The sequence below is a fragment of the Centruroides vittatus genome, unplaced genomic scaffold, assembly GCF_030686945.1.
Source record: "Centruroides vittatus isolate TY-2023 unplaced genomic scaffold, ASM3068694v2 contig_717, whole genome shotgun sequence".
NCBI classification, from domain to species: Eukaryota; Metazoa; Arthropoda; class Arachnida; order Scorpiones; family Buthidae; genus Centruroides; species Centruroides vittatus.
Window position 1 is genome coordinate 3,630,693 of NW_027122456.1, and position 553,185 is coordinate 4,183,877.

Genomic DNA, 553,185 nt, shown 5'->3' on the forward strand with positions numbered 1-553,185 from the left:
TCTTTCTCCTGAATATGATAGGTAAGAGCTATTTCGCATATATCTGGCATTCGTATTAAATTTGACGGCTGGATAATCGAGCGGTTAAGGGGTAGAGTACCCCTCTTTCGGTCTAGAAATTGTATTTGGAGGGGTGGAAATCTCTTAACACTTTTCGTGGGTGGCCCGTTTTTCGTCGAGCCCGTGAACCCCGTGGTTAGCCTGACCAAACCATTATTTCTGTCTAAAAAAGACTATTCTGTGTTCCCAGGAAGAACGAGTTTGAAACAATTCAATATTTACTAATTTATTTTTATTACAGTTATAGCAAAAAAGGCAGACGAGAAGGGACGTCAAAATTCTACACGAAACTTGAATTTTAAGCGAGAAAGATTACTAAAGCATAAATCAGGGAAAATGATTGCAGAATTAGAAGAAGAAAACAAAATTTATGCATTTGTAATTCAGCGATGGCATTTGCGATCTGTGTATAGAAAGCGAATAATGGAACGTGTTTGTACTGTTTTAATTCAGAAATGGTTCAGAGAAATCGTAAATTTTAATATCTTATACAATTACTGCATAATAAAAAAAAGAAATAGAATGTGTTTTATAGGGAATATCCGTTGCACAACTTCGACTTCATGTATTGAAAGCATTGGTGATAGAAGCACGCACGTGAGAAGGAAGAATAAAATGTATGATGTTAATAATATAAATCAAAAAATTTATTTCAAAATAGAAACATGAAATCTAATAAAGATTCAAAATTTATGCCTATTATCTCTAGCAAACATGAATTGAAAGACTATCCTGTTAACTCTACAATTTCTTTTGAAATACTAAAGAAGAAATATTTAGTAGAAATTACTGATATACAATTCTGGTATCGCAAATTTACAACAGCTGAAAGATATGAAGGTCCATCTGTTTAAGTCCGACATGACCCTATTTAAAACAATTTATCGTAGCATCAATTATCTAATTGAATTAAAGAAGAGAAAATCTAAATTTCAGACAGTCGAAGGAATAAATATTTTATATTGTTACTTAGTAGAAAAACACATTATCATGGGCATTTGTATAGTAAAAAGATGGTACTTATCATTTATTTGAAAAGTCAATTTCCTCATTTACGAAGCTTCAGAATAATCTGACGATAGAAAAATGGTACGGCAGCAGTCAAGTTTTTGTTCATTTAATAGCTAAGATAAAAGCATCACGGCAAATAGAAACGTGGTATAAATTCAAATTTTCGAAGCATCTGTCTTATTCATTTTTACGTATGCCTAACCAAACCTCTATTAAAATATATGCTAATCGTTCTGATAAACTGCATACGATATTCGTCCACTGTTTAAGAATTTCAATAATAACAATTTCATGGAAACAGTTTCCAATTGTAGAAGAAAGAGACGATAAAATAGATATTTTTTGTCCATTTAAAATCTTTTTTAAATGGACAAAAAATGAAGATTTCTCACAATTTCAATGCAGTTTGATACAGATGGAAAAATACTTATCATTATGTAAAAGTTGTGAAAACAACAAAAATTCTTGCCGAATATTGAACCATTCTGTGAAGAATATCAAGACCAAGGAAGCTAAATAATGTAAAATCCATATAAAAGCTTATTTTCGCTTAATTTCTGAAAATTTTTCAAAATTCTTTTAGACTTGTAATACAGTTATAACCAATAAACAAAATTTTCAATTTATTCTATAGAGTTTGTTTAATTTCTGGTTTTAAATTATAAATTGATTATGGATTAGCTGAATTTCATTCTTTCTGGCTGACGGAATGCTGAAAATCTGTTTGATTTAGCGCCGATCTATGGTGAGCTTGCAACCGTTGCTGTGCTACAGTCAGGATCAAAGTACTCCTTGTACAATTGTAACAATTGTATTTAACGAACAAAATCCAGTTTCGGATTTTAACGATTTCCAGTCTTTGCCAACAGAACCCTCTGCCTCAATAAAATAATTTTACATTAATTACAATAAGAAAACGCTGGAATCTCTCTTAATTTATACACCACCCACAGTGTGACGTTGTTTATTAACACGATACAGCAAAACAGAAATTAGAGAATGTGTATGTGCCGTCTTCGGAGTGAAGATTAACTAATATTAGCTTGTGTCTATTTTTACCTATATAAAGTGATAAGAGTCAACACATTTAATGCTGTGTCTTTCTGTGTGATTTTTAAGAAATTGACAAAACACCGCTTCACAAAACCTACATGAAAATACTTGTGAAATTTCTGTCGGGTGTACTTAGTCCGTGGAAAACATTATATTGAGCACTTCGATAACATTTTCACGCGTTAAGCCACAAAGCCACGTCAAGGCGACACCCATTTTGTGGTAGTTTTTTTGTTTTCCAGAAACTGACCCCGATTGCTCGACAGAGTAACAATCGGGGAATAAAACTGGACATTCGTTGCTATTCGATTAATTCGATAACAAAACAACCAATTTTTAAATCAAATATTTCTATTAAGTAAAAGGTATTTTCAACCCAGATTTGTCGACGGCCGGATGGCCGAGCGGCAAAGGTGGCAACCTACCGCTCTGGGGGACCCGGGAACGAATCCGAACGGGTCGATTAATCCCCAGGAATTTTTCGGGGGGTGGTCCGTTCGGATATGTCGGGCCCCGTCCCTCACCACCCGGTCGCCCCATTGTGGGCCTGGCCGAACCCATAATGGGCCTACTAAAAGAGGCCCTCTTAGTGCCCACAGGGCGGAAAGAGTTAAAAAAAAAAAAAAAAAACCCAGATTTGTCAATTCAAAATAAAAATAGCAACGAATAAAATAATTAAAAATATATATTAGAAAATTATCATTATTTTAAATAACTAAATATTAATAAATAGAATATGTATGTTATATTAATTAAATGTGAAATAATTTAATTGTATAGGCTATATGAGGGTCATTCAAATGAAACCCGACCAATGAGTTTATTCAGTAAGTAGAGTATAGTACATTAAAAGTAATCCCTCTGATGAGTAAGGCACTAGTCGCACTGTGACTCCAGTCGTTGGATTCCTTGCTGACAGAACTCAGTGGGTTGATGTCTGCACCATTCCCAAACTGTGTCTTCCATCTCAGCGTCCGATTGAAACTTATGTGTCCTTTCAGGTGCTTCTTATGCTCCTCAAAAACATGGAAATCACAGAGACAAGTATGCAGGATACTGGCGTGTTTCCTACTTGAATTTCACAAAGGATTCCTGCACGATGCGCGCGGTGTGAGAACGGACGTTGTGATGAAGGACGACGTCCCTTGCGAAAGCAGACCAGGCGGCTTGGACTTGATGAAAGTTCGCAGAGAATTTAAAGTTCCACGTACCGAGCAGCATTTATGGCGGTTCCACAGGCGGTAAACTCCATCGGCTCAATTGTTGACGCATCCATGCTTGAAAGTTGGGCGGAGCATCTGTCTGAGCTGCTAAACGAATGCAGCTTGTTTGTAGGTTTACGTCACATGACACTGCAGCGTGAGCCTACAGTGTTTCCACCTACATTTCAAATAAACACATTCCGCGCTTTGATATATCCATTGGTCGGGTTTCATTTGAATGACATTCATATAATATAATATATAATTATATATGTAAAATATTGGTATTTAATTCTAATTAATTCCAATTTTTATTTCTAATTCTAATTTAATTAGCAATTATATTTATATTTGATAGTAATACTTTATATTTAAATATTTACATTTACTTAACATTATATATTCCTATATACATAGCACATACTTACGAATAAACTATTAAAAGTCCATTGTTCTTTGTTTGAATGTTCTGTTTCTTATACTAAAACACCGTTTCCCCCATTGTTCTGCAATTTCGCGGCTCTTTCTTAGGTTATTTCTTCGAAAATTGCAAAGAATGCGAAAATGGCGTCTTCATTCAAACAAAGAACAATGGAATTTGAATTGTTGATTCGTTAACAATTTCCGAAAAACTCGATATTGCATAATTGTTGTCGTGAGTGACGTTCGGTCAATGACGTCACGTTACTTAGAAAATTTCATATAGTTTTCTGTTTATAAAATTTAGTTCAATATCAAAGAATTCTTAAGATTCGCTTTCATAATGTTTTATTAATCTAAAAAAAAACTAGCAGATGAGCCCGACGTTGCTCAGGCAAAAAAATAACATCATCAAGATTATTAGATTCTTTCGTACTTCTAACTCTTCTATTCTATTATATTATAGTATTTGATTTATATAACTACGAATGTTACCTCTAAGAAACTGTTTCATTCACAGCCGAATATCAAAGTTTGTATTCGTCTGACAATGAATTAAATTTCGCAAAAACGGATCAAATATTTAAAGTCGGCACCCTCGAAAACCACTCAAATCATGTTTTGTGCAGACTGGTAACCTCGTATTAATGCAATTTTCCAATTCCAAAGCTACCATACTGCTGGCTCGCTAGAAAAAAGGGGCTGTTGCGGCTGTAAAAGTGTGAGAGTAATTGCTTTATGTTATATCTACGCAAAAGCACCTTATCTCACCGAGAATTATTTATTAACCGTAACGAACGTTTTCAGGCCATCTTCAGGTTTTTAAAAATCATGGAATATTGATTGAGAACACATTTTAAATACAAAATTATTTGAATCCAAAGAATAAATTACAGTAATATATATATATGTATATAATTTAAAAAAAAAGAATGTGTGCATATACAAGCTGAGTCAAAAATCCCTTGTACCTTTTTCATTCCAAAAGTACTGAAGATATGTAACTACATTAACAAAATGCATATAAGAAGTCGTGCATAGAGAATCGGATGAAACTTTTTAACGAACAGAGGTAACGTGAAAGTTCCAATAACAAAGTCAAAGACCGTTTAATTGGTCTAAAACCATATTCTGGATTTTTAATCAGCATTGGGTAAATATGTTCAAGGTATTAATCCTTTGAAAAAATAAAGTTTATCTAGTCATAGTCTCTTTAATCCGAAAAATATTGACGGTAGACTGTCTCACAGCTTAACAGGTTCAAACTCCTTTATTGCTTTTTACAAATGCAAAAAATTGTACCGAGGGGAATGTTTCAAGTGTGTTTAACATATGTTGTGGTTTTTTAAAAAATGTGTAAAGTTTTAAAATACTTTTAAAGAAGGCCTCATTGCTGTAGTGCACTGTTGCAATAGGAGAAAACTGTATTTTAGAAAGCAATGTAAACAAAACCCGGAAGTACTGTATAGGTGTATGAAGAACTTAAGCACTGAAGAGAAGTCAGAAAAAATAATACTGATCCGAAATGCATTTGTAAAAAGGCAATAAAGGAGTTTGAACCTGTTAAGCTGTGAGACAGTCTACCGTCAATATTTTTTGGATTAAAGAGACTATTACTAGATCAACATATAATACAGCTACCATAGGAAATTTAATAACAATAAATTATTAACAAAGTTCCAAGGATTAATTTTGTTGATTAAATCAATATTAAGAAGCTGTTCCAGAGTTCCACCAGAGGTCAGCAGATGGATATAAATACAACTGTTTTTACCTAAGTGATATTGTGAAGAATTGTGACTGCAAACAATTATTCAGGATGCTCGCCGCTGCAGGAAGAACTGCCATATTGCTTGGCTGGACTTTGCAAATGCCTTCGGGTCCATTCCCCACGCTACCATCTGGAAAAGTCTCAGATGGCTGGGGCTACACCCTAACTCAATCATCACCATACAGGACCTGTACGATGATTACACAACTCGGGTTCGTACTTGCACGGGCTACCTTCACCCGATTCCTGTGAAGTCTGGTGTTCGCCAGGGCTGTAGTATTAGATCAATTCTATTCAATATTACTCTGGAGGTGGGTATTAAGATCATTGAATCTCTCGACAAGGGCTACAACCTACACAACAACAAGATTGACATACAAAGCATTGCAAGCTATGCCGATGATGTGGTCTTGATCAGCGACTCGCATCAGGGTCTCAACTCGCAACTAACCAGCCTCCTTGACTGGGCCGATTGGGCGGGCATTGCCCTTAATGCTATAAATGTGCTTACCTGTCTGTTTTAGGGAAATCGCACACCACTGGCTCCGAGGGACTAAACATCAAGGGTACCCCAATTCCCGTCCTGGGACCGGAAGACTTTTACCAACACTTGGGGATCCCCACGGGCTTCTCCACCGGGTGGACTTCACCAACTGTCACCAATAGGGTCCTGGATGAACTAGAGAAACTTTACCACTCCAAGTTGGCCCCATGGCAAAAGCTTGATGCGGTCAACACATTCATCCTCCCGAAACTGACGTTCCATCTTACCCTGGACACTACGGCAAAGAAAAAAATGGATGACAGATAAAACGCTCAAGAGATACGCTAAAAGATAGCTTAACTTGCCACAACGGGCCAGTGCTGAGATTTTATATCTCACTTACAACCAGGGAGGCTCAAACTTTCTTCCTCTCAACACAGCGGCCGATCTTGCCCAAGTCAACCATGCCCTACATCTGTTCCAGTCCCGTGACCCCAAGATCACCAGCATTGCTATAAATGCCCTAAAATCCGTAGTTAGAAAACGAATAAGAAGAGACCCTTCAGAAGAGAACATATGTAAGTACTTAAATGGTTCTTTGCAGGATGAATTTTGCCTGGCGTCAAAAGACATTAGATCAACGTGGACCCGCCTTCGCTAAGCAACAAGGCGTCTCCGTAAGCTGTTCCCACTGGAGTGGATTCCTGGCGAGGACTCCCCCGTCCTGACTGTCAATGGAAACATTGTTCAGAAGAAAGCATGCTCTAACATTCTAAATGGCCTTGTGCGGCTCAGGCACTTAAAATCCCTTCATGGTAAGCCTGATCAAGGTAAAGCCTACCGCATTACCAACGCATGCAAGGAAAGCAACCACTTCATGCGGGACGGGAAGTACACTCAATTTGTGGATTGGCGATTCATCCACTGTGCCCGCATGAGTGTGGTTCCGCTCCATGGCCACAGGAGATACGGTAACCTATCCAAAAAGTGCAGACGCTGCACCCACCGAAACGAGACATTGGCCCACGTCCTCTGCCACTGCCTCCCAAGCATGGTAAGTATCACTAAAAGCAGTGGTGATATTCGAAATATTTAACAAGGGGTTCGCTAGCAGAAAATTTTTCCCTGGCAATCACCGACAAACGAAATGGAAGTTTTGGCTAGAAATAAATACAATACATTTTCTTGCAACTATATATCTAACAATCAGTGGCGTATTTAGAACGTAACGAGTCATGGGAGAAGGCCAGGTAACAATAGTATTTTAGAGCTGTCGACCTTTTCTTTTTTTTTCAAGGCAGAGAAATTCTTTACCGCAATATGGCGCTTCTAGAAATAGGCACATGTATGTCATCATCTCTCGAGATACATTATACTTTTTCTTTCGCTGTCCATAGCCCGACACGTGTTCCACAGCCATCTTGTATTGTCTCGCGCGCGTGGCATTCCGGGATCTCTCTTATGACTGGATCTACTTTCAAGAACACTCTTGAATCGATCGCGATTAAACCTCGATTGAAACGGTCGAGAGAGATCGCACCAAGACATACTCCCTGACCTTGCTCACAATCTAGATTGAAATGCTCGGTGCAAACGGGGTATAAGGCCCTAGTTTAGTAGTATTACAGAGTATAATACGCATATTTTAATATATTTAAAAAAAAAAAACAAACCCACTGAGAAATGTTCCGTGTGTTTAACAAGGTTTGGGAAACTGAAAATTTTAACAACGGGTTCGGCCGAACCTGTGCGAACCCGCCGAATATCACCACTGACTAAAAGGCATAACAACGTTCTGGATCGCCTGGCCAACGCCTTCGACAAAACGGGTGGAAGACTCTTCATCAATCAAAGAATACCCGACTTCCCCGAGAATTGTCACCCGGACCCGGTTTTCCTCAACGACGCAATGAATGAGGCTACTGTAATTGACCTAACTATCCCTTTTGAGAATGGGTCGGACGCCTTCCAAACTGCAAGGGAAGCAAAAATACAGAAGTACAAATCTCTGGCAGACTTCTTGAGAGGTAAGGGATATAACACCTTTGTAGATGCTTTCATCGTAGGTGCCCTTGGTGGCTGGGATCCAGCCAACGAATCCATCCTGAGACGTCTAGCCATCTCAAGACGATACGCTGCCACAATGAAAAAATTAATGGTGAGCGATACCATCAGAGCGAACCGCGAGATTTATATACGTCACCTAAACGGCAACCAAGACAACAGCAGCTGGCAACACAACCGCCAAACAACTACACACCTGGACATCACCGACAGGTAAACCCAAATCCAGCTAGACGAAACCAGTCCTCCCAGCAGTGTTCATCTCATGTATCTTGGCTGGCTTGTGCCCATGGACGCGACTCTCACTTTGTACATAGTGTACGCGGTTTCTGGCAGGCTCTGAGCCCCTGTAAAATCGCGTTTTTCCTCTTCCACTGTAAATACTTTAGCAGGCTTTGTGCCCATGGACACGCGTTTATTCAGCACCTTCGCTGAATTTACCTCTAATTTTTGTTTTATATAACCATTTTACCTTAATGATAGTATTTTAATTTTAATAAAAGGCTTTTAAATCTGTGTTCTTGGCGTCGGATCCTCAAAGAAAAGGTCTGCGTCAATTGTATTGTATGTATTTTTTAATGTCATTTGTCGGTTTTAAGTTGTTACCATCTGTCTCTGATTGGACAATTAAAAAGGATAATTCTGCAAAGACCCAAAATTATTTTTATGGTCATAATAGTGATTTAATTAATAACAATAAAGTTTAAATTTGTGAAGAGTAAAAAGTGTTTAAGTGAACTCGAAAAGGTGGGAGGAAAAGTAGTTGTTTGGATATCCTGGACATCCTTGGATCCCATCTTTGGATATCCTCTTAACAAAGGATAATTTTTTGGCCTGATATTGCTTACTATGCACATTGGATTTAAGCGAAGCTGATCGAGTTGAGCACAAATTTTCTGTCCAAAGAAAACAATCCTCCAAATGTACTCCAGTTTCAACCATTCAATTACTAGTTTTTTTTCCCCCAAGTTCCGATGGCCCATAAAACAAAAACAAGTGTAAATAACGAGATGAATTTATTACCAAATGTTAGGTAGGTACAAACATGGTTACTTTTCAACATAATCACAGTAAAGATTGAGGAATTTGTCATATATCTGTGGACGAGCTTTTTCATCCCCTTGTCATAAAATGTTGCCGCCAGTGAATTGAGATGGCCTTAACAACGTTGTTTTGAAGATCGTCATTAGTCTCAAACCTTTGCCCTGCTAGTCACGTTTTCAGTTCAAGAAAGAGGTGGAAGTCATCACACGTTAAAAAGTTTTAAGCTGGGTAGAAGTCTTTACCACGTTTTAAACACCCAGCGTATAGCCCCGATTTAGAGCCGAGCGACTTCCACCTTTTTTCTGAACAGAAAAAGTGGCTAGGAGGGCAGAGGTTCGAGACGAATAACAATCTTGAAAACAACGTTAGGGCCCATCTCAAGTCATTGGCGGCAACATTCTATGACAAGGAGATGGAAAAGCTTCGTCCACAGATATGACAAATGCCTTAATCTTGACAGCGATTCATTGTTATTTTACTCGTCCTTTTTTATGGACCATCGGAACTCGAAAAAAACAGCTTACGTACAATGTTTTTAGAATTACACTGGTGTATATATACATAGCACGATTGGATTTCATGACGTTTATTAGTTGCATTCTCACGTTTTGGAGATATCGGATAAATAATCGGATAAATTGTAGTTTTTCTTGCATTATTTTTTTAAAAATCTTAACACATTTTTTGTTTGTAAATCTGATGAGGGCGTTTAACTGAAACATCTTACTTGCTAAAGTTGCAAGAATATGTGCGCTAGCAGTTTATAAATGACTTTATCGTCACTTGTAATAATTTCTTGACGTTTTCTGAAAGTAATATCAATTGAACAATTTTGGGTTTTCAGAGAGGACTGACTGGCTTACGCTAATAAATGACTTACAAAATCAAGTCAGAGATTGACTAGTTGGTACTTCAGCCAACTTTTTATTGATCGAACCTCACTTTGGGAGTTCATTTTAGGGTTTACCATGCTGCTAAACAGTACCGTCCTAAATAGTAGTGATTAGCAAATTGCTACCAACATATGTCATTCACACGAGTACTATCGGTTTGCATTATTTTGAATAATTATACTTCATAACAAATGTACGACTTTTTCCAAATATCTTAATTTAACCTGAGTTTTCAAATTATGAAATATGAATACTTACTCTGTTGTTAGGAATAAATTGACGAGCTTGATGGAAAAGCAGCATATCCTGTAAACTATAAGAAACTTAACAAATATGGACTTGTGCATAATCATCCATCTAAAGCACTTTTCTGGCTGTTTACATGTCTTGTGGGTTGTACACCCACCATCAGTTGCGTTAAAGTTTTGGTGAATGAAAATAAAATCATTTTTCTCGGAAACTTCCCAAAGTGGGATATGCCGTATTTCCACCAAGTCCCTCAATTACTTCTATTTAGAATAATACATTTTAATCAATCCAGTGTAATAACTCGAAAAATACGCATCCTAAAAAAACCATCAAATCAAAAATGATATACTTCAAGGAGGCCACAAGACAGGATGGTTCCATCACAGATGGCACTAACAATCGGTAAACACGGGATCAACTTCATTTTCTTAAATGGGAACCCCTTTTTATTGAGCATTCTGAATCTTTCGAAAAAATCTTTTAGATAAAAGTTATTTTTGAAGATTCGGAATATGCAATAAAAACTGGGGGTTCCCATCTAAGAAAATTAAGTCGATCCCGTTTCTACCACAATCTATGACAAAACTGACTTCAAGGGAGCTACCAGGATAGGGCTAACATTTTTGGTTCATGATTTTTTTAGTAGGATGTGTATTTTTTGAGTTATTCCATTGGATTGATTAAAATGCTCAACCTTGTATACAGTGCTTAGATGCATTATATGTATGACAACTACTTTGCAACTAGTACTGTATACATAATCTCACTCAAATGTGCAATATTAAATCAAAAAAAAATTAAAATTATTATATCATCACTTTTAATTGAAGAAAAATTTGTGAACACAACATAATACTCACAAAATTGATGGGTTAACTTAATCTTATTTAATAACCCAGGCATATTTAATATATAACTAAAATCAAGCATTTGTATTTTGTTCCCAAATTTATTTGGGAAATATGGGAGACAAAATTAACAATTAAATCTGTATTATTACTTTTTTCATTTTGTTTTTTTTATTCTGTAATATTCATAATAGCTACTAATCTGACAGTAAGTAATTAGAATTGAATGCAAAATACAATTTTAAAAGTACACTAATGAAAGGTGTTGATGAACATGAAATGTTCTGTACTGTACATATTAGTTTAATTTGAAAGTTGACCAAGAGATTTCTTTATTAAATAATTGTGGTTTGATAAATCCTTTGAAATAATAGCAAATTAGTAGATATTAAGAATATTACATGATTAAATCTGTATTTTTAATTGTCGTTTATTTTTTCTACAGTAATCGTATTCTTTTATCAAAGTTATAATAATTTCAAAATCACATAGTGACACACACTTCAAGATCAATGAATAAGTTATTTTTTATGTTAAGAGTGAAATAAAGTTGTATTTTTATAAATGTTACAATTAATTATTATTTGATACTGTACTCATCTTTAGACACTTTATTAACAATCAGATTAGATATCTATGTTTGTTATATATATATATATAATGTGTTTATATATATATATTTATATATATATGCACTTTCTACATTTTAAAAAATAACTGGTCCATCAACAACACAATGACAGTTACCAAGAAGTTTTTATCTGTACAACCGATAATAAGTACAAAGATTTTTGTACTCTTTTTATATTATACAGCTACTGCTCAAGCAATACCGAACGCACACGATACAATATGTTTTATAGGATGAAACTATCTATGTTGATCAATGGGCAGTAACTATACATTCTTTGTGTCACAGAGACTGAGTAAAATTGAGATGGGTGATTTTAGAGTTCTATGAGAAAAATCAATTATTCCTTGAACTCATATTTCTTTGATTCAAACAGGCACATTGCTGCTTATGTAACAGTCAGCATTAGAGCATGAACTGCATTTGCTGCATATTTGCTGGCAGTGACATGATCTGTAAATGAGATAACAATTCTTTATGCCAATTCATTTCTGGTACCTTTTCAATGATCTTTCCATATTCAAGCGATGCCCGACTTGTTTCACCCCCAATCCCATTAGATCGTTATTGTCCATATTAGCCAATTTTGCACCCGTAATTCCAGCTTCACTGAATTTAATTTTATATTCTGGTAAAAAGAGACTATCTAGCCAATCTGATACATCGACACTATTCCATTCTCGAAGAGGTTTATGACGAAACTCTCTTTTTACAGATTTTAAACGAGTAACTTCGTATTCTTTCTGATTCCTATGAATGGTATGATGGCTGCTGATAACATTAGTTGTCCCGTTGGCTACGTGTCGTGGTGAACCAATTATTCTTGATGTCGTAGATGTTGGATAGGTATAGTCTACATAAGTGTAATTGATTGGAATATTTTCTGGAGAACTTGATCTTCCTGAAGAATCACTTGCAGAAGAAGAAAGTCTAGTTAAATTTGCACTTGAAATTCTGTTAGATGACGACTCATCACAGAATTCCGGTGGTGGTGCGATTGTCTCCAAAACGATATCCGAGACTTGATTTTCATTTGCTGGGACAGCAAACTCGGGAGGAGGAGGAACAAGCTCAGTGAAAACATCCACTTCATTTACAGCTGCTAGAGCAAGGGAATCTACTTGTACTCGAATTAACTGAAGACTTTCTTCAATACTTTCACTCAATTTGGCACATTCTTCATTTTTAGTTGCAACTTTATCATGAGATTCTGTTGATAAACATTCCAGAAGATTTGAATGTAAAAACTGATTATTGTACATTACATTTTTACTGTTCCAATGATGCATTTCAGATTCTATATGGTCCTTATTAAGTGATAGTTTTCTTTGTTCTGTAATTTTCATTGAAGGCAATTCTTGTTTGAGTTCTTTTCCCACAACTTGATTGGGATCACATTGAGATTCTATATCTGAAGATACACCACTAGAACTATTATCTGCTTTTTCAGCATCGTCATGGAAAAGATCATGTGGACAGGATAATGAAGTTTTTAAACAGCGAGTTTCGTGATTTTCTACAGAAGAAATTTTGTTCATCTGTGATCCAGTGACTGCCATGCGTAATCCTTCTCCTTTTTTAAGATTTGGAGAATTAGATGCCATTTCACTTTTCTTTTCAAAAACATGAATATTTTCTCGTACAGTTCCCGATACTATTTCTATATCTTGAGATTTAGTCTCTTCAACTGATTCCATATTTCTGTTTAACTCTTTTAACTTTTCTGAAACTGGATGCCTGTATTGAACTTTTGGTGAATTTCTTTCAGAATTAATATTACATTCATCTTGTATTGATTGATATATACTTTGAGATTCTTTAACATTATGATCTGCATCTGTATTAATTTTATCACATGACTTCTGACTGGATTTTAAAATTTCTCTGGCTTCTTGAATAGCTCTTTTGGCTTCTGTATGAGGGCTAATTGGTTTTTGTTCTTCTTCAGTTCGTTCTTGTGTAGTTGCTGTGATTTGCAGTGTGTCACCTTTACCAAAAGTTGATAGATTGCAACCTTTATCTACAGAAGTTGGAATATCATCATCACTACTTTCATAATCTGGTTCTGGAATAAATGGTTCATGAGGCTTTGACCTTAGTGGTGCATAATGTTGAGGACTGTTGACTTCTGATTCTTCCACTTCAAACTTTGACATATAGGAATTATTCATAGTAGATTTTCCTTTGAGAGACTTTAATGTTCCTTTATCAGAAACACTTCCACTATCTGATGATACTGAATCTCTTTGCCTGCTAGATATTCGAAAAGCTGAACAGGGAATGTTGGAATCGCCACTTGTTTCTGTTTCTGAAGGAGTGTTTTGAGACGGATTTTTATTTGTTGGTATTTTTGGCGGAAGAGAATGAGACCTGAGACTTGAGCCACCTCCAATTCTTCTATGATGTAAAAGTTCACTTCGTAAACCCATTGATTTCTTTTTATAACCAACACTCATTACAACTTCAGGCGAGGCATAGAGTTTGGCACTGTCACCTGGCCGGAAACTAGACATTACTGTTGATTTGTGCTCACGAATTACGTGCACATTTGCATATTCACCTAAAGCACGTGATACATCTACTTTGATCACTTGTCCAATAGGAGGAGGTGGAGGGGGATGAGATGGAGGAGGACAACTACTCCTTGCTGGTTGACTAGCTTTTTCTCTTTTAGTAAGAGGAAGAGTTTGTGCATAAATCTGTGAACTGTCTTCTTTGAATACAGATGTTCCACTTTTTAGTTTATCATAAACTTCTTCTATAGATTTCCAAGAATCTGTATAACAAGACTGATCATAATCGACACGATCATTTGTTGGTTGATCTGACAATGAAGAATGAAGTGGATATGCCCATGAATGCCTACTATTTTTCATACAGAGGAACTGTATATCGTCTTGACTTTGACTGGTCTTTTTAGATTTATCAGTATTGATTTCTGTTTCATAAACATCAGTATTTAAATCTGGAGTACTATGATATTCTTTATGAAGCTTTCCAAAGGCATCAATTAATTTATTTCGAGATGCACGAGACCGTTTCATAGCTGCAACACTACCGTACACTCTGGGAGTTCTACAGGACATATGTGACATAGTTGCATATTTCTGATGTTCACCAGTCTGACGAGAAAAAAAATCTTCCAATTCAGCAGCTGTGATACGGCGAGAACTCGGTCGAGAACGGATGGATGCAATTTTTGGAGTTACACTCTCTGTTACTTTGCTTTGCTTATTTGGAATACTTTCAATTGAACTGCTTTTTGTTGATCTGCCTTCAGAATCATATTCGTTTAAAGTTCGATCTAAAGCTTCTGAAAATAAAACAAATGTTTATATATACTGTGTATAAACAATAATTTGAAAAATTGAAATATTTAAAATTAATAATAATTGCTGTAACTAAATTAAAGAATTAAATTAAAAACAAAGTTCTAGAATACATCATTCCATCAACAATGAAATTTGAATAAAATTTGAACACTGATAATTATCAAATAATTACTATTAAAATTTCTCCAAGTCAAATTCTAAACATGTAGACATTTTTGTCAGAAAATATATTACCTGTAAAAATATTTATGAATTTTCAATTTTAAAAATCTGACAATAAAAGTGAAGAAATGCTATAATATAATAATTATAATGCAAAAATTATCTTAATAACAAAAATCTAAGATGAGCAGATAGTTGTCTGATACAAACACAAAACTCTAAAATGTGAAAGTAACAGCCATAAAGTCAATCCTGTTATTTAAGTTGGATTTTTTTTAATGTAAATCTCATTTATATGATATGTAAATACTGTCTTACTCTAGTTTAAATTCTGTGAAAAGTTATACAAAATTACTATTATAATTTAGTAGTACTAAAAATACTTTAATGAAAGCATATTATACTAAATTATAAAAAGGAATACATAAATTGGCATACATAAGACTAAAGCAAGAAAAATCATAAAATTCACGACAGCAAAATAAATTAAAAAACATCCAATCTGAGTATATTCTCTTTTACAATAAAAAAATCTTTGTCCTTATAAAGACATCTGAGTACAATTTATAGATACTGTTGCCTAAACATATGCAAAGTTAAGAAAAGTGCAATACATCATGCAGCCTTGGGAGTTTTTTCTTCTAAAATAAGATGTGACCTTCTGATTAAAAAAGATTTCCACTTTTATTCTAAAGCTCTTTCATTAGGTTTCTGTGTATGTTTTATCAATTATTGTACTCTTTCATTTTATCAATTTACAAACTTCCTTCATGTAAACTAGGAGATTGAGGAGAGACAAGGGATTTGGTATATACATCTATGCATTAACTGCCTTCATTCATTTGAATGAAGGCAGTTAATTGATTTAAATTTGATTTAAACTTACTTTGATTTAAACTTACAATTACTTATTAACACATCAGATATCTATTCACTTATTTATTGATCTTTAAAAAAGACTTACCAATTTCTGCAAGTCCTGCAACCATTGATCTAGCACGTACTCTTCCTACAGATAAGGTTGTTCTTGGATCACGTTTAGGTGGAACAGGAGCTAAAGGAGAAAATGCTGTTACTTCAAATTTTTTCATGGTGAATTTATTAGAGTAAAAACTAATTAGAAATAAAAATAAATATAAATTATTTCTTTCAATTGTAAAGGCTGTACTTATCTCTAATTGTACATTATATGATTATAAATATAAACTTCACTATAGTGTCACCCATGTAAAACACCAATGAATACTTATGAACAGATCATTCCTACAAACTCTTCAGAGTTTTTAAATTACTAAATGTGTGATTTTTTTCACTGCAAATAATATCTGTGGCTAAATGCCATTTGTATAATATATAGTTATATTTTATTTTAACTTAGAATATATTTTTCCTTCTCTTTCCTATTCATATTATCTTTACTTCCTGGAACCCTTCCCTGACCGGTGCTTAACGGCTTAACAATAATTGACCCCATTATGGACAATAGGACTGTACGCAGCCCTGAGGGGTAGAACCAAGACAAAGAGTCACTTTTGAGTCAGAGCTGAAGGAGGAAAGACGAGAACGAGAAAGCTCCCGAATACGTCTTCGAGACCACGTGGGTGAAGACAAAGAGAACTTTATGTGTAGTGAAAGTGTTGACTGTTTTTTTTTCTCGTGATTAAGAAGAGATTCGTCATCTACACCGTTATATGTACCGTTATGTGCACCTCATTGCATTAGCACCAAAATAGTTGGGTACCCATTCTTTTTTTTTTCTTCTCCTATCAGTTATTTTATTGTCATAAATTCTTCTATCATTCTTCATTAGTTGTAATTAATTATAAGTTTAGAATTAAGGTCTATATACGTTTGTAATCGCCCTTTGTAAAATAATTATCTATGTATCGGAATAGTCGTCACGAGACCTGAGGCTTATATCATTATATTTTTGTCGGGTTCCGTACTAATACTACCTGTGTTAGAGATAGAGATATTATAGCTGGCATCCCACAACCCTTCCTGTATCTATATACGCGAATAAAAGATCCTGTTGTAAATATTTATACCAGTTTCTTTGTATACCACATTCGCGATCCTCACAATGGCGTCCGCGACAGGATGCCAGTATTAATGGTCCAATTCGACTGTGAACTTATCTCTATCCTGACGGTGATTTATTCGGTCAGTAGCCCGATCTGTGACTTTGTATTATTTTTTGCTATTGTAAAAAGGTCTGTGGTATTATGGCGACCAACTGTCCTGTCGAGACAACTACATCAAACAATATGACCACATCCAATCCTCCTCTTGTGGTTACTGGGTTTCTGGGGATGATCCCCACGTTCTCGAACTCCCAGAATGACTCCGTTAACATCCAACAATTCTTTCAGACAGTGGAAAACATATCACGTCTGGCCGAGTGGAACGACGACGTTAAGATAGCTGTCCTCCAGGCAAAACTGAAAGGGGAACCCCTAAATACATTTTTTTGCCTCCTCGAACAATACCCAGGTTCATTTAACGATATTAAACGCGATCTTGTAAAATGTTTCGAAAGGAAGGCCCCTAAAGAAAGGAATGTAATCGATCAAATTATGAGCATTAGACAAGGTGTTAACGAGTCAGTTACGGACTATGTAATTCGCGTTAAAACGTTGTTCTCCAGGACAATTAAAGTAAATAACAATATGGCAACTTTGAGGGACAATGTTATCTTGGAAAGATTCGTGAAAGGACTGAGTAATCGAATCAAACCCAATGTTTTGAGGCGCAATCCTAAAACATTAGAGGAAGCGTTTGACTTCGCAGAAAACGAGGAGCAGATCGAGGCTGAGTGTAGTAATTCAGCTGACAAGAGGAACATCAACATCGCTTCCCAACATCCTCCTAACAATCAAGGTAGTGAAGAAGATATACCGGGAGAGGAAAAAGGGCACGAAATAGATCGTATAAGGAACCTGGAAGAGGAAGTTAAGTTGTTAGCTGATTCTGTAAACCGATTAATTCAAACGCAAAAAGGAAATACTAATCGTAGCGAGCGCCGTGCTTGCTTCATATGTGGTGAACATGACCATATCGCCCGGAATTGTCCTACCCGAAATAAGCGTAATTTTAAACTGAACAAGGAGTATGGTGAAGGTCAGGACCATACTCTCTATTCCGAAATTAATCTGACCCCTGATGTCATAATTTCCAAAAAGGGTTTACCCATAATTGAGGGCTCCAGTCTCGGAAGGAAGGTAAGGTTCTTAGTCGATACTGGTGCCGAAAATTCTTTATGTGATCTGACTATAGTTGAGGCCATTCCTAGAAGAATATTAGAGGGCCTGAGCATTGAGAGCGCTAATTTCGGGGTTAGGGGTATTAGCGGTGCGGTGAATAGTTGCGAATACCTCCTTCATACTAAAATAAAATTCTTGTGTATTACTTGCCCTATAGATATCGCTTATATAAGGTTTCCTGAGAACTTGGAGTATGAAGGCATATTGGGGGTTGACATTATATCTAAACTCCCTGAACTACTGGAAAGGGTTAACGATGCTTTTAGGAAGGAGTCCTCCCAACGATTAAACACCTCTAGTAACTCACTGAACTGTTCCAACTCTGTATCTGTTAAATTACCAAATTTAGAAGGGCTTACCGAAGATGTTAGAACCAAAATTATTGACATATTTAAGAAACATCCCCACTGCTTCGCTTCCGATATATCTGAGTTAAAAGGCACGAAAGATTTTGAACATCTACCCATTATCGAGACCCCAGTCCCCATAAACGTCCGTCAATATAGGATCCCAGAATGCTATTTAAAGGAGCTCAAAAGGTTAATATCCTCTTATGTCGAAGCAGGGATCATTGAGGAAAGCACTTCAGAATGGAACTCCCCAATCCATGTCGTGGAGAAAGATAACGGGGAATTGCGTATGACTCTAGATTTGAGACGTATCAATGAAGTAACTCGCCCCCAGGAATTTCCCCTGTCCAGAGTGGATGAAATTCTTAGCAAGCTTCATGGCAACCAATACTTCTCTGTCCTCGACCTAAAATCTGGTTACTTTCAGATCCCCCTTCACCCCTCTGCGAGGCCTATATTTGCTTTTTCCACTCCCTGGGGAAAGTATCAAATGTGCCGTTTACCCCAGGGAGCAAAAAACAGCGGCCGGTATTTTCAGTATGTTATGACTAAGCTCCTCGGCCAATTTATTGGAATAAATTGCTTCGTCTTTCAAGATGACGTCGTCCTTTTTTCAAAAACTATTGAAGAACACCTTACCCTTATTGATAAGATATTAAGCATCTTGGACTGCGCTAATTTGAAATTACACCCCAGTAAAAGCAAATTCATATTAGAAGAGGTCTCGTACTTAGGTCACATAATTAGACGTGACGGCATCCTCCCTGACAAAAAAAATGTAAGTGCCATTCTTAATGTCAACCCACCTGTAAATGTAAAGGGAGTTAGGAGTTTCCTGGGGATGGTTGGGTTTTTCCGCGCCTTCATTCCAAATTTCGCAGAGATCGCAACACCCCTTACCAATTTAACTAAGAAGGGTATAAAGTTCAAATGGGATGATCATTGTGACAATAGCTTTCAAAAATTCAAACTTTTATTAACTCAACCCCCTGTTCTTGTTCACCCTGATTTCTCTGAACCCTTCCATATATATACCGACGCCTCGGAGCTATGTGCTGGCGCTGTTCTGGGACAGATGAGAATAAAAAAATTTGCCCCGATCGGTTACTTCGGCAAAAAGTTTCATGGGGCAGAGCTCAGATATTCGACAATTGAAAAGGAGTGTCTGTCCATTATACTAGCCCTACGACATTTTAAACCAATCATCCTAGGCCATGAAGTAAATATTTATTCCGACCACAAGCCGTTAACTTATATCAAAACAATGCAAAATCACAACAAGAGATTGATGCGTTGGTCAATCGAATTATCTGATTATAGTTATAATATATGTCATATCAAGGGAAATTTAAACCCGGTTGCTGACTGGCTTTCGCGCCCTGAGATTCCCATTGGAGAGTTTGGATATACACAAGATTGTAATGTGAGCGCTAAGGATCGTAGTTTCTGGGAGAGGGTCGTCGAGTCTCAGGATCAGGATAAGTTTTTCTCTAAAATGAAGGAGAATCTAAAAAAAATTTGTACACTCGAACCCGTGGATTCTTTCGATGGCATCCAACCTGAATTTCAGTTAGAAGGCAACGTATTGGTTCACGTTAAGCCTGATCAATACAGGTTACGTCATTGGAGGCGACCTTGTGTCGGCCCTAATATGGTTAGCGAAGTTATTAAGGCCTTTCATAACTCGGATGTCGCAGGTCATTTTGGTGTAGAGCGAACTGCCAACCTAATTGATCGCCATTATTATATCCGTAATGTTCGCACTTTAGTCCGCCATTTTATTCAAGAGTGTATAACCTGTCAAAAATTTAATTTGCATCGGCATCGTGCCCCTTTTCAACAGACTGAAACGGCAGAGTTTCCCTTCCAAAAAGTAGCCATTGATATCGTTGGCCCCCTTCGTGTGACTCCACAGGGGAATAGGTACCTCTTCACTATCATCGACATATTTACTAGGTACGCAGAGGTGGTCCCTATAAAGGATCAATCAGCCCAATCTATTAGTGACGCTATATTCAATCACATTGTGTGCCGTTACGGTTGCCCAGAGGTCATCATATCCGATAGGGGCAGTAATTTCACTTCTAGGATTTTCCGTGAGACTTGTGAGCTTTTGCACACCAAGCATAACATGACGACTGCTTATCGTCCATGCTCAAATTCGGTGTGTGAGAGGTTCAACAAGTCCATTTGTAGCGTCATCTCCCGCATATCGGGCGGCAACAATAAGGATTGGGACTTATTCGTTAACCCTGCGACCTTTGCCTATAATAATACAACTCACGCTTCCACTAGAGAGGCTCCGTCCTTCCTCTTATATGGCTACGACCCCCGGTTACCTTGGACCTTCCCTAGTAATGATACTATGATCAATGGGGATGAAAACCAGAAAAACAAATGGATTGACCGTTTGAATATTATACGTGACAACGCTTTCGCGTATGGCAAGCAAAAGAATTCCCTTAATAGAGAACGCATAAATTATGGCCGTAGTTATAGCACCTGGGCAGCAGGACAGAGGGTATGGTTGTTGAGAAAAAGCACTACAAAGAAACATGGAAAGTTCTCTCCCAAATACTTGGGACCTTTTAGAATTTCTCGTATCTTAGGACCCGTCACAGTTGAACTAGAGGGTAACGCGCGCCGTGAAAAGTTTGCTGTCCATTCGGACAGGTTGAAACCATGTTTTTTTCCTGTAAAGTCACATAATTTGAAAAGAAATGACAAGACAACCCCTCTTGTTAGTGACGTAGAGGATAGTGAGACAGAGGACTACGATGTTCCTTTGGCCTACCTCCGGTATACTCCAACCGCTCCAGTTCAAGATCACCAGCAAAAAGAACAATCTGAAGATACAACTTTGGACGATTATCAACACCTTTGTAAGGGAGGTAGTGACAAGCCTGGCCCCACCCACAGTTACCATCTTCGTAACAAAAAAGTCGATTACCGGAGGTTACACTACGGTAACTGACTGTTTCGTGGGGGGCATATGTGGCTAAATGCCATTTGTATAATATATAGTTATATTTTATTTTAACTTAGAATATATTTTTCCTTCTCTTTCCTATTCATATTATCTTTACTTCCTGGAACCCTTCCCTGACCGGTGCTTAACGGCTTAACAATAATTGACCCCATTATGGACAATAGGACTGTACGCAGCCCTGAGGGGTAGAACCAAGACAAAGAGTCACTTTTGAGTCAGAGCTGAAGGAGGAAAGACGAGAACGAGAAAGCTCCCGAATACGTCTTCGAGACCACGTGGGTGAAGACAAAGAGAACTTTATGTGTAGTGAAAGTGTTGACTGTTTTTTTTTCTCGTGATTAAGAAGAGATTCGTCATCTACACCGTTATATGTACCGTTATGTGCACCTCATTGCATTAGCACCAAAATAGTTGGGTACCCATTCTTTTTTTTTTCTTCTCCTATCAGTTATTTTATTGTCATAAATTCTTCTATCATTCTTCATTAGTTGTAATTAATTATAAGTTTAGAATTAAGGTCTATATACGTTTGTAATCGCCCTTTGTAAAATAATTATCTATGTATCGGAATAGTCGTCACGAGACCTGAGGCTTATATCATTATATTTTTGTCGGGTTCCGTACTAATACTACCTGTGTTAGAGATAGAGATATTATAGCTGGCATCCCACAACCCTTCCTGTATCTATATACGCGAATAAAAGATCCTGTTGTAAATATTTATACCAGTTTCTTTGTATACCACATTCGCGATCCTCACATATCATTATTACAGATCATACAACTTTCAAACTCCAAAATCAAACTTTGAATGTAAACTTTGTTACTTTAATTCTTACATATAATTCTTATTTATTTGAGATCTTCAGTTTAGCACACATACAATTTACTGCCAATTTCAGGAGAGATCAAATAATGGTTCTAAATTAAGGTTTGATTGTAATTTAATTAAATCAGAGTTTATTTAATTCATTTATTTTCTACAGCTTAAGTTTAGATAAAAAGAATGCAGCAAATAAATAAATGTGAGAACCCAGACTTGACAGTAAAAAATTTTATTCAAAAAATTTTTTTGAAAGAAGAAAAACATAGAGGATATGATTATAACTTTTCTCATGGACCTGCTTCCTTGTTTAAGGTGACACATCAAATGTGTAACCAGAAACTTAACAACCAAATCGATATTGGATATGGAGATTTACTTTACCAAAAAAGGGCAATGAAAGAAAGGGTGACCCCAAATAAAAGGCAATGTCTGATGACGACATGGCAAGTTCATCTGACAGAAGAGTCCGTTGTCACTGAAAGTTCACCCCCACCGAAAAGTTGTACTAGTGCTCAGATAATACTTTACTGACACTGAAGATTCCTATCTAAGTGACATTTCTCCCTCCAATGACCCTCCCATTGCCTGAATAGTCCAAATATCAAGAGATCCAGACCTTGCCAAATATACCAAGTCTTTCCAGAGCCATCTATCGAACTTCTGAATCATTAATTCATTTTGTCGTGAACTCCAGTCTTTGACCCAATCAGCAACGCAGTGCATCCTCAGATCCTTTACAAGGTATCTATGTAAAAACTCTCTCTCAAGACTAGAACTTGCGAGAATAGTTAATATTGTGTACGAAGCCTTTAATACAAAATATTAACCTTATAAAATATATAAACAGATAACCATAATGTTCAACCTTTCAACTGTATACAGCCTATGTTTAGCCTAATTGCAAATAGCTATATAGTTAATAAATGAATATTTGTTATTGTTAAAATTGTGTTTGGTACACTTCCTTAAAACGTGCCGTCTCTCATGTTGCCTCCATCCTGGATCCAACTGCCTAGATATGTGACTGCTCAAGTAAAAACGTTTCTGTGTCTGTTCTTAAAACAAAGTGGTGCCAGTCCTGACAAACTAGTCATCACAAATGCTGTGTTGACCCTTCAGTCCCATGGTGCCGAAGCATAGGGGGCTCTTCGGCATAGTCACAAAAGCTTTTTCATTTAAATCAATGACAGTAAATTTAACATCTTATTATAGCCTTTGTTCAAGACTTTTAGTTAAAAGATTCACATGTATAATTAATTCTTCTAATGTATAATTAATTAATTCTTAATTAATATAATTCTTGTAAAATAATTACAAGAAAATAAAATACAAAGTGATTAAAAGTCTCTAAACATAGATAAAAGGTTCACTCTATTATGCAGTCATTTATAACTTACAGAATATAATATGCTTGAATTTTTTATTTGAATACATGTGAATGCTTTCCTTGTACTCATGACAAATGTGTTTATGAGGAACAATGTCAAAATTTGATAGTTCAAGTTTATAACAATAATATGAATGCTCCAGTAAACCAGATTTCCAGTTTATGAAACAATTCAAAATTGGTTGTGAAACTTTTTATGATGTAGTGATATAATTGAACAGTGGCCAAACAACAAGTAGAACTTCAGACACTGTAAAATCATCAAAAAGATGCCTGTAGAAGAGTATCAAGTTTGAAAACAGCTGATGCATAAATGAAATTGAGCATAAAACTTGCTCAAAGTATGAAATTTCTCTTTATGCAAAAAAATTATGAAATCAACCAAAGTATTATTGTCAAGTTGAAATGAAACAGCAGTAGCAAGAACGATTGAATTTTCTGGCAGTTTGTGGCCATGATGTTTCTGTTTTTCATATTATTTATGATGATGAATCTTATTTTCTGATTGAAAGTTCCATCAAAGCTGGATTGTGCACATGAAATAAAAAAATCTCTCTCCTGAAATAAAATATAAGTGCTGAAAAATTTTCAAAAACTAATGTGTCTTTGGATTGTGCATCAGCAAAAAGTTATTCAGAACTTTATTTCGTGCCTGAAAATTTTATTCTGGTTGCTAAATTCAACTGAATGTATTCTAGATTGAAGCCATTTATTATTAAAAAAGCTATTAAAATAATTGTTATATCTTCAAGCCGATAAAAGAAAATCTTGGGTAACTTTTCTATTGCTAGAAGAAAGAGAATCCATCTAAAGTGACCCAGTTAGTCTTAAAGATTTTGGACTCATTCCTACTTTATTGTGTATAAAATGACACACATGCTCTTAAACAAGAGCAAATGCTTGCTATTGTGAAAGTAGGAGAGGTTTGAGTTATACCAAGCCTCTCCTACTTTCACAATAGTGTTTAAAATACTGCATCACCTTCATTTGTATTGTTGTAAATTTTTAATTTGATGTATCTGAAGAAAAATAATTTACAAGTCTACCAAATACAGAAATAGTTTTCTCAACATATGTAATGTTTGTCCTATATTCATTTTTACCTTTTTTTGTTGATAATTTTCTTGGCAATGTTGCACATTGCCTTTGGTTGAATGCAGGTTTATCTATGTTACCTGCAGGTGGATTAACTGTTACAACTGTCATTGCAACTAAATCTCCTGAGTGTCTAATTATGGCTACAACATGTTCATGGGATGCTTGGCAAACATCTTGACCATTTATCTGTAAAAATAAAAATATCTAATTAATAAACATTTTTCAAAACACAGTTAACTTTAAATAAAGAAATACTGTCAATAACATTAATTAAAACTCACATTCACAATAATTTTAAAAAGGTCACATTTACTTCATCAGTTAGTTAATTTTAATGTAGTGTATTGAGAATATTTAAATAATCAAAAATGATTTAACTTGATTCAAATCAGATTAATGATAATTATTGAATTTAATGAAACATCAATAACTTTAAACAATCCTACAGAAAAAAAATTTTTTGTTATATTTAATGATAAAAATAAAATTGATAAATTATAAGTATTAATAGATTTTTATGGGTAAGTAACATTTCTGAAAAGAGTCATTTTGAATTTGACATATCTAAAAATATTAAATGAAATTTATAGGAATAAAGACAGTTAAAACAAGATATTCAGGTTATACAAATTTATGAAAACAATTAGATATTTAATTCATAAACCTAATTTAAAATTTCATAATTTCTATAGTATTCTTACTTTTTATGATGTTTTAAAAGTTACATGTACATGTACAAATAATACTTTGACTTATGTCAAATTTCACTTTACATTGATCAGCTAAAAATATATTAAAAACTTATAAATCGCAAGGAGTTTTCCACAGATGATACAGAAATCAAATTAACCTGTGTTAATTCTTAGCAGCCAATTAAGTCTTACACAGAATCAATTATTGATATAAATTTTCTCCTCTGAGATAGCATGTCTGACAGGTAACATCGAATCAACTATTTTAATTTACTCATCCATGTAACATCTGGCTTTTATATACTAGATATGCCAATTTCTAGAAAATTCTATTGTTCATAATAAGTGGTTTTGTTACTTGACTTGAATTTGTGTTTAATATTTGTCCCAATGGCTTTTAAGAAAGTTTCAAGTACTAGTGCTAGTCAAGAGGAAAATGTTCTATTATGTCATTGGAAGAAAAGGTGGTTATGATAAAACACCATAAAAACAGTGAAAAAATTTCTACCATAGCATATTCATTTGATCTGAGTCAGATAACAATATCAAAAATCATTCTTAGGAAGGCACAAATTTTATCCCATATCAAGAATGATGCTCCAGGGATGAAGAACATCATCATCAACAAGAAAAGAGGCAAGATCTATGAAGAGATAGAACAGCTTCTTTCTTTATGGATTAAATGTCAGACTTCCCCTAAGCCAAATGATATTTCAGGAGAATTATTTCTGATTGGAGATCTCAAGAAAAATTATCCAGATGAAGATGTAGATTTCAAGGTTAGTTCAGATTAGTTTATGAGATTTAAGCCATATCACAATCTCCCCAATGTCAGGATGAAAGATGAAAGTACATCTGCCAACAAATTGGCAGAGTCCAAATTTGCACCTACATTCACCAAGATAATTGAGAAGGATTTTATTCTTGAACAAATTTTCAATGTGCATGAAATTAGTCCTAATTGAAAAAGAATGCAAGACAGTTCTTTTATATACAAGGAGAAGATAGTTTTTCGAGGCTTCAGGGTCTCAAAAGACCATTTGTTTCTTGCGTTGGAAGGCAACTGAGAAGGCGACTTCAAGCTAAAGGATTTTAGGCTCATGTATCATGCCTAAAATCCTTTAGCATTGAAGAATACATTGAAAGCATATCTCCCAGTTATATGGATGGCAAATCAGAAGGCTTGGATGATGGTTATCATTTTTGAGGATTGGTTCTTCAACAATTTTATACCAACAGTGGAGAAATATTGTAAAAGGGCATCCCTTTTTAAGATACTTTTCATTTTAGACAATGCTCCTAGTCACCCTCAAAATGGTATCAACTTTCACCCGAATGTTACCATTGTCTATGCACTCCCAATACCACCTCTCTTCTGCAACCAATGGACCAGAGGATCATTGTCATCTACAAGAACTACTACATGAGGGGTATGCTATGGCAGGTTGTCGCTGAAATAAAAACTGGATGACATAACACTCCATGGCTTCTGGAAGTCATATGACATCCACAAGGCCATCATTAACAAAAGCACTGTTTGGGATGAAGTTATGAGCATCGGTATGAACAACATTTGGAAGAAGCTATGATCTCAATTTGTTCACAATTTCAAGGGCTTTGACAACATTGCTGTGAACAAACTCTTGATAACACTGAGCAATGAGCTATAAATGGAGTTGTAAGAGGAAGATTTCAATTCATTATTTGAGGGCGACAAGCACCTCTTGTTGAACAAAGAATTGATGAATTTTCATGAACAGCAGTGAAAAAGAGCAATAAGAGCCTGAACCATGTAGTTTCACAATCAACAAATCACAGCAGGCCTTTACACACATCAAAAAGGATGTCACTATGTTTTAGGAGCTTGCAAAGCATTGAGCATTGGTATCTAAGATTATGGTACACAAGATATAACTTGAAAAATACACATCCTACAAGAAAAATTATTGAACCAAAAATGTTACACTTTGCAGGGACCACAAGGTGGGGTTATTGGTTTCATCATAGATGGTGCTACAATTAGTGAAAATGAGGTCAACTTTATTTTCATAAACTGAAATGCTCATTTTTTTTTTTTAATTACATATTGTGATTCTACATCGAAAAACAAACTTTTTTCAAAAGATACACTTATCAGAAGTTATATGTATGAAGTGTTATGTGTTACAGTCAAACAGTGCATACATGAATCTGTGGCTATATGTAAAGATCATTAAAAAAGTGAAAAATGCTAAAAACTAACACTAAAACACTATTGTTATTTGGTGAAATCAAGATCGATGTCTTCTTTTTATCACAAACTTGATGCCTTTAACACATTATGGCACTAGTTTTTGCATCAGTCACTAATTAAAGAAAAATAATAATTCTACCAAATAGATCAAAGTTCAACCTCTTCAACAGATGGACTGTAATATAAATGATATTACACACAATAAAAATCCTTATCACAGTAAAGAAATTTAATATACTTAATTTTTGGACAAATGCTTTCAATCTTATACTAAGATCATCAGGTCTCTTCAACATTCCAAAATTGGAATGCAATAAACAATGATATATTACAAATAGGGAAAAAACATTCAAAACATAAATACATAAAAATATAAAAACTTAGCATGACACAACTACAGTTTAAAGATAATCATTTAAAGTACAAGAGAAATAGTTTACACTCAAATGACAACCAATAAATATCAAATAGGAGAAATCTATTATGTCTGTTCTGAATGTGAATTATCATAAAAAGATTGCCATGTGTACAAGATTTTCTTTTCATCTTTGAAATTAATACACCCTCCCTTTATTTCAGATTTGAAAATAACTTTCATAACATAATAGTATGCCATTAGCACACCAGTTGGGTACTATTGGATTAAAGATTTTTCTATAAATAATTTACAAAAATCCTAACAGATATGTATATGTATTAAGGCTTGGAAAGAATTTCTTTATTTTCTAATTTTGAGTTATGTTGTTATAAATTCCCTGATTAACAGAATAGCAAACAAGATAAATTTAATTTGTCATCACTTGTGTTATTAAATAAAGTTAATTACATTATTCATTACAATGACAGAATTAATTAACTGATAAATAACAGTTTCAGTTAACATATTAAAAAAAATACCTCTAACAAAAAATCTCCCTTTTTTAAACCAGCTAAATCAGCAATGCCACCTTTATCAACATCATCTAAATATTGGAGACTAGGCCAATATTCTGTTGGTTGTCTTTCCATTAATGGACTAGTAGCTGAAAAATAAAATATTTTTATTATACATATTTTTATAATTGACTTGTTTCTAAAATAATAATAGCTCCTTGATATTGCTATTAGTCATTTAAATACAGTCAAACCTTGGTTTACAAACTTAATTCATTTCTAAAAGTTGTTTGGAAACCGATCTGCTCTCACACCAAAACAAATTTTCTTATAAACAATGTAAAATAGATTAATCTGTTACAGACCTCCAAAACAAAGCCTTTTTTTTTTACCTTTTTAAAAGCATTTCATGCAAAAATATGCAATATAATATTATCTATATCCATGTTATGTATATATTAAAAGCAAAATGTTTTGTTACTGACAACCAAAACCAAAATAAACACTTTACAAAAAGTGATATAAATAGAGACTTAACTCTGCCTGGATGAAATATAACCAAATCAATAAAGACAGACAAGTATTTTATCCACACTTTCTGAAATATTACGTTTCAATTGCTTTGATTTAAACTTTAAATTAAATTAATTTATTTTAGTTTCAGTTTTGTGTAAAAACCAGTGTTTTAATTATTATTTTATTATTTTTTATTAAATAAATTTAATTAACTAGCTACCTATATTAATAAATATTATATTAAACATTAATAACAAAAATTTATTAATATATTATAATATTAAGTTTTTTATAAATGAGTTGTGACAAGTCCAAAAACCTGACCAGGAATGTCTGAACAAGACAAAGAATAATTTCTAGAACCATGTAGTAACTTCCTCTTTCCACAGAAGCAATCAGGCAAGTATGGTCACCAAATGTCCAGTTACAATTACCCAGATGTAACATATGTTCATCTTTTGTGAACGTATGTTACCCAGAAGTATGTTACCAAATATGTGACTATCAGAAGGTCCTAGTCAGGACCATCTGATAGCCACATTTTAAAAAATCTGAGTTAAGCATCTTTAAATATGAACTACTGAATGTCATTTATATTACAGTGCTGCTCGGTCACCATATTTATAATCTCGGTATCACTACTGAATCAGTAGCCCTGTCAGTGATTGGTTGGGCCATCAACTTTCTTTAACATAGGAAGTATAGGAAGTTGACCATTGGTGGTCGACACTGTTGAGTAGCTTGTTCAGAAACAGAGATATTGTATGGCAACCAGAACAAATTTGGCATTCAAAATTTTGTTCATAAACTGAATTGTTCGTAATCCGAGATTTGACTGTATTTAATAAACTTTCTGAAGAAAATTATTCAAAAATAACTTAGGGTGCATCAACACATTCAGCAAATTGTTAGAGAAACAATTTGCTGAATGCAAACATTTGACAAATATCAAGTAGTGTGGATGGTTTACTTGTGATGAATGTTTGATATTCAGCATTTTCCAATTCTCATCAGTAAACTGTGCTGAATCAACAGAGACAAATATTCACCTCCACACATTTGTGGTCACATTCAGGTATTTTCTTGTTTTGGTCATCAGTACTGTATTTCAGGCTTTTTTAAACTAGATCCAGTTGTGAGATCAGGAATTTTTATCAATTTTTCCCTTCCTATTGCCTAAAGAAATCAAAAAAAAAAAAAAGGAAAACAACACTGCTGGGAAATTTTATAACCCTCCTTTTTGAATGTACACATTCACCCATCCAGGCACTCATTCTCATATTGCAAGACTTAAAGTTTACAATTAACATCTGGTTTTGTCACTTTGTTTTGGTCCAGGGACACCTTTAACCTCTACACCTGCTCCAATAACCTTTACCTCCTACAACAATCCATCACATGACGTATTTTCCCACCACAAAGCTATAAAAGCTGCTTCTTCCCCCCTTGGGGGTCTCTCACGAAAGGCCAGTCCAACGACATCCAAGAACTTCCAGGAGAGTCTACAAAACGCCACATCTCCAAGCCTCATATTACTAACAGTGATCCGTGTCTCAGTCTTGATTTTTATACTTTTGTGCAAACCTTGGATACCTTTGTGCCATTAAACAGAGACGAATTCAAACCTCCATGGAATCTTCAAAGAGGTATGATAACCATTAATGTAAACTCTCTCTTGGCCCCTCTACGTGTATTAGAAAGTTAGAGAACCAAGATGAGAAATTCTCGATGTTAGAGTTTGTAAGTGTCAATTTTGTTATCCAATAAATCTTTGTTTCATTGTTAATGGTGTCATTTACTCATATATTGCCTACACCTTACTGAAGACCTCTCTCATCCTCCTCCACTTGACCTGACAAAAAGAATCCCAACTCCTTGGGATCATAAAACGTACACGAGCCATCCTTTGACAAGTGGGCAAGTTTCACCAACCTGTTGCCGACAGAAAGAGGTACAATCTTGTCCTACCTCCAGGCGGCTACCCACACAGTCTTTTATTTTTGAATTTAGTTTATTTTTTGAATATGTAAACTATAAACCAAATTTAGTTTATTTTTTTCTATTTAGTATTTCAGTCTTTTTTTGAAATATGATTTTATTGTGTGTTTTAAAAATTTCCTTTCTTTTTCACATTCACATTTTTTGCTTTGTGAAGTGATACTATCCATTATCTTCTTTTAGGCTTTTTTTTTTCATTAACAAACTATTCATAATTATAAGAGTAGTTGCAGAAATTATCATTTGAGAATTGTCCATTTTCTAGATCTTTGATGAACATTTCTTGTTTCCACAACAAACTGATGTTTGGCAAATAATCGAATGTTTACATGTCTGTGCCTGCCAGTGAAAAACAGTTTGGTAAATAGTTTGGCGAAAGACAAATATTAGGCATTTGTCAAATAGTGAACGTGTGGATGTGCACTTACAAAAATTCTACATGAAGTTTGATCATTATCTAAAATGTAATTTCCATCTCTGGACTGAAATTACATTTCAGATGATAAAATTATATTTATATACATAATTTTTCAATAGTCATGTATCACAAGCTATATTATATCAGGTCAGTCCATAAGTCCATGCACATTTTTATGACCTTGAGAAAAATCTTGTTTTGCTGTTAAAAATGTCAGTCTAATGTGATAATTTTTACACTGAAGTGTTAAATTAGATCTCATTCATATAATACTGTTCAGAATTGTGAACATTTCAGTTGTTTATTTTCGGGATGAATATAAAAGACATGTTTTATACTTTTTATTTTTAAGTGGTGAGAATGCTACAAATGCAGCCAAAAAAATAAATACTGTACATAATCAAATTGTAATTAGTGCAAGGACCGCACAGAAGTGGTTTGAAAGATTTAGAAACAATGATTTTAGTGTGGAGGATAAGGCTCGTACTGGAAGACCCGTTGACTTTGATAATGATGCTCTCTCTGCACTAGTTGAAGCAGAACCATCTTTAACAGTTGATGAAATTGTGGAATGTTTAAATTCATCCCATGGAACTGTTCATAGACACCTACAACAAATCGGAAAAGTTTCAAAGCTAGGAAAATGGATACCACATGAACTGTCAATAGCTAACAGACAACAACGTGTAAACATTTGCACATCTCTTTTATCCCGTATTGCTTTAGAACCTTTTCTTGGTAGGCTGGTTACTGGAGATGAAAAATGGATCCTCTATAATAATGTGACAAGAAAAAGACAATGGATGGATCACAACAAGCAGCCAAAACCGACTGCAAAAGATGGGTTGCATCCAAAAAAAATTCTTTTGTCTGTTTGGTAAGATATGTCAGAGGTAATTCACTTTGAGCTGTTAGAACCTAATCAAACAATTACAGCTCAAATGTATTGTGAGCAATTAGAGCGTTTAAATGAAAAATTGAAAAAAAATCGATCGTCGTTAGTGAACAGAAAGCAGGTTCTCTTGCAGTATAACAATGCCAGACCACACGCTGCAAAAATAACTGTACAGAAACTTGAAAGCTACAACTGGGAAATTTTACCTCATCCACCATATTCGCCAGATATTGCTCCCAGTGATTATCATCTTTTTCGCAGTTTGCAGAATTTTTTAAAAGGGAAAACTTTTGAGGATGAGAACAATGTAAAAAAGGCTATTTCTGAATATTTTGATTCAAAACCGAAATCATTTTACAAAGATGGGATTAAAAAGCTACCATCAAGATGGCAAGAAATTGTACAAAATAATGATGAATACATTATAGATTGAAATAAAATTTAATTAAAATTTTCTAGCTTTTTTTGTAGATAAAAATACACATGAACTTATGGACTGACCTGATAGCAGATATAACATCATAACAATTTTAATTCCTTGATTAAAGCTTTGACTCATAATTGTAATTTTGGTCACTATATTATATAAAGTCATTCTTTCTATAAATCATTTATAGAATAAATTTATGAATCTAATTGAAGTAAAGTAACACAAAAAATTGCAATTATGTATATTATTGACAAATAAAAAAACAATTTATTTCATTTTTAATTCTCATTCTGATTAACTATTTGTTATTAAAATTTTTCAGTTTTAATAAAAACAGATATTTAATCAGTTCTCAATTAGTGTATCAAATTATACTTGTGATGTTTCTTTTAAACATAGAATAATAATTCAATAAACAATAATCATACTTTTAAATCCTTACTTAGTACACTATATTTCTTTTCTTTATACAGATAAATAAATAACTTAACAATTTAAACTTCATTACCCTTTGCACCTCTCAAAACAAAGCCAAATCCTTTCTTTCCTTTATGAAGAATAACTGTCCTTGGCTCTCCATACCTAAGATTTTATTTTAAAACATAAAATTAATTATTTTAATTTTATATCCAAAGTACAAACAAAACAGCAATTATTGTACTATATGTAAAAACAATGTTTTTTTTTCTTTTACACAATTGTTTTGAACCATTCAGCAAAGTAATTTTTGCAATCTTGAATACAGTATATGTTAATTACAAAGTCATTATATATATTACTAATAGTAGAACATGGGTATTTATTCTGAAGTCAACAAATCAGAATGCTTAAAGAGAATGTGGACTAATAACCCATATTCAAACACACAAATTCTGAATATTTCATTATCAGTAAAGATATTAAAAATGAAATTTTCATGCAACATGTGGCAATAAACAGTTTCTCTGTAATGAAGACTATGGTTTTTTTTCTGTAAACAAATCATAATGCTACGTCTTACACTTAAAAAGGGTGTTAGAATTAAACTGACAGTTCTACTGAAGCAAATCAAATGAAATTCTGTACACATGCAATGTAGATCATGGAGATAGAAATTTAAGAGAAAAAAAATATAATTGAAGTTTTCACCACCAAAAAAAAATGTGTTGCTGAAAATATGACAATTATAAGACAAGTGGACAAAATTTTATTAAAAGAATAAAATTACATTTTACACCTTTTACTGTATATGCTCAATGCAGGCTCCTTCTCTGACCACACACTGCAATTGTAAAACTGTTATCAACTGCTGCATATAACATTTTAGGAGGAATTTGGGAGACATATCACACTATGCAGACTTTCACTCTGACATGGAGTACACATGCCTCTGATAAAAATGCTTTTTCAACCAACCTCACAGCCAGAAACATGTTTTTGACTGAACAGTGCCACATTTTCCCCTGGTGGTGAAAATTTCAAATAATTTTTTCCCATAAATCTCTTTCCCATGATCTGAATTGCATATATACCAAGTTTCACTCAATTTGGTTCAGTAGAACTGGCTTCACATGTGTCTGAGTATCATCAATTTAATTCTATCATCCTGCAGAAGCAAAATTAAGATTCAGAATTACAATTTGAATTGAATTTATTATTATTATTATTATTCCAAAGGTGTAGTGTGTCATACTTCATCAATACTAGTGCATAGTATTATGCCAGACCAATTTCAAGGCATAGCTACAGAAAAAGTTATTTTATTTATATAATGTATATGTTTATCTGTGTTTAGAATTTTCTGACTATGTGATACGTGAATAATATGTAGTGTGATGTATATGCTGTTGTGAAGTCCTAATGTTTCTAGACTTTCATGTAGTGTATGTGTCATGATATCTGTACAAAAAGTAAAAAGAGTATAGCACAAGAAGTACCTTATCCATTCTCCACAGATACTTTATTTTGTAGGAAAGTTCTGAGTATTTGCTAACTGTTTCAGTGTATGTATTTTCTATATTACAGCTGTGTGTTTGGTACAGCTATGATAATGATTGACAAACAAAACCACATAAAATGGAACCTAGATAATTCAAAATGCTCTGGGTCAAAAAATCATGTCTTTAAAGTGAAAGTTTTGAGTTACTCAGGTTGAAAATTAAAGCTCAGCAAAACATCTAAGTAAGCCACAACTTTCAAAAGTTTCCTTTAAGGATAGTGGAAGCAAATTTGACAATAATACTCAACATGTGAATAAAGTGCACATTATACAGAGTACAACTACAGGAAATTTGAATGAAGCAATGATAATAAATAGAAAAAATAAAAACATCAGCACATAAAAAGACTTTGAGCTCTACTTTGTGTTTTAAAATCATTGTACATACATTAATTTGGCTGAATGTTAGAACATCTTTAAGCAGTATCAGTGAAGGAAGTTTGGGGCAATAGGTTTATGAGTTAATAAGGGAAGATAAAATCGGGATGTTCAGGTTTCCTGGTAGTTAAGCATATCCTCGTGAAAATTGTGTTTATAGAAAAATTATTAGAATTGGTTTGGTTTATTTGGTTAAGCAATGTGACAAGTGAGCAATCTGCCAAGGAGAATGCATCCCAGGAAGACTTTTATGTAAGGCTGGCTCCTATTTAGGTGTTGCTAATGTGAAGAAAATCCAGAAAACTTCATGTGGTCAGTTTGTTGGCCATGCACAAACCCATAACTGACTACTGGTGTTTAGTGGTTTTATCCACTCAGTTACTAGAGGGTACTTACTGGGCTGCAATTTGAAAAACTTTTCACATCTGATCTTGACTTTCATCTATCTAACTCTGTTCTTGAGATTAAGGAAGGACAGACATACATACAACAGTGGAAATTTATAGGCCTAAATGTTTAAGAACAGGAAGCTCAGATTACCTATATGAACTTCCAGTTTGCATTGGAAGTCAAGTTATTTCAATTCAAAACTTTTCCCCTAAACAGAATTAGAACAAAATTGTGCTGATTATGTATCTAACAGGAAAAGTATAAAGCACAGGGGAGAAACACCATTCCATGCAGGAAAGTGCTATGGGCTACCTGTCACAGTAGTGACATAATGGTGAATCTATTTTGGGCTATATCATTGTTGCAGTAATTAAGTGAATACAATATATATCTAATTTATTATTTTCTTAAATTTTTTGCTAATAGTTGGCACTACATGTAAAGCCAATGAATCAAATGTAGACAGAAATTAATTGATATATATTGATAGAAATCGAATCAATAATTTGGTATGGGATGTATGACATTATCTAAGTTAGAAGCATGTGAAGATAACTTGTATAACTCCAAATTAATATATATATAAGTACTGAGACAACATAAGTGTTGATTACTTTAAATGCGTGTTTTGCATTCAGTCAGTGTTGTTATTATTGAGTTTAATCTGCCATTGTATTCTTTTGTTAGTTTCTGTTTGATTTGTGCATGTTCTGAGAATTCTTTGCACTTTGAAATGGAGATGTTGTTGAATCCATGAAGGCAAAGTCTTCCTTCTTCAGGACTTGTGTAAACCAGCAATTCTTAAACTGTGGTCCAAGGATCTCTGGGGGGGGTTTAAAGAATTAATAGTCAAGGGTAATTTTTCAAATTAAAATTTGTTTTGTTATTTAATTTCATTAAGAAAAATATAAAAATACCATGCAATACCAATTAATCTTTCATTACAGTCAACTGCTATTCATTAGCATTTTGCATTCACGTAAGTGCAATAAATTTAATCAAATTCCTGCGTATAAATATAAAATTAATAGTTAGGGGTTTAGCAAAATACACATCATATGAAAGAAATTTTTGAACTTAAAGTTTAAGAACTGCTGGTCTAGACCAAATGCCATCTGAACGTAAATAGAATAAATGTACGTAACTTCTAACAGTTGATTTAGCTGTACTTGTGTAGATGCATATAGTTTTATGTTGTTGATATACTTGAGATGAGATAATGCATATTGTGTTGTTTTGCTGAATTTGATGATATATCTGTATTTTGTGTTCAATTTATTGGACAGTAATTTATGGCTATATTGTACCAGAATGACCTTAGGGATTCTTGCTGAAAAATGCCTTGCCTTATGTGTACTGGATTTTATTTGTGTGTGTCATGAAGTCTGAGGTGTAGTGCTCTTATCCAGTATTGCATTATTTTTTCTAGAATGTAGTAAGTGTTGAATGTAATTTTTAAATACTTATTGCGTAAATATACAATTAAATTTTTTAATAGTATAATTGTCTGTATTATTTCATTGATTTATGAAAAATTCTAAATATCAATTTGTTTTTCAAATTTTGTTAAATTTATGAATTATCTAGTTGATGTACCCAGCAATGTTTGGATAAGAGTCTTGTATTAGGCAAAACTTGTTAAGTGTATACTGAGCGATAAAAACAGCTGCTCATCATTTAGATTATGTATTCTTAAATTTATACAAATTATTAATTAAGTTGTTTTAGTAATTTTGGAAATGCCAAAGTGGAAATAACCAAATGTGAAGTTAAATGTGTTGTGGTGATTTTGGCACAGATTTTAGGTAGGCAGAAACATCAATTTGTTTACTAAAATAAACTTTTATGAACATTGCAAAAGTATGCAAATTTTATTTAAAATTTTTCTATAAAAAATGATGGGAAAAGTTTATAGGAAAGTATATAAGTTTCCTGAAGAAAGATTGAAAGAAAAAAAACAAAATTCAATGGCACTACAAATCTAAACACAAATGCCTGACATAGATAAACTGGTATGATAGTACTACAAAATTTCCCTTTTATTTATAAGATTAACAGAATTTATAGTCTTTATGAATTACATAAAGCCATTTGATTTTTAAACTATATGAAAATTAGTTGCAAATAAATTTGCTTCTAAAGATAAGCGAAACTAATATATAACACACATTGTTTTGGATTAAATATATAATTAACAATTATATAAAACACACAAATTTGAAGTTTAAGCAACATATTTGTTCAAATTGTGGATCCAAACTCTGAGTACTTTCAATTATTAACTAATAATTAAATAGACTTAATTTAATTATAAATTAGCAACTTTGACTAATTCCATTATCAAATTTGTTTGTTAATTCATCTTCATATGTCTTAAAACAATCAAAAGAATCAAGCTATTTTCTAATCATTTAGCTTTAGTTCACTAAGTTTAGTTTTTTCTATAGTCAGTACACAATTTATGACTATCTGTACTTACAATGGCTGAAACTAATGTATTAAAATAATGATTTGCAATTCTAATTAATCAATGCACTAGCTAATGGCACAATAAAATATTGTAATTGTAATAAACAATACTCTAAAAGATAATGAACATATTCTACATAAACAAAAAAATTACTAGGTTTGTTATGTTCAACTATAACTTGAATTTACATCATTAGTACCCTAAAGCAAAAGCAAGCTAACTTTCTACAGAGCTGCTTGATCCCAATTATCATAAACCTTCTTGTAAAAAATTAAAATTAGAAAGAATTAATAGTAAATTAAATAAATATGAACAATAAAAATAAAATCACTTTCACATGAAGAATGAAATAATTCCTCAGTATGATTTTTGACTCCTTTGAATTTGGTTGATAGTAATATTTTCATGTCAATCTTTGTTAATAAAACACCATAATTAAATAATTTAAAACATTAAACAATATCGTTATATTGTATTACAGTAAATAAGCAAACAAATGATTATAATATACATTTATGTGTGATATATAAGTTTAGTCTTTTCCTTAAAAACTATACTTTATTTGGCTGCAATTTGATTATAAGTATTATTTTTTTACGTTTGACTTATAGTAGAGTTCCCTTCTGAGACTCCCATTATAAGTCAAAGGTTATCTTGTTTTCACAAAACATTTTCTATAAAGAACAAAAAATTCTATAACTTTATTTTCATTCTATTAAATTTTTTGCATAGTTAGATGAGAATTTGCTTTTTTCTTTCTCTTTCTTTCTTTTTAAATAACAAAATGAAAATGTCTAATATGTAAAATATGGACAACACAATAAATGTTTTTATATTTCTCATAAGAAAAGAATGCTTATTTATGAAAGCTATCTTATTTTTTTGATAAAGAAAAGTACTCTTATCTCTCATATTTTTTATTCATTTGAAAAAGATTTATTAATATGTATTAAATTAAATTAAATAAATTGAATTTATTGTTTACCATCATACAAAAATTGATATGTATTTTTATTTCTTTATCATATGAAGATATTTACAAAATATTTGTCTATCAAAAATATGATGAAAATTATAATACATCATAAGAATGTAATTTTTATATTCTATAACCTTGATTACAGGCTGCAGATTATACAAGGTTATACTTACAAAAGTCAAGAGAGAAAACTTAAATATCTTAATGAATCAACTACATGTGCAAAGGACAGAATTCCATATATTTTCAATCAGCAATTGCCAAATGTGTTTCAAAAGTAGCCAAAAATTGTCAAATGCTTGTTGAGAATGAAAATGTGGCAAGTTTTTTGGCTAAAGTAATATGAGATAAAATTAAGTATGCATATTTCAATCACATTTGTTTCTCTATGATATACTGAAAGTAATTTTAAAGTATTCATAAAAATTGCCAAAAATGGCCAACAAAATAGTGTACAATTAACTGTAGTATAGTGCACAATGAGATTTATATAAACAAAATTATTTCTGATGTGTTTGTTTTCTATTGATTTTTATTCTGGAATCACTCTAAAATCTTGGGTGTAAGCCACAGCCTATAATATATGAGTTACCTTATCCTTGGAAAAGTCAACATTCCTTTACAACTTTGGTTTTTGCAGCTTATACATGAGGGCAGCCTAATTAAAAGCACTTCTCACTCTATCCTATTTCTCCCACTCTTTAAAGTTTGAAAATTTATTAAAGTCAAGAGTAAAACTGTCTAATGAAATAAAATTAATGATTATTTCAATAAAGCAATTAATTTAAAATGTCATAAAACAAACAACAATAAATAAGATCCTGACAAAGTAAACTTATTAACCTAGTATTTTTCTCAAGCATTCTATATATGTCTTTTCATCAATGTGTACACTTGATTTTTGCAGCCATATAGTTATAATACATTACTGATTTTATGAAAAGCTATCACTTATCTGACTTTTTTTAAAACTAGCCATCTTCAGTACTCACATTTTCCATTTCCTTGGCATTGTGCTCATTTTTCTGGCATTTAATTCTCTTCTCCCTTCTACTCGTTTGCCACATGGTGGTATACTTGCATTTACAGTTTTAACTTCTTCAACAGATGTAGAAAATGATCCTTCTTCTCCCTCTTGCCTTTGTCCTTCTAAAAGACTATTCTCTCTTACATTCAAAACTATAAAACAGTTTTTAAAGTTGAACTGTATATGTTTACGATTTATCTAAACACAAATTACTATTACGTTCACAATAGTTGAAAAATAACTCACTTTCAACCATATCACCAGGAGAGAGATTTACATGGCCGGGTGTAATAGCATTGTGTTCTTTACCACACATAAAATTTGTATTCTCTTGATGTTCTGCATTAGATTCAAAACTTGCACCACTATTACTAGTACAGACACCTGATGAATCACTAGCAATACTCTTCCCTGAAAACAGAATTTATCATTATCAATAATTTTTTATATTTGATTAAAAATTATTTTCTGTAGTAACCATAGTAATGTCATAAAAAAAAACACATTATAAATGTACATGTGTGTTTGTTTGTGTTTTTACAAATATAATTATACTGTGTTTACTCAGTTATAATTATACTCTATAATCTCATTTGAATTTTTTTACTAAATATGTAAGAAACATTTCTGCAAACTATTTAGAAGAAAATTTACAAACAGAATTAATACCATATGATATGTGATATGTTTATTGTTACCATAATAAGCTGTATTTAAATAGTTTAGAAGTAAAAAAAAAATCTATTATTATTTGCAAAGGAAGTTAGAGTTATGGAAAATCTTTTATATTGTATTCTATGATATCAACTATACTGAAAACTGCTTTAAAAGCTAAAACTTTTTATTATAGTATTTGGAATAACATTTGATATGATTTTTACATAAAATTTTTCACAGGTTTTTTTTTTTTTTTAGCTAATTATCTAAGATATAGATCAAATTAATAATAATAAGAGTATTATTTATGGAAATGATGTTTTGCTTTTGAAAAAAATTAATTTATTAATAAATTCCATAGTAATTATGAAAAAACACTGTAGTTGGCATTATACCATCCTGATTGAAGAAAACAATGAAAAATTTTATTTAAAAAAATCAGTATAATCATTATTAGTGGACTTAATGGCATAATTTTATTTTTGGCAATTAAATTTGGTAAATGAAGAATTAGTGCAAAATGGTATGGTTTTATTTTTCTCAATAATGGTTTATTTTGTTCGATTAACTCTATTGAGAATCAAAATAAAAAGCAAAATGCTGAATCATTTAATAAAAAAAAAATTATCCAAACTCTTCATAATGATAATGACAGTGCAGTAAAATAAATAGAGCAGTATTGACAAAGAATAAAGAAGTTCAAATAATCATATTAATTTAATTATAATTAAATATTAAAAGAACTAAAAAATAATGTATATTCTTTAATACTTAATTTCTTCAATACAAATATTGCCCTCTTTTACACGTATTTGCAAATCACCAAAAAAAATCAAAATAAAGAAATTTGAGATGAAAATGTTTTATAACATTATAGTCTTACTTCTGAAAGCATCTGTGACAGCATTTTAAAAAGTCAAAAATTTCTTCATTTTTTTTTTGTTTTTTACATATGTAACTGTAATGTTATATTAAGAAGAAACAGATGCAAAATAAATGGCTTTGAAGTCAATAACAAAGCTGGTAAATATTAATGTACAACAAAAAATACTGAATGTGACACTTAGAGAAAATAAAGTGCTTCCAAAGATTTAGACATGATTTAAATATTTTAATTAAATATAGTCACAGAAAGAAAAGATTTTATAATGAAATTTATGAAAATGACAAATGATATTATTAGTGATTAAATTTTTTTTTAATTTGTCAACAGCTGAATTAACTAACAGAATTTAATACAGTTTTTTCACTAGAAGACTGTTTCAAATTTCAAACAGTCAATTTCAATATCCTATATTATATTTATTTTTAATATTTGAAAAAAAAATATATGTATATATATATATAACTAATGATTTACAGATACAGTAGTGAACCGAAAATCGGAATCAATTGGGGACTGAGGTTGTTCAGATTAGGGATTTGTTCCAATTACCGATTATGTACGAAAAAATATATTAACCTGTCCGATGTTCAAATTTTTCTCCGTTGCGTGTCGCTTTGTGTCGAATTTTCGTCGATTTTAAGCCTAACGAAAATTTTTATAATAATAATCGAGGCTATCGTATCGTTAAAAATTATTTCTGCATTTTGTACAAACAAAATAAATATATTGAAGAATATAAAAACATGAAAATTATACTTTAGAAGTAAATTTAGTATCAAAAACATTCGATTCAGCACGACACAGTCCGACTGAAAATCGTGCCGATTACCGGCGATTCCGATTACCGGAGTTCCGATTTACGAGTCTCTACTGTATAATCATTGCAATTTGCAAATAAACCAATGATGATGTTATGATGAGATATATAACAGTCATTATTTTTCTTGCAACATTATTAATTATTTTTTTCATTTTAGAAAATGAGAAAAATAATTAATAATGTTACAAGAAAAATAATTCAACACAAATACATTTTCACTATATATCAAAGGATACAACAAATAAATATTGTAGAAAATAATAAATCTTTTAATAAATATATTTTTAAAATATCAAAAAATATTTAACTTTTACTGATTTGAATCAATGGGAATTGAAATTAATAAGTTTATTTTAGAATAAATACAATGTATATACACTGGTGGAAAATAAAATCCCAACTCCAAGAAAGAGTTGTGCTAGATAAATGAAACTTGGTGGGTGCGTTTTCATATCTGAAAGATGATGTCTATTCAAATTTCACACTAGACGAAGAAGAGTGGCACGAGTAGCACCACTATGAACATGCAAATCACATTTGCTGTAAATATGTGATGTAAACTTGTTGAGCATTATTTATCATTTAGATTGAACATTGTGAGTTAAGGTTTGAAGGTTTGAGTCAAGAATGCCTTTAAGGAGACAAAGAAGGCAGTATCAACATCTTGCTGAGTTTGAATGAGGCCATGTGAAAGAGCTACGAGAAGGGGATTTTCTTCCTGTGCTACTGCAGAAAGACTTGGCAGGGATGTATCCACTGTGCATGATTGTTGGCAGCTGTGGTCACAGGAAGGTACTGTCTCAAGAAGACCTGGGTCCGGCTGCACATGGGCCACTACTGAGAGGGAAGACCACTGTATTTGCTGCATAGCTATGGTGCATCGTACTGCATCTGAAGCAGAAATTAGAGTTTCTGTTGGCACCAGGGTGACCCAGCAAACTGTAACAAATCAATTACTTGAGGGACAGCTCTGAGCCAGATGCTCTGTGGCATTCATTCCACTAACTCCAAATCACTGCCATCTGCAACTTCAGTGGTGTCGAGCAAGAGCTCATTGGAGGGCAGAGTAGAGAGCTGTTGTGTTCTCAGATGAGAGTCATTTCTATCTTGGTGCCAGTGATGGCCGAATGTTAGTTAGAAGGAGGTCAGGTGAGCATTTGGAACCAAGTTGTCTGTGGCATAGACACACTGGACCTACACCAGGAATTATAGTCTGGGAAGCGATTTCCTATGACAGCAGGAGCACGCTCGTCATTATTCCAAGCACCTTGACAGCAAATTTCTATGTCAGATTGGTGATTGAACTGGTTGTACTGCCATTCATGAGCAATATTCAAGGAGATGTTTTCCAACAGGATAATGCTCATCCTCATACCACTGCTGTCACCCAACATGCTCTACAGTATTGACATGTTGCCTTGGCCTGCGAGATCACCAGATCTTTCTCCCATCCAGCACATATGGGACATTACTGGATGACAAATTCAGCATTGCCCACAACCAGCATTAACTGTTGATGATTTGACTGACCAAGTGCAACAGGCATGGAACTCCATCCCACAAAATGACATGCAGCACTTGTACGACACAATGCATGCATGCTTGCATTCAAAATCGTAGCTACTACAGTGGTTATTAATGTACCATCATTTCACATTTGAAATGGATCTTCTCGCACATACTTTAGCCTGTGACCTTAAAAATTCAATCAAATAAATATGTTACCTAGACAAATGCTTTGCCTGAATTTCATTCTTCTAAACTAACTTTTTCTTGGTGTTGGGATTTTATTTTCCACCAGTGTATGAATATAAATTATTTGTACATATTTTTCAAGCGTAACAATAGTAGTTTTGAACCAAATATGTAAAATCATTACATTATTATTAACAACTAACGCATCAGAGATCCAAATTTTTATTGCTTTTACTCAAACTGCAGCAGGTGATCAGTCCTACAGTAAGTAAGAGAATAAGGCAAATTCTTTATTAAGCAACCATCTTACAGATTGAGTTGTATTTTTATTTTATTCCAATAAAAATAAAAAAAATAATAGTTAATGAATCTGAATTATTTTAAATAATTGATTCTATCAAATTCTCATTATTATTGAAAAGAATTTTTATAAGTTTTTCTTCATACTATAAAATAACTATTTATGAAATAAACAATTTTATCACTTTCCAAAACTAATAATTAAATTGAAGATTTTGAAGATGATATCACAAATATTTTAATAGAATTAGAAAATTGAATAAGAATTTATTTATCTTCTAGATTATTGTTGATTTCACATAAATAATGATGAAAAAAATTGTACAAAGGCAATAACAAAAGTCACCAAATTAGTTTTAAAAATCATGTAAAGAATTTGTTGAAAATACAAAATATACTCTCACAAGACAATATAAATATTTTATAACAGAATAAAATAAGTTATTTTAAACATATTTTAATAGTTTGAATCTGGCTTATACACAGGATTTTTAAAAGGGCAAGAGTTTAAAAAGAAAACTATTATTTTTTCATAATTTAATTTATTAATTTTTCAATTTAGGTATACAGAGTACACAATACAACAGACTAAGGAGAAATTGAACAGGTACAAAATATTATATACAATATACTGTATTATTAATATAGTAACATTTTTCTGTTTGAATTTCAAATGGGAGAGATTAAATCCCCAAACCCTCATGCTCAAATTGAATCATAATTTCAGTATGATTTTAAAAAGTAAACAAAATACAATTTTCATTTTTAAAAATTGAGAATATGTAAGTTGTTTGTAACATTCTTTTGTACTGAAATAATGAAACTTTCAAATTGTAATGAAATGCTTTAATTAACTCAAATGCTATGCATTCTTCAATATTTATACATATTCCATTACAGTGAGCCATGAAGATGAGAATACATTAATGGATCACTAATTCACTACCAACTGTCATAAATTTAAAATGCAGGGAAATTGTATAATGTTTCCAATATTCTTTTACAAACTAAAAATGTTTTCAAAAATTTATTATCTGCTCAATTAGTTGCAAATGAAAAATATAACCGAAACCTTTAAATAGTTAAAAAAAAAAAAAAAAAGTTAGAATGTTATAGAATTGAAAAGATATGGGTTCCAGAATTAGTGTTTAAATAAAATTGCAAAATAAAATTATTGAACTGAAATCATTTGTGTTTAAAGTATAGAAATAAAACCAACACCAATAATGTAGATATCTGCAACTTTTGATGATAAAAGTATAGATAACTACATCTATATATCTATAGTTGTATTTATTTGTTATTCATCCTGTTGTCATATATAATTATACTATTGTCAGATGATATAATTATGAAAAATACAACATAAGTTGAGCATAGAGGTATTTGTCATATATTATATCTAATAAAAATTCTATTAAATCTAAGGCAATCTCAGAAAAGGATGAGCTTGTCCCTCAAAACTAGAATGTATCTGAGAATAAATAAACCTGTTTTTATACGTTTCTTACATTGCTATTATTTTTAACTAGGTTTTTTGTTTTAGTTTTAATAAATAAAAAGCTACAAATTTTTATTTTTACTCTATTAAATTTTCATGACCATTTTCATAATATACTATGACAGAATATTATTAAAAGATAAAAAAAATTAATGTTTTTAGATCTATAATTCAGTCCATATTTATATGTATTGGCACTCTAAGTTCATATCAAATTTGACTTGAATTAACTAATAGAAATAAGCATTGCTAAACTAACTGAGACATTTACTTGCTACATTCCTTCACAATTCTTATAAGTACACAAATAATAAAGCTTCAATTTTATGGAATTATTTTCATAAAAAGCAAAAAAAAATTATCATGATGCTGAAAGATTAAATTCATTTTTACTTACAAGGAAAGGCTATACTCCATAGAATACAGATTTGGCTCATTTTTGCTATCAACTAATGCATGTCAATATGTGATTATATACATACCTTTACAGAGATGCCATTGGACACTTATCTACTCTCAAGGAAAAACAATTTAAATTTTAAAACATTCCTAATTAATTTTAAACATAAATTCATAAGAAGAATTATTAAAATTTCAATATTTATTAGATTTGGCTTTGGTCTACATCCCTGAAAACTTAAGATCAAGTTGTTTTAAAATTTATTTTATTTTCCTTTAATTAAAAAAAAAGACAATTCAAATTTTATTTTTTCAATCCAACTTTTATTATTTTTAGTTTTTTATTGTATTCTAATATGCCAATACTGTTATTAATTGTTTAGGCCTACAATATAATTTCAGTGAAAACAATATCAAATAATTATTCTATAAGCTTAAAAAAAGTTTGAGTTTAAGCTATTCCAACAACAGCAATGTCATAAGTTTAAAATGCTTTTTTATTAGTAAAATTTAAACTTTGTAATTGAATACAACTCTTGTTTTGAAATTATTAATATAAACTTATTAATCATACAGTGATATGAATAAATGCTTAGTATATTTAAGCATGCAAATGTTGATTATATATTTTTATAATTTATAAAAATAAAATAATTATCAATGAGTGAATTATTTTTTGTTCCATGATGTATGAAATCTATCATCAATCATCAATGTTATAATTCTGAAAAAATATTGAATGTCTTTCATTTTAGTTTTAATACTAATAACTGTAAATAGATTTATTTCTGTTTCTTTTATTGTATTGAAAATGAGCAAGTAATAAGTTATATTTGTTTTGCAGAAATTATTCTATAGGTCTAAGCAATTCATATTGGTATTAAGTATAGAATTAAAGTGCTATGAAATAGATAAAAATAAAAAATTTGGATTAAAAAAAATATTTTTAAAAGAGAGATAAATATAAACATGTATAAACATCGTTGTTACTCAGTTCATGACCTACAATACTTTAGATCAAATTTGTTAGATCAATGCTTAGAAATCCAAACTTGACTAGAAAGAAAATTTTAACAAAAGTGGAAAAGCACTTGCTGAAGCAGTATCTTCATTGTCTTCTCCACTTGGTTGTGTACAGGTGGAAGATGATCATTTTGAGACTATATTTGTGTGTACAATTATGATGCATTTTCTAGTATAGCAATAATATGTTTTATAATTCAGTAATTTGTATATAAAGAATAAATTAATTAATAAAATTACCTGTAACTACACTTGCTGAAGCAGTATCTTCACTGTCTTCTCCACTTGGTTGTGTACAGGTGGAAGATGATCCAGTAGAAGCCTCAGAGATAGTTGAAATGGAAGAGAAAGGTGGAAGAGAGCAATTGGAAGGACATGGAGAAGGTGGCTTTCCTCCTAAAGGTAATTCTAGTCTCGGATCACTGTGAGTTCGACTTAGTGGTGTAGCACTGGCCCGACGACGAGGGTTATACTGAGGAGCTTCCCGGTATGGCACTGCAACAGCAGAACCTGGCTGTAAGCAGCTCTGTCCTGGGTTTGCAACTGGGGCAAAGGTAAGTAATGACTAGGTTTTATGTTACTCTCCTGATTATTGATTTAACACTATTAGTAATAATTGCATGTGAATTATATCATAAGCAAGATACTATATCCAAATTACTGTGGTATTGTTTTTATTTTATAGAAGATAGATTATAAGCTTTGGAAAGAATGATTTTATAGATTTTGTATTATATTTTAGTTCTTGAATCTACTTTTAAAGAATGTTATTTCTATGTTGGAAATTTTATAAAAGTGTTAATTTTTAATTTATCATTAGCAAGGAATGTTTTTGCTATAAATGTGTGAGTATGTTTAATGGATTGGGCTTAAATAAATTTATTTTATATCAAATATAATTTTAATAATAGAAGAGTCCAAATTCTTACAAATCAATTTATACTTTAATTTAAAAATATACTATTTTATAAAAAAAAATACTTTTAACAATTTAGTTTAAATAATAAATTATAATTTATAAAAAAGTAATTTTTTAAAAATAAAAACTTTTAAAAATCATTTCACAGATGATCTATCAATTACATAATAAAAAGTACATTTAAGGTTAATATAAAATTTAAAAATAATATACATAAATCAAACATTTTTAAAAATGTATTTACTATAAATATCAAAGGACTACAATAACAGAATAGAATGATACATTCTTCAATAAACAATTTAAAATTTTTAACTTTATTTATTATTAAAAATGTTCAAAAAATAAAAATTTTATATCAAACTGTTTAATTAAATCAGGTATATTAATATATATGTTCTATTCATTCAATCAATTAAGAAATTTAAATATATAATCTTGTTATTTGGATAGTTGGATGGCCAAGATGGTAAAAATGTCTGGTTCAAAAAGGCAGGATGGATGGTGAGGAAATAGGGCTCTCACCATCCATCTGTCCCATTGTGGATCTTAAAAACACACAACAGCCATGAAAAAAGCCCTCAGTGTCTACAGGGCAAAATGAGAAGAAAAAATCTTATCATCATCGGATCAAGTAATATCCAAAAGAAATTAATAGTCAAAATAGCTGGTCAAATATTATCATAACACTTAAGATGCTATTGAAACAAATCTGTATTCACAGTTTAAAATGATGATTTGTAAATCTATCATCAATCATCATATAATTTTCATATAATTAAAGAAAATAGTGCAAAGTAGTAAATGTTTTAAGATCCTCTGTTAATTATCATTGTAAACTCGTATTATAAATTCAATCAAAAATATTCCTAATATTTTACATATAAGCTTTATGTTATTGTGATAACATACAAACTGATTTAATTGATATTCTTTACTACATATCCTGATCAAATTACTAGAGGAAAAATGTTTAATTAAGAAAAATTTAACTTTTGCATAACATTGCATTGTATTCAAAATCATCATCATCACTGTAAAAAATAATATAAAAACAGTTATATAGCATGTAATATTTTAAATTTATGATTTTGTTACTTATGAATTAATAACAAATTAATTTTAATGAAATGCTTTAAAAAAGTATTTTCAAGCTACCTAACATTTTAATTTCATTCAAAATAATATATTAAACTTAATTGTTAATAACTTCATGCACTGTTTGATTTATGTAATACTTTAAAAATAAATAAATAATTGAATAATATATATATTTTTCCACTCACTCTATATTTCATCTGGTTATATATACTTCATCTTATTGATAGCTTACCTATATCCTCAGGCCGGTGATTTTTTATGATTTCAGCAAGAGTAAGATTACCAGCAATCACAGCAACTTGATAAGGATTTTGGTTAGCATAATTAAGAGCATTTTTATCAGCACCACGAAAAAGTAAAACTCTTGCACTACTTTCTTGATCATTAACAGCACAAACATGGAGGGGAGTATTACCACTTGCATTTCGAGCATTCATATCAGCACCATAAAACAAAAGATGTTCTAGATGTTGAACTAAACCATGTTTACATGCCTAAATGGAACAAATTTATCTTTAATTAATAAAGCTGAAATAAATGCTAATTAATGTGAATTAATAAATATAAGAAATATGTAAAAACTTCATGAAATACATGCTTAATTGATCAATCTTATTGACTCAATTAATATAATAAAACAGCCATTACTTGATGAACTTCTTGCCATCCTTGTGGATCAGCAGAGCCAATTGATGCATGGTCATGTAACAACAATTCAGTTAACTGAGGATCACTACCATATAATACTGAATAATATAAAGCTGTCAATCCTCTAGCATCTTTGTAATTGGGAGATGCTCCTAAGTCAAGCAAAGTCTGTAATACATATTAAGAGTTATAATTTAGTCAATAAACTTTAAACACTTTCTATAACCATAATGACAATAATTCTTAATTTCCATATTCAATGAAATTAAAAAATATTAATTTTAAAATATTAAGATTCAAAATATAAAATACACTGTATAGAAAACACAGCTACCTAAAGAAAATCAAAACCTAGACATAAAACACATTTAATTCTTATTGTATCAAAGAACAAAGATTCAAAAATATGCTAAAATACTCTAAACATTAAGCTCCTAGAAGAGATTTATTCTGGATTTATTCTGTTTTTAAACAACTCTTTATCTTTGAAAACAGTGTTAACATCATGTATAAGTTGGCAATTAAATCTCAAGTTTCTAGGATTAGTCCATTACAAAAATATAAGCATTATAAATCATCAGGATATATTAAATACATCTTGGTTGATTATTGCTTCATCTAGTACCTCCTTTCTGTGAGCTTCTTCATATTTTGCTTGCAATTTATGTGCAAGTAAATGAGAGATTATGTATTGTATAAATTGCTATCACTATTTATATAATAATGGAGTAAAGAGCAAACATTAAATTTTGTTTCCATCTGAGTAAAAATGCTACCAAAATCTGATCCTGCTATAATAAGATATGTAATCTCATTCTACAGTGATCATTACAGAACTAAATTAGGCTCCCTATCACTTATATTTATTTCCTACAGCCTACCTATATTAGAAACCTATTAATCTGGAATTCCAGTTTATATGAATACAGATAAAACTACAATAATGTTAAATAAAATTTAATAAATGAATTAATGGTATGTTTATGCAAATATTTCATGGTTAAAGTTGTTGTACAACTTATTTTGTTATTTAAAAAATATTTAAAACCACTTTGAAGCTATTAAGATATTTGAGAAGTTGATGTACTTGTAGTGCAAGATAGCACAGTTAACTCCCAATTTAGTATGGTGATGGAAGGTACACAGACTGCAGTATTTTGAATTCCATAGTAAATGTGTAAATTTCTTGAAAATACAAGTAACTGTGTGATAATAGGCACTCTACTATGTTTTTAATATGTCATAAAAGAACTAAACAAAGTAAAATGCACAGTACAATATCGAAATTATATCTCATCACAAAGATTTTACTCATTTAAAAGTTTACAATAGAATCTTAAATCAAAAATTATGATTCTAGTAATTAATCATACATTAATTATGTTACATAACTATAAAAATTATAAAAAGTACCCTACATTAACCTAAAAAAACTCAACACCTTTTCAAAACTTAACAACTAGATACACAGAATCAAGAACAATATGACTCTTTTTCATGTATATTCCTACAGCTACTGACTATGGTAAATCCACAGTCTGATAAATTCATTCACCACTAAATAAGAAGTTGACTGTACTTCATTCAGTGAATTATTGATACTGAAATGACAGATTGTGTTGCTTTGAAGCATATGTTGATTCTTAAGGAAATTGAATATTTCTGACTTTTTTGTTGATTGAAGACATATGTCTGAAGATGTTATATTACAAAATCAAAGTTTTGAGTAAACTAATGTTCAAGCTTTAATTATGTAATTATTTCAGTTTAATTATATCCATGAAATAGTATGTTGCAGAGAGAGTTACTATGTCATTTAATTTTTGAGATCTTTGATGGTAATATATGAGAGATGGATACATTACACCAGTGTTTCCCAACATGGGGCCCGCGCTCCACAGAGGGGCAATTTGATTGTTAAGGGGGGCAATTCCAAAATGGACTCATCTAGAGTTTAAGTTAACTGTATAGCTGCCTGTATGTCATATTTATTGTAAATATTGATTTAACTTAGTTTTAATTTTATTTGTTCTTTGTTTCCCTTTCCTTCTAGAACTTCCCGATATAATCCTTTTCTCTTGGAGTGGGATTAACAATTCTGGGAACCACTGAGAACAAATAGATGAACAAAGCCCTGAGGTCAGTGAAAGAGGAGAAAGGACATTCTTTGCCCAGACCTCGAGGTGGGCAGATGTGAGTTGTGGTGTTCCAGGTCACATTTGGCGATGACTGGAAAGTGCAAAAGACTGATGAAAGGATTGGGTTTTATTGTGGTTACAATAAAACAGTGTGGCAATTAAGTGCAAGAAAAACTTCAACGAACATGACAACGAGAGACCTTCCAAAAGAGTTCAACATATATGTTGAGGGGCATAAGAACTTTAGAAAGGCTTAAGTGGGGCATAGCACAAAAAAGGTTGGGAAACACTGCATTACACTTTCATCCACACAAGACAACTTGTTTTTGAATGATTGTAACATAATACTTTCATCCATCCATGTCTTCAATTTAAATAATATCTTGATTAATTCAAAACCTGCATTATTGGAATATCAACACAAAAATAAACACAATCAAATCATAACAAATCCTGAGCATATCTTCTGGCTCATCATTAATGATGTCTACTTTATTTCCAATAATTCACTGTAAAGACAAGATATAATTATAAAATAAATGAAACAAAAACAAAATACTTGAAATGGAACTACCTAAACTGAATTAGGTATTAAAATTATTTTATGATTTCATTTTGTTTCTATTTTATTTATTAAATAATATTAATTAAATATATAATAATAATAATACTAATAAATGCTAATATAACTCTAAAAAAATTAAATACAACAAGATATTTAATGTTGATAAGATGTGTAGTATATTTTTTAAAGAAGCTCTTGGTAAATTTAGACAGAGGAAAAATTGTTGATTGAATTTATAATTGCAATTCAAAATTGGCTGATAACACACTGCTTCCAAACTGCCTTTTAAACACAAAATCTATTGATTATTTACAGAAAATTATGATATGCTAAGCAATCTTAAATGCTAATAATTTTTAAGAAGTCTTACCATTTTTTTTTTTTACAAAATAGTAAGACTCCTTAAAAATCAGTAATGTTTAAGATTATTTAATTATAAGATGGAGAGAGAAGATGAATCTAAAACTATGATATGCTTTCTTTAAGGAAACAAAAGTTAAATTATTTATTTTGTTAGAAAAAACTGTTTTTCTTTAGTTTTAAATTAAAAATATAATTTATTAAAAGATCTAGTATATTAGAAAATGCAAAATTTATCTATTCAAAAGCTATGAAAAATATTTATTATATTGCAATAGTAAAAGATTTATATACCTTCAAAGCCTCATAGTTGTTTCGTTCTACTGCTTTATGCAAGGATGTTTGTCCATCTTTAGTTCTAAAATCTAATAATGCTCCACCATTTACTAGAGCCATTATGACTTTGGCAGGAACCTTTAAAGTTGTAGCAACTGTAAGTGGTGTTTCTGTAAGATAAAATATTTGATCTAAATGTATTTGTTAAAAACAAGAAACATTTATATTAATTGTAGTAAAAAAGAAATTTGGAAAAATGTCATTATTTATAAAGGCCATTATACGAGTAACTTTCTGGAAATCTTTATTAGTTAAATACATGTATTATTTGTTCATAGTGAAAGTTCCAATTATAATTTTAAAAAATATCTTTTTAAGTCTAGAATTCTTAGTTTATTAGATATTTTTTAAGAGTATTTAATTTTCATCTTCTGAATTCTAAAATAGTTACTTTTTTTCTAAGTTAGCAAACTAAAGAAAGTTATTACATTTCATTTATTTTTATTAATTGTTTTTATTTTAATGTAGTCCGTTTTTATTGCTTTCCTTCAAAATTCTTTGAAACATTATTTGATTTTTATTCATTACTGTTGCAATTAATCTATGGATGTCTAAAATTGAGAATTCATATAAATCTTTCTAATTGTATTATAGATATGGCACTCAATAGTGTGATTTTTATTCCAATGGCTTCAAATTAAAAACATTTATTGCTTTAAACATTAAATTATAATACTTAACTTCCATTTTTTAAACTTTTTTCTATAGTTTGGTTTTTTTATAAAATAGTTTTTTAGTTCTAAAACAAAAATTCTAAATGGCAGAGACTTTATCCATTAACTAAAGATATAACAATAATTTCTTTTTACAAATACAGTTGTCCCTTGATAGTCCGACGTTTTGCAATCCAATGTGCTCAGTAGTCTGACGCACCTCCTGTCAAGATCACTGTAGTCCCCGTCACGTCTGCTTGCACAGAAGCATGCTACAACATGAATCTTCCCACCCAATTCTTACACGATGACACACATTTCTTGTGTTTTCCGTGAGCAGTTCTGTTCGAACAGTTGGAATAGGGTTTTTGTGTGTGTTTTGTGTGTAGGGTTTTAGTGCCAAACTTTTATTTAATTTGTTTAGAAAGTTCAGTTCAATGGCGAGCATAAGTTCAAAACGAAAGCATAAAACACTGACTCTAAAAAATAAATGGGACCTTATTAAGAGGTGCAAGTGTGGTGAAACTCTGACTGCGATAGCTAGATTCTATGATATTGGACGAGCTACAGTCTGTGACATTATGAAAAACAAAGACAAAATCGAAAAATTTATGAAATCTGTAGAGGATGATTCTAGGGACAGAAAAACCCTTAAAATGAGTGAATTCCCTGAAGTTGAAGAAGCTCTGCACATCTGGTTTAAGCAACAACAAAGAAGACATGCTCCTATTTCAAGTGACATTTTAAAAATTAAAGCTCAATTTTTTTTATCAGGAATTGACAAAGAAAACTGATTTTCGTGCTAGTCATGGCTGGTTCGAAAACTTCAAAAAACGGTACGAAATACGATTTTTGCAGATGAGTGGAGAGAAGTTGAGTGCAGATGAGTCTGAGGTATCTGAATTTATTCAGAATTTAAGCAAGAAGATCACTGAATTAGACCTAATTCCTGAACAACTTTATAACGCCGATGAAACTGGTCTAAACTGGTGGCAACTTCCAACAAAGACATTTGTCACTCCAGAAGAAAAAAAAGTTTCTGGTAGAAAACTTCAGAAAGAACGTATCATTCTCATGGTATGTGCGAATGCATCAGGAACCCACAAGTTAAAACTGCTAGTTGTGTGTATGTCCAAAAACCTCGTGCCCTCAAAAGTGTTAAAATATTGACGCTACCAGTTATGTACATGTGCCAAAGCTGTGCCTGGATAACAAAAGAAGTTTTTCTGGATTGGTACAAGAACAGCTTTGTCTCGCAAGTTAAAGATGAGCTAAGAAAAAAGAAACTGCCAGTGAAAGCCCTCCTCTTGTTAGACAATGCTCCAGGACATCCTAGTAAGGACGGATTAAAAATCAAAACTGCCAATGGATATATTGAGGCAATGTACAGTACTTACCGAAAAATACTATGGCATTGATTCAACACATGGATCAAAACGTTATCAAAACTCTCAAGGCACACTATAAGAAGCGACTCCTTATGGATATTGTCAGTCAACCTAATGCTGACATCACATCAATTTTGAAAAAGTTTAACATCAAAGATCCGATTATCACTGCTGCGTTTGCCTGGCAGCAAGTCAAACCTACTACATTGATTAAATCGTGGAAAAATATTTGGCCCAGTAACCCACTTCTTCCAATAGAAGTTGACAAAGAATCCAACAACCAATCTCTGCAAGTTGTACTAGATGCTGCCTTCAAATTTGCAACAAAGTGACTAATTCATCAGAATCAAGTGAAACTTTACGAAGGTGGATTTTAGATGACAATCTCAATGCTGACTTAACAGATGAAGAAATAATTAAAGAAATGACAGAATCTGATGAAGACATGACCCAGGAAGCACAGGAAGAAAAATCTTTCACCATCAAGAGTAATGATGCTGTGTTGGCTGCAAACACTTTGATGCATTGGTGCGAGGAGAGAGCATATGACTTTGAGAAAATTTTGATGTTAAAGCAGATACAAGAACAAGCAATGACAGACTGTCTAAACAAGAAAAAGCAAAAGACAATCAAAGATTTCGATTAAAGTTTACCTAGGGAACCCCAATGGCCATGCTTCCAGTAATCTCGACAGCATGTGATATTAGAAATTCATTGTAGGTGGCGCAATTTTCAAATTACACTATTGTATATAAATTTCTTTTTTTGCATGACAGTAAGACTCCTGTGTGTGTTATTCTGACTAGTTAAACATTTATGAAGAAAAAGTGTTACTTTCTGTTATTTTTAATAGTAAATAGGTAAGTTTCTATTCGTTCTAGTTCTAATGTTGAAATGTGAAGCAAATTTAATAATTTTCTCATAATAATATCTGTTCATAGAAGTATTTTTTTATGAGATAATGGCTACCGCTGACATTAATTTGGAAAAATTTTGGAATAATTATTTGTACCTCTGGACAATTCTCTCGATTAACGTACTCTGGATTCGATGATTTAGCGATAGATAAGAAAATACCGAGTGATGTGAAATTTGCAACATGTAGAAGAAGAATTGTCAGAATCCTATTTGTATTCTTTTATGTATAAAAAATATCACAAATGGCAATTGAAATCTGCAGGGAAACATTTTCAAATTTGGTTAATGTTACCTTAGGTGCCAAGATGGCGGTTCGTCTCTGATTCCAGCAAGGAAACAGTGGGATGCACATTCTAACCTAACCTAACATATTCTAATAATTTGGTTGCTAATAATTATGGTAATTTATTAGAATAGGTTAGGTTAGGTTAGAACGTGTGTCCCCACTGTTTCCTTGCTGGAATCAGAGACGATCTCTGATTCCACCTCACCTCTGATTCACCTTCTGATTCTTGGCACCTAAGGTAACATTAACCTCAAATTTTTATAAAACATTTGAGCTTTATTTATCTCGGGTCTGGAATTGAGCCAAAATGGAAAGAACGGAGTCTGTTCCAGCTGCTACACAAAGTGATGAGTGTAAGAAGGTAAAAAACAAAAGTAGATTCATGTGTTGAAATTAAAAAACGTGTAAAAATATCAAGTAAAAAGAGAAAAATTAGTGCTAAGGATCATAAATCCAATAAAAGTGAGAAAAAACGAAAAGGAAATGTAAAAAAGCATCAAACACGTGAGTAAAGATTTGTTTTATTTTATAGTTAGTGAAACTTGTAAAATAATCTTGAAACATTTATTATTTATTAATGTAATAATTATTTTTTCAATAAATTCTAAATACTAACTAATTTGCATAAGTTTTTGAACGTAGTACGCGTGCGTAGTACAGTAAACAAAATGGCGACCGGAAGTGCAGCCATTGGGGTTCCCTAGGTAAACTTTAACCAAGATTTCTTCAAAGTGTGAGCACAGTATGTACATATTTACATATGTACATAATTAATCTACCTACATTGTGGCATTTAGTTATAATGTTTATAAATTACTGTACGTACTGTATTATTTATGCCTATACATACTGTATATACATTTATTGGCTTCCGTATTTCTTTTAATAAACATGTTTAAGTTAACCAAAATGGGTGTTTCATTTCCATATTAACCTAGGCAGCATTTTACTCATAAAATGTAGGAATATTGTAGGCTACTGCTAACAAAACAATGTCAAATATGTAATCACTTTCGGTAATCCGACACCCCTTTGGTCCCATACCTGTCGGATTATCAAGGGACAACTGTATATCAAAATGCAGTAGAATCCTGATTATCTGAGATAATGTGTACTGATACTACTTCAGATAACTGAAAATTGGATTTAAAAAAACTGTCATGACCATTTCAAATTAAAATTATGAACGGGTGCCGTGTTGCTGGGTACCTGCAACACGGCATCTGCACTTCTTCACTCTCTACCGTCTCACTTCTACACTCTCTACTCTACTGTCTCTAGGCACATCGTGCTTGTCATCAGTTGCCAGTACATGCAGTTAATGTAGTCACATTGTCACGTGCAGTAGAAACTAGTTGAGACATGTTTGCATATGTTAAATAAGAATGTAAACAAGGTTTGTAACAATATTTATAGGTAACCCCCGTATAACACGGCCCTTCTATAGCACAGATTCACTCTGGCACGGTTCGAGAATTGGGAACATCCCTGTATAATACAGTGCTTTTATGGCACAGATTCACTCTAATATGGTTCGAGAATTGTGTAAAACCCTCGTGCAACAAATATATACACAATTTTAAGGGGTGCAAGAGCTTATTTTCAGATTCAAGGGGTGCTGACCACTAAAAAGGTTAAGAACCGCTATTCTAAAATAACATAAATGTAAAAGCATTCTAAAATTAACAGAATTTTAAATATTGTTCCAAATTGAATCTTGTTTCCAAAAAAACTTGATGAAGGGTTATTAATAAAGCCAAAAATCTTAGTTTGATTAAAGAGTAATTTGCTGAAAAGTACATAAGGTAATTTGTGTGTCTCTAGTTACTGTCTAGTTCCAACATATGCCAATATTGATTATTGTGAATCTTTCAATAAGCACTAACTATAACTCAACATTTTGTATGATTAAAAGTTCATATTTTGTTTAAAACAATCAAAAATTTGATAAAAATTTTATCTTCTAATAACTTTTTCCTTTGAGAAAATCAGTGTTTTTATTTTTGATTGATACTCATTAGCTTCTTGTGCTTTTGACTGATGTAAATTATGCCTTAATTATGCATTTGTTTCTCAGTTACTGGCTGTGTTAAACAGAAATAAATGCAGATTCATAATATGGATGTCTTTTGCAATTTTAATATTTTAATCAAATTTTACATATTAATTGATCAAAAATTAAAATGATCAGCTAACAGTATTAATTTCTGAAGAAAAAATTATTTTTGTGATTATTAAAAATAATTCTTATAAAAAAATACATTTCAAAGAAAAAAAACTGTAAAGTTTATATAACAAAACGGCTCATTTAACTTAAATTTAATAAATAAAAAATTTAAAATATCTATCATTTTGAATTTATTAATCCCATTTTCAAAAGATATAAAAACAAAAAATATTAGAACAACTACCAAAGAAATTCATAAGATATAAAAGAAATTATCTTTACAGTTATATGGAAATGTAAAATAAATAGTTTAAAATTACTAAAGTCATACACACAACAATTGTGTGTTATAATCAATGACAATGATATGTTATTAATTAAAAACAATTATGTATTACACACACAACAAATTATAAACTACATCTAAGTTATATGTAATACATATAATTTACATTTAATTCATACTTTCATTTAAGATGTACAGGTAATCAGCACTCACAAGAGTTAGGTTCCTTGGAAATCTTGCATATACTGAATAGGAAGGCCTATAGGAAAATTGAGTTAGGTTCCTGCAGTTTGAGCAAATTTGGCTGACCTAAAGCATGTTGCTATCTTGGAATATTTAAATTTTTACAGAAAAGCAACCCTATTTATATAATTATGACATACACTTTGTCACGTACAATTTGGCAGAAAGCATTGTTGCTGTAATGCTGTGACTTCAATCTGTTAGTACAGTAGTCATTGTTACTTTGCTTGAATAGGTCAGAAAATGTAAAAACTGGAGATCACAAGAAGTACATGTTTTACAAGTAATTCATAAATATGCAAATGTTTCACAAATAGCCATGGGATTGGTCATTTTTTTAATCATGAATAAGCTAAAGTATGAATACTGAGAGTTGCCTGTGTTACTTACATATATATGCTACTATTAATGTATATAAGAGGAAAATATATTTTTATATAAATATATTTTCCTCTTTAGCAGAGTTCATTGATGAAATTAATATTACATTTATAGTTTTATAAAAAATTTACAAAAATATTACCTCCAGTATCAGGGCAATGGAAATTAGGATCTAGTCCTCTGGCACACATTTTTGTTATTTTTTCTACATGTCCATTAGATATATATTCTAACATCCTACGTAGATTTGCCTGTTTAATAATAAATATATATCAGTATAATTAAATACATTATATAAATTTACATTAATAATATATTTAGATTCAATTCTTTTTGTAAAATCAATTAATTAATTTCTAAACAATATGATACTTTATGATAGCAATTTATAATTAATTTATTCATCTTTTATTTTGGATTTTGATTATACCAAAATGTCTTCCTGTGTTAAGAGATCCATACCAGTAGTGATAGGACTCACAAAAGGGGACTGAATTGTTGAAATAACATTTTAATTTGTGAAGTCTTTCAGGAAGAATTGTAAACCTTTGATTTCTCTCCTTAATAAGCAGGTTACAAAACTAGATACAATTCCGTCTCCATTTCCATTGCCAACCCACATACATGATTACCTATCCTTTCAGCAACCTATTGGTCTAAAGAAATAGAGACTGGTTACCTGGATACAAGGCTCAGCCATCAGTCAGTGAGTAAATCAATGTGCAACTCACATTTATAACTGAATAAATAACTTAAAAAATCAAATAAATGCATTTGTCATGATGCCTGAATAAAACTGTTACAAAATGAACAAAACTTTTATTTGAACAATTAGTATCATCAAAACTATTTATATTTTCATTGCACAGTTATATGTGACAACATAATATGTAAAAAGTCATGTCATTGCACACTATGCAGTGCTCCATTTAAAATGAATTGGAGCTGGTTTTTATTCAATTATTCAAACCATTAAATTCAAACTATAACAAAACTTGTTATATGTTTTAATGTTATAAAATTGTTGTGTGTGTTGTTTAATGGTTTATTTAATTAGTATTGTTTTATTTAATGTCGAATTTAATGACTTTGATGTTCTACCATGCATTAAAATGTAGTTAATAAAACAAAAAATCATTTGTTGTCTAACTGTTTGCTAGGTAACAACTTTTGCACAAAACACTTGCATGGAGGCATTACTTATTGAACAGCTTACAGCAATCAGTCATGTACCAATAATTAAATTTTTGAATATATTAAAAATATAGAAAATACAAAAATATATTATCTTGAATGTAAACAAAAAGTAATTTTCTACTGAAACTTGTCTGAAATGTAGATGATTGTTCATACTTAAGCTTAACTAAACAGACAAGATTATTTACAATAGCCTAGAGCAGGATAAACGAGAATATTTTGGGAGAATATTTCCAATTCAGATTTCCTTCTACAGAAAAAACCTGAATTAGTAGTAAAAATGCTTCTTTCAATGTTCTTTTAGTCACTAGAACAGGTAAATTTTCGTCATCAGACCTATCTCTTACAGATCTGGAGAAATAAATACTGTAGGTGACAACTGGGTGATTATTATTTATTTTAATTGTCAGTTGTCACCTACAATATATATTTCTCCAGATCTGTAAAAGGACTGATGAGAGGCAAATAAGTCTGAAATGCTTTTCTAATATTTTAGTAACTAAAGTCTGTACGATCATTCACCTAAGAGTTCCTGTGTGATAAGTTCTCCAAAGCAATTTTATGCTCCCTTTCAACAATCTTAAAGAGAATAAGAAGCAATCAAGTATCTAGAATTCATTATTATTTTAAATATAAATGCTTTTCATATTTTTGAGCTATCTTCTTCGAGATCATACTTATTTTTATTCAGACAGACTAATTTGTATAAAATAGTTGTTTTGATGATAAAATTGAAATATTCAAAAAATGTCTTAAAAAAACATTGAATTCTTAATTTTAAGATAGTTTATTAAATTTTATATCAAAATTGAGAAATCATATATATAGGGATTTAGCAGAAAAAAGTAAGATTTTATTTAAGGAAACTTACAATATGTAACAGAAGTGTTAAAGATACATTTTTTAAGCATAGTTTCCTTGAAGAATGAGGAACCATTTACAGTTTGTAATATGTTTGTCTTGGATGTGCAGAAAGAATACCCCTATTTTTCAGCTGCTGTAAGTCACTACATTTGACTTCACTATATGCTCCCTAATAGAAATATTGCAACAAGCAAGTTGTGTTTGCAGTGTCATGTTTGGTTGGGTACTGTTATGGAGGAGTATCATATTACATTATTTGGCAACTTGTTGCCTTAATATCACTTCATGTCATACACTTCAACAAGCTGCTAATAAATAATTGCTAATTTACACATTCAATAAAAAATGACATCATGATTAATAGTACTTGTTAACTTTTTCAGATTGAGTCTTGTATAATAAGAGTAATTTAAGCACACCTCAAATAGCATTTCAGAATGTTATGACATTCTGAAATGCTAATAATTACTAAATATAAGCTTAAATTATAAAATTTCTTCACTTACTCTTGTATGTAATTGTTTGATGTGTTTTTCATCCATATTTGTCATCTTGTAAATCCTCCTCTTGTATCTCAACTTGAAAAAACAATTATTGTTGTAAATATAGATATTTATTTATAATTACATATATAGGTATATGCATACAAACTACATACTTTAAAAATATAGTAGAATTTCAATAAATTAAAATATCAACTTTTGTCTTAATTGCTTTTATTTTTTTCAAACTTTATGTATTGTATCACTAACTATTTACAGATTGATTTTTCTTCATTTTTTGATGTTAGAAAATTAATAAAAATGTAATCTTAGAAACCTATGAAACACAATGTAATTCACTTTTAAATACTTGAAATAAAAGTTGTAAAACTTCAGAAATTTTTAATTTTCTGTATTTTTTTAAAGAGAAAAATACATAAAATAATTGTTATTTAATGCATAAATATTTATGAATTGGATTTTAAAATAATTATTAATAAATAAATTTTATTGCTTGCTATAGTTCAAAAAAATTCATATAATTGTGCATAACTATAATTTTGGTACTTAAAAATTTTAATAATTTGCATTTTTTTAAAAAAATAAAAATTATATTTTCAATAAACACACAAATGATTAATATGATATACTTATTTATAACTCTTAGCTTAAATCTATATACATTGAAATATCTTCATAACACATGCCTAGAGCAACAAAATTATCAGTACAGCAAATTTATTTTCAATTCCCGATCTCTTAACAACGCATCTTAATATAAAATGTTTCAGTTTAATGAATATCACTGTAACAAAAATTTCAGTTTAACAAAATAAAAGTTTAACCCTATACAGTAATAAACAACACCTTCCTTACTCCTTTATAGTATTTATTGCATCGACCTTTTACAAAAGAAAAGTATCATAATAATGAAATCTATGAATGTACAGTACAATTAGTTTTCTTTCATTTTCAATGGATAATGAAGATGGGCCAGTTAGTAAATATATTGGAATGATGTAACAGTTTTGGAATTTATGAGGAATATTCTAATTATACATGTATAATAAAAGAATAAGACATCTTTCAGCAATAAACAATGGCTATTCTGGAGAGAGACACGAGATTACTAGTATGCCATTACTTCAGATATCAATTGTTTGTTGAAGACTATGTTACAAACTTTTAGTTACATTGACAGCCAGATGATTGAGGTAATAAAGATATTAGCCTGTCATATTCTGAGGAACCTGTACTTGAATAGAATTTGAAATCTCAAGAATTTTTCATGGTCCCATCACCCACAATCTAATATGACCAAATTCACAACAGGCATGATTAAAAGGCTATCTTGGTGCACATAAGAAAGAGTGAAATAAAAAATGTCATAAACATAAATGTTTAATTGACTATTGATTTTTACACAATTTTAAAAGTTAAATTTGTTTTAACTAGCAATATTAAAAAACTGTGATTTTAAAAATTCCTTATTCATAAAAGTACAGTGGAACCTCATTTAACAAGTAATTCACATAACAAGCAAAACAAATTGTAAAAAAAAAAAAAATGACTCGCTTAACAAGCGATGTTTTGCATAATGAGTGACGAGAAGAGGGGAAGTCCCAGATTATGCGCATGCTACACCAGTCTGTGTTTACCACTCGTTCCACTAGCATATTGGTGTTGCTTGTGACCACACACTTTTCCAAACTTGTGTTCAGACATATTACATATAAATATCAATAACTATATCCCATTATATAATAATCTTGCAAAACGATATGCCAAATTCTTGGGTTATGTAAAGGCTATAAATATTAGAAATTAAATAATTTGACTAGAGGTAGGCAGTTATGCTGCCATCCTGTATTAAATTTCATGACCAATTCCAAATTAAGTTTCAATTCTTTTTTTGTTTTCTGCAAATTGAATTTGCATTCTAGGTTGGTTCATTCTGCACTAGAAGAAAAGATGATGATGATTCACGGTCCTTAACAATGTACATTGTATAATTTTTTTGAATAAATGTTATAGATAAAATATTTGAGTATTTTTTTTGGTGTGGAATGCATTATCATATTTTACATTAATTTACATGGGAAAAATTGCTTTGCTTAACAAGTGTTTTGCATTATGAGTAAGACTCTGGAACAAATTATGCACATTAAGCAAGGCTCCACTATATAAGTTTTTCATTGTTTAATAACTTTTCCAACATCCTGTTATTCTAACTATATATCAGTATAACAAAATTTCACTATAGAGAACTTGCATGAACGTAATCTCACGTTCATGCAAGACCAAATCATCACCACTCTGCCTCTTGCGCCATATTTGTGCTGTGCTGTTTGTGGAGGTGTATATAGTTTGGCTTGCATCTGAATGTTTATCACATGTAAAAGATGGCAAAAGATGCATTTTACTTTCCTGGCTCTGTTATATATATAACAGAGGAAAATTATGGGAGCATTTTTACATTTTTGGACTCAGAGGACCTTGAAATATCAAAAAATGAAAAAAGTTTTGAGATTTTTTTTCTGTAGGTATGGATGCGTGCATGTGTGCAGTGGGCACAATTTTGTTCCAATTTCAAGCTTAATAATTCCCATAACTTTCTTGAAAATTTCTGAAATTTTGCAGGGAGGTTTGTATATTAGAGGGATCAATGCTATTAAATTTTGGTAGTTAAAGGTCGAAACGATCATGATCATATTTCGAGTAGGATCAGATTATGAAGATTTTACTCATTATTAACATTTACAATTTTTTTATAAAATTAATCTCTACCCTCAAAATTAAGCCTTTTGTCATTTTGTAACTAAAGATATAAAAAGTTTTTTTATAACAAAATCTCATAAACAACAACTCCACACACACATTTATTTATGTTTAATAGTATAAAATTTATTTTTTAATTAAGATCTCATAACATCCGGGAGTCTTTGCTGGATTTTTTTACTTAGTTATTTAACAACTCTTACTAGACAAGATGACAACTGGTACAGAAGTAAAATTTTGATGTATAATGGAGTTGATCCATACAAAGATGATGAATTTGTTTAGACCAAAGATAGAATATGGTGACATCTTGTCATAACAACCCATTTTTTAACTCTTAATCACACAAAAGTATACAAATCACTTAAAGCTTAATTTTGTAGCAAGTGCCTGGATTGATCCAAAGATTTTGGCAGAGTTCTTCAGAACATAAATTTCTCTTGCTAGGAAAGGTAAGTACATTAAAACAAATTATAATACTTGGTCATTGTATTGTTGTACTGATTAAAAATGTAATTTTATGTTAGTTTCATTGACCATTGCATAGCAACACTTCTAAGTGCTGATTGGTAAATTTTTTTTTGTAATTGTCAAATTTGTTTTATTTTGTTTTAAAATTTACTCACACTGTATCTCTTCATTAGGTGAATCACTCAAAGTTTATGCTTTCCCCCATTTAAAGTTTGGTTACTTAGTCATTTATGAAATGAAGTTAAAATAGAGCAGAAATGTCACAAACCTGGTGCCAGGCAAAATGCACTTGCACAACAAATGTATAATGTCCCAGATATATTTGTTGTGCCAGATATATTTGTTCCAATATGTCACACGCAAGTTGTCTATAAATTTTGGTATTCCCATAATTTCTTCATATTGACATTTCACTATATAAAAATTGCCATATGTTATATTTTATGCACTAATACTTATTTATTTTTTAAAATTTTATTATACTTGAAACTAAAATGCTTACGAAAAAATTCAGTAAAAATTTCATAGTTTTAAATTCAACATTTTCATTAAAAAAAATCTATTATCTGGTATTGACTAAAAGACAAGCAAGCATTTGTTTTTATTTTAAAGAATATTCAAAACAACTTAGATTAGTTTAATTCTATTTTTTTATTTTTAGTTTAGTGTAAAAATAATAACTAAAATACATTTTTATTTAAATTTCACAACAGCTAGTCAATTTATGATTGATATTTTGAAAAAGATTAACTTACTACTAAAAATTTCAGAATGAATCAATATACACATAGAGACTAAACACTAATTAGATATAGAAATAAACTAAGCAGCTTTACAAAGCTACTTTTTATTCACAGAATATATAATTGCAAGTTTTTCAGTTGAGTATAACAAATTCAGTTTGTTATAGTAAATCTTATACAGTTTGTTAAAAAGTCAAATGTGAAATATCATTAAAACAAATTAAAACAGTGAGTAGAGTACAGACATATTCTTATTAAATGCATAATGTTTAAAGTTACAACACAAAAAAATTTTAAAAAGAAGTGACACTTTTTAATCTAACATTTTTGGTTGTTTTTATTGACATTTTTCAAGATATAAATAGTGATCAAATGACAGTTTCATTCGAAACAAATGGAACATATTTCTGACACATATTTAAATACTGTATTACTGTTCTAGAACAAAAATTCGAAACGAAAATGCTGAACTTTTAAATAATACATAATAATAAAATACAATATGGTACTTCCACAGCAAAATTTCTGGTTTCACTCTAACATGGTTTTGGAAATTCTCGTACAAAATTTCACAATTGTTAAGTGTAAACTTCATTATTATTATTATTTTTTTAAATTCAAGTAAGCATATATGTTGTCTCAAATTTGCCCATGAATTTTAGAATATTGAAATTTTCAAATTATTTTGTTTTTCATCAGGTTTACATTAATAAAAACTGATAGGACAAGGACGAAAAAATTGCACTAACTTTCGTATCAACCAGGCATTGTCGTCGTTGCTTTCAGACTTTAGCTATTAAGACTGTCACTGTGTTTTCTTTTTATAGATTAATCTTCGTAATTAGTAAAATTTATTTAAATATTTTTAGGTAAGTATTATTAAACTTTTTTAAACTGTAGATATTACTTTCCTACAAATGATTACTTAATTTGTAAAAATGACAAATGAAATCAATACCTTATCCTGAACCTGTACCGGTGTGTGTTCTGTGAATAATACAGTTTATCACTAATGTTTTCAAACTATTTAACAGTTCGGAAACGTTAGTGATAAACTGTATTATTCACAGAACACACACTGGTACAGGTTCTGGATAAGGTGTTGATTTCCATCCCTGGAATTGATGTGTTATTGATGTTGATGATGAACGAAATACAGTGGTATCTCAGTACTCAAAGAATTTGATATTCAGACACAAATTCTGGAAAAAAGTCAGTAAGTATACAACTGAACAAACATGACCTGCTAGAACAAATTTTTGATTAATAGCATATTTTTATTTTGTCATCCATAAAAAATTTTTATGATAGTTTATTAGATAATTTTTATGAAATTTTTTACCCAAGGATAAATGCAGCGAAGCCAGAAGACCGGTGATTTACTCAGTTCTGCTTGAGGACAATAGATTTAAACTGAACTAAAAATTAACATACATAGGCTCAACCAACAGATCATTTACAAAAAGGATAGCTGAGCATTAACACGACACATACAACAAAAAGTTTAACTCCACCCTAGCCCAGTTTGCAAGTGAATCGAATATAACAGCCAAATGGGAAGAGGCTAAGATTATTATACTGTGCTTGATTATAACAAGCTTAGAACAATTGAAACAATAGAAATCTTTATGAAATTCCTCAAAAAGAACTGTATTAACAGCAGAGATGCAGACTCGCTCTCCACCGATGGCAATCACTCCTCAATAACCCCTTAAATTAAAGAGGCCAATCCACTCTCATTGAGCCCGTTGCAATCTTTCGAGCATTTTCTAAATTTATCTTGTTTTTTATTTTCCACTTTTAACAATTATCTTATCATCAATAGTCATTTGCACATCTTGGTTAAACGCAAAAGATAATTAACAATGTTGATATCATTTAAACTTTCTTAGCAATAACATCTAGTAAGAAGAAACCTTTATAAACAGTGAGTGACATTATTTAAATATCTGCTAACCAATGTTCCACCCGACCTTACTGTACCTGAAGAAGGCCATTCAAAACGGCCAAAAACATTTGTACTTAGTGATTAAACTGCTAGAATCAAGTTTGTGAAAGGTTTTGTCTTACTTATTTTATTTTAAGTAGTTCTAGCTTTGAGTGTAGAGATTAGTGTTATAGTCTTTGTGATTAATGGATTATCCTATGGATATCTATTTATAAATGTGCAATACTTCTGTATATTTTGCTTTACATACTCTGCTCTTTTTGGATTATTCTGGCTTGGTTCAATTTGATTGTGATTGAATTAAAACCACAAATTACATATGTGATATGCTCAGATGGTGGCTGGGTCAGCCTTCTAGAAGGATGTCATCTTTGCACTCTCTTAACCTTGCTCTTAGTGACCACTTGGTGGCTCCAACATAACATATAACATGTTTAATTCTATTATCCTTAATTGGTATCCTATAAGTTCCTTGGACATGTAGCAGGTTGATGGGCTGCTTATTATTTCACAGTATTTTACAAGGTGAGATCAAAAAGTTCCAGGACCGGTCCAATAAAAAAACATCTGACATACATGTTAATTTATTGAGCATTGTCACCTGCAAAATAAGTTCCTTTGGCAGCTATACACAGATTACAGCACTTCTCTCGGTTGTCAAAACATTTCTGAACTCTTTTTGTGACATTGTTAAGCACTTGATGTGATTTCATTTGAATGTCATCAATGTTCTCAAATCACTGTCCTTTCACCCCCTTTTTTAGCTGTAGAAATATAAAAAAAGTCACATGATGCAAAGTCTGGTGAACAAGGAGGGTGGAAAATCACAGCCATTTTATTTTTGGTGAGAAACTGTTGAATAGCAATAGCTGTATGAGTAGGGGCATTGTCATGATGCAACAACCAGTTCTGAGCTTTCCAAAGATCTAGTCTTTTTCATCTGACATTTTCATGCAGGCATCTCAAATCATCCATATAAAAATTTTTATTCACACTTTGCCCTTATGAAACAAATTCTTAAAGAATAATTTCCTCCTTATTGAAGAAAACAATGAGCATACTCTTCAGAGTGCAGCTCATTTGATGTGCTTTCTTTGGTCTGGATGAACTTATTGCATTATCTCCAAAGGCCTCTTTAAGAATTTTATATGATTCTGTTACAGTCTTGTGAAGTTTGAAGCAAAATTTCACACATATACATTGTAACTTAAAAGAATTAATTTTACAAAGTAATTAAAATCACAAATCAACAAGAACATGAATCTAAATAGCAAGAAACAAAAACTATATACGGTAATGGCACAAAAGTTGGCAGGAAGCTAAACATCAATGTCTATTACACATCCTAGTTCAGGCAAGTTCAGCACATAGCCAATTGTAGCACCACATCACCAGTCTCAGAACTTTCTGACAACCTCATACAGATGGTAGCATTGTGTAAGATAATATTCAGAAAAAACTCTACCTTAGCTGCTTCTACTTCCTTGTATATATGCTGGAAGGTTAACATATATTCAACAATTGTATACCCAGCCTGTTCATCTTTTTACTGTATGTTCTCCATTTCTGGTTAGTATCTATTGACCATAGATGTTATAAAGCATGGTTTGAAACCAAATTGATAGCCAAGTGTTTGATGTACTCTAGCTCCTGCATTCTCTCTTGGATAGTTTGACAATGCATATGGGCTCATTTCATAAAAGCCCTGAAGGCAGCTAGCAGGTAGTTAATTGGATCATGGGAAACCCAAGGGATAAATAAACAGTGGGTTATAAGATGACTTCCTATAAATGTTGGTGGTGATGACTAAATGGCTTCTTTATAACCCACTGTTTATCTGTTTAATTTGTTTACTTCTACATTCATAAACTCAGATTGTATAAGTCTTTTTACAATAATAATTAAACAAAAATATTTCTAATTTTCTGAATGTATTTAGCCTGTTGACAATCTGGACTTATTAAAAAATATTAGCCATTTCTTTTTAAAGTTCATGGTAAATAATAGTAAAATTAATATATTTGATAAATTAACAAAATATATTGACAATTCTCTGCAGTGTATGATAGAAACAAAAATTAAGTTAAAACTCTTAACATAATATTGAAAAAAATTCATATAATTTGATTAAATTCATTAGCATATCAATTTTAAAATCAGAAATAGAAACCATTGATAAACATTCTATAATGAAATCAATAATGAAAATAGTAATATGAGTTTTCTTAAAATTTGGCGATTCTTCTACAAACTAACAGTATTAACTGTAATTGTACTTTTAAAATAGTAAAACCATAAAAATTATAATATTTTCTATAACAATAAATAATATTTTTGAAAAGATAAAAATTGAACCAATAATAAACTTATAAATATTTTAAATAATTAATTTTATTTTTAAAAATAAATAATATACAATAACTCACTTCTAAATAACCTTCAGATTCAGGGAATGGATAATCAGCTAAAGGACGCTCTTCATCAAGAAATTTTCCAGCTTTTCCATTAACCGGTGGACAAAATAAACCATAGTTGAAACTTTCTTTCAATTCCTTATAAAAAATATACATATATTAAATTATTATTTTTGTTTAATTTCTCTATATAAATAAATATTTCTAACGAAAACTGTAACATTTCAGATTGCACAATAAGGTTAGTTTTATTTCTTCAACATATTTAAAAAAATTTTCATTCCAATCTTTACAAAAATTTCAATAACTATTATAAAAATAATAATTTCTGATATAATAATAATAATAATAATAATAATAACTCTCCCGTGGTCACTACCTGGTCGTGGTGGGAGAGCCCAGTAATTTTACTGATCCATAGGGCAATGCAGGCTGGAGCACAAGCTCCTGGTAGGGACACCCATGCCAGTAAGGTCTATGGGGAGAAATGAAGCTAAGAGTGACCACACCCACATTCTGTGGTGATATTTATTATGGTAATAACTAGATCAAAGTGTGATACCAACTCGGATGTCGCCCGGGTTAACAAGGTCCACGTTCGTGGGTTAGGCAGAGGCTCACGTTCGAAAAATAGGCCACAGTCTCCCTTGGTTACCAGTGGCGAAAGCAGCACCGGCCCAAGCATGGCTACTGCAATGCCCTCAACAGATGTGAGGAACCAACCCAGCCTTGGTGTTTCTGTGGCAATGCATCCACAGACCACAAAGGCTGGAAAACCACGCCAACGGATGAAATGGACAGTAGAAATGAACGAGTTTATCATCCGTACTTACTACACAATCACAAAACTCGAAACAAACATGACAGCATACAGACAACAACTACACCATAGATTCACACAACAGTATCCTCACCTCACTGTCACCGAACAAAGGGTTGTTGATCAAAAAAGAACAATTATACACAACAACCTTATTCCACAAACAACACTTGAACTTATCAAACAACAGGTTGCTGATCAAATACATCAACAGACAGAAACATCTAACATTAATGAAGATCATGTAACCTGTCAGGATAATCCAGCAACAAGCATTGATAATAACACACATACAACAAGTACCACTAATGATACTACAGACACTTCCTCATCCATCACTGATAACATAGACATGGATTTAGTTAATACGCTCTCACTTATATTTCAGGAAACACTCACTAAATATACAGGCACAGATCCCACACAACGACCACGAATTCCAAAAATCAACACGTCAAAAGAAGTAGGAAAAACACTAAATTACGTAAACACTCACTTACTACCACACTACATTCATTCAATTTCTACACTCGCAGACATTCATACATTAGTTTACGCTGGGGCAGTCACAGTAGTGACACACCATGGACTGAAAGTACAATCACAGACAAACACACAGAAAACAAAATTCTATGACAAGCCTGCCTGGCAGAGAAGAATAGAAATACAAATAAATGACATTAGACAGCAATTAGGCAGGCTGACACAATACGCTAAAAGCAACACAACACCCAAATTAAGGAAACAGCTCAAAAACATTTTCACCACAACAGACCAGACATCACACTCATTGACAAACACAATAAAATCACATACATTATAGACATATCCATTCCAAACACTCACAATATACAAAACGCATGTGCTGAAAAAATTAGCAAGTACACAGAACTCGCCCAGGAAATAAGGCATCTGTGGAGGATGGATAGTGTGCTTATTGTACCTGTTGTTCTCTCCTCTACAGGTGTCATACCACACACACTACACAAAAGCCTGGGCACATTACAATTGAATAGAAACATATACATCACACTACAGAAGGCCACTATATTGAATACATGTCATATTGTGAGAAAATTCCTGAATACAGACACACACACTGATACACTTCTTTAATTTCTGTTTTGGTTACTATGCCTTGACTTTGGTCCGGCATAGTACACAGCCACTGGTGTTAACCGAGTATATCTCACTTAACCCAACATAATAATATTGGTAGATTAAATAATGCATAAAGCTTACTCTAACTTATTTTTATTAAATCTGAACAATAAAACACACTGATATTTATACTATAAAAAACACTAATCAACAAAATTTTATCATCTTGTTAGTGATATACTATATTCATGTACAGTGGATGATCGGTTAACGAACAAATCGGATAACGGACACTTTGGCGAAATATTTTTATGTTCGGATAACGAACACCTCACAGAATAAACACAAGAAGAAGCAACATAAAATAATGAATATTGATTGTTCTTCCCTTGTCTTCAGGCAACAATTTGAAACTTTTTGGAGCGTGGGAGATGTCGACATTGACTCTCAACCCAGTATATACTGATCAGATAGTATTCCTCCGAACTTTGAAACTCCCCCTTGTAATTCCAGTCTTTTATTTTTCTGACAGAAACAATTCTTTTATAGTATCTGCGAGACTGTCGGGCAGGCACTCGTTAAGTTTTGCATTGGTTTTTATTTTTGAAAGATGAGAATATAATAGCAAAGGTAGAGAGTGGGCAGATGTCTGATGTTGCTGGGAATTTTAGCTTGAACAGGTCTACAATAGGCCACAGTTCAATCTTATCTAAGAAAGATACTGTGTTATCAAGAAGACTCGAACAGTTTAAGGAGTAACAAAAATCACGTCTGGGAAATAAAAGAGCTCTTGATAACAAAAGAACATTGAAGAGCTCATAATGGAACCTGAAACTGATCTGACAACAGAAGAACATGAAGAACTCTTGAATAAAGAACACCAAAAAACTCAGCAAGATATGTTTTCTTCTGAAAAAAAGGATTAATGCCAACATCTGCTATTAAAGATCTTTTGAAGAAGTGGGAGGATGTCACAGAACAATGGTCTTAGAATGGCATCCAAACCAGGTTGAGGTTAATAGGCTTGGGGATCTCTACAATTACAATGCTATTAATTACTTCTAAAAAAATTCTGAAAAAGAGAGAAATGCAATCGACATTAGACAGATTCTTTAACCTCCACAAACAGAAAAAACATGACTAATAAAAATGCAAGACTGTGTATATATGTATTTTTATTATTACATATAAATAAACATAGTAAGAAAGTATATTTTTTATTTTTGGAGTCTCCAGAACAAATTAATCAAATTCTCATAAAAACCTATGGTAAATCGACAATCAGTTAACGAACAATTTGGATAGTGAACAAAGTCTTGAAATGGATTATGTTTGTTAATCGATCTGTAACCCACTGTATTTTCAATAATTTTTTTTAATAAATAATGCAATTATTTATAATCTTATATGCATTGATATCCAAAATTAAAGCAACAAAAACAAATCATAAGATACATCAGAAAATATTTGGTGAATAAGGAAAAAATTTTGTTCACAGATACTTCATGCCACAAGAAATCAATTAGTCATATAAAATGAAAACAAAAAATTAATTTTCAGAAATATGCACATTTTTTCCAAAATATATCCAAAATATGTGGAAGTAGATTCCCAGACAACAGGGAGTGTGATCATCTCTGATCGCTTGCTACATAGCACCTAGAATAAGAAGTCATCCTGTTGACAAGGTTCTGGAGAAGCCTTTGGGCAATAAATCCTACTCCTCCATAAGAGTAGATTTAACTTATGGTGCATCCTGGGAGTAGACTGATAAGGACATTTAGGACAATAGGACATTTATTATGCTAAATGTACAATGACCCTCCTCAGAGTATCCTAGACACAATGGATCAAGTTTTGATCCAGAGATCATTCCATCTGGTGAATATCCTCCTCTTCAAGGAAATCCATAACCAGTTGAACTATAAAGGGCTATATAAACTCATATTACTATATTGTCCATAAAAATAATCTGGGGCTGATGGCACCCTGAAAAAGTCTCACAGATCTCATCTCTACAGCACTGAGTGATCAAAGTTTCATCCTTAAAGGTATGCAGGGGCATGGAGCTATCAACAAGATGAATCTCCCCAAACTAGGATACCAGTCCACCATAGCTCTTGCTTTCTCTGATGTTTGAACATTGTTAATATATATCTTACACTCTTTCCAGATGTTAACATATCAAGAATCAGTTTGCAAAGTGTATCTTGACTCATCAGAGAACGTAACAAGGCTTACTGGTTCTGTGTCTAGAGATGATGCTCACAACACTAGATGGGATCTCCTATGGGAAGGGATGAGGGGAACACACTAGTCATCTAGCATAAAGCCCCTTCTCTGCTGGCCACCTATATACAGCTTGCTTTGATACTGATGTTCCAATAGCACAATAGCAGCAGCAAGCTCATGAGAGACCTGTCTAGTGAGGGTGGTTAAATCGACACTCTTCATAAAGGATTGCTGATCTTGGATAACTTTGTCCTGCTTTTCTGGTAATGATTTCTGTTCCTTGAAACTATATCCAAAACATGCACACCACTTTTTGTGACAGTAGTAGCCATCTGGTGACTTCCACTTGAGACTAGCCTCCTTGGTTCTACTGATTGTCTATCATCTCAATGCATGATGATGATGATAATGCAATATAATTTTATCAAAATTTGATTGACCTAACCATAATCACTAATCAAAAATAGTTATATCACAGGTTCATGGAACTTCCATTTTCCCTTCGCATTATAATTTGCATGTTTCCTATGTATTCACTTCCAATTGATATAATAATTCAGTTTGTCATGCAAAATTGTATACATGTTGTTATTTTCAAAACTTTTACTAGTAGCGGTTTCAATTTATTATGCTAAATGTATTTGTTACTTTAATTTTGGAAATCAGTATTAACTTGATAAGGTTTTATGTTTTCAGTAAAATTTCTGTAAATATCTACCTGCAACATTCACCTCAAATCTCTTGATTAATTAACATGTAAAAACTAAAAATAGCTTTATTGAAATTTACTATAATTGATTTTGAAATAACTTTCTCTCTTAACTCCAAGATGTAGTAATAGTAAAAAACCAACTGATCAATAGTAGTTCCATTTAAGATTTATTCTTATTGCAACTTTATTTAGTTCATTCTTTAACTTATATTTCTTATAGAATTCATTACTACATAATAATAATTCTTTCAATAGTCAATATCTTGTCAAGGTGAAAGAGCCCAATAGTTCCAATGAATCATAAAGCAATGCCAGTAGAAGCATAAGCTTCCAATAGGACCATTTATGCCAATAAGGTCTATGAAAAGAAATAAAGTAAAAAGTAATCCCAAGCATCATCTAACCCAGAGTGGTTAACAATGTCTGTTCTCCATGTTACAGATGGCTAATTTTAAACTGTTTTTCAATGGGTACCAACAATTTTTTCCTGAAATATCTCCTGAAGCATTCACTGAAAGTCTCAGGTTCTCATTGTGAGATGAAAGAAATACACGTAGAATTAGTTTAACTATTAACTTATTAGATTGAAAATGGAATGGTATTCCATTGCAGAAAGTGTGTTTCCCATAAAAAAAAGAACTAGTATTTGTTAAGGAAAAACCCTACAGAAGTGTTAAGAAAGAGTAGTAGTGCTTTCAAGACTTGTTATACACTGTCTCAGGCCACAAAATTCAAAAGAACTGGCAGTGTGATTTATGATATGGCAAGGATGGTTACAAAACAGAAAATGGAAAGATACCAGAAAACAGTGAAGCTGCCCATATTATCTATCCTACAGCAAAAACAAAAACCTCCATGGAACCTCCACAAAAAATTTTCTCAAGAACTGAGGTTAGTCCAGCTATGGAATTGCACACTTTGATATGTATTTTGGAGATATTTCCTTTCAAGAGTCTTTGAGCACAGTAGCCATGTTCCAGAATTATAATTTTGCCAATGAATTCTGTTCAATGATTGACAAAGAAAACTTTGATGTGAACACCATTGTCTTTAGCAATGAGCACATTTCTGGTTAGATGGGTACACAAACTATCACAATTATTGCATTTGGGAAAGTGAAAAGTCCAGCCAACTGTATTCACTGATCTGAAGGTATTTCATTTGAAGAAGTTAACTGTCTAGTGTTCCATGTGTGCTGATGACATTATTGGTCCATTTTTTTATTTATTCCTCTGTGACCGCTGCTGTCTATTGTGACCTTCTGCACAACTGGTTTTTCCCTGCTGTACACAAGAGAACTTGGATTCAGAACCACATTTTTCAACAGGATGGTGCACTGCCTCACACAACTGCTAACATCCTTAATTAAATTACTTCACTAGCACTATGGGACATGAAGTTCCCCAGTACTTTGCTTTTAGTCACCCTTGGCCTCCTTACAGTCCTGGTTTGTCACCTTTACACTTCTTTTTGTGGAGCTACCTCAAAGATAGTTTATTGGGAAATGTCACAAACATTTTCAGGTCTTAGACATGCCATCATATGGCCTGCATTTTGAGCATGTTATTCACTGATTTCCTTTTGCCCACTTCTAATGGTAATGTAATGCATTTGTATTTTGTATTAAATGTAATGTAATGTATTTTTTGAAAGTATAGAGTAGGTTGTGTGCAATATACATAAACTTTTGATGTAAAATGGGTAAAATGTGAAGTATTTTTCATTGTTTTTTTTTACATTTTTTCATACTTATATTGATTTTTCATATACACATTAGTATTTTTCATACTTTTTCAAACCCACCTTCAATTGCCATACATCACTGGGCTATAATTTGGTAATAATAATTAAAAATTACTAATGAATTTGACCCTAGAGGGAGGTGTTAACTTTTAATTATTATCATCCAATCATAGCATGATGATATTAGGCAATTGAAGGTGAGTTATTGCAATGGTGAATGTTATGGCAATTGAAGGTGAGTTATTGAATGGAGTTATTGCACTGGGTGTAGTTAAGATATTTATACTTTTTCAAAAATTTTACCAATAGTAAAATTCAAGGTCAGAGTCCCTGGAATTTGAATAATTTTACTGACTCCACCCTAAAACATCCAACTCTGGCTCCACAACACCAGGTGACTTTTCAAAATTTTAAAATCAGTTTATATATTTAGCATCTTTATGTTTTCTGTAATGTTTTTTAATATTATAGGAAACCAACCCAACTACTATCTTCTCTTGCTGGAGCTAGTGGAAAAATGATATCAGCTTCCATTGTGTGCAGAAGGCTTTACAAAGGAGGTATGCATGCTAGGCAACCAGAAATTTGTAGTGTACATCACTCACCTAATGCCACAGGAGGTAACATTTGAATTGGTACAGATGCATGTGAACTGGACTGAAAGCCAATTCGAGATGTTGTTTGATCTGAAGAGAACCAGCTATCCACTATCATTCCTGTAATATTTGTGAAAGGGACTGTTATGGTGTTGGTAATGTATGCATTTGGGGTAGCATCTCTTTAGATAGCCACACAGATCTCTGTGTGTGCCAAGTGGAAATCTCAATGCTTAAGAGTACAGAGATGATACTCTAGACCCCTACCTATTTCCTTATGCAACTTATGAGGTGCAAAAGAAGAAATACTTGGTCTACAGGACAATAATGCTTGTCCTCACAGAGCTGATGGTGAAACAATATCTTTGGAAGGAAATTATTATGTGCAGCATGGAGTGGCCATCTCGATCGCCTGACCTCAATCCCAATGAGTATGTGTGGGATGTTCTAGAGAGATGTGTTTCTCTCTAGCCTCTTCTACCCTCACCCACCTCCAGAAACTTGGAATAGCTTGTAACAGTTTTTAAGGAACAATGGCCATTACTATCTACTGATCTTACAAACAGCATCATCAACAGCATGGAAAATTGCTGTCAATCCTGCAGAGCTGTCAAGGTGACCAAACTCCATGTTGTACTTTCCCTATTTCAGTCAGATACCTTACTTTTTAGATATTCCTATATTTGCTAATTTTCTGATGGAAAACTTCTCTTGTAAATATTTTTATGCTAATCTATAAAACATCATGTAATTCATTTTGTCATTAAATTTTATAAAATTCCACTAATTACTTTTTATTTATTATAAATTTTCTATTTGCAATAAATAAGAAAGATACAGTGAATCCAGCAAGTGTTTAATACTTGCTGGATTCACAAGATGAAAGAGATTTTAGAAACTTACAAAGCCCACGGTAGATGACATTGAAACAATTACAGGGATGCTGACACTGTCACCTGCCTGATGGTCTATGCACGAAGTATAGATTACCTCACTGTCTTACATTAGCATGACCCAAAATATTAATTCTCATTTATATTTACTTTATTTATACACTCCTTTATTTATCATATTGTATTTTATTTTATTTTTTCACTCTTTTTGTTATTATTTATATTTTCTTTTTGGTTACTGTTTGTATTTAAATTTATGTATATTCTATTCATCTTTGAATGTTTGTACATTCAATTTTGTTAATTTTTTTGTTCTGAGGAAGATCCATTAATTCCGGTCAAAAACACTTTTTTAATTATTAAACACTTGCTGGGTATTCTTTTTTATTTATTACTTACAGCCTTATCCAGTATTTTTACAAGTTTATCACATCACTAATTTTCTGTTTGTTTCTTAATTTACAAAAACCAGTGTAGAACAACTCCTTAGAAAAGCTGACTCTTCCTCATAAAGAGGAAGATGATAAATACAAATATACATCATTGTCAGTCTTAAGAAACACTCAAACACAAAATATATTATGACTGTTATAATCACAGACAAAACAGTCCAGCCATCATATTCATTGACCAAAAAAAAACAAAACAAAAAAAATCACATACATCATGGACATAGCTGTTTCAAACACACACAACATACAAAATATAATATACTGAAAAAAATTAGGAAATACTCAGAATTTGTCTAAGAAATAAAGCACTTAGAGATGAACAGAGCCTGTAGTTCTATCTTGCACAGGCAAAATGTCACATTTGCTAGCAAAAGTTATATGAAGTGTTAAGGCCTAATATTTCTAAACTTTTCTAAACTGCTTTCTGTAATATGATCATATTACAGAAAGCAGTCACACTAAACATATCCAATTTTATGACTGGACATGTTTAATGTGGCTGTATAATATAGAAACTATAGAACAGATATGGCCAAACTTTTATCCCTTAGGGGCTACTTTTTCGGTAAAATATAGTCTGCGGGCAACTATGAATATGGGCAAACAATTTTAGGATTTTTCAAATTTTTCATAGATATTTTAATAAATAATTAACAAGAATTTCAACTAAAAAAATATTATGGCAAATAAAGAAAACAAATAATTATATATTTTTTTATTTTATGAAGCACAATAATACAGTATTTATTAAATTAAAAAAATTACAATGTAAAGAAATAAATACACAAAAAAAATTTAGCAAATAAAGAAAAAAATGTTAATTATAATTTTTTTATTTTTTGAGATGAAATACTTATTAACTTAAAAAATACACTGTGAATAAGCAAATGAATAAAAATGTTTAATTAGACGAAATCTGACATTGCATAGGTTCAGCAAGTTTTTCAAAATTTGGCGATTGCCATTTATATGTGCATACATTGCAACTACAAGTAATTTAAAAGTTAACATTCATTTGCATTGTTCATTGGGATAAATACAAACATTATGGGTACGTTGCACAGACAATTCGATAATTTATTCTTACAATAATAGACTAAGATTTTTAAACATTAATTTAAGTGAAAGCAAATTGTTCAACTTTAGCTTCGCGGGCTACTTTCAAAACCTTTGCTGTCGACCGGTCAACCACGGTCTGTGTGTTAGCCACCCCTGCTATAGAACATCAATAATGAAGAAATTTATTTGATTAGATTCCAACTTTCTTAATTTTTAAAAAGCATTTTCAGCACACATCTATTTCTGACAATGTTATGTCAACATACAATATATATCATTGAACAGTTTCAAAAGTCCTAATTGAGAACTAAGAAAGAAAAATTTCATATTTTAATGGTTAAACCATCCAACAAAATGCTGAAATTCCCTTTAGTTCATTAAACAATGTAATGTTTTCTTACTGTTAAGAAAACATTACATAAGGATTTCTTTTGCTATTGTCTTCTAATTCTGAAGTTATTTAATAATGTTTTAAATTTCATAGAAATAAATAAACCAAAATTGTAATGACATTATCTGATTTAATTAAAAATAGCAGAAAATAATGCTGTTGTACATAAACAAAATGAAACATTGCACGGTCAAGCTAGAGCTATCATTTTAATATAAAACTCAAATTCAAGTGTTCTTTTCTATATTACTTTCTTTGTCTTCCAGTGTGAAAGATCATCAACAGATTATTTTTTTCAATTAATACCAAATAATTGTGTAAACAAAATAGCACAAAAGTTTGTTTTATAACATCTATACATTTCTCAAAGCATACACAATACCATGCAACATAGATTTATATAGATTCTTGATCATAACTTTGTTTAAATTAGTAGAAATCCAAGAAATGGCATCAATGAGTTCTTCATAGTTATTGTATTGTTAATCTTGTATATCTGCATTTCTTGCAGGCCAGAACAGAACATTTACATTGTTGCCTAGAAGTACTGGATGAATCACCAGCTTTATGCATTGATACATTATCTTGCTGCCATAGCCATGTTTTTGCAGCAGAAGTGTAGCTTGATCTATGGGAAAGATATGGTGAAAGTCCTCTACATAAACACTGCTATTATACTTCTGATTGACAACCTTAACTTTGACGTTTCCCATTTGAAGTAACAGTCCTAAAATCATAACACCACCTCCATGCTGCAATGTTTCACATGTTGATGGTTGGGTTCAGTGCAAAAATCATCATCATCATTGGTTCTCTGCTTGATAAACAGCAGGTTCTTGAGCTACATCTGCTTCTGCCTCCATTTTTCTCTATTCCACACCATAGTTCTCATTCTCTTGTATCCAATACCATCTTTTAAGTTGTCCAGCATCTTTCTCCTTCTCTGTCCTTTTCTTCTTTCCCCTTCTACTGATCTAACTCTGTTCTTGAGATTAATAAAGGGACAGACAGGCAACAGTGGGAACGTATAGGTCTGCAATTTTAAAATGCAGTCCAATAATCTTCCACTTTCACCATTAATATTAAATGATTTTGATTTATAAAACAAACAATTTTAATTATGAGAAATGCAAAATATTATTATTAATTAATGATCATAAACTAACTTGCATAATTATAATAAATTGGATCAGTTTTTTTAAGGAAAACAAATCGTATAAACAACTTTTAGAAAATAATGAAATATGAATAAGATTACATATAAAATTACTAAAACAGGCTAAACAGAAAAAAATATCTTTTTCATATAGAAAGATATTTTGAATACTGATAAGTTTTAAATCTTCCACCAGCCATTGTTCCTTAAATTTCATTAAAATTTTCAACAAAAACACATTTAATCCTTCATAATTAATGCAGTTTTTTTTTTCATTTTTTTAAGAATTATATATATTCACATCAATATATATACACATATATAACCTCTAAAGCATACATAATCTCTAATAACTTTGTTTTACATGGTAAATGTAAAACAAAGTTATTAGAGAGAGAATTACATAATAATTTCTCTCTCTCTAGTTTTTTAAAGTTTCTAACTTCCTATTGCATTCTCATTTCATTCTTATTAAGACAGATAATAAATGCATACATAACTCAATATACAAATAAGATACTGTCAAGTTTAGGAAATCAAATTCTTCTTTCTTCAGTAATGATTTTTGGCCATTCTGTGGACATCTACAGCTTGCAATAAATATCCAACCAAAGATGTGAAACACAAAATTGATTTGTTTAATTTAGAACATAGTTATCATAAAACATAAAACAAAAATTAATCAATTTAATAATTTTTAAACTAAAAAAGAAAAAGTGATAATGTAAGGTTAAGACGAGCAATTATTTATTGTGACATCATCACAATGCTGGGCTGCAATTTTTAATCATATTTTTGGGGAGATTGTGCCTTACTTATATTTGTGAGACATTCACATCTTGATGAGCGAGCTTTTTTCCTTTGAAATCAATGTAATTTTTATATAAAATAGTTGTAAATTACATGGATGCATACAATAGCTATTTATTTACTTATTTATTAAAAATATGCTTTATTTTTTTTTGAAAATTTCTTTCTGTAATTGTTGATTGTTAAAAATAAATTTAAAGTTTAAATTTAAATTTAAAATTTAAATTTAAAGTTTGTTTTTAAAACTTGAATAATTAATTACTTTATAGTTTATGAGTTTATTAAACTTAAGTTAGAGCTTTAATTTACTTTTACTGTCTGCTTGTTTTATAAGCTATAAAAAGAGGAGAATATACTTATGACAAACAGTACGAAATGAGAGAGGTGACTTGAAGATAATTATTTACCATCAAAATATAGCAATTTAATGTGATATAGGAGTTAATAATAATTTTTTGAATTTATTTAATCGCTTAAAGTGTCAAAGTGTTCATGATATTCTTACATTATTAAATGAAAAATACTTTATTTTTAACAGAGCAATTCCAGAAACAAATTTTCAAAGAAAGAAAATACACATTTTTAATAAATAAATAAATAGCAATTGTATAATCCATGTAATATACAACTATTTATGTAAAAACTGCATTGATTTGGAAAAAAGCTCACAGATCAAGATGTTACCATGTGGTAGTCAATGATATGTTCTGCAAAACTTATAAGTTGTTAAGAATGTTTTAACTTCTATTTTCTTGAAAACATTTGGGAAGCACACTTTGTCCTTTTTCTCAATAAAGGTTCATACCAAGGCTTATCCACATAAACAATATTGTTGAAATCTGTAATGATCATTATAATCTCCCCTTGTAAGTGACAAATTAAAAACAGGAAGGTCAGTGTTTGCAACAGATCAGTCTCAATCCTGATACAGTGAGGTTAGAATGTTGCACCAAAATCCTGAAAAATCTCAAGAAAAGAATTAGTAGTATGAGGAGAAAAACTGCCATTATGTTTCAATGCCAGGCTTCTCACAAACACTACCAAAACTGACACAATTGCTTGCTTGGGACTTACAGTGTTACAACATCCAGCTTACTGCCCAGATCTTGCTTCAAGTGATTTCTATTTATATTCCAAATTAAAAGAAAACCTCTGAAACTAAAATTCTAAAATGAAGTCAAGACTGACATATGCCACTGGTTTTGTAAAGTAAAAGAAAAACTTTATTAAGGATTACATTCAGAAACTTGTTAAATGTTGACAAGTATAATGAAGATGGAGAAAATTGTGTGTAAAACTAATTATATTGGAAAAATGTAAATAAAAGTTTAAGGTAGATTTACATTTTCATTTCATTTAAATATCTCACTTCCTTCATTTTTTATTTAGATAGAAGCTGAAATTTTTCAGCTTGCCCTTGTACTATTTGATATTCATTAACACATACAATTTTATACTCTAAAAAACTATGCTTTATTGGAATGAACTTTTAAATACTTAAAACCCAAGAGCTTTTAAACCAAGTAATTTTCTTATACTCAAGTTTGAATTAGAGTTTTGGAAGTTTTAATGACATATATATTCTTAATACAGATGAGATACAAATTATACATACGATAAAATCATACTAGTCTATTGAACAGTATCTAACTCTACATACTTGCAAATTAAGGCAAGAATTTCAGGTTTGAATACTATTCCTTATGTTTTTCAGATATATCTGATTTATTTATTTAATTTGAAAACATTCAGAATTAATTTTATCAACAAATAAGAATAAATAAACATTATTTAATTAGCTTAATCTAGTGATTTTCAATATAATAATTTGATTTTGATGTAAACAGACATATATTTATATATCCATGGCAGACAGATAAATTGAGAAATGTGCAGTCCCAATATTAATAAGAAAGTGACATCTTTATCACTGGTATTGGGATTCTATCTCGGTATTACTGTTTTAGTTCTATATAACAATTTACATTCAATTATAAATTTAAACATACTTTAATCATTTACATAGTAAGAAATTCTAAATTCACCATTCATATAAACACTTTTTACTAATGAAATTTTTGATGAGACTATGTCTCGTCTCTAAAATTGCACTGCTGTCAATGGCTGCACACCTTAGAGGTATAAAGGAGTATATGTCAGGAGTTGCAATTTGATGCAGAGTATTTGGTGCCCAAATCATCACACATAAAATAAACCAGACTTGAAGGTAGTCAGGGAACTGAGAACTGGGTCAAAAAAAAATATGAAATGCTGAGACTGTTTCTACAAACAGACGAAAGTGCGAGATTTCCTCATGTGTTGCTCTTGCTCTCTGAGACATAGTCTCGTTCCAAAAATGGCTTTACCATTTTACTTGTTACATCTATCCATAAGTAAACTGATGCTAGAATTTGTCTCTGCATTTATTCATTCTTTACATTATATGAATCCATAACAATATTAAATAGAAAACATAAGATGCAAAACTGATATAATTTCTTTTCATTTTTACCAGGATTTTTATTTAAAATCGATATAAATATAATTTAATGAAGATAGAACATCTAGTCATTAAATATAAAGTAAAAATTTGAAGAGTGTATTTTCAATTCATCTGCTACTTACACTCTTTATTATATATTATATTCAGAAAAATTAATAATACATATTTAATAAAAACTTATCAAGTCTTGCATTCTTAAGCAATACAAACTAATACTAATACTAAAACTAATACTCTCAAACTTGTTTTTGAAACTCAACAATATTCATACTTCAAATATTTAAGCCAATCTACAAAAATTTGTCAAACTAAATTTTACACTTTTCTCTCTATCCTAATATTAATTAAATGTTATGAATACTAAATACTACTTGTATAAGTACTAAATATGCATGAATACTGAACACTACCTTGAATAAATACTAAATTTACTAAATTAAATTTATTATTATTCAGAAATTTTTTTAAAAATAAATACTTAAATTTTCATTTACTTAGACAAACTTTAAATATCTTTTTCCTTTTTAAAAAGGAAAAAATTTTTTTCCAGTCAAACAAGTACACTGAACATTTTTTTTTAATTGTTAAAATGTTGCAGTTTTTTAAATTTCACTGTTTAAAAATCTTTTTACAAATTGCTAAATTTATATTTTTTAAACATATATTTTCAAACTATTTAAGCAGTTTACATATAAATGCTTAATTCATATAAAAAATGAAATTTAATTAAGTAAGTTTCATTTAATTTATACAAAATCATTTACAACATACACAAAAATATATTAAGTTTACCTTTGGTAAAGAGGAAAGAACTTGCTCTTTAATGATCCAAATCAATTCTTCTTTTGAAAATTGTAAGCATTTCTGTAAAATAAAATTCCGTTCAATAATAATCAAGTATTTAGGATATTAAAAAAAATCATTTAACTCTAATCTAGTTCAGGATATCTTTGTTAGTTCAAAATTCAAGGGACAAAATAATCGCAACTTTGAATTATCCAAGATTTACATATATCTCTACACTATGCAAATGCCACGTAACTGATGTAATTAATTAAGCAAACAGAATACTGATACATAAAAAGAATGCTATTTTCATTAAGTAATATTAATAATATAAATGTGAAGGTAAACAGCGCATGTCCCAATGAGAATTTCACAGGTTGTCAGGTAGGTTTTATAAAAAGTAACACAGATTTCTTGAAATGTAGCTTAAAAGAACATCAGCTTTAAATGAACATCAGCTTAAAAGGTATGTGAGGGCCAACTCAACTGTAGCATGTTGGTTGGCCCTCACATACCTTTTAAGCTGATGTTCACATCTCATATCAATAGCACTTGATGCTCTGCAGTTTCCGTACTGTTTGTTCACAGTACACTTTAACCACAGTAGCATATGAACAGTTCACAAACTGTGCAGTTTCAGAAAAACTGCTACACTTGGCCTAAAAGCCAATGATCATTTCCTTTTGCAAATCTGATAAATAATGCATTCTACTCCTGGTAGCAATAATTGATATATATGCACATTGTCTACAAATCATCTTATTCACACACCAAGCCAGCTCATGATACATGCCTTATTTCATTGGCTATGCACTGCTTACATCAAAAGTAGGAAGTGGTCATATTAATATGAGTCAACCATGTATTTAATTCATTTAAAAATACTAAAAATATCAGTGAAACATTCCAATTTGGTTACTACATAAATATCATCTTTAAAAATGTTGAACAAGTGATATTGCTTTTAAACCAGAAAAATGTGAATCTCATTACATCCTCTTTAGTATTTTCCTTTATGATAACTAACAAACTTAGATATGATAAATATGTATGTTCCACTTTAATCACTGAAGAAAAAATTTTAAAAAGTCAGCTATTCAGTAGCTTCCTTTGATAAAATTAACAATTTTAACTATATTTTTAACACATTTTTGAGATTTGGTAAAATCTCTTCAGATGCCACTTCTCAATGTATAAAGCAATGATTCTAAAAAGCACTATTATTAATTTCTAAAAACTGTTAATAACTCCACTATATCTTCCAGTAATATATACTACATCACTTGTAATTCTTTTAGTTTTTTTAAGTCTACTTTATGTTGACTAATAATGCACTTTTCTAATTTGATAAATACAACAAATCTCATTGCATACAAAATTTAACATATATAACTCATACAGAAAGATTTCTGTTCTGTTTCTTTTGGTTGTCAAAACTACTATATTGATTTTCTGACTCATTGGTAGACCATAAAATTAGACTCGCAATTTGAAAAACATTTTATTTTAGTTGATCTCTGAAGTTTATATATCATCAAAACTGCTAAATTTTTTTAAACTTGAAAATTTTTACTCTGGAAAAACCAATTTGAGTCAAACTTTATGCTAAGAGATTTTTTCCTTAATATATATGAATCTTTTCTATTTATTGAATTTACAAAAACTATATAATTAATAATTTATCATTTCATCAAACAATGGCTATAACAATAACAAAAATAGAACAGAAAAATTGGATGTATGATTGAATTGAATTAAAAAAAAAAAAAAAACATATCGAAAGGATCCAGAAAGGAAAAATATTTAATCAATAAACTAACATTCTCAACCGTCATCTTCTGGTTAGATGTATTCTAAAATAAAACATGAAATAGAGTAAACAATTTAAAGTAGATGGAACAAACACATAATTAATTAATGTTGTGTGTATTTGTTCCATCTACTTTATGCAGCCAATTGCATAATGGAAAAATTAATGATCCTTAAACATATAAAGGAACATGAAAATATCATTAAAAAATAGGGGCTTACAGCTTTTGTTACTAACAATAAGTCTTCCTGTTCAAGTCTTCCTTGATGATGCTCAATTTCTACATCAAACCATTAAAAAGCCCACCTCAAGCATTTGGAAAAGCTAAATGTGTATATGGTTGCTAGAAAGGCCATCACCATCAACTATAAGGACATAAATCTCATAAGCATGAAAATCACTGTTTGAAGTTACCTAAAGAAATATATAGGGTTCAAAAATTTGATCTTCAACAAAACTGGACAATGATATAAAAATTAAAAACACTCTAGCCTTAAGAGTCTCCCACTAGTGAGATGAAAATCCAGAAAAAGAAACACTTTTGTTTTCTGGATACTGGAAGTGCTTGAAATTTTTAAAGTAGACATGCAAGGGTTGTATATCAACTTTCAAGAAAAACAGATTTCCCAAGCATGGCAAGCCCTATTTGATAATTCATTATAAAACCACACTACATTATCTATGTTTGGATGCATCCCATTAATCAATCTTTGGTTTTAAATTCAAATTTATCTAGAGTTCTGTAAATTCCATTTTCAAACATCAAAGTCTGTGGCATTCCATTTCTGAAAACTGTAACATGAAACATGTTATATTAATACAATCTCCATGAAATTACTGGTATAAAGCAATAAAATACGTGATAATGCTTTTATTGCTTTAACAATAACAAAGCAATAAAATAACAATGATAAGGCTTACGGCCTCTCTTTGTGAATAGAGCAACAAAACTACACCCAAGTACACTTTCTTGACATAGACATTATATTACAACATGGTCGGTTGAGAATAAAGATGTTCTGTAAAAAGTCATATACTCTGTTCTTCATCCATACAAAATCACAAAACCTTTCAATTATAAAATCTCTGCCTTTAAGGCCCTTGTAAGAAGGGTTTACACCCATTGCTTGATGGCAGAGGATAGGAAAATAGAGCTAGATTACATTTCAAGCATAGCCAGGTAATATGGATACCCTGCACACCTTATCAATGCTTTTATTGTATGCCAAGAACATCCAACAGAATCATTACAATCGGAAAATGGGTCATTTTTACTTGTTACTTATAACAAGGTCCTTGCCAGCATCTACAAGAAAATATCTTGCTTTATGAGTAACAGGATTGCTTACAGGTCATCCCCTACTGTTTTTTCTAGCATTAGAAATGATAAGGACCAATTGGAGAGAAATTGCAACCCGGGAGTCTATACTATCCCTGTACATGATCATAGGGTAAATCATCCATGTGAATATATTGGAGCTACTGCTCATGGTCTAAAAATAAGGATCAAGGAGCATAAATACACAATTCAGAAGGATCTTTCCACTACTGCATTATCTTCTTTTGCCATTGATAACAATGTGCAAGTTAAATTTGAAGATGCCTGGTTATTACAATGCAGTAATGGCCCAGCCAACCTGAAATATCTTGAGAGACTAGAAATATTCAAAGCATTTAAAAGAGAGACAGTGATTAATTTTAAGGAAATGTACTCAGTAGCAACTGCGTGGAGAGCATGCTTTGACTTACAATAGGTCTTGAATTAAGTTTGGATTTTATATTTTGTATAAACCAGGTATTTTTTAAAACTGTTATCCAGTTTGAAGAACCTTGTTACATGCATGCTCAATGTCATGTTTATTTTCGTAACGTTCAAAATTTTTAAATTTTTGTTCTTTTTAAAACATGCATTCTATTAGTTCTAAACCATTAAAAATGGAGGAAAACATTCATTTTTCATTTAATTAAATCTAATTCATGCTGGTTGTCTGTAATCACGTATTTTAATGAAGTAGATCTTAGAAGTAGACCAAAAGCATTTATTTTTCTGAATTTTGATCTGTCTACTGAAAGAATCTCAAGGTTAGAGAGTTTTTCATTTTTGATAGAGTATTTTGTAAGTCTGTACCCATAGGAGTTCCTCATTTTGTTGTTTCTTTCATTACAGGGAAACTATGTCATTGACTACAGATGAATAAATTCAAATAATTTTGATTCTGGGGAACCTACAGTCATCAAGAAGTGGCCAGAAAATTCAATAGGCTCTATCCAAATTCTGTACCTATTATGCACAGACAGTAAGCTCATTGCATGATTGGTCCACAGTCTGGATGGAGACTACTGAATTCTCTGTCCATTTCTCAGTGACGACTGATCCCCATCATCAAAATCACTTGAATTCATTCATTTGTAGTCATTGACATGGTTTCCCTATAAGGAAAGAAATGGTAATATGAGAAACTTCTATGGAACACTGTATATTTTTTATTCTTATTTTTTCCATTATGCAATCAGCTCCATTCATACACAAAGCTTTAACCAATTATGTCTTTTTCCATCTATTTTAAATTGTTCTCTCTATTTTATTTTCTTTTTAGAATACATTTAACCTGAAGATGACAGTTTAAAACATTAGTCTACTGATTAAATATTTTTCCTTGCTGGATTCTTAGTGATATTTTTCTTAATTTAAAACAATGGTTATTTTTCTTTCAAAATTGATTCTGTATCTGTAAAAATTTGTTATTAACATAATTCAAAAATAATAAATTTTTTAATTTAAATTGATCATTTGTTTTAGAAATATATAAAATAAAACCTGATTTAATAGCCATATCATAAACTGAAATTGCTAGACTATCTTCAGTCTGCATTTAAGTTAATTTTTAATTAATTAAATGATAAAATATGATCTGCAGACAGACAGTTATGCAACCATCTTGTGTGAAGATATACAATTAAAAATTAATTATAGTATTTAGAAAATTCTAAAAGAAAAGTTGATCCAGAGTGGGGATCTAACCTATAGCTTTTATTTACTGGGCAGATATGCTTCTAATTTTATTACTAAATCTCTGTCTGATCTTTTCTTCCAGGCCAGTATTAATTTTGAGTATATAATTAAATAAATATACAAAAAAATATTTTAAACTGATTATCTTACAGCAGACAGAAACAAAAAATATTTAAATACATTGAACTTAGGCTTTGCACAATAAATTTTGAACAAAAATTTATTGTGTAAAGCCTAAGAATGATCCTATAAGAATCAAAATTACTATAAATTTTTTTAAATATTTTAAATTTCCAGTACTTTCGTATTTAAAAGATCATTTGTTTTTGGTTTGATTTTTTTTTTATTTAAAAAGTGATCTGTCAACTATAATTAAATAGGTCAACATAGAGGGCCAAGGACATAAGATGTCCCAACTGGTGTGACTACTAACCAGAACACCATAGGAATAAATTAAATCCTGTTTAAAGATGAGAAAAGTGTAGAAAAAATATGTTGAATGATAACAAAAACGAAGTGTAAAAATGATAGTGAACTCATGCAATCAGCTAAGAAGGAAGCAGATAAAGTATGGGGAAAAACTGTTGGGATTAAATGAAAAGTCAAAAATCTCAAAAAGATTAGAAAGGTAAACTTGAATTCAAATTTAAAAAGTTTACATATTTGGCAATTCAAATTTGGAAAGAGAACAGAGAAGAGGAAGCTCTGAATGTAAGAGAGAAAAATCACACATCACTAGCATAAAAGTAATTGACTTTAAAAAGTGACAGAAGAAATTAAATAAATAAGAGAGAAAAGAACTAACAACCTGCATGGCAGTATGACATTCCTATGGTATTTTCACTTTGTCATTTTTTATTATCTGAAACATTGCATTATCCTTTACTTTGTTATTCTAATACCCAATGACCTTTCAAACTTCCTCTTATATATCTGTAGTGACTCTCATTGTCTATTCTTATCTATTTCTTTTTTTTCTTTCCAATCTTTTCTCTATTTTTCTTGAACAATCTCTGGAAGACAGCAGAGCAACGTGGTCCACTGAGCACATGCTTTCTTTGCTTGAATGTTTAGTTTTTCTGAATTAAATTCAAATTTTTACCTAACTTTTTCCAACCTGTTATTGCACTTTATATCTTTATATGCTTGAAATATCATCATTCTAGATTTTTATGTCTCAACAACTTTATATCTTCTGTAGCCACATTTCCATATTTATTAACTTCATTTTGAATCACAGTATCTATGTATCGTCTGTAGGTTTTATTAGTCTTATTTCAACCTTAAATGTAAACTGCATCTGAAAAATTAACTGAACTCCCTAGATTCTCTATCTTCATTCCAAATTACTCGTACATAATCCACATATCTTTGGTAGAACTTTTCACCTTTCACTTATATTAGTTTAGAACTTTTTTTTTTATAAATTCCACTACTGTTTTCAACTATCCAACCTATCAGATGCAAATATACAAAAGCATCTCTTCTCTATCTATATATATTCTTTAAAACATAAAACATAATTTATAAACCATCAAAGATGTTGAATTTGATATCTTATCTCATCACATACTAAATTCCTACTGCTTTTTCCAGAAAATGAAATGCCAACTCAATTTTCATCTTTACATAAAACTGTATTTTTAACACTTATTTTATTTTATTCATTTTTATCAGATTATTCTTTGATTAAATTAATAATTAGAATAAAAAAGAAAACATTTAGAATAAAAGAAAATAATGGGATTAGATTTATAAATTTGGTTAATAAAATAAAACAATATTTTAATAAAATTTATTTTCTTAGTTATATCAGTTAATCTTATGAGATGATATATATTACAAAATAATTTCAAAATGTTAAGCTATTTTCAAAATTTATTGTAAAACTGTGAAAACTATGAATTAAAATTTAAATTTTTAATTCATTTAAACTGCAATGAATTTTTCATTACAAATATTTTAAAATTGTTATTTGTGTTATGCATAGTATCCATCAGATTTTTAATATTTTTGGAGTTAAGAATGTGATTCTTGGAAGCACTCAAATAAACTAAAATGTTTAACTTCTAGAGTAAAGAATGTTTAGTTTTATGATAATTATAAAGAAACTTTATTAATAGTTATTATTATTAACAATTATTACACATTAGAAAAATATATATAATATGTGCCGGTACAGTGCACCTATAACTTTTATGTACTGTACAGTACATAATATAATAATTATACATTAATTAGTTCTGCGTTTTATTACAGAAAATTAATTAACATACAATTTCACTTACATAAAACAACAAAACAAAAAAACCTGCTTTAACAAAGAAAAAATAGTTCAAATACTTTTGAAAGTTCAAAAGCACTTAAATTTTATTTTTTCCCCCCATTAAAACAATTTTGTTTGTTACAGAACTAATTATCAATAATTGAGAAATATTATTAGATAGAACCTTTGAAATTATAATATCTATATGAAAATCCTCAACTTACAGAAGTGAAATAATTTATTATTTAATAACTTTGAAAGTAAATTCATTTCATCACTCATATATTTGCATCCAGAACCAAATTCATATGAATAAAAAAAAATTTAAATTATTTAAAAATTAAACTTTTCTACTTTAAGTTTTGAATTTTAAAATGTTAGTAATGTATTATTCACAAAACACTGTAATTCAGACAAATTTTAAATTGAGAGTAGAGAAAAGCAGCTACTATAAAAAGCAGAAATAATAATTTCATCTAAAATGTCTAAAATATTTAAATCTTTTTTGAATGAATATGATTTTATAGAGGAAAGAAAATGTATTGTTAAGATTTTTTTTTATGCTTTCAAAATATTTAAAATACTTCTTTATAAAAATATTTCTATGAAACTCTATTAAAACAGTTCAAAATATTTTATCATTTATATCTAATTATCAAACATTCAACTTTATAAATTTACATTTTATTAAAAAAATAACTTTTAATAATATATTATTTTGTTTATCATAGAAAATATTCTGCACTGCTTTTTTTTATTTTAATGTACTATACTCTTATTTTATTGAAACTTTTAAAACCTAATAATCCAAAAAAATTATAAAAATTGCACTGCTGCACTATATAAATTAAAAATTTTAATTATTTTTGAATAATTTTTTTAACACATACTTTGATTATTTTTATAAAATGCTGTATGATAAATGTTCATAAATTTTCAACATAAATTATTTTTATTAAAGAAAATAATTTAGCTTATTTACTACAAAAAAAATCTATAATCTTCAATATATATTTATCATTACAATACATAGCAAATTATTGACATATTAAATTATTATTATTATTCTGTAAATTATTTGTTTTTGATACTGTACAAAGAATTTAATTTTTATCACTGATTTCTTTATTCATTTTTTGTACTTTTTTGGTAGAGAACTGTATTTGCTTAAAAAAATTATAATTTTCCTTGTTTATTTATATGTTAATATTCAGTAAATTAAATTTAACATGATAATATATGTTTTTTAATTATTAAAATGTACTTTTATCATCATCATTGTTGTTATTACAAATAAAATACAGTAGACTCTCGTAAATTCAAACTCAGAGGAACGGCTTTAAACAATTCAACTTAAAAAGAGATATTTCTGAATGGGTTACAAAACAAGAAAAAAAATTATTTTAACACCATATTAATACTACATAGTAAGCAGAATAATGTTTAATTAATGAGAGATATGAAACAAAAGTACAGTAGTGCATTCAATGAAATAAAGAAAAGATCATTGCCATCAAGATCAAATCATTCAACTTCAAGTATGTCAACAGCATGGTTGGTTTAATCCCAGACTCATCAACAATCTTGGATGTTATTCCTCTAGATTCAACCTTCTTGATAATGCCACTTTGGTTTCGAAGTCTAAAGATGTATTGCACGTGAGAAGCCATGACAAGTGACACAGGGCAATCATAAACCATCCTAATCAACTGATTTGATATTTTTAAATTTTAATTTATTAATTTATTTTACATTTAATTTTTAAAATTAATTTATTAATTTAAACATTAATCTTTAAATTTCAAAAATGGGATGATACTAGCACATGCTCTTAATTTGAACAAATAGGATTAACAAGAGTCTACTGTATATCCATTATCAATATACAGGTATATAGTTATTTGTAATCAATATATTGCATTGTATATCTAATTCACCTTAATGGTATATCTTAATTTCATTCTTTTTCATATCATAAAAATTAATATAATTTTACCAAATGAAAATTATTACTATTTTTCAATTTATTATTCAAATTATTTTTCAAAAATTTCAATAAAAATTAATTTTATATTAAATGTTTTTGATATTTAAAAATTTTTGATGGAGTTAGTTAACACCATTCATATAATTTTTAAAGTTAACTAATGGTTAAATGGTTCTAATTTTGGTTATTGGTACATTCCTATTTATACTAATGTTACAGAAATACTTGTGAATAAAAATAATTTGGAATTTGTCAAACTATCAATGGTTTAAGCTTTTTGATCATTAAAGAAATTTTTGATTACAATAGAACATTAAGATTGAAATAAAATCAATAAAAAATAAATATTAAAATCCAGGAATTTAAAGAAAATATATTTTAATAGTTTGTGTAAGGGGCAGTCCATAAATTACGTAAGGGCGATTTTGGCCATTCTAGACTCCCACCCACCCCTGTGTAAGAAACCGGATTACAGGTATACCTCACCTTACGTCGGTAATTGGTTCCAGGAGAGGCGACGTAAGTCGAATTTACTTGTGTAGTTACAACATAAGACAAAACTGCGGTGGAAAACGCCAATAATGAGCACTTAAAGACCGCTAAATAAGATGACAACACAGAAACACAGATGTTTTCGTGTTTTCGTGTTTCGTTCTCTAGCATTTATGATGATTATATTAACATTTACTGTAAATGTACATATTTTAATATGATTTTATGTGCTTTTAATGCTTTTCTAGTGATATTACGATTTCAATATTTGTGGCAGATGGATGTAAAGTCAAATAAAATGACTTAAACTTGATTTTTATTTTTCCATATACTTTTTTGACAAACGACATATAATCGAGAACGACGTAACTTGAAACGACATAACTCCAGGAACACCTGTATTTTCTTTGATCTGATTTTATAAAAAGATTTTAACAAAAAAATTGTTTTATGAAACCCTAAAAACCTTACGTCCAAAATATATAATTATTAATTAGTTAATTAATATGTACTATTATTTATAAAAGACTATGTGAACAAATTTAAAAATATAAAAATTTAATGAATTGAATGAACAATTTATTTTAAGAACTTTATTTTTTAATTATTAACAATCTTTTTATTATCATCATCATTAATCAACGCCATAATATTCATTTTTATATTAATTTTAATTTTTACAATGGACGCAAAAAACTTTGACAGATCGACTAGCTAGTGCACATGTAAACAGAAACGTCACACAAAATAAAACAAGAGAGCATAGAGAGAAATCACATCCGTTATCATATTGATTACATCTGGCTAAGGTCAAGAAAATAAACTACATGCTGCTAAAATGTGCTAGGTGCACCTGGAGACTAAATCATAAAGCTTGTAAAACTCTATATAATGGGGCAATACAACCAATGCTACTTTACATGGCCTCTAGCTGGGATCATGTAACTACTAAAAATTCACTAGCAAGTAAATTACTCTCTTCAAAGACAGTTTGCCATCAGAATTTCAAAGTGCTGCGTAACTGTTTCTACTAATGCCTCTCTGATACTAGCAGAGCTCCTTCCTTTGCCATTATGTATTGTAGAAAAGTTCTAAACTACTACATCAGAACTACAAACATCAAGGCTCAACAACAGTCTCTACTCCTATCTACGGTTGTTCATATGCTACCACATTGCAATTACCTTACTATCTCTGATAATCACCCTGTAAACAAGGTTATCCCCAGAGTACATTTGGTGTCATCTGCTTCCTCCATGGATAACCATGCAGACATTACTATCTACATCTGTGTAGATATTAAGCCTCCTTCATGTCAGCTCAAGTATCTATCTTCCTCCAAACTGACATATTTTGCCCAAAGTATGTTAGAAGGTACAGATACCCCCCCCACATACCTCCATCTATCAAGCTGAAGATGCTGTCTACCAAGCTGTTCAGTGGGCCACTTCACTACCAAACAAAACTCTGTCTACAACATTTACAGCAATTCTCAGTCTGTCCTAAAAGCACTATTAAATCCCAATTGCAATAGCAATAAAATAACATATATCCAGTACCATATTAAAAATCTTGTAAATAAGATAACTTTTATATTTGTTCCTGGCCATACTGGCATACTAGGAAATGAAAAAGCCAATTTTGAGGCCAAGTCAGCTGAAAAGGACACTGACTTGGACTACACTCACATCTCTCTCTCTCTCACGTAGCATCCTTAAAAATTACATTCATGACAACATTATGCAAAAGTGGAATCAACAATGGTTGAGCAGTAAAACTGGTAGAACAAGACTTTATTTTCCTAGTGTTGAATGCAAGTTCTCATCACCGCTCAGAAAATTAACATTTGTTACTGAGCATGGTAATTTTAAAAGCTACCTGGTTATGTATAACCAGGCAGAAACTGTCTCTTGCTTTTGCTCTACAGAAAACCTAGACACCATCGACCATATGATCTATCATTGACCAATTTACAATCAACATAGACTTATTCTGAAATTAAAAATCTTTACTCTTGGTTTCAGGTGGCCATGTTCACTCGACATGCTTGTTCTGAAGCCACTATTTGATGCTTTTTACAATTATGTTCAAAATATACGGAAGAAACTATGATTTCTAATTTCTAGTTTTACATTTTAGTTTTCACTAAAAGCCAAATACTAATTTTATGTTTACTTTGTATCATGTATTTTGGTTTATGTATTCTTAGTGTTATACACCCATAAGAGTGGTTCACTTATTCTAATAAAAAAAAGAAAAAAGAGAAACCACCACACGGCCTTTCTCCCATGATAAAAAATGTGTAGAGTGTGAGTCTGCTTGCGTTATTATTCTATCATGTCACACAAGATGGCGTTAGTACAATGAGCATTCTTAATAGAAATTGCTAAATTAAAGCCAAATTCAAAATTCCACCACTCAACGAGATTGAAAATAAAAATAAGAATATTACGTAAGACGAGATTTATTACCCCCCTACCCGAGTAAGAAATCATAAGAAATCCTTGACCCCATCCACCCCAAAATACCTTATGTAATTTATGGACGGCCCCTAAGTAATAATTTATAAAAATGATTAACTGACCAATTTATATTACTGATTAAATTCAAATATAAATTGATCTGCATATTCCATGAGTAGTACTAAGTTAACAGCTAATTCTCATTATGCACCTTGACTTTGAAAAATAAATATCACAGGACTTTGGAGTTGTGTTTATTACTATTAATAGCAGTACTTTACATCTTTTTTTAAATAACCTTATTGAAAATTTAATTGTCTTTTTTGCTAAACAGAATTATATTAATTATTTAATTTATTTCCAATAAAATTTGAACATTTTTTACTTGGTTTTACCTAAAATAAAATGCATGCATACCTTCCATAGATCAAATTTCATGTTTTTTCTTTACATATAAAATCATCACAGTTTAAATTTAATTTTTTATTTTTAAATATAAACAAATCATCATCAGTGTCTTATTTTATTAAAATAGAGACTAAAAACATCCGATTATTATTATTATTATTATTATTATTGTTACTACTTATTCTAATAATAAATTTATTTTAAATCAATACCTGTAAAGTCAATTCTGGAACAAATATTCTGAGTGAAACTAGATTTTCATTGCATGTCTGATTGATGCTGTTATCCTCAGTTTCCATGGTAACTATCCTCATAACCAGCCTACTCCTACCTCTATTAAAAAAATTATTATACATTATAAAAAATATTTCATATTATATAATCAAGTATTCTACCAATATATTTATATAGCTTACAATTAAAAACAAATATCAATGTTATTTTTGATAAATAAATACAAATAGCATTCAGATACTGTAGTTAAAGCCATAGCCATATATTGGTACAAATTTATCTAAATGTTACATACTTTATGTATGGATATTAAATTATTGGTCATTAACAAGCATATTGATATTAAAATTATACAAATTAACAAGTTTATATATTTTATATTCAAAATAGTATATTCATTATTTTCAATTTCTTGTTCTTCACTTCAGTTGATGGAAAAGATAACTTATTGCTTTTATATCAATTTCTATATTCTAAGTTAATGGTGGCAGGATAAGTGAAGTTGTCAGTAAAACAATTCTAATATATAATCAGCAGCCAGTTGGCAATTTACACTAATTTTTTTTTCTTAGTATTATATGTTCATATATAATATTTCAAAAATTTTCAATGAACATAAAGTTATAAGAAAGCTTAAGAGCTGCATCATTTTTTATTCTGTCATCAAAAATATTTTGACAAAAGAATAAAAATTACATATATATTATCTTTAGCATTAATTCTAAGAAATTTTTTATAAAATCAAAAGCCTCTTTTAATCTTTATTAAATAATCTTTTATTCACTTTTTGGATATTTTTAAAAATTTGCAAAGAAGCTCTTGTAGTAGTTCATCTGATTTTGATTAAACTTAGTATGAGAATTTAAATTTAACTTATGTCTTGAAAAATTTAAGCCACCATCTAAACAGATTTTAACATATTTATTAGCCAAAAAAAGTTGAAAGTTGGGCAGATTAGCAATCATTAAAAAAAAATGAGAGGCTTTTATTTATCAAAATTTTTTTATACACTTCTGATTTTTTTAATAAATTTTAATTTTCTATTTAGATATTTTTTTAATTTTAATTCATTATCATATTTTACAACACAATTAAAATACTTATATCAGAAATGTTTAACGGAAGATGGCAAGTTCTCATAAAGTCTTAAATTATTTTTACAAATAAAAATTAATTAATTCTTAATATTTCTAAGTTTGATTACCAATTTAAGATTAGTTTCTTTTATAAAATATTAATCAAACATTAAATAAAATCAAAAAAAGAAAAACAAATAAGCATTAATAAAGTCATTACTTTCCAAACATTTATCATCACAGTCATCGTTAGTAGATGTTTTCTAAACTTTATTTTTTAGTAAACATTGTAAATATGACTTTCCATTGCAAAGATAAACAAACATTTCAATATTATTCATAAAAAGCCATATTTAAAAGCCTTATTTTTTTTGATAAAAATTTTTAAAAAATCAAGATCTTCCAAGGGTACTTTAGAAAATAAAATAACTTTTTCTTTCACATATCATTACATATGTGCATTTAAAGATAGATAATTTCAATTTCACATTTCCCAGTTGGCTCAAACAATACCATGTGGAGAGCAATATCACACATTCAATAGACTCGAGCTTCCAACAGACAAGTATCTAAATCTGCCATAAAAGGATGATGATGAAGATCTAATACTCTATTAAATCTATATGATCCTCTCAATTTTATTGCATTTCTCATTCCTGCACAAGTGGGTCTTGAGATTACACGCAGAGAAGAATACACGAACAAATATCCAAAATAATCCGGCAGCTTAATTTTAAACACAGTAAGGAAGGGAAAAAAAAGAACCGGGTAATTAAAAACTAAAATAGCTGTAGGCAAGTAATTAAATGTCAAAATATGAGATTAATAATCTGTGCAGATAAGGAATGTATGAACATAGCGATCGATATCATAATATTAACTCTCGTTCATTCACACCGAAAATTTGAAAAATATTCTAAACTCTATAAATGAAACCAAATATGTACACTAACAATTTAATTTTTTAAGCTTACAACGCATGTTAAGGTTTTTCCATGTCAATATTTCGGCAATGCCCGACAATTATGGTGTCGAGTTCGTTCGGCTGTCCTCGACGCCACAGTGCCAATAGACTCGGCCACGCAACCATATTAATCGCGGAGGCGAAACTTGGCAAATAACCTGTCCATTTTGTTCCGAAGAAGGATTTCGTGACGTACACCAGAGGTCGTTGTCGTCGGACTTCGATAAACTTCCGAGAAAATAGTAAAAATTATAAATGTCGTTTAGTCGTGTTTATTATACAATATTAATATGTCTATTCGATTTATAATTACTTTCATACTTGTTGAAATAAACAAAAATGTATTTACGAAAATTTTATGAATGCCGACACCGGTACATTTGTGAAATATGAAAGATTAGTTTTGCTATATTAAAACTTTTGCTTGATTATCTTCCGTATCTCTGCGATATAAATCGATTCAGATCATGAATACTGAACAAAATCGATTATTTAAATGAATCCAATTCGCCGCGATACGACAGATAACCGAAAGACATACTATAGGTCTACATACTACAGATTCACACTCGTATAAAGGATTTCTTATCTTCCAGTTTGAATTTAAAACTGAACACCTGTAGTAATGTAATCGTATTCTTTAAAAAGTATAACTAAATTTGACCTAAAAATTTTGATTGGTCTCGTGCTGTTTTATATATAATTAATATTTTTGTCACAATAGCCTATAAGATTGAATTGCACAAAGCATCGATAAAAAGATAAATAAATATGGAGATAAAATCTGAAAATAAAGCGAACGAGATACAAATATGCATGCGCTTTGCAAAATGTATGAAATCTGCACAATCGATCTATCGGAAAAAAAAAAAAAAAAAAAAAAAATTGATAGAGAAAGCCGATATGCTGATTATCAAAATTTTCACAGATGGAAACGTTCTTTAAAAGAACAAATAATTGTACCGTACATTCCCAAACATAAAGATTACTTCCTTTTTCCAATATCATTTTCATATCCTTGTGAAGATACTTTTAAGCCTAAATTTACTCTATTAAAAACACAATAGGAACAAATAAAATCAATGGTAAATTTTAATCGTTTTTATTGATTTCAATTATTAAACTGAAACAATACCTCCATTACTGTTTCAGAAGATATTTAAACCAATAATAATTCTACTGATAAACTGTTAGTATAAGCAATAAAAATTAAATATTTATTAGTTCATTGAAAAAATAAATTAAGTGTAATTTTTTTAATGCGGCATCTTGAATATGTCTTATGAATGGGAAAATTGAAGTAAGCTTCATTTACAGCTTCATCTTATTATGTATATAATAATTTATGTTTTCATAAATTTATAGATTTATTTATTATATAATCGTCTATAAACATTGATTAGTAAAAATATTTATTTCTATAAATTTTAACATTCTTTTGAAATGATCATTTTAAACTTTAATATAAATCTCCTGAATATGAAACGACTAAACAGTTTAGAGTTTGGACTGAAGATAATTTCAATGAGAACAATCTAAAGAGATTTTAAGGAATCCGAATATATTATGATTTTAAAATTGTACATGCTCTGAAATTATCAATATCAACCTTTATTAACATAAAAGGCTTTCGCCTGTTACAAGGGACGTGGTTTGGACCACATAGAATAAATTTAAATGCCACTATAACAACTTCCTATGTATAAGTGGTTTATGGAATTGAACAGTGATGCTCTGAAATTAGATATATAGCATAATCTATAATTCCATAGCAAATAAAGAAATATTAAATGCAATCTCATCATGGCAAACCATCACAGATCTTTTATAAGCGTTAGGTTTTGATCCATCATCGTAGATTGATGACTGATATGAGTTTGCGTTACGATAACTGAATATTTATTTATATTTGCGAATTATTCTGGTATACACGAGGAGTGTTACTTTCTGGATAACTTGTGATCATAAAATTGGAACTGTTCGTGGAAATGTCAATAAGGAAGTAGAATAAGCGTCAGACAGAAATATATCTGATATTTAAATCTATCATTTTTTACCAAAATTTATTTGTATTACAAAGTGAGAATAGAATAATGGAAAAGTAAATGAAAAATATTTTCTGAAAATTAAATTCTTCTTTATCTAATGTTTCTGTGAAAAATTCCAGATTCTGTATAAACTCTTTCTTCGGATGCACAGATTAAACATCTCTAAAAATTATATTTAAATCGAATAAAATGAAAGTAACGAACACTGAGCGCCGTACTATTAAGGTAGAGCATACTGTTACGAAGTTAAGTACTTGTTTTTCTATTTCTTCCGTTTTTCGCGTCCGGGAAGTCCACTCGTTATATTTCCTCAATTTTTAGCTTTTCCCATTATGAAATATTACAGTCGTTGTTGTTTGTTAATAATTTTCTTCCAATATTAATCTAACTTATAAGTTATTATACTCAATGTAAAGCTTTAAATTACAAACTAGTATTGCATATTTACGCAATAAATCTAATACATATATAATAAATTAACATAATTATTTAGAAATAATGATTAGATAATTTAACTATCTAGTAGACTATATTTATTGCTCAAAAGAATAAATGTAGGTCTAACAATTATATAAATATTTGAGATTAAAATGTTACGTCTTTATGTTATTAAATACGGTAAGAAAAAGGATGAAATATCTGTAATATATTTTAAGAGCAAATTTTTGTTTTGAAAATGTTCTTATTTTTATGTATAGCCTACATCAGATCTCTACCTAGCAAGCCAAAATCCAAAACATCTTAATTTTGTACAGAATACCTTATAAACTACAGCTCACGAATCATATACAATTGAACCTGTCTATCTCGAATCTCATGGAAACGAAAAAAAAAAAATCGAGATAGACAGGTTTCCAGATATACAGGTTCCTACACAGTAAACAATGGGTTTGATTCGAGGTACGGTATTGTTTTAATACAATAGCAAGTAAAAGTACATATCTGTATTGAATGTAAATAAAACATATTTGACATACCTTAAACAGAATTAGTTTGTCAATAGTTTTTGACGCCCAACTTTCTTCCACCATGACGCAAGCCAAACTTGTAGCCAATCAGAGAAAAACAGAGTTAATTGCAACTATGTACAATATTGCAAGGATGTTTCTCAACTACAATTTATACTACCGGTATGAAAATGTAGTCGCTGAGCTTTGAATTTGTAATTGACACTTCGGTCAATAATTTGAGATATAGAGGTTTTAGAAGAAAATTATTTGAGATAATGGAAAATATATTGAATTTAGGCTAAAAGGCAGAGGAAAAATAAATAAATTTCGAGATAAACGTGTTTCAGATAGACAGTTCAACTGTACTTCCATTTAAAGTATTTTAAATAAAATTATAAAGATTCTAAATTGTTCAAAAATACTAATATCCATTTTGTAATTTTGTAATGTAAGTACAGTTTTTAAAATGCTTAATTGAAATAAAATAATTATTTACATGTTTAAATACTTATTTTCATATGTTCACGTTCGCAATAGAATGGAACTGAATCTATTTAAGATACGATTTCATATGAAGAAATTTCTAATTTCCTGCTAATTTTGATGTTTACATTTCAGAAACACCTTTGCTTATTATTTACTCAATAAAAATTCAATTTTTTTATATTTATATTTATGCAATAATACGCCAAAACACGAAAAACACAATAAACTCAGTATTTGAACCTGAGGTAGTTAAGGTGTCAGCCTGCCGCTCTGCGGACCCGAATTGGGAAGCTCAATAATTTTTCATGGGCAGTCTGTCTCGGATATGTCAGGTATCGTTTCTCATCGCTTGGATGACCCATTGTGAACATGGCCGAATCCAGTATGGAATATGATTTAAAATGACTCTTTAGGGAAAGGACGGGAAGTGGCAAAGTAAAAAAAAATCTACAACATTCTAAATAATTATCATATTTATATATAATTACACACATCCATTTAGGCTAATGGCAAAAAAGTATTAAGTTATACAAATATTTAGCCTAATGTCGAAAATATGTTACTTACTAATTCAATTCCAATGGTCTGTAGATACCCTGATATATGCAGTAATAAGTTTAATTCTTTCTAAAAAATTTATACAACTGACTTAAATTTATAGTGGAATTTTCACAGCCAGATTATAAATTTAAAAGTGTAGATAAATAAACTGTAAATTTTAAAAGGAAAATAAAATTTAATTTAATAGATGAATCATTCGCGGAAATGTGAGCGAGTACAATCTGTTCGGTATATATAACCTTAGATTTCCTTCCGCATAAAATTATCCGTATTGGAAATGTGTAATGTAAATATAAACTGTTATCAAACTTAAATTTACGAAGCAATTTATTTAAAATATCTTAAATATAATTCTATTATTCTTAAATGAGTTATTAAGTGACTTCAAAAAATTTTGCAAGTCCGTTAATACTGATCAACTGTGTTGTTTTTTCTTACTTCCTTTTCTTTATTTTAATCAGATTTAAATTTCGCTTTTGAAAAAATTAAAGTAATTTAATTCACATTTTCTTATTTGACAATAGGCTAATAAATATCAAATATATCATGCAATTATTAAAAACAAAAAATTAATGGGCAACGGGCCCGCAAACTAAAAAAACGAAGGGCAGAAGCTATGAAAATGGGCATCGTACGTGCATTATATATATATATATATATACATACAGGTGTCCCTTGATTAACGCAGTTAATTAATCATTAATCCCTCGATGCTACTGCGTATATCAAAATCGCGTAAATTAGCCTAAATACAGTATTAATGGTACCTCAGTACTCGACCGAACAATCACGACCTGTTAGAACAAATTTTCGGTTAATAACATATCTTAATTTCGTCACCAGTAAAAAGTTTTCTGTGATAAAAATGAGTAACTAATTTTAAAATAAAATGAAACCTTAGAGCTCCCTTGAAGATTAAGAAAAGGGGCAACCCGATGACAAAAGAGGGTACGTGCTCCAATATACGGGTGCCCCTGATGGTGGGCGAAAAATTCCCTGGGCCCGGGATTCACAGGAGCCCGGACATCATTCCATAATTTTTTTACGCGCTAATTACTATTAAAGCACCATTGCAATATAAAATGATTAATAATAGCTATTTTTTTACTTTGTAAAGAAGTAATATATTCATAAAAAAAACTCAAAATAAATTTTCAAATAATTTATTTACTTGGGACCCATGTAAATTTTTCCCCTGGCCCAGCGACGTCTCTCGACACCCTTGCATAAATATTTGGATCGTATTACCTATCATCAACCTTCATTAACGATCCGTAACCGAAAAATGAAATGATTAAAACTAATATTTAAAAAATAATTTAAAATTCAAATAAATAGAAATAATTCCAGATTTTAATTTAGCAAACCATCAGACCTTTTTGTTTCTTTTGTAAAAAAAAATAAAAAAAATTCTGCTATTTAACAAAACCACTGAATATTTTTCTTTACATAGACAAGGATCGGTAATCTTTTATAGTTGCTAGGCCAAAATAAAACAATAGAATGATTCAGACTGCGTTTTATTTTGCGAAAAGACCCTTGCCTAATTTTCTAAACTTCAAGAAAAAGTATTACATTCGGATGTAGAATAGTGGTATCTAACCATTTTAAAACCACGGACATTAAAAAAAAATTAATTAAATGTATTGTATTATTATTAATGCAAAGTAACTTTTCCGTGGAAAAGTACTGTACTGTACATAATTTTTGAATAAGAAAATTGTATCGTATATTTTTATTGTTTAATCATAAGCAAACTTTCTGTTGATATCGTTTTATATTTATGGCGGGATGACCAAACTGTTAAGATGGTAACCTAATGCTCTGGTTGACCCAAGATCGAATCCGGACGAGTCGAAAATCCAGGAATTTTTCCTAGTGGTTTCGTCTGTATATTTCCTGCTCTGTCTCACCACTCAGCTACCCCATTGCTGGCCTGGACGGACCCGAATGGGTTCGCTAAAAAGAAAAAGATACCGTTCTACAGTCAATAATTGTTATGGGTAGTAAACAGAAATGATAGAGTAATGAATTCGTTTTAGATGGCACTCTTACAATTTTATTTATTTTTTTTTTTTCCTATAGTGTTCTACAATCCCATATTACCTGTCATAAATACATAAATTTTATAAATCTTGAGGCTTCGAGTAGTGAAATTTCTGGTGAGTCTAAAATTTAGATTTCACCATGGTATTTAGATTCTAAATACAATAAGTGGAATTTCAAGAGAGTCATGCAATAGGGAGAGATATATCAATACATTGAAAATAATAAGTATAAAAATAAACAGAACTTTTTTAAACTGTAAACGAATTATAAATGTAATATTAGTGTGTTATTTTTCATTACTTAATTTTTTTCTTTTTTGGTGTGTTCGGATCTCCTTTGTGCTATTAAAAATGTCGCCCCTTATGCATTGCGTTGCCGCCGGACATAAACTTTACTTGTAATATTTAAATTAAATTGTCTTCTTAAAACTTTTATTAATATTTTGTTACATTTGAAGATGAATGAGAAGTGAAAATGTCTGAGATAAGAATTCCAAACATTTCTCGCGATGATTTCAGGCTATTTTTCAAATATTCATTATTATTCGTTTGTAAAATTATATCAGCAATTTATTATTTACATTTTTAAAAGAATTTTTATACAAATATTGAAATTATAACTACACTGGCTCTACTGGCCCAGTGGCCGAGTGGATAAAACCACTAAACCACTAAATTCCCACTGTCGTCTGTCCGTCCGTCTTTTTTAAATCTCGAGAACGGAATTCGATAGATAAAAACCTTAAGAGTGGGACCCCCGATTGATTATATATCAACTTCCGATTTTCACCAGAAGTCACGTTATTTCAATTTTATGTTTTCCCCTGAAAACAGTTGATAGGTGATCGGTATGACTCTATTGTTAAAGGAAAAGTATCATGTACAGGAGCAAGATACTATTAATTTGAGGTGGAGAGCATATATTTTAAGCGAAATAAATTAAAAATATGATTAAAATTTGTGACGATCTCACAATGAATAATCGCTCATTCAAATGTATACTCCTTGTGATCAAAAAGTATAGAGAATGGTTCAATAAAACGCAATATTTAAATTTATTCATCAGAATTTATTTCGTCCCCTTCAACGTAATTCTCCTCTCACTGCAATGCACTTATATCAACGACTTTCGATCCTCAAAACATGGTTTAAAGTCGTTTTAGTGAAAGCCCTTCAGAACACACAGCGAATTTTGTTTTATGGTATCAAGCAACTCAAAAAAGGTCATCACGAAACGGGAATTTTAGTCGAGGAAACAGTAAAAAGTCACACGGTGCCATATCGGATGAATACGAAGCTTGCAGAATCGTATTTGTTGAATTTTTGGGCAAAAAATCACAAACAAGAGTATTGTGAGCAAGTGCATTATCGTGGTGCAAAATCCATGGGTTTTCTGGCCACAAATTAGGTAGTTTTCTACGAATTGCTTGACAAAAAAAGTGCAAAACGCTCAAATAATATTCTTTATTGAGAGTTTGGCCAGTTGGAAGGAATTCGTGGTGCAAAACACCACGGCAATCGTAGAAAACAGTCGACACGACCTTTGATTTTTGACCTGGTCTTCTCGATTTTACTTCGCCATTATCATGATTGCTGTTTCGGTGTGAAAAGAATGTATCCGTGTTTAATCGCCCATAATGATGCATTTTAAGAACGATTCGCCTTAAGAAAGCATTTCTTCGGCCACTCGAACACGTTGTTTTTGAAAAAAATTTAACATTTTCGGGACTACATGAGAAGTGTCGCTCCGCAAATCCAAACGATCTTTTAAAATTGTTTGACAAGATCCAAATAATACCGAAACATGTTTAATAATGTTCCTAATTGTAACGATGAACATTGAACACCAAACGTTTGACTTGAGCGACGTGTTATTCATCAGCTGAAATGGATACTGTGTCAGAGCATGGTTCATCTTCGACACGTTCTCTACCTTCCTCTAACATCTTGTACCACTTGAAAATTCTTGTTTTTGATAGATTATCTTCATCAAAGTTTTTTTTTGTAACATTTCCAAAGTTTTTGTAGCGGTAATTCCGTTGCCAAAACAGAATTTAATGCACCTTCTTTGCTCAATTACACTTGACATTTTGAAAAATCGCCGGCGTAAAAATTCATTACACACAAAACAAGCTTTTATTTGTAAACGAAACGAGCGATTATTTATTTTGAGATCGTCATAATGCCGGACTGCAATTTTTTATCATATTTTTAATTTATTTCATTTAAAATACATGGTCCTCGCCTCAAATTAGTATTATCTTGACCCTGTACATCAAACTTTTCCTTTAACAATAGAGTCGTCCCGATCATCTATTAACTGTTTTCAGGGGAAAACTTAAAATTGATATAACGTGACTTCCGGTGCAAACCGAAAGTCCTTATATATAGTCAATCGGGGCCTCCTGCCCCTATGATTTCCATACCTGGTCTCGAATTTTATCTATCTAATTCTGTTCTTGAGATTAAGGAAAGACTGACTGACGGACGAAGGTAGAAATTTATAAGTCTGTCATTTTTTTCCGATTCTTTCTATTTCTTTTATTTATTTACGACTTTCATCGACATCTAGTGATGTCGATAAAATGAACAATTCCCGATACCTTTTGACTACAGTAGTAAAATATTTACCTTAATTATCTTAATTGAAGTCAATAAAAACCCATAATTTCAATAATTGTTTATTAACTTATCCTTCGTACTAAACTAGCACTTGTCCACACACACAAAAAATCAGGTTTCATAAAATATCAATCAAATTATTAAATCTTACTCTGATTCTCCAAACTTTTCTGATCTAATAATCGGAAAATTAGGAAAAATCAGATTGCTATAAAGCACTTTTTAATGTAAAAAAGAAGTAAAAATAATATACCTGAAAACTATTTTACTTGTTATCATATAACAGCATCGTAAAAACCAACAGACAAGTAGCCTACAGTTACAATTTAGGAATCATTTATAAAGGGTGCCGTACTCTTATCTAACGTATTTCCAAGTGTACGTTGATTTGCACTTTGCAAGGGGTTTTCTTTTTATATTCCAGTCTTTTAAAGCATGGTAAAGTTAGAAAAACCGACTTTATCATACATTATTTCATCAACATTTCAAGTAGTCAATTAGTAGTACCAATTTCAAATTTATCCTCATAGAAGTTATTAATAAGGCAAAATCGTACATGTACTGTACTTTTATGTGCTCTTATACATAATGTGGACAAAAGTTTTGTATTTCATCTGCGTTATATCAGTTTTAGAATATGTCAATTAAGAAATTATGCAACTGAATTAATAATAATAATAATTGTAAATTTAATTGGGTTTCTGATCAAATAATTTTTTTCTTTCTATAATGCTTTTTATGTTTTATTTAACGATGAAACACTATATGACAATAAAATGTGTAAATAGTATAAAATTTATTTTAATGTTTTTCATTTTTCTGTTAGTTCTGAAACTAACTATAGACAACCAACGTTTTTATCATTTAAGAGAGTTTCTTTTGACTGAAGACAAAGAATTACACAAATCAAATAATTCTCTTATTTAATTTTTTTTTTTTTTTTACATTTTCGTGGTTTATTTACTTTTTAATTTTATTTACTTACAGATGTTTTTGTTTTGATGCTATAAATAGAAAGAATATTTTGCAACGAACTTTTGTTAACTGATTTAACAACAACAGAAATTAGAAAAATATCAACATTACATGCTCACTTATTCGTAAAGAATGATAATGATTAGATTTAACAAAACATTTAGTTATCATTTTTTATATTTCATTTGTTAAGAATCCATATTAAAGTTCAAAATTTCCATGAAACGATGAATAAAACTTACAAATATCTTGATCTTCAAAACAACATTAATCGGATAGCAAATTCATGTATTGATTAAAGATTATTTTCCTTTAAAAAAATTCAATGTCAGTTGTAAATAGGAAATGAAATAATAGGTCTAATTTAACTAAAACACTATATTGTCCCTCTTAGAAGCCCAATCCTGTATCTTTCTGTATTTCTTCGGTTGAAACTGAAATAAATGGATCTTTCTCTCGTTATAGTACGTTATTTTTGTTAATAGAAATAGGGAGTAAACAACGCATTATAAAGAAAATTTATAAATACCGGTAACTGGTTTTTTCCTAACCGCTTTTATAATTTATTGCACTAACTTAAAAGTATTGTAAAGTTATTACACAGAAACAGGGTGACCAAATTTGAGATAATTTTTCCATAAACAAGAAATGAAATTACGATCCAACGTTTTTATCGATTTAAATAATGACTTTAACTGTATTCTAAACAGAATTAAAAGTACTGGTACTGGTAATAGAAAGTATATTTTAAAACATTGTATTTCGTGTTACGTGTTCAGTTTTGTCATAGTGTAAGGTAAATAATGATTTTATTAGAAAACCCATTTTAGAATCTTTCAAATAAAATGAATATTTTTCCATGTTAATTCTAGTTCATATTTTATCGAGTAAATAATTTAAGATGTATTCTACAAGTATAGATATCACCGAAGAAAATAGTAAAGTGTTAATATATCTCAAAAACACATGAATTGTTATTGAATGTTAATAATTAATTTGACCATTTAATTAATTTCTTTAATTGATCATTGTTAAACTTTCCTCCATTTGTATTAGATAGTTTAAACTATTGACGAAATAAAAATGAAATTTTTTTTATTAGAATTTATTGCCTTTTCTTTATCTCGTATTATAATTTTTGAGTTTTTCACGATTTAGCACCAAGGTCGCAATTTAAAAAACGCTGCAGTAAACATTCTGATCAACTTTTCAGAAAAATTTTTCCTCCAGTAAATGGTTTTTTCGTATATAATCACGAACTATATATATATATATATATATATATATATATATATTAATTGAAAAGTAGTTAAATTTGATTAGACTACACTTTCATTATTCAATTTATTATTTTACTTTGTCAAAATTTTATTATTTACGTTGATTAATTTCTGGAGTCATAAATCTTTATTTTCTGTTACTAACTCCGTGCAACACGCTGATATCATATAATCATGTGATATCAGTAACAGAAACCAAAGGAGAATGACGTCAATAATGTAAAGTGAACTGATAAAATTTTAATTGTTTTAGATCAGGGATGGCGAATCTATGACACAAGTGCCAAAAAGTGTCATATCGAAATTGGCTAGTATGAAACATACGATTTCGTTTCTTTTTCTACTGAATAAAGTTAAAGTTATAACAATTTCTGTTTTTTTTTTTTTTTCTCGGTTCGGTTCAGTTCAATATACATCATTCCATTCTCAAACATCTTTTTAAAATTTATTCTAATTGAATATTTACTTCACTTATTTATAAATAACTGTTTAAAGTCTTAAACTTCGGCACGCATAAACTGTTTTAATGATAATTATGCTTATAACATGACTAAAGAAGACTCGCCATTCCAGATCATTTAACAAAGTGATTCAATTAATATAAGAGAGAATTCATATTAAACAAGAATATGATTCATATTTTTCAAAAAGAATAAGTTTATTATTTATATTAATATTCAATCTGGCTAAGTAGTTATAAATAAAAAGGAAATTTCAGAAACAAAAACATTCTTTTGTTAATCTTAAACCTATCACGTTAAATAAATAAAAATACTAAGAGAAACATCAAAAAATTTTTATAAACTATCAGACAACTGCATCTGTTTCGTGCATTTGACATAGTGTTAAGTTTACTTTTGTGTAAAAGTTACTTTTGTTAATATCAAAAAATTCGTAAGCCAAAAAAATATGAAAAAAATCAACTATATTTCTGTTTTTTAATAAGAAATTCTTGTTATAATACACATCTTCTATTATCTCTCAGACTATTTTTTTTAATACTGCAAACAATAAACTTTTAATATATAAAAAATATTTTCATATACAAATAAATAATATATCTTTTTTCTAATTTAACTAATTATATTTTTTTATGTAAGAGATGATTTACAACAACGTTTAAAATACTAAAATATTATAAATGTAGACTTATATCCATTTTTTGTTTATAATTATAAATAAAAAGGGGGCGTGTTCCAGACTGCAGGTGTGTTGGTGACTTTTTTTGCAGAGTGCCTGGTTTGACTTCGGAATGGATAGATTGAGTTATATTATAAAGTTTCAAGTTATGGCAAATTCTCAAGAAAATTTATTATCTGAGAAATTAATCAAGACATTACTATTAATCGCGGGAATCGAAACAAATCCCGGTCCTTTTCCTCGTTCCCCTCCCCAAACTAATCAAGCAATTATGCAAAAGAGGGGGCGAGGAAGACCTCGCAAGGAAAATACTAACGTTGTTGAGGAGGATAATCAACTGGTGGAATTATCGGGAGAGGAATATCTACTAGAGGAAGAGGAGAAAGGATCTTTTGGCACTGCAAGAAATTCAACTATTAAAGACTTTTTTGAACCGGCAACAAAATCTGACCTACAATGTGGCGATGAGTCTAGATATACATTAAAATCAATCTACGAATTGATTCAGGATAAGTTTTCTCTGTTAAACTTAGAAATCCAATCGATAAAATCTGAAATTAACAAGATGAAAGAAGACAACCTCAATGCTAAAGAAGAGATGAAGATAATTGGCCAAAAAATTCACGATCTGGAAGCAAGGTCAAACTCTACCAACAACTTAAAAGGTATAGTCGAATTTGAATTTGATAGATCATTAAACGAGACCACAAAAAATAACTTAATTATTTTTAATTACCCATTTCAATCTGTGGATGTACCGTACTTGATGAAGTTAAATCATTTATCAAAGAAGATCTAGGACTTAACAACGTAGAAATAGTAGGCTTAGAACATCTAAAAAATAATAAAAATAAGCAAATAATAAAAGTCATGATGGAAACAGTCAAAGCTAGAAATTTAGTACTTAAAAAATTTTGGTTACTAAGACCGAATATCGTGGATGAAACAAAGAAAAGAATAATAGTAACAGCAGACTTATGTCTAAGATCCAGAATCAGAAGAAAACAGATATTATCTAAGGTTAAGTTAGAAAAATTAGCCAACAACAAAATACTAGTTAGAGATGACTACTTTATTAAGGACGATATAATGTATACTTATGATATTAACTCTAAAGAAATAATACAACTAAACCATTTTTTAGAAATAGCCTCAAATTAATTTTAGAAATGATAGAAGATAAAAACAAAGTAAACCTGGTTTCATGTGAGTTTGAACAGGAAATAGATAACATTAAAATTTTGGAGTTGATTTGGTTGTGTCGGATAAATTAGAGAGAGAAATAGGTTTGAGAAAGTCAAACTGTGACACAAAAAATTTATTGATTAACTTCTGGAACATTCAAGATCTTGGGGATAGACTATATAATCCCGCTGTTAGAGAATTTATAAACTCGAATTCAATTATTGGAAGTACAGAAACATGGACGACACACTTGTCTGAAGCAGAAAGTAACTATTTAGAACACGAAAATAGAATAATCATAAGTATAGCCCAGCGGAAAGTAGGTTTGGTCGGTCTTCTCGTTGAATAAGTTTAAAATGGAATAAACTACTACCTAAATTCTACATTTTTGTGAGTGTTTCAAAGCAAAAGAAATTTCCCAAAATTTAGAAATAAGTATATTATCTAATTTTCCAATGAAAGTGAACTATATGAGATCTTCGATAGAGCGAATAAGAATATTATATTTAAGTTATATAATTACGTGAACCAAAATTCTAAAAGTTGGAACAATTTTAATGTTTAAGTCAATACGATATGTACTAAGTGTATGTACTAAGTGAATGTTCTAACAATCATTCCTAAAGAAAAAATATATAAACTACTAGGGATAGTAACCCAATAATATATATTAAAGGGTGAAATTATATTTGCTATACTGTACACTTTAATTAAGTTACTGTTTAATTTTATAAATCTCTGATACATAGGCAGCTGAAATAGTGCTATTTAAATTTACTCTTTGTTGGACTATTTTGTTAAGCTCCAAACCACGTCCCTTGTAACAGGCGAAAGCCTTCTACGTTAATAAAGGTTGATATGATATGATAAATAAAAAAAAATACATAAACATTTTCAAACTGAAATTATTATTATTATTATTATTATTATTATAAAATATAGGAAAAAATGTATTTTTATTCATATCATTCGTATAAAATTTTACTTTATTCTTTTAGTATACAGACCTACATTCGATATTTGCTAATAATTCTATGTATTAAACTAAATGCCATGAATTTCTTTTAACAAATCATACAAAAATTTTGTAACGAAATCATTACAATGAATTTGAAAACTGAAAATTATTTATCCGTAGCAAGTCAAACATGGAGAAAATATTTAAGTAGAGGCGAGTAAAACAACAATATCATTAGCAATATCCAATTACGCTTCAGTAAAGACGGAGTTATTAACTTCAATCAGAAAATTTGCCATCAATATGCTGGTACAGAGGCGGATTCAAATAGAAGATCACCCAAGAATTTGATTCAAACGAAGCATTTGTTTGAAATTATAAACGCTTTTCTAACGTTAAGTAAGAATAAGAAAAACAAAATCTGGAACTGCCTTTTTACGTTCAGGTTATTTTTAATATCAACATTTTATAAAATAAGTTATGAGTTTTTGTATCCTTAGAGCAAATACGATTCTCCTTAGGACATTCCATTAGGGCATAATGTCAATACATTCGGAAATACAATGTGTAAACGATCGTAGGGTCAATAATGTAAAATAATATTTCCAACATTTATTAGCTTATCATAGCCAACGTTGATTTAGACGTATAATGAATTAGACAGTGAATGATGAAAGGTTAATTAATTTTCACACCATGACGAATTCTTAGTATTTTATATAGTGTATAGTAATACTAATATATTTTATATATTAGTACAGTATTATATTTTTAACACGTTCATTTAAAAGATCAATTATGAATTAAAACAATATTCATTAATTGAAAATAGCTTCAATTGAAGGTATAAGTGGTCTAAATAGCTGCTTATAGCCTATAAAGCTGCTACTAAGTAGTCATAAATAGTTCTGTGAATTTACGATTATTTTTTTTATAAGAGTAAGGACATAGAGGTAAAAAGAATTGCTTTTTTCCTGTTCACCATAGATTAGTCCAGGTTCATATTGGGGTGAGCGAGTGACGAACGGAGCTAACGTATCCGAGTGAAACTACTCATGAAATTTTCTGAGATTGACCTATCTATTGACCTATCTGAGACAGCCATCTATTATTAAATTTATTACTGTTATTAAAATAAAGTTTATTTTCTGATAATAGTGTAAAAAAAATATTCTCTTAATTGTGAAAATTATCTCAAAATACACACCAACTGTTTCTAGATATTATTCCGCTTAGATTCTCTGAACCTCGCCGCTATAATTGTTAGAAATTGCTTGAAAATTTACTTTTTCTATTTATATTACTTATGAATTTTTCATATGGACTATATAAAAATAGGCGTGCCATTCATTTAATTGTTTACAAGATAAAAATTTTTAAAAAATTTAAATTCTGAGAACGGCTAAATGATTAATTAGACCCATATAATTATACGAACTGTTTAAAAATACAGTATTTACATTTTTTAAAAAATGTTCAATAATAATAAACGTGATTCGAATAGTTAATACAACATTAAACATTCAAGTTTTCATAAAATATATTATTTTAGTACAATTTTATGTTTATAATTTCAAAATCAAATATAATTCTTATAGAATGGATACATAAGTAAAGACTAAAAATACAGTGAAATACAGTCATTTATTTTAATTAATTAATTTATTACCTTTTGATATAGGCAATAAATAAATGACCGAATTAGACCAAGCAAAGCGAGAAAAATAATAAAGAAATAGGCCTATATCTAATTAACAAAAAAAATAATAATAATAATAAAAGTCAGCTGAACCGTTATCCAGAAATAACCCATAAAATCATTGAACGAATAGAAAACTGCACTTATAAAATTGACCAATCGAATTGAGTAAAAATGATCGCTTCGGATATTGTGATTCTTCCATCGTATTCAATGGTTGGATCTCTGCTACAGAAGATGGGTGGAGCCTATTTTCGCTGGCCAACAACTCGAGACGTCAGAAGGCGGAAACTATCCGATCGAAGAAAAATGGGACTCATGACTAACCGGAAACATTTTTTAATAATCCTATTCTGAATGATTGCGTTTGTTTAAGTCTCTTAATTAATATTAAAATATATAATAATCTAACAAAAAAGAGAGGCGGGAAATAAAAGTCGATCATCCGCATACATGCTTCTGTGGGTGGAGCTTCAGATAGAATAGGCTAAATGGTCGTTTCCGGTAATCAGATCCGGTCTTAGATTTGGATACGGGTTTTTGTCGGTCGAGATCGATGGAGCGCGATGTTATTTTATAATTTTGAAGCAAATATTTTTCTTAGGTTTATAAATTCTGGAAATATGGAAATGCACTCGTATTATTAGTAGTATTAAGCATATCAAAAGTTATAGTTTTAATAAATACAATAAATAAGCTAGTAATATGTTATAAAGAAAATTTGCAAATGTGAAAGTACTCATCTTTGAATAATTTATGAGCGAAAACTATTTTTATTTAAGATGCCATTATTATTATTATTAAAATTCATTAATATTTATTACCTGATATTTAATTTTTATAATGTGTTATTTATTTCAAAATGGAACTAAAATATACGAAAAAATTAGTCATCTACTACCTTCTCTAAGTAGTCTATGCGGTAGGTCTAAAATGCAGTATTTCCTCGATTCTAATACGCTTTTTATTTGTTTAAAACACAGATGTAATGTACCATAAGTAACAGATACTTACACAGATGTAAGTATTCGATTTGTATTGTCATTTGAAAGCATTTTTAGAAATACTTGAACAAAGATACGACAATAGAAACAAACTGACTCCATTTAACACAAACAAAAATTTTAACGGTGTTGTTTGCATTTCATACCAGTAAAAAAAAAAAAAAAAAAAAAAAAAAAAAAAAAAAAAAACAGTTATGTACTCCGAGACCGTGTCTTCCTTTTATTGCTTTTTTTCCTTCACTACTAGGTGCATTAATAGACACAAGGCATTTTTACTTTATCTGTATTCTAGATTCTCTATAGGCCGATACGCGTTTCGGGCTTCATGTTGTCATGATAAAACATTGTAATGCGAGAAATTTATAATGTGTCTTATTGTGCAGCCGACAGAAGAGGGGCCTTTGCCCGAAACGCGTATCGGCCTACAGAGGATCCAGAATAAAGATAAAGTAAAAATGCCTTGTGTCTATTAATGCACCTAGTAGTGAAAGAAAAAAAGCAAAAAAAAGTAACAATTTGAAAAGAATATATTTTTAAATGTTTTAAAGTTCAATTTACATAAGAATAAGAATAAATCGTGTAATCTGTTACAGTAAAATCTCGATGTAACGGACAAAATTTCCGGTCCATATATGAAAATTAACACTGTTAATTTTAAAATGCTTTTTATATGTAATTAAATTAACAGGTTATTATTATTAATATTTTTATTTATTTATTTATTTTTATATTTATTTTTTTGTTTTTAAGTCCAAGAGTCATCGCTCTTAACTTCATGCTACAACTGGAGTGTCTTGTTATATATCTATCATCGTCCGAGGGCAAATAAATAAGAATTTTTTTGTATGTTTTTGTCAGATTAATTGTATTTAACTAATCAAATAAATAATTTTCTTAAAAAAGCAAACTTTTAAAGTGTATTTTCCAAAAATTGTTGTGTATTTATTTTGATTTAGAACGTATAGTCTACTTGTTTATGACAGTCTCAGAACTACAGTGAGTATATAAGCAATAATACATATATAAAACGTTTTTGTGAAATCAAACTTCACATATATACTTAATTGTAATTACACAAACGTCTTTATGTAAGTAAAAACAGATAAACTAACTAAATTTGCCAATATTTAACACGCGCATTTGGAAAACCTACTTTATTATATAATGGACTTTCGGCTTTAACGGATACCTCGCTCGAATTAGTCCGTTAAATCGAGGTTAAGTCCGTTAAACTGTATCATAAAATTATACCAAATTCTGAACTTCACTCTCGACCTTTGCAATACTTTCAAGTAAAAATACTATATTTTCAATTTTAAAAAATACCATACAGTGAAAAGGAATGTTTTCTCGGTAGAAAGTTTATATAAAACAGAATATCAGAATAGATAATTAAGAAAAACATTTATAGCTATTTCTACTCTCAGTAAAAAAACAAGAGATTCAATTTAATGCCATTTCTGTTTTGTTTTTTCTTTATAAGCATTTTCTGTAGAGGCTACCAGCATTTCTAATATTGGGGTGTTGGGAATTTAAAGTTTGAGAATTATTAATTTACTTGTATGATTAATTTGTATTATATTTGATAAAACAGAATATTACATATTACTATAAAGTAGAGTTATTTATATCAATAGAATAATTTATAGCCGGCTGTTACAAATTATTCTACAAATAGAATAATTTGCAGTAATCGACTTTGATAAACGCCGAAATATCAAGACATTGATCATCTTTATCACAATTAGACTTGTAAAGTTTAGTTGATTTAATAATAGTTAATAATAGTTAATTCAAGAACTATTGTAAATAATTGGAAAACATTTCTTATTCCAAATTATTCTTGTTTAAAGCAAGCCATTTAATGCAAGTCTAAATAAAAGAGAAATTTTTTTCTCTCTCTCTAATGTTTTAGAGAATGATTAACAAACATACAATAGTTATGATAATGAACACAAAATATCTTTTTATTCTGATTTACGAGAAAACTTTTAGAGTTTAAAATGGGGGATGAATTGCATATGAAATTCTATAAGGAGAACTTCCAATGTAGCCTAATCTCTAAAAATTCCAACACACTATCTCCATTAGTTTCAATAAATCTTCAGGCTAACGAACATTTGGTTAAAGGGACACAAAATTTATTTATTTAAAAAAGTCATTAATGAAAATATAGAAGAAATTTTTTTTTAAATTTTAATTTAAAAATTTTCTGTCACTTTAGGAAAGTCATTTGTCTATGTAGGTTGACGTTCCTAACCACGTAAGTTAATATATATCAATAATTATTGTCGGTTTAATATATTTATGCTTTGAAATTATTCACTATTTTTAGCTATTGCTGGCTTATTTTTCACAACCATTTTCTATTGATCGTTTTAATAAAAATTTTGAATTACAAATTATAATCCGAGAACAATTAAAAACTGAAATATTATATACTGTTATAGTTGATATCTACGTGATATTTAATTTCATCCAAAATCATATCAATAGTCTACCAAGTTCTCGAGATACTTCAAAACATTTTTATGACCGAATTTTTCAGCCATTTTGTATCTATTTAACCTTAATTAAGTACAACGTAAAATCCAGTTGTCGTTAAGATATATATTTCAAACGTAAATTTGAATTATTGTTATAAAATCTAATTATGTATGATACGATTCATTATATTAATAGATACAGGCTGTATTTTTAAAATAAAATTATCAGTCAGACAGGCTATGCAAATTATACAACTAGATTAATGCAAATGTTTATTATACTTGCATTATTTCAGATTAATAAATCTAATCTACTTACAATATACTCGTATTAGCATTAATGTGATATGATAATGATATGATGATAATATATTAGCATTAATGAATCTAATCTGCTTACAATACAGTAAAAATAATGATGATTCGATGTTATGACTTCTTCGACGTGACATAATCTTATAATATTCGTGGAGATAATCTTGAATTAAACAGAAATCATTTTTATTTACTATTTTTTAATGGGATTTATTTTGATTGCGAATGAGAAGTGTTAAAATATCGAATTAAAAATTAATTTAAAATATTCCAATGGATTACAATTTTCGTACATTAAATTAAAATTGAAAAAACACGAAAGAAATCATTTCTTATTTTGTCCATTTCCATAAATGATCGGATAACTCATTTGAGATAATATTTAATTAAAATAGCCTAATGACTGCATCAATTAAATATCAATTTCGATTTTAGTGTTTTTTCAATACTGAGATGGGACATGATAAATGTTTTATTTTTTTTATAGTTTACATATTCGTTATGCGTAATTATAATTCTGCTTAATCTTTCCAGAAATATATAGGACTATATATTAATTAAAACAAAAATATATTTAATCGGCAAGTTTCTTTGTCATAAATAATTAAATAAAACTTTATAATTACTTTATTTAAGTCATTTATTTTAGATACTAAAAAATTTAATTTTTATTTAATTTTGTTATATACTATTTTAATTGGTCTACTTTTCAACCGTCAAATTTTGACTACTTCAGTCCGTATAATATTTCTAATGGTCTTATAAATTCTATCGATATGTTTAGGCTAGGAATGAATGGTATGCTATATAGGAGCCTACTTTCCCTGCATTTCCGTTTAGAACCTGTTTTCGTCATTTCATTGACGAATATTATACAGTATATTTCAGTCACGCTTACTTAAAAAGAAAAAAAAAATTGTAAAACTAACAGACCTATTATTGATTTATTTGATCGTGTTTAGCAATAACAAGAAAATATTTAAATAATTGCTCTTAAAATAGCAAGATAGATGCTTTATGGAAGACCCTTTTTATTCCATACTTCAATATAAGGTAAGCAGTAAAGTAATAGAAGAATTGATGTAGTAGGTCTTAAACTGGAATAATTAGCGAGTAAGGCCATTCGAGATCATAAAAAATATCCTCCAGCTTTAACCTAAAGCGTTAAAATTTATAGAGTAGTCATACACTGTGTGATAAATATAACTTAATTAACTACAAATAATATACGGTATAGAGTTATATAGACCTTAGTTTTAATTTAGACTAGAACTATTCGAAATAACAGACGTAAACATTAATAAAATATATTTATTAAATATTTCAAATTATTTTTTGATGTAAGAATTTCATCCAATTTTATTTTGGAATTTTCAAGTAAAAATTAAATTTAATAGAATGAAAAAATTCTTCGCCGGTAGCACATAAAAGGTTGATATTTTCAGCATGATCATGTTCGACGTGGTATGTATGCTTTAAGAATGATTCATATTTATGAAATATATTTTTTAAATGAGCAAAAAATAATCTAAAAAGTTACACTTTGCGATTACTTCATGCAGATGAAGCGTATAAATAACCTTATCTTCAATTGGAAGCAATTTGAGTTATCACTGACAATGACACCAGATGCGCATTCTTTACATTATTACATTTAAAAAAAAATTGTAAAATATAAATTACGTTTCATGGCCACTTCGTAGAAAAGAAAGCAAATACTTTTCCAATCCTTTGATGCAGATTACAGAAGAGTCGGAAGAATATTTGTGCTTTGTCTGTTTGAAGTGAAATGACGACGACTTATCTTTCTAAATACTGTATGTTAATTAAACTAAGAATCCACGTGAAATTTTCATCTGTAATTTTAACAAATTACGCTTAATCAAAACATTACAGAATCAATACTTAACGGAAAAATTCCATTAAATCTATCAAGAAATTAATTTAACAAATATCCAATACTCAATGGAAAATTAATTGCAGAATTCGATAACTGTAATTTATTTCATTAATCGTGAATTAGATAATTTTAACGTATTTAAATTTTTTTTAAACGCTTTTATTGGTCATGTTTTTCGAGATTGGGAGTGGGGATGTTGGGGTGTTCTTACCCCCACCACATACAATGCTACAGTGCATTTTTACACATACATCGTGATTAAATTCTACATTTTAATGTTAATTAGATTTTGAGATGGGAAGGACAGTGATATGAAGGTCCTAAAACATCATAAAAACGCATTTTCATCGAACTTAAAATGCTAAACTTTGAGGACATACCTATCTTAATTAGAACTGGATTAAATGCGATTGAAGATTCGAGAGTATAATACACAGGAAGGTAAATAAAAATGTTTAAAATAATAATAATAAAATATACTAAATGATTCTTTAATTTGTTTGGATAAGTATATTTTTTGATACCTCAGTGTATTCGTAACAATATAAAATGAAACGGATTATTTTCTGATATTTCGCTTCTTCCAAATATAACATCAGATATAACAAACACGGAGCAGAAAAAGATTGTTATTGTGTTAGTTATCTATTATTATTTAATCATTTTCTTTTCATGTTTTATTAATTTTTCCTTTTTAACTTGATTAAGTATTTAACTGTAGATAAACTGTCATTCAAAAATAATATTTTCCTCCATTTACAAAAAACATTTCGTTAATTTAATCAATTTCCTCTATATTAAAAGCAAAGTAACAGATCAATACATCATTGCATCCATGTCAGCGAACTTAATGTCATTATACACATAACTTATCATCTAGACATACTTATTGAACATCCTGTATGTTCTGTTTTCAGATATGTATCGGTATTTAACAAAGCTGATTCACATTGTTATTTTATTACGATATTAGGTCTAAATCTACCATACGTCCTTTATTTCACTGTTCTGTCCTCTAGGTTTTTTTTTTTTTTTCCTAAAATGGCTATTTTGTCCTTTATTGTGTAAATTGAAATTCTGTAGTAAATTGAATATCTGTGCCCTCAAACGACACCAACGTTCAATTTACCAAATTGATTTTACAATTTATAAATTTAATCAAACCAGCATTGATTATTTAAATAGCTGGGACAGCTTTTCCGTGAAAATGAAAGTATTTGAATGGGTCCTACTGCAAAAATCCTCTCTGTGGTCGGAAAAGATAGAGGGAAAACGTTTTGTTCATTTCCTTTTATTGGGAACTTAAATATAAATGACATTGTCATAATGCCAGACTGCAATTTTTAATCATATTTTTAATTAATTTATTTTAAAGTATGCTCCCCACCTCAAATTAGCAGTGACTTGTCCCTCTACATCATACTTTTCCTTTAACAATAGAGTCGTGCGGGTCTTATATCTAACACCTTTCAGGGAAAAATTTTTGAATTGAAGTAACGTGGCTTTCGGTTTGCATCAGACGTTCATATATAGTTAGTCAGGGCCTCCTGTCCCAAGGTTTCCATTTCTAGTCTTGTCCTTCATCTATCTAACTCTATTCTCCAGATTAAGAAAAGACAGACAGACAGCAGTAGGCTTTATAGATCAACAATTTTTTTTTAAATTGCAGTCCAATGACCGCGAACTATTTGACGAAGTTTCGTATATTAAAGTTTACGTCAGCAATGAAAAAATCTAAGAATGTCGACAAAATGGTAAGTCCTGCCAACGTACAGTTTATGGGTTGAAATTTTTAAATATTTCAGATAAACACGCATCTTTTGAAACCATGTTAAAAATCGTTGAATTTTGATTGTTCCTCTGGATCTAATGCTCCCACTGAACGAGTATTTTCATTGGTGAACAATATATGGAGCAGTGAAAACACCCAATTAAAATTCAAAACACTAGAAGCGAGAGTTTATACCAAAAACAACTTTGACATGAATTGCATACAGTTATATGAATTTTTAAAATATAAACGTGATTTATTTAAAAAATTCATTCTTACGTTCATGTTAATAGTAATTGATAGTGTTAGAATTCTTTGTTTCGCCCTACTATATTTTTTCGAAAATATTTGCGATATTTTGTTTAACGTTCAGTACAAATCATACTATTTATAGAGCAGGAAGTCTTTTAAGAGAGTAGACATATCCGGTTACGTAGACTTACTAATTAAAAGTCAAAGAAACAAATTCAATTAGCTCTGAACAGGATTAACGAATGACACTATCTACTTTCATTCCTAAGGAAATCAACAAAGGACTTTTACGGAGCACTAGAAATATGAATACAGAAGCAGAAAATACAATTGGAAAAAATTATACTGTGTCCTTGTTTAACGTATTTTACACATACCCAATGCTTACGCTTATACAATTTACTTAAATGAACTTAAATGCAATAATAGTGTTTTGTTAAGTTAACATTGAATGGGATGCGATCAAAAAAACAACTACATTCGTACGTGACACATCGAAAGGATGTAGAGTTGAGTTTCTCATCCGTCGACCGACAGATTCGACTATTATCGAGGCGGCAAATTCGTAGCTTCCCTTCGAAAGGACGGATCAATTAACCTTCGATTAATTAATTTTCAAATCCGCAATCTACTAGATTCAGTGAAAATAATATTTATAATCTTATGAACGTAAAAGGATTACGGTAATTATTCAATCTTTTCTATAATTTTGTTTAATTCGATCGATCAATGCCTAGATCTCTTCCCCTTTCGATAAGGTAAATCGTTCAATTCTTTGTTACGCGATCAAATATATATCTATTTTTTAAAAATTTAGACTATATAAATTATCTTATTCTCTTCTTTTTTTTAGTTTAACGTGTTATACAAAGAATTTAGAAGTTTTCGCACTTACGAGGTTACCAAGATCTCAAAATCTCGTCGAATAGGTTATGCTATTTTGGCGAAAAAATTCGAAAATCGAAAAAAGGAAAGAGCAGAATGCGTAGGAAAATACTCAAAAATCCGAAACGGAAGTAATAAAAACAGATCTCGCAAATATAGAAAGACCAATCTGAAGGAATTTTTTCTCTACAAAATCGAAAAGTTTCACCCGGTTAAAAATCGATCAGAACTGTCACTTTTATACTTGTCACATTTTTATATCCCGAGATCAATAGATTTTTTTTTTCTTTTAGTAGACGAGGATTAATAATTAGAAATGCTTTTAGGATACTATTCGCGGATAAAAGAATATTTTATAGAACAATTTCCTAGATAAGCATCCCATTCGATATGCTTCTTGGAGTTGGAAATAAAAAATCAGAGAGCAGAGAAATGATTGCAAAACGGGTTTTTAAAAGAGAAAATTATACTCTGAACTGTAACAAACAAAAAAATCAGATAAAATTTTCATTTTTATATGCCAAAATAAAGTCAGCCATATTGTCAGCTTCTTTTAATTATCGTATTATAATTATTATTAAAAAATAACGAACATATTAGCCTATACACTACATAAATGATTCTTTAGACCAGCCTATGCAAAAATTTTGAGTACGGTACATTAGCAATACTGTCATCATTTGGGAGTAGATATAAAGCAATTAGCTATGAGTAAATTTAAATCAATTAGTGAGAAAAACGGAAATAAAAGATGAGATTATTCATGTTTAGAAGCAATCGATGGTACTTCGAGGGTAATTTCAATTTAATTTTATAATTTTAAATGATAAAATGCGGCATTTCCTCCGTGATTTAACCCGAGTGCTTTCAATAATCAGACCAAACTCGATAATCTGTCAACGTTATCAATTATTCGAGCAGAAATTATATTCTCTCGAACTTTAAGGGAAATTTATCACTTAAATATGCGTGTAAAATTATAATTAATAAAATAAATTTTGATTGCGTATGTTTAATTTAATTTTTACACAATTATTATTATTTTATTTTTTTATTTTTAAGCGTATTTCTTGATATTTTACAAGTGATATCATACAAAATTTTATAAGATAAATTTGTACAAAATTGCTTTATTTCATTTGATTAGTTGGTCACGATAATTGGTTACGACCGAAAATGCATAACAAACATTTAGCTGCAAACAAGGAAATATGTGAGGAACATTTCACGCTTCGAATCACCGACGACAACGCCGTTATCGGATTAACGGAAACCGCGGATATTAAAGATAAAACCGCTAACGTGGCCACGCGTATCAAGAAAACGTGGCGTCGATTGGAAGATGCCACTAAAAATGATATAACGAGTCGAACGTGAACAAAAGATATACCTTGGAAGCAAACAGTTTCGCTCTATACTACTATTTCCTTGTTAGAAGCGCGGGTTTTGTCCCTCTTAAACTCGATATTCTAGTCTAACATTGACCTCTAGCATTGACCTATTTACCAGAGACAATTCGATTCTAATAGAGATAGAATCCGTTTTATAAAGAATGTTCATTTCGGATTAGCTTACCTCTAGTTTTCATGCATTTTTATCCGCTAGAGCCGCGATGGAATTCGGCAACGTCAAAGTCGATCTGGTGACGGCCGTCGACAGCCTTCCTCTCCCGTCCGGGATGTGCCGATGGACCGCCCTTCCTCTCGTCTCGGCCGTCTTCCACGCCCGACCCCTTTCCGTTTCCGAATGCAAATATAGGATTGGAACCACTATATTATAGACTATATTCAGCCCATTAATAAGAGCAATACGTAGTCCAAACGAGAACTGTCTATAGATAAATCCAGAATCCGGATTTAACGGCAGGACTCGTATCATACAAGCAATTCAATTACTTCCTCTATCACTCGTTTATAGAAAGTCAATCTAACGAAGAGGTTTTACAAAACTATTGACTGCAAGGACTGAGGGTGATGCCGAAGATCTGTCTTTCTACTGGCTTAATTTTAATGTAAATGTATCTGATACAAACGAATCGACACTTTTAATATCGTTTCATTTCGTAATGCCGTCGGTCTTCCTATCGTCTCGTTGAAGCGTTTATCGTAACGGAAAGGAAATGACATAGAAATTTGAATCCGCTTCCTAAAATCGTTTAAAGTAGGAAGCTGTTAGATAATCGTTCCACCGCAGTTGCATTGTTCTACTCGCAAAACACATTTGACTAATAAGTCTTTATGAAGAAATTTTTCCTAAATTCTGAACTATCAACACGAATAAAAGCTAGAAAAACGCCAGAAGCAATGGTAAAGAACCATCTTTCGAATTCGAGTGAAAGTCAAAAGATCTTTTAAAATGAGAAGCGAAAGAAAAGAAACAAAATTGTTTACTCTAACTGATACACGAATTTTCTTTTGTCGTCTTATAAACGTTTCAATTCATAAATTATCTCTTTGTATAATAAAAAATACAACAATCACGCTAAGAGATTTCGCCAAAGTAATATTCATTTATATCTCAACTTTCCTGGTATTAAAAAAAAAATACGTGGAAGAAAAAAAGAAAAATGTTAATTTATTCCTTCTCTTTCGTGTTCGCATTCGGTTGTCAATAAAAAAGGATCTCATTTACTGAAGTGACGATAAAAAATTATCGACGTGTAACAGTCACAATTAACTGGAGTATGAATTCATAAATTTTTCTTTTGGATATCATCTTTCTACCTTTGCCTATAATTAAGTTTATATCATATAAAGTATTCAAATGAATTTTTCGGCTTGATTTTTAATAGAATTTCTCGCTTTGACATTATTCCTCCAACAATAAAAGAGAGGAATTTCTCAATAGAATAATATTACTTGCTATCTAGCAATGTAAAGCTTTGCAAAATTAACTTATACAGGTAGGTTGTTCTTCAGTATCTTATATTTTATTTGTTGTGTTTCTGCAGTAATTTTCATGATAAAATCTTTGGTTAGTCTGTGTTAAAATATAAAGACCATGTAAAAATAACTTGTAGGTGGATGTAGACAGAAAAAAATATCGATAAATAAGATTATTGGAGCTGTGATTATATTGTAATTACTGTAATTAATTCATCGTCGACCAATCATTAAATGATCCTCATTACGACATTTTTCCGTATGAATATCTCACTTATTTTAGCCCACAATCAGTCAAAGAAATGCATTTTGTATATTATGATTATTGTGTTACTTTTTTTGGAATAAAACAGTAATGGACAACCTTTGTTGAATGTGGAACGCAATTAGGCCTAAATTTCGTAGGCCTCATGCAGTATTCCTTACGAAGTTGCAGGAATTTAATCCTGTTTAAAACCAACATATTCGATAATTCCAATGGACTAGGTACTAAAATAATATATTCTAATGCAAACGAGTAATATATAGTCTAGTTTATTTCAGTATTTTTACTGGTTAAGTTTAGTATGAACGTTCCATCACATAAATATCAGTTGTCAAATCACGAGGCCACATATTAGGACCTCGCGGGCCTCGGATTGCTTACAATTAGAATAAAGTAAAAGAAAAGATTTAAACTATTTTTCATTAAGAATAGTCTATCCATAAAAATACATTAAATTACATTGAATATAACGAAATAGAGATTCTCGACACTGAACACTAAATGATTTACTATCCTGTTACAAAATATCAAAAAATTCAATTAATTTAATTACTTAACTTCTATATAATTACTATTGTAAGATATTTTAAAATTAAATAAATGTATTCATCTATTATAATAATTCCAAATAAAAATAAACATGTTAAATCTGATAAGTAATATAGAAAAGTATTATAAAAATATTCGTTATCAATCATCTATATAGTTTTATTTTTACATATTTATAGATTATTATCGAATGTTGAACAACAGCACTTCGAAGAAATATTAAATTAGATCATTTCTGTGACTATATAGGCCTAATTCCAATGAATATCTGTTCAAAGTGAAATTGGTTACTTGATTTCTGTATTAAATAATAGAGGCTATAGACAATATAAAACTAATAAACTTAACATAAGGCAGAGTAACTTGACTATTTTAAAGTATAAGAGATGAAATATTCTTTAAAATTTATTTTGTTAATTTTAGTTTACGTCGATCTAACGAAACTGTTTATGTCAGTTTAGAACGACCTTAGGGTGCGAGCCGAAAGGGAACTTCTCGGGCTTCCGGCGGATCATATACACTTTACCGAGTTTTTTCGCTAACTACGTGAAATTAACTTAATTATTTTTTATTGATGTCCATAAATGTTGAAGAATTAAAATAAATTTAATGTTTTATTCTATACCTTACTCTACGAAAAGGGAGAAAAAGAAGTGCTAAAACGCTTTTATGTAGGACAATTTAATATCGTAATCAATGGCCATTTTTGAATTATTTACAAATATTATTAAATGATGTTACGTGATTTCTCAAACCTTTTTAAATCTATAAATAAATCATCAGAAATTACAATTCACTCCATTTTCGTGTCTGATAAAGCTGCCTACGATCGGATTTATCGTAACGGAAATATTCCTACTCCTTTTATAATAAAGAATGTAAGCAGATTTTACTTTATTTTTTCTCCTTACAACTTACAGGTTTCCCAGAAAGTTATCCAATTTATGCATTTATATTAACGGTGTTCGTCTCAATTGTATGCTTGAATTAATAAAATATGAATTGCTTAAAGTAAAATAAACAAAAATGCTTTGAACGTTATACAATATTACTTCTTACACAGTGTTTACAACAAAGCAGATGAAGAGTTGCCTGGAGTGAAAATTGAAGTAATACATTTTTCTGAAATGAGATTATATTTGACGCACTACAGAACTATTTTATAAAAAATCGCTGTTTAATATGACGTATTTTTATAAACATTTATTTTTCGTTTAATGCTTCTTTTACATAGACTAAATGTGTAATTAATAAAGTGTTAGAGCAGTAAAATCGCTAATGAGGTACTACTACGGTACTACTAGTAGAAAACCGCTACTACCAGTAAGCTATATACAGCATATCACAGTTTAAATAGAAGAAAGATAATTTATTTACGCTTTAAGACAATCGTAGATTATAAACACATACTGTACTGTACAATACAGTACAACTAAATACAGAATTTCATTAAATGTACAGTACAAAGCCCTCGTGCTTCTTCCGAGTATCTTCGAAAACTAGGCGGGCATTTGATCATTTGAAAGAAATTCTACGCGATAGCTTATTGAAGTATATTTTTTCTTACTGTGTAGTAAGCGGCATTTCCAATCCATGAAGAGATCCTATTGCAGTCTCGCGATTCTTCCTATTCAGACACAACAGTTTATCTATAATTTATCCGAATCATATCTTGGGTTGTTTTCGGAATTTTCTTCTTTTGTTTTACGTGTCTAATATCTCGACACTTATGGAACTTGAATATCGCCACGAGTCTCTTTTATATCTTCTTTTGTTTAAAAAAATTTTTTTTCGGGCCTTCTTTTTCCGACTAATATTACGATTCTAACAGCAAAGCAACGTTTGATTGCATTGGCAGCAATAGAAAAAGATATATCAACGGTGTTTTCTTATTTACACTTATTGTCTATGAATCTTTCCAAAACTTTCTTTTGGCAAGTTATTATTTTTTTGCGTTTTATGGTATGTTTTTTCCATATTTTATTTAGTAATATTCGAACTTCATAAAAAATTAGGAAGACATATTGCTCTTAACAGTAATTTTTATTATTTTTCGTTTATTTCTTTTTGCAAAATTATGTTCCCAATTATCCTCATTAGAAGTTGTTTATAATTTGGAGAAGTTCCTAAAGATTTTCTCCTATCAACTTTAATTGAATTCATATCTTTTACTGACATTCTTATTTGTTTTACTGGAGTTTTTTTATTCTTTCATTTGCACTAAATATTGATTTCCTCTTTAGTAATTTTAATTTTTGAGGAAATTTAACTTTTAATTCTACGTTGTTTCTTTCCGTTTTCTATTTTTCATTTTTGTAAAGAGATTATTATAAAAAATTCTAATATTGAAACTGCGTGACTGATAAAGCTATTTGTCACTTCTACATTTTTCTTCTGGAATGACGGTTATCTTGTCTTGAAATTTAATATATTATAGCAGAATTAAAAATTTTATCTTACAAAAGTCTGATTAACACGAAGCTTTCGATGCTTCGTGTTAATCAGACAAGATTACTATATTAGACAACAATGGAAGACAACAAACACCGGAGTTTGAATCTTTATGAAAAACTTGAGTGTTATATTTAAAGAAATTCTGATATTTTGTTTCCTTAAATTCTCTTTATAGTTTTATTTCAGTTAAAGAACCAATATCACCAAGTGGAAAAATAATTCAACAAGTTTTTTTCTAATTTCTTATATATTGTGTGTATTTATTGTGAAAGATATGTGATAGAACAGAAGAACCCGTCAGCTAAGCATGGCTCACACCATATAAAGCTTTGAAGGCTATTAGTTTCATTAACTTAATGCTTACTAAAAATAAAATAGGATAAAAAGTAAAATTTTCTGGCGTACCGTACATTATAATTCTTTGTTTCGTCATTATTGTGTTACTATATCCATGGGCGTACGAGTGGGATAGGAGGGGATAAATTCCAAATTCCTGCTCTCCCAAATTCGGGCAAAGCAATAAAAAAAAAAAGTTAACAAATTATCAGTAATGGTAAATTAAAAATTGATACTTGTGTTTTTATTTGGGTAAAATTCCGGAAAAAAATCAACTTTCTGTGCCCTTTAACTGAAATGCTGCATACTCTCACGACTCTAGCTTTAAAAATAACAAAGTTTATAATTTATGATAAAATAGTAATAAAAAAGTATTTTTATGTGAAATTTCACTTTATAATGTGTTTATTAATTTCATTTTTTAGCAATGTGCTTTTTCTTTTTTTATTTTACATTCATTTCTTGAACGCTATTGATAAAGACTGAAGTTTTTTCTGGCATTTTTTTCCACGTAGAAAGTTAATTTCTTATACAGTAATTAAAAATTTTCCTCGAAGAGTCCATTCAATTTAATCTCGAGTAACAATAATTTCGATATCAAATTATTTTAACGTCGGAGTTTTTATATTAACATTGATAATAATAATAATAATATAATAATAATAATAATAATAATAATAATACTGTAATAAAATACAACCCATCTTCAAATAAAGCTTCGGTTTTTCTTTAGAAATGTATTATTTTTCCTTGTGAGTCTGATTTTTTTGAGTTTCTTCATTTAATTCAAGTTTTCTTTTATTTCTATAAATTGAAAATTTCTAAAGAAATGTCGCTTTTATTCTTTTATTTACTTTATTTAATCTAAACTAACGAAATTCTCTTAATTTCAAAGATTTTTTAAATCTTTGTAACTAAGAGAAAAATCTGGGACAGTCCTAATAGTAGGACTGTCCCAGATTTTTTCCCCTGAGCCCGAAGATAAGCTGGAATTACCCAAGGAAAAGCTGGAGATTTTTCCCTGTGATCCAGAGAAAAATCTCCAGCTTTTCCTAAAGTAATGTTAGTAAAAGTAATATATAGTGATTCCTAATCAGTAATCACTGTAAATTAATGTTATTTTTACTAACAAAACAGTAAAATGGTTAAGACTGTTTTTTTTATTAATAAATATTTTATAAATTTCATTTGTTCAAAAACAAAAGAATAACAAAAGAGACCGGCTCTACCCGGGATCGAACAACCTCTCGACGGCCGTACGAATCATTAAGAAAAATTATTTTTTACGTGTATATTTCGTATGAATTCTCTTACTTAAATTGTGTGAGTGCTGTATTTGGATAGTTTGCAAAAGACTTTTTTTTTGACAAAAGTGTCCTCAGTACTTACGAAAATTTGAGAACGGATACACGGATGTCGAAATTTCAAGAAACATTGCTCTATTATAATAAATAAAATCCAAATTGGCATTTATTACGTTAAATTATTATACTACTGCCATTCTATTTTGATATGTTCGAAATACTTTAAATCGGAAATACAAATTTATTTTTAAATATGCAATAACGGAAAAAAAGTGATAAAACACTCGAGAAAGTAGATTAAATAGGTAAGGAGAGATCAGCAGAAAATCGAATGACCCTCTCCGTCAATAAAGGTACGATAAGGAGATGTCTTTCGGCAAATATCGCCCATGGAAAATTGTATACTCCGCCTTTCCACCTCTCCATCGCTCCTCCTCCTGTTACTCCTCTTGTCGATTTTCCGCCATTCACGTATCTTTAAACTTATCTGAGGTCATTCCCATAGTTTTTTTTTCCCCCTCCGTTATTATTATCGAAATGAAAGTTGATACTTTTTCTCTTTTATTATTTTTCTTTAAAAAAATGTGTGCAGATGAATTAAGAACTCGCTCGCATCGATATTAAGAGCCGGATTAGTTTAAATGATTTCATTCGAAAGTAAAAAGAAAGATTTGATAAAAAGAAACTTGATCAATAACATAAAAATGAACAGAAATTGTCTCTATTTTATTATTATTATTATTCTTTTTATATTAAAGCGGATGGATAAGTTATAATTTTGAAAGGAAACGTACGGTGTTACTTTCTGCGTTTGAAACAAACGATTTTAATAAATGCAAAACATATGTTATGAAAGTCATTAAGAATATCTATATATAAAATAACATTTTCTTAATTATTTAGAAAACCTATTTTAGAATATAGAAAAATCCGTCGTACAGTATATTCGTTATATAGAACTAAACTTGACTTTTGACCTTTTTATATCTTTATTATATGAAAACCGAAATAGCTTCTAAAGAAATATTATGTTAAAAATATTTTCGATTGAATATATAAACGAAAAATTTGATTTTATTGACAGAATTTTTATAAATTGTATTTTCGTTAAAAAAATTTACACCTGAAAAATAAATAAATTAGTTTAAACTTGTTATTATTTATTTATTTTGCAATTATAACAATAAACAAAACTATAAACTAAATGATTTAAAGGCAATAGACACGACGAGATACGAAGACGACATCATCATACAGATCTAATTTTCTACTTAGAAAAATAATAATTTAATAATCAAGTTCCATTCGATTGTTTTTTAAAGAAATAAGTCGGAATTAAAAAAGATAAATGAGTATATAATTCATAAAGTTCCTATATATATATTATAAAAAAGCATTGAAACAGAAGTAAACAGAAATCAAAATTAGACGAACACTCAAAATATTTACAAAGATATAAAAATGAGATGGTAGACAGCTGAGAATACAGAACACTAAAATTTGTTATGAATTATTTTCTTCTGATATAATAAGCACACGCAATAAACAAATTATAAATATTTTTATTATACTTATCAATGTCACTGCATCATTAGCAAATAAAACCATAATGAAGGGCGAATTAATTTATGCTGGAACAGGATAAATGAATGTATTTTTGAAATAACTCCGTAAAAGGAATGATTTTATTTATATTTAAAGATTGAAATTAGTATTAATATGTAATGATCCGATAAAACTAGCATAATAAGTTCTGTATAGTATTTATTACGTTATTTTATCGGATCATTTAAACAGTTTACAAATACGATTATTATTAATTGTACAGTACATTATTTTAAATAATTTTTTTTTTTATTGACCGTCTTCTGAACCTCAACTTTACACTTCTTTCTAATGAAACCAAGTTTGGTTTCATATGTATACTACAATTTTAATTACATACAACTTCACAATCGGCGGTAAAATTTGAATATAATACAATATATAATATATTATGAGTTTACAAAAAACCAGTAACGGAAACCTAATTAAATGATATATTATATTCAAATTTTATTTGAAATAAAACATTAATAGCGCATAACATTTTGTATTTATTTAAAAATATGGTTAATATGTATTTTTATTTCCTCCCTCTCTTTTTTTAAGGGGCCCAATATTTTCATCCTCGCCCGGGACCTCAATCGACCTTAATTCATGTTGATTCTATCATTCTGTTTCTGTTGTTGTACTGTTTCTATCACTATTATACTACTATCATTTAGTAATAAATACAGAAGTGCGACTGTAAACTTGTTTATTCGGATTGTTTTTATCATATTTATGTTCATACGAAATGAACCGTAACTATAAAAAATTCATAGCAAAGAGTTAATTTGTTTCTCTTTCTGCTCTCTTAACAGTAATCGTTTTTTAATTGCCGACAATAAACAACACTCAACAATATAAAAACAAAACAAAAATCGTATTCGCGTTAAAATTGCGTATATTATCTTTATTCTTTATAAAAGTATAATCAACTTTATATTATTTAAATCTGAAGTGTTTGCCTGTCAAGCTAATAATAATATGCTTATGTAAAAATTATTTGAATAGATAAATGAAGATTTAAAATCTGGTTTTAAGTATAATATTTTAAAGATTTTTAATAAAATATTTATTGAATAATAACTTCTAATACTTTAAAAATAAGTCTAATATTTTTAAAATTAAACATAAACGAATAATTCTATTTATGGTTCATTTTGTTTCTAACATTAAGTGTATATAAATATAATCTTAATCAAACGTTTGCTATTTCGGATAGCTGCGCAAATATGAATTCTTCTACCTTCACCAGAGATTGGTTGAATCTTTTTAAGCACCACACACTATTAAGAAATCTCATTTTCGCCCATTAAGGGCGAGTCTGATCCATACTCCAATCCAGCCAAGACATACAATAGATGAGAGAATAAAGCCCGACTCAAATTGTCTAAGAAAAATTACAATACTATAAATGTATGAATCGAATTCGAGAGCTGACGGCAGTAGGAAAAGATCTCGCCTTGCCTTTCTGGCCGAGTTGAAAGATCTTGAGTCAAATCCGATCAGGAACTTCGAGATTTTTCCGGACTTCGTTTTTCCATCCTCATTTATGCCTTCCGATTTCACCGACTCTCTCCTAATAGAAATATTGGGATTGGCCATGTATCTCGTATTATGTTGTAATCTCTCTTTAACAAATCTTATTCTGTCCGTTAGGGCTTTCACAAATTAAAATTACTCTAACAAAAATGATTTAGATCAGACTCAAACCAAATCTAAACTATCATCTTCCATCATTTTATTTTTAGGAATTATCACGTCTCTTTAGATATTTAAAATAAATATCAAGATAGATTTAGGATTAGATCAGCCAAATCTAAGATATAGATTAGTTTATATCTTAGATTTTGATCGAAGCTGCTGATTTGGCATCGTTGACTGATTCAAAACCTTTATCTTTTATCTCGAAGAGATTTGGGATAAGCGTTGAATCAGTCAACGATGAACTTCGTTCCGAAATCTGATAACCCAATTAATTGTTTCTCTCTCTTCCATAAAGAGGAGAAAGTTTGAGTAATGATATCAAGACAGAATGAACTTAACATGCAATCAAATGCAGCGAAATACAGAGAAGACATTACGGATAAGGCGAATATATTATTATGAACAGTTTTTAGAAAAACAATTTAATCTATTATACAGATATCCGGAATTGAATATTTTCGTATAGTCCGTATGCTTATTACCAAATAATAAAACAACATGCGAGTTGTTTTCAGAATAAATTATAAGCATAAAACTGTTCGATACGTTTTAATCAACCATATTAAATTTTCAAATGTTAATTACGGGTTAAACAGAATAAATTTTAATAAATTAAATAATGGTAAGAAAATGAAAATATTCAAGATTTTTTAACGATTAAATGAAAACTTTTAATCGCTACTTCTATAAATAATTCTAATAACGAAAATAAAAGTCACCGATTACGTATCTATAAACTTGATAGTAAAGTTAAACATAAAATACTTCTGATTAAACTTTGTAAATAGATTTATCTACGCCCAATGATAAACATAATAGTAATAACAATTACTATAATGTAAATTTATAATGTTAAATATTATGCTTCCTTTACAGATATACTAAACGCAATAACCATATTAAAATGGACTCACTTCGCCTTGGCTCCCAGTTAGAGCAAAGTCCATGACATTTTTCAAAAATTAATTTGATTTTCGGAATCATCTAAGCATAAGACTGTTCTGGAGTGTTCCGAAAGTTCAAAGGTCCAGTTATTTTGTGTATCAGTTAATTAATAAAAATAAACAAACTAAGTTACTTCATTAGTTTTGCAATTATCAAAGTTATTTCATGGTTACTACTTGTAAATACGCCCTTGTGAAGAGGTTAGTGTTTTGTCTAAACTACAACGCGACGTTCTTAATTAGATAAAACGATAAACATAGATAAATAATCTTAGAAAATATACAGAAATAATGAACATTGGTTTAAACAACAGCGCCTCTAGTGTCGCTATTGCAGTCATTTCCTTTATATTTGAGTATAATGCTTGTAATGTAACATAACGCAACGGTAAGACGGTCGATCATAACTTCACTGCAGAGCATTTAATCTTGCGAGGATGATTCCATCGCAGGATAAACTTTCGGAAATGGCCATTATTTTGCTGCATAAACTGGAAAGTTTTTACAGGAATATTTGCATTTGAAAAATTTCATTGTTATTAAATTAAGAAAAAAATGAATATTTACAAATTAAATATATAGTTTGTTTTACAATTGAAATGTGAAAGTTCGTCATCAATTTTATTTAATATATATTCTCTGCGGATATTTCGAGATCACTGTTAAAAATTTTTTCTATAGAGGGACAAGACCTATAACTAATGGTGAGTTCGAAACAATTCAGTTATTTTTGTAATTTGTAATAATAAGAAATGAATTTTAGCCGATCTGTACAATTGTTTATAAAGTATTTCACTTCGATTGAATGATCTTCCTATTGCTGATAGATACAGATCAACTCCTCGTACAGTACATTATTATATGATGCTCAATTAGGTTCCTCAAGATCCCTCACCCGCGAAATTGAATTCAATACGTCCCTACAAGTAAAACTTGAGTTAACAAGTAGCCTATAGTATGCTTAAGTGTTTTAATTTTGCGAAGATTCCATTGTATAGGCTACTCTTATTAGAGATAATTTAACCGCTGTAAACAGTTTAATTATTCTTTGATAAGAGTAGCCAATACAATGGAATCTTCGCTGATAAATCAAAAGGAAAAAGTTAAATTTTCTTCATTAGTACAGATTTTTATTTCGTTTTAAAATTCCAGTGAAAATAATTAAATTAATGCATTAAAAAAAATCTAAAAGTATATTATTTTTCGATATTTCATGTTAACTAAAATAATAATTTTTAATATTGCGTCTTTCATTTTAATTAATAGAATATTAATTTACAGTAATAAATTTTTTCTGGTTTATTTACCTAAAAAATCGCGATTAAACCTTAAAACTTTTGCAGCAGAATACAATAAAGTATTATAATTAAAATAGTCACCGATAGATAAAAAAAACTGTTTCGCCTCTTCATTTTTTTAATTAGTTTAACTACTTTAATTACGACTAATTTTTAAATCGAGTGTTATATAACGCAAATGTTTAAATCGTTACATTTACTATCTAAAAAGGTGCTTCTAAAGAGTATAAAAACAGAATATATTCAAGAACAAGAATGTTCTTTTTAATTTCAGTAATATTTGAGCAAGGATTGTAGAAATTCAAAGCGTTGTTTTAAATTGTATAAGATAAAAATTGGATTTCAATTTGTAATAACTTAAATTTAACAGGTAATTCGTATTTTAATTTTAAAAAAGGAATAACCCAAAACTTCTTTGATTTTGTCATTATTATGCTATTGTATGATAATGTTTAACAAATAAAAACCCTCTTATATATCTAGAGATTTCAATTTATTTATTTAACTAATTACTGGACTTTTATATCGAGCGATTTACAACTTAAAAGTCACGTTTTATCTTGTACATTTTAAAACAAAACAATGAATGCGGTTTCCATTATTCATCATACGTCATTATTGGATTTGAAGAACAGACACTTGAACATATTCTGCTTCTTTCACAGCATTATTGTTTCTCATTGATTTACTGACGTTAGAACTGCTTACGAACATGATCTTCTTAGTGGTAATAAGATGATCAATTAAAAAATATATCAAAATAATCATAATTTACTGTGCTAACTTTTAACCACAACCAGTAAAACTCGACTAATTTTAGCTAAAACAAGACTATAAAATATTATAATTTATTAATAAAAAAATACATATATATTTAAAAGCTAAGGATGTATAAAAAAGTAACTATATAAAGTTGATAATCATTTATAATTTGGCTACTTCAACCAAACTATTATTTGACTAGTTGAAACTGACAGGCAATGAGATGAACAGGTATCGCGCTCCTATCTTTACAGAAAGAGAACGAATTGGATTGAATTCAATTGAATTGATGAGATAAGGCAACACAATACTTGGGCAATCTGCCAAGGGGTGCCTCTCGGGGGACTTTCTATAGGAAACTCGCCCTTATTTAGGTGTTATACATGTTTAAAAAAAACTCCACGTGGCCAACTCTTTGATTAGGCACTAATCCGCGACTAACTACCGGTGTTCTGTGGTTTTATCTTCTCGGCCACTGATGGACATAAAAAGAAATAAAAAAATAAATTTTTTAATATATATTTTCAATTACGAATCTACGACGAATATTTAAGAAAAAGATAATTATTACGTGAAAAATTGGATGAAATTATTGATATTGTTCGAAATATAGCTTATGATTGACATAGACGCATCGTGTTAAACAAGGAACGTGCCTGTAACAATCTTTTGATATATATTATCATCGCAATGTGAACAAATTTGTAATGACTATGCATACGTTTCGTATTTAGTTTAAAACAACACTAAAATTAATTGTTTGTTGAGAAATTAGTCTTGTAAGATTTTAAAAATTTGTCCATGCTGCAGATGTAATAGATTAAAACAAATATGGTAGACACTGCGGCAAATAAAATGAATTAAACAAAAGAATTGTGGCAAATATTTAAAATTTTGGGGTTTAATTGTATTTACATAAGTTTAAGTTTTTTAAATAATATCCGAAAACGAAGATTAAACACATGAAAATTTCTATTTTTAATCGAAAAAATAAAAAATAAAATAGAGAAAGATTATAAACGATGGGCATAAAGTTTAGCCTATCTAATGATTAAATTATGAGGTATTACAATTATAAATAGTATTACATAAATAACAATAGGAAGGATGTGTAAAGTTAGATTAAACAATATAATAAATAGTCATTTTTCAATTTTAATAAATAAAACAATATAATTTATGTCATTTTAATTTATCAAGTAAGTCAAATAGTAAATTAGAGAATAGTTTAGAATCCTAAATAAACATTAATACTAAAACAATGTGTTAAACTTCAATAACGTACAGTACAGTACATTATTTTTGCTTGAGTAGTGCTACATAATGTTTTAGCTGGATTATTCTGGAATGAATATTTTTATAAAATTGTTTATCTTCCTTCTCAAATGATAAGTGATCTACAAATTTGAGTTAAACATATGGCACTGTACATAAAATTCACAACATTATTTATGACGAAGACTGGAATATCAATATTAATCATTAAAAACCAAAACGTCCATGGATAACGTTTCCAGTTCAGAAGCTCTCTAAATGCCTAAAATAAACTTTATATCGACTGCACATTATTGAAGTTATTATTATTAAACAGAAAATTACAGAGAATTGTTAATCACACAGTTTCAGCAGTATTTTATGTGACTACTAATACTTAAAATACATGAATGTGTTCCTTCAATTCCGATCCTCTAAAAATTATGTATAAAATGAGACCGAAAAATTATTAATTCTAATTAATTTCTAAAAATATCTGTCGAATAAACTTAACGTGATATTCCGTATGCATTATTACTAGCCTACACTTAAGTAACTTTAACAAATATATCGTAATATATTGCATAGACGTTCTTATAAAGTATTGATATTCAGTCAGTGCTTCTGATGGAATGACGTATATAGATTTCTAATAGTATAATATATTTCTTTGGAATTTTTCGGAAATTTAAGGGCAATACGAAGTAGGTCTAATCTCATCTAAATTAAAACTATTGAGATTTATTGATCTATAATATTTACCACATTTCTTAAAGATCAAAATGAATATGATTATATTGTGTAAATATTCTGGAACTATTAATTTTTAATGTAAAATTTTTGGAGGCTTTCAGACAATATTCCAGAAAGAATAAATTAACGAGTTGTAATCTCATTTGTTTATTTAAACTTTAAAACACGCAACAATTTTTGAATTATGAAAATAATCGATTCGAATTATAAACTTCAATTTATCTTAAAACTGAAGTTTTCAATTCAGATACATTTCAATTATGCTAAGCAACCTTAACCAAACGTAATAAAAGAACATTTTATTACATTATCTATGCAAGGATTTAAAAAAATAATATATAATTTAAACTTTTAGCTATTATATTTGTATATTTTTAACAAGAATTAATTAATCTTGGACGTGTAAACAGTCTAAAATAAAGGCGAAACAGATAACGAGAAACGAAAATTTCTGATTAAAACAAGGTAAAGTTTAGTATTATTATGTAAAATTTCTCATAAATTAAAAACAAAATAATTATTTTTAAGTTTAAATAGTATTACTCTTTACAATGAAGAAAAGTTATGAATTTAAACTATTAATTTTAAAAAATTATAATGTATTTTCTTCATGCTTTGTTGCTTAAAATAATTGAAGACTATATATCATTTGGAGCTATTATAACTCTAATTATTATAGTTACCTAATGAAATATAATGGAATTGTATTGATTTTATGCTTAAGTTTATATACACTAAATTACGCTTTTTAAATTTTCACAGTATTTATTTTTATTATTATTTTATTTAAATTCTCAAATCAGATATTTATTATGGAGATTCCCATTTTAAATGACATTTTATATAGTTATAACCACATAAAATCCCATTTAAAACGTGTTCAAAATCTTTATTAAGTAATTAATTTATAAAATGTTAATATGCTAATCATATTACTAAGGAAAATAGCTGTTTTACACATTGAAGAGATAGAATTTTAGTGAAACTCCTTACACGACACTCTAAAATACTCCTGGTTATTATCGAAAATAATGGATTCGAATTATAAACTTTATCTTAAAACTCTATTGCCCTTTAAAGTACAGTACTTCAACACGTTTCTCACGCTTTTCAATTCGGGGTTTATTCGATGATGTGGGTTTAGTCGAGGAAAAACGGTAATTAAATATTTTATAATAATGTACAGAAAATAAACTTACTAAAATATACAGAAAGATTTAATTTTATGTTTTGTAAATATTAATTTAATCGAGCAACCGATGCACATTTTATTCAATAATGGGATGAAATAGAGACGTGTTTCGAACATAATAATAATACACTACTTCCTCGATTTGCGTATGAAATTCTTACTCAATTGTAAATGCAACGCTTTATATTTTTAGTAGAGATGGAAATATTAATACAAAAACTATATTTTTACGCACTTATATAAGTTATTTTTGAATTTATTTAATTATTTAAACACATGGCTTAAAAATCGTCAGAACAACCTTTTCTTACAAAAACCACTATTGAAATTTACCCTAGAAAAAAAAAAAACTCTCTCGTAGGAAAACAAACGTTTACTTTACTTTCTCGCTAAAATCGAAATTCCCCCTCCCTTTTTTTCTTTTTCGTTCTTTTTTAAGTGTGGAAAAGCGTCACGGAAGACAAGTTAGTTTTGCCTGGATTTATCCCGAAGCGTGAAAAGAGTTGGCATTGCCGCATTCGACCGTTTCCGTTCTAGTTCGAGATTAAAGCGATCAAAAGCGTGGATCACCTCCGCGGCAATGACCGACTGAAAAATCGATCTTCGTTTGACCGACTCCCGACTCACTTAACCGAGAAAAGCCTATACTTCCGCCGTCGCCATCTAGTGGACGAATTACGAAACGACGGATCCCGTAGAATTGTCATCACCCGGAAAATAGGAATAAGAGTAAAGAGAAGAAGTTGGGAAGGAGCCAAATTAGAAGAAAACAAGAAAATACATCTATTGCGTCTCTCTCCTGGATCCATCCGACCAATAATTATCCGGAAATTTAACCATAGAATTTGGTTTGGGTATCGATTAAATACTAGGATATTAAAAAAAACAAAGTAAAGATGATCATTTTTTTCATCTTGGATAGGATAGGGCAACGTAAGAAAAGAGGACGTCATCGTTTCATCTTGGAAGAGGAAAGTCCGAAGCTTCCTACAGCCACTTCCGGGAAGTATAAACAGCGAAAGCATAGCACGGACCGCTTCCGATATTACGGGGAAAATTTAAATCCTTCTACGGAATTTTCTCCTTATTTACGTTATTTTCTTACTTTTCACTCACCTTTTCGTATGACTTTTATCGAAGAAGCTTACGCTAGGGATTCTCTGACACCCCTTTCTTTCCGATCAACTGCATTCGCTTCCGGTCAACGTCCGATATCTGCCATCCGTCGTAATTCGTAAAAATGCTTCCTTCGTGCGACCGAATCGCTCATCGGCGAAAAGAAAGCGAGGAGGGCCCCTTTCGATCCGCGGATATTTTTTTTTTTTTTTTACGTATCGTGCACCCTACTCGTCGCCCTTTGTTTGAGAAATTCGGCGAACTCGACCGGATTCGGAGGACGCCCCTTTACGTCATTTCCGGAATAGAGCGAGACGCCCTCCGTACCCGCCGCTTTTCGGATCCGGGTGGCCGAAGAAACTCGCGCCCCCTCAAGTTTCCGGAAGGACGAGCTGCCCGAACCGGAACAAAATACAGACTTACCCGCCGTCGGTGGGGCCTGCCCGGGCTTCATGCTATCCGTCGGCCGATTCGAAGACCTGAAACGAGACAAGAAGCTTAGATGTGATTCGGCCCGCCGTCCCGCGCGGCGAGGCCCGCGCCTCTCCGGCCGACGGCGCCGCCGTCGCCGCCCCTTCCGGAAATCGATGCGGGTCATCGATTTCGCTCGTCCGGAAACAGTCTGGGCGGACCGATTCTCTCTTCCCGTCCTTTTTCCGATTTTGCTCTCCCCGGACCGGCGCGGCGGTTCAATGCTCAATCCTAGGCCCGCATCCGGAAACGACGCAGATTCTCGCTTCCGGATATTCGCACGGGTAGCGATTTCGTCTATAGGAAATTCCGACGAAGGACGCGTCGGTGGTTTGGCCCGCTCTCTACTTTGGCCCGATCACCTTGGCCTAAGCCCGGGTCGGCCGAGTGGCCAGAGGACGGTGCGGCGCGGCCGCCCGCCGGGTCGGGCCGACCGATCGATACTTTCCGTCGCCTTCCGACCGGACAAAATGGCGGCAGCCGCTCCTCTCTTCCGCGTCGTCCCTCTTTTTTTTCTTTTTTTGGTCGATCCTTCGACGTTCGAGGAGCAAGTCCCGACCGTTTTACACCCTTCTTCACCCGGCTCTAAATCTATTTTCGGAGGTTCGCAACACGGGCGCAAACCAGTCGAGCGTCGCGGCGCAAGGTGCTCGCTCCCTACGGAAGAAGCGTCTCCCGGTCGCAATTCCTGGCGGGAGGACCACGGAAAGCGGCGGCGCCTCTCCGGACCCGTTTCCAATAGGACCGATCAACCGGACCGTCGGGTCGGTGGCCGAACGCCGACTGGTCGGAGAGGGTGGGAGAGTGGAAATCCAGCCGCGGTTGCAAAAAATGGAGGAGGAAACACTCACCTATTGCCCGGGCCGCCGAGTTGCGGTCGGCGATTCCCAGAACCAGAGCGTCGGTGGGTGGACGGGCTCCGCCATTGCGTCGACGACCTGCCGTAGTCGGCGATTGATTCCGGGAGACTGGACTCGGCGTCGCTATGGCAACCGCCGCGGTGGCGGCGACGCCGTTTCTCGGTTACTTTCTTCCGCCCAAAAATCGCCGGATCGAAAACGGAAAAGATCGCGGACCGGGCCCAATCTTCCGGTCGTCGCGCCGTCGCGCCGGTTGCATCGCGCTCTTTCCGAGCGCGATGCGACCGCCAACGGAAGAAACGGTGAAAGTGGAAAAGTAGAGAGGAAAGCTGAGTTTTCTTTCACAAAATTGGACGAAAGAAATTTTGCGGGCAGAGGCATTAAGGCGGGAAAAGGTTATATTTCACTTACCGAGAGTATTTAAGGTGGTCTGGTATCGCCGGAAATTTTTGTATCCCAGAAAGTTAAATGGATTCGAAAACGAAAGTCTGTGTTCTAGATTTTGCGCACCGTTTAACTCGTTCCGTTTTATTGAAGATGAGGAATGTGGCGACGGTATCATCGGATGACGGAGCGTGTAATCTTGTTTATCTGCTTACTTTTTTTGTTTTTGGGACCATCCCAAAAAGTATAAGAAAGTTGAACGAATTTGTAGTTGTCGAATCTTCCTCCCGGTACTAAATTATAACTCTAAAACTTAATTCGTTGAAAAATGGAGTTAATTTTTGGAAGACATTGACTGACCGGTGGTTTCCTCGATAATAATGCTTTTGATGACGCCGGTTTCGTTCCAGTTATTAGTCTTCGGGCGGAAATTCCCCCAAGCGAATTTCCGCCCGAATTTACCTCTGAATTGCTCGATAGGGGAATCTCAACAATTAGTAACTTTTATTTTTATTTTAAATCTTCTATTGCAGAGATGCCATGTTCGGTTCTTTTCTTTATCGAGGAAAGTACGGGACCCGAAATTTCTTTTTTAGTTCTGGACATGGTTAATTCTAATATTTGCTCCACTCTGGTGCCATTTCCCCCTCTTTTAACCAAATCTCGTCGAACGGCTCGAAATTCCGGGATATTTCTCACTTTTATGGAATTCAGTGTGTCTGGTTGCGGTCTTATAGGTAAGTCATCTAACAATAAATTTTATTTATTTGCCGCAAAAGCTGAGTGATATTATATTTTTAATTAAGATCGCTATTCATTAACTTATTTAAAAAAATAAACATTCCACATACTTCATTTGTTTAAAAAGGAGGGAAAGGAGCCCGCTCTACTCCCTGGCCCCATACCGAGCTTTCGATGGTCTTGAATACAATAAACACAATTTGTCTATATTTAGACAAGACAAATGACGAAGAGTGCTATCCCGTTACAAACCCAACGATCTTTTCTTTCTCCGATCTTGACCGCATCTTCTCCGAAAGAACGACAAACGAAAACTATACAGTCACCTAGAAACTATGTTAAGCAATATTCAGTTCTTATTCAAAACAATAAGGCGGAAAACGTTTTAAGTGTAGTAAGTATAAGTATTTTACTACACTTAAAACGATTAATTCGGTAAAATCACCCGAGTTTCGTTCGAAGTAATGACACGCGAATATTCGTATTCGACAGACTCTTTCGTAACGCTACTTCGACAATAAATAGCCTAAGCAATATGATCAAAGCATGCAGAACAATGAATTAGTAAGTCTGTGAACTGTAAAATGTTCCCGAGTATTTCTTCATAAACAATTTCTTTATTTATTTTATATGCGAAACGCCCGTCCTTTGGTAAAGGAGAATTTTGTGAACAATGGAAAATCGGAAATACCGACGTCGAAGAATTGAGAGAAACGTCGCGAAAGGCGGAAGATGGATAGAGAAGGTCGTCGACCGCGCGACGAACAAATCTCCCGGAGAATCGGAGCGCCGCGATTATCCGTCGGAAGTCGATACTTAGAAATTCCGATAATCGATGACGATATTCGATATAGATATTGTCCGTAAAACGCGATTCCGGATAAACGATGCACGAATTGGCCTACGCGGATCCTCGGATGGAGCCAATAGAGTGGCTCCGTGCGACGATAATCGTTCGAGTGTCAACGACTTCCGTTCGAATTCGGAAATGCAGTTAATTATCGCATTTCGTAACGCGACAGAGATTCGCATCTGTCGTTAAAGATAATCACGATAACAAAGTTGTAATTGTTCCGTCTCGGTCCAGTAGAATTGAACGAAATTTCGTCCATTGTGTTTTTCTCGTTCCTATGTGACGCATTACGTCGACGCATATACGGCAATTACACTTATTTAGAAAGACGAGTGTTTTTTCCGTAAAAAAAAAAAAAAATTAATATTTTAGCTCGATATCCGCTTAGCGGCATCCCAATGACTGGGGTAGGTCAGTGGCACGTTATCCGATGAGCAAAAAGGGCAGTTTCCCGGGGCATCACTAACAGGGGGCCCCATGCACAGTGTTGACCCGAAGTCAACACTGTACAAGGGGCCCCTAATTCAAATTTTTAACAATTTAACAATTTTCAACAATACTTTAATAATTAATCGGATATAATAATACAATTATAACATGTATAACTGTAGCTTTACAATCGGAAAAGTCGTTTATAAAAGTGACAAAAAATAAATAAATAAAACAAACAATTATTTATTGTAATAGTCACAACGCCGGGCTGCAATTCTTAATCACATTTTTTAAATTTATTTAATTAAACATATATGCTCTCCACCTCAAATTAGTAGTGGCTGCCCCTGTACATCATACTTTTCCGTTAGCAATGGAGTCGTGCCAATCATCTATCTAGCTCCTTTCAGGGAAGACTTTTTGAATTGAAATAACGTAACTTCTGGTTTGCATCAGAAGTGCCTATATAGTTAATCGGGGGCCTTCTGTATCTAAGATTTCCACATCTATCTTGAATTTCATTTATCTAACACCATTCACGAGTTTTAGGAAGAACAGACTGTCGTCCGTTGTCTGTCCTTCCTAAAGAGATGATTTTTCCAGCTTTAATTTGTTTCAGATAGTAATATTTAACTACTAAAATTTTTAAAACAATTAAATGAAAGCTAAAAGACTGTCTTATATAAGAAGTACAGTATAGCGTCGATAAGTGGAACCAATTGGGGACTGGGGTCCTTCCAGTTAATGATTTGTTCCAGTTTCCGACTTTGTACGAAAAAATACATTAACCTGTCCGATGTTCAAATTTTTCTCCGTTGCGTATCGCTTCCTGTTGAATTTTTCTCCGTTGCGTGTCGCTTCGTGTTGAATTTTCGTCGATTTTAAGCCTAACGAAAATTTTTATAATAATCATCGAGGCTATCGTATCGTTAAAAATTATTTCTGCATTTTGTACAAACAAAATAAATATATTAAAGAATATAAAAAACATGAAAATTATACTTTAGAAGTAAATTTAGTATCAAAAACATTCGATTCAGCACGACACAGTCCGACTGAAAATCGTTCCACTTTCCGGTCATTCCACTTACCGACGTTCCACTTATCGACGCTCTACTGTATTTAAATTTAATAACTGAACTTTCTATTTTCGAAACTGTGCTTTCAAGTTTTGTGGATATTCTGGCGATTGGGAGGCATAACTGGCGAGCACACACTTTCAATTTTTCATAGAATTTTATAATAAAAAAAAACACAAATTGGCAGAGAAAAACACATTGAGTAAGATAAATGTATGAGAACTGCGACGGGAGATTCGCTTTTGTCGTATACAAGATGACTGTATTGAAAAATATGAGACATCAGAACGTTTCAATGCAAGAAAAATACGATTCCTTATTATCATTTACTCTTTAAACAAGAAAGAAATCTGGGCTTTTTGAGCTGATATTTACAGTTCGAATCCGATAACGGATGCACATAGAAGGATGTACTTAAATAACAGCCGTCGTCACGAATAGAAAATTTCAAAATGTTTCATTTATAATATTCCTTATTAAAATCCGTCTCAAAAACGACACGAACAAATAAAAAAAAATTATTATATTTTATTTTAGTATCCTCATTGAAAACTTTTAATTATTGAATTTAAGAAAATGTTTAACATTTTAAACTAATATTTTAATATTATTATTCCAAACGATGCTATCTAACATATGTTATAGAATAACTATTTAAAAAAGAAACAACTGAAGATAAAAAAAAAACAAAGCCATATTATCTCTCTTCATTGTAAAGGTTTGATCAGATAACGTAATATATCTAACAAAAAATATTAATGGAGGCGATAATCGAAAGAGCAATCTAGCGAGTGTAACAAAACGATTACTAATTGAAACTATTTCCGAAAATAGCGTTTATTAGACTCTGTCTATAAATTTCTTTCTTCCCCTGGGGATTACGTCCATCCTCTCACCAAGAATCATGGCAGTGAAGATACTTCTACGGTCGTCTCCGATAAACTATCCTATATACCAGGGCTTTAAACTTTTTTCACTGACGACCTTTCACTTAATAAAATTTAACGCGATTCCCGCTATTTAGGTATATCTTACGCTGTTCTAACATAGATTATTAAAAAAAAATTAACAAAAACAAGTCATATTTGATTTATCTTCTCTGTATTTTCATTCTTCTTCTACAGCCGTATTTTCTGAAGTGGAATTTCAATAAGAACCCGCGAGATCTATGAGACTGTCCTAGAGGTTCCGTGAAGTGTAATGAAGATTTAATTAAAAATACAAAATACAGTATTGTTTTACATTTGTGTTTCTATATTGTTCCACTTGGACCTTGTTTATTAATAGGACTTATACTATTATTATTATTATTATAAGAGAGGGAATCTTAGTCAAAAATAAACAAAATATCTTTATTTTCACCTGTATTTTAAATATGTTTTAAACAATCTACAGCCAAAATTCCGGTGAAGCGAAAGATGCAAACAGCAGGGAAAACATTAGAAGAAATGGAAATATTGAAGGGCAGAAATACAAGTGAAAATAAAGATATTTTGTCTTCTATGTGAACCGGGACAAGAAGCTTTTAATCAACAAAGATATTTTGACTTTTGACTAAGATTTTCTCTCTTTTCTAATCAGAAACTCCATCAGTAGGCCTATAATAAGCCCTATTAATAAACAAAGCCCAAGTAGACAATATAGAAACACAAATGTAAAACAGTAAGAACATAGAGGTAAAAAAATAATACAGTATTTTTCTTTCCAAGTCGTGTCATCTGATGAATTGGAGAGATTTTTAAAATTATTTTTGTCCCGATCGCTATAAGAATTCTTTTATGGCCGTCTTGATTCAATAGGCTGGTAGTGGAGGACGAATGGAGTGAGAAACATATCTGAATCAAGTTATCCTTGAAAATTTCTGACGTCCGTCCGGAATTCGAATCGAGATTCGTCAAAGCAACAAGCCGACTCCATCCGACAATATGAATGATAACAGCTGCTAAGTTATGGAGTGTTATGATCAATAATGCGCAATAATTTGCGAAATGAACTCTCCCAAAATGATATTATAAAACTGGTATGTGATTCGGTGAGTATATGCATGTGCCTAGGATCTTTTGTCCACTGTCAAATATCAACAATCAGAATTTCTCATCAGAAAAACAGCGTGTTAGAAGAAAGAATTGGACAAATACTATTCTAGACAAACATCTTCAGAACCCAAACGGTTGAACTGCTTTTATTCAATTGATTAATTAACACGGGAAACAACTCATTAAGAATATATTGTCGGCCATAATTATATCCATTATTAGACAGGTTTGAATGGTAACGAGGTCAGCCAACTCCGATGAAATAAAGAAAACCACATCTTGACTCATATTATTTTGACTCATATATATCAATATAGAAGAATCCATAAGATCCTTTACATTAACATTTTCTAACGGTATCATCTTTAGTCTCTTGTAGCGTCATAAATTCCCATATTTACACATATCTATTCCTTGTAATTGTCATTAGAACTTCCGCGAAACCTTAAGAAGTGTAGTTATTTTAAAGAAATAGTCCATAGATTTAAGGTATTCAAGTAATTATAAAAATTAAAGCTCTCTTATTCGTTGGAGCTTATTGAAATCTCGGTCATTTTGTTTGTGGTTCGAAAATAATTTATAAAGACAACCAATGTATGGAGTAATAATATACAATAAAGCGATTTAAATTTAAAGAAAAAGAGCCCTTGCCATTTTAAATTTTTAACCACAAAAAACAATGCAGCGACTGTATTTAACATTCATATTCAAGTGTATTGAAGCAAATTCAAAGAGTTCATTCGCTAGCTGAGTTATTAATTTCGTCAATTTCCAAAATAGTAAAATAACATCTTAAATGCTGGGTTGAATTCAAAAGCTTTTACTGATATTAATATTTATAAAATTTGACTACTTTAAATAAGAAGCATTTGGGTTACAGTATAATTATCTCGATAGCGATAGAATAGGAAGGAACTAATTTGTGAAATTTCACGCGATACATTTGTCTAGTGAAACAAATTCATTTTGGCAGGCCATTTAAATTTGACCAAGGTATTTTTAAGGATTTGGTGAAAGAAAATCCACGCCTATCTACGAGGAAAGTAGCCGGAAGGCTTCCGAGGCCGTAATCAACAATGATTTCGTGTTTGTCCCGGTAAACAGAAAAAAACGTCATCTTGAATGACAACGCCAAATCTCCTAGCAAAAAACACATAAAAAAGTAGTCTACTTGAATTGTAATAAACTGTTTAATATCATCCAGCTTATTCATCAGAATTCAGATTAGCATTCGTTTCGGTTCCTGGAAAAAACAGACAAAAAATTTGAAAATGATATCGAAATTAAAGAGTGTTTAGAAGTGAGTTCACAGACTCTGCTCTGATCTCCGGCCGGAAGCAACAAGTTTTTGGCTGCCCTTTGTAAGTTATATATATAAACTATGAAAAAACACAAGTACTGTATTATGTTTTATAAGAAATTTATTAAATTAAACTTGCAGTGATTTTTAAAGGTTAGCCTATACTAAAAATTGGCAAATTAGTGGAATGATTATTATTCTTATTATTTAATTTGGCACAGGATTCGGTTCTTAGTTGTTTTGGAGGATGCCAAGGCCACATGGCACCTCCCAAAAAGAAAACAAACACAAGTAAATATTTTTGGAAAACTCTAAAAAAAGATTATATATTTTTTATATTGTGTCGTGTCTTCTATTTCTATATTACTTATGAATTAGCAATCAAATAAGGTGGGAATTTCATTGAATTCGCATTAAAATTTTTTTTTATCCGTTTAACTCTGCTCCGCCAAAATTAAATCGGAATGCGCGACTGAAATAACGAGAAACAGTATTTTGAATAAATCTCGTATAAAATAATATGTTTAATTTGTGTAATGATAAACACTAGCTGGAGTTTCTGGAGGCCTTATTCCGAAATTCGAGGAGGGAGAACTTCATTTTGCTATTCTCAATACGGCTAATGTTCCATTCCACAAGATTAGAGATTCGTACTGTGATACCTCGGTTTTCATCGATAATCCGTCCGAAAACAATCGGCGAAATCCGAAACCGAGGCAATTATTTCCATATGAATCAATGTAAATCCAATTAATTCGTTCTACACACTCCAAAATACATACCAAAAACACATTTCATAGAGAATTAATATAGCGTTAAATACTAAAAGCAATAAGAAATTAATATAAAAGACTAATCTAAAGGAAAACAATGGAAATGTTCGGCGAGACACGCGGGATAATGTCTCGTCTTGTAGAAGCTAGTTGGACACGAGCTTCTAGCCTATATCGCCCCGTGGTAAAGTGTGACGTAATTGTCATGTAATAGTAGTTGTATGCGTTTATGATGGTCGTATCGAAGGGAATAATGCCTTCCGGGAAATCCGTTTAAGAGTAACTGGCCCCTATTTCGGGCGTTACAAAAGAGGAGAAAACTCAGAAAACTTCACGTGCCAGCCAGGACGGGCTGGCACGTGAAGTTTTCTGAGTGAAGTTTTCTTTCGCGAACACAGCCTCATAAAGCCAACTCTTGCCCTGCCCCGCCTAATGGCATTACAGGGTTAAAGAGACTATGCCTTAAAGATGGATCGAAGCGCGTACCCGCTGAGGGGTTTTTTTTTTTTTTTTTTTTTTTTTTAAACTCTTTCCGCCCTGTGGGCACTAAGAGGGCCTCTTTTAGTAGGCCCATTATGGTTCGGCCAGGCCCACAATGGGGCGACCGGGTGGTGAGGGACGGGGCCCGACATATCCGAACGGACCACCCCCCGAAAAATTCCTGGGGATTATTCGACCCGTTCGGATTCGATCCCGGGTCCCCCAGAGCGGTAGGCTGCCACCTTGACCGCTCGGCCATCCGGCCGTCCCCGCTGAGGGGGTAGTCCTGTCTCGCTAGTCTCGATAGTGCTGCTATCGTGAAGTTTGTCCTTTCACGGACACTCCTCAGATGAGGTGTCTGGTCGATGATAAAGTATCTCGGTGTAATCATCGACCAGACACTAACTCATTCACCCTTTGGATGGGGTTGCCCGAATCCAGCATATCGGCCGGCGAGCCAACACACTAGTCCGGGCCACCGTCAGGGCCTCCGATTTCTCAGGGCTGAAGGATAGCTTATGCAGCTCTCCCCAGCGAACGAGCCGTCCTATAGTTCGTTGCCGCGAATCTCCATTCCGCGTCGGCTGTAGCCAGCAACTACTAACAACAGATCGTCTGCATAAGCCTGCAGCTGGACGTCGTCCGGAAGGACAAGTCGCCGTGTCCGCTAGAACGTTGCAGAGTAAAGGTCCGATACAGGATCCTCGGGGACAACTCCTCTCCAGCACCTTTTCGAAACTCTTACTGGGTGTGTGATAAACTACCGTGCAGTCGCTCAGGAAACTCCTGGTAAGCGATACAAAGGTGGTCGGCAGGTACGCCTTCCGCAGTTCACCCACAATGAATGGCCACCAGACGTTGTCGAAAGCCCCCGCAACGTCCATCGAAACGACCGACGTGTGGAGGCCCTGCTGGCGGTTCTGGTGAACCAGGTTGACCGCTCGATGTAGTGCCCTGCAGGTCGACAAGTCCGGCCAGAACCCATATTGGTGTAGGTGAAACAGCCCTTTCCGCTTTAGGTGGTAGTACACACTGTCACTAAGGATTCTATCAAGAACCTTTTCTCGGACTGGTAATAGGCTAATGGGCCCATATGATTTTGGTTCGTTCTTCGGGCGCCTACTCTTATGAATAAACTCAAGACGCGCCCACTTCCACTGCATTGGGAAGTAACCCAGGAGCAGACAATTCTGATACAGAACACGGAGCAGGTTAAGACGTTTATGTTGCAGAACTTGTACCATCTCGATCGTGATCCCATCATCGCCAGGTGCTTTCCCTTTCCTTAGGTTACCGATGGTATGGGCTACCTCAGAGTCAGTCACCGGCTCAAGTGTCAGGCCGCGACTCCACTAGCCGTAAAAGGGCCGTAAAACTCCTCGCCGTAAAAGCTTTTAATCACGTGACCATGATATTTTACGCCTGAGCAGGTCGTAAAACCAACGTAAAAGCGAATTGAGCAGTGTTCAACTTTCGAAGTGAATACGACCGTAAACCGGTACCATCCACCAATCAGAAGTCAGTGAAATCTAGGTCATCGTGACACGGTGCGAAAATGGCGGAAAACGAGCTTTTGTGTACGTTCTCTCGTGGCTACTCTAGAAGATCTAGAAAGATTTATCGAAAACATCCGAAAGTATTCGTGTATCTACGACAAGAGGTATCCCGATTATAATAATGGATGCCTAAAACACGCGATATGAACGGCCAAAGGAAAATCCTTCAATTTAGAGGAGTATATAATAAAAAAGTTAAGCTTATAAATGCTGTATATTATCTTAATAATATAATAATAAAAGTCAATATATGAAAGTAAAGATATTACTTTTACTATATTTGTAATTATAGTATAGAGAAAACTCGTAGAATATAATTATTGTCTTTATATCGATATATCACGTATACACCGTCTGTCGCCGTAAAAAGCTTCGCAAGCCGGACCTCCACCGCAATCCGAGCGCAAACGCAAATAGGTCACGTGATTAAAAGCTTTTACGGCGAGGGGTTTTACGGCTGTTTTACGGCTAGTGGAGTCGCGGCCTCACAGCCTCAAGAACGGGCAACTCCGCATCGCTGCGAAGCCACCTCTGTTCTTCGGTGTCCTCGGACCACTCATCGCACGGAAAGTGCGAGCGGAGCAGTACCTCTATCGATGCCTCCTGAGTGGAGGTTAGGGTTCCATCAGGTCTTTTGATGGACCCCAAGACCGTACTACGCTTCAGTTTGCCCACCACTAACTTGTAGGGAAGACAGCACGGGTTCTCGTCACTAATTTGCTGACAGAAACTGAGCCATGAGGTCTTCGCAAACACAGGTCCGAACTTCCAGTGTTCAAGGAACGGAACCGTTGGCCAATGGTGGGCTGTCGCGGGGTAATGTTTGCACAACGAGAAATAACGCCACACTGAGCCGGAAAACGCGTGGGTCGCCCTGTTTTCCCAAAATTAGCAGCGAGGTCACTTGAGTACGCCACGAAATCCGAGGTATTACTACATTCGTAATACGATGGGCATCGGCTGCAGTTACTATTTTCCTTAACCCACTTTCCTCTATCCTTGGTGGGCTGCAATTTGAAAAACTGTATATTTTCTCTTTCTTCACTTAATAGAGCGAGGAGAGAAAAATAAGAGATCCTTTTTAATTACACGCATCGTGAGTTCGGCCATGTCCATAATAGCGACAGCCGGATGGTGAGGGAACCCTTTATATCCAGGAATGACCTAACACGAAAATTCTTGGGGATTTGCTGGCAGAATTCGATCCCGGATCCCCAGAGCTCTAGGCTGACGTTTCAAAAGCCTCGGCCAATCAGGCCGTTCTAGAATATAAGGTAAATGATAATGGTAATTTCTGTGGATAAGTTACAGCATTGTGAACACTTATCAGTAATATTTAATTAAATACAAAACGCTTTTCTTCTCATAATTTATTTAAAACTTACAGATTATTTAATTTGTTGAAAGTTTGACATTTTTAAATTATTTTCAATTTATCGACGTTTAGAGGTACTGAAAGTCGTTTACGAAAGGGAAACTCGGGCTGATCTTAAGCCACTTCATACTAGTGTCTGTTTCACTAAATCAAATACCGTATTTTACGGACTATAAGACGCACCTTAACTTTTAAGCAATTTTTTTAAAAAATAAGACGCACCTGAATTTTGGAGGCAATTTTTCGAAGAAAAAAGTTCGTCTTATAGTCCGTAAAATACGGCAGTGTTCTTCAAGGTGAACTATTACTCCGAGCATAAGTTGAAATCTAATTGGCTACTTAATAAAAAATAATTTCTGAAACACAAATTCAAAATTCAGAGTTTTTTGTCGGATTATCCTTCTTTTACTTTCCAGGCTTCGTTATATTTAAGAGGGAAAATATGACCATCCTCAAGAGTTTTACATTTTTGGACTCAGGGCACCTTGAAATGTTGAGAAATAAAAAGAAAAACCAAATTCGTATTTTTAATTCTGTATGGATGTTAGTGCGCAAGCGGCAAGATTTTGTTAACCTCTTTTTATCGAAAATTTCTGAAATTTTGCAGAAAGGTTTGTTTATTAGGCAGATTGATGCTATTAAATTTTGGTGATTAAAGGTCTGGGGGTGGGAAGATAAAGGAGGTCGTGTGTCATATCTCCAGTACCGTCGGACATAATGACGATTTTACTCGTTATTAGCATTTACAAGTTATTTATAAAACCCATCCCTACCCTCAAAATTAAGTTTTTTTTAGCCATTTTATAATAATTAAAAATAAAAAGTTTTTAAAATAAAATATCGTAACAGATGGTCCACCAAATGTTGCCGGAAAAGTTAAGCAACTCGTTGCTGGATTTTTTAAACAAGTTATTTATGGATTTTCGCTACATCTTTCATACGTTTTTGAATATCGTGTTTTAAACTTTGTTAGGATACAGAAAGTTTATATATTCATTTTAAGGGTATGTCGCGTTTATAGATTCACTTACACTTGTTTGAATTTACAAACAATGCACGAAGTCTGTTCCACTGTTCCACAAAAAAAAATCCAGATGCTAGTTTCTAATAGACAACTTGCAGCTTTTGCCAATAAGTCACAGTATTTATAATATATTAAGTGCATATCCACATTTAACGAACTAACATTAAATTTCTCTTTCCTACTCAATTCAGCGCCACGAGGCTTATCGTGTTAAGCCGCGACTGTCTATAAACACTATACTTAATACTACTGGATCAGTAAAAGAAACTGCGTATTACCTCTTATTCGTTATGTCATCTTTATCAGATAAGTTAGAGACTCAAAAATTCATATTTAAAGATAAATCATGAAATGCATTATTTATTCATCATGATTAAATTCACGATAAAGGTAAGCGTACACTTAAGCGACGGGCAGAGAGGGAGAAATAGCATCAGTGTGCACCCACTTGGTCGCATTTCAGAGTGGTGGGTCCAGCACAATTTAACGGGAAGGGGAGTGTTCAGACAAAACATTTTTTCGGTACAAGTAACATCCGTGAAGAATTAGTGGTGGTGAGTTATCCATTATAAGTGTTGTAAATGTAAGTTATGTAGTTTTGTAGTAGTGAAATTCAAGTCCAGTCTGCTATGATAAAAGAAATGGACGAGCGTAACCCCCTCAAAAAGGAAGGAAAAAAATTGATGCAATTTCTGTTAATAAGTGGAATGCCAGAAGTATGACTTGTTATTAAGGAATTACGCATCTGAGTTAGTGACCCGGTCGATTCCAAGCGGACAGGTGGATTTGTTGCCCCTCCCTCCAGAGAATACCAGACTGCTTCCTCCCAGCTCTTCATTTGTCTGCTCACCTAGCATGCACACGTCCATTACTTATAACGCAGGTGTTATTTTTTTTCTGTGCATCCAACTAAATGTGAATAGAGAGAAATAATTATAAAGTACTATCTTTTATGATAAATATTTCTAATACGGAATACTTCGTGATGTATGGTTCTAACTTTGGAAACAGATTCTTTAGTTTGAAAATAAGTTAAAAAAGGTCCTGTGAATTTATCTAATATCCAATTTATAACTATTAGACAACTACATAAATGATAACTGATTAAGAGCCAGTTGGTCAGAAACAAACCTTAGAGGATATTTGCTTGATAGCTCTTCAAATAATCCTTTTAACTTGTTTTCAGGTTAAGAAAGCAGCTCAGAGTTATGATTATTTGTTGCACATTGTGTAAAAATTTTGTGTACCAGTAAAAATTACATATCAGAATATACCAAAAATTTAGTATTTGGTTCTGTATTTGAATAATAAAAAATCTTTACAATGTTAAATTTAAAATTAAATTAATCTTTGAAATTTCTGGTAAATGACTTATAAATAAACAGTAAGAATTGAACAATTTAAAACAGTATATGACTTGTTATTAAGAATAAAATGACACACATTTTAGTTTTTGTAAAAAAAAAAAAAAAAATCCTCTCTACTATTATGACAGCAAAGCTGGATTACAAAAAAAAACTTTGTTTTGAAATTTAACAGTTATAATAATCATAATTAAAAATTCCATAATAATATATATAAAACATTATTTTAATATCTTTGAAAATGAGAAACGTGACAAATTCTATACAAACTGAAAATGTTTGACAACAGTTTAGGTCAAGATATCTCGAGCTTCGGCTTGAAGTAGATTTTCTGTAGATTTCACTTCTCGACACCAACGCTCCAATTGCTGTTTCATGGATGCAATCTGCAAAAGATTTAAAACGATAAATTTAGATATATAAATAAACAAACTTAGAGTAGATTTAGTCTATTATTAAATACATAAATAATACAAGTCTATAACACCATTAGTCCCCACATATAGTATAATTCCATTTATTTGAATGAAACTAATTTTACCTGCTGCTTATCCAAAACTCTTGGCTGAACCCAGTGCATATGTACTTTCTTATCCACTCCATCTATGGAACCCTTTACCAAACCCAATGATAGAGCCTTCATCACCAACAGTTCTACCTAAAAATATTAGATGGTTAATGATAAATTTTTTCATTACACAAAATGACATTTTTAAAAACGTGACATTTTAATTAATAAAACATCTAATATAATAAAGATATATTGTCCTGTGATTGACTTACTCATATGAAATGTTTGAGTAGAAGCAAACTTCTTACAGAAAAAAAATAAATGGTAAAACTGAAAGTTAAAATTTCATTGCCAGATGACCAAGCACTTAAGTTGTTAAATTAACCTTACAGCTCTGAAGACCTGAAAACAAATCCAGACAAGTCAAAAAACTGCAGGAATTTTTTGGGGATTGTCCTGGATATGTAGGGTTCTGTTACCACCCAGCCATTGTGGGCTTGACTGAACTCACAATGGGCTTGATAATAAAGACCTCTTAGTGCTCACAGGAGGAAAAAAAAGTATAATTGAAAAGAAACATCAAGCATTCTAGCAGAAAAATATCCAAAATCTCAAAAAATAAAATATTTTGAATGCTTCAAAGTGTCATAGTTCAATTTAGTAAAAATTAGTGATGTAATGCATAGTATATTCGGCCAAACTATTCGGCTTGATTAATGCACGTACGAAATTGGCGCGCAAACCGCATTATCGCGCACCCTGCTCTCTATTGGCCCGCTGTCACTACGATTTTTTCTTCCAGTAGCTCTAAATTATTTAATTTAATTAATTAAATTATAATTATTAAAGTTAATATGAGATGGAGCCTAACATCTACCTCTAGTGCCAAATTGGTTTATAATTTATGTAATAGCCGTAAATAGCCCGATACGATTCGGCAGTTGTTGGTATTTAGATGTAAGTTATAACTTTTAAGTTATTTTATTTGCAATCGATCTTTTTAACTTTTTAATTAAGCACTAAAATTTTGTTTTTACTACTTATTTGTATATTGAATAGTACCCTAAGGATATACTTCAGTGAGGACATATGATCTAGTTTCTCCCCAGTTGTGGAACAGTTCAAATATATTATTGGGGTTTCTATTTGTGAAGTTTTGTGATATTTTGTTGCTATTGTTTTTGTCAATATTTTTAAAATTTAACATAATTTCAAATGTTATCTTTTGTATATAATTAGAAATGCTCATTCTTTGCTTTATATATAAAATAAATTATATATTAGTTACTCATCTTCTAGAAATAGATAAATAATTCTTTCTTTAAATACGATAAGTTTCAATAAAATGTTTCGTAAATCATTTTAAAATATCGTAAAAAATATTAAAATATACGCGAATATGAATATAACATTAATGCCCGATACATTCTAACCTACACGCCATCAATTCCATAAGATATCGGGCTAGATAAAGACTATATTATTATTTAATTACGAAATAATTTAATACTATAGTTAGATGCTATTTCTTATTAACTTTAATAATTATAGTTTAATGTTCAGCATTAATAAAAGTTACCAAAATGATTAATTTACTGTGTTTTTGTAATTTCTTACTCCTGTTTTTAAGTATTCGGTATTCGGCCGAATAGTGATTTAAATATTTGGTATTCGGCCGAATAGCGAAAAATAGGCCGAATACTGGATAGTAACCGAATATTCGTTACATCACTAGTAAAAATATATGGCCAAGACAAATTAATTATTACAAAAAATCTTTAAAAAGATTCTTCTAATACAATACATACAAATGTGTCTTTATTCCAATCCAGTCTTTTCAAATGCACATTTGAAGATCCATTGTGAAATTGTCAATTCCTCAAATGTGCAATTGAAAGGACTGGATTGGAATAAAGACACATTTGTATGTAGAAGAATCTTTTTAAAGATATTTTGTAATAAAGTCATAGTTCAACCTTCAAATCCTCAAAAAGCCATAGAATCGAAGAAATTGATAAATTTAAATGTCATCTGTTTATTTTTAAAGATGTTTATTATTAATTTGTTTTGCATTACATTAAGTTACATTTTATTTTGTCATTCCACTAGCAATTCTTTTTTCTTATTTGGAGTTATTGAATTAATATATATAAAAAATCGTTTATATGAAAAATGATCAAAAATTGCACTATAGACATAAAGAACATTGTGAAGACATTTAAATGTGAAGCCCCAGTATAGACCATATTGGCCAAATACTAGTCGACTCTGAATTTTGGAATACTTACTGTTTTAAAAAATAGAACAGGACCAAAATATAAGTTGACCTCTTTGAAATAGTATTTCAGAACTTTCATTGTCCTCATCCTTGTTTCTTATTTGATTCTCAGGTATTTGTAATACAATCAGCATAAACAAATTTTTCATTGCTTTCTTAGTAATTTTTACTAATTGAATTTAAATCACATCAAATTGATTGGAAATTGTATCCAAAGGGATAAACTGTTTGGATACATTTTTCGGTTTTGTAGAAAAAAATATAATATGATATTTAAATGATTAATTGTGACTTTTTTGTCAATATCAACAAAAATTAAATTAATAGAAGTTATAGAGCAAAATCAAAAGTGTTTATGTGCTTGGGAGAAAGCTGCCCAGCATATATACTGTATTTCACCAGGAAAGAAGCTTTCTTTGCATATTTGATGTATATTCTGTAAAGTGTACTTTCTAGTTTTATCACTATTGAAAATGAAACAAAAACTTTTTGTTTTTGCTTGTCTTATTTTTTTTCTATAACTGTCTAAAACAATTTTATAAAGCCTTAAACCTGTAATTATAAATTTATGTATTTGATATTATAATAATAGAAATTTACACTTTACAACAGAACAAATTCTGCAGTAAATTTTTAGCAACTTTCTTCCAATTTTTGTTGCTTGTTTGATTATTTTATTCCTGGGCATCTACTAAAGTTACCAAAACTGACTGATTCTGTTGAATATGATAAAAACAATCAACTAATCAATTATTTACAAATGTACTAAGCACTTAATTCCCATGCATAGTTTTGGTTTAAAAGAACTAAATTTTATTTTTAACATAAATGAGACTTAACTTACTTGATCTTCTGGTATTTTAGCATTTGCTGCAATTTCAGAAAAGGTCAAAATTCTGTGGTTTCCTGGTCTTTTGAAAGTCATCTAAAATAATAATAATAATTAGTATATTAAGAAAGTATTTGTCAAAGATATTACTTTTGAACATAGAAATTTTATTGTATATATGAATATCTGCAAGAAATTCAACTGAATTATAAAAAAATAATTTTGCATATTACAGATAACATTTTACATAGCAGTTCTAAATTTCTTAAAACACATCATATAAATATAGATTAATGATAAAATTCTAACATTAATATTTTTTAAAATTGATGTTATATTTTTACTACCTTCAATAATGTGTCCTGAGAGACTATACAGTTAGATAAATAATAATATGATTTTTATTGTCTTGGTCATGTTCATTACAAGTATTATGTTGTACCTCTATCAATTCATATAGTCTTCATTGTAACTAGTTATATAAGTGCATTATGAATTCTTGATCATCTCTCAATTTTAAATTAACTGAAAATGTGTTGATAAAATCATCATTTCAACTGCTTTGACTATTTAGTAAATCATATTGAAATAAAGATCTATTGCAATATAATAATTTTAACTTCTTCACTATGCTTTAGAAAAGTTCAAAAAAATTAAAAAAAACAACATCAAACATGTTTGAAGTTACTGCTTAAGCAGCAATCTAGATAAAGATTCTAAACTGATTTCTGTTAATAAAAAAAAAACAAGGTTTATTCCAAAACTACATTTCAGAAATATTATGCACATTATTATAATATATAAGTTTGTTAATCCAGCAACTAATAATTTGGAATGTCTGGTAGCCTGCAACCCTCTGAAAAATAGTCAATAATCCAGAACTGGATGATGATAATCCAACATACTAGTACCGAGATAATGTGTCCCAGATTGTTTTTTGAAGTAAAGAGAGACAAATTTGCATAGTCCCTTTGTCCTTTGGTGAACAAACGTTCACATCCAACCCATTTCTTAGTAAAGGCTCGTGTTAAGAAAATCACTGCACTAGTTCCTAGCTCCAATCTTGTCATTTCTTCTGCTCTTGAGGCAAAGTTTCTTATAACTAGTATTATTGGAGCTACTCTTCCAGATCTGTACCAATAGACATGGTCTTGTCATACCTGCCTGTTCCCCATTTTGAGCAGTAATGCTTGCAAACATACTATTGATTGAGAATAAAAGTACCTCCCTCAAAGCCCAGTATTTGTGATATTCCATACCACAAATACTGGGCTTGAAGGAGGTGCTTTTATTAGTTACTGAAAATAACTATTTCTGTTTCAATGGTAGTTTTTATTTACAGAAATAGGGACTGCCTATGGGCTCGCCTCTTTTGACTATTTTAGCTTAGTTAGTTACGAGAGCCATATAATTCAGTGTTTCAATCCCCACTCTGTATACATTACATCTTTCTATATCTGCAGTACATGGATAATGTGATGCTAGTGAGGGAAGGCTTGGAAGATGAGTTACTACAATTTATATAATTCTTGTCAGCTGTTTTCCCAACAATCTCATTTAATAAAGAGGAAGAAAAAGATAAAAAAATATTTTTCTTGTAAAAAATCTCTTACTAGACCTTCCTTTTCCATAAATTTGTTGAACCACCTTAAATTATTCCTTCTACTGCCTTCCAGCTCTCCAAACCTCCAAAGCTTTTCTACAAACTTCACACCATACATTGTTTTCAACAAACCATTAAATCCAACTTTCTTCTTAACTGTTTTAACAGAAGAAAGGGAAAGATTGTCAGTGACCTGAACCCTCGTCTAGGATCACCATTCAGTCCAGCCCCCAGTACCCCTTGCTTCTTTTCACCCCTCCTAGATTTACTTACTGCCTTCTGAGGATGGTAGTTTCCCCTCTGGGAATCATTGTGCTAGATTAACATATTTCTACTATACAGTATTTAGTGTAGTGTAAGCATAACTTAGTTTTCAGCAATTAAAAATGATGATATACTTGTGTTTACACTTACCTCCATAAGACACAGCAAATTTATCTTTTCTCTTAGAGATACTTCATGATCTTTTAAATTAGGCTGAATTAAAAAAAACATTATCATGGCACCTGATATATAGTATATATTTTGAATTAATTAATTATAAAAATTTTGCATAGCTTTAGTATCAGTAGTAAAGTTTTAAAAAATTTCATGAAAATAAGTTAACAGTTTTTAAATATACTATACTTAAAAATTTTAACATTAAAGTTATTACATACTTCATTTTTCCAATATGGTCGCAATTCTTCATAACGTACTAAGCTTCCACTATTAAATGCATGTAACAGATCAACAATCCAATTTTTATCTCTTCCTTGTAAACTTTCTAAAATTGGATGAGCCAACTGCAATAAAAAATTAAAAATGCAAAACTACCAGAAAAATAAATTTCTTTCAGTCTCTGTTATATTAAAATTACACCTCAAATCTTGGTAGCATAAATAAGCAATTTAATATTAAACAGCCATAACTATTCTGCATTTTGTTTTACATAAACATCTTTTAATCTTTTGATCAAAAGTTTCTGTAATTTGATTTGATCCTGTAGGAAAATGGAGAATTTTGTCAGTTTCTATTATTTTAATTTATTGCAAAAATTTAATTTTCATAAACACAGTAAACTGACAAAATAAAATTAATAGTAAAAAGAAAATACAAAATAAATATTATGCTAAATAGTTTGACCTTCACAGGAGAAAAAAACATTTAAATAATATTGAAAGACTCAATTTTCTTGGAAGCTCATTATTTATTTGTAAATTGGACATTGATAGTAAAATCATTTTTCTAATACTTAAAATACTTAATACTTAGAATGTTTCTATACTTATGTTGATAGAAAATTCAATAACAAACTAGTCACTAATTCCCAAAACAACATTCATCTGACTAATAATATAAAATGAGAATATTCTTCAGCTAAAAACTAAAACACAATAAAAGCTCAATATTATGGACCTTGCATTTTTACAGACAGCTAATGTTAGTCTGGCTAAAAGTTTAGGAAAATTATCAGAAAATTCATTCACTGTAATGGACTTCTGTTGCTAAGGGCTATTTTTCAGACTCCACAGACTACTGTATTTCTGTTATTAACTGCCTTTTTAGTCACCATTTTATTTTGTCATAGTCATTGTTTTATTTACTTTATTTGCAAAAAAATAAATTCAAAATTAATATAAAATTCATTTTTAATCATTTTTTTAATGTAGGTTTTCACACTGTCTAGTTTTTATTTCATTTGCTAACTTACCAGTTTTGTTCAGATTTGATTCTGTTCTCTCTATGAGTGTCTTAGATTTGTTGTGTAAGGTCATAGATCATAAAAGAAAATGAAAAGATTTAGATTTATCTTTTAGATTTACTGATATATAGATATATTGTTTTTACAAGTTTAATAAAAATCTGGCTCACATACTTTACAATTGTATCCACTATGTAATTGACTATTGCCCACAATATCCATATACAGTAATAAACGTGTTTCTAAGTATCACAAATCTAAGAATATCACTAATAACTGAAAAACCTGAAGAACTTCCAGTAGTTACAGTTTTGTGCATTCAACAAAAATTGATAGTTGAAAGGACAGCCAAGTTGCCCTATATTTTTTATAACTTCATTTCTCAAACTTTTAAGACATGGAAACAATTCAGAGAAGGCATTATTCCTAAAAGCTGACAAGAATAGCAGTAGGAACAAAAGGGAGGAGGAAAACATAGAAGTAAGTTCAGAATGAACATTTGGTATATCCTCAAAACAAACTATTTTTTCAATCCTAAGTGAATTAATTGATTAATTTTCACTGAAGATAAAGTTTAGGCTAGTCAAAAATATCAAAATATATATTGATAAAAAGTTTTACAAAATTTTTAAGTAAAATATTGTTTAATTTGGATTATCAAAGAACATCTCTTCAAATAAATATTTATATGGTTAAACTAAATTAAGTAATCTATGATGAATTTTATATATCTTATTACTTTATTTAAATCTTAAGAATTAAATCAAAACTTCTAAGAAATAATCCTACCTATTAAGAAATTCAATTATTAATCATTACTTTTTAATAACAATTATAAATAAATTATTATAAACTAACCAATTCTCCAAAATTGTATACTCCTTCACCAAGTAAAGCTGCTAGAGACAGTGTATAGGCTCTTGCTTTCTGTTCTTCCACTGAAATAAATTTAAAGTATTTATTAATAGAATTCATAAAAATATATATAATATTTATGAAATAAATTTTTTCTGAATAATGTAATGTAATCTATTGTTAAATTTTAAAGAAATTTAAATGTTTGAGAAAATTTAAATAAAAATATTGTTGAGACTGAATTTTTTTAGATTTGACAGTTTTATAAACAATGTAAAAACTATTGTCAAGATGTTCAACTGAATATTTTAACTGAAAATCAATTTTAAAATTTATTTTTAAAGGATTTTTTAACAACAAAGAATGAAGTATAATAATTTTTAGGAGAGTTTTCAATTTTTCAGCAGTAAGCCATTTGACCATATAAAACATAAAAAACTTATTTGTAAAATTTTTAGTGTAACTCGTTTGTAAAATTTCAACTTGAAATGAATGAAATTTGATAGAGATGCTATTAAAAGATATTCTTGACTTTCATTTCAAAATATAGCTAAATATCTTTAATAATAAATTATTTGAATTGAGATATTAACTAAAATTCTATTTTCCTAATAAATGTAAAAATAATTATATTTTATGACTCCAAGTTTACAGTAACTAAAAAGAAGAGCCAAAACTCAAATTTATTTATAAGTCTTTATATGTAACCATTAATTTACACAGTAGATTATTTCTGATAAAGTATCAGGTAAACTAAGACAAACATTTATATGGGTAAATATGGAACCTCAAAACCTCATATTTTCCACAAAATGTTAATCTCAGTTTGCATGAGTTAAATTTATATAGAGCCAAACTATTATAAAAACCAAAAAAAAAAAATTATGGTTAGCAAAACATTCTATTATTTATATTATTTTGTTTTCTTCCTTAATTAAGAAAAAATAAAAATAAACAAATAAACAATGCAACATATGCAATATTAAATGTGCATGTTGGATGGTAATTCAGTTTCATATTTGTGATTAAGTTATTTACTATATATATTGTAAATTATAATATACAGTAAACATGAAAAAAATTGACTTGTAAAGTGTAAAGTCTTTCTGAAAGTAGAATTGATTCATACAGCAAAATATAAATTGTAAACCTTTATCACAGTGAGAAATTAATAAAGAGCACCCCAGAACAATGAAATAGCGTGTTCGGAGATTCCTGTCCTTTCATTCAATTTGTACATCTTAAATTTCTCAACTTGACAAATATTGGACTTATCATATAAGATATGGTTTTAGAAGAGTGAGTAATTTCACTCTTCTAAAACCATATCCATTTCCTTTATCATAAGTCCAATATTTGTCAAGTTGAGAAATTTAAGATGTACAACAATAAAATATTGATTAATAAGAAAATCTCAACTATTGGTTAATTTGACTGATTATGTTATATATAACTAACTTCAAGACGAATGACCAAATATTATGGCAATTTCTACATATTTGATGGTAATATTAAAAATTTAACTTTAAACTGAGAATATTTAAGCGAAAATGTAAGTAATAGTAATTGGTATTACAAAAATAATTTATTAGAGTAACTATAATTTTGTAATTCTTCAAATTTCTTCACAGATAGTTAATATTAATAAACTACATACAGTAATACTGTAAATAAGATACCTATTATTTTTAGGTTAGATGCTAGTGATGTTAATATTATATTCTCACACACAAATTTTATATATGTAACAACTTGTTCTGCATGTTATATCATAAATAAAAAACTATAATAAAAGTTCTTACTCAAGTAAAAAAAAGAAAATTTCCCAAATTGATTGATTATTGAAATATTTCCAGATTAGTAAGTCATCGTGAAATTGCTCAAAAATTTCATACAATTAAAGTAACTACATTTATGAATACTAAATTTTTAACAAGTTAACAAATAAGTTTACAACATACATGGAATAGTTTCAAGTTCTGTACATCCAAGAAAACGAAGAGCATCTCTGTAATAGCATGCATAATTTTTCTTTACACGATGATAATCACTGCATAGTTGATAAAAGCGACCATGTACTGTTGTAATACCATCTAATGATTCAATCATTTCTTCTGTTTCTTCTACAAGTTTCTGAAATAATTTTAAAAATTATAAATTTTAATATATCAACAATTTTTGATTTAAATATTTTAATTACTAATCAGATAACAGAATTCAGAAAAAAAATGTTTGATAACAAATAATGAATTCATACTGTAATTTCAATAATCAGTTTGATTTAAAATTTTGTTTTATTTATTACTTTTACACGCAAACTTAAAAATTATCTTGAAAAAAGACAGTCAGAATGGGATACTAACCATCACTTTGTATTCAACTTAAAATCAAAAGATCTTTACACATACTATTTTCTATATATCGTAAATTCCCTTTTCAATTCTGATTCTGAAAATGGTAGATTAATCACAAACCAAAGTTTTTCAACCCTTGTAACTATATATATGCTATCTGGAATTTCTATTCTTTTAAGGTGGTCTACATTCACAAATGAGTGTGTATGCAGTTTCTTTCACCCACAGTCACACACATTTATTTTTTAACATGTGTAATGCAACAATTTACCATTGATTTTTCATGTGTAATTATGCTGAAAGTAATCACTGTTCTTCAAATTTGACTATTCTGAAAATTCCTGTAATGTGTCTTCCCTGCAGATGCAAAATTTTAACATTATAAATTGGTTTTGGTTAGCAGAAAATGTCCTTGGCTCTTCTATAGGGGTCTTTCAAACTTTGTGATAGCATGGGTTAATGTAAAATGAGTTTACAACTGGAATAAACAACAGGAGGGCTGAGGTATTTCTCAGACAGATGAGAAAATGTTTTTTCTGTATTTTTTGGGCACAAAATAAAGCTGTGAAAACATTTAAACTGTTGAAGATAATAGTTCCCAGGCAATCTTATGAAGACAAGCATTCAAGGTCACAGGCAAATTTCAGACTACTATGTCCTTACACCATGAACAGCTGCCAAACATCTATCAAGTTATGACTCTCTCATATGACAATTCCTGTAAGTCATTTTTGATGATGTTAGAAAGAAAATTACCATGTTATGCATGAAATCATGTGACAGTAATGATAAATTGTGCACAATTTCATGTGCAAGGCGGTGATTTTCCACAGTGGTTTTTTGAGGGTCTGTGATAAACAAAAAATTTTTTCAGATAGTTAAATGAGGATATCATGGAAGCACAACTATGTCAGTCAATTTGATAAAAAATGGCCACAAAAAACTAGATGTGAAAAAAAACCATCTCCACCTCATGATTGTAGGTTAAAAAAGTTTGCTTTAGATCAGATTCTCCAATGGTCTTTTCATGTTAACTTTAAGGAAGCATAATTTTTCTATGTGGTTTTATTTTTTCTATATTACTGCAGTAAAAAATAAAATATTAATTATTTTTACATTCCAAATGTGTGCAAGTAATATACTTCTTTCATATGAATGTTTTTAACATGTTCGTGACTAAAATATTTTCTAGTAATAATGATTTTGCATGATACAAATATTCATGCAAAATCATTATTCATTATTTAAGTTTTCTTCCACAATGTTTTACTTAAAATTTCTACAAAAACTGAAAATTTTTAATTTCAGAATTTTTATACTTAAAAATCTCATTTGTAAATCAGTTAAATCATATCAGCATTTGATAATTAGATATATATATATAATTAATTTACCTTTACTCCTTCTAAATCTCCATGATTTAATTTAATCTGGCCAATTATAATGTTACAAAGGATTATTGCCATTGTATTTTCTTTAACCTAATCAAACAAAAATTTAATAATTTATAAAACTTATAGCAAAATTAATCCTATGTTTTTTTATAATTTAGTTAAGCTTATGAAACTGCAACTTGAATACAGTTAATTTAAAATATTCATTTTATTCATGACATGAAAACAAACTTACTTTTTCTTTTGTTTTACCTAGAAAATCCAAACATTTGTCATAATCTGAAAAAAAAAAAAATTATACTGTAGTCAGTTTTAGATTTGCTTTATTTTATAAAATATTCACCTTAATACAATAATTAAAAAATTAATTAATTAAAAGCTAACAAACAGTAATTTTTCCAATCATTATATGAAATTACAATAGACAGAAAAAGAAAATTCAAGCATTCATAGTGTACTAAATTATATAAAATCATTAAAAATTCAAAAAACAACCATCATTTACACTTAATTTTATCTATATTTGTTTTAACTCTTTGTCAATAGCATAACCTTTTATGCTCATACATAAATGCTTTTACAGATCTACCCTCGTTTCTCTAAAACTAATATTTGATTTCATCTTTTTACATATATTAGCAATATATGTTCCAAAGTAATGAAAAAGAAATATCTCTGCAAACATAATAGCCTCCAGTTCATATTTTACTAAAGTTTCAAGAATGAATTATTTTTCAATAATTACAATGGTTATAAATCTTCAGTAAACTGAAAAATATATACAATTCATTATTTATTCTTCTTTGTTTTAATTTCAACTGCCCTTAAATACTTAAATAATCCTTATAAGAAAATGTGTGTAAGTATTTAATCTCCAAAATTTGTTACACAGTGTTTCTTCATTAAATAATCTTATTTTATACACTATCAAACTTGCATTGATTCAATATTAAAAAAACAATGTTCTACATTGTGATGTGCAATATTACATATTTTGTTTAATTCTCAATGTACAGTTGCTACTAGAGATCTGATTCTGTTGCCACAAAATTCTGGAAAAAAAGCAGAAAAATTTTAGCAGCAGCAAATTCAAAAATGAATCTTTATTGTTAGCACATATTACAAAGTACAGAAGGAGAATGCACTACTAAGTGAACCTCTACAATTCCTTTTAATTATAACATAATAGTTTTAATTTACTATATTTATAATATCATGTAACATTGGTTGAGTAATTTTATAGATGACATTAGAAAATTTTATAAAATTTTCTAATTTTTTATAAAATAATAGTAATATAGATACTATTATTTAATATATTATTAATTCATGGTGTTTCATTTAAAGGAATAATATCCATTTACTTTAAAAAAATTTTCTAGTGTTTACAATTTTTTTACATTTAAAAAAAAATTTCCTTTTTCTCTTCACAGTGTGAAGTGCCCTATATATAGGAAGATTCTATAGCCTTGATGACTATGTACTGAGATTAGTGACCACCAAATAAACTGTGGAGATGCATTTTGTGGCAAAAGTGCATTTGGAATTAAAAAATCTTACAAATTTCCTATAAAAAAATTCAACAAAACACATGTAAAGCTTCAAAATAGCAAAAAGTAGCACAATAGGATTTATTCAGAAAGGCTGTAGATTCATGTCTGGAAAACACATGTTATCAAAAAACTACTATCTCTGAGCAGGAAAAAAAGTAGCAATTGCTATCAAATCCAATCTCCAATTATTACAAAATCCTTATGCAGTCTAGTTAAAAGTTATTCCATTTCCCTCCATTCTCTAAACAAATTTTAATTATTTTCCCTGTTGTTCTGATTATATTGCATGTTAATAATTGGAAGTCATTAAAGCAATCCGTGATAACTATTTTTATGTCTTCAACTGCAGTAAGACAGAGTACAGAAAGTTTCTTTTTTCACAATATGTTAGAACAAACTTTATGTAGTAAGGTCTAAATGTTCTTGGCCTGACCTATATCATGCATGGGCAGAAAAATTTAAGTGGTGATACTGTGAAGGTTTAACATTTGAGATACCAGTGCCCTCAGTTGCATTCTTATACTCTTATCCCGTGTCAGATAATGTGGCTTAACATAACCTGTATGCAGTATGTCAAATTTTGAGTATCCTGATAAACTTCTTGACAAAAGAAGGTCAGACACCATTGAAAATTCTTAAACACTCTCATAATGTGTACAGTGAATGCTTTATTATATTCAAAGGAAAAACAACTGGCAAAACTTTTTAAACTTGAAAGAGAATCTCTCAACTCACAGAGTGATCACTAAAAAAAAAACATTGCAATTGTTAAGGATGAAGTGCTTTCCAATCGGCATCTGAAGAAATTTTTGTAAATTGAACTTGTCAAAAACAACAGTTCTTTGAATTTTTCACAAACATTTGTTAATAAACAAAGTCAGTGCATGTTATTCCCAAAATTCTTTCTGTAATTCAGAAGCACAGCAAGTCTCAACAGTTTTTGGAACTCTGTAAACAAAAAGAACTTCTACAATCCATCACTGGAATTAGAGGATGAGACCACAGTTATATACTATGACCATCTGTCCAAAAGAGAATTGATGAAATGGCACCATGTATGGAAATCTTCTCCAAAGAAGGTGAAAGCATTGCAGTCAACAAAGAAAATTATAGATATGATTTTCTAGGATTGTGATGACATTTTATTGATTAATTAAAAGAGAAATTTTATAATAAATGCTGATTATTATGTCAACCTAATGATAAAGATACCATAAAAGAGAAGAAGGGATAAACTTTCAAAAGATGTAAGCTACTTTATGACAATGCACCTGTTCACACTGCATTTCATATAAAAGCTGCCATTAAAGTATGCAACTTCACTGAACTTTCTAGTCCAACACAGTCCTGACCTATTGACTAACTGTTCTCAAAATTGAAGTCTTTTTAACAGTTATGAAGAGGTCCAGGCAGCTGTTTTTAACATTTGAAGGCAAAGATAGAAAGTACTTTTCTGACAGTATAATTTTCCAAAGACAAATGAATTCCATACTGTAAAAAAATGTATTGCAATAAAAGTGTACTATATTCAAAATAATATACATATCTTTTATTTATTTAACACTTTTTTCTTACTCAGGCAGAGAACTTTGGACCTTACTGTGTATACAATGTTATGTCTGAACTTCAAAGTTAAACCACATCTATCACTGATATCTTCTCCAATTGGCAGACCCAAGATATAGCTTATGCATAAGGCTTTGTAGCCACTAGGTAGTATTGAGTATGAGATATAGAGCAGTCTCATATATATATATGAGACTGCCCTATACAATGTTATGTGTATGTTAATGTTATCAATGAAGACCTTTTAAAACCATTCATTCATAATTTAACATATTACTGTTGTTAAATTAGTCTAAAGAACCATTCATCAAACATATCTTTGTGTATGTACTGTACATGGTTAGCAGATAAAATTGTTAAATGAGTTGATTTATTGCATATATCTGCTGCATTATTTCATTATCAAAAAGGTTTTAAAACATACTTAAAAATTTGCTATAATTTAGTTGTTTCGCAAATCAAAATTTATAGATTGTAATATTCTTATTCTTAGTGGAGGGATGGCAATGATTGGATTTGAATCTTAAGTCAGATATTCAACTTTTTGGATAATCTGGTCCAAATTATCCACATGACATTTTGTCTTCTTCAAACTTTAAGTGAGCCATCAGTGTTAGGTAACAAATTGTTCTGATATTATGTCATTTTGTATGCAGCATATTCTGAAAGCAGAATATAATATATATACATATATATAGCATATTGTCTTTTGTAAATCATATCTGGAGATGTAGTTGTAATGTGGCACAGTTCATGCTCAGTTGAGGAGACTGCAGACATGAAGCTGCTAACTTTCATTTAATATTTTAATTTACTTTTTCAAAAATTTTGTCTAACTTAAGCAAAGTCCAACTTAGCAAGAATCTACTGCATTTATAATCAGAAGGAAAAAAGACTTACATATTAAATTTGTAATAAATATTTCAGAATAATTATAAGAAAATCATTTACAATGTTACACAACATATCAAGAAGAAAAATTTAATTAAGATGAGAAGAAATTATATCAAAATTCTTATAAGTTTTAATGAAAATATGTTTATACTAGCTCATTGAAAGAATCTCTTAACTGAAGATAGTCTTTATTTTCAAAATAACATGGGTTTACAAGTTGCAAGAAAATTCTTGAAAATGAGTTGAATTATTATTATTAACATTAATTTTCATTAAGAGACTTACCTGTTATTTTCTTTACAACAAATATAATTATTTCAACCAAGGATAATGGATTGATTCTGAAAAGAATAAATAATTTATGGTAAATCAAAAAGTAAAACAAAAACTCCATTTTTTTCAAAACACAAGTTTTTTTAAAAAGATATTACAAAGTACACATTAAAACTGAAAACTACATACATTATTAAATAATTTCTTTGAAATCATATTAATATATACTTATTTGATTTCTTTTAAATATATATTTTCTACATATTACTAAAATTTATCCAATCATAAAAGGAAATAATTTTAGCTTGATTAACTTTTCAAACACAAGATACAATATAAAGTACATATATATATATAAGAATAAAATCAGTAATGAGTAAATTGAATATCAGAAGATTAAATTAAGAAAAAAATATGTCACCAAACAACACTTTAAAAAATATGAATAAACTGTCATCAAAGAAACATTTTAAACAATACTGAGGCAAAGAGCCTCAAAATAAAGGTCAACTCTACTATCAACCATCTATCTACCTCAATGTGGTCTGTTAAATAAATCTCTACATATCAGAAAATTATTATTCTAAAATATATAAAACTGTGATTTTATAGTTTCCATTAGACATTGTCAATCTAATTCTGAAATTCATCATATCTTTTGTAAAAAATTATGCTATGCAGAATTATCCATCCTCTCAAAGTTTAAATTTTTTTCCAAGAAATTTAATTTAAATTGGATTTTTCAGTTAACGATGAACTAAGCACAGTGATTACTCAGTTGAATTATGGAAGGTGAGGCGCACTATTTTATTCAGTTTTAATTTTACATTAACATTTAAACATGATAGACAGGGCCTACTAATTGTTGGTGCAAATAGTGCAACTGAACAAGGCCACACAATTCTGCGTGATCCAACTCTTGCGAAATTCAAAAATTGATCATTTCATTATTCACTAAGTTAACCAACTTTTGCTAATCTATTTAATGGATGGTATGTTTACCATTAAAATATTATTTTGTTGTTCAAAATTACTATTTTTTTATTAAAAGACCCAGCACGACTCCTTGCACTGGGCCCCACTATTTCTCAGGCCAGCCCAGATGTCAGCTATAAATAGCTTTTGTGCATTTAATTTGTTCTGTTTCTTGTACTAACAGCTTACAATCTTCATTTCCATGCAGTCTAGGGCTTTAAACACATTTTTCAGAGGTTACTCTTTAAAGCCTTCCAGACACCATCTAGTGTTGTCGCCTTCCTCTTGAAAAAGTCATTATTTTTTTTATTCAATTTTTGAAACATCCAAGGTTTACAACAGGTGATTTTACAGGAATGTTTTGATTGAGAATGATCTAAGGTTCTCCTTCAGGCTTTTAAGTTTCTTATCCATGCATAGGCATTGGTAAATTTGGTCATGAAGTGTCATGATGATCAAAAATTTCATGGAATTCTTCTGGATATATTTTCAAGTTCAGTCTACAAGAATGGTATCAAAAAAATTACATTTGTCATTCACCTTCACCTTTTGTGGAACCTCAATGATGATCATTTTATTCCCAAACTTTTAGTGTAACAGAGTTTCTTGGTACCATTGAGGTCCTGCACATTGAACAAAACCTCATTCAATGTGATAGAAAATTCAGATTTCAATCTGCTAAATAAGTCTTGAAAAAGGAGTTGGTTTTTGATTAACCTTAAGAAACTCACAGTAGGCAGAAATTTTTTCCTAACTAATCTAACTAATCCAATTCTCCTCTAATGACCTTACGTATTGTCCCCCGATACTTTCAGTTGCTTGAATATCATTCTCAGAGTCAGAAGTTTTTTCTTGACATCAATTTATCAACCTCCTTCAGGGCAAAGTTCTAATTATATGAGAGATCTGTTTTCTGGGTGACAGAAATCCATTTTGCTTTGCTTTACATCTTTTCTCATTAAAATTAATAATGCTGCACACACACTTCTGAAAAATTGTAATCCCAACATTGCTCTAAAATGCAACTAGATGACAAACTCAGTTCAGAAACGGTCTAAACTTCAGCTTCTACTGTAGAGTCAAATTTATTTAGCATTTTTCAGTAAAAGAATGAGATATTTTGGAGACAGAACAATAGAACTTAGCAATAGAAAACAAACTCATATGCAACAGCTTGTCCCATTTGAAACTATACTTCCTATCAAACTAAGTAAAATAGCATGCCTCACCCTCTAACCACTGCATGTGTATAATCATCAGAAACAGAGAAAGGACTTCCTTCCCTTGCCTTCAATATTTCCTTAGTCTTTCACATCAACTGCAACCATCATAGTTCACCTCTCCATGTTTACTCCCACCTTCCAACACTGACATTTCACTTTCAACTGTCCATGCCTGAAGATGGCCCATTAAGTGGGTGATAAAATGTCAGTGTTATTTAACTTATTCATCCAACATTAAAAGTGATTTGATTTTTCAGTTATTTACTTATAGAGACACTTAAGTAATAAATAACAGATATTCCATAAAACTTTAATTATTATTTACTTACTTATTTTCAATTTCAGCCAAAAAATTCTCATAAAGCTGAAAAACCAATAAAAGAAATTCAATTAATATTAAAGGTTTTAATTATTTTAAAAATTTATTTTTATTCATAAAAAATCAATAAATTCTTAAACCAAATGATCATTGGATTAGACTGGGCTATATTACCACTACTATTAATAATTAAATATGAGTAACCAGTATGGTTATGTCTAAATTAATAGTCCTGGAAGCAAAGATAACAGAAGTCTGGGTAGAGTAACTAGCAATGCATTGCATGCTAAGTGGCAGATGTAGGTTTAAATCCTGTTCCAGGCTGAATCTTTTCTTCCAGAACCTTTAAATTAATTATTAAAATATTAATTTAATTATAATTATTAAATTTAGCAAGAGATGACACCTAACAACTGCCTCTAGTGCCAAATTACTTAGCAATTAATTAATACTAATAGTAGTAGTAGTAGAAATATAGCCAATATAATTTGACAATTGTATGGCTTTAATATAAGTATTGAGCTTACAGATGTTTATATTTTCAATAAATTCTTCACATTAAAAAATTCAGAAGACTCTTAAGTTTAAAAGCAATAAATAAATTGCATTTTTGACTAATTATAAAAAAGAATTTTGTAACCTATTACAACAGTGAAAATTTATTGAATGTTTTCTATAGTTTTGATCATTTACAGTAGATCAACCAACATTTGGCTGTAATCTCTGACTTTGCTTATAAATTATATACTGTATTATATAAATTATAAGATCAGAAGAAGGAGAGAGGATAATGTAACTGGACCTTAGGAGACTTAGGAGGAGCATGGGGCTTAGGAGAAAGAAACAAAAGAGGAAGTAGACTTGTTGAATTTTGTAGAAGAATCAACATGATTGTAACTAACACCTGATTCCAACAGCAGGAAAGAAGATTGGCTACATGGAGAGCTCCAGAGTTAAGAGGAGAAGGAACAAGAAACCAAATTGATTATATTCTAGTTAACTACAGATTTAGAAATAATTAACATGAAGACTTATCCAGGTACAGATTGCAACAGTGATAATAGTCTACTAGTAACAAAACTAAGAATAAAGTTAAAAAATGTCAGGCCAAAAACAGCAAAAGAATGACTCAATATAGAGTCGTTAAAGAAAGACTAATCAAAAAGACTTTTCAGGCTGACATATCAAGAAAACTGCAAAATTTCAACACTAACAGAAGTGCAGGAGAAATCTGGAATGATTTGAAACAAAAATTAAAGACACTGTGATTGACATGCTCAGCAAGAAAGGGAGACAAATAAAGAAGTCTTGGTCACAGAGAAAATAGTAAAAAAGATAAATGAAAGAAGACAATACAAAAACACTAACAACATGAAAGAAAAAGAAAAAATAGAATCATTAATAAATAAATAAGGATAATGTTCAAACAAGTAAAGTAAAAGTTGTTGAATCAATTATGTCTGGAAATGCAGCACCATGCAAATGGGAACAATTTAAGAAGAGTATATGAAAAACTAAGGTTAATCTCAGAGAAAAAAAGAAAATGCAGAATTGGGACTCTGTGAGATGAAAATAAAAGCATTTTATTGCAGAAAGATGGATAAGTGCTAAGATAAGAAAAATATATAGACAATCTTTATGAAAATGAGTACAGTTTAAATCTAGAAGGGATGGGGAGAAAAAAGAGAGTGCAACCTTTCTTAAAAAAACAATTGATGCTGCATTGAAACAGCTGAGAGACCAAAAGACATCAGGAATAGATGAAATACAAGAACTCCTTAATGCTATGGGGGAAAATTGAACAAGAATCCTAACTAATTTTTTTAACAAAAATTTTAGACACAGATATTCCAGGTGATTTCACAAAATCTATCTTCATCCCTGTTCCTAAAATTGCAGGAACCTTAGACTGTGATAAACAGAGAACCATTAGCTCGATAAGCCATTCCTCAAAGGTTTTAGTTTACATACAGCAGAAAATAGAAAACTACATAAATCGGGAAGTAAATGAGTTACAATTTGGTTTCCAAAGAGGGAGAGAGACAAAGGTGGCCATTACAATTTATAGGAGAAAGAATGACTGATCATAATAGTGTTATTTGCATGTTTTGTCAACTTCGAGAAGGCCTTTGATAGTGTTAATCAAATGCTGTTGTTTGAGATTCTGCAAAAAATAGGTATTGATAAATAAATTACTGAGAATAATCTACATCATCTATAAAAGTCAAAAAACAATGGTCAGATTTCAGGGAGAGGATACTAAATGGATTCAGATTAAAAAAAAGAATAAGACAGGGATGTGGTTTGTCCCCAACACTTTTAACATCTACAGTGAATGGATGATGAGAGAAGTGTTTGAAAATTTAGACAAAGGTGTAGAAATTAATGGACATCTTATCAATAACAGCAGGTATGCTGATGACATCGCTCTGTGATTAATACCAAAGAAGGGTTACAGAAAATTATAAATAGACTGAAAGAAGTGGGAAAAGCAAGATACCAAATGAAAATAAACATGAATAAAACAAAAGTTATGATAATCTCAAGAGAAGAAAACAAAGATCTAAAGATTATGTTGGATGGAAAGAAAACAGAAAAGGTAAAAATGTTTGAGTACCTAAGAAGTTGAATAACTAAGGATAACAGATGTAATTATGAAATTAAAAATAAAACAAAAAAGGCTAAAGCTGCTTTCGCACAAATATCCTCAGTATTAAGAGAGAAATGTATGCAAAAAGTTGAAACTAAAATTACTTAAAACAATGATTTGAAGTGTGGCTATGTACGGATGTGAATAATGGACAATAAACCAAGAGGCAGTTAATAGGATAAATTTCTTTGAGATGTAGTGTTTTAGAAGAATGGAAAGAATTAGTTGGATAGATGGAATAACCAGTGAGGAGGTTATGAGTAGATTTTGAATGGAAAGAAACCTGATGATCAGCAACCAAAGAAGAAAAACAGCATATGGTTGGCATATAATAAGAGGATCCTCAGGGAAACTGATGTAAATTGCAGTTCAAGGAATGGTGGAGGGAAGAAAGACCTATGCTAACATGGCAGGACAACATCAAAAATAGATTGGCTCAAGCTTAGGAAAAGCCTACAACCGGTGAAGAGTGGAGAAGAACTGACCATCAACTGCTATCCTCTGTAAAAAGGACATCATGTGAATGAATGAAAATGAATTTATAAGAATATATATATATTATATAATTTATTATATATAATATATATTATAAAATATATGAATAAACCAAATCATTGTATATATAAAAATGAGTGATACAGAAGTGATAACTGATCTGAATATCTATTGTTAACTTTTAAAAATTTAGTGTAAAAATGAACTTTATATTTAAAGAGATTATTTTCATTGCTCTTGTTCAGTCAAAAAGTTATTTTTATGGTATTAAAAAGGATTTATAGTTCCAATGGAATTTGTTATCCAATACAGTGGAACCTTGTTTAACCCAGCTTAAATGAGACCTGGCCCAATCTGGAAAATTCATTAATGACATATATAACATGGTTTATATATATTTTATATACTTTTACAACAATATTAACAGTAAAAAGCAAAAGACTTATCTACATACAGTATAAGTTCAATTTCAATTAATAAAGAAGTCTGCATTTCTTTTGTTTCAGCTTTCAGTGATGCTTACATGCTGCACAGTCTCATAAATGCTTTACCATCATAAGTTCAGCTGGTACCATGCCAGGTTTCCCTTCTAAGTATATTAACACATTTTTGAATATCATTATCACTATTGTGACTAAAACTTCCATTTTCCCCTCTCTATACTGTCTGCCATCAGAATTACCATCAGTCACCACCACATTGTCATTAGCTGAACAAGCCTTAATAAGGTCATCTGTTAATTAAGTCTCCATCACTGTTACATTGCAACTACATCCATTTGACATAATCAATCTCTACATGCACACCTTGCACACCCTTCTATATTTCTGAACATTCCAACAAATTCTGAAAGGCCAATATTATTATCAAAATCAATCACTTCCTTGAAAACTTGGGTACTTTCAGGCCAACATTTTTCCAAAACTTTACAAGTGTTAGCACCAAGTGTAAGATTCACTCACTTGGTCCAGGATGAAGCAGTCATGTAAATTATGTTCTTGGTATTGATTGATTTCAAAATGGAGGCTGTCGCTTCATTTTCTTCAGCTTCCTCCAATTTTGAAGTTTAGACTATTTACAAAAAAATTAATATTTTTTGAGTCTATCTTTAATCCTTTTCACACTGCCATAGAAGTAACAGTTACAATGGTGTTATTAGAAGAATAAACTTCTTTCACAAAAAGGTAAAAAATTCACAAAGTTAAAAACGATCAAGTGCCAGCCTTTCATTAGAGGTTCTGACACTTTTACATTAAAAACACAAAGAATTCTTTGCACCATACTGTCCCTTATCCAATTAATAACCGCTTCTAGCCCTCTGGTGGTAGGTACGAGTTCAACAAGTTTGTTGAACAACTGCTTTCTGTAATGGCACTTTAAGGTTTTAAGAACTTCCTAATCCATGTATAGGATATTAATGCTGTTATTTTAGGCAGAAGAAATTTAATTTTGATATCCCCACTAGATCTGCTGTTGGGTAAAAGGGGAATTGTCAACTAACAGTATCACTTTCAATGGCAAACCTTTTTAAGTGACTTTTTACACTTGGCACAAAATTATGAAATAAAACATTCCTTAAATACCATCTTAAAAATAATTTGAATAGAAATTTGGATGGATAGTGCTATGTTTAAGAATAGCACTATCCATCCAAACACTTGGGACTTGTAAACAACTGGCAAAAAAATGTTTGTATGATCTTAAGCATATGACTTAATAGATTTTCCAACCAATACAAGGAGTAATTTGGGTTTCCCTAAAGCATTACTGCAAGCAAGCAATGTGATCCACTCTGCTCTTTTTGTAATCACTAGCCAAACCTTATAATTTTGAAGCTAAAGTCTTTCCATGTAGCATCTCTTAAAAATATCAGTTTCATCAGCATTACAAATTTGATCTGGCTTTAGCTTTTATGACTATTATTTTCTTAAGTTCTTTTTTAAAATGTTCACTGCCTAAAGTATTAATGGAAAGGCTCTTATCAGACACTGCATTTTGACAGATACCATGAAGAGTTTTTCATCTATTTAACCAACCTAGGCTAGCTGTGAATAAAGAATCCCCATCAGGTTGCTATTTAAACTTATCACTTTCTCCTGGACTAAAATGGACCTGCTATCACCACAGTCCCACTGATCACTGAACCACAAGAATAATGCATCATCAAGCGATTCATATTTTTCCTTCTTTCTTCTTCCTCAAGTTTGCTGACTGTTTTTGGAAATCATTTTGCAACAAAAGTCTTCAATTTCTTTATGATTTCTTTTCCAATGTGTCACAGGAATATCTCAACTCCAAACTCTGAAGTAATGGTCTTCACATTCATTGATTCTATCAACTGCTTCTAAATTTCTTCATTATAGCAACCACTTTCTTTCAGACATTTTCATGGTGTTTAACTTCAGAAAAGATTCAAGATAACTGAAACTTAGCTAAACACTAGTGGCTGTGGACATTGAATAAATAATAATTTGCAAGGTTACAAATGACAAACTTATTTCCAACTGCTGTGCCCTGTGTCTCCTACTTTTAAGGGCTGTTTTTCATCTGAAATAATCTTTGTTTTCTTCATCCAGACCATTGAGACCTCTTTCTACTTTGGTTATGGTGTTCTGCCAGTCTGTGGTGTTATCAGGAGCATAATTAGGGCCTTTTTCCAGGAGTTTTTTAATATCAAGCAGGAGCTGGATCTGGTCCTATAATATATATGGTGTTGGCTTTACTTTTCTATACTTTTCATTTATTTGTTTGGCACATATCCTTCCTCTTTCACTAAATGGAATTGGACCTAGTCTGTTAACTTGATCACATTGGAAATGAAAAGTCTAAGGTGCACAAGACAATGGTTAGCAGATAAACTTATTAACGTATTGACTGCCATGAGAAACAATTTTTATTCAACAAGAAAGCAGCAATTTTTTTATAATTAAAAATCTTACATTAGAAAAAATTCAACAAGATGTTAAGTAAACTCAAAGAACACTCCCATGAAATGCATAACAATGATCATCATATGCAGATTCATAGAAAACGAGTCTATTCTTGCAAGCTACAGCATTTCACTCAGGCAAAAATGTTCTTAGGAGTTCTTTGATTTTTTCATGTTTATATATCTATCTTTCATACTTCTGAGACAGGGATTGTGTTTTATAATTTGGATAAACCAGAAACCTGGATTAACAAAATCCAGATAAATGGCATTCCATTGTATTTCCAATTTAACTGTGTATTCTGATTGCAAAATCTATTTCCTACACATTTATATCATGTAAAATAATAAAATGAGTTTTTCTAAAGCTTGAATTGAATGATCTACTTAATTGAAGAAAAATGGACAATTCACATAATCAACACCAGAAGTAAAAATGCTTTAAATTCATCAAACTGTTTTTTTTTAATTGTAATTGAATTTATAATTACAAATTTTATTAAAACATTGAACCACAGATTAAATAATGGCCTCATTACACAGATTATTATAGACAGGGGCATCACATTCCATTGCAAAGACAAAATGAACAATATTCTCTCATTTAGTCATCTATCCCCTCACGTAACACTGCGCTCCAGAGAAGGCAACGGGGAACCACTCTGGATGTAACTTCCCCCAGGATACACCTTCGCACGTTACTAATGACCTATTAACCTGCGCCAGGTGTTCGTCGACGTCAGATGTTCTGATATGGAATGCAGAGAGAGAGCGAGAGAGTCATCTGTCAAATTATACTTTCACTGGCTGAATGGCAAATGTGGATCAGCCTACCACTCTGGGGACCCATGATTGAATCTTAGCAGGCAAAAGAATTCCAGAAAGTTTTCATTAATGGTCTACATCCTTCACCACCTGGCTGACTATCTCATTGTATGCCTGATGAAACCCATGATGTGTCTTGAGAAATGACCCTCTTAGTGCCCACAGGGTAGAAAGCATTCAAAATGAAAAAAATAAATAAAAATTGTAGCAAATACAGCTTTTACTTACTCTTACTTAATATATCTATATCATAGCCTACCTTCATATTTTGATATGGTGTATGATTGTGGTTTGTTCACTCTAAACTTTGAATATGAACACAAAAAAATCCAACTGAAATAATAATAATAATAATACACACATTTTAGCATTTATCTGTATGAAAGCAGAACACATGGAGGAACTTTTATTAGGAAAAAAACCTTTGAAATTCAATGGCCATACATGTTAGTTTAGAATAAAAAACAAAAATTTAAAAAATGTTCTAATAATTTAAGTTTGTTCATACTCAGATATACAAGGAAAACAAAGTCATTACTACAAAATAAGACACTAACAAAATGAACATTGCTTTTGAAATGTAGTCACACAAACAAGTAAAAATAATATAGAAAAAATTAGAATAGTAAAGTAAAGAATTAACTTAAAAATAAAATGTGTTAAAATAAATCTGTTTAGGATATTAACAACACACACATAAAAACTGGAACAGTATAACAGTGAAACTAACACCTTTATGCAATTTCCAGCAAATAATTGTAATACTGTAACATTTTCAGCTACTGATGAAAGCCCGTAAATTGTGGCTGAAGACAATAGAGCATTACAATTATGGAAATCACATATAGGCATTAGTTTCACTATTTATAATAATATAATGAAATCATTTTGCATTTTAAATATAAAATAAGGCATTTTTAATGGGATAGAAGAAAATTAGAATACCCAGTGTTCACATTATGTTTAAGCTTCTCATATATTCAGGTTGATTTTTGAAGTAAATTCTACATAATAAGAATGTATGAGTGACGTTTAGAACCTGATATTGTTATGATAGATTTCAATTCCTTTATCCAATGGAAATGGTCTACTCTCTCAAATGTTTTATTTCTTAAACAGAAAAGAACAATCTTTTCAGAATTAACATAATAATCTATAACCATACAAACATTTATCTTGGATAATGTAGAATTGGAGTTCTACTGTTGTAAAGAGATTTTCAAACTTTTTAACTATGACAATATTTAAAACTGAATTTAAAAGAATAGGTATAATAAAATAATTTTAAAATGTTTTTAGTATTATTAACAAAATAAATAAATTTGATTAATAATACCCTTCATTTGCTATTTATTAATTTACCATATTTACTCACATATAAGACAAGGTTTTTATTCATTTTTCACTGCTTTAAAAAACTAAGTCGTCCTATATGCGTGAGTGAAAGATTCTTTTCATTTTTGCAATAATTTTTGTAAACTGGTTTTTTTTTTTTACCAGATTCTCATCTTCTGGTGTTAAAAAATAAAAGTGTTTTATCTGGGTTGTTTGAATTGTCCTTGTGTATTGTCAGAAGTAAAGATGAATAGCAATAGGAAAAGCAAAGCTTTTGAATTTATTTCCAAAATTACATGGGAGCCTGATATAAATTTTAATTCATTCCCACCTGAAAACATGTTAATTTAGAAATCAGAATTCAGAGAAATTTATAAGTGTAATCAACGAAGAGTGAATTCGACTATTAAGAATTGGTAAAAAATGTTCCCAATTGTCCAGCTTTACGTGAACAAATTATGTTGTTGATTTTACAAGATTTTTCCTTGAAGTTTAAAATGCTAGTAATTTTTGAGGGACAATGTGTGCATTTACGTGCATTTGATATGATTACTGTTTTCAGTTACCCAATTCAGTGTCTTCCAATTTGGTTATTATGTTGACCTTTGTGTCTGTTTTAATGTCATTATATAAATCAAGGTCTTGACTACCATCTTCTGGTTCAAACTTAATATCCCTTTTGAAGGAGAATGGGTGTTTGAACCAGTTTTCCTAATTTGGCTGATAAGTTCTTGACTCATGAACTTGGTCACAACTTTCTCATGATCAATATTTAACAATATTTAGAATAGAAAGTGCTGTCTAACTCTAGATAATTTGAAAAGGTAGAATTTTACTTAAACTCCTTACTCTAAACTACATCACCCTACACAGTACTTCAACATATTTCCCATGCTTTTCAACTTGTGGTTTATTTGAGACCAAGTTTATTTTAAACAGTACTTTTATTCCCTGGGCCTAATTAAAGAAATACAGTAATAGATATCAGTCAAAAATGTGAACTGCTCTCCTGATATCATTTATTCAAATTCAATAATTGAACAATATTGGTGTACTAATAGTTAGACTATACATACATACTAACAGTTACAGTACACTATCTTTTGCATTATGTTTTTCTTTAGTAGTAATAATATAATATTGTCAGATTTAATATCAATTTAATTATATGTAAAATCTATAGCTTATAATTAAATAAGCTATAGTGATAAGTAAACTATTCAGTTATACATTATTATATTATAAATTACAGAAAAAATCCAGCAACAACAAACTTTTTATATAATTACTGTAATTATTATAAAATGGCAAAAAGCTTAATTTTATAAAAAAATTGTAAATGTTAATAATGAGTAAAATCTTCATTAAGTCCGACCATACTTGAGATATGACATGCAATACCCCCCTCTATCACCCTACCCCTTGACCTTTAACCATGAAAATTTAATGAGATCAATCCCTCTAATACACAAACCTCCATGCAAAATTTCAGTAATTTTCTATAAAAGAGAGAGGAATTATTAAGCTTGAAAATGGGTGAACAAAATCATTCCCCACACACAGAACCTCCCAATTTTTTTGCACTTTTCACACTTCAAGGTTGAGTCCAAAAATGTAAAAATCTTGGAAAGATCATTTTTTAACTGATTACCATACTTTTCCTCTGTTATATACAACAGCCGGAAAAATAAAAATTAAACTAATTTTTAAAAATATTTTAGGATGATTTATGCAACTTACATCTATCAATGCTGTTCCTTCTTGTAAATAAGATGACTTTACAAGTTCTTGAACTTTTAATGTAACTTGATGCCATAACCTAAAAAACAAATTAAAATTGAATAATAATCTTTAGAATAAATTTAATTAATTTTAATGTAACTAATAAAGTTTTTAAAATAATATTAGCACAAAACATGCATTATTTAAATCATCAATCTAAATATATCTAAAGATAAAAACAAAATTAAAGGTAAGTGCCCACTTGGGTGGACAAATGGATAGAAAAGAAAGTTAGCCTATGGATGCACACAACAGGTGAGTGAGCAGATAGTTTACATGAGAGGAAATCTGTTTCAAATTCTCAAGGAAGCAATATTTCGACCCGTCTGCCTCAAACCAACAAGATCACTAATGCAGATGCCTAGCTGTCAAAATCTCTTGGCACACCATTCTAACAGAAATTTTTCTTTTGCGGACAGCATTAATTTGTGCCCATTTCACTTATGATGGCAGATGTGATTTGAATATTTCCAGTACAAAACTAAAAAGAATTATATAATTTATTACATCCTTTTTAATAATAAGTAGCTCACTATTACTACTTCATAATCATTATTCATACTAGAAAAACAAGTAATATAACAAAAAATTTTTTAAAGTCAATTCCTACTTAGGTCAACAAAGAAAAATTTTATTTTAGTTACTTTTTATTAAATAATTACAATTAATATAAATATGTATATACATATGACAGAATCACAATATTAAGTGGCAAAATAGAAAGAGAAATCGGAATTGAACCCAAAGCATAAAATTTCTTCAATTTTATTTTTTGAGAAAAATCCTTCATTCTAACCACTAAGCCACAACTGCTAACACTCTCGAAAATCATTTGGATAAAATGTCTATTTAAAGCAAAAATTTTCAAAAATTTATCGATTTTCGCAAGAATTGAACTCACATTCTTCACCTTCACATGAAAAATACTGAAATCCTTGCATTTTACCGATTGAGCTACTGTCTGCTGATTTCAATTTTCATTACAAACTGCTAAAACTCTATTTAAAGTATTAATAATTAGGTTAATGTTACCCGTGGTATCGAAGATGGTGACGGGGAAATTTTTTCCCTAGATACGAGATGGCGACGGGGAAATTTATTAATTTGAATAATGCGACAGACAGTACGGGTATGCCCCCTAATGTTTAGATCACTCGGTATTCTACTTTGAGATTATCCATTGTTAATCTGCTTTCAGATTATCACTCAATCTGGTTTGAGATTATCACTCGAGAATCTGATTCGAGATTACCGGAAACGCGGCCATCTCAAACATAAGGAAAAAAAATTTCCCCGTCGCCATCTTCGATACCCACAGGTAATATTAACCAATAATTAAATTTAATTAATGAATTAATATTTGAAAAAACTGTATTAACATCAAGTGTCACCCACTACAAGTTTAAAAAAAATGTATTTGAACTTGAGTGGATGAATAAAAAGTATTTTATTAACAATTGAAAATTTGAACAAGATATATATATAGGGAGAGTGTGAACTAATAGTAGGAATTTAGTAAGCCTTGTCTGAATACTTTCAGTCTTTTGCTCTAAATTCTGCTTAATCTGAACAAGTGTGCACACATCAATGCAATTCAACTACTGTGTCCATGTTATCCATCTGCCCAATTATGCACTTACCTTAATAAATTTCTATTCTTAATAATGTCTTCAGATGTAACTATACTTACCTCCAAAACAAATTGCAACAGCTTTAAGTACTTAACCACTTTTTATGGAAATTTGTTAGAAAATCTAAGTTAGTGTTAGCTATTGATTAAATTTTCACAACAACAGAATAAAAAAATTATCTTTGGAAGTAACATATGCATTAATTCTGCATAGCACACTTTCAATAACCTGGTCAATATCATTATGAGAAGCATCTAATCTTACTGCTTCAACTTCAGATTGGTAGGGTTCAGGGTGAGATTATCTTTAGAAACATTGCTTTAATACATCCTAAACATTCTTTATTGGAAAGAGATCTATAGAGCAAGCAACCAGAGAAGAACTTCCATATGTTGTAGAGTATCCATCTTGTAATATGTGAACAGGCATTATATGCAGGAAAATTGTGTCAGCATGTTTCTCTAAAAAAAAAAGGGGTAAAACTACAATCTTAAAATCTCCAAACATTAAGTCTGTCAGGAATGATGATAAAGTATCTTAGTGTTAAAACAATTATTCGCCCAAACTATAACTCAGTTTTTCTGACTGTCATTCAATAACATGATGGAATTGCCCTTTCTCCATCAGATCTTGTCTTCAGTTATTTCTGCTAAGAACAAATTAAGATTTGTAAAGAGCACAGCATACCTATTGCCAAAGTTGTCTTTCTATAAACCACTGTAATCTCATGGTTCTATCGGTGGATTAAAAGATAGTTCAACAATAGTATGCAAGAGAAAAGTACTGATTCATGCAGCTATCTTCTTTCACTGGATATTGAATGCTTTACCAATGGCTACACTTGTGGCATCTCATATTTGTCATATGACATAACAAATATGAGTTATCAGAAAGAACTCCTGTGCATGCTTTGAAATTAGAAAATTTTTCTCTAACTTCCCAGAACATCTTAGGATGTGCACAAATTTATTGACTATATAGTTAAAATAATTTTGGAAACAACCAGAACTCAAGAGATGTATTCACAGAGTAAGGCTAGAGAGAACTGTCTTTTCTTTGCATCATGACAACCCAAGACTATACTGCAGTAATGAAACAGTGAAGACAAAGAAACTGAAGTTACAGGTTATTTAACAACCTTCATAGAGCCCAGATCTGACAATATCAAATTTCTAGTTCTTTCCAAAATTAAAAATGGTGTTGAAAGATCAATACTTTTCAAGAGATGAAGTTAAGCTGTTGTATGGAATGAAAATCCAGGAGGTTTTTTCATAAATAAAATATGAAAATGAATTGAATATTTGAAAAAATGTGACATACTAAATGGTGACTACTTTGAAAAGGAAATACATATGATTAAAATAAACAACATACTATTTTTTAAAAATTGGTCATATCATTCTCTCTCTTTTGAAACTAACTTTATAAAATTACAAATTTTATTTATCCATCAAGTTCTACTTTAGTATTACTAAGGAACTGTATTTTGTTTGTGGTCAAGAATTTGTATTAGAAACTAGCAGCAAAAGGATGTTGCTCTTATAGTGTTATGTAATTTTATGGTCTAATGAGTAGCAATACAGTGCATTATGAGGAGGGGAAGTGTAGTAAAAATAAAAAAAATAGCATTATTTAAATCAAAAAAGTATAATTCTAAAAATAAACCATTTTTAGAACAATTTAACAAGTACATAAACTCATTTGATTCCAACTTCGAGAGATCTACAACAAAGACTTACTAACAATCAAGAAATAAACATTGAATTCTGAAAAAAAAAAAAACCATTAAAAAAATGTTTATTTCTTGCTTGTTAGTAACTCTTTTTCATATATCTCTTGAAGTTGGAAAAGGATGAGTTTTTTATTTACTTGTCAAATCGTTCTAAAAATGGTTTATTTTTAGAAGTATACTTTTTTGATGTATATATACAATCGATCGTGTTTTTTAAAATAATTTTTTTATATATTTTATAGCATTAGGTAATTTATAGAAGCTCCATAGTTTTTTTTGGGGGGGTACTCTTTTCATCCTGTGAGCATTAAGAAGACTGTTTTTAAATCATGCCTATCATGAGTTCAGCCAGATCCACAACAGAGGTGACAAAATGGTGAGGGATGGAGTCCAACATATTCAGAACAGTGTACCTATGTTTTTAAAACTGCTGTGTTTCTGACCCAGAATGAACTTGGATTCCCCCAGTTGCCAGAAAAGAAAGTCTAACATTATCATTTTCTATGATTTACTGTTCTGACTGTTCTCCAGTTGTTACTAATACAGTAATACAAATGTGTTATACTTTGTATTAGTTGTTACTTTTATTCTTAAATAACAATATATTATTAATTTTTTTTTGGAATAATAGTTGAAAAATAACAACACATTACTAGTCTGTGTTAAGGTTGACTCCCATATTATCAGAAAATAAATAGAAGTGTCACTTCTTGTCCAGAAGTTTTGGTTTAGGAAATCCAGTTGGAAATCTAGAGTAGAAGATACTTAAACATTTCTGTTTCTGTTGGATTTCCTGTTGTGTTTTGAAGAATAGAAAAACAATGGTTACGATGTAGTAATAGTGATATTTTATGTCTGGCATCGAAGGATAATGATAATCGAAAACGAACACTTTAAATGAATAAATATATGGATAATTAAAATTACATCAGTTTCATATGCAATAATTTTGAGTAACTTATTTGATAGATAATAGAACTCATTACTTTAGTTTCAATATTTTGCTATCAATAGTTGACATTTAACAGTCATCAATTAATGTAGATAATCAGTATTTGATCCTATCTCTAGTTACAATTATTTTTGGCATTGGAAGTACAATTATTATTTGTGATATTAGAATTATTAAAATATCAGATTCATTTTGTTTAAAAACAGTCTTTTTGTCATCAACAATTCATTGCCATAACTTCAAAATTATCTTTTGTATCTTCTAAATAATACATACATATTTGTAGGGATTTTTCTCCCCCTGAAAAAATATCTTGAAAATGTCAACCATTAATGCACTATCAAGCTTTATACCTTTACCGTATAATTCGAATTTAAATACTTTCATTAAAATGTATATAATTTTCACTGAGACAATTTTCTATAAATCTATTAATCATTGAAATCCTATTTTATTTTTTCTACATAATTTTGAAACTAAAAATACAAACTGCAGTGTGTTCTTATTTACAGTGGAATTTGAAATGGCATATCAAATCATGGTAGAAGTGTGGCCTAAAATAACTATCAGCCATACCAATTTCTTTTCTCCCAACACTACAGCTCAACTCACACATACCACTTTAAAACTACATGCAAACCACAAAACAATGGTTGCTTGTGAACGATAATGAATATAGAAACACATGAAAGTAACTCAAATTCACCACTTGCAGAAGTCATGTTCAATGACACTTGCAACATCTGGTCGGTATCAACCATAATATTGTTGCCATTGGTAGTTGAATGCAACTCACATAGTGTGATGGGCCTACCATACACACCAGATGCACGTGATGTCTGGTCACGTGAATGTTTGGCGTAAAATCCAGTTACTCGATCACAAGTAATATTTGGTGTAAAATGGAGATGGAGTGAGGTTCTTCTACAGTTATTTATAGCAGAAATTCAAAATTTATCATGTCTTTAGAACTATACAAGTGCTGTTTATAGCAACTGAGTCAAAAAAGCAAAGGCATGGTTGCTCCAAATATGAAAATTTGAAGGTAAGATAAAAAAGAGAAGAATGATTTGACTGCAATTTATTCAACAATTCAACACAGAATCTTAGCATTTATATAATGCCATTGTAATTCGCTTTTGGTAATTAGAAAATAATCAGCAAATTTATCTCAGAACTGTGTTTCAATAATCTGTCCACTCAGTAATGCATGTAATTTTCAAATGGGATAAAATCTAATGCCATTCAAGTATCTTCAAGTTTGTACTTTCCCAACTAACAAAAAAGTAAGTAAAACTAATGTTTGTTTTTATATTCTATAAATTGGATGAACTCAAAAACTACTGTTTTTGACTACATCATTTTCTTCAGCGTAATAAAAACTATAATAGTGCTTATTTTTCTAAATTCATTTTGATACATTAATTTTTATAGTGTGGTTCTCTACCATCAATAAACATACTAAACTGTAGAACGAGTGGTTATTTCCTGCAACATCTATCTGCAGCAAAACCACAAATGAATGCAGAGAAGTGGTCTGTATGTATTGAACCTAACTGATGTCAGAAATGTGTTTCCATAATAGGCCAAACAGCAGCATTCAGTCCAACACTTGATACTAAATTTAATAATAGTTTTAAAAATCTCACAAAACAGCTTTTAATTTTAAGAAACACTGCAAACACAGTGCAAGAATTTTGTATCTTAAGAAAAATGTTTAATTTTTAATATAACATTAATTTAAAGTAGCATTATTAGCCCCGAGTGTATTCTTCATTTAAATAAAATGTTATACAGAATTCAATTAATGAAAATTAAATTTTGTAAAAATTTCATAAATTTGCAAATTCTAAAAAATATCTTTTTGAACTTTACATAATTTGTGGATAATCTATTTTTTAAGATTGAAAATACTAGTTTATAGACATTCTGTAACCCAACTTTTGATTAAAGTCAAATGATCTTATCAGATTATATTAGGCTATATTCAAGCCGATTTTCTAATAAAATCATTGTAAAATGATACCAAAAAGCAAACCATTGCATGCTAAATCCAGTGTAAACTTAACTAATCATTTTCTGTCTGAATTTCTTCAGCCTTACTTTTTTTTTTACCTAAACAACAGCACTTTGTATAGCCAGCTCGTCTCGCTGTTAACAAAATCTCTTGCCGGACGGAATCAAGCAAGCACACAGGTAGAAAGAGCATTTGTATGTCAGTAGTTATTGTAGTCCATAGTATAAGTTACTTTTGTGTGTCAAAACTCTCTGTACAGTGATACAAATCAAGCCAACCAGTGACCAAATAAATAAAACCATCGAACACTGGTAGTCAGTTATTGGTTCATGCCCAACCGACGGGCTGGCATCATGCAGTGTTCTGGGTTTCTTCATGCATCTAACACCTAAACAGAATCCAGTTTCCACATAGTCCTGCTAGAAGTTACCCCATTGGCAGATCACCCATGTGTTCCATTGCCTTATCTGTCAATCCATTGACACAAATCTTAATGCTGCGAATAAAGTTACATTTCATCTTTGTATGTATGGAAACTTTTGAGACGCCCTGTATACACATCTATAGTTATGTTTCACACTGTTTCTATTCTTTTTTTCTAATTCTCCACAAGAATTAGTTAATATATAAAATATATATATATTAACTAGAGAGAAATAATAGAATCAATATGAAAGATGATTGTTGGCTTTTTCTCTTTACATGATCTGTAGTTTTTGCTCCATTTCAGAGTATTTACGGAGTATTGCAAATTGCATTATCGTTACGGATACGTACCTTTTTGTATATAATTCTTCTAAAATAGCCCATTCTCTAGCTATATCATTATTAGGTGCTTTAGCTTGCTGCGATGATAAATATCTGTTCACGTCTCTTGCCATTTTTCAAACAAAATATCGCAGCTCGAACTTCTAATACAAACTACTAGTTTCTGTCGAATCACGCCGGTTGAAAAATGCGTCGGAGGTCGCCACTATCGCCGTATGAAGTACTGTAAGTAGGTTAATAATTTGGTAAATAAGCAAATGTTTCTCTGATTTAATAATTAATTTGTTTATAATTAACATTCGGCCGTTTAAAATTCAAAATATTTATACAAATTAATTGTTATAAACATTTTAAGATAATGCTGGTAAAAATAGCGGTATACTGTTGTCAAAATCTGAATTTGTTACATAATATAAATCCGAATTAAATGGTAAAAATTGTAAATTAAGTTGTTGAAATGAAAATGTCTGCCTGCTTTCTGTGAAACAGACTGTATTATGTAATCTTTGTATTGAATTAACAATAAACGCTATTTTTCTGTCTTTAGCAGCGGCGGCTCGTGATAAGTGTTGCGGAACGGAACGGCAAAGAAAAATAAAATCAAAAAAAGTCTTGATTTTTATTACATAGTGATTATATAAATTATTATATAAGGTTAAAATATAAAAGTATAAAATATAAAAGCCTAAAAGTTTGACAACGGTGTTTGGAAAGTCAGTGGAATCATGCTCGACATTCCAAATGCCGTTGTCAAACTTCTAGGCTTACAGGAAAGCGGCGCTGAACGTCCGACGTACACGTTTTCGCGTTTAAAACTTCGGCCTCAACCTCGCTAATAACTTCATATTCAAACCTTTTTTTTTCTGAAATTGACGGCTAGATGGTCAACACCGTTAAAGTGTCAAATTATCACTCTGGGATTCGGGATCGAAAAACTCGAGAAAATTTTCGGGAGTAGTCCGTTCCAAATATGTCGAGCCCCATCTCTCACCAGCCCGCTGCTCCATTGTGGTCCTGCACGAATCCACAGTGTGTATAAATAAGATCCCCGTACAAAGCGTAGAGTTAAAAAACTGATGACCAGTGTCGGCTCGTGGCTAATATGGCGGTGCTATCGCAGGAGGACTACGGTGAACCACCGTAATAGAATCGATTTGACCAGGCCAACCGGTCAAGGTTAGCAGCCTTCCGCCCTAGGGGATCCGGGATCGAATCTAGACGGTTTGAAAAACCTCCAGGAATTTTTCGGGGGGTGTTCTCCGACTGCCCCATTGTGACCCTGTCCGAACCCATAATGGGCTTGCTATAAGAGGTCCTCTTAGTGCCCACAGGGCGGAAAGAGTTAGAAAAAAATGTCCCGTAAAATATTTGACTTTTTTTTTTAAATTGTGATGTTTTTATAAAGAGTATAAAGCTATTGCCATACTTTTGACAGCGTGTATGACAATAGCTTTATAAGATATCATACGCAGAGATAACATTAAATTTTACATTAACATTGATATTGCACAATGTTAATAAAGAATATTTTCTCTTTTTATGCTGTCAGCGTTTTTATTCAAAAATAAGCGTTTTTCTACCAAAGTTTCAACTATTCCCCATTCCAAAGGTTGGCAAGTATGTATATAAGGGCCAGCTTCCCATAGAAATTTATCCTGTGATAAATCCTCCTTGCAGATCGTTCAAGTGTTACGTTGCCTTATTAAAATAACTTAAATGTTGATGGTTAAAGGTGGGGTGGGGAAATAATGGGATCGTTTGTATCGCCACTAGGGTCGGACGTAAAGACGATTTTACTCATTATTAGCATTTACCATTTCTTATAAAACTCATCCCTACCCTCAAAATTAAGCTGTTTTATAATAGTTAAAAATATAAATTATTTATAATAAATTACGATAACAGATGGCGCCACCAAAATTTTAAATGTTGCTGGAAAAGATGAGCAACTCCTTGCTGGTTTATTTTGATCTTGAATGAAATTTGTGTTTAATTGTCAGTCACATTGTGTTCTCTTGCATAGTAACAACAATACGTACAGTATCTAGTAATAATAATAATAAAACAACTTTTGGCAGAAAAATCTTCACATGCACAGACGGATGAACATGACAGTTCGTGTTTAGACGCTACACTGAGCCTGTAATCTTCCCGTTGGTAAGGTCGTCTTCAGATTTCGTCCCCGGGTCCCACGCCAAATACACCGATGCGTGTTCTCGGGAACTCAAGTGTCGAATCTTCCTGTTGATAATGTTGTCCTCAGAACTCGAGTGTCGAATCTTCCCGTTGATAATGTTGTCTTCAGGTTTCGTCCCCGGGTCCCACGCCAAATACACCGCCGTGTTCCCGGGAACTCAAGTGTCGAATCTTCTTGTTGTAATGTTGTCCTCAGAACTCGAGTGTCGAATCTTCCCGTTGATAATGTTGTCTTCAGATTTCGTCCCCGGGTCCCACGCCAAATACACCGCCGTGTTCCCGGGAACTCAAGTGTCGAATCTTCTTGTTGTAATGTTGTCCTCAGAACTCGAGTGTCGAATCTTCCCGTTGATAATGTTGTCTTCAGATTTCGTCCCCGGGTCCCACGCCAAATACACCGCCGTGTTCCCGGGAACTCAAGTGTCGAATCTTCTTGTTGTAATGTTGTCCTCAGAACTCGAGTGTCGAATCTTCCCGTTGATAATGTTGTCTTCAGATTTCGTCCCCGGGTCCCACGTCAAATACACCGCCGTGTTCCCGGGAACTCAAGTGTCGAATCTTCCTGTTGATAATGTTGTCCTCAGAACTCGAGTGTCGAATCTTCCCGTTGATAATGTTGTCTTCAGATTTCGTCCCCGGGTCCCACGCCAAATACACCGCCGTGTTCCCGGGAACTCAAGTGTCGAATCTTCTTGTTGATAATGTTGTCCTCAGAACTCGAGTGTCGAATCTTCCCGTTGATAATGTTGTCTTCAGATTTCGTCCCCGGGTCCCACGCCAAATACACCGCCGTGTTCCCGGGAACTCGAGTGTCGAATCTTCCCGTTGATAATGTTGTCTTCAGATTTCGTCCCCGGGTCCCACGCCAAATGCACCGATGCGTGCTCTCGGGATGAAATTCTGTTACAATACAATTCTAAAACTTCTGTTACAATACTGTACATTATTGATTTTTATCGTTTGTTAGAAGTGCTGTTTAACAATAGCCAGAAAAAACATAGTTTGAATGATGACGTTTTAATTATTAAATTCTGTAGAAAAGTATTTTAAGTCAATTATACGAATTAATAATTCGGGTTTTTGTTTGTTTTTTTTGAAAAGCTTCTATAATATTTGGAAGTAGAAAATTTTTCAGATAAAGCATTTAAATGTTTATTATTAAGGCTTTAGAAAGAGATTCAAAGCACGCAGAAGGGCTCAGACTTCCATTTTCTTTTGCATCGACGAGTTTTATTGACAGACGATATTCGTTCAGTGCATGTTACGTAGGCTACTTACAAATGTGATTTATTCTAGAATTATCCTTCACGAATCTTTAATTTGCATGTAATGCCACGAATGTATAATAATTACCGAAAGAAAAACTTTTAGAAAATTAATTAGCTTCAAAGTGGGTGTACAAAATCGTGCTATATACCTATATAAACAAAAGACAGTTGTCAGCAGGCCATCAATAAATCTTCATTCACATTGTACAGAATATGCATATAAGTTAAAATTCGTAGAGTTAATGTGAATGTCATAAGAAATGTATTTTCCTATGTCAAAAATAAGAAACTATTTCACCCCAAGTAATATTTCTCACTGTAAAATTGTATAGCGTACTTTATTTACTGTTAAAGCTAATGAATTATTTTTAAAAAGAAAGAAAGAAAGTTTGCCTTTATATAGTTGTATAAGTGCATCAGAGGATAAGCTATCGTTTTCTCATTATATTGTCGAAGATATGTAATAAAATACAACAGAGAGAATGCAAATGCACCTATTTATTAACTCTATTATCATTACGAATATTCCGATGAATAGAGGCATGTGTGAGTGGAGATTTTAATAAGTCTACCGCTTCTTTTCGAAAATTTTGCCATTTATTGTTTTGAAATCTTCGCTTGCTAGTGGCTACGGGATCCGAACCCAATAAATACAAGTTTAAAATATTTGTATTTGTTTTCTGGCGCAATGCTTTATGTACATTTTAAAATATTTATCGCGAGCTTTTCGAGCCTCTTCCGTCAGCTGTTCTATGGGAAGCAGTACGGAATATATCCTATAATTTAATGACCGGATATGAAATACTTGTGTAATGTAGGTGGCATACAATAATAAAAGGAATTCCTCAAAATTATTTCCTCGACATTGCTTTCTCCGGCTTTCTCCGAAAATGGAAGACTGAGCCCTCCTGCGTGCTTTGAACTCTTTCTATAAACTTATTCTTATAATATCATATTGGTGGCAAGACACTTTAGCATCCACCAAAACAACTAGAGCATCTTCACTTGACATTAGCTGCGATTGTTCCAATGATTTTATGTATGCTTTCATATACCTGCTCTCTCTCTCTTTGGACTTCCTATCGTCATCTCTTTTAAAATGTTTCGGGCTTGTGCTTTTTCTTCGACTCTTCATATTTGTGTGGTATATGTTAAAAATGAACAAGATTTAGAACGATTTAGATTTGGAATGATATATCAACACAACAACTGAAAGTTTAGAATAGAGAATGATTACTGTTTGTTACATGGCTAGGAGTTTCGGAATGTTTGATGATTACTATTTATTACTCCAACTCACATCAAATAAAAGAACTGGATGAATGTACTTCGTCTAATATAACCTTAATCTTTCCAGTTAATCTCTTTCACATTTGTTCTAACGTTTCGACCCACCCTGGGTCATCTTCAGGAAATCGTTGTAATACAAAAAATAAACGTGCAGAATTGGAACGTTCAAATCGAATGCAGTCCGATTCAAATTACTGTGAAACGGTTAAGTTTGTTGATGGAACATTCTCTCGTGCTATGATGACGATATGGCGCGTGAGAAGATCTCGGTGTAAATTTACTGCATAATCGTTAAAATGAATGCTTTACGACTCAAATACCGTGTGATTTCCCTTCATAACAGTATTTCCACGCTTGTGAAATGCTAGCCGCATCTTTATAGTTAATGCACGTGTTTTTCAATCCAGCCTTGTAAATTTCTAGTGTTTCCATTATTCTAAGCTGGTCTGTGCGTGGGTGAGTCTTATGATACGAGCGTTTTTTAGATCTGCAGTGATACCCGGTTCAGCAGCTGCCTGCTCAAGGGCGGTGGTATGTTTCCGTTTCTCTATGTCGTACCGGTGTTCCTTCAACCGTTGTTGCAGGGAACGTTTGGTAGAGCCCACATAGACCATGTTATTATTAAATCTGCTATCCCACATAGGGATCTCATACACTCCTGGAGCGTGATTTGAGTCTATTGGGTCTTTTCCATTGCGGAGTAGGTCATATACCGATGGTGGCCTACAATACGCCATCCTGTTTTTTGTGATGTTTGAAATTTGTCTATAGATTCCATCAAGGTGGCTGTTATACGTTACAACTTTCCTCATTATGTTGTTATCATCCGACCCTACCACTTCTGTGTGCCTGTGGTTTTTGTACTCCTGCGTGTACGTGCGTTGCGATGTTATATATTAGGTTCTTGCTGTACCCATGTATTGTGGCCATTTGTTGTATGTGTCTGAGTTCCATTAAGGTGTCCTCATACTTCGAATTGTGCGTGAATGCACGTTTTGTTAAGGCTCGGAAGGCCACGATTTTGTAGGTATACAGATCTTTTGAGTTGGAGGGGATGAATAATGGTACGTAACAATTTTTGTAGAAGACCTTAAACAAGATTTCATTGTTGTGTAATTGTAGTTGCAAGTCGAGGAAATGTGCTGATGAGTTGCTTTTTTGGTCTAGTTTGAGGGATAAGCCATATGGGTTATTGTTTATTGTGTTGAGGAACCTATTAATGTCAGGTTCATCCTTCCATATGATGATGATATCATCGACATATCGCTTATAAAGTAGGATGTTGGAACTGAAGGCCGGAATGACTTTATGTTCAAGTTTCCTTATTACCAGCTCACATAGGTCCCCCGATAGGGGGCTGCCCATTGGAACCCCGCGTTTTTGTAGGTATGTTTTATTACCAAAACGGAAGAATGATGAATAGCAGAGTATGTCTGTGAGTTCTAAGATTTGTTTGCGGTGTGCTGAGGTACCAGCCTGGTTAAGCAAAATGTCCCTTAACTCGCAGAAGCAAGGTTGTATTTTTATAGAAGGGTATAGGGCATTAAAATCTAGGACAGTGATGCATGTAGTGCCCGTGGTGTTAATTGCCCTCAATGCGTCGATTAGCTCCAAAGAGTTCTTGATGGTCCAGGGGTACGTGTTTATGCGCTCATGTATGATTTTGTGTACCGCCATTTCTAAAGGTTTGGAGGTTTGGTAGGCGAATTCGCTTTATCTAGTATCGGTCTAAGAGAAGGGGTCTCCTTGTGGGTTTTGGCAAAGGCAAAGAGCCTAGGGATGTCCTCAAAGCGGACAAAAGCAAGTCTATTGTTCTAATGAAGAGAAACACATATAACTCCATGATGCAAAAAAACATCAATGACACGGAATGTGAAAACATTGATGACGGTTTCCTACAAAGACTACAAGTCAGGGTCAATGTTTTCACATTCCGTGTCATTGATGTTTTTTTGCATCATGGAGTTATATGTGTTTCTCTTCATTAGAACAATAGACTTGCTTTTGTCCGCTTTGAGGACATCCCTAGGCTCTTTGCCTTTGCCAAAACCCACAAGGAGACCCCTTCTCTTAGACCGATACTAGATAAAGCGAATTCGCCTACCAAACCTCCAAACCTTTAGAAATGGCGGTACACAAAATCATACATGAGCGCATAAACACGTACCCCTGGACCATCAAGAACTCTTTGGAGCTAATCGACGCATTGAGGGCAATTAACACCACGGGCACTACATGCATCACTGTCCTAGATTTTAATGCCCTATACCCTTCTATAAAAATACAACCTTGCTTCTGCGAGTTAAGGGACATTTTGCTTAACCAGGCTGGTACCTCAGCACACCGCAAACAAATCTTAGAACTCACAGACATACTCTGCTATTCATCATTCTTCCGTTTTGGTAATAAAACATACCTACAAAAACGCGGGGTTCCAATGGGCAGCCCCCTATCGGGGGACCTATGTGAGCTGGTAATAAGGAAACTTGAACATAAAGTCATTCCGGCCTTCAGTTCCAACATCCTACTTTATAAGCGATATGTCGATGATATCATCATCATATGGAAGGATGAACCTGACATTAATAGGTTCCTCAACACAATAAACAATAACCCATATGGCTTATCCCTCAAACTAGACCAAAAAAGCAACTCATCAGCACATTTCCTCGACTTGCAACTACAATTACACAACAATGAAATCTTGTTTAAGGTCTTCTACAAAAATTGTTACGTACCATTATTCATCCCCTCCAACTCAAAAGATCTGTATACCTACAAAATCGTGGCCTTCCGAGCCTTAACAAAACGTGCATTCACGCACAATTCGAAGTATGAGGACACCTTAATGGAACTCAGACACATACAACAAATGGCCACAATACATGGGTACAGCAAGAACCTAATATATAACATCGCAACGCACGTACACGCAGGAGTACAAAAACCACAGGCACACAGAAGTGGTAGGGTCGGATGATAACAACATAATGAGGAAAGTTGTAACGTATAACAGCCACCTTGATGGAATCTATAGACAAATTTCAAACATCACAAAAAACAGGATGGCGTATTGTAGGCCACCATCGGTATATGACCTACTCCGCAATGGAAAAGACCCAATAGACTCAAATCACGCTCCAGGAGTGTATGAGATCCCTATGTGGGATAGCAGATTTAATAATAACATGGTCTATGTGGGCTCTACCAAACGTTCCCTGCAACAACGGTTGAAGGAACACCGGTACGACATAGAGAAACGGAAACATACCACCGCCCTTGAGCAGGCAGCTGCTGAACCGGGTATCACTGCAGATCTAAAAAACGCTCGTATCATAAGACTCACCCACGCACAGACCAGCTTAGAATAATGGAAACACTAGAAATTTACAAGGCTGGATTGAAAAACACGTGCATTAACTATAAAGATGCGGCTAGCATTTCACAAGCGTGGAAATACTGTTATGAAGGGAAATCACACGGTATTTGAGTCGTAAAGCATTCATTTTAACGATTATGCAGTAAATTTACACCGAGATCTTCTCACGCGCCATATCGTCATCATAGCACGAGAGAATGTTCCATCAACAAACTTAACCGTTTCACAGTAATTTGAATCGGACTGCATTCGATTTGAACGTTCCAATTCTGCACGTTTATTTTTTGTATTACAACGATTTCCTGAAGATGACCCAGGGTGGGTCGAAACGTTAGAACAAATGTGAAAGAGATTAACTGGAAAGATTAAGGTTATATTAGACGAAGTACATTCATCCAGTTCTTTTATTTGATGTGAGTTGGAGTAATAAATAGTAATCATCAAACATTCCGAAACTCCTAGCCATGTAACAAACAGTAATCATTCTCTATTCTAAACTTTCAGTTGTTGTGTTGATATATCATTCCAAATCTAAATCGTTCTAAATCTTGTTCATTTTTAACATATACCACACAAATATGAAGAGTCGAAGAAAAAGCACAAGCCCGAAACATTTTAAAAGAGATGACGATAGGAAGTCCAAAGAGAGAGAGAGCAGGTATATGAAAGCATACATAAAATCATTGGAACAATCGCAGCTAATGTCAAGTGAAGATGCTCTAGTTGTTTTGGTGGATGCTAAAGTGTCTTGCCACCAATATGATATTATAAGAATAAGTTTATAGAAAGAGTTCAAAGCACGCAGGAGGGCTCAGTCTTCCATTTTCGGAGAAAGCCGGAGAAAGCAATGTCGAGGAAATAATTTTGAGGAATTCCTTTTATTATTGTATGCCACCTACATTACACAAGTATTTCATATCCGGTCATTAAATTATAGGATATATTCCGTACTGCTTCCCATAGAACAGCTGACGGAAGAGGCTCGAAAAGCTCGCGATAAATATTTTAAAATGTACATAAAGCATTGCGCCAGAAAACAAATACAAATATTTTAAACTTGTATTTATTGGGTTCGGATCCCGTAGCCACTAGCAAGCGAAGATTTCAAAACAATAAATGGCAAAATTTTCGAAAAGAAGCGGTAGACTTATTAAAATCTCCACTCACACATGCCTCTATTCATCGGAATATTCGTAATGATAATAGAGTTAATAAATAGGTGCATTTGCATTCTCTCTGTTGTATTTTATTACATATCTTCGACAATATAATGAGAAAACGATAGCTTATCCTCTGATGCACTTATACAACTATATAAAGGCAAACTTTCTTTCTTTCTTTTTAAAAATAATTCATTAGCTTTAACAGTAAATAAAGTACGCTATACAATTTTACAGTGAGAAATATTACTTGGGGTGAAATAGTTTCTTATTTTTGACATAGGAAAATACATTTCTTATGACATTCACATTAACTCTACGAATTTTAACTTATATGCATATTCTGTACAATGTGAATGAAGATTTATTGATGGCCTGCTGACAACTGTCTTTTGTTTATATAGGTATATAGCACGATTTTGTACACCCACTTTGAAGCTAATTAATTTTCTAAAAGTTTTTCTTTCGGTAATTATTATACATTCGTGGCATTACATGCAAATTAAAGATTCGTGAAGGATAATTCTAGAATAAATCACATTTGTAAGTAGCCTACGTAACATGCACTGAACGAATATCGTCTGTCAATAAAACTCGTCGATGCAAAAGAAAATGGAAGTCTGAGCCCTTCTGCGTGCTTTGAATCTCTTTCTAAAGCCTTAATAATAAACATTTAAATGCTTTATCTGAAAAATTTTCTACTTCCAAATATTATAGAAGCTTTTCAAAAAAAACAAACAAAAACCCGAATTATTAATTCGTATAATTGACTTAAAATACTTTTCTACAGAATTTAATAATTAAAACGTCATCATTCAAACTATGTTTTTTCTGGCTATTGTTAAACAGCACTTCTAACAAACGATAAAAATCAATAATGTACAGTATTGTAACAGAAGTTTTAGAATTGTATTGTAACAGAATTTCATCCCGAGAGCACGCATCGGTGCATTTGGCGTGGGACCCGGGGACGAAATCTGAAGACAACATTATCAACGGGAAGATTCGACACTCGAGTTCTGAGGACAACATTATCAACAGGAAGATTCGACACTTGAGTTCCCGGGAACACGGCGGTGTATTTGACGTGGGACCCGGGGACGAAATCTGAAGACAACATTATCAACGGGAAGATTCGACACTCGAGTTCTGAGGACAACATTATCAACAGGAAGATTCGACACTTGAGTTCCCGGGAACACGGCGGTGTATTTGACGTGGGACCCGGGGACGAAATCTGAAGACAACATTATCAACGGGAAGATTCGACACTCGAGTTCTGAGGACAACATTATCAACAAGAAGATTCGACACTTGAGTTCCCGGGAACACGGCGGTGTATTTGACGTGGGACCCGGGGACGAAATCTGAAGACAACATTATCAACGGGAAGATTCGACACTCGAGTTCTGAGGACAACATTACAACAAGAAGATTCGACACTTGAGTTCCCGGGAACACGCATCGGTGTATTTGGCGTGGGACCCGGGGACGAAATCTGAAGACGACCTTACCAACGGGAAGATTACAGGCTCAGTGTAGCGACTATATTTATGTTAATGATTTAAACAACTGTTCTGCAAGAAAAATGTATAAAAAAATACTAATGAAACTAATGAAAGTGGATAGAAATTTAATGTAAATAGTTTGTACAATATTTTCCCATTTTTATAGCATTACTATTCATTTTGAAGACAAAACACAAATAATTTAAGTATTTGTTATGTCAGTTTTATCTAGATTGTTCTGTTTTTCAGCACAGCCTAGCTTTAAAGCTAGTACATTTGTACATTTTAAATTATTCTCTATTTCTCATTATAATTTGTAATTAATATAATAAATCAATCTTTTTCCCGTTTTAACATCGCTCATTTCGAGGATCCTTATATTCCTGGCTTTAAATGTTTAAAGAACGTGTTAAGCAAATAGAACTAAGCGTTTGTTGGGGATACGTTTTTGAGAATGACTCAAATTATAAAGATAAAACATCATCTTGTCATCATCGAATTATTTATATGTTTAAAAATGGGTTTAATACTGCTTGTTATGAAATTACGCGTGTTTAATATCAACTTCTTTTTGTTTTATCCTTGTTTTCGTATGCTTGTAAAGTTGTAAATTTTATTGTATGAAGCAAATATAGCTATGCATAACTTTATAAGCTTAATGTTTGTGGCTTTATCTTCTAGGTAGGAGTGTGTTTTATTAATAGCCTAAGTGCTAAAACACACTAAATGTTGTAAGTGTTTTGAAATAGGCTTCAAACTGGATAATGAGTACGTGAATTATGGACGCCTCGACGTTCGTCTAACAAACGAAGGAGAAAGTGTGTGTATTGCTGCTTCTTTTAAGGTTTTACTACTTGAATACAATAAACAACTTTATTTACTTCAATTTTCTTTGACTTCTATAGGTTTGCCCTCTAGGAACCCCCTGCTCAAATGCCTTGGGATAAGATTGATAATTGATATTATTTTCAAATATAATAAAATTAAGGTTATTCTTCAGATTAATTAATTGACGTGTTAAATTACAATATATTATGTTCAGTACATTACTTCTGTATAAATTAGTATAAAAAAGATGTATTTTGGATCTAGTCCAAGTAACAAGAAATGGACAAGGAAAAATTGAAAAATTAATGACATCTGATACGTTTGTGCCATAATATTCCAACAATATTATGGCACAAACTTAAAATTAAACTATGATGACTTACATGCTGCGATTAACTAAAATTTTGTACAGTTAATATTATAAAGAAATGTTAAATGAACCATTGCATTTGGTTCTAACATGTTAACTCAATATGACTAAGCCTTGATTGAAAGGCTTTAGATTAAACATTTTCATCAATGACAATATATTTGTACTAGGAAATTAACTATGACAACAGATCATCATTATTTGTTGTTATTTTTGAATTAAAAAAGAATATTCCTGTTTTCCTGTCACCAAATGTGATTGGCAAATTTGTAAACGACATCTCTCTTAGATGAACGATTTACATAAATTTATTAACATTTGATATTCGGCATGCGAAGAAAGTCTGGCCAATAATGAATGGATACAATTATATTTGTGTAAGACCTTTTACATTATGTAAAATGACCATTTTATTTGAGTCTTAGGCTACATTTTTTAAAAACTCTTTCATTCTGTGGGCATTAAGAGGACAATATCATTACATTAAAAAATTCTATTTAAATTTTCTATTTACAGTACTATTAATTGTTTAATATCTTTAACATTGTTTATTGTTTAGAATTTTCTAACAAGGTTTTGTAATAAATACAGTATTTATTATACTCAACATTTGTATATTTTAATTTTATTTTATTTACGTAGATACAAAACAATACTAGACAACAACAGAGAGAAAAACAACTTTTTTTCACATACCAGTATTTTAGTTGTACAGAGGTAAGTAATCTTTTAATAAAATTTTTATATCAAAGACATTTCTAATAGTTTATTTTAATATAGTAAAAGTAGTTGGTTCCATAATGCAATTAGTTTATAAAAAGTACGTTTTTGACTGACATTTAATTTAAATTTTACAATTATAAATCGATGTTTACTTCAAGTTACTTTAGTCTGTTTATGATGATATCATGAGTATACAGAAACTTATCAGTGCTGTACAGTACAATACATATTATCTTTATTTATAAGGGTTATGGGAAAATATTAGCAGAGATTTTACTAGTAAATAAATAGTATTTATCTTTAAGGATTCGTAGTAGGACTACCGCGAGATCAAATCATCATATTTTAATCCTAAGACGACTCTAATAAACTGGTTCTAGTCTGTTTAATATCTGTAACTTATTGAGTATGTAAGCGGAAAACAAATCCGAGTTCTACTGGATACTTCATTTTTGATTTTAAATAGTTCAGCGGTTTCCAACCTTTCTTGATTTGCAGCCCATTTTTCTAATTAGACTGTAATTTAAAAAAAAATTGTAGACTTACAAATTCTCATTGTCGTCCGTCAGTTTGTCTTTCTTTCCTTAATATCGAGAACAGTTAGTTAGATGGAATTCTATTAATAGACCAGATATGGAAAGCTCAAAGGCAGGAGACCCCGAATAACTATATATGATGTACAGGGGCAATACACTATTAATTTGAGATGGAGAGCATATATTTTAAATTAAATAAATTTTAAAAACATGATTAAAAATTGACTCGTTTTATTTTCCTTTTTTTAAAGTTTTATTTTGCGTCAAACAATGGCGTCTTGATTAGTTATACAGCGCTGTACAGTACATGTAAGAAAAGTTTTTTCAATCGAAAAACGTTGAAGGAAGATAAATATAGTGAAATTATAATTATGTTTTTATTTAAAACTAAGCACCGAGTACTGTGACGTCGTCAAAGGCTTCAACACAGAATTCGAATATTCTTATAGTGCATACCCCTAAACCACCAAGAGCGTTGGAAATCGCTGGAATAGTTGAAAAGTATTAGTTTTTTTATTATCTCAAATGTAATGTACTTTTATTATTTTGATGATATGAATGAATAATATGAAACAAGCTTAAATATGCTCTTTACAAATTAGTGAATAGAATGTTACAATTTTTAAAAATTTATGAGAAAGCTGTCCATAAAAATGTATAGATGAACAAAATATCCTGATTTATTTAAAAATATATAAAAGTCATTAAATATCATTTATGTAAAGCAGCATTAAAAAATTAATATTTATGCTCATCTCTTAAAGAACCGGGTCTGCGATAGTAATTCAATCCAGGAGTAAGGTAACCAATTTTAAATTTAATGTTAACAACCAAATTTTTCAAATATGAAATTATGCTTTGGAATTCTGAGTGGTTTATACAAGTTTCTGAATAGCAAATTGACAGTTGCACAGTATAAACGTCTAGTATAGCCTATTCTTTTCACGGCATCCTTTAAGTGTTCTAACGGATATAAACCAAGAGAACTGGCTCATCGATAAGTCAATTAGCATTCTTTGCGTAGCAAGTCCAACAAAAGACATAAAAGAGTTTGGATTTCTGTTTTCATTTGTGTGATGAGATGAAACCAATTATGTGTTTTAATTTTTAACACACGTGGATATTTAAAAAATGGTAGAGCATCCTACTAAATGCGATTAGTTTTAAGCGTTCCTGTTATACAAAAAAAAAAAAAAAATTAAAGACATGTTGGAGGTTTCAATATTTTACGAATATATCGTTGAGCAGGCAGAAATCAAGTTTCGAATACGTCCAATAAAAACAGTCCTCATTAATTAAATTATCAACGCTGTAATTGTCTTTTTAGTTTGGTTGAAAGATCTCTGATTCTTTATATCAGATCATGTCACAGATCATCTGAGGACCTAAATCTGATTTAATTAGAAAACAATATTTTCACTAATCTCAAATCAGTTCCTCATATTATCCACTTCAATTTAAACGAGCTCCTCTTGCAAGAAGACGTTAATGGATCACACATAGAAGCTTTTCTGATTTAGTCATCGAGTTATAACGTTAATTTGAGACAATGCATTCTGCAAAAGATGCAAGTTCTATATAAAGCTAAAAAACTGATATCTCTGACACGTAGGCTAATATTTAACACCTAGCTCCGATTATGTTTTTATGTGGTCTGCCTTAATTTTCCCAATTATTATCGATTGCATATGATAGCTGTATTATCAGTGGCTTGTCAGGATTTTGAGAACGTGGGTGTTGCTCGAGTCAGATTAGGAGGAATAAAGTCGTTTTTCGGAGAATGTTATTCAACTACCTTACAATCATTTTATTTAGTTAAATTTGTCTAATTAAAGTCATGCGATATACGATATTATAAAGTAACGAAACTGGTTGCTTTGGCATAAGCACCTCCTGCGTATTATTTAAATATTAAATTCTATAATCATAATACGAATTTGGAAACTTATCAAGGAATAAGACATGAACTTTATGTGTGTACCGAACACTTATTTTTGTCATGTTTCTGTACATTTTAATACGTAAATATTTTATCCATTAATATTATATTATATTGTTTTGTATTTTTGTTAAAAATAGTCGGTCAAAGAACTTTTATCGAATAATATATAACTTACATATCTTTCCTCTAAAAACAATCATTTGTTTTAATAAAATTTTTTGATTAACGAATGTATTTTCTGTAAATATTTTTCTATTATTTTTACAATAAGTTTGATTTATAAAACTTCAGATGTGATTTAGAAAACGTTATCAAAATGAAAGTGTTTTGAAAAATTCAGAAAAATATTGCAAAATATCCAATTGACGTAGTAATTAAAACCAAAAAACTAATGAAGTGTTAAATTGTTTTTTTAAAAAAAAGTTTAAAAAACTGTAAATTTATTGAGAAAATATTTAAATTTATGAAAATGCGATAAACGTAATTTTCCTGAATATGTTTCAACACGTATTATATTAATATATATATTTTTTCCTTTTAATATCGTTAGTTTTTAACTTATTTAAAGTTTTTTCTAGTGTTTTTCTATCAGCTTTTCAATAGTAAAGAAAAAATATGGCTTTTATGCAAAACAAATTGATTGCAAGACTTTTACGAACCGACTTATTATATTAAAGATTCAAAAGGTATTGATTTTTCTCGAATCTCACTAAATATAACTACGTTTTAAAGAAGTTGGCTTCTTATTTGCTAGACTTACTAGCAAGTTGGCTGTTAATTATTACACCTGAAATCATCTATCATAAATATCTCTTTCGAAATTTTACAGGACAAAGAGTATAGTAATTTAAAATATTCTGTTATTCGAAATCTTTATTGGATACAAGATCTGTTTTTAATAAAATGATGTTCGACCATCAAGAACATGTTAAATTAAGAGTTCAACACGTGAAAGTTTATGGGAATTGAAAAACAATAGGAAAAAATAATATTGATTACTAAAGTTATTTAATTCTGTATCGTTTCTTTTATTACTTATCTAGTTCTTAACGTTGTTATATCTAAATAGAAAAGCACGTATAAAAAACTGTCATCTGTATAATAATAGTCGGGTGAATTTGATACGTTGGTATTTTTTATCGACATTTATCCCCCGAATCGATTTAATACGTCACGTGGTACAAATATTGATACATGAAGAGAAATTCCCATTCAGATTACAAAAGAATGGAATTCGCCATTCGGCGCCAGCCGGAAAGAGTGGCGCGCGCCAATACACGCGCCGGCGCGGCTGGGAGTGCGGATTCCGGCGAATGGAATGCGCATGCGCCTCGGATGAAAGACCGGCCGGAGGAAGAGCGAAGCAGGCGGCCGGGACTGGACGTCGGCGACGGAAACGAGGGATAATCGTCCGGACAGAAACCATGATCCGGCGGAAGGACCAGCGAGGCCCGCAGCCGCTTCTTCTTCGTGCGACCGTCTCTGCTTGCTGAGCGGCCTCCGGACGCGGACGGCCGTTCGTAGGATGCGTGGAGGCCGACCCGGACCCCGGTTAACCCGACTACTCTGATGTCTTCGAGGAAAGAAAGCGTTTCGTCTGGACAGGACAACGGAGCTGGCGTCAGGACCAAGAGGTTCTCCTTCGCCAAGCTTCCCGACATCCACTCCGAGCAGGACGGTAAGTCTATCTTCATCCTCTTCCGCACCGTCCTCCCGGATGGATCCAAAGGCGCGGCGCCATTTTGGCGCCGGAGAAAGTCCGGTGCGCACTCATCTTCTCTTCCACCCTTTCTAGCCGAAACGGACACCTTGATTCCCACCGCCGAGTACCATTACTCTTCCACGCAGACCGGATGCGCGGGTGAGTTCCGCTTCCCGTCCGACGTCTAGTGCCGTTTTCCTCCCGCGTCGGGCCGGCCCGCCTTCCGACTCCGGAAATCTCCCCGAAATAGGGGAAGCCCGCTCCGTCCGGCGCCGTCGTCCCATTTCCTCCTCCTCCCTCCATCGATCGCGGCGGAGGGTAGAAGAACGACGGTCTCAGGCATCGATATTCTCTCCACTCTGTGATTTATCGGTTCCACAGTTTTAATCTTGTATAAAAATCAAAAATTCAACGAAAAACAGCCGAGCGGGAAGGACGGGATGAACCTGTGATATATATTATTAAAAAACACCCGAAATTACTTGGTATAGCGCGAATGTGGACTATACACAGTATTTGGATGTTATCGTTGCTGAGATTTCGGACCCCTTTACGCAGAGCCAAGTAAAAGATTTTGATCGACGATACGAAGCTTGCAGCAGACTCTGACAGTAGGGTGGGAGCGTTTGGGAAGACGCCAAACAGTACTGACAGATGATGCCAAGCAAGGGCTTTAAGGAGCAATTGAGGATGACCCAAATGACGTAATATCCGGTGTTAAAACGGCCAATGCGCGAGAAATTTCTGGACTTTTAAGCTACGAAAATCGAAATGTCGAAGTTATGGGAAGAGGTAGCGAGTCCATCCGTAAACGTGTACAATATTTGTTTAATTAAGGCAATCGTTACAGATTAAAAATATCTTTTATTCGCCATTCTTTACGCATTTAACATTCCTTCCTTCCTTTTCGATTTTTAAAATATACGCTAATTTATTTAGCATTTTAATTATTTAAGTTCTCGAATTTTTACACGTATTTTTTTCTTTTATTTTTCTTCTATCTAAAACTACATTTGACGACGATAAAAAGTGACGCATCCTCAGCATCACAAGATAGTAGAGTAACATCTATAAAAAAAAAGTCGATAGGTATCACCTGCTATCAGTAAAGGTATCGTTCAATTACGAAGCGAAGAACTGTTTTAGCGAAAACTTTTTATTTTAATTATTAATTTTTTTATTAAAGTTTTATACAAAATTCAAGAGAATTACGCATAAAAATTTGATATAAAAATTTAAAACATCAAGAAAAGAATAGTTTTTTCAAGCAAAAGCCTGGTAGGGGAAACGTTTTTAAAAACTCTCAACACAATTTCGACCAATAGAAATGTTCGTAAAACGTGAAAAACGAAGAATACGGTCTTCCCCTTGTCTGCTATTTGCTCGAATGGCTCATCTGACGCGTCGAATTGTCGCCTGTATGGAATGAAATTCGGTAAGTCGGGCCACCGGAAGTCTAGCTTTACCGGAACGGAATCGAGACGTACGATTTGATTTCTGTCTCGCCACAATGGAGTCCGAGCGCGCCGTTATTAATCATTACCTCCGATCGTTTTTCGACCAATCGTTTCGGATGAAAGGCGCCGTCATCCGAATTTTTAACAGATATGGCGACTGTGCCTTCCTCTTTAAGTGCGGGTCAGTAATTCGCCAGAAAATAACTGATGACGGGATAAATTATATCGCGATTCTGCTTTATTTATTACAAATGAATCCATTTACTGGATTTAAAGATTTATAAACCTATTCATCTACCCGCTTATTAACGACGCTCAAATAATTATCCGAATCCCAAATCGCAATTCGACGGCTGCGCAATGGCATAATACGGTTCCACCTGAGAGGTCAATTTCACTTTCTCTTTAGCGTCTGTCTCCGTAATCATTATTCTTGTTAATTTCTCTTTTCCACTTCTCAAACGGTTGTGATTTACTAACATCAAATGAATATTCCTAATTAGCTAGCTAGCAACTTCTCTGTACACACTTACACTACGAAGAATACTGAAGAGAAATTTAACTTTATTTTATTTTTAATTAAAAAGAATTTAAATAGCAGCCATTCAAATGTTAATTATCTCTGAAATGAAGTGCTCGTTTCATTGTTATTTCATTCGTGTCGATTGAAAATTACCGAAGTTTATTCAAACTGCATTGTTTGCGTGACTCTATATAGGAACCGAATGTAGTTATTGAAAATTCTTGCTGCATCTGATTTGCTGTAAGAGTTTCATCTACGAATATTTGAAGTTTTATTTCATTTCTTTTAATATTCTGCGTCTAAACTTTATATTTTAGCTAAAAATTATAAGATAAAAGACACATATATACATAAATTAACGTACAGTACAATACAGGCCTATGTATTTAAATATTTAGGGACATTTTCCTAATTTATTCATACGTATAATTGTTAACGAAATTAATTTTAATAATTTCGACTTATAATCAGAGAAAAAGATAAAGAGCTGTGTTAAGTACAGTTAAACTTATAGACCAGGAGTGGGTAACCCGCATTAATATTAAAAAATATATAAATTTCCCAATTTAAGGGAAGTATGCAACAAGAATTCTGTTGTTATTTTCTACAATTTATTAAAAATTTAGTAAAAAGTAAAACAAGAAATCGGCTAACAGACTCACATCAAAACTAAAACTAGCAATGACTAATATTCAACCATTTTTGACATATTAAAGTCAAATTAAGTATGTAAATTTATAATTAATTAAGTTATGTTAATTTATAATCATGTATGAATTTTGATTCACCCGAGTGTTTGTTTCTTTTTCTCGTGTGCGGCCCGCATCAGTTCAAAAATTTTAAATGTGGCCCTTACATAGAAAAAGGTTGCCCATCCCTGTTCTAGACAATGGAAACATAAAATTGGCCATTTGTTTAGAAGTTATTTTGTATGCATTTTCGCTTAAAAAATTATTTAATACATTCCTGCCGTTTAGAGGTGGCCATTATTGGAAGTTTGACCGTATAACTAAGGTAAATAAATATTATACAGAATAGGAGTTTAGAGATTTATTTCTAGATTTAGGAGTTTAATACATCTTCCTAAGTACCGCATCATAAATAACAGTTGTTATCCAGGGCAAGATGAAACTTGGTAAATTATACGGTAAACTTTTCTTAATTGGTCAGAGAAAATTGAATAACTTGATGAAAAGACTTGAAATTGCTGATATTGTTTTTTATTAAAAAAACGCTTCTGTATTTTAATAAAATAACAAAAAGACTATTGTAGATTGCTAAAAGTGTATACAATTATTGTTACGTAATAAGTTGATTTTGTTAGATGTAGGAAATTAGCGCGATTGCTGGCCTCATTCGTAACATTTTACGAATGAGTGAAACTCAAATTCTGTCTAAAATATGCTCTTATATGCTTTCAGTAGTAAATTACGACTTTGATTTAATTTTTGTCGTTACCTACAGGAGAGGAAATGTTATTTCGAAAGAGAGAATTTGATAATAGAGTTTGTAAATGTATACAGTACAAGTAAGAGAAGAGTTGTTTTAAAAGAATAGTTAAGGGTAAACTGTTGTAATCTTTAATTAAAGTGGATCCGATCTAAAGAGCAGTGGGTATTTATGAAAATAAAAACATAGCTAATTCTATTAATATCGACCTATTATCTCGTATTTTCCATTTCCGACGAAAGATAAGAAACAAGTATTATTTGTTCACGAATAACTTGAGGGTTGTCTGTAGGTATTCCGTGAACAATAAAGAAATCGTGTATTCATATATAATATTCGCAAGCGTGGTTTTTACCTTAGGGATATGTCGGCATCATTGTTTAGCATTTACGTAAAATCGAATTATTCCAACTTTGAATATCTGCGGAATAGTCAATTGTTTTTGCTTACCTACTTGTTCGACTTGTGCGGAAATATGTGATATATCTGCACAACTGAATTCGTAATAAGTGAGAAACGTCATTGACTATTCCACGGATGTTCGTACAGATGTACTCGTACATACATTCAACGATTTTTGAACGGAATAAATGCGTATATAAAGACTATTCGGGAGTATTGAAGAACATAAATGTTTAAGCGAAAAATCCGATAAAGCGATAGTTCTATCTGGAAAACATTGCCAACATTAAATTACTTTAGTGATAATACCGCAAATATTAAAAAGAAATTTAAAGAAACATGGCGTAGAATTTCATATAATTTGTTCTTATTTAAATTTGAACCTTATTTTGGGAAAAAATCGAGTTTATAAATTTTTAAATCTTTACTACAGATCATAATTCTAATCGCATAAATCATTTATCAAAACAAATTGCTTAAAAGAAAAGAAAAATTCGATATTTTAAATTCTTTTATATAAAAAGATCTTTTTACTTAAACGATTGAAATCTCTCTTACAAGGATTTTTAATAATATATTTTAATACTAAATATTTTTCAAAATATAAAAGGATTAAAATGTTTCAGCTGCTTCTGATCTTTGTATTTTTTATACTAGAAAAATTCTAGCGAAAAATCGATTGTATGTGTTGTACTGAAGATTGTGTCTGTGTCATTTCTTTCCGTGATATATCTAATAGTTTTCGAGATGTAACAGACTCTTTTTATTTGTAATAATTAGTATTTCTATGCCTATCTTATAATTTGTAATCAAATATAATATAATGGAGGTTTTCTTGATATAAATTTCTCGTTTATTTAATTATTATTTTAAAATCTTACTTCAAAAATCTACTCTTATCTGGTAATTTCGCAGAGAAATATAGACTATAGTTATCTTGGCAACAGGAAATATTGTAATGATAATTCGTGATTTTCGTTTATATTTAGCATAGGTTTTTCTGCTTCACAGAACAAAGATTTAGAATATTCTTTAGGATAGATTTGTTATATCAGGCGCACTTTATCATAGACTATATGACTAATCCTATTTTGTCTGTTATGTAGTGGGCTTGCAAGTGTCAACGAGTATGAGAAGTGAAGCATATCCGAATTATATTTAATTTATTTATGATAATTTTTAATGATTAAAAATGTGGCATTTTTTTATGCATTTAATTTATTAATTTTTTGTATTATGTTTTCAAACAGTAGACAGTAAAAACTTATCTTAACTTTCGGTTTATGATCTTTACTTAAGTTTAAAACTTTAAAAATTAAAATATGTGATCTCCCTTTTATTTCGTTGCTTCAAATGGCTATTCTGGGTCCAATTTTTTCTCCACTTTATGGCCTTAAACTCTTTTATATAAAATTTTTTGAGTATATTTTAAAACTCGTTCATTTATCTTTAAAAATTTTATCATTTAATTATAAAGAAGAAAATTTTTAAAAGATTACATTAATTTTTATGTAGAAGTATGCATCTATTTTAGAATTATTTTATTTGAATAACTTTGTTGTTATAATAAAATCAACATAATAAATTAGAAATTTGTTTTCTAATGTTACCAATTCAAAAATATGTTTTTATATTCGCAAAATGCGCTTAAATTTAAAGGTTTTAATGAATTTTTGAATAAAGTAAAAGATATATATTAACAATGATAGGCTTAGATATTAATTATAAATTAAAAGTTAAATATTAATAGTTAAATGTGACAAAAGATATGAAAAAACTGAAGAAAGATTTGAAAATATAATTTTTTTGAACATCGATATTAATTTTAAGACAATTTTTCAAGTTTTATACATTAAATATAATCAACTTTCAAACATAAAAGTAGTTTTAGAACGTTTGTATTATTTCTTTTTCTTCAATTTAGGACTTTTAATATATGTTATTACAATAGAAAAAAACGTAGTTTTATTAATAATAAACTATTTATTTACGTAAAAATTTGATCAGAATTTTAAAATTTCTGATATAAATTTATAATTATAGCAATAATTTAATTAACGCTATGTTTAAATTGAGTTAAATGGCATATTTTTATTGATTAAATTTAAATAGGCTGCAGATATAATAAAAAGGCAATAGTTCGATCAAAAATATAATATTAGTAAATAAATTATTTTTCACAAAAATTTTCTTTGTATAAAAATAAAAATTTCTATTTAAAATGCGGAGGACATCTTTACAATGTCAAAATTATTCCAATGATTGATTAAAATAAATCAATTTTACTGTTTATAGCAACTTTATTTTTTATATTTAAGAAATAATCTATGACAGAAATAAACTTTACATGGAGAATATGTACTGTACAGTACATAATAATATAAAATATTTATTAAATAATTATGAAAGAAAAAGAAGTAAATTTGACTGCCATTTGTAATTTTGAGTTTAACCTCCTTTAATTTTCAAAAATTGTAATATTTTCAGGCATTTAATTTATATTAGTTACATAATTGTAGTTTTTAAATTTATTTTATTTAATTACAATTCATAACAAAGGCGTGTATAAACCTGAAAAGAATCAATACAAATTATAAGCTCGGCTTGAAATATTTTCCAAATCTTAAAATTAAATCACCAAAATAAATATTCTCATCAATTTCTTATTATCGAACAAATCTTAAAATATAATTTGAATTATTTTCGTATTAAAAAATCGATTTCTGCCGTTCTTAGATCCTTCTGTATACAATTCTCTCAGAATAATGTCCATCCGTAGATTTTAATTAGGACCTATATAAGAAATACAGTTTGATTCATCAGATAATAGTATTTTATGCAAGTATTCAACTTTTATTACTATTCAGCAAATAGATTTTATTTATTTATACATCTTTTATAAGCCTATACAAATGCTCATATATACACAAAAACTAACTCGTTTTATATAATAAATTGTAACTTAAATATTTTAATAATATATTTGAAAGGATAAGTAAATTGTATGGAAATGATTTAAAATTTTATCTAATTTATAAAAAAAAGTAGAGCAGAGTAAATTTTAAACTTTTTTTTATATGAATAACATAAAACTGACTTAAATTAAAAACGAGCAAATATTTATTGTTTCGGGCTACAAGTTTTAATCATATTTTTAATTTATTTAACTTATATATACTCTCTACCTCAAATTAGTAGAGGCTTTCCCCTGTACATCATGCTTTTCCTAGCAATAAAGTCGTGCCGGTTATCTATCTAACATCTTTCAGGGAGAAAATTTGAATTGAAATAACGTGACTTCTGGTTTGTATCGGAAGTTCTTATACAGTTAATTGGGCCTCCTGTCCCCAAGGTTTACATATCTGGTGCCGAATTTCATCTAACTTCGTTCTCGAGATTAAGACAGACGGACGGACGACAGTGGGAATTTATAAGTCTACAATTTTCTAAAATCTCAGCCCAAATAGGGAATATTATTCCGTATTACATTAAGTAATAAATGCACCTTTTAAACTTGTATAAAACATATTTAAGTTCAAAAATATTTATGTAAATCGTTTAATGTGACTAATATTAATGATAAAATAAATTAAAATAGAGAAGTATTTTGTTTCTTTTATCTCCTTAACAAATATTGATTTGAATATTTTTTTTTTGCATAAAAATTAGAGATTCATCAGAGATTTTATCGGAAAAATAATTATTCGAGATTATCTTATTTCTGAGAAATTTTGCAAGAAACGGATCAAATTTTGTTAAGATATTCCAAAGAAAATGATAAATTATAATTACGTCTTAACGTTTTTATTTCAAAGTTAAATCTTGTTTTAACAAATTGCTTTCTTATAGTAGATGAGATTCATTGCAATATTTTATCCGGTAATTTCATTCGTTCTATAAAGTTTCACAAAATTCTCAATCAATGCATTCTTTATTACGGTAATTGAAAACAAGTATAACCATTCGTTATTCGTTCTTAAAATAAAATATATATATATATATAATACAGAATTTTATGAAACAAATACAACACACATGCTAGACTATTGATGAAAATTTGTTTTATAATTTAGTGTATTCGACATTCAAATGGTAAAATTTACTAAAATTGTAAATGAACATAATAATTTAAATCTATCTCTGTATACTAGTACATTATCAATTAACAGGACTTATTATACTGGAAAATTATGGATGCATCCATAATTTTCCAGTATAATAAGTCCTGTTAATTGATAATGTACTAGTATACAGAGATAGATTTAAGCTATGATAAAGGACACAAAGGCATAATAATTGAACATAATAATTGTTTTGTATAAAATATGGATTAAGAATGAGACAATGGGTTAAATAGTTTAAATTTTATAATAACGAAAGTCATTTCAATATTCCTTATCCAGAAATAGAGATTTTATTCTTGCAAAGTATAAACCAATGATTTTCAATATTTTTGTCGATTTTTTGAAACTTTCTCCGCCCTGCCGGAACCAAGAAGTCGATCAAATCATAGAATTCGTCAATACTCGAATAAACGAACAATCTACAAGAAAAAAAAAAACAACCGAAATAAAATTTAACATTTGTAAACTAGTCATTGACAATATAAAATATTCTTACCTATTAAATGATTTGTAACGTTTCTATTTTTTTCTTTATATTTTTTTAAAAATTTGTATAGGGTCTAAATGTGAAAAAATTTCAAATTTATAGTAATAAATTTAATTTGATTTGAATAATAAACAAAGTCATTTACATTATAGTGTGACATTCAAATGTTCTCATTAATTAATTGTATTCGGATAATTAAAGAAGTTTTCTCTTACATTCACTTTATTAGGAATCTAAATAATTTATGTTGATAAAAAAGTGTATTTTCTGAGAATTTTTACCAATTGTTCAATAATGTTTTGTCATTATTCGTGATTCGTAATAATTCACGAATCATTATGATTGATGAATTATTACAAATCAGTCAGTAAAGTTCGTCGTTTCATTTAATATTCACTTCTTTCTTTTTGAATTTTTTAAATTTTTGATATGATTCACAAAATTTTTCTTTTCAATTTTTCAAAAAATTCTTTTTACATGTCATTTTCGCATTTCATTTCTTACATTACCAGAGTCGAATGAAATATCATTGAAAGTAGGAAAATCACTGTCAATAACTTTCCTTTCTTTTTATAACCCTTTTTTATATAAGAGAAGTGTCATAAGTTATTTCTTTATTCTTTCTTTGTTTTATGAACTACTAGTACCACTACTACATCCATTTTTATGATCAATGATACTATAGCTATAATAATTTTACAACTAAAATTCCAAAAAGTATGAAAGAAATTGTTTAATTATGCTATTTTACTCGATATAAGTTATATTTTTATAATAATTTTTTTAAATGTTATATTATTCTGCAGTTTTAAATTTTGGCAAAAGTGAGAGAAATGATACTTTACGTGTGCTCTTTTAATCGAATTTGCAATGAATATGGAGATGAGATGGAATAAATTCTGAATTTTTATAAGTATAATGAATTATTGTGATTAATGATGCACATTAATGCGGAATTTATATTAATATAGTTGCATTTTTAAGAAACTAAAGCGATTTTCCATTAATTTTAAATCTTATTACATTAATTTATATGAATTAATCAGAATACAGTCTGAGTAATATTAACATTTTATCGCATTATTTAATTATGAATATAAGCTTCTTTTATAATATTAATTAATTAAATTTTATTAATGAATATATAATTCTTCGAATTAATTCAAATTTTATCGATAACAGTTAATATAGAAGGAAAATGATAGCTAAAATTTATATTTTAAGAAAAATTATCTAATATTCTAAAGATGCTTTTATACGTAGCTTAATCTACAATAATAAATTTTGTATATAATCCTGATATTCTGGGGCAGTTCTTAAGATATTGTCAATGTGAAAATATAAAAATTTATAATAATAAAAATTTTATTATTACAATTAATATAGGGTAAATGAGGGTGAGATGGCCAACACGTATAATTACTGTATAAACTAAAAACTATCGCCTTTTATTATTAGTGTATATTGTTGTAGTTGCTTGCTATGTGTGCTGTTTATGCATGATTGCTGTAAAAATAAGTGAAGAAATCGAATGTTTTACCCATGCTTATGTTTACTGTAGCCTGAAAAATGTTAAGATTAGCGGGCATCTTTTGTTTCATATATATAATACTGTAGAAGCTTGAATAATGAGTTTAACTTGTAATAGGACAAAAATAACAGAGTAGACTCTGGTAGGAGGCTTATCAATATACTATTCACCAACTAACCCATACCTCTAAGGGTAAGATGGTGATTTAACAAAAAATTACACTTTATTTTTATCTGATCTGTGTTATCTGATATGATAAAACAACACCAGTCCAGTCAGTTTTTTTAAAATAATATTTATTTTTACGATTTCAGACTTCCAGAACTTTTTTCATCATCTCACCCTCATTTTACCTTAACCATTAATAACTAATTATGCCAATAAGCCCGATATATATATATATATATATTATAACCTAACTGAAATAATTTTAAACTTATATAAATTAAGTCAATTTGTTTATATTTAAGCATCATTAGAACAGATGTAGAAGGTAAATTATCAGAAGACAATAAAGAAACTTAAGAGCAGGTTGATGCTAAAAATGGAAGTCGTACAGGCTAAATGAAAATTCATTAATCTCACATCATAATTATCTAAATGGTGTCATGAAATTTTATCACGAAAAAGTTCGGTTTCGATTTTCTCCAGATGACTATTTTTAATACTTTGGGATACAAAAGAAGTTATGGAGAAAAGAATGATTATGAATAATTAGACAGGATAGACTAATCGGATTAACAGTATGGAAAAGACATCTGTAATTCTACGTCAAAATTATTTTGAAATATGACTTAAATTCTGTAGAATGGTTTAGTTTCATCACATAGTACTTTGCCACTTTTTTAAATTTTTATGAAAATCCTTCGCGATTCAGACGACCCAAATCACATAGGCTATAAGATATTTTTCCGTCTAAAAAGACGTGTGATATTTTAATTATTATTTAGTAAATTAATGAAATTCCTGGCACGAAGTCGGGTAAATAAACTACATCCAATCGATAAATCAATGTCCACATCACGATAACAAGTTGTTCGAGTTTAGACTCTATTAATCAACGAATAATTTGGGTTGTCCCAATAGCATGATTAACGCTATTTCAGAATGGAATCTAAATTTTAGGAATAATTCCGGGATGGGACCATAATATTGCTTTAGAACTAAATATTTATTGTTTTTTTTTAATTTCAATAATTTAATTAATTGTAAAACTAAGCAAGACTATTCAGCTATCTTTTGTCAATCGAAAAAAATTCTGTCTCGGCCATTTGGACCCCGTTTCTTAGACTTTTCCGCGAGATTAATAATAAGTCGACAGGCGGGCCAAGCAAATTCCGTTTCCGGTTTGGAGGTTCACGGCACAATGCGAGAAGAAAAATACATGTGAAACATGTGGAATTTCACGCAGATTCGCCTTCCAAGCTGTCAAGGAAAGAAGACGAGGAGAGTCGTCGCGAGGTCAAAAACATGAAATATTGGGCGGCCAAAAGTAAGTTTTTCATTTTTCTTTCTATTTAGATTTTCTCCGGTAACACTTTAATTCAGGGGTCCCCAACCTTTTTGTACCTAAGAGCACATTCCAGAATACCGGACGACGGGCACCATTTATTTTTTCAAGGTGAATTCATATTTGGACATAGTTAACAGCGCCGGATTAAGCCTCTAGCGGGCCCTAGACAAAATTTAAATTGGGGCCCCATTTAAATAAGTTGCTTCTAAACAAATCTTATATAATGTGACATTAGCATGGGTGACACCCGGTGCAGATATCGCGGTGTCACCCAGGAATATTTCTAGACGGTGCGAGAGATATCGTGGCGGAGATTACTTCTGACACACGGATGGCTGTTGACCTTTTTTTTTTTTTTTTTTTTAGCTAACGACTGCTGAAATTTCTAGATCACTCCAAGTTACGGGCCGTACACGTGATTTTACGGTATTCAGAACGGATCGTTTTACTTCATTTCAGGTATGGGAAATTGAATTAGTGCACATTTGGCGGAGGAGAAAAAGAAATCGGTCGCATTTCGCTTTGTGCTTTCATCCGTGTTGGACGCCATTTCTACTTTTGAATGGTTAATCATTCAAAGTAAAAAAACTTTTACATAGCATTTTATTGAAAACCGAAATATTTTTATTTTTATCGTGGTCGCACAGTGGCGGGCACACGTAAAACGATTGGCGGGCGCCATGGTGCCCGCGGGCATAGGGTTGGGGACCACTGCTTTAATTTTACTCATCTTTGCTAACTTTCATATTTAGTGAAGTAATTTCGGTCGAATCGCGTTTTCTACCTTGATTCCATTTCCTGTTCTTTAATAGAATCAACAATAAAACGTAATGTATTAATACATGATTGAATTATAATTATCCGAAAGTAAAAATATTTTGGCATACAAAATAACGAAGAGCTTAAAAGCTCATTGAATTGGATTGGTTTCTTTTAAATTCTTGTAAATTACATCGCCGATTTTAGTTTTTTGTCCATTGTGTGCTTATTTAGATCTGAAATACAACTAATCTGAATGAATGAAGGGTATTGACGAATTTCAAACTTCAAACAGATGGAAATCGGATTCTTCAATGAGACAGGGGCAGCTTCTTCATAACAGTAATTCTTTCAAAATGCAAAATGATATAGTTTATATATAAAATATTTTGGATAATACAATAATACAGCAAGAAATTATTGGAAGATTTGTCTAAAAGTTGTTCCTGAACAGATTAGAAGATTTAGTACTAAAACTTATTCTTAGTTCTAAGTCGCACAGAATGTTCTGGTTGACATAACTAAGTGATGCAGAAAAACTTTGCACAAATTTCCGAGTTTTAAAATTTCGGCAACTGACAACGCTTTCTTTTCAGTCGGCCAAGTGTTCCGGAAAGTGAAGCAAGCAAAGAAGCGAAGGAGAAGAAGTATCGATTCGTTTGTCTCCTCTCACGGTGAGTAATCCATTTTGTTTTCCGCTGGCGCTTCTCTCGCCTTCATCTATCCTCTTTAGGCCGCCCAGAGGTCCTTTGTCCAGTTAGATTTCACTAAACTTAACATTTTACATTTTAAACGCTCAAAGGACCCGGATTCGCGGCAAATTCGTGCTCAGGACCGACTCCATCTTTCTCTCCCCCTCTTAGTGTACACGTAGAGAATGGGTTAAATGGAACGGAATAATTTTCAAAGGCTTTTTATCATAGAATTGTTACTCTCTACAAACAAAAAAACTGAATAAATTAGCATTTTTTGCGATATTTAAAAAGGGATTTAATGACATAAGAAATCTATTCCTAATTTTGCGTTTAAGAATTATTTTGCTTTGATAAAGTGACAATCAGATAAATCATAAGTCACTATATTAAATTAACGATACAATTTCTATATAATTTACTTCAAAGTAATATTAATTCTGATGTAATTACATTAAAGGCATTTATTTATCTCTGGTATTTATTCTGATTTAATTCTAATTGTAATTATTAAACAGCCTAGTTGACATCCAATTTATTGTTCTTAATAAATTAATCATCATTTATTCATTCCGAGTGATTTGAGAAATTATCAACCACACTATGAAACAAATCATGTCTTCTATTATTTGAGCATATTTCGATGAATTATAATTTAAGAAAGACTAACATTTTATTAGCTATTAAGGTCATCTTATGAGCAAGCCCCATGATAATCCTAAGAAAAGATAGATCCTCTTAGCGCTTACAGGATGGAAAGAGAAAATAAAAAGAAAAAAGCCATCTTATGGATTTAACTGTGTTCTAAGCATCCAGATTCAGAATAGCGAACTGTTTCTTCATCTGGATAGAAAGTTTTCTTACATTTTTATAACGTCATTTGTGACGTTATTAACAAAACTTATTATAATCTAATACAGGCAGTCATACAGATTAGATTGTTTTGCTACATAATTTCATCAAGGACTGTATCCACGGAAATTTCTGAGAATTTCAATTCTCTAGTCATTTATGTTTCGAAATTTTGCAATTATCAACCTTAAAAATTTCTTTCATCTCCCTAAAAAAGCAGAAGTCTTTAACATTCTATAAACCGAACTCGAATCATTCACTTCAATTATTACGAAAATTTATTTTCAATCGAAATTCTTTTACTTCTTATTAAATTTCGGGTCTAGCGTTGCCGAATAATAATGGTCTTTCCTGTTTTATGCATGAGATTGTGGTTAAAATGAAAAAAAAAAAAAAAAAAAAAAAAAAAAAAAAAAATGCACCACGCGCAACTCATCGTGTAGACAAAAGAACAAAATTTTATCATCTTGTTTTAAGATGTCGTCGACGTATTTTCCTCGGGGACTTCCGAGAAGACCTTTCGAACAAAAGAGGGATGATAAGGAGAGAGAAGCGATTGTCGTGCATGAGCAAAAATGGAGAGCAAAGTTGATACCGGGACTGACTTCGTTGCTTCCACAGATAGCGAGATGGAAGACGAGGACAATCAGACTATTCGCTTTCGTCCGGAAGCCATCGACACCCTGATTCAACTGACCAAGTTCGACCGCAGGGAGCTTCAGCTCATGTATCGCGGATTCAAACAGGTGAGTGTTCGTCTTCCTAATACTCTCGCGTTCGATTTCTGTTCGGAAATGTCTTACGCAAGTTCGAAATCGATTCGATCGAGATGAACGGGTTCTTTAATAACATTCTTTTCTTAGTTCATTAAAACGCGATGTTCCAGTTCGATGTTTTCTCCATCGGGTATTTATTGATTCAATGTTTAGTTTTTTTTTTTTTTACCACGAAACTTAGTCGATTGTAATGGATGACAATTCAATTCAATTCAATAGCAATTTAACAACGTGAAATCTGAAAAAAGTGCGGATAAATACAGGAATTTCTGAGACGACCGTCTAATTCGATAATAAGGCTGATAATAAGTAATTTGATACTCGACTATCAGCGAATAATTTAACGTATTTCTTTAATATTAGGAAGGTGATGAGTCTTTATTATATGTATAACTTGTTATTTCGAGAACATTTTTATCCAGTTTTTATCATTTTTGTTTCGGTTATAAAGAGAAAACGATTAAATAATTAACAGAAAAACATGTTAATATTCGTACTGCTTGTTCTCTTTTTGTGGAACTTGTTTGTCTCTTTTTTATTATTATTTTCAGATATACAAATCTGCATTTAACACTTTCAGGATCGTTTAAATTGCCGTAGACATATCGTTTTTCGATTATCGAAAGACAAGTGAGCCAAAGATGGCAGCTTTTGTGGCGCCTATCTTCTGCTCTGTGTGACAAAAAAAAAAAAAAAAAAAAAAAAAAAAAAAGGCAAAAAGACTACTACAATTCATTCGATTTTACGTTTATTCGAGATATAAATATGCCTTACATGACTTGGAAAGATTCCAGTCGTCAGTTTACGTGATAGATATGATTAAACTTTTAATTTGTATATTGTTAGTTTGCATATATTTGTATATATAAATATATATATTTTCCTTCATATTACATTTGTATACAAAAAAAACAGATTGTTTATATGAAACAAGTATTAATCAATATATAAAGTGTATAAAATATTCGTCAAGTAAAAATTATCTTTGACTAAAATTTGAAATATCATCATTTCTAAATCTATACTATAATGAAATATATTTATTTCGTTTGAAGTTAGAGTCGACCAGCATTATTTAAATGTGAATAGCAGCGTATATTTATTTGAAAATAAGTTTTTTCTTGTTTGTTGGGAGCTGGCTTCTCGTTAATTTTCTGACGTTGATGAATATCTTAATATCTCAGGAAAAAGTAAAGAGGCAAAACAATTAATAATATATAAAAGTAACCGAGGAGGGATGGGAAAGAGCCGAAATGCATTTTACTGTTAATAATGTAAAATGAGAAAGTCAATAAAAGAATTGATGCTTTGGGGTTTGTGACTGTTCGAAAAATTCGATAAATAAAACGATTTAAATTGTCATTAAAAATGTTTTCAATATCATATTTTTAATATTGCGCAATTATGCAGCATTATTCGAATTTGTAACACTGCCAGATAACTTATTTACACTTACAATTTTTTGTTCTTCTATGTTTAAATGTTGAAGTCTTATGGTAAATTATAACGTGAAGTTAGAATGAATGTAGATCTGAAATAAACTTCAAATGATATAAATTTCAAGTAAATCAAGTACTGTACATTTAAGATCAGCGGAGAGTGATCTTATAGACAAACAGAGCTGGCTCCCCCAACAACTGGTGGTCCCAAATCCACTTTGATAGGAAAATATTCTCCCGAAGTAAAATTTCTCATGTTAACACTGTACAGTTGTACCTCACCAGATGACTAATTTAAGTGTTACTATAATTCTGAAACTACATAAAACTATAAGATATAATTTGGGTTTAAATACGTTATCTGAAAAATCAGCAATTAAAGAAATTTAAATATAAAAAAAAATATATAAAATTTTTTCAAATCTTAAGCATTCTTCTAAGAATTGTCACTACATTAACACTTATTACATATTCGTTATTATTATTTATTGATTCTAATAGAATAATGGGTTAAAGTTACCGATGGTTCCAAAATGGCGGCTCGTTTCTGATTCAAGGAAACAGAAGAAAGAAAACAGTGGGGACGCACGTTCTAACCTAACCTAATCTATTCTAATAAATTACCGTAATTATTACCAACCAAATTATTAGAATAGGTTAGGTTAGGTTAGAACGTGCGTCCCCACTGTTTTCTTTCTTCTGTTTCCTTGAATCAGAGACGATCCACCATTTTGGAACCATATGTAGCATTAACCGAATAATGTTTCGTGTATAATAATTAACAAGTTTTGTTAAAACATATGTATCGAAATCTTATTATTGATTAAATTGATTTGTTCAAAGTTTGCTATGAGTATTGGCTAAACGGTCAATTGCCATGGATCGAATTTCAAACCTCTTGTAGTCGATACTTTCAAATATTTGCCTTGTTTCATTAAACTCTGTTTCAAAAGACGTAGGCTGTATTAATGTTACGTGTAAAGTTTTAGCTTAAACTCAAAATACATTCAAATTAAATTGAGCCTGTGACATCCTTTTTATTTAAATGACACGCTTGATTCTAATTACAAAAGCTAAGAAAACTATTTAAAGAAAAAAAAAATAATAGCAAATTGAATTGTTTCCAAGATATATTGCCAAAACTTTGTTTTATTAAATATAAAAATTTCGACCAACATTATATCTATTATAAAATCATTTTAAAATGAGTAAATATATGTTTTTATGAAATTTAAAAATCTATTTTAGTTAATTAATTTAATTTTATTACAATATTAAACACGCATAATTTTAACTCGAGATAAGACATTATATAACGTGAATAACGTGTTATATGACTAATTAATATCTAAGCCGACAATTATTACTTTCCCGGCTGTTATATCTATAAGAGGGAAACTATGGCAATCGGTCAAAAAGTGTCTCCCCAAGACTTTTACATTTTTGGACTCGAGGGACCTTAAAACGTTGAGAAATGCAAAAAATTCGGAGTTTTTTTTCTTTATTTATGGTTATTAGTGTGTGGGAGGGCGATTTTATTCGCCCTGTTTGAAGCTTAATAACTCTTGTGTTTTTTGTCGAAACTTTCTGAAATTTTGCAGGGAGGTTTGTTTGTTAGGCAGATTGATGCTATTAAATTTTGGTGATTAAAGGTCGAGGGGGTAAGGAGATAAAGGGGGTTATGTGTCATATCTCCAGTACGCTCGGACTGAATGACGATTTTATTCGTTATTAGCATTTATAATTTTTTTTTATAAAACCCATTCCTACCCACAAAATTAAGCTTTTTGCCGTTTTATAATAGTTAAAAATACATAAAGTTTTTAAATAAAATATGATAACAGATGGCGCCGCCAAAATTTTAAATGTCGCCGGGAAAGTTAAGCAACTCGTTACTGGATTATTTTTTAATTTTATTGAAAGTTTTGAACTTTTAAAGGATTAACAATTAGTTTAACATTTTTCCATAAATAGTTTTAATAAATAAATAAAACTGAACAACACAACTACTGTATATTATTTTATATATTTTGCTATTTTAAATTTTGAAAATTATAAAATTAATATCTTAAAAAATTTCTGAAATATTGTCTCCAATTTATTTAAATATAAATATTACAGTTATTTTTTTAATAGGCTGAAAATTAACTGTATAAAAACTAAGATTATGGAGACTCACAGTAACACCGATTTCCTAATCACTTTTAACAATTATATAATTAAACATATATGGAATTTAATCATCTAGAGACTTTGTTAAGTAACCACGAGGATATTAAAAGTGGAATTTATAATGGAATAGACAAAACTGTAGCTTTTAAAGGAATGAATAGAATTTGGGATTATTCAGCTCTAGATTCAAAAATAAAATGAAAAGTATTCAATTTTTTAGTCATTTTTATCTTCTTTTATGGCCTTGAGAGAAACTGATAAGATGAGAAGATTTGAAAGTAAATGTCTTCCGAGAATTTTAAATATAAAATGGCATAATTATATAACAGAAGAAGGAAGTTAGAGAAAGAAGCAGTCGAATACAAATACGTATTTGACAATAAAAAGTAAATTAAATTTATAAAATGGAAATTTGGCGGTCATGTGCTTTACATGCCTGATTTAAAACTCCCAGAACAGAATTGGAGAAAAAGGAGAGAAGAGAATGGAATAGATCTACAGACATTTAGAAAAGAACTATTACTAATAGATAATTTATAATTACACATGGACTAGATGAAGATAAAGTAAAAACGATCTCGACAGACAGTAGAGGTTGATGAAATTTTATTTCTACCCTATTTCTATAAGCCAGGAATGAATGAATCGATTTAAAAATAAAATATAGTCTATTAATTGTATGAAATTATTTCTACTCTAATAATAAAGTAATTTTCTGTAATGAGATAAACAATTTATAAACTTTAGAAGAATAGCCAAAAAACAAAATAAAACGTTCTCAAAAAACGTTACAGGAATAGTCAGGAACCAAATAACGTCCTTTAAAAAAATTATATATATATATGTTTTTTACAGAATATTTTTATAATCTACCGTTTCGTCAGGATTAAAACCTGAAGTAATTGAAATAAAAGCGTTAAGAAAACAGCATTTTCTAAAAGAAAAACCACCTGTAATTCAAGCAGTAACACGTATATCTAACAAGAATTAACAAGTGAAATTTGAAAAATTATACGATAATAAACTCTCAATTCTTTATAACGCTAAGCAATTATATAAATATGCATTTTTGTGTAGAAGAAATAACGCAACGTTGAGCTGATTAATATAGGAAAAATAATGATTTTGCGATAACTTTTTCTCATTTTTATTTATATAATTTACTTAAGCTTTTTATTTCGCAGACAATCTGTATTATACGGTATTTGAATGGAAAATATATATATAGTTTTCTTTATCTCATTCTTCGCGATGAGATAGGACGAGAGTTCTTAAACCTGCTTTGACCCCTCTTAAATATAATCGACTTATTGGAAGTGCAAATTGCACTAGTATACGTGAGTATCAAGTAGGTTTTTATACCAAGCGTGTTTAGGCAAGTCTTCAATAAGATTTGGGGATACCGAGGCGTAAGATCTTATATATTTGGGATAGAATAAAAATAATATACATGAAAATCTGATTGAGGCTCGAATTCGAGTTCCTCAATGCGAAAGATACACGTTTTAGTTGTCTCGGCCATCCGGCTGAGAATCAAAGGCTATATTGCAATTCTAATAGTAAAAAAGAATGTGATACTGAATTATCAATTCTGGAGATACTTGTAACATTGTTTCTAAATAAAAAATCGATTCTCTCCGTTGCCTAATTTTATTGCTATCTGATATGGAATAACACTATTAGTACTTAGAAGAGGAACGGTTTAGATAATTAGCAAGTTAGATTACTCTAATTTAGAGTATCTTGGTAGGTATTTGATAAAATTAGGGAGTATTCACCTGCAAGTTTTAATATTTCGCTTTTCCACAATGAAATGGCAATAATAGATCTTAAAAGCTAGGATAGCTCTATATGAAAACAGGTATATTAAACTATTCGTTACTGGTTAGAGAAAAAGGAAATTTTAATCAAAATTTAAATAAATCTGGTTTTGATCAAATTTAAGTTTATTTATCTCTCAAATATGATATTAATTAAAATTTTTCATCACAGTGGCCACATAATTTTCACGATCTACAAAATAAAGAGTGAAAATGATTTACTGATGTTAGAAAAACTAAATAATCCATTGAAGTTATTATTACAAACTGCTTGAATTAATGTTTGTTTTTTATATGCTTTTTTCTATGATCTCATAGAAAAGTAGAAGAATGTTAGTGATCATTAGGTCTCTAAATGTATTATTTAATATTCATTTATTTATTATTTCTTTGCCCAAATTATAAACAAACGTATACACCATATAATATTGATTATAATAATTAATAAAATATATTAATATCTGAACATTTGTTAAGTTATATACAATTTTTATTTATTAAAAGTCTAGCAAATAATTCTAAAACCTTTAATCTTCATTATAATTCCGCTACTTCTTGGAATGTTTTGCACCAACTTTTCTTATACGTCGTCTGAAATATTTTATTGTTCTTTCAAAGAAGTAACAAATTTTATTTTATTTTTTCGTATGGTATCTCGTTTCATGAAAGCAATTTATTGTAAAGATTTTAATAAGATTTTACTGGAAAGAGATATAAACCATTTACCTTATTTTTCTGGACCTTTTTATTTTTAAACCTGTCCGTCACAATAGAACACTTTCAAATGGATTGTTACCAGTTAACAGAAGTACAGATATTCTTACAGAACAAATATAAGTGAAACGTGATTGTCTACGACATCTAAATAGATATCGAATTTACCCAAAATATTCGATTACCCGAAAACAAATTATAAAAGTTAGATAGAGACAGCATGGTAGTTCAACACACACGTCATGTTGTCTCTGCCTAATTTTAAATTAATAATTAAATGTGAGATACTAAAGCTATTAAATAAACGTTCTTGGAAATTCTAGATGAAATGCTATACAAGAAGTCTGTCTCAATTTTCTCGAATAACAATAATTTTTCCACACCTATACGCGAACAATAAATTTTCATTAGTCCATGTCATGTCATTTGACGTTTAATGTCCTTTCTTTAGTCAGAAATTGAAGAGATAATACCAATCTCATATATAAACGATATACTTCCTTTTAAAATTTGGCAATTATTCTTTTTTGTTATGTTTATAGCACTGTAGGTGTTCAAATCGAGTATCAAACGGGCAGAGCCTTGCCGAATAGTTTTGGAGCCCCAGGCAAACTCCATACCTGGTTACTCTGATTCAATATTAATTACAAAAAATTCTATAGACTTTAATTCTACAGGTTTATTTTGGCGTCCGGGACACACGACCATCTTCGCCCCCTTAGTTACGCCCGCAAACGTGACGAAATTGTTTGCCACTCTACATTTACAGGGCTGTGGAGAGCTTGTATGGGGCCCGGAGATAGAGTAGACTTCTTTTGCCGCTTACTGGGCGCCTTTAGCAATGTTTTTGAACAAATAAAATATGTATTAATAGAATGTTTATTTTATTAATAAAAAGCTGTCTTAAAAGATTTTATTTTCTGTTAGTAAATATGACATTAATTTAATAGGGGTAGGAACAGCTACGGACCCTAATTTTTTTCGATCCCAGGGAAAAATCTCAGTTCTCCCCTCGACGGGTCCTGGAGACGGCCGGAGACCAAAGTGAATAAGGGGCATGTCTGCATCTCTTAGTAAATCGAGTTTGAGTTAAATTCTCACCACCCGGCCGTAATTAACGTCCGTTAGATTAAAAGAGTTTTTAAAAAATTAGAGAGAAAATAAAGCTGTTAGAAACTATATCAAAACTGGATAGAATAGCTAGTTGTAGTTAAAACCCCAACGTACAGTACCTAAATCCAATACTATTCTGTTCAAACGTATTTCAAAAATTCAAAATTTTTAATGCAATTATGATAATTTTGATTTTTAAAGTCGAAATTAAGATTTAAAGCTATTACATTTTGTATATTTACATATAAAAACCTGGCAGTTTTCTATCAGAAATTAACCTATCTTCATTAATTAATCTATTTTATTAAATTAAAATAAATAAGAACAATGTAGCCATATTTATCGTTTTTCTAAATTATGTCGATTGAATGACAATTGAAAAAATAAGCAAAACTATTTATAATGTTCTTTCACAATGAAGTATTGTTAATATCGATCAGAAAATGGCGCCCCGATGATTATGCGATGCAATTTTCACTTCTGGATTTTTAATTCTCCAAACTCGGGGTCGAGACTTGTGACTCATCATTTCAAAGTCTGAATTTGCACGCTGCATTAATGATAACTAGTATTTAAAGAGGATTACTTGGCAGGATTTTCTGTCACTGTCCATTAGCTTCGTCTGTTTCTCTGATGTCAACTTGGTGGTTTCCGTTTACAAATCTCATCAATACTTGATCTTGGAATGTGAGAATCATTTAAGATGACATACGCTGACTGGTTGCTCATATGAAAGACTATTACTGTATCATTCCGGCCACTCATAAGTTGGCTATTTTATTGGTCAAGATACTTTACGTTCTTAGACAGACTATTGTTTTTCTCAATTGCCTGTATAATTTTATCGTGTACTGTACATAATTGTCGAGGTTTTAAAAATAGGTTATTGTATACTCAGTGATGAGAAATGTTTTTTGGGTGCATTTTTTTAAAACAAGCTTTAAGCGAGTACCAACGTAGTCCATAACCTCCTGTATCCTTCGTACAGTACTAAAATAATATATGCTAATGATATACAAACTAGTAATATATAGTTTATTCTCATATTTTCACTAATTTGAATGTTTTTCGTCACGAATTCTAGTTTAATTAGGTTTACATAATAGCTCAAGACAGAAAATGGAGAAATAAAACTGCTTTAAATATATTTTAAGAGTAAACATTTTATTATAGGTCTATATTATTTAAAGAATTTATCTCAGAATTATTAGAAGAAAGGTTACGATATGTACTGTACTTTAATATACGGCAAAGTACGCCAATTCTTTGCAATTCATTCAAATTTTGTAGATTATGACTGTTAATACTTAGCCAGGATCGACTCGATACTATGATACTTATATAAGATATACTTATACGGTAGCTTACGTCACAATAGTTTCATAAAACTATAAGTAATAGGAAAATTATCAGGAATTCATTATGTAGCAGAAATTTCTGTGAAATCATGATCAAAATATTTTGTTTTCAGTAAAAATAAAAATGAAATGCGTAATTATAAAGTATTCGATTTATCATAGGGACAGAAATATTTACGATATTTTTATATAAATGATTCTAGAATATGTTTTTTTTTTTTTTTTTTTTTTTTTTAAATTGATCATATTGAAATGATTACTTTGCAGTTTTATGTAACATTTCGTTCATATCACAGTTTATGAAATTTACGAAAACAATTTGCTTTTTGTATCTTTCAATCAACGAAACTGACGATTTTCAGTTTTATTTTTCGCTTTTGACTCTTTCATATCCATAACATTTTCGTTATCATAAATTGGGGACTAGGGAATCGTTAAGTGCTCATTATTATACAGATTAGATACCTTTTCGAAAAATAAGAAATTTTATTAAGTCTGTAATAATATACTGAAAGAATAATAATTTAAAGAAGTACAAATTATTGAAACGGCTTATTACGATGCATTTTTCACTTGTTTTGTTTGATGGTTTGGTTGGTATTGATAAATTTAAATGAAGTTAAAGTTTGAAAAGAGGCGTAGATAAATGTCATTAGAGGAGAAAGAATTACAAAAAACACCGGAAAATAATATGATGGAAAATAAAATAATATCCATTGTTGGATATTAAGCTAATTTATCAAAGGATTTCGATACTACAAACACTTGAATGAAAATAAAATTAAATCGAAGAATTCTTTTCATTTTAGTTATGGAGCTTATTAGTCGTAGGGAAATTCAAGTAACTCTTCGACAAGCACAAATTTGTTGATGGCTTGCTAAGAGGATAAAAAATGACAAGAAAAATCGCACAGACAACGGAACCAGATATGTATTGATACAATACTTTATGACGGGCCAACGTATCTGTCACAATAAATGAGAAAAGAAGAAAAAAATTGAAAATTTAGAACGATATAACCAAAGAATAAGCTTATTTAGATTTAAGTAAAACTAATAACTTATGTTACAAATACAACAATAATAATATTGACATATAGCAAATGATTGTGCCAGTATTTTATTTTGTTTAGTAATTTAATTTAAATGCATGGTTCCATACAAGATATTAAAGTATTTACAATAATATTCAAAGTAATGAAATATTTCATCTCGTTCTAGAATTGTATTTAGCTTATGTATCCGACAAGCATATTCTGATATAGATATCTTCTTCGTAGTGAATGGGAAGTTTTCTGTATCTCTTTCTGTCGAGAATTAAACTTAATTAACGACGATTCAGCATCGTCTCTTCCAACTTCAGTTTTTGCTTTTTTAATTTGATCATTTGCATTATCGGGCCGATTCGAAATCACCGATATTTAACGCCGAGTGCCTTATCGGGCTTTGATAAGTAGACTGTTTCGAAGATCTCTGAATAAGTAGTCAAAGGGGGAACGATCGGTACCTATCTCAACTGAGACAACTTGTTCACTTCAAGTTGTCGAATTTGTTCTGAAAGAAAAAAACTTTAATCTGGCCTTTTGTTTACAGGAGTGTCCTTCGGGCATGGTGAGGGAAGACGTTTTCAAAGGCATCTACGCACAATTCTTCCCTCGCGGAGCGGATATCACCCAGTATGCCCACTACGTATTCAATACTTTCGATCATGATCACACCGGATCCATCACTTTTACGGTGAGTAACGTTTACATTTTTCTTTTGTTTACACGCGCAGTTCATCTGTATCAGAGAAGGTCGATTGTAGTGATTTAAAAACTCTATTTGAAAAAAAACACAGTGGATAGGGGTAGAAGCAAACATTGGATGTGAGATTAAATCTAATGTCAAGTCAAGAATCGACTCGAAAATACTTTTATCCGAAAGTAGATCCACCGTCGTCTATATGGGCTATATTTTCCTTTGTAGACCGTTCAATCGACGGAAAATAGAAGGGAAAGAAAAAGAAACAGAACATGTAGCAGATTTTTTGTTATGGGGAAAAATTTGTTATTTGTTTTATATAATACGTTTTTTGTCAAAAGTAAGTTGAATTATAAAACGTTCGATTAGTCTTCTACAAAATGAAAAAGTGAAATTATTTTTGAAAATGAAAATGAAAAAACACACAAGGTATTTTTGAAAGGTCTGGCTGAACTTTAATAGCGCGATTTATGGGTCATAAAAATAAAAAAAAATTCCATATAAACATGGGTCCGAAAATGCTTCCTTTCGAAACTGTAGCAATTTTATAATTAGATGTAATTAAAAACGTTTACATAATACATTCAAGTGTTCTTTAATACGATGAACTTTAACTGAGAAATGAATGACATTTATCTCATGTAAGGTGAGCTAACGGCAATATACTAAAGGGCAACGACTATACAGAGTACTTTTCAGATGCTGTAAACTGAAAAGGACCTACGTATATAAGAAATTTTTTCATTTTTAATAGGCTGTTAAAGTTTGGCGAGACCTTTCAGAAACACTCCGCAAGTTTGTAAATTGTACCAAAATCTTAATTCATCAATTAAGATACTCATAATATGCAAAAATTTATTTATTTGTATTTAATAAAATTTTATCAATATTTCATAAAATGTTAATAAAATCTGAAAAACATTAATAACAAATTTAACTTTTCTTCTGAGTATTGTGAAAAACGACTTAATTTTATTATACGTATGCATTACAAATATTTTAAATAAGTTTGATAAATAATATATTCAGTTTTTTAATTGAATTTCGAATTTTTATTGAAAATTTGCATGAACGTTTCAATAGTTTTCATTGCATGTGATATTCATTGTCGCTAGAATTTAGTGATTATTGAAAATAATCCAGTCTTATGGCACAGCTTATGGTTTCAATAATTCATAAAAGTTTAGTATGTGTATTGATCTTTTTCAAAAAGACCACAACAAAAGCCTGTGATCGGCTTTAGCTTGAACTCTCCTTTTACGTGATTTATTCTCGTAAAATGAGATTTGAATGGGGAAATAAGTAGAAAAATATTCTATTTCCTCTGCATGAAGTTTTCCTATTATGTTTATAACCAAATGCAAGATAAGAACTTAGCATTTTATTCTAATGTAAGCGCTGAGAAAATAGTTGCTTGACTTTCTCATCGAGTCACACGAATTTGACATTAAATGGATGCGTTATTTCCTAATTTATAATTCCTATAGAAGGAATGGAGCAACGAATTAGAAAGTGACATTTATTTCAGATGTCGCTTGCAACAGATGTGTGAAAAGATACGCGTAGTCCTAAATCATAGGAACTGTCGACGAGTAGTCGAAATTACTAAAAGCGAAATGAATCAAATGTTCTTCCGTTTGTCTTTTTCTGCACGATAATCACGCCTTATTCTGAGTTTCGTAGTCGTAGGAACTCTCGGACTGATCTATTTACAATTAAGATAATTCAAAATTATCGTTTCGTATGATATGTTTTTTATTGTTTATTCAGGATTTTGTAGTGGGACTGTCGGTGTTGGCCAGAGGAAGTCTTCGGGAGAAACTCCGTTGGGTCTTCGGTCTTTACGATATTAACGGTGACGGATTCATCACGAAAGATGAGATGACCAGAATCGTCAATTCGATATACGACTTGATGGGACGGGCTACTGAACCCTCCTTGGAAGATCATAACGCTAAAGAGCATGTGGAAAGAGTTTTTCAGGTATGTTTCTCTTTCTTTTTACTGGAGTATACTGCTTCTTATAGTGCCAATTATTGATGCTTTTATATCTGCAAATGTAAATTGTTAAATTCCGATAAAGTATGTCTATTTTTTTATATATATAAGAAAAAGCTTTTTTAATCTGGATTTTAACAAAATCTGCATTTCTATACTTGCTTGTTTGCTTCATCTTTTTCATATGCATATCTTTAAGTTTGTTAATAACATTTATTACTGACTTGGAAATTTATTAAGAATAATAAGAAGTAAATAAAAATGAATTAAATAAAAGTAGGGTTAATTATATTAAAATAGGTCAATAAAATTATATTAGCTTGTTTATGCATAAAAGGAGAAATGGTTTTAAAATGATGGATACAATTGAATGCTTTAGATTAGAACAGGAGCAGCAATAAATAAAATAATAAATTTTCCTGAAAAAATTAAAAATAATGTGTCCATTTTGAGATATTTTAATGAGTAAATAAAATATTCTATAGGATTTTAAAGTTATTATTGTAAAAGTTGAACTGGAAAGCTCTTTTTAGGACCAAAGAAGACCGAAACAGATAGTACGCACTTCATACTTTATATTAAGATATACATATATAAATTATTAGTCTAAGACTATAAACTATTAGAATGTGCTCTTAATTTGTAGTGATATGAGTGTTCGGACCCTCTGGAAACTGCGTACCATAGCTTGGAACCAGTCTTCTAAAATGCTTATTTTTCTGTAATAATGCGCTGTTTTTTATTTGCAAATAAATTTGCTCTTGGGAATTTGGCTTTTTTTCTGTCACTGCCTATTTTTATTTTTATTTTTTTCTTCGAAAATCGAATAGACTTTAAAATTTACGATAATTTTATATAATACATTCACCTTTTCCCATCGGAACAATAAAAACAAATTCGGACGTTTCCTGGTTGTTACAGCCTATAAGGAAATTATTTCACTCATAAATTTTTAAATTTTCATTAAATGTTTAAATCGCTTTAAGCTTTAATTATAAATTTATACCGTAGTAATAAAATTAAAGTTATATATCGATGGCATTCTGCATATTAAGCTTATACAATATAACAACTTTTATGTCATTTGGACTTAAAAAATTCTTCTATTTCTGTTTTTACAGTCGATAAACTTTTATTACTTCGGCCACGTACACTATCAATATGAATCATAAAAGCGAAATATCGGTATTTATTAATTGAGTGAATGCAGTTTACAAAAACAAATTTAAATTGATTTTGAAGGAAAACGTATTATCTCAGTGATAATATTCTCGCTTGAGATTGGTCATAAAATTTAAATGATGCTAACATTTCGAATAGTAGATTTCATATTTATGAATATTTGAAATGTATTAATAATATATTACGCGCATTTAAATTGTCTTTAGTCTTCACCGACTTTAAAAATTAATTTCGCAAGCAACAATATTTCGGTTTTAAAACGCACAATTGGCGATGCATTACAGATTTATTTCATTATAAACAGTTCGAAGGAATTATTATCACATTATACACTTTAAAGCAACAGTGAAAGGAACTGTGATCTGTAAAAACGCATTGTCAAGTGTGCGTTTGAAAACAGAAGTATCGATTTATTAAAAATGACGTTGACACCGATACCAAAACTGTATGTAATGAAAATTCTTGACACCACCATTACAGCTTTTGACATCGAACGATTACTTGACGTTCCCGATAACACGACTTTCCATAGCGAAATAATTACAAATGTAAAAGAAAGTCGATGAATGAAGGTTTCATACTTTATTGTGTTTCGTGTACATCAAAAATAAAACGGTAATAATTTGAAAACGATTAATTTATGCATGCTTGACGCCAGTTTCTGTAGTATCTGTAAGGTTTACAGGTGTGTTTTTGAAGATATCATTGGTTTTTTCATTTCGCGTGCTTTATAAAGTTACATTAGTTCCCTCATCTACAATGTATTTATGTGTTCTACAACTTTTAAGGAATGATGAAACTAATTTTGAGTATTTTGAATTTATAAAGATATTTTTAAAACTTATACTTTTATTAGAGTTCTTAATTATTTGTTTTTATTAGTATATTAGCAAATATGTACGTCATTGCCCGGCCAAAAGCTAAGAAGGATAAACGTTTAAGTGAAAAATATACTACAAGTTTGGTTATTTTAGCCTACCGTTGTTAGGTTTATTACGAAATGTTAAAGAGATCGAATCGAGAAGGGCGGGTGTTCAGATTCAATTAACGGTGTTCTATAGAAACCCTCAGAGTACCGGAGAATAAGCAGGAAAAGAGTGGTGAAAATCGACCAAAAAGCTAAGAACAAAGAGATACAAATATTCTATTATCTATATCTATATAAACATATATATAATCGATGAGAAACCGTCGAGTTCGACAAAGATTTCGACAGAACATAATGATTCCATGGAACTGTCTAGTCCAACAGACTAAACGATACTCATATTTTGCCCGGATGACGCGTATATCTTTAGTTTTTTTAATAAAATGTGAATCCGGATAGACAGAAAGTATTCTAATTCCAGTATAGTAAAGTTTGCTTCGTTAAGCTGTTCGTTCGCTCGCTTATTTGACGGCTTGCCTCTATCGAGCCTTATGATTTATCAATATACAGCAAGATCTCGCTTTTGCAAATGATGAATGGTTAGGTTAAGAAGCACGATTTGTTGACTTAAGTGGCAATCCTAGTGCCACTTAAGTCAACAAATCGTGCTTTTCCAGCTTATGACGGAGAACTGCCGAATGCTATTTACTGTAGAGAATACTCTGATTTACATATAAGTTACTGTACAGGATGATCGAAAGTAGGGGAGAGCGGAGCTAAAAGTTCCCGGGGTAAGTTGTTCCGATTGAAATAGCTCCACAAGGAAAAAAAAATATGTATAATTAGTAAATATGTCATGAAATCGAACGTTTCTGCGCACCGACGGCAGCTATCTTAATCAGGCCAGTGACGTCCGGTACATTGGAAAGAGAGCCTGTACTGTACGTCGCTGATCCACATAAGTAAATATTTTCGTGTTTGATATTTTTTGTATATCTGGCGAATTTAAATAATTAGCGATTAGTTGTTTGGTATTTTTGGGTGTACTATAGATTACTCCCTATGGAATTTCAGGACTTTGATTATATATTTGAACTCAGGGGACCGAGTCGAGTTCAACGGTACCCTATTTTTGGACCGGAGACGAAAAATAAAAAAGTTATCACACTTTTTAAGTTACCATACTTTTTTAATGCTCTCATGCAGACGGCACCGTAGTTGTTAGTATTGCCATCTTGCGGTAAAGTCTGCAAACCGTGACGTCGGACTACGGTCATCTTCCGGAGGGTAAACACGCGATACGAGAGCGGAGAGAGCGACGCGACTTCCGATCATCGCGCGATCGCAAACATGGCGGCTGTTCCTACTGTTCGTGCTCCCGACTGACTTCTCGTACGGGAGCCACCACACGCCGCCATGTGCTAAACTAGTGATCGATTCACGGTAGTTCTTGAACAAAGTAAAAAAAAAGGGGAAACGTCTACTAAAGGCAATTTTAACGGCAAGCACGCGACTCCCGATCGCGATAGCGAGGCCGACTTAGCATAGAGCGACGCGACTCCCTGTCATCGCGCGATCGCCGGAAAAAAGTGTGATAACTTTTTTATTTTTCGTCTCCGGTCCAAAAATAGGGTACCGTTGAACTCGACTCGGTCCCCTGAGTTCAAATATATAATCAAAGTCCTGAAATTCCATAGGGAGTAATCTATAGTACACCCGGTATTTTTATTCAAAAATATATCGAGTATCTTGATATACTATGCTAAAACTGTATATGTCTCGTAACCTAATCTAGTAGTTGCTGTTTTGAACTCATGTGTTATCGGGGCTAGATGTTCCCTTCTTTGGGGGCATGTTGTTCCAAGGTCACAGCATGCCCCAGTTCATCTGTACCGGTAATGCAGTAAAAATAATGTTTTTTTTTTTTTTTTTTTTTTTTTACTTTTGCAGTATGCGGACTTATATTCGAAAAACAACACGGGGTTCTGTATCTCGGGAGTTGATGCAAAGAGCTGCAGATGCAGTTATTAAAGATGGTTAAAAAATAAAAACTGTTGCCAGAGAATTAGATATTTGTCATATGACGTTATATAGATTTGTAAAGAAGTTGAAACCTGGAGTAGAAAACGCTGCGATTGGCTAAAAAAATGTAAGATTGGTCTTTATTGAAGAACAGGAAAACAAGTTAGCAGAGTATTTGTTAAATGTAAGCTTTACTGACGAAAGACAAATCTTGGATCAGCCAGGGTCATCAGGAGTTGTAAATTTGCCTGCAACTTCTGGTGTTATACAAGAACTTGGAAAGGATGTTCCTTTCTCCCCTTTTCTTTAAGTAAAAGTTATAAATGTTGAAACGTAAAAATGTTTTCTTTATAATAAATTTAAGAAAAACAACTAATTATTGATAAGATATTATTGATTAGTCCTTAAATACATACGTAGTTAAATAAATTATTTTTTTTTTTACATATTACACCTTCCGTAGATCTCGTAACAACTTGCCCCACCCTGTTAACAACTAGCCCCGAACCGGGGTAAGTTGTTACTTTCCGACTTTAGGTATTGTATTATTAATTATAAAAAAAACTTACAAAAAATCAACCCCAAAAACTGTATTTATAGCAAAGTTAGATATATTACCAAATTTTAATCTCTTAATAGTTATGCTAGAATTATGTTTCCTTAACAAAATATAAGGTTGATTAAAAAACGGAACTTGTAGCCCCGCTCTCCCCTAACAGAAAATTTGAAAAATCAATAATTCACTAAGTATTTACAATAGCATGATGCGGGTTTCACAACCATCAGATAACTCCTGAGTTGATTGCTTGGTTTGTATACCATCAAATTTTTAATGTGGTGCCCGTCATTTATGAGCACTGCCGTCAGACGAAGTATAATACAGTACTATAAACAGCATTAATGAGCATCTCTGTCGGTATTGCTGAAACATGAATGTGAATAGAGTATTTCAATGCGAACAATGTGGCTGGTCGAACTCTATACACCTCAAATAACCTCATAACTCCAAAGGTCTCAAGATGTACGATCCGAAGATTTTACAGGACATTTATAGGGAAAGGAGCGATTTAGGACACGATTCTCTCTAAATGTTGACCTTAGGAGTTGCGTGACAGGAGAAGCAATGCGAGGGGTGCGTCTGATTGCAGTGATGGGCACCACATTAAAATTTTGATAATAAACGAAGTAATGGGAGTCATCTGGTGATCGAAAATGTAACTAATCTGTTATTAAAATTATCTCGTTATAAACAAAACTCCATTTCGTTCTGTGCATTTCTGTGAAAACCGCGTCATGCTACAGTAAATACTTAGCAAATTATTGATTTTCGAAATTTTCTATTACTTTCGTATCACCTGCATTTTTCTCAAGTAGTGCATCAGTGCATTCGATGTGGTATTATAGTATAGTAAAATTTGCTCTATATTTTCGGATACATAAAATATAGTAATATCATACGGTAAGTAAAACGTTTTTAACACATTTTTACTTGTATTTTTGCTGTTGTTAATCGTAAATAGTTGCACAGCATTCGTCTGGGACTGCATTTTCTGCAACAACAAATTTATCGAATTCTTTCGGTTGTGAGAAACCAGAAAAAAAAAAAAAATGTCGAATTAAATAATTTCTCATACGAAATTGGTAGGAAAGCTGATTTAAAAAAAAAAAATATTTTAACGAAGAAAAGTAACTTGGAATAATATTTTGAATGAAATTCAATTGAGGAAATGGCTGTTACTTCTGTTTTGAATTCTAATGAGCCTTTTTTTTTTTCTCTCTTTTTGATAGAAATTAGACCTGAATCGAGACGGAGTGGTGACTATCGATGAATTCATGGACTCCTGTTCTAATGTGAGTATATTCTTATCTCAATATTATATTACGCAGAATAAAATTTATTTCTGTCAATGGTTCTTTATCAAAAAAGTATTTGTTTGGTTTTTTAAAGACTTTATACTCTATTGTCTATAGCGTGTATTTCGTCAGATCTATATTTCAAAATACTACAATTAGTTGAAGAATCTAATATATTAAAAAAAATCAACTATTCTTTCACAATCACTACAAAAATTAATTCTATTTGATTGGTCCACATCTTTTAATTTTGAAATCAAAATTACTCTACGTGTTTTTGACGTGTAATTCAAATTTATTTCACGTTCTAGACTTTGGTTACTTGTTTTACTTTTTAGATGATATTTATTTAATCAATCAGCTGATTTGTACATGTTAATTAGTGTAATAGATCACGCCTAAAAATTAAATATACTTTAAGAAGAATATGACTTTATCAGAAATAAAGTAGGCTGGTATACAGGAAGAGCAAATGACTATCTTTTTTGACACCCGTCTTTAAACTAGCTTTCAAAAAATAAGATTTTAGCTATTTTAAATTATCTTGAACATTATATCAATTGTTTTTTAAACAAAAATTAATGTCGTTCGTGTCTAAATGTGTAGCTTTAAATGTCTACTAGAACTTCTAATAACGTTAGAGAAGACAATCCTTTGCATGAAATAACTTTTTTTTATATGTTTGATACGGGTCACGATAAAGATATAACATAAATTTTTCTTAGAGAAACTTCAACTCGAAATCGGATAAATGATCAAGTGAATATTTCCGTTTTTAAAAGCTGAATTTGAATCCATTAGGCCTATATATATTCAGAATTTTTCATATATTGGAAGAAATATATAGGGTCATATCATTCATCATTCAACCTATTCCATCGTAGAGAGAAAGTAACATGTTGAAATCTCTTTTCGCTCCGAGAGTATTAAAAAGAAGGAAATTTTTTAAACATTTAGCTAGAGAGTCAGCGGATAAGAAACTCAGGCAAGGCCTAAAAAGAAAAATTCCTCTTAATTTAAACCCTGGATTTTCGGTTTATGAGACGGATGCCATACGACTTGGCCATTGTCTCTTCTAATGTAGTGCGGATCTGGTGTACAGTACTCCTGAGCGAAAGAAGATTTAAAAAATTTTGTTTGGCAAATGGGTCACATGAATATTTTCCATTTTTTTATTTGGCAAGATTTTTTCTACATAAAATATTCACAACTATCAATAGAGGAAGCAATAAATGTCTTCATATTCTATCCTTTTTCAACACCTCAGGAACACAGTTCCTTATCTAGGACCGGCTGTATTAACAGTGGTACTAGTTGCAAATTTATAAATGGTGTTCTGCAGTTAACTTTATATTTTTAATTAATTATTAGAACGCCTCTCAATTGCGCGAGGCCCTCTGATACAATGCTTATCCAGCTTACCTGAGCAACATCCTGACTTATTTGATATTGTTCATACGAAACAATTTGTTTGCTCATTCAATTATCATTAAATAAATTTTTGTAATGGTTACTAATATGTAAGGCTAACATTATATGATACAAGATTAACCCTTTTGTAGGTCGGCAGTGAATTTATGAGAAAAGTCTTCTAATGATTTTTCAAGTAGAAAAATACAGTAGAGCATCGATTATCCGATTTAATTGGGGACTGGGGTTGGTCGGATAACTGAAAAGTATGAAAAAATACATTATTAGTATAGTGTATTAGGCCTGATTTAAATACTAGCCTCCTTTCATGGTCGAGCCAGTGCTGCCAGCTAAACATGCAAAAATTTAACAAAAATAATATTAAAGTAGCCAAGACATAACCAAATATTGTAGCGCCACATCACTAGTGGACATTTAAATTTGCCGACTAGAACGCGGTCGGTTAATCGGGGATCGGATAATCGATACTCTACTATATCTGAAAAGAATTTTTCTTTTAAATTTCATTTCTAAATTATATTATCTAATTTTATCAATGAAAGAAAAGTATTTAATTCTACACGGATTTATCTATCCACTAATTTATATTATTTTTTCTTCTTTCTGCTACTGCTACATTCTTTACCACCTTTTCTTTGGCATTTTTTTCTTTCATTAAACACATTTTTATTAAATTTCATTTAAGAGATGTTGACACATATAATAAATATAATTATATAAGTATAATTTTTGATTTCATTTTGTTTACATTAATATAATTTCTTTTTTAAAATAACGTTCATCTTGTTTCTGTTGAAGAAAAAATGCTATATCAAGTTATTGTCTATATTTTAAAGTCATTCAAAAAATACAAAAAGAAAATTTGATATACCATTTTTTAATATTTTGATTTTAATGATTTGCAATTTATTGTATTGATAATAATTATGAAATCATTTGATTTTGGCTTTACATTTTCGGAATTATCTTATATTCGATATTAAAAGTATATGGGACTTTTGAAAGAATAAAACGATTTTGACAAGAATACAAATGTTAGATGTAAATTATTTTCCCGGCTGTTATAGAACAGAGGGAAAGTATTATAATGTGTTGGCCTGTACTTTGTTTTGTTTCTTATGGATTAAAATTTTCACATTTGGCAGGAATATAGGAGATATTGATGCTCTTACATTTTGGAGAGTGGAGATGGGGAGAGGGGTCATATCTCGAATGGGGTCAGACTTAATGAAACTTACCTTTTATTTCTAAATTTTAGAAATTATATTGAAAATTATCGGAATTCCTTCTTTATCTCCTTAACCTCCAGTTCGAGTGGCGGAAAATTCGTGTAAAGAGACCTTGCCAGTGGCCAGCTTTTTTTTTCATTTCGTCAGAGTAGTACTGTACAGTACAGTATTTAAATATTCTCAGTTACGAATGTATAGAATTCTAAATGTAGACTATCTTTCAATATAATGAATCAAAAGTGATATTGAAATTATTAAAATTACTTTCGTTGTAGAAGTAAATAAGACTTGTATTGTTGACAACAGTACGTTAGAAAAGTTCTTCAATGTTTCTTGTATTTAGAACCTAGTGTATGTTTAGATATTACAGAGATTACATAAGCAACATCCTGATAAACTGGTGAAAAGAAATATGCATCTAATGCTGTTTTCTTGCCAAAAATAATTTTAATACTATTAGGCCTACTTCGCCACTCGACTTTTTAAATTATTGATTGGATCATTTCATATATCGAGTTCAAATAAATTGACTCAGTCCTTACGAAGCTTACATTTAAATTTCCACTAAAATCTATGCTGAAAATGTTTTTATAATATTATAATACAACGATATGAGATAAGCCATTTACACAATTTAGTTTATGTATTAACCTACAGATGGCGTTAAGATATTAGTATTTGTGTACAGATCTGTAATGTGAACTTTACTTTTATCAATACATTATATGCTATATCATAATAAAAGTACAGTATTTGTAATACGGTGTAGAGGATTATTACATCACTAATTCTTATATTATTCTATGTAACTATATGTGTCGAAAGTGGCCGAACCTTGACACGAAAGGAGCCACTAAATATAGGGCCTTCCAGAACTTCTATGGGGCCCGGGATATAGCGGGTCCTTTTTACCTCTTCGCGGACTTCTTTGGGTATCTTTATTTAGTTTTTTTTTAAACGAAGAGTAAATACATGGAGCATTTCTTTATAAATAAAATGATTTAAAAATTTTATTTTCTATTAGTAAAAATAACATTGATTTTATAGATGCACTACGAGCTTCTATTGAAGCGTTATTATATATATATATGTGTGTATAAAATCAAAGTCAGAATGCATAAAATATCGTAAAGTGCATAAAAAAATTAAAGTTAGCGCCGTTTAATTAAGGACGAGGGAGTAGAAAATATTGAATTGCCTAGATATAACTCCTTTTAAATTGAAAATATTGTTATTTAAAATTATATTTGGCAACCGTTACAGTTTTTCTCCTAATTCTAGAAGTAAAAAGAATATTCGAAGAGATTAGGACTATACGTAAACCTAAGCCAAGTTGTGAGAAAGCAGCTATAGATAATATACGGAGAGCTTTCTACTAGAATTTCGGCTGATGATATCGGAAAATTTACTTAAAAACAATTGGCTAAAAACCCTCGTAAACAATACAAACGACTTTAGCAATCACTTCAGATTTACAAGATTATTGACTATTTTCCAAACATCTTTTATTTGCAGTCTGTGTAGACATATTACGTTTAATATCGCAACTTTTTTTTAAATCGGAAATCATACTGAAAATTTACATATTGTAAAAATGAAGTGCTAACGGTCGATAATTCTTAAAAACTTGAAAAATTATTATTTTATCGATCTTCCTAAACTGTAATCTATAGCTTTATAAGGATACATAATTCCGTTGTCATTTTTTTTCGTTGCAGTTAAGTCATTACAATTTAAATTGTTCAATTCGTTACTTACCGATTTTATTTTTCATTCTTAATACATTTTTATTTATTTTATTGTTTTCTCGTCTTTGGTACTTGTGTTTTGTTAGGACAATTCCAGTTATGATTTTTTACTTTCCCCTGCTCTATCATATACAAGAGAAGGAAAGAATGGCGATCGGTCAAAAACTTACTCCCAAGATTTTTACATTTTTGGACTCGGGATCTTGAAACGTTAAGAAATGCAAAAAATTCGGGGGATTTTTCTTTATATATGGTTGTTAGTGTGTGGGGGGAGCAATGTTGTTTGCCCTGTTTGAAGCTTAATAACTCTTGTGTTTTTTGTCAAAACTTTCTGAAATTTTGCATGGAGGTTTATTTGTTAGGCATATTGATGCTATTAAATTTTGGTGATTAAAGGTCGAGGAGGTGAGGAGATAAGAGGGTTCGTGTGTCATATCTCCAGTACGGTCGGACTGAATGACGATTTTACTCGTTATTAGCAGTTATAATTTTTTTTTATAAAACCCATCCCTACCCATAAAATTAAGTTTTTTGCCATTTTATAATAATTAAAAATATAAAATTTTTAAAAATAAAATCTCGTAACATATGGCGCCACCAAATGTTACCGAGAAAGTTAAGCAACTCGTTGCCGGATTTTTTAAATTAATATACTGTAATCTTTGTCTAAATTTTTATTTCTTATCTCATATTGTTCGATTTAAGACATTTGAAAATATATTTTTTCTGTTCTTTCTTATTTTTCACATTACTGCACAGTGACGGATCCAAAAAATCTCTAGAGGGAATGCAAAAAAGAAACAGTATGCCTTTTAAAATACTTGAGGTACCCGGCTTTACTTGGAAAAATTATATATTAAAGTTAAAAAAAAACATCGAATATATAAATAAATATTAATATATAAATCGAATGTGAATTTTCAGCTCCAAAGTTTTCAAATACAGAGACAAAGTAATGCTTCCGTATAAACAACATTATTGGTTGGTTACATGGAATCGTTTTTGCACTAAAAAAAGAAAGTCAACAGTAGAATCCGATCAGATATTAAAATTTCTCTGCAATAAACCGCAGCTGGTATGTACTATCCGATCTGGAACTGTTGTTATGAAAACAAAGCGAAGGAAAATTAACTCTGATACTAATTGAGTTTTTTGAAAATAGGAAATAATAACTGCAAAAGAAAGGCAATGTGCTTACGCTTAAATTCGCCTTTATGGAGGGCCGAAAAATTAATATTATGATATAATACAGTAAAACCTCGTTAAGTCGAAGTTTAAGGGTAAAAACATTTCGATTTAGCACCCGATTTTAACACCTGATTTTCTTAAATTTTTCTGTGGCCGTAAATTTCCTATTACCGAATCGTTTGTCAAGAATCTGTTTACGGAATAATTACAAAATTGTATACGGATTTATGGCGCATCCGGGGTCGTTATCAAGGCACCCCTTTATGTCCCAATCAGAACACTGATAACATACTATATCAGTAAAAGAATGGTTGTATTCGGTATGAAGCCGTATTGTTTATTTATTTGAATCGTCTGTATTCACACGGAATATAAAAGAAAAAGATCACAGACCTATCAAAGGATGGAGGGTATACGAGAAAATAAGTTCGAGTTAAAAATATAGTAGTCTTAATGCGACCTTATTATATGGAAAACCTTATATACTGTGACCTGTAGAAAACTTCAAGTTGACGCAGTTTGACTTAGCCAGGTTTTATTGTATTAAAATAATAAATTTCCAACCTCTGAAGGAAGATCCAGCTGCTCTCTGAACACCTCCTAAATCCGCCATCGTTACTATACCTTATATTACGTAAAATTATATCAAGATATCTAATTGTATTTTTATCTATCCTGTCCATTATCTCAATTTTATTTTACCTCTTTCAGCTTAAAGCTATTATTATATCTTAATAATGTAACAATATATACATTATTTAGTTTAAACCCATTATCGAAAATTATAAAAATACTTCCTCAAAGTATCTTTCATTTTATAATTAAGAATATGTCATTCGCATCGAACGATTGATTAATCTTCTGGTGATATATTTTAAGTCTTGATTTTTTTTTTTTTTTTTTATTTCTGCGAATATTTAATCGAAGATAATGTTAAATAATAATCGACTCGATGACTCTCCTTACTGTATTTCTCTTGTTATTTTTAAATTTCCTGTATTTATTTTGTTATCGCATAAGTTATTTTAGAATACAGTCGTCCGTCAATATCAGTTTCTGTATAACTATTCGATGATTTCTATATTTGTCTTGATAATATCATTTATTATAGTAACATACTTTAGTAAAACAGTTTTACTGTTTACAACAAAGTAAAACTATAACATGTAGTTGTATTTATAGTTTTATCAGTTGCATTTTTAAAATTTAAAGACTAATAAAAATATTATAAATAAATTTTTCTATTCTGTCCTTTTTAATAGGTTTCCTTTATTTTGGGTTCTATTAAGCTGAAGGAAGTATGGTTTGTTCAATCTTTGTATATCTTATGACTTTCGTCTCTTAAAACGTTAAATATTCCTTTTCTTTTTAAGCACAAGACTAAATAAATTTATCTATAAACTAATTATAATGTTCTAATTAATTATATCGTATTTTCGCGGCATGCCGCATAAAAACGGAGGAGACAAGCATATCGGAAACCCAGGGTTACTGGCCGACTAAAATATAAAATTAATCAGATTTAACGAAACTAGTTGTTAATTAAACGTTAAAGAAAACGTTCTTCCGAGTGAAATAAAAATAATAACATTGTAAAAATTGTAATTTCACTGAATTAAAATAAGGAAGAGCGTTTTCGTTTACAAGAAAATAAAATAATTAATGACTATAACAGTAGTAGTTAGTCAGTGTGGGCTACACTGGCCATTCATCCAGACCTTAAAAATAACACCTTTCTCTCAAATGACACACAAAACCGATGTTAATGGGTGTAAGACGAGATAATTTACAGCGAGTTTCTTAAATTTAATAACTTTATTGTTGCGTTTTTGAATCGAATAACAATAAGATACACATAAAAAAAGCATTTTCGGAATTACAAGGATATTTTACGTCGTTAGAAAGAAGACAAAATGAAGAAATTAAAAATATAATCGTAGTTTTTGATGTAATCTGACAGTTTCACAGTTTCAGAATAAAATCTCGTTCGTTTTTACGTGACGTAACTCGTTCGTTTGTTTTAATGCACCCTTTAGAGAGGGATCTATAACAGGCATTTCCCAGGATAAACCGGCATACCGGTTTTTACCATATGGAAATACGTTATCTGATTTCATGGTCTCCCGGATAGACCGGCATGCCGGGTCATTCCGAAAAAATACGGTAATACTAGTTTTTTTTATAATAATTATAAAGAAACTATATATAGGTTTTCAACAAATTATAATAATTTTACGAGAACCTAGTAAAAACTAAGTAATAACGAGCAATTGTTTATTGTGATACGTGTGATTTATTGTGATATGTGTGACGTATTAGTCATATTGAACATTACACTTTACTTGATAAAAATTTGTATAAGCCATCCCGAATATAAAACAATTTTATTGTTTTATGGTTTTATTGAGTACTAACTAAATACAGTTCAAAGAAACAATAGAAAAACTGTAACAAGATGATAACAAAACTTAACACTTCAAATAGATACGTATTAGAAATAGAAAGTTAGAATATTACATTACTAAAACGTAAAAGAAAATAAATCAATTGATGAACTAAATATTTGTAAATGGATGAACCTCTTATCAAAATATATAATATTCGTAGAAAAGTAATTGCTGTGAAGTTTTCTATCAATACACATCTGTTAATTTAAATTCCATAGTTGGAAAAAATTACAATTTATAATTTAATGTCTTCAGCATTTAATTACATTCTGGATTTAAAACAATCAATAGAAGTACAAATAAAGTTAACTACATAAAAATGCGAAGAAAATATTTAGAAATTAAAGATATTGCTAATGAAAATTTCTGAAAAAATAAATTCCATTAAAGTCCATTAATTTAGAGTTCATTAAATTGGAATTAAAAATAATTCGGCTCAAGTTTCCTCCAATCAAAACAACAAAGTAAAATCGTATTTACTGTAAAAGTCTTGTAGGATTTTGATTGTAAACCGGAAACCTGTCTAACGCGGAAACGGAACAGATTTGGGGCACAAAGAACGTAATTTAATTTAATTTAATATGAATAATAAGATATGAAAGGCAACACAAAGAATTACACTAATTTTTTGTATGTTACACCCAGATTTCCGCAAAGTGGGTTCCGCAGAACCTTAAGGCTTCACAACTGAAATTCTAGGGCTCTACGAATCTTTTCAAATGTTTTTAAAGTTAATGGATCAAATGCATTATTTGTTTATTTTATAACTATTTTTAAGCGAACGGTTATTTATTTGAGTTGGCAGTGCACCTCGACATGGTAGGTGCCGTTTGCTCTTATCACGCATCATTCGTACATTTGACATTTCATTGAATGATTAAAATAAAATATATATAATTGCTTAATAATAAACAATTATGCGTATTTTAATCATTCAACGAAATATTAATAAAAAATAAAACATTTGAGTCTCACGTTTTATTTGGCCCACCATTTAATAAGATTGCCTACTTCCGATGTAGTGTGATATATACGCCGGTTTTAGCAGAACTCACAACTTGGCCTTGAACAGATAACTGAAAGCTAAGCACAGATGCAAACTAATAGTTTAAAATTGTTAGTGTCCCAACTAACAAACCCACGAACCCTGTACAAATAAGTAATTAATACGTATTTAGAGAAAAAGAACATTAATTTATAATTAAACTGTTTTCTCGGGTTTTTTGGGGGGCAGCAATTTGAAAAAATTGTAGACCTATAAATTCCCACTGTCGTCGTTGTCTGTCTGCATTTCCTTAATTTTGAGAATGGTGTTACATAGATTAAATACGAGAGACCAGATATGGAAACAGGAAACCCGATTAATTATATACGAACTTCTGATTTGTATCGGAAGTTACGTTATTTCAATTCAAAAATTTCCCCTGAAAGGTGTTAGATGACGGTTGTTAAAGGAAAAGTATGATGTACTGTACAGTACAAGGACAAACCATTACTAATTTGAGGTGGAGAGCATATATTATAAATTAAATATATTAAAAATTGCAGGCCGGCATTTCGACAATGTCACAATAAATAATTGCTCGTTTACATAGTCTTTCTTACGTACAGTACGTTTGTCTGAATCCATAATGAATATACAATATAATCACCTCATTGTAATCTCTTTGAAATTTGTATATTCTATTAATAACCGATTGGTAATATTAAGCGGAATAAATAAGACTACAGTTAGAAGAAATTCTGCTTTTATCGACTTTCAGATTATGCTAAATAATTAAAATATACATTACTTGAAGATTGTTTAACTATAATAATACTGTATATAATAATTCAGTGTTTGTCTGCTGTTTTCAGTGCCGTTTTTAACATACAACGATAGCTGAAATAAACGCCGGCCATTTTAAATTATTTTGTTGCGTGAAAACGACTAAGCGTCGCATGCATAAAATTTAACGAATTCACATTTACCGATTTTCTCTGACGTCTTTTATGCATACGAAATAACTACTTTGTTACCGATGCTATTTGCAAGCATCGGTAACAAAGTAGTTATTTCGTATGCATAAAAGTACAAAGTTAAACTATGACGTCATTAAATTGACAGTACTCTTATTGTTCTGATATTAAACCAATAAGAACAGGCTTTCAAGGTAAACCGTCCAATTATAGGAAAGGTTTCTAAGTTTTGTTTATGGTAAATTCAACATGTTGGGGAAGAAAGTCACGAGACAAAAATTTACATTTCTGTTTATATCCTGTCTACACTTGTACACTCTGTGTGTTTCGGACCAAGTGAAAATAAAGATATTTTGTTTTGACTTTTGAAAGATTTCCTCTCTTTGCTAATCAGAAACTTCACCAGTATAATAAGTCCTATTAACAATTAACATTACTAACAATCATTATTACTAACAAGGTTCAAGTAGACAGGATATACACAGAAATGTAAAACAATAAGGACATAGAGATAAAAAGAATTAATTATATTTTAGTTAATTACACTTTCTTTAGCTTAACAGGTACAGTATTTGACCTTAAACTCTGCTCAGTGATTAACTTGAGATCTTGTACTTAGAAATATTTTATATTAGTGTCAGATTAATTTTATTGCAATCTCTAAACCCTATACTTTTGAACCGAGAATTTTTGTCTGCTTATTCCGCCATATTGTCTGTAACTTCTGCCACCACCTCGTATCCGCAAAACATTGCAATGGTTTCCTTACCGCATAACATCGCGTGATCGGTTAAAATGTTTATGCATTCCAAATTACTGATAAATGGCGTCATACGCCTATTCCGAAATTCTACCGATCGGTGAATGTTTTATGCATGTGGCTCTAAAATGATGAATGTTTAAACTTTTATTAAAGCATCGGTTAAGTCCGATAACGATTGCACATATAAGCCATACTTTGAGGCTGATAACCAGAAAATGAGGCTTAAAAATGTCTATTTATTCGTGAAGTTTTATAAGTTAGTGTATTTTACTTATATGTTTTAGGACTTATAATTCTGATGAAAATATACGTGATTTCAATAAGCGGATTATAATGTACTATATTTCCAAAAACAATCATTATTACTATCAAACAAAAGATAAGAAAACATAAAATATTTTTTAAACCAGTATATTTCTGTATATTCTCATCCAGTGATCGCAATATATACAGGATGAACCAAAAGTAGGTGGACAGTAAATAACATTTATTGAGATTACATATACAATTTTATCAATGCAAGTGCTGAAACTGCTGTCCGTCACAATTTATACATCTTTGAAGTCTATAATTCACCATTTCACGCTTCGACAAACATTTTTGAGCAAGTATCTTTATGTATTAATTTCTTGAAAGCGTCTCTAATGTAATTTTTCAACCTTAATCACAACTAAGTTAAATATACACCATTGTCGCATTGTTATAGTATAACCCTAACACAAACCTTATTGTCTACCTACTTTTGGTTCACCCGGTATATTACGAGTAATTATTTATTGTGACATCGTCACAATGCCGGACTGCAATCAATTTGATTTGATATTATTTTTGAATTTAACACGAAGAATAGAGATAACTTAGCATGTTATTAATAAAAATATAATGAAGTTAAGGAATTATGTTTTCGTTCATCTGATTAGAATAAATCAAGACTTTTCTACAATGGAAATGCCATAGTATCGATAAAATGTATAGACCAATAATAAAAATAAAAGAAAAAAAACACATCGTTTAAGCGCTATTTTAACGTAAGTAAATTAAAAATTCTCTATAATAGAAGTAATACTCAAATAAATAAATAAACAAACACTAAAATAGCGTCTTCACAATCTGTCTTTTTTCGCATACAATAACTCAGAAACGCAACAAAGTCACATGGCGGAGTTATCTTTTATTTGAAGGCTCTCCGCCTCAATACATTTTTACATTATAAATCTTCCCAATAGCTATATATAATTTGCTATAAATTTTATGGACTTGTGGACCACAGTTTTCAATTGGAAAGCTCACTGAGATTTTATTAAACCAATATGTACCGTACAAATTGATTTGATAAAATCTCAGTGAGCTTTCCAATTGAAAACTGTGATCCATAAGTCCATAAAATTCATAGCAAATTACATATAGCTATTGGAAAGATTTATTGCAGTAGGACGAAAAGCAAATAATTATAACATTTTTGAGTATTTATTCTATTATGCAGAGTTTTAATTGTTTATTCGTTCTTAAATTTTTTTTATCAATGGTATATTTTTACACCGTGTCACCGCCAGTGGGTTTTAACAAGTTTTAAATGGCGAGGAAGAAAAAAATAAACCTCAAAATAAAGGTTGCCTCCATTGTATGAGTTTGTCTCTGAGGTGTGCGAAAAAGGCAGTTTTTGAAGAGGCTCAATTTATTTCTTTATTTATTTTTGAGTAGCTTGTATAATAGTAGAATTTCTATTATACAGAATCTTTAACTGTATATTCGTCCTTGATTTTTTATCAATGGTATTAATAAATTATAACATGTTTATCTAATTAACTTCACAAGTTAGTGATTCTCGTCAGACGTCGTATCTTATTCTTCTCGGTTTTGTTACTTTTTCATCGTCTGGCGTTTGACAGATCGAAGGAAAGAAAATACATTTACAAAACTTTGATCTTTAAACAAGTAATCAGAAATTTTCATTGTATTTTTTGCAATCGAAGTTGTTTATTTACTTTATAAAGGATGTTTTTGAAAATGATTTATTCAAGTAGGAGATTGCCCATTGGAAGAACGCCTCATTGATTCTAGAATGGAAACCGAATAGACAATAATTCTCGACATAAATACTGAATTACAATTTTAAAACTATCCAATTTCGGCCAAACTGTAATGGTACAAGTACAGTACATATACAAATAAGTTATTGTAATAATCTAAGAAACTTTCATTTGATTTATTGGGCGTAGCGCAAGCTGTACGATCGACTTTGATTTTGCTCGTTACGAGTGAGTTTGGCCCATATTAGATTGGCCAGCATTAGTGAAGAATGGAAATGAGTTTCCCATCCGAACGACTATTAAGAAACATGAAAGTTCGGATTGGTTTTTTGTGAAAGTTTGGGTCTTTCAGGAAAAAGTGTAGTAAATGAAGTAATAAAGAAAATAAATAGATTGCTTGTGTTATAAACGAGATCGAAAATGGAGAGAGCTAATTCGGTTCTCCTGGTAGGTTACATTCATTAACCAGAATTACAGTAGTAAGTATAGTAACTAAGGTTTCATGCTCCCAAACAATGTAAAACGTTATTTATTTTAATTAGGCTGCAATTTGAAAAGAATTGTAGCATAGTGAGTTAATTCAAACAGTAATCTTTTTCTAAAATCTGTTTGAAATTAACGATCTTGTATATAATATTGGTAAAGTTTTAAAAAAGATTAAATTCAGAAATAAAATTTAAGAGTTCGTCAAGTTCATCTTTGTATACATAATCACACAAATATAGGTACATCACCGATTGCCCGACAGCTGATAGTCCTAAAATTCTGATAAAATCGTAAGGTTTCGCTGGAAATTCCCGTGGCTATCGCACTAGATCATTAGACGATCACAAATAGCATTACGCGTGATGCGCGTTTTTTCTCTAAAGGCTTCATTTTTAGTAGACAAGTCATTCTTGTAAACTTTTCTCGTAAACTTTAAACTAGTAGATTACTTTTTTCGGGAATTTTGCCAAGAAATTTGTAGTTTAACAAAATACAAAAATTTAGGTTTGGATTTTTATTCTCCAATTTTTATAATACAAAATGTTCTTAGCAGTCCACGGTACTTTGGTGAGGCTGGATAAGCACGATTAATGGGTCAGATGCGCATTGTAGAGTTATTGTTACGTAACCGAATTATCCGTTTTTCATCCGGTAAAACGGATAATGTTTATGTTTATATTTTGTTTTCTAAAATCATTTTAATAAATAACTTGGTGAAGTCGCCTAGACTATTTAAACTATATTTATTTATATTTACCCTTCGTATTCGATGGTGTTCGGAATCGTTAATGGAAAGAAATTTATTTGTTTTCCACAGATTATTCCTCGCGAAATCTGTGAAGACAGTGGTAACACCAGACGGACATATTTCGCGCTGCGGTAACGAGCGCGCCTGCGTTCGCGTCTCGATGGTGGGTTTGTCCGGTGGGAGATTTGTACTGACGATTTGTTTTTATTTGCAGGACGACAACATCAAGAACTCCATGACGGTGTTCGACACGGTGCTCTGAGGTTCCGCCCGAGGACCGGAAATCAGCTGCGGAGCGCGGAGACCGACGGAGGGAATCGCGCCGGCCGGAGGCGGACGGCGCGTCGGCGGTTTGGCCACCCGTCGCCCGGGCCACGCGCGAAACGGCGGCGCGGGACACGTGGGACGCGCAAAACCTTCTGGTTCACTTCTCGGCGTCTTTCTCTTTCACTCTCTTTTTCTCTTTCTCACTCTTTATCTTGGTCGATCGCGAGTAGAGTCTAGTCGAGCGTCGACCGACTTCTTTCGTCTTAGCGTCTGTTCGACACTTTAGTCCGAGTAGAAAAAGCGTTTCGTTCCTTAGAGCCGATTCGGCTTGGGCCGATGAAGCGGACCGTTCCGTCCCCTAGACGCACCATTAGATCGTTTCGTCCGTCGTCCAACTCGGTAGCGGTAACATAGTCGTAGAGGTAGCATTAGAGGTAGCGCTAGTCTTAGCGGTAGTTTTAAAGTAGAGGTAGTGGAGCCGGGTAGTCGTAGCGGTAGAGCGCGTCCGTTCCGCGTATTTCCGCTTCCAGTCGACCGCCGGCGGATCGACGCCCGTCCACCGACGTCGTTCCTGCTCGTGGAGACACCGTGCCTTCTCGTCACCCGACCTCCCGGCCCCGCCGGCCGCCGGTCGTACGTATTCCGGCGGGTCCGCCACCCATTCGACCCGCTTTCCATCCGCGCGGGACTCTGTTCCGCGCCCTTCCTCGGCCGCGGGCGTCGTCCTCCCGTCGGCGGCGGCTCGTCCGGCGCCCGTCCGTTCTTCGGTCGACTTCCCTCCGATACCTCGGCCGAAGCTCTTCAAAGTACTTTATGCTGTAAATAAAGTTATTCGCACGTTTTTCTCTGTCTTCGTCTTCTCCGCCGTCGCCCTCAAATCCTCCGAAATATCGAGGAAGCTTCGGTAGAACGGACGGAATAGTCCATTCCACCGAACATTCCTCCATTTTTTCCTCGAAAGACAAGACAAATTGATAAATAATAAATACCCTCCGAAATACGTCTCGGCATTTTCTATACGGAAATCGGGCGAACTATTCGGATGTGGCAAAGCGAAATACCCACACTCCCGTCGGAAGGAACCGTAAAATCGATTTCCCGTGTTTAATACTCTTCTTAATTAGACTCGTTCGGTACCGTTAATGCGAAAAGATCCTTAACACACTTCAAAGTCCTTATACAAAAGCGCTTAAGTGTGATCCACGTTTTTGATGAACGTGGGTCGTCTCGAAATTCAATTTTATACCATCTAACGTGTAAATTTTCATGCAATCATGGGTTAAATTATTAAATGGCAACTATAAAATAAAATGAAGACGACTGCTATTATTATTATTTTAAATCAATGTTGACGAAACAGTGGCTAAAACTAAAAATAATATTTTTCTCCCAAATTGATCGTTTATCAGAAGAGCAATTGGACAGAAACGATTTTCGACATTACAGTTGCCAACGATTTGTCAAGATTCTATTGAAAAATGAAGCCGTAATAATACGTGTCTGATGTTCAAATGAGAGAAATGACTGTGCTGCAATCACACTCAAGCTTTTCTTGAAGAGAATTACACTACTGTAAAGTATATTGATAATAAGTCAGCTAAACTATTCGGGATATCGACACGCTCACATAAAAAAGAAAGGTTTAATGTAATTGAGAGGCTAATATTTTTTTAAACACTTAAAATATTAGTAGTAGCGTAGTTACTAGAATTATTTACTGCACAAATATAGAAAGTGGTGTGACTTAAGATGACCAAAAATCAAAATCCTCAAGCAGTCAAAATATTTATAATTGGAAACACTCGGAGGGTCAAAATTTTCTTAATCGAATTTATTTAACGGTATTTACGATATAAAATATTAAATTTTAATTATCTGACGTTAATTAATTATTGGTGATTCAACTAAAGTATCAAACGATTGATATAATGCTTTGATATCGGCAAGTGCGGTCGAGAAAATTTGCATTTGTACGATTTCCGTTTATCTGATGCAGTCATTAAACCATAAAGGATCAAATTTTTTCACCACGTTCATTAATTACAAGATAATAGAATGAGAATTAGTAATGAGAAAATGATCATTTCAGAGAATTTAAACGGAAAAGTTCTTGAGTTTCGTACAAATTTTTAGGAGGAACTCATTACGCCCGAAAGATGAAGAAATAATTTCTCCTACTTTAAAATAACTTCCTTCCTGTTTAGTTTCTATTCCGTTTTGCTTATAATATAATTTTATTTAATTATCATCTTGCTAAACAACTTCATCTTTTAAATAATCATTTCATTATTATAATTAAGTGCGTAACATAAAGAGCTGATTTCGTACATCGAAACTTTGCTGAATAAATCTTGAAGTTTCTGAATAAATGTTCTATTACGATAATAATAGAAACTGCGCTTCTTTTTTATAGCGAACCTTTTAACTAGTTTCGACAAATTTGTTGTCTAAAATGGCTAACGATTAATGTTATCGGTAAGCTTTTTATCTTTTTCTTGCTATTTCCTCGAGGGAATGCTCAACGCGACGTTGTATCACTAACCAATTGTTGATAACGTACCAAAAGAATTTTATACTACTAAAACAAATTGTTAAGTTATAAATCAATCAATGATAATATATTATAATACTATGTCGAAAGATTTTTTAGAGTCATTTAAATTAAAGCGCCGAGATGAAGAGAAAAGCCGATATATCTAATAAAATCTTCTCATGTTTTATTGTAATTTTTTAAAAAACGATCGTTTTGAGGATGTAAACAGAATTTTTTTTCATTGGAAATGATTTTCGTTTTTATCGAAATCATATTTGGAAAGGAATTTTATATTTATTTATTAATATTTAAGAATGTTAATCGAGATTATTGGGAATCAGATTTATGTTTCGAGAGTTTGATCTTCTAGGAATTTGAATCTGTCAGGTTTTAATCCGTAGAGATTACAAATGTCAAAACTTCTGAACAGAATAAAACTTTCCGCGGGAGAATCACTGTCCACGTGTATTCTTTCCTTCTTTCTCTCGCGTAATGTTAACCTTAATAACTCGAACTGAAAAGGTCAGAGAATCAAATATCCATTTCAAAAACCATGAATAAAATCGATTGTATAAAATTTCATCAGAAAGACATTAAAGAGAATGTGAATTTTTCAGGCGCTTTTAAATGTTTTTATGAAAATGAACAAGATATTTCTCAATAGTTAACATATCGGTGCTGTACAACATCTTTCTGTACTGTGACTTCTGTACTGTAGTAACAATTAATAGTTATTTAAAACTGATTGAAACTTAAAAAATAAATCATTCTGTTTTATATTTATTAATTTTCTAAATTTTAAAGCACAATAAAACGAAAATTTATCAAGATTGAGATTTCTCGAGAAATCCGGTTTGAATTTTCTGATTATCGAGAAAACAAACACTAGAAGATACGATCGTATATTCTCAAGTCAGATAAGTGAAGTCCTGATATTACTTTTGTATTGCCATTTCTTTATAGGGTAATAATAATTGTAAATTTGTACATTTTACTTAATTAACCTTTTAACACTTAATTAATTATTTAATACCCAGCTAGATGCTTCTTAATTTCCACAATAACACCTTATCTCACTGACTTTAACAAACGTTTTCAACCTGTTCTACAGACCATCTTCAGGTTTTTTTTTATTTTTTTAACCTTTGGAACATTGATTTTTAACAACCTTTGACAAAATACTGTATTATTAGCTATCGATGTACTACGTTTAGAATTCGATGCCTGGTATCTGGCGATATCTGAAGTATCAGATAAATCCATTTCTTTAAGTCTGACATTTCGTTTTCTAGTCGACATTTCTCTTTCAAATAAGTATATTCTTTCATTTGAAGTTAGGGGTTTCATTAGGAACATATTTAAATCGCTGATCACATTTTATTCCTACGACTTAATAGAAATTCTGAATTGTAATAGCATGCGAATGGATAGTGAAAATTCACTTATTTAAAATTGTAACAAAATATTACAGATTATTTGTTAATTATTGAGAAAATATACTGATGACTCTATCACTCATGCACACAATTTAGATTTGTCGACACGACGCTATAAAGTAACGAAATACTTTTTATCGAGTTACTTAATTTAAAAAAATCATTATCATTTAGATCTTCATATTCTGTGCTTCTTCCTACGGAGATCATAATGCCATATTTTTACAGAGTACTCCGCTCTTATGACATTTGTATCACACTCATCCGCAATTGTTCAGACAATGGCCCTCTTAAAACAAGTTTTTTTGTTTTTTTTTTGTTGCCGAACGAATGTTTTCCTTTATTGAAAAAGTTAAAATAAAAATGATTATTAAAATCGCAGTAATAAACTACAATATAAAAATCTCAAATTATCTTATACTTATTTGGAACTTGACAGTTTTTATTGTTAATCATCCTCGATTCAAAAATTGCTTTCTATCTATGTTTAATTCTGTGCGCTACATAAAATCTATGAGTATTGATTGTTCTTCTTATTCTGTTCCATTCGAAAACATGCATACTGATTCATTCAATTATCAGTTGCTATATATCTGAATCGGTAAATGACTAATTTTGTTTTACGTGACCGATTTTATTCGCCATCTTTTCCTTTCATTCAAAATTTACGACAAAGTAATTCAATAAACGCAGAAATTCTTCATATTTCATCCACGTTACACCTCGGGAACAGTCTTCGACCTTTTATTGTAGGCTCAATGTAAGATAAAATTTTCCTTCGGCAATGGCTAAATCATAAACATATATTGTATGTTAATATTAATAAAAACTAGTAGAATAGCCAGGATGACAATTATATTTTAAAAAAATTTTATAAGAAAATATTAAGGCGGAAAATGGTCTACAATAAAAGGTCGAATTTGCCGTAGACTATTTGTTATCGCGGTGAGACATGGACGAAAGATGAAGAATTTCTTTGTTTTTTTCGATTATTTTCTTGTAAAAATTTTTAAAAATATACATATAATTGTTATCCTGGCTATTCTACTAGTTTTTATTAATATTAATAACTAATATTTTTTAAAATGTAGTCATTAAAATAAAATCCAATTCGCATTACGATGTATGGAAACAATAGAATATTCCCTTTTTATCATTTATGATTCCAGTTTTATATATTTGCGTTTCGGATGAAGAAATGCATACATACCACTATATACGTATATATTATAATGAAATGCAAATATTTGCTTCTCCTCTTAACCTCAATAATCCGTGCCTGAAAATTAAACGTTCTGCGTAAAAACGTTAATTTCCATTATTTTAAATAGGAAAAATTATAATGCGCTACAACGTCAACCCAAAACCATCAACGAATTTCCTAACATATAACTAAAATGAAATAAAAAGTCTGATTTATTAACATATAAAAGTAACAGATTATCGTGTTTAAGACATAAAAGTGCTTACAATATTGCTTTCTATGCAATAACTTGTACAGTTTGAATGCCGTAATGTAAACGTTACGTTTACAATACGACACAGCAAATAATACACAGCTATAGATTTGTGAGAAAAAATGCAGACGACAAAAGTTCACAATAAAAGACAAGGAATAAATTGCAATGCATTTTTAAAATGTCTCTAAATTGTAGAGTTGATTTATTACTATTAACAACTATTCATAAGCATGCTATAGGAGATTTTGACACGACGCCATGATGCCTCTCGCATCACCGATAACATCCGAGAGGCACATTTACTTCGTTCCTTACCTTGATACTCTACACTTTTTGAAAACGTGGACAGGGTTCTTACATTCTATTAATTGTAGGAATATAATTCACACTTCGTTTTATTACATCTGTGATAGTAATATAAATATTTTTTAATGTAGGCTAAAGATTTTCCAAAGAACATTGTATCGAGCGATAGTAAAAGCCAAAAGATATTCTATTGCGAAAATGTTAAACGAGGAGAGATTCTGCAGTGTATTTCTGTATATATTTTCATGTTTGCGTAAAATGAAAATACTATTCACGTATAATTGTAAAATTTCAGTATCATTATCTGAAACGAATGGCATTCAAATAATTTTCTTCGATAATGTGTTAAAAATCGCTTCTAAATATTAATTCAATTAAGTGATAACTAACAGAAATCTGAAACAAATCACAGAAAGATCGCAATCATACTGTTCCATTTTAGGCTAAATTTTCTGCTCTAATTAAGGGAATACTCGAATATATACTCCAATAAGGCATATTTATGTTCTAATTTCATAAATTATGATTAATCTTATAATTGTGAAATAAATAAGTGTAGAAAATGAAATCGATATCAAAATAAAATTCGATATAATAGAAAAAATTTAATATATTTAAAATATTCGTCTTTTGTTCTTTGTATTGTTTTTTAAGTAGGAGAGTGACTTATAAAAATATGTAAAATGTTAGAATAGAACCGAAATAAATCAAATAAAAATTTTAAATAGCATTATTAAACTTCTTCTTAATTATATAACTATGTGAAGAAAAAAAAAAAATTTCTTATAATAGTCAAAGGTTTAAATTGTTTTCTTAATATATATGGCTTTACTTACTTCACTTATAATAAAATTATCTTTAGTAATATTTGGAAGAAATAAAATAGATTTTATGAACGAATATATACTAGTTGTAAAATAAAAACTGAGTATTTCATATTTCTTAGTGTAATCCAATGTCCGAAAAGAATTCGGATTCAGGAACAATGCATCTGCCTTTTCCCCTGTTACTTTACAATCCGCCGACAGAATTTTTTTATAGTCGAGATCCAATGTTTTAAAATTTATAATTTTTTACTGTAACTGTGATAAACTGATTTCTGAGAAACAAAACTTATCTTGGGATATGAACAAAATGAATTTCTTTCCAATATGAAAAGAGAAAGATGATGTCTCTTCCACGGCCAAATCGTGACTGTCCTTAGAAGCGTATTGAACTAAATTGTTCAAAAGAGTTGCTTCCTGCCACTCCCTTCGACTCTAAATCGAGTGTCATTCTTCCGTGCGCTAAATCGGGTCTCGTCCGGCAAAACACTTCGTGGAAGTCTAGCACTTGGCTATAAAAGCAGAGAGGCCAGTCGATCGTTAGTCGAGTCCAAAGAGTCCCCGGCCCTGACGAGAGAAGCTCCGCCATGACAGTCAAGGAAAAGCAAGCTAGGCTTATGCCTCTGTTCAAACACCTGACGGCGTTAACGCGTGAAAAGTTGCCCGTCTCTCAGCGCGATGACCGTCTAAAAGGAGTAGGCATTCTCCCTCGAGGCACTCTCTTCTCTTGCTTTCATTCTAGACATCTGGCCGAAGCCACCGAACTCTACGTCACCCTCTATGGTAATTCTCTATACGGAGTGATCTGGCCGATCATTCTATTCTTCATAACTAACCGTTCCGTTTTCAGGGGCCAAGGACTTCGACGACTTCATCCACCTGTGCGAACAAGCTCGACAGATAGTCAACGAAGGAATGTTCGTCTATGCCGTCTCTGTGGCAGTATTGCACCGAGAAGACTGCAAGGGATTAACGGTTCCTCCCATCCAAGAAGTGTTCCCCGATCGTTTCGTTCCCACCGAGACCATCAATCGTGCTAATAAAGAAGCCAGCAACCACCCTGACCAAGTAAGAGTTCTCTTTCAGTTGTTCAGTTCTTAATTTGTAGTTTTCATCCCTAATTCTTCCTTCCTGCATTTCAGGCCAGTATTGTGGTAGAGGCGGAAGAAACCGGAAATATTCTCGATCCCGAATACAAGCTGTCCTATTTCCGAGAAGATATTGGCATCAATGCTCATCACTGGCATTGGCACATTGTATATCCAGCTACTTGGAATCCTGCTGTCATGCACAAAGAGAAAGATAGAAAGGGTGAACTTTTCTTCTACATGCATCAACAGATGTGCGCCAGGTAAGTCACTTATCAAATATTCGCCATTGTTTTCGTGTTAAACGCAAATTTATTAATATAATTTCTTTTTCTATTTTTAGATACGACAGCGAGCGATTATCCAATGGACTACAACGAATGATTCCCTTTCACAACTTTGATGAACCTCTGGAAGGCTATGCTCCCCATCTGACATCTCTGGTTAGCGGTCTGCAGTATGCTTCTCGTCCTGAGGGATACAGCATCCATGACTTGAGCGATGTTGACGTTCAAGATATGGTTCGTTGGAGAGAACGAATCTTGGATGCTATCAACATGCATTACATCGTAGACAAAGATAACAATAAAATCCCGTTGGATGTGGAAAACGGCACTGATATCTTGGGCGATATCATCGAGTCTAGTGACGAATCTAAAAACGTAGAATATTATGGCAGCTTGCATAATTGGGGACACGTGATGATGGCCAATATTACCGATCCCGATCATAGATTCCAGGTATGTATCTATAGATTAAGATATTTCTTGAAATTTTTACCGATCGACATATATTCACCTAAGATTGTTTCGTATATAGGAAAATCCAGGTGTAATGAGCGACACTTCCACTTCTCTGCGAGATCCCATTTTTTACAGATGGCACAGGTTCATTGACAACATCTTTCAAGAGTACAAATGCTCTCTAATTCCCTACACCCTAGAAGAGGTAGCTATTTGTCTATTGAATTTATCAGTTATAATAAATATTCAAGAAATTAAGGAAACGACTTATTATTTTAGTTATCCTACCCCGGAGTGCAAGTCGTTAGCGTTAGCGTAAACTCTAAAACCGCCAACGTTATCACTACTCTAACCAAGGAGGACGAACTGGAATTGTCACACGGTATCAATTTTGGAACCGATCAGTCTGTCAAGGTATAAACTTTTCCTGTTTGCGAGATCCGATCTTGCTTAGACTGGAAATAATTACTAAATTTTCTCTCTAGGTTAAATATCATCATTTAGACCACGAACCATTCAGTTACAACATCGTAGTAGAAAATACAACCGATTCTGAGAAACACGCAACTGTTCGTATTTTCCTCGCTCCAAAATATGACGAATTGAACAACAAACTAGAACCAGACGAACAGAGACGTCTGTTCATCGAATTGGACAAATTCTACTCCAACCGTAAGTATGTCTGATGATCGTCGACTATGAAAATACGAATCATACGACTAAAACTTGCTTTTTTTTGCAGTTGCACCCGGAAAGTCCACTATCACTCGCGACCACCGAAACTCAAGCGTGACCATCTCCAAGGTGAGGACCTTCAACGAACTATATGGTGGAGTAGGAGTAGAAGAAGATTCTACCGAATACTGCAGTTGCGGATGGCCAGAGCACATGCTTATCCCACGAGGTAGCCACAAGGGAATGGAATTTGAATTGTTTGTCATGTTGTCCGATCACGACGAAGATACGGTGAGTAAATTCTTTCAAGGTTTTTAATTCAAATATCAAATGTCGCCCTCATAACCTTTCTTCTCTGTTTTAGGTGGCTGGACTGAACGAAAATGCCGTCTGCTCCGACGCCGTCAGCTATTGTGGAGCAAGAGACGATAGATATCCCGACAAGAAGGCTATGGGTTTCCCATTCGATAGGAAGATTCTGGCCCGCACCGCTGCAGAGTTCTTGACTCCCAATATGGGTTTGATCGACATCAAGATCAAATACCAGGGCTAATTCTCGTATCTCACTCCTCGCTTGTAAAATTCTCTCTCCAATAAAATTCAATCTAGAGTAAAAATCTTCTCTTTTTTGTCAACTTTTTTAAGACGAAATTTTCTTTAAAAATAATGCAATCAGTTGCATATCAATCACTCAGATCGCACTTTGGGATCCAAATGTTCAGATTTATCTAATGGCAAAAAGTTTCGACGGGTTTTATCTTACGCAAAATTTTATTTAATTTTTGAAATTTTTGCTAAGAACCAACGACATTTAGAAATAAAAAAAGAAAAGTTTTTACGATGATTTACGTAAATAAACTAAGCAGATTATAAGTAACTATCCCCCCAAATGGCCGATAAATATTACGTGAAACATTGAAATATACGTTATAGCAAGTAAAGACAAGTGATAAGCCACACAGTACAGAATTTATATAATTCTTCGAAGGTTCAGGAATGCTCTTGTATCTTTAGTATTGATCTAACAATGCTAATTAAATTATCTTTTATCAAGAACGTTTTCGAGCGATTTTTGTTATAACATTTTGATTCTTTTCTTATTTTTAAACTATAGATTATTAAAAATTCTGTTAATGGATTTTTAGTAACATCTAAGATAAAAATAATCACTGAATGTCACCGCATGACATATGTATGAATGCTTTTCCGTTTTACTTATCTACTTTGTAGATATGATTGATTCTCAGGCGTTCAAGGACGACGCCAGCCAATGGGCCAGGGGGGAGCAAGATGATGTAAATTGATACAGGATATGAATTGTATGTAGGTAAAATAATAACGATTCATAAAGTTTTAATTATTTACTATGTACCGGAAAAGAAATATCTTAATTAAAACATTTTTTTAACTTACAAGAAGCTTAAGAAGATTAATTAAAACTTAGCATTTAAATAATTTTTTTTCGAATTTCTAGGGGAATTTCTGGCTGCCCCCTCCTGCTCCCCTTGGCGACGCCCTTGCAGGCGTTCACTGTTTTTGCATTCTAATCTTTCAAAAATGCATATAATAAAGCCTATCATACATATATTATTATTATTCTTGTATAAATAATATACAAGTTTTTCCATAAAGATAGTTTTAGAGAGTACACTATTTAAACATTTAATCAATGGTTATAATAAAATTGATAAATATAACCTGAATGAAAAGAATAGTACTGTATTTGATAAATTTACTGTTTTGGAAATTATCACCACTCGTCTATTTGTCGCTTTAATTTCGAATTTATCTTACATTTATCAAAAAATGATATTATTTGAATTTGTCACCACTTAAATTGTCAATAAATCTTAACTTAACATTATATTTTTATATATTAATTGTAAGTTTATACATTATTCAAATTATATAATATAAAATAAAATACAAATGATCTATTTTCTATATTTTCAAAAGAGAAGTTTAGTAATTTGTTCACTATATATATGCAATTAAAGTATCTAATATTAAACAATTTTTGAAAAGACCACTCTTATTGTTTGTCCGAAAACAAAAAAAAAAAAACTTTATTAATAAGATGCATTTAAAAAAATAAAATAAATTATTTTATAGCTCTAGTAAGAGAAAAATGAAATTATTTGCAGTTTAATTAAATATTAACATTAATTAACTAATTCAATGAAAATAAATATTAATATTCTATGTTGTTAATTCAACTTAATGATATATTAAGTTTAGAAATGGACATCTCTCTACGTAAACAGATTCGAGCTTGAATCAAGCTGGTTGTGGATCTATTTTCCATTTGCTAAATAAATTTCTTTACTACTTAAGCAGTAAAAACATCTCTGACGATTTGAAATTCCTCGGAACGGATTCAAACAATCATTTTGATCAAAGTAATACGTAAATCGACGTCCCGAAAATTCAATTTAGGTTGACGAATACCATTCCAAATATGAATTAGGATAGAAAAATATTCTAGAAATTCATTTAAAGGGTAATAATTAAAAATTTTAATCGCTTTCATTTGCGTTATTCGAGAAAATTTTAAAAATAACATTTTCAATAAGCTCTAAGATAATGATATATCTTCTCGATATGCCCTAATTCTGGGTTATATGTAACGATATCGCTGAAGATCCAAGCACTGTATAGGCCTACATCTTTTCTTTCTATATGCATAGAAAACTACAGATTCGTATTAATAATTTGAAATTTTTAGTGGAAACTTTTGATTTGAGGATCCACCACTTCTTTTATGAAGTTTATTCGGATATCAATTGCAGAAAAATATAGCACCCGATTTTTATTAATATTATCTATTGATGGAAAAAAGTTATAGTTTAAAGAATTTTGAAAATATTACTATGATTGAATGTTGATACAATTCGAATAATTATCAAAACATATTAATAATTGTGTAACACTTTAAACTCGAAGTTACTTCATTAAATTTGGCATTTAATGGATAAATTTTATATATTTTTTTATATTTTTGTCTTTTTTCTATTATTTTATTAATAAACAATTCATTATATATAAATGCATTTTTTAACACTAAGGACTACAATAAAAATGCTTGTAGAAAAGTTTATCAGGTAACATTCTAGAAGAAATTCCATTCTAGAAGAAATTCCATAATATCACACTGTTTAAATGCAAATCACAGTCTAACAACATTCTACCAAAACAGCCGCATCTTAAATAGAAAAAAAAAATCGATTTTGTAATGTTTACACAACTACCAAATAAACTATTTTTACTTCCAGTTTAAAAACTGAATTTGAAAATGTTTAAATAATTCAAAAATAAAGCATTAAAGTGATTCAAAATTAATAAATATGATTTTAATTTTTGTGAATAGTTTACTCTTTAGGTAAACCTAAATAGAAAAAGACAATATAAAGCAATAAATCGAGGCGAAAGACTCGAAAAGAACTGGAGAGATCAAATTAAAAGAGGATTAAGATAGAACAGGCAGCCCACGAAGGATTGGAAGACAAAGATCAGAATATGAATGGTAAGGTGATAAGAAAGAATGGATGGCTTTGGCTAACTTCATCCAACAAAGTGTGGGAACAGGATGACGATGAAGATGGTAATGATTTTCCGATGCATCAAGTACTTCGTAAATATATCTTCTTCAATTTTATTTCTGTAAGAATTAAGCTAAAAAATTATCGTTCTAGCTGCGACTACTTCTTGATGTTTTCAGTCAACTTGATTGTGGTACAACCTTTTGTTTTTTCTCCCTAGCTTTTTATAGAGAATAACTTTCGGTGGTCTTAAGATATTCATTATTTTAACGTATCTATACATTATAGTTATTTAATTAACCATTTACATTTTGTACAGTAACTTATTATTTTTTTAGATATTTCGATTCAAAATTGAACTAGGCCAATATTTACTTAATTTTATTAAGAAAATATATTTCAATTTTCATTTTATCTTTTAAATTGTTTATTTTATAAATTCGTATTTAAAGGTATAGACAAAGAATCTGACCAAAATTTAAAGTAAAAATATTTCTATTAGAATTTTAAACTTTTGTTTATCGATTGTATAAAGATCTATTAATTAGAAAAGAAGTAGTTTATAAAGTCATGGATAATGACAATCGTAGAAAATATCTTTAAACCTTACTGGAGCTTTAAAAGTAACAACATAAAAATTTCTTAAAAGTCATAACATGTACTCCTTTTATTAACAAATAAATATGTAATTAATATACATTGTGATCGTTATAATCGAGAATTTAGGTATCTGAGACCCTTAGCTACGTAGGTATCTTCAAAAACAACAGAGTGGGCATGTGCCGCTTAATCAAATATTAAAAAGTAAATAAAACATAACAAAGAAAAAAAAGCATGCTTTCTTTCTGTAATATATTTTTATATGTATACGTGCGTATATAAGTCTTTTTAGATTTATCCACAAAAAATTATTTATTCTTATATATACGATGCCTTTATGTGATATCTTGATACGCTATTGCTTAGCTGTAGTTATCACACAAAGAAAAATTTCAACTCACATTGCTATTTGATTCCATACAGAGAATAAGTGTATTTCCTAAAGGTATTTCCTTTCCCTAACCAACATATTTCTTGAAAATCAGTCATATCCATTCTCTGTCCATCTGTATAGTTCTTTCATCAGATACTTCAGCATCTTGGCATAAAGTTTGTACATTTCACGTTTTTAAATATAGTTATTAGCGAGGTTAAGGCCGAAGTTTTAAACACGAAAACGTGTACGTCGGACGTTCGGCGCCGCTTTCCTGTAAGCCTAGAAGTTAGACAATGGCGGTTGGAATGTCGAGCATGATTTCACTGACTTTTCAAAAACCATTGCCAAACTTCTAGGCTTACAGGAAAGCGGCGCTGAACGTCCGACGTACACGTTTTCGCGTTTAAAACTTCGGCCTCAACCTCGCCAATAATTATATTTAAAAACGTAGGCTTTATGATGACGCTTTCGTAGTAAGCGGTTTTTTCCCTTTCCTCAGTGGGATTATTAGTCTCTTGCATAATCCTCAACCCGGACAACTAAGATGTTCTCTAAACCTATATATATATATTCGCATTCGAAAGTTCTACAAAAACGAATTTCACTTGAAATTATTAAATTATTATGTATATATACGAATATGATAGCATTATCGCAATAATTTAAGTATAACAAACAAAGTTTTTATATTTAAATTACCTATAGATTAATTTTATATCAGCAGCATAAGCTATCAAAGTTAAATTAAGTTCGGAAAGATTATTAATGTACAGTATGTTGTAAAGAATAAATGGCTAAATACAGGATTGGCAACGAATTCAAAAAGAAAAATATTCATTTAAAGACTGTAGATGAGAAACCAGAAGGCTTGGCTGATACTAATTTTATTAGTCATAAAATTTTAACTACTACTAATTATATATAAATAACAAATACTAAAATTGCTAGCCATGGCTAACAAACTTTCTGGTGTTTCATATATTTTTAATGTTAATAATTACGTTTAATTTAACTGCTTTAATTTTATAACTAATTGATGTTTTATGAGACAATAGTTTGCGATAATAATGATAAAAACATTAAAAATTATGGTAAAATGAATCGTTTGACATTTATAATTATCTGAAATAAGTTCTTGCACAGTTATCTTTTTAATCACAACTGTTCTTTTAATTATTAAACGAAGAATATGGCTGTGTAGACGGCACACGTTCAAGGTCGATGTGATTAATTAAATAATTTATTCATCGATAATCTCGCAAAGAAATGTTAAAAGTTTCATTAACATTCTTTCATTTTTTTATTTGTTTTTTCTTAATCCGACAGATGATAACTATCAGTTTTTAATTAAAACCTTTCATCAGTCTGTTATTGTGGAATTTTAACTATAAATAGATTTAATAGTTAACATTTAAAAATAACAGACTGACATTATAGACATAAATTTACATAATGCAATAGTTTTAGTTTTGTTTTAATTGCCAAAACTTAACTAGGCAAAACAATTATCTAAATTACAATTATTTATGTTTGTTAACAGTCAATTTCTACATTGTTCCCTAAAATTTAACAATAATAAATAAAATAATAATAACTCTAGTAATTAAATATGTGAAAGTAAGATTTTTAATAACTCATACAAAATCTATTTAGTTAAAAATAACTTTGATTTGAGTCCCTATAAATTAATTAAAAATGTGGTTAATGTTACCTAAGGTTCCAAAATTCCAGCAAATAGAAGAAATTACCATAATTATTACCAACAAAATTATTAGAATAGGTTAGGTTAGGTTAAAACGTGCAACCCCACTGTTTCCTTTCTTCTATTTGCTGGAATCAGAGACGAGCCGCCATTTTGGAACCATAGGTAACATTAACCAAAAATTTATAAACGAATTTTATTAGATTATTTATTTATCAATATTATTTTAAATATAAACATTAGCAGTAATGTAAAATATTTCAGGCATAGTTTCTTGTTTCAGCCTCTCTTATTCTGATATTCATCTTACAAATGAACAGTGTAAAGGTTCGTGTTTGTTCGATTCGATGGCGTTACTAGCATTTTGCATTTTCTCGATTATAATTCAAATATTTAATTTTATTATAATAATAAATAATTTATTAAAGCAGGTTAATAATTTTATTTATTTATAAAATATATTGGCAATATCGAAAAGCAATACTTGTCCTTCCTGTAAATAACAAAACCTACCAGACTCTCAATCAAAAAGGAAGAAATATATTTATAAAATCCTGGTATATGTTATTTTGAGACAGGATATGATCTAAAGGCAAATTACTTATTATTTCTAATTTGCAGTATTTTTCTTAAAACTTTTAAAATATATTTAAATTCTTTGAGCAATTTAAATAGTTTAATATTAATTTATCTTAATTGAAATTTTTTATTATAATTTCTCGATTTAATATAATTTTAGTTCATTTCTTTAATTTTTTTTTATTACAAAATTCAAATGTCTTTCGCTTTTATGCGACTTGATTCACGACTATTTTTCTGACCGTAATAATAAAATAAAAGAGCTTAAGAAAGTAATGGATTTAGGAGGGAGATTCTACACACTTCAATTAAAATTAATGCACAATTATCCAAGCAGAAATGAAGATGTTATAATTGTCTTCTATTCTAATCTAATCTATATCTTCTAATCACCAATTTTATTCGTTAAGCGTTTTCTAGTTATATTTTTATCCATTGATTTAATCTTTCCGATATTTCCGTTAAATTTCTGTTATTTCTCTTTTGACCCTCTAATTCTGATCAAACACAGCGAAGTAATTTGTCATGTGTCAACATTAGTCTTTAGTTTCAACGAATTGTTTTTTATCCGGAAATAACTCCGGATGCGCCCGATATAGCGAACTCTCCCATAGACGCTATATTCGTCCCACAAACACTTCCCGGAATACATTCCTCTCGCATATATAGAGCGGGCACGGGGCTTTGGGCACGCAGAGATCGGCTAGTGTGCGCTCAGGTCCAGACAACTCTCCAGAATGACCGTCGGCGAGAAGCAGAACCGAATTATTCCGCTTTTCGAGCATCTCACTTCTTTGACAAGAAAGAAGTTGAGTGTAGACGAAAGGGACCCGCGCCTCAAACCCGTAGGAAAGTTGGAGAGAGGAAAGCTGTTCTCCTGTTTCCATGCCGAACACTTGGCCGAAGCCCAGTACTTATACGAGACTCTGTATGGTAAGTCTAAGATTTTGTTCATTCTCCCGTCTTTTCCTTTTAGCTCATTTCGTCTTTTCTATAGCCGCCAAGGACTTCAATGATTTCATCCACTTGTGTGAACAAGCCAGAGATGTCGTCAATGAGGGTCTCTTCGTGTTTGCCACATCTGTTGCCATTCTTCATCGTGACGACTGTCGCGGAGTTACTGTTCCTCCCATCCAGGAAATCTTCCCTGACCGCTTCATCCCTGCCGAGACCATTAATACAGCTCTTAAAGCCGATCTGAATAGAGCCGGAGCAGTAAGTGCCCGTCAATGCAGCGCTTTCGAACTTATCCTAGATCTTATTTGTCGGTCATTTTGCAGGATACAATTCAAGTTGACATCAAGGAGACTGGTAACATCTTAGATCCCGAATATAATCTTGCATACTTCCGTGAAGACGTTGAGGTCAATGCTCACCATTGGCATTGGCATTGCGTCTACCCTGCTACTTGGAGAGCAGAACTCATGGGCAAATACAAGGACCGAAAGGGAGAACTTTTCTTCTACATGCATCAGCAGATGTGTGCTAGGTAAGTCGACATGTTTATTTTATTTCTTCTCCCTGTTTCTTTTTCACGATTACTGATCTTCTTTTCCGATCAGGTACGATTGCGATCGTTTATCAGTAGGTCTGCGAAGAATGACACCTTTCCACAACTTCGAAGAAGAACTAGAAGGCTACTCACCCCATTTGACTTCCCTTATCAGTGGTTTGAATTATGCCAGTCGTCCTTCGGGCTTAGCTATGAGAGATCTCAAAGAAGTAGATGTGCAAGATATGGAACGTTGGAGAGACAGGATTCTCGACTCTATTCATTTGGGAACCATTATAGACGATGAAGGTAATGAAATTCCTCTGGATGCTCAACACGGAATCGATATTTTAGGAGACTTAATGGAATCCAGCGAAGAATCTAAGAACCGTGATTACTACGGAAGTTTACACAACTGGGGACACGTCATGATGGCTCGGCTCCACGATCCCGACGGCAGATTCAAGGTAAATTTCGTTAAACAGATTGAAGAAATTGGGGAAACACCAAATTTACCAACTTCTTTCATTTTTGTAGGAGAATCCGGGCGTAATGAGCGACACTTCCACCTCTCTGCGAGATCCTATTTTCTACAGGTGGCATAGATTCATCGACAATATTTTCCAGGAATACAAAGAGACTTTGCCTTCATACACCAGAGACGAGGTACGTTACCAGTTTCTTAAATTCATCTTTCTTTTCTTTTTATACTTGTTTAATCATCTGATCCTATTGCAGTTGAGCTTCCCAGACGTGGAAGTTGTCAATGCCACAGTTAACTCCAAGGTTCCGAACGTCGTCAACACATTTATCAAAGAAGACTTCTTGGAGTTATCTTACGGAATAAATTTAAAAGGATCTGTCAAGGTATGTGAGAATGACTATTTTCTAAAAATCCGTTTCTACCATTTGTTAATGTTTTTATTCGTAGGTACGACATCAACATTTGGATCACGATCCCTTCTCTTACACTATCAACGTTGAGAACAAGTCAGGAAACGTTAAACATGCCACTGTCCGTATCTTCTTGGGCCCTAAACACGATGAACTGGGTAACCGCCTGACTCTGAACACACAGCGCCGATTTTTCATCGAGTTGGATAAGTTCCACAGCGAATGTAAGTAACGATTGGCCTACAAGATGAATTTTTGTGGAAGAAAAGCAATCAAACATGTCCTTTGTCTATATATAGTACAACCCGGAAAAAATACCATCACGCGAAAGTCAACTGAATCCAGCGTCACTATTTCCCACGTTCCCACAGTAGAAGAACTAAAGAAGGGAGAAGGCGTATCCGAAGACAGTACTGAATTCTGCAGTTGTGGATGGCCCCAACATATGTTAATTCCTCGAGGAAACCACAAGGGCATGGACTTTCAATTGATCGTCATCCTAACTGACTACGAACTTGATAACGTGAGTACTAAATTTTTATCAAACTCTATCAATTGCATCCATTGATATCCATTAACTTTCTCAATCTTCATAGGTGGGAGGCTTGAACAATCATGCAATCTGTTCAGATGCAGTCAGCTATTGCGGTGCTAAAGACGACAAGTACCCAGACAAGAAGCCCATGGGCTTCCCCTTCGACCGTACTATCAAATCTCGCACCATCGCCGATTTCGTCACCAAAAACATGAGCTACACCGATGTGGTCATTCAATTTAAAGAACACTAAATTTCTCTTTTCCGCACTATAAATGTAATAAAGATTTAATAAAGTTTTCCGAATTCTAATCTTCGCTTTTCTATACTTTAATCGTTTACAGAATTCATTCCATGCATTCATTCAGAAAAATGCCTTTATCATTTATTTATTATTAATATTATTTTTACTATTTTTTTAAATTCAAGATCCCAAACGTGACGTACTTTCAGAAATCTTTAAATCCGGAATTTGATGGCAAATAACACATTTTGAATTTGGCATTTGATGCTAATCATAGATAAAGATAGAAGTAGAAATACTATAGACTTAAGGAAATGAATACTTAGATACTTAATTGTGCTTAATAATGGGTTAATTAATGTAGGACTTGCACCTAGCGGAATGCAAATACAATGCATGCACCTCATGCAGTCGCGCAGTAAAATACATTTTCATTTTATTACGTTATTAAAGTCATTTCTAAGCTATCTAACTATAAAAATAGTCATAACTCAGTTCCTTCCATATTTTTATTTTAACATTATTCCCATTGCAGCTACCTGTATCGAATTTTTCTAAATTGATCCTGCACCTGATCAATGGATAAACTGTCTTAATCGCCTTACCAAAAAAGGATGTAAATTCTTTCAGACAGATATCAATCTCGTCTTCTATGTTAAAAATATTTGAACACCGCCTGTCATAAACTGTTATATCCACCTCTCAGTATTTTTCTTCACTATTCGTTAAGTATACAAGTACTAACATTTAATTTACTCAATCTCTTATTTCAGATAATTTTTAACACGGGAAAAAGCACTTAGCCTATATTGTTTATTTTGATATCCAGCAGGCTTTTGATCCTGTTCTACTCTTCTATTTGCTTGATATTTGTCTGATTACTTTGATATTCATCCTTGCTGGCTGAATAACTATATGTTAATATAATGCTTTACTGTCTTTCAGTTTTGTCCTTTCTACCCGTCATGTGGAATTAAGCAAGGTCTCTGTCTCATGTCTATGTGTTTTAGTTACTACTAATATAAAATCGAACATAACTTTGTAGGCTACGCCGAAGATTTGAAACTTATAAATTTCGATCTCACAATCTTACAAATGGATATTAGCTTAGTAGTACTTATGCACCTTCAAGGACGACGCCAGCCAATGGGTAAGGGGGGGGCAAGATGATGTAAATTGATAGAGAATATGAATTGTATGTAAGTAAAATAAAAACGATTCATAAAGTTTTAATCATTTACTATGTACCGGAAAAGAAATATCTCAAATAAAACATTTTCTTTAACTTACAAGAAGCCTAAGAAGATTATTTTAATTAAAACTTAGCATTTAAATAACTTTTTCGAATTTCTAGGGGAGGGCAGCTGCCTCTCTGCCCCTCCCCCTGGCGACGCCCTTGTACACCTTATTATTTAAGAATTAACTTGCTGTAGATAAGACTGTCGTGATGTGTTATTTACTTCCTCGTTACTTTGTTTCCTTTCCCTTTCATTTGAATGGCAAATCCATTATGTTAATGATTTAAGCATTATATTTGATCAACTACTTACCTTCCGTAAACATATTAAAAAGTAGTTAAAAGTTTGGCAATCGGGATTGGTGTATTTTTTTTTTGTAACTCTTTCCGCCCAGGGGGCACTAAGAGGGCCTCTTATAGCAAGCCCATTATGGGTTCGGCCAGGCCCACAATGGGGCGGCCGGGTGGTGAGGGACGGGGACCGACATATCCGGATGGACCACCCCCCGAAAAATTCCTGGGGATTTCTCGACTCGTCCGGATTCGATCCCGGGTCCCCCAGGGCGGTAGGCTGCTAACCTTGACAGCTCGGCCATCCGGCCCTGGGATTGGTGTATTATGACGACATTGTCGCCCTTATCAGATCGCGCGTTTTAGAGCTTTATTTTTCACAAATTTTCAGTCGGTTGTCGAGTGAATATTTCGGCTGATATTTGGACTAATGATGCTCCGTATCTTAATCGTAAAGTTAGAGATGTTCTCAACAAAGTCTATGTTCTTATTAACAAACTTTTTAATGTAAGGGTTGTGAATGATGACGAGATTACAGGATGTCAAAATATTCAATACGTTTATTAAAATTATTAAAAGCGGGAAAGTACCGTCTGCATCTGGTAAATAAATTTGCATTTTATTATATTTTAACGGGATTTTGATCTATTTGTGTTATTGTGTTATTGATCATCGCAAGTCTGTGTGACTTCACTAACAAAAAATGAGAAGAGGCTTTTCAAGATTTGCATATTGTTAGGTCTAAATATTTTAAGCGATTGCTTTGTAGTAAATAATGTGTTATCTGAAGTTTTGAATATTCGAAACAACCTCGATTCATATTACCTTGGGCATATCAATGGACGAATGCCCCTGAAAAATGGTAGTTGGTCCTAGATTCGCACCTGGCCAATGGGAGATCGCGTGGAGTTTTTTGGGTTTTTTCTCGTGTCTGATCCTAAGTGTCAGAAATAAAGAAACCCCACAATTTTCCATAGAAAAGTCCTTCAGTATACAACTACTTTTAGCAGACCGATCTCATGTTGAGTTTCCATATTTCATCAAATCAAACTAAACCAATTGCACATAGCAGGCCTAAAGACGACGCTATCTTATTTTTTCAAAATTATTTTTACCCCATGGGCATTAAAAGAGCCTTCATTTCCATGCCCGCACGGGTTCGAACAGGCCCAAAATGGGACGGCCGGATGGCCGAACGGTCAAGGTGGCAGCCTACCGCTCTGGGGGACCCGGGATCGAATCCGAACGGGTCGAATGATCCCTAGGAATTTTTCGGGGGTGGTCCGTTCGGATATGTCGGGCCCCGTCTCTCACCACCCGGTCGCCCCATTGTGGGCCTGGCCGAACCCATAATGGGCCTACTAAAAGAGGCCCTCTTAATGCCCACAGGGACAAAAGAGCTAAAAAAAAGGCCCAAAATGGGGTAGTTGGAAGATGAGAGACGGAGCCCGATATATCTCAGGACATACCACCTTCGAAAAATTCCTGGGATTACTACACGGGGGTTTCCTATTCCGGATCATATAGATCGGTAGGCGATTTTTATTACAGACAACCGAACAAGCCGTCTGTAATAAGAATCGATGGTTGCAAGGGCGTCACCAGGGGGAGGGGCAGAGGGGCAGTTGCCCTCCCCTAGAAATTCGAAAAAGTTATTTAAATGCTAAGTTTTAATTAAAATAATCTTCTTAGACTTGTTGTAAGTTAAAGAAAATGTTTTATTTGAGATATTTCTTTTCTGGTACATAGTAAATGATTAAAACTTTATGAATCATTTCTATTTTACCTACATACGATTCATATTCTCTATCAATTTACATCATCTTGTCCCCCTTACCCATTGGCTGGCGTCGTCCTTGGATGGTTGTAAGTATCGGTTCTTATTACATGATGGCTAATGAATATCGGTATTATCGATTTATCAAAATGAAATCAATTCGTCAAAACATAATTTTATTATTAGAAAAATTTGTATATTTATGTATTTATTTATCTGTACCCAACACCTACAGTCATATTTCAAAGGAATAGCGCCGACAGTAATGACGCTAGAGAAAAGACGACATCTCTAGTAGGTCTTACATGTTAGTACAGAAAATGCGACTAAAATAGTTAAAAATACATAGAATTCTAGACGCAGGAAGAGTCAAAACCTGGTTAGAATGACTCTTCCTTGATTTAGCAAACATTATGCTTTATAGAACACGGTTCTTAGTTAAATAATATCGCATCGTAGACGACCGAGCGGTCAAGATTGCAGCCTACCGCTCTGAGGAACTCGGTATCAAATCTGAACGGGTCGAAAAATCAGGAATTTTTCGGGAGTAATTCGACCGAATATGTCGGCCCCGTCCTTCACCACCCGATCGCCCATTGTGGGCCTGGCCGAACCCATAATGGGTTTTTTAAAAGAGACCCTCTTAGTACCCACAGGCCGAAAAAAGCAAAACAAAAAAAACCATTGCATCGTAAGAATCCATAATTTTTTTTCCAGAATTGTCAATAAATGAAAATTTCATAAAATAAATGAATTTGCATTTGCGAAATTTTCGATTCATTAAATTTCATTTGAATTTAAATTTTGCTATTCATTTTCTGCATATACTTGTGAATAAAAATAAATTTTCGAAATTAGAGGTCGCTCGAGTCTAGTCGACCGCCAAATTTCAACGGCTGATATCGTATGTTAGTTTTGATTTACGAAGAATGATTTACTTTTTTAAAGAGAATTGTTTCCGATTCTCTTTCCTCCAACATTCTCTTCCAATTTCTTTCTGCCTCGGATAACACCTCGATCTAATTTCTGCCGCAGGTAAATATGCCTCACTTAGATATTTGTATAAATGTAATTTTTATGATGTTTTTCATAAATGAAGGAAATCTATTGACAGATAAGTTGTAGAGTTTCTCATTTTGATGACTCCTCTACCGATTAATTAGTGATGTCAGAATTAAAATGTACTGTGGTCTTCTTAATTTAAGATACATTTTGCCAATTAAATGAAAAACTAATAAGATGAGTAATTAATATAATGATATCTACAACGTGTAATATTATTCGGAGGACAGATTTACTTCCAGATTTTTTAACGTGTCTTTTATACTTTATAAACTGAAGAAGTAAACGTTTGCATATTTAATAGCAATTTTTTACAAGGATTACAAACTTATAATCCTTATAAAATATCATCATTAGTTCTTTAAGTTTATGGTAATGATTCCTGCTAAAAATACAGTATTTAACTATGCTTTTCATATCTGAAAACAGTTAATAAGTGAAAACCATATGTTTATTATTTATACATTATTCCATTTGAAGTTATGTATACTCTGAGTTCTAGTCTGTTTTACTACTATTGCATCCCTAAAATTTTTTCAAGTGAAATGTTTTAGAACTATTGCATGGTTCATTTTTGTCAGCGTCTTAAAGCAGCTGCTTTATCATTCTTTGTTAATGGTTATTACTTTGTTGTTATATGGGTTCAATTCTAAAGTGAATCGACTCTATACAAACTAGAAATTTTTTTTAAACTAAATTAAAATAATAATAAAATAAACATGTCAGAACTGGCAAACATTTATTCTAAAAGAAATTTCCATGTTTGTTTAGTTAAATATCCTAGCATTTCTCAAGCAGATTGATAGGCTACCTTTTGCATAGAATTCTGATGGCTGCTGGTAAAAAAATTCTTTTGTCCTATCTTCACCTCATTGTCTAACATAATCTTTGCCCTTGAAAAGTTTTCTTGAAAGGTCTGAAAATGTGAAAGTCACATGGCAACAGGTCAGGCCTATATGTGACTATATGCAATTTATAACTCATCTGTCACTTATGATTATGTCGTTCACAGTGGCGATTGATACAACAGAGATTACATTGTATGTCTGATCTGGTCTCAGTTTATCCTGAATTTGCATCCTTCTCTGTAACTCTTGCACCAATTATACATGGCTGTTCTTCCTAAACAATATTTACCATAAATGTGCTTCGTTTGTCTATTGATGTTGGCACTCCTATTCTCTTCAGCCACTAAAAACTGAACTACTGCCCATTGTTCAATTCTGGATGCTTCCATTGTTACTAACTTAACATTACTCTGCCAATTACTGGAGATAAACCCATTCCTGCCAATACAGGTATGAGCCTCTCCTTATGTCCGGTAATTGGTTCCAGGAGAGGCGACTTAAGTCGAATTTACTTGTCACTAGGCTAAACCACAAATAACCATTCCCAGTTCTGTATTTTATTTATTAATACATTTTTAATAATGTATGGTTAATAAGAATCTATTTTAAGCTTACAAATTACTTTTTTCTGTACTATATTAAAACTAAAATTTATCTAAAATTTACGAATACATGTACAGTACATACTTGTACTGTACATATACATGTTTACAATTTGGCGATGTTTACAGTACATTGCAAACTCTTTATTTGTTAATGTCGTTTGCTCTAAGACATTATAAAATAAAATTATTTTGTAAGATTAAATAACAAACACAGTTATTAAAATTATTTTGCGATAGTAGAAAATAAACTAATTTACGTTAAATTTACCAATAAAGACTGCTAAATAAGATGACAATACAAAGTCACAGATGTTTAAATATTTTGTTCTTTAGGATTTATAATGTACAGTATTAACATTTACTGTAAATGTACATGTACATATTTTAATATGATTTTATATAATTTTATTCTTATTTATTGTATAGTAACATGATTTTATGTGCTTCTAACGCTTTCCTAGTGATATTATGACTTCAATATTTGTGGCGGGCAGATGTAAAGTTGAATAAAATGATTTATTCATTATTTTATTTTGTCATATATACATAGACATACAGTATACGTGGTACGATCCAAAAGCTTGGGGAATGCAGTAATCTACGACAACAAAAGCATGTATTTGAAGTTACAGCGTATGAAATGGATTCTACCAAATCATTTCTACGTGTTCAGGTTAATTTCACCCTTGGCATGTGATTAAACTGCAAGTGCTGCTGTTTTTTTCCGGAGATAGTTACCTTTGTCCTGCGACGTAATCAAAGTGGAGTTTCAAGAACAACCTCCAACATTAAATTTTGTCAGCGTTTAGGTAAAACACCTATGGAGATATTAAAATTGCTAAGAAAGGTGTACGGTGATTCTACGTTGAAAGGTCACGGTGAAGTCAAAATGTTGGAGGTTGTTCTTGAAACTCCACTTTGATTACGTCACAGGACAAAGGTAACTATCTCCAGAAAAAAACAGCAGCGCTTGCGGTTTAAACACATGACATGGGTGAAATTAACCTGAACACGTAGAAATGGTTTGGTAGAATCCATTTCATACGCTGTAACTTCAAATACATGCTTTTGTTGTCATAGATTACTGGCATTCCCCGAACTTTTGGATCGTACCACATATATACGTATATGTAGACAAACGATGTGTAATCAAGAACAACTTAACTCGAAATGACGTAACCTGAGGTATACCTGTACTTATGCAGCCTGTGCTTCACCTACATTGAGCTTACCCATCTGTAAGGTGGACCATGAATTGCTACTCTGCATGATGAAATATGATGCATGTTCACTTCAGTCGGTCAATCCTTATACTAGTTTTCAGCATGGTTTCTTTGGCAGTTCAGGGACTTTTCATAAAATATGATAAGTTTGTACATTTCTCAATATATATCTTGATTCCACCATCCATATTATTTACTACATTTTTGTTTTTTTTGCAGATGAAATGATATCTTACCAAATGCTTTTTTAAGGGTGGAAACTGATGAAAATTCAATAAATCTAAACTGTTTGGAAATGGTTTAGTTTTCTAACAGAACTTCGTAACAAGTTCTAAATTTACTGTGTTGTTTATAGTTGAGCATTCTCATAGGGTAAAATTACATTGTTATGAAGACTTGGACATTTTATCTCATAATCTCAAAACTTTTCAGCATTTACATTAAGTATCCTCCATGTTTCATACAATTGAAAAACAGAATAAATTGTATTCTAAAATTCAAATGTGAATGAATCTAAATGTCAAATTTTGTATTCTATTTTGTGAATTGCATTCGAGCTAGTTTCAGTACATACATGTTGTCACAAGAGTTAGGCATCAGGCAAGAGAGATCACACATACACTCATCCATTTATCAAATTCCTCCAGTTTTTGCCACCTCTCTCCTAGCACACTTTTTCATATCACTCATGTTTCTAATATTTTGCTTTTTCAAATGCTCATCCAGTTGCTCCAGCCATGATTTCCTTGGTCATTCTCTTTCTTGGCTTCCTTCCATTTCCAAGTATACTCTTTTCAGTAATTTCTCATTCATTTTCTCAGCATAATCAAAACATCATAAAGCAGAGTTACTCACCTTTTATATGGCATTCTCTTTCACACTATAGGCCTATTCTTCCATGATATGTTCATTCCTCACACAATCCTTTCTAATCACTCCATGCACTTCTCTCAAATATTTTATTAGACATACAGTGATGTAACTCCTGTGCCTCTTCTATCATATCCATTTCTCACTATCATAAATCACAAGTTAGTTTCTAAGAGACTAAATATTTTGGTTATTTTAACTTAACGATTACTTTTATGATATTTGAATATGGTATCAAGTTTTACTTATGTTATGTAGTATGTTGAAGTACTGGCATAGAAAATTTAGGTTGCATTAAAAAGCAAATTAGTTGCTATAACACTGAACATAAAATATTGTTTTATCACTTTTTTTTCTGGGCTTACCAGTGGCCAAGTGGATAGTCGTTGAACATTAGTATTTGAGTGGGGGTTTGTGCTTGGCCAATGGGCTAGGCACATGGAGTTTTCTTTGTGTGTTTAACATTTAAATAGGGGTCAATTTCCTATAAAATTCTTCTGCAGAAGTACCTCCTTTTTAGCAGATTGCTCTTGGTCCTCTTCTCTCTAGTTGTTTGTAAAACTTACATTAAATTTAAAAGTAGTTCTAGGAATAATATTTGAAGTTACACATTATGTTTTTGACATAAAATTCAATAAAACAATTAATTGTTTTTAAACTTTGGAGTTTTTGTTTCTTTTGAAATTATAAACATGTATTTTGATTTTTTTTACATATTTGGAAATCTTTTAAAGATTTTTATATTTATTTAATTGTTTTATATTTCAGAATTTTAAATAAAGCAGCATGTCCAGTAACAAAGCAACATCAAATTTGGAAAGAAATATATCTAATAGAACAACAACAAAAAATGTTTCTATTAACAATGCACATTTAGTAAATGCTAATGAGAAAAAAGACAGTACTTCAGTTGTAACAAAATCACTTATGGCATCTAAATCCAAAAAAGAACACATGATTGGAACATCTCCGAGACCAAACAGTACTGGAAAAATACACAAAACTAGTATTCATCAAGAAGATAGGAAAGATGCATTAAATGATCAATTGACACCCAAGCAATCTTCAGGAAAGAAAACCAATGTTGAGCAAAAGTCCATTTGTTGCACTAGCAGTTCTCAACGGACTTATACCCCAACTAGAAATAACAAAAGTATTGCTAAGATTAGTAATGAAGAAATAAAAAGTAAGCACTGTACTTTACCAACAAAGACAAAAATATCTGGACAGGATAAATCTGGTAAACAAGAAACTTTTCAAAACAAATATGATACAAATGTAAAATCTAAGCCTGTACATTCGCCTCGGCTTATAAAAAAGAATTTAGTAATTGACAATTCTCCTAATTTACGATCAACTCCAGAATCTGCAGAAATCAGAAGTAATACAATTTGTGATAAAATAAAATTGAATAATTCAACTCAAGGTATACATATATTTTTTTATATTAAATAAGTTTTGATCTTAGTATGTTTTTAAATTTCTATGACAATTACATACATTAAATGCTTTATTAACCATATTCAATATATTTATATTGAAGTTATATTTGACATGTAAGTTATATATTGAAATTATATTTATATTCAATATATTTATATTGAATATGATTAGTAAAGCAACATTTGAAAAACATTTTCAGTCAGATTGATTAAATGGTGATTAAAAATTTCTAAAGTCCAGAAACAGTAAATTAATTTCTAGATGACAAAAATTTTATTTAGATCTCGATTAAATAAATCTGTATTTTCTCGATTAAATCTGGGGGTTTATTTTTGAAACATTATTTCCTGGAGTTTATTTGAAGGCTGGGCATATTATCTTGCAACATGGGATGAGTGGGTAAAAATTGAAAGAAATACCTTAATTGTACATTTTCTGAACAATCAAAACCATTTATTAACTGGGTTTATTGGTTACAGCTTCAACATTTGAAATAATTAGACTTATTTTTATTGAAAATTATTTAAATTATTATTATAAAACTGAATTATTTGAATTGAAAATTTTGTTTGACAGAATTGTCCACAAGATATGCATGTGGTTTTTACTTTCTGTTTCTGCTTCACAGTTAATTAGTAGATTCCTTAAAGGTGTTCCTAGTGATTAAAATTGATAGAGGGAATAGTTGCCATCCATTACAGTTAGAGCCAATTGGAGGACAGCTCATGATTTTACTGTCTTCCAATTTGCTGGTATGCTTACAAATCCCCTCGATTTCAAGCACAGCTTGAAGTTGAAAATCTATCTGAAGACCAGTTGTGGAAGCTGATCTTTATGATTTTACATGATTGTGAAATGATTGCCAAAGAGGAAACCTTGTGATTATAATGTGGATTCTGCATTTGCCTTTTTTCAGATCATGAGGGGTGATTGTGAAACAGACTTTACTGATGATTTATTTACATATTATTAAATATGTAATTATATACATTTATTAAAAACAAAAGCAAATTTGCATACTAATGATATGGATGTGTGCATTTATTTTTATGTAAAGAATTAAATCATGGATGAATATTTGATACTCCAGGATGCAGGAAATCTTCAACATATTGATTTAGTTAAAGTTGATTTAGTCAAGTTAATTGACATTTTGAAATGCCACTTTGAATAAATATGTAGTACAAAATTTTAATGTCAAATTTTTTGCATTCATTAACATTAAATATGTATGAAATACTTGCAAAAAATATCTGAGACAATGAAAAATGTTTGTGAACATTCTGTATTACTGTCTCAATAAAGAAAAAATAGATTATTATGAGGGATGCTATGTCTTGGAATTTAGAATAAATTATGGTTTAACATGGTGACCCTTTAAGATCTTATTTGTAACTATTATATCTGTTGTTTTCAAATTGTGGGATGATGGCCTTTCTGGGGCGTGAGGAAATGACCAATTGCTTATTTTCAATTACAACTCTTGTATATTACTATTTACTGTTCACTTCACTAATTTTAATACCATACAATAATATAGAAATGATGCCCAAACTACAGTTTGAGGTAAATCCAGCCTGCAAACGTATGTAACACATCATTAGAGTTTTAAGTGAAAGAAATAGGCCTACCTTTAGTATATTTTGAATATACAAAATATTTGTGGCCTGCCTACGTATGAACAATTTGGTCTACCAATTGAAAAGTTTGGACATTGCTTCAATATATATTAAAAAAACACTTGTGTATTTTGTGTTTATTTCATTAACATATTATATTGTAAATTATCATTGTATCCATTATTTTTATGACTAAATGTAATCATTATATCATCATAATTTTTGATCAGAGAAAAAACCTATGGTAAGGAAGGCAGTTATGGAGCATTTATTAAAAAATACCAGATCAAGATAAGAATTGCCATGAGGAGGAGATAAAATCTCTTGGGAAAAGTTTAAAAAATAATATATTTTATTTTAAAAAAAAGGCTCCAGGATCCAAATTACAAAAACTTGGACCAGAGTAGTCCAGTAAACATTGGATAGATTAAAATTTCTGCAAAGAATAAGTCTCTGGTTATGTATAGGTTCAAGGTAGCATAGAAAATGCTGTAAGGTTAGAAAAATACTCATTCTTTTAGGGTGAGGAGCATAAATTGAAATAACATTTCAGATCTCCAATTGATTATTAACAGCTATAATGGAGTCCCAATATTCAAAGATTTTAATTACACAAAGTGATACAGGGAAGATTAATAATACGCTGCTGCCTCTTTGATTTTGACAGGTAAGGGAAATAAATTTTTAAAGTTGTTCTTAAGCAAAACATCAACAACTAAACAATCTCTAGGAGAATATACTATACATGAAAAAAGCTGATTCATTTCTTGTTTAATATTTTTAGTAAATTTGAGACTGAAGCTTTTGAAAACTTTCAAAATAAGTTATTTGTGTTTGTTTGATAAATAAAATTTTACTGTTGTGAGACATTTTTGCTTTTTAAGTTGAGGTATGTCAACATAGTTGAAGATATTTGTTATCCATTAAATATGATGATTTGACTTATTTTAAAGAAAGAAACATTTTCAAGTAAATTAAATATTTATGTTGTCTATAAACAATACATTACACTCTTAAGTCTTTTTATTTATATATTTATTTTTAAGTATTTTTTTTTTGTTACAGTAAAAAAAAATTTTATATTATATCTATATTGTATACTTTTTGTTAGTGTCTGTATGTATATGTATGCATATATATTTTTTCTCTTTCTACAGAAAATACTTTGAAGCAAATCTCTCCAGTAAAAAATAAACAGAAATTTCCTAATTTAAATGAAAATTCACCCAGTTTATCGAAAAGAGGGCATTTTGAGAATAAATTTAAAAGCACACAATTAAATAGTGCAGTTTCTGTTTATGTTAGAGTAAGACCTTTCACAAATAGGTAACTTTGTTTTAATTTAAATTTAATACTAATAATTTCAAAATCTAATATTTCAGAATTTAATTTTCTATTTTGATTTATTATAATTATTATTATTTCAGAGAATCATTATTAACAGATATATATAACATTATATCAGTAGAAGACAATTCTATTACAGTGAGAACTGAAGCTGGAAATGCATATCATTTTTCCTTTGACAGTTGCATTTCACCAAATAGTTCTAATACTGAGTGTGATGATCAAGAATTCACATATAATAAAATAGCGGTACCATTATTAGATCATGCTCTTGAAGGTTATAACATATGTCTTTTTGCATATGGACAGACTGGATCAGGAAAAAGTTACAGGTAAGAACATAATTTTTTACTTACAACTTCTGATTATAAGTTATTAATTATTTCAAAAATCTATTCTATATATATAGTAGAGTGTCGTTAATCTGAACCCCGGTAATCGGAACGATTTTCAGTCGGAGTCGTGCTGAATCAAACGTTTTTGATACTAGATTTACTTCTAAAGTATAATTTTCATGTTTTTATATTCTTCAATATATTTATTTTGTTTGTACAAAATGAAGAAATAATTTTTAACGATACAATAGCCTCGATTATTATTATAAAAATTTTCGTTAGGCTTAAAATCAACGAAAATTTAACACAAAGCAACAAGCAATGGAGAAAAATTTCAATATTGGATAGGTTAATGTATTTTTTCGTACATAATTGGTAATCGAAACAAATCACTAATCTGAACAACCCCAGTCCCCAATTGATTCCGATTAACGACTCTCTACTGTATATGAATTTTCATGAGAGGTCATTAATTCCCAGCACTGCCATTTCTATTGTTTTTTTTCTTTTTCTTGTGATGGAAAAAAAGAAAAAAACAATAGAAATGGCAGCACTGGGAATCAATGACTTCTCATGAAATTTTTGTTATGAACAATCTATATTCAGAACAAGTGAATAAAGACTATGAGGTGAAACAAGCAGTGGATTGGGTCAGGGGAAAAATAGAAACAATGAAAAAATAATCAGTGAATTATCTTGAAATTTTTTAATTGGGAAAATGAGCCTGTAGAGTGAGCAAGCAAAGCAATTTGCTTATATTATAAACAAGTTAACATTCTTATGAATAAATTGCAAAAAATAGTCACAAACCAAGGAAATAATAATTCATATACATTTTGAATTCATTAGGATTAAAAAAGAAATTTCTTATAACATTGATTTGAATCTAATATGATTCAAATATAATAGAATAAAAAATATTCATTTGTATAATTTTTATTCTATTATAGCTATGTATATAAGCATATTAATACAAAAATATACAAAATTGAATAAACAACTGTAATGTTAATGTTTCTTTTTGAAAAGGAACTTTGCATACTTAAGACTACAAAATTTTTGTAGTTTTAAGTTTGGTGATTTTTGAATTAATCTATCTTTACATATGATGATGATATCTTATATTATGTTTAAACATTTAAAAGTACATGCAGACTTACAATTTTATAATTTCATAACTAATTTTATAAAAAAATTTACAGATTTACTATTAATCCAATAAATCAAAGATGAAATCTAATTACAATGATTAATATTTTTTATTGTACTTTACAAAACTCTTGAGAGAATTTTTATAAAAATAAGTTTTCTTGCATAGTTACATGTAAACTGTTGTATGCTTTTGACATTTTATTAACAATGAGCAATGTAAATCATTAATTTTGTTAACAACAACAATAAAATAATTTTCTTTATTTAATGCAAATTCATTTAAGCAAAGTAATTTAAAAAATCATTTTGTAATAATAAGTTAATGGTATAGTTTTTAAAATGTTTAAATTTAATACTCTTGGAAATTTTATTTAAATATTTTGTTTCTTAATTTTAAATTCATTTATTCTTTTAAATCTTGATTTAGTATGATGGGCACTGCAGAGAATCCAGGTATAATTCCAAGATTTTGTAAACAGCTATTTTCTTGTACATCAAGAGCAGAAAATAAGGTATTCGGGTTGATTTGCTTAAGAATTTTTTATATATGAAGATTATAAAAATTTTACTGTAAATAATTTTATTGTAAATGTTTGAAAGTTTGAATGAATCCATATCTATGTTAATACAATAATTAATTTATAAATTACATCATCAATTACATGTTTGTTACAGCCAATAGAATTCCACTAGATTAGTTTTTTTAAATATCTTGTTTTATTTTCCACATTCCATTTATCAACCTGAAGATAACAACTTAAAATTTTCAAAAACATTAATTTTTCTTATATTAAATTATGTTCTGCTGGAATGTCTGGTTTTTGGTGTTTTTAATAATCTATAAATAGTTTAAAAATTAGTTTTTGTTACATGTCTAAGTTTATGCATTTAACTCATAGACTCAAACTCTCAAATAGATTAAACATAGATATTATAATTTCTTGCAAATGATCCACATAGTTTATATCCTTCAAAAACCTGCTAGAATGGATACAAAACTTTCATATAACTCCAATCACTATAAACCCTATTTCTCCAAAATGGACATTGAACACATGATGCTTAATTGTTATACAGTTTAGAAAGTATCATCTTAAACATTTTTTTTTCCTGTTTTCTTTTATTTATGTTAACAATTTATTTAAATGTAATTATAAAATATTTGAGATGGAACCACTGCATTGTGTTGAAAATACAAAATGTCTATTGCATGATGAAGTTTTTTTAGTTTCACTTTATTTCTGTTTTATTTATCTAATAATAGTAGTAATAAATGTCAAAATAAACTAAAAAAAATTAAACTGACATTTTTTTGAAGAGTCAATTACTTCGTTATTCACTGTAAAGTGAATAAATGTGATCAAATCTACATAGCTTCTAAATAGTTCTCCATGAATGATTATGTAGAGAAAAAGAATTTTCAGAAATTATCAGCTTTCAAGATACAAGTACAGTAGAGAACCGAAAATCGGAATCAATTGGGGACTGGGATTGTTCAGATTAGTGATTTGTTCCGATTGTCAATTATGTACGAAAAAATATATTAATCTGTCCGATGTTCAAATTTTTCTCCGTTGCGTGTCGCTTCGTGTTGAATTTTCGTTGATTTTAAGCCTAATGAAAATTTTCATAATAATAATCGAGGCTATTGTATCGTTAAAAATTATTTTTTTATTTTGTACAAACAAAATAAATATATTGAAGAATATAAAAACATGAAAATTATACTGTAGAAGTAAATCTAGTATCAAAAACGTTCGATTCAGCACGATCAGCAGATAACTTTTATCACATAACCTGTACTTGTTCAAATTGACTTTTAAATACACAAAATCCATAGATTAAATAATTTGCAGGAAATTATGGTATTTTGATATTAATTTTAAAAGTTTAATTGGTGTTTTCTATGAATAATGCCAATTTAATTGAAATTATTATTTTTTAAAATTCATTTTAAAAGATTGGCAAAGAAAAGAGTCTAAAAAAATTTTAGTTATTCAAGTTTTTGCTATAAAGAAATTTATAGATATTTGAATTATAATGACTAAGATTGTTGCTTATCTATTATAGACAAAATATGTGGTAGAAATGAGTTATTTTGAAATTTATAATGAAAAGATATATGATCTTCTGATGCCTTCCAATACTGAAAATAATAAAGTTCAAGTAAGTTTTTTTTAATTAGAATGTTGTTTAGTTGAATTATATGCTGTAATGATAGAGAAGTTTATTAAAATATTGAACTCTCTTAAATTCTTTATATTTAATTGAAAAATTAAAACAAAAAAAGGTTTAAAAATTCTAATTCAGAACTATAACAGTAAAATGAACATTTAAAAGATTATGAAGCAAATCTGCAAGAATTTGACAAAATATAACTTTCATAAAATTACAAATATAAACATCCATAAATTCAATTATTTGTTTAAAACCAAAAAATTGCCAGATTATATTGAGCTATACAGTAGAGCATCGTTTATCCGAATCAGTTGGGGACTGGGGTTGTTCGGATAACTGATTTTTCATATAACCGATTATGTACGAAAAAATATATTAACCTATCTGATGTTGAAATTTTTCTTCGTTGTGTGTCGCTTTGTGTTGAATTTTCATTGATTTTAAGCCTAATGAAAATTTTTATAATAATAATCGAGGCTATTGTATCATTAAAAATTATTTCTTTATTTTGTAGAAACAAAATAAATATATTGAAAAATATAAAAACAAAAAAATTATACTTTAGAAGTAAATCTAGTATCAAAAACGTTCGATTCAGCACGACAAAGTCTGACTGGAAAGCTTTCGGTTGACCGGCTTTCGGATAAACGATGCTCTACTGTATTTATGTTACTACTATAAATAAATGTTAAGTAATTTGGTCTAGGAATAAGCATTAGGCACCATCTCTTGATAAATTTAATAATTATGATTAAATTAATATTTTAATAATTTAGAAGGTTCTGGAAGAAAAGAATTGGTTCAAAGCAGGACCAGTATGGTTATATCTAAATTTATATGCTAAGATTGGATGGAGTCCAGTACTTGCAACACAACTGCATGGTAAACGGAAGTTGCTGTTTCAAGTCCCACTTGGGCCAATTATTTAGTTCCAGAATTTTTTAAAGTATTTAATAAATATTAATTTAATTATAATTATTTAATTTAATAAAAAATGGTGCCTAATGCTTACTTCTAGTGCTAAATTCATGTTTTACATGCCATAAAATATGGTAAATGTTATACTGTATTTTTGTGAATGACTGGAATGCCAGTTTAAATGAGGTTATACATCCCTCTCTAGAGGGCATATTACAAAAAATAAACGAGTTACATTACATAAAAACAAATGAGTTTTTATTCTAAAACTTTGAAACTGTCAGCATTACATCAAAAACTGATTATATGTTTAATTTCTTCATTTTGTCTTCTTTTTAATGATGTAAATTGGAATTCCAAAAGTGCTTTGTTTTTTTTTTGTGTATTTTATTGTTGTTCTATTTGAAAATGCAAAAATAAACATATAAAATTTAAGAAACTTGCTGTAAATTATCTTGGCTTAGATTTAGCATTTGTGTAAAATTTGAAAGGGAGATTTATTTTTAAGGTCAGGATAGATGGTCAATGTAGCCCACACTGACTGACTACTATTATTACTAATGTCAATAAGTTATTGTTTTATTGTCTTGTAAATGATTTCTCTTCCTGATTTTAAGTCTGCAAATTACAATGTTGTTATTTTGTGTTTTGGGAAGAGTGTTTTCTTTAATGTTTAATTAACAACTTGTTTTGTTAGATTTGGTTATTTTTATATATTAATCACAGTTTAGCAGGCATGCCAGTAATCCTGGGGTTTCTAGCATGCCGGTTTCCTCTGTTTTTATGTGGCATGCCAGTCATTCCACAAAAATATGGTAATAATAAGTCCAAAAATGTATTTTACAATACAGATTTAACTTCCAAAACAGTTAGAATATATTGTAATAATTATATTAGATATAACTTAATTCAATGGATTATGTGTAATTAAAAACAGTTTTAATATTATATTACATAAGTTAATTTTCAGAAAAGAAGAATTTCACTTATGATAAAAAAAAAAAAAGTAAATATATACTTCACTAATCAAATCAATTTATTATGATGGCTTATCACCAACTGAGTATAAAAGATGGTCATAGAGTGAATTGCTTCATCAATAGCCATTATTAATATTTTTAATTATCTAATAAATTATCTTTTATAGAATATTTTTTTACAAATTTTAAAATTAATGTAGAGGCATAAATAGAGCAAATTGCTTTACAATTAAAAAAAAATCCAAATGTGTTTCAAAAAATAATTTATTATTTCATACTGTTGTTTTCTTCTTGGGAAAGATTTTTTATACTGTTTGTTTTTGTACGGTATTTAAATATTTCTATATTAGTAGAAATGAGTGAATTAATTTTTTTCCTTTGTTAGTTAAAAGTAAGAGAACATCCAACTACAGGACCATATATACAAGATTTAACAAGTTATGTAGTTACATCTTATAATGATTTATTGGTATGTGTTTTTAATGATAATTATAATTTATGCAGCTAAACAATTTCATTTAATTTTTAATTATTGATAATTTTAATTATGCCAGGATTGGATAAATTTAGGAAATAAATATCGAGCTACAGCTATAACAGGAATGAATGATAGAAGCAGCAGATCTCATTCCATATTTACGATTAACTTAATACAAATTAAGGTAATTTTAATAATTTTTAGATTCTCTGTTTAATTTTAGCATATTTTCATTATTTAATTTTAATGCATATTTTATATATCAATATATTGTATTAGTAATTGTTTATTATGTTATTGATTATTTTACACTTACCAGTTATCAAAATATTTTAAAGCTATATTGTGATACAAAGACAACAGTCTGGTAAGAATGGGAACAGTGATCAGTAATATGAATAATACTGTAGGAAACAATAGGTTTATTAATTGAATAATAATGCAGTTGGCATTATAGCATCTGTGAATGAACAATTTATGTTACCAGTATACAAAAAAATATTGTTAGTCAATAGTACAATTGAATTTTTGGCCTAAACATTCATGGCACTTGTAACCAAATATTGAGATTACAAGTTCACATATATCAATGATCATTGTAGTACATTTTCATTCAGTTCAAGTTCATTTGAACTGAATGAAAATGTACAGTTTTTCAGTGAAAAACTGTATTTATAAAAGTACAAAATGAAGAATGTGTTAACAATTGAAACTGTCTCAAAACTTGTGTGGAACAGTTTCTAGTAGTTTTGTGTCCAGAACTCTAGTCCTGTGTTTTAAATTTTTGTTTTAATTATTTTATTGGGATTTGGATTATTAACTTATTCTGTCATTTTTTTCTTAATTCAGAATCACTTAGTTGGTTTACGAATTAAGAAAAAAAGACAGAGATTTTTGTTTGCCAAGTGTACTAACTTGTAAAGAAATGTATAATACCTATTAATACCTATTAATTGTAATACATAAATTTAATTGTTTACATTTATAAAACAAAAACCTGGACACCAAAAGATTCTTAGAGGTTTGTGATAATAAATTTAATTATTTTGTATTGAAATTAATTCTTCATTTCTTACATGTACTCTAAATTAATATTTTGGAATATTTAAAGTAAAAAGTAATGTAATTTTAGATTTAAAATTATATTTCTACAATAAAATTATAAGAATTTGGTAACTTGATAAAATTATAAAATGCTCTGGGTAATTTGCTCTGGTAATTATAAAATGCTCTGGTTTGATGATCTGGCAATAAACAATGTTACAAATTGGTACTTTTTATTAATCAGGATAAATTTTGATTTGATGTGCCAGATTTAGTTCAACTGGCCATTTCATACACAAAATTTGTGATCCTTTTAATGTTACAGAAGAAATGCTTTCCTTCAAACAATAAAAGATACTAGTAGATGATAAGTGATATTTTTGAAGAAGTAAAAGCATAATAAAAGTTTGACTTCTTTCTTGATATTCTTATAAATGGGACAATAGATGAGCAATATGATGGTTAGGTGTTAGGTTTACTTATTTTTTAAAATAAAATTCAAATTAACTTCTCTCACTTTAACAGAGAAAGAATTTATCACATTTTACTGCATAATTCATCAGGAGGATTTTATGTCAAGTTTGTTACATTGGAAATGTTTATGAAGCTGTTTTAAGCAAAAATTTTATAAAATTGTGAAAACACAACTATTTACAATTTAAAGAATTTCTTGGAGAGTTTGTTGAATACAGAGGTACTGTATTATAGACTATTATTGTAAAATTCATTGGTTAATAAATGAAAGATATTTCAACAATTTTACAGCCTTAAAGAAATTTGTGACTTTGTTAATGAAAGCAGAATTTCCCAGAGCCGTAGAGCAGTGATTTATAATCTTATATTTCTCAATGAAATTACATTACACTTAGGAATCTGAATTTGAAATTCTAACAGGAAAGCAGTTAAACTTTGTGTTTACCTCAAATTTTTTCAAAGTAAAATTCAGATTTGGAGATGAAATTTAGGAGTTACATTAGTCAATTACAAAGGATCTGAATATATTTTCTATATTGATGAGTTAATGGCCATTTGATGGAAAATTTAGTTTAAAATGCAATGATTTTAAAATGAAAGATGCTTTTATGAAATTGTTTAATACATATCTTGGGCTAGCATGAAAGGAACATTAGATGGAACAAGCAATTATTTATTGCTTGTTCCATCATTATCAAATTGCAGCCTGGAATTGTGACACTGTTACAGTACCAGACTGCAATTTTTATCATATTTTTAATTTATTTAATTTAAAATATGTTCTCCATTGAAAATTTGTAGTGTCTTTCCCCTGTACATCATACTTTTCCTGTTAACAACAGTCATGCAGGTCATCTATTTAACTCCATTTGGGAAAATTTTTGAATTAAATTCATGTGACTTTTGTTCTAGAACAGAAGTTCATATATATCAGGGGTGGCCAACTTTTGTGCACATAAGATCTACTTTTTATCGTAAAAATGTGTCGCGATCGACTTGTTGTCATAGGCATAGTCTAAGTGGGGAGGGGGAAGTGTGAAATACATACTATGTTTATACACTTTTTCAGTACGAAGTGCACTCACTGCTTTGAGTCGAGTCATAACTGCATGCATACAGTTGCGTTCGGTTACAAATATAATACATTAAGTCAAGACATCGCTAGCGATCGACCAAAATTGGCTTGGCGATCGACTTGTTGGCCACCCCTGATATATATATATATAGTTCATTGGGCCCTCCTGCCCCTAAACTTTCCATATGGGGTCTTGATGTTCATCTCTCTAACACCATTCTCAAGATTAAGGAAGCTACAGTGGGAATTTATAGGTTTACAATTTTTTCAAATTGCAGCCCAATTAATTGAATTTTGGAACAATGAACTTCTAAGGCAAAAATTTCTAGATAGCTCTTTATTACAAATTTACACAAATTTAGTTAAGAAATGAAGCATGCTTCAATCTTTAGGAATACCTATAACTGAATAACTATTTTCTTGAATGAAAGTTAAATCTAAAACAAGATTGACTGATCCATCTTGAAAGTAATTTGCAAGTTAAAAGTTTTAAGACATTCAAAAATATTGGAAAATTGATCGAAAACTTGTAAGTAACTCCAAGCTTCCCATTAAAGTATAAATAGTTTTTAAAAAGTTTTTCATCTATGATTTTATTGCTTACATTGCAATCTTACATGTACATAAATTAGGTTTTACATAGAATTTACATAATTCCAGTCAAGCTAGAATATTCAAATACTTGAATGTATGATGATCTGAAAATAAAGTATAAATAGTTTTATAAACATTAACCTAAATGTACAGGTTCTGATTTCTTCAAATAAGTGAGTTCTGTTCAATTTGAATATAGATTTATTATTTCTGGAATTTTTAATTGAGCATAATTTTAACTGTAAATTCTTTTTTATGTTCTATTATTAGAATAAAATATCTCAAATAGCATTGTTCCAAATTGTAGATTCATAGAGAATATAATGCATTTCCTGAAATGTTAAACATTAAAACAGTATTGATGTTTACTATCAGTCTATTTAATATATAATTTATGTAATATTTTCTGATGAATTTTATTTTTTTAAATAATTTTATTTCTGATTTATTTCTTTGAGTAGAATGAAACAATAGATGGTGAATGTCATACACGTGAAACTACTAGCCATATAAATTTAGTAGATTTAGCTGGAAGTGAAAGAATTGCTAAATCTGAAACATCTGAAGAAAGACTCAAGGTAATGTACTTAATTATAATTTAATGTAATATCAATGATAAATATATCCCTGTTCTTTAATCTGATTTAAATATTTGAAAATAAATTTTACAATTTTTATACTAAATTCAAATGTACTAAACAATCATCAATTACAATAATTTTAGAATTTTTTCTTTCTCAGAATAATTATGCATTATAAATGATGCATTTAATTGTGAGATTTATCTATGGTTTATATTAACAGTAATAATAATAATAATTATTATTATTATTTATTTTTATTGCCCTTAGAAATATCAAGACCTATTTTATACCTGTTATATATTTGGGGGAAAAAAGAAGCATTTTATTATTAGCAAAGGCAGTTTTTGTCAAATAAAAAACTTATTTAAAAAGGAAAAGCATTGTAGTTGATGGTGATGCACTTGAGAATTACATTGTGCCATCTGCATTTCAATAGAAAAACCAGTTGATCATGCAACTTATGCCACATCTTTTCCAGATTCAACATGAGTACTAGAAATTGGATGTTCTATTCCATCTTGTAAGATAACTCGCACACATGTGATGGATGTTATGCCAATAATTGCCAATAATTGTACTGACTCAAGAGAAAATTCACACAAAAAAAGGTGTTAAGGAAAGTTTTATTTTCTTGCAAGTGCTTTCGATGCAGTAATAGGCGTCGTCCTCAGGCAGAAACAGAATTGTACCAATTTCAAACAAATTTTAAATTGAAATAAGAACAGCATTAGCCACTTGGAACATAACAACATTTAGAACAAGAAAACTTAAATTTAAAATCATGACAATGAGGCGCACACACCTTAATATGTAGAGTAGGCAGAGGTTGTAAGAATGGAGTTAATATTGGTGTTTTAATCGCTTGTATAGACTAATCCAAATTCTGGGCAAATGCAGGTGGGGAGTTGCCAGGCGACAGCAACACGTGAAAAGGGCCTCCCAAACATACATGAGGCCCCTTCATCACAGCACCTTAGCATTGCCACCCAATCCCAAAGCGGGGTGTGTTGGTGTTGCAATACCATCCTGGACAGCTCAGTATCACACCACCTCACCACGACAGGATGTTGGTGCTTAGAAATGTGGCTAGAGAGCATTCTGGTGGTTGCCCCTATATTGTGGATTTGTACCTCAACCCCTATATTGCGGGTTTTCTAATGGAATAGAATATACGCCCGACTTTTCTAGGATCGAAACCGCATCCCTGTCATTACATAAGCCTCCTCAGACTTGGGTGCAGGGCAGTGGGTAAAAGCAATGCATTTTGCCTAAATATATGGCAGATGCAGGCTGTGAGGCAGCCACAAAATGGTAGAGAAGGACGGACTACTGTCCACTCCTTTGGGTTGAGTAAGGTAGTAGCAGGGTAAAGGGACCTTTTAACTATGTTTAGGATATGGTTATACTTGGAAGGGCCATATCCTGCTGCACACACTGCTGAGTGGATGGCATCCAGCTCAGAGTTGGTAAAGGCTTGTGTAGAAGGTAATAAAAAGGCCCTTCTAATTAATAGAGCTATGGCTGTGTTAATGTACTGTTATGGCAGAGATTATTACCAAACTTGTGGAACATGGAGAATACCAAACCTCTCTGGGATTTGGAGATGTCCAGATCTAAAAATGCAATTTTTTTCCCTCAATATTTTTTTTTTCTTTCAGGTGAAATTGATATAGGGGAATACATTCGCAAGGAAATGTTCTAACACTAGAAGAAAGTCCTCCATGTCCTTCCATGCCAAAAGAATGTTGTCCACATACCTCAAATACGCCAACAGCTAAGTTATTGTAAGGGGGAATCTAAAGACCCTGTGTTCAACATGCCTCATGGCCAATTCCACTAATATTGCAGACAGAGGCGAACCCATTGGAATCCCCTGTTTTTATAGGTTTATTTTCCCATTGAAGCGAAAGTAATTGTTTTCAGTGATAAAAAGTAAAGCTTCATGAATCTCCAAAACTTGCTGTGCAGTGAAGCCCTCTTTAATAAGTAAGGTCTTTGCATGCATGACCACGTCAAAGTGAGGTACAGAGGAATATAATGCGACGACATCCATTTTGTAGAAGTGTATGTATCAGGACAAACCACCAAGCACAGCAGACAATACTGCCTTAGCCGGGAAAAAGCTGATTTAAAAATGTAATGCATATCATTTTAACCACTAAAAAAATTAATTACCATATATTTCCATGGATAAGACGATAGTTGAATCATAAAAAAAAGGCTTCCAAAATCCAGGGTCATCTTACAGGACAGATACAAAAAAGTTAAATTGAAATTTATATAAATTAAAACCATTATAAAAAAAATGGACAAACCGTAATTATTTACTTGTAGAGAGTAGGTCATATCCACAAAATAGACGTTTTTATGAATAGTCAAGGTCATTACCTAAATGCCCAAATCAGTGTGAACATTTGCAACAATAGCAAGGCAGAAAATAAAATTTGTTCATTTGAGAAATTACGAATAGGACATAATTCCATATATGTTATACAGTATTATTATCCAGATGATGATCGCTGATCTTAACTAAATTCATAGGCCATTGATAGTTTGGGAGTCGTCTTATAGGACAGATATATGCTAAAACTATAAAACTTTGCTGAAAATTTATACCTCGTCTTATCTGAAGGTTGTCTTATCTGTGGAAATATATGGTAATATTGAAAAAATATAACAAATAGTAAAATCACATGAAATTCTAAGGAATCTTCTTTAACACTGCAAAAAATAGTCTGTGAATTACTTTTAAAATGATTAATGGATACACAAACAAAATAACATTTTTAAGCATAAACAAAAAGTCAGTTAATTAGGAGTCAAAATAAATATAAATATTTTTGACTTATTTCTTTAACTATATTTTTGAGTTAACATTGAAAAGATATTAGTCTAATAAAAAAAACTTAATTCTTTGGCTATGTACATTTTTAAAGATGTGATGTTTATAATACCTGCATGTGTAGGAGAAAATTTTTAATTCTTTATATATTTTTTTATAACTTTAATGTTCCAATGGTTTACAAACTGGTGACTTTTATATTTCATACATCTGGAACTATGAAAGAAAGCTCAAATTAGTTAGAGATGGATATTGCTTTATAAAAGATGATTGAGCCTACAGTTTAAATAGTGCATTAAAACTGATGATTTTTTTTATGTAGTTAATTTGCAAAGTTATTAAATCAAGAAATTTGAGACAATATTGAGTAAGTTTAATTCAGATTTACAATATGCATATCATATATTTTATCTTCAAAGCTGTTATTTATCCTTACATAATATCTGGATATAAAGTATACCATATAAAATTATATGATATTCATTGTAAAAAATTATAATGATTCAAAAGAAAAACTTTTATATTAATATACTGTTTCTTAATCATTGGCACAAAATTAATTTGTTAAAGTATATACTAAATAATAATACAATTTGTATGTTCTTTTTTCTTTGTTTGAAATGGGAAGATTGAATTCTGAAGACAACCATTTGAAATTTTAATACTGTTTTCATTGACAGTTTTATCAGAAAACCATGAATCAACAAAAGGTCATTTAAAAAGGTTTAACTTTATAAACAGCTATTCCTTTTAGTGCAACTTCTATAATGGCAACATTCTTTGTAACATATATATCAGCTTTCTCAGATGATGGAAAAGTGTAAATTAATTGGAAAAAAATTATTACCTTTTGTTTTTAAGCATTTTTTTATTTTGCTTTTTTATTCATTAATATCACAAAATCATTGAAAATTGCACAAATAAATTAAGCAAAATTTATATTCCAAGAATTCTATCATCAATACTTTTATTATAATATATTTACGGACATAAAAAAAGGATACTGATTTAATTTTCAGTATTGGTCATCTGTTTTATTTATTTAAATACTATTTTTGATTATTTTAAAGATTATTATATTAAATAGTTGTTTAATTCATTATCTGTATGAATTGATTAATTTTTATCGTTACAGGAAGGAGTGAATATTAATAAATCTCTGTTAACTTTGGGAAAAGTGATTGCACATTTAGTTGAACGAGGAAGTTCTCAAAATAATGAAGTTTGTTCTAATTTAGCTGCACGAAAACATGTATTTGTACCTTACAGAGAAAGTACACTAACATGGCTATTGAAAGATAGTCTTGGAGGAAATTCACGAACAGCTATGTTGGCTACAGTGAGTCCATGCAATACTCATATTGAAGAAACTCTCAGTACTTTAAGATATCCTTTTTTTTTTTTTTTTTTTTTTAACTTTTAAGAATTCATTAAAATTTTTATACTTTATTATATTATATAAGAATTTCTTTAATTCATATGCAAATTTGCTAGACAAACAAGTAAAATTGTTAATATAGTCAGAATTAATGATGATCCTAAGGCTCGTCTCATTAAAGGTATTACATTTTTTATTGATATTTAAATTTTATTGCAAAATGCTTATTTACTTAGCTTATATTTTGAAAAATGATTTGCAAAATATATGAATAATTAATTTATTTCACACACACACACACACACACACATATATATATATCTTGTTATAACCAATTATTTGTTGTGTGTTACATAGTGGATTTATTTAAGTTACAAAAATATTCTCATGACTATATACAAGAATCTAGAATAAAATTCTTCTTTGGAAGCAATACTACTTCCAAATTTATTAAAATTATATATAATTTTCTTGTTTAATATTTACTTCTAAATATCTATATCTACATAATTAAAAAATATTTTTCATTTCAATTTGTTTTATGGAAGGAAGTTATTGTTTTATATTTTTTTCTTTATTGACATCCTTATTACTTCTTTATCAAAGTGAAGAATGATGCATGCTTTAATTATTAGTATTTCTAATGTATAAAACATTGGTTTATGATATAAAAGTTTTTTTATAGTGTCTAGAAAAAATAAACTTATATTTAGTACAAAGCTAAAACTTGCAATATTTGCCAGATGTAATCATTCACTTTTATAACAACTTAAAAGGGATTTTTTTTGTATGAATAAACCAAAATGTCATGTTCTTCAAATCCGATGTTCACCAAGTTCAAGAATTACTCAGATGATTTTATTTCCAAATATTTTATTTAAATACATTTTGGATCGGCAAGAATGCTGATTCCCAAAACTTCCCATTTTAAGTGATTATAAATGTGAGTAAACTTATATTTTTGTGCACAACTACATTCATATTAAAGTTTTATGTATTAACAACAAATATACCATTTTTGTTTATAACAAATAATATGAGTACTTTATTTACTTTATTCTCAAAACTAGATAAACTAAACTGAAAAATACTTCATAATATTTATGCTAAATACGATCTAAATAAAATGTTTGAATTTGGACTATTTTTTTGAATAATAAAATTTATAGTCTGCTCTTGTTTTTCATGGGGGTTACTTGTCAACTGGTACTGCATAGAATGAAATTCCATGTAAATTTGTGCTTCATCCTAAATAGACCTAGACACCTGCATAGACATGCTTGCAATTAACAGAAAAATGTTAAAATATGATGCTGAAAATGTTTTTTTATACTTTTACTATATACATAGAATTTCGTAATAAAAGTATTCAGTGTGTGCATTAATAGTCCTTCAAACTTGATTTAATGCAGACTGAGGTGATACGTTACCAAAAATGATGAGTTTTGCAACCCAGCAATGATGCTAGTCCAAATAGTGGCATTTTTGTAAAGATATTATATGTGCAAATTCATATATGTATTAACTACATATTAATAGTGACTATTTCTATTTGTAGTAAAATTTTAATTAAAAGAAAGATTGGCTATTCAGTAGCTACTTTTGAGTTAGTAACATTTGAATCGTGGTGTTTTTGCAGTGGCATCTTGGGAAAGCTGTTATATTCTTTGTTAACACTGGAATTAATGTTGTTATCAAATGTTGCCAGTGATGAATAATAAGTTGTTTGACCTAGTGTCAAGTTATAGAGGTAAACATTAGATTACATGTATTTTTTCTCTTGAATATGATGAGATATGATATGATGGATTGTTGAGTTTCTGGAACTCTACTATATTCAGAATTACCCTGTTAATCTGTAGATTAAGCTAGCCATTTGCCATCCACAAAAACACAAATCTGTATATATCAGTCATGTGTAAAAAGAAGACTTTACTGTATATTTCATGAATAATAGCCAATATTCATGTAATTTTTTTTTTTTAATCATTTTTAAAATCTTTTACATAATTATGTAAAATTTGAAATTTTACAAATTAATGTTAAATTTTAACATTAAATAATATAATAGATTGAAAAACAGATTTATTGATATACCAAAACTTTAAATTCTTGAAATAAAAAATGTCTTAATTTTATTTTTATTTGGAGAAAATAATTATAAACTAACTTGATTCTGAAATTTGAATTACATCTGTCATTTGTGAATCAAACACAAAAATCAAAATAAAGTATTAATGTTGTTATTAGAGAAGCTTACAAAATTGCCTTAGAAATTATGAAGCATAAGGACAAAACTTATGTTGTTATTTTATATTTACGTTAAATAAAATAAAATGAAAGTAGAATGCATTTAAATTGTTTTTGGTAAGAATGAAGGTACTTTCATGTATTTGATTAGCATTTTGAATCCTGTGAGTTTATAAGTTCAGGTTCAAGATTCTTTCAATCCAAACAGATTCAACAGTTCTGGCATTCTCTCCCAGTTCAGCTTCCCTAATAGTTTGCTTTGTTCCAGAAAACTAACATAAAATACAGTGTGTGATCTGTTGACAAACATAATCCGTTCCCAGACCGTGTTTTACTATGTTTGTTTATATGTAATAATAAAAATACACAGTCTTGCATTTTTATCAGTCGTGTTTTTTTTTTTCCATTTGGACAGATTCTTTAATCCCCACAATGTCAATTGCTTTTCTTTCTTCTTCAGGATTTTTCAGAAGTAATTAATAGTATTGTTGTTGTACAGATCCCCAAGCCTAATAACTTCAATCTGGTTTGAATGCCATTCTAAGACCATTGTTCTGACATCCTCCCACTTCTTCAAAAGATCTTTAATAGCAGATGTTGGCATTGGTCCTCTTTTGTCGTCGTCTTTTTCAGAAGAAAACACATCTTGCTGAGTTTCTTGGTGTTCTTCGTTTAAGAGTTTTTGGAGTTCTTCTGTTGTCAGATCAGTTTCAGGTTCCATTATGAAGTTAGTTTGGCATAAAAAATATCATTTAGCTCATTGGCTACTTTTTGGGCTAAATTTTATTTATAAATATATTAGGTGAATAAAAATGCACTTTAAAATGGTGTTTTGTTTTTTTTTATTAATTAGAGACCCAAATAAATTAAATATTTGTGTTTTTCAAACAAATTTTTGTTTGTCTCCTTTATAATAAATGAATTTATCTATTTCTAAGTAAAAATTGAAAGTGTCTGTAGAAGTAATTTTTTAAAATATCCTTATTCGTGATAAAGTTTTAATACTTATTTCTATAATCTAGACATGTTAATTCTTAGGCCACAAGTATATATAATATACTTGTGGCCCAAAACTCCATGACTTGTACTAATGTGGCCCAGAGAAACAAAAAGGTTGGACACCCCTGCTTTAGAGGATTCTTTTACTTAATTTTCTTTTAGGTTTAGTACTAATTTATTCTTGTCCCCTTTTAGTGCTCATAAATCAGAAAAAATTTTAAAAAGTTAATACAGTAGAGAGTCGTTAATCGGAATCGGTGGTAATCGGAACGATTTTCAGTCGGACTGTGTCGTGCTGAATCGAACGTTTTTGATACTAGATTTACTTCTAAAGTATAATTTTTATGTTTTTATATTCTTCAATATATTTATTTTGTTTGTACAAAACGAAGAAATAATTTTTAACGATACGATAGCCTCGATTATTATTATAAAAATTTTCGTTAGGCTTAAAATCAATGAAAATTCAACACGAAGCGACACGCAACGGAGAAAAATTTGAACATTGGACAGGTTAATATATTTTTTCGTACATAATCAGTAATCGGAACAAATCACTAATCTGAACAACCCCAGTCCCCAATTGATTCCGATTTTCAACTCTCTACTGTATATTCTAGTTCTCTGTTATATTTGTCAAATATAGATATTAAATACATTTTAATATTTATATAGATATGTAAATACATTTTCTGGAAGTGGAATGTAATCTTTATCATTTTGTTTTCTCTGAAATGAACCTGCATAACTGTTTAATCTTTCAAAAAAAGTTGTGTTTGTTTTAATAAGTAATTTCATGTTTATTTTTTAGATAGCTAATTTTTTTTGTTTAATTACAGTATGTTTGTTTTTGTGTTTGTTAGTCCTTTGTTGTAATTTGTTATTCAAGTGAATTTCAATAAAAATGTATTATTTTAATATTATAAAAATATATAATTTCTTCTATGAAAATTGTTTGACTTAAAAAACTTTTCTTTTTATCTTGTTATAGTCAGTTCTTTATAAGAGTTATCAAAATAACAATCTTTCCTGATTATTGATTTGAATACTGTTTAGTTTTAAAAAGCCATTGTAGTTCATATTTGTAAAATATAAGCTTTAATGTGTTTGCAGTGTGTATTTTTACTTCAATAAAATAAATTAAAGAATCATTTTTAATTTAAGAACTGAAGAGTTAATTATTGTTTATTTACTTCACAATTAAATTTTAATGTTCTAGAATTAAAAGCAGAAATTGAAAAATTGCGAAGTCAACATCAAGGTGAAGATATCAAATGCTTTATGGATGAAATTGCAATTTTAAAATCGCAACTACATGAGACTCAAGCGCTTTTAGACAGCAGTAAAAAGTAAGTAAATCTTTATTGTCTTTCCAAAATAAAGAGTGATGTAAAAAAAAAGCATAGTGTTTGCCTTGCACCTAGTTGTGTGGTAAAAGTTAAAAAGTAAATCTTTTTCATTCCATAAAAAAGCTGGTGAAACCAGGTTGAAAAGTAAAGCTCAGGGAAAACAACTAAATAAAAAATACTTTTGAAAGTTGTGGGATAAGAATACTGGAACCAGATTTGACAGTAAGACTCATGTGACTGTAGGGCCAGTATCTCTTTGATACCACGTCAGGATGACACCACTGTATCCTTATATTGATACAGAGAATCGTAAAATTGCGTGAGCAGTTATGTATGGGTTAGACCCGGAATGAAGCAAGTGGAGTGGATGACGGAAGGAACACACTCGGAGATTTTTATATATAGGTTCATGGTCTGAGTCTAGAGTCAATGTTTTGTTTTTGGACAAAAATGTCACCATGATAATAAATCAGGAAAATAAGCATAGTCACAGAAAAAAGCTTTCAGCTTTACTTTGTACCCTACAGTTCCTCCACTAATATTGCTCAAAGGTGCTCTAATGTTCAACAAATTATCATGAGTGCAACGACTTTAAGCTACGGCACTAAATAGTATGGCTCAAAGCTTTTTTTGTAATTATGCTTGTTTTTATTTATTTATCATCATGGTGGCATTGCTTCATCCAAAATTTCCTGTAATTGTAGTCTGTGCGATGTGCACTTAATTCACATGGATGTGAAGACTGGAATCTTTATATTGTGAACTTTAACATCTTTATGTAATTTTATAATCTTTTAATATCTTTATATAATCTTAATCAAAATATTTAACTACATTTTATATAAAAACAGAACAAAGTAGACCAAAAAGGGTTAGTTAATGGGAAATCAACTGATAAAACTTTCTGATAAGATTGGTTTAAACTCGATTCCCACGAGTTGAGTTCCTTGTTGAGATAAGTAAAATTTCTGTGTCAGGACTATGTCACCCATCACTTTATTGGTCCAAGAAGATCATCTCCTCTGACGAAATCAAGGAAGGGCCTGCAAAACACCTTTCCATATAAAAAGGGAGTACGATGAGTAAGACAGCAGAAGTTGTCATTTGACTGTGTGTGTGTGTCCCTGTTCAGATTTACCCATCATCAAGCTCCTCCTCCACTGTTCATCCTCCTCGGACTTGCGTACAATTGGATTAATCTACATTTAGACTGAAATCTAGAATCAAAGATATTATATCATCTATCAGACGTTCGTTGATACGATCAGCAAATATCCTAAAGTATTTATCCTACCCGTGAATATCTGTAAGCTCTCTCTCTAATCTATGTAGAATTTACGTTCGTGGATCGTGAGTCATGTATCTTATCAATCTCTCTGTAAAGTAACCGTTTTGTATCTAATTGGATATATGGGAAAATAAACGGGTATACTTTTATATATAAAAATCTCCGAGTTTATTTTCCCATATATCCAATTAGATACAAAACGGTTACTTTACAGAGAGATTGATAAGATACATGACTCACGATCCACGAACGTAAATTCTACATAGATTAGAGAGAGAGCTTACAGATATTCACGGGTAGGATAAATACTTTAGGATATTTGCTGATCGTATCAACGAACGTCTGATAGATGATATAATATCTTTGATTCTAGATTTCAGTCTAAATGTAGATTAATCCAATTGTACGCAAGTCCGAGGAGGATGAACAGTGGAGGAGGAGCTTGATGATGGGTAAATCTGAACAGGGACACACACACACAGTCAAATGACAACTTCTGCTGTCTTACTCATCGTACTCCCTTTTTATATGGAAAGGTGTTTTGCAGGCCCTTCCTTGATTTCGTCAGAGGAGATGATCTTCTTGGACCAATAAAGTGATGGGTGACATAGTCCTGACACAGAAATTTTACTTATCTCAACAAGGAACTCAACTCGTGGGAATCGAGTTTAAACCAATCTTATCAGAAAGTTTTATCAGTTGATTTCCCATTAACTAACCCTTTTTGGTCTACTTTGTTCTGTTTTTATATAAAATGTAGTTAAATATTTTGATTAAGATTATATAAAGATATTAAAAGATTATAAAATTACATAAAGATGTTAAAGTTCACAATATAAAGATTCCAGTCTTCACATCCATGTGAATTAAGTGCACATCGCACAGACTACAATTACAGGAAATTTTGGATGAAGCAATGCCACCATGATGATAAATAAATAAAAACAAGCATAATTACAAAAAAAGCTTTGAGCCATACTATTTAGTGCCGTAGCTTAAAGTCGTTGCACTCATGATAATTTGTTGAACATTAGAGCACCTTTGAGCAATATTAGTGGAGGAACTGTAGGGTACAAAGTAAAGCTGAAAGCTTTTTTCTGTGACTATGCTTATTTTCCTGATTTATTATCATGGTGACATTTTTGTCCAAAAACAAAACATTGACTCTAGACTCAGACCATGAATCAATCAAATAAAAAGTTTAAAATTTACATTGCCATGTAAAACTTCAAACTTTTCATTTGACCATTCTAATGTATCTAGTGTAAAACTAGAAACAATTATTGTTACTATCATAAATAAAATATAAATAACTGATTAGCTACATTTATATATAGTTAAGTATAATATAAATATAAAAATAATAAATTTAAAAATTTATTTTACTGATGCAAAATTAACTTTATATATTAAAAAGTTATTTTTTAAGTGTTATGGATTGAAATATTTATTTATTTTTTCTCTTATTTTAGAAATTGGGAAGAAAGACTTCAACAAACAGAGAAAAGAAAAGAAGAAGAGATATTGAAATTAAAAGTATTGTTAATAATATATTATCTAATAGTTGATAAGATAATGACATGAGAAACTAAACTTTTAATTTTTCATAAACAAATGTTTTCAGCTAATTTAGTTAGACATTATCAGATTCTAATTAATTATTTAGATGTAGGAACAAAACAAATATTTCATTTGAGTTCACTTAAAAATTAATTGTGACATGCATAATATTATTATTTATATATAATCAAATTGTTTATTTTTTTTACCTATTTAAAAAATGGAATATTATTAAACCTTTTTGATAAATATAGAATTATCTTAATTAGAATTATAGTAGAAAATAAATTTAAAAATTATAATTGTGTATATTTCAGAAAGTTGGTATTGCATTGAAAATGGAAGGTGTTTATCCTAGTTTAATAAATTTAAATGATGATCCTCAATTGTCAGAAACATTATTATATGTTCTGAAGCCTGGGATTACAAAAGTAGGTAGATTAGAAGAGCAATCAACTGCAGAAATACAACTATATGGAAGATTAATAGCAAGTAATCATTGGTAAGAGCCATTAGTATTTCTTTTAATGATGATTTAATATTTTTAAAAATATTAATGCACATATTTATTTCTTGCAGTGTTATAAAGAATGAAGACCGATTGTTAACCATAACTCCCAACAAAGATGCACTTGTATATATTAATGGTCAATTAATCATTGAAATCACAAAACTGCATCATGTAACTTTGTTTTTTAATTTAATATGAAAAATTTTTAATATACATTTTTTTAACATTGTCAACACGCTCAAAAATTCTATAAAATAATAATTCTTAATCTATAGACCTTTGATTTCAAAAAGTTCATATCACTTGTGTAAATGATTTGCCAGTGAAAATAATTTTTTTTTTTTTGGTAAATTACTTGTACATACATACAAGAAAGACATTGGTTGTACATGAAGTGTTTAGCCAGCAGAAAAGAAGGTAAGGGAAAGGGGGGGAAGGAGGGAGAGGAGATACAGTAGAGAAAGGTAGGATCCCTCTGAACGGTGTACATAAGACTACAATACCCTCTGTTTGATGTTGGCGTGCAGTTTTTAAGCTGCAAGGCTATGTTTTCTTTTAGACCCTTCGGGGTCTAAAAGTGTAGTGAAGTGTAGTGAACCTGAGTGTAGTGAAACCTGAGTGTAGTGAACACCAATAATTGACTGCCACCATGAATAGCTAGCTAAGTGTAGAAGTTAGTGCCAAGTGGCTGTTAGTAGGAAGACTTATATCTGCTTAATACTAATAAAACTGAATGATCGCAAATCTTAATACTACTTAACAGCTAGACAGACAGTGCGAAAGCAAACAAACACAATGACAAACTAGACGAGACAAATGGACTGTCAGAGACAAATGAGCAAGACCCAAATATATTATATATATATATATATATTTTTTTTTTTTTAAATGTTAACTTACTAACTAAACTAACCTACCATAACCTAGGATGAACCTAAACAGATGACTAAAGCTAACAAACCCTAATCTAATTTAACCTAACCTATTATAACCTAACTAGAAACCAAGCTAAGAGTCCCTAATCTAACTTACAACTAGAACTAACTTAAACTAACCAAATTTAGACTGAAAAAGATGGAAAATAAGAATTAAAATACAAAGTTTAAAGGCAGCTATATACTGATAGTTGAAACAAAGCAAGGGAAAGCTAATTGCCATTGCTAAATTACTTGTAGTGAAATTTTGTTTTAATCTGTTATAAGATGATAGATTATAATGCTGCTTTGCTGTTTTAAAACTTTACTATATAGTTATTATACAGTACTGTTTTATTGACATAAGCTCAGTTCACTTCTTGTATAAAATCAGTACTCTCTACATTTATAATTATTTGAATTATATTTCATTCTAAAATTCAAACAGTCTTAAAAACACTTCATTATAGTATACAAAGCTACAACAATTGCTATAATGGTGGTATGTATTATGTTTATCTCTGTAGAAGTTAATTTTCATTTGGAATAAAAATGGAAAATCAAAATAAATGCAGTTTTGTTAATAAATTTTAGAAGCATTGATAAAAATTTGCATAAATTCTTTGGTAATATTCTATGTAATTCTTTAACTCAACCTTTGATTAGAATATATTAACCCAGTCAGTGTTACCCATTAATTACTTAAATTGTCAAAACAATCTGATACTAGCTAATCAAATAATTATCTATTGATAATTTTAATGATAAGATTGTTTTTAAATAATTTCAATAAATTCAGAAGAATATAGAAAAGTAATGGTCCAAATAACTAAATAATTCTAAATTATTTTAAATTACTAATTAGATTATTTATTTCAGAAAGTAATAAAGTTTGATATTTATCTTTGTTAAGTATTGATTCATCTTGATATTAAAGAAAAATGTTGACTTTTATTAGTCAAACATTTGTTAGTTTTTATACTTTCAAGAAGGCATGGAATTTAATAAGGAAAGTTTAAAATATCTTTTTCTAATCAGTTGAATAGGTTTCCAATTTCAATACCACAGAAGACAGTGATATATATATATATAAAAACAAAAAGCAAATTGCTAATTATGTATGAACATAATTAGCAATTTATTTGTTTATGTATAATAGTTATTATTATATTTTATTTATACATATAATTCAATATTTAGTTTAACTTACATGAAATAAAAACAAAATTTATTGATTAAAACTTTAATTTTAAAATGAAATGTTTTATGTTTTAGGGAGACAGATTAGTGATTGGAGGAGAACATTTTTTCAGGTTTGTTTTTACTTTTATTATTATTTTTTAATATAAATAGAATATGGTTGCAAGGGAAGAATGAGCATTGAATCCAGTTTTGATTAATCTAGTTTTAGTTTACTGAAACTAAAACTATGTGTATGTAACAACTAAAACTAATACTCAGGAATGTGATTTAAAATAATGTTAGTGTTGTCTCAGAGGAGTATAACATAGCAATTGAATAGGTTTCCAATTTCAATACCACGGAAGACAGTGACATATAACTTATATTACTTGCAATAAATACTGAACATTTCTGTTGATGTAAATTTATCTAGAGTTGTCTTATTTAAAAAAAGAAAATCTGTGAGTGTCAAATTATCACTTTTGCAATATTGTTTCTTCTGCACAGTGTAATAAAATTTAACCCTTTCCCTGCCGTTTGCCACGCCCCCTTATTTTGTAAAACGGCCAAGGTCAAAATAGGTAAATCAGGCAATATTATTTTAAAAATTCACCAAAAATTAAATTATTATTTGATTCATATGAAAAAAATCACATATATTTATCAATATAGTTAGTTTTAAATACGACATTTTTCAATAAAGTTTGTTTGAAAAATTTATGAGAAAAAAAAAATAATATATGATAATTGACATTCAAACTTGAAAATTTGTTACTTTTTGTCAAAATTAACATTGTCTGGTTACTTTATTCTTATTGTCACTGAGCCAGAATGACGTAGAATATTGTTCTGTACAATTTGATATTACATTTATGCACGTACGTTTATTCGTTGTGAAATTATCGCACATTATATCAAACATTTGTTTGAAATCTGAACTTTATTCTGCTTTCATCTAATATAATTAACTAATATACTTTATTCATTTCATATCAAACAAGACTATATATTTTTGTAATAAACATATGATTATTAATAGCAATAGATGTAACATTTGCTAATATTTTAGATTTAAAAAAAATTAAAAATTAAAAATTAAAAAAAATATATAAAATATCAGAACTGAAGATCATAACTTAAATATTTACGATATATTAACATATTATAGCTGAATAAACTTATTATAGCATAAATCAACTTATTATAGTAATATTATTGCATGAATATGCTAAAAATAAAATAAAAAATTATCAGAAAATGAAAAATTAAGAAAAAATAACCGATAATTAAAATTTTTTAAGTCGACAAAACACCACCTGGACAAAAATATGTAGAATGAACGATAAACAAGACGATGCCGTCAAGTGCTGACATCTGTTGTCGATAAATTTTATAAAAATCGATTGTTAACAGGGTAACGATCAATTGGTACCCTGGCCGTTTTGCTAAACGAATAGGGTAACGATAGATCGGTACCCTGGCCGGGAAAGGGTTAACCAATGGCCCACATCCATGTCAAGAAAAACAGCCCCAGACCGCGACAGCTACTACCACCAAATTTTACAGTTTGCACAATACACTTTGGTAAATGCTGTTCACCTGGCATTCACCATGTCCATGCATCTGAGTGCCAGATCATGTTACATGATTCATCACTCCACAAGATGTGTTTCTGTTATTCCACAGATGGTGTTGCTTGCACCACTCCAAGTGACGTCTTGCGTTGGGGCTTGTGGGCAGCAGCATGACCATGAAATCCGAGTCGTATCACTTCTGGGCAGATAGTCCTGTCACTGGCCTGTGTGCCAGATCTGTTTTGTAAATCCTCAGCCATCATGGTCAAGGCTGATTGGCAATTAGCTTGCATAACATATGTCAGTGTTTGGCAGTTCTATTTGGATAATATTCTGGCTCTACCAGAGTGACGATCAGGATCAGTGGTCCTTTCATTTCCATTTCACTATCACATTGCTGACAGTGCACTTTGGAATTTCTGACTGCTGTGAAATCTTACTTATAGAATATTCAAATTTCAGGGCTCCTATAATTATTTCTCTCATGAATGCATCCAGCTTTTTCCTTTTCACCATGTTGGAGGAAAATATGCATATGATTCAACTCACTTCTTAATCGGCATGTCCTAATTTGCATACAGTCATTGTTTCGGTCAAGTTCTTTCTAATCAAAGGGGTGTCCCAGACTTTTGGCTATATAGTGTAGAAATATTCAAAAATAGTTTTTGGTAGACACTCTGTTTTATGACAATATTGTCTTGAAGGCATTTTACACATTAAAGAAAAAGTTTAAATTAAATGCTTGTTATTAACAAAATTTATTTGAACTGATATTATTGTAAGTAGTGTAACTGAAAACATCTACTATATTATTAAAGCATAATACACTACATGTCTATTCATGATGACTGTTGATTGTTGTTTTGAACTGCAAATGCAACATTCCATTAATTGTAAGATATATCTCTGCTTCAGAGAAGTAAAAATGGGTAAAAAATGTGTTAGAATCAATGAAATATAATAGTTTATTCTGTGATTAATGCAGTAAACTAATGGTACTTTGTCCTTATACATGCACAGAATGAATGAATAGAAATGTATTTAATTAAATTATGTTAAAATATCAGCCAGATTCCTTTATCGGGCTATTTAAGCTTAATTAATTACTAAATTATTAATAATTATTTAATTAGCTTTAAATAGCCCAATAAAGAAATCTGGCTGTTTGTTTGATATTTGAAGTAATTATTGAGTTTGTTGTATAAGTTTTATAAATTTTGTTATTTACTATATTTATTTTATTTTTTATATTAATAATTAAACTTTAAAAAAATTTAATTTTAATAGTTTGGATTTGTAAACTTTTCAGAGTGAATAATCCTTTTGAGGAAGAAGTATTACCAGTTAATAGTGAAAACAGAGACTTTGAATATGCATATCAAGAATTGATTAGTGTGCAGGAATCAAAGTAATTATTTATAATCATTATCTTTGTTATCTCTTATGATAGTTTTACTTAATACTATTTTTAAATAATTTTATTACAAAAATTAAGAAAATCTCAACCATATGTTTGTATATATAGATATGATAAAAATTTCTAAAAATAATGTTGAGCATCAAACAGGAGTAAGATATATTAGTTTTCCATATGTAAAAGGATTATATGAAGAAATTAATAAAGAATTAAGGAAGGTAGACATAAAACTCGCACCTAAATATGAAAAACTTATATCCCGGTTAAAAAATAAAAACAGTATACAGCAAGCTAGAACAGAAGTTAAAGAAACAAAGAATGTCGTTTACGAAATTCCATGTACTTGTAAGAATAATAGTATTTATATTGGAGAAACGAAACGTAAGTTAAATATCAGATTAAAGGAACACGTTGCTGACTTAAGATATAATTGGGTAAATTCTGTATTTCGTGATCATTGCCTACTTAATAATTGTAATATAGATCAAGATGGTGCAAAAATTTTATATAAAGAAAAGTACGCTTATAATAGAAAATTTAAAGAGAGTGTGGCTATCATAAAGTCCAGTAATTCTATAAATAAAAATTTAAGCATAAATATAAACAAGAACTGGTTGAGAATACTATAGTCATATAAAAAATAAAAAACAGATTTAGCCTAACTTGGCTACTTTTGGCTATGAAGTTAATTATGTAAATTCAGATCATCATGACCAACAGAATATGCAAATAGTCAACACACAACTGCGTAATAATGAGCTAGTGCCAGATGAAAAGTGAGGTTTTAGCTAAAGTAATAAGTGTTTGGATTTGGTGTCATGTCAAGATAGAACAACAATGAAGTTTGTCAACAAGAAGGGGAAAAAAGTTCGTCAAAAAGAAGATTAAAGATTTATTGCGTTCAATTCAAAAAGTAAGATATTGAGTATGCTTAATATACTGATATTTATAAAGTAAGCCTGTATGTTTATATATTTTAAAGAAATTTTACATTTTAATTAGCTGTATGTAGAACATGTAGATTTGTCGCTGTAACTTTGAGGTCCAAATTGTGCTGTACACGCGCACCCTTGAGTTCAAGGAATTAACGGTACGTTTTAAATTAATTTCTGTGTTATCTATCGGTGTATGTTATATTATTTGAAATGTTGTATATTATTTTATTAGTTGACTGAAGAGGGGCGAAATGCCCGAAACGAGTGAAATAAAATCTCGTCTCAACTAATAGAGGTGGAAAAATGCCAAGTGTTTAATAAATAACACGGTCTTGTGTTTGATGCTCAACATATAAGAAAACATGGTTTCAAGAATATTTAAATTCTAAAAATAATGTTAAAAATTAATGTTTTAAAAGTTAAGTTATAGTATACAGTGGGTGATCAGTTAACAAACATAATTCGTTCCAAGACTTTGTTCATTAACTGATTATCGATTTACTGTAGGTTTTTACAGGAATTTGATTAATTTGTTCTGGAGACCCAAAATATATATACAGTCGAGTCCGCATAAGTCGTCACCCGGATAACTCGACACCATCGGTTAAGTAGTCATTTTCTGTGGTCCCGGCCGACTTACATAGGTGTTAATGTTAAAAAAAACTTTGGTTTACTCGACAGTGTTTAACTTGTCACCACTGGATAAGTCGACATACTTTTGCTGTCCCACACTCTGATAAGTCGTCACCCCCTCCTGAAAAAATGAATTCACTTCGCACGTGTGGTGCGAACTCATTTTTTTTCATGAAGGGCAGTCGATTTATTTAATACATAATTAATATTTTTAATAATATAATAATATATATATATATATACATACATATTAAGAAAAATGTCTTAACATTTTAAGTATTTTTATGTATAAAATAATAACAGATAAACAAAAAGAAAATATACAATTTACATCGTCACACCAGAATCAAATTTTGCATTTTCTCACGCTAGAGGCATTAAGAATCCTTAGACGTTACTTGCCAACAATTGACAATTGTGATGATGATGTTTTCAAGGCATTCGTGATCATTGAAAAAGAAAGTCGAGACAGTTAAGTGCTCAAAACAAACAACACTAAACAAATTTTTCAGTTTTTCATCTACGGAGTAATTGTAAATGGAGGACATAATGTATTGTAAGCCTATACTAGTGTATAACGCACTACTGTATTTTCCTAATTGTAATTTTTTTGTTTTTTTTTCCAACTTCGCTTTAGTTGTTGCATCAGATAACTCAACACATTTCCACTTCCCCTTGGGGTGTCGACTATATATATATTATATATACACACACTTTCTTACTATGTTTATTTATATGTAATAATAAAAATACATATATAAACAGTCTTGCATTTTTATCAGTCATTTTTTTTTTCTGTTTGGACAGATTCTTTAATCCCCACAATGTCAATTGCTTTTCTTTCTTCTTCAGGATTTTTTGGAAGTAATTAATAGCATTGTTGTTGTAGAGATCCCCAAGCCTAATAGCTTCAATCTAGTTTGAATGCCATTCTAAAACCATTGTTCTGACATCCTCTCACTTCTTCAAAAGATCTTTAATAGCAGATGTCGGCATTGGTCCTCTTTTGTCGTCGTCTTTTTCAGAAGAAAACACATCTTGCTGAGTTTCTTGGTGTTCTTCGTTTAAGAGTTTTTGGAGTTCTTCTGTCATCAGATCAGTTTCAAGTTCCATTATGAGCTCTTCAATGCTCTTTATTTCTCAGATGTGATTTTCATTATTCCTTTAGCTGCTTGAGTCTTCTTAATATATCTTTCTTAGCTAAGATTGTGCTTACTGTAGACTGTTCAAACCATACTGCCTAGCAACATCAGACATCTTCTGCCCACTCTCTACCTTGGGTATTATCTCTTGCTTGGTTTTTATGATGAGCACAGTTCTTGACACTCCACTCTTTTTAGGCTCCATAATATTATCAGTTTTTATTTAAATAAAAAGTCCAGAAAATCACTTACAAAAATTCAAAGAACAGAAATCAACTAGTGCACAAAAAAATTATGTAAATGAGAGGCCTAGAAAAACATTAATGAATATCCAATGGGACAGTTAAACTCTCGCCTTTCATAAATAAAAACGACACAAAACTTAATGAGTAGTCGCCCAACAGTCTTGTGAAGATTATAAAAAATTTATTTGTCAGAAAGGTAAACAAAAGGCTGAAATTACAAGAGAGAGTTTCAAAATTCGGAGGAATACTATCTAATCGGTATTGCGTTAAGTATTGATGTTAATGTCTTCAGAGCTCTGAAAGATTTTGAATTGTCACCTGGAGACAATGGAAGACCAATTGGTATTCACTATTTTATGTTGCTTCTTTTTGTGTTTGTTCTTTGAAGTGTCCATTATCCAATCTTTCGCAAAAGTGTTCATTATTTGATTTGTTTGCAGTTTGAACTGTTCATTAACTGATCACCCACTGTATTATATATTTTTGAAAATGGATATACATCTATCTACAGGATTTACATATGTAGCATTTCAAAATTAATTATTAAATAACAGGTTAAATTTTAGATAAATTATATAGATTTTTAGATTAATTATAGATTATAATTTTTTTTAGTTAACAATAAAACCTGTGTATCTAACTTATTCATGTGCCAGTTCTTACTTATATCTTTTTATTTATTTTATGAAATAATTCATGTAGATATTGTTGTTATTTTAATTCTTGATGATATGAATGAATAAAACTAAATATTAGTTCATATATTAAACTATTAGTGAGGTTGAGGCCGAAGTTTTCAACACAAAAATGTGTACATCAGATGTTCAGCGCCGCTTTCCTGTAAACCTAGAAGTTTGGTAATGGCGTTTGGAAAGTCAGTGGAATCATGCTCAACATTCCAAAGGCCATTACCAAACTTCTAAGCCTACAGGAAAGCGGCACAGAACGTCTGACATACACGTTTTGTGTTGAAAACTTCAGCCTCAACCTCACTATTATTAAAATATATTACTTTTTTATAGATTACAAGAGGAAATTGGTAAATGTAGGCAGAAAAGATGTAGTGAAATTTTAGAAAATTTTGAGAATTTAAGAGAGGAGATTGAATTATCAATGCAAAAAAGTTTTGAAAGTGTTTTAGAAAGTGAAAGTGATGAACATGTATGTATTTAATAAATAATAATAATAATATATATATATTATGCTATATTATGTTTAGTTTCAATAAATTGAGTGTAAATATACTTTAATGTATTTACTTGAAATTTTTATTATTAAATAGTTTAAAAATTTATATTAATTAGTTTTTCAAATTATTTTAACTGTATTATCACTAATGATACTTAAATCTTGCAGGAAAATCTCTTTGGCTTAAATCTATTTTAATGAATATTTATTTTATGCAGTTTATCATTAAAAAAAAAAAAAGGAAATTTAGAACATGTTCATTTACAAATATAGAAGACTACTACTTTTAAATATTAATCATTTACAAATTATTTAAATTTAGTGATAAATAAATGTTCAGTAGAATCTGGTTATCTGAGGTAATGTGGACTGATTATATCTTGGCTAAGCAAAAACTCAAATAAAATGAAAGACCATGGTCATTACACAATGAAAATTAAATAGTTTGATTTATTATAATCTTTTATTATCACCATAATTTATCAGGCTAATTAAGTGCTATATTATTGATTTACTATTAAGTAATTTGGTACTAGAGGTAGGTGATTAATTATGGCAGTTATTTGGTTTATTATTACTTCATCAATTTTTAACTCTTTTCGCCCCGTGGGCACTAAGAGGGCCTCTTTAAGCAAGGCTGTTATGGGTTTGGCCAGGCCTGCAATTGGGAGACCAGGTGGTGAGGGATGGGCCTGACATATCTGGACGGTCTCCCCTGGAAATGCAGAGAGCTTAATAATTCAGAGAATAATGTCATAATTGGTCAGGAAATGTCAGGGAATCACAGATGGAATTAACTGTACAGACCCTAGATGTTTCATTATCATCGGTAACATGGTCAATGGCTGAACCCACGGGTTGCTAAATAATGTAAAAATTTGGGATTGGGCTACTTTTTGACTAATCCAAATGATAAAGGTTTTGGATCTTTTTCTATATCATTTGGATGAGTTTTTGGGCTACTTATTTTCTTCTGATGAATAAAAAAATTATCTGAATATAATGAAACTATTGATAGGTAAAAGCTTATTAACAATAAGTAAATGTAATATCATGCATTAGTCTTTTAATTTTGACAATTGCTTTTATTTGATTAAGTAATTAAAAGTATTTAGCATATAGATGACCTGTAGAAACAAATTAATTTGAATTGATACAGCAAAATAACTAGCAGGAATGGAAAATAAATAAGATATTTTTAAATTAATATTTGTAAATTATAAAATTTTGTAAAAATGTATGTAAACTGGAAGTTTAAATGAATTTGAACCATGATTTAACAAATGTATTGTGACAACCAAATCACACTTGTGTCTTAGTTTTATCACTGACCAGTACTTCATATGAGAGCATTTAGCATAAAGAATTGTATAAAGTGCTCTTTCAATCAGCATTTCATTGAGAAAATATTTCAAACCTTGAAGACATCACCTTAAATGTTCCATTGTTTTCCAAGTGCAAAGCTATTAAAGCATTTGAATGCATGAGAGACAAAAGAAAGAAATAACTTTTAATTTTATAACATTCTCATCTATTATACTTTAAAATTAAGATTTGTATTATTGTATGTAAGAAATCTGAATCAAACTTATATTTAATTATATGAAATCAATGACTATAAAAAAAATAAATTTCTAACTTTGAATCATAGTTCTTTGTGCTTGGCTCACATTCCTATAATCAACAAGTCAAAATGAGTCAAGAGTATTTTAGAATTAGCATGAGTCCTGTGAATGGTTGTCTCACATTGAAGTTAAATGATAAAAGGTAACAAACAAACCATTTTGTAATATGTTATTGTTTTAAACTTTCTTTAAAAAATCTTTGAGTTTTTACTTTATAACAATTTGTCCCATCTTTGCTACAATGTTTTTTAGTAATCTCAGCAATTTTTCATGGGCAGTCTGTCTCAGATTTGTCAGATCCTTTTCTGTTCCTCGCCATCTGGTTATCTGGCTGAACTGCAATGGGCACAGAAAAAAGGCTCTCTTAGTTCTCATAGGGCAGAAAGTTAAAAAAAAATTACTTTAGTATCAGTCATTCACTTGTGGTTGCAGTTAAAAGTACTACAGTATTTCAGCTCAGTGCATTTACAACAAAGGTTTTATGAATTATAAGTAGTATAAGAAAAAGTAGTGTATTCTTTTATAGGTTTACCTCAGATAATGCAAAACTGCAATTAATCATGGTTTCGATAATTAAGATTCTACAATGTGTAGATACTTTTGCTGAATACTTAATACAAAATTTGAATTAACTTCGTAAAACTGTTTTTGTTGTTTTTATTTTATTACAATAAACTAGGACAGTTCTAATATTTTAATCAACTATACTAATGTTATGAATATATGTACAGGTTTGTCAGTTTTAATTAATTTACTGGAATAATTCAAAAAATATTTATCCTACTAAAAAGAAATTCAACCAAGTGTGTTAGACTTCAACAAAGTCACAATTGGGATTAGTGGCATTATCATAGATTGTGGTTCTATTTTGTGAGAACTATAGGTTTTTATGTGAGGAAAAATTGTGGGCAGTGTACATTTTTTTAGCAGTTTATTTTTATTTAATTATTGTGGTTTTTTTTTAATTATTGCAATTGAACCCTGCATTTGCTAAAAGCAAGTCAAATTATGCATAGCTATCTGAAGTATCTATTTTTTGTTTATTGAATAATTCTATTGAATGTTATCACATGAAAATGGAATATAGAAAATGAATTTTGGAAGGAATTAAATAAATACTGTCAAGTTGTTTATGTTGTTTATAATTTTGAGTTTACATTTTCTTTGTGATGAAATTTTTCTAAAACTAGAAAATAGCAAAGAATTTAAGTTTTCCATAATACTAGGGTTAGAACATTGTTAGTTGTAACTTTTCTGTTGTAAATTTTTATTATAATAATTAAAAGTTCTTCTGGTAAGCAGAACTTGGATTTTTCATATATTGAAAGTTTCATTTTATTTATTGTCATTAGTAGCACTATTAATTTTTTAAAAAGACTGTTATGTCTCTAGTTATTCAATATATACTTCATGTATTTATAGGATTTTGGTACAGAGTTACAATCCAAAAAATCTGATATTAAAGAGGTAATATTTTTTGAAATTACAAATGCTATAATTTAAATTTTCAAAAATTGCTTATTGTAAATAAAAATTATTTTAAATTTTTTCAGTTTGTTCCCTATTCATCTGATTTTTTGGATAAAATTACTGAAATGTTTAATGATGTGTCTAGTGATTTAGATAATTGGAAATCAAAATTGGATATAACTTTGCAAACAGGTACTGAATATGAATCTCAACAGAAACAAGAAAAAGTTGGAAATCTTTATCAGTTATCAGTAAGATTGAAAGAAGCCAATGAATTGACAAAAGAACTGGGAACTGACATTGTAAGAGTAATTGTAAGAATATAATTACACATATTATTAAATTTTTGCTTATAATTAATTAATTTTTTTCATATAGGTATTAAATAGATGTGATGTTCTTACTAATACAGGACTTGAATTGGCAATAAAAGTTCATAGTGTTAATCACAATGTTGTGACATTTTGGTCATTGGAAACATTTGAAGAAAGATTAGAAAGACTTCGGAAATTAGTACAGGTGCAGTAGAAAATTATATTAAACATAAATTTTTCATTAAACTATACAAATATTATAAATAACTAGTTGTATTCAGCAAAATATCTGCTGTTAAAAATTGTTAAATTACAAATTAATAGGAAAAATAAAGAAGGAAATAAATTTTATTTACATAAAGCTTATTAACATAACATAATATTTCTCAGTATATAACATTAGTATTTTAACAAATTGGAAATAGATTTTGTCTAGGTGTATTATGGATGTATGGACGGATGGATACATAAATAATAGCTAGATTGATTGATTGATAGATAGATTCAATTCTACTCCTAATTAATTCTAACAAAGACTAATATTAACAAACATGTCTATATGTTCCATCATCACATAGTTTTCATTTCTCTAAAAATGTTTGTTTGAATAATTATATAATACTTTTGAAGTTAATTTGCATGTAGAAATGAATATGTAAGTGGACAACATTTAATTGAACATAGTTTTTTATTTTTTTATCATCTACCTGTAAGAGTTGTTCTTTGCTTAAGTGCAATTTTATTCAAAAGAAATAAACATTAGTTCTTCTGACCAAATTTAATTTACAATAGTCTTTCTGTTAATAAAAAAATTAAAAATAATCAGAAATTAATGAAAATAAAAAATAATTGGAATGTATGAAAGACTGTCAAATTGTGTTTAGAAGTGTTTTTATACTGGACAGAAGGTAAGTTCAATAGCTGGGATGGCAAGGAGGAATGAAATTAAACAGTGAAACTTATACAATTTGGCTCATCTATCTCAAATAAGCTTCATAAATGATGTATAGAACATAAATGTATTTCACATACAACTACCTTAATGAACTGGAAATAGATTTCACCTTATTGTATTATATATATATGTGCAATTATTATATTAAGTAAAATTTTGACAATAAATACATAGTAAAAACTTTTTTCTTGTCAAAAATCCAAAAATCAACCTGAAAAGTTGTTTCATTAATCTTGGAAACAATCAATTTTCTATCTAATTTCATTAGAGAATGAAATCATTTTAGCATTCTTGAACTGTGTATAGTTTTAAAAACTTTATTTTTTCAGATAGTGTGTTATTTCCAAACAAACAGTGTATTTACCATCATGTCATTTTTTAAACAATATTTTGTCTAAAAAATATCTTTAATAACACACTTTTCTTAATTCAACAAATTATTACAAAAGAAACTTAAATGATTTATAAATCATGTATAAACTATAAACTGTGTAAATCTGAGTATTGAAGAATAATTATTTTTGTGTGTATAATCTTGTTAATTTTTATAGTAACTATAGTATGGATTTATGATGATCTAGAGCAGTCGGCAACCGGTGGTTCATGGACCATTGATGGTCTGCAAGAAAATTTTTGTGGTCCAGGGAGACATTTGGACATTGATCAACTGAAGATTACACGAAGTATTACAAAAGAAATGCAAAATGCTTAGTTGCTTTTTTTCACTTATTGGGGGTTTTTATTCGAATCTAAAACCAAATACAAAGTGACTGTTATCAATAAATAATGAACAATAAACAATATTGTGAGTGCAATTGTCGTCCTTCGTGGAAAGCGCTAAAAATCCATAAACTTATTTCAAACAAGCAGCAATAAACTGTAAGCTTGCATTAATTTGTTATAATTAAACATACGAGTCATATTAATATAGTAAAATTGAACTTTTATGATGATTATTCTACAGATTTTGTGTGGCTTAAAAAAATTTATGATAGTGGTCCGTGAGATTCAAAATTGTGAGTTTAGTAGTCCGTGAGGTCAAAAAGGTTGCTGACCGCTGAGTATGAAATTATGTGTTGATTATTTTATAATACACTCCTGTAAGTTGTTTTTCCTGACACTAGGTAGGGAAGGAAATCATACCCTACCACGAGTTAATTAACTCTGACGAGTGAGGAGGGTACGTGGACACGTGACAAGCTTTGACTTGGAGTAGACTTCCAAGACGAGATCATATTTTCTTAACAAAACAAGATTTAATAAAACAAACAAATAAAAATACAACAGTATCAAGAAGGATGATAATTACTACCTTAATTGCAAGAATAACAAAACCTATCTATTTCTTGAGACAGAGAGTTTACATAAATATTGAATACCACCTCAACTTGTGAAACGTACGTTGACTCTTCTCCTCTCTTTTAAGACGTCGAAATGGTGGGACAGTTCTTGGTGGATATGTGGCAAGGAGGACGATAGAGGATCTTCAATGAATTGTGGTGCACAAAATAAAGTATTATGTCAAGGGGATCTTGTGGCATGTTCAGATTCTGTTGAACTGTCTATGTGGCAATATCAATTATGATAAACTGCCTTAAATGGTGGGAAAATCCCCTTTTTAACCCCTTCTCTAGTCAATAGTATCAAAGGCACACACGGGATGTGTGATGAGTGCAGAGAAGGTAAACCAATATATAGTTGTCCAAATTACAGATAAGGCTGCGTGGGAAAGGAAGTTGATTTCCCTTTTCTTCAAAAATGACGAATGTAACTTCCCTTAGTGTAAACAACTTACAAAAATTAAATGTATTTTCCATGCCAAATTAATTATATAAATCCCAATTCTCACAAAAGAAATTTTAAAATGTTTATTATTATTATATATCTGATAATGAAAATTGTTATAAAATGATTAACAGATTTGAAAGGACATGTTTTTCATCTTATGAGAATGAGTGGTTTTTTTTTCAGTTAGAAAAATAAGAAAAAATTGATGGATTTGATTACTGAAGGAACATATTATAAACATTGTGAAATAATTATAGAATTTTAAATCATAATAAATTATAATTTATTTAATTATTTATTTTGTTACTTATTAAAAAGAACTGTTTAAATTTCTCCAGGAATTTTCATCTGACAAAAATGCTTTTTGTGAAGTTTTTGAGGCAACTGATATATGGGAAAGCCAAGATGAAATACCTATAAATATTCTAAGTGATTCAAAGTAAGCTAATAAATCTTTACAGAAAATTCAAAATATTAAAATTAAAAACTTTGGTAGATTATATAAAAATATTTCTAGATTTTCATCATTTCTCAAAAATGATGAAAACTTTATTCTGTTCTGAAAAGTGATCTGTTAATTCAGAGCAGAATTGTCTTTCAATACAATTTTCTTTGATCTAACATGAATAATGTAATTGAAACAATTAATTTTTTTAAACATACTAATAGCAACATTTTTAATAGGGGTTTTTTTTTAATATAATCAGTTTTCTTAAGACTTTCCTGCTAATTCTTTTAAGACCATTAAATCTGCATTAAGGCTGATAGTAACTGCTTTGGTTATGCATTCAACCTCTAATAAATAGTTTAAAAATGTAATACTTTTTCTATGGGAAAATCATTTCCAAAAATTTCCAAAAATGAAGTAAAAGCAATCAGTTTTTTTATGTTAGAATCTTATTTAATTCTTCTATTAATGTATGGTTTGGAATTTTGAAAATCAAATTTGTTAATTTTTTATAAATTTTCTATAATTTTCAAAATTCTGAACTGTACATTAATAGAAGAGTTAAATTGGATTTAAACACAAAAAACTTTGCATCTATTTACTTTTGTTTTCGAGAATTTTTGGAAATGGATTTTCCCATAGAAAAAGCATTACATTTTTAACACCATCTGCTGTAGATTGCATGCATAACCAAAGAAGCTACCAACAGCTTTAATTCATTTGTTTAATGGAAGTTTTTATCAGATTGCAGACAAGGTAGATCTCTCTAATGTTATCAGTTGATAACTTAAAAAGAAACTAAATTGCTAGATGGCACATGAGCACATGATATGTTTGTCCCATATGAATAATATTTTTTGTGAGAAATAATATAACTTTGTTTTCATAAAATAAAGAAAATTAAAATTATAAATGTAAAAGAGAGAGATAATATTCATGTACCTTAAAAATTAATCAATATGCTGTTATCAAACATTAACGTTCAACTTTGAGAGAAAGACCAGTTTTAGGGTTTATGTAGTTTATCATATTAAATTAAAATATATCATATTTTAAGACAATATCATAAAAATGTTGAATGTGCAGCTATAAGATACAAAATTATTTTCAAAGGAAAGTTGAAAGGGAAGTTGAATACATGTCATATTGTGAGAAAATTCCTGAATACAGACACACACACTGGTACACTTCTTTAATTTCTGTTTTGGTTACTATGCCTTGACTTTGGTCTGGCATAGTACACAGCCACCGGTGTTAACCGAGTATATCTCACTTAATCCAACATAATAATAATAATAGAAGCAACTTATGTTAGTGACAGTAATTTTATATGAATATAGCAAACAAATATTTAAAACTAATTAATAAAATATTCTGTTTTTTACATACAGTATTTAGGTTCCACTTTTGACAAATATTTAGAGAAAATTCAATTAAATGATTGTAATATTAGCATTATTTTTTTAAAATATTAATTAGTTTATTAGAAATTATTTTATTGAGGCTGAGCATTAGTGAAGTCTCAATAAAATAAGTCTCTTCTATAAGGCTTACATAATTGTGTTTCATTCTCAAAATCTATTTGATCCAATTTTGATTAAACTTTGCCATTTTCCATTAATTGTGACGAAGAATCCAAAAATGCAATAAAAATTAGGAGTCTGTGACTTCATTTTTGAGATGTGGTTTTATGAGCAGGCATTACAAAGCAATATTGCACAAATTGTGCAACTTTGACGTGTAATGTTTCAAATTTGCTAGCATATCTTCTATGGGCTTTGCTACAGACTTGAGTTTGTTTTCAAAATTTAAGGGTTTATTTTGATAAAACTTAGCCATGTTTTATTTGAGGCAAGGAATTCAAAAATGTAATGAAGGTTCATTTAAATGTAAAAAATAGGGATTGAGGTGTTATCGAAATATAGAGGAGTTAAACTGACAATGTCCGTGCTCTCTGATGCAACTGAGTGTGCCTAATGGAATTTAGGCCTAGGGGTCAAAAATAAAAATAGCATTGCGTGCACCTAATGGAAAATAGGTGCAGAAAAAATGAACAAAACACAAGAACAATGCAATTGATGAGGATTGCTTTGTTCTTGGATTGCCTCTCCATGTCAGCAAGTGCAAGGATTGCCTCTTCTGTGCCTAACAAATGCAGGGATAGCTTCTTTCTTTCTGGCTCCACCTGAATTCTATCGTAATACAATGAAGTCACACAATGTCCTAGTTTAACTTAAAAGAATATGACAGAAATGGTTTGATGAATAAAATCATTTAAATGTTTAAGTTAAATGTGTCAAATAAATGCATGTATATCCACAATGATAGAAAAAACTTTTGTAAAAATATCAAACTTAGTTTTCTTTACAGATTTAATAAATTCTAAATTTTTATATCAGAACAATTATAAATAAATTTATTATTATTTTGCTCACTTATTAAAATCAAATAATTTAGTTTGAATATTATTTTAGTAGATAATTATTATATAAAAAGAAAGAATAAATATTTTAATTGCAGGTGTGATCTGAAAAACATTCAGAAAAGACTGACTCAATCATTATCCAGCACTGGAAGCAGTGATATAGTTTTTTCATTTTCAGGTTAGCCTTAACATAATATTATTTAATAATATATTTTTATTTCATTGGTTAAAAAATATTTTTTGCTTTTCAAAGCATTTATTTATTTCAAATATGGTTATTTTTACTCTTAACTGAATAATAGTGCTAAAATGCCAAATAAAAACGAAAACTTGTATGAATCCCAACTGTAGCATGTTTATATATTATTCAAGAATATAAAAATATTACAATATGTATTGTATTATATTATATAATGTCTTGAACATTTTAGTCAATCATTGACATGGACAAATATGTGACACTACTCAAAGCATTATCACAACAATCAAAATTTGAAGGCCACGAATTCACTAATATATGTATTTCAGACAGTGTCAAATAAACAACTGCAAATGTAAAATGAACCAGCTATGCACATCAAACTGTCATAACACTAAAATATGTGTGAATGCATAATTTTTACTAAGATATCAGGGCTCTAGCTTACAGGAAAAAAACAGTTTAAAAAATATATATTCTGTCAATTAATATTTACTTTTTTTCTAAATTGCACTTTTATAAAATACTCACTGCATTAAAAGATTTTTGACTATATATAACTTTATTCTAATGTTTTTGATTGTTTTAAATGATCAAAAATATTAGAATAAAGTTATATATACTGCGTTAAAAGGTTTTTTGAGTGAGTATTTTACTGCTAGCTATCTCAAGTAGTGTGGAAATAGCTAATACAAGAGTAGTTTGAAAAGTTCTTGGCTTGACACAGAGATGGCATTAGTAGTGTCAAATTGCAAGGATATTTCTCAAGTATGGTCTTTTAGATCAGTTATCAGCAACTAGTGGTCTGTGGAGAAATTTGGACATTGATCAACTGAAGGTTATGCGAAGTATTACGAAAAAAATGCAAAATGCTTATGTGAAATTATCTATCATTTAAAGTCGTCTACGTGGACGTTATTTATTAATAGGACCTTGTACTGGTGTATTGGCACAGTAATGAGAGTTAATTCAGTAAAATTTCTTTATTTTATCACCTGTAGTAGCAATATCCGTTGGATTTTCGGATATTGCTACTACAGGTGATAAAATAAAGAAATTTTACTGAATTAACTCTCATTACTGTGCCAATACACCAGTACAAGGTCCTATTAATAAATAACGTCCACGTAGACGACTTTAAATGATAATAAATTGTAAGGACAGTAAGGCTTTTCTAATTGCTTATGTGAAAATTTAATTTCCACATGTTAAAAGCGAAAATGCTATTGTCAAGTTGGACCAAAGGTCATGTTAGTTATGTAAGGGAGAGGAGAGGAAAAAAACTGTAGTTGTCAAAACAAATGTAATGCGAAGACAAATGATGTAACGGATCAGGTGGAATGTCGGCCAAGGAAGATCGAACTCTGACATTAGCATTCATAAACAGTTGATCTACGTTAAAAAGTCAAAAAGGGGGAAAGATTAGATGGTTAGAAAAACATCACATGTGATCATTAAAATCCAAAAATTGACAGAAAATAGAAACAACGGGTTAAATTATGAGTAAGCAGCTTATAGTTCTATCAACAAACTCCGGTCAGAGTCAACAAAAAGGTATTGGACAGACGCCATGAAACAGACCTTTCTCATGACTTGATCAAGTTTCCTTTTCACCTAGAAACAAAAGGGAGACCAATCAGAAAGTGGGGAAGGAGACACAGGACCAATCAAAAGGTGAGATTTGAGGGAAGAATCCTATAAAAGCCCTGAATCCTTAAGGTCAAAAACGGAATTCTCTTCAAATACCTACGGCAATTGATCAGTGTTGCACCCTCTGCATTACTGTTACTCCTACCATGTCTCTGTCCCAGGGCCCTCACCATCGTCTTCACCATTGCTATCAATGGTTGAGTGACTCTTTAAATCATCGGTCATTGCACCCAGTCACCCAATCTTTGAAATGAACTGTTATTTAGTATTGTGTAAGTTACTTTTATTCACAATAAACAGTTTTATGTTAGATGCTTGTCATCTTTGTCTCCTCTGCCACCACCCACATATGAATGGACTCTAGACTATCACCAATGCACAATTAACTAATTGTCCCTGGAAGTCGGCTTCTTACACTTAGTTGCCTTTTTCACCCATGGGGGTTTTTTGTTTGAATCTAAAATCAAATACAAAGTGACTGTTATCAATAAATAATGAAAAATAAACAATTCACTCACACTCACAATAAAACTGTGAGTGCAATTGTCGTCCTTCATGGAAAAGCACTAAGAATCCATAAACTTATTTCAAACAATCAGTAATAAACTTTAGGCTTGCCTTAATTTGTTATAATTAAACAAGTGAGTTTCATATTAATATAGTAAAATTGAACTTTTATGATCATTATTCTACAGATTTTGGACTGTTTAAAAAAATTCATTACAGTGGTCTGCAGAATTCAAAATTGTGAGTTTAGTGGTCCATGAGGTCAGATAGGTTGCAGACTGCTGCTTTAGTTGGTATAATGTGAAATTTTAAACACCCGTATTTAGTAATTTAATTGTATTTGAGAAAGTAAACAAATTTTGATGTTTTCCAAAAATGGATAAAATCAAATGTTGTGCTGTGATAAAATACTTTCTTTTAAAAAGATTTAATGTCAACAGATAAGAAAAAAGGAGTTGAAAGGAAACTTTGAAAGCCCTCTTTACTATTACTTCCTACAGTGAAGAAATGGACTACTGAAATTAAACAGTCGTTTTTCTATTTTTGACAGTTAACATTCAGGATGCCCAAAAACCACAATGATTGGAGAAATCATTGCAGAAATCCACAATATCATATTAAGTGATTGAGTGAAAGTATGTATGCTTGATATTTCAAAGAACTCAATAGGTCATATTCACATCTTATGTGAACAATTGCATATGAAAAATGAAATAAATAGCACTCAGGACCCTGTTTTTTCAGCATTACCTGTGTTTAATAATGTAAAGAAATGTTCATGCAAACACTCAACATTTACAAAAATGTTGTCATCAGGTGAAAGAACAAAGGAATACATGCTTAAATGTTAGTATAAAATTTTAAATTTTAATGTTACATAATTCTAGATGGAACACAATTATGAAATTTGAAGAGGTTATCAGATTCGAAGATAAGGATGAATTGATTGCCATCTGGAGCAGTGATTCTCAAAGTGGGGGTTGCTGAAAAATTGATGCCAGATCAATTTTTTTTTCAAATATTTTATAAATTTACTATGGATTCATGTTTAGAAATAATAGAAATAAAAAATATATAAAATAATTTTTACTTAAATAAATTGCACATATAAATAATAAAAACAATATAAATATTTAAATACGAGCCTAAATATAATATTAATAATTTGTGCGCTATTGGGGAATCCCCCGAGTTCCACTCTCTGCCTAAACTATGATAGAACAGCGTTGTCATTTGGAACGGTGTTCGCTAGCAGCATTGTGTCTGTAGGCAAGTCGACTTAGGTAGAGCATTGATTATCCGAAAACCGATCAACTGAAAGCGTTTCAGTTGGCAAATTCAAATTTCCGCTAGTGCTGTGGCACTGCAATATTTGGCTATGTCTTGGGATACTCCGATATTATTTTAGTTGATATGCGGGTTTAGCTGGCAGTCTGGCGCGACTATGAGAGGGTACTTAAGGATGCGCCAGTATTTGAACGAGACTTTTTTCCCATCGTGAGTGGTGAGTTTTGCTTGTTTTTCTGAGGACTGTGTTGTGCTGAATCAGAAAGTTTTGAGACTAGATTAACTTCCAAAATATAATGTTTATTGTTTTTATATTTTTCAATATATTTATTTTGTTTGTGAAAAATAAAGAAATAATTTTTAAAAAAAATTTTGTTAGTCTTAACATTGACAAAAATTCAACGCAAAGCGGCACACAACAGAGAGGAATTTCAACATGGAATAGATTATTTAAACAAAAGAAATTAACTCCTCCTGAATTTAAATTAACCCCCTCCCTCTGGGATATTTTTCTACACATACTCATTCTTCAGGGGTCCTTTGAAATTTTTAAGTGCAAAAGGGGGTCGCGGACCAAAGAGTTTGAAAAACACTGATCTAGAGAGTCAGCTTTGTAGAATGTAGATTAGTGTTACTTTACCATAGTGAAAAAGAATTACATCTAATAAGTGTGGTTTCCTTATATATCACTTCATTAAGGATTTATATAGTGTGACCCATAGCCTTGGCAGCTCCAATGTGGGTTTATGCAAAAAAAAATTTTAAAAACACTATAGGGAACACAGTAAAATAATAAAAATGCACTTGTGTTTGTAAAAATTGCAACACCATGAAGGAATCATGCAAATAAACTGAAACTTACAAGAAATGAAAAACAGGATATGACATGCAAATGATTAGAATATCAGAGTGGTAATGTATCCATGGGCTGAGAAGTGCCCTCTGAATGGTCATGTTAAATATCTGTCTAAATAGAGGGCAGTAATGGAAAGTTGAAAGTAGTATATTTTTGTCTGTCAGCAGTAAACATTTCGAATAAGTCACTATGCCTCGTCGATGACAAATAGTGCCATATGAGCAGGTTATATAGTTTGAATGGGGGTAAATGATTGGCCTATGTGAAGGGGAATTTTCTTATCGCAAAATTGCAGCTTGTGTGGAGCATAATGCTACAACAGTGATATGAGTTTGGAAGCAGAGGACTGAAGAGTACCAGACAAGTCGTAAATCTGGCAGTGGATGACAAAATGTTACGTTAGCACAGGATGATAGACATCTCATCCACATGACAATTGCAGACCATACAGCTTCATCTCATCAGTTGGCACAACATTGGAGCACTGCTACAGATGTGCCATTGTCTGCATCCACAGTTCACCAACATCTACTGCAACATGGATTGTATGCAACCTTCCTTTGCACAGGATTTCTTTGATGCAAAACCATAGAAGACTGCGGCTACAATGGGCTCATCAACACAGTCACTAGCATTGGCAACTAATCATCTTTTCCAATGAATCCCACTTCAATTTAGAGTACAATGCTGGTTGAATATGCATTAGATGCTATAGAGGTGAACACCATCTTCAAAGTGTCGTACTGGGCAATTGCAAGATGTGATAGTCTGGGGTTTTATTGGATATCATGGGCGATCTCAGTTGCTCAGAACTGTGGGTACTATCAACAGCAACTGCTACATCATGGAAGTTATTGAGCCTGAAGTTGAACCTTCTTTCAATGCATTCCTGGAACTGTATTTCAACAGGACAATGCCTGTCCACAAGTTGCTAGGAATATTCTAGACTTCTGAGCACAACAGATCCTGCTTCTTTCTTGGCCTGTCCATTCATTAGACATGTCACCTATTGAATGTCTGGGATTTTGTGGTCAGAAACTCGCAGGTGATGCTCATCCCACTGCCAATACAGATAAACTTTGGGTTTGGATAGAAGCAATCTGGAATGCTATTTGTCAGATAGACATTCAAAACTGTTTGATTCAATGCCATAACATGTAGAAACTCTTATTGAAGCATGTGACAGCTTTACCAAATACTGATTTTTAGCATGTAATATTGTTTGATTGCTCTGTAAATTTGATTGTTTCTTTGTATTATTACAGATTACATGTGGAATAAATTTCATTCATTTCTGATGATTCCTTCATGGTGTTGTAATTTTTACAAACATGAGTGTATATTAATTAACACATTGGCCAGAATGACATTAATATTTAAAACATAGACATTTTTAAATGTTTTTTGCATATTATGGTGGATGAGTATCCTCCAATAAAAAGTCAACTTCACCAGTAAAATGACAAGTTTGTTCCTGAGGTGTGTAAAAGGATGTAATGAAGATGTTTTTAGTTTCTTCTATGTTTTAAATATTAATATTGTATTGGACAATGTGTTAATGAATATGATTTTTTTTAGTTAAGTTTTAAATAATAGCTTTATTTCCAATTAAATATTTCAATAATTTAAAATATATAACATTGAAATTATTTAATGCTAAATTTTAGGCCCAAAATTCAAAATTAAAGGATATGATTATTATATAAGTTCAGGTTTGATTGTTTATCGTTATGTATATTGTTGTTGCACACACGTGGTGATATGTGATCTAACAAAGAGATGACAAGTAATAGAGTAGAGAGTCGTTAATCGGAACACTGGTAATCGGAATCGCTGGTCATTGGCACGATTTTCAGTCAGACTGTGTCGTGCTGAATCAAACGTTTTTGATACTAAATTTACTTCTAAAGTATAATTTTCATGTTTTTATATTCTTCAATATATTTATTTTGTTTGTACAAAATGCAGAAATAATTTTTAACGATACGATAGCCTCGATTATTATTATAAAAATTTTCGATAGGCTTAAAATCGACAAAAATTCAACACAAAGCGACACGCAACGGAGAAAAATTTGAACATCGGACAGGTTAATGTATTTTTTCGTACATAATAGGTAATCGGAACAAATGACTAATCGGAACAACCCCAGTCCCCAATTGATTCCGATTTTCGACTCTCTACTGTACAATAAAAACGTTCTTTATTTCACCCGTGGTCTTTACAATAAGCAGGATTCTTATGGATTCCGATACTCCTCGTGGTCCGTTCGTGTTCTTGTACGAAAAATTAACTCTAAACTCAGGCAGAACAGTTGACGCGATTCCTGCGACAAAAAAGTATAAGAAAAAAATCAGTCAATATTGATCTACCGTGGTACAAAGAAATCTTATATCTAAAGAACTAAAAACTACTTATGCTAAAAAAAAGGAAAGAAGGAAAAGGATAGAGAATAGGACAAGTATATCGATAGCATAAGACAAGAAGGGTACCCGAAATTGGTGGACACACTCGTGGTGGTGGTGGTGGCCGAAATATATCTTTCGTGATGGTTGAGGAAAAACGACGTAAATATACTCAATCAAAAACTTTCCTATAACTCTCCAGAAGTCCTGAGATCAAAATATTCAGTCTTAGCTTAATTAACATCTCTCCAACTGATGCTAAAACAGTCTGGAGAACACTACACTGCGTTTTCTTTCTTCGACGTTCCAGCCAAAAGTGGCTTATCCGTTCTTACTTTTGCCCTCGGGGTTACCTCCTTTCGTGTTCGAAGTAGGTGACTCACCACCCATACTGAGAAGTTTCTAGAAATTGAAAGACAAAAGAACCGAGAACAAAGAAGGAAGAAAGTATAAAAATATATATTAGATATATACAAATAAAAATATTGGTGTACTACCACAATATATTATTCAGAAAATCCAATGAGAAGAATATTGAATAATTGAATCTGGAGTATATCATAAAGGATAATTACTGAATATTGACTTCATGTTTAAAATTTTAACTTAACCATAATTTTATAAAATAAGTAAAAAGAAATTTAGTTTCTTACAAAGTTCTAAGGACTGCAGTATTCTCCTCAGGAAAATATTTTAGGTGGTTGACCTGCAATGTTAGCTTGTTGCTACTGCAAATTTCTGTATGAAATTTGGTAAATGACAACAAAACAATACGCACACTTTAATACTCAATTGTATACTGATCTGTAATTTGGTAAAATAAATAATAAATTAAAAATATTAATTTTATTTTAAATGGTCAGAAAAAACTTAGTTGGTCAGACAACCAACTAAAACCAGCTTGGGGAGAATACTCTGATGAAAGATTTTATTTTGTTGTTTTTTTAACAGGATTTGTGACTTTCATATTTATAAATGAGTTTCTCAGTTATAATAATATGGTTTTATTTTTAGACTTTCACAAATCTCTTAATGAAAGTTCAGAGCCATCTTCGTCTGTTTCATCAATCTTTTTGGTCACCGAGTCATGCAGATCTCAATTAACGAAAGCAATTGGTATCACAAATTAATTAATTTTATTATATTTTTAAAATAAGATTGAAACCTTATTCTTAATTTTTTCTATTATATGTATAAAGATATGGATCATCCATTATCTCTGTTGAATCAGGCAGTTCTAACATGTTCTAATATTTGGCAACAGATTAATAAAATAAAAAATCAAGAATTGTTAAAAAATAAAGGTATTTTTACATTATACTTTTTTGTAATTATAATTGTTGTTTTGCTATTTTTAATGATTTTGGTGATATAAAAGCAATATTTTATGGATATATGTGCCAAGTGCTATATCAGATTAAAAATTGCTTCTAAAATAAACTATTTTATCATATTTGTATGCCATTTAATTTAATTTAAAAATGATGATATATATATCATCTTTTTAAAAGCTTATTATGGTTAAAGTCAAGCTTATAGTTGACAGCAAAGAAATATGTTTAACTGTAGACAATGAATAAAGTATTTAAAACTAATAAATACTTTCTTACCACTCCATCAGTGCAGTGACTGAGTGGATAAAACATTTGAACAATCAATAATATATTGGTAAGTTAAGATTTGGTTTAACTAACCAAATTAAATTTTTTAAATTTAGTACGTAAAAACAACATTATTAAAGTGTCAAATAAACTGAGATGAAAAAATAAGTATTAAGAGATAATTTGTGAGATTGTACAGCAAGAATGCATGGTTTGCTGTTTTGTGAACAGTTTTAATTCACAGAGTACATACAATTTGATCCTACTTGTACACTTTCTACCATCTACCACACATTACAGAATCTATCTGTATCATATGGCAAAGATTTGATCCATCTAAAACAAAAAGAATATGCAGTCCTGGTGTAATGGTTAGGTTGTTTAGATTGTAAGAGCTTTTGTAGGTGATTTCATTTGAGTTATTGTTGGATTTTTGTGGAGACTTATTATATTAAGTTAAGCTACGTCCTACATCCAGCAGCGTCCAGTGACTGTAGGCAGAAAGAATCTTTGCACATGCTTCCAACTCGCAAGTGACTTCTGTCCAGAGTGGATGCATGTTGTTTATAAGATGGCAGCGAGAAGACTTTGTCAAATGCTACTATGGAAAATATGACAAGCATTAAAATGGTAAATTTGACAGGTAATTGTTATCACTAACTAGATACACAACAACTATAAAGAATCTTTCTAGAATAATAAGTTTAAAGAAAGTTTTATTTTTAAAACGTTACATTTATACAAAATCAGAAATTATTAAATTACATAAAAGATTATTAATTAAAGTACATACAATGTATATACACAATTTATTTGTCATTCTGTTTTCGTTCATCTACAAAATCAGTCATTTTTTTCTTTGGAAGTGCGAGCAGTGGAAGCAGCGATCAAACATGCTCGGTAGCTGCTTCCTGTACACGCGTGTAAAAGCGTCATCTGGTGGTTGCTGCACGCTAAATGTGGTTACTCCAGACGCGCACATTTGCTTGAATCGGTTTGTCTGCTCTACTTGGAAGTGCATTCACGCCAGTGGTCACTGGATGCTTCCACATAGGACATAGCCTTAGATTTAAGTGTCAGGAAAGTTTTGTAAATACTAGTTTGGGTTTTGATTTAGACTAATTATACCTCTGGGATTTTAATATTTGTTGGTTTTTGTGTGAATTACTTAAAATAATTTAGTGTTAACTAGAATTGTCTTGTAGTTTTTGTCTAGATCATACTCATTAATTTGTAAATAGTCATTTTTGTGGAACTTAATAAATACTTTTTTTTTGTTTTGAGTTTGGACAAGTTATAATTTTTGGGTTTTTTTTAAAATTGTTTCCATAGGAGAGTGTACACTATTTTCTCTTGCTCATGTCCAAAGTCCAGACCTGGCATTTGATCAAACCTATATTTGTTTATGTAACATCATTTGTTATGTTTAATTCCAGGCAGATTTGATTTGCCAATTTTATCATACATTACAAAAAATATAATTGGTCTATATTGTGTGGGATCTTTAGTATTGTCATTTTATATTCCATATATTTTGTAACAAATTGTCACTTATTGATTATGTACGTAAAATGTTGGTTAATTCCTAGTGCATGGATGTGAATTTTTTTATCAAAAATTTAGAAGTTATTCTTATCAGATATTTTTCCAAGTCCATGTTCTTTACTATCATACTTTGGTTGCCATTTATTTATATCTCAAGACAGAACATAGTGTCTTTTGTATAATTCCTTTTCCTTGATCCAGCCTGTTTTATCATTATCTGTGACAGTTCTAGATCAAAGAGAGGACTAATATTTTGTTGGTTTTCCTTCTGTTTGTGCATTTTGAATATGTGATGGTTTTTGGAATGTGTGTGTCTTTAGAAATAATTCTTCATTATGAACAGTTTTGTTACTTTTGTAATAAATAAATAAATTTTATATCCATTTAAGTCAGGAATCCCCAAACTTTTTTGACTCACCCTCAATGGTTCCTTGATCTTTTATTGACTCCATCATCTTTTTTTTGCTAATATAGTTAGTAATAATATAAAATAATAAATCTGATAAGCCAGTATTAATCTACACACTGTTTTCATAGAAAAGATGTATTTACAGTGGAAACATTTACAACATCCTGAACTATCTTATACATAACCTACTGGACTAATAATTTTTGATGAACCATTTTCAGTTGACTTCCTACTTTTTTTTTATCCCAGAACATGCCAAAATATCAACCCATCTGGGTCAATATTGATGACTTTTGGGTTTCTTGATTTAAGTTTTATGCTTTGACATACAAGTTTTTGATTGACTGTATCAATATATTTTGTATCGCCATATTTACCCAATTGCAAGCCAACCCTTTTTTTTTTGTTTATAATTTTTTCATGGTTCAAAAAATTTCCCTTGGGTTAGAATTTGTATCATTAGTATATTCAGTAAAGTCCTTTACTGACATTCAAAAGTTTGGAAAAATATTGTCAGAAGCCACCAGAAATAAGTCTCCAAGGATTTTTTTAATGCAAGTTTCTGTAAATTTTGTATGCACATATGGAAAAGTATTTCTAGAGAAGTCATCATTGGTGTTACATTAAATATTTGCCGGGACGAATTCACAATTAACAAAGAAATATAATTTCTTGTAAGACTATACATTTACACGAGTCTTTCTCCTTCAGTCCCTTCACACACTATTTAGAGGCAATAACAAGTCTTTGGCGGAACTGACCTTTTATTGTAGGCTACTGTCCACCATCCAATGTAAAACAGTTATAGAGTCCTCTAGTGGTAGCATACGTACTCTTAAAAATAATAAATATTTAATGTAATTATTATTTTTAAGAATACGTATGCTACCACTAGAGGACTCTATAACTGTTTTACATTGGATGGTGGACAGTAGCCTACAATAAAAGGTCAGTTCCGCCAAAGACTTGTTATTGCCTCTAAATAGTGTGTGAAGGGACTGAAGGAGAAAGACTCGTGTAAATGTATAGTCTTACAAGAAATTATATTTCTTTGTTAATTCATCATTAGTGTATTTAAAAAATGTTTGATCTTGAATGCAGTGCAGATGGTGATGCTCTGCACAAAGCAATTACAAAGAATCAATTGGCAATAAATCTGAGTTGTCTGATGACAGCAACTGAACAATTAAATGGTGTAAAATTTATTGCTTATGCTTGATTAATGAGTTTTCATTTTTTATTTATTTTCAATTTCGATTTCCTGGGATCAGTTTATAATCAGTGTTGTCTTATAATCAAATAAATAGTTATATGTTCATATTTTGTATGTGTGTTAATTTTCTTGAAATTTTTCTAAACTGTTTTGTCACTATTATTAGCTTTTAATCAAAATGATTTTTCTGTATCAATTTATCAGGAGAGACAATCAATTTAATCATCATCCTGACTTCAGACATTAGATGCTTGAGATCCATTATTTCAGGATGGATTTGTATTTATATCAATGAAGATGTTCCAAATTGGATGAGAACAAGATGCATAAACAGTCAAGTAGCCAATTTGAAAAAAATTTTACTTGATTTAGAGAAAGTTACTGTATTTATTTTCCAAGTGAGTTTGATATAATGTCTAGATAGTAAATATTATATAATTTATTTATTGTCATCATATTTTCAATATAGGGTATGGGAAAAAATTTAGAAAATTTGATCAATCAGTCTATTGATACAGCTCAACATACAATTTGCAGCTTGATAACTAATTTTGGAGAAATGAGTATTGTGTCTAGTGACACATTGCACGCTTCAGTTTTCAAAAAGGTTAGTTGCTTTCTCTATAATATTTTATTTATATATTTGATCAACATTTTTAATAAATATAATTTATTTACAGATTAATGAGAAATTATCAAATAATATGTTGGAATGTGCTGTTGACTTCATTAAGAAATTATGTCAAATATCATTTGAAGAAATTGAAGATTATGAATTGCAATATAATTCTATAATAGAAGATAGTTTTTTCAGCACATTAAAAGTAATTTTAAAAATCTTTATTTTATAAGAAAAATATAATTCTGTTTATAATGAGGGTCACGTTAATTCGTGAGCATACCTGGCTCTGACCAGGAGCCTCAACATTCTTAGAGGTCTTCTCCCATTGCTTATTATTAATTTTAATTAATTAGAATCAGCCATGATATAGCTCAAAATAAACCATACAGTTTAAATTGATGTTTCATGTGTAAGAATTTGTGTTCATTGTAAGAAATTTTTGATATTTTAAAATTTTTTTATATAAACTGGTTTAGTTTACATATTTGAAATGTTAATCTTGAACAGATTACATTTTTATGAGGTTTAATTGACGGTTAAGTGAATTGAAGTTTCTGTTTTAAATTAGCTTGAGAAGTGATATAATAAGATGAACCATTTTCAAAAAGTAAAATTTTTTTAAAACCATTTTTTTTAGTAAAATTTGTTTATTTTAATTAATAACACTTACTTGTTTCTTTTAGAGTGACACATTTTTTCAGATATTTAATCCATTTTTGCATTCAGCGCACAAAAAAACTTTTAGGTTTTTTACTTGAATCAGTCTCATATAGCAGCTTGAACTTTGATATTTAATGAAAAGGATCGACTATTCAGCACCAGCTTTAATTTTGGGAACAATCAAAAGTCTGATGGTTCTAGATCTGGCTGTAAGGAGAGTGTGGAATAATGTATAATTATAGGTTCTTAAGTTTCTTTAAAGGTAAGAAATCATTCTTACAGCCTAAATCTGACACCATTTGACTTATAATTGTTCTCAGAATTAAAGCAGATGCTGGAAGATTAATGCTTTACATTGGATACCAAAGTTCAAACTGTAGTATAAGAATGAATTGAGGAAAAACCAAGCATTGTGACAATGTCACAATAAATAACTGCTTTTTTTATGCAGAATACAAAATTATGTTTATGCAGAATACAATTTTGTTTGATTTGTTTATGTTTTGTTTTGTTTATGCAGAATACAAAAATGGATTGAACAATTTGAAAAAATGTGTCATTCTAAATGATGATAATGTTAAAAAATGAATGTGTGATTAAAATAAATAATTTTTAAAATGGTTACATTATTACACCACTTTCCAAACTAATTTTATAACAATGAAGACCACATTTATCAACTAACCCTTGTGCATTATTAATTACAGGAACCTTGGATAATTTTTTCTGCTGCTAAACATGCCACTATTAAATTAAAAGAATATTTGAATTTGTTTTGCTTTAATAAAGTGAGTAATTCACTTTAATCATTGTTTTTTGTTTAATTGTAATAATTGTTATTTTATATCTTATTTGAGTTTTGTAATACATAATGTGTTTTTTTTTTTTTACATTAAGAAATATGGAACTTTTAAAATAAAACAAGCAGTTATTTATTGTGACATTGTCACAATGCTTGGCTGCGATTTTTAATCATATTTTTAATTTATTTAATTTAAAATATATGTTCTTTACTTCAAATTAGTGCTGTAGTGTCTTGCCCCTGTACATCATAGGTCAGAGATAAAAAGGGTTGTGTGTATCTCCAGTAGGGTTGGACTTGATGATTTTATTTGTTATTAGCAATTACAATTTTTTATACGACTCATCCCTACCCTCAAAATTAACCTTTGCCATTTTATAATAGTTAAAAAAATAAAAAGTTTTTTAATAAAATATAGCATATGGCACACCACCAAAATTTTAAATATGTGCCAGGAAAGTTGAGCAACTTGTTGCTGGTTTTTTTAAGTATTATTACTCAGATCATAAAAGATCCTTCCATTATTTTTATCCCTTCAATTTGTATTTAATTGATATAATTTGCTGCTTACTATCATTTCACAAGATAATATGCATCTTTTTGTAAAATATCATCAGATATAAGAATAAATGGGGAAAAAAAGTGATCTTGTTTACTAAACCATCTTGCACAAACAGATGGTTTAGTAAACAATTTGAGAATGCTTCCTTACACTTTTTCTTCTTTTATCCTTATGTTGTTGTTTCTAAATTTATTCTGAATATTCTTTTGTAAACAATGCTTTAATGTCATTTCTTTAAGACTTGACATTCACTTTAGTAGAATATCTATTTAATAATTGTATTATCAAAGATTCAAATTACAAAGCATTCCATTAACATCTACTTCATTCATCTGCCTTCAATTCTAACTTTCATATCTTTTTCATTAGTTATTATAATATCAGTAGTAGTTTTATAAATGATATATTAATTTTGTAATTAATTAAAATAATTATATATATAAATGAAAACCAATTGTTTATTATTATAAAAAAAATGTTATGAAATAAATCTTATATGTTTGTGTTAGTTTCCCAGTGAAATATTTAATTTATAGTAGTTTTTTTATTTATGTTCTTGGGTAGGAGCCAATGACTCAATTTTAGCTTATAGCTTATTTCATATATATATAAGTCATATATAGCTTCTTTCAATAGTTTTATATTTTTATTTCCATAAAGATTGCTCAAAATGAAAAAAGAAAATTATTTTTTAATCTGTATAAAATATGACATATTTTATGAAAAACAAATTTCCGTACTTGGACAATTTTGCTCTATAAATATGTTAAATGCTTTTATGAAGTCAAGTAATGTTTTTATAATCAGTTTCTTCTTAAACATTCAAATAATTATATTTTCTTACTGTTATTTGTCTTATTAATTTGTACACTATTCTTTTCTGTAATCTTAAAATACAAGTTTAAATTGCAGTCTAGTAATATGAGTATTTATAGTTTTATTTTGTTACATATAAGATTTCTGGCATCTCTAATTCATTTAATAAATGAAAATGATCTACTTTTAGGAATATGAAATAAAGGATGATATTTCCAGATTTTATTCTTTTGCAAAAGACATTGCCAGGCATATTGCTCAGGTGACTGATGGAATTGTTGATTTTCTTTCAGCAATAGACCTGATGTTTAAAGGTGAAGAAGATATTTTTTTAAATATTTTTAATCAGATTGACTTGACTTAGTACATCTAATAGAAATATTTTATTTAGGAAATAGCCATGGGGATGCTCTTAACTTGACCAAGAAAAATCTTGCGCAGTTGATTTATTCTTTTGATAAACATTGCCAATGGCCTTTAAAGTTGACAGAAAAACAGCTAGAAGAAAAACAAAAAGAAATAATTCAAGCTTTGCAATTAGTAAGCACTGCAATTGATGGGTAAGTAAAAAAGAGTATTATTGTCAGAGTTTTTTGCATTATTAATGAATTTTATCTATTTATTACAGACAACTAAATGACATCTCACTTCTCATGAATGGTACAAGTTTCCTGCCAGGAGAAAGTAACATCCAGGATAGTTCTGATATGCCAAGTCAGATTTCTGGTAGTAGCAGTGTATTTGCTCTGAGTTCATTTTTTACCAGTCAACTGGAAGATGTCATTGATATCTGAGATGTTTCATTTAAATATTTTGAGATGATAGCTCTTGATTAATGTTGAATTTTTCTGGAGACTAAAAGATATTTAGTCATGAAAATGATTCTTAAAAGTGTTTTTTGAATGAATAAGGAAATTTTAATGAAAAAGCCATCAGTGAAAATATAGAATCAGTAATGAAATGGATGATATTTATACATAATTTATTCTTTGCCCATGTGATAATTCAATTTTTATTGAATACAAGATGATTACATGCCAAATCCAAATAATATATAACATTTGGTTTCAATTGCATTTCCAGTCATTAGAAAAAAATGGTAAATATGAATTCTTTTAATTTACTAAAATTTATATTTTTACATTTCTTTGTTTTTTTTCCTTCACTTTGTGATGATATGTGCATTAGATTATACTTTGTATATATTATGTTTAAATTTTGAAAGTATAATTTAAAACTTGTGCTTTAGAAAAATTTGTGGAGTTTTATGAAATCATGGTTGAAATTTCAATGTCACTGTGTCTGCTTATACTCATGGAATTAACAGAAAGTCACATACAAATAGTCAGTAAATTTATGAAATTTTTCTGGCATACTAAGTAGATGTTTGACAAAGCTATTGATATATAAAACCATAATAAAATGCATCCGTTAATTAAAAATGTAAAAGCTATCAAGTAATTATGGTATGTATGTACATATATATACAGTATGTATATTGCTTATTTATTATAAATGTGATATTTAATGAAAAATTTCAGAATTAAAGTTTACTCATCATCTGTTTAAAATGATCCATTATGTTATGACAAAGTACGCTATATTGTACAAAAGAACATATCATTCCATGAAATGATTATATATAAATATGGAGATTGTATTCTGTTGACTGCCATCTGAAAACTGGTTATTTATTTACTAATGTGTGTCAGTTTTAGATAAATGCCAATTTGTATAATTAATTTGTATCTTGATGCAAAATTAATTTAAAGGATGTATAATATTTTATACTAAATAGTTTACGTGAATACTGTGGTGTCTTTTATTTAAATCCATTGTAACCACTTAGTACAAAAATTCAGTTTATACAATTTAGATATTTTTAATCAGAATACAATAATGTCACTTAGTTCAGAATATTCGATACTATGATGCATCGTCAATCAACAAAAAAGTTACAATTGATTTAGTACATTCTGATAACCACTGCAAGTAAATTAATTTTACTTCATAGACATTAAAATACTGATTTAATATTTTACTGAAAATTAAATTTGTATCTAGTACATTTGCAAATACAAATGTTTATATACCAAACTTTATTATTTATCGATATTCTGTATACATAGGATATTTGTGAATAATAATATATTATACTTGTATATATTAATACATCAAATGTTATTAATGTTAATAGCTTTTCAATTCTGTACTGTATATTTTGTAGGTGATGTTGACACAAACCAAAGGGAAGACAATGCATTGGATAAAATTAAATAGGTGTTCTTAGTATACAACCAAAATGTTGACAGTCAGTTATAAGAAATTAAATAATGAATGGGTCATTCAGATCAGTTTTTAACATAAATGTTTAAAAGCTTTAACAAAATAAAGAATTTGAAACTAACAATCCAGTAGGATCATTAGTTTTGAATTCTTTATCCCTTTCAATGCACAGACAGAGATAGCATATAAATTTACAAAGTTTTTTGAACAAACATTTGAAGAGAAGAACATAATTTAAATTTTCTATTATACACAAAGCACTCTTTTCATAAACTGTTTAGAACATAGCATACTCCAGTGGAACACATTGAAGCACTCAAATTCTTTGAAAAAAATTTTAAATATGTGTAGAACAAAATGAAATTAATGACAAGGTTGAGGCTGAAATTTTAAATGTGAAAACGTGTACGTTGGACGTTCTGCGCCACTTTCCTGTAAGCCTAGAAGTTTGACAATGGCATTTGGAATGTCAAGCATGATTCTACTGACTATGTGGAATCATGCTTGACATTCATTATCAAACTTCTAGGCTTACAGGAAAGCGATGCAGAATGTTTGATGTACACGCTTACATGTTTAAAACTTCGGCCTCAACCTCGCTAATAATGAGTATTTTTTTAAATTGCAGTGTTGGGCTATATATTAGTAATATACAACCAAATTTCTGGAATGTTATTACAAGTTTCTGTGGGTGAAATATGTAATGTTTTTCAGATAAATAAGATTCTGATCATCACATTCACAGTAAGGAAACCTCCAACCTTATGGTCTTGTAACCCTGCTCTAAAACTCTGCTGGTAACCTCAGCAGAGCACTTATTGTGCAAAATGTCCTCTTGGTGTTTCACTTAGTTTTCAAGTTCTATTGGTGGTGGATATGTAAAGTAGAACCCATTTGAGAATGCTGTAGTGGGACTATATACACATTTGATCTTTCAAAGCTTGAAGAGTAGTATTCGTTTAGGCTGACCTTATGAACCATTTTTTGTTCTGTCTTAACTGTCCTGCTTAAGTAAAATTTTTGTTTCATGTCTTTTTTGAAAATCAAAAAACTTAGTTCTCTAGTTTTATATTAAACACATCTGTATATTCAATTATTATGCCTTTGTGTCCTTTATCATAGCTTAAATTTATCTTTGTATACTAGTACATTTATCAATTAACAGGACTTATTATACTGGAAAATTATGGATGCAGATATTTAGTCTTACAGATCAGAATTAATTTTTGAGGAACATATGTATAACAGGTGAACTAAATAAAAAATATTATTTCTGATCTGTAAGACTAAATATCTGCATCCATAATTTTCCAGTATAATAAGTCCTGTTAATTGATAAATGTACTAGTATACAAAGATAAATTTAAACATCTGTATATTATTTTCCAAACTTGTGATTAGTTAGAAAACATTTATTATGTACTGATAAGGGTTGTAAAATTGAAGGGATACTGCTGAGAAAGAAATTACATGAAATATAGCTTACAGAATAGTTTCAACAAAGTTAAGGAACACATTACACAAACAGAAACAGATGATAATCAAAATGATCTTGGCATTAATGAAGACAATAAATAATAACTAAACACATTTAAAAAATAAGTGTCGATGACAAATGGGTCAAAATATGTAATGAAATGCACAAAAAGAATCTGGAATTCTAAGATTTTAATAATTTGATAAAATTAGTTTTTAGTTTATTAGGAACTACAACTTCTATAGAAAGAATATTTCCACTTGTGAATTTTGCTGCGGACAAAAGAGAAATTGAAATTAAATATTGAAGACATGAAAGCAATGCTAATTATAAAGCAAAACTGCAACTCAATGTAATAGGTTTTATGATAAAATCGTGAGTGACCAGAACTTATTTTAAGTTCGTCTGAAAAATGTGTTTGGTTCTAGGGAACGGTCTTCATTAACCTAACTATTGAATTTGTTATTAGATTTTCAGAAAGAAAATCTTTTAAGAGAAATTTTTTTTTTTTTTTTACACCACCAAATTAATATCGGTAATAATTATGAACTAACACATTGTTGATAATGCCCATCTATATTTCTTGATGAAATTTTAATGAGGAAGGACCTGTATGTATTGGTTGTGGCTCCCTGTCCCATTTTTGTATAAAAAAAATAGTCAGTCTATCTCTATCATAGTATTGTGTATAAGAATAATTGTGGCTTTATAGGTAAGATAAAACCATATTTTTTGAAAAGGTGAATGATTTTCTTGTTTTGCTCTACACATTAAAATTTTCAAGAATTTTGGTGTTTTAATGTGTTCCACTGGAGTGCATTACAATATAAACAGTTTTTGAAAAGAGAATTTTGTGTACAGATTGAGATTTTAAAATGTTTTCCTCTTTCGATATTTGTTCAAAAAAATTTTGTAAATTTATTATCCATTTTGAATGTTGCCCCAGGAAGACTGTTATGCACTGTTGAAAAGTGCTTGCTTTTATATATTTTTGTGGTAAATAAAATGGAATTTTTATGTTGAAAGACAGTTTTATACAGTCAGGGCTCTTTAATCTGATCAAAATGCTCAACCCAATTATGTATATTATATATCAATCATTAACTGCTTGAAGGATGTAGTTTACCTATTTTCTGCAATGTCTTTAAATTTTTTGATTTCCACAATACACCAAATAGCCCCATAAGATATTGAGTGACAGAAATTCCTTACAGATAAGTTTTTTTAAACAATGTAAATGAAAATATTGAGTTGATAAGATGTTATAGAATTTTTCTAGACTTCAATTGTTGCTCCAAGTCCCAACTTAGTCCATTAGCCATTTTTTAATAATTTCAGAAGTTATCTATAACATTTTGTTAGTGTAATGCAATTGTTAAACTGCTTCATTCTGAACTGAAGAACTAGAGTGAAATATGTTCCTCCATTTACAATGTTAAAAACTTTGTAACAAGTTTTGGGAAAGTAAAATCTCCTTAATAAATAACATTTGCAGATCAGGGTAGAATATTTTAAACTTATTTATCTAGGTCTTACAAATTAAAACTGACTGGGATTGTTTTTTTTTTAATTTTAAGTTTAATTCTTAATTTTTGTATTTTACTCTTACTTGTTAATTAACAAGTAAAAGAAAGCAGGTTTGATAGATAAACTTTAATTTTATTTTTTGACTAGCGACATGTGGCCTACATTTTGAATATTTAACTTGCTGTATATAGTTAGACAAAATAGACATACTTTTTTAAGTAGGGCTATTAACCTCCTCCCCCGTCCAGTGTAGACGTCATTTATGGACAAGCCCTTAACGAGAAAGTTAGGTCTTTGGTATTAACTTCCGTTTTATAAACAAAAACACTTTTCATTGGCAAGATTATCGTTATTAAAATCCTTCAAATAGTTATTTAATCGACTTTCTAAAATGATATCACTTTGCACATTCCTTATATAGATGTTAACCGTAGCTACAAATACAGTACAATTACTCACCAATCAATTCTATATAATTCGCTCCATGTTGATTTAAAAAGATAATACAACCGATCTAACTTTCAAAAATTCTTTCTTACTAGTTATTTTCGCGGTCAATCGTAAGAGAAGATATTATACGAAACGCGAAGAATTTTTGGAGATAGAAATAGAGACGAACGGGATAAGGAAGGAATTGAATTTTATTCTTTACAAGGCTAGAAGTCAAAACGTGTGTAAATTCTCTCTCCGTTATTTTCAGTACAGCGGCATTTACGGGTGGAACTTGACGGTGATCTCTTCTACGTGCATGTTTGTGGTCAGGAATTCTTCTACTGTCTCGAAAGGAAGAGGACGGTCGAAGGGGAAACCCATAGACTTTTTGTCGGGATATTTGTCATCCTTGGCTCCACAATAACTAACTGCATCCGAACAGATGGATTTATCTCCTGCTCCGTCCACTACCTGGAATGGAACGAATTACGGATTAGTTGATTCGAGAAAAACAGTAGTTGCGTCATTCATTGTCACTCACCTTATCTTGATCTCTGTCTGTCAGCATAACGAATAAATAGAAGACCATGCCTTTAGCGTTTCCCTTGGGCACTAGCAGATGCTGGGGCCAACCGCAACTACAGTATTCTGTACGGTCCTCGGTGATACCGTCACCTCTCTCTAGCTCTTCGAATGTGTATTCTCGAGATAAGGCCACGCTGGAGTCGACTGAATTCCTCACGACAGTGTTGATGCCGGGTGTCACTGCAATTCTCGGAGATTATGTAACCATTTTTATTTAGAACAGATTTATCACGCAAGTTACTTACATTCGGTCTTGAACTTGTCCATTTCGATGCATAATCGACGAAGTATGTTGGGTGGAATAACATTACCTAATTCGTCATATTTGGGTGCTAAAAAGATACGAACTGTTGCTTCTTTCTTGGCTGGCAGAGTACTCTGCACGTGGATGGTGTAAGAGAAGTGCTCGTGGTCTAAATGTTGGTAACGTGCCTGTAGAAAAAAAGCTATCACTGTGTGCTATTATCCTCTTGCTGGACACAGAAAGTAAACGGTTTTTACCTTATAGGAACCATCGGATCCGAAGACAAAACCGTGTGACAGCTCCAACTCATCTCTCACCATGAATGTATCGATGACGTTAGGAATTCTGGCATTGACTCGGATATCGGTTACTTCTACTCCTGGGAAGCTCAGCTGCTCAGAAAAAAATGGGATAGAATTAAAAAGTCATCAGAATAATCTAGATATTCTGAAACTTACCTGTTCTTTGGTGTAAATAGGTAATGTAGCTTTATATTCTTGAAAGATGTTGTCAATAAATCTGTGCCAACGATAGAAAATAGGATCTCTCAAGGAAGTAGAAGTATCACTCATTACTCCTAGAGTTTCCTGCCGGTAGAACAGAAAAAAATTAATATTTTTGTTTATCGAATATTCTTGAGTTATCGATAGTTTGCGGTGTTAAACGTACTCTGAATCTTCCATCGGGATCGTGGATACGGGCCATCATTACATGGCCCATGTTGTGCAGGCTACCGTAGAAAACTCGATTCTTTGATTCGTAACTAGATTCAATGATGTCGCCCAAGATGTCAGCGCCGTGTTCTTCGTTCAAAGCTATTTCCTTGTTTTCTGAGTCGACGATGTGGCCCAAGTGAATAGCATCCATAATTCTTTCACGCCATCTTTCCATTTCCTGAACGTCAACGTCCTTCAAATCAGACAATTTAAGGCCAGCAGGTCGAGCTGCATAATATCGTCCACTAGATAAATGAGAGAGGTGAGGAGCATAACCTTCTAACTCTTCATCGAAATTGTGGAAGGGTATCATTCGTTGTAGGCCATTAGATAATCGTTCGCAATCGTATCTTGGAGAAGATAAAAAAAATAAGTTCCTGCCAAGCCTTAAAATTAAATATTTGTTAAGTAACATACCTAGCACACATCTGTTGATGCATATAATAAAATAGTTCTCCCTTTCGATCTTTCTCTTTGCCAAAATATGAGGCGTTCCATGTAGCAGGATAGACCAGATGCCAGTGCCAGTGATGGGCATTGATACCAACGTCTTCTCGGTAATAAGCAAGGTTATATTCTGGATCCAAGATATTTCCAGTTTCTTTAACGTCTACCACAATAGCGGACTGAAACCATTATAGGTATTAGCTTTGCTGAGGAATTATGTAAAATAAGGGTCGTTCACGTTATCGCTAACGACTTCCCCAAGGAAACAATCGATTAATTTGGGTTTGATAAATTCATAAGGGTTGTCTGGGAGTCGATGGACAAATTTATTATTATTTTAAAATATGATAACAATAATATATCAATTGTTATATATTACCTTTAAGTTAAATTTTGTTGAAATAAAACATCCTATTTTGAATTTTGATTTATGTTTAATGAAAAAAAATTACTGGAAAAATATTAATTCTTATTTGAAATTTTATCATCTTTGCAGTTTATCCTTACTTTGTATCAATATAAAAACGATTCTGTGAATTAAATCTAGTTTTAAGGAGTCGACAAAGAAATTATGTGGGAACACTTAATGTAGAAAAAGATAGAGGAACTCACCTCGTCGCCCGCATGTTTAGTAGAAGCCTTTGTGATGATCTCGGCCAAGGTTTCAGAAGACACGAATCGCTCCGGAAAGATTTGCTGGATAGGAGGCACGCTTAAGCCTTTACAGTCGGGTCTGTAGAGAATTGCCACTTCGGCAGCAAAGGCAAATAGACCTTCATTAACAAAGGTACGAGCCTGTTCGGCCAGGTGCACGAAGTCGTCGAAGTCCTTGGCCTCTAACAACGGATTAAAGCTTTAAACAGGCTCATACAGCCTTTCTTCTGGAAGTCTGATTCGATAAAAACGAAGATACTTACCGTAGAATATTTCGTAGACGTGACGAGCATCTTCTAGGTGGTCGGGATGGAAGCAGGAGAAAATCTCTCCAGGTCGGACAGTGAGAGCCAAATTGGCCAACCGAGGGTCTCTCTGGTCATGGGGCACTCCTCCGTCTATAGTGGCCAAACTCAGGTGCTTGAACAATTTCAAGATTCGAATCTGCTTCTCGTGAAGGACCATGATGCTGCACCGGGCGACGAACGGACGACCTGAATTCTCCGGGCGACTAGTCGCGCCCCCGACTTGTATGGCCTTTTATAGAAGGAGGGAAGGGTGGCGACTGTTCCGTGGAATTGTTTTGATCCGAATATAGAACGGGAGCTAAAATCCAACCTCTCCGGAAGGAAGATCTCGAATTAGATTCGAAACGGAAATGACGAAATAGATCCGTGGCAATTCGGAGAAATGTTTTCATTTAATCAAGACTATTTGGAGAATGAACCCCCTTACAAGCTCGATCTTAGCTCTTATCTATTACTTCCTCCTTCCGACAACTCTCTTCCCAGTGTACTCTTGCTGTCATTCGTGACTCCTTTTCTGCTTTCGTTAATTGGTTTAGAACAGATCTATTTCTAAATCCAATTCTTTTTAAAGCGCTTTAATTAACAAAATTATCTAAACACTTATCAATGAAATGTTATAAATCTATTTATACTTCGATTCATCAATCTTAAACTCTTTTCGTCCTCTGGCTTTAGAGATTATTACTTTTTGCCTAATTATCGTGGGTTCGATCGAGGGGATGGGTGGGACCTGACACGTGTGAGCGAAACTATCCACGGTAATTTCTAAAAGTTCGACTCGGACTTGAATCGATAACGTCAGTTAATAATCTAATCGAAAATTTAAATAGATCAAATGAATCTATTTTCGTTCCTCCTAAAGTTATCTCTGCTGAATTTCATTTCCAGATAAAATACAATCAGAGACTGCCGATTAGTGCTCGATTATCTTCCTGTTTCAAGCGATAATTTGAATTTAAATATAGCCTATATATATATATATATAAATCGGCAATATAAAAATCGATCGTCGAGACGACTGGTAGACAGTGATATCATTTTATTTCATTTTCAAGTCGATACTACTACTAGCACAGCCAGAGAGGCAAGAGGAAGCATTGCATTCTCCTGCTGGACCGGCTACTAATATTCATTCGTTTATATGTAAATGTGAAAAGTAAACTAGTCCGTCTTCGTATAAGTATAAATTTGAATCGTTAAACTGACAAATTTCGTATTTTTGGTAACGTAATAAGATTTTTTTTTCCCTTCGCATCCATTTGAGACTACTGCCTCATAACCATCCAGTCACAGCGGACGACTGAAAGGTAAAGCGTCGTAGTAGCGATAAACCTTGCACGCACACGAATTAAACAGTGCAAGTATGTAGACAGGGCCAGCTGTAGGAACTAGCAAAGCAAGCATGTGCTTTGAGTGGCACATTTTCAGAGAGCATTTTCCAAAAAATAAATAAAATTAGACATGTCAGGTGTTGGAGAACACGTGGATATAAACAAACCTGTAGATCGTCGGTTTGTTTACGTAAGATGACATACTCACACAATCCCATCGGAGTCGATGGAGGAGGAGGTTCTCTTAATGCTTCAACCTGCTAGAAAAGAGACTCGATACGATCGCTAGTGCGAAGGTAAAAGTGGACATTGAGTGAGAAATCTCAATGGTCGTCCAAGTTCTGTTCCCTAAATATTAGGATTATTTTTTTCCTTCTTTTGTTTAATCTGTTTTGAAAACACATAAGTAATCCAGACGTAATTTTTGATATTTTAAGTATGTTTATTAAACAAATCTAACATTGGAATGACGGCTCTTTCTTGGATGATACAATAACAACAAGCTTCGTTTACTTTTCCGACTTATATGTATATAACAGGGAAAGTATCTTCAAATTGATTCTTCGGGTATTTTGCAAATCTCGACGTTTTAAAACCCGCTGAATGTAAAAAAGTTAATAAACAAAAGAAAATTCCAAAATCTAATAGCTCTTCGTTTAATTAGTATGTCTATAAACTCCTTAATTTCTATTTGAAATGCACTTTTCCTATAATGCGACTATACTATTTCTTCATGCTGGTGTGCAATCAAAAAGTAAGAAAAATGATTTTTCTTTATTAATTCTCAATTTTTAATATTTCAGATCTAACACGATTTTCTTGTAGCATTATAAATTCGTTTTGAATTTTATTAAACAAATAAAACGCAAAATCCTTGTTACGCTGTATCCCCTACTATGTCGACATTATAACGGCTCAGGGCCGGATAGCCTTGATAAGGCCCTAAGCTATTTGAAATATGGGCCCCTTTATAAGTCCAAATATTATATGTCAGCGCCAAATATGATTTTCGGTTACCTAAACTGAGATACAATTAAGAAGTATATAGATAGTGAAATAATAAATCTTTAACTTAAAATTGGGTGAAGAGTATGGGACGTTCCGGACGTGCGGCATTGGGACAAATAATGCTGCAGTATATTTAAGTATATATGACAATTGCTCACTCGGACAATTTTTTGGGAGCCCTAAGTTATAGCTTGTGTAGCTTATACGTAAATCCTGCACTGTAACGGCCTATAAGTTTAAAATCCGATCTTTCGAAAATTTTCGGCCATCATGCGAAACAGATTCTCTAAACTCTGCATCTTGTCCTTGATTGGGTATACGTTCTATTAAAAGTAACTTTTATTTTAATATTAAAATTAGTTCCAAAACGCATCGTCTTGCTTTCTTGCTCGCATTTGTGTTCACTATTTCTTGAAATTTCTTTTTCCCCTTCACAATTGAAAGAAGATTTGAATTTTTAACCCCGAATCTGATGGTATTTGTTCTAAAAACGTCAGTGTTTTTTTTTTTTTTTTTTTTGTAACTCTTTCCGCCCAGTGGGCACTAAGAGGGCCTCTTATAGCAAGCCCATTATGGGTTCGGCCAGGCCCACAATGGAGCGGCCGGGTGGTGAGGGACGGGGACCGACATATCCGGACGGACCACCCCCCGAAAAATTCCTGGGGATTTTTCGACCCGTCCGGATTCGATCCCGGGTCCCCCAGGGCGGCAGGCTGCTAACCTTGACCGAATCTGATGGTATTTGTTCTAAAAACGTCAGTGTTAACATCCGATCATTGTTCGGCAACTGGGACTGTGTTTTCTAGCCAAATCTGTAACTGCTCCCTATGATTTTGTGGAATTACCAAAATTCCACACATTTTAATTTCTTTTTCAATAATATAATTTAGCGTTAAATTTTTTTATTCGTAATTTTCGAACAAACCGGAAGAGGGCTATAGAAATTGAAGCTTCTGGCACGAGGTGGCGCAACAATCGGCAGAGAAAGTCATCCGATGTCGTTCGGCGGAGATCGTCGAGATGTTCGAGTTCGACGCTTTCTGTCGCTTGCCACCGCGGACAATTGGAATCCGCCGGAGTTCCGAGCTATCTGTGGTCCACTCTTTTCGTTAAACTGCAGAATAACGTGAGTATTGATTGATCACTTCTGGACACGCTGGAACGCAGAAAACCCGAGCTCCGCGCTCCACGTGCTGTAAATGTTTTTCGTGTTTGTGCGCATTCCGACAGCCACTCCTACTCGTGACGTAATTACCTAAATACCGTAACGTTAGCAGTCAAATTCGAACGTCTCGAAATTAACGATAGATATTTTCCCGAATTATTGCAATAAATTTCCAGATCTTGTTATACTAGGTCTTCTTCAAACTTAAAAAAATAACAACAACAAAATAAAAATGCATACGGTTTATTTATTATTCTTTTTCCTTGTTTCATAGATAGAAAAGGAATTAACAATAAAAATGCTTCCATTTTATACAGTTTGATTGGTAAACTTTGTAAGGATATTATAGTCCTGTTAGGTCGTGCTAGTGTTACCACCCGTTCGGTTTTCGCCCGGACAGTCCGGGAATTGACTCGCTATCCGGATAAACTATTAATTTTTGTGAAATTACGACGAAACAAAGTTCTTGCAAATATTGTTATAAATTTACACCATTTGAACAACGAAAGACCTCACACTCGCTGAAACTCAACTGCCATTCCGCCATGCTACTCTGTTTATGCTGATGTGTGACACGCAACCTGCCTCTTGACGTTTTTTTTTTTATTTTTTGCATGTATGTTACTCCCACGCAAGTCCCTAGTCCCTAACTGTAACTGATTTAGAATCAGCATGCACATTATTCTTCACATTGTAAAATGACATTGTGCATGCGTCGGGAACTTCTGTTCGAACAAACCCGACCTGCCGTCCGGGTCAGTGCTTTTGTAAAGGTGGCAACACTAGGTCAGATATCATATCAAGCGTGCACTTGATGCGATAACTAAAAACAATCCTGTAACTGGGGTTTTTTTTCTGTGAGGGAGTAATAGTACCTGGCAGCAATAGGTGTACCTGGTTCGGGTGCATGATATGCATGTGAAAATGTGAGATTTTTAAAATTTTGATATAAATAAAATAAAAAATTGGTTGTATTCGTTGGTAGACCGAATAATTTCGAGGGGCGAGGTCCAAAATGCCGCATAGTTGCAGTCCGGTTTTAAATATTGTATGCTACTACACCGGATTGAACTAAAAAACTTACTTTAAGCCTGTTACCGGTGTGCTTCACTTAAAAAACCGTTACTACCGAAGATAACTGCATCAACAACAAAGATGAAATCGCCCTGTCAACTGCATGGCAAGCACTTGTAAACAAGAACTTAAGATAGCACACAGCCGGTAAAGGAGCGCATGCCTGGATGACGTCACCGATCCAAGCGATAGAATTCGGAATCGTATTCCAGTAGGATTTTATTCGAATTGCATTCGATTAACTGTCGTCAGTTACCTGAGGAAGAACTTAATAGTTCGAAAACGTTAGTAACGGTTTTTTAAGTGAAGCACACCGGTAACAGGCTTAAAGTAAGTTTTTTAGTCCGGTTTTAAAATCACGGTTGCAGTTTTGTTATAGAAAATGAGACTATTTATCAAGTACAAACTTTTATTTGCAATTTTAAGAAATTTTCTTTTATTCATAAAAAAATATTGATTTGTTTTTATGAAGTATGACTTTTGTTTAATAAATGTCTAATTTAAGTTTAATAGAATCGATTTGTTCAAAACAAATATTTTCAATATTGTGATAAAAATCAGTTAAACTAAAGCTCTTTGTAATTTTTCATTACTGATTCTAAAAGTTGTTTTACTAAATTTGTTTGACAGGATTAAAAGTTGTTTTTAAGTAGAAATCAGCCTGTAGTGAAAATTCTGCTTTCATGGTGCTTAGATGGTCTTTTTTACATAAATAATATATTCTAGAACCTGGGTTTAGCAGATACACTCAGACTTGTCTTTGCTTGATTAAGACGGGTGTCCTTTAAAAAATTTTGTTAATTAAAATTTCTTTGAGCTTTTCATTTATTACAGTAAAATATTAATTTTATTAAAGATATATTTATTTAAAAAATAATTTGATTATGTTTTATTTAAACAGATCTTTGATGCTGGAAATGCATTTACTGTAATAAAAGTAAGTAAATTTTTTTTATTGTTTTGGAAGTATGATGTTTTAATGCATAAAATTATTTTTATGTTGATGTGTGCTTAATTAACTTAAAGGCACCTAAATTCAGTGAAGAACACACATTTATTAAATGAACTTTAACCTTTCAACCTTGTTTAAAGGTCATAAACAAGGTTAAACATATAATCTTATTTAAGGTCATATCATAATTTTTATTTGATTCCTTTTTCTAATTATATTTATTTTGTGTATTATCTTTTATTTATTTTAATTCCATTTGTTATTTTATTATTTTTTATTATAATAAATTATCAACCTATTTTTGTTTTATCTTTGTGCATTCGACATTTAATACATTTTAAATCATTCAATAGTATTTGTAATTTAAAAAATTTTATTTTCTGTTCCATTTTTTGCTATAAAAGCAGAACTCGAGGATGACATTAAACAATTATAACACACCTTTTTTGTTGCCGAGATAGTTTTAAATAAAACTAATGCTTTCAACCTATTCTATAGGTCAGCTTCAGGTTGAAATAGATTGAAACATCTGCATTCCATAAGATGGAATACACACATTTAAATTCAAAAATTTGACAATGAAATAAAAACAAGAAAGTAACATAAGAATAATGCCCTAGGGCAGTGTTTCTCAAACTTTTTTGTCTGGTGGCACACTGAAATTATTAAATAAAATTCATGGCACCCCTATTATTATTATTATTTGCTTTTTTTACGGTTAGTAAAGATATGAAAGATGAAAAGTCTTTGAAAAAAAATAAAAGTTTTTTAAAGTAAGTTTATTTCCAAACAACACAAAAATATTCAAAACAAAAGTTATTATTATAAAGGTATCTGCAGATAAAATGAGCTCTGAATTTTTGATGATTTACTAGTGCTAATTGATTCCTTAGCTTTGCTACCAGTAACCACTTCTTGATCATTAGAATCTTCACGTTTTCTTTTTTTAATGAAAAAAATTATTCATGATATTGAACGACATAATTAACTTCAATATTTTATTATAAAATTTAATTACAAGTTAATAATTTATTTGTTCTTGTTGTAAAGAAGAAAAATATTTGTATATGATGCTTTCTCGTTATTGTCTGAACATATAACAATAATAAAAACAACTACTTACTGCATTCAGCGCATTTATATTGCACTTCTACTCGCTGCAGGAACAGAAGAACAGACAACTAGTAACTAGTTCGTTTTTTTTAAATAGTATTTACGTATCGCCAATTACCGAGTCATTGAGACAAGTGGCGATGTAACAAGATTAGTAGAAAAAAACCAATATTCATTTTTTATAATTGTTTTAATTATTTATTTAATTTAATACTTTAATTCCATTATTTTAAGTAATTTTAATTTAATTATTTAAAAATTTCGCGGCACCCTTGTGGCGTACTTGCGGCACCCTAAGGTGCAGCAGCACCCGCTTTGAGAACCACTGCCCTAGGGCGTCACAGTGCTATCCTAAGGGAGTTGTGAGATGATGCCTGCACGCGACGTAATGAGTGAGTGTGCTGTGCACGCATCTCATTACCCTGCTCCTCCATTTCCCCGCTCTTTCGTTTGTTAATCATTCAGTCTTTTGTTTTTGTAGATTACAAGTGTTGATGAATCACTGTTTTGATTTCAAGTGTGTTGTATTTAGATTTACGCTCGTAAAATGGATAACTTCATTCAAATAAATAGAAAATGTGTTGAAGACTCAGGAAAGAATAGTAAAGAAACTGTAGAAAAACAAAAAAAGTACAGAAAATATGATGAACAATATTTAGATTTTGAATTTACCTACGTTAGCAAATGAAATGTGGAACTACCCCAATGTGTTGTTTGTCATAAGGTGCTGGCAGCTGAAAGTATGCTTCCTAATAAATTGAAATGTCATTTAGAAACAACTCACAGTAATTTACAAGGAAAACTGTGAGATTTTTTTGAAAGAAAATTACGAGAACTGAAACATCAGTTGACATCCGTGTTTTCCAGAGCATCTATTCCCTCCAAAGCACTGCTCGCCTCTTACAAGGTCGCTCACCATATTGCCAAATGCACGGAACCACACACAATTGCTGATGATCTTATTTTACCTGCAATGAATTATATGGTATCAGTGATGGTTGGAGAATTGGCAGCTAAAGAAATAAAAAATATTCCTCTTTCTAACAATAGGATTAGTTGTTGCATTCATGACATAGCTGAAGACATTAATGAGGACATTAAATATTTGCCGGGAAGAAATTATATTTCTTTGTTAACATTAATGAGGAAATTATGGAAAAACTTTCTGGTTTATTTGCCATTCGGCTGGATGAAGCAACAGACAGTAATAATGATGCTCAATTAATGTTACATGCAGTACATGGAAGAAAGAAATGTATGTGAGGATTTGTTATTTTGCAAAAAAAAATGACTGATACCAGGAAGGCTAGTGATTTGTTTGTGATCATAGATTTGTACATGGAAGAAAATAACATTCAATGGGAGAACTGTGTTATGTGTGTACAGATGGAGCGCACGCAATGTCAGGGCAGTATGGAGGACTTCAAGCTCTCATTAAAACCAAGGCTCCAAATGCAAAATGGACACATTGCATCATACATAGGGAGGCCCTGGCTACAAAAAATATTTCACCTGAATTAAATATATAATTATTAAAGTGATAAACTTTATAAAAACAAGACCCGTGAAGGCAAGATTTTTTCCAAAAGCTTTGTGAAGATTTGGGTGCAGAGCATACGTCTTTACTTTATTACTGTAACTCTCGTTGGTTGTTGAGAAATAACGTACTCTCTCATGTATACAAATTAAAAAATAAGGTGTACGTGTATTTATTGATAGAATCACATTGTGACACAGAAAAGTTTAAAGATACTGACTTCTTAATAAAACTGGCGTATCTTTGCGACATATTTGAGAAATTAAATGTCCTTAATAAATCACTGCATGGAAATGAAACGCATCTACTGCAACAGGCTGATAAAATTGTAGCATTTAAAAAGAAGTTGCTATTGTGGAAAAGAAAAATAGAAGAGGAGCAAGGAAATACTGACTGTTTTCCTGTTTAAATAGCTTTCTGCAAGAAAAGTCTATTCAAAATCTGGAACCAAGTTTGCAATTGATATTTATCCAACACTTATCAACATTAAGCACCCATTCTGATAAATATTTTTCAAAGAATCTAGATCAATATGATTGGATTAGAGATCCATTTCCATCAACCCCATTCCCATTTATACTTTCAATAGTCGAGGAAGAACAACTGTTAGAACTATCTTCTGATAAGAGCCTAAAACTATGATTCGATAAAGACAAACTATTTCAAGCATGGAGCATTTTGTTATACGTTATAACCATCAACGGTTATTACAATGCCAGCTGTAATAGCCATTGATGGTTATAACATAAGCTTATGTATACTGAAAGAAGAGATCAGGTAGAGGAGGGTAGCTTAATTGGCATCTGCACAGTAAGTAGGAGTTGCGGGTTCGAATCCTGCTCTGGGCCAATTCTTTTCTTCCAGTACTTCTAAATTATTTAAATTAAATTATTAAAATTATAATTATTAAATTTATTAAGAGATAGTGCCTAATGCCTAACTCTAGTGCCAAATTGTCTTATAAATTATTAATATTATAGCCATTTTTAGCTCGATAATATTCGGCTTTGGTTGGATGATAGATTCAATAATTAGTTGTGTACAGTGAAGATCAAGAATAGTAAAGATAAAAAGTTTGTTTATATAGAATCTTAATCTTAGGATATCATTTAAGAACTTAGAAACTAGAATTTAAGAACATTGGAAACTATATGCAGATGGATTTAAAAACCAATAAAGTTAGAGATTTACAATAAGAGTTAACAAACTTATAAACAATGGAACAAGAAATTTGTATAGTTTTGAGGTAAGGTTGTCAAAAGTTTCAAGGCAAAATCGAAAAGAATAAATATGAAAAGAGTGTGAAGTAATTTTGAATAGTTTAAAAAAATGGTATTGTGTATAGGATCCCTTTTGTTAGGATTTAAGATTGTTTACTTGGTATTAAAGGATGTAAATTTTGATTAGAATAGAATTTAGTTTAAAATTTGTTCTAGAATGAAAGTTTTAAATGCATAATTACATAGGCAGAACAATGTTACTTTGGGCCATTGTTTGAAATTGTAACAAGATTTCCTCCCAACCTCATCCCTGCTGCAAAAAATGGGACTTGCATCCCCAGAAAAGTATTTTGCCCTTGAGTGAAAAAGAATCACCTGACCCATGATCAAAACAATTGTTTTTCTCATGAATTGTAGGCCTTTTTCCTCAACAAGTTTAAGGTCCCTGTTGGTTCCAGGCCCTGATCTGGCCAAACCACTTTGTACCATTTTAGTTCCACTACTGCATAATGGAATGCAAGGTAATTACAATTTTAAAATGTAAATGTTCAACCAATAGGCTACTTTCTAAACATCAATGCTGATAGCTTAAAATCATTGTGCAGATCATAAATTTGTCATGATTGATCTAGATATTTCTTGATTTTTGAGTTTGTATCTAGACTTGTCTTAAATATTTTTGGTTTTACAGTAAGCAGTCTTAAAATGTATATGTATAATGTTAAGTATCTTTACATTAAAGTTAGTTTTTCTAACTTTAATGTAAAGATTCTAAGATAATGTAATGAAAATTCTATTTTTATTAATGAAACTTATAAAAGAAAAATCTATTTATTGCTTATGCCATTTCTGCTTTAATTTTTACAATCACTAAGAATAAAACAATAAATCTTTAAAAGAATTAAAAAGGAAAAATAGAATAGTGTAAACAGATAAAATTGTAAAGGCTTCAGATTTATTTTTATTATTATTAAACAAAATATCAATCGTACTAAAATGTAGAATATTTATTTAAGCTTTTATTATATAATTTATTTTAAGTTAAATTCTTCAAAGTTTGGATTATTACTGGAGTTTAAAGTTTTGTTAATGAATTAATTATTTTAGATTGAATATACTGATGAAAATGAAGCAACAATTGATGATGAAAATGAAATTACAGTTGAAATAACAGAAGAAAAATCTGAAGAAAAAAGTCAAACTGATAAACCATTGACTCATGGCTGGAAAGTGATTGTTAGTACAGAAGATGGAATAAAGTACAATGATCCTAAACAGTAGGTTTCAGTAGTATATATATTTTAATAAATTACTATACACACTATCCTATCATTAATATCTGGATAGAATTATATGTTGATTATCAGCATTAAAAAATTATATACTATGTTTGAGAAAGATCAAAAAATTAACTGTTTTCCTCGATGGAATGATAATAGATTGTACATAAGTTAATACTCAATCTATATAAATAAAAAATGTAAATTAAAAAATTAATCAATTCTAAGAAATTTTAATTTAAAAAATCTCGAGAATTACAAGTGAAACCACTCTTTAATTCCGACTTCGACAGACTTGAAACAAGAGAAAGACCAGTAAACTATTCTCAGTGATTCTTACTTTATTATATCCAATATATTGGATATAATAAAGTAAGAATCACTGAGAATAGTTTACTGGTCTTTCTCTTGTTTCAAGTCTGTCGAAGTCGGAATTAAAGAGTGGTTTCACTTGTAATTCTCGAGATTTTTTAAATTAAAATTTCTTAGAATTTGATTAATTTTTTAATGTCATATTAACCGATCCCATTGCTTTTATTATTTATTTATTATTTGATGAAAAATGTAAATGTTTGTTTGTTCCTAATCTCAAATCTCCAAAAGTTCTTCACCTAATTGCTTTGAAATTTTGACACAATGTTCCATTCGAATATGTGCATGTTTTTATATAATATAGATAGAGGGACAAAACTAAAGCTTACTGTAAAGAACTCAGCTTCTATTATACTATTTTCGATGTGGTTTTTTTGTGTTTTTGATTGCATTTTAATAGGGTACATCAAGAGAATGTACACTAAGAAGGGATTTTTCAAAATTCCCCCCGCGGGGAAGTGTTATACGTTTATAATAGATACATTTTGGGCCACAGCAATGCATGGCCGGGTCTGCTAGTATATAATATACCAATATATATTAATATAAATATTTAAGATGATGGTAAAGATATTTCTTATCACAAAACTCAAAACGGAGTTATTTTTTAGTGTCAAGTTACTTTGTTTGATATGATTTAATAAAGTTATTTTGGTACAGACTCAGTTATTCTAGGACTTAACAAAAAACCAAAATATTTTGGCAACTAAAACACAATTTAATAAAAATATAAATGCAACTTTTACAAAGAAATAACTTTGCATGTTGTCCTCCTTTTTCACCGTTCGCACCATCAGCAGTCCTTGTACAATTCACACAAATTTCGAAGACGACCTTCCTTTGTAGGCTGCTGCCTCCGCAAAAGAATGTAAAACAGGTAAAGCGTCCTCTGGTGCTAATGCCACAATCGTAAAAATTACATTTTAAGTAAAAATCCAATATAGGTACGTGGCCGGCGCTATTTACATTTAATAAAAATATAAATGCGACTTTTACAAAGAAATAACTTTGCATGTTGTCCTCCTTAAAACACAATTTAAACAATACTATGTTTTGATTATCAGTTGAGCACTATTAAATTAATGAAAGAAATCTATTTTTATCTTTCATCCTATTAGTCTACTTACTATTTAGACTATTAATGCATGTTTCAGTATTAATATTATATATAACATATTTATATATTTATTTAATATTAGTAATAATATATTTTAACATGACAGCTAATGAGTGTATATTATTGAATTTCAGGATATATTTAATAGATCATGCTTGGACTTACTGTGTAAAAAATGCACGTCAAAATTTACAGGAAAATGAGAAATTGTTGAAAAGAATGGCTTCATTAATGGATATCGAGGAAACAAATTATTCATTAGATGTATTAATTGAAATAGTATTGAAAGAAATGTGGAGGTTGCTTTATTTATTTTCTTTTTATCTGTTTAGTTTTATAAAAATAACATCAAAAATTTAAAATGTAAATTTGTTTTTAGGTATAATCAAGCTTATAGTATTAGTGGATTAGTTATGGTAAGTGTAAAATCTTATTATTATTTATTATACATTCATATACATATATTTTTTGAAAGCATAAAAAAAGTGAAATAATTAACATTTTATACTAAAATTACTAAAACTATTTTAATTTAACAAGTATGCTAATTATTTATTTAGTCATTGATAGAAAACTTTATAATGCTTTAAATTTATATTAATCCAAGATTGTCAAAATTTTTCAATAAAAACACTTGAAATTCCCTTACTTTTTTTCTTTTGTCTCATTTTGTCTTTTGTCTCATGAAAATTTACTTTGTAAAATTCTTTCTTAATACAGTAGCGAGGTTGAGGCCGAAGTTTTCAACGTGAAAATGTGTACGTCGGATGTTCAGCACTGCTTTCCTGTAAGCCTAGAAGTTTGACAATGGCATTTGGAATGTCGAGCATGATTCCACTGACTTTACAAACACCATTATCAAACTTCTAGGCTTTCAGGAAAGTGGCACTGAGTGTCCGACATACAGATTTTCATGTTTAAAACTTTGGCCTCAACCTCGCTAGTATAAAATCTGAGAAAATATCATAAACTTTATGCAAAGTCATATAATTTAAAATAAAAAACACGAATAGTAATATTTCAAAGTTATTGTATTGATATTTCAGTTATTGTACTTGTTGAAAATATTCAGTTTATTAAGGTGTGTTTCAAATTTATACGGACACGAAAAAATTAAAGTGAAACACAAATTTGCTGCATTAAGTGACAAATGTTTTATTAAAAATAATATGGATTTACATGTTTCTACACTGCAAAAGAAGAATTTTAATCAAACATTAACATTTTGTCACTGAAAATAATGTTTATGAAACTCTTATACAAAAAAACTGTTACATATTTATCCGGACAGGTTTCAAATTGCAAAGTTTTCTTACAATTTAATGGCCAATGTAACCACCATTTAACTTAATTACATTAAATACTCGATTAGGCATTGTTTCAATTAGATTCTGAAGGAATTCAATCTTAAGTTTATCCCAAGCATCTGAAATTGCTGCCTTCAAATCATGAATTGTGGAAAACTGCTTTCCATTGGCATAAACTGTACGAACCATCATCCCCCAAAGATTTTCCATCGGATTCAGGTCAGGGCTTCTAGCAGGCCATGTCATCAGATTAATATTTTTGCGTTTAAATCACATTTTTGTTGATTTAGAGGCATGCACAGGGGCATTGTTTTGTTGAAAGATCCAATTTGGTCCACAAATATTTGGTCCAGCTTCCAATAAATGATCTTCAAGCATGCCTTGATACTTCTTTGAATTCATTCTTTGAGTTATAAATGCTAAATCTGTGGTTCCGTTGAATCCAAACACACCCCACACCATTATTGATCCCCCACCCATTTGGCGTTTTGAAAAAATTTGTTTTTCGGTTCTTAAATCGTGCCAATAATACTTCCAACCGTCTGGACCATCTAAGTTGAATTTTTTTTCATCACTGAACAAAACTTCAATCCATTCTTCGGACCATGTCATGTGTTTTTGTGCCCAATCAAGTCTGTCACTTTTGTGCTTTAATGAAAGTGGTGGCATTACGGCTTTTTTTCTGAATTTTAACATTGGAGATGTATTTAAAACTCTCCACACTGTTGTGCTGCTACAAGGCAAGTCTAATTCTTTTTTTATTTTTCTTACTGATGTTTGTTTTGTGGAGCAAACCTTGATGATTTGTCTACAATCTCGAGGAGTAAGCTTGGGTTTTGGACCTGTCTTGAATTTTGGTACATCCTTGCCACGTCTTTTTGATAAATAATCACCAACAGTTGATTTTGGACAATTTATATATGCTGCAATTTCTCTTATTGACTTGCCTTGTGATTTATAGGCATCAATCTTCCCTTTTTCATAATCAGATAAATTCTTTGTTCTACCCATTTTAGAACGTTGAACAACATAAAGAATTTGTATTACAATTAGATATGTAAGCTAATTTGCATATTTCAATGCTCGAAACTAAACAATATTCTGTTTAAGTCATAAAATGAGTGCCTGTCCGGATAAATATGTAACGGTTTTTTTGTATAAGAGTTTCATAAACATTATTTTCAGTGACAAAATGTTAATGTTTGATTAAAATTCTTCTTTTGCAGTGTAGAAACATGTAAATCCATATTATTTTTAATAAAACATTTGTCACTTAATGCAGCAAATTTGTGTTTCACTTTAATTTTTTTGTGTCCGTATAAATTTGAAACACACCTTATTTATGAATTAATGTTTAATATAGCTTAATTATTTTTTTAGGACCAGCTCAAATTCTTTGATATTTTCATACATAAAGCTCTACAGAGAGAAAGAATATTAAATGAAATTGATAAACTAGTTAATATTACTGGTTTTTTAAATAATATTTCTAAGAAATTCTTAAACCAAAAGTGTTTATTTTTGACTGTTTTTAACAAGTTAAAAATATAGTTATGTAGAAAAAGATTGACTCTTCAGATTGATGAAAGATTAGTTAGACCCCTTTCACATGATCTGGATATTTAGTTGTCTAGGCAAATATCCATATATGGGTTGTGTACCAGGTTGTGTGAAGATACATATTTGCTTCAGTTGTTACATGATACTTTTCACAGCACACACACACTTGGCATGTGAAAAGTTACATGCCTCGCAACATCTTACTACTCATATGGCTGCCTTTTATCCATCTAGGCAAATATCAATATATTCATGATGATTTTAATAATTATAATAAATTAATTTATTATAATTATTAAAATCATCATGAAAGCAGCCTTAGATGTGATTTTAAGCATGAAATTTTAGATATTTTACTTGAAATTGTGTAAGATTTATGCTGATGTTAGAAATGAAATAAAATAAATAAAACATGTTTGAAGTTCGTATGAAATCTGCTATGTTGTATCTGTTTGTATGAAATCATGTATGAAATCTGCAAATTTCAAAAAAAATGTAATATAATATCAATTTTGCAATATATATTAATGAAGTAATTATCATAACTTGTACAGTACATATATTTTAAAAAATGACTTTTTATTTAATTGCGGCTTTTATAAATATGATTGATTTAATTCTTTATAAATAAAGTGGTAATATTTTAAAATTTAAAATAGAAAAACATCAATAAACTCGATTTTTAAGTAATGCCAAACAATTTTCCATATTATCAGACTATAATAAGGCTAATTTAATAATTAGATATGAAGTAATTTGACTAGAGGTTGGTAGTTAGGCTGCCGTTTCATGATGATTTTAATAATTATAATAATTTATTGTGAAAGTGATAGCTAGCTGACAGCGATGGACAGCTATGGGTGCTTAAGTCATACCTAATCATCACGTGTGAGTGACCAGTACAGTTAATCTAAATTAACAGCTCTGAAAGTTAAGGTAAGATGAAGGTCTGGATAGCATAATTAGCAATGCATCTGCGCAGTATGCAAGAGTTTGGGTTCAAGTCCCGCTTAGGGCCAATTCTTTTTTCCAGAAATTCTAATTAAAATTAATTTATTATAATCATTAAAATTATCATGAGATAGCAGCCTAATATCCTATCTCTAGTCAAATTTCTTTAAATCTAATTATTAAATTAGCTTTATTAAAATTCAATAATATGGCAGATAGTATGGCATCAATAAATATCAAATTTTTTAAAACATTTTTGCTGTACTCTTTATTCTTAATTTATTTTAATTTAATTTTCTTAATGTACAATTTACATTTATACAAGTTTATACATGATTCTGTTCTGTATTCAGTAAAGATATTTTTTGAAAATTGTTTTTTAATATAGTTTATCTGAGAATCTTTTTCGAAAGAAATAAAATTTTAATTTCTGTAGATAATCTGAACTCTTAATTTTTTTTTTTTTTAATTAATTTTAAGCAAAATTAAACTTCACTCTGACACCGGGGATGAAATACTAAAATACTGAACCTGTTACTGGTGTAATTTGCGTGAAAAAATCTTCTTTTCACAAACGTTTTCGAGCTTTCCAAACAGCTCTTCTTCAGGTAGAGAAAAATTCCGACGAAATGCTTCGAAAAATGGAACGTAGATATTTAAATAAAAAACCGAATCCAAAAATGGAATGCAGATGTTTAAATAAAAAAATATGAAACTCGCATATCAAACGATCATTACGGTGGTCATGTGCATTCGTGCGCTGATGTTGCTATTTATAGATCGTTGTTTATGAGGGCCTGCCACGCTGTAGAAAGATTAATCTCATCCTTCCGATTTATACATGTGGTCCGGTGGTTAGCCTTACAGATGGATATAGCTTCCCGCCATTTTAGTTGCTCCAGGTGGGGCGTAGTGTCGATGATGTCAGCTTTGTCGAACTCCGGTTCTATATCGGGATCAGATGCAAAGGTGGTTAGGGCCGTGGTGTACCGCCCATGCCGAAGGTCTGCTTGATGCTCTTGCACTCTGGTATTTAAGGATCGCTTGGTTGAGCCGATATATACAAGGCTCTCGTTACATCTGTTATCTTTCAGCGGGATAGAGTACACGCCCGGAAGCCTGCCACGAACCGGACTGCCTTTTCCATTTCTGAGGATGTCGCAGATTGTCGGGCATCTTCTATAGGCTATTTGTAATCGTTGTTTTCCAGCGATCTCAGCGTATATCAATTTAACATATGGGTTAAAGGTGACCGGGAGGCATGTACGTTCATCCTGGTCAGTGTTGGTCTTCGTGTGCGCAGTGGGTGCGTATTGTGAGCATTGATGTCGCTCAATTAGACGATGTGTTAGACCATGGTAACCGTGCTTGGCTGCTATCCTCTTGATATAATTCAATTCGGTGTTCAGGGCTTGTGTGGTGGACGAGTGGGAAAATGCCCTTTTAATCAAAGTACTAAATGCTGCAGCTTTGTAGGTGAATGGGTCAGATGAACCCACCAGTATGTATATAGAGGCGGCATAAGGTTTACGGTATACTGACGTGACGATGGCGGATCCTTCTACTTTAATGTTTATATCCAAGAAATGGACCTCAGTATTGCTAGATTGATCTGTTTCCAGCGTTAGGTCGTAGGGATTATCGTTAACAGTTTTCACGAAATTTGAGATGTCAGGTATTGTCTTTCACATGATGAGGATGTCGTCTACATACCTTCTATAGAGTAAGATGTTCGGGAGGAACAGTGGAAGTATTTTTAGTTCAAGTTGTCTAACGACCATTTCGCATAGGTCCCCGGATACCGGGCTACCCATGGGGACTCCTCTTTTTTGTTTGTAGACTTCTCCGTCGAACGCAAAGATAGAATTATAACAGATCAGATGGGCTAATTCAATGACTTGCTGGTGTAATGCTTGTTCCTGAGTCAAATTAAGCAAAAGGTCCCTAAGGGAGCAAAAAGCTGTAGGGAGCTCCACCGATGGGTACATAGATTTAAAGTCTAGTACGGTAATATATTGCGGATATATACAACGCCGCAATATATTACCGTACTAGACTTTAAATCTATGTACCCATCGGTGGAGCTCCCTCCAGCTTTTTGCTCCCTTAGGGACCTTTTGCTTAATTTGACTCAGGAACAAGCATTACACCAGCAAGTCATTGAATTAGCCCATCTGATCTGTTATAATTCTATCTTTGCGTTCGACGGAGAAGTCTACAAACAAAAAAGAGGAGTCCCCATGGGTAGCCCGATATCCGGGGACCTATGCGAAATGGTCGTTAGACAACTTGAACTAAAAATACTTCCACTCTGCAACTTGAACACAAACTATATGGTGTATTTTCTCGGACACATGGCAAATTTCATCACTAAGTTTTCTTCAGTTGATACGTGTATTAAGTTTTGTACACGTTTCAGGCTGTTGACGCCCCTCTTCAGCCAACTTTAATTCACAGATTTTGCAAACATAAAATTGTTTTAAAACCTCTCTGTACATTAATTAATTTTTTATCATCTAGTCGATCTTTTTTCATCGAGGCCTCGATGAAAAAAGATCGACTAGATGATAAAAATTAATTAATGTACAGAGAGGTTTTAAAACAATTTTATGTTTGCAAAATCTGTGAATTAAAGTTGGCTGAAGAGGGGCGTCAACAGCCTGAAACGTGTACAAAACTTAATACACGTATCAACTGAAGAAAACTTAGTGATGAAATTTGCCATGTGTCCGAGAAAATACACCATATAGTTTGTGTTCAAGTTGCAGAATAAGCACCGGCACGGTTTCATAAACACTAAAAATACTTCCACTGTTTCTCCCGAACATCTTACTCTATAGAAGGTATGTAGACGACATCCTTTAGTATAAATTAATTTTAAACAATATTTTCATTATTCTTTTATATTCATTCTTTATTGAATGTTAAAAGTATTTGAGAAAAACTAAAAAATAAAGGATGAACATGCCAAAATCAGGATACCAAGATAAATTCATAAAGATTTAAATTCAACCATTAGAGCTAAATAGTTTTTTTTAGCAAAAGGTACTTGGGAAATGTATTAAATAAAAAATCACAATAGTGTTTTGTTTAATTCACTAACTGTCAAGATGTTAGCATCAGAATTGGAACATTGCAAACTGATTTTGCACACATATAGTGAAAATCCATGTCTTACAAGGAGAGGACTAGACAGTCTCTGATTTGAATGAAACTTGGTGAGCATGTAGTGCTAAACACAAACAGCTCCTTGTCCAAATAATATGACCCACTTCTCAAGTGTCTCTGAAAATTGAGTGTTTAGCTTATAAGTCTTTGGAAGTTTTGCTTCTTGTAATGGCAATAGTTGAGTGGTTAATTCTTTTGTGTCATTAAATAAAATTTTTTTTCTTCATATTTTCAGATATTTTCACTTGTTTACATACTGTCATCACAAACAAATAAGCTTCGGATGTTACTGCGGATGGACAAAAAAGACAAGTCTAATGTGAAAATAGGGTATCATAGTCACAGCATTGGTTTTAAATGTTAATGTTGTGGACAATTTTCTCTTGTGTTCACATTTGTTACACTTCAAATATAACAATATCACCATATCTGAAAATAATATGAAGAAGTAAAAATTTTATTTAACATAAAAGAGTTAAATCTATAGAGACTTCATTTTTGCTAAATAGGAAATGATTTCCTGTTCTTTTAATCTCTCTTTTAATCTGTGATAAGCTTTAAACATGAGGAAATAATAATAGTAACAATAATACTAATGATATGGTAAAATAATAATATAATTTTGTTACACATGCAAAAAAGAAAAAACTGAAATTGTGATGGTCTGAACCTACATAATGTAGCTCCAGTATCTAACATCTTACCCACTTAGCTATTGTCATTACAAGAAGCAAAACTTTCAGAGACTTATAAACTAAGAACTGAGCTTTCAGAGATAGTTGAGAAGTGGGTCATATTATTTGGACAAGGAGCTGTTTGTATTTAGGGATACATGCTCACCAAGTTTCATTTGAATTGGAAACGTCAACATATCTGGCTCTCAACTTGTCAGTGTAAGAAAACATGCACAGGTTATAAAATTTCTAAATACTATGTTTAAAAACAAGTCTTGAAAAAATTCAGAGAATATCTTGTCTTTGAAAGGATGTTCAGTGGTGATAATAAGCAGGAAATTTTTAATCCTGACAAAAAGAAGATCTGATAATTGTGTGAAGAAAATTCCAACCTTTTTTCATGAGATGCAGCAAAAAAGTGAAAATGTCCCAAAGCTGTTCAAAAAATAATATTGAGCTGGACTGGAGGGTTACAAAGCACAGATCATTCTAAAGCAGAATTTAATAATGAAATACAGATCACACAAGCTATATGACAGTTTGTTGACCAAGTGCTGATATTGAAATGTATTGTTTTGTCAGCTTTAAAAACTGTTGGTCAGGATTACACCTTCTAGTTAAGACACTCCAGAGCACTGTGAGGTAAAGAAGAGGCTAATTTCCCTAACAAATTTTATGGGTGGCAGGCCATTAGTTGCTGTTTGAAGAGCAGACTGTTTGTTTCTACTGGGACAATGAATGTGAATATTTACATTAAAAAAATGGCTTAAAAACATTGTTTGCCTTTTTTAAATTAGCAACTGTTCTGGTCAGACATTTCAGCTTGTCACTATTCTACTGATGTGTTCCAAAAGAATCTGCCAAACATGCCAGAACTTCAACCAATCCAACAGTATTGGTTAGTTGATAGGAATTTTGGAACAAAAGTGAAGTGCATCAAAAAATGTAACCAAAGAGCTTGTGAATAACCTTATGACTATTGTTCATCATAGTCTGTTCAGCAGGGTACAGTATCACTTAGAGATTGTGAACCATTTTGTAATTACAATAATGATGTGCAATTTTATAATAAATAAGTTTAATTTTGCATCTCTTGTTGGTTTTTTATTTGTGGGAAATTTTCAATGTCTTGATTTTGGTATGTTTACTCCTTATTATTAATGTTTATATTATTTATTATGTTTTATTTATTTATTACCATTATTATTTTTTTTATTTTTAGGAAGGTGATGATGTTTCTCCAATTTGGTATATAATGGATGAATTTGGATCAAGAATACAACATTGTGATGATCCTTCATTTCGTGTAGTTCCATTTTATTATTTGTTTACAGGAATAATATTTTCAATCATGTTTCCTATTAAAATGCTTAATTATGGAGGTAAGTTTCTAAAATTGATAGAAAATTTTAAATACAAATAGATTATTATTTATATAAGAGAATATTCAAAATAAAATATATTATAAAGTTTACATTGGAGAGGAACATACAAATACTTATAATTCAGTTAATTTTAATATAATTAAAAGGTAAAGTGCTCATACATTTGTTAATCTCTTAAAATTCATTTCATTAAATCCAACATTTAAATCATTTCAAGGCAAATTCTCTTTTTTCTAATATTAATAAAACACATGTAAAGTATGCTGTATAGTATGGTAATAGAAAAGTGAACAGAATTAATAAAAAATACTGTAGAATAAACTTCAAAAATCAACAGAGAATATCCAAAGAAAAATATGAGCTCAAGGTTGGTTGACATTATATAAGAAGTATTAGATAAAAATTATTTTCTTCAATCTTACTTTTTAAAATATCACTTTCCCAAATTCCAACATGAAGAAATTGAGATGATGATATGTAAACAAATGGTCACAATTGAACAAAGAACCTAACTTAAAGAATCTGCAGAAATAATATTGAAAAGCTTTCAGATTATAAACAGAACTACCATAGAAAATAATATCAATAACATACAGAGTAAAAAATACTATCAAACAAATTATGAAAGAACATTTAAAACAAAGGATTGAAATATTCTAGAAAAATAACAAAGATAATTTAAAGAAGTAGTTTGGAAATACAAATTGAATTCATATGAAAACAATCTTATTTATATGTAATTTTTTACATAATTGTAATAAAACCCCTTTAGAATCTAGCAATTTTAACTTTAGTAGAAATGAGAATGAAATAAAGCATAGAATCCAAAATTATTTTTCAGGTTGACTTTATTGAAATAAGTTAAAATCATTCTGAACTTTAAAGAAATGACCAATTCAGTTCTGAAGAATTTCTAGATAAAATGCTAATAAAAGCAAATAGATCTGGAATGACAGGTAAGTGCTATTCCTTGTGTGTTGTGCAGTGAAGCACTTACCTGTTATTCCAGGACTCCATATTATGCACTGAATGGTGGTAATACATATTTTTTCATATGCTACAACTTTGTAATTGACAATGCTGCCCTATTTTCATTATAAACTGAATTACAATAGCCCTCTCAGATGAAAGGGCTGAAGGTGCAGAAATTCATGCCATCATTTAGCACGTGCCTGACACAGTATATATCAGCAAAAGGTCTACAGTGGTGTTAGTGTTTTGAAATAATTGGCTGGAGACAGACTTTTGTTACCACCTTATATATTTATTCAGAGAATATTAATCACATCTAATTTTTCAGGATAAATACTTCTGCATCAGCCACTCTTGCTGTTAACAACAATGGTTACCATACTCTGGACAATATTACTTTAATACAAAACTACAAAAGCTTCACTTTTAATACTAATGTTAACAATAACTATATTTCAATTATATTTGGAACATTTATTTTGTAATTTGTAGGATGATATTGAAAAATTTTTGAAAGCCTGTAAATTGTGGAATAATCAAAACTTAGTAAACAACAACAGATGAAATTGCTATTAACAACCCTAAGTTTAATATTTTAGAAAATCCAATAGCATATATTTTTCATCCAGAAGAAAAATGACAAGTTTCAGTTTTTTGTATTTTTGAATAGAATGAGTTGAAAATAGCTAAATTTTTAGCTGGAAAAGTGTCAGTTAATTATTACAGAAATAACCAGGAGGTGGCTTAAATGACATGTATGTATAATGTTGATTGAGTATAATAACACCAAACTTAAATTGCTTCTCCTGAAAAATTATGTTTTTTGAGTTGTCACTTTTCTTTTGAATGACAACTATCTGATAGTATTCTCTATTTTTGATATACAAGAAATATTTGTGCCAGACACATGGTCATTCAGAAACTTCATTTGAAAGTACTGTAGTTAAAACGATCAGACTTTTTGGAGAAATTTGTAAATTTTATATCATGACAATGATCTGGCACATTGTTCATCGTTTCTGATTGAATTTTTGATATAGGTAAATTAGTCATAACATACCCTTTTTTAAACATCATGCTGTAATTTTTGCATTTTTGAAAATTAAAAAGTTACTCGATAAGTAGAATATTGCAGATTTGGAATAAATCAAAGTGGGGGAGACAAAATATCTTTTGTACTTTTTCAGCAACTTTAACATAACTAACGTTTTTGGCTTCAGAGATATAACTAATCTCTGATGATATCTCTGTTCAAAACCCTGATAAAGGCTTATTAATCAAGCTGAAAACATTAGTTATATTAAAGTTTAAGTTGCTGGAAAAGTACATAAGATATTTTGTCTCTCTCTTGTTACTGTCTAGTCCCAGATTACCAGTATCAAAGAAATCAAAACAAACATAAAAAAGATTTTGAAGAATTTTGTAGTTGATGATTTTGCAACTGTTTCAATTAATGACAGATGCACTGGACAACATAAATTGAGAATATTTCGAGATCTATTAATTGTTTTATCTGTTTTTATTTTTTAAATTAAAAATAAATTTTCTAAAATCTTTTTTCTTGCAATAGAAATTGTCCTTTGGTTGAAATGAAAAACTTCAAATTTTAAATTTTGATAATAAATATGAAATTTTACTAAAGTAATAAAAACGAAAGAAAAAAATTAAGTAATATTGAATTAAACCTACTCAAAGTATTTTAAAATAAATTTTAAGCTTAATTGGAAAATAGTTTATATGTAGGAAATTTTATAATCTTAACGTTTGTATGTGGTCTATCAAATAGTAATTAAATTTCTTTACAATCCTTTCTAATTATTATTTTATCAAATTGGATGATTATTTATATATTGTGTGCAATATAGATGAAGTTACCAGAAATTATATTGAAGGTCCACCATGTGACGAACTAACTCAGACAGCTTTGAAGATTCCTTGGATTTTTACAGACATGACTGATATTGATTGTTGTCCAACAGAGCCCAATGTAGATTATTTTACTGTAAGCATAAAACTTTTTTACATTATTTTTATTTTAATTTTTAAAATATATTATTTGAATAATTATCTGTGCTATAATAATGCAAATTACATTAGTTTTACTACTGTCAAGGTATATATTTGTAATAATATTTGGCTAAATTTAAAGAACACTGGGTATATATACTGTATTTTGTATGTATCTTGAAATTTTTTGTAAGAAAATATATTTATACACAAATATTGAGGAGGTACTGATGGACTGAGAATGATATGAAGAGGATGATGTCAAACTTTAAGCAGATGATTATAATTATAACAGATTAAGCAAAGTAAAACAAGTTAAAAAAATAGTAATGGATGAATGAAGAAATTATAGAATTAATCAACCAAAGAAAAAAAATGATTGACAACTTCCAAATTATTGTAATCAGTTGGATGCAAATCTTATTTATAATATTTATTATAATATGAGTACATTTAATAGCAATTTATATAGATAGGTATCAATGTAAAATATGATTTCTACTGAAATTTTCTGTTCATAATTCTAAAATTTTAGTTATTTAGAGACAATAATGAAGTTTTAATTTTTTAGAAAACACGTTGCAAGCAAATATATGATTTGAGTAAAATTTAAACTTTATAAATTCTATTATCCTTTGTTTATTCTGTAATTGGACTAATCTTATGCATCTATTGGTTATAAATATGCTTGTGAAATTCAAATTTATTTTATTTATCAACATTATGATTTACCATATTTAATGAATCTTAATTTAAGTAATCATTGAGTTGTGTATTATTTTTAATATGAAAATACTTATTTTTTAAGAGTGGAAGAGTACAAGAATCACTACCAGATTTGGAAGTAGCATTTCCTCCTATTCCTAATGATAAAAAGTTAAAAGTATTTAGTAGTTACAAAGTAATCACTGATAATTTGAATCATCCACGATTCGAAATAACTTCTAATGAAGAAGAGGCTGATATACTCTGGTATGATTATCATTTTAAAGAGTATAGGTAAGTTTCATAATATGAAAAAACTTAATATATTAAAAGTAAAAATATAAAATATTTTATGTAAATTATAGACAGCTTAGCCAAATGCATCCTCATAAATTTGTGAATCAATTTCCTTTTGAACACATTCTAACAGTAAAGGATTTATTTGCATCAGTATGTCAGAGAGCCGCCGACAATGTTATAAATGCGGAAACTCTCGAATCATCTCCTCGGTGGCTTGCAACAACATATAATTTGAAGACAGAACTTCCAAAATTTGTGTCTTATTATCAACAAAGAGCAAAACGGTATTTATATTTTTCTATCCACAAACTAAATTTAATGTCGTCATCTAAACAAATTTTCTCAGTGGTTTAGATAACTATTGGATTTGCAAGCCTTGGAATTTAGCAAGAGGTTTGGACATGCACATTACAGATAATTTAAATTATATTCTACGACTACCATCTACTGGTCCTAAGGTACTATAAATTTTATTTTTGGATCTAAATATCTATTAATTACATCTTAAAAACATTTCAAACTCTAAGTTTATCTTAAATGATAAAACCATATCGTTTATTGGCATTTATAAAAAAACAATATTACATGAATAATATTATTTTGATTTGTGTTTGATGTTAATTAAGCTTATTATAATACTTATCAATGATAGTATATAATAAATATAGATGAAAAAATCAAATAATTTCATTTTCACTTTAATCTTTATTACTGAAATTAATTTGTAGATCCAGCCATAACTTATTTAACTAAATGCTGGCTAATTGTACAGATTTATCACTCATACCTTGTAGGTTAAGTGATGAAAGAGAGTCAGAGATCAAGTTACAAAATATAAAGTTAAAAAATGTTAGATATAAATTATTAAACTTCTTACCATCCTATGTAAATATGGAATTATATATATAAAAATATTAAGTAGGTAAATGTATGATTTTGTTTAATGATTCTGGTGAGAGTAAAATTATCAAGTTACATGTGTATTCCAGAAAATATACATGTAGGTATTGTTTAAATGTCTAGGAAATATATTTTAAAATATTATTGTAACTGAAAGAATATTTTTGTTTCATAGGCAGAGAACTAAGAAGAGCAAATAAACAAATGAAATGATGCCTAGTGTTCGTTTAACTGCACTGTATCATGCTTACGAAATAAAAATGTAGAAGACAGTTTCAAATTGGTATAAATGAAAAAGAATTCTTTAATATTAATAATTGGACTGAAATTTTCAAATTGTAACCTATAAATTTCTTCTGTTTGTCTATCCATCAGTAATCTTGAGAATGGAGTTAGATAGATGAAAATACAGACCTGAAATGGAAAGTTTAGGGGCAGGAAGCCTTGATTAACTATATATGAACTTCCAGTTTGTACTGGAAATCACATTATTTCAGTTCAAAAATTTCCTGAATGGAGTTAGCTAGATTGTAGGCATGACTCCATTGCTAACAGGAAAAGTATGATGTACAGGGATAAGGCACTACTAAAATTGAGAGTATCACAAAAAATAATTGCTCATTTAGAAATCACACTTGCCATTTGGAATGATGGACTATAAGTCTGAAATGCATTTCCAATATTATATATGTATATATATATATTACCGGCCAAACTGATTTATGTACTATAAATAGGTGCCAGTGTAAAAAAAAAAGATTTTGTGTAATTGGAAATGCCACACAGTACACCCTGTAAAAATAAATAAAAGATAAAATAAGTTCATTTTTAATTTTAGTTTGACTCTAAAAGTTATTTTTATTATTTCGTTTTGAAAATATTTTCAAAAATTCAAAGTTAATTACCTTTAAAAGTGCATAGCTTAACAAAAACAAAAAAAAAAAAAAAATACAAACTTATAAGTACTGATTAGCTTATTTTTATTTTATAGTTTTGTACAAGTGTTATGTCACTTCTAATCAATACCGTTTTCAGTTAATGTTATCCTAGGTATCAAAGATGGCGGCTCGTCTCCGATTCCAGCAATCAGAAGACGGAACAGTGGCGATGCACGTCCTAACCTAACCTATTCTAATAATTATGGTAATTAGAATAGGTTATGTTAGAACGTGCGTCCCCACTGTTCCCTGTCTTCTGATTGCTGGATTCGGAGACGAGCTGCCACCTTCGATACCTAGGGTAACATTATCCCAGTTTTTTATAATTAAGTAGACTACGTTTGAATAAATATTGTTCATCTAATTGATTGCCTTTTAATTTTATTTTAACCATTAATATACTTGAATAATAATTCTAAATCAGTTCGGCCTAGGACAAACTAGTTTGGCCGGTAACATGTATATGTATATATTTTATCACTTAACTACAAAGTGCGATAAGTCTGTACAATTAGCCACTGGGTTACATCGAAAAGCATTAATCCAGACAAAAAACAAATATTTACAATATATTTAATTAACATCAAATTATACAATGTAATTTATGAAAAACAGTTTAATCCTCAAAGAATGAAAAATTTACAAAAAAGGATAAAATAATTATAAATTCAAAATTTTTGTACATTAAATTAGAAGAATTTTATTTACATATATATGTTACAATATATAATTGTTAAGAAAACAAAATTTACAAAATAAGCATTGTTGATTTTTTTGTAATTCTAAAATGAATTGTAAGATGATATATTTTTAACAATATGCATGAATTATTTTAGGACAGATTAGTCATATAAAATTCATGATGTATCATAAATTTTATTTATTTATTTTTAATTTATTTTATATCATAAATTTTAATTAGAATGAATTTACTTGACTAATTTATAGTCTAAGCAGACATTGAACATACTGAAAGAATGATGATATCTGACAGAAAATCCATATCAATTTCCATATTAATTTCTATATTAATCCATTAATGAAATTTTTGATTTTGTTTTATTATTATAAAATTTTCTTTTCCTTCAGATAGCTTGTAAATACATATCAGATCCAGTTCTGTTTCCCTTGGATAACGTAGGCTTAGTCAAGTTTGATATTAGATATATCATTTTACTGCGAAGTGCCCATCCTCTAAGACTGTATGCTTATAAGCATTTCTGGTTAAGATTTGCAAACAAGTAAGAAAATTTTTGTTTATGTCCCTTATATACATTAAGAGATAATTAATTTGGCAAACTTTGTAATTCAATATAGACTATACTCTCTAGATAATTTTGATGATTATGAAAAACATTTTACGGTAATGAACTATAGGCCAACTGTACTCCAACAAGTAAGTATAAATAAAAGTATTATATTATATGGAAAAATTAAAGAAGCTGAAATGAAAATTGTTTATTGGATAAAATTTTTTTCAACCAGATGTATTGTGACAAATTCATTGAGAAATTTGAGTTGTATTATTCTCAATTCAAATGGTCAAAAATAGAAGTAAGTAGCTAAGATTATTCTCTTATTATGACCGTTTGTATGCTTCTGATTAGTTGTAAAAATGTGCGCCTTTTCTAAATTTTTTACTTATGAAAATATAATTCGTGAAACAGTTTTGAATTTTAACTTTTAACACCATTAAATAATGGTGTTAAAAGTAAATACTTGAATAAACTGTACATAAAAAATAACTTAAAGAATTAATATTAAAATTCAAATTCATTAAATCTGACAATAGTGCACGTTTAAATTAAAACAGTAATGTTGGTTAAAATACAAATATATTTAATATGTTATATCAGGGGGAAATATTTGCTGCTCTAAAAGAAGTGTTTGAGTCAGCTACTTCCAGAACCCCTCCTCTGGGTTTAGCAGAAAGTCCTCAGTCGAGAGCCATGTATGCTGTAGATCTGATGCTTGAATGGAACCGAAATGGTAATATTTCCTGTTTTTAAACAGTTTGATTCTCCTCATACATGCATATAACATAAAATGCTTCAGAAAAAGATGCAATTTTTATATACAAGTATATTAATATATTAGATAAATTACCAGAAATATTGCAAAAGAAAAATTTGGATCTGTTTTGATAGTTAAATGACATCATATAAATAGCACTAGTATTTTTTTCCAATAATAATGCTCATTTTATTAGTGGGTTAATAATTTGTGTCTGAAAATTTGAGAAAAATGTTCATATGTGAACTTTGTAAATGATTGAGACATACTTTCATTACACTAAGGTAATTATTACAGCTATACAGTTTTAACAAGTGCAATTTGAATGACGAGCATCTTTAACTTCATTTTTTATCCTTTTCTTTTTGATTTTATATATATTATCGAGAGAGAATTTATTGATCCTTTTTTATTTTTTGTATTTAAATTTCCTCTGATATACAGTACACAATAATTGAGTATTGAACACAAGACTGAGTTATAAAGGTGGAAAAAGCCAAGTGTTTAATAAATAACTCAGTCTTGTGTTCAATACTCAATACACAGTAAAACACGGTTTCAAAACAGATAAAGTATACAATAATTATAAATTTTTCTTTCACTACCTCGTATACATACATGTATATTTCGTAGTTAATGCTAAAATAATCATTAGGATAAATATCTTGTATTAAGTCATTAATAAAAATGCAAAATAGAAATTTTGTTTTAAAAATTTTTTTAAATTAAAATGTATTTAAATAGATAAAATGTCAATGCATCCGGTCTTGTTGGAAATCAATTGGGCACCAGATTGCAACCGTGCATGCCAATACTATCCTCACTTTTTTGACGACGTGTTTTCGGTGCTGTTTCTGGACGACGCAGAGGACAGAAATGTCGTCTTACTTTAAATTAGTTCGAATGTAAATTGATCTCCTAAGAGTATTAACTAATTTTGTAAAGATTTCCAAAATATTTTTGCAAAGATGCAAATTTATGAGAGGAGAGAATTGTACCTGAGAGTTTAAATTTTCTTATTAAATTAAATTGTGTGTTAGAATGAAGCTATTAAAAAACTGTATATTGAATTTTTATTTATACCCAAAATTTTTTCATTGTAATGTTTCATTTAAACATTTAAAAAAGTGTTAATGTTAAAGAGAATTTTTTTAAATTATAATTTTTGTATGATTAAATTATTTTCAAGAATTTTTCCACTTGAAAAACTGTTTTAAATTTCAAATGTTTGCTTTAAATGTAAGACCATAAAAATTGGGTTATACAATCATATTTTGTTGTAAAAATTTAGAAAAATTCTATCTTACATATCTTCTAAAATAAAAATATCCTGATATATTGATACAAATGCAACAAATATAAGCAATGACAGGTTATTAAATAATATATACAGTATAACTTTTATCCTGAAAATGTTAATAATGTAAATCTAAATATTTTCTCTCAATAAATCATCTCCTTTTGTAAAATGTCTTTTCTTTCCTATATATTTTCACTTTCAAAAATGAAACCATTTTTTAATGAAAAAGAATTAAGAGTGCATTACTATAATAATTTTTATGCTTCCCCCATATTTCCTTTCTAAAATACAATGATCTTGTGGATTTACATGAGTAAAATATATATATATTATATTATAAATTTTTAAACATTTATTTTGACAGTTACTAATGGCACTTAATTCTCTAAGAAACAAAATACAAAATTATTGAAGTGTGGAAACTGAATATTATTAATTTTTTTGAATGGCTGCATCATAAAATGATGATAAAAGCTCCAAAGATTTTGAAGTTAATTATATTTGCTTATTTATTCCACTGTGAATTAGAAAATCTTTTAACCTTAAGTTGGTATTTAATTTTCAGTAGTTCAAGCATATTTAAGATTAATTATACATAAATATCCAGAAAAGTAATTTGTAAACTTTCTTTTTATAGTATGATTAATAGTGTTGAATAAAAAGAAAGTTTTATCATCTTAATCTTGCATAACACTTGATCTTCAAATAAAAATAAATGATTCAATACTTGATGTAAAATTTGATTGAAAATTGTGGATGGAAACTACTTATCAATACCCAGGCAGAAACCTCAGTATGGAATATGTTCACCTCAAACTGCAATGCAGTACTCAATGTCACGACAAGTTCTTCATTGACTGGATTGGTGACTTTTTTCTAGCTTTCATCATTAGCAATTGTGTTCATCCTTAAGTTATGGATCTGTGTAAAACCTCCAATAGTTAGTAGCAACTTGACCCCTCTACCACTCCAAGTGAAATACAACATACACAAACTTGTGCCAATGATGATGCAGCAACTTCTGAATGTAGTTACATCATTTTTCCCATGATTGCAATAATTTTTATGATACCTTAATAAGTTTGATCAAATTAATGGAGGAAGTTGAGTGATATTTCAAAGAAGGTACATTCAATAAGTAACAAACAGTGGTTTTTTGCTTTTCTTCAGCCAAAACTTACAGATAAGTTACAGTATTCTGTAATTATGCTCTCATTCTTTCTACATAGCAATGTAATATTCTCCCAATCATTTTGCGAGTCTAAACAACGTTTTATTGGCATGAAGATGTGCAAAAATGCTCAAAAGGGAGTTTTTGTTATTACAACAAACATTGCAATGAAAATAAAAATGTAGTAGTTATGTCTCCTTTTATCTGGAGATATTAGCACCAGTCTCATATATGATAATGGTAGGAAGTACATTGTCTATTAATAATGTATAAACTTTATTGTACGGCAAAAGTATGTGCTAATTTCAAACCTATGAAATAGTTTTAAAATATTTACTTTATGATGATCAATTCTCAAACCCACATTGTATAGTTTCTGTATGCTATAGGGAATAAACTTAGGATGAGTGAGTCACATCTATACAGAAGTTTCTAAATAGTTCTCTGGAATATCTATCTAGAAGAAAAATTTTCTGAAACTTAGTTTTCAAGGTGCAAGTTCAGACAACAACAACTAATGAGGTAGGAAACAAGGAGTGTGTCAGAATAAAAGTTATCATTTTTGATTAGAGAGTAGATTAATACGTAGATAAATGGTTTTGGAGAAAAATTGCAATGGCAGATGACATGCTTTTCAAATAGAGGTTTTCTAAAGCCTAAAATTACTGTCAATTTATGAATCATACGATAGTTTGAAAGCAGGGTTTCTGGAAAAGCAGACCTTAAAATACAGATGATCTGCACAGAATTATGATAATTGAGTGTTTCTTTAATCTTATATGAACAGATACTGAGATAAATTTCATCTGAACAAAGTTATTACAGAATAATTTGAATCAATACACACACACTTTTTTCACAAGTTTTATTTCACTTTCATTGCCTTTAAACAAAATTCCTGTCAAAATGACTTTATAAGTTCCTCATTGAAGATTGCAAAAACATCTTGGCAACTTTATACATCTTAAAGTGGACAAAAATGCCAATAATAAAATCTTATTTCGAAATTCCCCTACACCAATTTAAATCCACAAGCTGAAATATCAGTGGATTGTATATTATCCATATTGACAGCCACCGTCTAATCGGTTTAGTTATATCTTTGTACGGTGCATCACTGTGTCGATAATGGCAGGATTCCACCAACTTAACAAAAAAAATATACAAAAAAGGTCAACTTAGCCCAAAAATTAAAAACTTTAACATGTCAGGTGCAACAATCTTTGGAAATTAAAAATTATAATAACAAACCAGAAAACAAAATCACAGACTTCCAGTCTATGAAGATAATCGAGTGATCACACTTTACAAGTGGGGAAAAAATTGGCTTAAACAAAACAAAAAAAATGAAAAAACGCGAGAACAAGAGGTATAAACTGGAGGCAACGGATGATCTTTAAATGCGGCACGAGGCCCTCTTTGGGACAATCAGTAAAACTCTTCTTTGATGCGGCCCCCGTCGCCCTCCGAAATAAATCGCTTCCGTCCCCTGAAACAAATTTTATTAACTTTAAATCTGCTTTCATGAATATATTATTTAATTTAAAAGTATTTTAAATTTTAAATCCTATGAAATAATTGTGCTTGGAAAAGATTTAAAAGATTTTGAAATTTAATTAGATAATCCAAAGGAATATGGTATTTAAAAATTTATGTCACACTGTAAAGTTGATTTGATAAATGTAACAACACACAAAAATAGATCTGTCGTGGCATTTATATTAGTGTTTTTCAGCAAATATAATACAACTAATTCATTTTAATATTGTATCATCATAAAGGCCTTTTAAATTAATGATTACATCAGTTAGAGTGAACTTTGAGTACAGCATAGATGGATTATGTACCAATGACAATGATTTTGGCTATCATATAGCTGTAGCATGATGATTGATGATTATTTTTAATGCTGCCTCAAACATCAGACATACAAGTTAGAAAAGTATAAAATATGTTACATTTACAAGCTCATTTTAGAAATTGAACAAGTATAGTAATAAAAAATATTGCTACTATCAAAGCTTTTGAAGAAGCTGAAAACAATGTTTTAATTAATAGTCTAGTAAATTAATACTAGAAGATAACATTTAACACAATTTTTCAGCTTCATAAAGTACTAAGGTTACTCACATATTCTGATAAATACATTGGTAACTATTATTATTTCAGTTTATAAATACATATAATCAATGAGTGAATATCAGCAAGTTTTAAATATTCTGCAAATGACATTTGTCATACAGTAGTGACACATTAAACAACCATTACCATTTCACCCAGTACAGTGGGTTTGAGTAGGTGATTGAGTAGGTAATTGAGTAGGATGCATATACAGATATTTAAAATCTGCAAGGGAAAAAAGTAAAACACAGGTATCTCATATGAAATTTTATGATCATGTGGGGAAAAAACTGCATATAATTATGGGTTCCTTAATTTTCTTGTAATGATTTAACAATATCTTAAATAGTACTTTTCTTAACAATTTAGCTTCAAAATAACATCTTTAAAGATCATACTAAGATTTGTATACTTGTAGTACTAAGATTATATTTAAAAGATTATTTAACTAACCTTGATGGTATATTCTTGACAAGTTCCTGAGGTAGAAAACCACAGTTATGGCACTTATTTACAAACTTTTCAAGTATTACATATGCTGGTGGAACATCAATGCAGATGTCAGCCATCTCATTATAGACCCGTTCAAAACCCTATTGTTAGAAATTAAGTAATATGATAAAATAGAAAAAGCATTTAATACAGAGAAAAATCTGATTCTACAAAATATTTTTAAAACAAATAATAACTTATTAAAAAAGAATGGAAATTCTATTTTCTTATTTCAATGATATATATATTATTATTATTATTATTTTTTTTTTTATACTTTCTGCTCGCTAAAAAAGACACAAAGCATTTTTTGGTGAGGGACAAGACCAAATATATCTGAAAATATCCCCCAAAAATTCATGGAGTTTTTCAAATTGTCTGAATTTCAATCCTAGGTCCAGTCCCTCAGAGCATAGTAAATGGCTGGATGGGCCAGGGCAGTTAATGTGTCAATCTAATATTTTATTACATATTATTTATTCATTCTACAGATAAAATTATTATTAACTGTATTTAAAATAGATCTAATCACAACTAATATATTATTGTGATTAGTTCTATATCTACAGTGAAGCATCGATTAACCGAAAGCTTTCCGGTCAGCAAATTTCTGGTAGTGCTGTGGCACTGCAATCTTTGGCTATGTCTTGGACTACTCCAATATTATTTTTGTTGGTGTGTGTGTTTTAGCTGGCAGCACTGGCACGACCATGAGAGGGTACTTAAGGACGTGCCAGGATTAGAACAAATTTCAACATGGGATAGGTTAATATATTTTTTCGTACATAATCAGTTATCTGAAAAATCAATTTTCTAAACAACCCCAGTCCCCAATTGATTTGGATAATAGATGCTCTACAGCATTTACAAATCAATACAAGTTAATGTACAATAAATCAGTATTGTTAATTTATAGGAAACACTAGTAAGTTTGAAAAAAATTTTGTTTACCTCAAAAAACCATTTTAATGTACAGTACATGGTGAATTCTGTACAACACTAGCTCATTAAAATTGAGTATAATCTGCATTTTAATGCAAGCCATGATTATCTCATGCACTGTACCATAAAGATGTTAATCCAAGTCTTCTCAGCTGAGCTTGCAATTGGGAATTAAGTATTTGGTTTAGAAGACAACCGAAATCACTTCCTATCATTCCATATGTGATCAACAGGAGACAAATCTGGGCAAGCCATGTAAGGATAACACACTGAAAAGCCTGCCTTGTGAAATTGCCAGTATGAGCATGGGCATCATTTTGCTCAAATTGTGCATTACTCCAGTTGTTGGCAAACATAAACAATTAGATTTATCATATTGTCTACATAATATTGGACTTTCACTGAATCCCTCATAACAAAAGAGAAGATTGGAGAATTCTGGGCTATGACCTAAAAACTATAGACAGTGTTTCACAATATGTACCTTTCTACTTTCAATTTTTATTCTTCTTCTTTGTATGCCATATCAGATTCCTGACGTCGGCAAACACCTGGAGTAGGTTAGTAAATAGTTAGTAATGCGCCAAGGTGTATCCTAGGGAAAGTTACATCCAGAGTGGTTTCTCATTGCCTTCTCTGGGGCGCGATGTTACGCAAGGGGAAATGCCTTCCGGGAGGTCTTATAAGGGAAACTGGCCCCTATTCAGGTGTTACAAACGTGGAGAAAACCCAGAAAACTCCACATGGCCAGCCCATCCGAGTGCGTGTGAACCCGCGACCGAACTCCCAGTGTTTAGAGACAGAACTGCTCGGCCACTGGTGGGCCCAATTTTTATTACCCAAATAAAAAAAACTAAAATTAAATGGTGAAATGACTTAATATCTATAAAAACAAATAAATTAATGTAAAAAAATATTTAAATGCTAATTGATACAGCTAATGTATTTAGTCAAGTGACTATGATAGAATACTATCATAATCACTTGACTATTTGTTTGCCATAATAGAATAACATTTTTTAATAATTGAAATATTTAAGAAATTTGTCTGTGGGGAGTATGTATTATGTATTCCCAATAGTGTGTATTCCCAATCAAGGCCACACTATTACCTATTTTCAAAAAAATATTTTTCTTCATTTAGTGTGTTATATTTTGGCTTTTTTATGGCCCAAGCACAACATAATATATCAGTCGTCATATGTGTTCTTCATCTGTTGATGTAAAAGCTAGTATTTATGTTTTTATGTTCCTATAACATAAATATATTTATTACAATTTAAACATAAAATTAATATTTTAAGACCTTAAGATGGCCAATGAAATACTATGACTGAAATATTATGACCATTTAAACTTTAATTAAGTTAATTTGCAATTATAAATTAAAAGAATTGAATGAAATATATTCATTAATTATAACTTTATTCCAAAGTCAATTATATTAAAAAAGATTAAATGTAACTTACATTTTTCATTTGATCTGGAGTAATGATAATACTTGAAGACAAAAAAGTTAACAATTTGCACATTAAATCCATGGCACGTTCTCCCATATCTTCTATCACCATGACAACTGCCTGCAAGAACAAAGTAAATATTAATATCATAAGTTTCTATAGTTTTAGTGATAAATTAAAAACTATTTGTCAACATTTTCATTAAAAACTTTTATTTTTTAAAATTTTGTAGAAATAAATCTTGATTTAAATTATATTATTGAGACGCTATTGAAAAATAACTATTATTATGCAGATTTAATTTCCATGTTAAAAATGAAATTAATTTGTCCACACATTCAATAACAAATCTCACAATAAAAAAACAATGATGATACAGTAATTTGAAATACTGGCTAGTAGAATTCTTTCAAACTTAAACATTACTAATTCCAAATGTTTAAGTCAAATTTGTGATTTTCTTACAGATTTGATTACAGATTAAATATAATGTCATAAAGGAAGGAATTTTTAGATTGAAGTAAATACAGATATTTCTTTGAAACTTAATTGTTTCTTAATGAAATATTTACTTTTACCTTTAGTAGAGTGTACATTATATTCAGCTATTACACATTGTATGTATTGATATGCTTATATTATACTTATTAATACAGTCCAATGTATAACAATGGCTCATCATGAAACTATTATTCTTGAGAAATTATTGATAGAACTTGAAACAGAAGATCAATTAAATATTGATTACCCAAGGCCAGATGTACAGCTAAACAATGAAAATGAGGATATATGAATGATTCAGCTGATGAAAAAGTGGAAAATTTTCATCAGATGCAGCTCCTAAAGTATCTAACTTAACTCTTTGTGACAGAAAGCAATCTACCATAACGATATTCTTTTTAAAATTAATTTGCAATAAATTGATCATTGTAAAAGTTTTTTTAATATTGTAGAATACAAAAGATTGTTCAATATTCTTTTAGAGAGAATCTACAGCTGTTCCCTTTCTATACAAAAACAAAATACTGAACAAATCTTTTGTATTCTTAATACAGTTTAATGTGATAATACAGTTTAATTAATAATTTTTTAAACTATTTTAATTTATTCATTTTCACTTAAATAATAAAATTTATATTGCTTTAGAAATCAATTCTTTAAATATTTCTTTAAAAAAAAATAATAATAAAATAATCAATGAGAGTTTATAGGTTAAACCTGAATAAGTTAACCGATGTTTTTTTTTGTCTGGACTGCATTTCATCAGAGACAAAAACTTCTCAGTGTTATCTTCATTATTCTTTATTCACTATGCATTTCAGGTGCAAGATTTTTCTGTGTAACTTGTACTCCTCATCAGGTGTTACATTTCTACAAATTGGTATAAATACAATTATTACAGTGATTATTACAGTAAAATTACAACTGTTATTACTTCCATTATTTGGATATAATTAAGTTGGGGAAAAAGAAATCCATTATTTTGTTGCTAGATGGATGTAGTGATATATATCTCGTAAAGTATTGATCAAACAAGTTCAGACTTGTGCTCATTGGAAAAGTGACATTCCGTACTAAAAAAAATTCTGTTACAGTTTTTTGATTGGTTGATTTAGTTGTGAGTTATAGGGTATAAAAGATGGAAGTTACCAAAGAGAAAATTTGGTATGTTTTACAATTTTGCTTTGATAAAGGCGAAAATGCAAGCCAGGCGGCTGAAATTGTGAATGATGTTTATGGTCCCGATACTGTCACAGCCAATTATGCACAATTTTGGTTTCGTCGATTCCATTCTGGTAATTTCGATGTTAAAGATGCACCTTGCATAGGTAGGCCCGTCACCAAAAATGACAATAAAATCATGGAAATGATTGAAATGGGCCAGCATGTTAGCAGTCGTAGCATCGCCCAGGAGCTAAAGACTGACCACAAAACAGTTTTAAACTATCTGCTTAAAGCTGGATTCAAAGAGAAGCTTGATGTTTGGGTGCCACACGAATTGATGCAAAAAACATGAAGGATCGAATTTCCATCTGCAAAGCCTTGGCCAAATGGAACGAAATCAACCCATTTCTTAAATGGATGGTGACTGGGGATGAGAAATGGGTCACATATGACAATATTGTGCAAAAACAAGTGTGGTCAAAGCACAGTGAAGCGGCTCAAACGGTGACCAAACCAGGAATAATGGCCAGGAAGGTTTTGCTGTGCATTTGGTGGGACTGTAAAAGAATCATCTACTATGAGCTGCTTCCATATGGTCAAACATTAAATTCGGACCTCTACTGTCAACAATTAAACCATTGGAAGCTAGTGATTGACCAGAAGCGGCCAGAATTGGCCAACAGGAAAGGAGTTGTTTTTCATCAGGACAACGCCAGGCCACACATGTCTATAGTGACTCGCCAGAAACTCCGGGAGCTTGGTTGGGAAGTTTTGATGCATCTACCTTATAGTCCAGACCTGGCACCAAGCAATTACCATTTTTTTTATCATTGCAAAACTTCCTTAGTGATAAAAAATTGGCATCAAGAGAAGATTGTGAAAATCGCTTAGTTCAGTTTTTTGCCAATAGGGACCAGGGCCTCTATGAGAGAGGCATTATAAAGTTACCTTTAAAATGGCAACAAATTATAAAACAAAACAGTGCATATTTGACCTAAATCGGACAATCCGAACCTCGTTAAATAAAGTCTTGAAATAAACGTAAAAATAATGGATTTCTTTTTCCCCAACCCAAATATTTACACAATAGTGAACTAACCTGTTTTATGTTTAGACATACAACTACACAGTGTTGATGTTGTATCCCCTAAGGCATTTCTAACTGTATTTCTTTCTGTTTGCTTGCTCTTTAACCCCTCCCATACATTGCCAATCTCCATGCCATTATTTAAGTTTATGGTTTTGTTTTTATTAACAATTGCAAAGTGTTCTTTGAATTTACATAGATTAGACTTAAATATGACCAATCACCATGAACAAATCACTGCAGCAGGTTTGGATGCACAATCAATGAAAAATGTGTGAAAATAATCCACAGAGAAAAAGACAATTATCTATGCAAATTCAAGGAACACTTTGCAATTGTTAATAAAAACAAAATCATAAACTTAAATAATGGCATAAAGATTGACAATGTATGGGAGGAAATGGGATGGGCTAAAGAGCAAGCAAACAGAAAGAAAGACAGTTAGAAATGTCTTAGACTCTAAGACTTAGAGGATACAACATTGACACTGCATAGCTATATGTCTAAACATAAAACAGGTTAGTTCACTATTGTGTAAATATATCCAAATAATGGAAGTTGTAATACTAGTTGTAATTTTACCATAATAATCACTGTTATAATTGTATTTATACCAATTTATAGAAATGTAACACCTAATGAGGGGTGCAAGTTACACAAAAAAATCTTGCACTCGAAATGCATAGTGAATAAAGTATAATGAAGATAACACTCAGAAGTTTTTGTCTCTGATGAAATGTGGTGCTGACAAAAAAAAACATTGGTTAACTTCTTTGGATTTAACCTATGAAGTCTCATCAATTTTTTTGAAGAAATATTTAAAGAATTGATTTCTAAAGCAATATAAAGAAAACCACACCATTGATATAATACATAGCTATTCTTATAGTAAATAAAATTTATCTTCAATAGAAGATACTTGAAAGACACAAATATCATAATTCTTCAGAATATTTTATTATTCATATATATTTGACCTGAAATTCAACTCTGTCACTAGAATTTTCTACAAATTTAATATCATAACATTGTGGATAAGAAAAATTATCTAAATAAAATTAATTTTACAGTTTTTACATAAAAGAACGAGTTCTCTAATTTAATTAAAATTGAAATTATAAGCAATATATAGACTCAAAACAAGATTTATGGAAAACAAACTTTAGCAATAAAATAACTGATCAGATACCTGTGATCAAGAAGTATCGGGAATGGTTCAATAAAACAAAAGATTTGGATTTATTCATCAACATTTATTTCGTCCCTTTCAAAGTAATCCCCTCTCACTACAATGTATTCTTATGCCAACATTTTTTCCAATCCTCAAAACATGCTTTAAAGTCATTTTTGTAAAAACTTCTTCAGGACTTTCCACAAAACAAAACTTGCTGCATCTTTCAACTCAAAATGGTGACCACAAAACTGAAATTTTAGTCAAAGGAACAGGAAAAAGTCATATGGTGCCATATCAGGTGAATACAGAGCTTGTAGAACTGTATTTATTAAATTTGTGGCCAAAAATTCACAAGCAACAAGAGTACTGTGAGAAGATGCATTATTGTAATGCAAAATGCAAGAGTTTTCTTACCAGAAATCAGATCATTTTCTACAAATTGCTTCAGAAAAATGACACAAAACGCTGAAATAATATTCTTTGTTGACAGTTTTGCCAGTTGGAAGGAATTTGTGATGCACATCATCATGTCAATCTAAGAAAACAGTCAACCTGACTTGGTTTATGGCTGACTGACACGTTTTTTTAGGTCTTTTGAGTGCTATTCAATTGATTATTGATCTGTTTTGGTGTTAAAAGCTTACAATCAGTTGTAATGATGAGTTTTAAGAACAATTCACCTTGAAAAAGCATTTCCTTGGCCACTCAAATATGTTATTTTTGGAAAAAATTCAACATTTTCAGGACAACTCCAGAAGTGATGCATTGCAAATCCAAACGATTTTTAAAAATGCTTGACAAGATCCAAATGATACAGGAACATGTTTAGCAATAAGGGACATTACTGAACAACAATCATTGAGCTCCAAATCTCTGACTTGAGTGAAGTATTGTTCATCAGTTGAAGTGGATGGTCTACCAGAGTGTGGTTCATCTTTGACACATTTTCTGCCTTCCTTGAACATCTTGTATCACTCAAAAACTCTTGTTTTTGATAGATTGTTGTCACAAATTCTTTTGGAACCATTTTCAATGTTTTTGTAGCAGTAATTTTGTTGCAAAAACAAAATTTAATGCATGTTGTTAGCTCAATTACACTCAACATTTTGAAAACAAATTGCTGGTGTAAAAAATGAGTGTTTATTTGCAAATGAAAACAGACTATGACAAACAAACATTGCTAACTGTTGCTGCTAACTGTCAATAAAAGTCATACCAAATGATAAAAAAACAACAACAATGCCTCTTGCACACACACAGTTTAAATGAACCATTCCCAATACTTTTTGATTGCAGTAGTATACCATTTAAAAATTCATTGATATTCAAAATGAGAATGTAAGATTGATTTAAGATAGATATTTTAAAAATTTAAATTAATATTTACAAAAAAAAAAAAAAAAAAACAAAATACAATAAACAAAAATCTCAAGAATTACCTCATATACAAGTTCATGATGAAAATGTGGAACCTCTAATTCCTGCAGACAACGTGTTGCTTCTGCTATATCTCCAGATGAGAGATATTCTTGGAGAAGCAGTTGTATCTAAAATTTATAGTTTGAAAACTTATCAATGAAATAGATTTGAAATTAATTAAATTAACAATTTCAAACTTCATTTATAAAACTGAATTTTGAATTGATAAGCTTGCATAGTGTACATAAAAATTGTGAATCATTAGTAGTAACTAACTAACTTAACAAAAGTCAAGAATACTTTATTTGTCAATTTTATTTAAACATTTAAGCATATTAAAAAAATATTCTGAATCTATTTGAAAAGAGGAATGTAATATATTTAAGATGAATTAGTCTAAGACATTTAGGGTGTGACTATGCAGACGCAAATTTAGAGCAAGCGATTTGGTTTTCGCAAAGGAAACCATGCACAAGCAAGAAGTGAGAAATAACACTGGTAAGAGCAAATTTCTGGTTCTCGCACATATCTGACAGGTTTTGATATTTATCACATCTTGCCTCTTCTTGCCACATATTCTCGCTCACTTGGAAAATTTGCTTGCTCGCGTCTGCATAGTCACACCTTTAGGTGATCTATTTCTTTTCTGCACAGAAATATAATGTGTTATTGAAGTTGCTGACTGTATTTACTTATGAATATATGAATGATTGCAGCCAAGACTAGTTTATTATTATTAGAAACAGTTATTTTTGTAACAAAGAATTTAAAGTATTTGCTTTTCTTTTTTTTATTGCAATTTATAGTCTGTTTTTGATAAACATGCTTTTTTAACCTTTTTCTTTGGCATTGGAAGAACTAAATATGAGTTTTTTTTTATTTTTATTATAAAAAAACAGTAATGCCTTTTTATTGTGCACCTCTTTTTTAAATTTTTAGTCATTAATGGTCAAACATATGTAATTCATAAACCCAATTAAGACAAAAAGACAAAATCAAATACTATTGTAGAAGATACTAGACATACTCCCCTCTACAATTTTTTGTTTTGATTTTAGATAATCCATTAAGGGCAATAGTAGTTCCATGTTAGAGTCATTAAGAATTACACATTTAAATAATTCCTAAAACAGACTTTATTGTTAAACAAATATTCATAATTTATACAGTCTTTTTTGCTACAATATCACAAAGCAACAGCATTAATGATTTAAGTGTTAATTTTGACAATAGGCTTACTTTTAAACACTATATTGACAATACTATAAATGTTTTGGTTGTATTCAGTAAATTAACCCTCCTGATATTGCATATTCTTATTTAGGTTCTTCAACATTTACAAGACAAGAGTTCTGCTTATAAATTTTTTAATGGTCTTATTCCCCATTATTTTAACATATGTATAGTGAATTTTAATTCTCATAACTCTTCTTGTTTTTATCACTGTTTGACTATACATAATATTTTGATATTTCATTATTTTATATTTTTTTAATGAATTTTTAGACTCAAACATATTTATTTTTTCCATTTATCATCATTTAATTCACATAATTAGAGCATAATATGCACCTGTTTAACTAGATTAAGTATTACATGTCAATCATTTTTATACATTCAACTGAGACTGGTAGGTCTGTTGAACATCATTTATTCAAAGGCATTCTTACTTCTAAGAAATATTGTAAAAATATTTTTTATATCATGAAACTATGCAATAACCAAGTTTGTATCTTAATGACTATTTTTATACATATACTTTTTAGCTTTTGTATTACTTGTTTAATTTTTTTTTGTATTTTTTGTTGCTTTTAATGGGGATTTTGCTATGGAGCAGTTATCAAAAGTTCATCTTAAACACTATTATAATTCAGTTTTTTAGGCTTACTATCCCAGAGAATCATCATTGATTTATCAACTCTGTCAAAAACATAGAGGACCTAGTATATCCTGACTACTGTAAATACAAACAATATTGTAATCAAGCTCCATATCTATTATAATTTGCTTTTCCGTTACAGTTGTGCTGTTATATTTTGCTTTTTACTTCTGTTTTGTTTTGAGGCAATTTTATTGTTATTTTGGGAAGCTCATTTTGCCTAATCTACATCATCTTGCAAATAAATAAGTAAATAAACTTCTTACAAAATAGTACATACATGTAGATTCCTCTATATTGTGATCAATAGGGTGTGCACTTTTCAAAACTAATAGACAGTGCTACTATTGGGCTTGTGGATAGGTAGATTCCTGTTTCGTCTATCATATTGTGTATACTGTTTAAAAATTGCTTTTTTTACTTATTTAGGTTTTTTAAAAATGCTAGTTAATTGTTGTTTGCCTCAGTGCCAATGATAAGAAATATCCAGGTTTGAAATTTCATAAATTTCTGGATGAACAGATACAAAGATAAAGACAGGAAAGAAAATCAGTGAATATACTCGAATCTGTAGCAGGCAAAATTATAAGGACAATTAATTTTGAATAGTTTAGGATAATAATACTCTACAAATGTAAATATATTTTAATGAAAAACTGAATGGAAGATTATTACATCACACCCAGTATTATAACAGCAAATCATTTTAACTTTTGAAACTTTTGAAATCTTAACAGTTTTAAACACTAATAACACCGAGATCTTTCAGCAGCTGAAATTTGAAATATATATGAATTATGAGGTGCTGGAGAGTTTCAGAGAAATAGCTACAATGATTAATCATTCTAAAACTGCTGTGGCCAATATATAGACAAAACAAGAAAATTATGGAAAATGAAGAGAAGTGGACACAAGAAAAAATTAAGTGACAGAGATAAACAAAGGTTTTTTCCTCACTAAACAACAAGTAAATTAGCAGATACCTGGTAGACAGGACAATTTATCAAAATCTGTGTCCCTCAGATGATATGGTGATGTATTCATGATAATAACAACATAAAATACTGCAAAATAAAAGTGATACCTAATTTGACACCTGTTCACAAGCCACAAAGACTTCAATGGGCTAAATCTGTCATGAGCCAAACCAAAGAGTGGAAAAAGTCGCAATTTTTTTTTTCCTGATTTAAAAAAAAAAAAAAAAGGCAAAATTTAGACTGACCAGATGGTATTGGCATGGTGTGAAAAGAAGCCAAAGTTAGAATAAGTATCAGTTAGGAGGTGGCACTGTAATGGTTTAGGATGTTTTTGATTCAATAGGAAAACTGATACTGCCATTGTTGATGAAAAAATGAATTTTTCAAAATATCAAAATATATTAAAAAATAATTTAATTGCATTTGGACCTTTAATTGGTAAAAATAATTTAATATTTTGACAAGACAATGCTTGCTCCACTCCATGCATCAAAATCAACTAAGAACTGATTTATTAGTGAAAATAAAAAAATGTATTAGACAGGCCTTCTAGAAGTCCAGATGTTAGTCCAACAGAAAACTAATGGAGTATAATAACAAAAATAGTTTATGGTCAAAATAAGTATTATTCTCAAGTAAATCAGTTAAAATTAGCAATTATGGATGCTTGAGAAAATATTGCAAAAATTGATTCAAACTATGCCTGATAGTGTGTTTGATGTTAAAAGAGGGTTTAAATAAAAGGGGGTCCAATTAAATATTAAATGATACAAACTTTTCCACAAATATGGTGTCCTTATAATTATGTTACATTTAAAAATACAGTTAATTTCAAAAACAAGTGTAAAAATGTCTTAATTATCATCAAACATTATTGATAATCGATTTTTAACATTGTTTTGTAATTATTATTATGTATCTAAAATTTCAAAAGAATATTACAAATTGAAGTTGAGTAATTAAAACAAAATTGCTGTTCTCATAATACTGTTACAAGATTGGAAATGAAAGCCAATAACTGTAAAAGCATCAGTTTATACTTACAAGATATTATTTTAAGCTTGTGTACCTTTCTAAAAGTTCTGCCTTTGTTCCTGTTGACTTGGTCCCTAATTTGTTTAATTTCTTTCATAATTAAGTAACTGTTGCATTCTTTAAGTCCATGTTTTTATAAGTAGATTAAAACTTCCCATTCAGTTTCCACTGTTTATTCACTACTGAAAGTTAAGATGACACTAGCACTGCAAGAGACATGATTTAAACCACGCATGCCCCCTTTCACACCTATTAACCAATATTCTAATACTAATTCTCTCTCAGGGAGAACTGGTTTTAGAATATTGAATTGGAATATGCTATTCTATATTGAACTTATATTATAATTCTCTCTTTATTATTCTAAAAATCTGTATTTTGTACCACAAGGTATAGCTAGATCTCAATTAAGTAAATATCAGCTAAACCAACAAACATTAACTCATTGGCTAATTTAAAATGTATAGTATTTACTATCTTTAATGGAAAAGACCATACCAAAAAACATTTTAATCATTTAAAGAATTTATATTTAAAAATTTTAAAAGATGCTTTTTAAATGTCTAAAATATTCTTTTAAATAAAATATAAATTTTATCACTTTTCACATAATTATTATATATAAAACAACACTATCAAATTTTAAAATTACCTGTCGAATTAGATATTTCACTGGACGCATTCCACCACCTACACCCCAAACATTATCCAAACGAACCAATCCATGTTTCATGCTAAGTAAAGTATCTGCATGTTCTAAAGCAGCTCTGAAAACATATTTATTTCAATAAATCAATATGTTATGTCAATTTTTGGTAATTTTATATATTATTGAAATTTAATTATATTATATTATAAATATCAATTAATTTTATTATATTATATATATATATATATATATATATATAATATATATAATTAAATTAACTGTATATATTATATAATATTAAATTAAATTAAATTGTATAAATTATATTAATTTAATATATTATAATAAAATTATATAAAAACATATGTAAATTATAAATTAAATTAATTAATGTGTGTGTGTATGTGTGTGTGTGTGTATATATATAATTTACCATTATACAATCAGTTACTATTACCATATTTTGTGGCATAAAAGAAGGAAAAACGTTTATTTTACTTAATCAAAGGATGTGAAGCTTTTTATAATATATTTTTCTCTTCAACCAATACCTCATTGATAGCCAAACTGGTTTGGCTATCAATGAGGACTTATCATATCACAATGAAAAAAGTGACCAAATTAGAACTTCTTTATTCCTTAAAATGTACATTTTGGAGTTAATTAAGTTCTAATTTGAATTTCGAATTAAAGAATAAAGAAGTTCTAATCTGGTCAACTTTCTGACTGTGATGTCATAAGTCCTTGTTAACAGCCAAATTGGTAGCTATATTAATAAAAGAGAAAAATGGAAAAAATTTCTTAAATACTGCCCTGTGTATATAGGTGAAGTTGTGATCTTCTGTAGGCTAGTGAATTTCCCAAATGATCTTCAGTGGGTTACAGTTTATCTCTATCTAACCCAACTCTTGAATAAAAATAACATGTTTAATTACACATAACATTAGTATTATTATTATTTACTACAGATAAGCAGCTTTTGCATGTATTCATGTTGAATATTTTAATGGTAAATTTTAATTGCAAATGACTTCTTTTAAATGGCTCTTGTTCCCTGATAAATATAAATGTGCATTCTAATTTTACTTTCTTAAATTAGAATACAGTAAAAAAAAATTAGGGCAGATTCCAAAAGGCAAAGTTTGGATTAAATTAAATACACTAAAAATTTTTTCTAATATTCTATGCTGAAATGGGAGTGCATTTTATATGCCATAAAATACAGTCACTTCCCTTAATAAGAAAGTATATTGCATTTATATAAATATGTGAGAACCAAAGCTAGTATTTTTGTAATTTTGATAATCCTAATTTTTTTTTTTTTTTAACAAAAATTAAAGGAAATTATATTTAGGCCTAAATTAATAAATTTGCAAGATTTTTCCACTGAAAACACTTCCTTCATGGGTGATACATTTTGATAAGAACCACTCATTGAAGGAAGTCCTATAAAAAAATTGGGGATTGGACTAACCACCAATGCCCTGCATAACCTTACCAAATTTGGGCATCAGAATAGTAGAGTAAATAACCCCAAATAAAAATAGAGGGAAAAGAAAGTCAGGGAGAGTTCACCTGCCCGTTTTTGAAGTGTGTGCTCATTCTTGCCAAGCTCCACCACTGATCTTCCCAAGTTCTGCAATTTCCACCAGACCTTAGTTGCTCCGAGCTATGAACAAGTGTTGTGGATATTACATATTCTGGGCTTTTGGATTCAACACTCATCATAACCAAGCCTTCCCCTCTTCAGGATGTCCAAGCGATTGTCGAACATTACAGATCCAGGTATTTATTGACCTGCGTATGTAATTGTAAACACACACTTGTATAAGCATGCAAAAAGTTTTAGACTCTCCCTCTGTCTATTTTTCTTTGTAAGTTTTAGTCTCTTAAAAAATAAATATTTGTTGTTTTATGGTTAAATGCATAGTGGAGTGCATTATTCCTGTTGTGCTGTCTCTCAACTCCCTCCCTCATCCAGGCCCATTCATTCCTTCATATGCTACTGCTTACATGATAATTATTCGGAAGATTCCTGTGCACCTAGTCACAGGTGGTGTCAGTCTTGACTTGGGTATTGCTGACATAGATGTCGCAGTGCCAACGTAATGATCACAAATATCTACATAAGAAAAGTATTAACTTATTGCTTTCTGACTTTTTCAATTACCTGGCATGTTCACATTCAACTTTTCCTTTATAACCTTGAACGAATTTCGGTGGAAGACAATCATCAGCAACAGCACGTGCTATAAAATTTCCAAGAACCTAATAAAAATAGTTAGTTTAATAAACAATTTGCCTTTTAAAAATTAACTACATTTTAGAAATAATTGGTAAAAATGTTTATATTATCTACTCATGAAGTGCAGTGTGTCACTGTCTCAGCTTCTCTCTTCCATAGCAATTGCCATGCTCAAAATCAATATATCATCACAAGAGATGAGAAAATGTATCTTTACACCAGTTTGAAGAAAAGGAAACAATAGATAAAACTTGAGAAGACAACACCTCAACCCAGGGTCAGGGTCAAACTGCACTTTCAACAAAATGCTCTCCATCTATTGAAATTGTGATGACACATATTTCAAACTTCTTCCAAGGAATAGGATAATCACGGCTAATCTCTATTGTCAGCAACCATAATGTCTAATAATGTCTAACTTAGGCTATTTGACAGAAATCACTATTAGGTGATCCTCCAACATGACAATACCTGCCCACATACACAGTAAATCCCACAAAGTCCACCTTTCAAGAGTTTGGATGGGAGATCTATTCCCACCCAACATAGTCTCCAGACTTTGCCATGTTGGATTATCACTTCTGAGATCTCTCCAACAAACTACAAGGTATTTCCTTTGGCAATAAGAAAGCTTTAACTTCTTTGTCTCCAAAACACTTCAGTTCTATTACAAAGGAACTGAAAAACTGTCTGAACAATAAGAGGCTGAAAATAGTGAAGGAGACTATGCAATATAGTCTCCTTCACTATTTTCACTAGTATCCTTCACTATTTTCACTACTTTCAGTTAATCAACTGAAAGTAACTAGTGTAAAAATGCTACAAACTTATGTTACAACCCAATACATATGTATTATATATATGGATCTAGATAAGAAAATGCAAAGTAGAAAATATCAAAAATAATTTCAATAGGATATATCAATTTTCAATTTCAACACAGATTCATAATTAAACCTGAAGAAATAAAGACAGATTTGCAAAAATATCTAAGTTTCTGCTGTAAAAATGCACTTAACCTTATAAAACATTTGTACAAGAAATATAACCTTTGTCAGAAAAGTTCTAGGACAAAGCTCATAAAAAATAGAAAATTACAATTATCAAGTAATGATCCTAATTCCCTCAACTATCTATACACAATTGTCAAAGTTTCTGGAGGTCCTGGAAGCAAGCAGAGAAAGCCTCAAGTGTGATGCTTCTTAGCTCATTTGTCACAGTTCGTTGATGTCTGTGATATTTGATGAAACGCCTCTTTCAGTTGCTTGACAAAACATCCCTTTCAGTTACAACTCTTTGTCAGAAAAGTGTGATTTTTTCTTGTTTCCATGAGTGAAAAAGCAACTGAAAGGGACAGGACATTTTGTCAAAATATCGCAGACATCCAACAAACTGACAAATGAGCTAAGAAGCATCACACTTGAAGCTTTCTCTGCTTACTTCCAAGACCTGCAGAAACATTGGCAAATGTGTATAGATAGCTGAGGGAACTAATTTGACAGGAACTAGGATCATTACTTGGTAATTGCAATTTTCTATTTTTTACAAGCTTTGTCCTGGAACTTTTCTGACAAAGAGTAAGTGTTACTAATTGTTTTATATAAATTATTAAACCAGAATCAGTTTATAATCTTTAAAATTAATATCAAAATTATAGTAGAAAAAGTTTTAATCTTCCAGTTTTTATTCATTTCTTCTAGAATTTTCTAAAATAAATTTCAATATTTTTCAGAATCCAAAAATACGGATAAACATTACAACTTTCATAATGAAATTTTACTGTAAAAAAGTGTGAATTCAGATCTAACTTTTATAATCAGTATTATTTTTGTAGAAAAACTATTTGGATACTTGATTGTAGTGTCTTTTTTATGTCAGTATAAAATATTCTCAGTTTCGTTATAATCAAGACTTAGTAAAATAGATTCATATCACAATAAGTTGTTCTTAATAATGTGTGATGACCTGTTTACATAAAAACAAATTTGACTGAATTCTCTCTACAAAATTAATGTCAATCAGTCTTCAAATCTAAAATGATATAAACTGACACCAAGTACTAATTCTTTAAATATCAACTAAGTAAAATGCAAAATATAAAAAAACAAGATAGCCTGTATGTTATCTATGTATAAAATACATATTTAACAATCTTGGTAATTTAATAAATTATTCATTAAATTATTATATATATTAATACATGTGTTTAACTTACTGTTGGAGCATCTGGAGTATCTAATACTAAATCAGAAAGACTCATTAATAATGTGTCAAATCCTTTTGCTATATTTTCTTGAGACAGAATCTGGCCATATAAATCAGAGAGAAGAATAGATGTCATTTCACAATGAGAAGGCTTCCGATCCATAGCAAGTTGAATTACTGTCACAACCAATTTTGGCTTTTGACGACCAAGATTTAATTCATTCAAAGATATCTAAACATAATAAGTTAAATTTATTTTTTATAGTGGATATGTTACAAACACAAATTATATATTTTAAATAATTTTTTCAACTTAGCAAAAAAATATTAAAAATGTAATTTTAAATTAATTACTATAGTTACATTATTAATATTAAAGCAATAGATTAAAGACAAGTATAACAGCAAGACCATTTTTGGGACGAAACTATATCTCAGAGACTCAGGGCTCAACTGCGCACTGTTTTCTAAGGAAAAGGAGAAAAATGAGCACTAACCAATGAGGAAAAGCCAACACCAGTACTCAGGGTCTTGATGTAGATTATGGCAGGCTTTGTTGCCACTGTGGTTACGATGGGTTACGTTGTCAGGGCTATGGTGAGTGGGAAGATATTTGTACCCAAATTGTCCCAATGTCGCTCTTGTCATTTCGATGAGAGCAAGAGAATATATGTGTAATGTGTGTCACACGTGTGTCAAAATTCAATTTCACAATGTTCGCATTTCAAAATTCCCAACGAGCAACTCATGCACAAATCTCTCACTAATGCCTGTTTGTAGAAACAGTGTCGTCATTTTGTATTTTATTTTGACTCAGTTCTCAGTCCCGACTACCTACAAATCTAGTTTTTATTTTTTTTTTAAGTGCACATGATTTGGGCACCAAATACTCTGTTCCAAATTGCAACTCCTGACATGTACTCCTTCATACCTCTAAGGTTCCAGCCGTTGACAGCAGCGCAATTTTATAGACAAGACATAGTCTCGTCAATAATACAAGTGGTGTTAGAAATTAAATATACTTCTAACAAATAAGAAAAAGCACTAAATAAATTTTTTATTTTTAAATTAATAAATATGGTGTTATTTTATTCATTTATTCTTTTATCAAAATGTTTTAAAGTCTGCTTTAACTCTAGAATTAAAACAGAATTTTAGACTTACGTACTTAAAGCATACTGGATACTTGTGCTAAGCCTTGCAATAGAACATTTATAATAGTTTTACATATCTTCATGTGTATTTCTTATGTAATTATTTATATTTAAATCTAATTCAGAATGTTTTTAGTAAATCTTTTAATGTATGTATTAAACTTGTACTTTATCATCTACAGTATTGTGAATTAGGAATGTAGTACAAGTAAGTGTATTTTAAGTGAGTTTCTTTTTATAAGATCATATTTTATTCTAATTAATAATATTTTTAATGTTCAGGAAGATGCCAAAGAGGGATAATATAAACTTCGATCCAAAATACATTTGTATGTTTTTCTGTATTGAGAAAGAATAATTTGGTCAGTTTTAACTGGATATTACAGTAACTGGTGACACCTGAAGTAGTATGCTAGCTTGACTTATAGCGGATACAACAAAATATACAACAGTTCCCCAAAAAGTGTTTAAACAAATACTTTTGTGAAATTTTTGATTTTTGATATATCTTTTATTCATATTTTCTATTTCAATTACTTTAAAAGTAAGATTACCATTACTTCCTGGGTATCACCATTTTCAAAATATTCTTGCAAAATTGGATCAATATTTCTTTCAAATTCTTCTTCAGTTAATTCAGGAACAATAGACTCAAATTCACAGCTTCCCTAGAAATTAAGTAACCAGGTTTTAAACATGAATATAAAAATATCAAAAATGTAAATGTTGAAAAACAAGATGTAAAGAATAATAAACAAAATAATAATTACAGTATGTATTAACAGAAAATATATAATACTATCCCTTTGTTATCTGATAATAGTAACTAATAAATTAACAGTATTTAATTGATCCTGAGTCTCAATGGGTTAAGGTCTTAATGTGTGATCATCTTTCTACAGAAATTTGACAGCATTATTACATTTTTGTTTGTCATATAAATAATAAAATGAACTGATAAATAATAATATAAAAATGCAATGAATTAATACATTTCATAAGTTCAACTATTTTTAATGAATTTCACGATTTAAAAATATTTTAAAAATTTATGCAGATTTCTCAGAAGAAGGTTTTATGCTATTTTCAATTATAACTTACAATTTTTTTCTATCTAACACTTTTCTAATAGTATCTTCAAAAATTTTGGTAATTTTGATTTGAAATATGCTTTTGAAATGTTTCCAATTTCAACTTTCTCATTTAAAGATTTTGTAGAAATTAATAGCAAAATAAAAATTAAAAGAAAAAATACAATACTAGAAAATCTAAAAGGAATTTACTAATTGATTCTTTAAATAAATTTATGCTGTGTAAATAATGCAAAATGTAAATAATAGTTATTCTAATGAAAAAAATGATAACTTATGTATAAATTGCTTTTCTGTAATTTTGTGTAATTCCATCTAATTTCTATTTATCTTAATAATAATTTAGCTATCTGAATAAGAGATTTGTATAATGTCAACTATTATCATTTTCTCTCTATATTATATTTATGTTTTATTGAATATAATAAATACAAACTCTCTAGACAACATCATATGATAAAATAAATATATGAAATAATAAAAATGATAAAAGTTTAAAAAGCTAAAATGGGGTTGGAAATTACTTTAATTTAAAAATATATGAAATACAAGAAAAACTCCCAGCCTTTTCCAATTTCAGAAATGGTTAAAACATTCAAACAACAGTCAAATCAAGAAAAGATTATTTTAATTCATACACTTCATCATATAATTATAAGTTACCTATCAAATGCATTTTGCCAAAGCAACAGTACTTCAGTCTAATCAGTGATAAAACAATTCAATCCACATATAGTGTATTTATAGTTTACAAATCTATCCCAACATTAATCCCATTGTTTAAAATTATTATTATTTATATCATCCTTATTTATTAGCTGTAAGATAATTTCTAAAAAAATTTTTTTAGAAATTATTTTTATAACTCGATAAAGCAATTCAAACTCCAATGCATACAAATAATTAAGTTAGAAAGAAATTCTTTTATATATAATCATCATTATATAACATTTATAACTGTATCTAGAATTTAGACAAATGCTACAAAACTGAGTATTATCAAATACAGACATATCACAGAGATATGACTTGAAAACAATAATGATAATCTGGTTATCTACAAAAAATGGAAAAAACATGAAAACACAACAACAAAATTCACACAAATTTACAATAAAAGAATTTTATAATACATGTAATTATAAATTATATAATGTTTGTTTTTATAATAGATAAAAACATAATATTGAATTGATGTCATGTGAAGGTGTGTTGCAAAAGTATAAGGCCACTACAACATTTTGGAATAATAAATTTTTATCACACAAACTATATTAATTCTTGTCACTAATTTTTTGTTTAAAAGAATTACTTATTCTATTTACAATCAAAAATAATGTGTTGCAAAAATAAACAGCCAGTTGCATTTTTGAACAATTTATCAAAAAAAATTTACTATTACCTGTAATTTAGTAATTATAAAGAGATGGCAGCACACCAAAATTGCAAATAGAGGCATAATTTAATTTATATCATAATTAACTGTTGTGACATCTCTACCTATTGTTAAAATTACTTAAGTCTTAAAGTGCCTTTGAATGTAGTTGAATCAGGGCACTACATTAGGCTGGAAGCTTTTCTAGAGCTATTGCAAAGTAGCTGAAGTGATCTCGTTGTATTGTAGCCAATTATATTAAACGTAATGTGCAATATAGAAAAAAAAAAAGAAATAAATAGGATGACCTTCCAAGTTGACAAGAAAGCAAAAATCAGCAATTATTTGAGAAATATTGATAACAGGAACATCATTAGGTAAAAACATGTTAGCATCAAAGGCCTGATGCTAACATTCCCAAATCCACAGAGTTCCCAGATGGTAAAATCAACAAAACATCTAGTGTATAAAAACAGAAAAGTAGCACCATATCTAAAACAATAACACTAACAAAAAGACTGATATGGGCCAAAGGTAAGATGTCATGGACTTCAAAATGGTGTAAAGTTATTTGTACTGATAAAAAAAAAAGTTCAATTTGGATGGTCCCAGTGGTTGGCAATTTTATTGGCACAATCTTAGGAGAGAGGCATTTTTCTTTATCAAGTGTCAGCAAGGAGGGGACTTATGATCAGGGCAAGTTTTGGTTGGTCTGGAAAAATCAATTTAACAGTCATGAATGACTGAATGAAGGCAGTAGGGTATCAAAATCTCTTGGATGTATATCTTCTGTCATTTGGAGTAGAAAAATGTTTGTCTATTCTAGCAATTGCAAGAAGATAATGCACCAACCTACATTGCAAACTTCACTTATAAACAATGTTCCCTCTAAGCCGCGCAGCCGCGCACTGCTCAAATTGTTGCTGTGCACGAGAATTTGTGCGCCACACAGGTGAGCATGCACACTGATTTAAATTGTCGTTTACTTATTTCTCACTCTGTCTGCAACATGATTATTGCTACGTATATTTCGATTAAATACATTAAATCATTGACAAAATATAATATTTTGTATGGGAGTATGTTTTAAAATAAATTTGAATCTCTACTTTATAATTAATTATTTTAATTTTTATAGGAAAAATAAGATTTTTTATATATATATGCTCAGAAGAATTTTTTGCTCAAAATCTGCGCAGCAAAAATTTTTTTGCTCAGAGAAATACATGTTCTGCTCAGCTACAATAAAAATTAGAGGGAACATTTCTTATAAATGATTACTGAATAATGGCATTCAGGTCATGGATTGTCCTCCCTATTCCCAGAATTTGAATCCCATAGAAAATCTATAGATTCTAATAGCTAAAAGTATGTATGCAGTAGAAAACAATACCACAATATTGAACAACTCAAAGCTGTAGGAAAAAAAAATTAATTTAAATATGCTGCAAAACCTTGTTAACTCAATGAAAGATAGTGTTTACAAGGTTATTTTGAAAAATGGTAGTCTCACTTGCTATTAAATGTTACTGGCTTTATATTTTACACCATTATTTTTTAATAAAAAATTTATGTTTTCATTTTTATTTTTAATTGTAAAAGAATTACTTATTCTATTTACATCTACATTTATTCTTGTCACTAATTTTTTGTTTAAGTGTAATAAAAATTTATTATTCCAAAAATTGAGGCAGTCTTATATTTTTGCAATGCACATTACCTTATGTTGCATAGTGCTGTAATTTTTTTTTTTTAAATATAATATTATGATATAAAATAGTTTCAATATTTTTCTAAATTATCAGTATAATTTTGTTATCAGTTGTTTTTAAAATTACTGATAAAAATCCTCTATCAAACAAACTGAGAAATTAAACACATGATTCCACTAAAAGTAAAAACTTTATATATGATAATAATTTTAAGTAAAAATTCTAATTATGACAATTTTGTCAAATTTTATGAAATATTTTATTTTACAAGACAAAATTTTAACAAATTAGAAAGAAGCATAAATAATTATCAAAGTAATACAGTTATCTCAATAGCTAGAAATAAATATATCAAAAGTAATAATTTCTTCAGAAGTTAACAACAACTAAAAAGAAATATTTGTCATGAAAGTTTTTAAACTGCAGTATAGTTCAATTTTATTTGAAAATAAATTTCTTACAAATTAGAAAAATCTCATAATAATAATAAACGAGCAATTACTTATTTTGACGATATCACAATATCAGGGTGCAATTTTTAATCATATTTTTAATTTATTTCATTTAAAATATATGCTCTTCACTTCGAATTAGTAGTGTCTTTCCCCTGTACATCATACTTTTCCTGTTAGCAATAGAGTCAGCCAGTCATCTATGTAACTCTGTTCTGGGGAAAGTTTTTGAACTGAAATAACATGACTTCCAGCCCAGACCAGAAGTTTGTAAATAGTTAATCAGGATCTCCTGCCCCTAAGCTTTCCATATTTGGTCCCAACTTTCATCTATCTTACTTATCTTACTACGTTCTCTACATTAACCAGTTGTTTGCGGGGTACTACCATTGGAGAAACCAGTTTTAGTTAAACTGTTGCACTGTACTCCAGCTGGAGTAAGTGTCAATTTTTTTTCATAATTAACTAGGTGGTGGCAACTTAAGCACTGATTGGCTTTTATCTATATAGACTAAGTCTGTTTCAATGAATAAGATATTTGTTACCACCCCATATTTTTAAATTTACCCACAAAACTTCTCCTTTCCATGTTAAGTCTATGGGAGACCCCTCCATTTGACAATAAAATCCTCATTAGCATGCCTGTTGAGCTCTAATTGGTATATTATAGCTAAATGATTATCCTTTAACGAATAAGCATCGACTTGGGTTTGTGGGGTGGGAACTTTCTTGGAAAAAGTTATACTTTCTCAGAGCTACATTGTCAGCTACAAACATAAACAAACAATTATAAATCATTATTTTCATCTATTTTTAGCTTGAATTTAATCAATTTTTATGTATATTTATCCTATTTAACAAATAAGCATGTTTTTTAAACCATCCAGCCATAAATCTTTCAAAAAACAAAGTACTTCCAGTTAGCATGGTACTTCTGTAATACATAAGAAATACATGTATAGTTGTTAATGCAGTAAAGTAATAATTGCTTATTATAGTCTACTATTAGTACAATAGTGTAAATAACGTATAAATAGAATCAAATACACATCATCAATAATAAAAGTGTATTGACCTATATTTAGAAAAGCCAACTCCCAAGCCGGTAGGCATTATAATCTATAGGCCATATTATTTCTCTACATTGATTTAGAAAGCTGCAATTTTTTTATTTGACAGAAAATAGACATATCTAAGTAACATATATAACAAATTAATGGAATATTTATAAAAAACAAATTTTTAAAAATATTTTAATATCTTAAATTTTATTAATTTTTTTAAACGTACATAATATTTTGAAGTTAACATTCGTAAAGTGTAATAAGTATGTATTATAAAACCGAAAACAGATCATGTCTACGACAATTTTTAAGCGAGATATTGCAAATTGAAAAACCACTTTAAAAACCACAAAATGTCTATGCAACAGTGATTTTGTTTCAGGTTATTGAGACTTACAGCTGACAAGTTAAGGAAAGATAGACAAATAAACGGACAACAGTGGACACAGCAACACAATTTTTTCAAATTGCAGCCCAAAAAGTAACAATATGAAAGAGTTTTATCAAAAATACTGTAAAAAGTATCTCAGCATAATAAATAACATATCCTGGAGTATGAATTTATGATTATTATTATTTAACCATTATTATATGTAATTTAACTTATTTTTAATTATTATAAATTTAAATGTTGAATTAAGTTAAAATTCAGCCTAAATTTAACAAATTTCAATTAAAGTTTATAAAATAAACTTCTTATCTTTTTTTACTTTTTCAAATTATAATATACTAGGGCAGTGATTCCCAAACTGTGCACTGCAGCATCCAGGGACATTACAGCCAGATTAATCATTATTTTAATTATTAGTAATGCCCTGACATCATTGATGAAATGTATTTTTTGTATTCTTGCTTAAATTGTTTTATCTTGAAATCCATCTCACTAGAACTTTTTAAATAAATAAAACCTTTTTCTGTTTTTTCCCCCAAAATTAAGTTATCTTTTATTCCTGTTAATAGAAAAAAGACAAAGAAAAGGTTTTTTTTTATGAGACTATTTCATGAGTTAAAATTTGTGCAATATGTGCATGTGTAGCATATAAACATAATTATACCTTTTTTCAAACAAAGATTTTGAATACAACTAAAAATTATCTGCCTGAAGACACATTTTATAGCAGGTCACTAGCAAATATAGCACTGTTTATGCATAATTAACACCTGTGTGTTATTTTGTTCTCTCTTGTTAAAACATAATTATATTATATACATTTTACATAATATAAATATACTATTTATTATTTTCCTAATGATCATTATTTCTTTGTATTATAATTAAATAATATAAACAAATAAATGTACTCTTAAATAGAAGTTCTACCTAGACTGGGTTTACCTGCTCCAAAAAAATATACGTATATATATAATGTTATATGGTACTGGAGAACTGTTGCCAGATGACATTACATTGCTGGAAAGGAGTAGAAGGCCCAACCTTACAGCATAGCCTTTAAAAAGGAACAATGAAGAGTTTTACAAGAAGTGAAAAAGAGGAAGCAAAGAAAAGACTAATAGGAAAGTGTGAAACATGAGACCTCAGAGCACCCAGTTGGTTCCATTAATTGAAATTAACAAAATGTACAAAACATGGGGCATAGCTCATAAGCAAACGGTGAATATAAAGGAATTACAGAAAGGTGTGGATGCCCAAGGGGCTGCCTCACCATGGTGAGGCAGGTGTGGCAATATACAAATAGCAGCAACATGAATGGCCAAACACCTGGTGGTGACAATGGGGCTGCCAAGTAACAAACAAACCGAAACAAAATTTACATGAAAATAATAAAAACAAAAGAAAATGATACAAAGACAAGTGGTTGAGCACTTCTCAACCTAGGACCCATAAACAGCCTGCACTTAGGCCCAATGGGTTAACAAATGGTGGCCTGCAGATGACAGCAACCCGGAAGGGCAATCACTTTGCTACCAGGAACAGCCAAAAACAAACAAACCCATAAAAACAAATAAATGCATTTGTACAAAAGAAGGGTGGGAGAACACATCCCACCCATCTTTGGGCCCATAAAATGGTCTATACTTAGACCCGATGGGTAAACAAACAGTGAGCCCGAGATGAAAACAATGTGAAAGGCCACCCCTGGGGCTTGGGGGCTGCCCAAATACAAAGAAAACCTGAACAAATAAAACAGATCATCATATAACTACAGATAGAAAACTCCCTTAACGGCCTCTTGGCCAAGGTAATATAGAGAACATATTGTACAAGGAGAAGTAGACCAATACTTAGAAACATGGGGCTGTGACCTCAATGTTGATGACAAAAGTCCTCAGAGCACTGTAGGTCTTTTTGTTAAGAAAAAGTCTAATAGTTGTAGCTCATGATGGTATATGGAGTCGATGAGGGTTTTCCATTGTGAGGTGTACTTGCTGCACACCTCACAGTGGAAAACACTCATCGACTGACGGTAACGAGAAGGCCTTCCTCACAAGGAGGTTGGCCCTCTCATTACCATCTATGCCTGACTGGCCCCTTATCCATTAGAAGGATAATGTAAGGCCTGCCGACTCAAGGCGCTGAAGATAGGTCAAGATACATTTAATGATTGTGTACTTAGTATTTAACTTACGAATTTGAAAGCAAGCAGTCCTGCTATTGTTATAGATAACAATTGGATTTTTGAAATTTTTGTGGAGTGCTTCTACATACTGAAGTACCTTTAGGACTGCCAAGCTCTCGACTTAATTTATTGCCAGATGACAGCAGGTTAAAGGAGTCACAAGTCACATAAGTTTGGGAACCACTGTCTTAGAGAAATGATTCCTGAAATAAATCTTTGACAGAAAATGAAACTATAGAAAATTTTCATTTCTAACATGTAAAAAAATATGTTCAAAATTTTATTCTGGCTCTATTAAACAAATATTGAGTCAGCTTTAACAGAAGCAGTTAACCATTAAATATACCCACATAAATTTAGTCACAATGCATACAACTTTTGACAAAAGAGACTTAAAACAAATATAAAAATATTTGCAGTAAAATAATTGGAAATATCTCATTTTTCTAATATTTTATTTCAGGTTAAACACATAATGAGAAATAACTTTTCTACTACTGAAAATAAAATTTATCAATCAATTTTAAATTAAGGAAAACTATTTTAATACTATTAATATCATTAAAAATTTAACAGGATATTCTAAAAATTCATCTGAATAGCATTTATCCCAAATTGTTCCAGAATTCCATAACACAAGAAATGATTTACATTGAAAATATCTTTTACAAGGCTAAATAGTCATTTTCAGATCCTTAATACTTAAGTAATTTCAAATACTTCTTTGTTATTTTAGTGTAAACTAAAAATATATTACAAATGCATTTCTCAATGAATCTTCTAAGAAAAAATTACTTAGACAAGTTGCTCTAAGTTTGAAAAAAGTATTTAAAAAAATAATAATTATGTTTTATTATGTTTGTTATGAGCTATAACAAACATAATAGAGGAGGGAGTATATGGAGACAAATAAGAAGAACCAAGAAATTGGCTTGCAGATGAGCATGTTATTTTACTAAGGGTGGATAAGAACAGGGCACTGGTTCTACTCAAGGAGGAGACATACAAGGCAATATTGAGGCAATACATCATAGATACAGACTGTGAGCAGGTTACAGAGAATTATGTGGACAAGTTACAGGCATGTGTTGTTCAGTTCATAAGCACACCCCTTGCGAAAACGCAAGGCCTAAACAGGGCGGTGGTTGCGTCATCGGACACACCCAGCCTCTTTGCTTTCGTGTAAACACATGTTGTTTGTATTTGGAAATTTTCTTTCAGTGAATGCAAGTGAATAAAGAGGATGGGTTAGATCTGACAAAATCATCATCACTGGGGATCAGTCATGGGGTATGAATACCAAACATCAGTCATTACAGTGGTTGGGAAAATCTTCATCATGACCCAAAAGGTGTGACAAGTTCGGTCAAATGAGATCTTGCTCACTTTTTTGTTCAATTCTGAAGGTATCACTTTATCATCATAAACACTATCTTGAGGTAAAGAAATGTCTTCATGAAGCAGTGAGAAAGAAAAGACCAACTGCTTGGAGAGAGCAGCATCATGACAATGCATCCACCCACACATTACTGCTGTCGTGTCAGGCCCATCCTAGTCTCGTGTAATGATTAATTTTCGTAACTCTCACCTGACCGTCTTGTTCGTACGCCAGGTTCCCTGTCGTATGTCCAATCACGCAAAAAAGTCCACTAAATCTGTCTTTAGATTTTATTCACACAAAACAAAAATCAACTATTTACATTAATTCGGTTACAAGAGCATTCCACTATGTTCCCACGCCTTTTGGAACTTAACAACTTTTTTCTTGATGTTGCCAACTCTCGACAAAAAACCAAAATTCCCGCCATCTAGTGGGATGAATGGGTCATCCTCCCACCCTTGATTTTGTCAGTCAAAATCAAAATTAAATTAAATTTAAATATAACAAACACATATAGTACTAATTGAATGAGTTCGAATCAGTCTACAAATCCAGCCGATTGGGAGCCTTTAAGGGTCTGCCCCTTTTTGAGACTCGAGAATTCTCAGATGAGGTGGTCACATCACTCCCTGTAGTGGCAGAGATCATTCGGGACCGATCATAGGTCCTCTCGCAATCGTTTTCAGTAGAGTCTACAGTCTTGCCACGAAATTCGTTTCGCATAACATACTTTTCATCCACCGAAGAGATTTCCAAGGGATACAGTCTCCTAACAGGACGGATGAGAAATCCAACCTGTGTTTTTATTTTGGCTACTCTTACCAATCCATCTTTACCTGGATAGATCTCGACAACTTTCGCCAGAGGCCAATCAAGTCGCTTTTGGTTGTCATGCCCAACCAAGACAATATCTCCCACAGCAATTACTTTAGCACCCTTGGCTACCCCCTTCGGGTTTTGCAATTGTCCCAGGTACTCAATTCGAAATCTATTTCGTAAATCTTTTCTCAACTTGCATAAATAACGAAATCTCTTCCCAAGATTTACCTTTTCCAAGTGGTTTAAATCGGGAAGTCCAGTTTCCTTTATCCCTTGCAGAAACATATTAGGAGTCAACGGGATTAAATCTTCAGTATCTTCTGAGAGTGTAGTAAGTGGTCGAGAGTTCATCAAACCCTGTACCTCACAGATAATTGTGTAGAGCTCTTCGTATGTTAACGAGGCTCGTCCCAAAATTCTCCTCATAATCTGCTTTACACACCCTACCAACCTTTCCCACCAGCCACCCCACCAAGGCGAAGCTGGGGGAATGAACTTCCAGATAATGCTCTGAACAAGAATTTCATCTTTAATCTTCGTAAGTTCAGCCTCAGAGAAAATTTTGGCAGCACCGACAAAATTTGTACCGTTATCACTATAAATGACAGAAGGGCGTCCTCTTCTTGCCACAAATCGTCTGAATGTTTGCAGGAACGCCTTCGTTGAAAGAGACGTCAACAACTCGAGATGTACAGCCCTGTACACTGCACAAGTATACAGGACAATCCAACACTTCTGCTTATCCCTCAAGTACAGTGGACCAGCTAGATCAACGCCAGTAACCTCGAATGGCGCAGCATCTCTTATGCGATCCACAGGCAATGGCGGAGATTCAGGGTGGGCTGGAGACACAACAAATCTTCGACACCTAGAACATCGCAGTGTGATAAGCCGAATGTATTTTCTGCACCTCAGTATCCAGTATTTCTCGCGCAGATGATTCATTAAAATTTGAACACCAGCGTGGTTTAATTCTCTGTGTTTCCATTCTATCAATTTCTGTACAATATAGTGATTCCCAGGCAAGATAATGGGTAATCGGAAATCTTCACTATCTTTACTTCTGAATACGAGAGTTTTCACTCTCAAAAGACCTTCCTTGTCTATCACTGGGTGCAATTTTCGTAAACGGTTATCTATCCCCTTTGGAAATTCTTCTCTTTGAATCAGTTTCAGCAATACTAATTCAGCGTGCTTTATTTCCTTTACTGTGAGCCCCCCAGACATTCGAAGGGGTCGTCCTTTGAGATTTGAGGTAAACCGGTATATCCAAGCCGTTACTCGTAATATTTTCCAGTAAGTAGAATAATTCTCATAAAACTTTTCTGCTTTCTCTACATCCAGCGCAGAAATCACAGATTTTTTTCTTTCAGAGCTCACTATCTCCATGTCAGGCATTTCCTTCTGCCGAGGCCATTCTTCTACCGGTAAGCTTGTAAATTGAAGTGTCTCCCACCAGCGAGATTCGGCTAAAGTTCTTGCATTACAACCCCGAGATGGGAGATCTGCAGGGTTTAAGTATCCTGGAACGTGATTCCAGTCATCTGGACTACTTAAAGATCTAATTTCGTTTACTCTATTCATAACAAATGTAGCCCAGCATTCCTGATTCTTGATCCAATACAACGCATTCATGGAGTCAGTCCAATAAAGTGTTGATAATCGTTCAAGTGGGAAGTCCCCTTTAATAGTGTTCATCATTCTGACACCCAATAAACAGGCTAGAAGTTCAAGCCTTGAGATCGATACAGACCCTAAAGGTGCAACACGCGCACGAGCCTGTATCAACAGCCACTTTATGTTGCAGGTATCTGGCTGTCTGAGATAAATACAAGCGGCATAGGAGTACTGTGATGCATCACAAAATATATAAAATGAGAGTGGGACAGCTGTATTGTAGCTATTTACTATCCTTCTAGGAATTTTCACCTCCTTTAAAAATTTTAATTCTTTTATCCACTTTAGCAATCTTCTTTCTAAATCGTGCGGTAATGGGGTGTCCCAAGCTAACTTTCTTTTCCAACACTCTTGCATCAGAAGTTTTGGTATTAACGTCACTGGAGAAAGGAATCCAATTGGATCAAAAAGTTGACTCGCCAATGACAGAACCACTCTTTTTGTTAAAATTTCATCGTTAGGTACCCTAAGGTTTGCATCACAGTATAAAACGTCCTCTGAAATATTCCAATTCAATCCTAGCACACTGACTATTTCATCGGGCTGGATTTCCAAAGTTCCCAATGTCCTTTCATCGCCGTCGCAAACCGGTGACGTTTCTGTTTGTATACCATTGTATACCCAACCTCTTAAATCAAAGCATGCTAAACGCATGATTTCTCTAGACTGTCTCATAAAATTCACCAGCTCCTCTTTGGACTGACAACTCGTAACGCAGTTATCAACGTACATCGATTTCTTGAGTTTTAAAGCTGTTTCTTGCAGATGATCTGGAACATGGTTTAAGTGATAATTTAGAGTGGCTCCCAGGAGAAATGGACTCGAGTTTACTCCAAACACTACCCTGCGATGTCTGAAAACCTTTAATTTTCCAGGGTCGCCACCCTCCCACCACAAGAATCTGAGAAAGTTGCGATCCGCTTCACTTATTTCTATCTGCAAAAAAGCCTTTCGAATGTCAGCTATTACTCCGTATTCAAATAATCGAAATTTATTTAGAATACTGGGTATCAATTCAATGTAGTTAGGACCCTTTGCTAAACAATCGTTTAAAGAGACGTTGCCTCTTTCCTTAGCGGAGGCGTCGAAGACTGGACGAATCTTCGTCGTGGAATGCTCTTTGATGACCGCTCTGTGTGGAAGGTAATGGCAGTTAATCTCATTCGTTTTGACGTCTTTTATTTCTTCGATTATTTGTTCTTCAAGCCATTGCTTGAAGACTCCCTCGTAGGCATCGACCAGGTTCTTATTCTGTAGAGTTTTCACTGTAGATTTTAATCTTCGCTCGGCCAGAACCCTATTATCAGGCAGAGCTTGACAACCTTCTATCCAAGGCAAGGACACCATGTACCGACCATCGCTATCTCTCTTCAGCGTCTTTTCAAAATGTTCGATAGACGCTTGTTCCAGTTCCTTCTTTGATTGTTTTTCGGCAGGGTCCTTTATTCCAAGAATATCTAATTCCCAAAGATCAGGAATTCGCAAATCTCCAATTAACATCGAAGTGACAATCAAGTTTTCGGTTGGCTCGGAATGCTCCTTCGTGCGTCCTAAGATCGTCCAACCGAGTTTCGTTTCAATAGCAGTTAAACCTGATTTGAGTGTCCGGAGTCCTCCTGTCATTAGTTTGCCAGCGACATCCGCTCCTATGAGCAATTCAATGGGACCTTGACAATCGCTCAAGGATATCCCCATATTTGACAATTCATCCTGACACAGTTCCTGTGTAACTGGGGGCGTGGTCAGACAAATGGTCGATTGGTCCAAGACATCAAAATTACAACGATATTTATCGTCTACGCACGAGAGGTGTACCTTGTACACATCGTGTTCACAAATATCCGTACATGAACCTCCAAACAACGAATGTTTCAAATTTTCCTTTCTCATTGGTTGGTAACCGACTCTTTCTGCAGTGCTCTTCAAGATATAGGATCTCTGGGAGGCAGTATCAATAATTGCACGGATTTTGAGACACCTTTCCTCTCCCCTCAGAATCACAACCAAAGTCTGTAGCAAGACACGTGGAGTTGATGACACATTAGCCAATGCCTGCTCACATACTGGGGAGGCGCCGTCACCTTCACCAACAGAAGCATTGTTGGGAGATACCTTTCGGCTATTCCTACAGAGAAGAACGTGATGCGGTTTGCCACAAACTGTACAACTACACTTTGCTCTACATGAAGAAGATATGTGATTCAGTTTTAAGCATTTAAAACAAGCTCCTCGCTTTATAAGGATTTGTTTCCTTTGATCTAAAGTCAAATTTTCCGCCTTCCTGCACTCAGCGCTAGCATGGGATTTCTCACAGAATACACACTGCTGATCCCTGAATGGTTTCTCTTGAGCAGAAGTCAAAAGTTCCATACCAGTTGGAACAGTCTTGTTATAGGGAGAAGCAGCCTTAATTTTACTTTGTACTACCTTCTTGGTTTTGTTCTGAAAGCCAAACCCACTTGTGGCTAAGGAAATTTTCTCCTCGCTTTCAATTTCATTACGCAAAAACTGCATCAGAGTTTCTAACTTGTTGAAATTCTCTCTTCCAGACTTGAGTAGCATCGAATTTAGGTGTCTTTCCCAAATTCTCAAGAGGTCGGTCGGTAAGCTAGATTCAACTAAAGGGTAGAGCATTGAAGCACACTTATCCGTAGTAACACCAAGCATTTTAAGGGATCGTAGTTGTGTCTCGATACGATCATAAAGTTTCACAATTGGCAATTTGTGCTCTTGCCCCAATGCATTATTCAGTACTAGACTCAGGAGCTCTCTCACGTAAACCTCGATGAGCACATCTTCTCTTCCGAAACGCGAATTTAAACACTCAATTGCTTGCGAGTAATGCTCGGCTGTCACGGGGAACGATTCAATTACTTCCCTGGCCCTTGAGCCCTTCAGAGTCGACTGAATGAGGTATTGAAATTTATCCAAATCCGAAATATTGGGATCTTCATGTATTTTCTTAAATAGTCCCCAAAAGGAAAGATAATTTTTCAAATTGCCATCAAATTTTTGCAATTCAATCTTTGGTAACTTAAAATTTCCCTTGGAATAGCCAGTTTCGCCTTCGCTTCGTGTTTCATCCAGCTCCGACGTATTCAAATGACGCTCTAGTCTTGTTTTCAAGTCTACGAATGTACCATTGTAATTCTCAATACCCTCAATTTCTTCATCCAACATCTGTTGAGAACACTTCTCATCCTTTTGTAACTTATCTAATATTTCTTTATCGATGGTTTCTATTTTAGAATATTTTTCCTGTAACTGGGCCAAAAATCCAGCACATGAATCGAAATCTTCAACCTTCGACGTCAGAAATTCCTGCACCCTATCGGTGAACTTTGTGAAAGCACCTCGGTAGGATCCACGTAATCTGATTGAGGGCTCCATGAAGTGAATCTTATTAATTAACCCAAAGAACAAAAGCAGACAAGATAGACATAGAGAAAACCTCGATTCAAGCTCAAATAGAAATAATGCAGAGATGTATTTCCACTAAATCCTCCAATCAGTACTCATTTTCCGCAGTTAAATAAATACTTCCAAACGTAAACAATGTTCGTACAACAATTGTAGAACGTTTATAAGTGAAATCAGTTAGAACCTGACGTCCCTGTTCGGGCGCCATTATGTCGCGTCAGGCCATCCTAGTCTCGTGTAATGATTAATTTTCGTAACTCTCACCTGACCGTCTTGTTCGTACGCCAGGTTCCCTGTCGTATGTCCAATCAAGCAAAAAGTCCACTAAATCTGTCTTTAGATTTTATTCACACAAAACAAAAATCAACTATTTACATTAATTCGGTTATAAGAGCATTCCACTATGTTCCCGCACCTTTTGGAACTTAACAACTTTTTCTTGATGTTGCCAACTCTCGACAAAAAACCAAAATTCCCGCCATCTAGTGGGATGAATGGGTCAACTGCTGATAACAGTTTTCAGCCAAGAACTTCATGCCACTTGTTCTCCAATCTTCATATTCTCAGGACTAAGCACCAGCCGACTTCTTTTTGTTTCCCAAATTAATCTGTTCTCAAAAGAGCTGTGAGCCATTCCAAAGAAGCAGTGATGCTTCAGGAAGTGGTGCTTTCATGGCAGAAATGCTGGATTCCATGCATAGGTAGTCTATGCACTGAAGGCAACAGACTAGCTTCTACAATAGTTAAATACAAATAAGTCATATTTACAAAGTTTGCAAACTTTCTGGACAGAGTTTGTATTAGGATGTGAAATTTCCTACTTCCTGAGTTTCTGGGACTCTACTATATAAGCCAAAAGTATTGTCTTAAAGATAACACTTTTTTCTTACACAGTAGAGTCCCAGAAACTCAACTCTCAATAACTTGACATTCCATAAAACTTATTGTGTCATTAAAAAAAGTAATCTAACTTTTACCTCTTTAACTTAACACTAGTATCAAATAAGTGTTGTTTTTCACTAGCAACACTTAATAGAGAGGTTACGGCTGATGTTTACATCACAAAAACATGTACGTCGGGTGTTCAGCACTGCCTTCCTGAAAGCCTAGAAGTTTGACAATGGCAATGGTGTTTGGAATGTCAGTAGAATCATGCTTGATGCTCCAAATGCCACTGTCAAACTTCTAGGCTTACAGGAAGGTGGCGCTGAACGTCCAACGTATACATTTTTACAATGAAAACATCGACTGCAACCTCTCTAATAATAGCATCAATTCCATGTGTTAACAAAGAATATAATCCTTTTTCTAAGGTGCCAGTGCAAAATGCAAAGATCATTAAAAGCTTAAAAGTAGGCAATGAATAGCCAATATTTTTAAATTAAAATTTAACTACAAATAGGAATAGTCATTATTGGTGCATAATTAATACATATACAAATTTTCACATACAATACTTTTATGAAAATTCTGCTGTCTAGACTTTCTTCATTGCTATGCTGTAAAACTCGCCCCCTTCTAAGTCATATTAAGTCAAATTTATTCTTAGTCTATATCAATTAGACACACATATACATGAGGGCTTATCACACCAGTGAACGAGAATTAAATTACAAAATCTTTAATGATTATCTACAATAAGTACAGCTCTCTTTTTTTGTGATTTATATATTTTTATGAAGACTAACTGAAAAGGGACATATTTAGTCCAAAATGCATTTTAAGTGTTCTGTATAATATTTTGTCAAAAAAAAGAGCTGTACCTTATTGTAGATAATCATTAAAGATTTTGTAATTTAATTCTTCTTCACCAGTGTGATAAGCCCTCATGTATATGTATCTAATTGATATAGACTAAGAATAAAACAACATTAAGGGCTAAAAGCAATAGATTATTCTATTAAAATATTAAGTCAAGTTTGTAGAACTCTACTGTAATATTATTTTATATAGCAAATTATTCTATTCTGGGATTTACTTTCTCTTTAGATAGAATGGACCGCCTATAAAACAAAAACCTAAGTAGGTTTTACTGTATTACTACCATAAAACTTTTTACTTATTTTAATCAACAGAAATATTTGTTCAAATTTTCATTATTCTTTATTTATATTATTAACATTATAGATATTAAAATTATAATTTCTAATTATTATTTAGTACCAAATAATGTTAGTATTTATATAAATAGTAGCTAAATAAATATTTCCGTAAATGCTTTGATAAAATTATACAACTTTTCACATAATTATATAATGTATATTAAAAAAAATTATATTTAACTATTTCATTTTATTCAGTGTAATAATTAAAAACTGATATATAAAAAAAAAGGCTTACTTGACTATCAGAATCATAGTTAGGATCATGAACATCATTGGCAACCATATCATCCATTGTCATTTCAATACCAATTTTTCCCCAAGTTCCTTTTCCTCCAGCACCACCTGATAAAAAAAAAATATATAAAAAAATTACAAATTTTATAAAATTTTTCATATAAGTTTATTTTATATAGTATCAAACAGAAAAGGCCAGAATTGATCAACAAACAAAGTATAGTGTTTTACAATGATAATGCCAAATTTCACACAAGTTTGGTAACTGGTCAGAAACTGTTATAGCTTAGATGGATGTGTTATCACACCAACCATATTCGCCAGGTCAAGAACACTCATATTATTACTTGTTCCAGTCTATACAAATTTTTTTTTAACTGTAAGACATTTACCTGAAATGACAATGTCAAAAATCACTTGAATCAGTTTTTTATAAACAGTGATCAAAATTTTTATGAATGTGAAATCATGCTACTACCAGAAACAATGACAACGGGTATTTGACCAAAATGGTCAATATATAATTCAATAAAATATTTATTTATTATAAAAATACTGCATTTATTTTTCTATGAAAAAACGAAATTACTTTCGGAACAGCCCAATACATATTATACATCAATACATGATGTATAATCTGTTTAAAATTATGCTGCAATAAAGTCTTGAATACTAGCATGGTGGGAAAATCAACCAATATGGATTAAAGTGATTTTACATACATAAGTTTATTTTATTCAATAGTAAATTGCATTTCTTTAATTTTCCATTAATTAGAATTAAGTTTTAATAAGATAATAATTTTATTGTAAGTTTTTCAATCATAAGTTCAGGAAACCAAATTGAATAAAAACATTCTTTTTTAAAAACATCTTCACCTTTAAATTTTTTAAAATGGAATGTATAGTTCATTACAAAGTGCTATTAATCAAAATGTTTTTTAAAAATAAATGTCTTCATCTTCATATTCTATTTTGATTACAGTTCTCAATATTCTCATGAGAAGACAGCAAAAATATTTAAATACTTTTTAAAATACAAATACTCTTAACATTTTTGCTGTTTTATCATGGAAATGAAAATATTAAGAACAACAATCGTAATAAAATGCAAAGATGAAGATATTTAGATTTTTAAAAAATTTGATTAATAGCATTTGATAATAAACTATATATTCTGTTTTGGAAAATTGAAGCTGAAGATTTTCTTAGAAAAAAACAAAAACACTTCTGAATAAAAATAATATGGTTTTCCAAACTAAGTAGTAAAATTATTGTTATTAAGATAGTATCAAGTTCATTCAACATTTGTATTATTATTTCAAAGAAAATATATTTTAATCAAAACTCTTAACTCTAAATTATAATAATTTAGAGTTATGTTTATGAAAAGAAAAAAATATTAACACTATCTATTGGTATTATTATTTTACTTAAAATATTACTACAAGTATTTTCAACAAATTTCAGATTCCATTTTTCTATACTAAAGAAGACAATCTGAAATTTGTTGAAAATACTTGTAGTAAAATTTCAAGTAAAATAATAACAATAGACAGTGTTAATATTTTTTCTTTAACTATCTGGCATCACATAAAGCAATTTCAAGCATTTTATTACTTATGCCATTCAGTTTTTATTATGAATATTTCTATAATTTCGAATAAAAGCAGCATAATTGAATTCTTAGAACATATTTAAAAATAGTCCCAAACAAAAATCATTTTTAAACCATAGAAGTTAACAAATGCTTCTTTCATTTTGAAAGCAAAACAGTATCATGAATGAGTTTCTAAATAACAAAAGTAAATTCAATCATGATTTACTATTTGAAAAAGATCCTTTCTACAACAATAAAAAAAAAAATTCTTTATTTAAGAAATAGAATAGGAATATAATTTTATGTAATTACAAACTGAAAAATGTGAAAAATTACCCTACTCAGTACTTAATAGTCAAATTAATTAATATTACTTAAGAAAGCTCTCTCTCAGACTAATAAATATATCAATTTGCATTTATCTCTGAAGAAATTTACTCAGTATCATTAATAGAAGAAATAAAAAAAGAATGCTAAAGCTAGCATACAATTGTACCTTAGTATAACTACCATAATTTTATGTGGATAATCTGTTGTTTATGCATATTTAAAAAACAATTTGAAATTAGATGTAGGTTATGTGAAGAAACAGATTAAATGCCTATTTTAAATTGAAATTACAAATTCATAAAACAACTTTTCCTTATCATCACATTCTAAACATACAATAAAAAAATATTTCATTAATCAGTGAAAATGAAATAAAAATTATCTTGAATGAGTTTATCTTGCAATATGCTTAAGTTTGCAATAAATATATTTTAATTTATTAATCTGTAAGTTGTAGCAACTTTTTAATGGAAACTGTATTTGATTTTCATTTATGCTACAATCACTAATATAAAGGATATTATTAATTATAATTGTTTTAAATTATTTCTTATCAAGTAAATTTTTGTCTCAACAATGTTACAACTCTATAAATTTAAAGACATCTAACAGATTTATTAGATTAATGTTTTCAAGATATTTTTGGCTTCATTTTCAAATCTTCTTTGGAACATTAATCGGGCCCAGTTATCAACTCTCAAATGTATAAAAATGAATCGGAGTCACATACAAATTCAGTATTGTGCGATCTTCAGTTCACAGAAATACCATATAGCTACTATTAATGTATTTAAAAAGTAACTAGCCCACAATCTATTTTTTATTTTAAAAATGAAAGCTTTAAATGGAATTTACTCAGTTTAAATACATTAAGACAGTAGTTTTTGCATAACTGGGTTCAATTAGTGTTTCAGAAGAACAAAACAAACCTATCTTAACTAAATTTTATGCCTTTGATTATTTGATTACATATACAAAACAATGATTAAAAATATAAAAATTATATTAGTTTTTTTATATAAGTCAATAGAATTGTTTGGCTACTTTCTAAAATTAACAATATATAGTGATGTCAAATAACAGGAAGACAGATAAGAGTTTCCTTTAAGATAAATAAAACTATCAAAATAAAATTATTTTTATTTCTCTTAATATCTTTCTTGATACTATAACAGATTTTTTTAATGAATATTCTTGATGTATATTAATATAAAATAAAATATTAATAAATCTAGAAAATGACATTAATTAAGTCAATGCCAAATAAACTGTGGAATTATAAACTGGGATATAACAAGGCTAGTTTAATGATTAGATATAAAGCAATAGATATAGATTGCAATCTAACAGCCTACCTACAGCAAAATTTCTTTATATCTAATCATTAAATTAGCCTTGTTATAGCTTGATTTATAATCCAGCAGTTCATTTGACATAACCTATTGAATCAGGTTCATATCTGCATATCAATTAGGTTAAGTTTATAATATAAAACAATCATGTTTACTCTAATATCTGCACTTGATATTGCTAATATTTATAATCAATTTTATGAGAAAACTTTAAATCTTGCTAACAACATTAAAGAATAAAGTTTCCCTATTGAAAAAACAAAATAAATTCAATTATTCTGTATAATGAATAAAGATTATATTAAATACAAACAAACAGTCTTCAACTTCCATACATAATGTATTATTTCTAAAAATATATATAAAAGTCAAATGTGTGAAAGTTTTGTTGCATATTAAAAAAGTAGTTACAGTTCCAGAGAGCAAAAGAAAGAAAAAAAAAAAGAAATTAAGAAAGCTTTTATCTTTTATTACAGTAGAAACTTTTATTTTTTTACAGCAATTATGTTATAATAAATAAATTATTTGAAATGTTAAAACCATAAATTTAAATAAAAAAAAAAATTTATTTTAACAAATGATTTTGCTATTACTGAAACTAAAACTAGCAGAAAGCACCAATGCATCACAACTCAAAATGTTTATTTTGTCAAATGAAAATATAGGAGTCCAAATTTGGCACATGAAAAGTAATTTAGATGTATAAAAGATCAATTATCCAAAAGTTGAGCAGTTGTAGTTCAGTTACAGATTCTTACCATCCTAATTTCCTACCAAAGGAAAAAATACAGAGTGAGAGAAATGTTTACTTTGACATTTATACAGATGTAAATAAAAAAGCATTGCACGAGTAGCCTAAGTGCATAGTTTATAATGCATTAGTTCCATCACAAGGTTTACAATAAATTAATTAATTCAGTCAAAAAAAAAGGAACCTGTTTACATTGCACAGTAGTTCCAAGCTTAATTTAGTTTAGCTTTAATAAAGTTTAGCTTAATTTAGTAATTAAGTAGTTCTGTACTTAATTTTTCCATCTCTCCCAAGCACAAAGACAGCAGAAGGAAATTATTAACTTAAAAGAAGAAAACCAACATTATATAAAATAATTCTGTGTGTACCGTCCTTATAATCCAAATAATGATTCTGGTAGACAATCATACAGCAATGGTTAGGAAAATTTTCGTTTATTTAATCAAATGCATTTCGGGTTGGTTTATCTCCCAACCCCTCTTCAGTGCTGTTAAAGAATACAAAATATGGTATTATATAAAATAATATGAAAAACAATTACAGTAGAGCATCGATTATCCGACTTAATTGGGGACTGGGGTTGGTCGGATAACCGAAAAGTATGAAAAAATACATTATTAGTATAGTGTATTAGGCCTGGTTTAAATACTAGCCTCCCTTTCATGGTCAAGCCAGTGCTGCCAGCTAAAACATGCAAAAATTTAACAAAAATAATATTAAAGTAGCCAGGACATAACCAAATATTGTAGCGCCACATCACTAGCGGACATTTGAATTTGCTGACTAGAACGCGGTCGGTTAACCGATAAGTCGGTTAATTGGGGGTCGGATAATCGATGCTCTACTGTAGTTTTATTTTGCTATAGTATATGTTAAAAATGTCTTCGTCCTGGTGCAGTTAGAAAGCACTTGCGGAATCCACATATTGTCTCTTGTACATTTTGTCTTGTTTCTTCATAACACATACTCATAAACACTAATGTGAAATGATTATAAAAAATTGTCCATTGCCACAATGTCTACTAATTAGTAGACTATGTAATGTTGACTCCTTTTATAAGCATCATGGGTCACGACAAAATTTGTGAATATCACATTTTTAATTTGCATTTTGTTCTTATGTTTGAAAAATTTATGTTTTATCACACAACTTCTTTGCAATTTACACATTACTTTTTGAATGAATTAATTTATTTTAGTGTAAATATTGTAGAGAAATTAAGACCTTCTCTTTTCTATTGGTTTCATTTTAAATAGGATTTAAAAACTAGCAGAGCCATAAAGTATATCCTTTTTCTCTTCCACAGCATTTTTAACATGTTTTCATCATTGTGCAGGCAAGAGATATAGGTCAGTTTAAAAATGGCATCTCTTTATCATATCATCTAATATAGAGGAATAAAGAGCTGTGCTGCAACTGTTTTGAACAAAAGGAGAAAAACTTACAAATCCATGCCAAAATGTTGAAAATTATTCCAAAGATTACAGGAATTATTCCAACATTCAGGAAGGATGAATAAGCTTATGCAATGAACAGCAAATTCAGAAGATTGCAGAAAATATTCCTGCCTATGGTTGAGATTTTCGCTACATCCATTCTACAGATCGACTTAGTGACTACCATCTAAGTTGGCCCAAAGAATAAAGTTTCTCAGGAGGAAGAAGTTTCAAACTGACAAAGAACTGAAATCTGAGGCTCAATTCTCAAAAAACCGACTTTTGGAAAACTGTGAAGCACTAAGACAAGTGAATAAATGTTTATGGTTCTTATATAGAAAAAAATATCTATATTTATATTTTGTTTTGTGTATTCCATTGTAATGCATTATGTAAAAAAGAAACATTACTTTTTGAAACACTCTAGCATATAATATATATATTATAATCAAGGGTGTTTTGAAAAGTAATACCTTTACTTTTAAATTTTTAGAGATTTTTAACAGTTGTTTAAAATATATTTTCTGTTTTACAATGTTGTATTTAGTTAATATATTTACATTAAATTTCCATACTAATGAGACACATTATAATTATTTGAAAGTCATCATGTTTATTAATATTTAACATAGATTTGTTGGCATAAGAAATGTTTTCTTATTATCAATTAATATAATAATAAAAGTTGTTTATTAATTTAAATAATTAATGGTTAAGTTTTTGTACACAATAAATTAAACTGTTATGAAATTTAAATTTTTAATTACTAAAAACTGAAAAACCATTTAACCGACAAATATGACGACAACATTTGTATTGATATGAATATGTTTCATCATTACATCATCATCATTAATTAAATATAATGACAAGAGTATATGAGTTTTACCTCAGGTGTAAAATTTAACCATGCTACTGAATAAAATAGAGCAAGGTCATCCAGTTTACAAACCTAGCATCAAAACAAAAACACATTGTCAAGGTAATGCATTTTTAAAACTAATTGTATTGTTTGCATTGATAAATCATTTCTATCATGTGTGTTTTATCAATAATTTGCTTATTTATAAATCATTTAGATATAAATGCTAACAATATATATCAAGTTTATTTAATTTTGCAAAGAAAATTCATCAGAACAAACAAATGCACACGGATTTGTTTTGAAAATAATCTGGACCTTAAGATACGTGTTTAGCTATCAAGCCAGTCTTTGGTATATTATATACTAGCTGATGTACCCAGTAATGTTCAGGTTATATTAAGAAAACATCAAATAGGTAGGTTCAAAAACAAAGGATTTTGTTAGTGACTATATACTGTACATTGAATACTTTATCACAGTGTCAACAAACTTTGTTGTTTTTTTTTTCTTTCATTCTTCCTAATAAAATCAATTTTTTATTTTTATTTTTGTCTTTGTGTAGTCTTGTTCCATCACATTTTATACAAATGATGAATCTGTATAAAATGATGTTAGTAGAGCAATCTGTAACAAAATAATTTAAAGTAATATATTTCAAGAGGTAAATTTATATTTCAAAGAAATAATAAAAGTAAATAGGAAATAATAATAAGATTTTTTTAAAATGCTTTCAAAATATTCATGCATCATTGGGCTTTGTGTCAGATGCAATAAACTAAATTACTAGTATTCACATGGAGGAATACTGATTAAACAGCATCATAATCACTTAAATCATTTGAACTGTGGATCATGATTTTGTTAATAATTAAATTGTTTATTAATTTACTGTTTCCAAAATGAAAATAACTAAACATGAAGTTAAACATATTGTGATGTTTTTGTTAGTGGATTGCTCTGTAGGTAGGATGTCAGAAATTCATTTCCTAAAATAAACTTTTATAGTTATTTGAAAAAAATTTGTGGTCTTTGTAAAATTTTTCCTATAAAATATGATTGAACAGGTTCATAGAAAAGTATATAAACAGCAAATAAAAACTCCTTCCTATCCTTTTCATTTTGGATCGACTTCTCATGACCTTCCTTGCCTTTGTTTCTTCCTAGGTGTTCTGTGCAGGATAGGAAGGAGTAAAAAAAGCAGATCTAAGAGGAGAAAGGGAAGAAGTCAAAGTAGATCTCATAGAAGGAATGGTTGCAGCAGAAAGAAAATAGAGCATCAAGAGAATAGTAATCTTGCAGAAAGGATAAATTTCCAAAAAAATTGAGAGTAAAGAAGAAAATTTAACCACACTGCAAACCCAAACATCTACAAAGGTTTCACATTTCTAAGCCACAACAGTCAAAAACAAAATTTTGCTTTTATAATTTATAAGATTTACAAATCCACATTTATTTTTCACTTTTTTAAAATATTCACACAATCATTCAATATAACTGACAATACTTTCTATTAATAAAAAATTGATTATAACAACACGTAATTCTGTAAATAGCTTCATTAACATTTACATAACTATAGAAATAATTTTTCAAGTTTAATTGTTTCAATGAAGTAATTTGTTTTACTGGAAAGTAAAACACAGTATACTGTTTTAACATTAAAATGATTTTACCACCATAAATTTTAAAAAATATGAACCATCTGATTTATCACATTATTTTTCTGCTAATAATTAGCATATTGATTAGAAAATATCATAAAAATCAAGGTCAGAATTACATAATAGAACAAACATATAAACAGGTTCAAGAAAATCATAATAATAATAATAATAAAATTTATACACTTCACTTACTAATGTTCAGTTCATTAATACATGAGAAAAGCTGATAAAGATGGGACGAATATCAAGTTAGTCAATTAAAGATGAACAATTAATTGGAATTATATAATCATCTAATTGTATGATTAATCATTAACTAATTGTCAGGTATATTTTTTAAATTTATAAAATTTCATTTTTTTAAAACTTGAGTTTTTATAGAGTTTTTTAATCATTTAAACTTAATTTAACCTTAAGAAAGGTTTAAACAGCTACACACACCAAATGTTAATATAAAATGAAACACATATCATGGTCTGTTGGCATTACAAAAGTGTAACAATTGTACAACAAAGTTAGCTTAAAAAGCAATAGAAAGTAACTTTGAATCAATTTGGTTGCAAGTTTCCCTTCTAAAATGCTGTGGGGATTGAAAAACATTTTTTATATGGGAATCACTTTACATCTCATTGTTGTCGTCGTGCAACTCTCCCATGCTGGATATACTGAAGTTGTGGACAGCACTGTTTAGCCTTCTAAGATTCTAAATCACATTGTTTATGTATTTTAATTCATCATTATTTATGTAAATGTATTCATTCATTATTATTTATGTAATCCATTTATCCATTTATTCCTGATGTTTTATTTTACATTTCATTGTATTTTAGATTAATGTATAATTTTGTGAACTGTATATATATAATTTAAATTTCCAAGCATATGGAGGACACAATTTTGAAAAAACATTAGTTGATGTTTGGATTCTTTTTCTTGAATTCAAATGTCTTGTTCTCTGGAAGCTCTAATAACAATTCTGTCTGAATAGGACAGTTTTAGACTTTTGAAAGTACTTGCAAAATAAATTTCATTTTTTTTTTGTAATGCCAACAGAGTGATATAAGTGTTTCATTTTATAATTAAACCTACCCTTTTTAATGTGAATTATACACTTAATAGTTTTATACTAATGCAATTCTGAACAAATAGGCACAATGACTAATATTTTTCCATCATTAATTGATAAATTAATTGACTTATATCACAATTAATTCCACACATCAAATATACTTTAAGTGCAATGTGGTCAGAAAAACAGTATTAAATAATTGGCAGTGTGATAACAATCTACTTGTCTAAAAATGAAAAATTTCTTTCAAAAACAAAGACAGCAGATGATGCTAAAAATTAATCAACCAGATATGATAATTGTCTATGAATGAGACTGAAACTTATTTATTAAAAAATTTCTAATATTTCTAAAATTTATTAGTACCAAACATGAACATTTTCAGCAATAGCAATTAATGTGATTAGTATGATTAATGATTAGCAAATGATTAATTGGTACGTCTCTAAAAGCACTATTAGTTCAGAATATTCTAAAAGTGGTTTCAATGTTTTCACTTTTGCTAAAAGCCTAATGACAGCATTCATAACAAAGGATCTCTTGATCCTTTGTTATGAATACTGTCATTACAGTTACAGTTATTGTCCCAATTTGGTAATTAAAATACTAGTTAACTGCATGTTTAGTTTCTAATCTAACCACTTTTCCATTTAAGTATAATGTTGCCTTGGCATAATCTATTGTGTTAAGCAGAGCAAGCAAGTCTTGATTTTTATGAAGATTAGTTCAACTCTTTTACTTGTTTTTGAGCAATGAGTGAAATTTTTATAATACAAATACAATGTCTAACATCTAAATAGGAACCAGTTTTTTAAAATACAATACTACTTTTACTAGTAGTGCTGCAATATAACATGTTTTACTTGTTGGGACAAATTTTAATACCTAGATGTTGCAGAATTTTCAATGAAAAATTTGTATTTTGAGACATTGATTAAGCAAAGAAATAAAAGTATTAAATAATAAGGATGAAATGAAAATAGTACGTATCATTAATTACTATTCACTTTACTTTTAGTATCTGAACATTTATTTAATTAGAGTTATAAATTAATCAATAAGGATGTAAATGTTGTAACATAAAAAAACAATTTTTAATATTTATTCTCCTCACTGATAACTTAAGATCTTCAATCAACCCAATATTTTATGCAAAATCAATGTAGAATTCACTTTGTAATTAATAAAGTGAATTCTACATTGATAAATAAATAATTTTTGAGAAATAAAATAAGAAATGAAGTACTGAGTTTTTTCTATTCAAATCTAATAAATATATGTTGCAGGGATATGATAAAAGTGGGGATTTGGTCAAATCCCTAAGAGAAATGATCAATTTACTGAAGATGTTAAAATGACAATTCTATAGTCATTTCCCTAAAAAAAATAAGTGATTTGATTAAGTACCTGTACTATTTTAGTGAAAAGTTAAAATAAACATGCAATATGTGGAAATAGTATAAAAGAAGATTGAAAATTTTATGCTACTTATGCCAAAAAGAAAAGAAAATTATAGATCAAAGGGAACATGCCGCAAAATATCTAAAAATATCAGCTGAAAAAACGGAAGATTTATCATTGAAGAAATTTAAGGACGTGATAGTGAAATCCACAGTTTTGGTTGATGTACCTAAGGTAGATAGCGGTCCATTAGATGGAAATAATATTACGGGGATAGTATTAGATAAAAAAAATGGTTTACACCAAATTGGTACTTCAGCTGACATTATAAAAGATTGGCTTCCTACAAACGCTCCTCAAATAGCTACAACCACATTTACCGAAACCGTCCCACCAATAAAGCTAAGTTTGTGAGGAATTGCTGGAAAATTATCTTTATTCAGAGGTCAAGGGTTTCAAAAATGTTCCTGTGAAAAATCCAAGGTACAATGCAAAACAAATAGGTGTGTCTTAATGTCCTCTGTAACTCCAGGTGCCACAAATCTAAGTGTTTCAATAAAAATAAACTTGGCATTATCTCTATCTTTTCATATAAGTACTTCTTACTTTGTTGATTCGTTTTTTGTCATTTCACGAAACCAGTTTAGAGATTTTATCAAATCACTTCATTTAATTAGGGAAATATCAATATCGAACATTTATTTTAATATCTTCAGTAAAATGATCATCATAGGGATTTGACCAAATCCCTAAGATGATCAAATCCCCACTTTTATCATATCCCTGCAACATGTATATATATATATAAATCATTAAAAGAATCAACGGTTTTTTCAGTAGAAATTAATTATTTGACTGATAGAACAAAGTGTAATGTTTCACTATTAATATTAAATCATATTCTAAACAACCAACCATAAAAATAGTGTGACAATAAACATTAATTTTTATATTTTTGTCAAATTTAATATTGTCAGTAGCAGCTGCATTCAATATTTCCAAATGATAAGGTGAGAGCAATGTAACAAAAATCACACCCAACATTTTATGCAAAATCAGTAAAAGACTGTATTTTATTTTGATTATCATTTTCCAGATATTTTGCAACAACATTAACTATTTTACTTAATCCTTTAAGTACTTTTGTTTTTACCATTAAGAAATGAAAAAAAATCAATTATTTTAAGAGGAAATTAAATACTTTCAATATTTTCAGAATTAAAGATTTCATTTTAAACTTTAAATGAGAACATATGGTTGCAAAAATATTTAATTCCCAATGGTTTCAATAAACAAAAAGGCATATCATATGATTATTATTATATGACTTTATGATTCACAATATTTCCATAAAATTTTTCTAAAAAGCCATATAACATTTAAGAGAAGAAATATAAGTTTCTGATTTCATTTCTCATTATATATTATATAGATACTATACAAAAAATTAATATAAAAAGACAATAAAATTCAATCAAATTTTGAATTTAACTGTTAGCTTAAAAATAAATCAAGTAATTTAAAATATGAAAAAATATAAATCGCATTTCGGTAACATTAAATTTTCAAATGGACAAACAAAAATATTGTAGGCCAGTTTTCAACCGTCATTTTTTGAAATCAAACTATAATACGTAATACGCTTGAATAATTGTGTGATGACACTTTACTGATAGAATTAAACTTTATTCTATCAATAGCATTTTTAATGCAAAAATATACCAAATTGAAATTCTTCCAAAAGTTATCAATTCAAGAGAACGGCACAAACATTCATAACTTAAAAAACAAATCCTTTATAGAGATTCCATTTTACGCTTCTTGTTGTTAATAAATTACGAGAACAAAATTAAAATTTGCACTGCGGTCTTCGAATACTTTTAAAACGTATCGGAAAACATAAAATTCGACTTTCTTGTCAGAAGAACGAAGACGCTATTATCGACATAATTTATCGACGATTAAAAAATGTATTTTTTGAAAAGTATTAAATTTGAATAATTTCTTTGACACGTATCAATTTCCCAAGCCTCAATTTGCACATAAAAAAAGAGTAAAATAAAAAAAAAGCTGAAAATTATTTTAAAAAGTTAACATATTTGGAGCATTTTTTTGTTTACATCTAATTAGTATTCAACATTACTTAATCAGAAAGGAGTTACATAATCAGTCCTAATTCACTCACACTACTGGAAGTGATACAAGTGAAAAAATTTGCATTTAAAATTATAATACAATTTGTTTTCTGGTAGAAAAGCACTTTTTACTCTCATAACACAGTAAGATATAATAATTGCTAAATAGTAGAGTAAAGAGTACTGCTACTATTAGCAAGAATTACACAGAAAAGAAGGAATTACGAATGGAAACTTGGAAATTAGATAACATATGCGGTAGAATGGAGCGACATCCATACTGCTAATGATAATGACAAAGATGTTTGCTGTATTGACGTGAAAAGAAAGGGAGATAAACGGAAACTCACCCTTCTTGGGCAAGCCTCTTCCGTGGCCGTTTCGAGGCCTCCTGCTGTTCTTGGCGAATCTGAGTACGGTGCCGTTCGAGCCACAGACCGAACCGGCCGAAGCTTCTTTACAGGCCAGTAACTTGGAAGGCCTCTTGGCCTTCCTCTTTAACCTGTCGTCGGCGGTAATATTGCTTCCGGTCAGCGAGTCTAGAGTACCGTTGCCGTCCAGCTCGCTGCCATCAACCAGGTTAGAGTCGGCCACTTCGACCGTACCGTTGGTTAAGCCTAGCGACGTCATACTTTTTGCTGCCAGCCGAATCGACAGAGATCGTTGGTCCGAATATCACGGTCGGTCGACAATGACAACGATGAATATCTCTTCCGCAGATTACGAATCGGTCGGGTGCCAACGTACAGATACACAAACACGAGTAAACCCTGTCGCGATGCTTCTTCCTGCTCCACTCTTCTCTGATAGTCTTTGGGTGACGGTAAAACCCGGGACGGCAGAGACGAAGAAAGAAAGTCGGTCAAATAGATTATAATTTTTAACGAAAGAACGAAAATTTCGTCGTCTTTGCTCGAAAAAACTCTAACTTCTGATAGTCCGAATAGTTTCTTCCGGAGTAGCGTTGGAGTAAATCTACCAGATAATAAAAGTCGGTCGGCCGACCTCTTCTATTGGTGGAGAAACTGGTAAACAACTTCCCTACGCCAATTGGCGTGCTCGTACTTTCCGGTTTGATACGGAGTTACGTACTGTATATAGATTAGAAAGTGACGTTTCCGGCGGACGTAGCGATTGGACCGAGTAGGCTCGTGCTCGTCGTCCCGTAAAGTCGAATAAATTCCGTCCTAAGGTGAAATGGGACAGAGACACATTAAGGAAAAACTTCTCATTTTTTTGCAAATATTTTACCAGTTAATAACGTGAAAGTAACCGATTTTTATATAAAGTTGAAAGGGAAAATGTGATAGGAAAAGACATTTTTTCGACTTCACATTTCTTTAAAATTAATGGAAAAAATGTATATTATATATTATATATTATATATATATATATATATACAAGTTATCCTTTGACCTTAGAAATACTCGTTGACTTGGTAGTCGGTTTGACCTTGAAAAAATCGCCGTTGGTCATTTTGCATCGATAAATCGGATAATTAATTCCAATAATGTGACCGAAATCATATATTTTGCTGCATTATAAGGTGGAAATTAAAATTTGCATATAATTTATCCATTAATATAAACAGATTTGGATGAAATCATCGTTAATAAAAATATCTCGTTTATCATTTCTACTCCTCTGTAACACTTCGATGCCATTTTACACGCCGTTACCTTTATGTTCCATTTATTAACTTATGGAAGCGAAATTCGGCGAGTTATTCTCATTATTTAATTGTAGCAGTAGAATCTTTATGTGAATTGTTCTTCAGAAATAATATAAAATATTGTTAAAATATACGATTTATGTTATATATGTTATATTAATATGCAAGATATATGTTATATCTTGCATATTAATAGAATCCGGAATCTTTGAAATAAAAAAACGTACTGTACATTCATATACAGTGCACTCGTTAGAAGTTACGAAACAAACGCGCACACGTGCATCTAAACTTATCAAAGTATCCATTATATTTGTTTGTAAAATATTCATTGAGTGTCTGCGACAGATTATTTTGTATGGTTATATAAAAACGACAAATTAAATTGCGGCCATTTAGAACTAAATTATGAATATGCAAATAATTGGACATCAAGGATGCAATATACATTAATTTTTTAAATAAAAATTCTGAAGGTATTTGTAATACATTTAGTTATTTTGAAAAATATTCAAACGCCTACAGATAAAATCAATTTGAGTAAGAAATTAGATTAATACAGGCCCTATTTAAAAAAAAAAAATGTAATTTTATATAGCGTATTATAAAATATTTTAAATAACTTAGACCGTTTTAGCTTTTCATTTACAGCAGATCCTGCAAATTATGTAAAATGAATAGGAAATCTAATTTATAATGCTGTCTAATTATTTTCCGGTAATATTGTTGCCATTGATGTAATAATTAACACTACTGAAATTTTGCAGGATAGTGTCATCCGTAATAATATTTTCACGGCAAATAAAATTTTTTAAATTCAATTTAAAATATATGATATTAAATTGTATTTAATCATTCTAAATTAACAAACATATAACTAATAACAAATATATTAACACTAAACATTCGTGGGTGTAAGAGTCGGAAGAGCAGGGGGACAACTGCCCTCCCAAATTCGGACAAAATAGTGGAGAAAAATTTTGATAAAGCAAGAAAAAGAAAAAAAGATTAACAAATGGTCAGTGCTGAAAAATAAAAAAATAGTAATTGTGTTTTTATTTGTGGAATTTCGGTCAAAGAAACCCCTCTGCTACCCTTAAGCAAAGTGTCCCCAAATTCTCGTGACTATAGTACAAAAGCTACCCAAAAAAAAAAGAAAAAAATTGTTAGAAGTTAATCGTGATGAAAATTTGCTGATGAAAAATGTTCTATGCAATTTGATCTGATTATTATTATATATAATTTATTTTAATGCAGAATGGAAATTATTTTTGTTTTGTTTTTTCCGGGAAACTTGATGAGTAATGAACTAATACCGATAAAATATTGCATATGATAAATGAAATGGTTATTAATCAATAAACATTTAAGTACTTTATTTATAATATCTCTCTGTTAAACTGTATAAAATGACACAGTAAGTAAAATTTTAAGGATTGAACTTATATTCAAATTATTCCATTGTAAATGAATAACTGTTGTTACTACAGTTATTAAATATAATTTCCTTTGTGTCTGCGGATATTGAAAAAAATTTCTTAACGCAGATATTATTTCGTGGAAACATCCAAATTATAAATGGATAACGTGAAATGGAACAACTTATTTCCGTTTATTCTAAAATTATCTTTTTTCCTTATATCTACACTTTTTCAATTAGAGACGAGTTAGTAGAAAACACTGTAATTAGATTGTGAAAGTGCATTTATATATAAATAATCGAAAATATTATCATCCGTTGGCGTGAGATTAGCGAATGAACTGAAATAATAATAATGTCACATGATTTTCCGTTATCATTAACTGCAAACTAAATTTATCATAAAATAAGATTAATTGTATAAGATGTTGGAATGTATTAATATTAAAATATTATTAAACATTTTAAAAAGTATTACACATTAGAAAATATGATATTTAGAAATTTTTAAAGTCTAATTTCTCTAACTTAAATTGTTAATGTTCAAAACTGTTAGCCTATAAAGCTTAAAAATTTAGTTATAAATATAAAAATTTAAGAGACTAAATTTCAAAATTTAGTTTTAAGATTTATGAATTCTTATTATTATAAAATATGATGTTTTATTTATGACTATTAGAATTTGTACATCTTTGAAACTAAATTTTATATTTGAATGTCTATTAAATTTATAACTGTATAAACTTTTAAATTTCAAATTTGAAATTCTTATTATAAAACAAGTAAATCACATTTCCAAAAAATGAATTAGTTTAACCTATTAAAATGTTTTCGTAACATTTGCTCTTTTTTCAATTTTTCCTTTAATGTAACCGATAGGTTCCTTTCGTACATTTCAACTTTAGATAGCCTTTATAGAAGAAAGGTGAAGAAACATTCGCTTAGAATATTTTCCGTAAGTTTTACAAATTATATTTAACTTTATATATAACAAATTTTACTGGACGCACTTTGTAAAAATTAGGCAAAGCAAACGTATCCAAATATGTTCATAATGCTCACAGGTCTGATAGAATCCAAAAAAGTCACAGGTAATAAATAATATATATTATTCTTGCTCCTCGGAGTCGGCTCGTCCACACACTTATCCTTTTTATTCCAATTTCATTCATTAGTTAAAAAATATATTGTTTGTATTTGATATAGCCTAAGTTATGTTACTTTTCATATATGTTTTTTTGTTTATTTTATGTTTAAATTTCCACTTTATAATTGATTCGAAATGAAATTTCTTATAATAAAACTTTTTATTATCATTTAAAAAATGTTTTAATACATCTCATAAATAAATTAGAATGCAATAAAATTTATTTAAATATACAAATAATAAATATTGGCTAACTAAAAAATGATATCCAGATGATCAAACTTGTATTGCTCCGGGAATTCCCGAAAACTTGAAAAATACTATCTCGATTTCTGATAACAGAAAAATAACCGAGAGTCAGAAACCTTGGTATTCCCGTGTGTAGAGAGGAAAAATTTAAAAGAAACAAAGAAAATAATATCAATTAACAATGCTACTATATTTTTATCATTAAAAAGAGCAAATTTAATATTTGATCTTTGAAATAAAAAACGTAGGGAGATGAGAAGAAGACAAAAATCGATAATAAATTGTTAGCGTTTAAAATTTGCATTCTGTTCAAAATGGTATTTTAAAAACGTGCAATAATTAAATTTAAAGTCTCGGCCACACAGACAGCTACGATGTGGAAACTACGGACGCTACACTGAGTGGCCACATAAAAAGTTACGCTGCGGTCGTTTCCCATTAATATTCAAGATGGCGGTGTTCATAGTGTACCATAAGGCAATGGTTTTCTGATCAAAATATTTTTGTTTTTACCGTTCCTCAAAGAGAAAAGAAGTGAGAACACAAATTGAATGAAAAGAAATCTGAATATAATATATTCAGATTTCTTTTCATTCAATTTGAACTCATTGACACAAACAATTTGAAACAATTTGAAATTCATGAAACTCATATTATGAGTTTCATCATTTGATGAACGATTTTCGTTTCGTTTGATTTTATTCGTATACAGCAACGCGACACATGAACGATTTGTCGAGAGGTTATTTCTCCTGGGAGGTCTTTTATGGGAAATTGGCTTTACGTGGGTGTTACTAACGCAAAAAAAATCCGGAAAACCCTACGTGGCCAGCTCGTTGGTGAGGCGCGAACCAACGATCAGTGTTCAGTGGTATTACCCACTCGATCACAGGTGGGCATTCACAATTTTCATAAATATGGAAGCCTCCATAAACTACGTAAGGTATTTTGGGTGGGTGGGGGTCAAGGATTTCTTATGATTTCTTACTCAGAGGTAAGGGGTAATAGATCTCGTCTTAATTAATATTCTTATTTTTTGATCTCGTTGAATGGTGGAGTTTTGAATTTGGCGGTTTCTATTAAGAACGTTCGTTGTACTAACGCCATCAGGTGTGACGTGATGGAATAATAATGCTAGCAGACACTCTCTACACATTTTTTATCATAGAAGAAAAGCCGTGTACTTATTTCTCTTAATTGTAAAAAGCATCAAACAGTGGCTTCTGAACAAGCTTATCGAGTGGATATGGCCACCTGAAACCAAATGTAAATATTTCTAATTTCAAAATAAGTCTATCTTGATCGTAAATTGGACAATAATAGATCATATGGTCGACAGTGTCAAGGTTTTCTGTAGAGCCAAAGCAAGAGGCAGTTTCTGCCCGGTTATACTTAACTAAGTAGCTTTTAAAATTACCATTCTCAGTAACAAATGTTAATTCTCTGAGCAGTGATGAGAACCTGCATTCAACACTAGAAAAATAAACTCTTGTTATTCTACCAGTTTTACTGCTCAACCATTGTTGATTCCACTTTTGCATAGTGTTGTCATGAATATAATTTTTGAAGCTGCTTCATGAAAGAAGGTTGTAAGTGTAGTCCAAGTCACTGTCCTTTTCAGCTGACTTAGCCTTAAAGTCGGCTTTTTCACTTCCTAGTATGTCATTATGGCCAGAAAAAATATAAAAGTTATCTTATTTACAAGATTTTGTTTTCAGAAAGCAAGCGTGTGTCACGGACACATCTGAATATCGATGTTTGGCTGGGTATATTCGGCGCTTTCTCCTGAGGTGACTGCGCTAATGACCAAACATCCCGCTACCAAATGCCCCGCAATATCGCTTCCATTACTCTCCAGTTGGGTCACATTTAAATCATTGCCGCGCTAAAACGCAGTGGCAAAAAATTATCGCGAGCGAAAACATGACTTTGCTAGCGGGATATTCAGAAAGCAAGCGTGTGTCACGGACACATCTGAATATCGATGTTTGGCTGGGTATATTCGGCGCTTTCTCCTGAGGTGACTGCGCTAATGACCAAACATCCCACTAGCAAGTGATTCGAAATCTCACCTCGATTAATTTTCGACTTCTGAATCGAATTTTTCAACAATGGAACAATAACAATAAAATTCAACAATGTTAATTTTTGTTGCGTTCTATCAATCAAAAATAAAAAATAAAAATTTATGTATCTTTTTACATCTGAATTAAAAATATTTTGAATTTTGTTTTTAGATTATATTAATATGAAATGTAATTATATTTTAAGGTAAAATAAATCGAATGAACGACATCGTTAATTTAATGTCGTTTCTTAAATTAATTTTGTAATGCATTCGGTTTTAATATAAAACAATGGCATGTAGAAAATTCAGTTTCGTTTTACATTTTAAATTGTCAGAATTCGTAGCTTATACATAAAACAAGTTTTACTGGCGAGCCACAGATTCATTAAAAATAATAAGGATAATAGTTACCTCGAAAATACAATGAAAAAATATCACATTGTTCCGACCGAAATACCCGAAGGACTTCTGGTTACTCTATTCCTGTGGTCAATCAGCGCCGATAGTCCAAATGATAATACACTCGAACAACCTGAATAAGGAATCTAGGGAGATATTGGCCTAAAGGCAGTGTCTTTTCTTTATAAAATATAAATATATAAATTTAATGATTTAGGAAGGTAATAATAATAATTGGTAGAGAAACATTACTTATGAAGTTTGACAGTACGCAGATGAGAATTTGTTCGAGTGGCTTTGGAGGCAACTGTTGCTCTTGGAGATTGAATCCGGACGGGTCGAAACTTAAGAATTTATCCAGCAACAGTCTGTTTGGATATGTCGACTGTTGTCTCTTACCATGTGGTGGTGTTACACACACTTTTTTGTCTGGGCGATACCATGATGGACATTTGATAAAGTTCGTCTTACAAGTTAGTGCCGATAATGGATACTAAAAGGCTTTTTTCATGCTCATAGAATGGTTAGGCTGGGTGATGAGGAAAAGGGTGTGATGCAGTTTTCTTTACACTATTTGTGGTTTATAAATTTTCAAAATTCGATAATATTTCGTGTTGTATTTTTGGGTGTACTATAGATTACTCCCTACGGAATTTCAGGACTTTGATTATATATTTGAACTCTGGGGCTCGAGACGAGTTCAAAAATACTTTATTTTTGGACCTGAGACGAAAAATAAAAAGTTATTACACTTTTTAATTTACCATACTTTTTTAATGATCTCATGCAGACGGCACCGTAGTTGCTAGTATTGCTATCTTGCGGTAAAGTCTGCAAACTGTGACGTCGGACTACGGTCATCTCCCGGAGCGTTAAACGCGCGATACGAGAGTGGAGAGAGCGACGCGACTTCCGATCATCGCGCGATCGCCATTTCGGTTAATGTTACCTATGGCAGCGAACATTGCGGCCCGACTGACCTCTCGTACGGGCGCCACCACACGCCGCCATGAGTTAAACTAGTGATCGATTCACGGTAGTTCTTGAACAAAGTAAAAAAAGGGGGAAACGTCTACTAAAGGCAATTTTAACGGCAAGCGACGGGACTCCCGATCGCGATAGCGAGGCCGACTTAGCGGAGAGCGACGCGACTCCCTATCATCGCGCGATCGCCATAAAAAAGTATGATAACTTTTTCATTTTTCGTCTCCGGTCCAAAAGTAGAGTATCGTTGAACTCGTCTCGGGCCCTTAGTAGAGATATATATACAAACACACGAAATTCCATAGGGAGTAATTTATAGTATACCCTTTTTCACAAACAAAGTATATATATTAATAAATATAAAAACAAAAAAATTATATTTCGAAAGTTCGTTTCAATATAAAAATTATGACGCATAGCGACATCTAGTATCAAAAACGTTCGATGCTTAAATATGGATAAATGGTTGAAAAGTTACGTGTAGATGATGCTAAAGATCTTGCTGAGGTGGGAAGCAGTAAAAAAACAGAAATGGAAGCAGCATCGGGACCAGCTCATAAGAAAAAAAAGAGAATGTATGAATCATATTTACAATATGGATTTACGTTTCCTGCCAGTACACGTGACGAACAACTACCTTTATGCTTATTAAGCAATGATGTTTTGGCGGCTGAAAGCATGAAGCCTTCAAAATTACTGAGGCATTTTAACACGAAACATGCTGCTTATTCAAAAAAACTATAGAATATTTTCAAAGTTTATTAAAGTCATCAAATCAAAGCAAATGTTTGTTAGAAAAGTATGCCTTTATTCAGGAAAAATATCTTTTAGCATCTTACCAAGCATCATATCTAATAGCAAAGGCTAAAAAACCATATACAATTGGAAAACTTGTTTTACCTACTACAGTACAAATTACAGAGACTATTCATGGAAAAAAGTATGCAGTTGTTAAGGCGAGTATGGGCCGCACTCAGAGGTATAGCCCCATAGCGAGAAGCAGAAAGAAGGAGTAAAGGAGTTTGAAGAGGTTAGAGCGAAGGAGAAATAAAGGTGGATAGGATAGTTTGAAGATATCAGGGGTTTAAGTAGCGCAATTAATGAACATAAACAAAATTATATACAATCAGTCCAGCATCTTGATGTCTCTAGCGAACTTCGTAAGTGCTTTAAAAATAGTCCTGTTGCTAATGAAGGTCTTTAAATGGCAGGGCCACAGTTCATTCGCTTTGTGTACTGTGTTGATTAGGTCTTTCCTTTGGGGAGAGTAGAGGGGGCAGTGGTAAATTATATGCTCTGGGTTTTCATCCTCATTCATGGAGCACGTGCAGATCCCGTCAGATTTATGCAAAAACCTCCTTAGGTATCTACGGAAGTTGCCGTGTCCAGTCAAAAGTTGGGTAATCCGGTAAGAGGGAACCAGATGCTTATAGCTGTTCCTTTGGAGAACGTTTGGGAGGAAACTGTAGGTGAGCCTGCCTGTTTGGCTGCTGTTCCACCTATCTTGCCAGCATTTCCAAGTATGTTTGCGGATGTTAATTTTTAGCCAAGAGATGGGAGTAGAGGCAAAAGAGCAACTAGAAGTCCTATTGGGAGCAGTACGGGCCAAGAGATCTGCCCTCTCGTTCCCTTGTATCCCAGAGTGTCCTTTCACCCAGATAAAATTAACTGAGATGTCTTTTCGGAGGTCGAGGAGCAGATTAATGCTGTCCTGGACAATGGACCGTTTGATGTTTAGCTTCTTGAGTTGCATCAGGGCGACTTTGCTGTCGCTCAGAATGGTAGCTGTGGCGTCCCTCACCACCCGGTCGCCCCATTGTGGGCCTGGCCGAACCCATAATGGGCCTACTAAAAAAGGCCCTCTTAGTGCCCACAGGGCGGAAAGAATTAAAAAAAAAAAATGGTAGCTGTGGAGAATTTGTAATGGTTCTTGTTGTTGGTAATCCATAGTAGAGCTTTATGAATGGCCAGGGATTCTGCCTGGTTCGCTGTGCAGTGATTGGCCAGCCTAAAGTAAGCCTGATAGATGTTGGTGCCGTTAGACTTAACCACTACAGAACCACCCACCCCTAGAGCAGACTTAGACCCGTCGGTAAAAAGACAGAGGCCTGTGGGTACTTCTGCACCTTCCATAGAGAAAAATTCGTCAATAGAGATGCTAGGGTGGTAAACGTGGTGTTTCTGCTTATGGTCCAAGTTGAAAGTTGAAAGATGATCTGCAATGTTTGCTGCAGCTGGGTTGAGATCCAAGTGGTTCATAATACTATTAAAATGTTCTGTGGTTATAGAGCCAGCAGCTAGTTTAAGCTGGTGGAAAGTCCAGACCTTTTCTTTTATAATTAAGTCGATTGGTAGCAAGTTTGCGATGTTGAGGATAGCGTCGGATGGTGCAGTTTTGTAGGCTTTAGTGATGGGTATAGTGGCAAGCCTTTGGGCAGAAAGTAGTTTTCTTCTTACGTGAACCTTAGAGACAGAAGTGCCCCAAATCTCAGAGCCATACGTCAAAATGGGCTCGATGACTGCAATGTATAGTAACCTACAAGCCTTGCTGTTATATCCCCATTTGTTCCTAGCTATGGAAGTGAGGGAGTGTAGGACCTTGACAGCTTTTTCATAGACATAATACACGTGCTGTTTCCAGGTGAGCCTATTGTCCATTATCACGCCCAAGTATTTAACTGTGTCAGTATTCCTGATCCTATTTCCATCCAGCCTGATGGTAGGCCTCTTTTGGAGGGGAGTAGTGCGTGGAAACACTATGCAGGTACATTTTTCATAATTGATCCTTAGTTTCATATCTTTACTCCACCTGGATATGGTCTGCAATATTTCATTGGCCCTAGCCTGAAGGACTTCCTGATTTCTATGTGTAATAGCAAGGACGGTGTCGTCAGCATATCCTTGGAGCTTACAGTTGTAATCCTTGGGTATATTAGAGTGTATTTCCAAGAGACTGTTAAACATCACATTCCACAGAAAGGGCCCCGACCTCGAGCCTTGGGGGCACCCCCTATTAATGCCTTTCTGTAGATAAGTAGTGTTGTTACAGATGACCTTAATTTCCCTGTTGTGGAGATAACTCTTGATGAGATTGAAGATGTTTTTCGGACATCCAGTGTTATCAATTGCAGTGAGGATTGCTGGCCACCATGCATGGTCAAATGCACCTTGAAAATCAATAGTGATCAGCATGGTGTGCTCCCCTTTGCCTTTGGCATCCTGAATGTACTGAACAATGAAATCCAGAGCTGTGATGGTGCTTCTTCCTTTCCTGAAGCCATACTGGTTGGTGTTGAGGCAGTTGTTATTTTCACAATGATGTTGTAATCTGTTGATCATAAGGCCATCTAATATTTTGCCTATTACAGGGAGAAGGGAGATAGGTCTGTAATCTGAAGATTTCGTTGGTTTGTCACATTTTGGAATGAGTTTTATTGAAGCAGTTTTCCACAGAGGAGGGAAAAGACCCAGCTGGAGGCACTTATTGAAAATAACTGCAAAGGTGATTGGTATTGCTTCAAAGGCTAATTTTGCTAATTTAAGGTTTATGCCATCAGGGCCAGGTGCCTTCTTTAGCTTCAGCTTTGTAAATTCATGCGCAATTTCCTCTCTCTAATGATACAGTTACTAGAAGGATTTCAGAAATTACCTGTGATCAGTTTCAGCAACTTATACAAAGAATTAAAGAAAGTCCGAAATTTGCAATTCGGCTGAATGAATCGACAAATATTACAAATTTAGCTCAACTCTTGGTCTATGTTCGATATAGCTATGCCTTTAATTTTGTTGGCCAACAAACAATCGTACAACAGGCGAAGATATTTTTTAACAAGTTAATGATTTTTTTCAAGGATTAGACTGGAATAATTGTATTTGTGGATGTTCTGACGGTGCAGCAGCGATGAAGAAACAGCGCGTTCTAGCAAAAGTTAAATCTATTACAAATGGACATTTCCTTCTTACCCATTGTATCATTCATCGAGAAGCATTAGTAGCTTAAAAAATATCACCAGATCTTAATGTGGTCTTAAATGATGCCATACGTATTATAAATTTCATAAAATGTCGTGCACTTAATAGTCGTTTGTTTGCAAATTTATGTAAGGATATGGGAGCAGATTACGAACAACTTTTACTACATTCAGAAGTAAGGTGGTTGTCAAAGGGACGAGCCTTAAAACGACTAATAGGGTTGAAAGATGAGATAATGATATTTTTATCAGAAACAAAGTCTGATTTTTCTAATCTCTTCTACAATGAAACTTCGGTTTGCAAACTGTCTTATTTGTCAGACACGTTCGAGAAACTTGAACTGAATATGTCCCTGCAAGGTGAGAACACAAACATATTAATTTTGTATGATAAAATTCATGCGTTCATGAAGAAGATAAACTTATGGAAATCAAGTGTGGAAAATGGCACGTTTGTAATGTTTTCAGGTACATGTGATTTTATCACTGAAAATAATTTGGATAATATTTTAATTAAGAAAATCATAATTGATCGTTTGTCATGTATGGAAGAATAATTTAAAAAATACTTTTTATCAGATTTAAATACTGAACAATTTATCTGGGTGCAAAATCCATTCCTTGTAGAAATGGAACAAGTGAAACATCTCCCACTAAGAAGAATTTGCTGAATTTAGTTGTAATACAAAACCGAGTTTAGTCAGCAAACATTGAATTCGTTTTGGCTTAGTGTGAAAACAGAGTATCCACTACTCTCTGAATTAGCAGTGGCAGTTCTCTTACCATTTGCACCCACTTATTTATGCGAAATGGCATTTTCGGTAATGACCAACATCAAAACAAACAGTGCTCTTGTCTTAGCAACGTAGAAATCACTATGAGACATGCACTGACTGATATTAAACCCAGTTTTAATTTATTGAGCCAAAATAAGCAGCCTCACCCATCACATTAAATTTAATTTAAAATATGAGTTTACTAAACATAATTTTTAAGTTAATGTCGAAACATGTACAAAATATTTTGTTCAAAGATGTACCAAAGATAAGTTATTAATTTTTAATGATACTAAAAATAAATCTGCTATTAAAATTATGAGTGTTTCAATGCAATTAAACAAAAGAAATTAATTCCTTCTAAATTTAAATTAATCCCCCCTCGGGAATGTTTTTCTACACATACCCATTTTTCAGGGAGTCCTTTGAAATTTTTAAGTGCAAAAGGGGGGTCGCGAACCAAGTTTGAGAAACACTGATCTAGACCAATATTGGGTGATGACAAATTTTGAAGTGGTGTGAGCATTTTCATTTTGACTCTATATAATGAATGAAGCAGTATTAAACAGCAATTTAATACTGTTTTTTCATAATCTCATAGTTAATAAGGCTTACTCATTTTTGTTTTTCAATTTTTGTATGATAAAGAACTCAAACACTAGTTAGGACAAAACATTTTATTCCAAAACAAAACATAACATAACATGTTTTATAAAATTATTAGTACTTAACTCTCTATAATTATTTTGCATAAATCTGTAAGAAAATATCTTTCTTTGCAAATTATGAATAAAATACTGAATAAAAGAAAATGACTTTATTTTAATTTCCTGCATCATTCATTTTGTATTATTTACATAAACATTATGGGTGCTAATATTGTTATAAGTTAATAAAATTCAAAGTAATGTGTATTTTCTTCTAAAAGTGATTTCTGATGGAAAAAGCAAGATTGTTGTATTTAAGAATTAATTCTGCATAGATAAGGAAAAATAATTTTGGTAAAATCATTTAATTGACAGTTTTATTCTGTCAATTTATGAATAAAACTATAATCTGCTAAAACTTCAAGGGTTTTAAGAATTTGGTCTTTGCTACAGAATATTACAAAATCACATGAATTTAAATTTAATATAGCCAAACCTAATTGTACCTGCCCATAAAACTTGTGATTTTTTTTAGGCTGTAATTGCCATGCTCATCATGTACTATATACTTAAGAGATTGCACCATTTCTGCAGATTTTTCTGCACCAATTTTGGGCCACTTTACTTCTAGCAGTTTGATGGGCTTATATTCAACGATGAAAAACCTATCAGGAGAAAATGCAAAACATATCGGTAATGGTGAAATTATCAAACCAAACTATTTGACATCACAACCATAGAGGGTTCCATACATTTCGAGTGCTGTTTTTTCCTTCTTTTTACCATACTCTGTATTTTCATTTCCCTTAAATTTGCTTCTAAATATATTTGTTAACTTCTTTTCCCAGTCTGCCTTTTTACCTCCTTCCATAAGTATGTAGTTCATAGCACACTGATCCTGTCACTCTAATACTTCTTTCTTTCTTCCACAAATCATTATTTTGTTCCATTGTCAAGTGGCAAATATTTTCTATCTCTCTCATTTTTGTAAATATTTTCTCTGTAGTACATTGAACCCTGAATAGGCACAAGATGATCACTTATATTAGGCAAATATTTATTATGGTCCATACAGTGTTCAATTACTTTTAATATTGACCAATGTAGTGCAATATTACCAGCTGAACTTTGTATGGCTTTGGCTACTAAGCATTTTCTTCCAATTGAATGCTTTGCTAAAGCAGAATCGGGCAATTCTTGAAAAAATAGTTCTCTGATAGCATCTCTTTGGCTTTCATTTAATGAAAGAATTTCTGTTTCCTTTGTTTGGATATGGCACAAACTTTCAACTTTACAAGCTCCATATCTCCCATCAGACCTGCTTGACATTTTGCTCCAATACTGCTCAAGATCAGTACAACTCAGATCTTCCAAAGTATTACCATTACCATTTTGGCACTCTAACAGAATCTCTCATAAGAGACAGAATTGTCTTAGGCATACAAGATGATAGAATCAGACAAAAAATGCTGCAGTGGTAAACTCTCACCAGCCTGAACAGAATTCACATCCTTCTCTGGCCAGCAACCTTGCCAGATCTCTCTCTCATTGAACACCTGTGAAACCTCATCTGACGTGAAGTACACCAGGGACCACTGTCACATACTGTAGACAACATGCATGCCAAGAGAAAAGTACTTATTTATATCTTATTCATGCCAATACAACTAACCTATTAGTTAAATATTTGAGTGTTTTACCTGTTTACATGAAGCACTGTCCCTATTGAATGCTTACGTATCCTGTCTCCTGCTATGCAAGTACACTGAATAGATGTCATCAAATATTTATTGAGTTCTGAACTCCATTTTATATTTAACATGATTTCATGAGGTTTCTTTGAAACAATACTAGATAAGCAATGTGTGAAAATTTTTATTTCGACAGGGCAACAATCCTTGTCACTGGTCTTATATATTTTTTCTTTAATGCCATAGCAAATTATCTGTTTTAGCATTTCCTCTCATTCTATAAGACATCTTTTTCTATCACCCACATATTCTAAAATGTTACAAAGTGAAATCATCATGATATTAATCCTAGTTGATTTCATAGTTGTTTATGTCGGACAAGAATACGAATAAAACGTTTTCACTACAGAGAGAAGTTATTACAAACGAGAGTCACTTGTGTGTTGTCTATGTTGACAGAGACGCTATACCCTTTGTTGCAGCCATTTTAGTCGACTCGTACGCCATCTATGGTTAGTGGCACAAGCGAATAGATTTACCTGCAAAAAGTATTCCACAGCAGATAGCTATCCTGCTCTATATTATTGGAGAGAAAGGCTTAGAAATATATAATAATATCCATTTAGAGGAAAATGCCACGAATCTGACAGTGGATGAAATCTTAGCTAAATTCACAGACCGTTTCCAGCCATATAAGAACACTATCTATAGTAGATATGTATTTTTCTCGCTTGTACAGAAGCCAGAGCAAATTGTAGACGAATTTGTAACAGAGCTACGTACAAAAGCTCAAGGATGCCTCGATTTTGGCACTCTAACAGAATCTCTCATAAGAGACAGAATTGTCTTAGGCATACAAGATGATAGAATCAGACAAAAAATGCTGCAGTGGTAAACTCTCACCAGCCTGAACAGAATTCACATCCTTCTCTGGCCAGCAACCTTGCCAGATCTCTCTCTCATTGAACACCTGTGAAACCTCATCTGACGTGAAGTACACCAGGGACCACTGTCACATACTGTAGACAACATGCATGCCAAGAGATGGGTGCAGCTTGGTAAGGGCTACCTCAAGTAACCATTAATTGCCTCATATGTCTTGTCATATAACAGCCTGTTCAATAACAGATGTTATTGAATAAACAGGTGTCTGTTGCATATCTTTGTTCTTTTAATTATTTGCACATCTCTGTCACCTCTAATGAAGAAATGTGCATGTGGCTATGCACATTTCTTCATGGATAATGATTTCACTTTTGAGGAATGTATACAGGGTGAGTCAAAATTATGTGAACAATCTTAATTTTTAACTAAACATTATTAATGAAACATCTTAATTTTGTTTTGTTTTATCTTGATCAAATGTTCCCAAAGCATTAAATTGGTCGTGATGGATCATTGTTATGGCCTCCCCAATCTCCGGATCTCACACCCTGTGACTTCTGGTTATGGAGTATGATAAAAGAGCACCGGTATAGTACAAAAGTGAGAGACCTCGAAGACCTCAAGGACAGAATAAAAGGTGTTCTAGCACTAAATTGTACTGTTGAACGTTGGTTTGAGTGCATTAATTGTGCTGGTGGTCAGGTTGAGACTCTGTATAATGCAAACTTTGAGTAAATGCTTTCTCTCAAATAGTATTCACATAATTTTGACTCACCCTGTATTGTACTGTATATAACTTACAATTATTTTTTACCTGTTAAGTTTCTTATCAGTCAACTATATTTTGTTACTCTATATACCTATATTGTAAAAATGAATAAACTACATTAAGAAAACAATAGTTTTTAAAACTCCACTCTTTAATAAATCTTTGTCATGGCCTGTCAGAGATGTAATAGTTGATGGTTTTTTTTAACAGTTTTTCTCTAAAATTCTGATCCTAATTTATTTTACAAGTAATTATTTGTTAACAAACAATCCTCACAAAGCACCTTGATTCCTCACCACAGTATAAAATGAAGTACATGGTTAAAAAGAAGTTTTTTAGGCTCCTAATTTGCCTCATTTACTAATATTTTATTATTGTACTTCATTTTATACTTTTGTTTTCTGTTATATTTATGTTTTAATTAATGTATTACATTTTGGGCAGTTTTTTTCATTTATATTTTTTCTATTAATTTTTTATTTAAAAATTTTCAATGTTCTATTTTGGAACACTTTGTAACTGTCATTCCAAAAGTTATGTAAACTTGAAGATGGCCTATAGAATGTTAGTTTGTATCAAAATAAATAGTCTCAGCAAATCAAGGTGCTTTGTTAGGGTTGTTTATTAATTAAGTCTGCTGAGTGTAGTGTTGTGGCTAGCAATTATTTATTGTGACATCCTCACAATGCTGGACTGCAATTTTTAGATTATATTTTTAATTTACAGAGATACCTCGGTTTTCGTTGATTTTTTTTTTTTTGTGAAAAATTTGTCTGTTTTCGTTGGCGTGCTCAAGTGACCTCACTGCTAATTTTGTGAAATCAAAGGGCGACCCACGCATTTTCTGGCGCAGTGTGGCATTATTTCTCATTGTGTGAACATTATCCCGTGATGGCCCACCATTGGCCAACGGTTCCGTTTCTTGAATACTGAGAGTTTGGTCGTAAGTTTGCGCTTTGCCAGGGTGGGCTGGCCACGTAAAGTTTTCCGGGTTTTCTCCACATTGTAATGCCTGAATAGGGGCCAATATCCTTAAACGGATTTCCCGGAAGGCATTATTCCTTGCGATACGACCATCATAAACGCATACTACTACTATTACATGACAATTACGTCACACTTTACCACAGGGCAATATAGGCTAGAAGCTCATGTCCAACTAGCTTCTACAAGAGAAGACATTACCCCACGTGTCTAGCTGAACAATTCCATTGCTTTCATCTTAATGCTAATTATCTTATCTTTAATCTTAATGCTTTTATCTTTATGCTAATTAGTTTTTTACATTAATTTCTTACTGCTTTTAATATTTAATGCTATATTAATTCTCTATAAAATGTGTTTTTGGTATGTATTTTGGAGTGTCTAGAATGAATTAATTGGATTTACATTGATTCCTACAGAAATAATTGCCTTGGTTTTTGTCGATTGTTTTCGGACAAATTATCAACGAAAACTGAGGTATCTCTGTTTCATTTAAAATACATGCTCTCCACCTCAAATTAGTATTGTAGTGTCTTGCCCCTGTACTGTACATTATACTTTTCCGTTAGACAATCAGCACAACTTTTTTCAGGGAAAAGTTTTGAATTAAAATAACATGACTTCCAGTTTGCACTAGAAGTTTATATATAGTTAATCAGGGCCTTCTGCCCCTAAGATTTCTATATCTAATTCCATTCTTGAGATTAAGGAAGGACAGACAGATGGACAGTGGGAATTTATAGGTCTACAATTTTTTCAAATTGCAGCCCAATTAATTTTATTATATAACTGATTCAACATAAGAATTTTTTTATTGGCTTTATTAATTTTAAACATAAGAAATAAATCTTCTTAGGATAAAATTAAAATTTAGTTATTTATGTTTTTTACAAAATTACTGAGAACAAATATCAAAAATCTGTTTACAATATTCAGATTTGACAAAAAGAATGATTTAATGTACATTTTCATTTTAAATATGTTGTTTAAAATATCAAATCAATAATGTTTCATTATTAATTGATTGTATATGATGAATTGAGTTGATGCAAAAATATATTACATAAAAATAAATTTTTTTAATTCTTAAAGGTATAATTTCTATTTTCATTCAAAATTTATCCACCTTTCAGTAAGATTTAAGTATTTCATATCATTTATATATACATATACATAACTTTTTAAAATAATCATCCAATAGGTTTGGTATCTAAAAAGTATATATGTATATATATATATATAAAAAAAAAACAATTCCTCAAATGTCAGCATCACAGATTCTTCTAATTATAAAATTATTTAAACAAATGGTATATAGTATATAGTATAATATTCACTTTAAGTTGTTAAAAATTATTATAATATCACTTTAATTTTAACTGATTTAAACTGCAATATAATGAATGGATTTGATTATTAATTTTCAATTAGATTAATTAGCAAAAGTGATAAAATGAGACAATAATTTATATATATAACAGTATGTGTATGTATATATATAGGTAGAATGTATGTATGTGTATATACATATCTGTATATGGATGTATAGAATTTTCAAATCCATCTTTCTTTCTGAAGGTATTTGGAGTAACAATTTTTATATAAAATATCAACTGAAGTTTCATGATAAAAGTAACAATATATTTACAAAAATAATTAAAATTGCCCAACAATGCTTGTCATTGGTTTTACGTTTTTAAAATCATTTATAGATATTTCATTAGTCAGTAATTTCAAATTTTTGCAAAGATTCTAATAAAAATAACCAAGTCAAATTTGTTTTACGATACAACTCCATTCCAAATATCTTGTTTTTGTTTTGCTGCTTGTCGTCTTCTATCTGTAAAGAGAGGTTTTAAATATATTTTTCAAATTTATATTAAAAAATTATGGTTTGTTATCAATATTTAAATACACAAGAACAAAGCAATACTAAATTAAAGTCAACAAATTTTAATTTGAGATTAACCTTTAGTTAGTTTTATAAATAAATGACATTATTCACATATTGTTATCAGTATAGGCAAGTCCTAAAGTGTCAATAAATGAATTCAGCATAAAATATATATACATACATACATATTATGCTGAATCTAGAAATTCTGCTCATTTCATAAAATAGGCAAAAATTTACATAATTCATAAAACAGACAGTTAAAGGAATTTGGCAATATTCCTCCTACATTTACAAAATGGGCAAATTGATCAAGTGATACGAGTCGTATTAATGCTGCATTGTAGTAAATTTATGTCTTTTGTTTTGTTTTCATTTATTGTTCTTTTGGAGTTCTAATTTTGAAAGTTTTTGCTGTAAGTACTTTATTATTATATGAGTATCTTCTGCTTTACAAAAGTTTACTTTATGCCATTTTATTTTTACAAAAAACCTATATTAGTACATTTATTATTTTGTTTTTACTAACCTCAAGAAATCTAAAGAAGATTTTCACTTACTTAAACACTAAATGCTATTTTTTGTATTTTTTGTTTTGCAAGTGTGCTGTTTTAGAGGCATTGAGCACTTTGAAAAGCAAACAGCAAGTGACATCTTGAAGCACCTTCTCTAGGAACAACATTCAGCATCACACCATAGCATTAGATTGTGTTGGTGAACATCAATTTATTTTGTGTATCTATTAGAAAAATGAATTAATAGAATGGAAAGTCTATTGTTTGAGTAAATTGATGGGTATACAAAGCCTAGTGTTCTATTATCTTATCAGTATTTAAGAAGAAAGTAGTCAGTCTTTTCAATAAGCTAAAACAGAAAAAATGGATAATGGTGATAAAAGTATTGAAAAAGTGCAATTCAAAAATAGTAATGGATGGTTTGATTGGTTTTTAAAGACAAGAGCAGTTTCAAAGCATAAAGATTACTTACTGAAGAGTACTTCTGGTGTAGTTTTGCTAACTACACTGTACTTACACAGCCTACATAAAGTAGAAATGTAACTGTGTGTTAATATTATTTTAGATTTTATGTGATGTAATAAGTTAATTTTGAGTCTGAAAATGCTAAAAAGTTTTGTATTTAAAGTAATGGTAACTGCTTCTTTGCTTTATACTATTTTGACTTACAAAAGCATTCACAGAAATGCTCTATTTTCAGATAGCAGGGGAACCTGTTTATGTTTAAGACCTAATCCAGCATTTAAAGTAACATGTTTGTAATAAACATCATTATCAGGGGTCACTCTGGAAAATTTAAAAATATTGCCATCATTTTGCCAGTTTTAAATTTCTTTCACCACTTCAAATTATTTATTGCCACCAGTTTTACTTACTAATTAATGCAGGTGCTGGTAGCAGTAAAATTGCATATGTGAATGGTACTGTTGGGATCTTAACAAAGCTATAGAGCTTGTCATTAGGAGAAAAAAGATCAAAGAAACCATACCTCTAAATGTGACCTTTCATGAGATAATATCCCCCAAAATCAGCTGCATGTGATCATGAGTTGCAACACCACTCCACGTTTAACTATTTAGCCCACACAACTATGCTGGCTTCGAGTAGCCCCCACTTCACTCTTCGTGGAGTACCTGATGTTATATAGTTTTAGATGGGTGTAGGGGCTCACTGGGCACTGAGGAGCAGGTGATAGTGAGTACCGAAGCACATGACTACATGCAGAGCATCATTCAAGGCATGCAATAGCAAGCATTGACAATGCAGAGAATGGAGAATAGCTTATTATTTGATATCACATTTATTATTATAGTATAAGATATCACATTTATTATTTGTTATAGGCACTGATTGCCATGCTTATATCATAATTTGCTTGCAAGCATGACATCTGCAAGTAAGATGGCAACTGGAACTGCAAGCATTGGGTTCCATATTTGGAGGCAAATAGCTCGCAAAGAGTTGGGTGTCAGACTTTTCTTTATTCTTTACCGATAAATATTAGAATATCTGATTAACTGCTGACTGACTGTTAAATGCACATTAGACTTTGCAGTGTGACTCACTACAGCACCTGGAGATAGGCTTTAGGCTGATTTCAAGGGGCTATATCTTGCAAAGGGTTACATTTAAAGGTAAGGTTCCTTTGACTTTCTTTCTCCTGTGGACATGCTCTACAGTTCTGTTAAGGTTCCAACAGCATCGTTCGCATCTGCAATCTTATCCTGATAGCCTTATCAGTTTAGTGTCTGGAAAGCAAACATGTGAATGACAGTTTAACATGTTAAACTGTCATTCACAAGGAGAGGACCAAACATTTGGGTCTCCAATATTATTGTTAATTGTCTACTTGGACTTTACTTATTAATAGGACTTTATACTGGTGTTTAAAGATTGGCACAGTAATGAGAGTTAGTTCAGGAAAGAACAAAATTTCTTTATTACAACACTTGTAGTAAAGTCCAAGTAGACAATTAACAATAATATTAGAATTTAAGGACAGTAAGGCTTTTATAATTATTTGTGTCTCCAATTCAAATAAAACTTGGTGCTTTAAACACGTAGCCTTAAACACAAACAGCTCCTCGTCTAAATAACAGGACCCATTTTTCAAGCGCTTCCAAAAAATGGGCCTCTGAAAATTTAGTGTTTAGCTTATGTCTTTGAAGTTTCTTATCCCAGAGTAATGATAGCAATGTGAATAAGACACTCGGCACTGCAGCTGGACAATATAGGTTTGAACCTTCAGTATTTTAGTTTAGTTTTTTTTATGAGTAACAATATTTATTACAGCATTATTACTATTATTAATCCTCATGTTTAAAACTTATAAAATTTTCTTCATATTTATTTTCAGATATGGTGGTATTATGACATTTGAAGTGAGCACATGAGGAAATTGTCCATAATATTAACAATTAAAAAGATAAAATACTGCAATTATGCTACCCTATTTCCATATCACTTATCTTTTCTGTCCATGTGAATGAAGCTTATTTGCTTGTGAAAACACAGTATATTAAATGTGAAGAAACAAGTCTTATTTAATGCCATAAAAGAGTTAAATTTATGGAGGCTTGCTTTTGCTAAACAGAAAATGATGTCACAATTTTTAATCTCTTGTTTTATAAGCTTTAAACATCAGGAATAATAGTAATAATACTGTGGTAAAATAATAAAGTTATACATTAAAAAAAAACTAAAACTCCGAAGTTTTGAATCTATATCGTCTAACTCCAGTACTTAGCATCTTAAGCTTAGTTCACCCTGAGTGCAATTCACTGGTGAAAGCAAAAAACAGAGTGAATAACACATCAGACATAACATTGCTTCAGGTGAATTTTACCATTTCGTGAATTACTTCGAAGTTCGGAACTGTAGAGCTTTTTTGCTAGTGAAAAGTTTTGCCGCCAATCATATTCCCACTAGTTGTCATGTAGTTCTTGTTGTTTTCAAGATGGCTACAGAAACTTTCTCACACAGTAGAGTAGATGCTGTAATTCTCAGTTTTTTAATATTCCTCTCATCCAGCATTTGTTTATTTATTGAGAAAATAAGAAATGAAAATAATGTGGTTAACAGCAGAATATTGAAAGAGGCCATTTTGTTTTTCAAGATGACATTATCTCTTGCTTGCAAATGATTGGCTGATTAAAATTTGCAATCGCCTTTTGCTTTTGATTGTGTGAATCAATTTTGCTAAGCAAATAAAAATCACTTTTAGCTTTTCTCATTCACTTTTGCTATTCGCTCAGTGTGAACTAACCTTTATTCACTCAGCTATTGCCACTCTGGAACATAACACTTGCAAAATAAGCTAAACACACAATTTTCACAGACCCAATTTTTGGAAATGGTTAAGAAGTGGGTCTTTTTATTTGGACAAGGAGCTGCTTATGTTTAAGGCTATGTGCTCATGCTCACCAAGTTTTGTTTGAATCAGAGACCCATGTCTGACCCTTCCCATGTTAGCAATAGGAATCACTTTCGAATAATTATTTAATGAATAATTCTGAATAATACATTTGATCACAGTATTTCACAGGTTCTGGGTCATGCCAAAATTTTTGTTTTAGTTTACTGAAAAAAGATCAAAATGAAAAAAGTCAGTTGATAAAAAAATTCCCATTATAGAAATGCTGGACAGCATTGTACAAAACTTCCTTTGATTCCCAACATCACTTCCTACTTTTCTATCTAAACTTGCCATGTGACATCATGAAATCACTAGGCATGTGGTGCACAGGACTCCCATTGTACAGAAGCAGACATTTTGCTGTTTTTCCTGAAGTGTGATTTGTGATTCAATATCACGCTGAATTTCAAAACAAGCAAACTGGGGTTTTATTGCCACTTGCAATTGCCAGTATTATATTTTTTATTGCCACTTGAATAAAAATATCGCCAAGTGATGATTTTGACACTATGCAGTGCAACCCCTGCATTAGGAAGTATAAAATATCATTAAGTAATCTTCACAAGACAATACTAAGATAATTTGCCTAACATTTTCTAAATCATAATTCAATAAGCAAATCACAATATCTTCTAACTTGATTACCTGTTTTTTATGAACACTCTCGTACATCCTCATTGAACCTTTATCTCCAGTACTGCTTAACTTTTGGAAAACATGTTTTCGGCCCCACCCGAGGTCTGCTTCAGGTTAAATGAAAAAACTGGATTCTAATCTTAGAACAATTTTTGAAACAATTTCAAATGTTGAATTTTAAAATAAATTCAAACATATGCACGTGTTATGGAATGTTGGCAATTTCTTGCTCGTCGCATATGTACCACCTATGCCACTGACCCAGAGGCAGACCTATCCAATACCAGACTGATAAAGAGAGCCTTTCACACTGACCACTCAGTGTGAAAGGCCTCAAAGCCCTTAAAATATACAGGGCCAGTCGGACAAGATGTATAAAGTCTAAAGACAAGCAACATGCTTTCATATGCCTGGCGCTACATATGCGATGAGCAAGAAATCACCGATGCTCCATAACATGTGCATATGTTCAAATTTATTTTAAAACTCAACATTTGAAATTGGATTCCACTTTTAGAATGATTTTTGAAACAGTGTTTTCATTTAACCCGAAGCAGACCTTAGATGAGGCCGAAAACTCGGATGTTTTCCGAAAGTTAAGCAGTACCGGAGATAAAGGTTCAGTGAGGGTGTACGAGAGTGTTCAATGAGCAAAACAAAAGTCACATCTTATTGGAAAATATAAAATAGCAGTTTCAAAAAATAGACAAACTGCTAATTTATGAATCGGGAAAATTGTCTATGTGCTTATTTTACAAATTACATAAACTTTTGCCTATTTCACAAAGTGAGTAACATTTCTGGACTTGGTATACACAAACATACAAAACTTAAGGATGAACACAATTGCTAGTGGTGATAGCTGGAAAAAGTCTTGGTGACAAGCTCTCCATAACATTGAGTGCTACATTGAAGGTCGAGGTGGACATATTCCACACTGACAGGTCTTTCTGCCTAGGTATTGGTAAGCACTTTCCATCTTTCCATCCATTCTCCATCTCTGTCCAATTGCTGTATGTATCTTTTTCACCAAAGACTTTCATTCTTTGATTTGTAAAATCCCACAAGTTATTACACACTACTGTGTTAGATATTGAGTAACATAGTTCTTGCCATATTTGTCTGCATTCATCTACAGTTCTGTCTATTGATGTACAAACATTATCCATCCTTAGGTTTTGGACATCTGTGTACATAAGAGTTTCTTTAAGTTATGAAATCAGTTAATGTTTCAAAGAACAGCAAATTAAAACTACAATCATATCCTTCTATAGTAATATTTAGCAGAACAAAAAATATTATTATTGTAGAAAGATTTATTGTTAAAATGTATCCCATTTCTCATTAATAAGATTTTATTTCTTATTATCTTATTTAATCTTAACTACAAATAAGGGTATTTCTACAAAGTTAGGCAATTTTAGAACAGAAAAACAGTAATATTAGGCATGTTATTATAGTATTATTATTATTAACAAACAATTTAACAAAAACATACTAAATCTGGCAACCACTCTCATCTGCCTACTGAGTGCAGGTAACATCCTTGCTGGAATTGTTGTATTAACGAAAACACCACATTTTGATTCCAAAACAAGTAATAAATTAAAGTTTAATTTACTGTATTATCACTATTGTAGAGAAAGGAAAATACTATTGCATTTTACAAATTTAGTAAAAAAAAATGTATCACTAAACAGAAATTTATCACAGTAAAGGATATTGTTCAATTGGGATAAGTTTTGTATCAATATTGAACTAATACAAACTGTCTAGATAACTATATTTTTTATCATTATGAAGGGATTAATCAATAATCACTGTACCAAGATTTGGTTGTATTTGTACTGTAATTGAATAATATCAGGTGATCAAACAAAAACTCCTGAGAAGTAGCAAGAGGAGTTGGATGATGCAGCAAATTGATGGTGCCCAAATGATTCATAATGAATCATCTACTCACAGTTCATTATAATTATATAAACTAAATGTAATAACTGGAATATCTTATACTACAGAACAGAAAATTTTTTAAAATGAAAAGTTATCAAACATTAAATTGACACTTCATGCAAAAATACTGAATCATTTGTGCCTATAAAGGTTTACATTTACAAACTTTTAATAAGTGGCAGCCACAGGGTTTGTGTAGGACAAAAAAGAGTTACTATGAACAAAATATTATATAAGAAAGACTTCAAGACATTTTGAAGAAAATCCAATAAATATCATTATTCATCAATGCATTATTTCACAGGTCTGTTCATAGAACTATAAAAATAATAAAATTATGGATAAAACTATGGGTTATCCATAGTTTTATCCAAAAACATAAATAATAGTCTGAAAGACTATTATTCATTCAGTAAATATAAAATACAGTCAAACCTGTTTTTATGCGCTCTTTTTATGTGCGATTTTTATTTGTGCGATTTTTTAATGCGAATTTTTAATTTGTGCGGTATAGTTGGCGACTAGTCTCGTGCGATTCGTCATGTCTTACGTTGACTTATTATAGCTAAATAAACTTATTATAGCATAAATGCACTTATTATAGTAATATTATTGCATGAATATGCGAAAAATGAAATAATTTACTTTTTAAGTCAACAAAACACCACCTGGACAAAAATATGTAAAACAGACGATAGACCAGGTGATGCAGTCAAGTGCTGACATCTGTTGTCAATAAATTCTATTTCGTACGGTTTTGAGTTATTTTCTATGTGAGACTTTTTTTATGCGGTCCCTGTTGACCGCATAAAAAAAAATATTTTTTAATTGTGTTGCGAAAACTATTATTTACAGCCATTCGTGAAGTTTCGTGAGATTTTTTTTATGCGTTTTTTTTAATGCGGTCCCTATCCCCCGCATAAAAACAGGTTTGACTGTATATTATATTTTATATTTTATAAAATTATATTTTATATTTACTGAATGTAATTAACGCCGGCCACGTACTTTTTATTAATTCTTTTATTATTTCTTGACTATTATTCATGTTTAAACATTAAACATAAATAATAGTCTTTCAGACTATTATTTATGTTTTTGGAGTTTCAAGTGTTACTTTCTTCAGACTTTGTCTGAGAGATAACTTACAAGATTTAAGTGTTTCTTGTAATGCATAACAAAGCAGTAACAAACATGGTCAACTCATAGTCTGATTCAATGAACTCTTAATGCTTCTTGCAAGCTCTCCTTTTGTTTGATCATCTGATACAAATAGAATTTTAAAAACTAGAATCCAATAAATAAATTGGATAAATTTTCTGTTTAAATTTTAGGAATTCTGAATATGAGAAAAATGTTTCCTGAAATTAGAAAAATTAAAGACTTCACTTTTAAAAAATCAAAGTGTTTTCATCTTCTTTTTATCTGAAAACCGTTTTGTTGTTAATATATTATAATTTTATTATTAATTATAATTTCTAGAACATAAAAATTAGTTTATAAATAAATATATTTTCAAGCTAACACAAATAGCAATAAGTATCAAATACAAAATGTTTTTAAGTATTTAAAATTTTAATTAATTAAAATTACATTTTTCATTTTAATAAATTTACCTCTGGCTTCTTTGAGTTGTTGTCTTTCCAATTCTCTTTGTTCTTTAGGAACATTTAACCTAACACCCAAAGCACCTGATACTAATCGTCTTGCTAATGTTGCCGATGTTTCTGGTCGTGGTCTATATGGTTGCAAAAATTCTAAAGAAAATATATTTTTAATTTTTATTAGACATTTAGAATTTAGATTTATGAAATATTTTACATTAATCACAAATAATCCTTCCAGCTTTATTTATAAGAAACTATTTATTGAATGATATCTGAAAAAACATCTTAAATAAATTCCAATTCATGAAAATGTGCAAAAGTGCTTTCAAATATTTCTTTTCATTTTCAGAGCTTTAAAGATCAAAATCATAAAAAATATTGTTTAGACTATACTTAATCTATATATAATCTAGATCAATCTATACATAAAATCCAGATTATCATCAGATAACCATAATTATCTTTTTAATTGTGACTGATTATTTTAACTGATTTTTTAAAAATAAATTAAATCTAGGAATAAAAAGAATTGATTATTGAATTAAATCATACATCTTTAAAAATACACACACAGTGCTTAAATTAGTTAACTGTTTTAATGTCATAGTATTCTATGAGCAATCAAGAGTAGAACTTTGAAATCTCATAGTGGACAAAATAACTTGCTTTTGATATTTTAGGTTTTTCTGGTATCATAATTGTTATCTCCTTCATTATGCTAGTTTATTTTTAAAATAAACACATATATTTGTAACTACAAATAAACTAATAGTCAAATGATAAAGTGGATTCAGTATCAGGACATAACTCAGATAATCATATAGAAAAATCAATCCTGAATTATTAATATAATTTTGGCTCGGGATATTCTATATGATTAGAAAATTTTAAAAAATTTATATAATTTATAATAATAAATATTTCTTAATTTAAGTAAAGAAATATATAAATACTTCTACATAAGCTGAAACTAATTTAGCTTGAACAACACTTTAAATACTTTTCTCAGCAACACTGTAATTTATTTAAACAAATGTTTCTGTGCAACAAAAACAAATGTGCAAACAAACAATCCTTTTCATAGGTCTGTGCCAGGTTTAATGTTTAAACTAGAAACTTCAAACTGTTTGAATCTTCTAGTTTAAACATTAAACTTGATGCAGATTTATGAAAAAGATTGAGAACGTTTGTTTAAATAAATTATAGTCTTGCTGAAAAAGTACTTAAGGTTATTGTTCAAGCTAAATAAATATAATTACTATAGTAAAACCAACTGCCAGATGATAAAAATAGAGGTCTACCGCTCTGGGGACCCAGGATCAAATCCGGATGGGTCGAAAAATCCCCAGGAGTTTTTCAGGGGTGGTCCATTTGGATATGTCGGGCCCTGTCCCTCTCTACCTAGTTGCCCCATTTGAACCTGGCTGAACCCATAATAGGCTTGCAAAAAGAAGCTCTCTTAATGCCCACAGAGCAGAAAGAGTTAAAAAAAAAAAAAAAACTATAGTAAAAGTGCAAAAGTTAGAACCTAAGTAAAGTAGAGACTATCCAGATCAGGGGTGAAAAGTTTAAATACATTTAAGTAAAATGATTGCATTAACTTAATAAATGTTCTCTGAAAACCAAAACCTGTAAGATGTGAACAAAATGGTAGAAATTTGTGCTATTGCAACCCAAATATGGGGATGTATAAATGCAGAAGTCAGAATTATGTATATTCTATATTTTTGCATCAGTACAGTGCCATTTATCAGGGAATAAATTACTTTTTATTAGAGGGAGTTTCAAAATAGGGCTGTCTTTTATTTTGTTTTTCATTATTATTTCAAGCTTTTATTTTTGTGCTTGTGCATTTTTTCCACAGAAACTGATGATATAAACTCAATGATGAAAATGATGATGAAGACCAGCTAAGCTAGTAGAAAAGCCCGAGCCTTTAAATCAAAAAATCTTTTTGCAGCTAAATAAAGATTTTGAAGGAATTTGGAAAAGTTACAAATCAAGAATTTTTTTTATGAAGCTACAGATGTATTAATTTGTTTGAATAACTTCATTAAAAAAACCAGCAACAAGTTGTGTAACTTTCATGGCAAAAGTTAAAATTGTGTATAGCACCATATGTTATAAAATTTTATTTAATTTAAGAAACTTTTTATATTATTATTATAAAATGGCAAAAAGCTTAATTTTGAAGGTAGAGATGAGTTTTATAAAAAACTGTAAATGCTAATAACAAATAAAATCTTCATTAAGTATGACCCCACTTGTGATATGACATATGTGAAAATATGGGCAAGGGCTTAGAGATACTCTAATCCTCAAATGTTGTCGAGTCATGAGACCTACTCACTAGGTCAGTGGATGGCTTTGAAATAGGAGGGCTCAATTTCTTTCAAGTGGAGAGAGGTGTGAATACAGTTGATCGGAGTCTGTGTTCGTATTTAATGTAATATCACTCAACCTCCATTTAACAAATAAGCATTTAATAATAAGCATTAAAGCATTGTTTAGCAAGCAAAACAATGGATAAATATAATTGGCATAAACATTACATCTAGGTCAATGGCCTAATTACACACCTCTAATTTCCAAGAGAGAGAGTTTACAAGTGATTATAATAATGCCTCTGGCAGCTTGACATATGCCTTCCTTAGTATGCGAGGCTTGCTTTTGGAGTGGATTGGAGATGGAAGTGGGTTAGGAGACAAATAACAGATGAAGCTGGGATCTGTGCTCCTTATGGCAGTCCACACTTCTATATGGCAGAGTCCGTGCCAGCTTCTATGGGTATTTTTCTATGACAGTCACCATTCTATGGCAGTTCATTGTTATCTGGCCATATGTGCCAAGACATCTCTGCCTTTTTTATTCTGGGTTTTCTCCAATCAGCCATTTGAATTTTTATCATATGACAAGATACACCGATGCACTGTGATATCATTTTGCCACGAGAAATCATCAGTCAAGAAAGGAAGTTTGATTTACCCTTTCGTAAGCTTTTTCCTTCAAAAGTATAAAAATTTGTTGTTTTTAACGACTAAATAATATTTTAAATTTTGACATAATTAAATAAATTCGGTTCTCGTCTCCAGGATCTCACACATTTGATCCTCTCTATCTCCCCATCAACTTTGACCTTTAACCACCAAAATTTAATGGCATCAATCCCCATAATACACAAACATCCCTGCAAAATTTCAGAAATTTTCAATAAAAGGAACAGGAGTTATTAGGCTTCAAACTGGATGAACAAAATCATGCCTTCACACACACACACACACACACACACACACACACACACACACACACACACACACACACACAAATAAATACAGAAAAAATTCAGCATAATAGCAATTTAAAATAAAATTTTTCTTATAAAAAATACCATACTTTATAATGTCTGCTATTTCTTTATCACTAAACAACAAAAACAAGTTCTAATTAATTTTAAATGGAAGCACTGCATTGCATGTAAATCTGTGCTACAAAAATAGAAAAATTAATTTTGATGATACAAACTTAAAATTGTTTATTTTGTAAAAGAGTTATTGAGTTGTTATGACAAATGCATTTATTTGATAAAATTCTCCTAATAATTTTTTAAGGTATAAAGCTAGTAATTTAAACAGTTGACACAAATTTTTGATAGTCAAACTTGAATTTCTTAACTCAAATTTTCTTCAAGTTGAAGGTTTTCATGGTTCCCTGACACTGATTTACATTGCTTTCAACTTCCCTGACTTGAATTTTAATATTCTATCCAAAATGGAAATCCTAATTATCAGATTTCCATGAAATTTTCAGACAGTTAGTTGTATCTACTGTCCAACAATCATTTGCAGACAATGTTCCAGTCCAAAGTGAGAGGTCCTCTCACTTTATCTCAACAAGATAGTATCTGCAAAATTATTAGATTCCAATACATTAGTTACATTGAAAATTTTGCTGAAAGACATTATACAGGCTGTTTAAAACAAAAAACTATCAAAGATTCTTTATATAATGCAAGAGAGGTAAAAATACAAATCTATTCAGAATTGACGTTTTTCACTATTGTTCTTTAACTTGAATCATCTGTAACTCAAGCTTCAAGTTAGAGAAGTTTTACTGTCGATGCTGAATGTAGCAACAATGCTAATTTCTTTTTAACCATTAATTTTTTAATTTTTGTATCTCTAACAGAAAATGGATAACCTTAGAGCTTTTGTGACATGTCATGTTGTACGAGTTTAAACAGGAAGTAACAAAGTGGAAGCAATGAGGAGTGTTTACAGAGAGTGTTCTTTCCTTTAGTGCATGAAGGAAATAGTTTGCTAGATTTAAACAGGAAAGTTTTTGTTATAAATGAACCTTTTCAGGCAGACACCTTCAACTAAAGATCACAATCTCATTCATGCAGAAATAAGGAGCAAAACAAACTGTGGAGAAGACTGTAGCCAAGCTTTGTATTTCAAAATCAACAGCTTTTGACTATATCAAAAGAACTGGCACAGTTAGTAGGTATGATATATGGGTGTCCCACACTCTTTCAAAGAAAAATTTGTTTGATAAAGTATCTGCATATGTTTCTTTAAGTGAAAAGCAAAAGAATGACCCATTTTTGAATAGATTAATAACAGGTGATGGAAAATGGGTTCTAGACAGCAATATAAAAAGATCAAGACATTGGTCCAATTCTGGCAATGTAATCTGTACAACACTAAAGTTACCATTAAATCAAAAGACAATTATGTGTGTCTAGTGTGATTAGAACAGAATCACTTACTATGAACTTTTAAAACCTAATGAAACTGTTACTAGTAATTTAACCAAACAGTAAATAATTGTTGTAATAAATGTTAATATATTGTCAATAATTGGATAAATTAAAAGCTGTCATTAAAGAGAAATGATCAGAAGTAGTAAGATATGGTGTAGTGTTCCATCATGATAATGCAAAACTGCACTCAGCAAAAGTTATGCAAGTTTAATTGGGTAGTTCTAACACATCTACCCTGCTCTCCAGACTTGGTCCCAACAGATTTTTCATTTTTTCAAATTGCTGCAAAATTTGTTTACTGACAAAAACTTTAAAACTTTGAAGTGTCATTCTACATCATCAAGTCTTTTTTTTGTTCAAATAGTAAAACTTTGTATAAACATGGTAATTATAAATTGATTGAGATGGGAGAAGGTGATTCAACAAAACTGAAACTATATTATTGATTAAAATAAATCTCAGTCAAAAGTAATTCATGTTAACTTCCATTTAAAAAACATTACAAACTTTCCAGAAGACTATCTTTAACAAATCATTTGAATCATTTAAATTCCTTAATTATAACAGATTTAATTATTTTTGCTAAATGGATACTATAATTTAAAGATGTATATTTTCTATCATTTCATATTCTAAATATTACAAGCTAAATATAAACATTGTATAATTTATATTTTTAATGTAAACAAACATACCTGCACATCTCTTGGCTTTAAACTTTGACTCTCTGATACCTTGAGAAAGTGGACGAACTTTTAATAAGGGGTGCTTCAAAGTAAGGGCATCCATAGCTAGGAAATTAATATTGAACATATTAATGTATTAATCTATGATTAATGTTAACTAATTACTGTAACTAATGTATAAAATTTAGTTTTCAATTCTCTAAAGTTAATGAAATTTGATACCATGTTGACAATTACATGGACTAACTGCTTCTTTTGGTTACCAAAGATTACTTATTAAAACAAACTTTTTTAGCTCTACTGAAGTAATCATCAGTTTAAACTTAAAGTTGTTATTCTTTTTTGGAACAACTTACAGAATTAATTATTGAATATGAAAATTTATAATTGAAAGAATGTATTAAGTCAACATACAATTTTTAACTTGGATTTTTAAAATATAGAAAACAAAGCATTAAAATTAAATAAATATACATACTAATATAACCAGTAGAATAAAGAGATGAGAATAGTATGTAACTGTACATATGTTAAAACTTGCAAGACAATAAACTTACTTAGTGTCCTATATAAACTTGTAGGTGATTTTAATTTTTAAAAGAGGTGGTTAAGACCTTAAGAGAATTTCATAAAAATATTAAATTAGTCATACAATGTATGGACAATATGCTAATTATTTGGAAAGGCAAAGGCAAAGTCCAACAACTAATAAGTGGTATAAACAATAATTTGGCAAGGATTTTTATTAAAATCACAGAGTACAACTTGGAAAAAGCAAACCATTTAGATTTAAAACTGTATATAAAATAAGTATATAGAATAGAAAACAAATTCAATTTCTGACATTTAAACTGTAATGAATTTTTCATTTATGCAATTTGTCATTCAAAGCTAGAACTTATCCTAGCATTAATCAACATCACCCCTTTTTACTTCTTCCAGCAATACTTTATTAGAAACAAATGTTTTTGGCCTAGTTTACAAGCCTGCTTCAGATCCTACACCTTTGAATTGAATGGTTTTACTGAGATGGAACATTCCAATTTTGGAATACTCAGTCACAGTTCAAATGTATTCTAAATGTATGATGGTCTTCATAAATTTAGAATACATTTGTTTCTGGATATGCAAAGTTTTTATAATGGATATACAAATATCCATTATAGAAATTCATTTCATTACAGACTGAATTACTTATATCCTGTTTATTTCAAGATATTGCAGCATATGTAAATACAGTAGACGCTTGTTAATTCACATTCAGAGGGATAGCCTTAAACAGTTTGAATTAAAAGCAGACCATTTCTGGATGCTACAGAAAAAAAAATTTAATAATAGATTAACACCACATGGTAAGCAAAATAATGTTTAATCAATGAAAAATACAAAACAAGATACAGTAGTGCATTCAATGGAATGAAGAATAAAAAACTGAATCCTTCATGTTTATGTATGTTGACAGCACGGTTTGTTTAATTCTGTATTCATCAGCAATCTTTGATTTTAATCCACTGGACTCAACCTTCTTGATAATGGTCGCCTTAGTTTCTAACTTTAAGGCTCTGCATTGACCACAATAAACCATGATGAGCAAGCACCACAGGATGACCATAAACTACCCTAATTGTGTACCAGCTGATTTAAAATGTTTTTTAAATTTTAATTTATTAATTTATTTTTTTTCTTAATTTTTCAAAAATGGGAAGATGTTAATCTATTAACACATGCTCTTGATTTGAATGAACAGATGGCACAATTGAGTTCTAATTATCAATAGAATTTTACATTTTTTTAAAATAGGAATCAGATGGGAACTAACATCCAGATTGAACTAAGAGGAAATTCATATTATATTAGTTCAAAGAAGTCTACTGTATTTCACTTAACAGGAGTTTTAACTGCAGTAATGAATTAATTATTATAAATAGAATTATCAAATGCTTACCAGCAATAGGACTTGAAAATACACCTAAAGCATGAGTATCATCTACCCACTTAATATTAAATCCTGGATTTCTATTACAAATCAAAAAATCAAATTTAAATTAAAAAGTCTATTTAAATTAAAGCTCATTTTTAAAAAATTTATACAAAAAAGAAAATTTAATTTTTACTTAAAAACTGTATTTAAAAATCAAACTATATAAGAACAATTTACAGAAATTACATTACACTTATTTGTTAATTAATATCTGAAAATGATAACTTATGAAATTATTTTGAAATTTATCTAATTTTTGATAAATAATTAACATATTATTATTATTAAAAATAAAATTTAATCTTTGTCTCTTTACAACATTATTTACAAATATGAAATTTAACATATTAATACTTTATATATTTTATGCTTTAGTGAAATAGTTACATGCAAAAAATCTTTGTTTAATCAAACTTTGCTAAATATATCAATAGTATCAGAAATTTCTCAGAATTTCTTTGTAACACTAAAACTACAATCTGCATGATTATATTATCAGTGCTAAAATAATAGCCTAGAAGCTTGAGTGTTCACTCAAAGTTTGTAATTAGAATGGCATACTCTGGTATCTCTAAGGTCAAAAAGTCAACAGGTGTATAAAATCAGAAATAAACAAATATAAACATTGAATGATCTGATTCTTGATTACTATCAAACTATCTGCCAGATTGTATTGGGTTATAATATGGCTACATTTAATAATTAGATATAGAATAATTTTGCAATTAAGTCACCATCTCATAATAAATTTAATAATTAGAAATAAATTAGTACTTAATATTTAATATAGAAAGTTCAAGAAGAAAAGAATCAGTCCGGAGCAAGACTCAAACCCACAACTCCTGCATACTGTGTGGACACATTGCCAGTTATGCAACTTGGACCTGAAACTAATCTTTACCTCCAGAACTATTAATAATTTAGATAGCTAATACAGTTTGGTAGATCTTTTGATATTAATCAAGAACCAGGTTATTCAATGTTTATATTTGTGTGTATATACAGGGTGTCCAACAATTTCCAATTTCCCTGACTAACTGAAAACAACTCACTGCAGAAATTAAAAACAGTTCACAGTTTATTTGATGTTACCAAGTGAAACTCACAGTTGTAAGATGGTTCAATTTCCTTTATTATAAAATATAATTAATTTTTTCATTTTGATTAATCAAGTCATGTATTATTGCTTCAAAATGTGCAGAATATTGTATATCACATACAGATCCAATATGAAATTTTTATTAAAATATGGAAATTCAAAACTTGTTAATTTAAATAAATTTCACTATTAAAATCAGCATAATTTAGATAGATGGGTTACACTCAAATGAAATAAAAATCAATTAACCACAGTGAAATCTGTACTAATTACAGTTGACAGGTTTAACATGCTATAATACTGGAAATGATACTAATGTCACTTAATATGTTTTGCTTCCAAGGTCCTCATTTATACTTCAAATCTAATGCACACTTCATTTCTCAGCTTCTCAAAAAGTTGAATAAGGGTCACATTAAAGTAAAATAAATATGGTAGCATCTTTCCAAAAGAAACTTTTAATGACATTTTGCAAAAATAGTGACAAATGAAAAAATTGACTTTTAGTTGAAATAGTGACCAGTTCCAAACCCTGCAATCATTGTAAATGGCAAGCATTGCTGAAGTGTAGATGCATTGTACATACCATTTACTAGGTAAGAGCTTTGAAACTGTGTTGTAGACCTGTACAACCTCAATTCCAAAGAAAACTACTGCTAGCTAGGGTTGCTGACTACTTTTCAATGAATCCCACAAGATGTATATATAGTGTAAAAAGTACTGTACTGTACAGTACATTTTTTACAGTACAATTGAAAAAGCTTGATTTTTCATAAAACAATTTAAAGCCACATAAATCAAATTTTATACTTTCTTGAAACATTGGAGTAAATATTAGTAATTATTATACTTAAATTTAATCAGCATGCATAATGTAATCTTAGAGTATCATGTGATACAATAATGTACACATTCAAATTGTTTCTGTTGTTCCCTTTTCCATTATACAATGTATTATACAGTACATTCTGCAATAATATTTGTTTTTCCTTTTCCAAGTTTAATACCAAATTCCCTGAGATTTCCAAGACTTTTCCCTTATCTGTTAAATTTCCTGAGATTTCCAGGTCCATTGGGTGCCCTGATACATATACTAAGCTAGGGTAAAGCTATAACTGGCTGTTTGTTATGAAGAGCTTATTAAGTGTATGGTGAAAACATTTCCAGTTGGCAACACGAGTAGCCAGTATGGTTATATCTAAATTATTACTAGTTCTGGAGGCAAAGATTGGATTGAGGGTCAGGTTGGATAATTGGCAATGTCTGCATGGTATATTGGAGTTGTAGGTTTGAGCTCTGCTTTGGGTATATTCTTTTCTTCTAGAACTTTATAAATTAAATATTAAATATATATATAAATTCACAATATAGAAGCAACAATAAAAGTCCTCACATCTTGTTTTATTCCTGAGGTTGTGAGAAAGGACAAGATGTTAAAACTTTTAGTGTTGCTTCTATATTGGAAATACATATAAAACACATCTCAAAGTCCAATGAGTTAATATAATAATCCAACAATCACCTGAATATATAAATATATATATATTATAGTCCTTGGTCATTTTATTTAATTAAAATATTTTTTAAATATTAATTTATTTATAATTATTAAATTTATTATGAGATAGTGACTTAATCATCTATCTCTAGACAAAATTATTCTACATCTAATTATTAAATGTAACCATATTATAGTCCAATACAATAGACTTTAAAAAGACATAATTTTACTATAACAAATTTTAAAATATATTTTACAATACAATGCCACAAATTTTGCAATTTAAAAATATTTTACAATACTCATTTAATATTCTTTTATTACTTACTTGAAAGTGCTGAATATAGCCATAAGATCTTGATTTTTAAAGTCAACAGGAAAATCATAGAATTCCACAATATGACCATATTCTAAAATTAAATTTGAAAGTAAAAATAAATATCTCAATATATTAAATAATTTATTTAACATTCTGAACAAAATTTACAATAGTTAATATACAAAATGAATTCAAACCTTTATAACATTTCACTCAATAACATGAGTGCATAAATATATTATTATTTTATGTTTGATTTTAAAATTTGAAAATTAAATTTATTTTAGCAAGAATATCAAAAACATTTATATTTGTTAATCTATTCTACATAGTTACATTTTTACTTTCCCAGCTCTGTTATATATAAGAGAGGGGAAAGTATAGCAATTGGTCAAAAAATAACTCTCCAAAATTTTTACATTTTTAGACTCAGCACCTTGAAGCATCGAGAAATACAAAAAGTTTAGTTTTTTCTGTATGTAAGAATGTTTGGGTATGTGTGTGGGGGCACGATTCTGTTCACACTTTTTGAAGCTTAATAACTCCTGTGCTTTTTGTTGAAAGTTTCTGAAATTATGCAGGGATATTAGTGTATTAGGAGGATTGATGCTATTAAATTTTGGTGGTTAATGGTCAACAGGGTGGGAATAAAGGGGAGTTGCATGTCATATCTCCAGTAGAGTTTGACTTAATAACAATTTGACTCATTATTAGCATTTATAATTTTTTACAAAATCCATCCCTACCCACAAAATTAAGCTTTTTGTCATTTTATAATAATTAAAAATATAAAAAGTGTTTAATAATAAATTATCATAACAGATGACACCAAATATGTAGTTTTAAATGTTGCTGGAAAGTTAAGCAATTCACTGCTGCATTTTTTGTATTTTATTTAAGAATTTCACTTAGAAGTATCATAAATACTAATCAATAATTACTGTATTTCACAGAATGACTGGAATGACACTTTATCTGGCGAGACAATGAAATCAGATACTTCCATATGGTAAAAACCAGCATGCTGGTTTATCCCTAGGGAATGCAAGTATGCCGGTTTAAGTGAGGTTATACATCCCTGTCTAGAGGGTACATTAAAAAAAAATGAATGTGTTATGTTACATAAAAATAAACAAATTGTTATTCTAAAACTGTAAAACTGTCAGCATTACATCGAAAACTACAATTATATGTTTAATTTCTTCATTTTGTCTTCTTTCTAACAACATAAAATACTCATGGAATTTCAAAAGTGCTTTTTTTAATGTGTATTTTATTGTTATTTGATTCAAAAAACACAAAAATATACATATTAAATTTAAGAAGTTGGATGTAAATTATTTCAGCTTACACCAATTAACATCCACTTTGTGTGAAATTTGAGGTGTTATTTTTAAAATCAGGGTGGATGGTCCATGTAGCCCACACTGATTAACCACTACTACTACTAATAATAATAATGTGAATAAGTCATTAATTGTTTTATTGTCTTGTATACGAAAACTTATCTTCCTGGTTTTAATTCAGTGAAATAACAATATTATTATTTTATTCTACTTGGATGAATGTTTTCTTTAACATTTAATTAAAACTAGGTTTGTTAGATCTGATTAATTTTATATTTTAGTCACAGTTTAACTGGCTTGCTGGTCTCTCCTGTTTATATGAAGCATGCAGGTCATTCCATAAAAGTATGGAAAAAATTAAATAATAGATAGATAAATAGATATTCAACTAATAAGAATCTATCGTTCTTGTTAATAAGATGACTCTAGCCTGTTGGCTTTTTCTCCGAAGCATGCCACTTAGCTATTAGGCGAAGTGGTTAGTTCAGTACACAAAACATTCCAAGGCTTCCATATGTTGACGAGAAGGAAGGTCAGCTTATGGCCAGTATATGGGAGTTAAAGTATGAACAATGGAAAGGTCCAAGGTCAAGGAACGACCCAATTCTTGGCAGTCCCCTGCATACTGCAGGCAAACTAGCCAATGATGAGATGATGTTTCTGACAAGCCACAGTGGGGACAGTCAGGCAAGACACGCAGGCATTTTGAGTAAAGAAACTTGTTCAATGGGGCTGTATCAGTACGAAGACGGGCCAATAGAGTTTCAGTGTGACGTGACAATGCGTGATGATAGATCCAAGAGGAGAAAGGTCGGAGATGGTCGTGACCTTTTCTCTGGAGAATAGTGGACCAGGTGTCAGTGTGAGTACAAATAATCGATTCCCACAAACTACAGAAAGAATCTATTTATAATGATTTCTTTCTTGGTAAATAAATATAAAATTACCAATACCCTGAAAAATAAAAAGATTGATACATTTTAATCTTTAGTAATCTGAAACTTTAGAAAATGAAATAAAGATTCAGTTGTAATTCCTTCACAGAAATAATTGTAAAGATAATTCTGTTCTTTGAATGAAAAGTTTCTATTAATGAATTTTAATAGAACTTTCTGAATCTTAAATAAAATTCCAAATCTTGCACAAAAAGAAAATTTTCAGTGTTTTTATTTTTCAGGCTATTTTTAACTTGTATTTTTATTCAATTTATAATTAGCATTTATGTATGAAAACTTTAAATATTGAAAATTTTTCTGTATTTTATAATATAAAATACTAAATCTTAAAATATCAAATTACAATAGTAACAATTGATATTGAATCACCTATAATCAATCCAGAAATTATGAAGTTTTTTACTTAATAACAATTATTAGCGATCTGCTATTGAGTTATCATGTTATCAATTATTAGTATTAAGTTTTATTTATTACAATACCAAGAGAAAAGCATGATCAATGAGTCACAAACTTCTAATGCATCACATACAGTACTTCACTGTGTATAGGTTGAGTGAAGAACTTGATGCACTAGAAAAGGCATTGACATGGTTAATTTTTTTCAATGCCCCTTAGGTACTAAGAATGCTTCTTTTTTAATCAAGCCTGTGTCAAGTTCAGCTAGGTCCCCAATGGAGTGACCAGATGTGAGGGACAGGACCTCATTGTTCCAGGATAGCTCACCCTTAAAAAATTTCTGGGGGTTTTCAACCTGTCTGGATTCATTACCTGGTTCTCAGAGCAATAGGATGACAATTTAACCACTTGAACATCCAGCTGTTACATTGACAATGTTAGAAATTCAACAAGAAGCAATTTTTCAACTCATGACAATCAAGTACAACAGAAATTCAGAAAAGTTAAAAAACTAAGAAAAAAAGCAAAATCAATGCTTTCTTTCAAAAAAAACTGTAATAAATATTTTATGTGAATACTGTATTTGATTTAATATTAATTTTACTATTATGTATTTTTTACTTTGAATTCAAAGTTTCATCAGTATATTATAATTGCAATGAAAGACTAGACTAGTGCTTATATCTAATAAATTAGACAATTTTTTCATTATTTCTTATCATTTTTATGTATTAAATTTCTATGCCTTAACCTTTTTTTACTATTGTACTAAAATTAAAATTAATATTTTTACTTTATTTAGGATATTTACTTTTTTATTCTTTTCTTACCAAGTTTGATTGGTTATTTGAAAATGACCCACCCCCAATTATTTCAGATAATCAACACTCTACTACTGAATGAGTTAGTTTTTATACTCAGATCCTCAAGGGATCTGAGTATTCTTGTGAAATTCCTCAAAGGTGGTTGCACAATTAATGTTGAACAGCACACAGTTATCCTCAGCAGCCTGCATACCACCCTCAAAAACAAATATCCAGGTTGTTTAACACAGGGAGTCAGTTTGTTGCATGATAATATGTATTCCAAAACTTCCTACAGAACAAAAGACAAATTGATATGGATAAAATGGAAAACACCAGATCACCTGTTCTATAGCCCAGATTTCTGCCCTGGGACATAATTTTTGGAGATCTCAGGAAGAGCTTGAAAGACAAGAAGTTTAAGTTGAACCATACACTGGAGGAGGCTGTTCAAAATTTAGTTCAATCCCACCCAAGAGAATTTTATGAACACAGCATCCATCATCTGGTGTCAATGGGAAGAGTGTGTTGTCAACAATGATGATTATTAACATGTAAATTGATTTCTGTGTGTTTTAGCTGTGTCTGCTACATTTCATTTGATTGCCCCAATATAAAAAAATCATTTCCTTGAAGTAGGAAAAATTAATTTTTTAAACTTTAATGGTTAATATCAATTTCATATAAATTTGAAATATGTTGTTTTTACTTATTATAAGATTGTAAATATGTTACACAGTTATACCTAATTTAAATATTATATATAATTAATAATAATAAATTACCTTCACCACTAACATCAGGTTCATGTGGCTGGAATTCTAAATAATTGTACTTTGATTTATTAATTTTCACTTCACCTACTGCTGCTGTCAACTGCAATAAATAGAAATTATTTGCAAAACATAATGGCATATAAATCAATGAAATATACAAATGTTATTAACAATGATTCTAAATTAAATTATAATATCCATAAATTAATACTTCAAAAATGTAATAAATATTTTTTCTTTTTATGCAGAAATATAAATTTTAATCATGATCATTTAATTCCTTCATTTAAATTGTATTTTTACAATATAATGAGATATAGTCGATTTCAGAAATTACAGTAGACCCTCCTATAACAGGGGTTCATATAACACGGATTCGTATAACACACCGAAAAAATTGCGATCATATTTGTATAACATGCTAAAAGAGACTCGTATAACACGGTAAAATGTCATCGCTGACTCGTGTCACAACAGGATTGGTCAAATCTGGACCAATAGCGGATATTGTACAAACTGTTGAGTTTAAATGCGCACTGGATCTACTAAAAAACATTTATTATTCAATGGCCATAAAAATTATATTTTTATTAATGATGTATCCAAGGTTAAGTTATTTTTCTGCGAAAAATTCGCTGATCAGGAAACGCGTCCGCCGTTCAATAAGCCGCTCCATGACGAAAACAAGCTTAAGCAATGGTGTCGTCGAATGGTTCACACTCGGTAAGTAATCCTACAATTTTTTGTTTATAGCATAGTTTACATGGATTAAGGTCGATTTACACACAACAGTGACGTGCCGGCACAGTGACCGTTTGGTGCATAAACATTGATAAATATCACACATAGCCAATCAGAGTTTCATCTACTACACGTGATTTGTATTCTCTCAATCATACAAGTGTTGTACATGAAATTCTGATTGGCTATGTGTGATATTTATCAATGCTTACTGCACTGTGCCGGCACGTCACTGTTGTGTGTAAATCGACCCTTATTCCCAAAAAATTATACGTGATTTGGAAATGTTGAGTCAAATTCGTCTAGAATCAATTAATTTTATGGAATAAAACCTTTCAAATAGCCGTAGCCCCTAAACTGCACACGTGCCGGGCTGTGATTGGCTCATGTATTTAAGTGACTCGTACAACTCAAATTCATATAACACGGAACGTATCTACCGTGTAATAGGGGGGTCCACTGTATTTAGTTTTCATTTATTAATATTTTCTATTATTTCAAATTCATATTCAAATCTCAGTTTAAAAACATTATTATAACATATTTTAGAAAAATTATATTTGAAATTATTTTTGACTGTAGATTTTATTTATTACTTTTTTGATTCACATGTATAAGAAGTGATATAAAAGTACAGTAATACCCCGAACTTACGCGATAGGTGGGACCGAGCGATTACCGCGTAAGTCAAATCGCGTAAGTCGGGGTATAATTTCGCATATAAATACATACAAATTATTTTTAATTGGGGCCGGAGACAAGAAAACAATAATTTAGAAAAAATGTTTAATAAAATCTTTAATAATATAATTTGTTATGCATGTGTATTATCTAAATCGTAAACCGAAGTTATTTTGATGTAGAAGGCTTCATAAAATCTAACAAATTCATCTGATGGCTCAAAGATTTTTTTCTCCCTCAAAATTTCCTCTTAGCATGCTAATAATTTTTTTATTTTTCGTTTTGTAGAAAAAATGCACTCTTCGTTGTTATCTATGTTTTCTAAAATTTGTAACCACTTTTCAATTGAACTCAGGCCTTTTGTCATGTTTTCACAGCTTCGAGAATTTTTTCTTTACCTTTTATAATTGTTCTGACCGTCTATTCCGATAGATCAAACTTCTTTGCCAATTCACAAATTTTCATTTTTGTATCAAAGTCTTTAATAATGTTATCTTTACATTCCAAAGATAAAGTGTTTCTTTTCTTGTTTGATGCAGAAGAATCAGTTCTACTTCGTTTGGATGACATAGTAGAGTCTCTCAAGTCTCCATACATATAACAAAACACAGAAATAAATAGCTACAAAATAAATTGTATCTATGCATCGATTCCGCGCGACATGTCCGAACATGTAAGCTGAACAATAGTGTGGAGGGAGTGAGTAATCAAGAGTTGCGTGACGCTCAAATAAAAGACGAATCGACGAGATTTGAAAATCACGTAACTCCGGGTTCGCATAAGTTGGGGTAGCGTAAGTCGAGGTATTACTGTATATTAAAATTTTGCAAGAGTTGTACCAAAAGTAATGGCCTACAGTGTATTACTATACAAATAAACCATTGGCAAGAAAAGAACACAAGATATATAGATCTAGTAGTAACAACCATCATCTTACCCTGCAAAATTAAATAATATCACTTGCATTAGCCATATGAAAACAGAGTGATATAAAAAAAATGGCAGCCTGGAGTGTGTTCTGCAATGTTCAGCAGCTGTATTTCTCATTAAAAAAGAAATTTCAAAGACTGAAAAATGTTTATAGAAGGTTTGCATAATTGTTTGCAATGTCAGATGACCAGACAGTAAATTAAACAAAGATGGCAAAACAGACATCAGAGATCAGACCCAAAGTGGTTGCCTGCTAACTGCTTCTAGGGAAACCAACAATGACAGACTTGATGCTCTCTTAAGAAATAAGCAACATGTGACAATTACAGAAATTGCAGCACATTTTGGAATCAGTTATTGTACAGTGTAAAAGATGGAAAAGAGTTTGGAATATCACAAAGTTTGTTCCTGCTGAATTCCTTGGTATGGATGAAAAGAAATTAAATTCATCTTTCATACAGCCCAGACAGTCGTTTTAATCAGCTTATAATCATTAACTTTAATAATGCTAACTTTGTGACTCTTCTTAATAGAAGAGTTACAAAGTTAATATAATAGTATCAGTGCTGTAACTAGGATTTTGGACGCCTATGGCAAAGAATAAAAATGGCGTCTTTTTAATTTTTGCTATTAAATAAAAATAAAAATAAAAATGGTGGTTTATTTTTGCAATATATGTTTGTAGAAATTACAGATCGTAAATACTATATAAATATAAATATAGACTTTTTTGTGTTATTAATTTCGAATACATATTATTCCGAAACCTTCTCGTTGGTGCCTTTATTAAATCGGCGCTTATGGTAGGGGCCACGTTGGCCATACCCTAGTTACGGCTCTGAATAGTATAATCTTTAATTATAATCACCCTGTATAATATTGCAAACTTTGTTGAAATAAATAAACATAAATAACATTATGTTGTTATAATTTTTAAGTATATTTGTATGAACTTTAATGATAGTATGATGTCTCTTATGATAAATAACTGTAAACAAATGTAAACAGACCAAAAATGATCTAGACTAGCTTGGTACAACTGGTGAACAAACTTTAATTTATGAATACTGAATGGTTATTAATTAATATTCTAACATGAATAAGTAAATTTAATACATTCTAATTTCTGATTACAGACAGATTATTATAGCTGTAGGTAATAAAAATAAATTAAACTCTTTCTTAACAACTACAATAAAATTTAAAAGAAAATTATGAATTTTTAATTAGATTATATTATTTACAGATTTATGTATTTGAAATATTTTTTAGAATAACATTTGCAATTAGCAAAAGATAATTAATAATAAAATAAAATATATTTATTTTTTATTATTATATTAAATAACAAATAAATAAATAAAATATTAATTATATTAAATTAATTTACCTCTTTCAATGTGTTAGGATTAAGACATTCTCCACTATCATCAAACATTGAATCCCATGAATCATCTGTACTTTCTTGTTTACAATCAGAAGTGTTTGATAACAGAGATTCATTATTGCAATTTCCAGTCTTTTCTGTAATAACTTGTTCTGTTTCTGCACACTCTTTTAATTTTATAATTACATTCGATTCTTCTTCACATGATTCTTCTTTACATAATGATTCTGAAACATTTTTATCTGTATGTGACTCACATAATTCATTTGACAGAAGATGAATATTTTCCAAACAAGAAGTATTCTCATTGTTCATCATATCTATTTCAGAAGAAACAGTTTTAGAAATATGTGACTGTCTTTCATTATCTTTTATGATTGAAGAATGTTCAATAACTTCTGAATTTTCTGTCACATTTTTATCTAATACGTTTTCATCTATTTCTTTGACAGTATTGTTTAAACTATCATTGTTTCTATCACTTTCATCATTTTTAAATAATTCATTTTTGCACAAATTACCTGATAAAGAAGTTTTATTGTCTGTCAAAATTTCATTATTCAATTTTTTAACTATTAAAACTTCATTTAAACTTTCACCCACAGATGAAATTTCACCAGAATTCTTACTATTATCATCACTACTGAATATTTTTTCAGAAATATTTAAATTTTTATCATCACATTCAATATTTGTAATTTGATTACTATCCTGAACAGAAGAAAATTTTTCTTTATCACAGTTGTCTTGTTGTTTTCTATTTGGTGATTTATTTGAAGAACGAATCTCTTTATTTCCAAATAATTTCTTTGTTTTTCCGTAACTTTCTATTTGCTCTATAGAACAATTTTCTTTAGGAATAGTAACATCAGAAGTACACTGAGTTCGTCTTGCACGAGGTACATAAAGTTTCATATCTGGACGTTTAGGCTTTGACCTGAAAGAGATTCAATAAATTATTATTAATCTTGTTCAATTTGAACTGTAAGATACATCACAATATCTACATATACAGTAGAAATAAAATAAGTTAATATTTGTCATTTTATGATTGTTTTTTTTTTTGTTTATCTGTTTCTGTACTGAAATAAGAAAATTTAGTAATTAAACATTAAAATTTCAAAATAAATTTAATTGGTAAATTAAAAAAAGTATACAGTGAATTGATTTGATATTTGAATGGATGGATTTTAAATTTATATCAAATAACTCATTTAAAACCCATTTGGGTTGTAACAAATAGAGTATCTGATAATTGCAATAATAAGTAAGCATTAATTAAATTCAAATCTGAGGTATAGATAAATCAAAGTAACATAACTTACTTTGAATTCAACACATGTGAATGTTTTTAAAAATAATCAAATTCTTACACTTGTTCTTATGGGTGGAAAAATCTACATATTATCTTGTAGCTACTGCATGGTTTACATGTTCCTTTTTTTAAATGAATGAAACTGTGAACATTGCAATATACTCATGCCATGATGGTAAGATGGCAATTACACTTTTGTATCCAGATAAGTGTTAAAGTGAACACCCTGTATATATTGCATAAGGACTGTCCAATTAATAAGTTGCAGCCACCTGTATGCTGCTATATGCATTGGAATCATAGAGTTCTCAGATCATCATTGGTGAAAGAGTCACCCATGTAAGCATCATTGTTGTCTGTAAAATCAATGTTGGAAGTGAAGGAAATGACAAATTTATTGAAATACATGCACAAAATTATCAATTTTTTACTTGTTTAAGGTATCAGCCAAAGTAAGATTTATCACTGATAACAAATGTATACAGTCCAAATGTTTAAAGCCAAAAGACATATCTGTGGTGCAACAAATTCAAAGATAGCAGAATAAACTTGAATGATGATTCAAGTCATAAAAGAAGTAAATGAAAGACCTCATAACAGAAGAAAATTGTACAATTTGAAGATCTCCTAAAAGAAGATCTAAAACTGAAAATTTGTGAAATTGCAGAGCAAACTATTCCAAAATGCACTTTTCATAAAATCATTATAAATTTTGTGTTGACTGGTTCCAAAAATGTTGAATGAGGAACACAAAAATGAAAGAATGGCTACTATCATCAAATATACTACAATACAATACACTTTATTAATGAAAAAATAATTATTGCACTTACAGGACATAACAGCTATGGCCTCTTTCAGGTGCCCTAAAAATTTAGGTACAAACAACAGTACAGGTAAACATAAACATCAGAATAAATAAAACCACCTCAGTTTGTTAAATCAAAAGAATATCCATAACATAGAAACACCTGGAATCATCTGTATCCAAAATATTCAAAGTTCAGCCAAAATATTCAAATTTGTGCAATGGCATCATCCACAATTGTGAGAATGTTTCTGTGTACATTCATATTATCAAAAATGATTAACAGCGAGCAACTTTGGAAAACCTGCATGATGATCATTTAATGACAAAAACCAGGGAAGTTATATGCAGGAATAAGACTTCTGCATTATGGGACAAGATTGAACACTGCAGCACATAACTTGGCTGAAAAACACTAATGAGTCATTTTATAGCACTCTCATATAGCCCTAAACTCACTTTGTCAAAATTTTATCTTTGTGGTTCTTTTAAAAATTTCTTATCAGAAAAAACTTGTGGACCAGAAATAAATGAAAACTTAAGTTTGGACTATTCTGTAAATCTTGAGTATGAGACACACTCTGAAGACATCTTTAAACTCAAATGTTACTGTGTTTTTGGGGAGTGACTGGCATGCCGGTCTATTTGGGAAAACCATGAAATAAGATATTTTCATATGGTACAAACCAGCATGCTTGTTTATCCCAGGGGAATGCCAGCATACCAGTTTAAGTGAGGTTATTCATCCCTCTCTAGAGGGCGCATTAAAAAAATGAACGAGTTTTTATTCTGAAACTGAAACTGTCAGCATTAGATCAAAAACTATGATTACATGTTTAATTTCTTTATTTTGTCTTCTTTCTAACAATATAAATACTCATGGAATTCCAAAAGTATTGTTAGATCTGATAAATTTTATATTTTAGTTGCAATTTAACCAGCATACCAGTAACCCCAAGGTTTCCGGCATGCCGGTCTCCCTCATTTTTATGTGGCATACCTGTCATTCCATAAAAATAAGGTAAAATAATGTCTCAATAATTTTGGTAAATATGAAAAAATTAACTTTAATAAATAATTCTTAGAATATTTCATTAAAAAATCAGAAAAAAATACAGTATGTAATTTTTATGCATATCTTATTTCTCTAATGACCTATATATTGTAAAAGCACAGTTTCACAAATAGACTGTTGCAAAGCAGGATCAAGAAATACAAAGATATCAACAATAATAAATTAACAATTACTTTGGTACAGTTTGCAACTGAGCCAGGGTGTCCACAATACTAAATGAAGCTAACATTATAAAATCAGCCTTGGATGGGGATCACTTAAGATCATTTGAAACATTTGCGATCTACAAAGCAACATTAAAATATAAATGCATTAATTATAAAAACTCTAATTCCTTCTACAGTGCCTAAATGTCATTTTTTTGACAATCCCTTAGAAACAAGGGGCAGCTTTATATGGAGAGAGAACATAAATTATTAGGACCTGATATGTGCTTAATTATATTCAATAATAATTTTGTGATATATAAATTACACATTGTGTTTTAAAATATACTTATTTTTATAGATTGAATATTTTAAATTTAAAGGTTGTCATAAAACATATTTAACATTTGTCTGTGGAATTTCAGAACAAATTTTCAAAATCTAATGCTAAACCTTAAACAGGTTCATGAATAAACCAAAAATATTTGTTTAGCTTAAATAAACCGAAGTTGGAAAAATATGAGAAATATAGTTTTGATGTTAGTTGTCCCAGCATTTGTATTTTGAATTCAACATGGATGAAATTCCATGCTATTTTGTACGGCTCAAGATAAAACTATTCACTTTTAAGGGGGAGAAACTATCAACAGCTGCAACACTGGACACAGGAAACAAGTTTTACTGTTTTTCTTACTATTTGCCTCTCTATAAAATTTCTGAAATCTTTTACCATATTCAAAGGCTTCAAAAAAAGTTCCTAAAGTCAACCTGTCACAAAAGGCATCTATGAATGTCACTAATTCTTAATTCTATGAATATCAAAGTCATGAAAAGTTGGATATGATAGAAAAGTGTTTTAATAACAGTGGACTGTTCTTTGCAAAACAAAAATCAATGCTTCTGATAAAACTGATGTCAAATTGTCTTATATATGCTGAAGCACGATCTCTCCAAAGACATCATCATACTTTCAACTTCTTTATGTAGTTATTAATTTGATATTTAAGGCTGTGTAAACTGACTGGCACGAGAATGAATCAAAAAGAATTCACTAAGAAAGGATATTGCAAATGACCAAGTTATCAGCATATCATCAACTTCATCACAGAGTCAATGAAAGCTATTACACCACATACAATCAAGAAAACATTTCACCATTGTGAAATTTCTGCATTTGACAGAAAGTTCTCCTTCAAGAGTTAAACAGCCATCTTCAGAAAATCTTGGAAGTAAAAAGTGACATAGAAATCAAAGAAGGTAATGAAACATGATAATTATAATGATGATGATAAAATTATCAGATAATAAAAGTGGTGACAAAACTACTGATAATGAGTCTTTGGGTGCTATGACTGATAGTGATAGCATTCCTATCAGTACTGACACAAATAACAAAACAAATTCTATTTATTTTTATTTCAGTCCATTGCCTTATTATTGTTTTATTCATTTTTGTTTGCTTTTGTTTACTACAGGTCCTTTTTAGTATTGATAAATGTGTTTAAAATCAAAATACTATAAAATAATACAATATAGTAGGAAATTATGTAAATTTAATTGTATCACAAATATTTAGTCATTCAATAAATCATTATCTTTCTTCCACTAGATTTTTGTTTTTTAATGAGTGAAAAATTTGATGCCTACATTCAAAGCAACTAAAAGTAAGTCTGGAGCTTCTGAATATAGGTCCTGAACTTATCAGCACAATTCAAATTCCTGAAAACTTTGTAGCTTTTTAAATATAAGCCCAAGCTTTTTATCAAGAAATTACAGTAGCTTTTTTTGAACAAAAAATTTAACATATATTACATGCAATAATGCATTTCAATAGTTTTTCATTTTTTATATATATTTTTTAAAGAAAATGAATTAAGTTAGGTATATAATGTATTAGGTATATAATTGTCACATAAAAATAAATGTTTAGCATATCACAATCTCCTTCTTCCACTGATTATTAAAATATGAGTACTGATTACTAAAATACTTCAATCACCATTATTCAATACGTAACATTTACATACCTCTTTTGATTCATTTCTTGTGAATATAACTTTGTATCATTTTCTGAATTTGATTTTGGAAGACTGACTATTTTTCCTGATAGAGGAAAATCGGCACATTTTATTCTATGCAGAGTCTTTGGACTCTTCTCTACAGAACAAGATGTAGACATAGTTGCTTGTTCATGTGATAAAGTTACTTCCATTGGAATGTAACATTGTTTTTTCAAACTGGAAATTTCATTATCTTTGGTGTAAACTCTTTTTTCTGAATCTCTGAAAATATAAGAAAAGAAAAAAGAATTAAAATTACTACAAAACTTTTATTTCTGTCATTTATAAAAGAATTTTAAAAAAGATAAAAATTTTATATGAAAAATATTAAATGTAAAACACACAAATTAAAAAGAAACCAAATAGCCAGACATAAAATTTGTTTCATTTATTATTCCATAAATCCAGTCAAACCTGCAGTTATCATATTATACAAAAGATTAAAATTTTTTAATAAAAATACAATCATCATACAAACAAATGCCTAGATCCAAAATACAATACATCTGCTAATTTTTCCATTAATTTCTGTTAATGCATGTTGCTCTTTAAGAAGGACAGTGCTTGGAATCAGTGCCAATACCAAAATCATCATAAGACAAATATTGTATGTCCTAATTTCTCCAAATTAAATATTATGTCTTGTATGTACAACAGTACTGTACTTTTAATTGACAAAAACAAGCAGGAATAACAAAGATTACAAGTCAGAGAGCTTGAGGATAAATTATTACTGATAGTTTGTTATAGAGAATAAATAAAATGTATTAAGGAATTTGGCAGAGGGAGAATGGAAGTTTATTGGTTGGAGAAGTTTGTTACAGAGAGTATTCTTAATTGAAGATTTTCCTGTTATCTGATAGTTATAAGAATTCAGATTTAAAATTTACAAGATGATTGTGAAGTTAAAATAAATAAAAATTTGTTTTATTATTTTTAATAATATTGTATTTTCATTATAAAATTGCCTCCATTGTATGACCATTTTGAAATTCCATTTATTATGTATTGTATTTATATTCACAATAGAAACTTGTTTAGCAGCATACTAACAGATGAAGTTTCAAGCTTAATAAAATACATACATTCATGACATATAACATGCAACTGAAGAGTAATTTATAAAGGTATCCTCTGAGACCATTTCATTATGCTTGTTTACTACCATAAGAATTATTGAATAAAGAAGTCTACAAGATATGATGTAAGGAACTGAGTCCGAACGTTATTTTTATTTTATTATTATTTCTGTTTTATTATCTTTTGTTTGGGGCTTATGTTTATTTAGGACGAAGGTTCCCCACCACTCTCTTGTTAGTAATGAAAAATGAAGAAAAAACAACTCACGGAGAAATAAGCGCCATAGGAAACATCTTGCGCACTTGCGCTGCCAGGCGGAAGTAACAGTTCGCAGAAAAAAAGTGGGGGGGGAGTCCCCACAATCACTAGTAGAGAAATACTTGATAAACTGTCTTAAACATCCCAGAAAATTATGATAAATATTTTGTAAACGGTTTATAAGCTTTGTCGGAAACCTAAAGCTGCCAGAACAAAGTTAATGTTAGCAACTAAGTATGTAAATAAGAGGAGTAACCCAGCTCAAGTGTGACGTCACCTCACAGTATAAAATCCGTACGTTTTCTAAGTATTTGATTGTCGAATTTCAAAGGGGAATTACTATTAAGTTAAGCTAAGTTTATTGTCGGGTTGACTTGTTGATTTTCGTTAATAAATTTTGTTTGGAATTATTGATATTTGTACGTAGTACGTTCTAGTTGCTAATTAAATATATTTGAACTTTTGATTTGACTTGATCTTTATCGTTGTTATTACTAATTTTTCGGTGCACGCTTAAAAGCCCAGGCCTGGCAAACTAATCTCGAATCCGCATAAAGTACCCGTTAGGTTAACGGAAGTTTTACCGACCGTAATTATAGTCGGTTTCCTAAGATACAAAAAAAAATTAAGTACTTTACAATGAGAGAGATATGGTTATCACTTTTCATTAAATATGCTTATTTGTGTTAATAACAGACTTCATTTTAAGAAGTATTAATGTTATCAATTTATCTTTATAATTCAATTAATTCAAGTCAATTAATGTTCCAATATTCAGAATGCAAATCAAACAATGAGGTATTACAGAGGTAGAACTAAGAAGAAAAGTTTAAAAATAACTAATTACTGTGATATTTCATGCCTACAGTATACAGTAAAGGTATAAATAAAAAGTATTTTACGTCAATACTTTAACAACCATTTTTCCATTTAGCAATAATATGACATAACACCCTCAGTTCAGTGTGGACAATACGACAACATAATATAGAAAGGAATGAATTTCAACCAATAAATACCCATCACCTTTTTATAATGCCTTTGTTCAAAACCATGTTTATCATATACGATTACATTGTACACAAAGGCTTGCATTAAAAAGGAGGGAGTCGAGTGTGGTATTACTTCACATTGTACTCGACAACATTCCATTATACAGTATGGTTGCCATGCATATGACATGCTCTTTTATTCTTTGAAGTTAATGCCTACCCCTTTCACTTGTAATTTGAAAATACCAGAACACTGGAAGCACTAGAGATGTTCCAACTGGTTGGTCCTTCTAACGATAATGGCATCATGGAGATTAGAATGTATATTGTTGTCCATTGCATATATGGCAAGGGCTGTGGTATGTTTCTTGTTAGTAATCTCATATCTATGTTCAGCTATTATAGGGGTCATTTAGTAGATCCTGTGTATTCAAGATCTTTATTGAATATGTCATCCCTTATGGAAACTTTGTATAACCCCATAATCTCTCCTGTTGACTGCATCTTTTCCATTGCAAAGCAGTTTCTAAATCATGGGATTACACTTTTATACCAAACAAGAGTTCATATCATGGTCAAAATCAACTAAGATGTGCATAAGGTTGTTGAAGTGTGTTACAGGTCTATAACAGACATATTTGTGATTGGATGAGAATACTAACTGCATTTATTTGTGTAAGCCCTGACTAAATTGCAAATCAATCCTTTTTTGTAACCACGGATTATAGCAATTTGTTCTAAATGTTTCGTCTAAATAAGTGCAGTTCATAAAAGCTCTAATTGTAAGGGCTCTGAAAGCAGCTATTTTATACATGAATGGGTCTGCAGAGTTTTCTGGGATAAACAATGACATGTGATTCAGCTTGTAATAGACACTAATGTATATGTGTTCATTTTTAATGTGGGTATTCAGATCTAAAAAATGACATTGGTTGTTACCTGATCTAACTGGAGTGTGAACCAATATGGATTATCATTCATATGCTGTAAGAAGTTATCAATTTTGGGCTTGTCCTTCCAAATAATCAATATATCACCTACATATCTTTTGTATGCGGTTATCTAACTTTAAAACATTCTTCTCTAAAAGGCATACTACATTTTGTAAGACTGCACTTGCTAATAGATTAAATTTGGGCAGGACTGTGGTCAACTTGTATTCTGAATATTGGAACATTAATTGACTTGATAAAGCTTAGAATTAGATCAAAAATGTTAATTCTCCAGTACAAAGCAAAACTGACTAAGGTATTAAAAGGGTTGTTTTACAGTTAAAAACTGAATATTTTTCAATCTACAATAAGCAGCAGAAAACTATGATTTTTATAATAAATATTGCTAACTGGCATGTTTTGAAAGAAAAAAAATAATGTATAGTTTTAAAAATAAAAAATATAAACCAATAAACAAATTCATCAGTTTTGCTATAATTATATCACTTTTATAATGAAATTTCCCTATAAATAATAACAATGTTTCGATTGGTAATTATTCTGGCATGTACTATACTGTAGACTTTGTTACAAGTGAGAGATAATACACTTAATTGATTTAATTATTTTTGAATTAATTTTATTTCATTTTCTGAAAAAGTATTTTTGGATGAAAATTTTTGCATGGTATGTCAAAATTTTAAAAAGCTGGATATTGTAACTAAATTCCAAAATTCTACTTAACTCATAATGTTGCATTTGAAAAAAAGACATCTTTTAGTTAGCTACATGAGAGCTTTAGACAAAATAATAGATGACTTTAAAATTATTACAATTTTAAACAATGAAATTCATATAACTATCTGATTACTTATCAGTTATCACCTCGGTGTTAAAATTTTAAGAAAATAAAAAAAAATTTATAGAAAAATATCAAAAGAAAACTTTATACACATATCTAATGTGTATGATTTCTAAAATCACTAGTTGGCTTTCTTTTATTTTTCCTATGATAATTTTTATATAAAATGTAAAAAAATGCAAATAATTTTAATTACATACTTGATAAATACCTTAATTATATTTTATTGCTTCTATGATAAATAAACTCTAAAATTGAATAGGGATTGTTGATAAGCTATTTATATAATAATAGTAACTTGTTTGGAATGAAACGAATAAAACTTTATAGAAATTTTGAACAAAATGTTGACAACAATAAACATTTGAAAGTATATATTCTTAAATGATAATTCTAAGACTGAATAAGCCATTACCAATCTTAATCTTTGAAAATGCATCTTATATATTAGAAAATATATTCTATACAGTCTTATTAAAAAATTAAGTTGTAAATCTCATGAAAATGTTTTGAATTAAAAATAAATCAGCTCCTTGATGACAATTGTTGATAACACTTACAAAAAAATTTTCAAAGATGTTTATCATCATCTACATTATTTACTTTGTTCCAATTACTCTTACTAATCAACAAATCCAAATCTGTTGATTAGTAAGTCCTGTAAACATCTCCAAGTCACTTTAGTTGGATGATTGCTTTAAAATATATCTGGTTTGATGATGATGTTTATATATATATATATGTCTTGCCGGTGTTTGCAATGGCCGGTTGAGTGCCTTGGGAGATGTTTACAGGACATGGGCACTGGATGCATCCCCAGCCGGCATTGTAATAACTGTCCATGATTATAACGTAAGCTTATATATACTGAAAGAGGAGATCAAACCGGAGATCCGGGTAGCGTAATTGGCAATGCATCTGCACGGTAAGCAGGAGTTGCAGGTTCAAGTCCTGCAACAAGCCAATTCTTTTCGTCCAGTACTTCTAAATTTTTTTAATTAAATTATTAAAATTATAAATATTAAATTTATTAAGAGATGGCACTTAACATCTAACTCTAGTGCCAAACTGTCTTATAAATTATTAATATTATAGCTATTTCTAGCCCGATTAATATTCGGCTTTAGTTGGACGATTGCTTTGAAATTCATAGTATTTCTAATCAGACCTTTACTACTTCCCAGGAGTGTCCTAATTACATACAAATTTCTAATCTTTCAGACTGACAAGCCATCATCAGAGGTTCTAAATACATTTTACAAAATTCAGAACATAGAACATGTCTAATTTCAACAGTTTTATAACTGATCATTCAAACATTATCAAATTAAATACAAAATTCAAATTTAAAGATCACACTGTTAGCTACAAAATACTTATTTACACTCAACTAAAACAAACTTGTCAATTGTTAATATTCTTTATGCAGTTCTCTCAGACACCAAGAGCATTACAAAGAGGGGGGCCTAAGTCCTTAATGATAGTTTCATCTAAACCCCATTTGTATATCTATAATATTCTTGCTTGCCAGATTTTCTCTTTTCCTCTGATTTCTTGCAAAATATCTACATCATTCATAGAATATTATTACTCATTTTTGTGCTCTCCTCAGCCTAGACTGTTATCATTCTTCCCTTCTTAATAAATTTCTAATATTTTTCAAATAAGTAAAACCTTTTAAAATAGAATGTGACTGTACCAACCAGAATTTTCCATTTTAATGTAGGTTTCCATTCTATTGAGGATTATGTTTGTATTTCCAAAACAAAATTTAAAAAAGTTTTATAACTCATATTTAAAATTCCTCCAATTAAGTATCCTCTAATTCAGTGAAATGCAAACTATGAAACAGCTGCCCTCACAGGATTTGCAAGAAAAATTTTGTTAGGCATGAGAAAATATCAAAAATAATAAAACACAATATAAAAACAGAAAAAAGTAAACCAATTAAGCTTCACACTACATCATTACTGGATAATTAGAACTAAAATACATTAAAAAATAAAATTTGGAGTCATACCAAATTTCTAAAACAGAGAGGCTGTTAGTAAAAAATTTAGTGGAACACTAACCTATTTTCTCTTCCAAAGTAAGTGTTTTATATCTCAAAACATAATGAAAATAAAAAAAAAATAAATGTATGTTAAAACCCAATATCAACAGAATGTGTTTTAATAGTAAAAAATAAAGAGTGGAGGAATGAACAGAATATAGAGATAGTTTGAATTGAATGGATATTGTTCTAAATTAAAAACATGTTGCATTGAAATTTAAACTGTGGAAGATATATTCCAAATAAAAAGATATATTTGAATGAGAGTTCAAAAATATCGTTTCTTTTTGAATGATAAAAAATTTGATAACAGATGAAAAAGTCTGAAAGAGCTTGCGGTAGAATCTTGTTTGAACATATTGTGAAACAACAAATTTTTTCCCAGATCCCACCAATCAATGTAATTTTAGGGGCTGTCCATAAATTACGTAAAAGCGAGCCAGGGGTGGGTGGGGGTCTTGACCCCCACCCACCCCTGTGTAAGAAACTGTAATATTTTCTTTGATCCCCCTCCCCTTCCCTATCTTATGTAATATTTAGGCAAGACTTTATAAAAAGATTTTAACAAAAAATTTTTTTTACAAAACCCTAAAAACCTTTGGTTCAAAATATATAATTATTAATTAGTTAATTAATATTTACTATTATTTATAAAACACTGTGAACAAATTTAAAAATATAAAAATTTAATGAATTCGAATAAATAATTTATTTTTTAATTATTAACAATCTTTTCATTATCATCATCATTAATCAACGTCATAATATTCATTTTTAGATTAATTTTAATTTTCACAAAAGGACACAAAAAACTTTGACAGATCGACCAGCTAGTGTACGTGTAAACAAACATCATAAAAAATAAAACAAGACAGAATAGAAACCACATCCGTTATCATATTGATTACATCTGGCTAAGGTCAAGAAAATAAACTACATGCTGCTAAAATATGCTAGGTGCACCTGGAGACTAAATCATAAAGCTTGTAAAACTCTATATAATGGGGCAATACAACGCGGCCTCTAGCTGGGTCATGTAACTAGTAAAAATTCAGTAGCAAGTAAATTACTCTCTTTTCAAAGACAGTTTACCATTAGAATTTCAAAGTGCTGCAGAACTGTTTCTACTAATGCCTCTCTGATACTAGCAGAGCTCCTTCCTTTGCCATTATGTATTTTTTTTTTATTATTTAACATATATTCATACATTCCCTGTTCTGCCAGAGGCACTACCAGGGAAATAGTGTACAATTTAAATTTAAAGCAATTGTGATATTGTAGATTACATGCAGCAATAAGAGTGGTGAAACAATATATACATAACATAAAATTGTGCGATACAACTAGACATGCAGGCACAGTGAGAAAATGAACATAAGAAAGAATGCTGTCATAGCTTATGACATGCGACTACAAACTGGATGCAGAACAAAGGCATTTAGCAGAGAAACATTATTCATATTTTATCATTGCAACTTGGTTATCTTACAGTAAGTAGAAATAGAAGTAGCATAAGGAATGTGCTACTGAATGGCTATCCAAGTCAAATAACAAATACCTGCCATTATGTATTGTAGAAAGGTTCTAAACTACTACATCAGAACTACAAACATCAAGGCTCAACAACGGTCTCTACTCCTATCTATGGTTGTTCATATGCTACCACATTGCAATTATCCTACTATCTCTGATAATCACCCTGTAAACAAGGTTATCCCCAGAGTACATTTGGTGTCATCTGCTTCCTCCATGGATAACAATGCAGACATTAATATCTACACAGACATATCTACATCTGTGTAGATATTAAGCCTCCTTCGTGTCGGCTCAAATATCTGTATCTTCCTCCAAACTGACATATTTTGCCCAAAGTATGTTAGAAGGTACAGATACCCTCCCACATACCTCCAAGCTAAAGATGATGCTTTCTACCAAGCTGTTCAGTGGGCCAATTCACTACCAAACAAAACTCTGTCTATCAACATTTACAGCAATTCTCAGTCTGTCCTAAACGCACTATTAAATCCTAATTGCAATAGCAATAAAATCATATATATCCAGCACCATATTAAAAATCTTGTAAATAAGATAACTTTTATATTTGTTCCTGGCCATACTGGCATACTAGGAAATGAAAAAGCCAACTTTGAGGCTAAGTCAGCTGAAAAGGACACTGACTTGGACTCCACTCACATCCCTCTCTCATGTAGCATCCTTAAAAATTACAATCAAGACAACACTATACAAAAGTGGAATCAACAATGGGTGAGCAGTAAAACTGGTAGAATAACAAGACTTTTTTTCCTAGTGTTGAATGCAAGTTTTCATCACTGCCTAGAGAATTAACATTTGTTACCGAGAATGGTAATTTTAAAAGCTACCTAGTTATGGATAACCGGGCAGAAACTGCCTCTTGCTTTTGCTCTATAGAAAACGTAGACACTGTCGACCATGTGATCTATCGTTGTCCAATTTACGATCAAGATAGACATATTCTGAAATTAGAAATCTTTACAATTGGTTTCAGGTGACCATGTCCACTTGACATGCTTGTTCAAAAGCCACTATTTCATGCTTTTTACAATTATGTTCAAAATATATGGAAGAAAAGACTATAATTTCTAATTTTACATTTTAGTTTTCATTAAAAGCCAAATATTACCGTATATTTCCGCAAGACGATAGTTGAATCATAAAAAAGACCCACAAAATCCGAGGTCGTCTTATAGGACAGATACAAAAAAAAAAAAAAAAAAAAAAAATTAGATTAAAATTTATATAAATCAAAACCATTATAAAAAACGGACAAACCGTAATTATTTACTAGTAGAGAGTAGGGTATGTCTTAGCCCATAGGACGTTTTTGTGAACAGTCAAGGTCATTACCCGAATGCCCAAATGTTTGCAACAATCACAAGGCAGAAAATAAAATTTGTTCATTTGAAAGATTACAAATAGGACATAATTCTGTATACACTATATAGTATTATTATCCAGATGGTGATCGCTGATCTAAACTAAATTCATAAGCCATTGATAGTTTAGGGATTGTCTTATAGGACAGATATATGCTAAAACTATAAAACTTTGACAAAAATTTATACCTAGTCTTATCTGAAGGTCATCTTATCTGTGGAAATATATGGTAATTTTATGTTTACTTTGTATCATGTATTTTGGTTTATGTATTCTTAGTGTTATACACCTGTAGGAATGGTTCACTTATTCTAATAAAAAAAAAAAAAAAAAAAAAGAGAAACGAGAAACGACCACACGGCCTTTCTCCCATGATGATAAATGTGTAGAGCGTGAGTCTGCTAGCATTTTTATTCTATCACGTCACATGAGATGACGTTAATACAACAAGCATTCTTAATAGAAATTGCCAAATTAAAGCCAAATTCAAAATTCCACCACTCAACGAGATTAAAAAATAAAAATAAGAATATTACATAGGTAGGGGGCAATAGATCTTGTCTTGAGTAAGAAATCTTAAGAAATCCTTCACTCTCACCCACCCCAAAATACCTTACATAATTTATGGATGGCCCATTACTTCCTTTTAGTGAACCTGTAACTCAGAATAAGATTTTTTATCCTATGTATTGAAAACTTTGCATTTTTTCAATGTTTTGTTAATGTTTGGATGTTTCTAGAGTTCAATGATGCATTTGTTACATCTGTATTGTACAATTTAAGAATTGTACGAGGAGAGTTAGCAGAATGATATGATTGAGAGAGAGCCACCTACTGAACATTCTGATGCTGGTCCCAAGTGTAGTGCAAAAATTTAGCAGGGTCATCAAGTCTTTCCAAGTTATGAAGACCTTCCTAATGAGTTTCAGCATAAAGGAACAGGCTGTACATGACATTGTTAATATCAAGATTGTTCTATTCAACTGGCAGAAAAGCAGCATCAAAACAAACTAAGATGGACAAGTTTTTTAACAAATTGTGAAGTCAAATAATGTACTAATAAGCATAAGTAATTTGCCTCTTTTATTCTTACAGTATATACAATTTCCATCAACTTTGTTGTACACACAAGGCATAATATACAATCTTGTAACATATGTGGTTTTGAAGTCTGAGCAATCTATTAAACAAGATTCTACTATATTTAGTTTGGTAATATTGTTTTTCATGGACTCCAATTCAAGCAGAGAGGTAATGAGAGATCAGTCATATTATGGAAAGTGTATAGTGACAATATTGCAAGTCTTGAACATATATACAAGTTGCAGAAATGATTTAATCCACAATAACAAAATAGGAAAATTGCTAACTTCAATGACAGAAGAATGTTGAAAAAACTTTGAGTGATAGAGTACAAAGGTAATACGATGAGTGTTTTAAAATATCATAGAACAATTATATATTTACAAAAAAAAAAAAGAACAATTATGTCAGAGTGACTGGATATGAGAAATGTAAATTTGAAAATGGTTCCATGAATCCTTACAGATGATAATCAGAAATGTGTAGAATTTGCAGTGTAATTTTGAAAAAATTTATACATCATCTAAATTTTTGGATTTCATAATAAAAGAAATAAATTCTGTCTTTCAGTATGATCCAAAAAGTAACAGAGCATGAATAGCAAACTCCCTCATCATCCCATTTGAAGAGAGCAAGAATGTTTCAATTAAAGATCATGTCCATACTTGTTGCTTTCTTTCAGTGTCATGTTGTTATTCATTATGAATTTGATCTGTCAAATCAGACTCATAGTTGCCAACTATCAGCATTTTGTATGCTCTGTCAGTGGACAGGCCACTTTTCCCTTTTGTCAGCATTTTTAAAGAATTTGATATTGTCACAAACACTTCATTTAACAAATCTAGCACCAAAATATAGGTTGAAGACATTGCATGTGTTTTGTTATGAACAACTGAAGCAAAACAACACTGTTCTGATTCTTTCAATTGGGAAATAACTGAGGTTAATAATTTTATATATGTATGTTGGTATATATATGAGAATTTTAGCTCAAATGTGATAATTTTGAATGGCAGATAAGATAAATTGCATTTTCAAATCTGGCAACTTTAGTGCAATGTTGGTGGTTAAATCAATTATGGCCCACTCATCAGCAGAAGGAAACGAGTTAATTTTATAATTATACCAAATTATTGAGCAATGCTACAGTTTTTCTGCCCAAACAGAAGAAATATCTGATTCATCACTTAAGAATCTTAAGAATATCTATGCCATATGGTATGAACTTTCTCAAGAAAAAAAACTAGAAGGTTCTTTGATATTTGTGGGACTTTACAAAAATTACAAATCTTTGTTAAATAGTAAGGCTGATAATTTTACCATACAACATTGCAGGACCGCCCCTGCATTGCTGTGTGACAAAAAAAAAATATTCAGTATAATAAAAAAAAAAAAAAACAGAGATAGGAAATAAATAACCAGAATAATTGTTGTCCTTAATAATTTCAGTGAAAGTCAATAAACTAACTGATAGCAACTGTCATGAGTACATTGTACTATAACAAAAGAAATTATTAATAAAGTAAAACATCAAAGGCACTAATCATGCAATATCAAGATTCATGACACACAAAGATGGATCATCATAAATCTAGGTGTAGATTTATGATATGTCCCGTAAAATATTTGACTTTTTTTTTAAATTGTGACATTAAAGAATATAAAGTTATTGCCATACTCTTGACAGTGTTTATAGCAATAGCTTTATAAAATATCATATGCGGAAGATAACATTAAATTTTGTTTATTAAAGGTATTTAATATAAGATTTATGCAATATCGATGTTAATAAAAAAATTTTTACTTTTTATGCTGTCAGCATTTTTTACCAACATCCCAGATACTCACCATTCTAAAGGTTGGCAAGTATGCAGACTGTTAACCAGACAATACTTTGTAAAAAATTTGAAAAATGGCTTAATTGTGGACAGATAAATAGTTTGTTCATCATGCAAATGATATAATTTTTCCTTAACAATAAGGAATTTTTAATAAAAAATGAGAAAATGAATGGATACATCACTAGAAATGCAGCTTGTTTTTCATATCAGACATCATGCAACTGTTTTTAGTTTCTCAAATATGTTTTTTGGTTTCCCAGATTCAGAAAAACATGGGACAACAATTAAAAACAATCTTCCAAAGATGACTGTTTTTTAATTGTTGACTCCATTAATGCCATTGTTTTATTTCATGGAAATCACAAAGATGTGTCTGAACTCAATCAGTACTTCTACAGGAACTGTCATTGAATTTTATATCTAGAAAAATGAATGATTTGAAAATAATTCATTTTTTAGTCCCACATTAATGCAAACAATAATAATAAATAAATCAAAGATACAGGTGCTGAAGCAGCTAAAATACATGATGTTCTGAAGAACCTAAATTTGAATCTATATTCAATCCTGAAAAATTTTCATGGATTAGTTTGGCCTGGATATCACACTGTATAAAATGTTTAAGAAAAAGTTAGAAGTCATGTTTAGAGAGAAGTTGTTACATTATTTAAGTTGGTAGTTAGTTTTTATAAGTTATGAAATTAGAACAAATATGTACCTTTGTTTGGAAAATAAAAACTTTTTCATTTATATTCAATTCCTTTTTTTTTCTTTTGACAAGCTAAAATATTTATATAATTTATTTGCTATAGATTAATTTAACTTTGCTATTTTTAAAAAATTATATTCAATGATTAAATTCATAATATACACTGCAAAAAACGTGCTTTAGTTACAATTTTTCTAACAAATTACTCTTCCAACAAACTTTTAACTACATCCAGAAATACCACAATTATAATTTAAATAATATAAATACAAACAAAAATTTAATTTAAAAAATTATAATAAAAGATCTTTCTTTACCTTGTTAAAATCTTTTCAAAACAGATTACAGTTCTTCTGGAATCATTTTTACCAATGGAAAAACTGTTAAGAGTCGGAAAATGTTCTTCTATCACTTTATGTACCAAAAATCGATAGTATTTTAAAAATGGTGGAAATATGAGAACACTGAAAAACACAAGAACATTAATAAACTTTTAAAAATAAATAATATATAACAAATTATTTATTCATAAAAACTATTCATAATTAAAAGTTCATTTAATCTAACATTCCAATAAAAACCTTACAGTATGTAGTAATTTATGAGAGTTAATTTAGTTGCATTTTTAGAATATGTTATTTTATGAATTTGAAATAATGCATTAATGCAAACAATAATAATAAATAAATCAAAGATACAGGTGCTGAAGCAGCTAAAATACATGATGTTCTGAAGAACCTAAATTTGAATCTATATTCAATCCTGAAAAATTTTCATGGATTAGTTTGGCCTGGATATCAATCTATTACTACCAGGATATATCACTGTAGACTCTGTTAATGGTTTACAAGATGGAAATTACAAGTAAAAAACAAAAATAAATGATTCCTATTATATGTACAAAAAGTAAAAATAATACATTATTAATTCATATAGTGTAAAAATAAAAAGGAAGTTTATAGGACTATAATAAAATTACCAACAACAACTCTCGTTTTATAGCTCCTTTGCGGATAAACTGGAATCTTGGAATTTATTATATCTTGTATTGATGGAGTTTTACACTGAATAGTCTTCCCAAAGCCAATCTCACTTGATGGGATACAATAGCCTGAAACCTCTTAAACCCTTCTCTTTTACACTGTAGTTTTTAGAGGACATCAGGATCCCAGATGACAATATAAAAAATTGAGAACAGTGAATTGACTAAGATAGACCTTCTGAATTATACCAAAATTCTTCTAATTGGGAGAATATCAGTTTTATTAATTATTATGATCTATTCAGCTTCTTTAATAAGATCTACTATTAATAAAGTATATTTTAAAAACTTTTAATAAAAATATTTCAAGAAAAAAAAAATTGAACTTTTTTCTACAGACACTATGAAAATTTTTTAACATAAATAGTTAAATTTTCACAATGTTTTATTTGCAGGAAAAGGTAGAGATATTTCAATGCCTCAAATATGTTCACAATTAATATATATATATAATTTATATAATATATATATATATATATAATTCTATGCTTAGTGATTGACAAGTGTATTGCCCAATCAGTAAACTTAAAACGTGTCAATAAACAGAAAGTAATGCAAACATCAGATAGTAGGCCAATATGTCACTTAAGTCCCAGAATACAGGAGAAAACATTTAAGTTTCTTAGTGTCAAGGTTCTCAAACGACATGAATTAAAAATAACAATAGTAGCTATTTATAGTTAGCTTTGAGTCAATAGATTGCAAATCTAATATTGCAAGAGTGGACAATCTGCATCAAGTTAGCTTTTATAAATTTAATGGTTCTGTAAAACTTATCTTTCTTTTACTGTAAAAACACATAATAACTCTACACAAACATTCTGAGACATTTTTGGAAATGTGTCAGATGTATGTTGTGTACTGACCGACATCAATTTTTCGCTAAATTGTTTTACAAAATGTCTTTGAATCGATTATGTGTTATAGAATGACGATCAAAAGCTTGGAATCGGAAACGACGGAGGGAAAGTATAATCAAAACCAAATGACCTACCTGTCTTCGCTAGCATCCGATAAGAATAGCTCGACATCAGAAAGTATATATCTAACGAATTCTTCGTCTTCGGACGTCAAATATCTTCCATCCAAATAAGATGCCAGTTTGATGTCTAAAAATAAAGAGAAAACACTTTCAACAGATCCGACACCATTCGGCGATCAGAAACACGCACAAAATCAAAACGTCTCAAACCAGACGTCACAGAGGTCGAATGACGTCACAGTAAAAAATCACTAATTTTTTCCATTTGTAAAGTATATATTTAACAATTGTAAAATACTAATATAATATGATTTTATTTCGAAATTCGCAAATTCTGACATAAATTTAATAGTACCGAGTACAGCTTCTTTATTATTAATTAAGATACGAGACTGATAAAAATCAAGTTTTCTATTATGTACTACAGATCTTCAAAAAGCACTGCCGGAATATATAATAAGCCAAATATAATTAGTTTTACGCATACACATCCAAAATCCGGTTCTCACTCAAACCTCGAGGTTATTAAATTTTTTAAAATTAATTTGTTTGTATTTATATTGCAACATTGAAGAAAAAGCTAGCCTTGTAAAGTCGGGATATCCAAAGATAATCATTGTACCTCGATATATTGGTCCCCGTCCCTCACCACCCGGTCGCCCCATTGTGGGTCTGGCCAAATCCATAATAAGCTTGCTAAAAAAGAAACCCTCTTAGTGCCAACAGGGCGGAGTGTTTTAAAAAATAGTTGTACCTTGATCCTCGAAGAAATAGAAAACATTCGATATGTGAAAAATAATAACTATAAACTAAAATTAATTATTTAAAAATAATATAAAGGAAAACATGGTATAAATATTTTTTAAAAGATTTCTAACTCTTCCTGCTATGTGGCCGGGATTCACGAAAGCGTCATATCGCAACTTACGACGAACGTTCCTTGTAAGTTGAGATACGACAAAATTGTATAACCGGAAATGTCGTAAATAGGGGTCATTATATTACGACATGGAGTGTTTTCCTGGGTAGACGACAATTGGGCGATCGTCATTTGGGCAACAGAAACTTAAAAATTTTTGCACGCTTAGCAAGCGTACGATTTTGCGGATATTTTTTATTTTTTGTAAATATTGTTAAAGAATATATGAATAATATTCTAATTCAGCGTTTCTCAACCTGGGGTCGCAGTGATATTAAAGGGGGATCGCGAAACAATAATGAAATCATTTTATGAGAAAAAATAATTTATTATAAACTTATAAACATTTTACTTACAATAAGTACATATGTAAAGAAAAGAAATTAATGTGATGGTTGCATTTGTTTTTCATTTAAAATTTTCTCCTATACGTGGATCTACGTAAGAAACACACAAAAGTAAATTGTTTTCGAGTGATAAAAGACGATTCCTGTATTTAGTTTTTAGCGCAACCATAGACGAAAAATCCTTTTCACAGAGATAAGACGTGGCGAAAGGGATTAATATTTTCAATGCTTCTGTGACTAAATTTCCATATTCGTGTCGACGAGCGAGCCAAAACGTATTTAAATTTTCAGATGTAAATTGCAGTGGTATTGTTTTGTCGGCAGACATTTCGATGAGCCGGTCATGAATCTCAACTGGGAACTTAGCAGCGGCAACAACATTTTCACTAAACGGATTCAGTATCCATCTCTTCGAGAAATCATTTTTATCTTCCGGGAAATACTCCGTCAATTGAGTTTTTAGCTCACGCAAATGCATCTTCATGCAATCCAAACTGTGGTGAATAATAGTGTCTTGTTCATTCAAAATTTTTCTCAATATAATCCGAAGTGGGTTTTTTTTGTTTTTTAACTCTTTCCGCCCTGTGCCTCTCTTTTAGAGGCCCTCTTTGTGCCTCTAAAACAGGCACTAAGAGGGCCTCTTTTAGAAGGCCCATTATGGTTTCGGCCAGGCCCACAATGGGGCGACCAGGCGGTGAGGGACGGGGCCCGACATATCCGAACGGACCACCCCCGAAAAATTCCTGGGGATTATTCGACCCGTTCGGATTCGATCCCGGGTCCCCCAGAGCGGTAGGCTGCCACCTTGACCGCTCGGCCATCCGGCCGTCAATCCGAAGTGGGTGGGAACATATCCAAATTTTTACTTTGAAGGCGAATAATCCAGATATCAAGCTTCTTAATGAACGCGTGAACTTTGTCTGTCATTAATAAAATATTTTTATCACGTCCTTGTAAATTCACATTCGAGTCGTTTAAATACGAAAATACATCAGCTAAGTAAGCCAACAACAACATACACTCATTATTCTGTAAAAACAATAAGAATGGCGTTTGTTTATCCTGGAAAAATATTAATTCATCTCGCAATTCCCCGGGTTAACACTTTTTCTCGCGATAACCATCTAACTTCTGTATGGAAAAAAAAGAGATTTTTTTATTTTCGCCCATTTCATCTCATAGTTTAGCAAACAGCCTGTTCTGTAACGGTCGGGCTTTTAATAAAATTAATCAACTTTACAGCTTTACAAAGAATTTGATTGAGATTTTCTGGCATATTTTTTGTGACAGGAGCGTGTCTGTGAAGGAAGCAGTGCGTCCTTTCCGCTCTTGGTATAAGACGATCTCTTAATATTTTCATTAATCCACTATTCTTTTCTGTTATCACCTTTGCACCATCACTACATACTGCAATACAATTTGTCCAATCTATGTTAGTATAGTTTCTCGTAGCTTCATAAAAAACATCAAAAAGACATTGTCCTGTTGCATGACCCGGTACTGTTTTGTAAAACAACATATTTTCTTTGATTGATGTGTCCCTATCTCATTCATACCTCACAAAACATAAGAACTGAGACATGTTTGCTACATCTGTTGATTCATCAAATTGAATACTAAAAAATTCACTCGAACTCACTTACTGAATTATCTGATCGCGAACATCTGCAGCCATGTCATCGATTCGCCTTGATATTGTATCGTCAGAAAGCGGAATGTTTTTCAATTTTTTTGCTTTTTCCACGCCTATTAAAACACTAATCATATCAATTGCAGCAGGCAATATGAGGTTTTCGGCGATTGTATGGGGTTTGGACATCTTAGCTACTCTTAGGCCGCGACTCCACTAGCCGTAAAAGGGCCGTAAAACCCCTCACCGTAAAAGCTTTTAATCACGTGACCATGATATTTTACGCCTAAAAGCGAGTTGAGCAGTGTTCAACTCGCTTTTACGTTGGTTTTACGACCTGCTCAGGCATAAAATATCATGGTCACGTGATTAAAAGCTTTTACGGTGAGGGGTTTTACGGCCAGTGGAGTCGCGGCCTTAGTGCTACGAGATAAGACGCTTCAAGTACACTTTTATCAGTATGGCTTAACTTACAAATAGAAGTTTGTTGATTTCTCGAGGTATATAATTTTCTTTCGAAAAATTCCAAGAGTTTGTTTTTATGAGCCGGATGTTTAATTTCCAAGTGTCGAACTAATTTTGATGACTTCACGCTTTAATCGGAGAGAACTTGAGAGCAAACAACGCGCTGTGGCTTTCCATCCAATGAGGTGAAACCATAATTTAAAAAACTTTTTTTTTTGTAACTCTTTTCACCATGTAGGCACTAAGAGGGCCTCTTATAGCAAGCCCATTATGGGTTCGGCCAGACCCACAATGGGGCGGCTGGGTGGTGAGGGACGGGGACAGACATATTTAAACGCACCACCCACCTCCGAAAAATTCCTGGGGATTTTTCGACCCGTCCGGATTCGATCCCAGGTCCCCAAGGTCCCCCAGGGCGGCAGGCTGCTAACCTTGACCGCTCGGCCATCCGGCCGCTAATTTAAATAACTGTCATTGTACAACCTTGTTTTTTTACCAACCGATTCACTGGATATAGATGGCTCACTTCGTTTTTTTCACAAATTTATCCATTTCGCATTAGAAATTTAAAAAAATCAATTCAGTTTCACGGTTGACCGCACACTAAAATAAAAGCACCAGACGCACGCTTTGCATTCGAAACTTAACTGAAGTGGTGCAATCGCCAGCGCCTCTTTTATACTAGTGACAGAACGAATTGTTCAAACGCATCCATATGCATGTTCAAACATGTTCTCACAGCGAGTATTATAGAAGGAGATCAAATTAAAAAGAGCAATTTGATCTCCTTTTGAAAAATTTTTATAGTTTTGTTTTAATGTGCATTGTATTTATTTAATGTCTTTTTAATTTTATGTAATTGTTGTCTTTATGTATATTTGTTAATTTTGGTTTTCTTTTTCAAACTCTTTCCACCCTGTGGGCACTAAGAACGCCTCATTTTTAGCAGTCCCATTATGGGGTCGGCCAGGCCCACAATTGGACGGCGGGTGGTGAGGGACGGAACTCGACATATCCGAACGGAACCCCCCGAAAAATTCCTGGAAATTTTTCGACTCGTCCTGATTCGATCGCGGGTTCTCCAGAGCGGAAAGCTGTCATCTTGACCGCTTGATCATTCGGCCGCCTTTGTCTATTAATCATCTCTTATTTTGTCGTCCAGTTAACGGTGTCACAGTTTTCGTAAGTCAAGACAATTCAAGCGATGAGTATTTAACTTTTTTGATCGACAAATTACACAGTTCATCGAAAATTTATCGTTTATTTCGTCTGTCGATCAGAGACATTTTGTCAACGGAATTAATCTGTTACTATCGAATGTCGAGAAAAACGATTTTTAGTTTAATTGAGAAACTGAAACCTTGTTTGGAAAAGCGTACACGCAGGGCCTAATACTTCGCGGGCCATAGACAAAATAATATTTACGAACCCCTTTACAAATTTTGTGTTACTACAAATATAAATAAAATTATAATATTTAAAATTAAAGTATTTTTATTTCAAAACAATTACAAACATAAAATAATCAATATATTAACTCTTGAATATGGCGTTAATAATATAGTAATTCTCAATACTAATAAAACAATGGCACGTTTATAACCTATTACAGGCCTTGCCTGCCTTATGCCAAATTAGGCCCTGCGTACACGTCATGTGTAGCGTACTATTCTCTTAATCTTGTTAAAATTATAAATAGAATTGTTACAATCAATTATAAAAATTTTACTAGTCTTTTCTTTTTGAAACATTCTCTCCATTTACGTCGAATTTTATTTATGCTTCTACGTACTATTACAGTAGAGCGTCGTTATCCGAAAGCCGGTCAACCGAAAGCTTTCCAATCGGACTGTGTCGTGCTGAATCGAACGTTTTTGATACTAGATTAACTTCTAAAGTATAATTTTTTGTTTTTATATTTTTCAATATATTTATTTTGTTTGTACAAAATAAAGAAATAATTTTTAACGATACAATAGCCTCGATTATTATTATAAAAATGTTCGTTAGGCTTAAAATCGACGAAAATTCAGCACGAAGCGACACGCAACGGAGAAAAATTTAAACATCGGATAGGTTAATATTGATATATTTTTTCGTACATAATCGGTTATCCGAACAACCCGTCTCCAATTGATTCGGATAAACGACGCTCTACTGTACTAACACTATTCACTTCTTTGCAAATTAAGCCTAATCTCCAATAATTACCTTTTCCACCAGAAGTAACAGTTGGATTTATCCTCCGTTCTATTATCATTTTTCTTTTTTGGGTTCCATCTCTCAACGCTCTTTCTTCGAAAGACGTAAAACGAAGCCTTCTTTTTCTTTCTTCCATTTTATTACCGAAACTCACGTCGAAGACAATTCGAACCGTTTGAAAGTTTCCAGACTAGATTCCTATTGGACGAAACGGTATACTCTCGAAATCGGATCACTGATACTTTTTCGTAAATAGCAGGGGCGGACTGGCCATGTGGAATATGTGGAAAATTCCACACGGGCCGTATACAATTTGGGCCGTGTGGAATTTTCTGGCTAACAAAAGACTTTGAGAGGTTATGAATTTATACACGTTTTTTGCAATCTACGAGGATGTATAGTCAGCTGGGCAACATTTTCCTCTTCATTTATTTTATTTGATTATTATTTATTTATTTATTTATTATTTTTTTTTACTGTTTTAGCTGTTATGTATATATAATATGGGAAAGTGTTGTAATCGTGGCAAACTTGACCCTCCGGGGTTTTTACAAATCTCCGTTTTCAGACACAAACCCCCCTCCAAAAAAACAGAAAAAGATTCCCGGATATGTGCATGTGTGTATGTTGTGGTTAAATAAATACCTTTTCAATGAGAACGGAAGAAAAGTGAGGACCGATTTTTGATCCCCACTTTATATCAAAAATGACATCTACAACATCAGAAACGTATTTGCATTAACAAAGAGAGGGTTCCCGAATATCAGCGTAACCAGAATCGAGTTACACACGTGTGTGTGTGTCTCAACTGTACTCATTAAATGCTGTCACTGCGCTTCTGTCATGTGAAACATTGAGTCGAAAAACGAGGAACATCCTCGTTTTTCGACTCAAAAAAAACATTCGGAACGAATTTCTACGAGTTTAATGGCTGGGACAGATCTTCAATAAAAGAAAAAATAAATAAATAAAAATAGGAAAATATAATTTTGTGTTTTGTCTGCCCCGTCAGGGAAAAAGGCGATTTGTAGGAAATTTTTAAAGTGTTATTAGGCTAAACGGGATTTAATAGGACCACTTCGACGCGATAATGCATTTCTTGTATAAAAAGGATGTAAATTTAATAAGTACAGCATCTAAATTAAATTATAAAATGATTGGATACGAAATAATTGAACGAATAAACAATCCAAACAATTTGTATTGTAGAATAATAATAATTTGGCCAATTGTTAAAAATCCACATCGAAAAATGGCAGAAGAATTAGATATTTTTCACGTCAGATGTCCTATTTGTCTGGATGTTTACATCTACCCGGTCACCCTCACGTGCGGCCATCTGTATTGCAAGACGTGTATCGAGAGTGTTAGAAAAATCTGGAAAGTTTGTCCGATGTGTCAAACTCCGATAGGCAAAATTGAAAAGAGAGACCGTCGGGTAAAAGAAGTGAAGAAAATCATGGCCACACATTACGCCATCTGCCATTCGTGTGAGGAAACAACTCTCTTATCCGGACTACGCGAACATAGGACAGCATGCGAACAGGCTGCCAAAAATCCCAACAAGAGTACACCTGCTGGTGCGAAAATCATTCGATGTGCAATGTGCCAAAGAAAGATCGCACCGAACGGACTGTTAAAGCGCCTGAAAAACAAGAAGAAACGTGGACATTCGTTGATCTGTCCGAAGTGCGCTTTGAAAAAATGCGACTAAATGGAGATGGTCGCATCATTTAAAATAGACGTAAACAAAATTTTCAATGAATAATTTTAAATAGAAATAACGCTTCGTTTCGGCGAATCTAAATGCAAAATTTCTGAATTTTCAATCATTAAAATTTGATTTTATTATTTACGAATAATTTCTTTATATACAGAAAAAAGTACACATGCCACTCATATTTAAACCCTTTGTGTATCTGTTCGTAATAACAACTTTTTATATTTTAACGGGCAATTATTTATCGTGACGTGGTCACAATGTCGGGCTGCAATTTTTAATCGTATTATTAACTTATTTAATTTAAAATGTATGCTCTCCACCTGAAATTAATAGTGGCTTGCCCCGTACATCATACTTTTCCTATTAGCAATGGAGTCTAGCTCCTTTCGGGGGAAATTTTTGAATTGAAATAACATGACTTCCGATTTGTACCGGAAACCTGGGCCTTTTGCCCCTATGGTTTCCATATCTGGTCTCGGCTTTCGTTTACCTAACTCCGTTGTCGAGATTAAGGAAGGACAGACAGACACTGAGAATTTATAGGCGTGCAATTTTTTTCAAATTGTAGCTCAACAACAATTTCGTGGGAATACAAAATAATTTGTCGATTCGGATATAAATAAGACAGCGGGAGGATTTATCGGTTTGTTGGGTTAGAAAACGAAAAGGGGCCATTTTAAAAGTTCCAAAAATTGCTTTTTCTTACAATCTTATTTTGTTTTATAGTAAAATAGGCGAAGAATTGAATACGTGGGAAAGGCACGACAAGGCGTGCCACAATTGCCGGGAGGGATGTCTCCAGGGGAATATTTTTATGGGAAACCGGTCCCCATTTGGAATAAAACCAGGAAAACACCAGACCGGACCGTCGTTCGAAGGAAAGTAATTAATCTTCCGTGCAAATGACGCGATGAGAGACAAATTTCCAAACTAGAATAAAATAAAATTCTGTATATGCCTTTGGAGCCACCGATACGCTCGATCAATGTCGCGATCTCTCGTATCCGTATGGGTGTTTGGCAACACTTATCCGCCCGAAAGACGAAATACGTAAAATATCGTTAGAGACGGGAATCAGTGGACATACATTTGTAATTGACTTTGACGGAGAAAACCAACGATCTAGAACAGGGGTCCTCAACCTTTTTGTACCTAAGAGCACATTCCAGAATACCGGCTGGACGACGGGCACCATTCATTTTTTCAAGGTGAATTTATATTTGGACATAGTTAACAGTGCCGGATTAAGCCTCTAGCGGGCCCTAGACAAAATTTAAATTGGGGCCCCATTTAAATAAGTTGCTTCTAAACAAATCTTATATAATGTGACATTAGCATGGGTGACACCCGGTGCGGATACCGTGGTGTCAACCAGGAATATTTCTAGATGGTGCGAGAGATATCGTGGCGGAGATTACTTCTGACACACAAATGGCTGTTGACCTTCTTTTTTTTTTTTTTTTTAGTTAACGACTGCTGAAATTTCTAGGTCACTCCAAGTTACGGGCCGTACACGTTTCCCTACTTTGATTTTACGGTATTCAGAACGGACCGTTTTACTTCATTTCAGGTATGGGAAATTGAATTGGTGCAGATTTGGCGGAGGGGAAAAAGAGATCGGTCGCATTTCGCTTTGTGCTTTCATCTGTGTTGGACGCCATTTCTACTTTTGAATGGTTAATCATTCAAAGTGAAAAAACTTTTACATAGCATTTTATTGAAAACCGAAATATTTTTATTTTTATCGTTTTATGTGTGGTCGCTCAGTGGCGGGCACACGTAAAACGATTGGCGGGCGCCATGGTGCCCGCGGGCATAGGGTTTTTTTTTTTTTTTTTTTTAACTCTTTCCGCCCTGTGGGCACTAAGAGGGCCTCTTTTAGTAGGCCATTATGGGTTCGGCCAGGCCCACAATGGGGCGACCGGGTGGTGAGGGACGGGGCCCGACATATCCGAACGGACCACCCCCCGAAAAATTCCTGGGGATTATTCGACCCGTTCGGATTCGATCCCGGGTCCCCCAGAGCGGTAGGCTGCCACCTTTACCGCTCGGCCATCCGGCCGTCGCGGCATAGGGTTTGGGGACATAGCGGCCGGATGGCCGAGCGGTGAAGGTGGCAGCCTACCGCTCTGGGGACCCGGGATCGAATCCGAACGGGTCGAGAAATCCCCAGGAATTTTTCGGGGGGTGGTCCGTTCGGATATGTCGGGCCCCGTCCCTCACCACCCGGTCGCCCCATTGTGGGCCTGGCCGAACCCATAATGGGCCTACTAAAAGAGGCCCTCTTAGTGCCCACAGGGCGGAAAGACGTTAAAAAAAAAAAAAAAAAAAAAAAAAAAAAAATAAAAATAGGGTTGGGGACCACTGATCTAGAATATACTATCGATACATAGAGTGGTCATGACCTTGGTTACAGCGCTCTTGGTGGCAACGACGGATACTATCGACCAGTTACAATATTCTATCTCGTTTCCTTTACGCAATACAAATACCATGCCCCCAGGGGCGGACTGGCCATGTGGAATATGTGGAAAATTCCACACGGGCCGTATACAATTTTGGCCGTTTTTCTAAATATGTACAGTACATAATATACCGTTTTGTTCGGTTTTATTTTTAAAAAAATTCATTTATTTTTTTTCGTTAAGTAAGATAAATTTCAATTTTTAGGTGTAATATAGATATATGTGTAGCCCTTTATCGTTTTATATTTGAAATTTTACGGAAATAGAATCTTTAATGTGGAATTTCGAATTTTAAATATCCAAGTTAGAATTTCTGTGTAATAATAACGTTACTATTAATTTACAAAATTAAAATTTAAAATGTTTGAACTTGAAAATTATTAATATTTTAAAAACAATTCAGACTTAGAACTGGTCAGTAATAAATACAAATACCACTTATGAGAACGTTTCAACTTCGCATTACTTTCGATGCTGGACTGACTTTGAGGTTCGCAGGTGGTTTTGTACAATAAAAGTTCGATGACATATATCTGATATGTTACATTCGCATCAATTCCAGTATACCTGTGTTAATTTATGAATATATGAATAAATATTTGTGATTTACCGGTAAGAGATTCATTCATGAGGTATGAAATAAGTAATTACAATCACATACTAGATACTGCATTTCAAAGCATGGAAAATCGTTTACAAAAAACCAATTACTTTATAACAACTTGGCATGTTTGGATCCAAAAAATTTTTCTGAAAATATTCCTGAGAATGCATTTCAAAAATTAAGCAGTATTTTAATACAGTTTAATCCAGAAGCAACTCAATATTATTTCAGAATTGCAACATTTTAAATCGTCGTGGGATATTTTAAAGGAAAATGTCAGTGAAACTTTTATAAAATTAAACAAAAATGAACATTCTACTGATGATCAAGTAGAAAATGATTAAAGATTCGATTTCATCCTCTTACTGCAAAGCTTGCAAAAATTGTCCTATTTGTTGTTATAATATATTATTCGGATATAACGTGTTAAACTTATTTTATACTTGGTCAGGCATACAAATTTTTACTATCTATGTCTGTAACACAAGTGTCCTGTGAACGGAGCTTTTCTACGTTAAAATTCATTAAGCTTAATCTTAATGAATTTTGCGAGATACTTAATTATCTCGCAAGAAAATCTAGAAGCTTTCGTGTTAATGCCAACGGAGAAGGATATTTTAAATGAAATAGATTCTGATGATGTCATTAATATTATTGCTCAACAAAGCAAACTTCTAAATAAAAAATTAATGTTCTAGACTTGTGCTTATTGCAATTTTTGTCAATGTTGTATTTTGAATATACTGTATTTAAATATAAATAGAAAAAAAGTCATTTTTTTTTATTTATTGGCTGGGCCGGTAATGATTTTTTCCACACAAAAATTTTAAGGCCAGTCCGCCCCTGGTAAATAGTAAATCGGGTTACGACCAACGTTGCCATTCCTAGTACATTTGTACTTTTCGAGTACAGTACATTAAAAGTACACTTAGATTTTTAGTACATTTTGAGTACATTATAATATTTCAGTACCATTTATGGTATAAAATAATATTTTATGCCTTAACGAGAAAATGCGAAAAAATTAGTTTAATAAAGTCTCACTAGTGTCACTGCTTACTAATTTGAATTAGAGCCCTATATAAACAGAGTATGGCCACTCTAATGTATGGACGCCATTTTGAGGCCAAAGTTGCAGTGTCACAGTACTGCTTAGCATTTAAATGAGCAATGTTAGTTAAAAACAGAAATTAGATTCAGAAAGAAGTTATATTAAGTTAAACATTTTTAGAAATAATTTTTAATTATGTTCAGAATAATTGTAGTTTATAAGTGATGGACAAAATATATAACAATAACAGGGCTAGAAGCAAAAAAGTGAATATATTAAAAAATTATATTTAGTGGATTACATTTATTCACAGCACTATTGCAATATAAATAATCTGAAAAATATGTATTTAAATTTAAAAATATAATAACTAAAGACAAAAATTATAAAAAAAATCAATAAAGTTTATTTTTCAACAAGAAAAACTCAAGTAACATAGTGTAACATAGTAACAAATAGTGATTCTCTGCATTTTTTGCAAGGAATGCAGATAATTACTAAATATCAATCATTTATTAATAAAAAGGGTAATTTCCCTGTTACAGGGGGTGTTCTAAAGTCGTCTTTACAATGTTCGTAAAGAGGGAAAAGGCAAGCCTTGTTCAATTAACATTTCATAGCCTGATCTTCCACAAGCAAATTTTAACTGCAGAGCCTTTCTTATTGTATTATTTTGCCATTTTATTTTCCGTGTTGACACGTTTCCAAGGGCTGTTATTTGATCAGGATTGAAAATTAATTTTATGTTTGTACTCTGTGTGTTGACTCTAGACTTTAATTTTCTTATCTCTTCATAGAGATCTTTATTCTTTTCTGCACTCTTTTAACTCTATGTAATGCATTATGTAATTGAGATTACAATTCATTAATTTGTTTTGATTTTGGTGACAGTGGCTGGCTAACAAGATTACCGGAGTCTTGAAATACTGCACCAGATGTCTTATTGTCTTCATCTTCATTCGTGCTTTTACATTCTTCAGCATTTTCTTCAAAAAGAATCAAAGTATGCAATAAAAAAATAGAATATTTAATAAGAATATTTTAAATTTATATTATAAATATACCTGTACTGGGCTGCATAGATGTCATAGGAGATAATTTGTAGCATAACTGAGGTCCAAGGTCGGATCTATACGCTCACAATTGTTTCTATGCCCTGTTTTTGATTCAGAGCATCTTCTCTTAGGTGCAGGTCTGTGAGAAAAAAGTGTAGGACGGCATCAAGCTTCAGCAATCTTCTTCCATCCTTCCTGTGATTCTCACACTGATCTTTCTCAAAATGAACCTATGAGAGTTAATTGTAAACATTCACATTACTAAACCAATATACTTATAAAGGTTAAAATGTATTAACAGACTTAATACTCTTTAGCTTTAGTTTATTAATGTGCAATGTACTGTACAATTAAATAGGTAGGCAAAGCAGAAGTCCTTTCTCATAAAATTCTGATTCTTTCTCATAAAAATTCTGACAAAGTAATGCATGTTTTCCAGGAATCCATAATTTCTTATTTTCATCCAGCCTGTTTACTTTAATCGCCAATGCTTTTTTTTCCTAGCTTTATCACTTGGAAATCGATGCAGTTTGAATTTAGGAGCTCTATTTTGAGCAATTAATGGCTGATCAACCCGGCATGATCTATTTTTATGTGGTAGCTTTAAGAGCGATATAGATGTATCGATAGATATAAAGGCTAAAATAATAATTTCTGACGTCAGTATAGCAAAGTAAGAACTAACTGGGGGGAGTTTTTATTCCCAACTGTCGGGATGGCTAAGGGCTATTCGCATGTGGGTGGCGGTTTTGAGGAGGCAGAAAAACAAGCGTTTCACATAGAAACCGTTTATTTTAGTCGAAAATGCTTACATAAATTTAGCAATGGTCCTTGAGTTCAGAGCTTTAGGTTGTTTTCGGTTTCGGTCTGGTCCTACGCTGGAGGGGCCTCGTAGCAACGTCGTGTTAAAAGTTCGAAATTCTGAAGAGACAGTGCACAAAAGATGAACGGAAACACCACTATTGGAGGTAAAGAACACAACAGGTAGTCTAGAGGAAGCTCTTCTGTCCTTGACATCGGAGGCTTTATAATTTTCTCGGGATCGAATCATCGCTAATTGGCTAACTCTTCTCCTCCTCGCTTCCCAATTGGTATCCCACCTGTCTCCAGGTGTAAATGGAGCTTCGTTAGGTCGCAGGAAAGGTCGACAAAGAAGGTTTATCCGACACCGTCTTTTAGACTATGATCGCGTTTAATTGTTGACTATGACACCAACGCTCATTTTGATATTTTTTCTTTTTTCTTTCTAGTTTCGTTTTGCTTTCTAAACTGCGTCTTAATTTTTAATATTTTTCTTTCTAAATTTTCTTTACCTAAAATTTTGTTTTTCCCGTTACTCTTTATGAGCGTCGACATCAAAGTCCGGTGTCGCCGACTCGACACTTATAAAAGTTATCATCTCGCGGTTTGACTTAACAAACTTGTACATATCCCTTTGGGGGGCTATTTCCGGGCCTCACAAGATGTAGATAGAGCTAGATGTAGATGTAGATGTAGATGTAGATGTAGATATAGATGAGCGATATAGATGTATCTAAAGGCTAAAATAATAATTTCTAACGTCAGTATAGCAAAGTAAGAACTAACTTGATGTTTAGAATCTATTTTAGATTGGAACTACCTGGTATATAAAGTTTCGAATCCTGTTATTTATCGTAATAAATAGCTGATTGAAACTCACTTGTCATAAGCGGATCGGAAGCTGGCCTCATAATGGCGTCCACAAACCACGTGATCGGCAGTAGCCAGTCATATTTTGACCCCCCAGTTGACCATACTCTGTTTATAGAGGGCTCTAATTTGAATTACCCAATCACAACATAAACATGGTGTACGTCGGTCGACATCAACAACATACAAATAGTTGCACGTGCAAATATCTTGACTCAGTGGTCCTCTTTCACACGTTTCAGTAGTGTACACATTCTCATGAGAACCTTGACAAAATTTTTCACGCTACGAGGTCCAAACAATTCAACTCTGTCAAACAAAAATAATGGACAGGTAAGGAAATCAATGATTTTAAACTTTTGTCGTCAATAATATCAAAATATCTATAAATTAATTTTTAAGTTATGAACTTCAATTTTAGTACTCTTAGTAAAAGAAATAACTTTTGTTAATTTGAATCTGTCCACGCATATTTAATTTATATATATATTTTTTTATCCATCACTATTATATTTTTTAAAAAATCAGCTTTTAATGCTGTATTTAACAAAAAAAGCCATACAAACTATTTTCATAAAAATTTTTTATGGGGTATTTTATATTTAAATATTAACCTTTTCAAGTCACACCTTGATTGTATTTGCATTTCAATAACAAAGCATTTGATTTCGATCTTACGAAAATTTAAAGAATTTCGATCATTAAAAAAACGTTAAAAATGCACTCATATTAATGCTTTTTTAATATTTTTTAATATTAGTGAGCAAATATATCGATTTGCTTTTTATTTATGTTTTCACGTACAGTACATTAAATAATTTCTAACTAAATATTATTACGATATAGCGCAATGTTTTGTCTAATTTCTAATTTAGAAAATCAAGCGCAGCCAAAAAATAGGCTACATAGTGCAGCACAGAACTTATGTCCAACAACCGTTAAACCTACACAAATTCCCGTTAATCCTGCGGTGCTTTCTTCGAATAATGTTTCTGTAACTGCTGTTTCCGTCATTTCCACAAATATGAGAGAGACAACTTCGACTTCTAAAAGTACTAGTTCTCCAGTTAAGAAACGCAGGCACATTGAGGAATCAACATTATCTAAATCTTTAACTCGGGAAATGACTAATTTGTATTCTTCTGAATCTGAAGTTGAAGAAGCTGAATTAGACTCATCTTGTATTGAATCTGGTGGTGAAAACGAAGCAGAATCGAATGGTGGTGTTGTGAAAAAAGATGATAAATCTGAGAAGAAAGGAAAAATTATCCTCAGAATTTTTGTGACAAGTGACTACAAATGGGAGAATTTAACACTTGGCTAAGACGATCTACAGTGTACCCAAAAAAACCATATCTGCAAATGTTTGTCACCTTCGACGACATGCTCCCAATACAAAACACAAACAAGCAATGAAGAGCCTGGGAACAGTAAAATCAGGAGGCCTACTAGAAGCTTTTCAAAGAAAACCAATCCAAAAATAAAAAGAAGCTGAGCTGAATATTGCCAGACCTAAAGTAGCCCGAACGAAAACAACACAGCTCATTAAAGAAAAATTATCTGCGAAAAGCTACAAAGAAATGACTTCAGTGTTACAAAATGTAAAATTTTCCTTAATAATTGATGAAACGACTGATATCTCTTCCACCAAATGCTTGGCAGTGATTGCTAGGTATTTTGATAACTCTTGTGGAAAAGCAAGGGATCGCTTTATGGGATTGTTGCAAGTTCAGCAAGCAACTGCTGAAGCTATCTATCAATCGATGATGGAACTTATGGTAAATTTAAATATTTCAAAACAAAATATGATTGGATTTGGTGTGGACAATGCCTCTGTGATGATGGGTGAATCTGGTGGTGTGAAAGCATTAATTATAAAGGACAATCCAAATATTTTTGTTCTTGGATGTGTATGCCATTCTTTTAGCTTATGCTTGCAACAAACTTCCACCGACAATTGAAGACTTGGTAAGAAATATATACGCTTACTTTGCTCGTCGCTCCAAGAGGATCAATGAACTTAGTGAATTTCAAAAATTTGTAGATGGCCAACCACATCGATTGTTACGTTTGTCTCAGACAAGATGGCTATCCTGGCAGGCAGTAGTCAATAGAACCGTAAAACAATGGAATACACTCACTTTTTATTGCCGCAGATTGAAAGGTGAAGGTGTATATATATATATATATATATATAGATCTTTCAATCTGCCACATAGGTACTTCATTAAGTTAAATAAGTAATAAGAATAGTAAGACAAAACTTAAATAAAATTGCAAAAACAACTCTACAGGTATAAAAAATGCAAATCTTACCTTACAAATTGAACAGATGTATTACGTCGTCTACATCTGCATTCACTTCAGTTTCAGTATCATGGATAACTGTTGGGTGAATTTCTTTAAGTTCTGGAATCCAATCATAACATCTTCGGATTTGCGTTTTTAATAACTCTTTTGATAGCAGTAAAGCATTACAAGTGTCAACCTGAAGTCTATTGCGAATCTTTGTCTGAATTAAATTAAGTTATGAGAAGACTCTTTCTACACAAGCATTGGAGTGGGGAAAACTCAACAAACTTGTTGAAAGCTTAGGGCACCAGTTTTTCCTACTGAGGATTCTTTGAATTAGCTGCTCAGATGGCTGCCAAGAATTGTCCTTAACCTTTACTCGAATTCTCGCACTCACGCACTTACACGTCAAGCGCCTCGTTCTCTGTAATTCGACACAATGAAACAACCCGAACACTCGCTTCCCACAAATCCAACCCCTGGGTCCTTGTCCCGGGAAGTGGAAACGCCAATTTTAAAGATTAAAACACTAAATTAGCGGCCGAAGGGGCTCTGGTAATCATACATCTTGCATGGATTAAATGGAATTTTACACATTCGCATCAATAATCTCTTTGCGATGAACTTTTCTGTTAAATCTCTGTAAATTTATTATGGTAAGAAATTATCTGCGCACAAATCTCGCTCGTATTTCAATATTGCTAACTCTTACCTAAGATCATCAATTAAAGATCTTCGTGCTCATAGTATATTTCATCACACTTGCAATATGGCAGCTGGTGATTTTTTGTTTTGTTTTGTTTATGGAGGGCCTTTTTAATCTTACCCACTGTCGGTTTCTGAAGATCCACAATTTGGGCCGCTGGACTGTCTTGACACACCAGGTACAAATCGCCCCGGGTTCTTCAACAGCCCGAAATCGATCTCGGAGCTGTATACTGGTCTTAACAGCTCAAACATCCTGGCGCTCCCCCCTCCAGAAACACATATAGTTTGTCTTGGAGACCATTTGGGTGCCCCTGTGCGAGTGGCGCCCGGTGCATGATAGACTCCCTTGCATCCCCCTCGCTACGCCACTGTAGTGCTGCTTGTGCCAGTTGTGGATAAGCTTCTAACTGTTTACACCAGAACTGTTCTAAGTCTAGTTTTTCAAATTCCATTTCCATACGCTCATTAGCTATTTCTTTTTTAAATTTTTGAAATTTCTCTCGCACCCGAGGGTGCACGCACACCAGGTTAAGAACCACTGCTCTAGAATTCAGTGATTACATTATAGAGTCGATATAAAAATGGCCCGCGAAGCTAGTAGGATATTTTCTTCTGAGACTAAATCATAATGTGATAATTAAGGATCTTAAATTGATTGTATATTGATCCGAGCTAAAGGTAGCATCGGATCTAAGGCTTTTATTTATTTATTATTATTGTAGTTACTGGTCGCATATAAGTCTAGAAAATTACGATATTCACTTAAGCAAGCCTGTAGTGCACACCATAATTTCCTACAAAGTAAAGCCATCTGCTATCGCTAGTGCTTCTATTTTGGCTTCATTGTTTATTTGATTAAGCTTCCCGCTATGAGTTTTGCGTATTGCTGTTTGACGACTAACTCATCAATGGCATTTATAATAAATAATCTTTACTTTTCTTAGAGTTATCAATGGCTGCCTGATTCAAGTGAATCTTGTCAGGCAGCCAATGTAGTATTAATCCTTAAGTTTGTTAGTCTATGTACTAAAACTACAATAGAGAATTGGATTAGAAGTTTATCTCCCATATAACTACTTGTACATTTTAATGCTTAGATGGTTGGCCACAAATGGATATAGCATTTTTCACTTTTTACATATTCTGGCAATGAAAACGGCCATAAATGTTTTATCAATTTTCATTTGTGGTTTCATTAATCCACAGACTTGATTACTGCAGTCTTTCAGTACCTAACTAGTTTGGTAAATATTAGGTAGGTATTTACCTAATCTTTACTAAACCAGCTCCTCAAATCTCCATAAATAAAAAGCATCTATTTATCTGTTAAATAGTTACTAGCATGATGAATTAATTATAAAGAATCATGCAAAACTAATCCTATAAAACACAATTACTGTTAATTAGATATGGGACATACTGTATTACAAAAAAAAAACACGTGTTATGCACAAATTAAAATGTCTTTGGCAATTTTAGCAGGAATGACCTTTGTCTTTTTTAAGTTTTGATAAAGAAATTGCTGTGATCAAAATGAACACGTGGAATTTATTGAAAAGTTACTCAACTTGCTTCACAGGTTTTACTTCAAATATTACTTACCCGTGATTATAAAAAATGTAAAAGAATTGCTTGAATAAAAGTAACATTGTTTTGTAAAAAGCTGAAAGTCTGTGAATTATTAAAATTTTAAAAAAGTAATAACTAAAATAGAAATAAACCTAAATCACTGTAATGTCTTTTTGGAAGTGGTTTTATATACAGGAGAAATAACAGTCACAGCTTAAACTAACTTTTTATTCAACTTCTGAGCAGATAATACTCGACTTCGTTATACCTTCTTTCCAATGGGGAGGTTGAGGCCGAAGTTTTAAACGCGAAAACGTGTACGTCTGACGTTCAGCGCCGCTTTCCTGTAAGCCTAGAAGTTTGACAATGGCGTTTGGAATGTCGAGCATGATTCCACTGACTTTCCGAACACCATTGTCAAACTTCTAGGATTAGAGGAAAACGGCACTGAACGTCCGACGTACACGTTTTCGCGTTTAAAACTTCTGCCTCAACCTCGCTAATGTTTAACTTTGAAATTCACACTTTTCTTGATTTCTACCGGAAACTTGCGAAAGCGAATTTTCTGTTCATTATAATAATCTCCCCGTTTATATTTACATTGCGGCAAAGAGCAACATCGACCCAGTTTTAATACAAAGTTAAAATATATATACATACGTTATCCTCGATTCGTAGCCATGTTTACATTTCACTAGCGCCACCAGAAAGTTGCATAAATGTTAACTATGGCGCAGCAGAATTCCTTAATGTATTTTCGGCTGGAATGCCGAGCAGTGTGTGAAATCAACCTAGTGACATAAGAAATCTGGAATAGAATCAGCTCCAAATCACCATAATTCATCCTAAATAATACAGATCTTGGCATCGTTCCTATCTTTCATTCATGATGCCGCTCCCGTCGTATCAGACTCATCCTAAATAAACGAAATACAGCCGATCATATACTGTATTTCTAAATGCAAAATTTCGGCGTCTCTACGTAAGTCATCTACGTACACCTATTGTACAATATGAATTTTTGAATGGGTACTTTTACTTTTTGGTTTGAAATTTTATTTATTAAAAAATCTTTTAAATATATAAATACTTCGTTTTTCCTCGAAATCTTTCGAGTCGCATCACATCACGCTTCGTTCAATTGTGGAAAATAAATTATAGCCAAATTGTTTATAATTTTTCGAGTCGAAAATAATATATCTGCGATATCTTACGATCAAAATTTTTTCTAAATATACAGTATTTACAGCTTTAGCGTTTGTCATTATCTAATGATAACGCAGCTCGTTCTAGTGTCTTAAATTTTCGTATTTTTTCATGCGCTATAACTTTATAGTTTCATTCTAAATCAAAGTTATTGATCAGGTTGTCACGCAGAATTCTAAATCCTCTTTAGGTACTCAGGTTCAAATTTGATCTGCATTTTCGCAAAATTTTACGGTTGGTTCTAATCTGCGCTTCGTTTCCTACTCTATTCACGGTGTGCGATCTCACTGCCAGTCACAAAATCGATGCAAAAGCCATTTATTGGAACCTTGTTAAATCTCCCGATTCTTTAATCAAAGTTAAAATATTAAAAATTTATTTGTAAATATTTGCGATCTTATATTTGTGCAGCAGATAGCTACTTTACCTCAAGTTTCGTTCTTTAAAAATATATTCATTTATCGAAATGTAACAGACACTGTTAAAAATTGCATATTTACGCATCAATTATTCGTAGAATACCATTATGTAAAAAAATATAAGACAATTGTGCTTTACAAAAATTTTGCGGAATAGTAACATTACAACCATTTTGGATAATTCTTTAAACTTTTCTTCAAATTTTAATAAAATTAACGATAAAGAAAAAAAACATCAGGTTTTTTTCAATAGTCCGTAGTTATCAAAACAGATAGTTACATTTACGAAGTTTTTTTTCTTGTTTCATCAAAGTGCATTGGAAAAAAATTTTGAAAAATATGACAATTTAATTTATTAAATTACTCCAATGTTTACTAAAACTCTGTTGAGAATAAAATTTCTAAATTAAAATTATTCACGCGTCCACAATTTGTCAAACAGAAAAATCATAAGTCACTTCCACAGGAAATCACTGAAACAACAAAATTGTGCAAGACTGCTTTGTTGAAATTTGAAGTACGCATTTTGTGTCTAAAAAATATTAGAAATTATTTTAACAAATCCCATCCATTCATATATTTACAGGTCGGTGTTTTTTTTTTTTTTTTTTATCAGAACAGACTTACGATTTGATTGATTCAAACGTCGTATTACACGTACGACGGTGGGCCAAATTGGAATAAGTTTCTTTATACCATTTGGTTTACACACGAAAGTTTATGATAAACAGCAGCTTCGTATCATTATTACATGACTAGTTATCATATATAATTTGTATGTATATATATAAATATAGTGCATATATACATAAATACATACATATATATATGGTAAAAACAATAAAATAATTTGTATACAATCGATAATCCATGTATCGTAACAACAAATAATTATAATTTATTTTAAAGAATTTCAAAATATAATATTCTTTTTCACTGTTCAATCCTGATGCTCATGCTCCATTACTGGTGCATTCTCTCGAGTTTCGTCTTGGCTATCAGTATTGAGATCGCCCGTTTCTACATTATACAAAGTTTTATGACATAGAGGACATATATCCTGAACATATAACCATTTCCTCAGGCAAACTCCATGAAAGTAATGATTACACCTCGTAATACGGGCATTGTGCAGTTCCTGGTAACATATGGCGCAGACATCATCAAAATTTGTCAATTGTTCTTCGGTAGCTTCTGGCAGAGAGTTTATTTTATGGACTGCAGACCTTCTTTTCATAAAAACTTTCCATCCAGCTTTGGCTTGAAGCCAAATGTTGAAATAGGCATGAATGCACATCATGCAAGCTCTTATTGTCCCCCCTGATTCAAAGAGTAAAATCCAAGCACCATTGAAGAACAGAAAAATACCAAAAATAAATTCAACAGTATTTCCAGTGGCTCTGATATAATAAACATAGTCATCTAATTTTTCCCAGAAAGTATTTCTGTAAGCGTCAATCATAAATAATATATATACTAATAATGATATGATAACCTTGATAACTACTTCCACACTAAATGCAGAAACAGCTAAAAGCCATGTGCTAATAGTATGTTTAGTCCACAGCAAAGTCAAAAACCAGCATGGAAAAACTATGAGAAATGTGCAGACAATTAGTGCTCGGCCATGCTTGTTAAGTGAAGTGTTCCTTGAAGCACTTAGAGAAAGTAATAATGGATTGACCATGTTGTGAATAAAATGTAAAACTGCTGTAAACAGGAGACACAAATTTCTATATAGTCTTAGAAACCTTTTTTCAGGTTCCATACCTGTCAGGCCTGTTTGCAAAGCTAAAATAAAGAATAAAATAGCAGAAACTGTTCCTATGCTCCTGTCTTCAGGATCTTCCAGTAGAAGAAAAGTTTGCATAACATAACCAATATAATGAGAAATAGAAGATATGATACTGGTCATACCCATTACTGCTATTATTGTTTCACAACCTCTAACTAAAAGTTCCTTCACAACATACCATATCATATCTAGAGTAACAGAAATTAAGCCATTTGTTTTATATTCTGTATGAGCAGCATCAGCAAGTAAGAAGACACACTGTTCAGCTAATCTGGTTAACCAGAATACTCTAAGTACTTGAGGGACATGAAGACGAATCCATTGGTTTTCTAAAAAAGTATACATGCCATAATGTTGTATTATGCCTCTAGACCATTGATAACTGTTATGAATGGTTTCATATATCATCTGACAGTGTGTCAATGAATTTGCTACAATGAAGAAGAATGATATGGCAGCTGAAGCTAAAGGGGTGCATGTAAGTATGGCAGATGGTAGAGGAAGTAGACTTATTACTGTAGGCCCAATAAAAGATAATCCAATAGCTCTTAACGGGGACATGCATGGTGGAGTGTTATTAGAAAAACAAAATATCATGGCCAGAAACATTTGCAAAAGATAATTTCCACTGAATTTTAAGAGAGCTCTCTTATTAATGGCAATCATTTCATAAACAATATTTGTATGACGTTCCGTCAGACTTGATACATATTTAATATATTCTTCATTACACACATAAGACCAGATAATAACTCCAAATGATGCAAATAGTAGATAAATTGATAAAAGTTGTTTGGTGTTTAAGACAAATACAACTAATGCTGCAATAAATCCTGTAAATAAAAGATAAAGAAAAATATTTAGCAAAACATGAATAAAAAATTTAAAAATAACGAACAACATTAATCATTAAATATGTTATTATATACAGTATTATAATAATATACGATAATTTTTGTTGTTTTTTTCCTGTTTAAAGTACATTAACTTAGTAACAAATTCCAGATCTATATATTACCAAAAAGAATTGTTATTGATAAGTCTGTCCAAAAAACTGCATGAAAATTTGATGTTTTATTTGACTGTAAGAACAAGCAGAGCAAATATCATCTGCTGTCTGACTACGACAAAATGATAGTGTCACCTGTACATTGTTAACATGAAGATCGAGTTATTGGTCAAGCAAAACATCTTGTGCAGTCCATTTACTGTAAGCTTAGATTTAGTGCCTTGAAACATTTTCCTATTCCTAGCACTGAAGATGAATTTACAGAGAACTTATTTCCTGTCTACTGATATTATTGACGGAAAATGATTCTTAAAAACATTTCAAATGATGCATTACCATATTCATCAAGGATTGACAGAAATGCATTGAATTCCACAAGGAATTCTTCGAAAAAGAACAGTTACCATGCCCAAAATAATTATAATGTGGAAAAAGCTCATCTCAATTTAATTTTGACTTGCCTTTGTACTCATAAAGTTTCAGAAAGATACATCATCTCACTCAAATCTTTACTAAAAATACTAGTGATATAATAAAACAGAATTGGTAGAATCTTATTTTTTTCTGTTTTGAACAGGTTTTCATACTTTTTTATGTTCAAACTGCATCAGTTAAATGTCACGCAGTTGTTAATTTTATTAGTAAAATCACTTTTACATATATATATAAAAAAATATTAAACTAAATCCAAATTAATTCAAAGTGAATCCATCAAATGCAAGTATTGAAAACTGTAAATCTTAAAAGTTCTTGCCATTCCTGAGAAACTTGTGCTAGTTATTTGAGTACTTCTTAAATGTAATCCTTATGAGCTTACACCACAGCAAACAAGCCAATACTAGTACCAAAAACCAAAATGTTTTGCATACCACTGGAAGGCCTAATCACATTACAGTAATACAAAACCCACCAAGTTATTCTGTGATCTTGCTTCCTGAAAAATTTTAAAACTGTTTTTATTTTTTTCAATCTATGTACTGTAATTATCAACGTGTTAATCAACCTGTTTTCAAATACTCTGTACTAGGTAGCCTCTAACTATGCCATTCAAGGCAAACTGGCAGCACTGTGTTACCTTATTCTCACTGTTATTATGAATTACATTTGTTGCTTGTTCATGATAAATTGTTCTTATAAACTCATTTGATTCTTGAAAGTTCTACATTCTTAATTAAGAATATAATCAAATACTTTTAATTCTAAAATTTTTCTAAAATTTATCATTTTTTCTACTTCTAAAATTCTTGGATAAAGACTAATATTAACAAAGAATCAGTATCGATATGTCCTCTTGTCATGTAGCTGGCATTGCTTTTACTTTTGAGGGGTAGGGAATTGGTGAGCAGGGCAATTGCCTGGGGCTTTGCTCTTGCAGGGGCCTCGCACAACAACTCAAGTAGAAAAAAGTTGATATTTAAAGTTGATTTTATCCTTAGCTATTAGTTATAAGCCGCAAACATCATTTTTAAATCCCTGAGGAATATCTTTTAAGGCATTTATGTACCTTAGTTTATCATCATTACTAATTTGTCGTCTTTATGATTGTTAACTTTTATAAATCTTCTAATATAATATTTTAAAACTCTAAATTTATTTATTTATAACTTTTGCATTTCTCATCAATCATCAGAAATATCTATTTTCAATTCACATACTTTGCACAAAGGACAAGGGCCTCACAAAGATCTGCTGCCCGGAGCCTCACAATCATTAAGGCCGCTGCTGTTGGTAAGATTGGATTGAAAGAGTTGATAAAAACAATAGTCTTAGTAATTAAAATGTACATTTATTGATCTGAGTATTTACAATAATGAAACTGCAAAACACAAAAACTGCTTGGGCTAAAGTTAACAGGGAGTGGGCTTTATGAGTTTTTGGGGGTGGAATCACTCAGGTTGATAAATGTACATTTTTGTTACTAAGAACATTGTTTTTATCACCCTTTCCTAATCCAATCTAACCAATCCCCAAACAATGCTGAGTACTGTACATATACCTAGTTGCCTTCTTTGCATTTCCTAAATTGCAAGTTCATTTCAATTAACTTGTTTATAACAGTCAACAATATTTAACAATGACAACATTGTTATAAACTTAAAAACACTATAACCTTGAGATTTTCCCAGTAGAGATGAAAATCCAGAAAAACAAATGCTTTTGGTCTAGTAAGACCAGCTTTAGGTTACAATTTTCAGAAATGGAATACCAGAGGCTTTGATGTTCAAAAATGAAATTTGAAGAACTCAAGATAAATTTAAAACCAATCTTTTAGTTTTAAATTCAAATTTATGAATAGTACTGATGTGCAGTGGCATACTTTTCTGTCAAATTAAAAGTTCTTGTGAATTAATGAGATAAAAACAAGCAATGCAGTCTTACTAAAAATCAGACAAAAAATTAGCACATGTAAACTGGAACTATACTAACAAGATTCACATCTAAACACTAATTCCAGCAGTGAACAAACTTTAATTTCAAATGTTTTCAGCTTCTTTTAGAGGCCCTCCTCAGGAATGTACTGTACAACAAAAAACAGTTCTATCGTTTGAAATTCTTTAACCGTCGAATACTGTCGTGCTCAAATTTTTAAAAATATTTAACGATGCTCTGTACAATACAACAATCATTACGTTTAAACATAAAATTATAATTTAAATAAAGTTATAAATAAACTCATTATTATTATTAAAATTATAGTGCTGTAAAAAAATTAGTGCGCTGTAAACAATGTGAAAGTTGTAGTAAAGACGAATATTTAATTTCACATAAAATTATTGTTTGTGGGCACTGTAAATAATATTTCCACAATTGTGGCACCGGAATATAATCGGAGTTAATGCAACATCCCTTTGTGCTTTCTGTATAGATCTCAAGAGCTTCCAACGAGCGTAAGTTGTGTCGGTCAAAGGCCCTGTGTAAAAGAGTAGCTTCATCCCAACATGGAGAAATCCCGCTTTTGGTAGCATACTGGGCTAGTGCAGTATTATACTTCCGCTTGGACACATCATATTTGTGGTCCCATATTCTAGCCTCAAGGATCCAATGTATGTTACCCGACGATTGAAACGTTCGTCATGCAATGGTATGTGGTACACACCTGGCACTTTTTTGTCATCTGAGCTGTCTTTAGCATTAGTTAATAGTTGGAAAATATTCCGTTTTCTCTTACATGTTAAGCGCAAGTTCAAATCCTTAGCAATTCTATTATAAATTTGTTGAAGGGACGGTTCGTAAGATATTGCCGCGGCTCACCTTTTCCACCGTGTCATTCGTGGTGCAGGGGTTAGCGTCTTTGCCTGTCAAAAGGAGGTTCCCGTTTCGAACCCCTTTGATGATGTTTTTTTTGTATGTACGTTCTCTCGATCTGAGAACACATGGTAATTTCTTATCATTTACATATTCTAACCATGTCCTCACAGTATATAATTGCGAGCTCTCAGGTTGAGGGGGATTATTGTTCCAGCACTGCAAGCTGCAGCAGTTGTACATTCTCTGAGTGAATAAACACCACTTTGTGTTCCTAACAACTGGTTTCCGTTTGTCTCTGCGACAATATAACCACCCTATTGGGGGCTGTGTATCCATAGCCTTCGTGTTGGAGGTAGTTATCGTGGATTGCTGGTTGTCAGCGAGTCTGTCTATTAAGGATTGGTGGTACCCGTGTGCAGATGCTATACACATTCGAACATTAAAGTTTGTTCACTGCTGGAATTAGCGTTTAGGGATGAATTTTCTTACTAAAAATAAACAAAAACATAAAAACTGTCTATTGGCATTACTGGTAAATATGTTTAATTAATGAGTATGAGCACTTTTGACAGTATATAACCTTTAAGACTTTTCTGAATGTAATTATATTCAGAAAAACAAACTGTCAAGCCTTTTTTTCAAAATTGCAGGGCTATGCTTCCAAACAAATGAGAAAAAGTTAAGTTTAATACAGTCTAAAATTGAATGGTTAATTTTTATTTCAAAAATACAGTAAAACCTGTCTATGGCGACCACCCACGGTTCCTTCAAAAAGTGGTCTTTTAGACAGGTGGTCATCCAATACGGGTGGTGCGCTGTAATACTGCATTTCCGCACGTATTTTGCACACAGATATGGCTAAAAGCCACATCTACTAAGCAAAACTCGAGGTGAGCAAAAATAAGTGAATTTTTTTAATGATACAGCTATATTGATATTCTTATCTGATAACTCAATTAACAGAAATCATTGTGATTTTATAATATAAGACAGATTTAATACCAGTATTTTAAAGATTAATACAGTATTCGAGTTTTCTCGATTATAATGCACACTTTCTTTTTTTCTGACTTAATTCACTTGGTTCTTTTCGTTCACTCCTCAGTTACGTGTATTATGTCATCAATATAGAAGCGTGTGGTATCTCTCCACCACTTTGGTTTTCGTTACTTTAATCTTATTTTAACTTAAATATTAAAAAAAATACAGTATTTTTAAATATTTTCTTATGTACAATAAAAAATCATCGATTAATAATAAAAACAATTTTATTATTTCTTCTCATAATACAATTTCATTACATCAATTACAATTGTGGAATTGAAATAGGAAAGTTGCCCATAAAACTGATTTTTGCGTTAACCCTGAGTTTATTGTTTTTTGAATATTTTGCATGCGAAAATTACTTTGATATTATTTTTCTAAAAATATCGCAGAAATAAGGTAGGTTGATACAGAAACTATTTATCACACATGTACTGTATATGAGCTTCAAAAAAAATAAATTTTATCAAACGATTAGATCAGCCAATTAATTGTATCGTGTACAATATTTTATATCCCTAAGGAAAATACTGTAAGTCTACAGTAAAATAAATTGCATTTTCCCACAGTTAAACTTTGCTGCTAATTGCCATTAGGATAAACCATTTTCACTTTCTCTGATAACTTTTACATGAGAGCACTTTGCATTTCTTTTGTTTTTCGGATTATTTTCAACAAACAAATGAATTTCCTTTGTTGCTAGACTAATTCATTAACACCTGCACCTAATTTAAAGGAAGGGAGAAGTGTCCGAGGTGGGTTCAAACAAGAGTTTAGACCAGATATATTCGCGGAAGTGGTTGCTTATTACAGTTGTTGTATGTTGTTTAGGACCAAAAATCAATGCCTGCGGTTGCGTTACACAGGTGGTCGTTTAATACAGATAACTTATACGAAGACTATGCATAAACTATTCCGTGCCAGAAATTTTTGCCCGTTTTGACAGGTGCCCGTCGAATGCAGGTGGTCACCTAAGCAGTTTTTACTGTAATAATAATATTCATTGGGCTGCAATTTGAAAAAATTGTAGACCTATAAATTCTCACTGTTGTCCATCCATCAGTCTTTCCGTAATCTGTAGAACAAAGTTAAATAGATCTGAAATCCAAGACCAGATATGGAAACCATAGCAGGGTTGGACACCCCAATAACTATATAAGAACTTCCTATGAAAACCAGAAGTTATGTTATTTCAATTCAAAAATTTTTCTCTAAAAGCAGCTAATAGATGATTGGCATGACTATATTGTTAATAAAAGTATGATGTATAATAGGGTTTCTCATTTCCCGGTCTTTTGCTTGTCCCGGGATTCCAGGATAAAAGTGAACTGTTTCCCGGGATTCCGGGAAATCCGAGGACAAAATTAATTATTTTTAACATATACAAATTATCATGAAATCAAATGATATAATTATTTTTCGTCTTTTAAAGTAATTTAAGATGCTCCGCAACCTCCAGAATCATATTAATAACACTGTTAAGATATATATTAAAAATTTCCTTTGAACTACTAGAAATTTTCACAAATAGAAAAAATTTATTACAGTTTGCTGGAAACTGCATACAACAACAACAACAACAAAATGCTTTGAATTGAGTTTTAAAAAAATGAACTCAGATCAAACTTCTAACTTAGAAAACAATTTTCGTTTTTTAAATAAAATATAATACAAAATATTGTAAATTTTTATAAAATTTTGAAAAGCAAAGATGGTCAATACTCCGATCACTCAATCTAATTCTTATTTTAGTAATGAAAAGTCTTGCTACCAAGAATGCCTTTTCCAATTCAATTGATGTGATTGGAATCGTGTTTAATGCATTTAAGAGAAGACAAATATTATGTGTTTTTCACCTGTATCCTGAAAGATTTCTAGTTCGTTTTCGAGATTGTAGTACTTCTTTTGTTCTCTAGTATTCTTGATTTGTCTACCTCGACTGCTTTAATTGAAACATCATAGCCCAATAATTAGGCAGTTCGTTTGTCTTTAATAATCAGGTTATGAAGAAAAACTTCATACTTGCAGACTTTGTTCGTATCCTGGCCCAATTTGCACAACTTGGCATTAAGCAGTTATTGAAGCTACTGGGCATTGTTAAAAATTAAGACAACATAAGCACAATTATTACAGATATTACAGGTAAAGAATTTTGAGAGTCCTGCCACAAATAAGCAACGTATTGATTATTGACCATTTGTGAAGTGCCATAATGAGTAAAAATTAAAAAAAAACTAATAAGTAGGTTTAAAATTAATAAATACAAATGTATTCTGACAGTTTATGAGTTAATTATACTTTCTATTTGCAAAATTTCCCCAACATTAACACAAAATAAGAAAAAAGTGAATTTTTAAGAAATTTGTGGGATTTCCTGGGTTAAAAAACAACCGGGATCCCGTTTGAGAAACCCTAATGTATAAGGGCTAGCCACTACTAATTTGAGGTAGAAATCAATATATTTTAAATAAAATAAATTAAAAATATTAAAAATTGCAGCCTGGCATTGCGACAATGTCACAATGAATAATTGTGCATTTAATTTGCTTTTTTAGCAAGTACATTGTTTTTCAAAAGTAGACTTTGTATGTAGCTAAAGAGAGTGATAATGCTGAAACATGTCAGTTCTAGTTTAAAAGCTGAATAAAAAAAGAAGTTTTAAAACAATTATAAATTCTTTGGATATATCAACAAATTATACACTATGAATTTGCAGATAGTGCAACAGTAAATAATACATATAGTCAGGGGCAAATTCTCTGGGCTTGCTTAGCATGCTTAAGAGAAACTTTTGACTGTCAATCTATTTTTTATATGAGAACAAATATGCCAATAATAATTTGTTCTAACGTGTAAACTTTTTTATTATTTGTGTTTCCTTTTACATTGGCAGCTAGCAACTAGCCATTTCAAGTTAGTGTGATGCTTGCATGAACTTGATTGCTAGCTTGTGTGGAGGTTTTCCGCAACAAACAAGTGTGCACGCATGACATCATTTAAAGCATTTAACATGGCCAGATTGTATTGAAAGCATGTGGTATCCAGTCAGCATACATGTATTGTGTACAGGGGTGGATCTACATAGGGACTAATAGAGTTTAAGCCCTGGGCCCACGAAAATTGAATTCTTATCATAAATTTTTAATACTTTTTCATTATAATATATTTCATGTGTAGATATAATGGACTTTATAATAGTCGTTTTTATTCACACCAAATAACATTTCTGCTTATTGTTTAGTGCTAGAGATAGGCCTATTATTATCATAACTTTCAGCATGGCCAAAAATCTTGGTGAGGATTCACCCCTGCATATAGAATCCAAATTAATTGAGGTTCTACATTATCCAAGGTGAACAAGTAAGTGAATACACTACTTTCTTATAATTCATAAAACCTTGCTTTGTGTGACTGTATAAAGCATCTTTAGTAGTTTTACCTTTGAACAGGGCTGGCCCAAGAAAACGTGGGATCTAGTGCAAAGTTGTCACGCGAGGCTTTTCAATAATTATAAAAAAAACAACAAAATACTATTTTAATGGTAAACATACCATAGACTAAATAGATTAACAAAAATTAGATAAAAAATTAGCAAATAATGAAATGATCAAGTTTTTAATTTCACAAGAGTTGGATCATGAAGGATTGTAGGATCATTGTGTAGCCAAACCATTTGCACCACACTCTGGTCAGCCCTACCTTTAAATGTACTGCAGGCTATGGCTAAGGCCTTATCTATCACTCTGGGGACCCACGATTGAATGTAGGAGGATGAAAAACTTTGGGAATTTTTTTTGGGTATGGTCTGATTCCAGATACATTGGACCCTAATTCTCATTGTCTGGCTGCTTCATTGTCGGCTTGTCTGAACCTATGATGAGCTTGAGAAAGTCCTCTTAGTCCTCACAGAATTAAAAAAAAATTCTTTAATGTACAGTACTGAACTAGTAGCTGATGCTGAGATGACTTTTTTAAAAACTCTTTCTATCCTGTGAGCATTAAGAGAACCTTTTTCCAGGCCCATTACAATTTTGGCCAGACTCACAATGCAGTCAGCACTGTCATCAACGCATTGAGCTCTGTCTCTCACCAATTGAGAAATACAAAACTTTTTGAACAAAACCTACAATTTTTTGTTTTTGTTTAAAAAGTTTTGTATTTCTCAATTAATTCTGTACATATTAAGTTGGTTAATTTTGTAAACAGTTGTCATTGAATATTGTGTTTCTTTTGTAATGACATATAATTTTGTTTTTAAAACGTTTTATGTTCCATGCTTGTGCACATAGAGCAAACTGAAAATATGTTCTATTTTTTGAATTATTGCGTTCTAACTGCCACAGTACCTGAGGATAACAGCTATGTACTGTTGAAAGTGTTGTATTTTGTTCTCAGTAATTAAATCTTGTTCTGGTAATGCCAATAGACAACTTGTTTACTTTTACTTAATGGCGTTATAATTTCTTATAGTCCTCCTGGTATGTGTTTCTTCTTGACATTCAAAATAGTTGTCTACAGTTGATTATCATTAGAAATAAATTTTTTCCTCCAAGAAATGATATTAGTTTAGGAAAAAGATAAAAATCTGACAGTGACAGTGACAGATCCATAAGGTACAATACATCAAACTATTTCTTCTAATATTTAGATTTCTACAAGTACTTGATTGGACAGGTGCTAGAATCAAACACTAGGTGTTGTGCATAGAAACCTTTAAATTTAAACTTTTATACATTAAAGACAAAGACAATATTGCAAACAGTCTAACTTGATTAATACAGAATCAGTCTAAAGAAAATGTTAATAGAAAGATATATGTTATGCAGTTCCTCACACTTTGACCTTTGTCAAGTCAAAGCAACAAAAGACAATATAGAAATATAAAAACAGTGAGAAATCATCCCAGGAGAAAGTAAAGAGAATTTGCTTGATTTGCAGGTATTTTCTTGACAGAAGAAATATAAGCACATTTGACTAAAATATAATCTACTAATCAGAGGAATAACAGATTGTAGCAAAAAAATTCTTATCCCTTTACAACTTCAGAAAGTCATCATTAAGATAGTGCATTCTGGCCATCAGGGTGTGGTAAGAGTGAAACAATGACTGAGAACAAAAGATTTGGTGGCTAGGAATAGATAAAGTAGAAAAGGAGATAAAATAATGCTTGTCCTGTCAAGCAATGAAGTCTATCAATTTGTCACACAAAATAATTGTTCTTTCCACAATGCCAATGGTAAATTGGCATCGTGGAAAGAACTAGCTATCAATATACGTAGACCATTCTCATCGGATGACTGTATTGTAGCTTTAGTGGTTTATTGTAGTAGCCTGAAGATAAAGGAGTGAGGAAAGTAAATATGAATAATATTATCAAATAGCTTGAATCTATTTTTATGAAGTTTGGTTATACTGAAAAATTAACTTCTGATAACAAAACTCAGTTCTTATCAAAAGAGTTTCAAGAGTATCTAAAAACCCATAGACTGCTTAACACTGCTCTACAGGCCTCAAGCAAACAGGATAATAAAGTGATTTAATTATTCTCTTCAACAAGACCTAAAAACTGCAGCAGTTGATAAACACATTAAGAAACCAGAAAGAAAAGAAAAAATTTTTGGGCATAAAATAAATAATGGTTTACCCATAACAGTTCACTATCCACAGGATTATCAATTAGGATTATCAATTTTATTTTGGATTATTTAGGAATAATTCCTTTTATTTAGGATTATCAATTTTGACATGCTTCAGACATAAAAGTGAATGGATCTAAAAAGGGAGGGAGATGTTGTATCTAAATACAAGTGTTAGCAATTAACACCCATCTAATAGTCAAGAAAAAACTGCTTGTTTATAATCTAGTTCTCTATCCATGGCTGTATGATAGAGAACAAAAAAAAAACAAACTTGTGTGCACATATCATCTGAGCCTCCTTTCCATAATAAATACAGTATATATATGAGGGCAGTTTTTTTTTCAACCTCCAATGGTCCATAAAAAAAAAGACAAGTGTAAATAACAAAATGAATTTATTACCAAAAGTTAGGTACAAACATGGTTATTTTTTGACATAATTACTGTGAAGATTGAGGCATTTGTCATCTGTGAATGAGCTTTTCCATCCCCTCTTCATAGAATGTTATTGCCAGTGACTTCAGATGGGTCCTACATTGTTTTGAAGATTGTCATTAGTCTCACACCTCTGCCCTGTTAGCCATGTTTTCAGTTCAGGAAAGAGGTGAAAGTCTTCACACATTAAAAAGTTCAAAGTTCCAAAGTTCACCACCTTTAAACACCCAGCATATAGCTCCAATTTAGCGCCGAGCAACTTCCACTTCTTTCCTGAATGGGAAAAGTGGCTAGGAGGATGAAGGTTTGAGACCAATGATAATCTTCAAAACAATGTTAGGGCCCCTCTCAAGTCATTGGCAGCAACAATATAAAAAGAGGGAATTTCAAAGCTTGTCCACAGATAGACAAATGCCTCAATCTTCACAGTGATTATGTCAAAAAGTAACCATGTTTGTACCTAACTTTTGGTAATAAATTCATTTTGTTATTTACATTTGTTTTATGAACCATCGGAGGTTGAAAAAGAAACAGTCTTAGTATATATGTATTAGGGTTTCTCCAGTGGAATCCCAGGATCCCGGGAGACATGGGATCCCAGCTGTTTTTTAACCCGTGAAATTCTCATCCCAGGAAATCCCACAAATTTCTTAAAAATTCACTTTTTTCTTATTTTGTGTTAAAGTTCAAGAAATTTTACAAATAGAAAATATAATTAATTAGAAAGTATAATTAAAGTATCATAAACTGTCAGAATACATTTGTATTTATTAATTTTAAGCCTGCATATTAGTTTTTTAAATTTTTGCTTATTACGATATGTCGCAGATTGTCAATAATCAATATGCAGCCTATTTATGACACGACTCTGAAAATTCTTTGCAGAACCTGTAATATCTGGAATGATTGTGCTTATGATGTCTTATTTTTAATCATGCCCAGTAGTGTCAATAACTGCATTATACCAGGTTGTGCAAATTGGGAAAGGATACAAATGAGTACAAAGTATGCAAGTATAAGTTTTTCTTTATAAACCTGATTATTAAAGCCAAACAAACTGCCGAATTATCAGGTTATACGCTCGATACCACTATTAAAGCAGCCAAAGTAGACAAGTCAAGAATACTAGACAGCAAAAGAAGTACTGCAATGAATCTGGAAAATGAAATAGAAATCTTTGAGGATTAGTATTGTAAATTTTTAAAATCTTATTCTAAAAATTTATGATAATATTTTGTATTATGTTCTATTTAAAAAATGAAAATTACCTTGTAAGTTATAAGTTTTATCTAAGTTTAATTTTTCTTTAAATTTTCAACCCAATTCAAAAACATTTTTTTCTTGTAAGCAGTTTCCAACAAACTTTAATAAATTTTTTCTATTTGTGAAAATTTCTACTTAATTCAAATGTAATTTTTAATACATATTTTACACAGCATTATTATTATTATTATTATTATTATTTTGGAGGTTGCAGAACATACTTTAAAAAATGAAAAGATAATTATATCATTTGATTTTAGATTTACGTTATACCTTAAAAATAATTAATTATATCCCGGGATTTCCCGGAATCCTGGGTCAAGCAAAACACTGGGAAATGAGAAACCCTAATATATTGGGTTGGCAACTAAGTGATTGCGGATTTTGTCAATAGGTGGCCTTAGCACATTTTTTTGCTTTGTCATCGTGTTCAAAGCGCCTAACCTATATTGTTTTCTTGTTGTTTGGACTTCCACCTTTAATTTAGTAAAAAAATTGTATCGATTAGTTATTTAGTTTTGTTTTTATTCTAATTTAAAAATGGAAAAACAAGACTTGCATTTCAGACATATTTTATTGTATTACTTCCGAAAAGACAAGAACGCATCACAAGCACACAAGAAGTTATGTGCTGTATATGGGAATGAAGCCTTGAAAGAAAGGCAGTGTCAAAATTGGTTTGCCAAATTTCGTTCTGGTGATTTTTCACTGAAAAATGCTCAACGATCTGACCGTCCAGTTGAAGTTGATGAGACCCATATCAAGGCCATTATTGATTCAGATCGTCATAGCACAACGCGTGAGATTGCAGAGAAGCTCAATGTATCACATACATGCATTCAAAAAAAATTAAAACAGCTTGGCTATGTCAAGAAACTGGATTTATGGGTCCCTCACCAGCTTAAGGAAATTCATTTGACTCAACGTATTAGCATCTGCGACTCGCTTCTGAAACACAACAAAATTGATCCATTTCTGAAACGACTGATTACTGGGGACAAAAAGTGGATAGTTTATAACAACGTTAATCGAAAAAGATTGTGGATGATGCAAGATAAACCAGCCCAGACAACACCAAAAACTGAGATTCACCAAAAAAAGATTATGCTGTCAGTTTGGTGGGATTATAAAGGAATTCTGTACTTTGAACTTTTACCAAGAAACCAAACGATTAATTCAAACGTGTATGTTCAACAACTTGCCAAACTGAGCAATGCAGTTCAAGAAAAGCGGCCAGAATTGGCAAATCGTAAGGGTGTTGTTTTCCAGCATGATAATGCAAAGCCCCACACATCTTTGGTCACTCGCCAAAAATTATTGGAACTAGGTTGGGATGTGTTGTCACATCCACCATATAGCCCTGATCTTGCACCTTCAGATTACCATTTATTTCGTTCCATGCAGAACTCCTTAAATGGTAAAATTTTTAATGACGCTGATGATGTAAAATCACATTTAATTCAGTTTTTTGCTGGCAAAAATCAGAAGTTTTATGAACATGGAATTATGACACTGTCTGAAAGATGGCAAAAGGTCATTGACAAAAATGGACAATACCTAATTGAATAAAGTTATATTTTTAAGCAAAAATTTTGAATTTTCCTTCTTATTTAAAATCCGCAATCACTTAGTTGCCAACCCAATATATATATATATATATATAATTATGCATATTAATATTAGCTGTTTTATTACAAAATTTACAAAATAAATTAATAATAAGAATACAAGAAAAATGATGTGAAGGAAAAAGAATTTAGCTGATGTGTTGAAATGTACAGTACTTAACATAGCTTTAAATTTATTCAGATCTGATAATGATGATCACAATCGTAACAGATCAATTTATATATACAGATTCATTATATTGATATATATATATATATATATGTCTATATATAAATGGTTCAAGTATCAATTATGATCATGATTATCATTAATTATCAGAACTGAATAAATTTAAAGCTTACATTTCAATATATCAGCTAAATTGTTTTTCCTTCACATTTTTCTTATGTTCTTATTATTAATTTCTATTGTAAATTTTGTAATAAAGCAGCTAATGTTAATGCTTCTCTTTAATTTAATAACAGATAGCAGTTTAATCACATTTATCAATGTGATTAATTCTGGTCATAGTTTCACAGTCACTCATGACTAAATGCTTTATGTTACCAACTATGATATTCATCGACGATGTATCGTGATTATCCTAAATGTCTCATTTAGATACTAATTTTGCAAACAGTGACTGCGTTATTTACAATTTACACAACATTTTCAGAAGATATCTTAATGTTGTGGCTGTTGGTGTAAATTTTTTGCTCTCTTGTGATTTGACTCATTATTGTTATTTTACTGAAAATTGACAGAATTCCCATTTCAGAAAAGGAAAACTTTTTCATCACTATCACAGGATGGATCACCATGAAATGTAAAAAAACGAATTGGAAGCAACGAAAATGTTACAGGTGAGTCAGCGAAGGAATTGATCTTGTCTTATATAAGTGCCAAAAAAGAGATTAACATTCAGGAAAGAATTAAGAATTTGTTGAAACCACAAGCTTCTTCAAATAATAAGTTACAAATACTTTTAGAGTGATTAGATAGAATGCAGGCTTGGATTGAAAATACACTGCTATGGTAGATCTTGAATCTAGACATTGTCCTTGAAATTGATAAAGGTAACATTAGAAATGACAAATCAAACATAGAAATGTAATTATAAAGGTGAAATTATAAAGGTAAAATTTTTCAAACAGATAACAACCTTTTCTAGGAATATAGCTTGTAATGATAAACATGATGATGAAATTAAGGAGAATTATAACCAATATAATGTTTCATACTTGGATAATGGTAATAATATGAAACTTCTTTTCTATAACATGTTATTTTCTTATAGTTTGAATAATAAATATTGCTTTCCTAATTTCTGGAATTTAATATATAAGATGGACATACAGTGAAACCTTGCTTAACGAGATAATTTGTTCCAGAACCTTACTCATAATGTAAAACACTCGTTAAGCAAAACAACTTTTCCCATAGAAATTAATGTAAAATATGATAATGCGTTCCATGCCGAAAAAAATACTCAAATACCGTATTTACTTGCATATAAGACAAAGTCTTTATTCATTTTTCACTGCTTCAAAAACCTACGTCATCCTATACTTGCAAGCAAAGGATCCTTTGCGTTTTTGCAATAATTTTTGTGAACCATATATAGTTCATGCTGCCATTATAGCAGCATGCTATCGAGGTCAAGGTGAATGTCACTTTTAAAGAGATGATCCAAAAATAGCTAGTCACTTATTTAACAATGATTATAAATGTAGTTATTTCATATTTGTTAAATTGGTATTTTTAGTGAATATTTGTACATTCTGAATCATTAAAAATGAACTTTTTCCTGTCACATGCATTATAATCTTTTGGTTTTGCTACATGGGTATCAGGTGTGTGGAAAAGCAATTTTCAAAAGCTGATAGCAGTCATTCAGGAAATACTGCATTTTAAATTCACTCGACAGATCAGAGGACGATGCTTTGTGGAGTAAGAGTGAAAAAGAGGAAAATTCTAACGAAGCTTCGGAGGGCAAGTCCGAGTGATAGCGTCAAGAAAAAATGGCTGTTTGCCTTAATATGTGCATTTGATGATAATTTATTTGTGATTACACGAAATAAAATTAGAATTGAATTAACAAATCTAATTTTCTTTATTTTGATCTTTAAAGTCACATCTCGTCCTATATGCAAAATCATCTCATACACGAGTAAATACAATATTTTACATATAATGTTTATCCAAAGAAAATTATACGATATACATTGTTAAGGAGCGTGAATCATCATAATCTTTTCTTCTAGCGTGGAATGAACCAACCTGAAATGATAATTTGATTTGCAGAAAACAAAAACATCACAGATAATAGATTGGAGCATGCGCACAATCCGGGACTTCTCTCTCCTCGTCACGCGAAAGTTTGCTCGTTAAGCAAGTCAGTTTTAAAAAATTTGATTTGCTCATTATGTAAGGTGCTCATTAAGTGAGGTTCCACTATATTCTGTTTAGTGGAAACATGGCATACTTCACCAGTAATTGAAAAACAATCCTAATTTTGGAACTTGAAGACTGGTGACATGTAACAACTAAAACATTTTGGCAAACAGTTAACTGCTTTAGACGTAAAAGATTATCAAGTCATAGTTCAAGAATTCCTTTGGAAAGATGGCTAAATTTTCTAAAGGTCATTTTTTATTTCAATCTAAATCTACAAAACAGCAAGCCGATTACATACTAAGTCATTTTGCATGTATTAATGAAGGTCAATTGTCAATGGACATATATAAAATGCTTTCAATAAGGGAAGAATTTTTCTCAGATTTTACATTGGAAGAGATGAAAAGAGCAATTAATTGTTTTAAATCTGGCACCTCACCTGGATCTGATTTCATTTGAACAGAATACAGTGGGTGATCGGTTAACAAACAGTTCAGTTAACAAACAAATCAGATAATGAACACTTTTGCGAAAGATTTTTATGTTCAGACAACGAACACAGTTTACTTCAGCAAATAGATCTGTGATGTCACTGCTATGGACCAATCCACTGCCAAAACTACATTTAACTTCATACTCAGTTACTTCCATTTTGAAAATAGTAAATTAATAAAACAATTTAATTATTCTGAACATGTGATCTAAATAATGATGTGCAACTGGCTAAAACTAGGTGTGGTGATGTTACTATTTAATCAGTGTCTAGTCATCCAAATACTGGAAATTTAGTTTATTGCTTTTAACATAAAACCTAATGATATGTGCAAATATCCTAAAATTGTTTAGAAATCTTATCAGTACTATTTCTCATCTACTTTCAATGTTTCTTTAAAATATAATTATTTGCTCTTGAAATATATCACTTTAAACTGTTTCATTACACATTGATCTACCAAGAATTATTTTATCATTTGATATAACTTTTTAAAAGTGTCTGGTAGAACGAAGAGAAAAAAAGCAACCCTGCCAATAAGCATTCACTGGCACAGTTACATAGAAACATAAAACTTTGAAAGATAATCTAATATAGTCTAGATCAGTGGTTCTCAATCTTTTTGAAGTTGTGGAACACTAATCTTTCACATTTTTTTCCACGGAACACTTACAATACATCAGCTTTAAAGCAGGGGTGGCAAACCTTTTTGAAATCAAGCGCACTCGGTCTAGTAGATGATGAAATTGGTGTTTTCTAATTACATTCCCATATAAAAATTATTTTACATTGTATTGATCTTTCTTTTGCAATAATTTTTAATTATATATTTGTTTTTTCGTGGAACACTTGAAGTGGCTTCATGGAGCACCCATGATCCGTGGACCACGGATTGAGAACCACTGGTCTAGATTATTCTTGTCTATATTGAGGCTTTGCATGTGCAGAATAGATGCTAGATTTTTTATACAATTTACTCTGCCTTACAGTTGGAAACTTTCAAAATTCCAGAATTGAGGCACACTTACCCCATCTAACGTTACTAGCTATAATGAAGTAAATAAATCAATAGTGTGAAAAATTACAACATTTAAAGAAAAAAGTTCAAAGAAAGAAAAAAAATCTATAATTATACAGATACAATTAATTTGTATAATGTATGGATGTTAAGTCACATTTTAGAATGAAAAGGAAAACATTTGAGATAAATATCACTGATATAAATATAATTAATAGTATAATAGAAAAAAAGAGTATTACATCATATGAACTATTCTTGTATACTCTTGATTCTCTAATGATCAAACAATCTGAATGGCTTACAGACAGTGCTCACAAGAGTGAGCATTAAGAATTCTTTGCTCAGTAAATGGCAGAATGCTGACTGAGCAATTAAATCTGAGCAGTCTGTTCAAGAAGTGAGTAGCTGAGTGGTTTGATCAGCACTAAGTTTCTCAATATACCCACTGCAAACACTTTACCAAGGTAATATCTGGTCTTATCTAATTTTTAAAAATAACCAATCTTATAATATAATCGAGATGGGTTGATGATAATGATAATAATAAGCGCAGAGCCCAAACAGTTAGGAGTTGGAATTTGAAATTTGGTACATGCCATGAGAGTGAACACTAAGAAGGAATTTTTGGAAATTCCCTCCCTCCTGCAGGGAGAGGGAGAGAATTAAGAATTACCCTGAAGGACTTGGCTTCTACTGTACTATTTTAGATGAGGCTTTTTTGCGTTTTCGCAAGAAATCAAACATACTTTTAGACATATTTAAAAATTCTCTAATTAGCCTCGGAAGAGGGAGGACCTAATTCTTGCACACAGTAAAAATGGGCAAGATCAACTGTATAACTATAAAGACTATCTTACATAAGGGTTTATCAGACCGAATGACCAATGTAACACATTTTAAAAATTTTTTATTCCTCTACTGTACACAATTTAGAGAATTTTTAAAATGTGTTAGATTGGGCACTCAATGTGATAAACTCTTATATACGATAATCTTCATAAATACAGTAGAAGGGTTAGAAATACGAAATAATCTAATAATCTTAACCTTTACTGTTGTTATTTTTTGCCCGAGCAATGCCAGGCTCATTTGCTAGTAAAATTATAATAGATGAACTAAGAAAAATGTTTTCTATTATAATTTTCCAGATATTTTAAGTTTTATCTAATATAAGAATTTCTGTTATGCATGCTCTATTCTTCATTTCAAATGTGGTTTATGTGTATTCTAATCTATTAACTGAGTTACTTTAAAGGCCAGATGTTTAACTAAAAACATTTCTTTTAATAAAAATGTTGGATACCTGAACTAAACAATTGTTTGGTTTAGTTCTTTAGTAATATGGTGTTAAGTGCATAAAGTAAATTTTTATTAAAAGAAATATTACAAAATAAAAAAATTAATTTTTCTATTAGTTACTACATATTACTGTTACATTGAAACCATTAGTTTTTGAATATGTTTGATCTATTACTTACTACATCCTGATTTTTACATAAAGAACATGATATTTAGGACTGGTGTATCAGTAATATGTTCTTAACAAATTATAATTTTATATCTTCAGATAAATTTGATGAAAGTTATTAAAACCTCAGTAAAGAGTTTTGGTTAGACCACACAAATATAAATTGTTTTTTCAAAAATTTAAATTTACATAAATAGCACAATTACTCAAAAAATTCAGTCTGTTATATGGAAACAGGAAGAAATAAGAAATATGACAGTATGAATATATGTTATCCGAGTTAACAGAATATTTCATGTTATATTGTATGTTGCAACAGAATGGGCAATATACTAAACTACCACCAACACAAATATATATTCGGTTTAATTTAAAACTAATAAGTTCAGAATTTGATTATTTTTCAAATGAGTAAATATTGTCATGTACTGTATAACTTATATACTTTGTCAGCATTATCAGTCAGAAAGTAAGGGTGCGACTATGCAGACGTGAATTTAACAGCGAGCGATATAGTTCTTGCAAAGGAAACCATGCACAATTGAGAAGCAAGAAATATTGCCAGCAAGGGCGAATTTCTGGTTCTCGCACATATCCGACAGGTTTGATATTTATTGCATCTCACCTCATATTTTCGCTTGCTCGGAAAATTCACTCACTGGCATATGCATAGTCGCACCCTAACAGACATTTTCATATAATTAAAAGTAAATGAAATTATATTTTGAAATCACAATCATCAAATAATTCCTTCAGTAAAAGCATTTCATATTAATACTTTATAAAAAAAAAATGTGTTCTATACAAGCATTCAAATAAACAGTTCATTTAACTCTTACAACTGTTATCACGAATCAAACTATAACTGAAATATTAAAATTCGCTAATCGAACACTTCTTTCGATCTTTGTATTTCAATTAAGATACTGAATCGTATTATTAAAACCAACTGGTATTTATAATCATAATCAAGAGTTTATAATATAAAAGACATATTTACATAATAAATTACTGTGGTAAATTTAACTAACGAAGTAAATCATTTGTATGGAGTTAAACGAACTGACAAGGTTATTATGCAAAGATAGAGAACGTCACCTTGACTATAGAGGAGAAGCCATGATAGAGAGGCATTATCGATTTCGATAACAGGTGGCAAAACCTCGTCTTCTGAGTTTATATCCTGTTGTTCTGAAGATTCTATCGACTTGTCCGCATTCCAGCTGTTTTTAGCGATACCAAAACCCGCATTGAGCACCGCATCCATCAAGAAGACGGGCGGAACTCGTAGGATCACGTCCAACAAACTCCACACTTTGGCTCTCAGAGACATGTTTGGCTAGCGTAGTTCGTCCGGAATCCACGCCAGTCAGAAACCCAATTCGATTCCCGAAAAAATAAATATCATCTCAGATGCAAAGTCCAGCTTTTAGGCATCAAAAAACCCATAACACCACAATTTCCATTCTATGGAATGTACAGTGTGATTACAGTGCCCCCTGCTAACTTCGATATTCCCTCTCTTTTTCTAAATTCAAATAATTAAATATGTGATACAAAACAATATACAACAAAAATAATTTATAAGAAATTGAGACAATTTATAATTATTTATAAAAATAATTTGATGACATATATATTCATTTTTGACTCTTCCCATGTGGGTTAAAAAAAAACTCTTTCCGCCCTGTAGGCACTAAGAGGGCCTCTTTTAGCAAGTCTATTTTGGATTCGGCCAGGCCCACAATGGGGTGGCTGGGTGGTGAAGGACTGAGCCCGAATATATTCGGACGGAGTACCCCCGAAAAATTCCTGAGGGTTTTCAGACCGTCCGGATTCGATTCCGGGTTTATGTTGCCACCTTGACCGCTCGGCCATCCGGCCTGACTCTTTCCTCTGTGGGTACCAAGAAGGTTTTTTCTCCGTATTATGGGTTCGGCCAAGCCTACAATGGGGGTGACCGGATGATAAGGAACAGTCCAACATATCCAAGATTTACCGCCTGCGATTGTTTATTCGAATGAAAACTTTTGCGTTTTTCTTTTGTCTTTGCTTTGTAAGGTTACCTTTTAGATACGATAAGTATCCTTCGAGGAAAGTCACATCACTTCGAATAGGCCTCAGAAATAATTTCTACGTTGCTTGAACTCTCGAGAAATCCCAAAACGCAGTTATAAACTTTCTTGGATGAAATTGACATAAATGTATAAATTATGAGTGTTTCACAACCAATATTACCAAGAAGAAAAAAGAGGCCTCAAACATTGAATTATTCAAGCAACATATATTCTTCCATTCAACGCCCCAAGAATTGCACCTTTAGATTTTCAAAGAAGTTGTCGATACAATAAATTGAAGGGCTTGGGAGAAAAATGGAGTATTCCGCATTAGAAAGTTTTCGAGAAAAAAGAGGATTCGTGTTTAAATCCACTATCATTTTAAAATTTGTAATGTTTTATTAAGTTAATGTAAGTATAAAATTCTTGCGACATGAAACAGAACAGTGAAAATTTCTTAGATCTATCGACAATGCACAATCCAAATTTGTTAATAACTCTGTTTTGTTGTTTTGCGGGATACGCCGTTTTTCTACTGTCCCTCGATTGTAGGATGCATTACTTTCCTCTTTAAGTCCAAGACGGTAGCTTTCATGGTTAATTTAGAACATTTTCTTATTAGCATGGAAAATATTTTACAAACTCAGTCAACACTTTAATGATTGGTCATTCCATGCTAACTGTGCAAACCACTACGCTCGACTAACTCCGAGTTTGTTCAAACTCCAAAGTATACCTTATTTGTGGTCTTGGTAGCTCGTGGTCTTGAACTAAAATCTGCAAAATATTATATTTGAATGTTTTGTGATTTCGAACGTAGAAGCCTTGATGTAGAGATCACTTCACTCGTCTCCACCCGAATTTGTCCTACTGTGCGTCATTGAAACGAACATAGTTTATTGGGCTGCAAGTTGAAAAAAATTGTAGACCTATAAATTTCCACTGTCTTTCCTTAATCTCGAGAACGGAATTAGATAGATGAAATCCGAGACAGACATAAAAACTGTAGCTAGGCTGAAAGCCCCGATTAACTATATAAGAACTTTCAATGAAAACCGGAAGTTATATTATTTCAATTCAAAATATTTTCCTTAAAAGGTGTTAGATAGACGACCAGCACGATTCTATTGTTAAAGGAAAAGTATGATGCACAGGAGCCACTACTGATTTGTTGTGGAGAGCATATACAGGGTGGGCCAGCGAAAACGAAACGGCAGAGTGTTCGTGTTCGTCCAAGCAAATCGCTCGGACAGGTCGATTTTATTCTCGAGGGGACATCTTTTGCAATAAAGTTTTTGCGATTCTGAATACAACAGTCAACAAAAAAGTTTAAAAACTCATTTATTTTGTATTAACGAAACAAACATTTATTTCGAAAAAATTGTTTGTTTATTTAATATTCAGATTCGCAAAAACTTTATTGCAAAAGATGTCCCCTCCAGAATAAAATCGACCTGTCCGAGCGATTTGCTTGGACGAACACGAACACTCTGCCGTTTCGTTTTCGCTGGCCCACCCTGTATTTTAAATTAAACAAATTTAAAATATGATTAAAAATTGCAACGTGGCATTTACATTTCGAACATCAAAAATCGGCTCGTTTGTCTTAAAGTCAACAGTAATTCATATATTATTCAAAGATACCTTTTGATTTCACCGCCAGGTTAACTTTTCGCCATGTAATCACTAAGATGGTCTTTTTTTTCTGGCAAGCCAATTCTAGGCTTTCCACAAAAAAAGTTCGTTTTTGTTAATTAGGTAACACAGGTGATCTGCCTAGGGAAAATGCCATCCGGGAGGTCTTTTAAGGGTAACTGCTCCTATTAGGCATTAGAGACTTTGAGTAAATCTGGAAAACTCCATGTGTCCACTCCTACTAACAAGGCGCGAACCCACGACTGAACTACCAGTGTACAGGGAGCAGGAACAGAATTAATTGGCAACTGGTGAGCCTGATTCTAGGTTCGAGCAGGCCCACGATGGTAGGACCGAGTGAACTGAACCCGACTTACGCGAGAAAACAACTCCCAAAAAATTCATATGGTTTTTTGACCCATCCGAATTGGATTTCGGTCCTCCCGAACCGGAAGGTCGTCATCGTAACAGTTAGGCCATCGGTCTCTACTGTTTAGAATGATTTTTAAAAAGCTTAAAAAACGTTAATAAACAAGTCAATGCACACAATTTTCATAATCATTCTCGTGCATAATACGTAATAATTACGATACGTACCGTATTTACGTATTTTATAAATCCCAACCACCAACGCAAACGAATTTCCACTGGGAAATGACAGCATTCGGATTAATCATCGCACAATTCCGAATTAAAAGAATGCAATTAACAAACTTCCGCCATGACTTACAGAGAAACCGAAACACGTCGAACATCACGTGACGAGCGGCGGGCAGCGCCGGCTCTTTAAATATCTGCAGTTACACGACACGAGATTAGTACATTATTTTTTATCATGCAAACTTTAAAGCGAATTTTAGAAGAAAACCGCACGCCGTGCAAATATCGGCTCTAAATATTATTTTAAAATACTTTTATTTAATTATCGAATTCGCCGACAAATACAAACAGTTGAAAATCGTTATATCTCCGATAATTTTCGAAAATTCTGACCTTATGCCAGTGCAAAGTTTTTTCCCATTCTAATAGAACGAAAGCGTGCCCTCTTTCAGCTCGCGGAGCGTAGTTTTCAATTTTTAATTAAAAAATTTTATTTTAAAATTTAAAAAGTTTTTTTATATTAACAATAGGATAAAACTATTGTTACAACACATGACGATGGCAAACGTCACAGTTGTTTCTTCTGCTTTCTTGGGTGCGGACGTGCCTACGCTTTGCTCTTGTTTTCTGGTGACTTTTCGGAGCCTCTTTGCTTTTTTTGCTCGAGACCATTTTTTCCCCCCTTCTTTTTCAGGTCTTATCTTTTACTTTATTCAATATGGCAGCCGTCCGTTTCGGGGAGAAAGTTATCCGCAAAGATTCAAACTACGGAAGCGGGCTCCATTCGAATCAGGCTTAACTCGCAATTAGTCGTTTTATGTATTAATTACGATTCGCTTTCGTTTAAATAAATAATACGAGAGAGCGCGAAGGAAATTTCGTTCCATTTTACATTTTTGAATTTATTTCGTTATTATGTACGTAATCCGTGACGTAAAATTTATCCATTATTAAAATTCTTTTAATGATGGATAAATTTTTACATATATTTCTTGTCTCATTAAACGTTTTACCATTTAATTAATTGCAAATATATTAAAACTTTGATTAAATAAAAATTGTGCAAAACAAGAAACATTGAGACGATCAACTTCTGGCTCGAAATTGCAATACAAATTATATTGCATTCATCAACAATAAAATTTAATTTTTGTTTCTTGCAGGGTGAAGATTCTGGAGAAGCTGAAGAGTTGGTGGCCGAACTTCAGGGTGCGATTCCGCAGAGGAAAGAAGCCCCGCGACGACTCCTTTTCCGTCGAGGAGATCCGCGAGATCACCCTTCCGAAGGAAAGCGAGGAGTCGGTGCGAGTTTCATCGATTCTAGTTTCCCTTCTGGGAGATTGTCGGTTTGAGGAAGGGGTGGCAATATTTTGCCAAGTTCGTCAGATCACGGAGACAGTACGGATCTCTCATCACTGTTGGTTCTGGAGAGAATTCTTTGCCGAACCAGACGGGATTCGTCCGTCGACGGGATGGAGCTCGGAGACTTGTTTCATCTCTGGGATCTACACAATAGGGTGCAGGAGGAACTCCATCCTCGGCCGTACGATCCGTTTCGTAATGAGTGGCATTCGAAACTCCCCCCCGAAGACTTGACGAAGTACGCGTTGTAGGACATGGTGCACATCGCTAAACACGTGGTGGGAGAGAACCTCTTCGTTCTTCACCACCCACGTGAGCCGGACGAGACGCCGGTGGAAAAGTTGCGCAAACTAATCCACTTTCTGGCAGAGTTTCCAGCCTATAGATTTCCCAGGTGGAAATCGGAATCCGTGGAGCACACCTTAAATAGGCTGCTCACTTCTGCTCGGAAGCAGCGTATTATTATTCCTTTGTGGTTTCGCAACCCATAATGATGCCACTGACCGTGGGGAGGAGGAGGAGGAGAGACGATTGGTTTATTTTCTTTATCTATTACTAACCTAGATATAAGACGGCAAGGAGTTTTTTATTTTTTTTCCCTTGCTATACACTAACGCTAGTAAATTAAGCTAAAGAGATAACACAAAGTGATTTTTGCATACAATTACTTTTTATCATCTCTTTAGCTTAATTTATTTTCATTAGCCTTTAAGTTACTAACCTAGTTTTAAGACGGCAAGGAGTTTTTTTTAATTTTTTCCCCCTTGTTATACTAACACCTTACATCAAACCGCTAAACTAACAACACCCCCTCATGGTAACACACGCGGTTCCAACAACAACACAGTCGTCGCATCCATCCACCCAAATTCCATTCACACGCTCTGTAAATTATACAACTGACAACACATATACACTTCCCGAAATCCAACTTCTGGGTCCACGTCGCGGGAAGTGGTAACTTTATTCGACCGATGATCGAATGATAGCCAAAGAGGCTCTGGTGCTAAGAATGTTTTTGATTTAGACCTTTAATACCAGAAACTGTTGTTAAACTTATAATTTCAATCTCCACAATGCCACCTGTGTCTACTTTTTAATGTTTTAATATACATATATATGAGCATAACAATCCATTTTGTATCGAATATAGAGATACTCAGCACGTGTTTGTATTGCCTAAGCGGGCTGTTTCTTTATATTTTACTTTTCACAAACAATATGATAGATTCTTCTGCACCAAACTGTTCTAATAACAGCGGACATAAAATATATAATATATATATATATATTATAAATATATAGGCCTATATATTTTTTCTGCTTTCCAAGTGATGAAAAGCGTCGAAAAATATGACAAATAGGCAGATTGGACACCATTAATAAATTTGCTATTTTGTAATAAATTTTACGATTTCGTATTGATATTAATACAGGTTTATATATTGATGACATGTCTTGTATATCAGGTAAATTATTATTAATTTATAATTATATTTGTCAGAATAAATTAAGTATCTTAGGCCTAATCAATTTATCAATCATATCTAAAACACTAAAAGTTTATCAAATACTGCAAATTTATGATATTAATTACTTAATATCTATTTTTAATTCCTTTCTTTATTTCTATGTTGTTATTAATTAATATTTGAGAAATGCGGTAACTTATTTTTCTCTTAGTTTATGTGCAGCTGAAGTAATAAGTTCAGTATTGACATTTAAATTTTTTGAGCAATTACACAATTGATTTCACTGCTAAAATTAATCAAATTCTTAAAATATAATTTTTTCGTAGACAGTTTGGAAAAATTTTTAATTGTGAATCGTGTTATTAAAACCTAATAAATATAGAACATTTTTCTATAATCGGATTCTTATAATTCAAAAGTTCTCTTTGCATATTTGCATTTTAATTTAAAAAATAATATAAGTATCCCTTATGGAATTTTGACAAAATAGAAACAACCAGGTAGTCATTTGTAAGATCTTAGAGAATACTGCGAGAAACACAAAAGTTTATGTCCAATTTTTTCTTTAGTTTGCAAACATACATTCGTAATGACAGTCTTCCGTCGTTCTGATAAACTGTCACAAAACAGACGCCATGTTAATTCGGCCATGTTTCTTATGGTTCCTTCAATCAAGCTGATCCCTCCCACTATCGATCAAGAACGAAATCTTTTCACCTATAAGGGCGGGAAGGTAAGTCAGCGGGATTCGTCTCTGGCGGCACAAATCTCCAACTATTCAGATATGTTAATTTATGAATCTCCTTTACTTGATTCCCGACGAAAGTGCTCCAAGGTTTCTTTTTTTGCTAACTAACTCAATACAATCATTGAATCAGTCCGATAAAAGGTTCTTAATTAATGTAATAATATTGTGCGAGAGTGTAAATGTCACAATTTTTGTGTAAACCTCGAAGTTGTCGTTTTATGTTTTACTTCCAGGTTTAGAGGTTTTCTTTTTGTCTAGATGTAAATTTACAGGCGAGTTATATTTAGAGGTTTGTTTCTAAGGTCAATTAGGCTATTTCTTTATGTTATTAAAAATCTTTTGTTGTAAATTAATAAATTCAAAACCGAAAGTAAAACTTTCTTTTAATCAATTACCATTAAATAAAAGAAAAAAAAAAAAAAAAAACAGTAGACAGGATTGTTATCGAAGTTGCTAGGATTATGGATTTCTTCCAAAATTTAGGGAATTTAGATATAAATTATGGAAGAAAAGAATTTACAAAGTATTTTGAAAGTTAATTATGAATTGAAAATAAGAAAACTCTAAAATTTTGTTTTTCAAAGAAAAAAAAATTATCAAATTAGCTCATGAAAAGACAGGAACAGGAACACGTGAATGCAAATGTTAATAGAAAATGTCAACATTTCAAATTATTTAAAGGAATTTTGAATTGTTGTAGGCACTTTTTTATCGTACAACTTTGCTTTCTTTCTATTGTTTTTACGCATCCACATAACATACAGCTATGAAAAGAAATATTGATATTCAATATATACAATATCAGTGTACTGTCTGTACATTTAAACATTGACGTATGTAAATTTTAGGCCTATAGGCGTAATATTTACAGTAATGTATTGTGTACATAAAAATAAGTGTCATTTAATTATATTTTTATGTTACTTCTAAATTAGTAATTTAATTTAGATAATTCAGAAAGCATGATATTGTCAAATTAGTATATAGAATAGTCTGTTATTTAGTAAATAATTACCTAAAAAATTTAATTATAATTTATAAATGCTTATATGAAATAATTAATTTTTATGATTCAAAAAGTTTTAAAATATAATGTTTGTAATTAAAATTGTTTAAATTGTTTACGAAAATAGAATCCGAGGGGAACATTTCGTTACGTAACAATCAGAGGAACTTTCAATTTTTACTTCTTACAATGAGGAAGGAGGCAGACCAAAAATAAATAAAAAATAATTATTTTGCGTATATTTGTAGATAATTTCTTATTTAAGTAATTTAAATAATAAATCGTTTAATTCTTTCGGGAAT

The 553,185-nt window shown here is 30.9% G+C and overlaps 12 protein-coding genes across 21 annotated transcripts; 6 read left to right on the forward strand and 6 right to left on the reverse strand.

The window, feature by feature from the left end:
- Positions 1–11,836: 11,836 nt before the first annotated feature.
- Positions 11,837–145,405, reverse strand: Prosap (prosap). 10 transcript variants are annotated; one of them, XM_067276856.1, is made up of 18 exons: positions 145,238–145,405; positions 144,339–144,394; positions 98,886–99,006; positions 86,242–86,313; positions 70,994–71,119; positions 62,652–62,723; positions 60,227–60,335; positions 53,721–53,872; positions 50,364–50,531; positions 49,948–50,209; positions 47,936–48,238; positions 40,661–40,825; positions 40,380–40,566; positions 33,701–33,774; positions 28,960–29,084; positions 25,143–25,323; positions 16,189–16,278; positions 11,837–15,043 (listed from the first exon to the last, which is right to left on the reverse strand). In XM_067276856.1, exons 3-18 carry the CDS (start codon positions 98,985–98,987, stop codon positions 12,216–12,218), a joined length of 5,016 nt encoding a protein of 1,671 aa, XP_067132957.1. In that variant the 5' UTR covers positions 98,988–99,006; positions 144,339–144,394; positions 145,238–145,405; the 3' UTR covers positions 11,837–12,215. The 10 variants fall into 10 exon arrangements, with proteins under 10 accessions (XP_067132957.1, XP_067132960.1, XP_067132959.1 ...); XM_067276859.1 differs by lacking the exons at positions 144,339–144,394; positions 145,238–145,405 and adding an exon at positions 143,916–144,249; XM_067276858.1 differs by lacking the exons at positions 144,339–144,394; positions 145,238–145,405 and adding an exon at positions 127,088–127,404.
- A 13,443-nt stretch (positions 145,406–158,848) lies between these two features.
- Rpn9 (regulatory particle non-ATPase 9) lies at positions 158,849–194,276 on the reverse strand. The gene is made up of 13 exons (XM_067276905.1): positions 194,080–194,276; positions 186,929–187,007; positions 176,965–176,999; positions 174,450–174,505; positions 170,387–170,430; positions 170,152–170,238; positions 168,365–168,536; positions 166,407–166,486; positions 164,524–164,649; positions 164,279–164,341; positions 162,277–162,357; positions 159,185–159,301; positions 158,849–159,029 (listed from the first exon to the last, which is right to left on the reverse strand). Exons 1-13 carry the CDS (start codon positions 194,181–194,183, stop codon positions 158,934–158,936), a joined length of 1,140 nt encoding a protein of 379 aa, XP_067133006.1. The 5' UTR covers positions 194,184–194,276; the 3' UTR covers positions 158,849–158,933.
- Positions 194,277–210,591: 16,315 nt separating this feature from the next.
- Positions 210,592–258,957, forward strand: LOC136980704 (A-type potassium channel modulatory protein KCNIP1-like). Its single transcript, XM_067276893.1, has 9 exons — positions 210,592–210,948; positions 211,066–211,131; positions 222,357–222,437; positions 223,814–223,891; positions 225,383–225,507; positions 235,747–235,890; positions 237,667–237,879; positions 243,755–243,817; positions 258,064–258,957. The coding sequence occupies exons 1-9, from the start codon at positions 210,840–210,842 to the stop codon at positions 258,109–258,111; spliced, it is 927 nt and encodes a 308-aa protein (XP_067132994.1). The 5' UTR covers positions 210,592–210,839; the 3' UTR covers positions 258,112–258,957.
- A 6,251-nt stretch (positions 258,958–265,208) lies between these two features.
- LOC136980636 (uncharacterized) lies at positions 265,209–277,210 on the forward strand. Its single transcript, XM_067276775.1, has 18 exons — positions 265,209–265,458; positions 265,526–265,743; positions 265,818–266,026; positions 266,107–266,503; positions 266,583–266,711; positions 266,786–266,920; positions 266,992–267,178; positions 267,249–267,472; positions 267,546–267,731; positions 274,685–274,910; positions 274,975–275,192; positions 275,258–275,466; positions 275,540–275,936; positions 276,007–276,135; positions 276,208–276,336; positions 276,401–276,587; positions 276,663–276,886; positions 276,960–277,210. Exons 1-18 carry the CDS (start codon positions 265,263–265,265, stop codon positions 277,149–277,151), a joined length of 3,792 nt encoding a protein of 1,263 aa, XP_067132876.1. The 5' UTR covers positions 265,209–265,262; the 3' UTR covers positions 277,152–277,210.
- Positions 277,211–281,310: 4,100 nt separating this feature from the next.
- On the forward strand, positions 281,311–303,610 carry LOC136980712 (kinesin-like protein KIF14). The gene is made up of 10 exons (XM_067276904.1): positions 281,311–281,482; positions 285,824–286,481; positions 289,275–289,443; positions 289,545–289,796; positions 291,379–291,463; positions 293,022–293,117; positions 295,413–295,496; positions 295,582–295,689; positions 299,154–299,270; positions 303,254–303,610. The coding sequence occupies exons 2-10, from the start codon at positions 285,842–285,844 to the stop codon at positions 303,539–303,541; spliced, it is 1,839 nt and encodes a 612-aa protein (XP_067133005.1). The 5' UTR covers positions 281,311–281,482; positions 285,824–285,841; the 3' UTR covers positions 303,542–303,610.
- Positions 303,610–346,650, forward strand: LOC136980709 (kinesin-like protein KIF14). The gene is made up of 22 exons (XM_067276898.1): positions 303,610–303,677; positions 307,965–308,094; positions 310,855–310,918; positions 311,260–311,444; positions 311,522–311,624; positions 313,643–313,680; positions 316,433–316,531; positions 320,518–320,656; positions 323,731–323,775; positions 323,862–324,080; positions 324,157–324,297; positions 327,174–327,274; positions 329,804–329,886; positions 337,627–337,728; positions 337,812–337,916; positions 341,585–341,778; positions 341,850–341,987; positions 342,061–342,204; positions 343,370–343,450; positions 345,033–345,156; positions 345,234–345,402; positions 345,471–346,650. Exons 2-22 carry the CDS (start codon positions 308,027–308,029, stop codon positions 345,634–345,636), a joined length of 2,508 nt encoding a protein of 835 aa, XP_067132999.1. The 5' UTR covers positions 303,610–303,677; positions 307,965–308,026; the 3' UTR covers positions 345,637–346,650.
- A 4,105-nt stretch (positions 346,651–350,755) lies between these two features.
- Positions 350,756–353,733, reverse strand: LOC136980711 (hemocyanin II-like). Its single transcript, XM_067276902.1, has 9 exons — positions 353,474–353,733; positions 353,169–353,392; positions 352,527–352,735; positions 352,063–352,459; positions 351,852–351,980; positions 351,651–351,785; positions 351,395–351,581; positions 351,106–351,329; positions 350,756–351,035 (listed from the first exon to the last, which is right to left on the reverse strand). The coding sequence occupies exons 1-9, from the start codon at positions 353,673–353,675 to the stop codon at positions 350,844–350,846; spliced, it is 1,899 nt and encodes a 632-aa protein (XP_067133003.1). The 5' UTR covers positions 353,676–353,733; the 3' UTR covers positions 350,756–350,843.
- Positions 353,734–354,979: 1,246 nt separating this feature from the next.
- Positions 354,980–383,650, forward strand: TTLL12 (Tubulin tyrosine ligase-like 12). Its single transcript, XM_067276776.1, has 16 exons — positions 354,980–355,039; positions 356,789–356,983; positions 358,998–359,033; positions 364,026–364,195; positions 365,822–365,986; positions 366,067–366,103; positions 374,570–374,729; positions 377,570–377,706; positions 378,520–378,710; positions 378,782–379,000; positions 379,063–379,174; positions 381,644–381,795; positions 381,872–381,950; positions 382,040–382,108; positions 382,411–382,543; positions 383,312–383,650. The coding sequence occupies exons 1-16, from the start codon at positions 354,980–354,982 to the stop codon at positions 383,458–383,460; spliced, it is 2,064 nt and encodes a 687-aa protein (XP_067132877.1). The 3' UTR covers positions 383,461–383,650.
- Positions 383,651–386,041: 2,391 nt separating this feature from the next.
- Positions 386,042–437,115, reverse strand: LOC136980705 (programmed cell death protein 4-like). The gene is made up of 10 exons (XM_067276894.1): positions 436,405–437,115; positions 423,453–423,559; positions 406,097–406,210; positions 404,399–404,620; positions 402,109–402,206; positions 399,942–400,056; positions 395,419–395,526; positions 390,063–390,173; positions 387,613–387,752; positions 386,042–386,527 (listed from the first exon to the last, which is right to left on the reverse strand). The coding sequence occupies exons 1-10, from the start codon at positions 436,682–436,684 to the stop codon at positions 386,467–386,469; spliced, it is 1,356 nt and encodes a 451-aa protein (XP_067132995.1). The 5' UTR covers positions 436,685–437,115; the 3' UTR covers positions 386,042–386,466.
- A 17,978-nt stretch (positions 437,116–455,093) lies between these two features.
- Positions 455,094–507,994, reverse strand: LOC136980706 (R3H and coiled-coil domain-containing protein 1-like). Its single transcript, XM_067276896.1, has 11 exons — positions 507,830–507,994; positions 502,270–502,384; positions 500,551–500,697; positions 487,475–487,729; positions 482,107–483,040; positions 478,374–478,464; positions 474,094–474,175; positions 471,130–471,200; positions 469,194–469,289; positions 463,746–463,886; positions 455,094–455,556 (listed from the first exon to the last, which is right to left on the reverse strand). The coding sequence occupies exons 1-11, from the start codon at positions 507,954–507,956 to the stop codon at positions 455,498–455,500; spliced, it is 2,118 nt and encodes a 705-aa protein (XP_067132997.1). The 5' UTR covers positions 507,957–507,994; the 3' UTR covers positions 455,094–455,497.
- A 1,078-nt stretch (positions 507,995–509,072) lies between these two features.
- Positions 509,073–509,534, forward strand: LOC136980638 (E3 ubiquitin-protein ligase RNF125-like). Its single transcript, XM_067276777.1, has one exon. The coding sequence runs from the start codon at positions 509,073–509,075 to the stop codon at positions 509,532–509,534; it is 462 nt and encodes a 153-aa protein (XP_067132878.1).
- Positions 509,535–522,921: 13,387 nt separating this feature from the next.
- LOC136980707 (protein TRC8 homolog) lies at positions 522,922–545,513 on the reverse strand. The gene is made up of 2 exons (XM_067276897.1): positions 545,102–545,513; positions 522,922–525,211 (listed from the first exon to the last, which is right to left on the reverse strand). The coding sequence occupies exons 1-2, from the start codon at positions 545,334–545,336 to the stop codon at positions 523,524–523,526; spliced, it is 1,923 nt and encodes a 640-aa protein (XP_067132998.1). The 5' UTR covers positions 545,337–545,513; the 3' UTR covers positions 522,922–523,523.
- Positions 545,514–553,185: the final 7,672 nt, after the last annotated feature.

Coding starts and splice junctions, on each gene's coding strand:
- Prosap (XM_067276854.1), bottom strand. Junction 71,120..86,241: donor TTCTTTCCTCTTTACCAAAG/GTAAACTTAATA, acceptor ATTTTTTATAAG/GAATTGAAAGAAAGTTTCAA. Junction 48,239..49,947: donor TCACCGGCCTGAGGATATAG/GTAAGCTATCAA, acceptor CCTTTGCCCCAG/TTGCAAACCCAGGACAGAGC.
- Rpn9 (XM_067276905.1), bottom strand. CDS start 194,183: ATGGCAAGAGACGTGAACAGATATTTATCATCGCAGCAAGCTAAAGCA. Junction 177,000..186,928: donor AAGGAACAGCATTGATAGAT/GTAAGTTGCATA, acceptor TTGGTTTTTCAG/CTTTATGAGAATTTTTTGGC. Junction 168,537..170,151: donor GAGATTTAGAAGGAGTAAAG/GTAAATTAATTA, acceptor AAATTATTTCAG/AAACTTGTAGAAGAAACAGA.
- LOC136980704 (XM_067276893.1), top strand. CDS start 210,840: ATGTCTTCGAGGAAAGAAAGCGTTTCGTCTGGACAGGACAACGGAGCT. Junction 211,132..222,356: donor CACGCAGACCGGATGCGCGG/GTGAGTTCCGCT, acceptor AATTTCACGCAG/ATTCGCCTTCCAAGCTGTCA. Junction 222,438..223,813: donor GAAATATTGGGCGGCCAAAA/GTAAGTTTTTCA, acceptor CTTTCTTTTCAG/TCGGCCAAGTGTTCCGGAAA.
- LOC136980636 (XM_067276775.1), top strand. CDS start 265,263: ATGACAGTCAAGGAAAAGCAAGCTAGGCTTATGCCTCTGTTCAAACAC. Junction 274,911..274,974: donor CTTATACGAGACTCTGTATG/GTAAGTCTAAGA, acceptor TCTTTTCTATAG/CCGCCAAGGACTTCAATGAT. Junction 276,887..276,959: donor CTGACTACGAACTTGATAAC/GTGAGTACTAAA, acceptor CAATCTTCATAG/GTGGGAGGCTTGAACAATCA.
- LOC136980712 (XM_067276904.1), top strand. CDS start 285,842: ATGTCCAGTAACAAAGCAACATCAAATTTGGAAAGAAATATATCTAAT. Junction 293,118..295,412: donor CTGAAAATAATAAAGTTCAA/GTAAGTTTTTTT, acceptor TTCCTTTGTTAG/TTAAAAGTAAGAGAACATCC. Junction 295,690..299,153: donor TTAACTTAATACAAATTAAG/GTAATTTTAATA, acceptor TTCTTTGAGTAG/AATGAAACAATAGATGGTGA.
- LOC136980709 (XM_067276898.1), top strand. CDS start 308,027: ATGGATGAAATTGCAATTTTAAAATCGCAACTACATGAGACTCAAGCG. Junction 337,729..337,811: donor TCAATTAACGAAAGCAATTG/GTATCACAAATT, acceptor ATATGTATAAAG/ATATGGATCATCCATTATCT. Junction 345,403..345,470: donor GTAAGCACTGCAATTGATGG/GTAAGTAAAAAA, acceptor TATTTATTACAG/ACAACTAAATGACATCTCAC.
- LOC136980711 (XM_067276902.1), bottom strand. CDS start 353,675: ATGGTCCTTCACGAGAAGCAGATTCGAATCTTGAAATTGTTCAAGCAC. Junction 353,393..353,473: donor CGTCTACGAAATATTCTACG/GTAAGTATCTTC, acceptor ATCCGTTGTTAG/AGGCCAAGGACTTCGACGAC. Junction 351,981..352,062: donor ATCCCGATGGAAGATTCAGA/GTACGTTTAACA, acceptor TTCTACCGGCAG/GAAACTCTAGGAGTAATGAG.
- TTLL12 (XM_067276776.1), top strand. CDS start 354,980: ATGTCAGGTGTTGGAGAACACGTGGATATAAACAAACCTGTAGATCGT. Junction 355,040..356,788: donor TAGATCGTCGGTTTGTTTAC/GTAAGATGACAT, acceptor ACAAACCGGAAG/AGGGCTATAGAAATTGAAGC. Junction 364,196..365,821: donor AAGTACAATGATCCTAAACA/GTAGGTTTCAGT, acceptor ATTGAATTTCAG/GATATATTTAATAGATCATG.
- LOC136980705 (XM_067276894.1), bottom strand. CDS start 436,684: ATGACGTCGCTAGGCTTAACCAACGGTACGGTCGAAGTGGCCGACTCT. Junction 423,560..436,404: donor AAGAGGCTTGCCCAAGAAGG/GTGAGTTTCCGT, acceptor TTTTTTTATCAG/GTGGTGCTGGAGGAAAAGGA. Junction 387,753..390,062: donor CTCCAGATCAAATGAAAAAT/GTAAGTTACATT, acceptor TTCTAACAATAG/GGTTTTGAACGGGTCTATAA.
- LOC136980706 (XM_067276896.1), bottom strand. CDS start 507,956: ATGGAAGAAAGAAAAAGAAGGCTTCGTTTTACGTCTTTCGAAGAAAGA. Junction 502,385..507,829: donor TGTTACTTCTGGTGGAAAAG/GTAATTATTGGA, acceptor CTTTATTTTTAG/ACATCAAACTGGCATCTTAT. Junction 478,465..482,106: donor ATCCTAACACATTGAAAGAG/GTAAATTAATTT, acceptor TATTTATTGCAG/TTGACAGCAGCAGTAGGTGA.
- LOC136980638 (XM_067276777.1), top strand. CDS start 509,073: ATGGCAGAAGAATTAGATATTTTTCACGTCAGATGTCCTATTTGTCTG.
- LOC136980707 (XM_067276897.1), bottom strand. CDS start 545,336: ATGTCTCTGAGAGCCAAAGTGTGGAGTTTGTTGGACGTGATCCTACGA. Junction 525,212..545,101: donor GCTTCTCCTCTATAGTCAAG/GTGACGTTCTCT, acceptor TTTTATTTACAG/GATTTATTGCAGCATTAGTT.